The sequence below is a fragment of the Lissotriton vulgaris genome, unplaced genomic scaffold (assembly GCF_964263255.1).
Source record: "Lissotriton vulgaris unplaced genomic scaffold, aLisVul1.2 SCAFFOLD_1644, whole genome shotgun sequence".
NCBI lineage: Eukaryota > Metazoa > Chordata > Amphibia > Caudata > Salamandridae > Lissotriton > Lissotriton vulgaris.
In genome coordinates this window covers 1-563,891 of record NW_028246115.1, presented here as the reverse complement: position 1 = coordinate 563,891, position 563,891 = coordinate 1, and the positions used below count along the sequence as shown (strand labels likewise).

Below are 563,891 nucleotides of genomic sequence, written 5' to 3'. Positions count from 1 at the left end.
TGCAAAATCTGTTTGGTGGTGCCTGCATATAGACTGTCACAATAGTCCAATCTGGGTGCAATTAATGCAAAAGACCACTGTTTTTCTTGCTGCGAAAGGAGGATAGTAAAAGACAGTGTCCGTGATTTTTTTAGATGTATTACTACTCAACTGTGTTAGGCGGGGGAGGTGCAGAGTCCGGCCACCATAGCACCTAAGCTATGGAGTTGGTCTTCCCTAAAAGCATGATCTTCGTCTTATCAGTATTGCATTTAAGGTGGTTGGATTGCTTCCACAGGACAACCTCCATTAAGCAATGTTTGAAATTGGCTCAGAGCCAGTGGATGCTTCATCCAAGGCCAGAATAAGCTGTGTGTTGTCAGCATATGATGTTGTTTCAACTGAATTATTTACTAATGCGCAGAACACACCTCCCATTGATCCATTTCAGTTCCACCTTTTCTGGCCTGCTGAGGTCTCAACTGACTCTCTGAAACTATCTTTTTAGACCTTCCTTTCTGGCCCCCAGTGCTACTTGGCTAGCCCGTGATTCCCTTTGCGGATCTTGACATTTAGACCTCCCTCCAGCCTAGTGTCATCCTTAACATCGCAATGGCAGCCCTCAAGTAATTAGCTCTGCCAGCTTTCACTTTCTACTGCTCATTACACCAGCCTTGCTGTCCTTGAAGAATATGCTCACACCTTTGATAGACCTTGAACCCAAGTATTACCCTTTTATGATCATAGAAACGTATATTATGGTTCTCACAACCTCACCATTGTCTTCAGAATGCCTTGTTTGGCTTTCTGATGTTTTTCATTGGTCTTAGTAGCCTATCTGCAACCTTTATCTTTCTGTGCCTTCCAGACATGCGCCTCATTTGTATTACCAGATTTGTGCTCCATGCTTTGGCGCATTAAAGCTAGACCAATACACTTTGAGAAATGCTTGTTTTTTAGTCACTTTGAATTGTAATCTTCACTCACAGTTGCAACCCTCAAGATCCCCCATCCACCTTCTGCTTCCCTTGCTAACAGAATGCGAGCACAGTGATCTCTTCCTTTGCCTACTTTTCCCTTAAAGCCCCTAAGGGAAGAGATCAGGAATTACATCTTCAGTCTGGTGTGAAGAGAAGCTATCAATGTGAATGGTGACTAATTTTATATGATTTTGTATATTCTCTAAACTCGTGGGTACACTGCAATTTGAAAATCAGGCCTCTCTGCGAGTGGCAGAACGAGGGCACTGTGTGTTTTTAAAATACCCCTCACACACTATGAATCCCATAGTGTCATTCTCCCATCATTGGGGCCTTCCCGTCCCTCTACGGGGCGGGGCGTGCTTCGACCTGCGAGTGATGCGGGAGCACTTATATTTTTGACAATAGGCTATGTGATGTGATGAGGATAGTGATATGTGTTGGGGAGTGTAGGGACCTATTTACGTGAATGGTAGTGTAAAAAAAGGGTAAAAATTCCCTGGCTAGTCGAAAAAATTAACTTTAATGGCTGCGCAAGCTGGGAACATTAAAAAGGGGGTTAGTAAGTAGAATTACAAGTGTGGTCTACTTTGTTGACATGACATGTTTCATAGGCAGACCCCTCCTGCCTACTCATCAGCGAATAAGCAGCAGAAGAGTGGAGGCCAAGAAGCGCCTTCTTCCCTTTGTTGCTGCAAAGAGACGAAAGACAGAGTGGGCTGTCCATTGCTGCAGCATCAGGCAGCGAAAATTAGTCTGAAGACTGACAACAAAGTCCAGGGCGTGATAAGGCATGCCATAGCAGCATTTTAAAAATAGCAGCTGCATTACACCTCGCAGAAACATATTTAGGGTGGAAAGTAAAACAGTACTGTGTTCTGTTGCTTTTGAAATCAATGTTTGTTGTCTTTCCTTTATAACTAGATCCAGTTCCTGCTGCTGGAGGTGGGCCTGGAGCTGTAGGCGGATCTGGAGCTGGTACAGGTAATATATGAAGTTCAGAAATGTACACACACTTACCTCACCTAGGGTGGAGGGAACTTTTGATGCAAGAGAGGTCTCGTGCTTTGTACACCCAAGGAAAAGAGGTGAAGAACCCGAAACATGGTTGAAGCTAAGCGTCCTCAAGTTGAAGAACGTGGATGCTAGTTTGCCACATTTGTGAAGCACGAAATTTAAATGCTGCTTCCAAATTCAAAGTTTCTCACTTTTGTGGATTGGAAGGAAGGCCTATAAACACTGACCAGTAGCTGCCTCAGTGTCCCTACTTGTAGGGGGTGTAAAGGACTCTTGATGCAGCCAATCCTGATGAAGTGCTTTCCCTCAAAGAACCCTGCCGGTGAAAGAACAGCTACCTCTGTTTTATTCCCATTGCTTCAGCCTCACTTCAGTACTTTTTTCAATATTCTCCCACTTTGTGGGAAGCAACCTCCCACAGACATTTCGTGATAAAAGTGTGCAACACTTCTCTGAGTATCACTGCCAGTTTTCCTAAACAGAAACTCAGTGCCAGTGTACAGATGCATGACATGAGTTGCGTCAAATCTTCGCAGCAATGTGTTGGCTTTTTAACCCCACAGTGATGCTGCTTCAGAAAAAACATGTAATTTTAGGCTTCTTTGCAGCAACAGCCACCTCAAAGGGCCCAAAACTGTTATTGGTACAACTTGGCAAGTCAGAAATACCCGCAGACGAGTCCAGGGGCTGCAGATGAAGTCGTTGATGCCCCTGAGACTTATTAAAAGGAGGCAAGTGCACACAAGCCCTTGGAGAACTTTGGCAAACAGGATACAGAAAGCAAAGTCCAACCCTTTCACTGCTCAAGACAGAAGCAGTAGGCCAGCACAACACAACAATAAGCAGTGTGGCAGTTACCCTCTGACAGCTTCTCTAGCTTTTCTTCTTGTCAGACTCTTCTCTTAGTCCAGAAGTGTTCTGAAGTTATGGTGTCACGTCTCCAGTACTTATACCAGTTTCTGCCTTTGAAGTAGGCAAACTTCAAAGTTAAGTCTTTGTAGTGCACAATACCCTGCCTTTCCCTGATCTGGTTCCATACACACTACATGGGGTGGAGACAGCTTTGTGTAAGGACAGGCACAGCCTTGTTTAGGTGTTCGTGACAACTCCTCCCACCATCCTAGCACAGAAGACCCATCAGCCTGGTGATGGGCCATAAGGATATGCAGGGCACACCTCAGCTCCAGTCTCCATACACACTACAGGGGGTGGAGACATCTTTGTGTGAGGACAGGCACAACCTTGTTTAGGTGTCAGTGACAACTCCTCCCACCATTCTATCTCAGGAAGACCCATCAGCCTAGTGATGGGCCAACAGGATATGCAGGGCACACCTCAGCTCCCTTTGTTTGATGGTCTAGAGTGAATGCACAAACAGCCCAATTGTCACCTTCCCTCAAACGTGGATCACACAGTCAGGCAGAGGGACAGAATGGTAAAACAAGAAAATGTGCTGTTTCTAAAAGAAATGTGCTCTTTCTAAAAGGGGCATTTTGAAACACGCATTTTAAAAAACAACTTCACTAAAAGATGTATTTTTAAATAGTGAGTTAAGGGACCCCAAATTCCAGATTGCAATCTCTGCCCAATTGAAGTTACAATTGTAAGAGGTTACAAGGCAGCTCAAATGATAACCTATGTGAGATATAGTCCTTGCAATAGCGAACAAAGAAATTAGCAGTATTCCACTATCAGGTCATGTAAAACACACCATCATGTCCTACCCTTTAATTATACTGCACCCTGCCCATGGGGCTACCACAGGCTTACCTTAGAGGTGCCTTAAATGTAGTAAAAGGGACAGTTTGGGCCTGGCACATGGTTGCACTTACTAGGTTGCCATGGCAGTTTAAAGCTGCCCACACTGAAACTGCAGTGGCAGGTTCGACTCAAGGTTGCAGGGCTACTCGAATGGGTGGCACAATCAGTGCTGCAGGTCAACTAGCAGCGTTTGATTTACATGTCCTGGGCACACCTGGTGCACTTTACTAGTGACTTACTAGTATATCAAATATGCCAATCATGTATCAACTAATCATCAATACAATTTACACAGAGAACGTATGCACTTTAGCACTGCTTTGCAGTAGTAAAGTGCCCGGAATCCTAGATCCAACAAAACAGGTCTAACAAAATATAGAGGAAGAAGGCAAAAGGTTTAGGGATAACCCAGCAAAAAGGTCCAGGTCCAATAGAGATCACAAAGGAAGAGCCTGGAACTATCTCATGAAGGGATGGGGCTGATAAGACAATCATAAAGAGTAGGGCTGAGAGTCTGGGATTACCCTTTGCTGCACATATCACTGTAGCTGACATTCAGGTGTAAACTCTGGTCACTCTCTTGAATTAGGGTGTGGACAGTCAGTTTTGACGTCATGCCTGCTATGGCAGACATCTTTTATGAAGGAAGATGAAAAGGAGAAGTGCTCACTTCAAAACAAGCAGAACCCCAACATAAAACCTCCAAGATCCAGACCCTAAATTACATTTGGTGTCTGGAAGTGGACTATAAGAAGGGGAGGTTGAGGCTGTGTCAGATGGTGAAGCTCTGCTGGACTTCTGCCTGGGATCAGGACTGGGGGCCTGCTCGTCTCCCTACTTGGTGAGGGGACATCAAGTAGGGAAACAAAGACCACCTACCCTGGAGCCTGAAGCACCAGCATCTGCCTGCATGCCAAAACCAGTGTGCCTTGTGAGGAAGAGGAGAGGATTGGAGGAATAAAGGTCTAGTTGTGAGCCCTACTGGAAGGACTCCCATGCGAGGTGTGAGGATTCTGTTGAGCAGTGATCGGGCCATTGCCATGTGAAGGTTTGTTTTCGGCAACCCTCATATGCCAGGAGAGGCCCACCATAGACTGAGCCATGTGTTGAGTGCTGTGTGGGTCTTGCTATACTCATATCTCTGTGCTGAGGTGAATCTGTATGTCAGACTGGGCCACTGGTAAAGTATTTCCATTAGTGCCAAGACTTGTGACTGCCTGAGCCAATGTGCTGCAGCTGGAAGAGCCTGTGCCCTTCGGGCCACTACCTGAAGGAGAGACAGAGGCTATGCATTGCTGGTTGGACCCACATTGTGAGGGATCTGCCCCAGCTCACCACAGAGGACTGCCAGAGACGCTGTGGATGACGTTGCATCCATGCTGACTCCACTCAGGAGCTGAAAAGAGGATTCCCTACCCCTGTTGAATAGAGTCAACTTACTGCTTCTTCATGAGCAGAATACAGCTCTGACATCTGAGAGACCTCCTCCGCTCTAGAAAGTGAGCCTGAACCACTGGTGCTGCTGCTACCAGCCCAACCTCTCCAAACTGAGCAGGACATCCTGGTCCAGGTTTGAAGACACCTGCTGCATTGCGGAACTTTCTGTGTGCGAGAGCAGATAAGTCGAGAACAGCACCAGTTGGGAATTGGGAAAGCTCTCTGCAAATGGTGCTGCAGCACTATTGACACTTTTGACTACGTTCCTAAAAGGTCAGAAGGGAGAACTCTTGAGTACGGTCAAATAGTTTGCATTACCTGATGCAGCCACCAGTGAATGGGGGATTAACTCTGAGCATGTAACACAAAGGAATGTGTGATAGGGTTTTGCCTTACAACTACTACAGCCCTGACCTCCAAGAGATTGTGTTGTTGTATTTGAATGTTGCATTTCATTGCCTGTCTAGGGCTAGAAATATAATGCTAATTTTTCTTAGAAGTATTTGGCTGGACATTTATTTGTTGTTTGCACTGTTTGTACTTTGAGTTATGAGACATGTTCATTGGCCTGTATATACGTCCCCCGCCCAAGGAGCCTTGACTGCTCAACCACAGCTACCACTGAGAGTCAAGTGCAGACAGTGTACTTGGCCCAGTTGAGCGGGAGCACTAGAAGGTCATACCACTGGACATCAGGAGCAATTGGTCTCAACCACCACAGTTGGGTCCAGTAGGCACTGTGTTCCTCGTGGCCCTCTGAAAGGGGTTATGGCACTATGTAAACAAGTTCCTTTTTATTTAATTTAGATCTGTCAGTCTTCAATATTTACCATAAAATTGCTAAACTGTCTTGAAATGGTAAGATCCTGGAACCGCCTTTGAGATCTTTGCTGCCCAATAGAGAAAAGACAACCAATTCAGGCATGTACGGTCTTTCTTTATCACCTGCAGTGCCTGTTACCTTGCAACATTGTCCTGCTCAAATCGGGAACACACCCTTTTTTGTACCTCAGAATTAAGGACTTCTCTGCCTTGCAGTGGCTCACATGGCCACTTTCCTTTAATACGGACTACTCAATCGCAGAACACTTGCTCCCGCTCCCACAAGCTCAGATGTGTTTCCTTCCTGATCCTGATGTAGGATTGCAAAAGTATTGCCAAGGAAGGACTCACTCTGGCATTTCTCTTCTTTGCATACTTATTTCTGGATCTCAAGAGTAGCAAGGTTTTATTCCAGAAAGCTAATGGGCGAAGTCCTCAAGAAATGACTCCATCTTGACCATTCTTTGGTGCACACTAGACACTGAAGTGCTGACTCTTCAAAGTGTCAATAACTATGGTCTCACCCTGGGTCCGTTAAGCCTTCCTGGGGTCCTTATTTCTCCTCTTGTTTCACTCAGGTCTGTTGTGAAGGACAGCGGCTGCCAGAAGTTGTGTTAAGGTTCTTTGACCTCTGCTCCTTAGATGACATGTTTCCTCCGTGGTCGATGGGCCACAACCTCAATGTAAACTTTTTCACAGCCCATAGCATTTGCATTTAAACATAGCCGTAACCCTTTTGGAGGTGCCTGTGTATTCATACGCAAAGGTCCGCAACTTCTCTATTTCTTCCAGATGTACTCTGTACCTTTTCTTGGAGGGCCACCGCACAGGCCTTTATCGCCACCCCAGGCAGACAAAGTTGGGCTTCCTAATGGTGCTGTTGACCCAGGGTACAATATTGTTGCTTGCCAATACTACGCCCATCGGTGTCTGTGGGATCAGGGAAGCATCTGACCCCTTCTCAGTGTGCTTTTGTGTCATTTATGGCAGCTATTTACTTCGCTGACCTCCTCACTTTCTAGCCATGGAGGAGTCGGCCCGCACCTAAGCATTCATTAATCAAGGTGGACTGCAGTATTAAGAGTCTAGAGCCTCCATACACTGGGCATACCTGAACCCGAAAAGTGGGCTCGGTGGGAGCGACTGGGAAACACAGTTGTGCACATGTGCAGCCAGACCCATACCCCCGGACCAGGCACTTTTACCTGTACCTGATGATCATGGACCGTTTTGATTTCACAATAATACCCAATGTGAATCAGAAACTTTGGGCCCCTCATTATTAATTTTTATATTACAGGGTTTGGTAATACTTCACCAGGTAATGCAGACACCAAGGACAAATCCACGCCATTCAAGTAGCTTGGGGCAGCAGGGGGATGGGAAATATTGAGATGTATGGCATTCCCAACAGAAGTGAGAAGATACAGGGTGGGTTCCATATCCAGTTGATATGTAGATAGATGGCGGACTCAGATATGCTGAGCGGGTTTAGACATCTCCTAATTAACCGGTGCCTTCTCCTCAGATAGCCCCTAGTCTCTAATTGTAGGAAAATGGTGTCTGTGGATGATTCACTTTTCTCACAAATATTTTAACACGTTTTTCCAATCAAGATTTATGGCAGCATGTTTTTTATATTGTGCATGTTGTCCTTTCAACTGTGAAAATGCATTTTAATTATTTCATTGAACTTTGTATTAGCAAATGCGAGGAAACCGCCCAGTTCACATTGTATTTCATGTGGCATTTTCGTAGTAACACCCCAATCATGCTAACTTGTGATCATGCATAACGGTATTACTCCATGAAAACATATAGTAACAATATTTCGAAGAACTCATTACAGGGGCCCAAGTCAGTAGTGATAAAAAGTTCATGGTACCTACAGATAACAGTTTCAATAATACCATCGAATTCCAGTCCATGAACACCAGTGGTGTCCTAATTTTACATTCCCCTGAGGTAAGGGCCAGACATGGGGATACTGATGTTATGCCCTGTAGTGTCTTTGATATTGTGCACGCTAGAACCCTAGCAGAGCTACGTGTATGGCGTATTCCTTTGCATGCTCCCAGGCAGGAGAAGACGCTACTACTGACGATGAGTAGGGTATATGTGCCTGAATAAACAAGGATGCTCTCCCTGAGAGTTTGCAAAGGTACAACAAACTGCTTGTGCATGCTAAGTGTGCCCCGAATCAATGCAAAGCAGTCTACAGTTGGCGTTTTTGCAGGTCAAGACCCGTTCTAGCCCAAACACAGCCATCAAAGACATTGAAGGCCATGGAAAGGAGCAGATTCGGAAAGCCCACCAGAACCCGCTGGTAAGGCTAAAAGAAGAGATACAATGCCATAACACAGAACCATCATCCATTTGAAGCAAACACTGAAGGCAATGACGACATTTTAGGTACAAAAACAGAAAAGTTCTTACCACACAGGTGATTGAAGCACCACATGACCTGGAATAGAATGTGATGACCAAGGCTCAGGCACAAGGCCAGTGCGTGCATCAGTTGCGGGTGGCATCTTGTGCAATGAAAATTGCCTGAACAGCATGTACTCTTAATGGCAGCAAAAAGGAGCGCAAAATATACCGTGGATACATTCCTGAAATCATCACCGCCCTTTGACAGGCAGTGTGGATCAAAATATTAAATGACTTCACAGATGCACTAGAAGAAGATGATAAGAAAATGATTAAATATTTGAAAAACCTTGCCGGTGATGGAGTGAAAGAAGAGATAAAGAGAGTCTCACATACTGATGTAAATGCATACCAAAAGCTAGAAGAAGTGTTAGAAGCCAAGTTCATTCCAATGCTGAATGTTGACTATCAAAGGTACATCTTCAACCAATTGTTGAGAGAGACACTCAGTTTAGATGAAATGCTAATGGCTATTGGGGCAGAAGAACAAGCACATCAACAAGCTGCGGATAAGGAAGAAGGAACTGTGTGTAATGAATCGGCATTGATCATGAGAAGCAAGCAGAAGCACAAAATAGATACACACAAGTCAAATTCTCAGAAGAGAAAAAAGTTATGCTTTCGAGGTGGGTTTTCGTTTCCCCATGACGGTAAATGTCCATTCACTGGACAGACATGCAAAGGCTGCAGGAAAAACAATCCCTTCATAGTAGTCTGCAAAATAAAAACCCTGTGTATCACAGCGAGAAGAGAAAATGGACTCCCAGAAGGTTCCTGAAGCATTCTTGCCAAGCCCACAAGGCCAAAAAGCAACACCAGTTGCGACAAATGGAACCCAAGCACAGTGAATTATCATCAAGTTCGCCATATAAAGGCTCTTCAACATCATTGTCAAGTACTAGCAAAGAAGACAGATGTGACTTGATGGTATCTACTAAGGAATGACATGCACATGTAGGATTAGCTGCTTGCAAAGAAGATTGAAAGTCAGGAAAAAATTACTAAACAAAGTGACGAAACTCCTTAGGAGACTGTCCTGAAATGTTATTATAGGTAAACGGTCGCCCCATAACTTTCGAAATAGAGAGTGGTGCGTTGATTAACATCATGCGTGTATTAAAGTTCAACAGCCTATCTCTTGTGCCACCTTACTGCATCCAACATGAAAGTATACACGTGGGCTGCATCTAAATTGTTATAGAGTCAAGGGTCATTTACAGCAACCATGCAACATAAAACAACGTCAGTACAAGTGCCAATTAATTTCCTCCAAGGAATGTCATCCAGTGCATGCTTTGCCACTGCTGCTGACATGGGACTGATATCTTTCAATGACAACATTAGTGCTCATTCTGAAATTGTGAGTCAGTTCCCGTCATTGTTTCATGGCCTGGAAGATTGAAATAATGTCAAATGCAACTGCATATTAATTAGGACATTTACCCTGTTGCCCAAAGGCAGCGCAGAGCCGCATTTCACTTTCAAGAAGCCATTGAGAAAAGACTCGAAACAATGTTGAACCATGACATCATTGAACACTCCACTGGTCTGATATCATAGGCTTCACCCATAGTTGGGGTGTCAAAAAGGAACAGTAGAGGTGCAGTGTGCATTTGTGTTGATATGCACCAGGCCAACAAGGCAATTGAGAGAGAAGGACATCCTGGTCCTCACATAGTGGCCATAATAATGCAGCTGAACGGAGATAGAGGGGCCCATTATGATATCGGGCGGATTGCCCCCGCCAGGCTGGCGGTGGCAATCCGCCCGACATCATCTCCTGAATTCCCCCCGCCATATTAGTATGGTGGGGGGACCTCGGCGGACGGAAAGACCGTCCGCCGCTTTTCCGCCCCGGTCGCCTTGCAGCCGGGGTGGAAAAGGAATAATATGGTGGCGGTGTCTATCAGACACCGCCAGCCATATTATGATGGGCATTTAACAATGCCTTTCCGGGCAATGCCGCCACGGAAAGGCATGTGGTCTTCACTTTGGGGGCCCTCTGTGGGCCCCCAAAGTGAAGGAGGGGTGGGGGGTGCACACGGGGGGTACCTGTGGTACCCCCCTGCATTTGCATATACAATGCGGTAGGGTAGGCACCGCACGGTGCCTGCCGCATTGTGTATGCAAATGCATACATGCATTTATGGCATTGTGGCGGGCGGTGCAGAGAGCCACTGTGGCGGCCGCATCCTAATACCACTCACGGGAACCCCGCCCTTATGGCGGGTGGTCCCGAGTCCCGGTAGGATGGCAGGCGGACTAAGTCCGCCCCTCATCATAATGACCCCCAAAGTCTTCTCCCATCTTGACCTGAACAGAGGATACCATTGACTACAGCTGGAAGAGAACTGTAGGTACAATAAAAAAAATTGACTCATGTTGGTTTGTCCCAGCATAAAAGACTGATTTTTGTAGCATCTTCGGCTGCGGAGCTATTTCAGGATATTATTTGGTGAATGATTCAACTTGTTGCACATGCTTTCAATTAATCCCGGGCGGAGAACTCCGCTCCGCCCGGGGAGTGTGCGGAGATTTGTCTCCTCCGCATTATTAGGAGAATGAGGAGAAGGTAAATCTCTGCACACTCCACAGAGGAGCGGAGTTGGCCAACCCCCGCCTCCACTCCCCATATTAACTAGTAATTATACATTACTTAAAAGTAAATTAAAAACCACTTACCTGTACTGTGGTGTCCCCGGGCTGCCCTCCTCCTCTTCCTCCCCGTCTAGGTAATCCTTGAGAAAAATGTGCATGCGCCCGCACATGTACATTTCTTGCGAGAAAGGGTTACTTTTAATTACAGTGATGGCATACTGGTTTTTGGAGCAACACAAAAGAAACATGACAAGGCTCTTACAAATGTATACCAACTACTTGCTGACTCAGTGCTCACTCTGAATGCAACAAAGTGTGAGTTTCACAAAGCCAAACTCAAATTCATTGGGTGCATATGCTCTGATGGGGGAATGACTTCTGACCAGGATAAGGTGCGAGTACCGTCATCTGCTTGCCCCCTACAAGATATACCCAAGCTGCGGTCCTTTTTAGGCATGGTCAGTTATTGCTCAAGGTACATTCGTGACTTTGCTACAGTGAGTGCCCCATTGCGAGACTTAAAAAAGCGGAGTGTCCTATTCCAGTGGTCTCCTGAATTTGACAAAAGTTTTAAAGAAATAAAACATGTGATTGAGAATGCAACTAAAATGGCCAATTTCGGCCCCAAGTTACAGTAGATACAAGCTTGATGGGACTGGGGGCAATCCTTGCTCAACACAATGGCCATATTAATGGACAGAAACACATAGTGACATATGCCAGTAGAATCCTGTCTGAAACAGGATATGCTTACTCGTAGCCGGAGAAGGAGTCTGGCTGTAGTGTAGGCCGGCAAACATTTTCATGTGTTTCTATAAATGAAACGTTTTACTATCATCACAGACCACCAGGTGTTGCCCCCTATCTTTAGAAACCCAAAAGCTAAAATTCCCACTTGCATCAAGAGGTGGGGGTTGTGACTGCAAGAGTATGACTAAGTAATTGTACACAAGCCGGAGAAAGACCAAAACTCCCAGATTACTTTTCACGAGGGCCCCTACCTCGCCACCGTTCGACATCCAAAGCGGCTGAGGAGTATCTCAATTTCATTGTGACTTCCAGCACACCAACAGCTCTATCAATTGAACAAATTATTGCTGCTATCAACTCAGATAAACACATGCTAAAGGCCTCCTCACAACACAATCTTGGGAAAAAAGTATTTGACCTTTTGATGATGATGTTGAATTTCAAAAAAGTAAAAAATGTACAGGAGGAGCTATTTGTCACTTATAAGGGTATTATATTGAGAGGTTTGAGGATCATCATACCTGAGAGCCCGAGATAGTAAGCCCTTGAGATAGTATAAGAAAAATATTTTAGCACTGCAGCCACCAAAAGAGCCCTTAGAGACTGAGTTTGATTTTCTCGCCTGGATAAATGAGTTGAGAAAGAGCTGAAAGCGTGCCACCTGTGTAACTGTTTATCCCCCAAGGTGACTCAGCATCCACTGACAATATCTGACTATCCTGCGCATGCTTGGGAGGAAGTAAAATGTTATTATTTTTGCGCCTCCAGGAAATGGACATCATCTCTTGGTAGTCTTTGATGAATATTCACGCTTTCCTTTGGGGAAGACGTATCATCGACAACCCATAACAAAGTAATTGAGCTGCTTGATGACATCTTTGCAGTGTGGGGCATCCCCACTATTCTCAAATCTGACAGTGGCCCGCTGTTCAATAGCAAAGAGTTCAAGGAGTTTCTTGTTTGACTCAATATCAAGTATCAAAAGAGTACGACTCTCTGGCCCCAAGCCAATGGTGCTGTTGAACGATTTATAGGGCCCCTTAAGAGGGTAATTCAGTGAGCACCAATGGAGGGAATTTATGTAAACCAAGCCCTGTGTCAAGCAGTTTGTGCCTATCGATCAACTTTTCACTCCACAACTGGTGAGAGTTCTGCCACCTTGCTGTTTGGTGAGGGTCATCAGAACAAAACGTTCACAATGAACATTAGACCGATCAATGAATACTGATAAGGTTCGTGTCACTGACACTTCTCAGAAGTACAAAATGAAAACTTAAGCTGATCAGTGCTGATGCGCCCAGGAAACAATTTTGAATAAAGGGGTCTGTGTACTGGTCAAACAGAAACAAAAGCAGAAAACTGACATTCTGTTTGTTGTTGAACCGTTAAAGGTTGCAACGTGCAAAGGACACATGGTGATGGTGTATCATCCCGGAAATGCCAGCACATGGGACTCTTAAACATTTTAAACATTTTCCTCAATGTTCGTCAGCTCCTGAGATCATGAGCAAGGCGACCCCGCCTGAATGTCCAGATCAAACATCTGAGCCAATGTCAGTGGTGCCTGATTAAACTGCATCACAACTACTTCATATCACCCAATCTGGTAGACCAGTGCGAGTGCCCCTGTGACTCAATGAGGAAATATCATACTAATTTTGTCTGTACTTTTTATTTAAAAAAAGGGGAGATGTAATGTCTTTGGTAATATGTGCACTAGGACCCTCGCAGACCATGAACAGGAATTACGTTGACTTTTGGAAGGTGTTAAGGTATGGTTATAAAAGTTATGATGTAGTGAGTGCAGTGTGTGATTGTTGGAGAATAAAGACATATGTTGCAGAGCCCCGTTCGTGTCACATTCATTTGCATGCTTCTGGGCTGGGGAAGGCACTACCTGCCCTAGTGAATATATATCTATCTTTTTTTAACTTTTGTCTCGGGGAATAGCTTTCAAATCAGCAGTCCTGATTCAAGGATGGTACCGTCGTTACATCGCCCAGCTGGAAGTACGCCGGAGGTGCACCTGGACCATCTTCCAGTCTATCGAATACACAGGAGAGCAAGACCAGGTCAAGGTACCAAAACATGAAGTAACACGAATTGGCAGGATTTCCTCCTAACTCAAAGCTTTATATTGTATTGATTTGGTTGCTATTTTATCAGTAAAAACGCAAATTCTCCAATTTCATCAGCATCTCATTTGTTTCATATTTGTTACAGAAAATTCCAGTAGATTTCAGATGCAATTTAATATCTTAATTGGGTTGATACTATACATGTGTCTGCTTTATGTAAAATGCAGAGGTTGATTTTCCAGTGTAGCGCGTTACTGGGCCGATCCTAATGTTTTCTGTCATGGAAGCCTATAGTCCAAATAGTCTCATAACTAAACTGGACAAAATATGAGCACTAACATCAGTCACATGTCACTGTCATTTCAAAATCAATCTATCCCATGTAAAGTTTCGCTGCCATCATTTGTTTTTGTTTTAATCTCTCCATTTGATCTCAGCCTTTCACTTCTTTCGAAAAAGCAGACCTAGATGTACTGAGCGGCAGTCACGCTTTTTTGTTTTTCTATTTAGAAGGCAAACGTACTCATAGAATGAAAGACATGCATTCAGTTTTTGTCTACGGCCTGATTCCTGAATTGCAGTTCAACAAATGAAGCTGTCCGTGTGCAGTCAGAGCTGCCAACACGCAAACAGGGCACGTGAAATATTTACAATGGGGGTGTATCCAAGTGTGCGGTGTGTCCAGAAGCAGGGGCATCCCTTGTTTACAAATGGAAGGGTCTGGTTCAGCCTTAACCTTGGCCTCGCTTAGCCTGTGCCACTCAGACGATGGTGGTGTGTTTATGCATAGGAAAGCTCAATGCACAACGGTGAGAAAAGCAGGGATAATTATCTGTACATGGTTCTTTTTCTACCCCATATTTGTGGTGTGAAATAATCAATGGCATTCATTAGGATGGCTGTGTCTGTATTGGATGGCAAATACCTGCAACTGTGAGTGCAAATGCTACAATGAACTACAAATACCATAATGCACTTGGGAGGACTGGTGCTGACATGCCAGCAGCGAGTCCCATGCCCCTTGAAATTAACCAGGATTGGCCATTTACTCCCATCCGAGGTAAAGGGCTCTCCAAGCACAAACATAAGGATCTGGAAGGGTGCTGATGTCATTGGGTCTTGACCTCTCCCCTTACCTGTTCATAAGAGACAATCCACAATAAGGGGTGAAGCACACTCATCATGTTTTATTATGCATGGGTCACCAGATTGCTGCTCAGACTCACACTGCCAATCAAGCCCTCATCCCTGAACATACGTAGGGGCTGTGAATCGAAACCTGCTAGCAGGAAAGGTGCTCTCACACATTAGCAAGTAAAATTGCCCAATGCAAATTTGCAAGTTGGGTTGTTTGATCAGTCTCTTATAATCTTTTTGATATTTATAGCTCTTAAAGTTCGGATAGATGGTGTTTTTTAATTAATTTAGAGTAACCTATTTAACTTCTTCATTTAAGGTAGAATTTAGTTTAGAATAATCTAGTTAGTCTTAATTTTATTCCTCCCCAGTTGGATTACGCTAAATTTAGACCTTGCCTTCCCTTCCAAATTTACCCCTGATGGTCTTTCATTTGACTGCCGAAAGTATTGAGGGGAATAAACACTTCAAGATTATACTTACAATTTAGACATGCTTAAAAGACGACAGACTCTGAATTCCAATTTATGGATTTTATTATAAGGCCAAAAATAATTGAATGTAAAAGCATCGAAGAATCAGTGAATATAGGTACATGAAAATCAATACAGAGCCGAACCTACGCATATAATTAGTTCGGCACAGTAGGCATAAGGTGAAAAATTCAAGAATTAAAACACAACACAGGATGGAGGCTGAATCCAATTCCTTGTTCATTATGAAGGAGAGCATGAGTTATCTTTCCCTACACTACTCTCATTAGGGTACCTGGCTGAGTACCCCAACTTCTTCCCAAAGGTGTCAGCACTTGTAGACTTCTTTAGAAGTACTTACGTCAAATGGGTCAAGATAGCTTAATGTTATGGAGCTCATTCTTAAGATGCTCCTTCTCCTCCGAAAATCTAGAAATCTGATTTTCTGTCCCCGCGCATCATATAAAAAGACACAATTCAGCCCCCTCTGAAATGTATCACATGACAAATTATTTCACTTGCAAGTTTCCCCAGTAGATTTCCGTTACTTCTTTAATTAATTTCTTCTTGTCTTCTAGTGGCCTTGAGGTTCAGATAGGCCAGGCACAGAAGGCATCCTCCCTTCCCGCTTCTCATACTCTTCAAATATATTCCAGTTATCTCCTTAAACTAAGAATAACAAGGTTGAATTCCTGTACCTGCAGTGAGATAAGAGCATACTGTTCTGGCACACACAAGAGATACAGTTAATTATTTCTTCAGTAACCGAGGATTTCGAAACTGTCAACAACTTGTAGCTATGGGCCTAAAGTGCAGGCAACTTAAACACACATGATTACATTGATATGAATATAATGTCATCCTGCACATTATGCATACAGAAATGATGGTGTCTCTAATACATGTAAATTCTATTTAAAGGTGCACATTACATTTCTTGTTTAAGATGTAGAATAAATGCATTTGATAAACATAATACACTGTAATGATTATATATATATATATATATATATATATATATATATATATATATATATATATATATATATATATATATATATATATATATATATATATGCGAGTGTGTTTAAACCATGAGTATAATGCACCTATACAAGTTAGAGTGCTGTAAGCGCTCTATCACTCTCCTTTCCAGAACTTGACTTCTCTCCTATCACAAAAAATGCCCTGCAGTTTAGGGGTGATCATCTCTTCCATGTCATGACAGACACTGTTTCGAGTCCAGGACTTTTACTTTTCCATTCACAGCTCGCAGACAAGAGAGTCTATTTCGCTCAATGGCGGAAGCTAACACTGCAACATCCAGAATGCATTAGGTTGCTATATGAAAGCCCAGGAGTGAAAACATTGTATTTTATGACTTCGAGTGAGGTGGCAACCCTACTGTAAAGGAATACATTAATCTGTCTGATGAAACAGTCATTGCCTTTCATAGGATCCTTCCAGCCAACTCTATCAACCCTGTGCAATTCTCTTCATGTAATGCCCACCTCTCTCTCTAAACTAGACACATATCACAATGCCCACACCAGAGACATGTATTAGAGAACATTTGGTTCCTCCTGGCACATGCTCATGATGTATGTTCATGTACTATTAATCACGATCACAACTTATAAAAGTGTGCACAAAGTATATATTTGTGCTAGTCCTGTGATAAATTCTCTAGTATGTTTGTATCGATGGTGGACATAGGGAACACACTTAGGCCAAGATTTACAAAGGTTTTGTGCCAGGTTTGCATTACTTTTTAAGGCAAACCCCATGGAAAACCTTTTGGGGGATTTACAAACCAACGCAAATTGGTATTTGTGATGGTTTGTGAGGAAAAGTAACGCAAACCTGAGCTAAGCACTGCTTTTTGTTTCTGAAGGTCAACGGGGGTTAAATGGATGATGCATGACCCTTCCAATTCAACCACCCATGCTTTTTGATGCAATACCCTATTTACTAACATTAGTAGACAAGGTTTTACGCCAATAAATAATGCTGCTGGAAAGCATAGGTTAAAAGGGGAAATGTTTTAATGTCTCCTTTCTTTTCCAACTTTGCAGATGTACTGCACTGTACAGCACACATACACAGTAGGCAAAGTAATACAACTTGTCTACTCATAGTATTTTGTACAAAACCTATGCTAGACTCACTTACATGCCATTGCACTATGGCACAAAGGTGTGCGTTTGGCACTCGGCAGAAAACGTCTGCACCGGCACTATGGAGTCGTATCTCTGTAGATATGGCGCTCTTCTGCTCCCTCCCTGTCACGCAATGCAGCGCAGTACCTTTGGGTGCTGCGCTTCATTGCGTGACACTTTTGTAAACCTGGGCCTTCATGTTTGGGCTGCAGTGCGCTTATTTTCCAAATCACGCTTCCTACACTTTAACTCCGTAGTCCACATCTAGCCATTCTCACACCAAACACGATAATTGCAATTTAATGATCCTAAATATTCAATCAGTCCAGTGGGTTTCTATCCTAAGTACACATCTTACCAGCATTCCTTTGTCTGAGGACAAAGATGAATGTTACTGTACAAGATGCATTTGGAAGGCAGTGGAGCTCACATTTATTTTTTGGGATGTCCGGACATTCAGTGGACACTATCACATATTTTACAGTCTTAATGGCTGCGGTATGTGTGCTCAATAAATTCTTATCAAGGCATTGCTTTTTTTTAAAAAGAAAAATGCTTTAGTACAGACACATCTAAATACTGCACACAAAACTACAACTATTTACTAGAGTTCAGGTGAAATTGTAAATTGCCATTCCTCCCAAAAGGACCTCCATAATAATGTGGGTGAAAATCATGTACCCTAAAGAAATGTTACGGTGGGAAACAAATCCCCTAAATCCAGCCTATTTTCATTATCTGAGGTACTGTATGACAGTCTGTGCAATACCCAACACTAACCATTAAAAATTGCAATATCCCTAATTGGGTCAATTGAAGAAATCATATACAGCTTTTCGGTATTAAAAAGGCATGTCTACTGGCTTTATTTAGATAGTCCGAATCAAATTGGAGAGCCGTCCAGGAAATAGAAGACATTCATTTTTCATCACTCATAACCCAAGACAAATGGCCTTAACGCGCTTTTTACCAAATGAGCAATATCAGTGAGTGTCTTGTCTTTCCAGGACACCGTTTCTTCTTTCCTGGGAGACTTAAGAACACAGCATCTCCCTGCAAAGGGGGTGCTTATGGGAATGCAATGATGCTCCCTCAAACAAAGTTGGCTGCAAAAAGTTAGCTTCAGGCCCCTAAAGCAAAGTTTAATATAGACATGGCTCTCCCACTAAACTATGCAGATGTATTTCTCCCTGCTGCATAGACTTATGAGGTGTTCCACAGGTACAGGGCGGGGGGGGGGGGGTCTCATAGACATTTCCTTTTAGCTATGGCCACCACTGTGTATGTTTCCTTGTTGTTGGTGCTGCTGACTTCTTGGGGTAGCCACACATTTCCTACAGTGGTTTTGTTGGCCATCCAGCTCTCTGGTTCCTGGTGCTGGTCAAAGGAGACCACACTGTCTCTTCTTCCTAGCCTGCCGACTCTGCCAGCATTGTGTTCCTTTCATCAGTGCAGAGAGGTTGTGGATCTGGGGCCCCCTCACACCAGGTGCAAGGCAGATGCACAGTGGCTCTCCAAGGCTGGGATTCAATTTATTTTGGGTGTTTTACCATTTCTACCATTGGGAAATTCTTGAATAGAAGTGGGCAACCCCACAGTTCGCTGGACGGACTACCTGGGAGGCCTTCTAATTGCATTGTGGATTTCTTTGTGTCTGCAAGTGTCTCTAGTTCCAGGGCACCCATAACAGTTTTTAAAACAAAAGTGTGATCTTCGATCTTCAGATATCTCAGGCTCAGCTACTCAGTTTTTTTGGCCGGATTTGCAGTGTTTGGGTCCTGATGGCGATTTCTAGCCCATTGAAAACCCTACAGGAGCCTCCTGAGCTCTTGATTTTTGCTGCGGGTTTTCCTGCGGCCTTTCGACAGCCTTTTGCACAGCTGCTTTCTCCTCCTTAGAGAAAGCTTAACTGCCCCTACTAATAGGCACCGGTGATCTCCTGACCTGCACCTTCCGGGCAATCACCCCAAAGCTCTCTATGGCAGACCGCTCTCTTTGCCTATCATGTAGCCAGTGAGAGAGCGCAATTTGAATGAAACATATGTCCGTACCATATTTACGAGACTGTAGCATATTTAGAACTTGTAACGTGAAATTAGAAGCTTGTAGCATGAAGTTAGTACATGTAACTTAAGTAATAAGAAATGTATTTGTATGTATTCTAGAATGTGCATTAGAATTAGAAGGCCCGTATACATAGGTTGGGCTAATATAGAAATGTGAAAATGCTTAAGAACAGTAGAACGTGCTAAACAGAGTTCATATATGTATGTAATTATTAAACGGAGAAAGCGGTGCAATGTAAAGTGAAGAAATGTGCAGACTATATAGCACTGTGTAGGAACGAGAGTATAACATTGTATTTTATGTAACAAGGACTCGGTTATAATGAATAAGTTACTAATTCGATTATATATGTGTGTTAAAAGTCATACCGTCTAGAAGAGTTTGTAGGAATTTTAGAATAGTGTGATCATATGTGATTTTAACCTAACGGACCAAGGGTTCGCAAGAGTGTAGTCCACTGCATATAATTTAGTGGCCTCTCAGGAAGAGGGGGATAGCTTTGATCTGTACGTGCGAGCCAAGAGTCAAAGGTCTTGTTAAATTAAAGTGACAATGCTGGACGAAGTTTATGGCTTAAGTGAGATAAGGGACGCTTGGAATTTGGGGTCTTGTTTAGAAGTGACTGTTCACAGGACCAAAAGAGGTTACAATCACATCTGTAATGACTAGAGCTCTGTTGAGGTGATAGACTTTGCTCTGAAAGTGTCAACTGGAATGTCATGAGGTTACCAGCACGATGACGAAGATGGCGCCTAAGAAGCAAGGTCAACTTAACAGACGACGCAAAGAGATGAAGCTATGGAAAAACCCAGAAGCAGGACTACGTGAAATGTGTACGTGGTGGGCGTCTCAAAGGGGCGTTCCACCCATACTGTGATTTTGTATTTAAGGACAGCACCCCGGGGAGAAGGCAGAGCAGATGGCCTGAGGAGAGAGCAAGAGAGCAGAAGGAGAGCAGTAGGCCGAGGACCCTTAGAGAACGGATGGGTAGGCAGAAAGGGTACTGCTTCTCGACATAGGTTTCCAACAGAGATTGAGAGAGTTTGAACTTCTTTGGAAGTCAAACTGCTGACACCTTTTTAGGTAAAGGACTTGCTAGTAGGGATGTCATCTAGCATAGAGTAGGGACAGATTTAACTTGTGTATTCTTTTATGTAAATGACGCATCATATTCATTTTGTGTCTATGCTATTCAATTTGCTAATTCTAGAATTGGTTCTAATCGTTTTCTTTTGTAGACTAAGATTCTTTAGGGAATTTATGTTCCTTTTAGTTCCTGTATACTTGTTGAATCTTATCTTGAGAGGATTGTATTTACAATTGACTTTAGTTTTATATTAAACTTCTTAAACTTTACCAGTTGTAAGTGGTTTTTCAGAGTTGTGTCAGTCTATGGGGTTGATCTAACTTATGTGGGTTTGCCTTTTACTCAATGACAGTCAATAATCGATCCAAAATTGGATGAATGAGATAGGTATCTAGGTAATCAGAAAAGATATCAAAATCTCATTCCCCGCAGTTGGTAGCAGAGAAAGATGGTTGGCTTCTTGAGGAAGGCAACCTAGGTCAGGTCTAGATTACCCCAAGGTCCCTAGTCATCGACGACCAGAAGAAGAATCCCTGCCGAAGAAGGTGCTGACGGTGCGAGAGAGAAAAGCAGCAGAGTCGGTCGAGAGTGAGTATAAGGGTCATGCGTTGCCAGATTGCGGTGTTTTGTGTTGTACCTGTGTCGTAATGTCAAGCGGAGTTGAATGCCTGTAGTGAGATTGAGGGAAGGTTGTGAGCGCGCGCAACCGTATAAAATCTTAAGTCCAGAGAGGGCTTAAGTGGTTCGGGTGTATCGAACACCCAGAGTAATTGTCTGCCATCGTAAAGGGGGTCATGAGGTACCATTGATCGCCCGCAGGACCGTGATAGGGGGAATGTCTGAGTGAGTGTATGAGTAACGGACGCTGGTCGGACGTTTACTGTGTGTAAGTAACCTATCAGATAAGGCGAGCATCTGAACGTGAGAGGAAAGACGTCTCGTCAGTTGAGGTGACAATTACAGTTAGACTGTGGACGTACAGTCAAGAAAAGTGATCGCTTGGTCGGAAGTAGTCATTTTTCGGCGTATGAATGAAAACGCATGCAAGACCGTGAGACGAGCTGAGAAAGGAGGGGAACTGCTGCAGAGGGGACGAGTGACGTCAGCGTAAGAGCCGCGCTGGGATAGGCTGGTTAGCGTAGAGTCGCGCTGGGATTGGCTGGTCAGCGAGAGCCGCACAGGGATTGGTTGTTTGTCATCGGGAAGTAAATAAGGAAGAGAAATAAGTAAAATCGTAGATTTTTGAAAATGAAGTGTTTTAAGCGTTTAAGGGCGATCTTTAAGAGAGATAGAGGAAGCTCGAATGCAGGGGAAGAAGCCCCACCAGAAGGCACACCAGCTTATTATATGGCTGTGAATGTAGGGTTACACTCAATACTATGGATCTCTGAGTGGAGTAAGCTAACAGAAGGAAATGAGGAACTGACGTTCCCGAGATACGGGACGTTTAGGTTAGAAGTATTGAATCAACTGAAAGCGGTAATGCTAGCAACGAGACCTCTACCGAGGCCAACACAGTTCGAAGCCCTTAGTGCATGGTTCAGGGCGGCACACGACAAAAGCTTGAATAGACGCCAAGAAAGAGTGAGACGATCGGTAAAAGCAGTGCAGGATGCTAAATGGGATGATGAAGCTAAAAAGTGGAGGGTGCAAAAAATAGAAGCAGACAAACTGTACCCAATGCTAGAGGCTACGGGAGGAAAAAAGCCTCTAGAAGAAGATGAGGACAGCGAGTCGGATGATGGTCTGATAGAGAGGCTGTTAATGGACAGACCACCTCCGTACAATAGAGAAGCCGAAAGTCCCGAACTACAGCAAGGGGACGGGGCTAGGTGGGGGGAATATAAACCGCTCCCAGTAACAGAGTGGGATCCCAAGAAAGGTGAGGAAGTACCTCAATCTAGTCCCGTACAGAGAGTAGTAGGAAGATTCGTGGTCCAGAAGGTGCCAGAAACGGAGTGCACAAGGTCGTATCAACTGCCAGATGCTCTACAAGTACCTGTTACCATAGGTCCTATAGTGTCAATCTACAACCCGGAGGGAGCCCAGCAGGAGGAACAGGCACGGTGGGACAGGGAAAGGGCAGAGATGGAAAGTAGGAATAATACGATCAATTCCCAAAGGCAGTTGCTAGGACCAAGGAATCGGAGTACCCCATTGGGTCCAGTAACGGATCCCTGGATAGAACAGGGGGGTCAGAGAGGACAGATGGATCTGAGGGGACCGAAACCGAAATCCTTTAAGGAGTTAAGAGAGTACTTGAAAGAATGGGATGCTGCCGTAGAAACTCAGAATAAAAGAATAGAAACCGAAACAGAATGGAGAGATCAAGATAACAGGATCCTCTCTCACTGCGGAGCTGACGAAAGCAGCCCGGAGTGGGAGGGAGGGAGTCAAGGAAGCAAAGGAGATACTTGCCATACCATCGGTGGCAATAGACAATTGTGTGAAGACAAGAGTACAGGATGTGGGGGGATGCCTCGCCCCATCCTTAGTGAGGGAGAACGAAAGACACAGGAGTACCGAAATAGTTTCAGGTGCACTCACCATGCCCCGGACGAAAATGTGCGACATTGGAGTCACGAGGGTATGGAGAGTCGCGAAGGGTCTCGCCATGCATCCGGTGATCACGGACGGGATCGCGGGAACATGGAGGGCCGTGAAGGACCTTTCCGTTTATTGAGTGACACCAGACAGCAAGGGAATAGCAGTGATTTAGAACAGAACGGAGGATCCTATCTCGCATCTAGAGAGGCCGAGCTAAAAAGATAGAATGCAATAATGGGGAATAGAACATTGTTCCACCATACCCCTAGGGAAGATGGAAAAGCTTGGGACCTAGAGAGGTGGGAACAAAGAGAAGCAAGGAGGACTCCTCATAACTCACCTGTGCCCAGACGTAGGACTCGTAGTGGGGGTGAGAGGGATGTAAACAAACCACCTAGGAGTGAGGTACTGAGAGCTGAGATAAAAGCAAAACGGCTCGATGTAACCAGTTTGAAGTCAGATTTGGATGAAATAATAGACGGTACATTGCCAATGGAAAGGATCGATCTGTATGAACAGGATGAAATACTGTTTATATCCAAGGATGTTACTCGGAAAGCGAGGTCAGTTCATGAAAAATTATCTGAGTTGGCAGACAGGTATATGATAGACTTATCACGAACTAAAGCTTTACAGGGTAACCATAGGTTAAACTGCACGGATCAGGATCTAGATGAGCGTAGGACGATTGGGCTGAAAGTACACATAAAGGAACTGATCTTGAGTATCAGATTGTGGAGGAATTTGGATAAATGGGAGGAAAGATGATCCAAGAGGGGATCCGTCAGAAGGAGTACACTTGCGGGGTCCCCGGAGGGAGGGCTAATGCGAATGGAAGCTTTCCCTTTGCGAGAGATCGCGAACGAAAACTACGTGCATGTGCCCTGGAGTAGGGGGGATCTAGCGGCATTTACCAATTCTTTCCCAAAGTTAAGGGAGAACCCCGTCGAGTGGTACAAACAGGTAGAGAGGTTCGTGAAGATCTCTAAGGTGCTGTGGGTCGACTTGAACACCCTGTTTGACATTGTAGTACCTGGAGATTTGTGGACGGCATGTAAGCTTAGTGTCGAATGGCCCATTTGTGAACCCGAGAGGGATGCCCGGACGAATTGTCCATCAGAGAGAGTCATGGAGAAGTACGAGAGGGTAATTGCATGGTTAAAAGAGAAGGTGCCGTTGCAGGACATAGACTGGGTTAAGATAGATCGGACAACTCAGGAACCTAAAGAGACCGTTCACAAGTTCTATGAGAGATTGCTGAAAGCATTCAAACAGTACAGTGGATTGGACGTGATGGATCCTAAAGACATAGGACAGTTCGTGTCGAAGTTCGTTCTAGGATTGAGATCAGACATAAGCTTAATGATTCAACAGCATTTGATTTGTTGGCAAAACAAACCTTTAGATGAGATTCTGAGGTATGCGAGATATTGTAGCGATGAAATAGATTCGAAAGCAAAGAAACTTAAGGAGAAGCTGATGTTGGTGCAGATGCAGTCAGCTGGAAAGGGTGGACAGCGGCAACAGGGAACAGGAACCCTAGGGAAGAAACAGAATAATCAAAGCAGAGATGAGGAGGAAAAACCGAGACCTAGGGTAGATATCGCGTTGCTGAAAAAGACAACGAGGTGCCATCAGTGTAACGAGGTGGGACATTGGAGACGCGAGTGTCCCTATAATGTCGAGACGGGGGAAATAGAACAGGAGGAGGATGAGGTTCAGAACAGCCTGGTAAAGGGAACCGTGGTTCCGAAGGGAAGGTTTATCAAAGGGGGGACTCAGACTCCTCGAGCTCAGTTCCCTCAACCGCCTCGCATTGCAAATGGAGGAAAAACCTATAGACAACTGCCACTGTTCGTAGGAGGAGAAGAATGCTACTACGTTGATCCTCTTACGGGACAACGAGTGAATAGGGAAGAAGACTGTACTCTAGGAGCAGCCCTGGAGGTAGACCAGCGAGGACCATACGTAGAGGCTGAGGTGGCTGGATGCCCTACGACCTTTTTGGTGGATACGGGGGCCACTCGATCCACTTTGAGATCGGCGGTAGTCCCAGGTCTGCCAATGTCGGGAGAGACGATTCAGGTGGTAGGAGTCGCAAATAGGAGAATGACGAATCCTCTGACAGAACCAGTGTCAGTGAAGATAGGGAAGTACAGTGATGAACATCAGTTTGTGATTTGTGATTCTAGCCCTGTGTGTCTGCTAGGAAGAGATTTGTTGTGTAAATTAAATTGCACAATATATTGCACACCTGAAGGAGTAGAAGTGCAGACTAAAGATGATGATGCCGATTTTAAGGTTGTAAACTCGCAGGGATGCGTGGAATTATACCCTACCCTAACGGTGGGGGAGCTTCCACAGGACTTGAAGGAGACAGTGTCAGCTGAGGTGTGGGATTTTACTGGAGAAGAAATAGGACTGATCAAAGGGGTAGAACCGGTAAAGATCATGTTAAAACCCAATGCCGAGTATCCAAGAACACCACAATATAAGTTGACACCGGAGACAATTGCAGGAATAAAGCCTGTGATCGAATTCATGATTAAACAAGGAATACTGAAGGAGATCGTGGGAAGTCCATGTAACTCCCCGATTATGGGTTTGCAGAAGCCTAGTGGGAAATACAGAATAGTGCAGGACCTTCGAAAGATTAATAATATTGTTGTCTCATGTTGTCCAGTGGTACCGAATCCATCAGTGATATTGTTTCAGATACCGTTCCAAGCTGAATGGTTCACAGTGATAGACTTGTGCCAGGCTTTCTTTTCGATCCCTTTAGATGAGGAAAGCCAGTATCTGTTCACTTTTAAGCTGGAAAATCGCGTTTTAACATGGTGTCGTATTCCCCAGGGGTATACAGAAAGCCCATCGATTTTTAACCAGCTGCTGAAGAAAAATCTTGAAAGTCTAGTACTGCCCATGAACTCGGTTCTGGTCCAGTACATAGACGACCTACTTCTGGCGTCAGAAACTGAGGAAGCTTGCAAAGTAGACACCATCACCCTATTAAATCACTTGGCCGAGAACGGACACAAGGTGTCTCCAAGTAAATTGCAGTATTGTCTGACCGAAGTGCAATACTTGGGCCATAGGATTGAAAAGGGAAAACGGAAGGTGTCTCCAGACAGAATAGAGGCGATCATGAAAATGAACGCGCCTAAAACACAAAGAGAAGTCAGGATGTTTCTAGGCATGGTTGGTTATTGTCGGCAGTGGATAGCCAACTTTTCACTGAAGGCAAAACCTTTACAAAAACTGACGCACAAGGGGGTGAGTGATCCGGTACCATGGGACAAAGATTGTTTGATGGCATTTTTGCAGCTGAAGGAGGACTTGTGTCGTGCCCCGGCTTTGGGAATGCCTGATTACGAAAAACCATTCTTGCTTTACTGCTGTGAAAGGGAAGGTTGTGCTTTAGCAGTTTTGGCCCAGATACACGGAAATGCCCGTAGACCAGTTGCATATTTTTCGGCTACCTTAGATCCAGTAGCCGCAGCGTTGCCCGGATGTCTCAAATCCGTTGCTGCAACGGGTGTCAGCATTGAAAGGTATGAAAATGTGGTGATGGGACATCAGTTAGTGGTGTACGTACCGCATTCTGTGGAATTGTTAATGACCAGGACCAAGACTCAGCATTTGACGAATAGCAGGCTCACACGATATGAGCAAGTCATATTGGCTGCTGAGAATGTGACCCTAAAAAGATGCTCTGTCTTGAATCATGCTACTTTGATGCCACTTCCAAATGATATTGACGATGAAATCTGTACAGATCATGACTGCCTTGATGTGACTGAACTATGCACCAAACCAAGACCAGATATCGTAGATGAACCATTGACTGACCCCGATGAAATATTCTTTGTTGATGGTTCATGCGTAAGAGACGATATCGGTCAGCTGAGAGCAGAATATGCAGTTTGTACTATCACCGGAGTGGTGGAAGCCGCCTGCCTGGAAGGAGTACACTCCGCTCAGGTAGCTGAAATCATTGCTTTGACCCGTGCCTGTTTGGCAGGCAACAAAATTCGAGTCACCATATACACCGATAGCCAGTATGGTTTCGGGGTAGTTCACGACTATGGGCAGTTGTGGTCTCAAAGAGGTTACATGACCTCCTCGGGTTCTCCTATTAGGAATGGAGAATTCGTGAGATTATTGTTAGAAGCATTACAAGGTCCAGAAGCTATAGCGGTTGTCAAATGTGCCGCGCACACAAAGAATACAGATTTTGTGTCGCAAGGTAATCGATACGCAGATGAGGTCGCACGTTACTGTGCGGAACAGGGGTATTCTCACACCAAGGTAGAAGTGGGGGGAATACAAGAAAGAACTGATTTGACTATGCTGTTAGACACTGTAGATACGTAGGATGAATTGAAGTGTGTTCAGGAAAATGCACCTGATTTTGAGAAAAAGGCATGGGAAACAGCTGGTTGTACCAAAAGTGAGATGAATTTTTGGATTTCTGCAGATGGGAGAGCAGTTTTACCAAACGAACTTATTAGTCCAATGGCAAGGAGATTGCATGGACCAGCACACATAGTTAGAGATGCCATGGTGAGAGTATTCAGACAAACGTGGTACAATCCGAAGTTTAGAGTAGCGGCAGAAGCAGTATGTCAGCGTTGTGCGATCTGTCAGCAACTAAACGTAGGAAAAAGAACACCAGTCACATTGAGTCACATAGGGAGGTCTGGGGGGCCTTTCAATAGAATGCAGCTGGATTTTATTGAAATGCCCAAGTGCAATCGACTCAGATACGTCTTAGTGATTGTCTGTATATTTTCCAGATGGGTTGAAGCTTACCCTACACGTAGGTGCGATACACTTACAGTAGCAAAATTGTTGCTTAGAGAGTTGATACCGAGGTTTGGGGTGCCATCCTCTTTGGAATCGGACAGAGGAACTCATTTCAACAGCGAAATAGTGAAGATGCTGTGTTCAGCCTTAAGTATCGACCAGAAGCTCCACTGTAGTTATCGACCAGAAGCTTCGGGGATTGTAGAACAAATCAACAGCACAATAAAATCCAGACTCGCCAAAGTTTGTTCATCGACATCCCTGAGTTGGCCTGATGCACTTCCATTGGTCCTTATGAGCATGCGTAGCACACCAGATAGAAGGACAGGTCTCTCTCCACACGAGGTGATAATGGGAGAGCTATGAGACTGCCATCGGTTCCGACTGCAGCATTGTTGAACATCACAGACGATTTGATCTTGGACTACTGCAAGGGACTATCTGATGCCATTCATTCTGTGTCCCTCCAGGTCCAGGCTGCAGAGGTTCCAACCGCACAAGACTTGTGCCATGACCTATGTCCGGGGGACTGGGTCCTGGTGAAGAAGCATGTCAGGAAGAACTGTCTAGATGTGCGTTGGCGTGGACCATTCCAAGTCATACTAGTTACGAACCCTGCAGTAAAGTGTGGAGGCTTGCCCAACTGGATACACGCCTCACACACCCGAAGAGTTCCAGCACCTCTGGAAGAAACAGCTCCTCTCTCGGATGAAAATCCAGCAGAAAGCGGAGAAGCCACAGAGAGGGAAAGTCAAGCTGTAGAGGTGGTCGAAGAGGCTGAGCCTGTGTCGGAACAGGCTGATGACGGTCAGGACACCAGTGAGACCGAAGTTGCCTCAGAAGAAGAAAACAGCTGGGAGTTCGAGTCAGACACCGAACAAGCTGTAAGTGATCAAGAGACGAGTCCAAGAACAAGGAGCAGGAGGACAAGGAATGGAGAAGCTAGTTGGCCGGAAAGAAGGAGAAGGTCAACTTTGAGAGCAGATTCAGAGAGAACCCTTGTCCCGATCTCTGAAGATTCAGATCTAGACGAAGAAGCTACGGATTCAGGCTCTGAGAGTCCGAGAAGATCGAGAAGGGTACGTGTGCCCTGCAGAAGATACGCCACCCCAGAATGGACTTATCTAGCAGATATCCTGGAGACAGAGATCTGGGAGAGTGAGAGGCGTGCAGAGGACCAATCTCGATCAAATTGTGACAGTGGAAATATGGATGTTGACTCCTGGAATCGAGTCTGAGGAGTTACTGATCTTTACGAGAATTGTTGTAGATGCATAAAGACTTTTTATAATTAAGCCTATAAAGAAGAAGATAACTTAGCGCCGAGTGGAAAGAAGAATCAAATTAGGGATTACATTTAGATGACGGAGAAAGGTTAGGGTTGTCTGTTGCTAAAGATAAAGGACATTGTTGTGAAAAAGAGACTTTTTGTTGGTTAAGAGTGTTTTACAGACTGAGAAATCAAATAAAGCAAGTAAAGATCTGAAAAAGAAAACTTTTCCTCGAAAAGGAAAGAGCTACATTGTTTGATAACATGGAGAATGGCAACCCAAACCGAAAAGCCAAATGCATAATAGGTACACTAATAGCAGTAGTAATTTTCCTCATTATTACAGTAGTTACCATATCTTACATAGTAGGACATACAAGCGTAAAGGAGACAACAGATGTAAAGCCTGTAACGACTTTGAAACCTGCTCTTGTTGGGAAGAAGGAGGAGAGCAATGTAATTCGTGAAAAGGCGTTACTGGCAGATGAAGCTCGTAGATTACACGTAGACGAGTCACAGGGAAATTTTAGATCAAATGCATATGCCAAGTTATTATATGAGTATATTGATGCCATGGAGGCCAAAGATTGTTATGTTTGCATGCAATTGCCGGCTTCCGTAGATGAAGGCATCAGATATCATCACCTCCCACTGACATATGGGATAACGTGTAGTTTATTGCTTAGTATATTTTATGGTAGAGAAGGGTTTGAGTACTACTTTTCAAATTATGATTCGGTACTGCCTGAAGTCCCGAATTATAAACAAATGAATAAGTGGGACTATCACAAAAAGGAAGATAGATTAGCAAAATTCTTTCTTCCTTGGGATACATTAGATACTTCATATGCACGCAGAAATAATTTGACTTGCAAAGTGTCAGAAATTGAGAAAAAATTCATTGGACAAGTAGATGACCGGTACAGGAGGCAGAAGATTCTAAAAATGTCAGGACAGTGGAAGACTGATTGGACCGAAGAGGAAAAAGCACACAAAAGGAAGGGTAGCAATGGTCCAATAGCTTTGGATAGAACGCAGAAAGGAAAGTTATGTTTAACTCGAAGCAAGACATATTATGAGAGTGTATTTGTAGGTGAAGTTAATTGCGAACATGCTTTTCGGTTAGAGTATTATACGAAAGATTTCATGAAAGGGATACAAGCGATTCCTAATGTATATTTTGTATGTGGAAGAAATGCCTATGTAAAATTGCCTGACAATTGGTATGGTTCGTGTTATTTGGCAATTGTCTTCCCCAAAATATATCATGCAAAGGATTTAGAGATCATAGAAGGAAAGGCTTCGACAAGAGCGAAAAGGGAAGTAGGAGATGCTGAAGTAGTTGGAGACATATTTGGAGCAATGTTTCCTCTTTTAGGTTTAATACTCAATGATGTTAAGATCAGGAGACTAGCTACAGTTGTGGATAGATTGTCTGCTAGTACTGCAAGGTCATTGATGCTAGTAGAAGGGGAGATGCAGTCGATTAGGGCAATGGTTCTTCAAAACCGTCTTGCTTTAGATGTTCTGCTAGCAAAAGAGGGCGGAGTCTGCAAGGCTTTGAAGGTCCAGGAATGTTGTACTTATATTCCAGACAATTCAAAACCACTTGAGAAAGTTATACGGAACATTACAGAGATACATCAAGAAATCGAAGATTTAACAAAAGTAAATGTTTGGGAGAAAGTAGGTCATGGAATGGGAAAGGTTGGAAGTTGGTTTGCCAACCTTGGTAAAAGTGTTGTTTGGTACATTTTGAAACCTGTCTTAATAATATTGATTTGCATAATCACATTGTTGGGTTTAGTGAGATTGTACAAATGGTATAGGTCAAACCGGTTACAAAGGTCCATGAGAGAGCAAGAAAGAAGATTAGCTGCTTTGCAAGATCAGCAGTATAAAAGTTTAAGAGCTCTCGAGACGATAAAAAGAGGGAACCTTGTAACTAGTTCTGTGTAAGCGACATTCAAATTGAGGTGTTTGTGATGACCCCTAGAGGTCATCAAAGGGGGGAACTGAGAGAGCGCAATTTGAATGAAACATATGTCCGTACCATATTTACGAGACTGTAGCATATTTAGAACTTGTAACGTGAAATTAGAAGCTTGTAGCATGAAGTTAGTACATGTAACTTAAGTAATAAGAAATGTATTCGTATGTATTCTAGAATGTGCATTAGAATTAGAAGGCCCGTATACATAGGTTGGGCTAATATAGAAATGTGAAAATGCTTAAGAACAGTAGAACGTGCTAAACAGAGTTCATATATGTATGTAATTATTAAACGGAGAAAGCGGTGCAATGTAAAGTGAAGAAATGTGCAGACTATATAGCACTGTGTAGGAACGAGAGTATAACATTGTATTTTATGTAACAAGGACTCGATTATAATGAATAAGTTACTAATTCGATTATATATGTGTGTTAAAAGTCATATCGTGTAGAAGAGTTTGTAGGAATTTTAGAATAGTGTGATCATATGTGATTTTAACCTAACGGACCAAGGGTTCGCAAGAGTGTAGTCCACTGCATATAATTTAGTGGCCTCTCAGGAAGAGGGGGATAGCTTTGATCTGTACGTGCGAGCCAAGAGTCAAAGGTCTTGTTAAATTAAAGTGACAATGCTGGACGAAGTTTATGGCTTAAGTGAGATAAGGGACGCTTGGAATTTGGGGTCTTGTTTAGAAGTGACTGTTCACAGGACCAAAAGAGGTTACAATCACATCTGTAATGACTAGAGCTCTGTTGAGTTGATAGACTTTGCTCTGAAAGTGTCAACTGGAATGTCATGAGGTTACCAGCACGATGACGAAGATGGCGCCTAAGAAGCAAGGTCAACTTAACAGACGACGCGAAGAGATGAAGCTATGGAAAAACCCAGAAGCAGGACTACGTGAAATGTGTACGTGGTGGGCGTCTCAAAGGGGCGTTCCACCCATACTGTGATTTTGTATTTAGGGACAGCACCCCGGGGAGAAGGCAGAGCAGATGGCCTGAGGAGAGAGCAAGGGAGCAGAAGGAGAGCAGTAGGCCGAGGACCCTTAGAGAACGGATGGGTAGGCAGAAAGGGTACTGCTTCTCGACATAGGTTTCCAACAGAGATTGAGAGAGTTTGAACTTCTTTGGAAGTCAAACTGCTGACACCTTTTTAGGTAAAGGACTTGCTAGTAGGGATGTCATCTAGCATAGAGTGGGGACAGATTTAACTTGTGTATTCTTTTATGTAAATGACGCATCATATTCATTTTGTGTCTATGCTATTCAATTTGCTAATTCTAGAATTGGTTCTAATCGTTTTCTTTTGTAGACTAAGATTCTTTAGGGAATTTATGTTCCTTTTAGTTCCTGTATACTTGTTGAATCTTATCTTGAGAGGATTGTATTTACAATTGACTTTAGTTTTATATTAAACTTCTTAAACTTTACCAGTTGTAAGTGGTTTTTCAGAGTTGTGTCAGTCTATGGGGTTGATCTAACTTATGTGGGTTTGCCTTTTACTCAATGACAGTCAATAATCGATCCAAAATTGGATGAATGAGATAGGTATCTAGGTAATCAGAAAAGATATCAAAATCTCATTCCCCGCACCAGCTTTAGCTGTCTGTTATCAAGGACTCATTATCTCAAAAACATTCAAATATACAGAAAAAGTAGGCTTCTGGTCAGTCCCTTGCTCTTGATTGGAGGGCTTTCTTACCTGTTTGACTTTGTTTCACTTTGGGGCGTAGCTTGATCAGTAACATTGGGTAGGTGGAGGGGGGCTGGTGTGATCTCCAGATTTCCCAACAATCACGCTGGTTAAAATACTTTATATGAGAAGAGGGGCAGGAGGGGGCCTTACGGAGCAGTAGGAAGGGAGAAGAGTGCGGATCATGAGGGGTACTCAAAACTCAATATTTTGTATAATAACAATTTTTAAGACTTTTATAACAGAGAGAGAGTTTGTGTGTGTTTTTGTCTGCCAGAGAGAGAGTTTGTGTGTGTTTTTGTCTGCATGTGTTTGTAAAAATACCAAGGGAAATCTAACAAATACCCCACCATACCCGACGTAAAGCACCTGTATCCAACTATTTACTACAGAATAATTTATTAACCCCTTCGATGCTCATGACGGAACGGTTCCGTCATGAGCATCGGTTGAGCTGTGCTCATGACGGAACCGTTCCGTCATGACCACACCCATTAACATTGGGGCTCAGCACCGGGGATAAATCTGGGCAGCACGGATGTTGTTAAGGTGGCGTAACACCCCAAACAACCCTCCTAAAGCTACGCTCCTGCACCAACCACATTTTGAGAGACCAACTGGCATGGCGGCGATTTCTGTGCCTTCAGCACATGGTTTGGTGTTGTAGATGCATGTAAGAAGCAGATGAAGGCCGAGCTAAAGCCCTGCTTGTTTGGTCGCTCTGCCATGCTTTTTTGTTTTTCTGAAACAAACTTTCAAAGTAGGGGTTTGTTTCAGAATCACAAAAACACAATGGCCAAGGCACAAACAGAGTTTTCTCCCTGCATGTGGGCTCAATGTTTGTTTGGTCCCTTATTTGCTTTCTTGTTGGACCCACCAGGGAAAGACAGTGACATTGGCCACACCCTAAACAGAGTTATTACCATGAACCTGGCAGCCCTGGGGTGATGGTTCACCAGTTCAAGGGTTTCCGCGACGTAAGAACTGTGAATTTGGAAGGTTCTTCAATTTATACTGGAACATTTGCTCCACCTAACTGTCCATGATGCCCTTAAGGTTGGTTATGTGTATTTTCGTCCGAAAAGAAACCTTGGTTTTCATAACAGAAACAAGCGAAATATGTTGCATTACGACAGGTTGAAGTTTGAAAGTATTAACTCGAGAGGTTCAGTAGACTTGAATAGGGAGGGTAACCAGTTGAGATACCCTCCCCTTTCCCTATGCGATTTCATAGCTGTCACTGTAAATGTTTTGAGTTTCATATTCACTGCAATCTATTTGCACTTTTTAACATTATATGGAGGCAGCAGGAAATGTTACTACTTAATTATTTAGACACGCCTACTTAACCACTACGGAGATATTAGGTCATTTGGTTGACTAAAGTCGAAAAAACTGCAAAAGCGCAACAACATTTCAAAAAACAAAGCAATAAAAAAATATGACTGATGCATTGAGATACAAGTTCCGCTGCACTTTTATATCAAAAGGTACGGGAAAATCCATGCTAACGTTTCATGAAGTTGTGTCTACCCTCCCAGTAAGATTGCACACACAGGTGACTGCGTGCCTATTGACAAGCACCTTTCTCCACCAGAGCGTCACTTTTTTGACAATCCAGTGGCGTTGTGCCATTCCTCTTATTTAGCTTAACATGGCTTAACGCCACCTTATAAATATGCCTGTTTCGGCAGCAGTCTGCTGTGGCAAAGAGGCGTGCAATGGTTGTTGCAGTGGGCGATCCACCACAACACCCATTGCTTTTTGACTCTGCCTGAGATTTACAAGGCTTGGGCAGTGCCAGAAACTAAGGCCAGGTAATACCTAGTCTTAGAATGGCGATACGTGGATAAATTATAAAAAATCTTCTAGTTTTTTGCTCTTTCTATGTGTGCTGCATTCTACTGCACACATAGAAAGAGAAAATCGCCATTATTGATTGCTCATGTGCAGGAAGGTGTTCCTTCATGCACATAAACAATTGCCAGGCACCCTTGCAACATGGCTGCAGGGTGTCTGCACTGGCGCTATGCAGCTTTTTTGGTGCCAGCGCTAGGGGAAATGCAGGGTTGCTTCCTGTGAATACCGCACATCCCTGTGACTTAAAAATGTCTGAGCACCTCCCGGAGACGGCCGAGAGGGACGCCCTGAGTACCGACGAGAAGAGCGGTGCTCTAATTTACCTGAGCCGCAGCCAGGTGAGGCGCAGTTCTCACGTCCCACTAATTCGTAGGACGAGTACTTCACAAAGACGTCCAGGTGACATCTTTTTGGTTTATTTGAAATACACTTAGTTCTTTAATTTTATGCAGTAGCGACGACACGGTCCTGAAAAAAGCAGCGGACACTTTTGAGGTCCACAGACTGCAGAAACATGTTGACCACTTACATCAATATAGTAGATATTTGCTAAAACTACTATGATCCCGCACTGGCATTTAGACTTGGAAATACAAGAGACACCTATTAAAGTCATTTAGCTCTCTATTATACATTTTTTAAATCCCTTCACAAATTTTTCACCTTTTTTTTCACTCACTTTACGCACTGCATCCCAGTCACCTCTAGTTGGTTACATCTTTCACCCACAGAGTTACATTGGGGTATACTCATGCATACAGTACATTCTAAACTGATGCAAGAGTCTTCTCCTTGGTGAAAGGAGTCCCAAATGATGACAAGGGCAGAACCAAGAGTTGACTGATGGATACTTTGTTCACTTGAAGAAGTACCTTGCACAGCTATGAGGTCAGTTGTCAGACACGCTTATCACACTTAATGATTAGACCGACAGTTACTCAGTAGTATGTGTTGAGAGCACAGTGTTGCCAAATTTGGTGTAACAACGCGCTCCAACATTTTTTGTAAACATGCCCCTGTGTTCTGAGTGTTGATGGACACTTATCTCCATTAATGTGCCATCGGATCACTCCTATGTAATACAAATAAATAGTGATTATCTTGAGAATAGCCTCGGAGTGCCGCCAGGCAGTGTGGCACTGCGTCTAACCTACAAGACTTGGGGCACAGCTGGGTTTTTCTAGATTAGAGACCAGCCAGTATTCTTAATGCTTAACATTTACTGTTTTTCTTTTGCAGCTTTATGATTTTTTCAACTATCTTATGGACCACTTCACACCTGTCAACAGTAAAGAAAGTAAGTTAGAATCTTTTTCAGTGGAGCAACGTAACCAAGCCGGCATGAACATGTAAAAGCATGCAGCAGGTTGTCCAGCCCCTTCTCTGAATACTCTGGGATGTCCAAACCCCAGTGCTGACGTGGAACATGTACCGTTCTATTTCGTGTTAAAGCTGTCTGTCTGTAGGGAGACCAAAGGTTCCTCAACTCCTCACACACCTGGAAAATGATTTGATAAGGACCAGCATCTAGTTTTTTTTATTTATTTATTTATTTACAAAGTTTGATGTACCAAAGATAGCTTTGCAACTATGACCGCCATTATGAACCTTTTTCTGAAGCATTACACACTCTCTGCTTTATTACATCTCTTACACATACCTATATGGTTTGGGATGTAGTGACACATAGAGAGCCTTTTGTAATAGGAACTCTTAAATAAATTAACGTTTAGCGATGTTTATTTGCCCTCATAGTTGGGCAACAAACCACCATCTTGACTATGTTTTATTAAGCAAATATCATTGCTTCTAAAAAGTGTGCTCTGTAGAGTGCTTCTTTAGCTATCAATGAGACATTTAATCTGCCCCAGTCTCCATTTCTTTGGTTGTGGTCTTTGGTGCAGATAGTACATTGTGTGGCAAGTGCTGGTTATCAATAATTATCCGGAAAACACTGCAGTCGCAGAATTGTAAGATTATGCTACCCTGGCATAGAAATCTTGTCCTCCTCTGTTTTCCAGGTGCATTCTCAGTCAGAGCCTTCTTTAAGGATTAGCAGATTTCCAATTATTAATAAACGCTTACCTGTCCTCTCATTTGGTTTCCTAATGCCACCTAATTTTCTCTGGATGTCAGTAACGTGTCCAGCCTTGATTGTAGTGACCGTAGTCTCCGACTCATGGAAATTGCAGGTTCCTTTAAAATAGTCAAAATATGCTTTTCTTGTGAAATAATTTAAATTGTTTCCAAACCACTAACTGGAATTTAGTGTAGCCAGCGCTTAATTTGTGAACAAAAATTAGAGCAGGGTCCTAATGATTTTAATTTGTGGCAGCACTTCTAAATTCCGTGTTTTTCGTCGCCATGATAACCTCTATTTTACTTGCTCCCCATTTGTAACTGTTCTTCTGCATCTTTCGCCATTTTTCTCAATTTTCTGCCTTTCTCTCTCTTGCTCTGGGTCAAAGTCTGATGATAAAAAATAAGTCTTGTTCCCAAAAGTGAGCGCCGGTGCTCACCACGTGCAAACACCGGCACAAATTAAGTGCTGGGGTAGAGAAGTTCATCACACATATATATATATATATATATATACAATTTAACCTTCCTTACCTCTCTCCTCCTCAACCTCATCTCTCGAAACGTTTCATGGGTAGCAAAGATAAAGACCTTGAATCCAGTAACTCTATTTTAGGCACTTCGATGCACTAGATTCCCCGTTTGTCCTGCCTTTGCTCTTAAAGTGCAGAAGTTTCTATGTCTGAGTAATCACTGTTATCAAAAGGACAGACGTGCTGGTAACCCTCTTGTTTGGCTTTCGCTAGGGGACTTCATCTGTCGCATGTTCACGGAAGAAGAAAGCTACAAGGACACTGAGCTGGAGAAGTACTGTGAGTACGAGTCCATCGAGGTGCCGGACTCATACGTAGGACCTCATCTCGCCTTCCCGGTCATGCCGGCCCACGCAGCCGCCTTAGTGGAGGCCTTCAAACAGAAACAAGTAAGGGTCAAAAAATGATGTCTACCAACATTTTTACTAAGTTGTGACTCTTGCATTCTAGAGTTTCCAAATATCCATACTCATCATCAAGTAAAGGGGCTATTACTAGTTGCATGGGATAAGTCAGGCAGACATACAGGGTCGTAGTGTGTCTCCACCCTTGAATCAAGGAACTATGAGATAAGGTCCACAGGATGAAGAGTAAAATGTGGACTTAGCAAGACAGGACCTTTAAGGCATAGGCATCCACAGTTCTAGAGACTTTACTAGGGTAATTTCTAGCTGCTGTGCATTGTACATATATGTGGACTCACAGGGTGGTTTTACTGGGTGCAAAAATGCACACGCTATAACTGAGTACTGATTCCAATACTCAGTAGTTTCCAGTGAGGGATCATCAGCCAACTCTAATTCAGACAGAGTGAGTTCCCCAGGGATACCTCTCCAATCAAATCATAATGAAGGCTTCCGTACTAAACAGAGTACTATGCACTTTCTACTTTTCTGTGATTTTTATCTGTATTACAGATTTGCTTATTTAAAACCCTTATTGAAGAAACATACCGTAAGAACTACTAATGCAGCCTATAGATTGCACTAAGAGACCCCGAGATTTGTTTTTTTGTTTTCATTTTAAAATCAATTCATGTGAGAAAAAGTATCATTTTTTTTTACTGTTTTTAACTGATTTTATGTATTAATCAATTAGATTATGTCTGTGTAACTGGATTTAATTGTTTGTATATCTATTTTTGTGGCTTTTCTGGTTGCTACATATACCGAATAAAACTTGTTGAACCGAACCGAAGGCTTCTGTATTTAAATGCTTTTGTGACTGATGTGGCCAAGTTATCTTGCCACACAGTGCTGTTTTCTCTAATTCATTCTTGCTCTTTCTCCCAGTAGCAGCTCCATGCTCACTACGTCTTGAAGCTTCTACATGAGACCAGGAGGCACCTCAAGCAGCTGCCAAACATCAAGCGCATATCCACTTGCTACAGCAAGGATATCACCGTCTGTGGTGAGCATGAGTCAATGAGAACTTCAAAAAGCTATTTCCAGTAGAGACCTCCAATGTAGGACTGCATCCCGTGGTAATAATGTGTGTTCTTATGTTCGGATGTGCTGCCATATTTTGTCTGTAGGGCTTGGAAGCTCCAGAGAAAAAATCCCGTTGATGGTGATATAGACCTCACTTCCCTATAATTTTGTTTGTGCACTTAAATTACATTTTGGGGCTGCCAAATCCCATCTTCAACCATAATTCCTAAATCCGTGTCACTTTATCAGGAAATGGAAACATCTGTGCTCACAAATGAAGTTCCCTACTACACAACCTGACGGATTTTCCACTATTGTAGGTTTTAAGTTATCGGCTGAAGGCTCACTTTTATCTGTAAGAACAAAATCTCTAACCTGTTTAATCTTTTTTCTCCATAAACAATCTTAGGAGACTTGCATGGAAAGCTGGACGACTTGTTTCTGATATTCTACAAGGTATGTTTCACATAAACAGTTGCACAGACAAGTAACAAGAGTGAGTTGCACGCATGATATTCTCAGCTAAGACTGTAGGTTTCGGGGATCGAGAATCTTGAGCTTTCACCTTAGTATAAATTGTATTATTTATTGTAAATTGAATAAGAGTAATGGACAAATGCACAATGAAGTGGCATAGCGCCTCTCGCCTGGCATTACATGCCATGGCCATCAGTAGTACCGCACTGTGCTTTGTTGACATTTTTTTGTGAAACCTGTGTGGGTCTTACCATGCTTCAAGATCTTCCAGTAAAACTCTATAAAAAAACTTGACTGACGGACCCAGCACTGCGAACGTTCAATAATTCTCTGGGCTAGGCTTTGAGACATTTTTCGTGAATTAGGACCAATGAAGTCCTATTCCTTGGTAGCGTTCCCCTTACTGGTTTAATACTTCAATTTCTGGCCACTGCCACTGAGAGAGGAGCTATAAATGAGGCCTACTGTGAGTTCCAAGGGGAACGCTTGAGCAGCCACCAGGACCAATGGCATTGGAGGTTATAGCACTTACAGCAAACAAGACAGTTGATCAATTCTCTGTTAGATGGTGAAACCTCTATCCTCACCACATCCAACATTCTGACCCATCATCACCATATAGTACGTTAACATACTCTATTTGTTCGGAGAAAATGAGATCCCCATATAATGACTACCTAAAACTGTACCCTTAACAGCCATTCTCCAAAATGTCTTGTCATATTGGTCCATGGTTGTTTTTTGAGTACCTCTCCAACAGTACACCCTAAATTCCTCTTCAGTGCCTTTTACTGAACTTGCTAAAGTGCCTCAGTTCCTAGAGCAATTTCCTACTTTCTAGCGTGTAATGGCACCAGGAAGGCCTTATACCTCCTGTATTTCCTAATGACACCCTGCAGATCTTGTTGGCATTGATCAGGCAAGATGAAAAGATTAATAGTAAAAGCCTGTAGTTTCCTCCATGTAGTAGATTTGCATTCTTTGTTGTGCAGCCTGATACACTTTTGGAAGAGAAACAAATCCATGTAAGATGACATTTGACAGGCACTATGCCATACCGAGCCCAGGAGCCCAGGAGCCCAGGTGCCCTGGTCTAGAAATATTTATGGGAGGATTTGCTCTTCTCTCATTTTGATATAGGAGTATTTTGTACAACTTGTTGATGACCTGTGTTTAAGCTCAAATATATAAGGAAAACATGTTAGGAAAAATGTACCTGTTTCACAAACTTAAAATTGAAAACATGTGATGGCTACCCACATTTGTCCCCTCTTGCACGAGTGGATTTCTGGCTGGTGTAACTTCCACAAATGATCATGGGGATGCTCGTGAAAATCTAGGTCAATCGTAGATTTCCAAAAGTACTACAACTTTACAAAATAAAAGAGTGCAGATATCAGCTGAAAAATATAATTTGCATGTGTTTATTTTGTCATTGTTTTCTGCACATTTCTTTGTTCAGGACATCTGGTATTTGGCTCTTCCATTGCCCATCAGCTGCTAAATAGGCATCTACCAGGCGTGCGCTGTAAAATGGAGGACCATATTTTTAAATGGCCTAGCAATCACTCTGATAAGACAAGTGTCTATGTGCAAATCCCCCCTCAGTTGTGTAGAGGGCAGATATGAGGTGTGGGAAAAAAGAAAAGATTTCTGCGCTGACGCCAAATTATGTGATTTATATCAAATGCTTTTCCCGGCTATCAACTGCAGTACAAATCCCCATTTCTAAAATGCATTTTAAACTTAAATGCATTAACTCTTTTTGAATAACGATACAAATATTGGAACATACAAAAAATAAAAATCTGTTACTTTTGGTAGGAAAGTGGCCAAAACCAGTTGTATTCCCTGTTGGTAACCTGTGCTAGAACTTTTCAGGTTTCATTGCTTGGGCCTTGTGGGAGCTCAGAAACAGCTCAATTCATGAGTGTGTCTCGCTCCTCATAATCTAAACCTACTTTCTGACCCTGGAAAGAAGCTATTCCTGCGTTGGACTCGAGTACATGTGTATACAGTTGCAGATTTTGATGCTACAAACAAAATGTTTTTGAATGCCAACATAATGGCATGTGTGGGTGTTTTCTGCATTTATGGTGGGCCATCCACCCCAAGAATCCTACTGCTCCCTAAAATCTTGATGGTTAAAAGTCTGCCACGCTGGCAGTTTTTCCATTGTTTTTAGTGCACTTTATATTCATAGTGTTTCACGATCCAGTGGGCCAGAATGTGAGGCTTAATTTCACAAATTGCTTTCTTTGTAAACAGAAGCACAACGTAGGTGCACACAACCTTTATAAATGAGGCGCATTGAGTTCTGATTGTTCCCATGGGCACAGCCTCACCACACATTACCCCACACATGTTTACGCCCTCTTTTCTCTCAATGCATTTCAGACTGGTAATGTTCATTTTTCCTTCCAGAATGGCCTGCCTTCCCCAGAAAGGCCCTACGTATTTAATGGTGACTTTGTGGACAGAGGCCCGCAGTCGATGGAGATTCTGCTGATCCTGTTTGCTTTCCTGCTGGTGTACCCCACAGAAGTGCATCTGAACAGAGGAAACCACGAAGACTACATGGTCAACTTACGGTGCGAGCAACAATGGTTCACATCATACACTTCTCAAATCTGTGCCACGCCATGGTTCGAGCTGTAAACATCTATTTAATGCAGTCTTTTTTTATATTTAAAAATAGGTATGGCTTCACCAAGGAAGTGATGAAAAAGTACACGGTACGTCATGGTAGCTCAGGTCTTCACTTGGGTTCTGGTGGCGATGAGCGACATGTCTACCTGAGGTCAGATGTTTAATCCACAGATTCTCAGCACATGGAACCTGACACTGCACCACGCCGCACTGAGAATCCTCAGTAGAGCACCCATCAAGGTCCACATTTATGAATATCAATGCACAGGGTCTAAGATAAGCAATTGATTCTGCAAGCTAAAGGGGAAGAGGGGCCATTACCCACCATGCAGACTCCGCATAGACTTTGTACCACACATTACAAAAAAAAGGGACAGGGGTTGCTTAGTGACCATCATCACTGAGAAGAACTAGGAGGATGTTGGGGCCCAAGAGTTGGTTGAAGGGACACCACTAATCTACCACTGTCCCCAGGGTTAGATCTTACAAAGCATATGTGAAATTAGACAAACATGGCCTGTCATAACTATAACCTAACTATGCATAGCCTTCATTGTTACACTCATATATGTTGTCACTACTAGTTACCTAAGGCCAACGTCCTGCCAAGCTGGCACACTGTCGCTCTGTTTACTGTTACTGAGCAGACATAGACCTGTGGAACAGTCGTCCTGGATGTAATTATATCTTGAGGTTAGGAATGGTGGGCATGCAGTCCACTACACACTGGAGTTCATAGGCATGTTTCTATGGTGCCTATGTGGGGATCCCATCCCCAAGGCCAGACTGGCCGAAGCGGGCATCGGGCATTTGCTGGGGAAACTGGAAGGGTGAGGGACGGTTTTGGATCAGTGGGGCCCATTTTTGTTACTGGGGGCTGGTTGGAATATCGTCCCCCGGTAACAAAAGCAGCACTGCTGGAGGGTCGGTTTTGTTAAGCAGAAGGCTGCACTCCTCCCTGACCGCACCCGGTGAGGGGTCCAGTCCAGCTAAATTACCAGAACTGCTTTGGGTTACCAGTTTGGCCCTGCCCATCCCCAGTTATGCTGCAGTCTGATTGGGAAGAGAGAGGGTGGACCCTTTCGACATGTTGAGTTCCCAATATTGGAATAATCTAAAGAAAGCCTATATGTATGGCACCCCTAACTATCTGGCTGACTAGAGTTGAAAATGTGCAAACAAGGAAACAAACAAAGCCACCGGTGTTTCTGTGAATGCCCCCAGTATTTGGAATGTCATCTCTGGCTGTAAAAACCAGGATCGTCCCAAATCAGCTTTAATTTTGGAAAGTGCTCAAGACAGTCATCTTAAAAGAGCACAGAATCATGAGTAACAGTCCATCTCTGCTCTCAGAACCCAGCTTTCACTTCATTCACATTTTGACTGTATCTTAGCCTATGTAACTGTACAGATCTCCACTGCCATTTGGCTAGGTTTGCGCTATAGAAACACCACAGACGTACATGTATGTATATTTTTCTTTCCTATCAGTCTACCAGTTGTTAATCGATTACGGGATTACTGGAGGGAGACCATTCATTTTGAATAGCATTTGGCTGAAAACATTACAATTATACAGTCAATGTATTTTCCTTTTTTTATGAATAAAAAGCTCTGTCACTTAAAAAATGAGCAGTCGTTTCATTTTGCCATGCAAATATTCCTATTATAGTGGTCATATGTTTCCCAATTTTGTAAGATCCAAAAAGTCTATCACTTGACAAGTAAGCATTTGTTTATGTAACCAGTTTTTAAAAGTGTAGATTTGTGATTCCTCTATTGTCATTGTGACTGACTTTCTTTTCTTGGCAATTTAGATGCATGGGAAAAAAATCTTGAAAATGCTGCAGAGCATTTTTAGTTGGCTGCCGCTTGCTACTCTTATTGACCAGAAAGTCTTGATATTGCATGGAGGGCTGTCAGATACCACCGACTTGGATTTGCTGGCCAAAATTGAAAGACACAAGGTACAGCAGATATTTTATCTCCTTCAACATTCACAAATAGCATGATCCTCAATCTGATGTACATAATCTTGACTTGGTGTCAAAGCATATATATGCCCTCATTACAAGGTCCTCTGTAATTATAACAGGGTTAGTAAATGGAGTTCCTACCCCACTGGAATTATGAGAGCCACTGTAACTCTGGTCTTTCACCCAGTAAAATAATGGGGAGATTGGGAATAACCTTCGGTGTCCTCAGTAGTTCCTCATTTGTCAAGGGGTTATTGTTGGAAATGGTAATCAGGCCATGGAGAAGGCAGTCAAGATGGCGGGTGCAAGCTAAAGGCGCTCAGTCCTTGCACCCTTGAATCCTACTAAGTCCTCAAAGAAACTAAACCAAAGCCATCTCCATGGCAATGCAAAGCAGGGCCCTGGCACCTGTGATACAAGTGGCTGCCCGCCGGTTTATTACTGGTGGAAGCTGAAGCAGCTGAGGAGGGGTCGAGAAATGGAGCTGAACAGTGGTCTGTGGCACAGGTCCGGGTGAGTGGCAGAGAAGCTTAGCATGAGGCCCTCAGGCTGAGTGGAATTTGGGACAACTCTATTCCCCACTCACCCACTGAAGAATCATTAAGAAAGGATGTGTGCCAGGTCAGAGGAAGACAGTGAGCCCATATCTGTCTTGGAACATATGGAAGGAAGCGGTCAGACCGCCGTCGAGTTTATTCGTCAACAATATTCTTTCTCAGTTCCAGGAAAACAAGGCAACAATATTAGATAAGTAAAAGGCCCAGTACACTTCTAATGAAACCCCGAGGCTGGTCGCTTGATCATGAGACTCTGGGTTGGCCCACCCTGTCTGCATGTGCTTTTCCCCCTTACCCATGGGTTACCCACATGGCACTTGGCTTCTGCGTGGAACGACTTGGTGGAGGGCCCTCCTAATATTACACATCTACACAGGGGGATTGACGACCTAGGTCCTTGAAGCAGTCAAGGAATGGGGGCCTGGGACTGAGCGGTTGGTGGGATGGCCATTCACAGCATGGTGACTAGCACTAGGTTGTTGCAAGTAAAAATAAATGCCTAAAATGCTGTGAACTTCTGCCTATAATAATATGGCAGTAGGTCCTAATCTCTGACCAAACCACTTTTTTCCAGGTCTAAATTGAACCGACCCAACTGGGTAGATACCAATATCCTTCCTGACGCCGCGCACCAAACTGCTAGGCGAAAACGGTAAACCTGGTAACCCTATTCCAATTTTATTCATTCAAACCTGTTATTCGCAAAGTGTATGATAAAATTACCTTCTTATAGGCATCGGCTACTTCGGAACCTGAATGCCAACTGAAGTGCTTAAAGCCACGTCCAGCCCACCGTGCCTCGCTCGTGGTAATCAGAAATTCTTACTTTAAGGTTAAAATCACATCCTTGTCGACCTTCTGGCCAACACTCCCCCACCTTGTCTTTTGTTCGCACCAAACCCCAGATATCACGTCACCGAGCACTTCTTTTAACGAGCAAAAGCGGAATGTCCTACTCGGTCAATTTCACACTCCAAATACGAGCACATATCCATCCATGCCCTTTGGAACAAGCAACTGCATGTGCACGTGTTGCACCCTGCATGAAAAGAGTGGCTACTGACTAGTTGTGTAACGAATTGATGTTAGAATTTTCATTTCCCCTTTTTTCCTCCCTGTTTAAACCCTACAGGCTCACTCGACCAATCAGGCAAAGCTCACTTTAGTCCTGAAGATGATCCCACTATTTTTGGAGATAGGGATCGAAACGTTTGTCGACTGTTTTGCAGTACTGCTCGTTTTATGATTTGCAATTTTCATGGCAGTTACTGTGGGTTTTGTGCTTATTCAAAAATTGTTTGCATTGTATTATAAGCCACCCTGCTCTCCTTGTTTGCCTGTTAATTCTTTCTCTTTTTCCCCTGTATTGTCTGCCTCTGACTAGGTACAGGCTTGTGCCCAGTTACTCATGTGCGACTTGTTTCGCTCTATTCTGTTTATACTTAAAAATTGATTTCCAAAATAAACGCTTCTAGGTCCGGCTGGACACTGAAGAAGGAAAAACACAGCCTTTATCTCGAGCCTGTGCAAATTATTTCTTTAAATATCACTAAAACCTAGGACCTTTGTAAAATAAAAATATATAATAATATGGCAGTTTAAACTACAAGTAAAAGCCTGTCACACAGGTCCCAGAGGCTGGGTCTGTCGTTTGTGTGCTTATGCCCCTTGCGCATTGAACCTGGATGGAGATCAACCACAGAAAATAAGTGGGTAAAAGACACAGCCAGAAGTTCATCCTATGGAGCCTTGAGATCTCTTCTCCTCTGGTGTGGTGTGCTTGGTATTGACTGTGAGGGGGGTGATCTCAATAGACACTAAATTGCACCAGAAGCAGTTAAGTGCCTGGCCCTGTTGCTTGGGCTAGATTTCCATCCACGTAAGAGTTCTGGGCTGTTGAGGTGCTATGCATGAGACAAATCCTTGAGATGCCTTTGTCTTTAGCCTCCTGTCTGTGGTACAGTGAAAGTGAGTCCCTCCTGCTTTCCCCCTCCAGGATATTCAGCCAGATGTGCAAAGCTTCCATTCCTGGCTGCCATCCCAGTTGATATGAGGCATTGAGCTCCTTGACACCTGAAGAAAACAGTAGAATTTAGGATTTGATTGGTGGGGTAGACAAGACATGGAGGCCATCCACCCTTAAACAATGTCATAACCCTGGTAGCTCATGCCTGTGTTAGGGATGGTGAAGAATATGTTCAAACATATTATCAACCAGGCAAAACTTGAAAGGTTCACACATTCAAGGAATGCTGCTGGATTCCTAGGACTGCCTCAGACACACTCTTTCCCAGGTAAAAAACAGCGGGTATTCTCTCCTGTACAGACATACCTTATAAGTCATTAAAACTCCCAGTGATGTCCTGCACCCAACATTGGCAAGGTAATTCTTGAAGTTGCACTGTTGAGACAGGACCTAAGAAACATAGACTAGAGGGTGAAAGAGGCTGAAGGTCATGTATCTCAACTAGAACACACAATCTAACAGATCAAGACCTCATATGGTGGCTGACGACCTCATCCAGACATGAAGAGTTAAGTGTAGGATACAGATAGCCAGGCTAGGTGCAAAACTCTCCAGTCAAAGGAGGGGAATTATACTGAGCAGTTCCTAGGGCATTGGATTAGAGGTTTCATACCCATGGACTGCTGTAAACATGCTTTATTATAGTGTATTTATTGTTTCAAATCTTCCATCGGGCCACCTCCAGAACTATGATCACTAGAATTCTCAGTTACTAAAGATCTGGAAGAGATCATGCAGACAGCTAGGAGATAACTTCCAATTCAATTTTAATCACGTAAGATGTTTCCGGACTAGCACACCTCCAGCATAATTCTTCTGAAGAGGTAAAACAAAAGCTTCAAATTGTCGACCAATGCCACACATTGTTCTACCTTTTTAAGTTAAATTTACTCTTCCAATCAAAATCCTTTTTCTTTGAGACTCCAAAGGCCACTAGAGAATGGGTGACTGAGAGATAAGATCTGACCCACACCAACAGTCTCTTAAGATTTGCACTTTTGGGGACCCACAACGGCTCTGCAACCCAAGGCTCAGAAGACAAGTGCATGGAGGAGATATAAAAATAATAATAAGGGAGTTTTATAAAGCGCGCGGTTACGCTCAACTAGCGTGTCCCTGCGCTAAGACAGACAAAACTCATACAGGCAGGCCACAGAGTCTACAGAAGCAGAGTTCAGAGGACTCACATGAAAAAACACACTCTGAGACAAACTAAGGGGCATATTATCAACATATAGCGATATTTATCGCTAAGTAGGGTTAGCGGCAATTTTTTTATCGCCGCGCATCACAGCGTTTTATAGCTGAGATAACGTGCTATTAGCAACGTTTATCTCAAAAACGATAAAATTCCCGGCGATAGCGGCAAAATCCGTGAATATCGCTGGGAATACAGCGATATTCACGAATTATCGCTAACAGTGTTAGCCATTATATCCACCTCCCATTGGATATAATGGCTAAGAACTGGTCTGAGCAGGTGTTAGTTTTTGGAGATATTCGCGCTTAGCGCGAATATTTCCATCGCTGCGCCTGTGTTGCTAATAGGCGATAGCGATGTAAGCGACTGCTTTCAGTGGCTAACAGGTTGGGTACGCCCACTTTGCATGTCATTAGCGATAAATATCGCTAACATGCAAAGCGGGCCCCAAACCGCTCGCTATAGCCTATAAGCTGTCGCTAACTGCTGTTAGCGACAGCTTGCTAATAGGGCGATAGAATTATCACTGCTTAGAGGCCAAAACGGCCGCTAAAGTGGCCAAAATTGCCTATCGCCCCCCCTTGATAATATGCCCCTTAATGCCTTAACTGACACAAAGGATAACCAAAGGTCCACTAAAAGACTTCAGCAAGCATTTAGGACTTTTCGTCTGGGGAGGAAGCTGTTGCACAGACTAATCTATCCATGGCCCGCCAACGCAATGGCAAAAAACACATGGCAAGTTACAGCAGCTAGGGCCCTATTAATGAAGAAAGTACAAGCTGGAACACCAACCCCCCAAACAACCAGTGCAGCTGGCACTGAGAGCACCAAGAGTGCCTCCAATGATGAGGGGGTCACTTGCGGCATGGCATGCTCACCATGCTCCCCCATGCTTACATCTACAGTGATGTGAAGCAATAACATAAGGAGCAATTATAACGTGCAGTTTATCAGCTCCCAGGAAGAAAACCTTGATAGACGACCTTGTCAAGAAGAAACGACCTCAGCCTCATAACCCTGATCTAAGCCAACAATGGGACCCTGTTGACCTTACAGAGGACCTTGCAACTGGGGCTAGCCCAATGAAAGATGCAATATTGCTTATAGCCCCGCTCCCTGAATAAAACTGCAAATACAACTCAGTTCTTCCCCGGTGGAGGGGAGACAATACAATTATTGACATTTTCTCAGACAGCCTCTCCAACAGTATGCTGGTGGAGATCGACCTCCCAACTCAGGCAGTGGTAAATGATCTATGGTCACTAGTACATATGGGAAGCCCAGGCCAAAGTGGGGTGGAATGTGTTTATTAATTAGCAGGCTATAGGATGTTCCAACAACCATCTCAAAAATAGGAAGTGTATCAGGAAAACAGTCCAAACAATGCTAGTTTCTTCACTCTGCGTCCAGGAAGCTTTCTTCTCCCAGGAATTCTTATCCTTCTGTTGAGCAATCTTCCCATTCCAAAACAAAAGGGGAAGTGTAGAGGCAGTGATAAAATCACCCTCCTAAAAAATCTTGTATAAACAAAGAGATTCTATCAACGTGTAGTGGTTTTATTTTTATTTTTGTTTATTTCCGTGGTGCAGCTCTCTCTTAAACAGTGGAAAGATGAGAGCATTTATGTGCTTTTTAAAATACCCCTCACACACTAAAAAAATCCAATAGTGTCATGCTTCATCATGGGGGTCTTCCCGTCCCTCTACGGGGCGGGGCGTGCTGCGACCAGCGGACTACGCGGGAGCACTGAATAATGGTGACAAAGGCTATGTGTTGGTGCAGAAGTGTCAGTGAAGTGTAGGGACCTAACTAGTGAAAGTGAGAAAAATGAAAAAGGTTAAAAGTTCCCTGGCTAGTAGAAAAAAATTATTTATTCGCTTCCCTAGCTGGGAATATTAAGGAGGGGGTTTTAACATGTTTCGTAGGCAGTCCCCTACTGCCTACTCAAATTGTGCTTTGTTTCTTTTTCCACTTTTCTTTACAGAGACCGCAATAGGTCAATATTTTTGACGAGACTAAGAGAAAATTATTATTTTTCTCCCCATAGTCCAAACTAGCAGCTTATTTTTGCTGACAGTTTGTAGGACAATAGGCTGACATTTTACAACCGAGCATTTCCCAGTAGGGACCACCATAAGGTCCTGATGAGTAGGCAGTAGGGGACTGCCTACGAAGCATGTTGACTAGGTAGCCAGCTAATTGCTCTACCACAAAACCCCCTTCTTAATATTCCCAGCTAGGGAAGCGAATAAATAATTTTTTTCTACTAGCCAGGGAACTTTTAACCTTTTTCATTTTTCTCACTTTCACTAGCTAGGTCCCTACACTTCACTGACACTTCTGCACCAACACATAGCCTTTGTCACCATTATTCAGTGCTCCCGCGTAGTCCGCTGGTCGCAGCACGCCCCGCCCCGTAGAGGGACGGGAAGACCCCCATGATGAAGCATGACACTATTGGATTTTTTTAGTGTGTGAGGGGTATTTTAAAAAGCACATAAATGCTCTTATCTTTCCACTGTTTAAGAGAGAGCTGCACCACGGAAATAAACAAAAATAAAAATAAAACCACTACACGTTGATAGAATCTCTTTGTTTATACGAGCAATCTTCCCATCCTGGTCCAACAGTCAAAGGAGGGGCCGGCGAGAGAAGTCGTCTCTCAAAAATAAAGAAAAAAAACATTTGTTTAGGCTGCCTCAAAATAAGCCCCTCACTGAGCTGCCACCTAATCACCCAGGGTATCAGTGGAAGTGCCCGTTATGTGATCAAAATAAAGATGTGCCTCAGTTATTTGTTCTCTGTCCACCACCTCCCAAAAGGGAGAATATTCAATAGAGACTCTTGCCTGGAGCCACGACGCTCTAGGATCATGGCAGAAGGAGTCTCACCTCCCTCTCCTCCTTTGGGATGGCAGGACCTGCCCGTGTTGCTACAAGGCGGTTTCTCTTATTTTTTGACTTCTGGTGGTGCGGTCTCTTCCTTCACTACTCCTTAGTGGTCCTGCAGGGCTCGATGTGCATATGAACTTCCGCTTCCTCAGAATTTGGGCACGCCCTCTCCACTCCGGCGTCTTCCTTGTTGTCTTCTCTTCTCGGTGTCACCCTGCCTCCTCCCCTGGTTTCTGGTGTGTTACCTGACACTTCAGGTTTTTCTGGGCTGTCACCATCCTTCTCACCATGGCTTACTACGGGAACCAGGTTGAGTGTCCCGCCCGCAGGAGTGGTGGGATTACAGGATCAGTTGGGAGATAGCCTTATAAATTCGACTATTAACACTGCGAGCACTCTTGCTAGCACCCCTTGTGTGCAAAACACCTGCTCTCTCAACATTGATTCTCAGCACCACATGACAACTGTTTCTCTGATAACACCAAGTACAATCACTTTGGTTGCTCAGATTCATATCTCCGGAGTGAAAAACAGACAGTGGCTTCCAATTGCAGGTCACCATTGGAGGTAACCTAAAGTCAAAAGAGACAGCTGGCACTGAGTGGCAACAGTGGGACCTGGCCTCTCTTCGTGCTTCCCACAGACCCGTCCTATGTATTGAGGGCCACAACGGTGCGACAACCAATGCAGATGTAGATGTCTAGCAGCAAAATCCCAAACCACCACCATCATAAGAACAAATGTTCATAGGGAGCTCAAGCGAACAGGAAAAGCCCATACACCATATCCTCCAAAGTCACAGTGAGCAAAGTAATCTACTGGCTTCAATTAATGCCACCTTAATTGCTACAATAAATGCCCTAACTTGCCAGTCAGATAATTTGGAATTGCCACTTGACCTAATACAAGCTGTAGCTACATCAATAGCCAAATGGAGTCCTAACTCAGCTCTCTGGAAGAGAGGGCACAAGGCGCTAGCTCAATTAGAAGAGACAACATCTTATGTGCTTCGTATGCCTGCCATCTGATAGCGGAAAAATGATGCACCCTGTCTGAGATCCTAAACTCAATGATACTGGACCTGAAACTTATTTTTGAATCTGTAGCAAAAAGTAGCTCTTTATTACTTCAGCAGCACACATTAATAGACATCGGGAATAGGTCCGGAGAGACAAGAGACAACTTTAAAAGCGATCAAAGGGGCAAAGCAGTGGCAACAATAGTCTTGCAATCCCGCAAGGCTGTACTATAACTGGACCAACTAACTAACTCTCCTGTTATTCAAGTGGAATATGCTTGCAAGGTAGCCCTTCAGCATTCCACAGCATCTGAACTGGAATCCGAAGAAACTGTTTCACTGAGAACCATTAACTTTAAAACGGACACAACAGAGAACCGATGGACCACAGCTCTCTTGAAGAGAACAAAAAAGGAGCATAATTCAGGCCAAAAACGAAACAGCTAAAGATTGACTCCTAACAACACTCAAATGATCAAAAGACATCTGACAACAAGTCCCCTAGTGTATATCCCATGTTCAAGGAAAGAGAGTTAGAGAAGAGTGAAGCTGAACTCAACCCCTAGGACCGGGGTCATTAGCGCACTCTTCTCTCGAACATGGAACTAGTTCCACTGTTGCCCAAAGCGCCTCAGCAACGCCTTCTGTACCTAGCCCTCATTTAGAGTTTGTACAACCACCACTCTCTAAAACTCGTGACCAGCTGGGAGAGCTGTCGCACTCCAGCACAGCTACACAAAAAAACAGAACCACATGGAAAGGCGACCTTGCTTGATAGACTCGGTGGAATTTCAACAGAACTAGATAAGGCTGCCCAAATCAGCAACTATTGCCCTTCCAGAAAATCCCCAGGAGACTTCAGGCAAAGAAAGCTGGTGTTCACAACACCATGTCCATCAAAGGGGAAGCACGACATTCTGAACCCTTCAAACTAATTACGATTGTTTCAGGCAATCCCAAATCTATTAAACATCTCCTCTGAAGACATTTTGAGTGTTGAGTTTAGAGTTGTGCTGGAGTGCAACAATGGCGGGAGAATTAACCATACTAACACTAAAATCGTCCTTATTGGCAGAAGTAATACTGGTGTGTAGGTTGATCTTTGAGTAATGAGGTATCATGATATCAAAAATTACAGCTCCGAGGTACCCAGCCCCACTGAAGCACGAAAACGAACTGTCACACTCTACAGCTCATTCATACAGTGCTTTAAGGGGTATTGGGCACTCGCAATATAACCTACCCCAAGGAAATATTAATATTAAATATATATTAAATGATAATAATAATAATAATAATAATAATAATAATAATAATAATAATAATAATAATATTAAATTAAATATTTGGCAATGTGTGCAATATAACCTACCCCAAGGAAATATGCATATAGCCTGGCCTTATTCAACCATAAGTGGCCAAACTTGGAGAGTTGCCAAAGAATCACCTAGGGGAAGCATATAACAGATTGGAGCTGAGTACTGCCTGCCCTGTCTAGTGTTCCTCAGAACTGCTCCTAGCATCAATTACTATGCCCCAAAAAGACATCAATATCTAAAGATACTGTCATGGAATGTTGACGCTGTCAAGACTATTAAAATCTTCATCTCCAAACTCACTCTTAATGAACGCTGATTTACTTTCCCTCCAAGAAACATGGTCAACAAGTTCAATAACCATCCCCGGCTTCTGCAGGATACATCAAGCTGCGCAACAAAAACAATAGTTTTGGGAGGCCTTTCTATATATCGCAATATTGGCTTGGAACTAAAAGTCAAAGAAATACCCACCCCAGATGAAATGGTACAACTGATTACACTAGACGGTCTTAAAGCAAAGGACTCTCGAATAAGGATGTTGCTGATTAATGTCTGTTTTAATTATTTCGGATCGGAGCAATCGGAAAGGTTGACTCAGCTATGTAACAAAGTAGACATAGTGCTATGTGACCATGTTAAGTATGACATAATAATCTGAGGGCACTTTAACCTGCATCCATTGGGAGCGACCCCGGTTGGTTGTCTGCCAACACACTCCCCAACTGACTTGCTCCAAAGTTTCCTAAATAAACATGGACACAAGTCCATTCAGCACATAGTTGAAAATTCACTAGTGCCACCAAAGTTTCCAAAAACATTTGAGGGAATAAGCACGTTTGATTACTTTTTCGCCTTAGCAAAAATCATCGAGCATTTGCAGAGCTTTGAAATCCTCTCATTACAAGGGAGCGACTGCCTCCCACTTTGCACAGTATTGAACCTCACCTTATCCAAGAGTGAATGCCAAATACTGTTGGGCACCTTACAAGGCGACAAAACTCTACACTAACCCAGAGAATTAAATGGGGTGTACTCTCCTTGGAAAAACCTATAATCTGGAAATCTGTTAATGGTCTGTCCCTTCCGAATCATAGTGGCAAACATCTGTTGGCCAACTGGGGGGGGCATTATTAAGGATATCAATTTAACTCTAGACTCTGTACTGGCTCCCAAGAGGTTCTCCATAAAACACTCTCAAAAGAACCAACTCATAATGGAAAGCAAGCTGAACATCCGCAGGTTGAGGAAATTAAAGCAAAAATACACAACCTGCAAACCAAGTGTGATCAGCACTCAAGACTGCGGGACTTAACAAAACAACATAAACCACTTGTCTGGTCTATAAAAAGTGAACAGAGGGACAAAGAATGTTTTCATATATACTCACTTATGGGTAAATGCTGTCAGGCTGACCTATAGAGATACATCAAATCAAAATGTGCCAGTAAACCACTAAAAAAAATGAAATCAACAAAACGTTGTGAACACAGCATGTTAAAAAGCTGTATGTAGCAGAAACATCACATGTTTCCTTGCAAAACACAATATGTATCCCAAAGGAGTCTTCAGTCAAGGAACCAATGTTCACAAATACCACTTTTCAAAGAATCCTGTGTAAAACTAGAGCAACAGGTGCTCTTGGCCCAAATGAGATACCACTCCAAGTTTTCAAAGTTGTCATTGACCTTTAGTGTACAATACTCTTCCCCCCGTACCACACATGCTCAGTGACCAGTCAAGTTCTAGAGAGCTGTAGGGGCTTAATTTTGCACCCAATATTCAAGAAGGGTGATAGGCAGAATCCAGCCACCTACTCCCTGATTACCCTATTAGATTTTGAAGCTAAGGCATATGATCCTGCCCTCTTATAGGAACTGGAGTGCTAGGTGGCAGCTAATTAAATTGTCCATTTTGTCAAAAGGGCTGCAGGCCAAGCAATTCAACCTCGGACAAGATAGTCGCACTCTCTTACTTAATTCACTAAGTGACCAGTCAGAAGTCATCCTCCCTCTATGCCTGTTTTGTTGATTACTCTGCGTTATTTACCTTGGTGGACAGGGGTAACTTATGGAGGAAACTTGGGTATCCCGAATATTTTGCTTATTGTGATATCTTTGTACTCCTCAACATAGGTGAGGGTTTAACTGTCCCAAATGGTAATAACAAAGAAAATCACCACGAATAATGGATTAAAGCAAGGCTGTTTCCATGCTCTCTTGCTATTTAATTTATGCAATGTGGACATGTCAGCGGCCCTAAAATACTCTGATCTTATCCCACCAAATATCAGAGATGCTAATATCATTATACTGCAATATGCTACCATCTGGCCCAAAGTAACCGCCTAGCACTTCGGTGTCAGCTGCTAATCTCAAGTCCTTTTTAGTGTATCAAATGTAATGTGATAATACTGTTTTAAAACTTTTTCTTAAAGGGGGCGTGGCTTGGACGGCAATGTGGACGGTCGTCTAGGTCCGTCAGCTCCGCATCCCTGAGGGGAAACTAACACGCCAAACCAGCCAAATCCAACAACAAAGCAGAGAAACAAGCAGGGGAAACCTCCAGGCAGCAGGAAAGCCGACCAGAAGCAAGGAAAACAGCAACAGCACCGAGAGAGCAGCTCTAAAACTTTGCCGAGAGCTACAACAACAAGAACTCAAAATGGCGCCCGGAGCTTGCTAGACAACAGTAAAGCAGCGACTGTGCAACGGAGCAACTTTAAAGCAAGCAGAGAGGAGCGCAAAAAAAGAAAGAACACCACAACCACGGGAAGGCTAAAACGGAGTGGTACAGCAAGCATTTTGTGGCCGAGAGTACTCACTGGAGAAGCGCCACGGCAGACACCCCCGCCTCCGTACAAATAAGGCGAACAGACAAGGCAGGCGAAGCGAGGTAAGCCCGCCAGACCAGCGACCCCTCTAGTGAATCGTAGTGGTGTGCCTATCGGGAAGATCGGCACCGGAATCGACAGGAGGGAAGGCGCCATTGCCGGAAGTCTTCTCCAACTCCAACTCCAGGCGGAAGACCCGGACCGGAAGCGGAAGAGCGTCAGCGATCAGCGCCGGAAGGTCCTGCACGAGCAGGGGAACTGCAGGGGAAACAGATCGGTAGGTCGCGCGCCAGCCCTCCCGCGGGGCGGAGCAGCTGAGAAGAGCACGAACGGCGCCAGACCAAGTGGCGCGGAGGTGGAGGCAATAACTGCCGGCAGTGCAGCGAGGCGGCACAGAGCAAAGGAGAGCAACAACGGAGAGGGGATAAAACAAAATAAAAATAAAAAGGAAACAGCGCGAGTACAGCGCGAGTAAGGCACCAAGTGAGGTGGGGTGTTCAGAGAGAGGTCGGAATACCTAACGAAGGGCACGCAGCCACACAACAAACACTGCACAGCAACAGTCAGCAGGTCAGGACACAGGCAGCTGCAGCAAGCAGAGCCGGGCGGGGGATTGAGGGGGAGCCCAGGAGTACCGCCAAAGAGCACGCCAAAGAGCACACTGTGCAAAGGGCAAGACCCCTAAAAGGGTACACGCAACGAAAGTGCAAGACCAGCAGCAAGGTCACTACAAGGTAGAAAGGCAGCAAGCCTAAGCCGAGAAGAGGTCAGAGGGGTCAGAGGGAGGCCGAAGATAACGTCACAACAAAGGGCAAGGCCAAGACCCCTAAAGGCACACACAGCAAGTGCGCAAGAGACAGGAGAGGTAGCAGGCAGGACCAGATAATAAACACAACCACCAGCCTACTCCCCCGAGTGCCAGACGCAAGGAAGCGGCCCCAACGCATCGGAAAGCAAAGCAGCTGGACAGAACGCGAATGAGACAAGGCACACGCTGGCAGGTCTTAAGGCAAAGACCAGAACGAGGCACATCCGAGAGCCTAGCAGATATAGACTGCAAGGCATTTCGGTGCCAACGTCAAAGGCAACAGACCTACCCAAGACGACCCTAGCGGAAGGGCGGCTAGGCAACATCCTATCAAGGAGGGGCATTGTAACAATGGCAGGCAACGAGGGGAAGGCAGTTGGAGATCAAAAAAAGCCAAAGATAGACAACCAAGGATCGCCTCTGAAAAACAATAGGAGCGAGACGGTCACCCTAGAAACGATCCTGCGGAGAGTAAATGAAGGGATCGAAGTGGGGAAGGATACAAAACTCAAGGTGGAGAACATGCAGCTTGAGATGGCGGCTATAAGAGCGGACCTTCACAAAACAAATACAAGAATTGAAGTGACAGAAGGCAGAATAAGCACAGTGGAAGACGAAACAAGGGATAACACCAAAGCCATAGCTGATCTGCAGAAAGTCACGAAAGCCATGCAAAAACAGCTTGCGGAGAAGGATGACAGGGCAAGAAGAGGCAACGTAAGGATCCTGGGAGTGCCGGAGGGGACAGAAGACAAGGCGGGATCATGCGCAGCAATGCTAGAGGAGATGATCTCCAAACTCACCGGCATTACATTTGACAGAAGGTTCGAGGTGCAAAAGGCATACAGAATACCAGCAGGAAAGCCAACAACAGGCAAGGGGCCGAGGGCAATAATATGCAACCCGCTTAGCCTAAGCCAAACAGACGCCATCTTCACCTTTGCTAGAAAAAACCAGAACCTGAGGTGGGAAGGAAGCAAGATTGTATTAACCCAAGACTACTTCAAACCAACGGTAGAGTCAAGAAAAGGATTCCTGGCCCTCAGAGAGACACTGCGCAGAAGAGGCGCCACCTTCAGCTTCGTCGGCCCTGCCAGATTCAAAGTAACAGATAAGTGGAAAACAATGATTTTTGAATGCCCGGAGGAACTAAGGAGATACCTGCAAGGCCCACCCGTGGAGGAGATGGAGGATAACAGAAGCCCAGGAGCGGCGAAAAGAAGTGCCTCACCGGATGAGAACGCACACTCTGAATAAGGGAACACTATATACGCCAAAGGAAAAAAGAAAAGGAACAAAACCACCAAAATGCACAAGAAAACATATCTACCTCATTAAACCCAAGACGGGAAATAAAAGGAACTATAACTAGAATGAAGAACCCGACTGCAGATCCAGGACTACGGATCAAGGTCTCCCAGCAGCTAGCAGTCGGCAGCGAGAACAATGAACCCAAGGTCAACCAAGGCACAATCTGAACGAGACAATCAAGCGGTGGCAGAGGACGGTGCCTTGCTCTGTCCTGGGTCTCATTTTCTCCTCAAATCAAGCTACACCAAGTAAGAAAACTAACTCTACCTCAGGGAAAGACGCGGAGCGAAGGAACTTTGTCGTCGCACACCCACTCAGCAAGTAAGGGAGGGGGGGAGGCAGGAGGGATGGGTGGGGGAGAGGGAGCGAAGGAACCGGGGGGGAGCGGGGAGCACATACATGGGCCTACTTACTATCATCTATCTTCTCTATACTTTATCTTTCTCTATACACTCACATGGGGGAGCAGTACACGCAGGAGAAGGGGGATGGTCCCACACACAACTCAGAGACCAAAAAGACGCAGAGGAAGGCCATTGCAAATGCGGAAAACAGAGCAGCTTAAATGACAAACAGCAACCAGAGTAGCATAGCGTCTGACATTAAAATAGTGTCCCTAAACGTCAAGGGTCTGAATAGCCCGGTGAAAAGGAGGAAAGTGCTCGAACACCTTAGGAAACTTAAGAGTGACATATATGTGCTCCAAGAAACGAGATTACAAGCAGAAGACATCAGCCGCATAGGGGCCAATTGGATAGGTGAGGTGCAGGGCTCACCAGCACAGAATAAGAAGAATGGGGTAGTAACAATTGTAAGCAAAAACTCCAAAATAGAAGTTGTAGACTCTCAAGCAGACACGCAAGGGAGAATGCTCATAACGACACTCAGAAGAGCGGGGGAGACATTCCATGTAGCGAACATATACAAACCCAACAGTGACGACAGATCATTCTGGGAGGGGGTGGGTGCACAACTGTATTCACTACCGCTAGGAGATCTGCTGATCGTCGCAGGAGATATGAACCAAGTCCTGGACCCAGCAATTGATAAGCATCCATATAGACCAAGCCAATCAACAAGCAATCCCCACATCCTTAAGAATCTCTGCTCCAAACTAAGACTAAGAGACCCATGGCGCATGAGCAACCCAGATGCCAGGGAGTACACATTCTACTCCAACCCACACAACTCATATAGCCGAATAGATTACATCCTAATGTCAGAAACACATACCCACCTCATAGACCACACAGAAATAGGACCCAGAACAGTATCGGACCACTCACACATAAGCCTAACACTATCGGGCAAGCACAACGACAAGTCAACCCGCAGATGGCGATTCGATGACAGTCTGCTCCAACACGCCCCAGCAAAAGCCAAGATAGAGGAGGCGATAAAAGAATACCTACTAATGAACGACCAACCAAACACAAACAGGGAAGTCTTATAGGACGCCCTGAAGGCCACCATCCGGGGAACAGTCATGACAGTCAAGGGCAGGATGAATAAAGACAGGAATAAGAGAATTGCAGACCTAGAGAAAGAAATTAAAAAACTTGAGAACAGCCACATAGCCAGAATAGAGGACAAGAACACACTCACAAACCTGACTAAATTGAAGTACGAACTGAACAGAATACTGAGCGAGAGAGCAGGCACTTGGATCAATAAATATAAATCTATTAACCTATGCACCGCAAACAAAGCGGGCAAAAACCTAGCATCCTACCTGAGAGGGAAGCAGAAACGCCACACGATAGGGGCCATCAAAGACAAACACGGCATATCCCAGACCTCGAAGAAAGACATCCTAGAGGTCTTCAGGGACTTCTTTGAGGGACTGTACACCAAAGATGAAACACTGCATGAGGATGGGGGAAAAGAGTTACTAGAGAACATAACCACACCCACACTGTCGGACCAAGAACGAGACATCCTGGAAATGACCATAACGGGGGATGAGATAGAGAAAGCCACGCAAAGCCTCAAAGATAACAAGGCACCGGGGCCAGATGGTTTCACAGCTGGCTTCTATAAGCAGTACCTAAACATACTCAAACCCACAATGAAGGAGGTATTCACAGCATGCGCCCAGAGCGGACACATGACACCCTCAATGGCTGAGGCAAACATAACAGTGATACCCAAGGAAGGGAAAGACACAACAGAGGCGAAGAACTTTAGACCGATCTCCCTCATAAATGTGGACTGCAAGATCTACGCAAAAATACTGGCCAACAGACTCAACGCATACCTTCCAAAACTCATACACAACTCGCAAGTAGGCTACCTTAAAAACCGTATGTCACACGAAAACACGAGACTTCTGTGCCACATAATTAACCACTCCTCCAGAAGCGACAACGCAGCAGTCATGATAGCCCTAGACGCTGAGAAAGCCTTCGATAGAGTCTCATGGCCCTTCTTAGATCAGTGTATGGGGAAATTCGGGCTAGGTCCAAACTATAGGAAGATGGTGATGGCCCTATACGAGGACCCCAAAGCAAGGGTGGTGGTCAACGGGGGCACATCAAACATACTCAACTTGGGAAGGGGAACTAGACAAGGATGCCCTCTGTCACCAGCCCTATTCCTACTAGCCATAGAACCGCTCCTCACGATGATCAGAACTAATGTGGATATTGTAGGGATACCAGTAGGGGGAGAAACTTTCAAGCTAGCGGCGTACGCGGATGACGTACTAATAGTCACAGAAGACCCAGAGAGATCCATAAAAGCACTGACTGACACCATTGACAACTACGCCCAGGTCTCGGGGTACAAACTCAACAGAGACAAATCTGAGTGCAAACCTTTAAACATCCACACAACAAGAACAGTATTAGGAACGTCAGGACTAACATGGCAACCGAAACCCATAAAATATCTGGGTATCCTCTTTGAGAGAGACCTAAGAATGACATTGGAACATAACGAACAAGCAACAATACAGAAAATTAAGGACAAAGTAGAAGGGTGGTCCCCCAAGTTCACAACATGGTGGGGAAGGATAGAAGCAATAAAAATGATGCTGACACCGATGGTCAACTACATGCTAACCATGCTCCCACTGACCAACACAGAGGGCTTCCACAAGACACTTGACAAGATACTGAACAGCTTCCTATGGAGGGGGAAAAAACCCAGAATAAGCCTACACAAACTAAGGCTATCAAAAGATCAGGGCGGCCTGAACATAACGAATTTCAAACGATTCCAGACGGCATGCATAGCTAGACAGGGGCTACACTGGCTAGACCCAAGACAGGAATACACCCCAGCATGGCTAACATTTGAGCGCAGACTATTAAAAGGCATGAACCCTATAACCCTCCTGACAGCCACACGACACCCAGCAGTGAAGGACAACCCCGTCCTCAAGAACACAAAGACAGCTCTTCTGAGCGTCGACAAACTACTGACAACAAGCATCAGGGGAGGTCAATTTGAATCCCTCTGGCACAACCCCATTTTAAAATACAGAGATAAGGTTCTAGACATGCCTGAGTGGTACGGACATGGTATATCCACGGCCCAAGACCTTCAAAGACAAGGCGAGAACACAACTTTCGATACACTCAAGGAATCGCACAACCTGCAAAACATAGAACTCTACAACTTCCTGAAAATAAAAGTAGCAATTAGGAAGGCAAACCTTAACAGCCAGACACCTTCGCTCTTACAGCTTGCAGCCAATCTCAACATACTAGGACACCAAATAGCACACCTATACAAGGCCCTACGCCCCAAAAACACCAAACTCAATGATAAGGTCACAAACTTCTGGGGGACTTTAGCAGGGAAGGAACTAAGCGAGACCGAAAAGGCAGAATTATGGAGATCGACCACTAGAAAAAAGATAACTGCTTCACTAAATCAGACCAAATACTGGTTAGTGCATAAGGCATACTGGACACCGGCCCGCCTATCCAACCTCGGGATCCGAGAGAGCGATACATGCTGGAATTGTGACAGTGGAAGGGGGGACTTAGAGCATCTCCTGCTCAGCTGTCCTCAGATCAAGGACTTCTGGGAAAGAACTGGGAAGCTTATCAATGAAATCACTGGAGTAGCCATACACATAGATTTCCCAAGTCTAGTCCTGGGCTTTGCATCCCCGTCCATCACAACAACAGAAGACTGCGACCTCATTGACCTACTGTTGACGGCTGCAGTCAAAATAATCCTAAGCAACTGGAAAGACACCACAAAAGCTACACCACAGGCGTGGCTCAACTGGGTCACATTCCTAAGAGGGGCAGATAACATTACAGCGAAACACTCACCGAAAACACACAGGCAATCAAACATATGGGGGCCCCTAGACCTCTACCTATCATCACATAAACCCCCCTAGGCGCAGACACTAGACACTAGACATCCATCAAGGGACACACTATAGGGACCCACACTCTAACAAAAGAAACCGGCGAGGAAGAACACTCTCCTATCTCTTTTCTTACCTCTATCCCTCTCTATCCTCTCTATCGTCCGGGGCGTTATACCCACCAGGCAGTACAAAAGTACAAAAGGGGTGACAGAAGACAACGCCATGCAAGACTCGGAAAACGGACTTCTTCTTTTTTTGGACTCTTCGAACTATCCGACCCCTCGTAACATTGCAAAGAGTGAACTATTGCAGGACAATATTGCTATACCCCCCCCCCCCGGCGCCTTCTTTTTCTTTTTTCCTTCCTTTCTTCTTTCACTCTCTCCTCTTTCTTTCCTCCACTCATGTATGCTCCATGTAAATATATATTTTTTTTATATACAATAAAAAATTACAGAAATCACAAAAACTTTTTCTTAAGGTATTTTAATATTTTAATTCCTTTTATGTGCTTGTGTTACTCAGGTATTGCTTTTAATCCATTTCTCATGTATTGCTTCCCTTTAGAGAATTTTGGCTGACATTGTAATGAGTTTTTATTAATTATACAATAAAAATTATTGACTGGCTGACACACTCTGAGACAAACTCCATGTACGGAACATTTCGAGCAGAGTCCCACCACGTATTTCCCAGCTGGTCTTCAGGGCCATCATTTTACTCAGGATCCTTTAGGTGACCAGAATTGCCCAATCTAGATTGATAAGCAAGCTTTGGAGGTGGTGGGCATTTGACTGTTTATCTCTGAACTATCAAGAATAGATCTTGGTTAACTGCTCATCAGTATTGATTAGTGTAGGATTTCTTACTAGTAGGTGTTTCATGTCGTTTTGGCATAAGCCAAAACAGGTCATGTCCTATGGAATGTTCCTCTATTCTAAGTTTTAAAAATAGTAAGCTGTTTTCCAGGGGTGAGGGACTTTGTAGTCTTCTCCTAGCACTCTAGTGAATGGGTGTGGAGCTAAACAGTGTTTCTAGTGATTTCTTCACAACACCTAGGAGTCAGGCAACAGATGTTTTGTCTTTGTCTTGCGATCGTCCCTCTACCAGGGGCTACACTATAATTTAGTCTAATTAGTGACCCACCCTCTATGACAGTATTGGAGACTCTGAAACTGTGAGTCCTTTCTAGAAAAGTCAACAGCCTAAATTATCATATTAAAAGAGGTGAAGTGCTGAAGGCTGTGAATTGACAAACCTTCTCCTTTAGCAGGAGATTCACCTTTTTTGGCCCCTCTATCCTTTTCGGGGGGCAATTTTTCCAATATCTTGCATGCAGGCTTTACGAAAGGGTACCAAGAAGCTGCCTTTTTATAAAGAGGAATGTATTATTCAGCAAGTATGGCCGAACACTTCCAAGTGTTACATTTATTGTATTTAGGTCACATGAGGGTCAAACCTCTTGTGCACCTCAATGTATATATCTAACCCCAGTCTTCTCTTGTTTTCTTTCTTGTGGCTTCTGATATTCTTCTGATTGGAATCACAGGTGGAATGCTAGACAGACACCCCTCTCATTCTGCCAGCCTCAGGGCCATACCCTTTATATGACTTTGCCTTTTCATTGATTCTGACATATTTGGTAAGTCCTCTATCCTTCACCTCAACCATAGCCCTTCTTCTCTAATGCTCACAAATTATTTTCCTGGTTATACTATTTTATGGTTCAGCTAGTGGTTGCTCACCTCATATCAGAAGTAGTAATCCTTCCTAAGGGAATTTAAGACCAGTCATTGATCATCCTCAAAATGGGGCACACATCAAAGCTGGGTAGAGGTGGTATCTGGAGACTCAACAGTTGGCAGCTGACTAACGAGGTCTTCTTGAAGCACAATGTGGATAAATCAGACGCCTACTTCATAGAAAATATGGGTTACATAGAATCCTCAGTGACCCTCAGGAGGCCTTTAAGCCAAAGCCAGTATTCTTCATTCCATGCTATTGGCTGTGTCTTCCAGATAAATAAAAAAAAAAAGCAAAACAGTAGCCCTCTTTGAAGCCTGCTGACTACTTTTAGTGATAAAATACTGGAGATCTTGCAAACGAAAGACTCCTCTCATGTAAATGTTCAGATCGGGCTGAAACAACTACTGACTAAGAAGAAATGCAGCCTACAATGGTTCGTCTTGTTGGAACAGTATTCGTCACAATTCCAGCTCAGAGCCAGTGTTCCAAACAAACAATTAGGTTGCACATCTTGAAACCTGCTAATCATTGCTCTTAAATTGCTAAACATTTATAGGTGGAACTTCAATGCCTAAAATTTTTCTGCTTCTCGGATATAGATTGCTGGGGCTGGGGACACTTGAGATTAATTAGATCCTCCAAATGTGATGCAACTAAATAGTTATAGCTGGGCTGAGATAGCACTAAGATGAGAGAGGCTGTCCTGTATCTCATATAGTGCAGCTTTAACCCTTTTATCAACCACATGTCTTCCCTTGATGGCTTACTGATCTCCACCCACTTTATACAACATTTCCCTCTTTCATTCACAAGCAATCAATACTATTGATGTCAACTCTCCACCCAACTACCTGTGATATTACTATTACTGTTCTCATCGCTTTCTTCATCTCATTCTATTACAAGCTCCTCCCTCTCCTTCTTTCTACATCAAGTTCAGAAGCTTCAAAAACCTAGAACTTAAGAAACAAACTGATATATATCCATGGTTTCCAAGTATAGCAACAACATCGAAACAGTCTTTGACTCTCTCACTTCTTGTCTCTCTGGTGATCCACAACCTTCAGAGAAGAATCCCAATGCGTTTGTCACAAAAAGACTCTGGAGTAAAAATCTATTCTGAGATCTGCTCATCACCATTAAATCAACAAAAAAAACAATCTACTAAAAGTACATAGTAAAAGGAAAATGTGGCATCCTCCATGACCATATTATCTCAGCTTCAAGTTCCAGACAAATATGTTTCAACACTCTTTCCCCATTCTCCTACTGCCTGGCAAAGCTGGTGAAATTACTAAGCTTTTTTATAGGTGTGGATAATAAACTCTGCTCCTCCAACAGAGTTTACAGGGTTTTGCCCAATCCGTGATCTGCTGAATTGCAGAGTTCTGTAAAAACTAAGCCAGTTGCCGTGTAATGCAGTTTTCCCTCACACGGTGCTCGCCAATGTTGAGGCAAGTGATAAAATCGAGTGCCAGAATGCCTCCCAGTGACATTTCTCAATGCAGGCGATCATGGCATGTCACCACCATTTGTGATGAGAAAGCTCCTGCTGAAGTAGAAAATGTACTTGAGTGGCAGAAAGAAGCAGCGCCCTCTGGCGCACTGTCTGGGGCTGCTCATGCTGATTTTACAGTGACGCCCTCTGGCGCACTAGGTGGTGCTGCTCATGCTGATTTTACACTGAGGAACAAGCTCCCAGCACTAAAATTCAGTGCTAGCAGCACAACTTACCAAATTCTGCAGAATCTTACTGAATTTCTGTGTAACTCCACGGAATTCCAGGGAGTGAAACTCTGTGAGATCTGCCCACTCCTACTTTTTAACTAATTCAAATTATAAGAAGTCATTGTCTTCTAAAATGTATTTTAATGATTTCTAGAGCTTTGTAAATACCATGAAATAACATCTTGGTACAATGCTGTTATTACTACTGATTTCATCAAATAACTCCCAAAAACCTTGAGTCAGCTTCCACTAGCTCAAGCCACATTTCCTTTGGGCCTAAAATTTGGCCAAGTCCAACCACACTCATTAAATAATCTTGCCTGGACACACATGACCCAAATGATTTGTCAGTCATGGCTCCGCATTGTGGACCTCATTTGACTTGAAAATATGTTGACTCCCAACTGCTTAAACTCCTTGACCATTAACACTTGGAATCCAATCCGGTAACCACTCCGGACCCCTGCCATATTTCTGGTCATCTGAGACATGTCTCAACATCCATTTAATATCATTCCCTTCACATAAATCACTGGACATTTCTATTTCCCCATTCATTCTAGCTTTTTATAAGTAAAGTTCTGGAGTGGTTCACAGTGGCCCTTCAAGCATGCAGGCACTTTGGTCAGATGGAAGCCTATATTTCTGTGGAGTTTTCCAAGGATGGAGTTTGTTTCTGTCACTTACCGACTTCTCTGAGAGGCAGCCCAGAACTTACTGGTGTACACTAAAGATACTGTAAAACACAATCAGTCAGGTAGGAGTGACATCTGATTGAAGACCTGCCTTAATGATATGGATGTCAACTAACGTTTCAAAGTCAAGCCCTCCTATATTTATTCCTAGCTTTCTCTTCTACATTTCCACTCTTCTCTGTCCAGAGCTGGTCCCCATTGGATGATAAAACAACACACTCCCCTCTTCTGACCCAATCCCCAAATGCTTAGGCATTATTAATCAGGCGTCCGATGCCGAGGAGGGTGGGGCCGGACAGCAAGACAGCAGTCTGTAGGAGATGGGGGGTCTTTTTGCAGGAGCTTTTTAATAATGCCCTGGGGAAGGACGGCCCGCCTGGGGGCAGAGATGCGGAATCAGCATGTAAATACCTAGACCGCTGCATCAGGGAAGCTCTTGACTGTACGGCCCCATGGGTGAAGAAAAAACAGTTTCGTACCCAGAAATTTGCCCCGTGGTACTCGGAGAACCTGAGAGCTGCTAAAGCCGCTTGTAAACGGCAGGAAAGGATCTGGAGGGCAGATTACTCAGAGCAGGGGAAGGAGCTTTATAGAAAGGAACTTAGAAGTTATCATAAACTTATTAGAAAAGCCGATGCCGGCCATCTGTTAGAGAGAATTGACTCAGCCAGTAACTTTACCCGGGAACTCTTTAAGGTTTACAAGGAGCTGACCTCCACCACCCACTTAGCAGCACCAGAGGTGGGCTCAGAGGGACTCTGCAACCAGATAGTGGAGTTCCTCTCCGAAAAGGTGGAAAATATTTATTCCACCTTCCCGGAAGGGGCATGGGGTGGTGAGATAGGAATGGTTCATGGAGAACCTGTGGTGGAAGGAGCTGGGTTGAAGGAATTCTCAATACCCCCCAAGGGACAACTGATTAAAATCTGCAGCAGTATCAAGTCCGGCTATCCTAAGGATCCGGCTCCCCCAAGAAGGTTAATAGGGAGCTTGGAATGCCTAGAGCCTTTTATTAGGCACTTAGGGCCAGATGTAGGTAAGTTAATTTTACCGATTCATAAATACCGAATTTTACCGATTTGGTATTTATGAATCGGTAAAATGGAAGGGGGGAGATGTAGAAAGAATCGGTAATTGAATTACTGATTCTGTAAGAATCGGTATTTACCGAATCGGTAAATACCGATTCGGTAATGCCCATTGATTCCTATGGGCATTGAAGCCCATAGGAATCAATGGGCTTTACCGAATCGCTATTTACCGATTCGGTTAATACCGAACTTTGCAAGGGTGCAGGGGGTGTCACTTTGACACCCTCTAGCACCCCGATTTAAGGCATGTGTGACATGTGGCACACAGACATGCCCTAAGGGCATGTCCGTCTGTCACATGCCATAGGTGTGCATGCACACATGTGCATGCACACCTGGAATCGGTATTTTACCACCCAATTGGATTGGGTGGTAAAATACCGATTCGGTAAGGTCTGTGGGACTCAGAAGAGTCCCACCTACATTTCAAAATTACCGAATCGGTAAAAATACCGATTCGGTATTTTGCCGATTCGGTAAATTTACCGATTCGGTAAATTTACCGAATCGGTAAAATAGGCCACCTACATCCAGAATAGCCATTTACCGGTCGGTAATGGCCGAATCGGCCTTTACCGGTCGGTAAATGTCTACCTACATCTGGCCCTTAGTGACGACCTCTTTTGATACATGTTGTGTCCCTTTCTGTTGGAAGGAAGCTGTGGTCCTGCCGCTTCCAAAGAAACCGCACCTGGGGTTAGAGCGTTTAGACAACTTACGCCCTATCTCTCTTTTACCATACTTTGCTAAAGCCTCAGGACTTGGGGGCGACACCTATACCATGTGCACAGGCAAAAAACCTGGGAGTCTGGTTAGACCCTGACCTGTCGTTTGACTACCAAACAAGGCGGGTGGCAGGCACGTGCTTCGGAATTATGAAGGTCCTGCGTAAAACCTTGGCTCTGCTACCCGTGGCAGCTAGAAAGACACTGGTGCATGCGCTGGTGACATCCCGTCTAGATTACGGTAACATCTTGTATCTAGGGTCTCCTGCGAGATGTGTGCAGCGCCTTCAGGGAGTGTAGAATGCAGCCACCTGCCTCATTCTGAGATGCCCGAAAAGATCAACGGCCAGGGTAGCACGAGCGGCGCTTCACTGGCTACCAATTAAAGAGAGAGTCGCCTTTAAAGCACTTTGTGTCTGCCACCGTATCCTGCAGGGCAGGGCCCCGGCGTACCTGGCAGAACTTGTGTCCCCACACCTTCCTGCGCGGCAGTTGAGGTCGAGTGAGGTGGGTTTGGTATGTGTACCAGCTATAAAAAGGGCCAGGATGGGCGGCCAGTCCTTTAGACTGCTGGCTGCCAAACAGTGGAATGCCCTCCCGGTGGAACTCTGGATTGAGAGCCAAGAGAGATGCTTTAGAAAAAAATTGAAAACATTTCTTTTTCTTTAAGGTTGAGTTAGGATCGATCTGGGCTTGATTATTGGCTGACTTACCGCAGCGCAGGGACACACTGGCATTAGTGTAACCACGGCGCTTTATAAGTGGACATATTATTATTATCTTTGACTCAGGCCTTAAACCTCACAGCGGACATTGATCAAAGGTATAACACTTTTTCATCTTCAACTCTTCCTAAACCATCTACACCACAATTTTGTCTGGATGGCCTAAGCTATGGTAATCTCCAGAATGTACTGCTCCTTAAATCTTAAAGGCTGACATTCTGGACTGCTTACTGTCTCCTTTCAAATATATCACTCGTTCATGTTTACGTTTCATTGCAGGACTAGTACTGTTTCAACACCTCTCATAACTCCCTACAAGCTCTCCAGTAAATCTTTACTGTTTGCTTTCTGTCCATTCTGATGCAGTGAACCGGGTTGACTATTAAGAATCCACACACAGCATGGTCCCCTAGTGTGTAGGGCTGTTTCTCTATTATACCAATGTGTTTTGCATTTTCATCCTTTTGTTACCAAGCCTATGGTAGGTGTGTAGCGAATAGTTTCCGAGCTGTTCTGCAATAGCTGATAAAACTGACAGTTGCCCACTATTTGTTCTTTAGAGAATCAGGCCCAGCAATGTGAGCAGGTGCATGCCCCTCTTCCGTTAGCTCCTTAAATTTTATACTCAGCTTTCTGCTGGGCTGTAGTACACACTTGTATGGCTGATCCTTAGATCATATTAAAAATTGCAAGATGGTGGTTGAAGGGAAGGAGAAGTGTTGGTAAGGATAAGTGAAAAAAAGGGCCTGATCCACAATGCCGTTTCCATATGTATGTGGGACTTACTCCTATAAATTGAGGAATATGTTTATTTATTTATTTATTTAAGATTTATAATGTGCATGGCTGCCTCAGCAACGAGGCATCCCATTGCAACCAGAAACCCTAAGAAGAGAGCATGAGAGACCAGCCTAATGATTAAACATCAGAAAATGGTAATATCCAAGTTTTAATGGTTTTGCGAAATGCAAAAAGATTAGTGATACCTCTGATGTGAGCCAGGAGAGAATTCCAGAGTTTTGCTGCTAAAAAACGAAAGGAGTGGCCCCCTGTCCTTGCTCTCCGGACTCGAGGAGCACAGACAAGCGCAAGGTCGTCAGATCTCAATGCATGCCCAGGCACATAAGGCGTCAACAGGCACAATAGCCCACCCGGGACTTGGTGCGTCAAAATCTTGTGTGAGATGCACAGCATCTTAAACTGAATGCACTTATCGATGGGTAGCCAATGAAGCTTGGGGAATACATGGGCCACCAAGCAAGATCTAGGAAAGGCCACCAGGAGGCGCGCCACCGCATTCTGGACCCTCTGTAGGCGTTTAATACTGGCTTTATTAGCGCCCAGATACAAAGAGTTACCGTAGTCAAGCCTGGAGAGAATGGATGCCTGAACAATGGTTTGACGAACTCTAGGAGGGAAAAAACGAAGCAAAGGTCTCAACCCTCGCAAGAGCCCGATACAGACAATGGCAACAGCTTTTGTCTGTTTCTCAAACCTCAGTCCGTTGTTGAACCACATGCCTAGGTTCTTCACAGCCCTCTTAGGTAACGGGGCAGGTTTAAGATGGCCCGGCCACCTCTGCTCAGACCATAGCTCCCAATCCTTGCCAAACAGCAAGATCTCAGATTTACTGGCATTTAACTGTAAACAGTTTGCTGTCATCCAATCTGAAATAGCCAGCAGATCCTCCTTGAATTTCTCCAAGTTGGCACAACAGTTTTTAGAAAAGACAATTACCAACTGGGTGTCATCGGCGTACGACACCAAGGACAGCCCCCTGCCTTTTGCCACTTCCGCCAGGGGTCTCAAATAAAGGTTGAACAGAAGTGGGCTTAAAATAGAGCCCTGCGGTATCCCCTGGTGCAGGGCACATTCCTGGGAGTGGAAAAGTGGTACTGAGACCTGGAAGGACTGTTCTTCCAAAAAAGAGCGGATCCAGTCAAAGGCCCAATCCCTAATCCCAACTTCCCAGAGGCGTTCGAGGAGAATCACATGAGACACCGTATCAAAAGCGGCGCTTAGGTCCAGCAGGACCAAGGCCGCCGAGTCTCCCACATCCAACCTTCTCCGGATGGATTACGATACTGCCAATAGCGCTGATTCAGTGCTATGCAGAGCTCGAAAACCATGCTGTGATGAAGTCATACCAAAGTGGGCAGTAAGGCACAACTGAATCAACCCCAAAATTATTGCTCATGCCAGCACAAATCATCTGTCCTATTATGGTCCTGGGCACTTTGCTCTTGAATCCGTAGGTGTGCGTAATTGTAAAATTCCTTGACAGCTTTGCGAAATTATGCTCCCAGAGAAAAATGTTCCTTATGTGACATTATTTCAAGTGAGCACACACCTCGCCTACAAAAGTTGCATGAGATCCTGACAGTAGAAAGGTTCAAGCAGAAAAAGACTCTGGGCACTACATTTTTGTGCAAACCCACTGGAATCTTGCAAGAATTTTTTTTATGACAGGTGTGCTCCTAGTGCAACATTTTGAGAAATTTCACATTACCTGACAAACCAGAACTTGAAAGATGTTACTGGCATACTGAAAATTTCATACAGGCTTAGTGATTTGTAGCCTTATTTGTATCATTGGAGCCAATTTGCATGTTGTGTTCTAGCATTCTAAATGGAAAGTTAAAATTAACTCAAGTTGAGAGGCTGAAGTTAAGACCATCCATCCCATCCCTTGTTTCATACATGTTATTTCCAGACGGAGGTTCCTTCTTGCTTCTGATTCTTTCCTCAATCACTGTGTCTGTATTTTCACAGCATAAAAGTATTATGGAGATGCCTTTCTCTTTATCAGAACCTGTATTTTTACAGTTGTTCTTTTATGTCTCCCCTATTTTCTCCTAGTATGTGTCAACTTTGCGTCCAAGGAAGAAGAAAGAGAAACCGAAAGAAGTGGAGACCAAGTCACCACTGGCCAAACGTGCAGCAAAAGAGAGGAGCAGTAGTCTTGAAAGGACCTGGACACCTCAGAGAAGTGTATCATTGACCCACCCCTCCAGCTCAAACTTCATTCCCAGCCCTGGTAGGGACAAGCGATCTGCTAGCAGCCCAACCTCCATGGCCGTGGACAGGAAGGAGATCGCTAGGAGGGTCCGTCAGACAGTGGAAGAAGAGCTGGAGAAATGCCGGAGGCAGGTGGGCTTCTCAGAGTCTTTTGCTGAGGTAACCAGTTCCATCTCAGTGTCTGAGGCAGACTCCGAGTCCAGCGAAACACAAAACTTTGATACAAACGACGAAGAGAGGAAACAGGTAAGTCGTTCTGCAAAACATCTATCTTTCCTCCCCTGCAACCAGTTCCCAGAAAGCTAACAAAATAGATTACTCGCTGTACTTTAAAATTGCAAATCTTCTACATTTGGATGGCTTTTAAATCATTATTAATTTATTTTATATTTGTCATGTTATTGTTACATGTTTTAGAACCAAAGAAAATTTCAGTATGATTAATTAAATTACAGAAATTTGAAATATTGCAACTCTTGAGACAAGAATACTGAGAAAGAACATTAAAGTGCCGAGGAAAAATAAAATCCTCAACTTTACAAGATCTAGAAAATCTGCCTCTTCATTTTGTAGTTCCTCCCAAAAGCAGGTTCTCCCATGCGACCACAGAGCATGGGGTAGTTCACATACAGGGCAGAAACCTAGTGGTGCAAAAAGTGTTATGCTAACTAAAGTGGCCTAACGGACTTGCATGTGGGGTTGTGAAGGGCAATGTACCTCAGATTATACAGTCACTTCCCTATACAAGCTCCCCAGCTGTTGTAACAATCAAGGAACTGGGAACAAGTGTGTTGAAAGTTGGGATCCAGTGGATGATGTGGGCACTTAAGAGGGCATCGCTCTCCAGGTATCACAAGTCAACGGTGTGGGTCTCACACAGGAGGTCTTTGATGTCCCTGAGACCTCCATAAGAGACCATGAGGCAAGCCAACAAGCCCTTGGGGAGCACACATCAGGGAGCCACACTGCAGCAAGTAGTCAGCCGCGTTCAGCCACTATTCAAGAAAGGTGAATGATCCCTTCCTTCCAATGGCAGTAAGCCTCCTTGTGCACAACAGATTCCTCTGGCAGTGTGCACCGTGCAGTTCCAGGAAGTCCAGTCCCACAAGCCTATGTCTACCCTTCTGAAGTATGGCACCAGTAGCTATACTATAGTGTGCCTCTGAAGTTGGGGGTGGTTCAGAGGGTTTCCCTTTGAACCACAGATGTCTTCCATAAGTTTCACTTATGTCTGCCATAGGGCCAGTGGAATGCAGATCTGGCATCCAGTGTCAAAACCTTTTCATTTAATCTTTCCAGCTTGGCCCTCAAATGGCAGAGGTCTGTTGTTCCAGTTGCTTGCCCAATGTTTATAGATGTCTCTAGGGAATACACAGATGTGCTCCCCCAGTCTCCAGTGTGGTCTGGAGTCAAACTTTAAGGCACAGAAAGAGTTTTAGATCAGAGAAATGCCCACTTCATAGAAGGGGCATTTGTAAGCTATTAATGACAAATCACTCTTTACCTCAGGAGAAGGTTTGTCATTGTGAAACCAATGATAGGAAACATTATGAAGCTACTCCACTTTAAGCCACTATTGCAGCTTGAAGTTATTTCAACCATTCCCCAATGTTAATCTATTGTAAGAGCAAACCTTGTAGGTAGTGAAAACACACATGGGTATTCTTCACTACCTGTGCAGGGAACATACATTTGTACCGGACCTGCCTTTTACCTACCACTGGCTTCACTCCTTAAGACTTACCCGTGGGGTGCGCATGTGCTAGTGAAAGGTTCCCTCAGAATTGGCTTGTGGTTTAGAAAGCCCAACCTGAGCAGGAGTGCAACTGCACACACACTGGCCTGAACTGGCAGACTTGACACATGTTTAAAAACCCATTAGTTAAGCACCACTGCCTAACATGTGTAGGAAGGGCACACTCACTTTCACACTGCATTTACAGTGGGAAACTGCCCAGATCCTTAAGACCACTAAGAGAGAATCATCAAAGCATTAGTGTTGGCCCATGGGAAAACCCCACCTCCTAGGTAGGAAAAACTCACATGAGGGTGTTTTACTAACTGTGCGAAATCACCCATGTATACCTGCCCTGCCTTTTGCCTACAACTTTCTCCACCCCTCAAGGCTTACCATAGGGGTGCTCTAGTGGTAGTCAAAGGCTCACTCAGGGTTGTCTTAACAGGGTAGAAATGCCAATCAGAGCACAGGCGCAACTGTGTACCCACAGGCCTGCAATTCCAGGCTTGATCCATGTTTCAAAGGCTATTCTGGTGGGTGGCACATTTAGTGCTGCGCCTCACCATTTTCCAGTGCAGTACCTCCCCTGGGTATGTGGTGTACATTTGTACAGGGCACTCACAGGTACAACACCTTAACCTATCAAGTAAGCACCACTTCCTAGCATGGCTAGGAAGGGCGCGTGTGCTTTCACATTGCATTACAGGAAAGCGCCCAGAATCCTAAGGCCACAAAAAGAGAATCAGCAAAAACTAGGAGGAGAAAAAGCAAAAGGTTTTAGGGAAATTCCCTAGGAAAGGGCATGTCCAACACACACCAACAGAGAGCAATAAAAAGCTGCACGTTTTATACCTCAGGAATGATACAGTGACTTACAGAGACTGTAATTGTGCAGGATGTAGGGCTTTAATGCCTCACAAACACTGAAATTACATTGCCTCCCATAAATTATTATAGCCTGTTAGACAGTGAAGGCTCCCCCATTGGGGCATGGGGCTTTTTCGCAGTGCGAGAAGGCAGAAACATAAATGTTAATAACTACCATTTGTGTTTCTGCTTCTCGCACTGCAGAAAGCAGAAGTGCCTGGTTGGGGGTGGGCGGTCCTGCTGGTTTGCTCATTGTTGTGGGTATTGACTGTTTGGTCGGCCCTGGGGCTGACCAAACAGTCAATACCCACAACAGTGGGCAATCCACTCCCCCCTACCCTCGAGCGGGACCGCCCATTCTCCCTTTTTCTCTATGTAGGCTGCTGCATGCAGCAGCCTACATAGAGAAAATGGACCGGCTGGGGCGCTCTCCAATGCGCCTCACCAAGCACAACGCTTCCATTGCAGCATCGTGATTGGCGGAGGGGAGGGTGGGAGTCTGCCTTCCCTGATGACGAGAGCTGCAGGAATAACGCAGGACAGGGGGAGGGGAGTCGGGACCCATCCAGAAGCGGGACGATAAGTTTTATTTAATATATTTTTTTAATTAAAGAAACCCCTCCCTCCTCCACCCCCGAAATGATGACCGCATTTCCAAAATAATGCCTGCCCGTCATGCCGGCTGCGACTGGGACCCTACTACGAGAGGACATGCCTGCACCTAACGCAGGTCCACCAACGATCAACTTGGAGCCGAAATGAATTGGCGATGCTGTGTGTTGCTGAAAAAACCTGCATATTTTCAGAAGGCTCCTCTTCCACCGGTGTACGTGAAGAGTTTCGGTGTCAGAATCTAACAGTTTGCTCTTTTTCCCAATGGTTGTTCTAAGCTGATAGCAAGGGGATTAGTCTGAGTTCCTTAACTACTCAGAGCATTTGGCCCGTGGGGGTGCCACAGGTTTAAAGCTGGTGAAGCTCTTGGAGGCTGGTGGTTGGCACACCAGCGGCGGCGTTAATGGATTTTTAGCCCTGCCATCGCAGTGTGTCCTTTAAGAAAGGGTGTGCTTGGACGAGAATATCGGGCAGTGCAGTGCACATAAAACCACACAAAGTGTCTCCTCGAAGATTGTCAAAGAAGGTGAATGATGGTGAAAATGAGTGGCTAGAGGCATTGTCTTATTTGTATGGGAGTTTGCTGCTCCTCCTGAGCTGTCTGGTAAGAGATGCAGTCCCAGGTGATGGACAGACTTTTTTTTAGTTCAAGAAAACCTATTTGGAAGAAAACGTTTCTAAAGTGTTATCACTGTTGACAGAAGAAACTAGATTGACAGTACTTGAAGAGCTGCATTTTCAATTATTCACACAATGTTGTCTGTGTGCTTTTTTTCTCCCTGCCTTTCCACATTCACAAGGATGCTTATCCTTCTCCGTGTGACAATCCTCTCTACTCTCAGAAAAGAGGCCAACGCGGGATGGTCCTAAAGTTATAGCACCCCTGAACCTCAAATTGGTCCTTTAGATAGAGTTCTGGGATAGACTATAAAGGGGGGGATTATAACATTCCACACACCACCCCCTCCCCAAAGGATAAAAGGACTTTAGTTGGGCGTATGAGGCAAAAAGTGTCCGAGTCTCGTCTGCCTTATTCAGACTGCTTTGCTGTCCATGCCACTTATTCAGAGAGAGTCTAGGAATAAAATGAGTGACTGCGAACGACCCCCTGATGCTTCTTCAGCTCATCCCTCCAAGTGGACCAGAAATAAACCCTGTCACCTTGTATTCGACTCTGAGCTGTCCTCTCACCCTGGTGTCTTTTCTTCTTGAGGCGAGGCCCCTGAAACACTGCCTCGTCTCCAGAGACAGTTACACACGTTTTTGCATCTTTCTTTTTTTCATCTCCCTACCTTTCTCCCACATTCATTCCTTCTGTTGTTGCCCCTGGCTCCCTCTTACTGACTCTGTCTCTCTATCACTTTATTTGCACTCTCTTCCCTTCCTCTGCTGCACTACTCCTTCTCATTTATCTCTATTTTCTTCAGTCTCCCCATCTCTCTCTCGTCATCTCTCATCTGTCTGTCCCCTCTGACTCACTTTCTCCTTTTCTCTTCCCTCCTTTTTCCACTTTTCGTCCCTTGCACTTCCTTTCTTCCCCTCTCTTTCCCCTGCCTCTCACCTTCTCTCCCTCCTAGTGTTTGTGATAGAAAAGGCAGGCTCCACTACTGTCCCCAACGCCCGCACTCTGGTTCTGGGGGTGCCCCTACCCTGATGCCCATTATTGGCAGCTCGTGGCACTGGCAGGTGCATGAGGATCCCATTCAATGAGAGTGAATTCAAATCTCTGAATAGTTCCCAGCTAATGCACTTGGATCTGGGAAACACGGCTTAAGCTGCAAAAAGTCTGATTTATCAGACATTATACTCCCGGCAACCACTGCCAGCCCCAGCCAGGTCCTCTCCTGTCAGAAAGGAGATGAGAAATTACCGCCAGCCCTCGCCCTCTAAAAGCTTGGTTTGATAGAGGGCGGGCATACACCTGACGACAGGGATGCACTTCTAAACTAAGTGAGGGCCCATAAGGATGTGAGTGAAAATAAAAACCATTATAATTATTTTAAATAATTGTAATGTGACTAATAACTATATGATATTAAAAACAGTGAACAGTGAGTGGGAAATGTATTGTCTCCTAACCTTCATGTAAATGGTCAACATGTTTCTGCTGTGTTGGCCCAGGTGGGTCCAGGGCATTCATCAGGACCAAAGTATAAAGACGGGGTTCCGTTCTTACCACCTGGTGGCAAGAAACCACCACTGCGCAGGTGTGGCCTGTGCCACTCGCCACTTCCAAAACGGCTGTCAAATGTCAAGCCCTAAATGCAACAAACACGTGCCCCATGCGGGGAGAGGAAGGAAAACTCCTGTAGTCAGCCTGCCTCAGTGAAGTCTTCCTCATTTGTCCTCTGTGGCTGCTCCAGCTCCTCCCGAATTCGTGATGAATGCCCTGGACCCACCTGGGCCAACACAGCAGAAACATGTTGACCATTTACGTGACATTTAGGGGACAATAAATTCCCCACTCACCGTTCACTGTTTTTAATATCATATAGTTATTAGTCACATTAAAATTATTTAAAATGACTATAATGGTTTTTATTTTCCCTCACATCCTTATGGGCCCTCAATTAGTTTAGAAGTGCATCCCTGTCATCAGGTATATGCCCGCCCTCTATCAAACCAAGCTTTTAGAGGGCGAGGACTGGTCAATGATGAAGCATGACACCAGGTGGTGTGTGAGACCAGTCCGTCACATTTTGTGAGATGCCTTTGCTCACAACACAGTCGTAACCTTAACAGAGTTACAACACTAGGAGCAGCTCTTTTGTGGTATACAGTTAATATTGGAGGCTGCTAGCTCCTAGAACCCCTCGCCTCATGTTCCCTTCTCCACGCATCGTGGAGTTTGTCTGTGATTGAAATTACCGCTAGCGCCTGGAGGGCCCTCTCCTGCCAAAGAGAGAGCAGAGATAGGATAGTTGAACTGGGAATAGTGCCACTACATTTGCCGACGGTCCTGGGACTCTGATAGGACAGTGAAGCTGGGGCAGTGTCTGTAGACTTACATGCAGGCCTGGTAGTGGTAAAAGGTGTACAGGAGTCTGGTAGGACAGCTAAGTTGGAGCAGGCTTGTGAGCCTGAAAAGGCACTATGACAATTGCTTTAGTAGCCTTCTTGCTTTTGCAAATATGCTTTAAAATGCACCATTTGCCCCCCCTTTATCAAAATTTTCTCGGAGTAGAACCTCCCCGAGTCCTCCCTATGACATCGCACCCAATCGGGATTAGGGATTGTGCCCACTCCCCCATGTGGGGTGAGCACGCCAAGTGTGTAGTGACCCAAAGGTCAGTAGCCCATTGGCTACTGACCTGGAGACCCTTAAAACGCCCCTTAAATACAGTATTTAGGGACAGACCTGAATCAAGAAGGAGATTCCCAAAGCCTAAGAAGGAGAAGCACAAAATAAGACGCCCAGCAGAGGAGACTGCAGAGAAGAACTGACTTGTCCCCAGCCCTACCGGCACATATGCAGTATCCAGAGATCCTGCACCAAAAGTCACTTTGTCCTGCAGCCAGCAACCTCCAGAACCTTGGCAGGACTGACAACCTTCGACAAAGACCGGCTCTCCTGTGAACAGTAGCTCTGTTCAAAAGAAACTCCCAAGAGAGTCTCTGAGCCTGCTCAGGACTAAGAAACCTGACACCTGGAACCAGCACTGCACCTGACACCTGTGGCCCGAATCCAGGTGTGCCACTGGTCCCAGTGAGGTCCCCTAGTGCGCCAGTGCCCGAGTCCACGGTGGGTTGACCCCTCCAAGACTCCCTGACGCCGCCTGCCGCCTGCAGCCTCTGCACGGAGACCTCCCAATGAGGAGTCGCCCAGTAATGTGAAATCCGACCTCAAAAGACACCCCTGCATCCAGCTGCCCTACGCCCTGGAGAAAAGAACGCTAGGGGCACCTACATCCCCGAGCCCTCCAACTTACCTGCCCATCTGTTGGTTTCTCCCGGAATTCTTCCTTGACCAAGCCTGCACCCAATATCCAAAACCGGCAACTCCCATTAAAAACTACAAGACACCAGACGCCAAAACAGCACCCTGAGAGTAAGGTGCTATCTACTTTTACCTCTGCCTAACCTTTGGGGTTCACTGGACTCTGTGCACACTATACCTCATTTTAATATAGTAAATACAGAGCCAGCTTCCTACAGCTAGTAACCGTGCCATCCACATGCCATCAAGGTTCCACGGAACCTAACATGCATTATATGCCAGTCCCGTCGCCTATGAGGTCCCAAGCGACAGCATCAGTTCAACTGTCATGAAACAGTAACCAGTGACACCTCTTGCTTAGGCATATACACGCCAAAGCAAAAAACTCTACAGTTCATCAGTCCATATAGCATTGTAGGTAGCTATGGAAAACCTGAAAAGAAAGCAAGCATATAGTTCACAGCAAACAGTATTAGTATCATGTCTGCTGTAATCAAGAGTAGAGAAATGACTTACCTGTGATAGAAAAAAGCACAGTTTCCACAAAGGAGGACTACTCTCAGTCACTTAATATTACCACACTACAGAATAAATTAGCTGAGGAAAACAGGTGTATTACATGACAACACTTGGTGTCTTAAAGCTAGTGATCACAGTGAAATAGACTGTTTAGTCTAAACATGTCATTTTAATTTCTCAGATCAACTTCAAAAGCAGTCTGCAAGAGCAGGCATTATACCCCAAATAGTAGTACTGCAAAGGTGACTGTGGCGTTGAAGCAAAGTTTCATCCAAAAACATGTCACAGTCAGGACACCAAAAAAATTTAGCGCGAGAAGCCATTGTAGCCCTCCAACCCAACAAAGATTGAAGTAGCCCAAGAATGGGGTGATGGGGTTTGAAATGGACCTTAGATTGCCTGCGTGGCAGAGACTCTACTGCCAAAATAAATTATTTGTAGTCACCCAAAACAATCACTTGCACAGAAGATTGAATTTGAACTGCAAGATTGGATCTACAAACAAACATTACTCTGAGGTCTCTTTTACTGGAGAAAACGTTTGACTTTCAGTTTACCATGAGCCGATGCTACTCCCAGACTCTGAGCAGTAATGAATAGTGAGGAGAGTTTGTGGCCTTACAGGTAGTGCTGCTGACTTTGAGACTGGGGAACCAGGTTCGAGCCTCGGCGTTGGCTCAGCATCCTGTTATCCTGGACAAATCACTTAGGCCCAGATATAGGTAAATCTGATTTACCGACTCTAGAATACCGAATTTTACCGATTCGGTATTCTAGATTCGGTAAATCAGATGTGGGTAAAAATTCGGTAATTTTTACCGAATCTGTATGATTCGGTAATTACCGAATCGGTATTTACTGATTCGGTAATTGCCATTGAGTCCTATGGGCCTACAGGCCCATAGGAATCAATGTCAATTACCGAATCGGTAAATACCGATTCAGTAAAATTACCGATTTTGCAAGGGTGATAGGGTGTCACTTTGACACCCTGTTGCACCCCTGATTTTGCCTTGTGTGCCATGAGACACACATACATGCCCTTAGGGCATGTCTGTGTGCCACATGGCACAGGTGTACATGCACAGATGTACATGTACACTGGAATTCGTTAATTACCATGTGATAGTATTACATGGTAAATAACGAATCGGTAATGGCCTGTGGCACTGTTTTCAGTGCCACCTACATCTATATTTATCGATTCGGTAAATTTACCGATTCGGTATTTTACAGAATCGCTAAATTTACCGAATCGGTTTATATACTGATTCTGTAAATTAAGCCTACCTACATGTCAAATCCCAAATACCGGTCGGTAACGGCCGAAATCGGCCGTTACTGACCGGTAATTGGCGACCTACATCGGGCCCCTAATCTCCCCAGTGCTTACCAAAAATAAATGTGTCCTTGTGTAATGTAACCGGTGCTCATGTAAAGCGCTCCAATACCTTCCAGTCGAGGTTGTGCTATATAAATCTGCAACAAAAAAAAGTAACGAAGGAGAGGGTGGTTAAACAGATGGACACTGAACAGTAACTCACGAAACAAAGCTGGTAAATCATCCCTTTGTAGGTGCAAGCAATGACTAACAACTGCAAATCCTGTATGTCTTTGTCAGTATACCAAAGTGAGGCGTGCACCAGTGTATGAGCCTGCATGTCAAGGCCCACCCACAAATGGAACAAATAAACACATTAACGTTTGGAAGGGACATTTAGAGACCTTCAGAAATAAGATATCCCATCAACAGTTCCCAAAACACAGCAAAACTGCCAAACAAAAAACACAAAAAATGAAATAAAAGACACTTTGATAAAGACCTTTAAGCATCAGGTGTAGGAAAAAAAACATTGGAGGTAAGTGGGAAACTTTTAAACAAACTTAAACTCATTAATCTCAAACGCAGAAGTTTAGAGTACCCAACAGGTGACAATTGTCATTCTTAGCCCAGTGCCTTAACAAGCCAGTACCTCCCCAGTAGAGAATAAGAACGAAAACACTCCAAACTGTGTGACAGATTAATCATTTCAATTTTTTTTTTTTTTTTGAAAATCTGTTTATTAGCATAGTAATTGGAGCAGTTACATACATATTCAGGCATAGCAATAATCAGAATTGCGCAATCATATGTCTGCTCAGTATTTACAGATGCTTATTACCATTGATTTTACAATTTCGTGCAGAACCATTGCAACTGAACAATTCCTTAACCTACCCACCCCCTCCCCCACCCGCAGATATCCCTCCCGGCACTCCACAAACATGCGCATAATTGCGATATTTACATCCTGGTCACTAGTCGCTCCGTATATTACAGTTCCTTGGCGTTCGATTTTTCCCACACACTTGGGCAGGCTGGGATAATCATTTCAATTTATATAGCAAGTGTCACCCCCCTCTTTCTCAAATTCATCAGTGCTAAGTACAAACCATCTTACCCAACCGAGCATATGCTCTTGGCACTAGTGGTAACTATCCTCGAGTCCCAAAGTGAGTCTTCATTAAACTAGGGTCACTTCTGGTTACCATCTTCCAGAGCCAGTCCTGGAAGAGGACTTCAAGAAATAAACCATAGCCTGGGGTTGTGTGCCTTCTGTTCAAACACAAAACTCTAATCCCTTCTAATCTCCCTCATGTTCATCTCCCCCTTTAACAACAACTCCTCCCTCACTGGTAATTGTGTGCTTTACCTGCATGTTGATCCTAATCTTATTTGCCCAAATTAGCATACACTGTTTTCATTTTGCTCTATATTCATGTTAGCCTTTCAAATGGAAAGAGCTTCAATTGAGGGCTACAGTGAACAACTTGATTATGTGTTGAGTTAATTTTTTGTGCTGACAATTTTCCGAAATGATTAATTAATTTCCTATTGCATCTTCAGTTTTTTTAATTACATATTGCCAACACAATGCTATTTCTTTACAAGAGTGTTTTAAAGAGTTTGTTGCCATATTTGCACCCTTGAGTGGGATAAAGTGAAACTATTATTAATTGACTCTATCAAAGGTTTTTCCTGACTCACGAAAGATTAAAGCCTGTCTTTATGTACACGTGTCATATTAAATAGAAAGTGAAAATCATCACTTCAGCCATGCCCTCAAATACACCAATACAAATGAATGGGGTTACCCTTGAAGCTGAAGGAACTGGGCATAGTGCGACACATACAAAAATTACAGAATAATCCGGGCAAGTTACATTAATTAACGTATCCTATCACAATACATTTACCAACCCAAAGGAAAGAAACAAAATTACAGCACAAAAAAGAAATGCAAAATGGATTAAAAAATAAATAATATTTGAAACAGAGCGTGTCAGTACAGCCTAACGAAGGGCAGCCGGCTCATCGTCTGAAGGTAAACTCTCCTATCACTCACATACTGAGTCTCCCAAGTGCCAGAAAGCAGCCTTAAGCGGATAAATCTTGGTCCTACAGACAACCAGAACTAATCTATTTGGTTAAAATTGGGAGAGTTCCTCGTAAATGACTCAATCGATCGGCTCACTGATGTTACTAAGTCTCCCTCTCAGCCGCAATCGGTTACCCTTAGGATCCATTCATCAGTCACCATACATGAGGTTGTATGACTCCGGGTTGCTCCCTTTTCATTGTTTACCTTATCCTGATGAAGACCCGTGTTTAAGGTCCTCAAGTGCCTTCTTTCCCATTTTTCGGGTTGCAACATCGACAAGTCTATGCTTCTACAGCCTGGATTGAATACACTGTCCACAGTGACGCAAAACTGACTGTACAATTACCCCTTTAGAGTGGAATAGAATCAAATTGTTGGATTGGATATACAGACAGGCTCTGTTTCAAATGATATTGATTATGTTATGTGTTTCCCCTTTTTCTTCTTTAATCTTCACACGCACACTTTTTCTGAGCACCTTGTGTAATTAATGGAGCTACCATTTGTGTGTGTGTGTGTGTATATATATATATATATATATATATATTATTCAGCTTTTCCCAAAGGGAAGGTTTTTCCTCGTGCACTCCCGTGTGTCAGGATCAAGAAACCACACCGGGTTTAAAGTTGATTAGCAATTTCTTTCTTTATTTTCAGCATCCAGCAAACCTAACGCGTTTCGGTCTCTACAGAGACCTTGCTCACAGGTTAGTATGTTGTGGGAACAGTTTGTATTAAGTAAACAAAAGAGAAAAGGGGTAGAACCCTATGTAGTTACATCACTTCCTGTTTGTACCATAGGTATTTCTGGGACATGTAGTTTTTGTTAATTAACGAAAAGCAGCAAACCGTGGATTTGCATCTATTAAAACAGAAATTAACACAAAGGTGACAACCCTGTCAGTGTTGATCATGATTACATTTTAGACATATTGAATTCATAACCTTCCTTAAACAAAATCATATTGGAGCCCTCAAGTGGGCAGACTCTATGTATATCAATGTCATTCTTCATATATACTCCTGAAGGGACGGTTGTTAAAATTAAATATAAATCATGCATATTCAGACATTTTTTTAACGATTACAGTTTTGGAAACAGAAACCATTTTGATCAGGCCCTCCAGTGGGCGAAAGCAATTGTGCATTTTAGTTCATACATCAACGCTTCACTGTGCACTTGGACTGCACATTTTTTTACATGTCCCGGATAGAGAACAAATTATATGTGAATTTAATGAATTAAAAAAAGAGAGAAAAAGAGTGTCAGCATCAGTTCCTGTCTGATAATTATATCAAAACCGCTTTACAGGTGGCAATGCAGTTCTTCATCCTGATTGTGCCCGAACGGGCTCAAAGTCCGAAAGTTCATGATATGTTTGGACTCCTTTTGCCTCAACACCAGTTCACGATCTCCACCTCTTCGATTCGGTCCAACACTTTCAATTCCATAGAAAGTTAGGGCTTTCCAGTCACCCTTATGTTCCTTTTCCATGTGTCTGGCCATGGCATTGCTGCGGTCGGAATTGATTGTCGCACGGACATGCTCCAAAATCCGGAGTTTCAGTTCTTTTTTGGTGCTTCCAATATATTTTTGGGAGCATGGGCACTCAAGGGCGTAAATAACAAACTGAGTTTTGCAATTAATTAATTGTTCAATTTTCCATGTTTTTTTGTTGGCCATTTTTATTTCTTTGGTTGTCTTTGCGATACAACATACTTTGCATCCTGAACATTTGTAAAATCCTTTCGGTCTATGCCAGGCTTCTGTTTTTTTTTGATCCTGAAAGTGGCTGTGAATCAGTTTGTCCTTTAAGTTCTTTGCCCTTCGATAGGTTACATTGGGGTGATCACCAACAATTTGAGATACCGTGGGGTCCATGTGGAGAATATGCCAGTTTTTTTTAAGAATCCTTGTAATTGCTTGGTTGGCCGTTGAGTGGGTGGTGATAAAGCGTATTTTGTCTGGTTCAACCTCTGTTGGTTTTTGTTTGTCCTTCAATAAATCAGTTCTATTGATCATAGTAGAACGATTAGAGGCAATTTGTATCCAGGTAGGATTATATTTTCTTTTTAAGAATCTGTTTTTTGCTGAATCTTGATGTTTTTTCCAGTCGTTTTCATTTGAACAAATTCTTTTAATCCGGAGGAACTCTCCATACGGGATGTTTTGTAAGAGGCTGGGTTGATGAAAACTTTGCGCATGTAGCACAGCATTTGTCGCTGTGCTTTTGCGGTGTAGTGTAGTATGTAATACGTTGTCTTTGACAAAGATCTCTGTGTCTAAAAACACGACCCTGGAGTCACTGATTGTATAGGTAAAGTGTAAACCAAAATTGGAATTGTTCAAAATTTTGAAATACGTTTCAAATTCCTCATTTGTTCCTTCCCAAATTAGTAGCAAATCGTCAATATATCTTAACCATGCTATGGTTTTTTGGACTGCTTGGTCATTTTCCGATCTCCATGCCCATGTCTTTTCCCATTGTCCCATTGTAAGGCAGGCATACGACGGGCTAAAAGAAAAGCCCATCGCTGTTTGTCTAAAAAAGAAATCAATAAGTGGTGGGAGGTTGCAGCCCTAAAAAAATATTTGGATGTGAAACGCATACCGCGTGAATTACGCATCAACCTTATGCCAAGCCACCAAGATACTAGTAATGAACTGTTAACAGAATGGGGTGAATTCATTTTGAAATCTTCACTAGGACTAATGGAGATTCTTGTAAAACATGTAGAAATAGCTTTGGAAAAAATTACTAAACAACTAAAAGATTTAGAAAAAGAACTAGCCACAATAGATTTAAACCCTGAAATGAAAAAATTCAAAGAGGACCTGGAAAAATTCATTGATAAACACGAGGAAAGTGTCAGAATCCGAAAACAAACCAAATTTCAAAGGGATAAGGAACACTATGAGGATGGACGTATTTTTACCTACGCCAAAAAATATGAAAGATTCAGAAATAGTGAATTTGGAAGTATGTCCTCTGTCTCATCCATTGTTTCAACAGAACCAAGCCTCAGTGGGGGGGAAGAAGAAGAACAAAGAGAAGCCAGAGTGAGGAATTCTTTTTTAGGCGATCTAAAACTGGCTTTCAACCAAAAGACTTGGGAAAAAACAATGGGTCCCCCCAGATACACAAACCCAAGAGGAAGAGGGAGGGGACGAGGACGAGGAAGCACACCCCAAAACAAACAAGGAGAGGGAAACGAAAATACGGCACAAGCTTCTGGCCCAGACCGCATAGGAACAATGACACGCAACATGAGGAAAAAATGGAATGTTTAAGCGAAAATGAAGAAGTCTTAGAAACGGATTTAAACATAACAAACATTGATACCACCGAACATGACACTTATCAGAATCAAGAATTACAAGTGATTAACTTGTCATCAAAACAACTAAATGACATGGAATTACAAGTCCTCAAACGTGGCATGAACTTCAGCCCCACCAGTGGAATGAATCTAGCCGAAACCAGAATAGATCTTTACAAGTTTATAAGAAAGATTAAACTGGCTAAACTATTTATCGACAAACCAAATATGGCTACCTACAGGAGAACAACTATACAACCAACTTCACAAACTCCCATTGAAGATGCTGAACATTTTGTCAATCTCATGGAACTAAGCCAAGCACCCCAGGAAGGAGGTGGACATGTACAAGCATATTGTGTGCAATTAGGAGCTGGAATCTCCAACATGAAACCCAAGTCCAGATTTTATCCACAACTACCGCCTGGAAACAAAATCGACTTCTTTCAGGAATGTGTTGTAAAAGATCTCTATCAACTAAATACACCATTCACCAAAGACAATTTATCTAGACAAGAACGTCAGGCCCTAAACTCACTACAACATGATGACACTATCGAAATCAAAATTGCTGATAAGGGTGGCAACGTCGTCATTCAGGACAAGGAGGCTTACATGCGGGAAGCCTATTCACAACTCCAAAACAAAGAATACTATGAACGATTGAAAACCAACCCTTTACCCAAACTGAAAGAAGAATTGGATACAAAATTAGACTCATGGTTCTCACAAAAACTACTGGATCTTGATGAATATAAATATTTACAAACCAAACATCCCAAAATGGCAACAATCTACTTCTTGCCGAAGATTCATAAACATGCCACTAGACCACCAGGCAGACCCATAATCTCTGCCAAAGGGGCATTATTGGAGCCCATTGCCAACTACATTGACGTATTTCTTTTACCCTATGTAAAGGGCCTAACATCCTACATAAAAGATACGGGCGACATGCTAAGAAGATTACAGGACACTCCATGGCAACCCACGTATAAATTAATCACAATGGACGTAATATCACTCTATTCCAACATTGAAAATAAAATCGGTATGGAAGCATGTAAAGCCTTCCTCAAGGACAGAAGCATACAACTCGCTGATCACAACAATATGTTGCTAGAGATGATTTCGATGTGCCTGGAGCAAAACATCTTCTTATTCGGAAATGAAATTTACCGACAAGCAAAAGGCACAGCGATGGGCTTTTCTTTTAGCCCGTCGTATGCCTGCCTTACAATGGGACAATGGGAAAAGACATGGGCATGGAGATCGGAAAATGACCAAGCAGTCCAAAAAACCATAGCATGGTTAAGATATATTGACGATTTGCTACTAATTTGGGAAGGAACAAATGAGGAATTTGAAACGTATTTCAAAATTTTGAACAATTCCAATTTTGGTTTACACTTTACCTATACAATCAGTGACTCCAGGGTCGTGTTTTTAGACACAGAGATCTTTGTCAAAGACAACGTATTACATACTACACTACACCGCAAAAGCACAGCGACAAATGCTGTGCTACATGCGCAAAGTTTTCATCAACCCAGCCTCTTACAAAACATCCCGTATGGAGAGTTCCTCCGGATTAAAAGAATTTGTTCAAATGAAAACGACTGGAAAAAACATCAAGATTCAGCAAAAAACTGATTCTTAAAAAGAAAATACAATCCTACCTGGATACAAATTGCCTCTAATCGTTCTACTATGATCAATAGAACTGATTTATTGAAGGACAAACAAAAACCAACAGAGGTTGAACCAGACAAAATACGCTTTATCACCACCCACTCAACGGCCAACCAAGCAATTACAAGGATTCTTAAAAAAAACTGGCATATTCTCCACATGGACCCCACGGTATCTCAAATTGTTGGTGATCACCCCAATGTAACCTATCGAAGGGAAAAGAACTTAAAGGACAAACTGATTCACAGCCACTTTCAGGATCAAAAAAAACCAGAAGCCTGGCATAGACCGAAAGGATTTTACAAATGTTCAGGATGCAAAGTATGTTGTATCGCAAAGACAACCAAAGAAATAAAAATGGCCAACAAAAAAACATGGAAAATTGAACAAATAATTAATTGCAAAACTCAGTTTGTTATTTACGCCCTTGAGTGCCCATGCTCCCAAAAATATATTGGAAGCATCAAAAAAGAACTGAAACTCCGGATTTTGGAGCATGTCCGTGCGACAATCAATTCCGACCGCAGCAATGCCATGGCCAGACACATGGAAAAGGAACATAAGGGTGACTGGAAAGCCCTAACTTTCTATGGAATTGAAAGTGTTGGACCGAATCGAAGAGGTGGAGATCGTGAACTGGTGTTGAGGCAAAAGGAGTCCAAACATATCATGAACTTTCGGACTTTGAGCCCGTTCGGGCACAATCAGGATGAAGAACTGCATTGCCACCTGTAAAGCGGTTTTGATATAATTATCAGACAGGAACTGATGCTGACACTCTTTTTCTCTCTTTTTTTAATTCATTAAATTCACATATAATTTGTTCTCTATCCGGGACATGTAAAAAAATGTGCAGTCCAAGTGCACAGTGAAGCGTTGATGTATGAACTAAAATGCACAATTGCTTTCGCCCACTGGAGGGCCTGATCAAAATGGTTTCTGTTTCCAAAACTGTAATCGTTAAAAAAATGTCTGAATATGCATGATTTATATTTAATTTTAACAACCGTCCCTTCAGGAGTATATATGAAGAATGACATTGATATACATAGAGTCTGCCCACTTGAGGGCTCCAATATGATTTTGTTTAAGGAAGGTTATGAATTCAATATGTCTAAAATGTAATCATGATCAACACTGACAGGGTTGTCACCTTTGTGTTAATTTCTGTTTTAATAGATGCAAATCCACGGTTTGCTGCTTTTCGTTAATTAACAAAAACTACATGTCCCAGAAATACCTATGGTACAAACAGGAAGTGATGTAACTACATAGGGTTCTACCCCTTTTCTCTTTTGTTTACTTAATACAAACTGTTCCCACAACATACTAACCTGTGAGCAAGGTCTCTGTAGAGACCGAAACGCGTTAGGTTTGCTGGATGCTGAAAATAAAGAAAGAAATTGCTAATCAACTTTAAACCCGGTGTGGTTTCTTGATCCTGACACACGGGAGTGCACAAGGAAAAACTTTCCCTTTGGGAAAAGCTGAATAATTTGTTCACAGCGGGTCCTGCTGCGCCTCGCGTGCACCGCCATAGAGCGCCCGAGAGCCTCCGCATCTGGGCCAGACGGAATCGATATATATATATATATATATATATATATATATATATATATATATATATATATATATATATTGTATTCCAAGTTGCTCTTGCTGCAAAGAAGCACTCCACAGCAGTAGGTATGCACGCATCCCTTTAATTGTTTCTTGAAGGTCACATTGCATCCGTAAATCACAGCCTTTCACCAACGCGTTTCAGAGCCGTCCGCTCTTTCTTCAGGGTGTGGTGGCTAATTGCAATCATTTCCGGCTTGCCTTACAGTCCTTTTCATGTGTCTCTGATTGGTCATGAAGCGCTTAGTAGCGTCATGCAGTATGGGACTTGTAGTTTTATTTTTAGCCAATGTTAACTCACAGTGGAGGTCGCAGATTTGCCATCAATTTTTAAAAAGGGTCCTAATGATTAGTGGATTCATCAGGATTTGAAGGCACTCCAGTGTGCCCCGGTATGCTCTGTTCCCTTCCCAGTGTAAAGAACCTGCTGCGCCGTTTTCTCAGCAGGCAAGGTTCCTGCTGACACAGTCCCATTCCTCCAAACTCCTTCCTACTTGATTGGGCGGTGCTCCTTTCGCGACCGAAGCCGTCGCGTTAATTTTGTATTCCAAGTTGCTCTTGCTGCAAAGAAGCACTCCACAGCAGTAGGTATGCACGCATCCCTTTAATTGTTTCTTGAAGGTCACATTGCATCCGTAAATCACAGCCTTTCACCAACGCGTTTCAGAGCCGTCCGCTCTTTCTTCAGGGTGTGGTGGCTAATTGCAATCATTTCCGGCTTGCCTTACAGTCCTTTTCATGTGTCTCTGATTGGTCATGAAGCGCTTAGTAGCGTCATGCAGTATGGGACTTGTAGTTTTATTTTTAGCCAATGTTAACTCACAGTGGAGGTCGCAGATTTGCCATCAATTTTTAAAAAGGGTCCTAATGATTAGTGGATTCATCAGGATTTGAAGGCACTCCAGTGTGCCCCGGTATGCTCTGTTCCCTTCCCAGTGTAAAAAACCTGCTGCGCCGTTTTCTCAGCAGGCAAAGTTCCTGCTGACACAGTCCCATTCCTCCAAACTCCTTCCTACTTGATTGGGCGGTGCTCCTGGTGAAAGGCTGTGATTTACGGATGCAATGTGACCTTCAAGAAACAATTAAAGGGATGCGTGCATACCTACTGCTGTGGAGTGCTTCTTTGCAATCCATTTTGCATTTTTTTCTGTGATGTAATTCTGTGTCACTGCTTCCCTTCTGAGAAATTAGATTTATCTCTTTTCTGTGAATTTGTGTAATTGTCTTGTGATAGGATATGCTAATTAAGTTAACTTGTCCTGATTGTCGGGTAGGACCAGTTTTTCTACGTAATGCCCTCAAATACAGCCTGCTTGAGAATGGTGGACAACGTATTGGACAACATTAGATTAACATGAAATAGAAAATAATTTGGGCTAATAGCTTAGCAGCCTGGATCCACCTAGACATTACCCAAAGGTCAAGAATAACCCGACCTTCTTCAACTGGAAAAGGTAGGATCATGCAGAGGATCTGCTGTTTAAAGATATCCACAGCACCCTGACAGAATCGTCCCAACCTTTATGTGCATTTCTGATTGATTTACATTTTTCCTTAAATGTTATTGCCATATTTCCATACAAACTCCATAACCTGGCTGACTGGCAATGAGCATATGTAAGGTTGAGAGAAAGATCATTCATTTAATGTGGTACTTGAATGAATAGATTCAGGCAAACCAGAGTTCAGAGGAAGGGTTAGGTATTTGTAGGACACATCAAGTGAAGGGGCTAAATTTATATGATAAGTGTGTTTGCCTGTTTTACTACTCATGATTCTGCCTTATGATTGGATTGTGACATGAAAGATAAATATTCATATCAGTCAATGACAGAAGGATCAACAAAGTATCCTTACTTCAATGGGAGCCTAAACAATCCTATGTTTTTTATGTCACAGTTGTGTGTAGGGAGATGTTTTCAAAAGTCTGTTGATAGTATTCAGGAAGGTATTGTGAAGCCAGGATTCAAATGTTATATGTTAGGGTAGAGTGGTAATGCTGTTTTTTTTGTTACGGATGAGTAACAAATTCACAAGACAGTGATATGAAATGTATGTACGGGTCATCATTTCTTTGCTTTGAATCTTTTCTATGGTGCATCAGATAATACTAGGGCTTTGTTCAGATTGTAGATATCTTGTGGAGTGACCCGATGCCACAAGATGGCTGTAAATCCAACACAGTTCGGGGAGGAGGCTGTTACTTTGGACCTGATGTGACGGAGAAGATTTTAAGGAAGTACGGTTTACAGCTCCTCATCCGATCCCATGAGTGCAAGCAGGAAGGATATGAGTTCTGCCATAATAGAAAGGTATATTTTTGCACTTGTATGGCACACTGTCATTTTATAGGATATTTCGGTACATTACAAAGGTATACTAGAGGAGCTGTTCTGAGTTAGTGTGGACCTCACAGAGAAAATGTTGATTTTAAGAGAATTATGATCTAGGTTTGAAGCAGCATACTTACATAAAAATACTGATGTTGTTATTACAGGTGATATGAAATATGAATCTAGGGGCAGATGGACAACTCATTTTGCTGGTTGCAAACGGCCCAATGGGCCTTGTTTGTGACTGGTGAAATGCATTTTCCTATGTATCAACCGTATTTTGCAAGTGGGTAACCTATTACCATTTTGCAAAATGGGGTTTGCGAGTCGCTATTAGGAAGGGACGCGTAAAGGGCTCCTTTTCAGTGTATGTATGAATTTTTTGCGACTGGTAATACGGTCACAAAACATTCGCAGATTACCACCAATTTCAAATTGGTGGAAAGCCATTTGCAAACAGGAACGGGTCCCCAAGGGACCCCTTCCCCTGCGTGGATGAGGAACCCCAACATTTTTCCAGAGAAGGCAGCGGTCCCACAGACAACTGCCCACTGTAAAAAAATGAAAAGAAAACGAACTGCATTAAAAAAACTGTTTTATTTAAAAAGTAGTCATATACATGGTGGTCAATTGTTCTTTTTGCATTTGTCACCCCGAGCATTCCTAGACGTGGGTCCCTTCCTCTCCATGCCACTGGAGTCAAGATATCCTGCTGATGAGGGTTGAAAGCCCGAAACCGGTCCTAGGATGCTTGTTTTCAGTCCAGGGAGGACCTGGCCTGGCAGTTCGGGCTGGACTGTTCCCATTGGGTTCAGGGTCAAGACTGATTTGCATATGGCTGGGTCCAAACTGGAATGGAATGATGACCAAAAAAAACGATGGATTTAGGCCCAGATCTCTGTACTGGGGTGAATGTATGACATTGTTCTGCATTCTGTCCATCAATTGCTCATTTTGCATTCGTCACCCCGAGTGGGACGGGTATGCCCAGACGTGGGTCCCGTGCTCTCCATGCCACTGGAGTCAAGCTATCCTGGCTGATGAGGGCTGAAAGCCCAAAACCGGTCCTCGGATGCTTGTTTACAGTCCAGGGAGGACCTGGCCTGGTAGTTCAGGCTGGACTGTTCCCATTGGACACAGGGTCAAGACTGATTTGCATATGGCTGGGTCCAAACTGGAATGGAATGATGACCAAAAAAAACGATGGATTTAGGCCCAGATCTCTGTACTGGGGTGAATGTATGACATTGTTCTGCATCTGTCCATCAATTGTTCTATTTGCATTTGTCACCCCAGCAGGCCACCATCTCTGTGAGTGCCGGCCATTCCGAATGGGTTGAAATTGCAACCTACTGCATTAATATAAATGAATGCGGCAGGTCCCCTGCAACCCATTTGGGAATCGCAAATGGTGTTTGCGACACTGTTATACATCAGGTTTTGCAATTTGCGAGTCGCAAAACCTAACAGTCATACTTGTAGCCCCTCATGTGTCCCTATTTTTACTTTACTCAAGTCTTGAATATAGGTATGGCGCAGACTCTCTATTTCCTCTACTGTAAAAACATTAGCTTCCTCAAAGTGTATTTGGCTATGGAAGAATATCTTGTCCAGTGGAGGTATGGTCTAGCTCCTAATTTAGCACATTTGAGAGGTTAGTGGTTTGCCTATTGTGGACTCATTGGTAACGTCCTTCAGTCCCTCTCCTTCAAATGTACATTTATAATATGAACAAAATGGAGATTATTCAACAATAACCGTAACAATTCTATGCAACCTACGGAGCACGCTTCACCTTCATATTATAAATCTCTTTTTCTTCACAATTCTTTTCAAAGGTACTGACAATCTTTTCAGCCTCAAATTATTATGAAGTTGGAAGTAACCGAGGTGCCTATCTCAAGCTGGGACCAGACCTCATCCCTCACTTTGTGCAGTATCAAGCCGGCAAAACTACAAACACACTAACAATGAAACAACGGTAAGACCTTCCAGTTTGTCAATATGCCTGAGAGGCAGAAATCGTACCCACAGTGTTTCTCAGAAGGCAGCGTCCAAGCATAGTGGGTGTTGCCGGACTGTATCAGAATTTCAGCTGTTGGCTCAGGACAAGTGACATTTTGCTGCCTTTCCTCTATGGGCTCACATTCAACGCCCTTCTGATTCGCCGGGCAGCCTCTAAGTATACCTCCATACATTACGTTGTTTTAACTGCCTAATTTTAAAAACTATATGTAAACTTGTAACTTTCAAACATTGGGCACATTTTTCTACTATCCAGGGAAAAACACTCCAGATGTATTATTTACACCCTCTATTTCAATTATGCTATTTATTCGAAAAGGTCTCCCTACCTTTTTTTTTGGTACATATTTTTATTAGCATTTTAATCAAACACAACACAACACAGTGGGGTATCGCTGGTATGCTGATGCTTGAGTAACAACAGTACACATTGCTATAGAGTGACCAGAGATATAGGTTCTGACAGATCAAACGTAGTAAAGGGAAGCCGCAGGGGGGCCCTCAGAGAACAGAACCCATATGCGTGGCAGTGCATTAAATCATATATAGCCCAGCAATCTGGGCCCCCACATATCCATTCACACATCCGTACCCTTCCGGGAGCCCTGAGCCAGTCACATCATCCCACTTCGAACAAATCAAGAAGACTCCCCTCGGTCTAGGACCACTCCCCGCATCTCGGGAGCTGGGAAGTGAGCCCCCGAGAGGGGTTTGTCCTTCACAATTCGTACACTAGGGCTCAGCCTGGGGCAAGCCATCAAGATAGCATCCCAAGTGGTTAAGATTGGTACATTCCGTACACCCCCTATTCTCTTCCTTCCAGATCACCTCCCTCTCGCACTATGCCCATTTGATCAACTGTAATCCCCATCTACACACACCAGGGCCACAGGTACATTTCTAGTTCATTATCAGGTATCTACAGGCAAGAATAAGTGTCAAGTTTGTGAATCTATCTGTCACCTTTTGAGCTGAACTCTGATCATGTAGGTGCAACAAACAGTTGAGGAGTGGGTTCAAAGCTCCGAACCATAGCCCGGAAAAAGACCTAGAGGACGGTGGTCCAGTATGGGAGCACCACCAGACCGGACCACACCATGTGGAAAAAGTTTTAAAAATCTGCATGGGACCTAGGAAAAGGATGACGCAGCACCAGGGAACATGGTATATATTCACCCAGGTTGGGGTCGCCCCTGTGTTGAATAGTAGAACTGAATTAGCTTGAAACATAATTTTCTAGATTACCTGGTGTTAGCTCCACCATCTTTTTCTAAGCTGAGTCAGACAGCAGTGTCCCCAAGTCCTCTTGCCATCATTGATGGAGATGTGCTAAGTCCAGCTCCGCCCCCTTCAACAGCGTCCTGTGTAACAACGTGATCATGCTTGGCCGGCCCATGAGAAGAAAAATGTAACACAAAATGTGTGTTCTGGTGGTGTCGCAGCACCTTGGTCCTATCTTTCATGCACCCCATGCAATAGAGCTCCATGAAGCAGAAAGTGCCCCACAAGGAGGTTATGAGTCCCCTTTAGTTCCCAGGAAAGGACACGCATGACTCCCCCCACAAATAAATCATCCATTATAGTGATCCCTGACTTTGTCCACCAGTGGTACCCCTGCCAACCACCCGAGCATCGGCGAACCAGCAATGACAGAAAAGGTCTCACTACCTCTATCACTCTTTCATCAAGTATGTCTCTGTTCCTCAGTAGGTGCCCCAGGGGCACAACAGGCATGTATGCTCAATTTCTGCACACTTATCATTACAGAGGGGCTACAGACAATAGCATGGACCATTTTATAATATAGATCATGCCAACACAAATGTATCACTGGCATGATCCCAATGGGGTGTTCCCTGATTTGGTGGGAGTCAGGAAAGGGCCTTGTCCTATTCCCATGGTCTCCCTGTTATCTTATTGCACTTTCAAGGTCTGACCAGTCTCTCACTTTCATTTCTCCCCTTTCCTGTGCCGTTTGTGGCATGTAAATATTTGTCCCATCCACTCCATTTGCTCTCTTGCTGGGGGTATTTAAGAAGTCTCACTCTCAGCCGTTTCCACCCAACCCTAATTTCTCCAGTTCTCTCTCTTGGGAGCCTCTGTGTTTTGTATAGTTGCACTATTTCTCTTCAGACAATTTAAATAAATGGTCTGTTCATAAAACCCATTCTTTCATCGCCTTGTTCCCTGCTCCTTCCTGTTTTCAAATTTCTCTCCTATTGCTACATGTTCTTTTCTTTGTATCCTTGCCCAATGGCCTTCACTGCTTCACCATCACCACGTCCACCACCACGTCCACCACCACCACCACATCCACCTCCACCATCACCACATCCACCTCCACCACCACCACATCCACCACCACCACATTCACCACCACCCATAATGGGTAAAGTGTCACTGGGGGGCAGGGGTAATAGGAGTGTCCACCCCGGCTGTACATGGACATTTAAAGATGCATTGGGTGCAAGAAGACGGGAATAGGGGCTAGAAGTATTACATCAGACCCAAGATACATTTTGAAGAGGCGCAATGTCACAGGGGCTCCTGTAAAAGCACTAGCAACATCTCTGCCTCACAGTGGCATAACTGCACGAGCCACTCACTCAAAACAAGCATTGGCATAGCCAATAGGTCTTGCCTTTGGGACCTTATAAGTGTTTAGCCATGCAACACTTGATGTTGCTGCACCAAGGATATTGTGCTAGATAACTAAACACTTATAAGGTCCCAAAGGCAAGACCTATTGGCTATGCCAATGCTTGTTATCACATGTCACCCAGAGTAGTGCATTGTGGTGTCCAGCAGGACTCAGCATTAAGCCTAATTTTCTTTAGCATCTACATGATCCCACCAGCACCAATAGCTCTAAGGAGGGGCCTGAACATTGTTTCATATGCAGATGGTGCACAGCTAGTGCTGGCATTCCAACAGCTTGATGACACTGTGGTAGGGGATTTCCAGGGTTGTCTTACTGTTGATGTACAACAGCTGCCTACAACTTAACTTTGACAAATCAGAAATGTTAGTGTTTGACACTTTCCCCCCAGTTGATGCTACAAGACCCGCTCATCTGATCTGGGCAAAGCCCCCACCCCGCAACAGTTGCTGGGAATCTAGGCATGTTATTAGAGACAGCCTTGTCTTTTAGGCTCAGGTGCAGGCCATTGCTGCTACCTGTTGTGAGTTTTTAAAATCTTTAAGAACGTTTCTAGAATATCTTCCTTCAGCCACCCGGAAAGATATTTTACATGCATTAATCACTTCCAGATTCGATAATGCCAATGTACTAAATCTTGGATAAAGCAATGTACTAAATCTTGGAATCTCTTGGGTTCTGCTAAATGAGCTTCAGCGAGTCCAGTTTGAACAGAGAAAACTTAAATGCCTGTGATAGCCAATTCCTGCATATCAGTGCCCACTAATAACAGTATGCTAGGCGAGCCCATAAAAGAAAAGCTTTTAATTTATATCAATGCATGAATATAAAATAGAGAAATTATAAACACCAAAATGTATGTTTAGCTTAGTAAAAAAGATGCAAAAATGCATGTAGAGTTTGCTTTTTCTAGTTTTCTTTTCAAATGCCAAGACTTGTTGAATGTGTTTTAAAGTAGGAATGCTAAACTTGGTATTGGCCATTCAAATGTTAAATGTTAAATGTTGTATACTTGTAAAGCGCACAGCTGCCCCAGCAAAGGGGCGTCCCGGCGCTGTATACCGCTGGGGAACCCGTCCTGGCTTTCCCTGTGGGAGGGTCCCTACTGGTAATCCCCAAGGTGGAGCCAGGCATCCCCGGCGTTGATGGGGCCGTTGTGGAGATTAGGCAAGCTAATGCCCAGAGTTGCCGAGTGGGACCCCAGGTTAGAGTAGGCACCGAGGCGAGAATTGTCGAGTCCGCTGACCCTGGTCCACGACCCTACCACGCCGGGAATTGAACCCTGGTCCCGGGCCGACTTCTGCTCTCGGGTCTGCCGCCTCTAACCAGTGAGCCACACCACTCCACTCATTTAACAAGTCAACGCGATCCAGAAGTTACAGTCTGAATTCGCTTTAACGAAACCATTCTACCTCCTCACAGTGCTTTGTAAGGAGATAGTCAATGCCTAGGTGGCATTTGATGTGCATGGAGTGCTGTGGTAAGCCAGCGTGTCATAGCAGGCCGTTTTGGGACCAATGCAGGGATGCACACCAAAAGGCGACGTGGCCCAAGTTGACAAATTATGATTCAGAAGTTTTCATAATACACTGGTTTGATATTTGAATCAAACACTTTTGGGAAACTTTGTGGAAACTGGCATATTTTAAGGTACATTGGGCCAGTAACACTGTACCCACTGTGGACGCAACGTGTCAGCCTAACACCAACTTGACATCACCCCGGACCCAGATACTGAACCATCTGTGACATGTCCGCAAGCTGTGCAGTTGCGTCCATCTCACTACTCTTAGTGACACAAGCCTGCCTAGGTGAAATGTCAAAATGCAGAAACAGTTTCAGAGCACCTATCCAAACCTTGGGCAAAGCACTAACCCTTCCCATATAAGGCACTCTCTACAACCATATGTTCTGCAAACTACACATGCAAGCAGCAGTTTATTCCATAGGCTGTCTGGACAATTACACTGGCAAATTGTAGATTCCACAAATCAAACAAGGTAACTATGCATGCTAGATCATGAGCACACCAGTAAAACCACTAATCTCACTCCAAAGCACAAATTGGACAGAAGTAAATAGTGGCAGTACATACTATATAGACACCATTATCGATATCAGCACCAAAGGTGGCCATTAGTTTAGTGTAAATACACAAGGAGTTTTTTTTAGCTCTTATGTTGTCAGTAGTGCCTTGAGGCAGCAGTAGAGCACATAGAATAGTGCACAAGCGATCATCATCAAATGTGTGCTGATCTGTTTGCATTGGTGACTGCATGTCTCGTGGTCTGTTTGCATGGTTGCCTTGTCTGTCCAATGTTCTGTGTGGGTGAACATCTGTAGTAAGGTAGACCTGTCTGAGCATGGATGTCCGTAGACATGCTGCCCTGTCTGATTAAACCCATATCTTTTGACTGGGTTTGAGTGTTTGATTGATTCAGATGCTCCGTCCATCACCACCCCCTTTTGTACCGCTGTCTGCATGCGGGCATTAATGTGAGATCTATATCAGTGTGTGCGCGTATGCTGGGTTTCTGTGCGCGCACGTCCTCGATACAAAAGTCAGACTCCGGACTTTGCCAATATTCTGTTGCAGAGTCAGCCGAGTGGAAGAGTCGGCCTTGAGAGCCCTGAGGGAGCAGCTGTCTGGGCATAAGTCAGACCTCATCAGAGAGTTCATGCGGTATGACAAGGATCAGACAGGTAAGGCTGAACATCTTGAAGCACGGAGGTTGCTAAGAACTATTGTTACATTCCTATCATAACATTACTAATTGAAACAATCCACTGTAAATGCCACACTTCTCTTGACACTGTAGTGAGGTCACATTTCTGAAGCCTTCTCACTGCCAGAGATCCCAGTGCTGCTAATGTGAAATTAGGATTGTCTACTTGAATGCAGGCCACAGGAGGTTAAGCTAATCCTTGATTTAAATGAATGATGGTTAAGTGGCCTGGTGAGTGGGTTTAGTTCTTTAAATGGGCCATCTGGTGTATGTTGACAAAATAGATCTCAAAACCCAAGCAGACGTCATCAAATGGAGCAACATTCTCGATTGTTGGTATTTTTTAATGATGATGGGGAGGGTAGAAAGATTTGATTATTGAAGCTGTAAGATGAGCTTTGGACTCACACAGCTGTATTGTCACCACCGTCCTTGTGAAAATGTAATGGTCTCATTTTGAGTGAGTAACACACGCATCTTCACTTAATAGGCCTCTTGTCCAATGAGTGCTGAGGTCTCTCATGGGATTTTCAGCCGCATCGTTGAGACTCAAAATGAGCACTGTCTAGTGTTGTAGTCTCCACATTGTTTCTCACTGTAGTCTAAGCGTGGCGTCTGGGGTTTAAACTGGTAAAACTAAAACTGTATTATTCCTGAGAAATGATGCTCTGCGAGCGGGCCCTTCCTTGTCTAATTCTGTCACTGCTCACTTGGCGAAAGAAGACAGTGTAGCCAGTGACATGCTCGGATACCTCGGCGCCACTTTAAGCACAGAACTCGGAGACCACCACGGTGACTCTATGGCTGTTTGTGAGAGTGAGGAAATCACTGCCCTTGTAGAGTGGGCGAAAGAGCAGAGGGTTAATGAGCTTGACATGAGCATTAGCGCATCAACTCTGCTCTTCATAGAAAGAGATAAAGCAATGGCCCTCCAAGGCACGCTTGGCTCACTGTTTGGTGGTGGGCTCCACTTAAGGTTTAACAGTTCAACTCATGATAGAGGTGCAAGAAACCACATTAAGGATACTTAACAGATGAAGAGATAACTAACATAGGATCTAGGCAAATGAGCTTCCTAACTTATGAGAACGTTACAGGAGGTCCGCCTTGCATATGATATATTGCATGATAAAAATGTTGCAGTCACTCCATTGACCTAACCACTTCATCACATGGTAAGCCTTGTCAAGTGCTTGTTAAGTTAAGAATAGTAAATACATACTTACCCTGCAAGGCGGTAGTAGGTGATATAGTGGATGCAATATTTTTGTAGGTCGACATTATTGACCTTGATAAAGTGTCATACAACCTATATGAGTAAATTAAATTAAAAATATTTAATGTTATGTTATTGATTGATTTCTAAGTCGCACAAATACCAATCAGTGTCTTGGCACTAGCAGTTCTGAGTAAACGATATAACTCTATTTACAGAACAGACAAGTTTTAAGTGCCTTCCTAAAGGACATCAGAGATGGAAGAGTTCTAATGGAGCTTGGGAGGCTGTGCCAGGGTTTTGTGCCCCCCACTGTAAAACTTCGACCACCCAAGTTGGCCTTAAAAAACCTGGGGAGAAGCATCGATTTCGCTCCTTCCGAGTGGAGGCATCTATTGGGGGAATGCCATTTCAGTGACCGCCTCAGAAACTGAGGGCCAGTGCCACGGAGCGCTTTATATGTAAAACATAAAACTTTGAACTTAATACGGCTTCTGACTGGAAGCCAATGAATATTTTAAATATGCTTTCCTACTGGATGAAATTTAGGGATACCTAACAGCAAACTTGCAGCAGCATTCTGGATCATCTGCAGCCGCTTCTCTGGCATGCTAAAATAGAGACTGTTACAATAATCCAGCTTAGAAAGAACTAAGGAGGTAACCAAGATCTTTCTGTTAACATCAAAGTCAAACAATAGTGCCACAACTGAGAAAAGCAGGATCAATATCCAGAATGGATTTTAGACTTGGTATAACAGAATAAAGGTAAACTAAAGGGGACATTAAAGTTGGTGGCAGGAAAGGAATGTTCTAGAGACTAATTAAATAGGGGCGAAAATGCTACATTGGATAAGACTGTGAGCAAAGCCAAACTACAAGGGGATCTAGTCTGTACATGGTAGAGCTTGGGCAAAGATGTCTCTTCCACTTCCTAGAAAAAGTGCCAATCCTTGATGAGAATCCCTATTGCGCAGCACATTTCAGTCCTAGACTCTTTCCTGAATTTACACTTCCTCCAGAAACTGGATGATTTTTCGTAATCAAGTAACTATAAATGCAGCCTTAACATTTAATTCACAATACTATTATTTGAAGTGCCATTTGGTTAGAGACAGAGTCAAGAGTCTGCTTTGCCCTGTACTCCTGGTAATAGAGAGGTCTCTATCAGATGTTCGGCAACCTCTGTCGGGAGGATACCATACTTTTCTCTGTTGTTCATACAGTTTGAGCACTGCCCTCTTTACATTTGATACAGACTTTTGTTGATGCTCAAAAATGCAGCAGACCAATTGATTGATTTGCCGTGGATCGCACATGTAAGTAATAGCATCCATATTTATTTCATAACTCCGGTACTGGTGTCCACAACCCTTTTATGGTCTCAAATCCTGTTTCTTGAGTCACAGATTTGTGAATTGGAAATGCTTTTACATGGGATATAGGCTGCTTTAAAGGAAATTTAAACAATATGGGGCCGATTCGCAGAACTAATCTGAGATCAAATCCTAAACGTTCTACTTTTGGCACTAGCAGTTCTGAGTAAACGATATAACTCTATTTCTGTTATACCAAGATGTATTTGGATAATTGAACTGGACCCATCCTGAGTCGACAAGCTCGGAGGTAGATTGCTGCTGAATTTCATATGTTAACCTGCTGAATGCGAGTGTGTGTTAACAGGAATTTTAGACGGCGTATTTTAAAAGTTATTTTTCATTTCGTTGCACATACCTAATATTCTGCCCTCGATAGTCCCTTTCCCTGCACTTTGACGGCTACAGCCGATTTTCGGGCTGTGTATCAAGTCCAAGGGAAAACATTAACCCTGGGCGTAGTTCGCGGAGTCGGACTCCGCGGAGCTACGCGAAGACGTAGTTGCACTCCGCGAACTACGCGTAGCTCCGCAAGCATGCGGAGTTGCTTGCTGGGCCCGTTCGCACGCCGTTTTTCGTCTTCGGGAGCGCGGTGCGCGTGTTCGGGGCGTTGCCTGCATGCTCGGGATGGCTAGCGCGCTAAATTACCACAGAGGTTTGTCCCGCCTGCTTGCGTTCCCTTATTTCCTGTTCCGGGTCACAATTAACGTGGTCGCGTTGTGCAAGACATGTTCGGGAACTCATTTTCTCGTTCGCACTACAAAAGTGCGTGATCGCGCTAAATATCGCGCGAACCTACCCATGCGGTCGCGATGGGCGCAGCCATCTTGTGGATCACACACTCTGGCTATGGTTTTGGGCCTACTTTTGCATCCTGTTAAAATCCCTTTAATCCTTGTCTTTTTACCCACTTTTTCTAACTTTCTTTAGTTATTACCTATTTCTCTCTGTGCCTAGGTTTATATTTTTCATTTTATTTCTACTTTTACAACTTTTCTATTGCTTTTTACTTCCTTCTTGTTCTTTTACCTTGCTTCTTCTTTCCCCTACCTTTTTGTCTTGAACTTTTAGTTTTCTTCTACCCTCCACCCAGAACCATGGTCAAGGGCGCCAGCAGCAGCGGCGGCTCAAAGGGCAAGGCGCCAGTGCCCCAAAAAACTAGGCTGCCTTGCGGCAGAATGCGCCCCCAAGGGGTGAGGCCCCGCCAACTTTTTGGGGAGGAGGAGGTGGCTGCCCTTGTTTTTTTTATCCAGCGCTACCTCCCCTTGATGTTGGCAGCAGGTGGCAGGCCCGGCTCCGGCTACCAGCATATTGAGGAGCGTCTCCGGCGGTGGGTGAAGGTGCGCCGGGCAGTCTTCCGCTGCTCCGGTATCCGGCGTACCCACCACCAGCTGACCCACCGTTGGGCAGACATTTTGGACCGGGAGCAGGACCTGTTGGACCTGCTTGGCGTCGAGGTCGTGGGTCTTGGTGAGTGGCTACCCAAAAAAAAAAGTGTGTATAATATATCTCTATAGTAGTATAAGTATTGTTGTTGTATCTTTGTAAATCTTGGCTGAATAAGTAACGCAATGACTGGTGCTCCTAGTTACATTTCCGATGTATTCCGTTATTATATCTACTGTAATTGTATGACACTGGTCTATGCTGCGCTTCTTCATCTTCACTGACTCTTGCGTGTTCAATTTGGCGCTAGCTTTTGCTGTTTATTGGTGTGAGATTTTCTTTATTGTAGAGAACTGAAGTTAGTTAATGCTATTAATAGAGTCTTGTCCTTCCTTTGTCCGTCAGTGAAATAGCCGTTGATGGATAATTGTACGTGTTTGCAATGCATATTGTATCTTTTTTTCACGGCCTTCTCTTCTGCATGAATAATACTCCTCTGGCAATGAATGCAAAAGTTACTTTGTTCTTCTTACCTCAGCCAGGGCCGGATTTAGGCATGTTCAAGCTGTGCAACTGCACAGGGCCACCAAACGCCAGGGGCCACCCCACCAATATATATCCTTAATTTAATAATCCTCAGAGGATGGATACATATTTGCGTGGCGGCCCCAGGCAGGGATTTGGTGCCTCCGGCTCTGTTCCACTTCCAAACACCCTGATTCCCCCCTCTTCACTGGCCTCCGTGCTCCGCCCCGACCTCCTCTTCCGGGCCCCCCACCTACGCTCCCTGGCCAGGAGTCCAGGACCACCATGAGCCTATAGCCGCCCCTGCCTCAGCCCTCCATAGAACTGATGTAGTTTGTTTATTGAGTGGGTAGGGCAGCAGTAGCATTCAGTCAGTAGCAAAACTAAATATGATGCCATGAACGTACAATTTCGTGTTAGTTAGTATGCACAAAGTTAAGCTTGTCTCCTCCTTGCGATCTATGTATTTTGCTGGCAAAAAATGAAAAAGAAATGGCTACTTACATTCTTGAATCTGTGGTGTTGTTCAGGTCTTACTGCCTCTGTGTTACTTAGTAATCTGCAATCAGAATGTTTATGGAACATTTGATTTGTTTTCACCAAGTACACTAGTCAGTGAATCATGCAAGGCAGTAGTCATTTGGTAGACCAATGTTTGTTTCTTTTAATGTTGTAGCAGTGGTTTTTGAAATGCTTGCTGTCTATGTTTCACAGCACTCAATGTTTTCTCTTTCTTTATTATTTCTTACATGAACCACAGAACCCAGGGGCAAGCAGAAGGCTGGGACCGAGTCGGCGGGTGAACGTGATTGTGAACCACAGGCACAGAGCTCCTCTACTGAGGATCCTGCTGCTGTCCCTAGTAAGTCCAACAGTGTTTTCTTTTGGAACAATGATATTTCCCTAACTTTCTAACGGAGCTTTTTTTCCAACCGATTAATGACATTTCACCTAACTGTTTAGTTAAGGTATCAATCTTTTCAAAAAATCTGTGATCGAATAGCGGAAGGCACAGGGTCCACTCCTGTCTTATGCTTTTTCCTCTGTAATGTCTCTTCTTTGGCAATTGACACCAACCAAGTATGCATGCAGATATTGGTCTACTATTTTGTAAGCGTTAGTAATGAATACCACTACTACTCTTGCGGGTATTCTTCTATGCAGTGACATACATAACTATGTATGCACCCCAAAATTGGATGTTGTTGTTGATAGGCAGGTTGGACCTTACTCACTTACAGTCTTACACCTCAGTCACAGAACTCAGAGGAACCCACAATTCAATGAACGACAACCTATATGGGCTCAGTCATTGGTCAATTATTCAATTACCCCTTTCCTGAACCCCAATATGAAGATTCCAAATGCTTTTTTTATTACACAATCCATAACCTAAGTAACCCCCTTTTTCTCACTCTCTCGTGTAAGTCTACAAGACAACAGACACTGAAAATATACTTCCGAGTCAATGTGGTACTTCAAAACCTTTATTTTGTTAGAAGTAACTAAGTAAGTAACATCAATGTTTTTAAGTTGTTCTGTCAAATACGTCAAGGGCAGGGCCACCAGAAGAAATCCAGAGTTAAAAAAGGCTCAATAAAAAGTATCCTACATTTGTACAGCTACCAGTGCACGATAGGGAAATGTGGGAAATGTCCGAGACCCCTCACCATTGAACGTATACTGGTTGCATATGCCTCTTGTTGGTAAGCTCTGCAAATCTTTGCTTCGTAGAAGTAAATCTTCTCATCTGCCGAAAGATAATGACAAAAGTGGTGCACGTTAGACAGTATGAAAACATTACATACATTTATTCAACTTTTTAGCTGTCATGCAAAAAAGAAGGTGTAACCTGAGGCTGTAAGGAAACTGGACTCCACAATCCACATTCAAAAAGTAAATACGGGCCTCTATTTTCCAAACTCTTCAGGTGTATGCTTTGAACTATCATGTGGCCTCAAAGGCGTCTCCTCGTACTGCGCAACAAGCTGTGAGGTAGCATGCGCAAAACTGTAGACATGTCATTGATGTACAAAGTAAACTGGTTAGGTTACATGGTTCAGTCTAACTTTCCAAGGACTAGAGTACCAGTATAGATGAGATGAGCTTGGGTACCATACCATACCAAATAAATGCTGATATGTGTAGTGTGTTACTTACTCTGCTGTACTAGGCAATGTGGACTACTAGTGATTACGTTGTACTTAACTGTTTTGCAGAACTCCGTTCTTGGTGAACAAGTACAATGGGGGCTGTGCATCCATCTAAAAAGGTGTACTTAATTACTTATTTTTATTTTTGCAGAACCGGTACCATCCACCAGTGCCGACGGGGGCAGTGGCGCTGCAACGCCGTCAGCAGAGGCGATCCCGGAGGGGAATGGAGGACCACCAGAGGCACCTACAGCAGCACCGGCAGCAGCGGGGGAGGAGACAACAACGGTGGGCGATGGTAAGTTACATTCAATAGTGATCCGCATTACTTGGTGGGTGGGGAAAACTTCCTCACTGTACTCTGATATTTATAGTGAACTTGAAGTTCTACTGGACAATATATGACGCCACTGTTCTCATTACCAAGCTTAGCAAAAGCATTACCACCGGCCAGAATTGATAAAATTAGTTATACATGCCTCTTCTATGTGACTACAACTCAGCTGTGAAAGGTTGGTGGCAGACTAAAAAAGTCTTATCCACAACATTACATGACCGCGATGGATTAACATGAGATTGATTTTAAGTATGATGAAAGGTGCAAGGAAAAAGCTCTAATCATATAATATAGAAGGATACTTTGGAATCAGCAATGCAGGTGTTTGAGAGCAGTTGGATGCGTGGGTTGTTGTGGAAGCATAGAAAGTGGAAAACACAGCTGCCTGCGTGGGTGGGAGACACATCCAATATTGGTGGTTAGTGGATAGTGGATACTAGTGTTGGCAGCGGTGTTTTGGTTAAACACAAAGGCAAGGGAAGGAGGGGACGACTGGATGCATTCCGGGTCGTTGCTGGCGAAACACAAACCACCTAATGTTTGTTGGCGATATAAAGAATGATAGTCTCTAGAGTAGACATTTATTAGTACTAGCTGGCCACTGTTAATTTAATGTTAGTTTGAGACTGTCACTTTTCCCGGAAGCACAGAGTATATGATATAAAAGAACGAGATATGAAAAAGACAGGTGTTCGTATGTGACCGTTCAAGTACACCCATACTATGTTACTAGGGCAGGCATAATGCCGTGCCAAAAAGGCAGACAAATGAAGTATATAAGGCGTAGAATGTTCAAGATAGATAAAACAACATTTTAGGTACTCAACTTGCTTGCTATTGCTACTGTACTGTGCCGCCCACTATGTGTTGGATCCTTTTTGCGTTCTTTATTTGCTGGGATTTTTGATTACAACAATTCTGTCTCTTTCTTTATAGTTACTCCTTCTAAACCAATGAGGAAGGAGCTGGCAGTCCGGGCCCGTCAGCGGAAACTGCAGGCCATCGTTGAGGCCTACCGCCGGCTGGTGGCTCAGGCCGAGGAGGAGGAGGAGGAGGTGGCGGCAGCAGCTGCTGCCTCTTCCAATGCCCCGGCCCCCAAGCCTGCAGGAGTACGTCGGCGTGCTCAGGCAGCCGCCCGCCGCCAGATTTTCCCCGCATCGTCCACCCCCCCACAACAACATGGCTGCCAATGTAGGTGCCGCCAGTTCCAGCGAAAAATTCTCCTCCGGGTAGCCAGGCTGGAGGCTCAAAGCAGTCAGACTAAAAAACAGATAGAGGAGCGTGTAAAGATCCTGGTGGATCAACACTTAAAAGCCCGCCGGCTATGAGATGGACCCTGTTTGCCCCTTTTTCAATCCTTTTGTTGGTGGGTGGGAATTGGGTGTTGGGTTTTTACTTTTTTTTTACATGACATTGAGCGTGGGAATTTGGTTGGGGTTAGGGGAGGCGGGTAGGGGGACAGCTTGGTGTAGGATTTATATATATTTTATTTTTGTATCATCTTTAGTTATATATTACATTATGTTAAAATAAATAAACGAGACACAAAGTTATGTTAAAAAGAAAACATTTGAAGTTCATTTGCGTTTCTTGTGGGGTTGGAGGGGGGAGTGTTTCACCAAATAATGTACGTTGTGCAACCTCGCAAGGTTTAATTTGGCCATGCAGGTCGGCGGACAGTGCTTTTTAATAATTAAATATATTGCCCACATCTTTCTTTAACATGCAAACAGATAGATGCAGTAAACCCTCACCGAGTTATATTTGTAGTATTAGAAGAACGACCAGTCTGTCTTGCGTTATACCTCACTGCAAACTTATCTTACCTGTGATTGCTGATGAGATGATGATGATTTATCATGAAGTGTGGCACTGCAGGGGCTGCATTTGATTTCCAAGACAATGGCGAAGAATCTGTGGTTCAGAATCAGAACTTCTGTGATAGTGGTAGACAGACCCTGCCAGTAGCGACAAAAAGAAAGAGACAGTCATTTGCGTGACAGACAATGTGGGGGTAGTATAAGTAAGTACAGTACATTGCATGGGTGACCCAATATTGCAACTGCTAAACTGAAACAAAACAATGGTTTTGGGGACTGGAAACAAAGTGCAAGAGAAGATAAGAAGTTCAACTTTACTTGTAGTACTCACGGCAACGTCAAACTTTTCTAAATCATAATGCTTTACACTTTAAACCCAAAAAATTACGCCAATTCATTAGATGCATTCGTTGTTTGATGTTAATGGTAAATTATTTGGCGTTATACACAGAGCTTGAGTTGGGAAGCCGCAGAAGATCCTGGCCATGCCTTGTTGACATTTCACTATTGTTGCTTTGACCACATCTGCCCCAGCAAGCGCGTGATCAAATTGTTGGTGTATATTTAATGTAAGAAACATCACACCTCAATGTAACCACGCAGCCCGGGGGAAGAGGGTTAGGGATTGTTTAATGGATGGGTACGGGGGTTTTGGGAAAGGTTTGAGAAAGAAAAACAGTACGCATGGAGATTGGAGACAACAAAAGCAAAACAATGAAGACGATGATTTATGATGTTGATCAGCTAGCTAATGATTGTAAGCAATGGACGTAAGAAAAGGACACGCTGAATATGATTCTTGGTTTCCCGCAATCCAATTGCTTGATGATGAGGATCTGTGGTAAGGATGAGAGTTGATGCTCATACTATAAAGCAGTGGGTGAACCGTGAAAGATGTCCAGCCTGAAAAAGAAAAGGCAAATACAAAAGAATGTGAATGACCTAAACAAATTGTAATACAGTGAAGATAAAAAAACAATACAAAACAAGAGGAGTAGTCGTATGAGAGGACTTTCAGACTGAGGCGGCTTGGATACAATTTGTATAAGTCTACTAGTTGCATATCATTTTTAATGTAGAAGTACAAAAAAAGACAGGAGCAAGCACACAACAACAGGCCCACGACGACACAGGTTTGGCCGTTATACAAACTGCATTTCCCTAAAAATTTCAGACCCACAGAAAGGTGAATGAAATTGAAAAAGCAACCTAGCATTTACAAAATTAATCAACAAAATCAATGCGTCATTCTCAGTCATCAATCATACCACTATTGTACTCCACCACAGCACTGTGCACAAACATGTAGTAGCCTGGGTCTACTGTGCTGTGACTCTTATTTGTATTTTATTTATTACCTTGTATTCCACTCCAAGAAACATCGTGCATCAATCAGCTCAGATCCAACCGCCGGACAGCAAAGATAAATTAAGTCCTGACTGCATCTGTAGTAGTAGGAACACAAGTGCGTAAATAATTTCTATTATTAGTAAATAACATGGAAGAATTGGCTATCACGTGAGTCTGAACTGAAGTTACTAATATACTTCAACTCCATGCACATTAGCTCAGAGTCAGCCAAAAAATACATCCCATGCAATGCATGGCATTCATTTTTATACCTGTTTTGCTCTTCTTCTCTTTCACTGTCAGAAGATTGATCACAGATGCTGCCGAGCCTTTGTAATGCGAGTCATCACAACAAGTTGACTTCAGTTGTGGATGCCTGCTCAAGTTTCTCTTGACACAGAAGAGTCGTCTCTGAATGCCTGCAGACAGAGGTGGTAGCCTTAACAGTAAGACTCAGCAAGGCAGTTATTATGAGTTGCAGATTTCAAATGAAATAGAGGATGGCTGTAGTCATGTACGGTTCACTTATTATGGAGGGACTGTTAGAGGCTACATTATTGTTATTGTACTATACTCCATCTACAACATCAAATGTATGGCTGCCAAGATGGAATTGTATTGACTTGAGTGGGAGTCAAGAAGATGCAGCAAGACTCTGAGGAGTGCAGTCAACATGGAACATAAATGCACAGGCGTGCAACTCCAGGAGGTAACTAAAAAAGATACAGCGAAAATAAAATGCACAGGTGTGCAACTCCAGTAGGTACATTAAAAGAATGAGTGGTGGGGATGGATTTGGTTGAGCTTTTTATTTTAAGATTAGCAGTTATGCACCAGAAAGTCATTTTTAATAAGAAAATAAATAACACAAATAAAAGAAGGGAAAAAGTCACAATTTAACAGCCTATTGGTCAGGGAAGAGGTGCTCGTCCTCAAACTCTGCGGGTCCGGACAGCAGTAGGTCATGTAACCCAGCAGTGATAAATTCTTCGGGCTCGCTTTCTTCATCCTGCTCTGATTCACGTACAGTATAGTCTGGTGGTATGAAGTGTTGATTCATTTTTATCATTGTCAGCCTCTCGACGCTTTTGGGGGAGAGACTGGTCCTTTTCGATGTCACAATGGCACCAGCAGCACTGAAAACCCGCTCAGAGGCGACACTGGCTACAGGACAAGCCAAATACTTTATCGCCAGCCTGCTCAGCACTGGCCACTGTCTCCTTCTTTCATACCAATAGACCAATGGGCTTTGCTCCATGAACACCTCTGTTGTGTCATCCAGATAGGCCTGAACCATCCGCTCAGTGTTCAATGGTGCTCGGCTTTGCTGCTCCTCTTTCCCCTTTGCAACAGCAACGGACTTACCCATTCCCTTCTGTAGAAAAAAAGCAGTTATGCTTTTGGTTGTGTCTGCTGAATCAGATCGTGCAGGTGCTGCTTTTGGTACTGTTGGTGCCTGCTGGGAAGCGGACGCACCGCTCTCATGCTGTGATGAACTTGCCAGAGTTGCCTCAGGAGGATGGCCTGGAGTACTTTGACTGTCCTGGGCTGGCACTGTCAGGCCTTTAAGTAACAGCCGTTCAGTTTCGAAATCATTAGCTTCCACAGCTATGGAACTTTTGTAATTGGCAACATCCCCATCTGAAAAAGGAATGACTGCGCTACTGCTGACAAACAATTTGTACCGTGGATCCAAGATTGTTGCAGTTATGTAATTTGGATCTGACACAATCATTTTAAGCCTTGCATTTACAGATAAGCGGTTGCGTAAGGCCTTGGCCAAGGTACATGCATCAACTTTTTCTTCGTCACCTTCGTATGCTTCACAGACCTCCTTCAGCTGTTGCTCGAACATGTACAACAATGGGATGGCTTGGCCCATAGTACAGTCCTCCCTGCTAACTGCACGTGTGAACACCTCAAAAGGTTGTAGCATCTCTGTCAAGCATTTAATGATGTCCCACTGCCACATCTCAACGGTCAGGCTTTTAAGATTAACAGTAGGATCCACAAATCTTCTTGACATTACATAAGCATTCAGTGGTATGTACTGCTCAAAGAGACGCTCAAGCATGAAATAAGTCGAGTTCCAACGTGTTGGGACCTCCTGGATCAGTGCTTTGACTGGCAAATTATGCTCCCGCTGAATGACGCGTAGCAGCTTCCGCGCTTTGAAAGAATGGTTAAAATGCGTGCATATTCTTCTGCAGATGGTCAGTATGTTGCTGACTTGTTGTTCATGTTTCAGAAAGTCTTGCACGACTAAGTTAATGCAGTGTGCCAAACAGGGTACCCTGAAATACTGTCCATCTTTCATTGCCCTCACTACATTACTGCCATTGTCGGTGGCAACAAAACCAATCTTAAGGCCTCTTGGTTTCAGCCATTCAAAGACCTTGCTGTTAAAGTCAGACAAAATGTTGTCAGCAGTATGATTTTTCTCCATACCAAACATGGCTACAGTTGCATGTTTGCGAGTGTCATTGAAAATCCCAGCAACATCAAGAAGGCCTGATGTTAACTTGTCTTTCACACCTGCAAAAGAGATCCAGTGTGCGGTGATGCACATGTAATCTGCTGTGGCTTCGCGACGGCTCCACATGTCGGTTGTCAGGTGGATACAATGGACAACACTCTGTTGTAAGGCTTTCCCAATCAATCCCAGCACGTCGTGGTGTAGTGCTGGAATAGCAACTCTTTCAAAATAGTAGCGACTGGGAACGTCCCATTTTGGGGCGAGTGTTGTCACTAATTGCCGAAATCCCACTGCCTCAACAAATGAAAATGGGAGAAGGTCCAGTGCCAACATTTTTGCAAGTTTCGCATTGTACAAACGTGCTGTTGGGTGGTTCCGCTCGTACTTTCCCTCCTGCCTAAACATGCCAGTAATGGTAAGCTGCTTGGTAATTCTGTCTGTTCTGCTAGACGGACCACCTTTCAACGCAGACTTTTCACTCCTTGCCCTTGGTGTCTCCGGCTGACTCTGGTGCCACTGAGAAGTTGCTGATGCTGAGGATTTGGACTGCACCACTCCAGTGCTGGCGACAGGGCTCATTGGTGTACCACTCCCAGATAGAAGGTCATCGTCTCCCTCTTCTTCCATGAGTGGACCTTGTAGTACTGTATCCTCCCCACCAACACCAGTGCTTACATCTTTTTGTAAGCTTGCAAGGTGGTTCTCCCATACAATTGTGTGTGTTTTTTTCATATGGGTCGTTGGGCCTCCAGTACCATAGTTTGTACCAATCTTACCACGACTAACATTGGTGTGACAAATGGAGCATATAGCAATGTTCTCCTGATGTGGGTGAACCGTAAAAAAATCCCAGACTGGGGAGCTAAACTTTTGTCTCCTGCCATAGGAAGAGGAGGACCCACTTCCAATCCCGGATGAACTGGAGCCTTTTTGTTGCATTTCCCTATGTGACAGTTCAGTACTAGTACTGCCACTACCTCCTTCTGTTGAGGTGGCGCTTGCGCTGGATGTCGCACGCTGCCGGGCCTTCGCTGATGCAAAAATGGGAGCTGGTGTTACTTTGGGCGCTGAGTGTGTAGGAGTTACACGTGCTACCTGCTCATCACTAATCGCAGCCCTTCTAGATAGGGTGAAAATGCTGGTCTCTACATCCTCTGCACCAGGAATAACGCTTGTGATGATGACATTGTCAGTGTCAGACCCGTCTTTATCACCATCAGTATCCTGTTCACCTACATCGAACTCCGGAAGTTCAAGCCTTGACGGATCCTTCCTTTTTCCCAGCCTGGTCTTTGGATGCCTCTCCTTTGAATGCTCAGTTCTTCGTCGTGGATGATAATCCTTATCAAGGTCATCTGAAGGGATGCTATGCGAAGAACTCGATGCACTGCCACTAACCCTCCTTTCCTTTCGTAAATTTAAAGACAGTAGATCACCTCCAGAAGTGGCTTCCTCTTCTTCTTGCTCGGAATGAGGCTCTACTTCCTGAACTGCCCCGACATCGGGAGGAACAACTTCCACTATTGCGTGCGGAGACGGTGGTTGTTGTTCTTGAGGAAGTACTATAGCGTGCTGTGGTTCTTCAACAACTACTACTGTGGGATTTGGTTGTTGTTGTTGAACAACTATTGCGGGCGGTGGTTGTGGTTTTTCAACAACTATTGCGGGAAGTGGTTGTGGTTGTTGAACATCTACTGCTGGCGGCGGTTGTTCAGCACTTTCAGCTTGCGTGGATTGTGTGCTACTTTGAGACAGCGATAAGTTAAGTTCAGGCTCAGTATCACTGCTTTGTAACACTAGGTCGGCTACCTCTTCGACCCTCATGTGCTTGGCCCTGGGTTGGTGGCTTGCCCCCGCTAATGCCGATGTGCTGGCTCCAGCTTGCACCATGGACACCGCTGCTGCAGGCGTACGTTTTGGGGGCCCAAAAAAGGTTTGGGGGTCCATACCAGCCTTAAGTGACACTTCCTTTTTCTGTACCTTCTTCTCAGCAACTTTCTTGGTGGTGGAGGACCTGGTAACTGCTCTCTTAGGACCCATCTTCTTCTGATGTCAGCAGCACACAGCAGCACTCAGTAGCACAAATTGCAGAGATGTGTGGTCAGATGAGTCACACCCCACACGTGGCGTACAATTGAAGGACGTCCGTCTGGCAGTTGAACGGGCGATGGATGAAAACAGCCAGCACCTCCTCAGTCTTTTTCTGTGCACCTACAAGCAAAGAAGACAGAAAACGTCAGTCAAACAAGCAGTAAGCCAACAACACATGAACAATTGAAAGACACACAGGGCAATGTATAAAACACAAAAAAGAAGACTAATAGTACGAGCACCACAGCTCCCAGCTAGAAATAACCAATAATAAAGTCAAGCAGGCCTATCATATACCAACATGGACAGAAAAAGGAGGTTGCCTGCTACACATGAGTCATGACAGGTTAATGCAAGGAAAATCAAAATACACCATGGCTAAGAGTTTGTAAAACTTCACGGCAAAAACACATACAAGTCATTAAATTATTACACACACAAAAAAGTTACCTACCCCCCTGCCCAGACAACCAACTTGGAAATGCAATGGCATACACACATGCCGTAATGATGGTAATTAAATAGACCAAATAGAAACAGCTACATAAAGCAGCCCCGCTCACTAGTAACTAACTACCACCTCTGGGAGTCTGTCCTACTATCAGATCAGACCAAAAGCAGGGAGGCCAATGATAAATGCACAAAGGAAGTACCTACAAAATGGCCGCCACCACATGGCCTGTCCAGGAAGACAAAACTACAACCAAAGAAGTAAATAACACAAAAAATGAGGACTTTTTGGTAGCACAGGGGACACATTAAACATTTTCGAGGAACTTTTATGCAACTCGGGACATATTGTTCGCGAGAATGCAAAATCGGCGTGTTCGGCAACGCGAATCGAGTAAAAAGTCGTTATCGCGTTCCCGAGTCAGTACATTGAGCGCGCGAAAAAGACAAAAAAGGTAAGGTCGCGTTCCCACACGGCGCGACGTTACCAAAACTACCCGAGCTGTATTCCTAGGGTTACCTAATGGCAGGGAGTGCCATAATAGCTACACACAAGCAACCAAAAAAACTAAAAGTACCACCATTACAAAAAAAATGTGAAGCAATCCAAAGCCATACACGGTGTAATTAAAGTTACACCACAAAAATAGTTGATTAACTTGAATGCACCTATGGCTTTGAGTGGTAGTACCTACAAAAGCCTTGGATGGCTATGGCAAAAGAAGAGGACCAGGGAAGGACACAGAAAATGGCCGCCTCCATAGGGCCAGGAGGACAGGGACACCCAAAGACAACATGGAAAGGGGATGCACCCAAAATGGCCTCCACCACATGGCAAAATCAGTCACAAAGGAAGCATAGACAAAATGGCCGCCACCACATAGCCTGCCCACCAACAACAACATAGCAGAATCATCACAAAGGAAGTACACACAAAATGGCCCTCACCACTACATGAAAAGAAAGAGAGGACAGACAATAAATGCCTATGCCAGAGGGACAATGCTTTGCTTCACAAAATGAACACACCAGACACCACCCCCCAAATTGGTCACCCCAACCATAAACAAGAAATCATTACATAGAGGACAGAAAGGAACTGGGAGTGGCCCATGCTCCAGGAAGACAAAACTACAACCAAAGAAGTAAATAACACAAAAAATGAGGACTTTTTGGTAGCACAGGGGACACATTAAACATTTTCGAGGAACTTTTATGCAACTCGGGACATATTGTTCGCGAGAATGCAAAATCGGCGTGTTCGGCAACGCGAATCGAGTAAAAAGTCGTTATCGCGTTCCCGAGCCAGTACATTGAGCGCGCGAAAAAGACAAAAAAGGTAAGGTCGCGTTCCCACACGGCGCGACGTTACCAAAACTACCCGAGCTGTATTCCTAGGGTTACCTAATGGCAGGGAGTGCCATAATAGCTACACACAAGCAACCAAAAAACTAAAAGTACCACCATTACAAAAAAATGTGAAGCAATCCAAAGCCATACACGGTGTAATTAAAGTTACACCACAAAAATAGTTGATTAACTTGAATGCACCTATGGCTTTGAGTGGTAGTACCTACAAAAGCCTTGGATGGCTATGGCAAAAGAAGAGGACCAGGGAAGGACACAGAAAATGGCCGCCTCCATAGGGCCAGGAGGACAGGGACACCCAAAGACAACATGGAAAGGGGATGCACCCAAAATGGCCTCCACCACATGGCAAAATCAGTCACAAAGGAAGCATAGACAAAATGGCCGCCACCACATAGCCTGCCCACCAACAACAACATAGCAGAATCATCACAAAGGAAGTACACACAAAATGGCCCTCACCACTACATGAAAAGAAAGAGAGGACAGACAATAAATGCCTATGCCAGAGGGACAATGCTTTGCTTCACAAAATGAACACACCAGACACCACCCCCCAAATTGGTCACCCCAACCATAAACAAGAAATCATTACATAGAGGACAGAAAGGAACTGGGAGTGGCCCATGCTCCAGGAAGACAAAACTACAACCAAAGAAGTAAATAACACAAAAAATGAGGACTTTTTGGTAGCACAGGGGACACATTAAACATTTTCGAGGAACTTTTATGCAACTCGGGACATATTGTTCGCGAGAATGCAAAATCGGCGTGTTCGGCAACGCGAATCGAGTAAAAAGTCGTTATCGCGTTCCCGAGCCAGTACATTGAGCGCGCGAAAAAGACAAAAAAGGTAAGGTCACGTTCCCACACGGCGCGACGTTACCAAAACTACCCGAGCTGTATTCCTAGGGTTACCTAATGGCAGGGAGTGCCATAATAGCTACACACAAGCAACCAAAAAACTAAAAGTACCACCATTACAAAAAAATGTGAAGCAATCCAAAGCCATACACGGTGTAATTAAAGTTACACCACAAAAATAGTTGATTAACTTGAATGCACCTATGGCTTTGAGTGGTAGTACCTACAAAAGCCTTGGATGGCTATGGCAAAAGAAGAGGACCAGGGAAGGACACAGAAAATGGCCGCCTCCATAGGGCCAGGAGGACAGGGACACCCAAAGACAACATGGAAAGGGGATGCACCCAAAATGGCCTCCACCACATGGCAAAATCAGTCACAAAGGAAGCATAGACAAAATGGCCGCCACCACATAGCCTGCCCACCAACAACAACATAGCAGAATCATCACAAAGGAAGTACACACAAAATGGCCCTCACCACTACATGAAAAGAAAGAGAGGACAGACAATAAATGCCTATGCCAGAGGGACAATGCTTTGCTTCACAAAATGAACACACCAGACACCACCCCCCAAATTGGTCACCCCAACCATAAACAAGAAATCATTACATAGAGGACAGAAAGGAACTGGGAGTGGCCCATGCTCCAGGAAGACAAAACTACAACCAAAGAAGTAAATAACACAAAAAATGAGGACTTTTTGGTAGCACAGGGGACACATTAAACATTTTCGAGGAACTTTTATGCAACTCGGGACATATTGTTCGCGAGAATGCAAAATCGGCGTGTTCGGCAACGCGAATCGAGTAAAAAGTCGTTATCGCGTTCCCGAGCCAGTACATTGAGCGCGCGAAAAAGACAAAAAAGGTAAGGTCGCGTTCCCACACGGCGCGACGTTACCAAAACTACCCGAGCTGTATTCCTAGGGTTACCTAATGGCAGGGAGTGCCATAATAGCTACACACAAGCAACCAAAAAACTAAAAGTACCACCATTACAAAAAAATGTGAAGCAATCCAAAGCCATACACGGTGTAAATAAAGTTACACCACAAAAATAGTTGATTAACTTGAATGCACCTATGGCTTTGAGTGGTAGTACCTACAAAAGCCTTGGATGGCTATGGCAAAAGAAGAGGACCAGGGAAGGACACAAAAAATGGCCGCCTCCATAGGGCCAGGAGGACAGGGACACCCAAAGACAACATGGAAAGGGGATGCACCCAAAATGGCCTCCACCACATGGCAAAATCAGTCACAAAGGAAGCATAGACAAAATGGCCGCCACCACATAGCCTGCCCACCAACAACAACATAGCAGAATCATCACAAAGGAAGTACACACAAAATGGCCCTCACCACTACATGAAAAGAAAGAGAGGACCGACAATAAATGCCTATGCCAGAGGTTCAATGCTTTGCTTCACAAAATGAACACACCAGACACCACCCCCCAAATTGGTCACCCCAACCATAAACAAGAAATCATTACATAGAGGACAGAAAGGAACTGGGAGTGGCCCATGCTCCAGGAAGACAAAACTACAACCAAAGAAGTAAATAACACAAAAAATGAGGACTTTTTGGTAGCACAGGGGACACATTAAACATTTTCGAGGAACTTTTATGCAACTCGGGACATATTGTTCGCGAGAATGCAAAATCGGCGTGTTCGGCAACGCGAATCGAGTAAAAAGTCGTTATCGCGTTCCCGAGCCAGTACATTGAGCGCGCGAAAAAGACAAAAAAGGTAAGGTCGCGTTCCCACACGGCGCGACGTTACCAAAACTACCCGAGCTGTATTCCTAGGGTTACCTAATGGCAGGGAGTGCCATAATAGCTACACACAAGCAACCAAAAAACTAAAAGTACCACCATTACAAAAAAATGTGAAGCAATCCAAAGCCATACACGGTGTAATTAAAGTTACACCACAAAAATAGTTGATTAACTTGAATGCACCTATGGCTTTGAGTGGTAGTACCTACAAAAGCCTTGGATGGCTATGGCAAAAGAAGAGGACCAGGGAAGGACACAGAAAATGGCCGCCTCCATAGGGCCAGGAGGACAGGGACACCCAAAGACAACATGGAAAGGGGATGCACCCAAAATGGCCTCCACCACATGGCAAAATCAGTCACAAAGGAAGCATAGACAAAATGGCCGCCACCACATAGCCTGCCCACCAACAACAACATAGCAGAATCATCACAAAGGAAGTACACACAAAATGGCCCTCACCACTACATGAAAAGAAAGAGAGGACAGACAATAAATGCCTATGCCAGAGGGACAATGCTTTGCTTCACAAAATGAACACACCAGACACCACCCCCCAAATTGGTCACCCCAACCATAAACAAGAAATCATTACATAGAGGACAGAAAGGAACTGGGAGTGGCCCATGCTCCAGGAAGACAAAACTACAACCAAAGAAGTAAATAACACAAAAAATGAGGACTTTTTGGTAGCACAGGGGACACATTAAACATTTTCGAGGAACTTTTATGCAACTCGGGACATATTGTTCGCGAGAATGCAAAATCGGCGTGTTCGGCAACGCGAATCGAGTAAAAAGTCGTTATCGCGTTCCCGAGCCAGTACATTGAGCGCGCGAAAAAGACAAAAAAGGTAAGGTCGCGTTCCCACACGGCGCGACGTTACCAAAACTACCCGAGCTGTATTCCTAGGGTTACCTAATGGCAGAAATTGACAGACACCCGAAACCTGACATACCCCACACATAAACATAAGATTTTCTAAATCAATCCAGTCCATCCATGATTTCCTAATTAGAGGTACACCAGAAAAACAGTTGATTACCTTTCATGACCCTATGACTAGTACCTCTGGCCTACTGGAAGAGTAGGCCACAAGTTTGGAGGCCTATGGCAAGACCAAAGTGGCTGGGAAACATAAAATGGCCGCCAACAACACATGGCCAGGCCAACCACAGAAAGTTATTACAATGAACTCAAACATGCCTACACACTAACTACATGGAGTACTAGGGTCAGCTATTGGCTTAAAAAAATAAAAAAACTTTTTCATTACACAAACAGAAATTCCACAGCAGACATTGCTATTGCATAATGATGACCATAATCCAATGCCAGCCATGATGTTTGTTTACAAACTTGAATAAAAATTTAAACACAGAATTATGATTTTACCCATGGGTACCTCTCTATGTAGCCTGGATGAAATTTAAAAAGAAATACAAGTTGGGACCTCATAAAAGTAGGCACCCATCAATAATTTAAATCAAGGAATGAATAATGTAGTTAAAACATTTTAAATCAAACAAACACAAGTCTACAACATCATACTCACTCATACATTACTGAACTTACTTGAAAAAGAGAATTCAAAATCCAAAAGTCCTCAGTAAGATTCAAAAAAAGCAGTAATGCAGCCAACACACACAGAAAGTGATCCTGCCAGCTCAAAATCCAAATGAAAGTGACCACCTCATGGACAAAGCACTGGGAGGAGCCTGGTGGACAGGAACAGGAAGTTGTAAACTCCAGAGCCCTTCCTCCTTAATATTCAAAAATACAGTAGAAACAGAAAGAGGACTCCTTCCCCCCCAAAAATACATCCAAATGTACAACTTTGAGGGGTTTCTCACTTGTTTGCTAACCAAAATGGTAATTTATTATTATGGTTTAACTTTTAACATGCTCGCGAGTTATTCTGTGCAAGATTGCAGGTTCTGCGTGTTCGGCAACTCGATCTTACCAACAAACATACTCGCGCGTCCTTATGGCTTTATCGCGCTTCCAATGACGTTATCGCGTTCGCACAGCTGCACGGAAGGGTTTACAAACATGGTGGCCGACGCGACCGGGAAAAAGCGAACGCAGAACCAAGGTAAGCCATTGCCGCGCACGCGATAATGTTATTTAGCGCGCGACAATGTTATTTAGCGCGCGACAACTACGCTCCGCACCGGATAGCGGAGTTATCGGCAGCTACGCGAACTCCGCGGAACGCTGAGTTGCCAAAACTCCGCAAACTCCGCAAACGGAGCGTAGTTCTTCGCCCAGGGTTAGAAAACATTCACAACGGCAGACATCTTGGGTGGGAGGCGGCAGCTTCGACAGCGCTCTAGCCATCCCTACATAAGGAGCCCATCAGGAACAAACGCAAGATTTATGTATTTGGATAATTGAACTGGACCCCTCCTGAGGCGACAAGCCGGGAGGTAGATTGCTGCTGAATTTCATATGTTAACCTGCTGAATGCGAGTGTGTGTTAACAGGAATTTTAGACGGCGTATTTTAAAAGTTATTTTTCATTTCGTTGCACATACCTAATATTCTGCCCTCGATAGTCCCTTTCCCTGCACTTTGACGGCTACAGCCGATTTTCGGGCTGTGTATCAAGTCGAAGGGAAAACATTCACAACAGCAGACATCTTGGGAGGAAGGCGGCAGCTTCGACAGCGCTCTAGCCATCCCTACATAAGGAGCCCATCAGGAACAAACGCAAGATTTATGTATTTGGATAATTGAACTGGACCCCTCCTGAGGCGACAAGCCGGGAGGTAGATTGCTGCTGAATTTCATATGTTAACCTGCTGAATGCGAGTGTGTGTTAACAGGAAGTTTAGACGGCGTATTTTAAAAGTTATTTTTCATTTGATTGCACATACCTAATATTCTGCCCTCGATAGTCCCTTTCCCTGCACTTTGACGGCTACAGACGATTTTCGGGCTGTGTATCAAGTCGAAGGGAAAACATTCACAATGGCAGACATCTTGGGTGTGAGGCGGCAGCTTCAACAGCGCTCTAGCCATCCCTACATAAGGAGCCCATCAGGAACAATCGCGAGATTTATGTATTTGGATAATTGAACTGGACCCCTCCTGAGGCGACAAGCCGGGAGATAGATTGCTGCTGAATTTCATATGTTAACCTGCTGAATGCGAGTGTGTGTTAACAGGAATTTTAGAGGGCGTATTTTAGAAGTTATTTTTCATTTGATTGCACATACCTAATATTCTGCCCTCGATAGTCCCTTTCCCTGCACTTTGACGGCTACAGACGATTTTCGGGCTGTGTATCAATTCGAAGGGAAAACATTCACAACGGCAGACATCTTGGGTGGGAGGCGGCAGCTTCGACAGCGCTCTAGCCATCCCTACATAAGGATACGGTGACTCTCCGCGCTAGCAGACGCCTTTTGCGGACGGGCCTCGTTCAGCGCCGGAGTCAGGCCAGAGTCAGCCCGTCTGCGCCCGTCCGCGCCTCAGACGTGCCTATGGCCATGAATTATCCTGTACTATATCCTACTACTTTACTACAGGTATCATCTGGGGAAGAAATATATAAACCTAAGACAGCACCTTTGCTCATAAAATATACCTCCGAGCAATTGAAGGCTCTAAGACCCCAAGACAATTGCCCTGCAGTCCTTTTGAGTTACGCAGGGAGAAAGCTATATGCCACAATTGTACCCTTGCCATTAATTCGGATGGGACGAAAGCTACGGAGGTGATCCCAAATCATTCTCTTTTTTTAGCCTGAATTGCCGTTCCCTACCTAGGCATAAGACTGAGATTTTTTATTTACTATTAGATGAAACACCTGACGCCATGTTCATAACTGAAACGTGGCTTCAAGAAAGCTCCGGACCTGATATTGTTATGGCTCTCCCGAAATCATGCGCGATTACGCGACTTGACCGTAAAAATAAGTTAGGTGGAGGAATAGCAATTATTTTTTTAAAAATGTACAACTGCGAATTTAACAAACTCCCATGCCCCGGCTGTGAAGGCGCTATTTTTAAACTTATACTTGCCCAAACTTCACCTTTTCAGGAGCGCTCATTTATCGACCGCCAGGTGCGGCGTCAAACTGGTTAACTAGTATGTCACAATATATTGGCCCCTTAGTAATGAAAGCTGCTAATTTCACAATCATTGGTGATATGAACTTGCACTTGGATAAAGAGGATTGTATAAATGCCACCAAACTTATTGCTGATCTAGCGTCCGTCAACTTAATTTTGAAAAACTCGGGACCTACACATACTGCCGGTCACTTATTGGATCCCATCTTTTTCAATATTAATAACATTGTCACCTTCCCTGCCTGTTCCTTGGTCAGACCACTTTCCTATCAAATTTTCTTTTGAAGTACAATTGTCGAATAAGGATATAACATCGGTCCCAACCCATGTTATTAGGAAGTGGAAAAAATTAGACATTAACATCCTCAACAATTTTTTAGAAGATCATATACCATGCACCAAGTTAAGGGTACAAGATCTATCGACATCAGTCCAAAAATGGCTCATGACAGCCATTGACACATGTTTGCCTAAAACAAAGTTAAAAGGCAACAATCAGCGTCCCCCTGCTCACTGGTTCAACGAAATCTTAAAGCAAGAAAAAACCAGATGCAAAAATGCTGAGCGTCAGTGGAGGAAGACTTATTCTTTAGAAGCTAAGAAAGAATATAAAATTAAATTAACACACTGCCAAATGATGTGTAGTAAAGCCAAAGCTGAATTTGTATGTACCAAAATCACAGAGGCCCTAAACCAATCTAAAACACTTTTTAAAATCGTGAAAGAGCTGGCTGGTTCAAATACCTCACAAACCTCACCAGACCTCAATAAAATACAGTGTGATCAACTAGCCAATTTCTTTGTCAATAAAGTGGATAAAATATATCAGGGCATTGAACAAGCACAAAATGAACAGTTTAAGGCAAATCTGGACGTTCCTAATAACTTTCCTGATAAACTGAACAACCAAACTGATACAATAGACCCTAGTGTCCATGATAATTCCATCGCCACATTAGAAAACTGGCCCATGCTTAACATCGATACCGTTGTTGATTTACTCAATACGATTAAATCAGGTTCGCCTAAAGACCCTTTGCCATGCGCAGTCTGAAAACAACTAAATAGGAAACCTTTGACTGTTATTACCAATCTCTTAAATTCATCTCTTCAGGAAGAACATGTGCCTGATGAATGGAAACATGCAATGATTCATCCCCTGTTGAAGAAGGCCGATGCTGACCCAACCTGCCCTCTAACTTCCGGCCAATATCCCTTCTGCCCATTTTTGCAAAAATTCTGGAGAAACATGTTCACCGCTCTCTCACGGAATTTATTACTACTCATGACTTGTTGCCCTCCCACCAATCAGGATTTCGCTCGGGTTTCTCTACTGAGACTACTTTGCTTGGTGTAACAGAGAGTATCCGAGCTTTGATGGATAGAGGAGAAACAGTGGCACTGGTACTTCTTGACCTCATTGCCGCATTTGACACTGTGTCACATGCGGTACTCATGCGGACACTCTACTCCATAGGCATTCGTGGTGCTGCCATCAACTGGATTAATACACAGCTCCCTCCACTTTGAGGAAGACTCCCCGGTGCTCTGCACTCAATTGACAATAAAGTCTAACAGTATATACATAGTTCAACAAAAAGTTAAATCCACGAATTTGAAAGGTTCCTCAAGTTTTTAATCCACACTCATTAGTTTCATGAGTAGTTCAACAATGCTTGAAAAATGGGTTCAATAAACATAATCCAAGAAAGGTATCACCCAATGTTAACAATCCCAATGCATTTCGGGCTAATAACTAGCCCTTCTTCAAGGGAATGCTCTTCAAATAAAAAGGAAAACATCATACTGTCACTGGGTGGTTCATAAACATCAAATTGTTACTAAACAGTTACTAAAATACCATGGTGTGCAGTTATATCAACTGATGTGGGGTGGTATGGAGTCATCATGCTCAAAAAGTAAACCCGTGCGAAAATCAAGGAAGTGATATCAATTCAAAAGGAGTGAAAGTGAATTAGTAGCGCGCAGGAATTCGCTTGAACCCAATAACGTGAATGCGCTATATCGCGAAGGTGGTAAAACAACGCTCACTAAAACCCATGTGCTCAATAGTATGCGAAAGGTGATTCAATGCGAAAAGTAAATCAATGTGCCCAAACAAACAATAAACATAGAGCCTTTGCGCACAACACTCACGGGGATGATTACATCCGTGTACCAAGGTCGTCAAGCCTGCAAAAACCGTGAAACCGTATAAGAAACACACTCGGTCACTGTGTATAAACGCGAACGCGTTTATAATAGTCCTCTGTAGAGGTACTTACATGGTGAAATACGTGGATTCCCTCAATCTGCGACCAGCTAGAAGCCTCTAACCGTCAAGGTCTCAGGGTGTTTAGTAAACGCGCGGTGTGTGGATTAGTAATAAACAATGGACTGAGAAATGTAGAAAGAGCCAGCGCCATATTGAAAGGGTGAAATAAGTGCCGAAACTGCTAAACAAACTAACGATAGGAGAAGCAGAAGCTCCGAAGTCACTCAACAGTATTAAACAATCGCGTGCAAAGCGAAAAGTAATTACACATATAGAAAACTCACGACAGAATAAAAGGATATGAAAATATATAAACATAATCATACGTTTCACATGGTTACTGGAAAACAATGCATGATCTGCGTAACACAGAAGTATCAGTTAAATAACAAATGATGCATAGTCTATAAGCAGCACAGAAATTCCATCCTGTCATTTAATCCGTGTGGCTGCATCGTCGCCAGGAAGCGGATCCAAAAGTTCTCTCTCTTTAATAACGTGTTTTTGTTGTTGTGTGTGGGTGTCACTTGCTCCAATATAAAATATTTTAATTGGGCTACTGTGTGTTTTTGTTCCAGAAAATGTGCAGCTACTGTAGATTTGATGTTCCCAGTTCTTATGTTACTTTTATGTTCCAATAACCGCACTCGTATTTTTCTTTCAGTGTGACCAACATAGCACTTCCCACGGGGACATTTCAACATGTAAATTACATTGGCAGAATTGCAGGTGGCGTTGACTCGCAGTTTGATGGGTTGACCCTTCATAGGGTGGTTGGTGACATTACCTAATATGCAATTGTTACAATTACTACAATTGTAGCAGGGTCGAAGACCCTTAAATGTTTCTTGTTTGGACTGCTTGGAGCCTTTGCACAGCCACCGTTGTTTGCATATACAAGGGGACGCAATTTAAAAGAGATTTTGTCTAAACCCAGAGAGCAGTCCAAACAAGAAACATTACTAGTTAATTATTAATTCATTAAGAGGTCATTATTTATCTCTCCGATCAGCATATTGCAAACTGGCACACAATTACATAGTGTTATATGGTTTTTACGAATTTAGTCAGACTGTGTATTTAGATATTATGAAGTTTTGTTCATCAACAAATTGTTGATGACACATCGTAAAATGACAATCAGGTCAAAAGATGTTTGTGCAATTTGCACCCATTATTTGCAATCTGCTTGTATGTATATCACATCCTTAATCACTTATGAAGTACTGCTGTACTCATGTTATGATACTACTGATATAGCCCTTAAACGTATTCAATATTGTACTGCCAAGCACTAGAAAGTTTACTTCAAAACACAGTGAGCTGATATAATATAGATAGAAACTAATAACTGATTTTATGTTTTCCTAATATGCATGTTTTCCCTTGAGCACTTCCTCCCAACACTAATGCTGAAATTGTTGATTTCTTACTTCTTTAGGTACTATCACCTTGAATGACTGGGCAACTGCACTGGAGTCTGTCTTGAAGTTGGGGCTACCATGGCGAATGTTGAGACCACAGCTGGTAACAGGCCGCAGCACTGTAGATGGGTTGCTGAAATACAAATCCTGGTTTGATGAACTAGCTGTACAACAGCCAATACGAGAGGTAACTAGCTTTCACTGTATTCATCATAACACAGCTGTACAATGATTTATTTGTTGTTATTGTGAGTTATGTATATATCTTAGTAATCAACATCTTTAAAAAAGCGTGACTGTTATAATTCACCGAAAAACAAGAAGGTGTGCCGCAGCTATTGAAGGTAGGTCAGTAAATTCTTGATTTTTTCTTGATTGATCAAGTCCGAGGGATCTGATCCTTCAGGAGCAAGAGCCCTCACACACCCCAAGGGGTGTCATGCTTCATCATTGGGTAGCTCATCGTTGGGCCGGTGCTGCATTGCCCAACGGGCCCCCCAATGGGTCTCTTTGCTGGAGTTCTTTTGAGCTGCTGATTGTGAAGTGCAAGTATGGAGGTGAGGGACTAGTGTGTGAGTAGAGTGCTAAGAATTAAAAATAACTCTTAGGGAATTGAAGATTGAGTTTAATGTGTTAAACCCTAAATTATGTTAAAAACAAGTGTAGGCTAAGGTGGGTAAAATGGTCAACATTAGCTCAAGGTTAGGTAGTGGTCAACATGTTTCATGCCATTTAGGTCATGGAAGATCAGGGCAATTTATCAGGACTATGAAAAACAAACAACTAAACTACTCCTAATGAAACAGTCAGGGGCACATGTCTTATCTAGTGCCGTGCTGTCCCACTTGCAAAATGATATAGAGTATACCTTTATTAGCAAGGCTGTGCAGAAGCTGACCATCTCCCGATGGACTGTACTCTGCATTAAGATCTGCTACGAAGGATGTGTTGGTGGTAAACCCCATCAAGTGCAATAGGTTTGCTGTAGTCTAGAGATGGGTGACCAGTGCATTGGTGTGAGCCCGCCTTCAGCATCTAGTAGTCGAGGTAAGCAAAAACTGAAATCCACCAACCTCTGAAGATAAGCTGCAACCACCACAATCACTTTTGTAACCATCCGGGTGATGCTGTTGAGCCCAAAGAGGAGCACAACAAACCGAACATGCTCGTGGCCCACCCTGAATCACACCTAACACCTGTAGGCTCACTGGACAGAGATGTGTCTTGAAATCTCCAATATTCACACAGGGCAAGCGGCCGCTATTGTCGGCCCAAGGAGAGCTAGCAAGTCGAGGGGCAGAGTCCAGCCTTACCATAAGGTGTAGTGGCAGGGGACAGAGCAGCAGCAGTAGCAGTGGTGGCAGGTGAGAACTTCCAGGCATCGTCCGGTCTTGGAGCAGTGCCTGTGTCAGCAGCAGCAACAGCGGTGCCCAGCACTAGTTCAATGAGAGACCGCTTGGTGATCAGCCCAGCCTTTACAACCTGCCCACTAGAGGAACAACTGCTTAGGCTTTGGGTGCTGATTGGCATGCCAACCTGAGCCACCCAGTCAGGGAAAAGGTATGGGCTGAGAGGAGGAAGGGGCAATGGGAGGGGAGCATGGAGATGGGCATAGCACAGAAGAGGAAGAGTACATACATGTGGGGAGAGCCAAGGCCCACGGGAGGGGAATGTGTGTGTCCCGAGGTCAAAGGATTCTCCAGTCTGTAGGGAAGAACATGATCTATTGTATTTGTTTATAGAATCACTAATAATAATCTGTCAATGACAGCTTCAAAGTGCTTGAGGAACTACATAAACAGAGTTTGATCATACAAAGTATGAGATACATGTTTTTTTCCCTATGGTTTCTATCCATGCTGTCACACTCAAAATATAACTGTATAAAAATAAGGATTTCTGTTGTAACCCTGACATGTCAGTGTTAAAATTGATTAATAAAACCATGTACCTAGGGGCATGCGCCTGTAAAGTCCGCAACGCAGCTGTTGATGCTTTTGATGAACTCCGCCTTCCAAGCGGAGCACGGAGTGTCAAAACTCCATCAACTCCTCCAGGGAAGCGGAGTGTACCACCCACCCTAGAACACTGTAAGCATTAGGTCAAAAATTGTTGACAAAATGGATGAAAAATATGGCAAAAATAACAAAAATAGCTTTCCGGATTTGCACTGATGGTGCAAAAAGAAATAAGTGATGTCAGCGTGCTGGGGTGGTGCTCATATGAGCACTGCAACATCACCTCTAACATAGAGCCGATCAATGCCACCTACTAGCTCGTACAGGTACTGCTCAAGATTTCCTGCATACAGTCTGACACCTGGGGAATATTTTAAGGTGAGGAATCCGCGGTTAGAAGTCTCTAACAGAAATGTATATTTGGAGTTCTGCCTTTTGCAACTTTTACTTATAAACAACGACTAACAGTTTTCAATGCCCGGGGCAGAGGAATCTGAAGTTATTTGTTTTCAATTTCCTCCTCTAAATACAATGTAAATAAAGACAAGCTCTATTGGTTATGAACTATAAAGAGTACATGTAATACAATACATAATTTTTGCCATGGGGCACCAATTTTTTCTGACTGGTTTTGCTGGATTTAAGATTTTGTACCCTATGCCACTGCTAAATAGTAGCATTGCACCATTGTTTCCCCTAAAATATGTACTTTGTATTCATCTAACAAGGTTATTAAACATTCCTCAAGGGAATGTTTGATGGTGCAAAAATAGCACTTATTGCATTGCTAGAAGGCAGGGAAGTGCTGTGGGGACATATACAAAGACCCAATCAATGTGTGATAGGAGGATAGCTGGTTTTTTGGAGTATTACCGCATTATGATGCGGTGTTCTTTAAAAAGGTGAGTATTAAGCTCTTTCTTAAAGATGAAGACTTTATCTGAAAACAAGAAGAAAGAAGATGCAATGACTCCTAACTCCTCTAAGCACCAGAAACTGCAAGCACTCTTCAAGGGCTAAGTGGTAGTGCTCCTGTTTGCTTTTTCAAGTGAAACAAAGCTGCCATAGTAAAATGGATGTTTGAGAACAGTGCCTACTACATGGTGCAGGGGTGTTTAGGGGTGCACCATAGGCACCCCTTGGAACCATGGGGGAGGGCCAGGGGGAAAGGGGCCCTGCTAGGGGCCCCTAAAGACACTTTCCAACAGCCTTTCCATGTTAGAAAGGCTGGCATTAAAAGGCTGTTGGAAAGTGCCATAAAAATCCAGACAGCAGAGCCGAGCCTGGATCACCGTCATTAGGGGATTATGGTGGTTTCAACTCTCCGATGGGCTCCTTGAGCCTGTCAGAACTGCATCTGAATACCCCCTCAGGTTTCACTCTGGCCGTCGTCATTCTAATACAGGGTTCAGACTGAAACCTACGATGTTGGGCGGAAAGCCTCAAGCAGCAGGTTGGAGGCTTTTCACCCAACATCATAATGAGGCTCTGAGTTATTTTTGAAGTGCATAATGGTAAATGCTCTTGTGAATCAAATTGTAACTCACAATTACTCCAATGAACCATTGAATAAACTAATACAGCTTCAGTGGTGTACCCGGGATTCCAATAATGATTCAGTGGGGGTTCTCAGATTCCAGTAATTATTAAGTGGGGCCAGCAAAGTCAAAAGGTTAAGAATATATCTTTACTTTGTCTCCAGTGTAGTACGTATAACTACAGGGTAATTACAGAAAACAATTTACTTACGGTAAGACACTTCCACAATTTGCCTTGCCTCGAACGGAAGACTCTAAGAAAGAATATCAACCAGAATAAAAAATGCCAGAGCTATCGATCTATTAATACCAACACAATATAAACATGCACATCATACAATCGACTCATATATTGGTGTAAAACAAATATACCTTGCTTATAATTTGGTGCCCAGCTGTAAGCTAAAGTATATAAGATTTCCTCTTAAGCTTATACCACTGTGTCCATTTGAAAGCTCTTGGAATCGAAAGTGGCTGTTGTCAAAGAAATGTTGTTTATGTAATTATAAAGAAGAAACAATAGAACACATTATTTGTACATATCCGGCTCCACTTGACTTAAGGAGGAAATATTTGATGACTATATTTATTATTTCCAACTGCAGAACTAACCAGGATGCTGTTGCTTCTGTTTCTTTGCTACAGACGCCCAATTCATTAGGATATTGACAACATTTTTAAATCGATCTTACCTTTATTTCAATGAAAAATTATCGGCTGACATTATTATGAAATTTATTATGGAGAAGGATTTAACACTTGCATTTTATGTCCAGGCTATTTCTTGTAATGGATATCTGTTATGTTTTTATACAATAAACCTTTCACATACTTACATTTTTGTAATATTTTGCTTTGTAGCACCTGCATGCCAGTTTGCTGGAAGCACTTTACAGACACCGGTCCAACCTGGAGACGATTTTCAGGATCATAGATAGTGACAATTCAGGTCAGTGCTTAAGAGTCACTTTCTTAAATCCAATCTTGTGATAGTAGAAGTGGTATTCAAATTAAGAATATTGGCCCTCATTACGATGTTGGTCGGAAAGCCTCCGACCAATGGTTGGAAGCTTCCTGACAGCGTCAGAGTCCTTCTGACCATCTCTGTCAGTTTACAGTCCGACAGCCCAATTACGAAGTTCGCTGTGGAAAGTGAACCGGCTGGTCATTCTGACTTGGTTCCGACTGACTCGCAGAATATTCCTAACTGTCGGAACCTCACCGTAACCCCCTATGGACACCATTTATGCCGTTGGGATTACAATGTCGGTTTCCAACAGCCTTTCTGCGCCGTCCTTTCCGACACTGAAAGGCTGTCGAAAGTGACTATGGGGCCCCTGGCAGGGCCCCCAAGCCCTCCGCTGCCTTCGGTTGGTGACCTAAGGTACCCCCCTGTAAAACCCTGCACTGTGTGGCAGTCACCATGGGGTGCCTGTGACAAGCTGCAGGGTTTTACACGCACACCTCATTTCCCCATAGGAGCCTGTGTTTACAGACAGTTCTCGGGCATAACAGAGGCTCCCATATGAAACAATGGGAAACCGATGAACAGTGTGCGGTCTCATTGTAATCCGGTGATCGGTACTGCCGACCGCAAGAGGTCAGTCCCAAATCTGAGACAGTGTTGGGTGGAGGCTTTCCACTCAACATCACAATGAGCACCATTGTGTTATATAAATATCAAGTCAAGACTATTGAGACACATAAAGATAGTTGTTTTAAATATCACAGTCAAAAGTATAATTTTATGTGTTCTTCAAACTATTGATGTATTTAATATTGAGATAGTTTATAATGGTCTTAATAATATTGGACCCAATTTCGATGTCAGGCGGATCACCACTGACAGGCCATCGGTGGCGGCTCACCCGACATCCAGGGTTTCGGTCCAACTGCCGTATTACAATACCAGCGGTTGGAGCGATTAGGGCGGGTGGAAAGACCGCCGCCTCCACCAGGCTCAGGGAGTCCATCAGGGCGGCGGTCGTAGCCTAATCCTTACACGGGAGGTGGTGCTTGCAGAGGCACCACTGTGGGGATTAGGATATCAGTTTCTGGCAGCCTGTTCACGGCAGTCTCTCTGCCATGAAAAGGCTGCCAGAAATGGAATTTGGGGGCCCCCAGCAGGGCCCCAGGTCCTCGTGGGCCGCTGCTAAGTGGCCATGGTGGCACACCTGGCCCCCTACAAACATCCATGCACCATGTGGCAGGCACCACCACATTCCTAGGATGCAGCACAAACAGCAATAGTAAAAAGCATTTTACGACCACCTGCACAGTGATCATATCGTAATTGGGCTGTTGGGACCACTGATTCCTTGTCGGACGATCTTGTGGCTGAAATGATGAGGTTAGACGCTTATCTAACTGCCATCATAATGAGGCCAATAGTTTTTTAGTGTTAAATGGTGTTTTGCATATTGCATCATTAATGTTATATGCTGTTTTTATTTATAATAATGTTTTTTAATTTTGAGTATTTTTTGTAATTGAAATTGTTTATATATTTTTTATTTGCAGAAATATATTTTTTAGGAGTGGGAAGTTGGGTTTATAAGGGATAGGGGTGGTGAGTATTTTAAAAATAATGTATTAGTGTTACTTTTTTTAAGTAAATTATTTTACTTTTTTTTAATTAAAACCCCCAAAAATGTAGTAGCTGGATGTAAGGTTTATAATGAATTAAAAAAGAATGTATTGATGAACATTTTTTGATGTTTAATATTTAAAATTAAAAAAATTAAAGACATTTAGGAATGGAATGTTGGGTTCATAGGCGATAAGGGTGGAGAGATTTTTTAATATTACTTAATATTTATTCAGTTTTAAAAATGTTGTATGCATTTTGAATATTTTAAAGTAAATTGGACATATCTAAATTAATTTTTTAATATTTCAAAGTTTATTGTTAAAAAAGTAGAATTTAAAAAAACGTTTTTTAAAATAAATTATATTATGTGATATTTCTTTAAAAGGTAATATTAATGTTATTTAACCAATTTTTTATAAAAAGGTTTTCAGTTTTAGAAAAATGGCAATTTAAAAAAAAATAATGTAAGGAGAAAACTGGAGAAAATATATATACATTTTTTGTAATTGTTATCCTTTTTTGTTCAACACCTTCTCTGAGTTAAGTTATATTGGAGTGGGAATAGTAAATGTTGTCCCTTTAGTGTCCAACACCTTCCCTGAGTCAAGTTATATTGGAGTGAGACAGTATTACTGAACCCTTTTAAAGTCCAAAACCTTCCTTGAGATGTTATATTGGAGTGGGAATCGCAAATAATCCTGCTTTAGTGTCCATCACCTTCCCTGAGCTATATTAGAACAGCTTCCCTGAGATAGGTTATATTGGAGTGGGAATGGCAAATATTGCACCTTTAGTGTCCATCACCTTCCGCAAGTTAGTTTATATTGTGGTAGGAATAGTAAATTGGACCCTTTTACTGTACAACATCTTCCCATACTTAAGTAATTTTGGAGTTATGTTGTGACTGTTAATTATTTAGTGTTATATATATGTGTTTAGTTTGTAGTGAAGTGGGAATTGTAAGTATTATGGGTTTTTTGTTTTTTTAGAGTTTTATAAAGTGGGAAGTAGACCCGAAAATATCAGGTATCAGAGCGCTTCACATGAGCAGCAGTTTTGTTACAGATGGACACATTCATTTTTGTTAAGCATGTTTTTTCTTTGTAGTGTGAAATACTTTGTAACAGTTGCTTTTATATTTGGATGGTAAAATGCATTTTATTACAATTTTTATTTTACATCAATAAGTATAAGAAAAATAAAAAACATATATATTGTATACATATTTTATTTTGAAATAAATAACACTTATTGCAAGTTTTTTGTAATTTTGACATATAGTTAATTCATAACAAATTGTCAATTTTTATGTGCATACATAATAATAGTTTCGAATACATTTTTAATAATATACATTTCACTTTTTTTAAACATTGTTTTATATATTTATTAAACTAATTTTATATACATTTTGCAAATGCTATTTAGGATTAATTAATATTATTAGTATATATAAAGTATTGTTCCAAATGTTACATTATTCAATATATACTTTACAATTTTTGCACTAAGTTTTAGAACGTTTTTGTGCATGAGTAATATATTTTACATTTTTTTATATTTTATTTTATTAAACATTTTGCCATTTTTTCCCATTCATTCCTATGGAGAGATAGCCTTTTTTAACTTTTATTAGGGGGCATTGTTTCTACTGCTAACTATATTTAGAAGTCTATTGGTGTTATTTTTGGAAGAAAGAAGTCACGGTTTGGTGTTGCTGTTCATCGATACAGCTAAGTTCATTTTCACCATTTTGTATGAGTTGGACAGGTTGGGGGATGTAGTAAAGGCGTGTAAATGATGTGTGTTTTGGTATTGATACGTTTTTTGTGTGTTATATTGCTATTGTGTGTTCTTTTGTCTTATGTGTTATTGGAAGGAAAGTGTTTTATTATGTAACTTATGTGTTGGATTTGTGTTGATAACTGTTTTTGTGTAGTTTAATACTATGTATGTATTATTTTGGGAATGCAGTTTTTTGTACGGGGGTATTTCAGTTATTTGTTACTGGTTTGCGGTTCCTAGGTGTTTCTAAGTAAAGTTGGGCATTTCGTTGTTTAAGGAAATCTGATTTTGTTTTATTTATAATCTTAGGGCCCGATTACAAGTCTGGCTATCCACAAACCACCTAACTCGTGAAGGCACGGCGCTGGCAGTGATTAGGATACTTAGACCGCCATGGTCTCGCCAGAGCCACCAGAGAACCGTCAGGAGGCCGCAATATGCTTGGGACGGTGGCGGTCCTGCCAAGCATATTACGAGTTTCCTCCCCGCCGGCGGTGTCATGGAGGTTCCTACTCCATGAACAAAGGGCCCTCTGTGCCACTCTGTATGGAGATGCATGCAGAGGAGCACAACATGTGCCCACCTGTATGCATGCACCCCAGTTCCTGCAAGGCATATATTTAACAGTTAATGCCGTGCAGGAACTGTTTTTGATGTTCCTAATACGGTGTCCATTTTCTGAGGCACTGCCGTAGGATCACCAAAAACCAGCCCACCAGACAGGAGGAAACTCTTAATCTGGCGGCCGGTTTGACCACGGCTTTGGCAGTACAGCAGCGGGCGGACCTGGTGCAGCAGCAAGATTGGAATCAGCCCCTCATTTTTTTACATAGATTTCCTTGGTTTTTGTGTTTACTGGAGGCGTTCTTTTCCTTAAATCTTTCCCTAGGTTTTTTATGGAACCTAGTGACTGTGGATTACTTCAAGGGATTGCCTTTTATTTTTATTCATTTTTGAATTTTCTTGGGCATTTTATTCTCGCTGTAAGTACTTTTTGGTGGATTACTATTTTTAGGCGGATTTGGACAGAGATCTGTAGTAACAAAATCGAATGTTAAATGTATTAATTTACTGGGGGTGGGAAATGTCATATGTTTGAAATAATGTTATGTTGATGTATTTAATATGTTGTTTTGTTGAAAAATATGTGATGTACTTATTTTTTTATGCATAGTTTGTTAGTTCGTTTTATTTGTTTAATAGTTTCATATATTTTTAAAATGCTGGTATTAATATTATTCTGTCAGTGAGTAATGCTTATTTTAATAATATTTGTTCACTGAAAAAATAATTATTATTTATTAGTATTAAAGAAAATTATTTAATTTTTTCTGGTATTGTATAATGTCATTTGTAAGTTATGTGGTAGGTCTTACATGTAGATTAAAGAATAAATTTGGCTATTACTTCCAAGGGGCCGATTACAATCTCGTTAGGAAACTCGTCAGACTGAATCGGTTTCGGAATCGTCTCTGAACGAATCTGGTTCTGCTAGTCCGACTGATTGACCGATTACGATGCTTCACAACATTGTTCGGTAGGATTCCCATTGACTCCAATTAGAGCCTGTCTTCCGAACGAGAACACAGGCTTCCATTGAAAAAGGGGTTGTTGGAGGAAAACTATGCACCCTGTGACGGGCAACCCTTGATGACAGCCACACTGTGCATGGTTTACCCGGGGGCTTTAATGGGTACTCCCACAGGCTCATACCCGACACCTCAGGGTGAAGGGGGCCCTCGAAGTCAGATTCCGATGGCCATTTTGTGTCAGGCAAAACTGAATTGGAACAGCTGTCCGAATTGGTCATTGTAATTTCTCATTCGGAAGCTATCCATAGAGCTGGATTAAATGGCTTGAACGACTCGGTCTGTCGGAATGCCTTTGAAACGATTTCGGACAGCTCACACAGCTTCCTTGCATTGTAATCGGTCGTCCGGAAAGGTGTCTGATTTGGTCGGAAACATAGGTTTCAAATCAGATTTGCTGAATCCGATTCCCGTTTGGAGCCTTTCCGGATGGCATCGTAATCGACCCCTTAGTAGTCTAGTCCTGTGTTATTTATAAATATTCTTACTTTGCTTTGTAGCATCTGATAATTATTTTTGTTTGTTTACTTACTTCAGGGTAGATTTTAGTAACTGATGTTCTATTCTAAGTTCTTTGTAGATTTGTTCTTTTTGGAAGACTTCTAGTATTTTGTATAGTGTAGGCTGAGTTCTGCCTAGTGTGGACTGGAAGGCATTATGCCAATTCTTCCACTGCTTTGTTTGTTTTTGCTTCCCGTGCTAAGATGCTGTCATAGACATTCCACCATGGTATCTGGAAATTTAGTTGGCATCTGTGTCCTGATCTACGGAGTCTGTCACCCCATGTGTCCTTGAAGTAGTCCATTAAGGGAGTTCATTTTTCTTCATTATATAATAGGAAGGGTTCCTCTCTATGGGTTATTGTTAGGTGTGATGGTGTGTCTATATCTCTGAATGTTTTAGGAGCAGGTGGGGTGTCACTGGTTGCCTTTTTAGTGTGTGTTACAAATGGTTTTCAGGTGTGTAATGGTGGTAATTGACCTGGTATATTTTCAGGTATTTGGCGTAGTATACTGTCAGTACTACTGGTTGCTTCTCTTATATTTTCCAAAACTTCTCTCAATTCTATCTCTGTAACATTTGGGGGTGGTTATTCTCTTTTACGTTAATGACTACCGTTTCATTAGTAGTTGCCCTCTCATAACATGTATTGGAAAAATATTTTGCACATTTCCAAATAATATTTTCAGTAGAGGCATTAACTGTAGGTGTATTCAATGTAACACAATAACAGATTCCCATTCTGTGATGTTATACATTTTCCGCCTTCTGTCTATATATATTTATTTACTGTAATAAAGTAAATCTAAAAAAAATCGTTATTAATATAGTTAAACATAGATTTTGTATTTCTTTTCCAAACGTATTTGTATGTTCTCCAGAGAAGTTTTGAGTTTGATATTTTTGTTTCAACAATTTTCTTCTGATGGAATAGAAAACATAGTTTTATTTATTGCATGTGTTATATTTTTAATGTTTGATGACGTTTAGGTCAGGTTTTGGCGTTGCTGTTGGAGTAAGTTTATAGTTGATTTGTAAATATAGTTACTTTATTTTGTAGTGCTTGATGTGCACTTGTCGGTGGTGTTCAGTAAGAAAGTTTGATAATCTGTTTAAAAGCAGAAACCTTTAAAAGTGTGTTAGACATTGTTAATTAATCTTTTAGCAAGTAACAATTATTTTACTTTTTATTTTAAATACAATTGATACTTACTTGAAGATGAAGTTATATAGTTGTATATTTTGCAGCCTTCTCTTTTGCATGAAAAAAAACTGGCAGATATTCCCCCCTGTTAAAATGTTTGGCTTCTTTTAAATGTATTTGCTTTAATTACTTTAGCTTTTATATTGTTTTTTAAATTGGTTAAGCTATTTTAATGGTTATAGTTGTGTATAGTTTAGTTTTATTGGTTGGTTTAGGCTGATTAAAAAAAACAATTGGCAGTTATATCCTCATTTGGTAAATGCTAATTAATATATTTTGTATGTTTGTCTTTTATATATGTTTATTTATTTAATATTATATTTATTTGTTTTAAAAACAATTAATATTGTTTGTTAATATCAATGTTAATTACATTGAAATGTGTTTTAAATATGTGTAATGTATATTTTAGAGTAGTACTATGTTGATATTGTTTATATTTAAGTTTTTGGTGAAGAACAATTATATTGTTTATTTATATATTTTAATTATTATTTTGTATATAGTTATTGTTTGCTGGTTTAAATATTGTGTTTTTAGTAATTTGTAATCATATTTACTACTTGTTTTAAGTATATTTATGTAGTCGATGTTGTTTTCGATATTTCTGACACGGTAAATGTTTATTTAGAAGTCACATTATTTTAGTTTTTTATATTTTTGCTTTCACTATTTGTAAGATTAGATATTTTTGACACTGATTTCATAGGTACGTATAGGGACTTGATATTTCTATGAATGGTATTCAATTTTCGATAATTTTGTGGGACGATATTTGTTGTCTCGATATTCTGTCACTGATCCAGTTGAAGGGCCTGATTACAATGGCGGGTGCCATCTTAACCAACTTTAATGCCTGCCACATTTAGATGGCGGGCAGCTGTGTGGCACTCGGAAGACCTGACTGCCATGGATTTGACTGGCTAAAGAAGCCCGCCAGTCAATCGGACGCTGAGTAATGCCTACAATAATGGTAGTGCCTACCAGGCACCGCAGTAGGCATTACGATGTTCCTTCCCGCTGGCCATTACAGGACAGTGAACCCGCCATGTAAAGGTTGGTGGAAAGGAACATTGGGGGACCCTAGCCAGCAGCCCTTGCCCGCCAGCCCACAGACACGGGACTTGGCTTTATTCAAAGTAAACAGGCTTGTGACTAAGTTGACGTGTTCTATTAAACACAAGGAGCTTGATTCACAAATCAATTTGCACACCTGAGTTAAACTAAGGTGAGCAAAATATGCTGCTTATGAACTTAAATGAGATTGACAGAATAAGGACTATTGGAATTTTACATTTATAAATGTAATATAAGGGGGCTAGAAACTGGGGATTTCTGGATGAGGAAGTCTACAAAAGGAGACTACACAGATAACAAATTGGCTGCCGGAATCTGTCTTTGGGGGCTTCCCTTCACACAGGGCCTTTCAAATCGGTGCCCTGAGGGTACACAAGGGACCCCCCTTACCAACAATGCACAGTGCAGTAGGCACCAAGTGGTGCCCGCCACATGGTGAACGATTTTCCCCAGCCATCCCTTTCTTCAATTGGAGCCTGTGTTCTCATTTGAAACACAGGCTCCCATTGAAGTCAATGGGAGTCCGACCGAATCGTATTCAGAAGCATCCGGATGTTTCCAAATCGCTCAGTCGGACTCCCCCAATTTGAGTAGTTTGGAAAGTACTCTGGAACCGATTTGGTAGGAATGCTTTCTGGACGAGATCGTAATCAGCCTCTTAGTGGTATAACCCAAAATGATGGGAACCCCTGCAGAATGTAATGAGGAGCCCCCGAGTCTCCCAATCCTCAAAGTAATTTATTGACTTTGGGCTAAATGGGGTCCCTTGAAGGATTAGGGGCCCCTTGTGGGTTGGGCCCCCCACCCCACCGGGGCTGCTGGGGCCTTTGCTAACCTATGTTGTTTTCAGTGAATAGTACTACAGCCAGCTACCCAGGGCTAAAACAGTTGTTAAAGGTCTTCAACAAACTTATAGGCTCGAACTGCAGGCGAGTGCCTTCCACGAGGGAGGGGGCACTTAAAAACTGATATACCCTGAGCAGAAGGGCCATAATGGTATTCGAACATTCCATCTTCTGAAAGTAGATTGCTCTTAATGAAAAAAGGAGTAACAAATAAAAGTTTTGTAATGTTGGAGCCATCATTGGCCCTGATCCACAGCATTGTCTAATCGTTAAACTTCTATAGTTTCAGCAGTTAGTTCAGATGAGCTTGGGCTGTTTTTGAATGCTGCACAGCCATGCAAACGGTAAAATAGAAAGAAACCTAATCCACAAAGGGAGAAGCTTTCTTGTGCAGACCACTAGTCACAGAAAACACACATTTTAAAGTCATTGTTAATTATTGTCGTAGCACTAAGTCAAACCAGCCCATAACTTACTACACACAATTTCCAATGAATGCGACAAATTAACTAATTGGGGGAGTTATCTTTTAAATATTGAAATCACTATTGTTGGTACATTTAAATCATGGCAATTTTTTTATATGCCATCGTTTTAAATAACTAGCAAAATTACATTTTATACTTGCATGGTATCACAGGTGGGTGCTTTCAGTAAGGCCTGGAACCACTGCGGTAGATGTAGCCTTGCATTATTTTTTTCCTTTTTATGTGGGAGCTGTTTTTGGTTTTACCCATTTTAAGATAATCTCAATGCAGATTCTGGGTTGGGTGGTAAGTTCTAAAAGAAGCAGCAAGGCTGCGGTGCACCATATTCACTGTTTTTTATTTCTTGTTGCATGTTTTCCAAAGTAATGTGCAAAATGCAAACGTGCAAAAGGAAAAGTGTGGTAAGGGCAAACAGAAACAGCCATGTCACCCACATCCGTGGGCTTTGTCAAGGTCATCTGATCCATCCCACAGCAACTATAAATAGGATTAAATAAGTTACACATAGGTGTTGGGCCATTGTTATATGAAGAGCAATGGTAAACAGACTTCCATCAATAATATATATATCACAAATGAATAAAGAAGAAATAAATACTGATTTCGAGTAGTCAAGAATTTAATGCATCCTATTGCAATTCAGTGCAATCCCATGACCTAACAAATCAAGAGTAGTTAGATTTCTGGAATTTAATTTTATTAACAATGTGGTAACATCATTACCAGGAAGGGAAGGTTCAGTTCACCTGCCAGTCAAAATTCCAATAGCAAAGTAAATGTATGTCCTCCTTTTACTACATCAGTTCCTTTTATAGATAAATGTCTACCAGCATGAGATCCTGATAGATTCCTCACTAACTATTGCATTTGACTCAACTAGGGAACTATCAAGCTAAATTATAGCCTAACACCCATGTCTACTAGGCCAAGGTCATTGTGTCTATTTGCAGCGGACGTAGGAGTAGAGTTTCCTTTGCAACAGTGTCCTGATATCCCAAAAATACCTTTAATTGAAGGGAAATCTTTGCTACCGAGCAGCACACCAGGCTTAGATTTGTGCGACTGTTGAACAGTCAAAGGCTAAGATATGTGTGATACACAATACCAGACGTTTTACAACTACTAATAGAGTATCTGGAGTTGCCAAGCCATGAAGCAAGAGCCAAAACAAAGTGGAATAGGCAAAAAGAGAGGTGTGAGACATAGAGAAAATCCCATAAACCAAATGAATCAGGATTGGGGGGAAGACAGAAGATCTCACATTACAGCAGGAACCATATGTAAGTGTTCCTAAAGTTAATAGATATCTTTCGGAATTGGCATGTGGGAGTATGGGAGACTCAAGTGCTTAAGTTGGCAAAAGGAAAGTGCCAAGGCTCTTCTCAGGGGCTGCTGTAGCTTGCACCACCTATAGCACTGGCCAGCACTGCCAATGACAATACCACCATCTCTAGATTAGACCGACAGTGCCACCATTTGGTGGATTTTCAAAAGTGCCAGTATTGACAATTGCGTACCGGTGCCAAGAACCGAAACGCCCTGGCTCAAATTAAACAATAGGAGAGCCTATCATTTCCCTGAAAACTGGATGCGATTGATTAACTTACATAGCATGAAAACCTCCAAGTTGTAAAATAGACGTCTGATCAATAGAAGAGAGAGGCCACGGTCCTGATGTAAGCTGTGGCTATGCTCCTATAATTTTCCAAGCGTATGAACCAACAAAAGGTAATTTGGAGTTAATCAAGAAAACTTTAATAAGAAATAAAGGAAGAAAATTAGTTGTTTTCAAAGTTATTGGAAAAAAGAAATATATCTTTAACCGCATCGCTGCGGCGGTTATTTTCGCGCTACGTGGCTTTTTTCTAAAAGCCGCGTTAGATGACGAGCTCAGCTCGTCATCCGCACACGCCCCCCGTGGCCGATTACGAGCTGAGCTCGTCATCAGCATCGAAGGGGTTAAGGAAAATCAATGAGACAACCAGTTGCAAAGTTGAAATATGGTGAAAATGTTTCAGAGAGACATGTGGGACCTAGGTGAGTCTTGTGGCTGATCCACAATTGCACAGACGCCAATACAAAAGGGGATTTTCCTGTACAGATTTCTACCTGCACTAAAAAAATTGTAATGACTCAAACAAAGTCACAAACGACCAACCTGGAAAGTCTGAACATGCTAGATCTTCTTAGTCATATTTTACATTAAGAATCTGAAATATTGATACTGAAAAACTGTAGCAGGAACAAAATCCCAGGATGCATCTAGCCAATGCATCTTTTTTGCAAACTTCACAGATACCTAAGCACTTAAATGGGCGGTTTCTACAAGATACACCTCCAGCATGGACCTACATCGCCGCTCTTGGCAGGAACTTTCCTGTTAGAGCTATCAAAATGGGCAACAGTGAAGCAGATGATTCCACAAAATCAATCAGGCTTAATGCAAGGGCAAGCACGGCAGCTAACATTTTAGCACTTTCAATATTAATTGACAAATATGAATCGAGGAAACAACAGTTATATTTATGCTTTGTGGATTTCTAAGCAGCCTTTAAATGTGTGCATCAGAAATCCTTTGAGAAATTTTGGAGAAACAAGATAAACCAGCTTGCCTCTTAAAAGCACTTCAATTACTGTATTCCAACACTGGGATCAGAGTTCGAATAGGTGATGGTTCATATTTATCAAGTAAAACTGATACCTCTCTAGGATTAAAACAAGGGTGTGTTCTTGAGCCCTATCTATTTAACTTGTTCTTATCGGATTTAACATACACATTGGAGAATGAAAGAAGACATAGATGGAATATTTTATAAGCTGATGACGTCATTTTATTAAGACAAACAATGATAGGATTACAAAGTCTTATAAATAGAATATCAAAATACTCCTTGGTAAATGACATGGTAAAAAACGAGGTTAAAACAAAAGTAATGGAAGTCAATAACAAAATTAAAAAAATATATAAACATAAATGGTATATGCAAAACCATCAACTAGAGCAACTGAAGACCTACCAGTACCTGGGAGTGTTATTTGATGATAAGGGCTCATTCCGGCAACATAAAATGTACTTGCTAAGGAGAAGCAAGACCTTACTTATGACATTTCGTACTTTGAAGAGGTCCCTGAGAGGTCCTAGCTATCTCCCTCTGCTAAAGGTAATAAATGCTAAATTGTTGCCTAGCATCACTTACGGCAGTGATGCACTTTGCAGTAAGGGCTCTATCACTTTAACTAATGTTACTACTAAAACATTCAAGCTTCTTTTCTGGCTTCCCTGTAAATGCATCACCAGCCCAAATTAGTTTAGAATTTGAGGTATCCAATCAGCTAATTTTAACCCCTTCCGTGCTCGTGACGGAACCACTCCGTCACGAGCCACGTGTGCACTGTGCTAATGACGGAGTGGTTCCGTCACGCCGCTTACGCTCCGCCCACACTGCATCAATTACGCGCATGCGCGGCTGAATTGATGAGCGGGCGGGGCCGTGACGGAACCACTCCGTCATGAGCACAGCTTGCCCGTGGCTCGTGACAAAGTGGTTCCGTCACGAGCATGTCGGCGCTGTGCGACACCCCCCCTCACCCCCAGCGCCATGGCAAAATTACCGCCGCGGCCAAGGGGTTAATGAAGGACCAATATATAAAAGTATGGAAAAGAATAAAAAGAAATACTTCCAGCCCAATGTGTCAATCACTCGGCATGAAATACATTGAAATCAAAACAAGCAGTTTGGGAAATACTTACAGTGTTAGATAAGTTCTCAGCACATTCAATTTGAGACAGGTCTATAACACCTGGGTCTTTCATAAACGTTAATAACAGAATAACAAAATAAACCTCGATGTTGAAGGACAAAGACTCCTTCTCAAAAAGAGCGCACACATGGATGATTCTAAATGAGTATAAAACTCCCAAATCACAGTTTTACCTAGAAACTACTTGGTCTACAAGACTAAAAAAATACATTTATTAAATCAGCTAATGCAATGCCATGGTTGCCCACATCAAACCCCATGTCCTGTTGACTATGCAAAAATGGAGAAGAAAACATCACCCATTTAGTCTGTGTATTCCTCGCTATTAAAGAAATATTTTAATGGTCGAGGAATTCGATTCTTCAGCTCTGATAATGAGTTTTAAACCAACAGATATAGTCCTGAACTCCAATTTTGCAAACATTTCTATACTGGTACAAAGGAAACTAGACTCTTGCCTAGAACTGACTACGCCAACTTGGTGGTCTAAATTTGGAGAACTACCGTTGAAAAGCTTTCAAAAAAGCTTTCAAACTAAATATGCATAACACTTAATTTGCACAGCATGATTTGCACTAAGAAAAGATGTGCATTTTTTTAAATCTGTAATGGTAAGACGGAAATTAGGCCTTGTAACCGGATTTCAGTATAAATAGTAATGTGACTACCTAAAGGTATTTTAATGAGGATCCTTGTATTTGTAAGAAGGACAACCCATATGTGCCTGATGTATTGTTTTTATTGTGTGTGAACGTTCCTTGTTTAAGTAACGGTATGATTTTTAGGCTTGCAATAAGGACAAATCATAGGTGCCCAAGGTATTGTTTTAATTGTGTGTGAACGTTTCATCATTTTATATTGTAGCAGCATTTCAGAGACAATTGCTGATAAGCTCATCTAAATGTCATCTTAATCACTAACGCCCAAGTCTAGTCGCATGGGAGAATTGTGTTGTAGGCTGATAGTTGCAGTGTGACACTGTATGACACACAACCATATTTCTGAACCTTGGGCAATAAGTATTTCTTCATAATCCGAGGGGAAAAAGGCAGTGAGGGAATGCTTGACTAAATGTTAGCCAAAGGTAATTACTCGGTCGTTCTCCAATAGCAACGTCCATCCCTAACTTCCATGGAAAGTCTCCTCCTGATGGGAACACAAGAAACCCCAAACCTGTTTAGTTTATTTATGCCTCATCAGTGAGATATACCATGATTCCTATGACACAATGAGCACATGACCACGGCCCACGTGTGGCAAACCCGCTATACTTAGGGCGTTACACAGAATAAAACAAAATCGTAATGGGTGGAATGCTTTCATTAATCTCAGCCACTGGTAATTACTCAGGGCCAAATTACAGTCCACCATTTTCTGCTCTCTATACCACTGTAGATAGAGACGTCCTACATTCAGGTCAGCATTGGTCCTGTTTCTGAAGGAAGAGTCCATCCCTAAATGTCAGTCAAGGTTCCTTACTGACGGGACCACAAGAAAAACATCAGACCTGATTTGACTTATGTATGCGTAATCAGTGAAATATAGCTTCCCTACTGTGAGACCCGCATTTGGGAATGCATTTATCACTAAAGATTTTGTACTGAGAAAAATAAAAAGGTGATGTATGGAATGCTTTAACTAATTTCAGCTACAAGTAGTTAGTCGGCAGTATTGTTTTTTCCCCAATCTGTTACTCTAGAAAGACCAGCCTATCAAAGATCTGACAAATAATGTCCAGAGTAGTTTTTACTAATATGAATGGTGTCGCTTAACAATATGTTAGTGTTAAAAATTGGGTTTCTGGTTGGATAGGGTATGCACCTAAGTCAGGCAAAACCCACTACTCTTGTCAGGGCAAGGGAGGTACATGCCCAAGATAACCCCTGCTCACCCCCTTTGGTAGCTTGGCAGAGCAGTCAGGCTTATCCCGGAGGCAATGTGTAAAGCATTTGTGCAACACACTCATACAGCAGTGACACACTAGGAACACCACAAAAGAAACTCAACACAAGGTTATATAAAAATATTCTTTGTATTAGCCATAAAAACATTAGAAAACAATCACATATATTACCGTGCCACTAGGCACTTGTCATGACTTCACAGGGATTACATAAATCGCTAGGCCAATCGGGCCTCTGTCATAACCATTACAGTTAGGGCGACCAGTAACTACTGGTAGGATTGCACTTAACACAAAGCATTAGGCATAACCATCATCAGCAGTGCACCATAGAAAACACTTGAAGTGTGGACATCTTTGTACTTCTCACTGGTAATGTAATATCCACAGCCTAATTATGTCAGGGCATAACACATTATGCATACTTCACTTGTATCTTTATTTCGGCTAGCATAGACATAAAAGATTTACAGGTTAAAAAACATACATTTTAAAAGAACATTTCACAATGCATCCCTATAAGAGGGCAGCCTCACAGCAGTGAGAAACCAAATAGGCTGTTTGTCACTACCAGGACATGCCACACAATTAAAGCACATGTCATACCTTTTAACTACACCACACCCTGCCCATAGGGCTAGCTAGGGCCTACTTTAGGGGTGACTGATATGTAGTAAAAGGGGAGTTGCAGACATGGCAACCACTTTCTATGCCACGTCACAGTGGCAGTAGACTGCACGTGCAGGCCCTGCAGTGGTAGAGGCCTGGGACAGGTTTGAAAGACTACTTTGGAGGGTGGCGCAAGCAGCGCCGCAACTCCACCAGTAGCATTTAATTTACTGGCCCTGGGTATATGGAATACCATGGACAAGGGGCTGATAGGTCAAATAAATATGCCAAACAGGTGTAGACCAATCTTACCAAGTTTACCATAGAGAGTACATGTACTTTAGCACTGGTCAATAGTGATAGAGGGCCCAGAGTGATAAAACCACTAACAACAGGTCAGAAAATACAGGAGGAAGGCAAAAGGTTCAGGGATGACCCTGCAAAAAGGGCCAAGTCCAACAGCTAATTATTATTATAGGACAATTGGATAACTGAAGTGTCAGTCTAAGATACTGACTTCGTATCACAACAGCCTAACAGTAGCAGGAAATTCACTTATAGTGTACAGAATTCCATTTTCACAGAACAAACAGTGGCGAAGGCCTGTTTAGCAGTGCTCAATCCATAGGATAGGTCTAAAACCTGTGCTCTGAAAGTGTCAAAACAGTGGAAAAACCATGAGCACACAAACTTTCAACAGCAGTCAACAGGTGTCAACAGAGGTGGTTAGAAAGGACCCTATTACTACTCAAAAAGTAGTGTGAAATAGCTTGGGAATTTTCAGGGGCATATTTATGAGAGTTTTGCATCATGTTTGCACCATGCAGAATGGTACATGCACGGCGCAAACCTCTAAGCCATATTTTTTAAGCCATACAAAGCAACTTTGCGTGGCTTTGAATGACTGCAAAAATACGGAGTTATGCAACACAGCACAAATCGCTGTGTTACATTACTCTGTGCAAGGTAGGCGTTCCATGGGCATTGCAGTGGGTGATCCCATGCAAATCCTAAGGTCTTTGAGGCATTCCCAGTTTTGCCAAACCTGGTAAACTGGGAATGCGCCAAAAAGATATGTTTTCCCGGGTGGGGTGTAACAGGGAGAAATATCTTTATTTCTCCTTGTTTTTTTCCTCTTTACACATAGAAATAGGAAAACACCTCTATGTCCTGCACAAAGACAATTCTGCCTAAAACACAGACAACCCTTGCACTAAGGCACCCTTGCGCCATGGAGCAAGGGTGCCTACCAGTTTTTAATTCGAGCTAGTGGTTTCTGGTGCTTGGCACTGGCACTTAATCGTCAACACCGGCGCTTATAGTGTGAACTAGACCCAAAGGCATTGGAGTACTTTTCATGAGCACCTGTTAAGGACACATTCATTTGTTGGTAGGCATGGGGAGATTCAGGAGCTCATTTACAAGCTCCTTTCGCCACCTTGTGCCGCTATTGTGTTACTTTGTGTGACGCAACGGCGGCGCTTCATTTGCTGCATATTTACATCGATGCAGATGTGTCACTTTTTTGGGGGGTTTTCACAATGTTTCCTGTATTGGAATCGGCTACGCCGCATTTGTTTTTAATTTATGCAAAGTAGACGTTCCATCGTAACCATTTCCCGTAAAAATGACGCAGTGGTATTTACCAGTTTATCCGTTTTTGGCGCTTCGGGCTGCTGCAATGCCAATGCGTCACTATCCCTACGGCTGCTAAACCAAGGCGTTGGGATAACTCATTGGCTGTGGCTATAGGACCACACCAGCTGTAGTGACTCGACTTTAATCTGCAATCAAGTCACAAGATAAGTGGGCCACAGAAGGTAGGTGATATGTACACATAATATCACATTTTGTGACATTACCATGCTGACGTCACACATACAAGTGGGCACTATGCCTACTAGTATGCGTCACATTCAGGACAAATATGTTAGAGCGCAAGGTAACTTTGCCACCTTTTTATGCTCAAACACATTGGTCCCCATACAGTAGGCTACTCGCGGCAGATTAAACTGACGCAGTCTCACTTTTTTTGATGCATTGCTGTTGTTGCGTCAGTTTCTGTGCACCATAGAGCACTGTATCATAAATACGGCTCATCCATAGTGTTGTAAGCTATTTTGCAGCAGGCACAAGTAAACTGAAGCATCTCTTCTTTAGTGCAGCAATGCATCCGTTTCTTGTAAATTAGCCCTTAAGTGAATTGCCTAGAATCACAGGATGTTGAGTCGACGCCTAGACTCAGACAAGGTTCCGCAGCTCCAAAATCAGCAACTCTGGCCATGACACCACATCCTCTCCCCACTTGTAGGGTTTCACGGTTTGTAGTAGGTTCTGTTATAGGCGCCGCTAATAGGAGCAATGGATTGGTGGAAGATGTCTCCTGACGAGTGCCCGGGTACTTATTTTCCCACAAATTAACCACTGGTGCCAACATTGGTCCTAGGCTGCTGAAACGGCTCCAGCGCAGGAGAAAGGACGGGAATGCGCTATATTGGATAAATAGTTACGGCACATTCCTGCCCTTTCCCTATGACGCAGGGCAGCGCAGCCAGGTAACTTGCTGCGGTGCACTGCGCCAATATTCCTGTAAATATGTCCCACAGTTTTTTTAAAATAAAGCATTGCTCTATTTTTTTTAAGCACTTGACAATGATGTCCCTTTTTTTGGAAAAGGGGAACTCTCAATCATACCAGTCGTACACATTTGTGTAAAGAATCCTAAGAAGGAATTTTTGGCGATCCCCAGTTAAACAATGACCAGAGGTGTGGTGATGGCCTTAGATACCTCTAAAACATAGTTCAGATCAATTCTGTGTCTCACTCATTGAAATGCTTTTCTGCAGGTCTGATTTCGTTGGATGAATTCCGCCACACTTGGAAACTGCTGAGCTCCCATCTGAACATTGAGATCAGTGACAGCGCCATCAGTAATCTGGCCCGCAGCATTGACTTCAACAAAGATGGGAACATCGACATCAATGAGTTCCTGGAGGCCTTCCGCCTGGCCGGCCAACCTCACAATGGGGACCAGTAACCGGCTGTCGGTCTCACCTGACCTCCATGAGTTGTCACAGAGAGGACATGATGGAAATACTTTGGAACTCTCCAGCCTCATCCTTTTATATGCCATTTATCTGTTGCCCTTGCTGCACCTGGGTCTTTCCAAGCAGTGCCTGAATTGTACCTGTGCCGACGAGGAAGTTCAGAACCATGGATAAAGTCCTATCCATTGGGATGTACAATTATTTTACCATCAGCTGTTTATGATGAAAACGACTGCATGGATGATGGGCAGGACAGAACTGGTGGTTTGATGTATTGTGTCTTCAAAACTTGTATCTTTTTATCTGTCTGATTTAAGAAAAACATCTTCTGCAAACTAAGACAGCTTCAGTGGCCACGCCCAGGCTGGACTTTTATGAGCACCATTCACCAAACCGAAAGCCTTTGGACACTGCGATGCTTCGATAGTATTTTGACAATTGCTGTAAAGCATTTGCCCGTTCAGACTTGTTTATGTACACTTTGCATGATCCTGGTTATTCCATTTTTACTTTTTTTTGCTTTTAGCTAATAAATGTCAGTGTTGCAATTTTTTATTTGGTTTTTCAACCGTTTTTAGTTTGTGAAAATGTACAAAAAAAGGGGTTATTGAGAAATACGCCCTAGAAACATATTAGTGTGGCGATAGGACAAAAGGACACATTGATATACTGGGTCCGGCAAATCACTCGAGGAGACATTAGCATGTTCATATACAGTGCAACATAGTGAATTAACATAGATTGTACTACAGAGTTTCAGAGAAGGCCTTACAACATCATCATCACCATTATGAAGTCCATATTAGTCCCTCCATCTCCCCTATATTTTATGAAATTTGCGTGGTCATCCCCTACTCTTATAGATGAATTTTTCCGCTGCCCTATATAAGTCCATCCCTTTTCACCATTCATCAAGGTTAAGTACTTCAGGAGCCTCCCAGGGCTGGGCTAGGTCTTGTTTGGCCACCACTAATCCCATGTTACATAGTAATAACTGCATTCATGGTATATCCAAGTCATGGCGACTCCCCAAGAGGACATATTTAGGATCACCAGAGAATTGTATTTCTAGAATTGTGCTCAGTTCTGACAGTATTTGTCGCCAGTATGTTTGTGTGTTTGGCCAAGACCACAGTGTGTGAATAAAGTCTCCTTGATTTCTCCCACAGCGCAAACAGTCCAGTAAGGGTGCTCTACCTATTCGATGGCCCCATAATAGCAAATCCTAGGCAGGATTTTTAGCTGAATGTGGCATAATCGGGCCCTGATTGCCACTTCTCCCTGGAACATCAGGGCAGCCTCCCAGTCAATATCCACCAGGGTGCCTACTTCTACCTCCCATGTTGTCCGCAGTTCTAGGAGGGTTTTAGGCATATTATTGTTAATAGTCTTATAGGTGTAGGAGACAGCTTTCTTGCGGAGGTCGTCCATTAAAAGCCTGCACTCTAAGCGGACTTATTCAGGGAGGTCCGGGAGGGATATTTTCAGCTTTCCATGCATGTTTAAATTGTAAATATTTATAATATTGTCAGTTGTGGAGCTGGAATTCACACTGGAGGTAAGTAAAGAGCATTAAAATACCGCCAACCAATACGTTGCCCAATTTAGAAATGCCTATGCGATCCCAGTATACAACGTTTCTGACTTTAGTAATCGCTTTCAAATGTCTGCCCATCCACAATGGTGTCTCCCATGTGGATTTTCTGTTTCCAACCCATGGAGGAATTTGCCTTGTCCAACGCCTCTAATGTTTATTTGAGTAGCTGGTAAGAAGCCATATCACCCCCACGACCATGGAGAAAACATTGATATGGGAGCACATGGAATTAGGCCTGTTCTAGGGCAAAAGTGGGATGGTCTCTATCCATGTACCCCAGTCATTATTGGCTATCAGGCAGGTTGCCCAGTAATAGGTCTGGTGATCGGGGAGGCTTATACCCCCATTGTAGGGGTTACGTTGTAATGTACAAAGGGCTATTCTTGGATACCCATCATTCCACAATAGGTTTCTAAGTTCGCCTTCAATTTGTGTGAGAATATCATCAAGTAGTCTGTAGTACATGTTTTGCAAAGCATATATGGATTTTGAGAGGGTGATCTTTTAAATTGTGAACACCCCCTAGAGTGTTAAGGGTAGTCGCTTCCAGCAGGCCACATCCGATTGAAATTAAGACAGTATTGTTCTTGCGGGTTGGGCAACACTACTCACGAAGGCCGTCAGGGCATAGATCCCCAGGTATTGGAACCCTTCTGTGGAAATTTTAAAGTAGTCGGGAAGATCCGTCGGTTCAGGCCATCTGCCCATGGAGAAGAGTACTGATTTTTCCCAATTTGGGAGTCAGGCAAATCACTGTTTCTGGAGGGTTTGGGTCATAAAGGGAAGATGTTATGCATCAAAGGCCTTCTCTGCATCAAGTGAAACTAAAAAATGGGGGTCTTCCCTGTGCTGGATTCTTCTTGCCATCCAATTATGCAGTTGTCGCAAATTTTCCCTAGTCGACCGTCTTGGCATTAATTCAGGTTGATCATTATGGACGAGCGGAGTAATCACTTTCAGGAGTCTGCTGGTTAGAATGATAGCTAGGACTTTTAGTTTATATCAACAAAATAGTATGGTACGAGCTGCAGGATTCACTGGGCTTCCCGGATTTATGTATGACCTGCAATTCTTATTTGTAAATCTCTTTAGCATTGTTTTTAAAGCGCAAACTTGCACAACGGTATCAGAGCGCTTTGCATGAGCACCAGTTGCATTTCAGATGGACACATTCATTTTTAGGCAAGCGGAGATTAAGTGATTTGCCCAGAACCACAGGATGTTTGAGCCTCCTGCCAGACTTGAACGTGGTTCCTCAGCTTCAAAGTCGAACACCCTAGCCATTAAGCCACACCCTCTGACACTGTCTTCAGAATATCCAGTAGGTTGGTGTTACACTATTGTAATGTTACATACACTACACCAATGAGCTGTCCAGGAAAGCATGAAAGTAGAACAGCACAACAGTAAATTCGTAATCTCAACCACCCCCAATGCATTTTAATGAACAATTCTATTACAACAAATACTATATGAGGGGAACCTCTACAAAGAACACCCATACCCTCAAATGAACGTTTTCTCTAAGTGTATCTATTTGTTACACTGTTTATAGCTCTAACCTTTAGGTTAACCCTATCCAAGTCCCTTTATCTAATTCGTACTCATTCCCACTCTCTTCTACTTAACCTTTTGTTATAATTTTACTAACCCTTAAACCACAGCTTTTCCTTAACCCTTTACATAAATCTACCCCTGAAAAACCTTAATCTTAACTCCAAACTCAGTCCTTACACTAGCACCAGCACGTACCCTAATCTTGCAATATTTTACAATGAAAATGCCCCGTTGACTTCCATGGGAATTAGTTGTACCTCAATTTTATTTATGGAGGTGGCCATTTATCCATACACCAGATAAACACTAAATTCTGTCTGCTCTAGGGCCAGTAATTGGCTAAATTGCAGATGATGCATTATTTTCCCTGAAGTCAAGAAAAAATCAAAGAATCTTCATTATTTACCTAGCTTTCGTTAAATAGCAGAGATCTGGCAATTGGTAGGGCAGACAGCAAAAAAAATACCTATTTTCCTGTGCACCCGGATAAATGGCAGGAATTCTATACAGTTTGCCATCTCTACTCTAGGAAAAACGTTTCTCTGTCATGTCCTCAGAAGTTAGACAAATAGCATAGAATTTCTGCTATTCACCTAGGGCCCGATTCACAGAACTAACTTAAGACAAAATCCTAAACTTACTACCATTTTGGTATTCACAAAAGGCACTTACTCATTTTGGTATTCACAGAAGGCACTTACTGATTTCAGTATTCACAGAAGGCACTTACTCATTTCGGTATTCACAGAGGTTACGAGTCCTAACTTTAGGACTCCTAAATGCCTTCTGTGAATACCGAAAGTCTTAAAGTTAGGATTTTTCTCAGTTTAGGAGTAATAAAGTTAGGACTTCTAACTTTAGGACTTCTAACTTTAGGACACCTAAATGCCTTCTGTGAATACCGAAAGTCTTAAAGTTAGGATTGTTCTCAGTTTAGGAGTAGTACATTTAGGATTCTCAACTTTAGGATTCCTAAATGCCTTCTGTAAATACCGAAAGTCTTAAAGTTAGGATTTTTCTCAGTTGAGGAGTCCTAAAGTTAGGAGACCTAACTTTCCTACTCCTAAACTGAGAAAAATCCTAACTTTAAGACTTTCGGTATTCACAGAAGGCATTTAGGAGTTCTAAAGTTAAGACTCTTAACTTCTGTGAATACCGAAATGAGTAAGTGCCTTCTGTGAATACCAAAATGGTAGTAAGTTTAGGATTTTGTCTTAAGTTAGTTCTGTGAATCGGGCCCCTATTAGTTAGGTAGCTATGAGGACCCAGAATTTCAAATTTGTCACGCAAGGCCATGCAGGATACAATTTGCTGCGCTGAATTGCATAAGTGGGAAAACACAATACAGTGCCATTGCTACAAAGATTAGCCTGCCACTGTTGCCATCCACTGTGCTAGTGCACAAACAGGATATCTCATGTAACGCACAGCCTCAGCTTCTCTAGCATAGGGTCTGTGCTGGAAACATGCTGATCCAGTACAAATACATATACATAGATACATTCAAAAGTTTTCAGTTCATTGGATGTGTCTTGTATATTGCTGCACACATGCAATATGTAAGTTTGTGTGAGAAATAAACATGTTTCCATTTGTTTGCATTTGCTTCAAGTAAGCATTAGTTTTTAACCTAAAGCTCCCTCTGACTATTTTAGTAGTTGGGCTTTCTGATTAAAGCAATGGGTGCAGGTGTTGATCCACCTCAGTAAAGCCCCTTTGAAGAAAAGAGGGGCAAAATATTCTTTCTGTTCTGAAATGTTTTCTCCAGTGCAAAACACTGTTTACGGTGGATGGTAACCAGCATGCACCACTTTGCGCCATTTATTGCCAGCACAAAGCTTTACTAAATCTGGACAAAGGTTTCTGTTCTATTTGCCTTCTTGGCTTTTTACCTCATGCAAGAAATAGTTTTCCCATTATGCTCTTGTTATAGGATGCTAGCATCAAGACGTCTCAGCATTTGTGTACTTTAGAAGCTGTTTACTTACTTACGTACTCACGGACAACAACTTTCTACACTTTCACAAATTTAGTCAATTCCTGTAACTTCCCCTGTGTTTCAACCCAAAAATGTTTTATAGGAGAATTAGCATTCACGAAATAAAAGCAATGCATTTTTTGCAGTGGTTTTGTCAAATTTTACTTTGTGAGATTTTGGCAGTGACTAGTTATCAGCCCCCTCTGACTATTTTAGTAGTGGGGCTTTCTGATCAGAACAATGGGTGCATGTGTTGATCCACCTCAGTAAAGCCCCTTTGAAGAAAAGAGGGGCAAAATATTCTTTCTGTTTTGAAATGTTTTTTCCAGTGCAAAACACTTTTTACGGTGGATGGTAACCAGCATGCACCACTTTGCGCCATTTCTTGCCAGCACAAAGCTTTAGTAAATCTGGACAAAGGTTTCTGTTCTATTTGCCTTCTTGGCTTTCTACCTCATGCAAGAAATAGTTTTCCCATTATGCTCTTGTTATAGGATGCTAGCATCAAGACGTCTCAGCATTTGTGTACTTTAGAAGCTGTTTACTTACTTACGTACTCACTGACAACTACTTTCTACACTTTCACAAATGTAGTCAATTCCTGTAACTTCCCCTGTGTTTCCACCCAAAAATGTTTTGTAGGAGAATTAGCAATCTACGAAATACAAGAAATGCATTTTTATGCAGTGGTTTTGTCAAATTTTACTTTGTGAGATTTTGGCAGTGACTAGTTATCTGCCCACTACATAAATAAATATGTTTCTGTGGAATTTATCCAGTTTCGAGTTAAAAATGTAGATTATGGATTATTTGCCACGTGGCCAGTTAAAACGCTAATAATCTTCACTCACTATTTACCTAGCAGCAAGTTGAAAAGCAGATATATTTACTTTTTTGCTGGTGCAGTCACAGACAGCCAAGAAATGTACCTACTCACCTTTTCTACTAGCAAATATAAAGCTGCTATACAGTTGGACTTCTATATTACACCAGTTAAAATGTTTCTCTGTCATTTACCCAGCTACTGGCCAAATAGTATTGAACATCAGCTAGTTATCCTTTAGCTGGGTAAGTAATGAGGTTTCTCTGCTACTGACCAGACTGCTACTGACCAGACTACTATTGCCCAGCCCATAATCCACACCTTTTTGCACTTAGTAAGAAATTGGGTTATTGGTTGAAGGGAGTGAAAACCCTGCTCAAGCAACAACCATAATCCTTGTCAGGGTGAACCTTAAAAGTAACTAAATTGACAAATACTTAACTCTGTGGTAGCTTGGAAAAAATCAGTCAGGCTTAATTTAGAGTGAATAGGGAAAGTATTTATGTAGCACACAAACAGCAATAAAGAAAAAATCGTGTAATATTTATAAATAAAATGGTACCAGAATGACAAAAAGTCAATTAATGGAACCGGAGATACCTAATTCACAAGTTTTAGATAAGTATAGTCCCTAAAAGTACAAAGTGCCACTCGTCTTGCTAGACCGGGGGAAAGTCACAAGTTTAGGTTGACCACGATGGAGCACAGGACGGATAAAGGGACCAGGTAAGTGCAAATAAAAAAGTTACCTTCTTTAAGTCCAGTACAAAGAGCTCTGTGTTGGGGGCCGTAAGGAGCATGGATATCATGGTCGATGGTCATCACTGTTGCACAAAGAGCTGGAAGGGCGTCACAAACTGCTGAATGTCGAGCTTCACTTTAGCAGTTTCATTGTGAGCTGTCAGTGCTGTAGTGCAAAGCTCAGGTCTTGTGTTGCCGGTCATTGCTGGCAGCCTTTGTAGAGTGAAGAGTTGGGTTTACCAGAGCTTCACTTTGGCACTCATCGCGGGCAGCTGAGTCTCAACACGAATAAGCCAGTTTGCAAAACTTCAGGATTTCTCTTTTCTTGCAGAAGAGCGCACTCTGATACAAACCAAGGGTCCAGGGCCTGTGTAGGTACCCCTTATTGATCAGGGACTCAATCTAGCAGAGGCCAGAAGGGCGCAGGCAGGTCCAGTTGCAGGCAGGTCCAGTTGCAGCAGGACATCTGCTGGGGAGATGCAGGGAGGCCTCTTGCGCTTTTTGTGGCATTGTAGCTCAGAACAGGAGGCCAGGCAGCTGACCCTTTTGGTCACTCCAGTAAGCCTGACATTAAGAGAGCAGGTCTAGTCTTCTTTCCCAGAGAGCAGGGAAGGCCCCAAGCAGCAGTGTAGTTCAAGTGGAAGAGGAAAGAAATATGAATTACGTAGTGAATCCACCATTTTTTTCATTGCAAGTGTAATCTATCAATCATGGCCGATGCTAGATCACCCTTCACTTTAATTTCTAAACCATATTTTGATACAAAGCCGGGATCATGTGTGAAACAATTGTTCCCACCTGATATCCAAGCTATAACATTTGATGGTAACAATATTAGATATTTTCTTGCCAATTCAATGTTTAAAGGAAGATCTGAAAAGATTAAGATATGTGTGGCTCGTAAGGGAGCACTAAACAACCATTTATCGGCAAACATTAATTTCACGACACCCCGGTCTCCTGTTAGCCCAGGGCTGTCGTCAAGTAAATATGGACTCCTTATCCCTTCCCAACCCCCCTTGGTCTCTCCAAACCCGGCTTCACCGTATGGCCCTTCTGGGTTGGAAAGACTACAAACTGATGATTCCCAGACTTCTCTCTTACCCTTAACACCTGCACGAAATCCTTCACACTGTTCCTCACAGCATTCCATTGAGGATAATCACCTCTCCATCTTATCCTGGAACATAGCGGGGCTCTCAAATAAATTAGGTGACCCCACTTTCCTGAACTATATACATACTTTCGACATCCTAGCGTTTCAGGAATGTTGGGATTTGACACCCGTAAATTTGGATGGCTACAGTACACACTTTACTCCTCCCACCCAATCCCATAGAGGCAGACCGTCCGGAGGCCTTTGTCTATATGTTTCGAACAGATTAAACGTATCACTAGAACGTGTTGTCCTCCCGCAAACCGATCATAGCCCAAAGTCCTTTGGCCGCCTACTTCAGGCCTTTATAATGTCCGGGAAAGAGATCGTCAACTCTCTCATCATTAATTTATACAATGGTGCTCAGAGGGACGACCAAACAAAATTTATGGAGTTTCTCTCTAAATTAATAAAGAAGGGCATGGGAGGGTCTTCTTCAGACAGGCGCCTGATTATATTAGGTGACTTCAATTGTCATATATGCCCACATAGTGGAACCAGAGTCTGTGACCAAAGAGCCCCGAATGGAGAACACACTACCCACTTTGAACATTCAACTACGGGAACCCATTTGAACAACTTACTACATGAGTGGGACCTGGGCTTCTTTAATGATTTAACTTCGCCCCGACTGATTTCCTACCCACATTCCATGGAAGGGGCTCGCTCACGATAATAGACTTTTTCCTCCTGTCTCACAGTCACCATGGAGACGCCCTAGAATCCAACAGAGAGAAGCTGGTTCTGAGCGATCACTACCCCATCAGTATTAAAATATATTCCCCCTCCTGTGGTACTAACCCCAGGAGCAACCTGGAAAATCTTCATTCACATACCATTTCACTTTCATCTAGAAATGGATACACCATAAAATGGGCTAAAATCGACACCTCGAAGTTTGTCGAAAACTTGATTAAATCGGGTCCTGACCTCTTTCTGACCTGTTTGGAACTTTCACCTAATCCATCAGAAATTATTTCTGCCTTCGACCAAATCGCGTCATTAATTAGAAAAAATCTGACCCGTAACAATAACAACAAAAACAATGCTGTCAAGAATCAAGGTTGGTTTGATCATGAGTGTTCAAACACTCGCGACATCTTGAAGGCCAGCCTTAACAAAACTCCAAAAAACCAGATGGAAATCAGATCCGCCCGTGCCGCATACAAACTGGCAATTAAGAACAGGAAAAAGGATCTAAAAAATGCGGCCTGGGAAGCCCTGCTGAAAGCCAGTACTTTAAGAGACAATACGGCATTCTGGAGGGAGGTGAATGCCCCCTTTTTTAATGATAGGACTACAGACTGTATAGAAATTGCTATCTCCGAAGATGTTTGGACAAACCATTTTACAGAACTGTACAAACTAGACGACCGAATTGAACCAATGGAGAACAATGAATCGCTAACCAACAACCTAGAGTCGTTTCCACTTTCCATCTACTTCAATCACCCGGAAGTGGAAATGGCCATCGTTGAAAGCTCAAATGCCAAAGCGCCCGGCCCAGATGGAATCCCTATAGATCTATTCAAAGATAACATCCAACTATGGGCACCCATTCTTACCAACGTCCTTAATTCGTATGCCCAGAAAGGATTCCCCACAACATGGCAAGAAGCGATCATAATACCCATCTTCAAAAAAGGCGAAAGAACGGACCCAAAATGTTATAGACCCATTTCATTACTGGACTCCATGATGAAGGTGGCCGGGAGAGTCCTTTTAAATCAACTACAGTCATGGGCACAGGAGAATAACATTTTATCTAAATTTCAATATGGGTTTGTTTCTGGTCTCGGGACAGTGGAACAATGTTTAAATCTAGCCCTGATCATTGACAAACATGTGCTGGCTAAAAGAGGCAACATTTACATGACCTTTGTGGACTTAAGCTCCGCTTTTGACTGTCTTAATCATAGCCTACTTTGGTCTACCCTCACTAACATGGGCGTTGACCCTAACATTTTATCTTTCATCAAAGAACTCTATCGAGGTGCCGGGGCCAAGGTCCGCTACGGGAAGGATGGAGCTTGTACAAATAAGTTCCCTATTAGAAAGGGGGTCAGGCAGGGCTGTATCCTTGCCCCCTTTCTTTTTAATCTGTACATCAACAGTGTCGCCGACTGCCTGGCCAAATTAGATGTGGATTATCCTAAAATAAAAGGCCATGCAGTTCCCATTCTTTTATACGCGGACGACGCCGTGATTATGTCCAGGACCCAACTAGGCCTCCAAAAAGCACTGACCGCTTTTTCTACTTTTATGGATATGAGAGGTCTTAAGATCAATGTAAGTAAAACTTTTACTATGTGTTGCAGTACCAAAAAGAACATTTCCTGCAATACGTACATCGATGCAAATAAGATCTGTCTCACAAAAACTTTCACATATCTAGGTATACTTTTTAGCAGCACTGGCACCTGGAAGAATGCTGTACATACCCGAAACTTGGCTTTTATTAGACAGATTGGAGCCTTAAAGAAATTTGCGGCCAAACTAGGAGGGAAACCAGTTAAAATTCTGCTGGACATATTCGCTGCCAAATGTATCTCAACCGCAACATATGGAGCAGGTATCTGGGGCCTGGCGGATTGCGGCGAGATCCAAACCAGTGAGAACTCGTTTCTAAGATTTTTGCTGGCTGTCCCTCGATCAATCTCAACTACAGTCTGCCATAACGAGTTAGCACGAGTATATATTTCAGACATAATTAAAACTGCGCCTATCCTGCTATGGCACAAAATCTGGTGCTCGGAAAAAACGGTGTTAAACCAGGACATAATCAAGGACTGTATGGCCTTAACCAACACAAGAAAGATACCTTGGCTCGCCTATGTACAGAAATTCTTAACCTCCCTGGATTTAGCTGATATGTATACTAACCCCACAACGTGTCAAATGATTTCTAAAAAGGTCCTCAAGGCTCGCTGCCTAGGCTTGCTTTCAGATAGGCGTTCTTATCTTGAAGGCAACAAAGCATCGATTGCCAATCACAACCTCCTACTGTACGATGACGGCATCCCATCTTACCTTTCCCCGCTCACCACTCCCTACACGAGAATGTTGCTGACAAGGATGAGGACGGATTGTTTCTTCCGCCTACTAACCTTTCCCACTGTAAACGATTGGTCACCTACCCCGGTGGTCTGTCCTTGTGACAATGTTTCCAAGCAGTCCAACATTCACGTTATCCTATTCTGCAAATTTTACGACTATGGTAGACGGAAATATCTTTCTCCGCTCCTCAAACACTGGGGCCTAAGACAGTGCCGACCAGCCTTACTTAAGCTATACATGCTCGAAGATGAACTCACAATCAATGCAGCTAGTAGCTTTCTGAAATATGCAGTAAGGTGTAGAGCATCCATGAACTAACTGTCTTCGACCCCCACCAGCTAATCTTTGCACAATTTTTCACAAATCTAACTTTTTTTAACATGTTTTTAACAATATAGTATGTCTTTTTGATTGTAGTTCATATTCATTTTTATGCTGTATCATATGTGCTTTTATGATTTTCTTTGAAAAAATCGAATAAAGCTTTATTGACTTGACTTGACTTGATCAGGGACTCAATCTAGCAGAGGCCAGAAGGGCGCAGGCAGGTCCAGTTGCAGGCAGGTCCAGTTGCAGCAGGACATCTGCTGGGGAGATGCAGGGAGGCCTCTTGCGCTTTTTGTGGCATTGTAGCTCAGAACAGGAGGCCAGGCAGCTGACCCTTTTGGTCACTCCAGTAAGCCTGACATTAAGAGAGCAGGTCTAGTCTTCTTTCCCAGAGAGCAGGGAAGGCCCCAAGCAGCAGTGTAGTTCAAGTGGAAGAGGAAAGAAATATGAATTACGTAGTGAATCCACCATTTTTTTCATTGCAAGTGTAATCTATCAATCATGGCCGATGCTAGATCACCCTTCACTTTAATTTCTAAACCATATTTTGATACAAAGCCGGGATCATGTGTGAAACAATTGTTCCCACCTGATATCCAAGCTATAACATTTGATGGTAACAATATTAGATATTTTCTTGCCAATTCAATGTTTAAAGGAAGATCTGAAAAGATTAAGATATGTGTGGCTCGTAAGGGAGCCAATGTATTGGAATGGACAGAACAGAAACACCTTAAAATTACTTTTAATCCTGGTGCTGATGATCCAGTGTTAGTTATCAAATAGGTGAACTTAAAGGATTCAGTCCTGGGTGTCTTTCCCAGTGTTATCTGTGAGACTATGGAAAATGTTTCGGAAGTTGAACACAAAATAAAAGTGAAGGATGGTGCTAAACCTAACAGGAAAAAGGTGAATAGAGTAAGTAACTTTCAGTATCAGGAAGAACTTACAAAAACTACCCAATCAGCTACAAGCAGATGATATCACAGAGGAAACAGAATCCTCAGATTGGATGTCACCAGTGATGGAGACGAAAAAAAGTAATGGCGATCTGAGGCTTCGTGTGGACCTGAGAGTGCATAATCGCAACATTTTAGTGCACAGACATCCTTTACCAAAGATCAATGACCTGTTGTCCTTGCTAGAAGGGGCAAATACTTTGTTCACACTTCATGTGCAGAGTGCATATCAACAAACAGAATTATCTGTGTCTTCAAAAACACTAAAAGCATTCATTATACCTTTCGGAGCTTTCCAGGTCAAAAGAATGCCATTTGGTCTGGCATGAGCACCCTCAATTTTCCAGAGGATAATGTTCCACTTATTTTAAGGCATGGAAACTAAGGCCAGGTTCTTTCCTTGATGGCATATAAGTATTTGCAAACCTGAGGATTTTGAGACATTAACAGAAGTATGCATAAGGTTGTCTGCCAGGGGATTGGTTCTATGTGCAGACAAGTGCAGACTTTTTGAATCCCAGGTGAATTATTTGGAGCACACGTTATTGGCCAAAAGTGTGTGGGAAAAGACACCGTGGTGGATGCCATAAACAAAGCTCCAGCACCTAATGAAAGAGAACAGATTATGTCATTAATTAGACTCTGTGAATATTTATGCAAACTTTGTGCAACATTTCACTTCTGTGATGGAGCCATTAAGGAAGCTTCAGTGCAAAGATGCCAATTTTGTCTAATGTCAGGAAAAGCAACAGGCTTTTGATTTCATCAAACCACAAATAAGGCATGCTTCTGCATAATAACAGAGGATTGTAAGTGCATATGGCCTATGAGTGATATTATCCCAAAGAGCGGAAAGTTCTAAATGGTTGGTGGAATATGCTTTCAGGACCTTAGTGAAGCCAAACGAAGATACCAGTCACTGAACAAGAACACCTTGCATGTGTTTAGGTGACAAACCATTTCAGATACTTTGTGTGGGGCAAGCAAATCAACGCTACACATAGATCACCTGGTTCCTATCTTGTCCCATGGTAATGAAAGGTACTCCACTGCCAGCATTGCAAGATTGAGCTCCAAACTCCAGGAGTACAATTTTGACATTATTTTCATTCCTAGGCAACAGAAATAACATGCTGACTGTTTGTCAAGGTTGCCATACAGAAAGGAAGAGAAAGATGTTTTTGAAAATGATGATTGTGATGTGGATGAATGCGTGATTGATGTCTGCATGGTACATGAATAAAAATAAGATTAGGATTTATTGGTGTTAGAAAATTATAAATATGTTGAACTTAATTTGGTTTCGAAATATTTGCAATAAGGATGGTTAGACAGTAAGAACCTCAAAAGTGCTGCCCACTCGTATTCCCAGGTTGTTTTTGAATTGAGTATTGAAGGAGATTTTATTTTCCAAATTGATAAATGTTTGTCTCCGGCAGGCATTTGGGAACTTTTACTCAGTGTGTCACACTGATCACATAGGTATGTTTACACATAAGAGTTTACTGCACAGTTCTTACTGGTGGCCAGGAATGGATCCTGTGGCAGACTGTATATTTAGATAGTGTCAGATCTCTGCTGCTGTGGATAAAAATTGTAAAACACAAACTCAATCCATGCAAAATGTTCAATAGCCCAGGTTTGCAAAGTAAAAAGTGGGATTGGACATTGCTGGACCTTTTAAGAATCTTCTGAGCAATATACAATTTGCGATTCTTCTGGTTGATTGCCATTCCCAATGGCCATCAGTTATGTTTGCAGAGAGAAATGCCACATTTGTTGTGTTGGAATTTCTGCTGGAAGTTTTCAGTAGCCAGGGATTTCCAGAAGTTCTGATTACAGATAATGGTGCTCAAGTTATGTCATCTGAAAAGTCTAGATTCTCACTCGGGCATAATATCAAACATGTCAGCAAAGTGATGCACGATCCCTAATGCATATGCCAAGTGCAGCACTTAACCAGTACTTGTAGTCGAGTATCCGTTTGGCCATGGTTGGAGAGATTCCTTTCATCCTAGCTGTATGTGAAAGGCTATGGGCATACAGAATCACTCAAAATTCAATCACGGAAGTGTCTCTATTTGTGTTGTTGAAAGAAAAGTGCTGCAGTAACAAATGAAGGACAGAAGGCTGAGTAAAACATTCACCCCCAGCCAAGAGATCTGGTTTCAATCCATTGATCTTTTGCTCTAGACGCTACCCCAGTTTGGACCCAGCCATATGCAAATCAGTCTTGACCCCGCTCCTCATGGGCACAGTCCCGCCATAACTGCAAAGCCAAGTCCTCACTGGATCAGAAACAAGCATCTTCGGACAGGTTTCAGGGTTTCCTTTAATCGTAGCTACCAGTACTTGTATGTGAGTATCCATTTGGCATGCTTGGAGCGATTCATTTAATCTTAGCTGTTTATAAAAGGCTTTGACCCTGCAGAATCCCTCAAAACTCTGTGTCACAGGAGTGTTTCTATCTGTGTTGATGAAAGAAAGGCAACCTACTAAACCAGTTTGTCCTTGGTGGCTTAAAACTAAAAGTAATATGTGTAAATCTCACTTAACAATATTGACCTTGAGACTCTTAAAAGAAAAGTCACTGATAAACAAGCAACTTTAAAAACGAAGTATGATTCATTACTTGATGTTGTGTCTTCTAAAATTAATGATGGTGACTATGTCAGAATTCGATTGCCAAAGCATTGCAAAAATGGTAAAAGACAGTTTTTCAAGCCCATGAAAGTGGGCAGAAGCAACAAAGGGATTGTCATCACCTAAAAAAGAAATGTTAAAGCCTTAGGAGATTCTCTAAATGTAAGTAACATCTAATCCATATTTTCTTCTAAAAAAGTGATAGAAATAATTGCTATGACAGTAATGATGGTGATTTTATTGATGTGATTGATGTAACCTTTCACTTAACGGTCACCCACGCTCTGGTCACGAGCCGACTGGACTATGGAAACACCCTCTACGCCGGTACTACCGCTAAACTCCAGAAAAAACTCCAACGAATCCAGAACGCCTCAGCCAGGCTCATATTAGACATCCCACGTAAAGAACATATCTCTGGTCACCTGAAAAACCTCCACTGGCTTCCCGTCAATAAGAGGATCACTTTCCGACTCCGAACCCACGCACACAAATCACTCTACGAAATCGGACCAGAATGCCTCAACACACGACTGTCCTTCTACACCCCCTCCCGCCAGCTACGATCATCCAACCAAGCCCTCGCCACGGTACCTCGCATCAACAAAACCACCATGGGAGGCAGATCCTTCTCCTACCTGGCAGCTAAAACCTGGAACTCACTTCCCACTTACCTTCGCCTTACCCAGAACCACCTAGCATTCAGAAAGCAACTTAAAACGTGGATATTTGACAAGTAACTCCCCACCCCTCCTCAAGCGCCTTGAGACCCTCTGGGTATGTAGCGTGCTATATAAATTCTTTGACTTGACTTGACTTGAACATTGTGCCCAGCCAAATAGTAATGTCGGGCTCAACTTTCCAATGTTGATCAAATAGTTTCTGTAGGCAGCAGTTGTGAGACTGTTGCTGATAGGGTCAACAACTATCAAAGGTCCAGGGTGCCGTCCAGGAAGGTTTTATGTGATGATTAGTGCTCCACTGTTGATTTATCTTTAGTTAAAGGATGGAGATGTGTCCCATATCAATGGAATATTCCATTACCTTCCACTCATACTGCACTATATTGTCCCTTCCCTACCCTCTCCTTTCCCAGAGTTTTGTTCTGTCCTGCATAAAAGGGGAAGTGATGAGAGTTTGTTTGGTAACAGTTAGGGTTTTTGTTGAGAAATCAAACACTGTGAAAAAGTCACTTGTACCTTTCAACGTGTGGTGCAAGTTTACATGCCTCTAACAAGGCCCCCCAGGACGGTTGTGATCTTTTTCCAAGAGTTCCTGATTAAAGAGAAAATTCCAGCAAAAACCCAGAAGATGTTTTACTACACGTACAGGATCAACATTTTCTCTTTTCCAGACCTTGATTCTGATATTGCAAAAAGGTTGAGAGGAACGAAGCTTTCACACGCAATTCAGCCAGCTGGAGCCCCAGTTTCTATTGTTGCAATTTCTAATTTGTTATATGCTTGCAGGGATCCTTCCATGCATTTCATGAACTTTAAGAAGCTCAAAACAGTCTGTGACAGATCCGTGGGTCATCTTAATATAAATAAATAAGAACATGCAAGCTACCAAACATATTGGGCCTTTGCCATTCGTGAAGATGACGTAGAGGGAGATGAAGACGGTGGGGAGATCAAGTTGTAAGATAGACGAACCTCATAATTGTTTTTTTTTTAAAAGTATACACTACTTGGTGATTGTGGGGCACTATTACCGCAATTATAGCTAAGATACCAGGTAAAGAAAGATAACGTGGGAACAGAACAAGATTAACTGAAATATTAAGGGGAAAAATAAAGGGAGGAATCAGTCCCTTGTTAAAAATAAGAGTGGTGTGACCCATCCTACACTTCTCAGTGAATGACCATGAGTGCAATCAGGGTGGCACAATGGGAAGTGGGTGGGACCAAAGCAAACACAAGAATATGATGGACGGAGCGCTGAAACTTTTCAGACACTCACCCCCAGGAACAGATCTTGGTTGAATCCATCATCATTCTTTAGCTCTCCTGGCCACCTCCGATGCAACCCAGATATATGCAAATCAGTCTTGACCTTGTGCCTCTTGGGAACAGTCCAGCCGGAATTGCCAAGCCAGATCGTCCCTGAACTGGAAACAAGCATCCTGAGACCGGTTTGTGGGTAACACTCTTCATCAGCCAGGCTCGCTTGAATCCAGTGCCAAAGTGAGCAAGGGACTCACGTCTGGGCATAATGATAATAATAATAATACAGATTTTTGTATAGCGCGAACAGCTACCTCAACTAGGAGGTGTCCCGACGCTGTAAGAGCAAAGTAGAGCTAAAAAACCCCGGGAAAGGAATATCTAACTTTCCTGTGTAAAGAGCCAGATTTTTAACTGCTTTCTAAAACTAGATTCCGAGGGTGCGCTCTGGAGGCCCGGAGGCAAGGTGTTCCAGAGCCGAGCCGTATTTGCCGAAAACGTCCGGCCCCCCAGTCGAGCCCTTCTCACTCGCGGCTCGAGCAGCAGGACCCGGCCGTTCGAACGGAGAGAGCGGGCCTGGGAGTATCTAGGCAGACGTGATCTTAGATAATGTGGGCAGTTTCCATGCAAAGCTCTAAAAGCCAGCGTGAGAGCCTTAAATTTTATTCTGCTGGTCACCGGCAGCCAGTGCAATGAGCGGAGGTGTGGGGTCACGTGGGCTTTAAACGGTATATGCTTTAGCAGCCTAGCTGCAGCATTCTGCGCGGTTTGCAAGCGCTGGATCAGGTATTTCGGGAGACCCAAGTATAGGCCATTCGCATAACCCAGCCTAGATGTAATTGTGGCATGGATTACCGTTTTCCGACAATTCTCTGGCAACAGATTGAGATTTTTTTCCGCAGGTTCCTCAGTTTACTGAGGCAGCACCCCATCACCTGCTGAATATGGGAAGAAAATGATAGACTGTCGTCCCATTTAACCCCTACATTTTTCCCTAAATGGCTAAGGGGAGGTGCAGGCCCCATCTCCACCAGCCACCATAGTTCTGCCACGGGAGGAGTACCTTTCCTGAAAAAGATCACCTCTGTTTTATTCGGATTAAACTTTAATTTATTCGTGTTCATCCAGGTTGCCACGTCACCGAGACAGCCCTTAAAGCTGGCAAAGGCTGCCTCTGACACTTCTGAGGAGGGAAAAACCAGCTGGGTGTCATCTGCATAAGATATTGCAGTGACCCCCAGTTGGCAATTAAGGTAAAGAGCGGGGCCAAATAAATATTAAATAATAAAGGGCTTAGTGCCAATCCCTGCGGAACGCCACAGCTCAGGCCCCTGGACTTTGGGGAACACACCCCCAGCGCCACCTTCTGCGATCTATTAGATAAGTAGGAATGTAGCCACCCTAGAGCCTGATCCTGAAGCCCGACCGCTGCGAGCCTTTGTAGTAGTCTACCATGGCAACCGTATCAAAAGTGGCTGACAGATCCAGGGGCATCAGCATAGCTGAGTCCCCTGAATCCATCGACCACCTCACTGACTCTGCCACTTCGATCAGAGCTGTCTCGGTACTAAAACCGGGTCTAAACCCCGATTGGGTCTCATGTAGTATATTGTTGGCCTCAATATAACTATTTAACTGTCGCTGAATCAGTTTCTCCATCATTTAACTGTGGGGGGTTACGAGCCAGAACTGGGCTCATAATCTCCGGGGTAAGCTTTTTCCACTGCCTCTGAAAAAAGGAATGTTTCCCCTTAGCTGGCCCAATCCCTTCTAACACTACCACAAAAGGGATTAATGCATGATCCGTCCACAGTAATGGCTGTGCATCTTCCACTGACAGGCCATTTATATTCGAAAAACTCAGGTCGAGTGTATGGCCAGCCCTATGTGTCGGCCCCCTGGTGGATAGGATCAAATTTGCCGCTCTCAATGAGGCAACTAGATGCTTCGCCTGGAGGTTGTCTGGTCTATCAACATGCATGTTAAAATCACCTACTACCATAAAGTGATTATGCAAGAGAGAACTTTGGACAATAATGTCCATTAGTGCCTTTGTGCTGCCTTCTGTGCAATCTGGGGGGCGAGAGATAACTAACCCAGCTAGAGCCACTTGCGGGTTAATTAGCAAGCAAAAGTGCAAGCCTTCTACCCCCGGAATCGTGACTTGTAGGGCCGATGTAAGGGTGTGACACTCTTTGAAAATGAGGGCCACCCCCCCACCTCTCCTGCCATCCTCCCGGTTGGAGAAAGACATTTTAAAGCCGTCAGGCACTGCTAGAGCAATGGCAGTCATATTGTGCTCATTCAGCCAAGTTTCGGTTAAAAACAAAGCATCCCATTCCTGACTTTCTAGTAGCAGCCAGATATCATTTGCATGCCTTATCATAGATCTACAATTCAGCAATCCTGCTTAAAGCGGTTACAAGGCTGGCTTTTGTATGCCTTTGGTTTGACCTCCTGGGAGGCGCCCGCATCCCACCACGAGTTCCCACATTCTAAGCATAAGATCGGGCTGGGCATAGGCCCTGCGTCCGGTGAATATATTTTACACGGCCCCGCCAGATCAAAAGATAGCAGGTCCTTCCTTGACCAAGTGATCCTGGCGCCCGCTATGGCAGCACCGGCAGCATGACTGGCCTTGGCCGCTATCCGGTCGCGGAGGGGCGCACACGGGCTTGCCTTAGGTGCGCCTTCGGCCGGATACACATTGTACTAATATGGGAGTGCCCCGGAAGTGATGCAGTGTGTGGGAGGAGTCACGACCCTCCGCTCAAGTGGCACAGAAAGCCGTGGTGGAACAGGGACGGACCGGGTGAGTACAGAGGGGCAATAATGCTCACAATTTTGCCTGCCAATATACCCCCAAAATAATATACCAAATGCACAAAAAACGAAGCAGCTGCAGATTCTTAGTCAAACAACAGTGCAGTTAAAAAGGAATGAACATCACACACAGCCCAGCGCCTAGCTCGCGCTGCTCTCATACCCTGCCAACTTCGGGCAAACAAAGCAAACACAAGGAGATGATGGACGGAGCGCTGAAACTTTTCGGACACTCACCCCCAGTCATAGATCTGGGTTGAATCAATCATCATTCTTTTGCTCACTTCGCCACCTCAGTTCTGACCCAGCTATATGCAAATCAGTCTTGACCCTGTGCCTCATGGGAACAGTCCAGCCCGAACTGCCAAGCCAGCCACTTCCACATATTGCTTCGGTCCAGACAGCGGAGAGAGGGAAGAACCTGTGGGGAGAAAATCACTCCGTATTGCAAGGGGGAAGAAAAGATAAATGGGGTGACAGGATGGGTATTTTACTTAACTATAAGACATATTTAAGATGCAAACCTTTACTCTAAATTTCAACAGCATAGTAAACCCTAGTAAATGCAGATCTCTGCTCCAGGATTTAAGATGTATCAATGCACAGATCACTATAAAACAAGAAACCTATATTCCCAGAGATAAAAAATAATGTCCAGAGATAACTGGGAACATCAATGTTGTTGGATCTAAAAGGTGATATGTTTATGTGCAAATTGGGGTGCTGCTATACCTTTTCACTAGATTAAATGCTTACATGTATTCAGTTATGAGGCTTACTCACAAAGGAGGTGTGTGAGTGGCAAGACATGCTTTCAAAGTACAGCTAATATTAGACTGTCCAAATGTGGGCCCTGTATTTAAATGACAAAGCTCAAATGCAGCTGAAGGTTGCCTAAGCTTTTTAGCCAAACTACATATTGCAGAGCTTTCAATGCAACTTTGTCTGAACTTGATTCTTCTGGTTCCAAGGCCTATGCAAAATCTGCTAGAAAGAATTTAATAATTCAGATTTGGGAGTAAATATAGGACTTTAAATGAGTATAGTTCTGGCAAGAGAAGAACCTCAAGACTGCTCAATACACTTATAAAAGTGCATTTTACGGGACAGAGGCAATACTAGACTTTTCGTTGTCTAATAAGAGCATCAATGCCAGTGGAGTCAACATTAAACCTGACATCTTTATCTGGTCATTGCCTGGTAGTACTCAAGGCTGAATTTATACCCATTAAACTTTTATCGAGTTGGAACTTTGAGGGCCGTCTCCTAGAGCAGGAGGAGTTTAGAAGTCCTACACTCCAATGCATTGTAATGTATTTTGAGGCAAATTTATAAAGTAAAAGCTTACCTATCGTATGGGACCATTTTAAGGTGGTCTTCCAGGACTATGCCGCTCATGGAGCTCTAACCAGAGGCTTAACAGGGCGATTGTGGAAAAACTACTGATCTCAATGGGGTAGCGAAAAACACTGCAGCGTCTGACAAAATTTGATTCAAGATCAGAGAAGTTTGAGAAAGAGCATGTGACACAAGCCGCTAGGAACAGGCGATGGCAACACAAACAGGTGTTGTTCTGTGTTTAGATCATCATTGTTGATTCAAAACTATGCGGTTTCATAAACCCTTACAAGGAATGATTCAGTCATATGCAAAGATAAAATCATCTGGGAAACTAAATACAAAGACAAAACATGTAGGTGTGACTCACTCAGTAAATGAATGATTGATATATATATCTACATCCGCTGTTTCCCCTGTTGTGGCCTCTCTTCTTCTTGCGGAGGAGTTCCTGTGCATATTTTCAGCGCGTGCACCAGAGACGCCTTGGTAATGCTGGTCTCCGCTTCGGCTGAATTTTCGTTGCATCCAAGTTGTTGGAATGACCAATGCCCACCTTCAGGCCCGGGAGGAGATTGGGCGGTGTTGTAATCCGTCAGATTGCACGTTGGGCGAGGTGGATTTCCAGCCTTGTCCCCGCCGTAAGTAAACCCTGTGGCATGGGGTTTGTTGCGGTCTGGGGACCCGAGGAGGCAGCTGAAATTCGGCAGGACGCACTTTATTTGGGGGTAATAGAACTTGCTGACGCTACACCCACTCCCGCCATACCAAACCTGCCAAGAATATTGCATTCTGGGTCCTGTAGGCATCACTCAACAGGCAGCCTGCAGGAAGTGTTTGCCATTTGAACTTACCTTGGGGGCGGAGCTACGTGTCCAGCATCAGGATGGGGCAGGATATTGAAATCAAGATTGGCGCGTGTCAAGATTGGAGTGTATACTTCTGCAGAATAAAAGTGCCTCCGCTGTTTCCCCTGTTGTGGCCTCTCTTCTTCTTACGGAGGAGAGTGTGAGAGTGAGCGAGTGAGTGTGAGTGTGAGTGTGAGTGTGAGTGTGAGTGTGAGTGTGTGTGTGGCTCTGGGTGTGTGTGTGGCTCTGGGTGGGTGTGTGTGTGTGGCTCTGGGTGTGTGTGTGTGTGTGGCTCTGGGTGTATGAGTGTGTGTGTGTGTATATATATATACACATATATATATGTATATATATATACACACACACACACACACACATATATATATATATATATATACATATATTTATTTTATATATACATATATATTTTATATATACATATATATATATATATATATATATATATATATATATATATATATATATATATAATCCAGAAGCAATCACTCACGTTCTCAGACACACACAAAAAGGATTCAGGATAGAAGAAGTCGATTTATTCAATTCATAAATCAATCGTGACGCGTTTCGCCTTGCGGCTTGATCACACCAAAGTGCATGTTACAAACAGCCTCATTAAATGATGAACAAATAGGACTGACAACGGGCATGGTTGCTCATAAAAAGATAGGAATTGAATGCTACGGTATGCCATTTTGTAATATGTAGGGACGCACAGAACACATCGTAAACAGCAGTAGTGTTTGACCTTGCATGAGAGCATGACTGATGTAATGTCTGCAATGTTTCACAATTGTAGTTTGTTCAAAAGTGAATTCGAATGGGCTTGCAGTAAAGAACCACTGACTTTCAGCCACAAAACTACACATAAGGAGGACTGGAAATAACCAAGACCTCCCGTAGTCCGTGAATCCGCGTTGTATCCACCCAGCGGTAAACAATGGCAAAGTGCCATGGAACCACTTCTATGATGTGCTTAGCCCCTGCGGCTCTCAGCGCCGGCAACGGCCTGGTATGGGCCCAATACTCTAGCGCCATCCATTTTCAGGGCTAGTCGATTCGGCAGGTGACTTGTTGCACACTCCTTAGCGGATTCTGACTTCCATGGCCATATCAACCAACACCTTTTCTGGGGTCTGATGAGCGCCTGCATCGGGCACTTTAATCCAGCATTCGGTTCATCCGCAGTGCCAGTTGTGCTTACCAAAAGTGGCCCACTAGGCACTCTCATTCCATCGCCGTCTCCACGCCAGCGAGCCGGCCTTCTTACCCATTTAAAGCTTGAGAACAGGTTGAGATAGTTTCAGCCTCAAGAACTCTAATCATTCACTTTACCAGATAAAACTAGGGGCTCCGAGCGCCAGCTATCTTAAGTGAAACTTCGGAGGGAACCAGCTACTAGATGGTTCGATAAGCCTTTCGCACCTATACCTAGGTCGGACGACCGATTTGCAAGTCAGGGCCATTATGGACCTCCTCCAGAGTTTCCTCTGGCTTCGCCCTGCCCAGGCATCATTCACCATCTTTCGAGTCCTATCATGCATGCTCATGCTCCGCCTCCCTGACGGAACGGGCAAGAAGGGCGGAGGTGCGCCTGCCACTGGAAGTGCTGCGGGATCCCACCTCTGCCAGCGTGCGCCGGCCCTCACCTTTATTGCGCCACAGGGTTTCACTCAGCCCTCCGACTGGCACACATGTTAGACTCCTTGGTCCGTGTTTCAAGACGGGTCAGGTGGGTGACCAACGTCAAAGCAGACCCTTGGCGCCCGGCGCGGGCACCTGCCTGGTGGCACGACGTGGTCAGGCACACTGAGAACAGTCCACCCCAGTCGACAGTCGAGCAGGGGGCCCCGTCTCCCCTTCAATAGCCCCGGAGCGCCCTGATGGGCAGCCGGGAACGGGTACCCGGGAAGGGCGCAGAGGCTGTGGAATCTCTCTCTCCCCGCGGACACGGCAAAGCTGCTGCCAGGGGGGCTGTAACAACGTCCGTCGGAGCGGAGGGCCAACTGCCACCCCAAAACCTTCCCAGCCCACCCAGAGCCAGTCGCGGCGCACCGCTGCGGAGGAAATGCGTCCTGCGGGGGTCAGACAGGGCCCGGGCGCCAGTCCAGCAGAGGGGATCCGGAACTCCTGGGCCACCAACCCTCCTGCAGTGTTGAATCCTCCAGGCGGACTGCACGGACCCCACCCATTTATCTCTCAAAGATTTCACGCCTTCTTGAACTCGATCTTCAAAGTTGTTTTCAACATTCCCTTACGGTGCTTGTTGGCTCTCGGGCTGCATTCCCAAGCAATCCGACTCTGAGAAGACCCGCGCCCGGCGCACCATGGGGGGCTCCGGCCTAACGCCTTCCACGGGGTGAGCCTCGATCAGAAGGATTTGGGCACCCTGAGCTAAGCCGGGAGTCGGTGTTCTGTACGCCACATTCGGTGGGCGGGTATTCGGCGTTGGGCTCTTGCCTCTTCTCTCACCGTTACTGGGGAAATCCTGGTTAGTTTCTTTTCCTTCGCTTAGTAATATGCTTAAATTCAGCGTGTGGCCACGTCTGATCTGAGGTTGTGCCGGAGCAGGGGCCTGGCATCCCAGCAGCGCGCGCCCTCTTTCCCTGGATCGGATCTGGAGGGGTTTCGCCCTCGCCGGGAAGCCGTCTGCAGATGATGGTGCCCAAGGTGCATGCGCGTGGGCAGCCGGTGGGACACCACAGAGAGCCATGGGCAGCCAGCTCCCCGGGGGGACCCCTTCTCGGGGCTAGGCACACCGGCAGCGTACCTCCACCCCCCCCCCTCCCAGACCAATGTTGGCCCCGGGGACCCAATTCTCCAGCCTTTTCTTTTTTCATTTTAAAGGAGGGGGGCCGAGCGGGCCTCCTCCCGGGCAATTTTATGCCTGGGGGAACCCATCCCATGGGCATGTGTATGTATGTATGTATGTATGTATGTATGTATGTATGTATATATATATACATACAAACCAGGCCTCTCAAATAGAATGAAAAAAATCAAAGGACAATTTGACTGTAAAACTGAATTTTTGATTTATGTTTTGAGCTGTGGATGTAATCTACAGTATGTTGGTAGTACAATTAAACCCGTTCACCAGCGGATACTACAACATTTGAGGGCGATAAAAAATGCTGCCAGGTCATATCCAGTCGCCCGACACTTCGAAAAATTCCATGACAAGAATGTGAACAGTCTATCCTACTATGTGATTGATTCCGTGCCCTTGAATGAAAGAGGGGGGGATAGGGTGAAAAAACTGCGCAAACTGGAGTCATGGTACATAGTTGAACTGAATACAAAAAGCCCGTATGGATTGAACATTGAAGAAGATCTATACACTCACCTATGATTTACTTTATGACCTTAAAATTATTTTTTTGTGGTTTACTCGACTTCCTGCATAACAGAGTTCATTTTCTCTAGGAGAAAAGTAGTAATGAATTGTTTTTAAATAAGTGCTCTTACAGTCAATAAGTAGAACAGATTGGGTTTGCCCACTGGGGCTTTATCTTTGGATAAATTATTAGCTAATCATCTATGCACAATAAGAGTATTAGTTAAACAATATTGAATTTAGAGGCTGATTACTGTATATAAATTGCCAACTGAGGTGGTTCTGGTGAATCAAAATAAGCCCACTTGGGCTGAATTAGCTTTACTAGAAACTGTGTGAACATCCCGAATTGGGGTAGAGGAATGAGTATATATGAAAGAAATATTTATTGTTTCTTATTCATTCTTTCACTGCTTTTTACCACTTTGAATAGAGGCTTTATTTATGTATATTGCATCTTGATACATTTATCTAAATGACATTGAAAAATAATTCTTTACTCTAATGCTGTGCACGATGAGAACTTGTGTAAATAACTCTTCTAGTTCTATGAATTTGTTAGTCACGTGATGCATCACGTCAGTATTGAGCACTTTAAATGAATGTATGTGTTGACACAAACCCTATCGTGACCAAGCCTGCTGGGTCAGGCGAAACGCGTCGTAAGCGACTTATGAAATAAAGAAGGTTCTTTCACTACGCTGTGTCGTCTCCTTCGGAAACTGGTTCGAAGTGTTGAGCGCTTGATATATATATATATATTCACTGAAAAAAACATAGGTTTCACATATGTTATAGTTGGGAATTGACATTTGAAAATCTTTTGCAATTCACTGAAAAAACCATAGGTTTCAAACATGTTATAGTTAGGAATTAGCATTTAAAAAACCTTAGAAATTCACTGGAAAAAACATAGGTTTCAGGGGTGTTATAGTTAGCTAGACATTTCACTCGTACAAAACCATTGAAATTTCTCCGTTAAAGTTAGTTGTACTAACTGTGACACGTGCGGCCGCAATCCACTGCTGATGATGTCACATATTACTTCATTTATGACATGGTCAGTGACATCACTGATGACATCTAAATTGACATCACTGATGACATCATCCAGTGAATGTGGTTTGGTTCGTTATTCAAATAGGTCTTATATATAGCAATCTGCATTGAAGAATGAGTCGATATAGAAATATCTGGATGGAGGCTATAGCAGCAGTGGGATTGAGTGTTTATTGACAAAGTTATACTGTTTCACTAAAAATATTGGATAGTGACTAAAATGTGTGAATATCTGTATTACTATGTCAGTTGTTGTGTAAACTGCTGCACCTGTTGGTTACTAGCTACGTGAAAGTCTATATTAGTTATTGATTAGTTAAGCGAGTATTTGTTTGGGAGAGTGAATGTGTGTGTGGTTCGGTGGGGGGTGTGTGGCTGCCCAAACATATGTGAATAGTTGATTCAGTAGGTATATGAGGTTAAGACTACATGTTATAACAGTTGTTTGGGTGAGTGAATATCTTTATGGGTGTGGTGATGAGCAAATATATCTTTCAATGGTACATGTCCAAAAAACTAGAAAAATAAAAGGCAGTGTATGTGACATTTGTTGTATATAAATAAGTATACATAAGACTCAGTGATTGTATGAGTAACTGTATAGATAACTGTATACTTAAAATAGTGATTTTATAACACACTAAGTATGAGTTACTATCCATATGAATACATTAAGTGGTGTTTGTATAAGTGTGTAGCTGAGTAAATGTACGTATGATCCATTGTTTGCATAAGTGAATAGGATGACTGCATAAGTGAATACGATGTGTGCTGGTGTGTGTAATGTCGATATAGGTGTATAAGTATATTTGATAGTGTTCAATTGATAATTGACAGCATGTATGAGTGAATCTATAGGTAAGGGATTAGATGTGTGTGTAGATCTAGGAATCACTGAGTGGGTTTTTAGAAACTTGTATTGCTGTGTCAATGGATTCAAATATGGTACTCTGTATTTTACAGTGAGTGATGAAAGATTATACTACTGTATGATGAGGTGTATCTGATTGTCACGTGTATGATGTAATCAGTGATGTCATTTGAGATGTCATTAGTGATGTCACTGACCATGTCATGAATGATATAATATGTGACATCATCAGCAGTGGATTGCGGGCGCGCAAGTTATAGTTAGTACAACTAACAATAACAGAGGAATTTCAATGGTTTTGTACAAGTGAAATGTCCAGCTAACTATAACACCCCTAAAACTTATGTTTTTTTTCAGTGAATTTCTAAGGTTTTTTAAATGCTAATTCCTAACTACAACATGTCTGAAACCTATGTTTTTTTCAGTGAATTTCGAAGGTTTTTTGAAATGCTAATTCCTAACTATAACATGTATGAAACCTATGTTTTTTCTGTGAATTTCAAATGTATTAATTGTTATATTTATTTTTTTGATACTGATTTAGAATTTTTTTTTAAACTATTTATTTTTAGATTTTATTTTTTAAATTACATTACATATTGTTAATATAAATTGAAAACAAATGTTTTTAAAGGTATTGAAATTATAATATATATTTATTATTTTATATATTTTTAATATATTTAAATATATCAGGCAATGATATCCTATGGAAGGAAACTCAAGTGACTGGTAAGTACTGTTAGAATTATTTTTCAGGATCAGTACTGAGCTCAAAGATGCAACACTGAGGTCTCTCCTGAAAACAGGAGAGTAAATCGGAATTCATAGTTCGATTTTAGAGGAGTATTTGTAAGTTTCAAAAATCGCCACTTAGAACCTTTTTCAGCAAAAAGCAGGCAATGATATCCTATGGAAGGAAATTCAAGTTACTGGTAAGTACGGCTAGAATTAGTTTTCAGGAACAGTACTGGGCTCAAAGATGCAGCACTGAGGTCTCTCGTGATAACATGTGAGTAAATCGGAATTCGTAGTTCGGGGGATTTTAGAGGAATATTTTAAAGTTCCAAAACTCCACACTTAGAAGAATTTCTAAGTGAAACCAGTCAATGTTAGCGTATGGAAGGAAGTTACTGGTGAGTACGGTTAGAATTACTTTTCAGGATCTGTACTGGGCTCAAATATGCAGCCCTGAGGTCTCTCCTGATAACAGGTGAGTATATCGTAATTCGGCTGATTTTACTTCGGTCCAATATATATAGAGCCACTTTCCTACACCATCCCCTCCCTTCACCACTGTGTAAACACTCCCTGTGGCCGTTTTAAGTTGGGGAAATAATTCCCCTTCAATCCTGAGGGTCCCTAGGGTCAAATTAGCCCACTAGGTATCTCCAGTAAGCGCCATTGCAGAGAGGTGTAAAAAGGGGCACGGCCTGCACCACCTCTCTGCAACGCAGCGCAGTGGCGCTTACTGGAAGCACCTGGTGGGATAGTTGGCCCCCAGGGTCCCTCAGGATTGAAGGGGAATTTTTCCCCAACTTAAAACGCACCACAGGGCGTGTTTGCACAAGTCACTTGAGACCCCGTCCCCTCCCTTCACCAGTGTGTAAACTCACCCTGTGGCCGTTCTAAGTTGGGAGATTAAGTCCCCTTGAATCCTGAGGGTCCCCAGGGTCAAACTAGCCCACTAGGTACCTCCAATAAGCGCCACAGAGCTGCGTTGCAGAGAGGTGTAAAACGGGGTGTGGCCTCTGAACACCTGTCTGCAACGCAGCTCCCTCGCGCATACTGGAGATACCTGTTGGGCTATTTGGCCACCAGGGAACCTCAGTATTGAAAGAAAATTAATTCCCCAACTTAAAACGCGCCACGGGGTGCGTTTGCACAGTGGTGAAGGGGGCGTGGCCTGAGATGACATGTCTGCAAACACACCCTAAGTTAGAGAATTAATTCCCCCTCAATCCTGTGGGTCCCTGAGGGCCAACTAGTCCACCATTACCTCCAGTATGCGCCAGGGGGCTGCGTTGCAGAGAGGTGTTCAGAGGCCATGCCCCTTTTTACAACACTCTTGAGCCCACCCACACAGGGTATTTTATTTTTAAAAAGCCCCAAGGGTGGCGGTCCCCGGGCTGCAGGGGGACAGTGTGCCCCCAAGCAATCAAAACTAGATTGAGCCCCAGGGGGTGGCGGTCCCTGGGGTTGCGAGGGGGGCTGTGAGCCACCCGCCATTATTTTCATACTTTAAAGAAGCCCCGGGGGTGGCAGTCCCCGGGGCTTGGGGGGGGCCTTTGAGCCCCCCACCCACTTATATTAAAGCCCCGGGGTGGCGGTCCCCGGGGCTGGGGGGGCCTGAGTGCCCCCCACATAATTCCAAGAAGCCCCAGGTGTGGTGGGCCCCGCGGCCGAAGGGGCCCCTCTGGGCCCCCCTTTACATAATAAGTATTGCCCCTGGGATTTGGCCCCCCGGGGGCTAATTAATAACAAAGCGCGGGAGCCGACGGTTCGTTTAAAAAAAACTTGTTAGCCCAAATTCACGCCGTGTGCTCAAATCTCGCCAATTAAAAAAATTACTTGGCAATCAAAAAGAGAATGGACACTAGTTTCTGCAAAAACCAAATAGTTTTTTTATCGAGAACCCTCATAGACTTCCTGGAATCGTGTTTGTAGCGGTATATCTTTTTTCCGCCCCCTCAGGAGTCATGGCGTAGTCATTGGGTCAACGATTAACGTGCAGGGTGCCTGCCTCACCAGAGGCTACTTCTGGTATTTACAGAAGTGTCCAGAAATAAAAAGTGGGTAGAAAAATTTAAAATTAATGAATAGATCAAAAAGTGAACTTTATTTACAAAGACTAATCACTAAGCTTAAAAAACCATTGTGATATATCGGTAGTCGTGTTACTGAACTACCATATCGTTTTCAAAAAAGTGTCGACATGTTTCAGCTCTCGGGGCCCTACAGGGTCAGGGGAGCTTTCGTCAGGACAAGGACAAATAACTAACACACATGGAAGCACACACACTATTTGTGTGGTTCGAATAATGATGGCATGGAATTTCCAAGCTGTGTTCAAAGAAAAGGAGAAAAAACACACCAAAAAATGTGAGTTGGGTAGATTGTGAGGTATGGCATTTTAGAGCACACATTATGTACAAAGCATAATTAATGCTATATCAGATTACTCTATTTGTTAAAGTAATCTCGAAGAAGGTTAAAGAGGAGAAATAACAGGTCTAAAGTAAGTACGGGGAGTGGGGAACAGCCAAATCGCCGTCAGGTTATCAATGTCTTAGAGACGGATATCATGCAGAAGTCTTTACATGGTGACCGGGTTGGAGCAGGACATGGGTTAGTGATCATGATTCAAATCTGTGCTCTAAGACCACATCATACGTCGGGCAGGTAGTGCTTGTTTACAATTGCCGAAATTCAAGTATCCCAAGGATACACAATCATTCATTAAGGTTTTACCTTTTTAGTTGAGTTATTTGGCATCAACAGGGACTGGGAGTCGCTCCTGGGGTTTTACTAAGTGGGAGACAACACAGGGTCTATGGTTATTAGTAGAGGCGTTCTTACCTGGATGATGTAGGGAATGTCAGGAAACGCCATTCTTACCCATGCGGCCCGGATTTCGTGCCTAGTGCTGACTCTGCCCCTGGATCAAGGTAAGTCAGAACTCTCTGCGCTTATATACTAGTCGCAGACACTAAAAAAGGACTAATGGTCGGAAGTGTAATTGACAATGTAAGATGGCGGACTGCCTGGTGGAGTGTTCAGGTACGGTTAACTGAACTGATGCCAAGGGATGTGGTCATTCATACCTGTTACGTCAGTTCTCAAACGGTCAACCCATCTCTGTTCTTTGTTAAACAGGACTTGTTCTGCATTGTGATCTTTGAAATCGAGCATTTCCAGAACTGTCCATTTTAGATCATCACACGTATGACCAGCTTCTACAAAATGGGCACATAGTTTGGTCGTGTTCTTTTTCAGCCTCACATTGCTCCGATGTTCTCCTATCCGGAGTTTGACTTTGCGGCAGGTCATGCCGATATATTGTTTTTGGCAGGGACATGTAATTAAGTAAATCACATGTGTGGAGTTACAATTCGTATGACTCCTTTGTGTCCAGAGTAGCTTGTCATTCAGTTGGAGAGTTTTAGTGCAAGTGGTGAATTTGCAGACCCCGCAAGTGCCACAAGGGTAATGCCCTGTGACTGGAGTCATATTGATGTCTCTTATGTTTGACCTGGGTAAAGTTTTTTTTGGTCTTGTGTGAACAAGAACGTCTTTTATGTTTTTCGTTCTTCTGTTTGCAAACCTTGGTTTAGGCCAGTTTAAGTTACCAGAGGTGAGTATTTGCCATTTTTTCTTGATGAGTTTATGGACTTCATAGGTGGCTGGGCAATAGGTAGTTACACAGGTTACGAGATCTTTCACTGGTTCTTTAATCGTACTTTGTAGCAGACATTCTCTCGGCTGGTATTTGGCTCGTTTTGCGCACTTCTTTATTATTGCCGGTGTGTAGTTTCTTTTTTTCAGTTTTTGGCTCAGTTCCTCTGCTTGTTGTTTATAATCAGTTGTTTTGCTGCAGTTACGTTTATGTCTCAGAAATTGGCTGTACGGAAGGTTGTCTCGTAACGGCCGGGGGTGGTAACTGTAGTATGATAGCAGGCAGTTCTTGGCCGTCGGCTTCGTGTAGGTTTTGGTTTCAAGTTTGCCATTCTCTGCAAAAATGGTCAGATCCAGGAAATCAATTGTTGTTCTGCTAGATGTGAAAGTAAATTTTAACCAGGGGTCTCTGCCATTAAGCCAGTCTATGAAGATGGTTAGATCCGACTGTGTGTCCCATAGGAGTATGACGTCGTCAATATAGCGTTTCCAATATTTGATATTGGAAAAGTAAGGATTGGTATTGTTCAGGATGCATTCCTCTTCTAAGCGGCTCACATAGAGTCCAGCTACTGAGGGCGCAAACGCACTCCCCATGGAGGTCCCATGGCATTGGAGAAATAGTTGCCCATTGTACTCGAAATAATTCTCTTGTAGTGCCAATCTGCAACATTCCAGAATGAAATGACGTGGGGTCTTGTGTTTCCAATCTTGCTTGAAAAGGAGGTCCTCCAACATTTTGAGTGTGTCTTCTTGCGGTAGACTGGTGTAGAGGGATTCCACATCCAGTCCCACTAGTAGCATGCTGTGACACACAGTCGGATCAACCAAAACCTACACGAAGCCGACGGCCAAGAACTGCCTGCTATCATACTACAGTTACCACCCCCGGCCGTTACGAGACAACCTTCCGTACAGCCAATTTCTGAGACATAAACGTAACTGCAGCAAAACAACTGATTATAAACAACAAGCAGAGGAACTGAGCCAAAAACTGAAAAAAAGAAACTACACACCGGCAATAATAAAGAAGTGCGCAAAACGAGCCAAATACCAGCCGAGAGAATGTCTGCTACAAAGTACGATTAAAGAACCAGTGAAAGATCTCGTAACCTGTGTAACTACCTATTGCCCAGCCACCTATGAAGTCCAAAAACTCATCAAGAAAAAATGGCAAATACTCACCTCTGGTAACTTAAACTGGCCTAAACCAAGGTTTGCAAACAGAAGAACGAAAAACATAAAAGACGTTCTTGTTCACACAAGACCAAAAAAACCTTTACCCAGGTCAAACATAAGAGACATCAATATGACTCCAGTCACAGGGCATTACCCTTGTGGCACTTGCGGGGTCTGCAAATTCACCACTTGCACTAAAACTCTCCAACTGAATGACAAGCTACTCTGGACACAAAGGAGTCATACGAATTGTAACTCCACACATGTGATTTACTTAATTACATGTCCCTGCCAAAAACAATATATCGGCATGACCTGCCGCAAAGTCAAACTCCGGATAGGAGAACATCGGAGCAATGTGAGGCTGAAAAAGAACACGACCAAACTAAGTGCCCATTTTGTAGAAGCTGGTCATACGTGTGATGATCTAAAATGGACAGTTCTGGAAATGCTCGATTTCAAAGATCACAATGCAGAACAAGTCCTGTTTAACAAAGAACAGAGATGGGTTGACCGTTTGAGAACTGACGTAACAGGTATGAATGACCACATCCCTTGGCATCAGTTTAGTTAACCGTACTTGAACACTCCACCAGGCAGTCCGCCATCTTACATTGTCAATTACACTTCCGACCATTAGTCCTTTTTTAGTGTCTGCGACTAGTATATAAGCGCAGAGAGTTCTGACCTACCTTGATCCAGGGGCAGAGTCAGCACTAGGCACGAAATCCGGGCCGCATGGGTAAGAATGGCGTTTCCTGACATTCCCTACATCATCCAGGTAAGAACGCCTCTACTAATAACCATAGACCCTGTGTTGTCTCCCACTTAGTAAAACCCCAGGAGCGACTCCCAGTCCCTGTTGATGCCAAATAACTCAACTAAAAAGGTAAAACCTTAATGAATGATTGTGTATCCTTGGGATACTTGAATTTCGGCAATTGTAAACAAGCACTGACTGCCCGACGTATGATGTGGTCTTAGAGCAGAGATTTGAATCATGATCACTAACCCATGTCCTGCTCCAACCCGGTCACCATGTAAAGACTTCTGCATGATATCCGTCTCTAAGACATTGATAACCTGACGGCGATTTGGCTGTTCCCCACTCCCCGTACTTACTTTAGACCTGTTATTTCTCCTCTTTAACCTTCTTCGAGATTACTTTAACAAATAGAGTAATCTGATATAGCATTAATTATGCTTTGTACATAATGTGTGCTCTAAAATGCCATACCTCACAATCTACCCAACTCACATTTTTTGGTGTGTTTTTTCTCCTTTTCTTTGAACACAGCTTGGAAATTCCATGCCATCATTATTCGAACCACACAAATAGTGTGTGTGCTTCCATGTGTGTTAGTTATTTGTCCTTGTCCTGACGAAAGCTCCCCTGACCCTGTAGGGCCCCGAGAGCTGAAACATGTCGACACTTTTTTGAAAACGATATGGTAGTTCAGTAACACGACTACCGATATATCACAATGGTTTTTTAAGCTTAGTGATTAGTCTTTGTAAATAAAGTTCACTTTTTGATCTATTCATTAATTTTAAATTTTTCTACCCACTTTTTATTTCTGGACACTTCTGTAAATACCAGAAGTAGCCTCTGGTGAGGCAGGCACCCTGCACGTTAATCGTTGACCCGATGACTACGCCATGACTCCTGAGGGGGCGGAAAAAAGATATACCGCTACAAACACGATTCCAGGAAGTCTATGAGGGTTCTCGATAAAAAAACTATTTGGTTTTTGCAGAAACTAGTGTCCATTCTCTTTTTGATTGCCAAGTACTCGCATAGGGGAACTGAATGGACTACATTTCCTCTCCCCTCCCTCTTTGATATTGAATTAAAAAAATTAACCTGGGGGTCCCCCTGAGCAGGCCTAGGGGGTCTGGGTGTTTCTACCCTGTCCCCTTTTTGAGATCTGCACATTTGTTTTTTTGCTTTCTGGTGCCTCGGTTCTACCGAGGCACAAGATGGCTGCCAACACTTCCTGGTTTGGAGTGTTGATAGCTAATTAACATACAGCTCATGTTCGGCAGGGTGTGGGGATCCTGCGCGGCCATAGATATATCTATGATTTACTTTTGATTTTCTCAGAAACTATTGAACGGATTTACACCATTTACACCATTTAACCAAAAGGCACGACTCTGCACCAAGGGCTACCTCTTTGATAAATTTGGTGTAATTCCATTCAGCAGTCTGGGCTGTAGCTGCGATTAATGGTTCCTATGGGAAATTGCAATTTTCTCAGCCCCCGCTTGACATATCAGCCCGAGACTTTCAGGATAGGAGGGGACCGGAGCTGTCCTCCAGTTTTGAAAATTTCGCGAAAATTCGTCAACCGGCACTAAAAGTTATTCCAAATAGAATGTTGCGGATTTCCTATGGAAAATAGGTCCTAACTATAACTACCTATTGGCGACCGCTGGTAACTGTAACAGTCTTGGCTAATGCCATTGGCTAATGCCAGAAATACGGACCAGAGTTTGGACACCCTCTACCTATACAAAACTTCAAAGATCTTCCAAGATTTAACTTGTTTAACGTTCACATTAACCTACTATCGGAAAGTGTCAATTTTTGACATAGTTATGCTGATTTTTTGCCTGGGATTCGATGCAATTTTGACAGAAGTGCACCGGGTTCCTGCTATACATCTCCCCATTGCAGATCTATTTCACTAAAACTGTACAATTGTTCCCCACTTGGCAATACATTTTGCATCCCCTGTAAGTTCCTAGTAAATTGTACCCATTGCACCTAGGGCAGTAAGTCTAACGAGGGTCGCTAAGGGATGCTGCGCATATTGTGCCACCCTAAGCGACCACTCAAACTGCCACTCCAGGCTGAGTGACATGGTGGAGAGGAAAATTAAGACATGACATGGCACACCACTTGCATGCAGTATAGTCAAGTCACTCATACAGATTACCTGAAACCCACTAGATTATTAGGCACATATAATACTTAAATATTAGAACAAGTAAGTTCTACTAAACTTAGGGTTGGGTAAGTTAAGGGTCTAGCACACCCTTTCTCCAACCTCAGAGAGTTTAGTTTTCACTAGGGTACGTAGGTGCATACACCACACCAGACTAGTTATGTCTTCTAAAGGAGAAGCCAGAGGCTCTCTGCCTTCTAAGGACAATGGTGCATATATCGGCTTCAACAGATATGCCCCTGGGATGTCCAAGTGGATTCTTAGGTATCACAAGTGTACTGGGAACTCATTTTAAGTGCATGTGCTGGACACTGGTAATTATGACTTCCCCAGTTACACGATGGCTACATTGAAACAAGAGATGTTTGGTATCTAACATCTCATTATTAAACCCCCATTGATTCCAGTGATGGATTTATTAATATATGCACCCAGTGGGCATCTTGGAGGTGCCCCCTGAAAACCTACCAACTACTAATGTACTGACTGATTGGTGTAGACCAGTTTGCCCCCACAAACAGGTTTCTGACCCCCTGCAAGTGGGGGCCCACGCTCCGAGGGCAGAAACAAGGCCTACTCCGACTGGATGTGTTGTCAACTCCTGAGAGCAGAATGGCTATGTAATGTGCATATCAAGCTGGCAAATTCAAAGGCCTCTGCCACCAGTGATATGTAACCCCGGCTTCCCACGGTCTTGGGAGGTACCACCTCTTGCTCTGAAGCCGTCCGGCATGAGGACAGGTGGGAAAATGAGCTAGTCAGAAGTGGTGTTTCCCATCAGTCTAGTCCACTCCTAATGTGGGCTACCTGATGTGAACAAGGAGAGGGAAATTCCACCATCTTGGTTTTAGGTGAAATTAGGCTCACTGGGTCATTGACTACTACCTGTTACTCTGCTCAATGCCTCTAATTTGAGCATTTAGGAGAACCCCTGATGCCAGGTTATTTAGATTGACAGATCCAGAAGAAGAGGGCAAAAAAGAGCTGCAAAAGACCGAGAACTGAAGACTGCTGTGGACTTTTGGCACCAAACCCTGCCTGCACCAGTCTCAACAATTGAGACCGTGTGAAATGTCCTGCAGCTGAGCAATTACCAAGAACCCAGTTAGACTGCCTGTGTAGGAAAGTAGGATCTGCTTCTTATCAGTTTATCAGCTTTCTCCTTTAAATTGTTACACCTGTACTTTGGTACACTCCAGATTGGATACTGGGGTACCTTTATCAGTCCCTAGTATAGGGTACCCATGTACCCAGGGCGTGGGTACCCCAGAGGCCTCTAATGTGCTGAAGCATGTATTATGCCACCCATGAGAGGCCATACAAAATGGAACTACAGGTCTGCTACTGCAACCTGTGTAAGCTGTTGCTTGCACAACTTACTTTAGATATAGGTTCACTATATATATAGGTCACTACACTTAAAACTTATAAGTCAGCCCTATAGCAGGCCTTATCAATCCTGAAGGCAAGGTGCTAGGTTGTTAGGGAGAGGGTGCCCCTGCTTGAGAAGAGCCTCTCTGCAGCCTCGGAGACAATTCACCCGGGTTGTCTGTGACTCAGCCGGACATATAGGTAGAGGTGCATTATAATCTCACGGTAAATGCTATCTCGAAAACAGCTGCATAGAAACATATTGTGTTTGGTATCAAACACCTTGGAATCATACCTCAACTTCGGTAACAGGTGTGGGAGGTATGATTCCACCCTTCTGAAGCAAGCTTCGTGGGGACACTGGTCTATCCGGTGCCAGCCTTCTCGACCCGGTCAGCACAAAATGGATGCTGCTGACCAGAGACACATTTCTGCCCTCCTGCTGCTGAGCCAAGCTCGAGCAGAGGTAGGCAGCACAATAGGCATCCTGTCACAGGGAGGTGTGACCACCTCCCAGACAGGATTTAGTGTATTGGAGCTGGGTGAGGGCACTCGGTATTCACCTGTTACAACGCATTTTTTACAACGCAGTACTATTACAACGCAGTTTTTACAACGCAGGTACTGTTACAACGCATACTTTTACAACGTATACTGTTACAACGCAGGTACTGTTACAACGCAGGTACTTTTACAACGCATATATATATGTATATGTATTTTATTTTATATGTTATTTTATTTTAAATTATTTTAAATTTTATATTAATTTTAAAATATTAATTATATTAATTATATTAATTTTAAAATTTTGTGTATATATAATTTTAATATATATTTAGGTATAGCTTAGATTGTAGTATATGTATATTTATTTTATTTTATATGTTATTTTATTTTAAATGAGGTCAGATTGTAGTAATATTAAAATAATTATAATAATTTTAAAATTTTGTGTATATATAATATTGATATATATTTAGGTATAGCTTAGATTGTAGTAATATTAACATATTAAATATAATATTAACATATTAAAATCAAATTTTAATAATTAATTATTAATAATTAATAATTAATAAATAAAAGAAAAGTATAGGATATATTGTAGTAATATTAATATATTAAAATCTATTATTAATAATTAATTAATGATATATATTTGAATTAATAGAAAAGTAATTTATTAATTAAAAAAAAAGTATTTTTAAGTATTTATGAAAAAAAATAATAATTGATATATTAAAATATCTTTTAATATAGTATTTATTTTAAAGTTGATTTCAGGAATCTGTTTAATGAATTTTTTTGATAGTAATAATTAATATATTCATTGTAATTTAATATTGTTTATAACATTGTATAATATAAATGTAGGAATGTATATTTAATTATAGTAACTAATATTTAGGGTAGTAAAAATTAAAAATATTAGAACATATTTATTTCATATTTGTATTTTTAATTGTTTTAGTTTTTGTATATTATTATTATTTTTATTGAAGTATTAATTAGTATGTAATATATTATTAATTAAAATTTAAATATATTAGAAAAATAGATATATAATATTAAATTTGATTTATTTTGAATATTAGAAATTATTATATATGACTATATGTTAATTATTTTTAATTTATGTTTTTAAAAATATTTTGGTAAAAGATTATTTTCTATTATTTTTTAATTAAATTTAAAAAAATGTTTTCTACAAGTATACTTTATTAAGTATAATGTTTTTATAATAAATTAATTTTTAATTGATTTTGTAGGTGATATACTTATATTTAAGTTTCCGTTCCCACGCTTTAATATTGTTTTCTATGGATACATTTGTCCTTCATTTATTTCCTTGATACAACTAGTTATGTACAGCGGTTCGGAATAAAAGGAAAGGAAACGAAAGGAAAGAGGAGGAAAAAAGCGGAACAGAAAGAAGAAAACAGGTATAGTAAGGAAGTATATATTTTACATTATATTTTAAAAGTTAAGTTATAAAGAATGAATTAAATAAATACGTAGAGATCTGTTTTTGTAAATAAAAATAAATTTTTATTACATACAAAAAATATTTAAACATTCATCAGTTTTTAATACATTTTATGTATATTTTTCTAAATTTTTATATATACATGTATTCATATTTAAAAATAATATTTGTTTATAAATTGAAATATAATACAATGTACAGTAGTCCTTTCTTTATTGTTGCAGCTTATTCTGACGTTATCACGTATACGCGTGCGTCGTCGGCCATTTTGAGGGTATCCGGAGCTGGAAGCAGGAGGAAGCAGCAGGACGCTGATCTACGTCCAGGTAGGAAAACAATTTAATACTAACTATTAAAGTTAAATAATAGATATACATTTATTGTAAGGATAAGTTAAGTAGAGGTTGCTCGAAATAAAAAAAATGTTAAAAAAACAACATGTCGCTACTCGTATTAATAGAATATGCCGATGTTGGGTCGGATGGGCGTGGGGAAGATCGGTAAATATAATTAAAGTAAGAATGAGTTGAATTTTAGTAAAAAAATCTGAAAAGGGGTTTAGAAAAGTATAACAAATATTTTATAATGTATTTATGTATGCAAATTATTAAAATGCATTTTCGAGTGATATAACAGTTTGCAAATATTGAGTTTGAGAATGTTAGTTGCTAAGTGGTTAAAATATCATATGAATGTGAATAAAGATATTTCCAATGTTTTCCTGGTGCTTTTTCCAATTAAAATTGTATTTTAAGAAGATTATGATGTAGGGTTTATTTCCGATTCACTGGTTGTCTGATTGTTTATATTGGTTACATTTCAGTTGTTTAATATTCATTTCGGAAATATTTTTGCTTTGTTTAGTCTATGATAATTAGAAAGTAAAAATTTAGGAGCCTTTGTATATTGTGGTATAGTAGATTGAAAGGCATAACTGATGTATATTGATTTGAATTTAATCATTGTTTGGTGAAATGTTGTAGGAATTATCACTTGAAGAGGAAATATGGAAATATCAATATATCGAATACATTAATATTTTAACCATTAATTTTATGGTGTGGTTTTCATAGAAGAGTTTGTGATAAATTTGAAAATGCATTTTATTTTTTTTGCAATGTACTTTTTTATTCTTCAAAAATGAAGGACCAAAATTTATTTCTTTTGGAAAATATTGCTTTAGTTATTGTTTCTAAAGTCTTATGTGATTGAAAAATTAAAAAAAATATCTCATGTAAGGGATTAATTTATAAAAAAATGTTTATAAAAAAAGAGGAAAAATGACCCAACATATAATATTAAAAAATGTTTTTGGAAAAATGTTATGACGAATTAGAATTAGAAAAATATTTTATTTAGGTAGAAGCAGGAAAGTAATGTAAATTATAGTTTAAAAAGAAAGGATGTTAGCTAGATTCTCAAGGTAATCTAAAGCCACACACAACGAAAATTGTTGTAGTAGTGCCAATAGTCGTTCAGACATATCCTTTGTTCTTTGGGTAATCCGTGAGTTTAGACTACCAGTGAGAGTTTGAGAAAGTCTCATTTCTTGGAAACTTTGCTCCTTCTTCAAAGTTTCCAGAAATGAATAGAAATTAGGGTGTGGTTTGCCGATTAAATGGTTGAAGGAGTTATGCCATCCCTCAATGGCATTATTTGTTTTTGCCTCTCCCTCTAGACAACTCGAATAACAGTTCCACCACTGCACATGGAAACGTGGCTTCCTCCTGCGACCCGATCTGCCTAGGTGTCCAATCCATGTGTCTTCCATATAATTTAAAATGGGTGCCAATTTATCTTCGTTAGTTAAATAATACTCTGATTCTGTAATTGCAGTGTAGTACTCGTCTACACTTTCGGGAGGGACAAAACAAAGAGCAGTTAATTTTTTTAATTCGACTTGTAGTTTGCTGTCCTCTGAGTATTCAGTAACTAAGGGTGTTTTTTGTAATTTACGCCAGAATGCCTGGGAAAAGTGGAAAAAACACCCTTGAATTTGGGTATCCGTGTACAGTTTGGTGATCACATTGATCATACTCAATTCAAAATCGATAATAATTTTCCTAGGACTTTGGTTTGTTTTAGATTTAATCACAGTTAATAATTCTGTGTAAGTTGCTGAAGTCTTATCAGGCAGCAAACTATATACTAGGGGTATTACACTGTTATTAATTTTACCATGAATAGTATAAATTTGGGTGAATGGATGGGGCGTGCTTTTAAACGTCCCATCCATCATCCAAATTTCACTTGATTCAAGTTTAACAAGGTTGCGTGGGGTACTAAAAATTAAGATGCGCTTAAGAGGGTTTTCGTTGTCATGCAGGAGGAAAGGTTCATTAGAAAAAGTAATAGTAAGTTCAGGAGGAATAATAATATCAGAAAAGGTATGAGGTGTGTTTGTTTGTGTATTACTTGCCTGCTTTTGTCTTTGTATAATTCTACGCAAATTATGTACGTTAGGGATATTGCTAGCAATATGAGTAGGGACATGTTGTGCAACCTGTCTTAAAATTGATCCAGTGGATTCATTGGAGGTGCTTGCAATAGCCTTCATCTCATTCACAGTTTCTCTGACATCAACTTCCATTGCAGAGGCAGAGTGGTTATGGTCAGTTGTTCTTACAATAATATCATTGACCGTAACCGCTCTGCCGCTGCAACGAGTTGTATGGTATTGCACGCATCTCCAATGAATCCGTGGATTACTTAACCTATCCTTACAATAAATGTATCCTTGATGTGCTAGTAACTGCTTTCCTTTCCTGGACGGAATATACTTAGCAGTTTGTTGTTGTGAAGACATTTTCTGGAAAGAAAAAAAGATTATTTTAGTTTTTGAATTATAGAAATGGAAAGCAAAAAAATTGTATGTATTTTACATTTTAAAAAACTCTGAATATTGTTTACTTATTTTGTATCTAGCACATTTTCCATATGTAAGCATTTTTCTTATTGCTTTAAATTAGAAAACATATTTAGCACTTTTCTAAATGTAGCACTTTTTTGACTTGAAATAGTAATTTACACCTCTAGACTATCCAGCACTTTCCCTACTGTAGCACTTGCCTGGAGTTGGAATAGTAATTTAAACCTCTACACTAACCAGCACTTTCCCTACTGTTGCACTTACCAGGAGTTGGAATAGTAATTTACACCTTTAGACTATCCAGCACTTTCCCTACTGTAGCACTTACCAGGAGTTGGAATAGTAATTTAAACCTCTAGACTATCCAGCACTTTCCCTACCGTAGCACTTGCTTGGAGTTGGATTAGTAATGTAAACCTCTAGACTATCCAGCACTTTCCCTACTGTAGCACTTGTCTGGAGTTGGAATAGTAATGTAAACCTCTACACTATCCAGCACTTTCCCTACTGTTGCACTTACCAGGAGTTGGAATAGTAATTTAAACCTCTACACTATCCAGCACTTTCCCTACTGTAGCACTTACCAGGAGTTGGAATAGTAATTTACACCTCTAGACTATCCAGCACTTTCTCTACTGTAGCACTTACCAGGAGTTGGAATAGTAATTTACACCTTTAGACTATCCAGCACTTTCCCTACTGTAGCACTTACCAGGAGTTGGAATAGTAATTTAAACCTCTAGACTATCCAGCACTTTCCCTACTGTAGCACTTGCCTGGAGTTGGAATAGTAACTTACACCTCTACACTATCCGGCACTTTCCCTACTGTTGCACTTACCAGGAGTTAGAATAGTAATTTAAATCTCTACACTATCCAGCACTTTCCCTACTGTAGCACTTACCAGGAGTTGGAATAGTAATTTAAACCTCTAGACTATCCGGCACTTTCCCTACTTTAGCACTTGCCTGGAGTTGGAATAGTAATTTAAACCTTTAGACTATCCAGTACTTTCCCTACTGTAGCACTTACCAGGAGTTGGAATAGTAATTTACACCTTTTGACTATCCAGCACTTTCCCTACTGTAGCACTTACCAGGAGTTGGAATAGTAATTTACACCTCTAGACTATCCAGCACTTTCCCTACTGTAGCACTTACCAGGAGTTGGAATAGTAATTTACACCTTTAAACTAACCAGCACTTTCCCTACTGTAGCACTTACCAGGAGTTGGAATAGTAATTTACACCTCTACACTATCCAGCACTTTTAATATTGTAGCACTTACCAGGAGTTTATATAGTTATTTACACTTATACATTTTAGAAACCTTTTTGAATAAATACCATGTGTTATTTATTACTGCATATGCATGTATTATATATGTATGTTGAAAAATGTTTTTGACTTACTCTTAGTGCTTTGGTTCTTTACTTTGATTAAAGATGTCTTGGTTTTTTGGTGTTGGTTGTCCTGGAGGTTGGTTAACTTTTGGTTTGGATGGAGATCTAAAAGAAAGAAAAGTTTGATTGAAAATGTGTAACACATACTTTTGGAGAAGACTTTTTTAAAAGTTTTTTTCACAGACATGAGGTATCATATTGAAGTTCACTTTAGCACTTTCCCTGCTGTAGTAGTTGCCAGGAGTTGGAATAATAATTTAAACCTCTAGACTATCCAGCACTTTCCCTACTGTTGCACTTACCAGGAGTTGGAATAGTAACTTACACCTCTAGACTATCCAGCACTTTCCCTACTGTAGCACTTACCAGGATTTGGAATAGTAATTTAAACCTCTAGACTAACCAGCACTTTCCCTACTGTAGCACTTACCAGGAGTTGGAATAGTAATTTACACCTTTAGACTATCCAGCACTTTCCCTACTGTAGCACTTACCAGGAGTTGGAATAGTAATTTACACCTTTAGACTATCCAGCACTTTCCCTACTGTAGAACTTACCAGGAGTTGGAATAGTAACTTAAACTCTAGACTATCCAGCACTTTCCCTACTGTAGCACTTGCCTGGAGTTGGAATAGTAATTTACACCTTTAGACTATCCAGCACTTTCCCTACTGTAGCACTTACCTGGAGTTGGAATAGTAATTTACACCTCTACACTATCCAGCACTTTCCCTACTGTAGTACTTACCAGGAGTTGGAATAGTAACTTACACCTTTAGACTAACCAGCACTTTCCCTACAGTAGCACTTACCAGGAGTTGGAATAGTAATTTACACCTCTAGACTATCCAGCACTTTCCCTACTGTAGCACTTGCCAGGAGTTGGAATAGTAATTTACACCTCTAGACTATCCAGCACTTTCCCTACTGTAGCACTTGCCTGGAGTTGGAATAGTAATTTACACCTCTACACTATCCAGCACTTTTAATATTGTTGCACTTACCAAGAGTTTATATAGTTATTTACACTTATACATTTTAGAAACCTTTTTGAATAAATACCATGTGTTATTTATTACTGCATATGCATGTATTATATATGTATGTTGAAAAATGTTTTTGACTTACTCTTAGTGCTTTGGATCTTTACTTTGATTAAAGATGTCTTGGTTTTTTGGTGTTGGTTGTCCTGGAGGTTGGTTAACTTTTGGTTTGGATGGAGATCTAAAAGAAAGAAAAGTTTGATTGAAAATGTGTAACATATACTTTTGGAGAAGACTTTTTTAAAAGTTTTTTTCACAGACATGAGGTATCATATTGAAGTTCACTTTAGCACTTTCCCTGCTGTAGCAGTTGCCAGGAGTTGGAATAATAATTTACACCTTTAAATTAACCAGCACTTTCCCTACTGTAGCACTTACCAGGAGTTGGAATAGTAACTTAAACCTCTAGACTATCCAGCACTTTCCCTACTGTAGCACTTACCAGGAGTTGGAATAGTAATTTAAACCTCTAGACTATCCAGCACTTTCCCTACTGTAGCACTTGCCTGGAGTTGGAATAGTAATTTACACCTTTAGACTATCCAGCACTTTCCCTACTGTAGCACTTACCTGGAGTTGGAATAGTAATTTACACCTCTACACTATCCAGCACTTTCCCTACTGTAGCACTTACCAGGAGTTGGAATAGTAACTTACACCTTTAGACTAACCAGCACTTTCCCTACAGTAGCACTTACCAGGAGTTGGAATAGTAATTTACACCTCTAGACTATCCAGCACTTTCCCTACTGTAGCACTTGCCAGGAGTTGGAATAGTAATTTACACCTCTAGACTATCCAGCACTTTCCCTACTGTAGCACTTGCCTGGAGTTGGAATAGTAATTTACACCTCTACACTATCCAGCACTTTTAATATTGTTGCACTTACCAAGAGTTTATATAGTTATTTACACTTATACATTTTAGAAACCTTTTTGAATAAATACCATGTGTTATTTATTACTGCATATGCATGTATTATATATGTATGTTGAAAAATGTTTTTGACTTACTCTTAGTGCTTTGGATCTTTACTTTGATTAAAGATGTCTTGGTTTTTTGGTGTTGGTTGTCCTGGAGGTTGGTTAACTTTTGGTTTGGATGGAGATCTAAAAGAAAGAAAAGTTTGATTGAAAATGTGTAACATATACTTTTGGAGAAGACTTTTTTAAAAGTTTTTTTCACAGACATGAGGTATCATATTGAAGTTCACTTTAGCACTTTCCCTGCTGTAGCAGTTGCCAGGAGTTGGAATAATAATTTACACCTTTAAATTAACCAGCACTTTCCCTACTGTAGCACTTACCAGGAGTTGGAATAGTAACTTAAACCTCTAGACTATCCAGCACTTTTCCTACTGTAGCACTTACCAGGAGTTGGAATAGTAATTTAAACCTCTAGACTATCCGGCACTTTCCCTACTTTAGCACTTGCCTGGAGTTGGAATAGTAATTTAAACCTTTAGACTATCCAGCACTTTCCCTACTGTAGCACTTACCAGGAGTTGGAATAGTAATTTACACCTTTTGACTATCCAGCACTTTCCCTACTGTAGCACTTACCAGGAGTTGGAATAGTAATTTACACCTCTAGACTATCCAGCACTTTCCCTACTGTAGCACTTACCAGGAGTTGGAATAGTAATTTACACCTTTAAACTAACCAGCACTTTCCCTACTGTAGCACTTACCAGGAGTTGGAATAGTAATTTACACCTCTACACTATCCAGCACTTTTAATATTGTAGCACTTATCAGGAGTTTATATAGTTATTTACACTTATACATTTTAGAAACCTTTTTGAATAAATACCATGTGTTATTTATTACTGCATATGCATGTATTATATATGTATGTTGAAAAATGTTTTTGACTTACTCTTAGTGCTTTGGTTCTTTACTTTGATTAAAGATGTCTTGGTTTTTTGGTGTTGGTTGTCCTGGAGGTTGGTTAACTTTTGGTTTGGATGGAGATCTAAAAGAAAGAAAAGTTTGTTCGAAAATGTGTAACACATACTTTTGGAGAAGACTTTTTTAAAAGTTTTTTTCACAGACATGAGGTATCATATTGAAGTTCACTTTAGCACTTTCCCTGCTGTTGCAGTTGCAAGGAGTTGGAATAATAATTTACACCTTTAAACTAACCAGCACTTTCCCTACTGTAGCACTTACCAGGAGTTGGAATAGTAACTTAAGCCTCTAGAGTATCCAGCACTTTCCCTACTGTAGCACTTACCAGGAGTTGGAATAGTAACTTAAGCCTCTAGACTATTCAGCACTTTCCCTACTGTAGCACTTACCAGGAGTTGGAATACTTACTTAAACCTCTAGACTATCCAGCACTTTTCCTACTGTAGCACTTGCCTGGAGTTGGAATAGTAATTTAAACCTTTAGACTATCCAGCACTTTCCCTACTGTAGCATTTGTATGGAGTTGGAATAGTAATTTACACCTTTAGACTATCCAGCACTTTCCCTACTGTAGCACTTACCAGGAGTTGGAATAGTAATTTACACCTCTAGACTATCCTGCACTTTCCCTACTGTAGCACTTGCCTGGAGTTGGAATAGTAATTTACACCTCTACACTATCCAGCACTTTCCCTACTGTAGCACTTATCAGGAGTTGGAATAGTAATTTACACCTTTAGACTATCCAGCACTTTCCCTACTGTAGCACTTACCAGGAGTTGGAATAGTAATTTACACCTTTAAACTAACCAGCACTTTCCCTACTGTAGCACTTACCAGGAGTTGGAATAGTAATTTACACTTGTACATTTCACAAAATTTTAATTATATATAACATGTGTTATTTATTATTGCTTATGCATGTCTTACGTATGTGTGTAGAAAAGTATATTTCACTTACTGGTAGTGTTTTGGTTATTTATTCTGAAAAAATGTGTTCTGGTTTTCTTGTGCTGGTTGTCGTGGAGGTTGGTCAAGTTTTGGTTTGAATGGAAACCTAAAACAAAGAAAAGTATGTTTGAAAATGTGTGACTTGTAATTTTAGAGGAGAATGATTTTAATTTTTTCTTCATAGGCATGAGACATCTTATTTAACTTTACTTTACTATATTCTCTGCACTTTCTGTATACATTTATTTTTCATACTGAAGCTATGTTCAATAGTTTTTTTTTTTTGCTGCGAGATGGTACAGTTTTCGAGACTTTTACACAGTTTGATCTTATTCGTTTTATTTATTATTTATTAACAATTTATATATACATTTCGCAAATTTTTTTAAAACTTACTTTTTGATTTGGTATTTTGAGTAGTCGAAATGTGTCCTTTCCTTGGCTGTTCTTTTTTTTTTCTTACTTGGATTGGTCTGTTATTCTGAGAGATTTTTAAAAAAAACATCATTTTATTTTAACCTGCTTAAAGTGATGTATGTTTTCCCTTTCAATAGTAGTGTTTAGTTTTATTTAAAATATTTAAATTACCTTTTAAAGCGGAGTTGTAATTTTTTATCTGTCCGTTTTTTAATGAAGAAATTATTTATATGTAGTATGTCTGTGAGGGAAAAAATTTTGTACAGTTTACTCCTACTGCGGCGTTTTACATTTTAAAAATAATAAACTAATTTTCAAACAATTAATGATGTACCTTATGTTTTCTTGTGAAAACGGGTCGCTTTCATAAAACAATGAAATGTACACGGATTTCGTGAGTAACCGTTTTGAATCGACTTCTAAAAGAAATATAATACATTATAAATCTATTAATACTACTGTATTATATTTGAAGCACGATTAGTTTTTAAGATTATTAATTTAAACATTTATGTATCATGTTATTTAGGACGTATTTACATAATAACGCATTAATCTCTATTCATTTTTAAATAAAGCAGAGATATATTTTTGAAACATTGCCTTTTAAAAATATATAGTTAATATTAAAATAGTAGCTTTTTTATTAACATAGCTATTATTTATGGTGTTATCGTTTTCCGTACATATTACTTACTTGTAAATAGTTCGTAGTCGTAGTATTATATAGTTTTGTATTATCGATAGGATGAAAGGGTCAAAAGTTCATAGAGTGCAATTTCACGTCTGCTCTCTCGGGTAGTTGAGAATCAACTAATTTCAAAATGGTTCTTCACTACTATTTATAAGTTTGGTGTAGTATCGCAAAAATTATCATAAAAATATGTGGTCGAAATCGCATTAAATTTTACATTTATTTCTCTGAGAACATTTAATTTAAAAATTCATTTCATTAACTTTATATTCCGTAATGTTTGCCGTTTTGGCATCCATTTTGGTTAATATGTTGTCGTTTGAAATCATTGAAATAAGAGTAGGACTCATTAGTATGATACTTATGCAAAATGGCGTCCATGAAAACACTATATATGTTTCTTTTATACGAATATTGACATATTATGTAAAACCATATGTATCAATATATTTTTGAATCGTACTAAGTTAGTAGGTATATTGTTATCATTTATAGTTATTTAAATAGTTTTGAAAGTACTGTACTATCAAAATTAATACTCGAGTAATTATTTAATAAATAAATAAATTGAATTCGCGTTAATATGGCAGTTTTTCATGCCGTTTTTTTAATACACTTACCCACCCAAAACCCCTATTTTCCCTGCATCCCGTGCCAGGATTTATTTTACAAGAAAATTTAAAAATATATATTTATTGGTGAATTTTTTTATAGGGTCAGTACGATTTTATTAAAAAATAATAAAAATTAATACTTGAGTAATAATTTAATAAATAAATAAATGAAAATCGCGTTATTATGGCAGTTTATCATGCCGTTTTTAATACACTTACCCACCCAAAACCCCTATTTTCCCTGCATCCCGTGCCAGGATTTATTTTACAAGAAAAGTAAAAAATATATATTTATTGGTGAATTTTTTTATAGGGTCAGTACGATTTTAATAAAAAAAAATAAAAATTAATACTCGAGTAATAATTTAATAAATAAATAAATAAAAATCGCGTTATTACGGCAGTTTTTCATGCCGTTTTTAATACACTTACCCACCCAAAACCCCTATTTTCCCTGCATCCCGTGCCAGGTTTTATTTTACAAGTAAATAAAAAAATATATATTTATTGGTGAATTTTTTTATAGGGTCAGTACGAATTTATTAAAAAATAATGAAAATTAATACTTGAGTAATAATTTAATAAATAAATAAATGAAAATCGCGTTATTATGGTAGTTTTTCATGCCGTTTTTAATACACTTACCCACCCAAAACCCCTATTTTCCCTGCATCCCGTGCCAGGTTTTATTTTACATTGTAATTTTTTAACATATAAATGCGTTGTAATGGTACACGTTGTGAATTGTTGCGTTGTAATGGTACTTTTCCTATTAAAGTACTATTTTGCGTTTTAATAGTACTCGTTGTAATAACATGCGTTGTAGTAGTCTTTGCGTTTTAATATCCGCGTTGTAACGGTATGCGTTGTAATAGTATGCGTTGTAACATCATATATCCGGGCACTCAGAGTGCCTGAAAGTCTGCACTGGGGGCACATTTGATATCATGGTACATAGTCCAGCTCAAACCAGTTCAGGAAGCCATCGCCTCCGGCCCTGGCGCGAAGCTGGACAAAGGACATGGGTGTAACCACCCCTCTGTCCTGAACCTCCCCTAGGAGGGTCCCCCGAATCTGTCCAACCCTCTACCATGGGACAAAAGGGATTACCTCGCTGTAAGACTTTAGATTTTAGGTGGACAAGATTCTACAAGAAGAAACCACTGACCTTCCACCATCTGGACACTCTGGACTTCGACTGGGCCCGACTTAGTCTCCATCTCCGTCCAAAGCTTTGTCTGTGCCCTTGCTCCATACAGGCTCTGTTCAAGACCTGTGGTGCACTAAAGACAACTGAAGAATCTACCTTGGAGTGAAGGAGTCACTCCCCTGTATTGGTCCTTACCCTGAGCAGTATTTGCACCAAAGAACTCCGGCCTCCTTGTGCTGAGTGCTCCGTGGGCTCGTACTTTGCAGTCTTGCTCGAGGTCCCCTCGTGACTCCTGGCCATTCGCCTGTGGGTCCTTCTGAGGGTCATCTTCATTTCTGTTGGACTTTCCTGGTTGCTCCAGATGTGCCCTGACTCCCCATTGTTTAGTGGGTCTCCTGGACCTTGCAGGTCCACATCGTAACCTGCTTAACTTTCCTGTGTGAGTTGCTTTTGCCAAGACTTGATGGTGCTTCAACCGGACACTGACCATTCAGCACTAAACAACCTTTGTGGGACAGCTCACCTCCGGTTCCTGGTCGTCGACATCTCCTGGTCCTGGTGGCTGTAGAGTCAAGCATCCCTTCCTTGCACCTGAAGCACCCGACATCGGTGGGCATTTGTCTACCGAGCCCCTGGTCACTCTGAAGTAACCCAGACTCTGTCCCCTCTTCTTTCAGGTTCCTTCCTTCCAGAATCCAGGCTTGGATTCCACTGGACCATTTTCACCTTCACGGCCGGCAGCAGTACTTCTTCACAGCCCTCCATTGAGAACGATGGTGGTTTCCGACACCACTCCAGACCTATGCACCTAGCTCCTCTAGGATAGGTAACTCGGGTACTACAGTATCCACTGGTGGAGTGTCTCTCCAACCTCTTAAGTTCTAAAGGGTTTGCTCGAAGTACTCCTAGAAGGGTCCTTAAACTTTAAAATTGCAACCGCGACTTCCCCATAGAATTGTACTGAGCCTGTGGCTGTGTTAGCACACTGCACCAGTCCTCCATTGGGTCCCTATCTACTCATCTTGGGTGGTTCCTTGGGGTCCCAATGATTCTACGTGCTTTAGAACTTGTCCTGACTCAAGCCGTGTTTGTTATACCACTATTTTAGTATATGGTTCGGTCTCCCTCTGGAGCCCACTATGAATTGTGCTACTTACAACTGTTCTATTGATCTCGTATTGTGTGCTTGGTGTCCTACCCTCGTGTAGAGGATACTAGAGAGTGTTTTGTTAATAAATAGATATTTTTATATAACTACTGTGTGGTTCTCCTTTCATTTAGTCAATATAGGAGGTGATATTCTGGTAAAACAAGCTGCTTTACGTTCCTTCCAGATTAAGCCTGAAGGCTGATCTCCACAGCTCCCACTAGGATAGCTTTCTAAAAGTTATATTTGACCTCTTATATCATAAGGGTCGTTTGGACTGGTGCAAGGTGCCCACTTCAATTTGTGGACAGCATATACCAGGCCAACTTCTCAAATTGGTGTGCAGTGGTTGGGATTCAAGCCTGCATAATTATACCAGAGAAATCTCTTCGTATTGATCAACTGAAAACCACTAAATTATGAGGCACATATAATACTTAAAGATTAGAATAAGTAAGTTCTACTGAACTTAGGGTTGGGTAAGTTAAGAGTCTAGCACATCCTTTCTCCTACCTCAGAGAGTTTAGTTTTCACTGGGGTAGGTAGATGCATACACCCCACCACATTAGTTCTGTCTTCTAAAGGAGAATCCAGTGGCTCTCTGCCTTCTAAGTACAATGGTCTTACATTTCAGGAATTGAAAGCCATGTGTGTCTATAGGAAGCTGAAGACAGGGAGAAATGTCAACACCCAACGTCTCATTGAGGTGGTACTCTTAGATGACCTTAGAAAGACCCCTGGGTCATATGAGGTAGAAAGAGTACGTGGGGCAGGGAATGAAGACAGGTCAGGAGGTGACACCTTTTATGAGCTAGACTCAAACCCTGGCCAGGAGCATCAAAATGATTCCAACCTTGACAACTTAGACCTTCAGGAAGAGACTGGAGAAGGCCCCAGTGGTCCTCTCTTTTAATCCTCCTGGAAGGTTGCAGAGTTTACCAAGGAGTTCTAGATCTCCCTCTCCAGAACCTGACCATTCAGGACATTCTGTAGGGACCTCCATATCTCATAGCTCTTATGACAGGCAGTGCCAATTTCTAGAGCTTGAGAAAGTCAAGCTTAGCATCAGGCAAGAGCAATTGACATTAGATAAGGAATCCCTAGAACTCCAGACAGCTAGAAAGAAATTGGGACTAGAGTCCCATGGTGGCAGCAACAGTGTCCCTAGGGTTAAGGAGTATACTAATGACCATAGGAACCTGAGCAAAATAGTTCCTCCCTACAATGGTGGGGATGACATCCACAAATGGATAACTGCTTTAGAGAGGGCCTGTAAGATACAGAAGGTCCCGTAAGAGCAGTGGACAGCTATCTTGTGGCTCTCGTTTGCTGACAATGGTAGAGATACGCTTGTCACTGTTAGAGAAGAGGATGCTGACAACTATTCAGTCCTCAAGAGTGCACTCATTGATGGGTTTGGCTTAACCACTGAACACACAGACTCAGGAATGGTAGACTTTTTAGATTGTGCTAATAAGGCTCTGGAAGGCTGGTTACTTGGCAGCAAAGTGAATGATTTCAAGGGATCCTACAATTTGATTATGAAGGAGCAGATCTTTAATAATTGGCAAAATCAGTTGTTGCATCAGTACCTGGTTGACTCTGATCTGATTCCCCCCTTCCCCCCCAAGAATTGAGAAAGAAGGCAGATAGGTGGGTCAGAACAAGGGTGAAGCAGAATAACCAGACCACAGGTGGTGACCAGAAGAAGAAAAATGCTAAACCTTCAGATAAGGGTGGGGGGAAAGGGTAAAGACCAGAAGTCTTCATCAGGGCCACAAAAACCTGCATCTGGGGGAAGTTACAGTCTACCAAAGGTAAAGGCAGAAAGACACTTTGGTGCTTCCTGTGTAAGGAGAAAACCCATTGGACAAAAGATGCTAGTTGCTCAAGGGCCAAGGATCCTCTAAACACCACCACTGCCCCTAAGGCAACTGTTCCCCATAGTTCAGCTCAAAGTGGTGGTACAGTGAGCAAGGGTATAGTAGGGTTAACCCTGGGTTCTGAGATGGGGTCTGGTCTAGTCAGAACTCTAGCTCAGGCTGTTCTGGTCTGTGATGGAGGCATAGATATTGCCTCCTTATTTGTGAGCCCCAATAATATGGGCAAATAAAGAAATCAGCCTTTGATCAATGGTAAGGTGGCATTGGCAGATTGGGACACAGGAGCAAGTGTCACTATGGTGACAAAAGATCTTGTGGGTCCTAACCAGATCATACTTGGTGAAATGTACCAAGTAAACACTGCTAACAATGTCAGGACAGACCATTCCTTGGCAGTTGTTAATTTCAGGTGGGGTGGGGTAACTGGCCCCAAGAAAGTTGTGGTTAGCTCAGACCTCCCTGTGGAATGCTTGTTGGGCAATGTTTTGGAAACTTCAGCCTGGGCTGAAGTGGAACTCAGGACTCATGCAGCAATGTTGGGCATCTCTGCAGATGTGTTTGCTGTGACTAAGTCACAGGCCAAACTGTTTACCACTTAACAGGCCCTGGATCCTGGAAAAATGGACCAGGTGCCTTCCAAGAGAAGAAGCAGTAGGGGTAAGGCAGTGTCTTCCCCCCAGACTCAGACTGAGTATCAGTCTCCTGAGGAAGATGATCCCAGTCCCTGTGAACGAACTGTCTCAGATGAACTTGAACCGGACGAGGTTGAGTTCTTGGGCACAGGGGGCACTATCAGGGCAGATCTGTGCCAGGAGCAGCACAGCTGCCCTTCTCTTGAACCCCAGCCGACAGCAAGCTGCTGCTGAGGCTGCTGGGAGTTCCAGTGGATCCCACGGGATATACTGGGATGAAAGACTCCTTTACTCAGAGGGTAGAGACCCTAAGCCTGGTGCCACCAGGAGGTTGATCATACCTCTAAAGTTTAGGGGTTTCCTACCGACAATGACACATGATATCCCTTTAGCAGGACACCTAGGACAAACTAAGACTTGGGACAGGCTTGTCCCTCACTTTCACTGGCCTCACATGTCAGAGGACACAAAGGAGTTTTGTCGCTCCTGTACCACCTGTCAAGCCAATGGTAAGGCAGGTTGTACCACAAAGGCCTACCTGATACCACTGTGTGTGGTGGGGGTTCCCTTGGAGAGGGTTGGGATTAACATAATTGGTCCCATGGTTCCTCCTACTGCATCTGGTCACAGATATGTTTTAGTGGTGGTCGACCATGCCACTAAGTACCTGAAGCAATACCCCTTAGAACCACCACAGCTCCTGTGGTAGCCAGGGCCCTCCTGAGAATCTTTTCCAGAGTAAGTTTCCCTAGGGAGGTTTTAACTGACAGAGATGCAAACTTCATGTCTAGTTATATCACTACTATGTGGAAGGAGTGTGGAGTAAATTACAAATTTCCCACACCCTATCACCCACAATGCAATGGGTTAGTTGAAAGGTTCAACAAAACCCTAAAGGGCATAATCATGGGCCTCCCAGAAAAGCTTAGGCGAAAATAGGATATCCTGTTGCCCTGCCTTCTCTTTGCCTACAGAGAGGTTCCTAAGAAGGGGTTGGCTACAGCCCTTTTGAACTTCTGTTTGGACATCCAGTTAGGGGTCCCTTGTGTTTAGTGAAGGGGGGATGGGAGTTACCTCTCAACCCACCTAAACAAGACATAATCGATTATGTACTTGGTCTCTGTACCAGGAAAGCTGAGTATATGAAGATGGCAAGTAAAAATCTTGAGGCTAGCCAAGAATTACAGAAAGCTTGGCATGACCAAAAGGCTCTGCTGAGTGTCTACCAGCCAGGACAGACGGTATGGGTGTTGGAGCCTGTGGCCCCAGCAGCCCTCCAAGACAAACAGAGTGGACCCTAGATTTCAATTCAATTCAAAAGTGTTTTATTCGAGTATTACTCATAAAAGCAAGACATACAAACATATAATAAAAAACAATTAAATTTACATAGTCATCAGACAAAGCACATTACACAGTTTAAACAATTAAAAGCTATTGCACAATTTAGACAGTTAAAAACAATGACACATCATATATACAGGTGCAAAAATCATTACTGTTAAGAAATACCAGAGGGATGATATTCATAATAACAATGTAAAAATCCTCAAGAATTCATTCCATTGAAAGTTCATAGTTCAAGCCGATGACACATTAAGTAAGCATAAACAGAGAATAGACAAAAGTCTAGCAGTCTCCGGTCAGCTAAAAGATTTACAGAGAATAAACATTAGTTTAGCAGTCTCTGCTATTACTAAGCAGTTACAGAGAATAGACAACTGTCTAGCAGTCTCTGATCAACTTGATGGCGAGTAATTAACTTACCAGCAGTCTCTGCCTTAAAACCCACGCCCACCCCAAGTACTTTGCTATTGCAATATTGATCCATTCTTCAGTAGTGGATTTTACAATACGCAGTGCCACCATGCTACTTTTTGTACCTAAATTCCTACACATAGGAGCCAACCAGGCTCGCCTTGGGGCAATATATACTGGGCAACAAAACAGAAAGTGACCTAGAGTTTCTTTTCCTACCCCACAGGCTGGACAAAATGCCGCCCCCCCCAGATTTCCATTTAGTTGTTAAGTTACGAAGGGGGAGCGAGCCTACCCTCAATTGGAATAGCAATTTCCCGTCCAAGGGGTTCGTTATGAAATCCCAATACTTTTCATAAATGGGGTACATTTTAACTTCTAGGTAACTAGTGGCCATGGTCCCACTATTAGTATTAAGCATACTCCTATTGGCAACATATTCCCAAAAAATGTCTTTTAGAACAGACTTAGAGGGAAATGAAGCCCCAGCAGGATCGGTCCATAAAGCATTCAGTCCTAGATTGAACAGTGCAGTCTTTAGTGTTTGAAACCATCTGATTTTATTATAATGGTCCGCTTTAATAACATCTATGAACCCTTCCGCGTAGTGGGAGAGCTCTGGCGTAGTCCAAAGTCTACGCCAGTATAGTATCGGACGAAGTTTAGCCTTTTCCGTAATTTCTCTTCTACCTAACTCATAACGTAGGGGCAATAGCGGACTGCTCTGTGGGGTACCTGTCAACGACCTCAAAAAATTGTTTTCAGATAGTTGGAGTTCATGGAGATTTTCGTACCCCCATAACTCCGCACCATACAAAGCAGACCCAATTGCTTTTGCCTCATATATTATCAAGGGTGGTTTGATGGGTTTTGTCAGTGACTTCCTATGCTCCTTGATTATAGTGCCGGCTAGCTGCTTGTGCCTTAATGTAGCAATATTGAGATGTTGCTGCCACTTATTGTCATTGGAGATCAAGATCCCCAAATAAGTGAAGGATTTTACAACTTCCAGGATGCGACCACTCATGGTAATTTTTGATTTAAAATTTCTATGTGGGTTAAAAGCCATGAGTTTTGTCTTGGACGCATTCACCTCAAGTCCGTGGTCAGCACAGAACTCGTCAAATATTGCCAATGCTTTTTGTAAACCACTAGGGGTTTTTGATAAAATCAAAGTATCATCGGCGAACATTAAAATAGGGACTTTCTCACCAGCAAGAGAAGGGGCATCCACAACCCGAGATTGCATGCGGGGAACAATACCATTAATAAAAAGGGTAAACAAAGTAGGGGCCATTGAACATCCCTGCCGAACCCCGCGCTCAACAGGAAATTCGGCAGTGTCATTCCCATATCCTCCCCATCGTATTTTGGCATAGTTGCCCTCATGCAGTCGCATAATTAAAATCAACAGATCCCCAGGGACCCCTAGTGTCTCAAGCACTTCCCACAGTTTTGCCCTAGGTACCAGGTCGAAGGCAGCCCGCAAATCAACAAATGCTGCATACAGGCTGCCTCCGCCTAGCACCACGGTCTTCCACTGTATCAGTTGGAAACGGAAGACTTGATCCACAGTACTGGTTGCCCTGCGAAATCCGGCCTGGAAAGGGGATAAAATGTTGTATTCATCAGCCCAATCGAGCAACCTATTAACAATTACTCGCCCCACTATTTTCTGAATGGTATCTATTAAACTAATGGGGCGATAATTACCGGGCAGTGCTCGATCTCCTTTCTTATATATAGGGATGATTACAGCACCCCGCCAGGTTGCTGGGATATCTGCCCCGCTGGTGATCAAATTTATCAGTAAATGAATATATTTACACCATCTATCAGTGTCATTCAAAAAAACATCTGCCGGAACGCCGTCAATACCAGGGGCCCGTCCACTTCGAACAGTATTAAGGGCAGTAACTATTTCGTTCTTGGTAAAGATGTCGTCCTCAGATGGTAAAAGATGCAGACATCTTCTATCCACTGCCTGATCTCTAGAGGCATACTGGTCGCTAAAAAACTTAACCCATGCGTCCTGAGGGACATTATTAGTGCTAGCCTCTTCTAACCTGTCATGTCCCCATTTGACTATATGCCAAAATAGCCTGGAGTCCTTTCGATCGCTTGCATTTTCCAAGTTATTCCAGTGTGCCTCATCCCAATCTTTTTTCGCTTTTGCTATGCACAGTTTATATTGCTTCCTGGCAGATCTAATAGCCTCTAGATTTTTGTTTTTGATAGCATCACCCAAGGAGGTTCTTGCCAGCCTACATTCATGATTGTACCATCGTGCAGGTCTATAGGCACAGCTCTTCTTTTTATTTACCGGTTTCAAAAAATGGCCTTTAATTTCATTAAAAAGAACTTCATGGACCTTGGTGACAGTGTTTTTGCTAGGTGAGAGCCCAGCTTCACCCTCAAGGGCCATGATAGCCTTGTCAGTTGCCATACTTATTTTTTCCAGAACCAGCTGATCTGTTTTAACACTAGTCCACCTCAGCCTGCGTAAGTCATTTGTAGGCACAACCAGCGGGGGTAAGGGGTCAACAGAAGCACTAGGAGCAGTAACATCAGACAGCCACCATTTATGGAGAACACAAAGAGGATTGTGGTCACTCTCGAGCCTTTCCTTAACCTCCATATCAATAATAGATGACCATAGGGACATACTGCATATAACATAGTCAATACGGCTCTTAGATCTTCCATTATTAAAAGTCATGGCTGATACTCTGTCTGACTTAGTACGACCATTCAAAGCCCTTAACCCATGTTCAAGGCACATAGCATTCAAACTTACGATATCCTCGGTCCAGCGAGTTATTGGGGTTAGGTCAAGTGCAGGAATTTCCCAGATCTTATCTTCCTCCGCACCTAAGAAAGCCTCACCAGTATCAAGGGGTTCAAAAGTACGGTTTAGGTCTCCTGCCAATATAATGTTGTTCCCAGAAGAGTGGATATCTAGGTAGTTATACAGAGACGATAGGACCACTGATTTACCAGCACTTCCTCCTCTAACGTATAAATTATAAATATCAATAGAGGTGGGTAAGTCCCCCGTAAGTCTAATGAGCTGAATATCTTTATGATTAAGCTCCAGATTTTTTACTAAGATCTTCAGGGACTGGCGGACCCATATGGTGAGTCCTCCCATCGGTCTCCCTTTGGGACCTTTAATGGCCGGTACATAATAATTCAAATACCCCAAGGCAAAAACAGGATCACAGGCCCATGTTTCTTGAAAAATGCAAACATCATACTTGCTAACAAATACAAACCATTCTCCACAGTCCATTTTGGAACTGAGCCCCGCCACATTCCAAGAGAGTAAGTTCCCGGAGACAAACTCCGCACTTATTTCAGAACTGTGATCAAACCCATTCAAATTTGCATCAACATTAACATTATCATTTACAATTGGATAAGTTAGTCCTACTGAAGCATCAAGATGACATAACTCATTTGGTGTACCTATAGCTCGACTATGCCCCCCTATTATGCAAGTGGCTGAAGAATTTTGCAGCAGAGGCATACAATTAGTTATTTGTCAATCACAAGCATCTAGATTGGAAAGAGCAGAGAATCTGTTTTCTAATCCTAAACCCCACTCTACGGAACCAAAATTCTTGCTGCCCCTTTTGGTTACGACGTTCCATTTTGTTCTTAAGGTGCTTGGATTGGGGCCTCTGCCTTTCCGAGGGTAAAAGAAGTCAAGAGTCAATGGAACAAGATCGTCTCTGTGGAGGAAAAATGTTAGGCAAGATGTTTGGTAGAACCTCAGGGTGGGAGAGATTGAGCACAACGCAATCACCCTTGAACTTTTTTTCCCTGTTCCCAATCCACTCCACTCTTCTTGCGTTTACCAGTTCCTCAGCTAATTGCTGTTTGCCTCACGGAGATATGGCCATGTTATTAGTTAGCCAAGATAAAGATTTATTTAGAAGTGATGATGTCGTTTCAACTTCACCAGGAGCCAGAGGGGGCACATTTGCTAGTACAAGAACTAGTGGCGAAGCTTCCACCACCAGCTCAAATGACCCTTTCAAGGTATTAGGTTCACCAATAAGATGGGCAGAGGGTACAGCACCAAAAGTATTATCCGGTGGGTTTATCAGTGGGACCACTGGGGGGTTTGGGGCAACAATAGGAATCAGTCCGTTGGATTTAATCGATTGAATGTCATTAACCAAAGGTTGAATACTGGATGTAATGACTTTTGGGAGCTTCCCCACTTCACCCAGAGTTTTTCCAAGAAGACCTTCCAATTTAGTTACCTCAGCGGCTAATTTATCAATTTTGCTTATCAAAGGTTTAACTATCCCTTTGATTTTTGTGTCTATCAAAGTGCAAAATTTCTGGAATTGAACATTAGAGAAGGTCACATAGGTTTCCCCAGTCGGATCATCCTCCTCCTCGTCAGAAATTTTCCTTGGTGGTGTAGCAATTTTATTTTTAGCTGACCTTAATCCCACCCGTTTTTGTATAGCTTTTCTTTTGGCCCCTGTAACCCTCGGTGCCGGGATACGGACAGTAGAAGGGATGATGGGCTCACAGGTCGTAGGGCTCACAGTCAAAACTTCGTTATCACTGTTATCTTTAGTACTGGCTACTATGCCACTGGGCTGGATGATAACAGTGTCCTGAGCGGAAGCATGTGACACTCCAGAGAGGCTACTATTTAACAGATCAAAGGGGTCCTCTGACTCTTTATCTACTAATGGCGATTGCGTAGATGAATCCAAGCCCAAAGAAGACCTTCTATCACTATTTATTTTCGCCACTACCTGTACTAGGTAGTTCTCCATAGTGTTAGTGGCTGGTGTTAACTTTCTACCAGGCATGTATGCAGATGGCTTTGGCGCAAAACAAGACTCAGAAACTAAATAAGGGGTGAAAGTTTTACCTGGAGGTCGATGGATCGGAAGAACTGCGATCGTCTGCAGGCCTATGGAAGATTGGGCAGAGTCCCTGGCCCAACCCAACCTTGGCCGACCTCGGACGGCCTCAGACGGCCTGCCCTTTGCCCGGGCTTCGCCCCGGACGTCCCGCGACGCGGGTCTCCTTCCCCCTTTATTCGCCTCTCAGCGCCCTGCTTGGGCGTCTCGCGTCAGTTCCGCGCGCCGCCGCGAGGCCTGCCGGGAGTTGAAGTCCCCCCGGAGCGGCGGCGCGGTTTCCAATGCCCAGATGTGACTCTCGGCGGTGGCGGCTTGGGCGTCAGCTCTGGCGCGTTGAATGAGCCTGGAATGATTCTCGGCGGTGGCGGCTGTCAGGTAAGTGAAGACGGGTCCCAGGATGTGACTCTCGGCGGTGGCGGCAGGTAAGTGAACTCCCCCGCTCTGCCGGTCTCCTTCCCCCTTTATTCGCCTCTCAGCGCCCTGCTTGGGCGTCTCGCGTCAGTTCCGCGCGCCGCCGCGAGGCCTGCCGGGAGTTGAAGTCCCCCCGGAGCGGCGGCGCGGTTTCCAATGCCCAGATGTGACTCTCGGCGGTGGCGGCTTGGGCGTCAGCTCTGGCGCGTTGAATGAGCCTGGAATGACTCTCGGCGGTGGCGGCTGTCAGGTAAGTGAAGACGGGTCCCAGGATGTGACTCTCGGCGGTGGCGGCAGGTAAGTGAACTCCCCAAGTGGACCCTAGACCATCATTGGGCAAAAAGGAGAAGTCACCTACCTGGTGGACCTTGGAACTCCCAGGAGCCCCCACAGGGTGCTCCATGTGAGCAGACAAGGGCTTGCTCATAGCTACTGATGAGGGTCAGGAGGAAGAGAGTGACCCACTCCCTGACCACCTCTCACAGAACCCTGATGATGACTCAGTTGATAGTGTAGCCTTGGCAGGCAGCATCACTGAGCAGCAACAGACTAATTGCAGGAAGGTCCTCAATCAGTACAGACTTACGTTTTCCCGGACTCCTAGTCAGACCACTTGGTGTACCCATGAAGTGGAAACAGGTGAAAGTCTGCCTGTTAAAAATAGGATTTACAGGCAACCTGACCATTTCAGGGACTGCTTACGACTGAGGCCCAAAGGTTGCTGGAATTGGAAGACATTGAACCTTCAGCTAGCCCTTGGGCTAGTCCAGTAGTCCTGGTACCAAAGTCTCATACACAGGGTGGTAAAAGAGAAATGAGGTTTGGTGTAGACTACAGGGGGCTCAATGCTGTCACTAGGACTGATGCTCACCCTATTCCTAGGGCAGATGAACGTATTGAAACGTTGGGCTCTGCCAAGTTCTTGATTACATTTGACCTCACTGCTGGATATTGGCAAACCAGGCTAGCTGAGGATGCCAACCCCAAAACAGCATTTTCAACCCCTAGTGTGCATTATCAATTTATTGTGATGCCCTTTGGCTTGAAGAATGCACCTGCCACATTTCAAAGGTTGGTGAATAAAGTTCTCACAGGCCTGGAAGACTATAGTGCAGCTTATCGTGATGATAGTTCTATCTTTAGTTCCACCTGTGAGGATCACCAAGTCCACCTAAGAAATGTTTTGGAGGCCCTGCAAAGGGTAGGCCTCACTATCAAGGTCACCAAGTGCCAGTTAGGGCAGTGTACGATTGTGTACCTGGGCCGCCTTGTGGGTGGAGGTAAGGTTCAACTATTGCAGAGCAAAATCCAGACCATCATGGACTGGTTTGCTCTAAGTACTCAGACTCAGATCAGAGCTTTCTTGGGCCTGACTGGTTATTACAGGAGGTTTGTCAAGGGATATGGATCTATAGTGACCCCCTTGAATGATCTCACCTCTAAGAAAATTCCTAAGAAAGTTCAGTTGACAGTTAGCTGTCAAAAGGCATTTGATGACCTGAAGCTGGCCATGCCCACTGCTCCCATTCTACAAAGTCCTGACTATTCCAAACTATTCATTGTTCAAACTGATCCATCTGAGTTGGGGCTGGGGGCTGTGTTATCACAACTGAATGAAGAGGTTCAGGATCAGCCAGTAGATTTTATAAGCAGACGGCTGACCCCCAGAGAGAAACGTTGTTCAGCTATTGAGAGGGAAGCCTTTGCTGTGGTTTGGGCTCTGAAGAAGTGAAAGCCATACTTGTTTGGCCCTCATTTCATTGTTCAGACAGACCATACGCCCCTCTTATGGCCAAAACAAATGAAAGATGGAAACCCCAAACTTTTGTGGTGGTCCATTTCCCTACAGGGGATGGACTATACAGTGGAACATAGTCTTGGGAGTAACCATGCCAATGCAGATGGACTCGCCAGATATTTCCACTTAGAAAATGAAGACTCAACTGTTCAAGGTTAGTCTCATCTCCTTTTGTTTGGGGTGTTGTGTAGGATCTGCTTCTTATGGTTACCCCCACTTTTTGCATGATGGTGCACTGTTTTTGACTAGTCTGACTTGCTAATCAGGACCCCAGTTTATCAGCTTTTTCCTTTAAATTGTTACACCAGTACTTTGGTACACTCCAGATTGGATACTGAGGTACCCTTTTCAGTCCCTAGTATAAGGTACCCATGTACCCAGGTAAAGGTACCCCAGAGGCCTCCCATGGGCTGAAGCATATATTATGCAACCCATGACAGGCCATGCAAAATTGAACTACAGGTCTGCTACGGCAACCTATGTAAGCTGGTGCTTGCACCACTTACTTTAGATATAGATTCACAATATCTATAAGTCACTGCACTTAAAACGAATAAGTCACCCCTATAGCAGGACTTATCAATCCTGAGGGCAGTGTGCTAGGTTTTTAGTGAAAGGGTGTCCCTGCATGAGCAGAGCCTCTCTGCAGCCTTCGAGAGACCACTCTCCTGGGTTGTATGTGACTCAGCAGGGCATATAGGTAGAGGTGCATTGTAACCTCGCAGTAAATGCTATCTCTAAAACGGCTCCATAGAAACCTATCGTGTTTGGTATCAAAAACCTTGGAATCAAACCTCCACACCAGTAACCGTTGTGGGAGGTATGATTCCACCCTTCTGATGCGAGTTTCGTGCGGTCACTGGTCTATCCGGTGCCAGCCTTCTCGACCCGGTCAGCAGAAAATGGATGCTGTAGACCAGAGACACATTTCTGCCTTCCTGCTGCTAAGCCAAGCTAGAGCAGAGGAAGGCAGCACAATAGCTATCCTGTCACAGGCAGGTGTGACCACCTCTCAGACATGATTTAGTGTATTGGGGCTGGGTGTTTGCACTCAGAGTGCCTGAAAGTCTGCACTGGGGGCACATTTGATGTCCCTGTACATAGTCCAGCTCAAACCAGTTCAGTGAGCCATTGGCTCCTGAGCTGGCGTGAAACTGGACATGGGTGTAGCCAACCCACAGTCCTGACCTTCCCCTAGGAAGGTCCCTCAAATCTGTCCGACCCTCTCCCATGGGTACAAAAGGGCTTACCTGGCTGTAAGACTTTAGATTTTACGTGGACAAGATTCTACAAGAAGAAACCACTGACCTTTGACCGTCTGGACACTCTGGACTTCGACTGGGCCCGACTTACTCTCTCTCCCCGTCCAAAGCTTTGCCTGTGCCCTTGCTCCAAACAGACTCCGTGCACCTGTGGTCCTGACCCTGAGCAGTGTTTGCACCAAAGAACTCCGCCCTCCTCACACTGAGTGCTCCGTTGGCTGGTATTTTGCAGTCTTGCTCAAGGTCCCCTCGCAACTCCTGGTCATTCAGCCTCCGGGTCCTCCTGAGGATCATCTTCATTTCTGTTGGGCTTTCCTGGTTGCTCCAGTTGTGCCCGACTCCCTTCCCTTTTCTTCTTTCCTGATCTAGGAAGGTCTATACTCTTGCCCTTGGGCAATATACTAGTTAAGGTTTTTTTTCTTATTTTTTTGTGGATTGCAGGGCTGGCAGGGGTTGATTTTATGGTGCAACGAGATGTTAGAATTAGTAGGATGGCAGGGGGCGCTTGTTGTAACGTGAGATTTTAACGGTGTCATTAATTATGGTATAGATTCTACTAGCTGGCCGTGTGCTTCTAGGATGGTGAAGGTGAAAGCTTCCATTTCAGAACTAGGACGATTGCATTCACTACAAGATGCGTGGTGCTCTTTATCACCAACGATACCTGGCTACACATACTACTCCATACCACATTGGCAATACTCTAGGATTGACATGGCTTGGATTTCAGATAGCATTTTTTTGGGTTCAGATATGGAGGTGTGTCCTCGGATTACATACGACCACAATCCCATACTACTATCTTTTCTGGCCAACCCAATGCCTAAAACAGCTCACCCTTTTTCTATTTCACGATATCTGGCTACGGACTCTGAATATTTGGCTTTTATTTCTAAAGAACTATCGGAATATTTGGAAGACAATTTAGGGTCCGCTTCTCCCTGTGTGGCATGGGCTATTGCCTTTTTCCCCCCGCTTGCTCTCTCTACCCCTGAATTCTCCCGCCGCTGCTTCCCTGCGCCCCTCCCCCCGCTCGCCTACTCGTCACCCCGCTCCCGCCTCCCAGCTGCTCCCTCCCACTTTCCCATATATGGCAGATACTGCGTCGCTGAAGGCGCGCCTCAGGCAAGCCCGTCTGCGCCTGGACCACACCCAGCGCCAGAGCCCTGGTCCCCACAACCGCCAAGACGCCCGCCTCCGATACGAGTCCAGCATCCTCCTCGCACTCAACGCCGGACGATCAAGCACCTGCTGCCTGGCCACCCCGAAAAGCACCCTAGGACCCTTCTCCTGCCGGAACTGGAGCTTCACCAGCACCCGCCCGCCAACCCACCTACCAAAGAACCCAACTACCTCAGATGCATCCTCCTCCCACCCGCTCTGCACGCAAACACGCAGTTGAACTATGGGACCTACTCGACTCCAACACCCCAGATGTCGCCTTCCTGACGGAGACCTGGCTGAACCCCTCCTCGACACCCGACATCGCCCTAGCCATCCCGGAAGGCTACAAGATCACCCGCAAGGACCGGACCAATGGACGAGGTGGAGGAATCGCCATAGTCCACAGAAACACTCTCAAAGCCTCAATCAACACCAACGACACCCTCAGTGCCGCTGAACACCTACACTTCCAGATTAACACTGATCCCAACGCCACCCTCAGAGGAATCCTCATCTACAGACCCCCCGAATCCGGAGCACAGTTCAGCGACTCAATCACCGACCTCGTCAGCACACACGCCCTTGCCGCCACAGACTACAGCCTCCTCTGGGACTTGAACTTCCACCTAGAGAACAACAATGACACCAAATCCACCACTCTGATAGCCAACCTTGTCAACCTTGAACTCAGACAACTCGTCACTACGCCAACCCACTCCACCAGCCACACGCTTGACCCCATCTTCTCCACAAGCTCCCAAGTCTCCTTCAACCACACCAGCGAGGTCCACTGGACCGATCACCGCTGCATCCACTTCACCTTCCGGAAGCCCACCACGCACCAACGCATCTAACAGATCCCGCGCCGATGCTGGAGCAAAGTCACTGAAGACCAGCTTTCCAGCACCCTCGCCCGGACCCCACTCTCAGACCCGACCGACCCCCAACGCCGCTGCCCGCAGCCTCAGACAGTGGATCAACGACTGCCCCAACACCCGCGCCCCACTCAGGAACCCCTCCAACACCCACAACAGCAGGAAAGCCAGCTGGTTCACCGAAGAACTTCAGGCCTCCAAGCAAACCTGCCGAAAACTCGAGAAAAACGGGATCCGTGAACAAAACACCGGAAAGCCACACAGCCTACAAGAACGCCACCCACAGACATCACCACCTCATCAGATCAACTAAAAGGACCACCTTCAGAGATCACCTAGACAACAACACGTACAACAGCAAAGAGCTCTTCAACATCGTGAAGAAACTCTCCAACCCCAGCTCCAATACCAACGACATCCCACCCTCACAAGACCTGTGCGACTCGCTGGCCTTCTTCCATCGCAAGATCACAGACATCCATGACAGCTTCAATGCCGCGACCACCCTGGCAACCGCTGAGACCCCCGCTTCCATGACCACCACCCGCACCAACCGCCTGCTCTCCTGGACCAACATCAACGACGAAGACACCATCAAGATCATGAACACCGTCCACTCCGGATCCCCGTCAGACCCTTGCCCACACCACAACAAAGCCAGCAGCACCATTGAACCCTATCTCTGGAAAGCCATCCACATCTCCTTCGAGACAGCGACCTTCCCGGAGAGCTGGAAGCACGCAGAGATCAATGCCCTACTCAAGAAACCCAAGGCGGACCCCAGGGACCTCATGAAGCTCCGACCCATCTCTCTGCTCCCGTTCCCAGCGAAGGTCATCGAGAAGGCCGTCAACAAACAACTGACCAGCTTCCACGAGGAGTACAGCATTCCAGTCTGGGTTCCGCAGCAACCATAGCACCGAAACTGCCCTCATCGCCGCCACCGATGACATCAGGACCCTGCTAGACAACGGAGAAACCGTGGCCCTCATCCTTCTGGACCGGTCAGCTGCCTTTGACACAGTCTGCCACCACACACTACGAACACACCTCTACGACGCCGGAATCCAAGAGAAGGCCCTGGACTGGACCACCTCCTCTCCTTCCTCTCCGGCAGAACACAGAGAGTCCGCCTCCCCCCTTCCGCTCGGAAGAGACCGGGATCATCTTCTGAATACCCCAAGGCTCATCCCTCAGCCCGATGCTGTTCAACATCTACATGGCACCGCTCACCCACGTCGCACGACGGCACAACCTCAATATCATCTCCTACGCCGACGACACCCAGCTGATCCTCTCCCTCACCAAGGACACCGCCAAAACCAAACTCCACGAAGGAATGAAAAACGTCGCCGACTGGATGAGAAACAGCCGACTGAAGTGGAACTCGGACAAGATGGAGGTCCTCATCCTCGGGTCCACCCCCTCAGCCTGGGATGACTCCTGGTGGCCAACTGCACTAGGAACACCCCCAACACTCACCACCGCGCACGCAACCTAGGGATGGTCCTCGACTCTACCCTCTCCATGTGGAAGCAGGTCAACGTCGTCACTTCCTCCTGCTTCAACACCCTCAGCATGCTACGCAGGATCTTCAAATGGATCCCCACCGAAACGAGAAGGATGGTCACCCAGGCCCTCGTCAGCAGTAGACTGGACTACGGAAACGCCCTCTACGCAGGAGCCTTGGCCAAACTCCTGAACCAGCTGCAACGCATCCAGATCGCCCATGCACGCCTGATCCTCAACATCCCTTGCCGCAGCCACATCACCCTCCACCTGAGAGACCTGCACTGGCTCCCTGTCGACAAGAGGATAACCTTCAAACTCCTCACCCACACACACAAGGCACTCCACAACACTGGACCACCATACCTCAACAGCTGACTCAGCCTCTACACCCACACCCGCCAGCTCCGCTCTGCAGACCGCGCCATCGCCACCGTCCCCCGCATCCGAAGAGTGACCGCCCCGGCAGATCTTTCTCCCACCTCGCCACCAAGACATGGAACACCCTCCCCATACACCTACGACAGACCGAAGACCTTCTGACCTTCAGAAGACTTCTCAAGATCTGGCTCTTCGAACAGTGGCAGCTCCCCCCCCTTGAAACTCTCACGGATATGCAGTACGCTTTACAAATGCTATGATTTATTGATGAAAGCATACATTTGAAGAGCTACCCAGCAGTTTGTTTGGCAACAAAATAGAGAATGAGAGAAGCTAGCTAAAGATGCCTGTCAAAGGTTTATAGCTAGCGAGCTCCAGCATGCTGAGGCTGTCCAACAGGGAGCGGTAGATCAGGACTCTTTGTATGCCTCCCTAGTGGAGGACAGGGTAGCGATAAATAGGGCTTTGAAAAGAGAAGGTAGCAGCTAGGTTTACTAAGCACAAGACATTGCAATATGAGTACGGCAATCGTATAGGGAAGGTACTAGCCCATCAGCTTATGGACAACCGTCTTAAGACGATGATTAAAACCTTCAAGGGCGGAGGGGGTATCTTATATAGACACCCCCAGGAGATTGCGGATCAATTTTCTATCTTCTACCAGCAATTTACTCTCCAGACCTAGCATGAGATGACTGCTATGCAGAGTTATCTGGAAGGTAATAACCTCCCGGTTTTGCCAGAAGAAGACTCGCTCTTATTAGAACAGGAAATCACTGTGGAGGAAATCATGGAAGCAATAGAGGGGCTCCCGCTGGGGAAGGCAACTGAGGAGGATGCTGAGTTTTATAAGAGTTGTAAAATTTTGCTGTCCCCTGTGCTTAGAGAAGTAATTGTGCAAATTGGGGTAACTGGACGAGTTCAAAATTCATGGAATGTGGCATACCTATTTTTTTTTTTTTTTTTAAAGAAAAAAGTACCTGAGGAACTGGCTTCCTATTGCCCAATTTCTTTAATAAGTGCAGATGCCAAGGTGTTTGCTAAGATGCTGGCTACCCGGTTATCTCCAAAGAAGGCCAGCCTGATTTCTCCCCAGCAGCATGGATTTATACATGAGAGAGATACCACTGCCCATGTCAACACAGCAGTGGCAGCTTTCGATGCGTCAGGGAAGCTAAAAATGAAACTGGGCATTGTTCTATTGGATGCAGAAAAAGCATTTGACTGGGTGGGCTTGGGAATATCTTTGGGCAACACTTACCGCGTTTGGGCTCAGGGAGAAATTTAGGAAATGGGTCCAAGCTATGTACCATAGCCCTATGGTTAGATTACTTTACTCCAATATTCAAACAGTTCCTTTTCTCATCCACTGTGGCACAAGACAGGGTTGCCCCCTTTCTACCCTTCTTTTTGCTCTCTATATAGAGCCATTTATTAGGGCACTTCTGGTCAATGACAGGATACATCCGTTGAACATTGGGCAGCGCTTGCTGAAACTCACCGCTTATGCGGATGACATTGCTATCTTTTCAGCAGAGTCAATATTGGCAATAGAAAGTATCAACATGGAAGCTAAGAAGTTTGGCCTTTTTTCAGTCTACAAATTAAACAGTAATAAAACGCAAGTGCTTCTTAACTTCCAGCTGTAGCTCCCAGTGGAAGGGGCATGCCCGACTGCGATGTATTTAGAGGTATGTATTTCGCCTAAAATGTAACTTATCCATTCATTAAATTATGATCCTCTGCTAGGTGTTATTATAAAGCAACTGAAACTGAGGCACAAGCTTCCAATCAGTATTTTGGGTAGGTGCAACATCACCAAGATGAATAAACTGACCACATTTTTGTACCTATTCCCGTCGATCCTGCTGCAAATTCCTAATTTGTTTTTTAGTAAATTGGATGGGATTTTGAGTAGTTTTATTTGGGGCTATAAAAAAATCAAGACATGCTATTGGTTTCATGAAACTTCTCTACAACCAGGGAGGTTTAGAACTCCCTGATTTTACATTGTACTTTTGGGCTGCATTTGTTGGGTGCCTGCACAGTCTTTTTAATCCAGATAAGGCGGATTTTTGTCACTGGCTTGTTCTTGGCCCAGAGAGTCAGAAGTTTTTATATCGAATCAATGACCCCAACTACTTTAAACATGTACGGTTCAAGACTATTAGAGACTATGCTTATATATGGCAGGGCATCAAAGCTAGAGCTTCTCTATCCCTTCTACATGATAAACTTCCTCTATGGGGTAACCCGATGCTGCCTGGGATATTTCAAGATCCTATGGGTCTGCAATGGACAAAGAATGGTGTGTACCATCTGGGGCAATTGTATGATTGTAATGGTTTCAAATCATTTGAGAACCTACAGCTAACGTTTGATATTCCTCAGCGGATGGTTTTTAAATATATCCAGGTTAGGGATTATTTTGTTAGACGCTTAGCTATCCGGAGTGTTTCAGGCACAAAGGTGTGGGAGTGTTTGTGTGCTCAGAACCAACAGGCCGCTATCAGTAGGATGTATCGATCTCTCTGTCAGTTTAGATTAGATGGTTGTGCAAAATTAGCATCAAGCTGGATAATTTACGACTGCAACAATTTCGGACGATCTATGCACTTTATCATACCCCGGAGAGATTCGCTAGATGGTCTCAAGGTGGGGTTAGATAGGGAGGGGTTTATGGAGGGCGCGTTGTAAATGCCCCAAGTGCGGGCTAAACGCAGCTGATCTGACTCATATTTTTGTTACGTGCCCCGCTTGAAGTCTTTTTTGGCAGAAGATATTATTTGTTATTAAACTCCAACTTGGGGTTGAACATACATTTACGATTGCTGAAAAGATACTTGGTTATAAGGCGGGTAGTAGCCGGCATAGATCTATAACTGCAATTATGTTGGTTGCTGCCCGACTGGCGATCGCTAGAGCCTGGATCTCTCCCATACCTCCCACAGTGACTGAATGGTGGTTAATTGTTATGGAAACCGGTGAAAGTGAGAAGGCTTTAGCTAAAGCATGGGGTATTCATGCTTTGCAAACATTTGGGTCTATATGGGGCTGCTTAGATGACTCTTAGGCCACTTTCCTGATGGGATTAGCATGTGTTTCTTATCTGTGTTGTTTTAGCCTCCTTTGTTTTTTCAGATACTTTTTAGTATGCCCATATTTCATGTATATTTATATTCTACCAATATTCTATTTCTTTGCTACTACCCCTGTATAATCTCCACCTTCTTTATCTCTTTTTTCCTTATATTGTATTAATGTGGAGTAGAATTCTTTCAGAATGCATATCTTTTTGACAATAAACATTTTTCACCCCCAAAAATAAGGAGTGAAGGAGTCACTCCCTGTATTGGCAGGTACCTTAACGCAACTGACCGGGCTGCTGCTCATGAGCTCCTGCGGACTCTGAAGATTTCAGCCACACAGGAGGTGGGTTTTTGAAGGTCCCGAGGTCGATCTGCCTTCTCAGCAAGTTGAGGTCAGTATTCCTCGTGGGGACTGCATAACACAAACCCCTGTGCATTGCGTCCATTTGCAGTTGCATATGCTTGTTGGGGATTCCGAGCTTGTGCATTGGACTCCGTGTGGTCCTCAACCTGAGTAGTATTTGCACCAAAGAATTCCACCCTCCTCGCACAGAGTGCTCCGTGGGCTGGTACTGTGCAGTCTTGCTCCAGGTCCCCTCGCGACTCCTGGTCATTCAGCCTCCTGAGGGTCATCTTGATTTCTGTTGGGCTTTCCTGGTTGCTCCAGATGTGCCTCGACTCCCCATTGCTTGGCGTGTCTCCTGGACCTTGCTGGTCCACACCATAACCTGCTCAACTTTCCTGCATGGGTTGCTTTTGCCAAGGCTTGTTGGTGCCAGACACCGACCCCTCAACACTCGACATCCTTCGTGGGAAAGCTCCCCTCCGGCTCCTGGTTGTCGTCGACGTGTCCTGGTCCTCGTAGCTGTAGAGTCAAGCAACCCTTCCTCTGACCTGAAGCACCCAACATTGGTAGGCATTAGTCTACGAGCCCCTGATCACTCTTTAAAAAAAAAAATGTATTAGCATTTGAAAAGACATACAATGTCCAACAGTTCAATAACTTACAGACCGGTGCACGACAACATTCATCATCCAGTTATTGCATCATTACAGTATTGTCAATTATTATAATAAGACAGTATAGCTATCCATCACAGTTTTGGTCAACTTGGTGCAGTTCCAGATACGTAACTAGATATTTCCAATAGTCTCTAGGTCTTGAACCCGCAGGCAATTCTTCTTCATACGTTTGCAATGTTTCTTTACAATACATCAAATCCTGAAGCCAATGCTTAACTTTTGGACCGTTTTTGCTTCCCCAACAGAGTGATACTCTCCTTTTCGCCATCAATAATGCAACCACACAGAATTTGCTCGCAGTGGCCCGTAACTCGGGCACAAGCCCCAATAAACACGTACGTATCGAGCAGACCACAGTGACGCCCAACATATCACCCACCACTTTTACAACCTCCTCCCAATATTCCCCCACCCCTCCACATAACCATGCAAGGTGCAAGAAATCTGCTATAACAATGCTGCATCTGTGACATCTAGAATCTGCACGAAATCCATATCTGCATAGCCTTTCTGGGGTATAATAGTTTTGGTGCAAATATTTATAGTGCAACATGCGCAAATTACCGTTTGGCGTTAATAATTCTGTTAATGAGCAAGTGGTAGCCCATTCGTTCTCCGATAGCGGATCAGTTAGGCTGGCATTCCATCTATCCCATGCGTCCTGTGTCACGCCCCCTATGTCTTCTTGCAATTTGACATATAGCCTAGATATCAGGTGTGTGGCTCTGAGTGTTGTAATTAACAGTTGTAATGTGGACAGCTGTGTCTGCTCTGCTGGATATGACATATATAGTTTCTTTATAGCCCTTTGCAGTCGGTGATACGTAAATAGGAACAGTAACGTCTGGTTGCTTAAGTAGGTAAGCTCAGCGAGCGATCTAAAAGTACTATCGCAATATAGGTCTCCCATGGTATCCATACCCACTTGACGCAGCAGGCCCATCCCTACCTCCTCCTGTGTGACAGATAGTTCAGGATGACAATGCAGCGGCATTGCAGGTGCATAGAGTGGTAGTTTGTTAGCTTTACGTCCTATTATCCACCAGGCTCTGTTCGTTGCATCTATTGTGTTCATGTCCCTATTGTGCAAGGGGGTCGTTTGTAGGTTATAATGGCATTTAGCAGTGTCGGTAGGGTATCACCTTCTCATATCGCCACATGTGTCAAATATGGGATTTTGTGGTACCAATAATGTGCGTATTGTTCTTGCGCACATAAATAATATAGAAAAAAATCTGGAACCTTAAAGCCACCCTTCAAATAAGTCAAAGTGAGGACTTTCATTTGTATACAGGCCTGTTTATCCGCCAATATTAATCGAAGCACCATAGTGGAAATCCTACAAAACACCTCTGCTGGGGGTTGGATGGGAATAATATTAAATAAGTATAGCAATTTCGGCAACATAACAATCTTCACAATGGCCAGTCGGTCCGCTAATGACAGTGGTAATTGGATCCACCTCCCTATTCTGTCTTCCAGGTCACCAATAGCTCTGCCATAATTAGTACGAATTACAACTTCAGGGTCACGGTGAAACCAAACACCTAAGTATCTCACAGTTTCTTCTTGCCATTGGAGCGGTTAGTCCACGGGGTAGAGACATGTAGTGTCCGTTAACAGCACGATTATTGACTTAGACCAGTTTTTTGTCAGCCCTGACTGCTGCCCAAATTTTAAATATTCCCGAAGCAGGGGGTTTAAATGTTGTATAGGATCACTTACATATAACCGCATATCATCTGCAGATAAAAAATTTGCAGTGGGCGTTGTGGAAATTGCAGCACTGATGGGTGATGCCCTTGTCTAATTTTACATGCCAGCGGCTCCAGTGCTAGTGCAAATAATAATGGGGACAGTGGACAACCTTGTCTTGTCCCCCTGGCAATTGGTATGGCCCAATACATATTTGTTAACTCATAAACGCGCTGTTGGGGCTGTGTATAGCAGGCTAATCCACTGCGTAAACATAGGTGGGTGGGAACCCCATCCTCTGTAATACAGTGTGCAGATACGTCCACTCAAGGGAATCAAATGCTTTAGCAGCATCTAGGAAGAGCCCTCCTGCTTTTGTTCTAGGGACCAGGTAGTGGGAGACCTCGAGGGTATGTACCCCGATTGGTCCGAGAGAACCAAATTTGTCATCAGTGGCTTCAATCGTACTGCAAGCAGTTTTGCCAATATTTTAGTGTCTACATTAAGCAATGAGAGCAGTCTATAGGAGTCACAGTACTCTGGGAGTTTGTTATATTTTAAGAGAGCAATGAGCATTGCCTCTCGCTTCGTTGGCGGTAATACGTTCTTATCATACGCATCACCATACAGTTCTACCAGGTGTGGTGCAAGTTGGTCCACAAAGGTCTTGTAAAACTTGCATTTAAACCCATCAGGGCCTGGTGCTTTGCTGTTCGGTAATGATTTAATAACCTCAGTGACCTCCTCTACTGTGATCCGTAAAGACAAATATTGTTGCTGCGTATCTGATAGCCAGGCGATTTCTGCATCTTCCAAGTACTTCATTAGTATTTCTGCAGAGGTTGTGCATTTTGAGGCATACAGTTCCTCGTATGTGGCCATGAATTCTTTTATTATTCTCTGTGTGTCGTGGTGCAGAGTCCCAGCAGTGTCTCTTACCGCCCTTACAATCTGTGGAGAGCACCCTGAGCATATCTTGGCGGCTAGTGATCTCCCCGGCCATCCACCCTCACCATATGACCTAGCACTCTGTTGCCTTGTGATGTACCTAAGTTCTTCTTCAGCAAAGTTTTGATATTCTGATATCCCATTTCTAATTTCACCCAATATCCGTGTGTTTTGTGTACGATCATATTCCAGCTCCAGTGTGCGTATTTTAACCTCACACATTGAGATCTGGTTCCTAATATCTTTAAGGATACCCGCCGTAGTACTTATACATAGCCCTCGTATAGTGGCCTTAAAGGCCTCCCATAGAACGCCTAGGTCCTCAGTAGTAGGTTTGTTAAGTTCAAAGAAGTCTGTGATAGCACGATGAATAGTATCAAGATACACTGTGTCCAGCAATGCATTTGCATTAAACCTCCAACCTTAAGGCGGTTGTACATAATTGGGCATCAGCATAGAAATGAGCACAGGGTTATGATAAGATAGTGTCCTGGGTAGATGTGTCACTGTTTGTGTCCAAGTTAATACATCATCCGAGCCTAACCAGTAGTCTATACGCGACCAACTTTTGTTGGCTGCTGATACATGTGTTGCTTCTAGTTGGTCAGGGTATCGTGATCTCCAAATGTTAGTGAGATGCAAGTCTACCATAATATCTCGCAGTTTACCCCTTGCCCCTTTGTGCGGCTCGGTGGACAATGCAGACCTGTCCTGACCAGCATTTAGGGCGACGTTAAAATCGCCCCCCCAAATTATGGGATGATCTGGTAACTCATGAATTTTGCGCCATATCGTGTGATAGAAGTCGGGATCATCTACATTTGGTCCATAGGTATTAAGTATAGTTAGTTGCTGTCTTTGTAATGTGCCTGTTAGTATCACATAACGACCAAACTCATCAGTGATAGTAGTGTGTATCGTGAAGTTCAAGCCTTTTCTAATTAAAATACCTACGCCTCTTGAATATGAAGAGTAGAAGGAAGCATGCACGGACTCCGCCCGCCGCCGTCCAATGTGTTTATTCAAATGTGGAGGCATATGGGTCTCCTGTAGGAGAGCAAGTCAACCCGCAACCTGTCTAGACACGCAAATACCTGCCTGATTTTCTTGGGATTGCTCATCCTCGCACATTCCCAGTTAACATATTCAATATTGGAGATTGTAGTTTCTCATTCAACATTGACATTCAACAACTTTCTAATCAGTATTCTGTATAGCCCATAACATGGTACCACAACAATTTGCGACAAAGTCTTGTATAAGGAATCTTCCATAGCATATCCCTGGGCTTCAGCAATGTTTCTTAAGTACATTGGACTGCGTAACTGTTCAGAACGCCAGCCCTTTAGCCCCCCCACCCACTTCAGTATCCCAATCATGCCAAAGACAATCCCCTTTTTTAACAAACAACATAGCCCGACTTTGGATTGAGGAACACCCGCTTGGGGGGTCCACCAGTGGCGCACAACTCCATCCAACTTAATGGATGTGGTCAGGTGTATGTTTAGTATTGCAGACATAACAGCATTCAGCACTTGCAGTGCGGATATGGTCCTGAATGTATACACTTCTGCCTCTGTGTGGAATGCCCGGGAAATTTGTTAGTTCCTCATTTTGTAACATCACAGAAACATCCAGGCACCCAGTGTGTAGAGTTAGGAATGGCAAAACACACAAGATGATGGATGGAATGCTGCACAATGGCAAAACATTCACCCCCTGTCACAGATCTGGGTTTAATCCATCATTATTTTGCTCACCAAGCCACCCCAGTTCAGACATGGCCATATGCAAATCGGTTTTGACCCTGTGCCTCATGGGAACAGTCCAGCCCGAACTGCCAAGCCATGTCTTCCCTGGACCGGAATCAAGCATCCTAGGACCGGTTTCTGGCTATCAGCCGTCTTCAGCCAGGATAGCTTGACTCCAGTGGCTTAGTGAGCACAGGACCCACGTCTGGGCATACCCTTCCCACATAGGGTGAACAGCAAAACACACAAAATGATGAATGGAATGTTGCACAATGGCAAAAAATTCACCCCCAGTCATAGATCTGGGTTTAATCCATCGTTATTTTGCTCACCAAGCCACCCCAGTTCAGACATGGCCATATGCAAATCAGTCTTGACCCTGTGCCTCATGGGAACAGTCCAGCCCGAACTGCCAAGCAGCAAAATAACGATGGATTAAACCCAGATCTGTGACTGGGGGTGAATGTATGCCCAGATGAGAAGTAGAGGCAATCCAGGCAGATGCATGAGACCTGTCAGGAGACTGGAGTTGATGAAACCCTAGGCCGTAGCCAAGATGGAGCCCTGAGGGCTTGACCAGCCGTTGTTGATTTTTGTATCACCTAACCTGTCTAGGCAGCAATCAACGTATTGAAGTTACATTTTTGCTGTAGAAGCCTGAGGGCTGCTGGCCCTCCTCTCTCCAGAGCCTAACGACACAAGATGGCTGCCAATGGTGAAGTAGAAAGTGAGCATCAGGAGCTTCACCGCAGAGTAAATCAAGTCACAGAGGAGGTCGAGTGCAAAAGTTAGAAAACATAAAGATCTTTTCATTACAAAATCTGAGGAAGTGACTGAAATCAGAGTTTCCTGATCAAAATAAGAAAACTCTGCTAAACACCCGTGCCTACATATAGCCCGGAAAAAAAAGCAAAGAAGGATACATCAAATAACAAGGTCCTAAAACGATCTTGTACATAGGACTGTCAATTGAACTGAGTGGTTTTACAGATATGGATATATCTTCTGTGTTTCTCTAGAATCTTTAGAGGATACCCAGTGTCCACACAAAAAGGTAGCAAACTTTTCTTTGTCGGTCCTGAGGAAGGTGGTACAAGCCCACCGAAACGTGCGTCGACCTGGCGTGGGAATCCACATTATAACCTGTGTCACCTCAGGTACAGAAAAAGAGATTGCTCTGGATAAAAAGAGGAGTGTGTGAAGATGAATGTATGAGTAGTATGTGAGTGTAGATAGGTGTGTGGCAGTATGGGTGTCTTTTTGAAATGTACTTAAAACTTGAGAAATAATAATATGATGAGTTGGATTTTAATGTTTATATGATTAAAAAAGAAAATAATGAACTAAAAAGAAAATTATGCAGAAAATAAGAAAAAAGCTTTTTTGATATACCTACAAAAAATCAATAAATTATTGAAAATAAAAAAGAAAATACGTGTACCTGTTATGTTTTGAAGAACTCTTTATAAAGTATTTGAACAATGTCGCAAGTTAAATAATTAGGCCGTGGGGGAATTGTCTTCTGTTGTTTTGCTCCAATTCTTGTTAAACATCCGAATTTGCCGTTGCAGTCCTAGTGCTTTTTTTGGCTTCAAATGTTAATTTAGCTTGTTGTTTTTCCGGTTTCCCCATGCTCACCTTTGCCACCCCGCTGAGACTGGAATGTGGAGAATATCAACTATATTTTATGTGCACAGGCAATATCGTTGTTTGTGCTTCGCAGCGGGCAGTCAGCACTTCAGGCCGGCTTGCGATCTCAAGATTTGTCACCCGTCCTCAGATGCAAGCAACGCAATCTGCGATAACTCTAGCACCATTCTGGATCTTGCCACCTCATCCTGTCAACCGATCATGTAAGAACATCAGTAGTGACGGTTATGTCATAGCTTCATGGCCCGTTGTTTGTACCTCTTGCTGCATGCTGCTTGGGCAAGTGTGTTCCCGTTGTTCAACTTAGTCGTAACAGTCTGTCCGCCGCACACTGCAGCCCGCAGCAAGCCGATGTTGTATCTGTTCCCAGCAGCGCTTGTTTGCTCCCTCCACCAGTATTGCAAATGGAGTCCGTAATGGCGCGCAAGTGTTAGAGAAGGCAGCCAGTGCTCAGCAACAGGGAGCCAAGATAGGTTTCGGGTCGCACCATAACCGCTGTGAGGTGCGCGTTGCTGTCGTCTCCAATACACAGATCTAGTCAGATTATATTTCGAGGTGCTGCAGTGTGGCGCCGTGTGATGTTTGCTCACGCCATGCTAGTGCTGTAGCCTGGCGTAACCGTCGTTTGTACTAGAGCTGCCCGCCATGTTGCACAGGGGTTCAGTAAGCCTCAGCTCCGAAGCCCTCTATTTCCCTTCATTATCGTAGTTACTTCACATTGCGTGCATTCAGCTATCTCCCATGCATGCCTGCTGCATCAACACCTTACTTGTAACGCTGTCTTTGCATTGTAGTCCTCACTCTCAGTCCGATTTGCAAGCCACACGAGGCGCCGCCATCTTAGTACGCATGAAGTTGTTCCCTGAGTCAGCATCCAAACTATTAATTGGAGCATTTGTTCCGATTTCTTACATCACTACTGCTTCTTTCAAGTTCCGGACACTCCCTGACTTACAGTTCTGGTGATGTTGATAATTATGAGCCTGCTCATCACTGGACGTCGCCGCATCTGGATCTGTCCGCCATTTTGTTATTACACAGCCCTCATAGTCCGCTATTCCCCACATAAGGACGTTGCACCATTGCCACACTGCTGTATGTTTTTCCTTGCGTTTCGTGTCTCGCTGGCAGTCCGGTGCTCAGACGACATAGGGCGGCGCCATCTCCACAGTGCAGGGTTGCTCCCGGAGCCAGTTTTCAACTCCTAATTTCGATTGTTCGCTTTGGTTGTTCTCCACCGCTGTCGCTCCTTGCAGGGGCCTGGTACTTTTCGATTTATAATTTTGGCATTTGTGTTCAGTAATCTGTCTGCTCGACGTTGGAATGTGTCATATATTTTCCCCGACCGGCGGAGCTGCCTCACAATGCAGCCATTCTGATGTGCACCCTAGGCACCCCCCCACCCCTGATCACTCTTAAGTGGCCCAGACTCTGTCCCCTCTGTTACTGTATTGAGGCCCCTATATTCCACATAAAACCTCAGCTCTGATTTTATACCCCTGGAATTAAGTTTGGGGTCAAACACAACTGGACTGGCCCAGGGGCTCACAGAGGGTTCAACGACACCAAATTCCAGCATCTTGCTGACTTTAGCTCCGATGCTGTCCCAGAAGGAGTTTGCCGTGCTCTTACATGTCAAATCTATCTTCCCTCCAAGTGTGGGGACACCAGGACCAACTGGGCCGCACAACACCAATACCCAGGGTACCGGACCCCTTGCAGCAACCAAGGCTTGCTGTGTTCAGTCTGAACTCCAACGCAGAGGACGAATACCCTGCACATCAAGGGACTTCAGGGACAGTGAGAACCACACCGAGAGTGGCCAGACTGTCCTGTTCGCCCCTTTTCTGCTACAGCAAGCCATAGAGTTGATCACCGCCACCCAACACCTGAAAGTAACACTGCACCCTCGCCCTACAGCCTGAGTCCAAGGGAGGCAACGGTGCCCATAGGGTCCTGAGACCACAAGAGCTGAGCCCACCCTTGGGTCTGGCCAGACTCTACTTCCATGTCGCCACCTACAGCCTATTCATTCCGGCCCCCTCGTACTGCAAATTAATCCAGCACGCGATCCTATGCCAAAAGACACCACTGTTACCGAGCCCGAGGAGAAGTGGAACAGTGTCCCTACGTGCCCGAGCATCTCAAGTGTTGAGCTCCCCCGTATTGGCCCACCATTCCCCACTTTCTAACCAGACTGATCTCCATTGAAGTGAATGGGGCACCCAACTCTGTAACACACCTCTGTACCCTGCCGCCCCAATGCCTCCTGAAGCAACCTGTTGGTGCTGCTTTGAACCTTGCCCCATACTCATCTTAGGTCCAGGAGAACAGTCAAGTGCCCGACTATAGTACATATTTTCCCTCATAGGATAATATTACAGCTCCGGAATTTGCACTAAGTGTCAACTTTTGAACCCTGTGTAAATTTGTATCTCGAAAAATACTTCTCTGATTCAGATCTTAATATCCATATAAGTATTATTTTTATAAATTGGTTTTGGGTTTCTGTTTACTTGTGACATCTAAGAATTGACTTAGATGATTTTCCATGTACTCTGCCATCTTTCAACATAGGTCAAGCACATTGTCCACAATGTCTTGTGTAGGCCCCTCCTGATAACAATTTCTAAACCTGCAGGCAGGGCTACTGGAATTATGAAGCAGGTGAGAACCAAATTACGCGACAGGCTTGACTAAATTGTGTGGAAAGAAAATGTAAATGATGGTATGGGATGCTGCGTATTTTGGGATAGCATTGATTCATTGTTTTGAAAATAATTTTATACATAGTAACACTGAGGATAGATTTCACCCCATCAGTACCTGTTTATAACTAAAATACAGCAATTAACATCAGAAAGATTTCTAGTCAACCTTTGTGAAGGGCCTTCCACTCCACAGGAATGCGTGCTGCCACATTAGAAGCTCACCTGGCCCTGGCCAGGAGAAGCAGGGGTTCCTTAAAACCCTGGCAGTTTTGTGCAGAGTTATGCAGTTTGCCCATGCTGCTTTCCTCTCACCCCGTCCCTTCCATCCCTCTCTCCTCTCCCAACCCCGGATCCCTCTCTCACTTTGCAGGCCATTTTCTTTCACCCCTTTTTGCAACTACTGAACTCTCCATTCAACCTCTCACTTCACCTTTAATCACTGCCCTCATTTCTAACAGTCTCTCGCATTTATCTCTTGGTCTCTCTGGCCCCGTCACCTCCCACCTTGTCTCTCCATTCAAATTTTTGTTTATTTGTATCTTACACCTCTCCAGTCTCCCAATCCATCTTTCACATCTCCCTTTGTTCTAACAGAAGCACTCACCTTTGGCTCACACGCACTTCTTGCGTGTCCACACTTCTCTTCGGCAATTCACATTTCTCCGCATTCCTGACCTCTTCAATCAAATTCTCTCACTCCCTTGCTGTCCTCTATCATCCTCTCATCTCTCCTCATCAAGCATACAGGTCGGAACCGTATGCTCCTCTCAGACTCTGCCAATCTGCTTATTGTTCCCTAATTCAAGAAGGCATGGGTTGTCTGTCTCGCTGTTTTGGTGCAGGCTGCGCAGTTATAGAACTTGCCCTCCTTTGCTTCGCTCCACCAAGAATCTATTATCCTTTAGGGAGATATAAAAACCTTTCTCTATGCTCTGTAGGTTACCCCATTTGGCTGATTCTCGTTCTTCTTCTGTGTGTTTCACACGGTGCAACTGTCTTTTTTGGTGCCTCACCCCCGTTTCAGTCTTCTCCATGAATTCCCTCACTACCACTCACCAACAATGCACCTCATCTCTCTATAACACCTTTCTAACAAACATTTCATTTTTTTGTAGCACTACTGATAGTTTACTTACGCTCCTTTCTGTGATCTGCATGGTACATATTCTTTGTAGCAGGCACATTAACCCTCTGCACTGTGTGGGTGACAAGAGTGCCCGTGTGAGTGCATGGTGAGCGATGCAACAGTGTGAGAGTAGGGTGAGAGGAGTGACTGCAGGGTGAGTGAGGTGGCCGTACAAATTTGGTTGCGGATGCATGTTCAGAATGGGACGAATGAATGTATGATTACTGATGGTTTTGTTTGAGTGAGTTGCATATTGAGCAGTGAGGGGGACAGGTGAGTGAAGTGTCACATGAGTGCAGGATGAGTAGTGTGCTTGTGTTACTGCAGGGTGAGGTAAGGGGTGAACAGCGCAAGTGCATTGTGAGTGCATAGTGATCACTGTGAGTGCAGAGTGACTGGTGTGCTTATGTGACCGCAGGGCAAGTGGAGGGAAAACAGTGTGAGTTCATGGCGAGTGGCATAAGTGCAGTGTGGTCACTGTGAATACAGGGTGAATGGTGTGAGTGCATGGTGATCTGGGTGAGTGCATAGTGACCACTGTGAATGCAGGGTGAGCGGGTGAATATCGTGAGTGCATGGTGATCAGTGTGAGTGCATTGTGATTGCTGTGAGTGCAGGGTGAGCGTGAAAGTAAAGGGAGACAATGAGGAGTGAGTTGTTTGAATGCAGGGTGCATTCTCTGACACTTGAGGTAAGTCAGCATGTTATTGACGGCGGCGTAGTGTTTCAGATATAAGTTAAACTATTGCTATTATGGCATTAATGGGGATCGAGGGAACACATAATGTGCTGATCCTGCAACAAACTTCCAGTCCTATGGTTAGGGTTACCAGCAGATAATTTTGATGGCCCAGTTGGTACAAAAATAAGCAGTCAACTAAAGCTGTATTTTAACAATTTATCTGTGCATACTTCGAACAGCAAGTATAAATAGAAAGCACTTTTAATTGTGTACTAGGGCTGCCTCAATGATCCATGACTGATGATTAACAAAGACAGAAAAGTCACATAATGAATGGATACATACTTTTTTATTTATAAATCTATTTTGTGTCAAGACGAAGTATTTGCAGGCTCTTTAAACAACACGTGGCCGGCATTTTTCTTTTGGCAACCTTACTTCATATTCCTTTTCATGTAAATTAATTCTCACACTAGGGCAGTATATATGAAATTCAAATGTAAGGAATAAGCAGAGTGGGGACCCAGGGGTACTGGAACCAGGAAAAAACACTAAGCCTCTGTAACCAGTTTACAAAGGAATGTAAATATGCAAATGGTGTTTGAAGGCCTGTGAAAAACTCCACTGGGTGTGCAGGAGATAAGACTCCAGACACTGCCCAGCTGAGCCCCCAGCAGCTCGAGTTACACTGCAGCAGCCTGGGCTGAGACACACGACGGGGGAAGAGGAGGGCTGAAGCCCTAGGGCCTGGGAAGAAGTGTGACTGGGAATGCGTGACCCCTTTGCATTGCTCCATGGGCCCCCTGGGGGTCGCGCCCCACAGTTTGAAGACCACTGCCTTACAGGATGCCCAGACAGAAGATCAAAGGGACTAAATTATACTCCCTTCTGAGGTACTTCTCTGCAAGCGAAAAGCAGGCATAGCAAAAAGAAGTCCCATGATCATACCTTCCATGGTGTTGAATCTCTCAACTAAACCATTGGTTTGTGGGTGACATGGGGTAGTGAACATGTAAGTCATACCACATTCATTCCACGTGGCCTTCAGGTAGTCAGCCATGAAGTTACTACCTCTGTCCGACACAATTTCCTTTGTGGAAATCCAGTCTTCTAAAAATACTTAAGAGGACTCGGCATGATCCACTACCACCATCTGTTCCCTGATGCTGTTTGAGGGTCCAGGGGGCCACAATGTCAACCCCGACCCTTGCAAAGGATACCCCTATTACTGGAAGGACACCTTTGGGTGGTTACCTCTTTTGCCACTAGCTTGACAGGTATCAAATGAGTTACAAACCTCCTTCACCTTCTGGGACATGTTTAACGAGTAGAAGTGGCTGACCAACCTACTTCAGGTTTTGCCAAGTTCCCATGCTAGGGGGATGTCATGGGTCAATCAGAGTAAAATCTCTATTGCTGAGGCACTACCACTCTCCTAGTGGCACCAGGCTTGGGGTCTCTGTACTTCGTATACAGGAGTCCTGCTTCCCAATAGGTCTTGCGGGAGCTACCGACATGACATCTCCTTTTTCCTGTACAGCAGCTTTCTGCCTCTGGCTTTCAAAAGTAGGACATGTCCTAAGTCCTTGGCACAGCTCTTCTCTAGCAGGTCCCCTGGCGTAGGAGATCTGCCTGGTAAGACCCAAGTTCCTGGGGCTCTGTTCCCCTCTCGGGCTGACAGATCTTCTCCCCGAGGAGAACGGACTTGAGCTTATGGCTGTTCAAAAGCTGGTATCCCAGTCTTTCTACATTTTCTCTTGGAGGGATGCTTCTAGACTCCAACTCCTCTTTTTCACCATGGGCTTTGCTCAGGTTTTTACGCGTACCCATTCACGGATTCCCAGCATGGCTGCATGGGATCTTAGCTCTACTCAGCCCATGCTGGGGACTCCAGATCATTCCCTAGCGGACAGTCAACGGGAATTGCATAGGACACAGCCTACTTCTGGCCTGTAAGTCTCCCCCACTCAAATGACACCATAGCCATGGAATGAACTTTGATCACATTATCAACATTGGTAACATAACAAAAAATATCATGTGTATTTGTAAAGCGCACGTTCGCCCAAGGGTATCTTGGCACTGAGAAACAGATGTTTTTTGTTATCCAACTCATTTGGTGATTGGATAGCTTTGTCAAGTCAGACACTGTTGTGGAGATACCAGTTTTTCAGTCACTATGGTGACTGTAGGCGAGTAGGGTCTGCTATCCTATGGTCACCCCAATTTTTGCTTTTTGCTTCACTGGTTTTCGACTTATGTGGCTGTGGGCCTGCTAATCAGACCCACAGCCTGCTGTTCTCTCTCTAAATTCACAGACATGTACTATAGGTACATAACCAATTTGATACTGGACACCTTGTCAGCCCCTATACAGTGCACCATAGGTGCCAAGGGCATAGGTGCATCCAAGGCTTACCAGGGGCTGCAGCATAGCTTTTGTCACCCCTGGCTGGTTCTTAAATTGACACAACTGGCTGATCACTCAGCTGGGGCAAGTTGGTGTAACCACCCCTTGCTTAGATATAGTATACCTATATGTAAACCTATATCTGGTCACATATGAACCTATAAGTCACTCCTATGGCAGGCCTTATCAATCCTGGAGGCTTGGTTTTACGTGAGATGGGGCTCGAGCATGAGCTGATCCTGTCTGCAGCTGTCGGGAACAACTCCCTTAGCTGTTCTGGGATAATGCCATACCATATACTCTTAAGTGCATTATAATCCATTGCGGTTATGTGCTAACTTTGGTTTGGCTTTATCAAAACATGTTGTGTAAGGTGTCATACGATTTGGAATACTATCCCCTCGACAGTCCTGTCGACAGGGATAACATCCCACCCTTCTAGAGGGAGAAGACATGTTACTTTACTAAAACGCGGTTAATCCTAACCAGAGCCTAAGCATCACAAAATGAATGCTGCTCCCACCGACACAAGTCTGACCTCCTGCTGCTGACCGAAACTTGGCAGAGGAGGCCTGGACAAAGGGTTTCCTGTCGCAGGGAGCTGCTACACCACCCCAGACAGGAGATAGTGTATTGGGGCAGGGAGGGCTGAAAGAAACTAGACAGTGCCTGGGGCGCACAAGGCTTCCCCTTGCATAACCCGGTCAAACCGATTCTGGGGCACACCAGCCCCAGTCCCAGCGCGACCCTGGACAAAGGGAAAGGGGTGTAACCACCCCCTTCCTGGGTCCCACCCATAGGAGGGGCCTAGCAAGTAATCCAGCCCCCTAGATTGATATAAGAATGGGAGCAGTGCCAACGCACTCAGATTATCCTGACTGAAACTTATGAAACGAAACTCTGGACCCTTCGACATCCTACTCGACGTAGAAGACTGAAGAATCTCCCTTGTGGTCAAGGAGTGACCACCCTGTGCAAACAGGCACCATCCAGCACCTCGACGTTTGCTTTGTTGCAGTTCCCGCCGGAACTCAAGCAACAGAGTTCGACAAGACCCAGCGTGCCTGCCTCCTAACAGCCCGATCCACAGTCCCTGCAGAGCTGAGACCCGTGGAGGTGACCTGAAGCGTGGGGCCGGCCATCTTGGAAAGACCACGAGGCACTGACCGTGCAGCTTCCGAGGCTCCCTCGAAGCTGTGCATTGGGGTTTGAGAAGCCCCAGCCCTGAGCCACTCTTGCACCGAAGCTCACCCCTCTACACTCACTGAGTGCTGCGTGGGGCCCTTCTGCATCTTTTGGCACAACACATTGGTCTGGTCGCTTGCCTGTTGGCTAGCGGCCCCAGTACCGCCGAACCTTGAAATCTAACTTGTGAGTCTGGGTTGCTCCAGACTTGCCCTCGCTCCCCTGAAAAGGAGCACCCGCTCTGACCCTCCTGGTCCGAGTATTAAGCGATCTTCGAATCCTGCGTGGGTTGCGCTTGCCAAGGGTTATTTGCTCCAATCCGGAAGCAGACACCGCCGACAGCGAGAGCCTTCGTGGGACAGCTCGTGTTCCACTCCTGGACATCCTTGGTGCCCCAGAGTCCACGTGGCAGCGGAGACAAGCTTCACGACATTGACCTGATTGCGCCCGACATTGCCTGGTTCCTTCCTGGTTCCACCCTGGTCACTGCTGAGTGACCCAGACTCTGTCCCCTCTGCTTTCAGATCATCTATATCTTCGATCCACTCTTGGATCACACCAGACACTTCTCTTCTAGCCGCCTGCAGCATCTTCATCTTCAGGCACCATCAACCTACCTGCGTGACGAAACCCGACACTACTTTGTTTCGTCCTTCTAGGTTAGTCGGAAGACTCCTTTTACAGTAACTTTGTAACTTTTACGCACCATTGACTTTGCATTGGTGCATGTATGTGCTTTAAGCGCTGCACCCGAATCCCGCGGGCTTTACCCGACTTCAGCATTGCTAGTCCCGATAGCTCCCAGCGAATCCCCAGGCCCTAGGCTGGACCACTGTTCAATTAGTGATACTTATACCACTTTTTTGATATATGGTTTGAGTGGCCCCTGGGCCTCATCCATAATTGTGCAACTTCTATATGTTTAACTGTGCTTTTGTTTAAACGCTTGTGCTTCTAGACTCATAAAGAGTATAGAGGATTATTCTCGAAATAAATACATATATTTTTATAATATATAACTTGTGTGGTGTCCTTTCATTTGATATTACAGGATTGTGATTGGTAAAACAGCTTGCTTAACACGACCTCTTGAGTTAAGCCTTTAAGGTTCCTTAGTCCATGCTACCCTTAGGATAGCTTGTCTATAAGGTTGACTTACAACCTGACACCATAAGGGATTGTTTGGACTGATACAAGGTGCCCCCAGAATTGGAGACATCATATATCAGGCCAACTTCTCACAGTGACTTTCACCTGTATCTCGCAGTGCTTCCACTCTGATTCCATTAATCAAAGGCTGCTGTTTGTATTTTCGCATGTTAGTGGACTAAACAGCCAGGGCAGCTACATCCACCCCACCCCACCCCTCCCTCAGAGACTAGGGTAGCTTCTGTGTGCTCTCTGACCTGGTCAGGGCAGGCTAAGGATCCTATTTGGAGACTTACCTCCCCAGCAGTAGCTGGGGGTGCACTAGAGGGATTATTTTTGGGACAGATAGGGTCTCTAGTTCAATGCCCATTGTCTTTGCAATTAAAGCACCAAGCCTTCTTGGGATCGCAGTTCTTAGCCTGGTACTCACCATTGGTCTGCGTATTGAATTGGGGCCCACCCTCCTAAACAGGTTGTTGGGATGCCTTTAGAAGACTCTTTGTTTTTGTCTTTAGTGTTCACCATATTTCCCTTGGTGGGGGCTTTGCAACCCTTTTCTTTTGGTCACCCCCACCATCAGCCTTTTTGGGCACCCTGGTCTTGACCCAGTGGTCAGCCTTCTTTTCCAATTTTTGGGAAGAGGCTGGACCTAGGTCCATCAAGTACTGATTCAACTTTTCGGAAACACAGTTACTTTACAGATGCTCTTTCTTAATAGGATTATAAAGCCCATCATAGTATTTCACCTTGTTACACTTTATCCAGCCACCTAATTTTTTGACTAAGAAGTCAACAAAATCTACCCTGTCTCACTGAACCTAATCCTGTACTCCTCAGTGGTCAGCCCAAAGCCCTCAATCAGAGTATCCTTCATGAGGTCATAGGACTCAGCATCTGTCTGACTCAATGTCAGGAGGCTATTCCCCGCACTCTCCTGAAAACATCTTCCAGAGTAGAAGGCCCCAATTCTTCTGGCTAAGTTTCCTCATCTTACAAGCATTCCCAAAGGCTGTAAACCACATGGTAATATCACCCGAACATATTTGGGGATGACCCCTTTGTCGATCTTTGGGTCAAAAGCTTCATCTTTCTCCCTGTTTAAAATGTTCCTGCCACCAGAGATGGGTCCTAGGCCCATCTCTGCTCTCTCTTTTTCTATGTCTAAGATTTTAGCTTCCAGTGCTATTCTCTTAGCTAGCTTTTGAAGATCTACTGGTCCTCTTCCACTTCATTTGGGGTGCTCCCAGTAGGGGAATTTGAGAACTCCTCATCCTAAACTGACATTTCCCTCCTCTGTATCATTAGGGTTTTCTTCAGTTGCCATGGCTATATCATGCCCAGCAAACAGGTTCTGTAAATGAGCCTTGTTAGATTAGGCCCCATGGCAAGGTTCCATGTTTTGCAGAGGTCCTTAAGTGAGGCCAACTTAAGTTTCTTGTGGGGACCCAGGTTGAGCGCCTGGCTAGTCCCCTCTGCCTCAGACATAGTATTAGATCAGTTAGGACAGTTTTAGAATTCGATCAAAAAATCTATCAGGCTAACCTTTTGAAGGCATAATTGTTTAGAATATTTTAAAAAATAAAATGTGATTGGGCTGGGGCACTTAACCAAGGCCCTGACAATTCAAATTAGAAAATTTTGAAAACAAATCGACAAAAATCCCAAAACGTACGTCAATTGTGGATTTACTTTGTGGAATCACCTATTGAAAAAGTGGTATCAGCAAATGCAAAGTCTTGTATCCCACTGCTGCCACCAATCTAGGAAGTTGGTTCTTTATATAGTGGACTAAAACGAGGTCTACTGTGTAAAGAGTCCAGGCAACCCTTATTGGTTTACAGAGGCAGAAATTATAACACCATGCTCTCTTTTGTGGTAGTGAATGCGAGCAGTTTAGGCTTATCAGAGGGTGCTACTAAGCATTTGTTGTACTCACAAAGGCAATCAATGAGACTCACACTTCACAATAAATCCAAGACTAATTTAGAAAAAAAGTCTTATTTCACATGACTTTCGATACCAAGAACTTCGTTATCAAGTAGGTACTTTTTTAAAATATTGAATTTCACAGGTAAGTGAACAATTGCTTAAATGCGTCTTTATGCAGTAATGCTTTCCTATGCGAGAAAAGGCATATATTGCATAAAGGTATTTATGATCGTACTTGCTAAATGCCACCGTTCAAACATGGCTGTGAGGATTTTCGCTGCGATCACGTGATTTCAGGTGATACTACATACCTGAGTATCCTCAGGTGCTTAATATTATAGCATTAAGGTGGGCTATATAAAGCACATTCTTCAAAGCCATCCCCATTCCTGGTGGAAGGACTCATTGCGGTCGCTTCAGGATGGATTCATGCCGGCCGTGACTCTTTTCACATTTGTGGTGACTGAAAGGAACACGTCAGAAACATTTTGAAGTTATCTCTCTGCCACCAGATCCATTATTTTAATCCTGCCATAATGTTTTCAAAAATAACTACTGCAGAAGTAATGTGTGCTGTGTTTACACTTCGTGAAGTTCTTGTATTGGAATCGCCGGAGGGTCTTCCTTATCGTGACAGAATGTCAGTGTGATGGATTCAGCGTCCTAGAGTGTGTTCAGTTGAACAAATGTCTAGATGTTTTTACAATGTTTACAGGAATGTTATTTACGTGCCTGAAAACTAAATCAAGTCCCCCTAAGTCAGTTGTTTTGGGGGACTTGTTGGATGGATGGGTGGATGGATGGATGGATGCCTGAATGATGTATGGATGGATGCTTGCATGATGGGTGGATGCATGATGGATGGATGGATGCATGAATGAATGATGTATGGATGCAGGATGGGTGGGTGGATGGATGGGTGGATGCATGAATGATGTATGGATGGATGCATGCATGCATGATGGGTGGATGCATGATGGATGGATGGGTGGGTGCATGAATGAATGATGTATGGATGCAGGATGGTTGGGTGGGTGGTTGGGTGGATGGATGGGTGGATGCATGCATACATGATGGGCGGATGCATGATGGATGGATGGGTGGATGCATGAATGAATGATGTATGCAGGGTGGGTGGGTGGGTGGATGGATGGGTGGATGCATGATGCATGATGGATGGATGGGTGGGTGCATGAATGATGTATGGATGCAGGATGGTGGGTGGATGTGTGGGTGGATGTATGGGTGGATGTATGAATGATGTATGGATGCATGCATGCATGCATGCATGATGGGTGGATGCATGATGGATGGGTGGATGCATGAATGATGTATGGATGGATGCAAGGTGGTTCGGGCTCGCTCGCTGCGCTCAATCGCTGCGGTGCAATATGCAAATTAGTTTACGCCTCACCACTTTCAAATGTCACCAGCCGCCCCTGTCTATTTGGTTCTCACTTTGGAACTCCTTGGAAACTTAAAGGTCAGGCTGCATTTTGCAACGTAAGTTAACATTACGGGCTAGGATTAATTCCGTTTTAGTAAATATCTTGCCATATCACTCATCTTTAAAGGATGGCAGTTTGTTTTCTCTAAATGTTAGCACATGACATGCATATAGATTACGTTAAGGGGTTTTTGTCAAAGTTGTTTTTATTAATAGTTTGCAGAACGGAAAAACAGGAAATATGCGACAATCCCGCACAACTTCCCACGCAGGGGGCTTATATGAAATCAGGCAAGAGAGATGGCGAGAGTCAAAGATGAGCACAGAGACCTGGATCGAGGGAGGCCAAAGCAGCTGGAAAGCAACGAACTGTAGTCCCAGCCATGGAGGCGGAATCAGTAATCTATTGGAGCCAATAACTGAAGTGGGTGTCGCCGCAGCGCCAAATAGCATTGGGACAGGCCTACCCTCTCACCGAGTTGTCCATCTCTCTGCTTTCTCATTGTAGCGGGTGTCACAAAAACTAGAAAATCAAAATCCCCTACCCACCCCTAATCCCCCCCCCCCCCCCCCCCCACCCTAGTGGTGGTAGCCTGATCGTACTAACACATTCATCCGAGTGGATTCATTCATACTTGGAATAAGTGAAGGGCTCGTATCGTGGGCGGGCATACCGCAGATGGCAAACCCATGGAGAGAAAGCGGACCAGGGGGCCCCAGCGGAAAGTGAAATTTTTAAAATCGCCCCGGAAGATATCAGCCATGCGCTCCATACTTAGTAACTTCCACAGTCTTGCATGCCATAAGGAAAGCGCTGGGGCTTCTTTTTTCTTCCAGGCCACTGCCAGGGTTAATTTGGCCGCTCCCATGCACAGCCAGAGTATCTTTTTGTCAGCGTTAGTTTGGTGCTCAAGATCCGGGTCCCGGAGGCCTAACAGCACATGTGCCAACGAGTCTGAGATCGGGTATCCCAGTATCCCCTTGATATGGGACAGAATCTCTTCCCAATAGGGACGGATGACAGGGCAGTCCCATCAGATGTGGCGGAAGTCTCCCAGTAGGCCACAGCCCCTCCAGCATCAATCCGAAGTATTCGGGAATATCTTTCGCAACTTTGCTGGATATAAATACCAGTAGATCTTCGTTTTAAGATGGGCCTCTCTAAGCTCTACTGAATGATTGTGTTTCGCTATATCATCCAATAGATGGGACCATTCTTCGTCCGAGATGTTGCGACCCAGGTGCTCTTCCCAAAGGCCCATGTAAGTAACGCGATCTAGGAGAAATAGTGGTAGAGAGAAGGAGTCCATAAATGAAAGATATGACCTCCCGCATGGTAGAGGTCTTAGAAAGGAAGGCTTCAAAGAGGGTAAGTGGCCTGGTGGCCGCATCTCTAACCTAGGGTGACAGAGCCCAATGGAGCAACTGGGTGTGGCGGAATTGCTCCGACCATTGGACCGCATAATCACGTATACAGTTGTCAAAAGTGAGTGGGGCGGAGCCATGAAACAGATGCGTAAGAGCGTGGCAGCCCCCGGCTCTCCAGGCATCAAAGGGACCTTCTCGTGTAGCAGGGGGGAAAGGCTGGATTAAAGTGTATAGGCGTAAAGGGGGATGGGAATGTTGTCCAATGCTCATCACCAGAGACCGAGTTCCAGACTTTCAGGGTGGTGGCAGTGGGCGTACTAATGTATGTGTTCCTGGGTCTATCTCCCTTGGGATTCCACACTAGGTCCCAAATCGTTCTCCCCGCCACACTCCTGTCCATATGTAGCCAATGTTTCTCGGACATAGGCTGGGACCACTCCACCCGGACTCGCAGTTGCGCCGCCTTTTAGTATAGGTGCATGTCGGGGAGACCTACCCCTCCCTCCCTCCTCAGGCACCGGAGGGTGGCAAATGAGAATTGCGCACGACCACCCTGCCAGATGAACCGGAGCATCAGAGATTTAATGAGGCGGAAAAAGTCTCCTTCAAGAGCAATAGGTAATGCTTGGAAGAGATATTGAAGCTTAGGGAGCAGGGACATCTTGAGCGCGTGAATACGCCCCAGCCAGGATATAAACATAGGCTTCCATCGGGCCAGCTCGCTCTGAATCCTCGCCAGAAGGGGGGGAAAGTTGACGGAATAGAGCTTCCCTATAGTGGGGGTCAAATGGACCCCAAATACAATATGGAGGAAAGGGACCAAGGTATAGGCGAAAGCGGCCGGAGGCGGTCCTCCTCGGCTGATGGGAGCGTGAGGTTAAGAATGTAGGATTTGCTGTAATTGATCTTGAAACCTGCCACCCTCTCAAAGCGCGACACAACGTCTTGGGCGTGGGGGAGAGAGTGAGCAGGGTCTGAAAGAGAGAGCAGGACATCGTCCACGAAGAGGGAGATCTAATGCAGCTCACCTGTGAAGGGCAGTCCCCGAATGTCCGGATTCTCCCTCACGGCCAGCGCCAAAGGTTCTATGCTCAGGGCGAAAAGCAGGGGAGAAAGAGGGCAACCCTGCCTAGTGCCCCGTGAGTGTGGAAAGAACGCCGACAAGTGACCATTAACCGTGACGCTATACCGGGGGCTGCTATAGTTCGCTTTCACCATGGACAGGAATTTAGCTGAGAAGCCAAATGCCTCTAAGGTTTGGAATAGGAAGCACCAATCAACTCGGTCAAAGGCCTTTTCGGCATCCAGGCCCACCAGGACCGCCAGAATCTTGAACTTGTTGGCCTTCTCAATGAGGTGGATCACTCTCCTGTTGTTATCATGAGTTTGACGCCCTTTAATGAAGCCAGATTGGTCCGGGTGGATGAGGGCCGGCATCAGGTCCTGGAGTCTATTTGCGATAATGGAGGAATACAACTTGGCATCTATGTTAAGCAGGGCTATAGGTCTGTACGATGCGCATTAGGAAGGGTCCTTCCCAGGTTTAGGGATGACCGATATCACTGCTTCCACCATGGAGCCCGAAGTCACGCCCTTCTCCCCCATGCTATTAAACAGTCGCACCAAGAAGTCACTCACCTCCGAGGCGAAGGTTTGGTAAAAGAGGGTGGTGAAGCCGTCTGGTCCAGGCGCCTTATGGGGCTTCAGCACTCTAATGGCCGCCACCACCTCCTCTCTGGTGAAGGGGGCCGTGAGCAGCTCGTTCCACTCTGCAGAAACTTGGGGGAGCGGGCGCGACCCCAGGTAAGCCTTTTGTTCCTCGGGGTCAAGAGTGTCCACCGAGTATAGAGCAGCGTAGAAGTCACCGAAGAGGCCAGCTTTGGCTTCGTCCTGGTGTGTCAAGGCGACTGTCGGGTCTCAAATACCCCCTATATATTCCTTCTCCCTCTTGTCCCTGAGTTGGCGGGCCAAGTGTTTCCCCACCTTATTCCCCTGGGAATAGGAGAGGCGCCTCAGTTTCAGTAAGGTGAATTCCGCTCTGTTATTATAATGAGCTCTGAGTTTGCCCTTAACCGCCGGCAGTGGTCGTAACGTTGTTCTCGAGGGTTTTTGTTTATGTGCCAGCTCAAGCTCAGAGAGCTCCTTCTCCAGGACTTCCCCGTCTGCCCGTCTTAGCCTATTAAGGGCAGAGTTGAGAGTTATGCCGCTGCCCCGTATAGTTGCCTTAAAGGCGTCCCATATATTAAAAATTGAGGTGTCATCCTCAAGGTTGAATTCAAAGAAGTCGCGTATGGCCTTACTCAGTTCCTTGCAGGATGGTTCGTCTCGGGTCAGTGAAGATGGGAAATATCATTTGCGTTGGACGTTCGTACCCGGCGTCAAATTTAGGCAAACCGCAAGTAAACTGTGATCTGAGACAGATAAGGGGAATATTTTGCCCTCACAGAGGTCCCCTCTCAGCGACTGACTTAAAAAAATATGATCTAGTCGAGAGTAAGAGTGATGGACATGGGAGAAGAAGGTATAATCCTTAGAAAGGAGATGAAGAGCACACCACCCGTCTATAAGTCCTAGGCCCTCTATGGTGCGTTGCGTGTCCTCGGAAAAGAGACCTGCATCGGATCTCTGGTGATGTGAGCTATCTAGTTCCTTATCCCACACGAAGTTAAAATCCCCCATAACAACCAGGGCACCCTCAACAAAGTCCTCCACCTCTCGCAGCAGACCCTGAAGGAACCTGTTCTGACCCATATTGGGGGCATATAGGACCAAGAATGTGCACGCCCTGCCAAGGAGCCCACCCTTGACCATGAGCCATCGGCCTTCCTTATCACTACGCACTTCATAGGTTGGAAGTGGAGGGCTGAGCGAAATAAAAGGGCCACTCCTCTATGTTTCGTGGAGGCCGAGGATCTATAAATAAGGTGGAACTGCTTGTTTTTGAGGCGGGTTTCGTCTTTCCGAGCCAGATGGGTTTCCTGAAGACCCACCACATCTAAATGGTGGTCTAGCACATATTTCCACACTTTCTGGCGTTTCTGGGGGGAGTTCAGTCCCTTCACATTCCACGTTCCCAAGGTGATAGGCATCAGGTACTTTGCACCCCACCCCGCTCAATCAGCAGCATTAAACTGGCAGGGACTCCGCATCCCAGCTCGTCCCGCCAGGCCCTCTCCAACACCCCTCGGTAAGCGTATGCTACATAAGAAAGAACAGTACCAGGGAGGCACCACGTCGCGCAACAGAGAAACAGCACTCCCAACCCCTCCTCCAGTACCCCTAGTGCATCGTACCAAATCCAGGCTCTCCACATTGAATCGTGCAGCCACACTCCCCTGCTACCACCACTGCCCCCCCCCTTCCTCCCCTCCCCCCTCCCCTTCCCCTCACAAGTCTTAAGAGAACCCAAGGCAATATAGGTAAGATGAAATACAACACTGAAAAGGCCTTCGAAGGGGGCAACGGGATATGACCGTAAGGGTCGGGGGGTGTGAGCCCAGGCATTGCCCTCCCAGAGTCCAGGGTTGGGGTGACTCTCCAGAGAGAGCATAGATCACTCGTGGTACCTGAATAAGAAGTGTCCCTCCGGCCACTTTGAAGCTGCATCTCGGGGGTCTCATGCCGCTGACGAGGTGTCCGTACGTGCTGCCTCTGTCACCAATGCTACTGATGCAACCGCCGCTCCCCGCTGATGCAAGCTAACCGAAGGGTCCGGTCCCTCCGACGTCGCAGAGCGGCCCACTCTCTGCCAGGGCGGGGAGCGAGATCGACGCCTTGCCGGGGAGGCTCCCTCCCTGCGGGTCGTAGAGGTGTCATCCAGGCCCAGGAGATCCCGGGCAGCCGACAGCAATCTGATCTGGACCAGCCTGTTTTGCCATCGAAAGATGAGACAAAAAGGGTGGCCCCAGGAGTAGGCCACATTTTGTTCTCGTAAGAACGTGGTTGCTGGACTGAAGTCTCGCCGCTTCTGCAACGTGGAGGCCGCCAGGTTCTGAAACAGCTGAGGTTGTTCCCCTTCGAAATTGCAGGGGGTTAATTCCTCTCGCTTTCCTGAGTATGCGTTCCTTTAGTTGGAAGTCGTGGACGCACACTAGAATGTCAGGGGGAGGCAACCTCGCCCCCGCGGCAAACCAACCCGGTGAACCCTGTCCATACGAATCTCCTTGAGATCTTTTTCTGCCAGGATCTGGAGAAAGAGGGCCTCCACATAGCTTTGCAGGTCTCCCCCTTCTCCCTCCCAGGGCACCGCCCGGATTCTAATGTTGTTGCGGCGTGACCTGTTCTCCAAATCCTCAGCATGGGCCTGAAGATCCAGATTCTAGTCTGTAAGTCTAAGCACATCCTGCTGGAGTTGGTGCACATCTCCTGCCGGGCCTAGGTCGTGCTGCCCTAGGGTCGCCACCCGTTCTCCAATACCGTCCACATCTCTTCTCACGTCTCGCAAGTCTGATGCCAGCTGAGAGCGGAGTTCGGAGATGTCCTCCTTGATGGCTAAGAAGAGCTCGATCATGAATGCTTTGGTAGCGGGAGCATCGCCGTCTCCCTGCGGGGATGACTTGCTAGAGCCAGGGGGCGACGCCGGCTGCGAGCCTTTCCCGACTCCATCCTTTCCAGGCTTGTCCTTTCGGTTTCTGGACGTCATGTTGGTGGCCCCGGGGCGCCGAAGTGGATAGGGGAAGCAAGCCCAAGCACCTCCCTGCAATGGAACTCACTAGGATCATGGGGCCCCGGAGGGTGCTCCCCCTCGGAGTCTATTTCTCCTTCGTGTTCCTGCAGCCGGATATCGTGATGGTAGTCCTCCAGGTGAATCTGTTCCCGGGCCCCAAGAGAGTTAGATCTTGTCTGCCTTGAGAGTACTTACGGCACCAGAGTACAAAGCAGCCGCTGATCAGAGTGCGGCCAACGCAGCCAGTCGACCCAGTCCAAGTGCTCAGGTAGGGGCGGAGGACCCAGACAGCGCGGTAGTGGGGAATCCGTAGTTCGGGGGTGGCAGGCGCAACCCTAACTTTCAAACAGCGGCAGCCTCGTCCGGTAGGAAACTGTGCCACGGCCAATCATTCGCAACCTCAAATGCGTACTTAACGTCGATGGGGGTCTCCCCAGTATGCAGGTCAAGCAGGTAGGACTGCGATTTCTTTTGGTCCCACCGATCCTCCTGGGCGGCACCAGGCCCCAGGCCGCTCCTTCTTGGGACTCTACTCCAGCGCGCACCGCGCAATTTAACGGTAAGTCCAGTGGGCTTCAGGGCACCATGCAGTGCCCCTCTGTGCAATCGTTGTGCAGCTTGGTGGCAAGGGGGGAGTCTTCCGCTCCACAACCGGGTGACAGGCCTTCACCGATCCAGCATCCCCAAGCTAGAGCGCTCATGTTGCCGCCCCTCAGCTCCGCAGCACGGGCTCCCGCATGTACTCACGGGACCGCAGATCGCCGTCACGGCCCGCCTTGGGCCCACTCCAGAGGCAGAGATGAGCAGGGGGCCGGGACCCGGGAGTAGGCGGTCGTTCTCTCGCCTGCAGGCCACACTCCGGCAGCGCGCTATCAAGTCGAGGCCCATCTAGGCCCCAGAGCCCCGGCTCTCTCCCGGCTCCGTGACCGCTTCGCCTCCTACAGGGTCCTGGGTTCACTGGACACAGGGGCGGCCCTCTCGCCCTTAGGCCACTCTCTGCAGTCGGGCCCGCCTAGGCCCGGAAGCCCCGATACTCTCCTGCTCCTGTGGCTGGTCCGCAGCTGCAATGTCCGGGCGTCCGCCCTCTGCTCCCGCACCTCACCAGCGGCCGGGGACCCGTTGCTGCGTTTCCCGACAACGCAGCCTCCAGCACACCAGGCGCCAGCCAGTCCGCCTCTGTCGGCAGGGCTCAAGGGGGCTCCGGTCACTCCAGCTCCGCTCGGCTCCGGTCCCGGAGTCTCACCGCCCTCAGGCTCTGATTGGCACCGCGCACACTCTCTGCCAGTCAGGCCGCAGCAGTGAACTCCTTCCCGGATTGCCACAGCAGGCAGAACCAAAGCCCTGGGTACCCCCCGGTCGACTCCCGGGATCAGGCAGCACGGAGGGCGATGAGCTGAGGCACCCAGGGGAAGCTATACAACGCTGAAAAGGCTTGCAGCGCCGGAGGGACTCTCAAACACGTCTCACTCCGTCGCCATCTTGGCCACCCCCCCGTTAAGGGTTTTTTAATACCCCTTTCCACTTTTTCCTTTTGCTTAGATCCGAGGCTCATATATAAATCCCTTTACTACTCGACAACAGTGTCTTCAAAGAACTGGACCACATTTGTAAAAATGGATATTATATAGGTAAGAAGAACTTAGTTTTCCAAGCAGACTAGGCCTCTTCCCTATTTTACTTCATATTTTATTCCACCTTTAAGCTCATATTTACGAAATGGATGGAATTTTATACTTCCTAAATCGGTTGACCAGACAATCGCCTGTCCTATACCCTCAAGGCGTTATAGATTGCTTAATGTATTCTATAGCATGCCTCTTGGGATTGAGCAATGATATTTGCCCTGGCATTAATCTAGCTGCTTATAGCTTTAACTTGCATGAGCCTTAACCAAGATATGGTTCCTACATTTTGAATTTTCCCTTCTCGATGTTCTGTTTTCGAATATACTGTTCAAACAAGGGATCCTAATTATGGTTTGTAAGAGGGCGGGTTTTAAAAACCGGCGTGGCAGGGATGAACCAGAGGGTGGCAGGGATGAACCAGAGGGTGGCAGGGATGAACCAGAGGGTGGCAGTGGCGAACCAGAGGGTGCTGTGTGTGAGAAGTTGGCCTGGTATATGATGATCACTATTCTAGTGAGCACCTTGCACCAGTCCAAACGACCCTTATGGTGATTGGTTGTAAGCCAACCTTATAGACCAGCTATCCTAGTAGTAGCATGGACAAAAGCAGTCTTAGGCTAAACTCAAGAGGGCATGTGAAGCCAGCTGTTTTACCATATGCAATCCTTTAAATCCCAATGAAAGGACACCACACAAATGATATATTATAAAATATATGTATTTATTTCTAGAATAATCCCCTTGACTCTTTATGAGCACAGCAGCACAAGCGTTAAACAAAGAACACAGTATAACATACAATAAGATGCACAATTATGGATAGGCAGGGTGGCCACTCAAACCATATATTAAGAAAGTGGTATAAGTACCACGTCACGAACAATGAACAGGCATAGGGAATCGCTGGCAATACAATGGACTCATGAAGGTTAGGACATAGGAGGCCCACAGGATGCGGGTGCAGTGTCTATAGGCTATCGCGCTTACCTTACAAGTCAATGGTGCGTAAAAATCAGAAAGTTATAGGTTTAGGAGTCTTCCGACTGGACTAGAACTTACCCACTAAAAAGTAGGACACTAGAGGTGTAAACCACTATAGGAGCACCGGTGTAATCTCGTTAACTCACCCACAGGAAGCGGGTGCATAGGTGCCAAAGTGCGTCGGGTTTCTTCGTGGAGTTTTATGGAGCCTAGAGGTAAAGATGCTGCAGGCGGCAAGGAGAGAAGAGTCCGGTTGGATCCAAGGGTGGATCGAAGATGTAGAGTACCTGAAAGCAGAGGGGACAGAGTCTAGGTCACTAGCCAGTCACCAGGATGGAACCAGGACGGAACCAGGCAGTGTTGGGTTGCGATCAGGTGCTGCAGAGTAGTTTGTCTCCGCTGCCACGTGGACCAGGAAGGATCGAAGATGACCAGCTGGTGGACACGAGCTGTCCCACAAAGGCTCTTGCTGTCGTCGGTGTCGGTTCTCGATTTGGAGTCACCAAACCTTGGCAAATGCAACCCAAGCAGGACTCGAAGATGTCTTCTGGATCAGACCGGGATGGTCAGATCAATGGCTCCTTTTCAGGGGAGCTAGGGCCAGTCTGGAGCAACCAGACCAGCAGTGTAGTTTTGATGGATCGTCGTTACAGAGGCCACTAGCCAACGGGCAAGTGACCGGACAACATGTCAAGCAGGAAAAGTGCCCCACGCAGCACTCGGTGAGTGTGGAGGGGTGATCTTTAAAGCACAGGCTGCTTGGGGCTGGGGCTTCTCAAACCCCAAAGCACAGCGTCTAGGGTGCCTCGGGAGCTGCACAGGAAGCACTTTGTCGACTCTTCAAGATGGCCGGTCCCACGTCTCTCGTCGCGTCTCCGCTTTGCCAGGACTGTGGATCGGGCTGTTGGATATCTGGGAGTCTGGGTCTTGTCGATCTCTATTGTTCGAGCTCAGGCAGGAGCAACGGCAAAGATAGTCTTGATGCGCTGATGGTGCCTGCTTGCACAGGGTGGGCACTCCTTGACCACAAAGGAGATTCTTCAGGCTTCCACATCGAGTGGGATATCGAAGGGTCCAGAGTTTCATTTCAAAGTTTCAGTCAGGATGATCTGGTTTGCATTGGCACATCTCCTACCTTTATTCCAAATCTAGGGGCTGGATCTCCTGCTAGGTCCCTCCTATGGGTGGGACCCAGTAAGGGGGTGGTTACACCCCTTTCCCTGTGTCCAGTTTCACACCAGAGCTGGGGCTGGAGAGGGTGTTAAGGGGCCACTACAACTCCTCGATGACCACTTCTTTTGGGGGATGGGCATCTACCCATCCCAGAGTTCCTAATTCCACCACACACAAGATAATGGAATTCCTAACTTCGTATTCACTTCAGTCTGGTCACTCTAGAGGAGGGTCCAGCCTGGCAGTACAATATGCCACATGCATTGCTAATTTTCCCACTGCCCTGGTGTCAAATGGGCACAGGGCAGGGGCTTGCATCTCCCGTTATGGGAAGCCTTGGGTTGCATATCAAAAGCAGCAGAGGCCTTTGAAGCCTCCTGCTTGGATATGCTGATTACTGGCACTCCTGTAGGAGGCGGTGTAAACACCTCTCTTGAGAACAGGCATGGTTTCTTGCCTCCGAGAGTGCGGGTCTCACCTCCTAAGGGGTCAGAAACAAGTTTGGGGTGGCAGGCTGTATTGGACCAATCAGCCAGCACACTAAAGGGGTAGTAGGGTTCAGGGGGACCTTCTAAAATACTCTTAGGGTGCATGTATTAATAAATCCATCTCTGGAATCAGTGTGGGTTTATTAGTATGGGGTGTTTGATACCAAACACCATAGGTTTCAGTGAAGCCATTAAGTAGCTAGGGAACTTGTTATGATCAGTGCCCAGTACATACCTTAAGATGGCTTCCCTGCTCACTTACAATATCTAGTAATAGAACTAGAAATCATAGGGGCATGTCTGCTCATGCAGATATGTCCTCACTTAAAATATAATGTACCGTGCCATAGGGCTAAAAGTCCTGCTGTAGGGGTGACTCACATATCCATACTAATATAATAAAGAGAGAGCCCAAACCTTTGAGGCGGGTAATCTCAGGAACCACAGCACCAATCACAACACCCAATACAGCGTTGGAAAGGGCAGTTGCCGCAGAAGGACATAGGCTATGCAGACGCCCACCATATACATTTAAAAGGTAAAAGAACTGGGCCAGCAAAGTAGTCCCTTGTGGGTGTGTCTGCATTGTGCTTTGGACGTGTGCTGGGGGCGTGTAGCACGTTCCGCCCTTCATGCCATGTCTCCTATCGTGTGCTAATCCCAACCTGCTCCCTTTAAATACCCCTGCACCCCATAATCATAACCCACCCTTACTCCTTGAAATACCCCAACACCCTTAAACACTAACCCATCTATCTTAACCTATAAATATACCCTGTACCCCAAAACCCAAACCTATCCCTAAACCCTAAAAATACCCCTGTGCCCCAAAACCCAAACCTAGCCCTGAACCCTCTAAATACCCCTGTACCTCAAAACCCAAACCTACCCCTGAACCATAAAAATACCCCCTGTACCCCAAAAACCAAACCTCCCCTGAACCCTAAAAATGCCACTGTACCCCAAAACCCAAACCTACCCCTGAACCCTAAAATACCCCTGTACCCCAAAACCCAAACCTAGCCCTGAACCAGTCAAATACCCCTGTACCCCAAAACCCAAACCTAGCCCTGAACCCTAAAATACCCCTGTACCCCAAAACCCAAACCTACCCCTGAACCCTAAAAATACCCCTGTACCCCAAAACCCATACCTATCCCTAAACCCTAAAACTACCCCTGTACCCCATAACCCAAAACTATATCTGAACCCTTAAAAAACCCAAACACCCCAAAACATATACTGTAGTACCCCAAAACATATACCCCTATACCCATACATATCTTATCCAAACATTTGGTTGTAAATATATGCGTGGTAAAAGCATATAAAATGTAATGCCATGCGTTATAATGGCATTGCGGAGTCATGGTACTTTCGTAATGAAAGAATGCAGAGTGATGGTATGCGGAAAGAAAGTTGCGGAATAATGGGTATTTACCCTCCCCCGGTAAGTACATTGGTGGCACGGCGGCCCACATCTCCAGCAACATACTCCTATTTTTACACCACCCATTTGAAAAATGCACAGGTCTCTCTCATTGATGGCCAGCACCGACATACACTTTTAGACACACCTCCCGCCACAAGTTCTAGAATTGCGAACTTTAAAGCTGGGGAGCTACGTTCGAATCTCGGCATCAGCTCAACATCCTGTGATTCCAGGCAAATCGCTTTGTCTCCCTGTGCCTACCACAAATGAATGTGTTCTTCTATAATGTAAATTGTGCTCATGGCATGTTGTCCAGTTCGCGCTATATAATATTGCAAGGAAAAATAAAGTAGGGAAACTCGAGTTCACACTCTACTGAACTCGCAATCTTAAGTGCAACAGCAGTGCACCGTGAATCGGAGCGTTTCACAGGCCTGTCACAGATAAGAAATGCTATCAAAACGAAATCTTACAAAACAATATATTACTGGCCGGCAGCAATTCATACCTGGACAACATCGGGACGGGCTGCTAGTATCAGATATAGTGACTTTGGCATAGCACACAGGAGTGTGTCATGTCATGTTTTCACTCATGGTTTGCACCATGTCACGCAGCCTGGCATAGCAGTCTGTGTGGAATTTGTATGTGGGACCCCTTAGGGTGACCCTAGGTACCTGGGGTACCATCTACTTACAGGGGTGCTAAAGTCCTTGCCAATTGTAAAACATTTAGACAACACATTGTTTTGGAGAAAGGGCACTGGCACTGATGTCTGGTAAGCAGGCCTCAGTGCACTGTCAGAGTCGAAAACCAGCATCCAATAGCTAATAAAAAGAGGGCAAAAAGTAGGGGGACAACTAAAACAAAAGCCCAGTTTCCTACAAATAATGCTATTAACTTGGGGGATAATCCAAGGCTATTTGGTAGTTATATCACATTATTTCTACTACTCACTGAGCAGCGTTCCTTACTTCATCTTTCCAACATTAACGGGTTCTTGAAGAGGGTTCAAAACGAATAGTTTATTACCGGTCGGTGTTGTTTTGCAGCTTGAACATCTTTCTGGATTCACTATGCTGTGCATTATTCCGCAGTCTAGTGGCTGGGTCAGAAATAGTAGTCTTTTCTTTTTTTTTTTTCGTAGCCCAGGTGGGCGTCTATGTCCCACCTTCTGGTGTACTTCCTGTGACATCGGCACGCTTCCTGCTTTTTTCCTTGTTTTTGTGTTCTGTTCGTGAATCCTTGGCAATGTTTTCAAGTTCTTCCTTAAAGCAAATGATATTCTACTTTGTCTCTTAAAGTGTCTTTTTGTATTTTTTTCCTTCTTCTCATGCCTCATCTTTTTTTCGCGAGGTGGGTGGGTTTGCTAGTGAATCCAGAAAGATCTTCAAGCTGCAAAACTACACCGACATGTAAGAAACTATTCGTTTTGCAGCGTGAATCTTTCTGGATTCACTATGCTGTGCATAGACTTTGTAGCGGTTTCTATGTTTGTGGCAGCTGGGTGGAAGATGAACATTGGTTGTTGAATATATGTTGAAGCACTCTGTCCTACTTGTGCTTCCTTGTTCATTTGTATATCCACGCAGTAGTGCTTAGTGAACGTGTGCACTGAAGCCCATGTTGCCGCCAGGCATATGTCCTGAATGGGTGTGTTAGCCAGGAAGGCTATTGTTGCTCTTTTTTCCTGGTAGAGTGAGCTTTTGCTCCCTCTGTAAGTTCTTGCCCTGCCTGTTTGTGGCAGAATTGTATTGTTTGTGCGATCCATCGTGCGATGGGGTCTTTTGTTACTGGTCTACCCAGGAAACTGGTTGCGAAGGACAGAAAGAACTGCTTTGTTTTCCTGTGCTCCTTCATTCTTTCCATGTAATTCATTACTGCCCTTCTAGCGTCCAGAGTGTGCAGCGCCCTCTCTGCGCTTGTGGATGGTTTTTGAAAGAAGCTCGGTATTTGTATTGTTCGGTTCATGTGGAACCTTGACACCACCTTTGGCATAAAGTGTGGGTCCGTTCTCATTACCACCCTGTCATTGTGTATTTGGATGTAGGGTTCTTGTAGCGTCAGTGCTTGCAGCTCACTTACCCTGCGCAGTGCGGTGATTGCCACCAGAAAGGCTGTCTTCATTGCGAGCATTTGAAGTAAGGCCTTATAAATGGGTTCAAAGGGCGCTTTCATAAGCTCTTTTAGGACTAAATTAAGTTTCCATGCCAGTGGCGGCATCCTCTTAGGTGGTGCGATCCTTTTTGCCCCTTCCAGGAATCTCTTAACTACTTGTGATGTAAAGAAGCTCTTTCCTGTCTCTCCTCTTGTGTAGGCTACTATCGCTGTTAGGTGTACTCTTAGCGAGGATTAACTTAGTTTTGCTTTCAGCAGGTGTGTCAGATATTTTAGCACCGTTGATTCCCTTGTCATTTCCTCGTGTAGCTTTTCCTTGCTGCACCATTGTGTGAACCTCTTCCATTTTGCCACGTAGCACCTTCGTGTGGTAGGTCTCCTTGCCTCTCGTAGCACCCGCATACTCCGGTAGCCTTAGGTGTGCAAGCTCTATGTCTTCAGGAGCCATGCAGCTTGGCTGAGGCTCTCTGGCTCTGGGTGTAGTACTTCTCCGTTTTGCATGGAGAGTAAGTCTTTTCTTTTCCCGAACTTGTGGGGTGGTCCCTGTGCTATTTCCATTATTTGGGAGTACCAGGTCTGCCTTGCCCACTGTGGTGCCACCAGGATCATGGTCATGTTGCTAGTTCTGCACTTGCTGAGTACCCTGTGTATCAGTGGTATTGGGGGGAAAAGCATAGGCAAATGTTTTTGACCAGCTTATCCATAGGGCATTCCCCTGGGATTGTTCCCCTGGTTGCGAAGTATCAGCCTTTTGCATCCTGGTGTGTTGCAAATAGGTCTATCGTTGGTGTTCCCCCACCTCCTGAATAGCCTTTGCGTTTCCTGTGCATTGAGCTCCCACTCGTGGGATGCGGATGTCCGTCTGCTGAGCTTGTCTGCTTCCACATTGTCCTTTCCTGGTAGGTGTATGGCTAGTAGGTCCATTTTGGAGTGGGATGGCCCATCTCCATATTTCCTGCGCTAGGTTCGATAGTGCGACTGATTGTGTTCCTCCCTGTTTGTTGATGTAGAACATAGTCGTTGTGTTGTCTGTTTGTATTAACACTCTCTGGTTGTACAATTGTTTCTGGAAGGCCTTCGGGGCTAGGAGCACGGTCTTTAGTGCCAGGTAGTTGATGTGTCTGTTCGCATCTGCTGGAGTCCACAGACTCCTCACCTTGAGCTTGTTCATGTGTGCTCCCCATCCCATCTGGGATGCATCTGTGGTGATGGGCACCGTTGGGGTTGGTGGTGTTAAAGGCTTCCCTTTTGTTATGTTCTCCTTGTTCCACCACGTTATCTCCTTCTGCATGTGGAGCCGTATATTGGGGACCAGGTGTATGCAGGACGCCATCATCCCCATGATCTTGCTCGCTGTCCTCACTGTCAGAGCTCGCCCCTTCTGGTAGTGGCGTGTCTCCTTCAGCAGGGCAAGTGTTCGTGCTCTGTATGGTGTTGATCTGTGCACCCAGGAAGATCTTCACTTGTTCTGGTTCCATTGAGGATTTCCCCCATTGTATGGAGAATCCCCCCCATTGTATGGAGAATCCCAGGTCTGTCAGCGTTTCTGTGACCCGCTGTGCGTGTTCCTTGCATGTCCTGTGGGAACTTGCTTTTAGCCAGTCGTCGAGGTAAGAGTAAACATGAATCCCTTCCCTCCGCAAGTGCGCTGCCACGGCAGCGAGACATTTGGTGAAGACCCTTGGTGCGGATTTTTGTCCGAAGGCTAGGGCTGTGAATTGGTAGTGTTCTTTGTTGTTGGTAAATCTTAGAAGAGGTTTGTGCTGCCTGTTCATGGGAATGTGTAGGTAGGCATCTTTGTGGTCTATGGTGGACATGAAGTCTCCGTCCCTTATCTAAGGAATGACCTCTTGTAGGGCTGTCATTTTGAATTTTTGTGTCTACATGTATTGGTTTAGGAACCTCAGATCCAGGATGGGTCTTAGCGTTTCGTCCACTTTTGGTACTAGGAAATAGTTTGAGTAGACTCCCTTGTTTCTTTCTCTGAATGGAACTGGTTCGATGGCCTCCTTTTGGAGGCGTTCTTGTGCTTCCTCTAGGAGTAGTGCTAGTTCTTTTGCGGAGTGCGCCTTTCTTTTTGGTTTTTTATGCAGTATTCAAACTGCATGATGTTGAGAATCCATTTGTCTGTAGTTATCTTCTTCCATTCCTGGAAGAAGTGTTTTAGACTGCCTCCTACTGGTGTTAAATGGTCGATGTTTGGTCCGTGTAACCCTCTTTTGTTGACCTTGTTGTGCCCCACCCTCGGAGGGGTCGTGTGGGTGGGCACGATTGAGTCACTTTGAGGTGGGTTGCTGGCCCCCATCTTCTTGTTTGCCCTCGTCCATTTGCCTTACGCGAAAAGACTGGTCCGAGGCTGGTACTGCCAGGTTTGTTTTTGCTGGCCCTGCTGTGCTTGATTGTCGCCCTGGTGTGTCTGCTGGAATGTCAGGTGTGACATTCCCGGCTGGTTCCCCCCCCCCCTTCAGTTTGGTCTCCGTGTCGGGGTACCCCTTCTCATTCCTCTGAATTGTAAGGCCCCCATTGACCTTGCAGTCTAATTTTTTATTGTTGAGCTGGATGAGTTTTTCATCCACCGGAGCCCTGAACACTGTTTCTCCATTGAAGAAGGTGCTCAGAATGTTGTGTTGTACTACCGGCTTGAAGCCGGAGATCCTCAGCCAGGCAGGCCTTCTTTCTGTGACCCAGATCATCATAAGCCTGCTGGATGTGTCAGCCCCATCCAAGGCTGATTTCAGGCATGAATATGCTATATTCTTGCCTTCCTCCACCAGGTGTGACGCTCTTTGTTGGTATTGCTCAGAGAGGTGTTTGAGCAGCTGTCCGACCTCGTCCCAATGCTGTGTCTGTTTAGAAGGGCATTAGAGTTTGCAATGCGCCAGTGTACCGCTGCATTCCTCTCTATTTTCCTCCCAGTTAGGTCCAACCTCCTACTTTGTCTGGTGGTGGGCCTGAGGTTGTTGGAACGTTTGCCCTTTCCCTGGCTGTTGCCGCAATAATGGAGTCCGCCGTGACGGATCCCTGGATGTATGGGAGGTCCTTAGAGGAGCGCTTGTATTTCTTCTCCGTCCTAGGCGTGACAGACCTGCAGGTCGCTGGGTCTTTGAATGCGTCCCTCCCTTGGTTCAGGACACTTGGAAGCATGGTAAGGAATTGACTCCTTGTTTGAGTGGGGAGCAGGGTTTCTAAGAGGAAGCATGCCTTTTTTTTCCCCTCCAGTTTGACTCCATAAGCCGTTGCTGCGTTCCTGACGACCAAGTTGTAGACCCCAATGTCATCTGGTGGCGAAGGCCTCGAAGGGTCTCCATGGGCTCTTCTGGGCTTTCGGCGTTGAGGTCCTGCCACTCCAGGTTCTGTGCCACCGAGGATGCCGAGCCGAAGCTCGTCCGCTGGTCATCGTCGCCTTCCTCGACGTAGTACAGGTCCTCTTCCTCTAGGTGTTCCTGGGGCTCTGGTGTTTTCGGCGGTTCTTCGGCTTCGAACTCCTCTTCCTCTTCCATTTCGACGATCGTCGTCGGTTTCGACGGAATCGTGAACTTTTTCATTTTTTCGTCGAACTCCCTCTTCCTTTGCAGGATGTTATCCATTTCAGCCTCAAGCCTTCTCTTCTTTCTCTCTATTTCGGCGGCCTGTTCGGCGTCGGGTGTTTCGGCCGATCTCTTAGACGTAGTCGTCGATGTCGAAGCAGCCTCTGGGTTCTTCTCGGGGACGTGCTTCAACAACCATGGCTTTTCCCCAGCTTTCGCCGTCTGGGAGTCCTTTTCGAAGGATCCGCTGGTCTGTGTGTCCTTGGATGTAGCTGCGGCCGTCAAGATTTTCGGCGCCAGTGCTCCATTCGTTGACTTGACTCTGTTTTTCGAGAGTGTGACTCAGACTTTCGAGAGTCTGTCGGGGTTTTGGGGTCAACGTCTCTCCTACCTCTTTAGAGGTTTTCTTATCGGTCTCTACGACTGTGTAGTCATCTGGTCCCTCTGCGATGTTGTGCTCTTCGTCGCTGTAGAGCCCAGGTCCTGAAGCGACGGAGGTTGGCCTTTGCCTTGCATGGTGTAGTTGGCTCTTCTCTATCTCTCTAGCCCAGAGTGTCTTCGGGGTGAAGACGGAGCAGGCTTTGCAATTCTTGCTCTCATGGTCGACCGGTAGGCAGAAGTTGAGGACCGGGTGCTAGTCCTTCTGGGCGTATTTGTGGTGGCAGTTACGGCAGAATTTAAAAAGTCTTTCGTCCATTCCTGCGCTGAGGGGGCCGCCTGTGTGCGCATTCTCCGTGGGACGTTGAAGTTCTCGATGTTCTCCTCCTTCTTCGTCGTCCCGGCCTGGTGATCTTGTTCCTCGGTGTCTACTCTAATCTTTTCAGTGCAGAATTAGTCTTTTTAGTCTTCTTTCCTCCAAAAACTCTGGAGCCTCTCGGTGACTATCCAGACACAACTGTGGTAAAAAGAATCTGAAGATGGTGCCCAAAGGTGGGAGCTTCCGCAGGAAGCGTGCGGACGTGGACGCCACAGGAAGTACACCAGAAGGTAGGACGTTGTCGCCCACCTGGGCTACGAAAAAAAAAAAAGAAAGAAAAGACTACGATTCCGGACCCAACCACTAGACCGCGGAATAATGCACAGCATAGTGAATCCAGAAAGATTCACGCTGCTAAACTAATGTTCACTCACACCATTTGTGATCCGGTTTTGGAATCTAAATTTGGTTTTGACATTCCCTGAGTTTGCCTTTTAAAACTACTTTCTCCCTTCAATACTTCTTTTTATCAATCACTTCAGTAAGACTAGCAAGAAGTAAAATTTATTTATCTCCTCCATACACTATTTTATATCCTTACAAACATTCCTTCCTGATAAAAGTAATATGAGAACTCCATTGAAGTTCAAATCACAGCAGTACAATTAGTCTTTTCTCCTCAATAGATAGAATGAGTACCACTGAGTGGTAACAATTCACTGCTACTCAGTGTCAGAAACCCACAGATGAATGTGTACTTTACTACATAAAATGAAAAGAAACATTTTACCAATGAAAGTTTCCATAAAGTAATCCTTTAATGATCCCGATAGAAATAATTAAAATACCCACATTAAGCAGTCATATTAAATATATAATGTTTTCATCTGTATCAAATTGGACAGGGAGGATCGGGGTGCCAGATAGCATAAGGAGATGAAAAGGTCTAATCTCATCATGCCCTAAATTGATCTCAGTTTGGGGCAGTAAGAGATATGTGGGAAGGAAAGTGGGAGGTTGTTGAAGACTTATGTAGGGTGGCGGGAGGTGGTCACATGGTTTGGGGGATTTGAGGAGGAACAATTATTCCTGTACACAAAGGATTTGTCTCAAACCTCTATGACAGGGGAAATTCCAGGGTGGGGCAACAAGGTTTCAGATTAAAACGATAACAAAACATGTAATGGGGTGTGACATACCAGAGTGCTACAAAAGCAATAGTCAGATCAAATGGTGACAGAAAGCTAAGCTAAGAGCAAAAAGTGCCAGGAAAGTAAAATAATGAATATTAGGCTCATAAACCTAAGAACCATTAGCTCCAAATTTTTGGGTAACGAAAAGTGATTAAATTTTTAGTAAACCAAGGTGAAAATTCTTTCTTCAGGTATATACATACAAGTCTTGGCGGTGAAATACCCCATAAGAACATCAAAATATATGAAAAGATGAGACTGGTGAAGGGCTGTCCCTTTTGAACGTAAACAATGATGGAACATACTATTGCTTCGGGAAATTGTAGGACAGGTAGAAAAATAAATTAAGTGTTTATGGTTATCGTTCCTAAACTTAAAGAGAATGGTATGAAACAATGTTACACAACCTGAGAACACTGAAATTCCTCAACTATCCAGCGGGCCAATAAACAATATGATCGTGCACTGAAAAAATGTTTTATTAAAAGACATTTTCATTTCACAAAACAAAATGAAAAAAAGATCTATTGGAAATATATTTTACATTTGGTCATGCATCTGCGAAGAGGCCCAGAGTGTCTCTGCTTGTTAGACGTAGTACCAAATTATAAACTATATTCAAACTGCCGCTCTGTAGTTGCAGCTCCATTGTCAAATGCATAATTACATCCCTGGACCATGTATCGCTGATTGATACAACAGAATACAGAAGAAACAGTGTAAACTTCTGAACAGTTAAAATGCCTTGACTTAAGCAGCCAGGTTCTCACTGTTAAGAAAAATCATAATAGCAAAGTCAATAAATCCGGAGCAAACATATATCCAAAAATTCCAAACTATGTTTTTCACAAAAGAGTAAAGGAAAAAATTCTGGAGCACATTAGCAAGAATGATCGCATATTCAATGCTCTTAGGCTCCTTCAAGTAACTCTTTTGTCCTTGGAGGTGATGGGGCCAAAACTGTAGAGAATATTGGCCTTCCGCAAAGAAGGTTTAAAAACACTTTGATTACCTCCCTGCAATTTTATACTGCATGTATAGAATTCTACACCCGATACACAGCAGACGATACAATTAGATTTTCTGTTGCACCTCAGCTTCACACCGAGGGATGCTACTATACCTTTAGAAAGAAGAAGTTGGAACGTACTTCAGTGTCTATTTTTTTGTTGCCCCCATTGTGCATGTTTATGCTTATAGCTCTGCTGGGTTCTGAAGCCAGACCTATGGTATTGGGCTTGAGGCTTTAAAAGAAGAAGGGAAAAAAACGAACACTGAATCTGTTTCCAATTTCTTCAAATTCATTAAGGAGGCACAACTACTTCATCTTAAAGTGGTGCCTGCAGACGTTCACTCATGCAGAAACTCAGAGGGGTTCTTGTGATGCGTCAACTGAAGATTCCTCCTCTGATGTGGACAGTCTCATTGAGTCCCTGTTCTGCAAGCTTGATGTCCTCAAGATCTTCTTTTATTATGCCAATCAGATGACTAAGGCCTTCTTGCTGATGTTTTAAATGCTGAAGATAAAAAAAATAAAAAATTATTGATACGAACAGGCAGGCAAATACAGGTGGAAGTGTATATTACGTGTAATGTGGTTGTCAATCAAAGGGGCTTGGTGCCTTAAGCACAAGCCTGCATTAGTGTTTCACTTTAATGTTCATTTATGTAAACAAAATCAGTCTGTTTTAGACTTTCCCTGTAATAATAGACATTCAGAAATACAAAATACTACATTCAAGTCAAGGAGTAAAAATTAAAAAAAAACTTTTGGGTTATTATTAAGAAAAGTAGAGTGTTCAGATTTTTTTTTACATTCGAAACATGTCTGCACAGGGTATGCAACCTTGTTCAGCCTAATCCACTTACATTTGTAATCCTGAATCAAATGTACTTCAATACACTATTGTGTTGCCTCTAGTTGCTCTAGGTCAGTGGTGTCGGACGTACCTGACCCTTTGAAACGTATGCTACGTTTTCAGAAACATTAAGACAGGATAAAATCCCACTGGTTAATTTAAAAGGAAAGCATGTATCTTACAGTTCTGTCATGAACATGGCCTGCCTAGACATACTTTAAACACTATTATTCCACGAGGTTTCCGTTACCTGAACAAGTGAAATGCAAAAGAGGAGACTGGACAGGGGTAAAGATAGAAACAAGAAGCATACACATTACATAGGAAGTTGCTCTTCAATTATGGGTGAAACAGTGAGTAGATAGGAAATGCGGATTCTTGTTTTCCCTTATGGCTTTTGATCAGTTTGAGTAATCTGCACTTTTTTTGTGTGATTTTTTTTATTATTTAGTTTATTGAACTTTACAGTTAAGTACAGTGTATATGGTTCGTCAGAAACAGCAAATACATTTGACAAACAGCTTTGCAAGATGTCTGAGTTATACACCGGATATTTCGTATTTTTCAGAATCATAACAACAAAAAACAGGTAGTAGTCAGTACTTACAATTTGGCCGAATTAACATCATGCATCGTATGCATTACAAAACACCCAGTCTCAGATTAAGCTACATGCAATTACTATGGGAATTGGGCAGCATGGTACATCCCGCATTATCTAATATAATCAGTATATGGGATAAGTATAGATGTAACTGCAGCGTATGAGGTTGTAAAATTAGTACAAATGATCAGACTACAGGTCATAGCCTCTTGCATTCACGGAGGGTATCTCAACCATCGTTCTTGGGCTCTGAGTCCGCCCACCCATCGGTCCACACTGTCCTACCATTCCAGACTCAATCTGGGCTGCTGCAGGGGAATTTACTCTAGCCCGTGCCCAGTTTACAAATGGTTCCCATATATCACGGGGTCTAGATGCTGTGGGCATCAACTCCCAGTATGTGCCGAGTTATGTGTGTCCGTATGTTACATCCGACACCCAGGCTGCAAACTTGGGCAGAACTTTACGGCCCCATCTGACCGCCACTTGACGCCTGGCATATACCAATAAAAGGGCATGTGTTTTGCGTCTAGCCGGGACAGTGTCAGTTATCAAACCCAGGAGGCCTAGTTGTGGAGGTGGCTCATCAGATCGTCCAACTATTTGATTGATGGCATCAAATATTTCAGTCCAGTAATTAGTAAGAAAAGGGCAACTCCAAGCCACATGCAAAAAGTAGCCTCATAAATTGCCACACCTCCAGCACCTAGAATCGTCCCTCAAGCCCATTCGGTGGAGGCTAACCGGAGTACGATAATACCTATGTAGGAACTTAAAATGTATTAGGCGCAGTTTGTAGTTGGGTGAAAGGTCTAACAGTTGCTTACAACAGAAGGATCATTGGTCTTCGTGAAATGGTGGGTCAGTTCTCTATTCCACAGTTGTATTGAGTTTGGTACTACAATCTGGGCTTGGTCTTGCATAGTGGTGTATGAGCGTTTTAATAGTTTTTTCGGTGAAGCTCGAGCCAAAATATTTTGGAGTGCAAGCAGTGTTGGAGGTTCATTCGGAAATCCCTCCCAGAACGCTCGGCATGATGATTTCAATTTGTGATAAGTGAATGCGTCCTGGAATGACACCGCCGAACCCTCCACCTCCAACTGCGGATCTTTGAACACCCCATCTGGGTATATACCAGCGAATGTATGTAATGGGGTGCCAGCTAATGATATCTCACCTCCACTTTCCGCCAGGCAGGGGATCATTGGGTTATATTCCAGTGGAATGGCCGGTGCGTATCTGCACTGAATTTGGAAGCACCTTGAACCATCTATTTCAAGACTTATTTATTGCGCATAAGTTAAGGGATCAAACATTACCAGATGCATTTTGTTTGCTCTCACTTGCAGCCAACTAATATTTTGTGAGTAGCTGCAAGAGAGGGCAGAGACAAAAGCTGGGGCACTGTGGTTACTGCCACACAATGCCTGCCTCAAGCAGTATGAAGATACAGCCAAGAGGGGTGAAAGATCTATGCATTCCCACTAAAAATACACTAGAGATCGATTTAATGGGTCTCTGCAGACCTGTGCGTGTGGGTCTGAAAACGTCTTCATATACAAATTGTGATCATTTTCACTTTGCTAATTATTGCAATATATGTAAGCCCCAAGCCTCAAATGTTAATAAAACAAAAAAGTTCAATACAAAGACAACCGTGACACTTACATAATGCAAACACCTATATAAGTGACACAGACATTGCCCATAGGAGGGGCCAGGCTCAGTTCACTCATTGGTTAAAGTTCGTTTTTTTTCCTTTAATGTCAGTGTGCTACTAAGGAGGCACTACTTTAAGGCCTTTCAGGCATATTGCACTTTGTACTGGTACTGTAAAGTAACGAGGGGGCTCCCACCTCAATTACGGGAAATTATTCAAGCATGCGAATCTAGGAAAAATCCAGTGCTAGAAAAGCGTTTATTTCACTCTTACTGAAGCATGACAACCGTCCATTTTATAGTTTCCTCTCAGTTATCAACTTTGACGCTAATATCCATGCCAATGTTACTGCTTATAACTTCCCCTCGTGCATTTCTGGGTCTTCCTCTTGAAGGTGGATTTATTGGTTGTAGACCCACCTCTCATTGCAGAGCCATTTCTGTTTGACATGCTGCTTCGGTGGCGATTGAGAAATAGTAGCCCATGAAACCTATTACCATTCCATCACATTCCCTCCTGGTGAGTTTTCCCACCTTCAAGTCAGTCTACTGCTCTACATCAGCGTCACTTGTTTACCATCACCACCACCCTATCCGTCAACCTTTTCACCTTCCGATTGTCCTCTCTCAACTCAGTTGTCTCTTATTTTTCCCATTATTCAGTCTATTTACCATCAGCCGTCCCATTAGTCGTCCCTTTCCCACATCAGACTTTCATTCCTTCCCTTCATGCCTTCTTTCGCTCACTCTACTTAACAAGTCTCTGAACCCCTCATGCTCTAATGCACTTTCTCGCACGTTCTCATGCATTCAGTCTCGCTTACACCAACACTCACCCAACTATCTATATTTGTCCACTTCTCCCTCTTGCTTTCTCTTCAAAGGATTATCTCATATCTTTCCAAATCTCCCCTCCTTTCTTTGGACTCATTGCTTACTCTCTCACCTATGCCCCCTATTTTTTTCCTCTCACCTTTTACAAACTGTTCAACAATCTCACATTTCCTATCTCTTTCTCAACTCTTTTCAGTGTTCCCCAAGCTCCACATCTCACCCTCTGAAACCTATTGCACTCCATGTCCGCTAATCTTGTTTCACCTCACAGTTCTCATTCTTGGCTGGACTGGAGCACCAGTCCATCTTTGGCTAGAGTAGTATAGGGTTGGAAATTAGGACATATGGCAAATGGGCACTAGTGAAAATGCCCTTAATTCAGAAAAAAAGTAGCAGATCCTTGTTTACTTGATGCAAATGGATTGAAGCAGTCAGAACTTTTTAAAGGGAACTGTAGCTTAACCATGTAAAGGAATATCCCAGTAGCTTTGCTGCCAGTGGCGGCTCCTCCGCTAAGGCAGAGGCGCATAGCCCCATTGCTAGCGGAGCAGTGTAAAAGAAAAGATAAAATAACAACTTTATTTTTAGTATCGGCAGGTTAGGGCAGGCAGAGCTTGTTTCCCGTGATGTCCTGGAGAAGGAGTGGTTGCTGCACTCTAAAGTGCGCTAAAGCGAACAGTGGTCCCATACAAGTTAATTATTGAATTATCTAAATTTAGTAACCGAAAATTGGAATTACAATTGTATTGATGCAAAATACAAGTTTAATTAACAATTGAGTTCACACAAGGATAATATACAACAAGGCTGAGTGAGCAGGGTGTGACAGGGTAAAGGGAAATCAGCCGATTTCCTTACCCCAGGCAAGTGACTTAAAAAGTGACAATTTGAAAAAATGTAGGTAAGCAGAAAGCCACTGTCAGTTACATCTCATACTCCACCGTACAGTAGGATACAAAATAAGGTATAGAGTTGAAGATGTATGTGTCAACGACGTTTCAATCCCAATTGAGGTATAGGCAGTGGCGTTTTTTGCGTTAGGGAGGTGGGGTGTTGCCCCACTTACAATTATTGTACCATTTCCAACTTTCCAACTTTTAAATAATTACATATATAAAAGTTTGTGAGTTGAAATTCTTCCAAATTAATCCATTCAAACCGGTGCTTTCGCGCGCAGCATCACGTGACACTGAAGAGCATCGCGCACTGGCAGGAAATATGATTACGGACTCACCATGCGACTAAGCAGCTGTCTGTGGCATGACGGCAGTGCGCATGGTGTGTTTGGCCGTCTGCCTTTACCCGGCCAGGAACCCAACATGAGCACAGTGGCTTTTCAGCAGAAACTGTATCGGTGAGTGGGAGCTGATCTAAATAGCTGTCCCCAGTAGGCAAAAAATGAGCGGCGACTTTGCCTGCTCACCCCAATCCTGGCGCTGCTCTCTACTCTGAGCAGCGCCAGGATTGAGAGCAGCGTCTGAATTGGCTGCTGAGGAGGCTCACAGTAGAGCGAGGTTGACTTGCCACTGACTGCAGTCTCTCATTGATAACTTGCTTGCAGCACCCACGCAAGCACGACTGGAGTGTAGTGTAGTGTAATCAGTGCTGAGAACCGGACCGATGGTGATGAGCCCGGAGACCAGGCAAGTAGGACAGTGGGACGGGGTACTTTTGACACTGAATAATTGTAGCAGTTCCACGTGGCTAGGCTTCAGTGTGTTTTTCTAGGGCTGGAGGACAGGTCTGTGATGGTGGAGTGGGAGTACTGCCCCAAACTGTGTGCATAAGCTATAGTTGATTCAACAGTGGTATGTGTGACTAGTCAAATCCACCCCCACTTCACCCACTTATTTGTGACCACAGCACTTTGCATGGGGGAGGGAGGGGGGGTTTGATCCCAGGCATATAGTGTTAGAAGCGAAACTACCTGTCCCAGAATGCAAGAGTCTGCTAGTTAAAAAGCGAGGACAGGGGACAGTGGTCTTCGTGATGCCAGTCTGCTTGGCAGCTATGATGACGTTATTCTGTCAGGGAAACTGACAGAATTATGGACAGGGCAATTTGGGGGCCTGCTGCAGCTTGTCCTCCTTAGAAGTCGATACAGTATGTAGGCTAGAGCTGCGATTCCCAACAGATTGAGTGATCTGTGGTAGAGCATATCAAATGCCACGCGTGACTGATTCAGTATCAAGGTTGATGAAAACCATACTGTAGATTGGCCAATAACTGATTTGGACGATGGTCCACCCAGGCAGTGCGTTAAGATGAGCATTGCTGTGATTGTGTTGGGCGCACCTGACACACGACGGACTCTGTCTCGGCCCCACAGCTTTCAGAAGTAAAGCTAGTAGTAGGCAAATCTTATGTCAGCCCTTTACTAGCCTGTCATGTCTCCTCACTGTGCCTCGTGCTCACTGAAGGAATAGTGGAGATGTCTAGTTACAAACTTTGTAGCCAAGTAACTCGCGTTCAAATCTTTTTTTTCTTTTGATCGCATTGTGTGATCTCCGGCAAATTCCTTTAACTCATTGTTCCTCTAGACTGTAAATCATGCAGCATGTGGTACACAAGAAAATGTAATCATTCACTTGTTACAAATTATGATATGGTGGTGTCGGCAGCAAACCTTCGCCGTGGCCTGTTCTCAGTGTGGCATGTGCGCATTGCTAGAACTCACACTACATTCAAGTATACGGCTTTGGCGGAGGCTTGAAGAAGATACCAGGGAATGCTTAGTGCTTGTTTAATGATTGGCATAGAAATGTATAAATGTTGAAGTTTTGCAGCTTTTTGAGCTACTTGTAAAGTGCCTATTCAACGCAAGGAAACTGCTTCAAAGCGCTTCAGATGTCATCAGCCATGGGAAGAACAAAGTATCAAGCGGGACTCACCTTTGACATGGGGTCACACACAGAGCTCTGCAAGGGGTGGCAATAAGGCAGCTCGCCTTTTATTGTTAATAAAAAAATAAACGTTAATAAAGGCTTGTTAATATGTAGGAATTCACTCGATTTGTCAGGACATTATCTACAAAACCACAGTCAGGTGAGAGTTTCTTGTTGCATTTATCATTGTCCCTGCAGCCTTTTACTTCATGCTCTTGGCTTTTACATTCATCAGTACTGCCTTGTGCTTTGTGCTGCTGGCTTTTCTACATCCTCACTGTATCCTATATACAGGTTAGATGCTTTGTGTATGGAGCACGTTTGTGGTCTGTTAAATCAAATGGAGGGTAGTTGTTTTTGCAGCACACACACTGATCTTATATATTTGAGGGTGCTCTGTTTGATGGTGCATGGAGAAGGCTTGGTGGAATGGAGAGTTTGCAAAGGACCACACAGACAGCAAAACCAAGATTTTCCCCAGATTTTCAATGTTTGCACTATGCAGTTTGGTTGATGGGTAAGTGTCTTTCTCTAACATCAGGTTTTGATGCTTTGTCCTGGATTTTTGGAGGATGGGATCAGAGTGTTGGACAGGAGACACAGACAGCATCACATTTTTCAGCATGGGGAGAAGTGCTAGAAATCAGGGCTTCTTCCCCATGTTTGGCAATTGTGGCCGCTTAGCGACTTCGCCTCCAGTGTTTTTTGTGATTAACTTGAGACATGCAACTCCCAACTCCTCACCCCCTACAATGACGACTGTGCCTTTGGCGAGCTGGTGGGAGGTTTGCTGTGGCATTTTGGCTTTCATTCATGGCGCATGAGGTTTGAATTTGGTGGTAGTCAGGGGTCACAAGAGGGCTCCGTTTGTTTTAGGCTCAATGGTCAAAGAGGATCTCAGGATAAGTTGGGCATCTGGCTCAGACCTTCAATGGCTTGCCCACCATCTTCATTTTTTGGTCAGTATGTGAGATGATTGTGTTGTGGAATGCTCCGTTTGGCTCAATTTTTTTGCAGGCATTTTTTGGCCAGAGATCCCCCTGATCCCCAAGCCCACCTGGGAAGGTTTCACTCGTTCTCTTTGTTGTCGTGATCAGTCAAGGTCATGGATTTTGTTTACGGGCCCACTACTTCCTAGATTCACCAGCCGATCTCATCAGGACTGAGCAGTAAAACAAGTGCCAGGGAAAAGGGTTAAGGGAGAATCAGAAACAGAAAAGTATAACAAAGTTATGATGGGGTGCTAGAATTGAGAAATGGCAAGTGACCCCAGAGAAGTCTCAATCGCAGAAGGTATGCTAATAAAGTGATAACCACAGGGCGGGGGTGGAGTGAGGATAGGGGACGAGTGCTGGAAGGTGTAGCCTGATTAAAAACGCAAGGAAGGCTACCTGCGCGAGTGATACATACAGAAGTATGTAGGTTGCGCACGTCAATCAAGATAAGGGTGTACATGAGGGCAATAAGGATGCAATCTGAAAGGTAGGTGCAGTAACCCGTACGGACAGACTTAATAGGTAATTGTGTAGCTAAGACCACGCGAAGACCATGAAGAAAGCCGGAAAGCCAATGAAAACTTGTGACTCTCGGGGCAAGACAACGTGTAAAGTTACGCAGGTGAGTCGATCATGCGGGCGATACGAATAATGAAGGTCACTCGGTGTGTTCATAACGCTTAAGTGAGGGCTGCAGAATAGGGGCTAGGGGGTGAGGACTTACTGTTGGGGTATGCAACAAGGGCCTCATTGACCCCGAATGAAATTAGGGGGAAAAAAGTTGCGTACAGAGGAAGGGAATGCACACGCGCCTTGGGTGCGCTTACCTTAGAGGACACCGTGTTAGAGTTGGGAGGCAGCAAGCCGAGTAGCCAAGGCCATACTGCTGCGATCGACGGATGAGTATGCCTATGATCAAAGCGACTCAGAGGATGCGGGTGCTCCAGGAACCGGCGGGCTCTATGCCGAGGCCGCGGCCAGATAGGACGTGAAACGCATGCGCAGTTCAGTGTGGTACCACGGCAGAATCGGGGGGACATATGGAAGAGAGGTGTGTGAGATGGCATGACAAAACCAGGCGGTCATATGGGAAGGGTGTAAAGTATGAAGATAGTAGGTGGTCCAAGAGATGTGGGTATATGGAACCACGGTGTGGGGGTGCGCAATGACGAGGACAAAAGGAAAGAAGGAAATGTAGTGATATGACGCAAGACCAGTGATGTAGAAGAAGGAAAATACTGAATACAGTAATATTAACTAAAGTATAGTAATATAGAGTTGGAAAAGGAGTATTGATTCAAACAGTAAATTCATTAGAAGAGGGAAAGGAGAAGAATGGTTTAAGGCTCATGCAAGATAACATGTGGGTGTACACGGATTCATATAAAACAAAAGGGAAAGAAAAATAGGCGCATAAGTGCTTAGGTTATGCAGATGGTAGATAATGGCTCAATTAGAGAATCACAGGATTCAGCATGGCAATAATACACAAGGCAAGCAATTGGTAAAAACAGAAGAGAGAAGCCGAAATGGGCAGTGCGGCATGTATTGATTACAGTAAAATGGACTAGTCCGCCAAGCGATTTAGTCCAGTGTGGAGACTGTCAGTTCTTATGATCCATTTTAGCTCCTCTTTGTTGAGGATTCCCACAATGTTCGTGCATCTGGGGGGTCGATGAATCACTGCAATCACTTGCCACCTCATCTCATCCTCCGTGTGGTTCATAGCAGTAAAATGTTCAAAAAGTGGTGCATTCGGTGTTTTGCAGCAAACTCTGCTTCTGTGCTGGCAAATCCGGATTCTGATTTTTTGTGTTGTCTGACCAAAATATATTGGGTTGCACAGGCAAAAAAAAATGCATAAATAACATTAACAGTGTTACAGTTAAGAGAAATGAGACTGGGTGACATCCATGTTTGCATGCACAAATTTATCTGTATCCGTAGTAAGGTGGCAAACACTACATCCACCGCGTTTAAAGTGACCTACTACAGGTGGTAGCTTCCAGACCTCTGAGTGTGGGATTACTTTTAGTACTTGGCAGGGCTGCCCTTACCAGATGGTCTTTAATGCTTTTACTTTTCTTGAAGGCAAAAGGGGGCGTTCTAGATTGAAGCTGCCTACATTAAGTGTGGGCCAGTGTTTCAAGATGCATTTCCTGACTGCATTGAAGATTTGGTAAAACTTAGTCACACACACAAGCTTATCCCCAGTGCTTCTTTCTTTTGGGCTCGGTAGAGTTTGCCTGGGGAAATACCATGCTCGTTTGAGGGCAACCTTCACAAGTTTGTGAGGATAGCCTCTACTTGTCAATTTATCGAATAAGATTCTGGCTTCCGTGAAGTAATCCTCTTTGCGATAGCAATTACGGTGTATTCTGAGGAATTGTGAATATGGTAGGGAGTCACGTAAGGCTCTTGGGTGATGGCTACTGTATGCCAATAATGTATTTTTCTCAGTGGGTTTGTGATAAAGTGTAGTGTACAGAGTCCCATTGTGTGTGTGATAGTAATATCAAGGAATGCGATCTCGTTTGCTTTTGTTAATAGTGAAATTCAGAACATTGCAGAGGGTGTTAAACCAGTCTCGAAAGTTCAACTTCTCATCTGTACCATTTCAGATGAGGAAAATGTCATCTATGTAGAGCTTCCATTCAAGGATGTTAGCTCTGAATGGGTTACTGAGAGTTAGTATTCTCTGGGTTTCTAGCCAGTCCATATTTAATATGGCAATGTTAGGGGTGAAAACTGCGCCCATACTAGTCCCCTTGACTTGTTGGTAAAAGTTGCCATTAAAGAGAAAAAAGTTACGAGTAAGACATATTTTCAAAAGATGGAGAATAAAAGACGTGGGGACAGGGTGAGGTTGTGGTCTGGAATTTAGAGCCATGGCAATACCATCAATACCTTTGTCTTGGGGTATGTTGGTGTAAAATGACTACTTCAAGAGTACATAGAAGGCACTGTAGGGGATCAAATGGGAGGCCCTCTAGAAGGTACACCACGGCCATGGCGTCCTTGATGTAACAAAGTATCTGGTACAAAGTCCTTAATAAAATGGTCAAAATAGCTTCCAAGTGGTTCAAGGGTTGAGCTGCACCCCGAAACAATGGGTCGGCCTGGTGGTGTGGTTGCATTTTTGTGTATTTTAGGGGAGGTTGTATATCACTGGTCTGCGAGGTGATTACGTGTGGAGGTATAGAAATTTGTTTTTGGCAAGGAAACCCAGAGCAACTCCTTCCTCTGTAATGTCAGCTTCTGAATCTCCTTGGTGGGATCGGATGGAAGCTTCCGATAGTGGTCTGGTCTAGGAAGTTGTCTAAAGATTTCCTGTATGTATTAGTCGATCCCTTGAAGAACGATCCCACCACCCTTATCTGCTGGTTTGATAATTATATTATCAATCCATTCGAGGTCATTCTCTGCAAAAAAAAATGCAACCACACCACCAGGCCGTCCTGTGGTTATCACTTTATTAGCATACCTTCTGAGATAGACTTCTCTGGGGTCACTTGCCATTCCTCAATTCTGGCACCCCATCTTAACTTTGTTATACTTTTCCGTATCCAATTCACCCTTAACCCTTTTGCTTACCCTTCTCCTACCGTCCCCATCCCCTCCCTTTCTTTTACTCTTATTCAGGCAACTTCCCAGGCACTTGTTTTACTGCTTAGTCCTGATGAGATCCAGATCTGTGGCTTTCTGCTTACCTACATTTTTTCAAATTAAGTCACTTTTTAAGTCACTTGCCTGGGGTAAGGAAATTGGCTGATTTCCCTTTACCCTGACACGCCCTGCTCACTCACCCTTGTTGTATATTATCCTTGTGTGAACTCAATTGTTAATTAAACTCGTATTTTGCATCAATACAATTGTAATTCCAATTTTTGATTACTATATTGTGATCATGAATTAATCAACTTGTATGGGACCACTGTTCGCTGGTTCCTTCTTGCACTCCAAAGTGCAACATGATGGTTTGGCCGGCCAACTTGACCTGGCCAAACCGTCATGTGCACTTTGCATGTTCTCCACCCAGGCTGCATTACAGCCTGGGTGAGAACATGCCCGGGTTCCCATGCCCAGTCTTAACGCCAAAGTACGTATTGTAACATTGTGATTGGCTTAGGGAGTCTGGGTGCTTCTTGGTTGAGGAGCGGAGGAGAGACGATGTGGGAGAGACTGAGGAGAGACGCGGCAATCAGGTAATTGAATTTAAATATTTTGACTCACCACTCCTGTACCGTACCGGCCGTCACTGCTTACTGCTCACTTTATGCAACTTTTATACATAATGAATTTGAGAAAGCGGAGGTTCGAGCCCAAAAACTCTCATTAAATACACTCCATTCCAATGCGATTTCAACATTATGCTACATTGGCCCAAATAAACAGCAAAATACATCTTTTACCTGCTTTATTTCCCTCAAGAGATCTGCATCAACATAGTACCGCTCTTCTGATCTCACTGCTCCAAAGTGGTTCTGCATTCTGATTTGTGACATCAGCTCATTAAGTCGACCCTGTAAAAAAAGGCAGGCGATTAGGTCCTATAAAAGGGATGACTGAATAAAGGTCTGCAATGAGAAGTATAATAAACACCTGAAAACGTCCCAGTAAAATGTATACATGCTATTCATCAGATGATAGCCTATCAAGCATGGCTGTTAACATGTATATTTTATTTAGGGTAGTTGCATGCCGTGAACTTTGCCCATGTGAGTTGCCTGAAACAGCTGTGCATAGCAACAGGAATACAGATCTTGCATTCAGGATTTAAAAAAACACATGGGGACGTTTAAAATGCAAAAGGAGTAAATAAAATGTAATGTCAGCAGAGGGATGCAAGGGCCGTGGAGGGAAAGGTCTTTAGTTTACAAGTGAGAGGAAGATGATGAAGCGAAGAGAGTCTTGCCTTGGTTTAAAATGCCCTTCAGGGATGGAGGAAATCTGAATGGTTGGCTGGGATCATTACGTAACATGGGAGCTTGTGAAAAGCAGGCCACTTTGTTGATGAAGACATGATGAAGTATAGGTCTATAGAGTTGCCGGTGATGTGTGGAGTTTATTTACCAAGTAGTAGCCTGGTTATTTCCATGGACAGCATTGCAAGCTAGAGCACAGTTTAAAGTTGACGTGACCCCATGTGGGAAATGATGTAGCTACTTTTTAGAGGGGACAATGTGATTTGATTTTCACTGGCTAAGGCTCAAGCAGGCTTCTGGATATTATTTTGTATTAAGATGAGGCAGTGCAGTTTTTGGGAAGCCTGTTTACACAACACTTTTCCTTATTGATGTCAGAAGTTGTTTTGTGGAAGGATCGCCTTGATTTTCCGCGAAAGACTGACATCGAACACCAATTTGTTTTGCTTCTCATGATCATCTAAGGAAAGGCTGGACTTAATGTAACAGCCAAATAATTTGGACAGGTCAAGATGCAAGGTGAGGAGTCCTCCTAATTAGACTGGCCTGAACTTTGTGATTTTATTTCGAATTTACATCATAACACTGAGACTTAAAAGAAAACTATGTTTTGCAACCATACGTACAGTTGGCAATATACCAAACACAAAATGATTTTAACTTTGCCGGCTTGTGTAGGAAAGAAAACGAGTTACTTACCTGTAACTACAGTTATCCAGTACTGGTATCTTTCATAGATTCACATGCCTGAATCATTTTCCGAGTCCCACGGTAAACTCAAAAGTAGTGCCAAAGGTAAATAATAGTAGTAGGCCCAAAGAAAAAGGCCTGGGGCCTAAATCTTAGCAGCCTATCTACCTCATTATGGTAAAAGAACCAAAAGTCAGCTACAACCAATCAGCACCCTCTAGAAAACGCTCAGCAAAGGCAGTTCTCCTCAGATTTTCCTCAGCACAAGTGGGAAGGAAGTATTCCAAATACTAGAGAACCGACTCTCCGGGGAGGAGGATGGTTGCATGTGAATCTATGAAAGATACCAATACTGGATAACTATAGTTACAGGCAAATAATTCCTTTTCTTATCCAGTATTGGGGTATCTTTCATAGATTCACATGCCTGAATCAGAGTAGCAAGCAGTATACAAAGTATACAGTTGGTTGCAGATGGTGGAAGACAAGTGTTTGTAAATTCCCAAACTGCATCCATAACGGGAATGAAAGTTTAAAATAAACAAATCTTTAAGAATTTAAAATCATGTCAGATACATTATGAAATGAAACACAATTATATATATATATATATATATATATATATATATATATAATCATATTCACCGAAAAAAAAAAACATAGGTTTCAGGCCCTATATAGTTAGGAATTAGCATTTAAAAAACCTTTAAAATTCACTCAAAAAACGATAGGTTTTAGGGGTGTTCTAGTTAGCTAGACATTTCACTCACACAAAACCATTGAAATTGCTCCTATATAGTTGGTTGTACTAACTATATTTCGTGCACCCGCAATCCACTGCTGATGATGTCACATATTACATCATTCATGACATGGTCAGTGACATCACTGATGACATCTCAAATGACATCACTGATAACATCACTGATAACATCACCCAGTGAATGTGGTTTGCTTCGTTATTTAAATATGCATTGTATATATATATATATATATATATATATATATATATATATATATATATATATATATATATATATATATATATCAATTTGCATTGAAGAATGAGTGGATATATAAAAATAAATATTTGGATGGAGGATTTAGTAGCAGTGTAATTGACTGTTTACTTGACAAATTTATAGTGTCTCACTAAATATAGTAGATAGTGACTTAACTGTTTGAATATCTGTATCACTTTGTCAGTTGTTGTGTAAACTGGTTCTCCAGTTGGTTACTAGCTATGTGAAAGTCTATATTAGTTATTGATTAGTTAACTGAGTATTTGTATGGGAGAGTGAATGTGTGTGTGGTTCGGTGGAAGTTGTGTGACTGCCCAAAGATGTGTGAATAGTGGATTCACTAGATATATGAAGTTAAAACTACATGTTCTAACAGTTGTTTGGGTGAGTGAATATCTTTATGGGTGTAGTGATGAGCAAATATATTTCTCAATGGTACATGTCCAACAAACTAGAAAAATAAAAGGCAGTGTATGTGTCAGTTGTATATAAATAAGTATACATAAGACTCAATGATTGTGTGAGTGACTGTATGGATAACTGTATACTTGTAATAATGATTTTATAATTCACTAAGTATGACTTACTATCTAAATGAATAGATGAAGTTGTGTTTTTATAAGTGTGTAGCTTAGTAAATATGTAAGTATGATCCATTGTTTGCATAAGTGAGTAGGATGACTTCATATGTGAATAGGATGTGTGCTGGTGTGTAATGTCGATTTAGGTGTATAAGTATTTTTGATAGTGTTCTATTGTTCATTGACAGCATGTATGAGTGAATCTACAGGTAAGTGATTAGATGTGTGTATACATCTATGAATCCAGGAATCGCCAGAAGGCGCCAGGGGACTGCATTGCAGAGAGGTGTAATGAAGCCACGCCCCTTTTTACACCTCTCTGCCCCCGTGCATGTTTGAAGAGGGGGAACTAATTCCCCTTGCATACTGGGGGCCCCTGGGGGCCAACTAGCCCACCTGGAACCTCCAGTATGCGCCAGGGGGCTGCATTGCAGAGGTGTAATGAGGCTATGCCCCTTGTTACACCTATCTGCAATGCAGCCCCCTGGCGCGTTTGCAGAGGGGGAACTAATTCCCCTTGCATATTGGGGGTCCCTGGGGGGCCAACTAGCCCACAAGGAGCCTCCAGTATGCGCCAGGGGCTCCATTGCAGAGAGGTGTAATGAGGCCACACCCTTTTTTACACCTCTCTGCAACGCAACCCCCGTGCATGTTTGAAGAGGGGGAACTAATTCCCCTTGCACACTGGGGGTCCCTGGGGGCCAACTAGCCCACCTGGAACCTCCAATATGCGCCAGGGTGCTGCATTGCACAGAGGTGTAATGAGGCTATGCCCCTTTTTACACCTCTCTGCAACGCAGGCCACTGGCGCGTTTGCAGAGGGGGGGGGGACTAATTCCCCTTGCATACTGGGGGTTCCTGGGTCATATCTGCCCAAACGCCGATATTCCGAACGATTGAAAATCAATCAATCAATGAAAGACATTTATAGAGCGCACTACCTACCCGTAGGGTCTCGAGGCGCTTTGGGGGGGGGTGGGGGGGGTGGGGGGGGGGCGCTACTGCTCGAACAGCCAGGTCTTGAGCTTCTTCCTGAAGGAGAGGTGGTCTTGGGTCAGGCGCAGGTCGGCAGGGAGGGAGTTCCAGGTCTTGGCGGCCAGGTAGGAGAAGGACCTTCCTCCTGTAGTGGCTCTGCGGATGCGTGGGACGGCGGCGAGGGCGTGGCTGGCGGATCGGAGGTGGCGTTTGGGAGCGTAGAAGTTGATTCGGTTGTTGAGGTAGCTCGGGCCTTGGTCGTGGAGAGCTTTGTGTGCGTGGGTAAGGAGGCGGAAGGTGATTCTCTTGGTCAGGGAGAGGATCAGCTGGGTGTCGTCGGCGTAGGAGATGACTTTTCTTAAGAAACATTTGGGTTTGGATCATCATGTCCTATACTTTGGAATTTTTGAAAGACTGACTTTAAGGATGCTATAAATTACTCAAGTCTGCCCGAATTGTGTGGGTAAAATTGATACCTAGTCACTTTGAATAAGAATGTACTTATGTCTCGTCTAACATTTGGAAGAAATATCTAGTTATATGACAACAGGATACCGACATAACTTGAAGGAAATAAGAACCCCCTGAAGAAGTTCTGTTGTACAGAACAAAACGCGTCGGCTGGGTAAAACAAATTTAAGGAAAATAAAAGCATTTGAATATACACCAAGATTCAGCGCTTCAATAAGGACTCTAAGTGATATGATTTGATTGGACTTATTGTGCAAGTGGTGCTGTGCCAAACTTTGGAATATTCTCCACTACTCTCTACTACTTACTCTCTACTACTCCACTACTCTCTAATACTCACTCTACTACTCATTCTCTACTACGCACTCCCTACTACTCTCTACTACTCTCTCTCTACTACTCACTCCCTACTACTCTCTACTACTTACTCTCTACTACTCTCTACTTCTCACTCTCTACTACTCTACTATTCACTCTACTACTCTCTACTACTCTCTCTGCTACCCTCTCTACTGCTCTCTACTACTCACTCTCTACTCTCTATTACTCACTCTCTACCTCTCTACTTCTCTCTACTAGTTTCTACCTCTCTACATCTACCTCTCTACACGCACACATATATATGCATATATATATGTGTATATATATATATATATATACATACATATATAAACATATATAACCTGCATATCTATATAAATACAAATATAAATGCATGTATACATATACATATATGCATACATATGCATGTTATTTTCATGAAAGTTTTAAAAACACGAATAAAAGCAAAGCTAAAAAGCCACCTCATTACAAACAGAATGGCTTTAACTTAAACGAGGGCGAGATCTATTGCATTTTTAATGCTTGTTTACTTTGGTTCCATCAAGAAGGCATTCAAATGTGTCACACATTTGCCATAAATTCTGAATGTTAGCACTCTAGTTGCTCATTAGATCACTGTAGTAAAGCTACTGCTCACCAGGGAAGTCTGCTGCTGGTGTTCAAAGTGCATGTTTCATTCTGCATGTCAGAATTATTTTAATGAAATAGAAGAGGATTTGAGAAGTCACTCAAAATGTGCCCTAATTTTTCTTTCTGAAGCACTAATCATACTTTCTATGGCAAAATATATCCCCTCATTTTGTTCCTTTTTAAATTAAATGTTTTAAGAGTTACCACTTTATTCCAATCAAGATGGCTTCTGGTGTGCCATACCTTTGTAATAAATAGGACTGTTAGCGCTCTAGTTGTTCTTTAGAACACTATAGGAAGCTGCGTGTAGAACACAAAGGAATCAACCGACAGTCTCTGTCCTTGTTGAATGTGCATGTTTTACTGAGAATGTCAGTCTTCATTTTCACATGACTGAGAAAGATAATGGGAATTTACAGAAAATATGCTTTCAGTTTAGCTTATAAATCCCCTTCCATACCACTGTGGGAAAAGCATGAGATAATAGTTTTCTTTCAAACATGATTCATGATATCCCAGCAGAAGGCTTTTTCACATGGTAAAATCACCTTAGAACACACCACAATTCCTAAAATGAGTATGGTACCATCAACAAATGATTTATAATGTAACTATTAACTACAATGCTTTTTAATGAGGTGCTATCATGTATATTGGTCCCAAGATGGCTGCCATCACTTCTTGGATGAAGTGCTGACAGCCAATCAGATCTCACGATGAGAAGTGTGGTTAGGCTCTGCCCAGATATATATGTGTTTTTGAAGTTAATTTTCATAAAAACCACTGGAGCAATTTTCACCAAATATAGAAAAGGCACTTCTGTGTACCAGTCCCTACAATTTTGCAAAGTTTGGTGTAATTCCATTCAGCGGTTCGGGCTGTAGCCTTGTCTATTCGTCCTATGGAAATTAACATGGGGAAAACACGTTTTGGGACCCCCTTTTTTCTCGGCCCCCGCATGACTAATCCCCCCGAAACTTCCAGGGAAGAAGCGGAGGGGAGCTGGCCTAAATGTTGGAAAATTACACGTAAATTCCTCAACCAGCGCCAAAGTTATTCCCAATAAAATGTTGCGGATTTCCTATGGTAGCTAGGTCCTAACTATATATACCTACTGGCTATCGCCAGTTGTGTGTGTGTGTGTGTGTGTGTGTGCGTGCGTGTGCATATATATATATATATATATATATATATATATATATATATATATATATATATATATATATATATATATATATATATATATATATATATATATATTCACTGAAAAAACCATAGGCTTCACACCAGTTATAGTTAGGAATTAGTGAATTTCTAAGGTTTTTTAAATGCTAATTCCTAACTATATATAACCCCCCAAACCTATATTTTGTTCTTTGAATTTCAAAATTTTGTTAATAGCAAATGTCTATAGCTATAAAATGTAATATTTTTGAAAAAGAATGAATCCTATATTTTATTTGTATTTAAAACAATTTTTTGAATGTATTTCTTTTTATTTTTACCCTGGAGCGCTCCCAGGGCGCGCCCCGGAAAGCGTAGTCTTTTGAAGCGCCCCAGGGCGCGCTCCGGAGAGCGTCCCGTTAGCGCTATTGCCGCGAACGAAAACATCATCGTGACGTATCGCGTAGCCGCGTTCACGTGATACGCACGGCGTAAGCGCACCCGGAAGCACTCTAGCGAATACGATCGCGCAACGTAAACATGTGACGCGCTTACGCAACGCGCCCCGCGTAAGCGCGTCGGTCATGTGACCTGAAAATAACATTTTTTATTGGTGCAGAAGTTTTGGTCTCATAATGATGAAATCCCTGGTCTTGTGACCTGAAAATAACACTTCTCATTGGTTCAGGCCTTTTTTTTCCCCAAATGATGAAAGACCCCACCTTTTTTCCTTATTCTGACTTTGTCCTTTGACTTAGGAAGACCTGTATTGCAATCATTCAGGTATATTTTGTACTTTGAAATGGCTTCAATAGCAGCAGCAGCTGGAGCATCTGCACCACCACCACCACCACCACCACCACAACCACCACAACCACAACCACCAAGAGGACCACCACAAGATTACATTGGTGGTCAACAAGAGGAGGAGGAGGGGAGGAGAAGATGGCTGCAAGAACACAATACCCCAAACCAGCCAAAACCACACATTGTATGGGAGTTTTTTTCGATCCCACAGGGCAAGAAAAAAGTAAATGCGGCCAAGGTGACTTGCCTAATCTGTGGCGTGGAACTTTCCAGGGGAAACCCTAATAAGAAATACTCTTTCGGAAACAACACCATGACGCGTACGTGTATGTACCCTTACGTGCGCGATCCTGATTGGCTGGCAGTCGACTGTCAACATTCCAAACTGTCCAAACCAGGAAGAGCTGGCCACCATCTTGTTTCTCAGGAGAACTGAGGCACAAGAGAGCCCAAAACAAGAGTGGAAAACACGAAAAGGGGGCAGGGTAGAGACCCCCCCACCCCCTAGCCCTTCTCAGGGGGTCTCAGAAGGACCCCCAAGGGCAAAAAAAAAAAAAGGAATCGCGGGGTACGCGCACGGCACGGTACGCGTATAGGTGCGCGTACGTGTGCGTACCATGCGCGTACCCCACGATTTCAGGAAAAAAAATGATAATAATTTTGCCCTTGGGGGTCCTTCTGGGACAACCTGAGAAGGGCTAGGGGGTCAGGGAGTCTCTACCCTGCCCCCTTTTTGCGTTTTCCACGCTTGTTTTGTGCTCTCTTGTGCCTCAGTTTTACTGAGAAATTAGATGGCTGCTCAGGTGGTACCAGAAGGATATTAACATATAAAAACGTCATTCACTAATAGAATTTGCATTTACAAAACCTTTGAAGTTTTTGGAAAAAAAATAGGTTTCACACCAGATATAGTTAGGAATTAGCATTTAAAAAACCTTGCAAATTCACTGAAAAAACCATAGGTTTCAGGCCTTATATAGTTAGGAATTAGCATTTAAAAAACCTTGCAAATTCACTTAAAAAACCATAGGTTCAGGCCTTATATAGTTAGGAATTAGCATTTAAAAAACCTGTCATCAGTGATGTCACTGACCATGTCATGAATGATCTAATATGTGACATCATCAGCAGTGCATTGCAGGTGCGCGAAATATAGTTAGTCCAACTAACTATATAGGAGCAATTTCAATGGTTTTGTATGAGTGAAATGTCCAGCAAACTATAACACATTCCCAACTATATAAGGCCTGAAACCTATGTTTTTTTCAGTGAATATATATATATATATATATCACTATATGGATATCTATTTGTAAGTATGTACATTCATTTATAAGAAACATTTTTGTAAATGCATAAGATGTCTGTAACATGAGATATCACAGCCATAAAATAGCATTCAGAAGGCAAAAAGGATACCTGAATCAGACCTCAAAGAAAAAGATGGCGTAGGACAGCCTGTCCAACCACTGCATCCTACTGATGCGCAGATTGAAGACAGTAATTGTTCGTGAATGTGTGGACAGTCAAACAAAGCTGTAGACGCTGCCACAGTTCTTGTAGAGTGGGCCTTGGCTTTCCCCAGCAACGGCTTGTTGGCCTTGTCATGGCAGAAATTAAGTGTAGATGCCAGCCATCTGGCAATTGTGGCCTTCGTGACTGCATTTTCAAGTGTAGCTTGGCCATAAGCCACGAAAAGTTTGTCGGATCTTTCGATGTCCTTTTTTTTCGCAGGTAGAATTTTAAACAGTGTTCAATATCGAGAGAATGTAAAGCTCTTTCCGCTGGAGTGGATGGATTCGGAAAGAAAGTTCTTAATCTTACCGGCTCATTTAAGTGAAACTGGGACGGTAAATTGGGGATGAATGTAAGATAAGTCCGGAGGGTTACGTAATCCTGAGTGAAATGTAGAAATGGTTCCTTTATTGAGAAGGCTTGAATTTCACTCACCCTTCTAGCGGACGTTAGAGCCAAAAGCAAGGAGACTTTCCACGTGAGAAATTGGAGTTCGGCTTTGTGGATCGGCTCAAATGGGTGTTTCATTAGTTGCTTTAGGACAGTGTTGAGCTCCCACTCCGGTGGAGGAGGCCGAACCGGAGGGAAGGCCCGGAAGAGCCCTTTCATGAATTGTTTGACAAATGAAGACGAACAGAGATGGAAGCTTAGCACTTTTCTGAATCTGGAGAGTACGGCTAGATGGACTTTGACCGATGAAAAAGTAAGTCCAGACCTCGCTAGATAGAGCAAATAAGGGAGGATTTGCTCCGCAGGAGCTTGAACCGGGTGAATATTATCAGCCTCGCACTAACAGCAAAAACGCTTCCATTTTAGACGATAAGTCTTGAAAGGGCTCTGGGCTTGAGATTGTGTCAAGATCTCATGACAGTCGTTTGGAATGTTAAGATCCTTGAATTCTAATAAGTCAGGAGCCATGTGTGTAAATATAGAGACTGAGGGTCTGGGTGGACTACCTGAACCTTTGTCCCTCGACAACATCGTGGGCTTTGGAAGAAGGCGAATCGGTTCTTCTTGAGATGGTAACAGAAGTTCTTGGAACCAATACTGTTGTGGCCACCGGGGTGCAATCAGGATGGGACGGCAACCCTCCAGCTTCATTTTGCGCATCACTCTCGGGATTAGTGGCATTGGGGGAAAAGCGTAAGCACAAATCCTGGAACATCGCATGGACAGGGCATTCCCCCTTGAGCGCACCTGCTGGCATAATATCGGCATTTCTTGTTCTCCCTCGTTGCGAATAAATCCAGTGCTGGTTTGCCCCAAGTTCGGAATACTCGGTTCACTTGGTCCTGCTCTAGTTCCCATTCGTAGCAGTTCGATTAAGACCTGCTGAGCGTGTCCGCCAGGTATTGTGGAGGCTCCGGACGTGTTCGGCTCTAAGGGTTATGTTGTGGAGTGTGACCCATTCCCACAATTCTTGAGCCTCTAGTGACAAAGTTGCTGATTTTGTCCCTCCTTGCTTGTTTAGGTAAAACATGCTGGTGGTAGGGACAGAAAAATTGCCTGTAACTCCAGACTGTTGATATGCTGCTTCTTGTACACTTGAGACCATTTTCCTAGTATCTGTAAATCTTGGAGATGACCTCCCCATCCCTCCTTGGAGGCATCTGTCGTTTAGACAAATTCTGGAATATCTATCCTGAATGAATATTAGTCCCTCTGCTAAGTTCGTCATCTACGACCACCAATGGAGAGTGTTTTTCATGTGTGGTGTGACTCTGAGGGTATCGTCGAAGGAACCCACTGCTTGTTGCCACTGAAGGTGCAGCTCCCCTTGTAGAGGTCTCATTCTGAGTCTTGCTAAAGGGATGAGATTTATTGCCGAAGAGCACATCCCCAGGAGCGAAGCAAACATGCGGACAGAAAATGACTTTCTTGAAATTTGAGTTGCCAACTTTTGAAGACGTACTTGCCGTTCGTGAGATAAGAATGCCTTGCACTGGACCGTGTCGAGTAGTGCTCCAAGAAATGGAAGGACTTGCATCGGGCATAACTGAGATTTGGTCACCGTTGACAGTCAGCCCCAGGGAATTGAAGAGACTAAAAGACGTTGTTGTGGCAACCGTGACTGCGTGTTCCGAAGGACTTTTGATCAGCCAATCGTCTAAATACGGGAATACTTGGATTCCCCGCGATCTTAAAGCTGCTGCTACAGGTGCCAAGCACTTTGTGAAGATCCTTGGAGCCGATGTTAGTCCAAACGGGAGCATTTTGAACTGAAAATGGGCACCAGCCACAGTGAAGCGAAGATATTTGCGATGTTTGGGGTGGATTGGAATGTGGAAGTAAGCGTCTTCCATATCCAGAGAAACCATACAGTCTCCCTCGTTTAGACAACCTAGAATCTCTAAAAGTGTGACCATTCGGAAACTTTGTTTTTTGAGGAATATCTTTAGCTTGCGAAGGTCTAGAATCGGTCGCCATTCCCGCGACGAGTTCTTGATCAGGAAGAAACGAGAATAGAAACTTGTTGGTTTCTGATGTGATGGAACTTTCTCTATTGCATTCTTCAGGAGCATCGTTAAGGCTTCTTTGAATAATAAGTGAAGACGAGGGAGAGGGGGGAAGAGGGTCCCTTGGGCGGGGTGGTAGGTGGCTTTTTGATAAATTTCAGGGTATGACCGTTGTTCACCAGGTCTACAACCCATTGATCTGAAGTAATTTCTTGCCACTTGTCCACATATGCTGAAATGTTCATGCCCATGGGAATAGGAGTTGATGTGAATGGCGCCCTGTGGCGATCATGGTTTCCTATTGGTGTCTCGACCTTGATTTTGTGATTGTTTTCGACCACACGGACGAGAGACATCAGCTGCGTTGGATTGCCGGTATGATGACTGGCTGTAAGTCTGCCTGTTCTGTTGGTTTTGGTATCCTCCTCTTGAGGAAAAACCACGACCTCTTGCGCCTCTGAAGGATCCTAGTTTGTATTGCAATGAGCCTAACGATCTAGCGGTGCCCGTGTCAGTTTTTATCGCTTGGAAGGCTTCATCAATGTGTTTTCCCAACAATGATTCGACATCATAGGCCACGTCTAAAATCTTTGTCTGGACTTCAGGCCTAAAAGTGGTGGCTTTAAGCCAAACCTGACGTCTGAGTACTGCTGCACCTGCAAGTTGGCGAAAATTAGTATTAACAATGTCCAGAGCGCAATCTATGGTTTCGGATGCAGCACGTTCTCCCTCAATCATGATTTTTCTTGCTTCTTGTCTCCTGTCTTCAGGAATGAGTTCAATAAGGCCGCCATATTTGACCACATTTGGCAGTCATAATGTCCAATTATTGCTAGGGAATTAGCCGCTCTAATGGAGGCTGCTAGCATGGTTGAGAATGTTTTGCCTATAAGGTCAAGACGACACTCTTCCATGTCAGGCAGTGTAATGGGTGTTGCCCTGTTTTTTAGATCTTTGTTGGGCAGCCTGGGAAATGAACGAATCTGGTTGGGGATGGCCAATGAGACAAGATGGACTGTTAGCAGGAGCACAGTATTTCTTTTCTATACGTGGAAGCACTGCTGGAATAGATGCAGGTGTCTTCATTATTTTGACCCTTCATTTCATATGTAGTCAATAATAGGAACAGCTCTTGTGACCTCTCTGGACTCTTCCTTAAAGTCATGTAGGAAGCATTCAGTCTGCACAACCGTGACAGGCAATTGAAATCTGGCTGCCGCTCGCTGCATTAAATTGTGAAATCCCCCGATATCCTCTGGGGGTGAATCAGATGGTAGAGTAAACGGTGGAGAAGGAATTGGAATAATGTATGCGTCCCAAGGATCAGTATTATAGGCATCTGGAAGCTCGCCCTCTTCAACTTCCTCTTCAGAGGACGTAGTGTCTTGTCCCTGAGGAGGGTCTGGAAGCTATTGTCCCTGAGGAGGTTCCTGAAGCTGAGGCGCTGAAGCAGGAACGCCAGGTTGTGGTAAAGGATCAGGAACCCCCACAGGTAGAGAAGGATTTTCCGGAATAACCTGTTGTGAGGGAAACCTCTGTCGGTAGTCAGCCAGCATGGCTTGCAGATCCTGTATGAGAGTAAGAGGTAGGTGGCTCATCTCACTTTGGTGAAACTCCCTATGATAAAGTCTATGGTGTGGAACTATAATGTAATACTAACAAAGATACCAGTAGGTCAAGGAGAGTGTAAACTATCTGGAACTATGTGTTGACTATAGGGTACAGTCACGAAGTCCATATGAGAATGATACGTGGTGACAATCAATGATTCCCATCAGATACCCGTCCTGTGCCGCCCTACATCATTTGGGATCCTTCACCTGAAGGAAGTGATGTACAACCACTATGGATTAGGTAAACTGTAGCCTAATCAAGTGGAAAGGAACTCAAATGTGGTAGCTTAGTTTGTGTGGCATAAGGAGGGTAAAACTGACTAGCCGTGCAAAAAGTGCAATAAAGTAATAGTGCTAAATCTAGAAAGTGAGTGATTTAAGATTGGGTTGTGGAAGTGGAAAAAATGTTTTAATAGTATCCTATCCACACCCAACAGTAAAAACAGTGCAAGGTAGTGTTATACAAATAACTACTCAGATGGATTTAAGGTCGACATGTTTCTGCGGTGGACATGGAGTCTCGAGATCTCCTCCTGCTTCATCAGGACCTTTTGATAATGCTACTGCGTAATGTGAACAAATTAGAAAAAGTGAAAATGGTATCACCTGAAAATCGCCTGTTCGGAGGATCCCAAAGGTCACAACATGACAAGGGACGAACAAACAATTAAAAAGAAACAAGGAAACACATAGTTATTTTCAACAGTTTACAAAACACATACTGTATGTGTTAGTTGCATATAGCCAATCGTATTATTGGTCAAAGGGTCCCATTTAGTAGACCATGTATGTAATTGTCATTTTATTTGAAACCAGTTTAAAGGATATGTTGATATCCACTCACCCGATTTGCGGGGAATATACGCCCCACCTCACCTGGCTACAGCGCAGGTAGAAACTGAGCACCGCTCTGAGGGAGGAAAGGAAGAAGGAAATAATAAAGGGGGGGGATATAGAAACTGTACTTGTAGCATCTACAATGGTAACAATGTGGCCACGAGATTGTTCATACATGGCCAAAAATCATGTGTATATAGAATGTATGGTACGTGATCACATGGCTTCACCTTAGTAAAAGGCAGCCGTATTAGATTGGGTGTTGCTCTGTATGTATTTATAGTTACTATACGCTAGATCAATTTGTAGTTTTAGCGTTAGATCAAGCTGCCCGGCGGTGTCTCCTTCTCAGCGAGCACACGTCATGTAGGGAGCGTAAGAAACGTTTGGGGAAATACAGTCAGCCCCGCCACTTCAAGCCGTAGGATGAAACTTAGCACCCTTTCGTGCGTTTACCCCTGAGAGTGCAGGTAAAGCATGTAGAAAAACAGAATATTGATTCCCGGCCCGCTTACCTGTCCGTCGGTACTCCGGACAGCCGTCTAGGCTGTCATGGAGAGAGGCCATGTATGAACAATCTCGTGGCCACATTGTTATCATTGTAGATGCTACAAGTACAGTTTCTATATCCCTCCTTTATTTCCTTCTTCCTTTCCTCCCTCAGAGCGGTGCTCCGTTTCTATCTACGCTGTAGCCAGGTGAGGTGGGGCGTATATTCCCCGCAAATCGGGTGAGTGGATATCAACATATCCTTTAAACTGGTCTCAAATAAAATGACAATTACACACATGGTCTACTAAATAGGACCCTTTGACCAATAATACGATTGGCTATATGCAACTAACACATACAGTATGTGTTTTGTAAACTGTCGAAAATAACTATGTGTTTCCTTGTTTCTTTTTAATTGTTTGTTCGTCCCTTGTCATGTTGTGACCTTTGGGATCCTCCGAACAGGCGAATTTCAGGTGATACCATTTTCACTTTTTCTAATTTGTTCACATTACGCAGTAGCATTATCAAAAGGTCCTGATGAAGCAGGAGGAGATCTCGAGACTCCATGTCCACCTCAGAAACATGCCGACCTTAAATCCATCTGAGTAGTTATTTGTATAACACTACCTTGCACTGTTTTTACTGTTGGGTGTGGATAGGATACTATTAAAACATTTGTCCACTTCCACAACCCAATCTTAAATCACTCACTTTCTAGATTTAGCACTATTACGTTATTGCACTTTTTGCACTGCTAGTTAGTTTTACCCTCCTTATGCCACACAAACTAAGCTACCACATTTGAGTTCCTTTCCACTTGATTAGGCTACAGTTTACCTAATCCATAGTGGTTGTACATCACTTCCTTCAGGTGAAGGATCCCAAATGATGTAGGGCGGCACAGGACGGGTATCTGATGGGAATCATTGATTGTCACCACGTATCATTCTCATATGGACTTTGTGACTGTACCCTATAGTCAACACATAGTTCCAGATAGTTTACACTCTCCTTGACCTACTGGTATCTTTGTTAGTATTACGTAATAGGGGACGATATCATTGTACGGTCAATAAATATTCCCCTCTGACCCTCCTCATTGTTATTTGTGGAACTATAATGTCCTCCTGATAATATTGTTCCGGATAATCGTCCTTATCATCATCATCATCCTGACATTTGAGGTGGAGCTCAGATGGATGGTGAGCTATCCCAAACGGTCCCTCATCCTCGACGTCCTCATAATCATCATCATCATCCTGCACATATGTTTCTAGGAGATGTAAAGGAGTAAGCCGGGAAATCTTGCTATACTCTTGTCTCTGAAAAGTTTTGAACAGAAAACACCTAGATGAAACAGGCGTTGACTGAGTAGGAAAGATTGTCAAAGCTGGTGCCGTAGACTGAACAGGTAAGTTCACCGTCGATGGGACGGTCGTCGACGGGACGGTCGTCTATGGTGACATCGTCGACGGGGCAGTAGACAACTGAGGCTTCGTCGACGAGGATACTCTTGTCGATGGTGGAATCTTGGTCGACGGTACTGTGGTCGACGTGGACTTCGTCGATGAGGTCTTCGTGGACAATTCCTCAACAACAGACTTCTTGGAAAGGATAGTAATTCTCGTAGACAGTATAGGAGAAGTTATAGACGTCGTCGAGATTGTAGCCATCGACGATGGAGCAGAGCAGAAGAAGTAATAGAAATAGTCGACAAAGGAGCCAAATTAACAGATGTGGAAAGGCTTTTACTCGCAGTTTTAGTAGACGCCTTCTTAGACTCCTTGAGAGCAGAGAAAGGAGGAGACAGCGATGACCCAGAAGAAATGAGAGACCACCTCTGTGAAGCATCAGAATAAGAGTGAGAAGATTTATGGTGTTTTCTTCCCTCATTCGAAGAGCTGTCATGGGATCTAGCTCTCTTGCTAGAAGTTGAGGCTCTGTCATCCTCCTCAGACGAAGAGGATTTGAGCCACAACAGCACTCTTGCCTCCCTATCCCTAAGGGTCTTAGAAGGGAAGGTACTGCAGATTTTGCAATCGTTTGCCTCATGTTTAGGATAAAGGCAGTAGATGCAGTCCTTATTTTGGTCATCAACATGGACCCTCTTCTTCTCACAGGTTCTGCAGGGTTCGAATAAAGCTTTTTCGTTAGACATGATGGAGTTGAAGAGAAGAAACTGAGTGGCACTCAGGGAGACTCCCACACGATGTGCGGTGAAAATCTGAGGAGAACTGGCTCTGCGGAGAGTGTTCAAGAGGGTGCTGATAGCTGATTGGTTGGAGCTGACTTTTGGTTCTTTTACCATAATGAGGTAGATAGGCTGCTGAGATTTAGGCCTCAGGCCTTTTTCTTTGGGCCTACTACTATTATTTAACGTTGGCAATACTTTTGTCGGCGACAGGGAATGATTCAGGCATGTGAATCTATGAAAGATACCCCAATACTCGATAACTAGATCTTTATGTAGGGGACCAAAAAGAGGTACACTGTGCAAAGTGTCCTGGCAAACCCCAAAGGAATTACAGAGGCAAAAATGACACCCCAAATGCTCTCTTTTGAGGTAGTGTGGGTAAGCAGTTAGGCATATCAGAGGGTAGTGCTAAGCATTTATTGCACAAACAAAGGCAGTGAGACAACAAAGAAATCAGTCACTAATTTATAAAAATAACACATACTTTTATATGAATTTAGATACCAAGATCATAGGAATCAGGTAGTACTTTTCGAGTTATGAATTTCTACTGCTTTTAAAAATGGACAGTGCAATTTCTGAAGCAGTAATGTTATCCTATGTAGGAAAAACAAACACTGCCTACAGGCACTTCACAGAGACGTATATGACCAATCTCTTGAACTTAAGGTCGTATGGGGCAAGGCCCAAGGCAGCACCAACAGGTCACCTTGGGAGGCCCGGGGCAGCCGGGTGTAGAGATGCTTTTCAGCGTTGCATGCCCAATATTATTCAATGGGGGGAAAACATGCACTGCATTTGGGCACTTCAAATCGACTAACAGGACCAATCTGCTGGTCTTAAGGTGAGTATAGGGCTAGGTCTGAGGCCACAGCAACAGGTCACATGGGGAGGCTCTGGGGCATCTGTGTGCAGATGTGTGTTACGACGTTGGTTGTCCCTTTCAACTCAATGGGGAATGGCCCAGTTAAAAAGAGGCTGCAAGCTGGGACTGGGAGACCAGTTGGGCTGAACCAACAATAGGGCTCAGGTCTCACTGTGCTTGGGAAAGTGGGGACACCTTTGGTACTCTTCTTGAACCAGGGCGGTTGGCTGCAGAGGTGTTCCGAGGCGCAGAGTTCTCGTCACCAGAGACACTGTCGATAGATGGGGCCTGCACAAAGAGACAGCATCAGTGGGTCCACTGTGGGCAAACTCAAGGTGGGCTTGTCTGCGGAGGGTCCGGGACCACGCTGGCACCATTGTCCCACTTCAATTCAGACTAGGCGGCATGGGTACAGTGGTGCTATCCAGTGTTGTTTTTGCTGTGGTCCAGAGCCCAAACACTTCTTTTGGAGTGCCTGCAGGATAACAACTCTGCTAGTCCACAGGAGTTCCTGGGTCTCCAGTGAAGGCAGGCAGTCCTCCCAGGCTTTTGGAGGAACTGCAGCTACAGGACGAGACAATCTGGTGGGAACAACAGACAGGCCAACAGGGTTGGCGCCAACTCTGTTGCTTCTCCACAGTCCTTCCTTTTCTTTTGGCTCTTCTGTGTCCTTTTTTTAGGATGGCAGGAATCTGATTTCCTGATGCCAGGGGCTCCCCCTAAATACTAGATTTAGGGGAGTGTATAGTAGTAGCCAATGGGCTACTTACCCCTGGGGTCACTGCGCCCCTTATATGACCACTTTCTGTGGGAATTGGGCAAAACCCTGCCCCAGAGTTCCTAATTCTGCTATCACCAAGATGTCAGACTTTTATATTTTGGATCCACATCAGGTAGCCCACCTTAGTGGAATGAATGGGAGTAGGATGGAGTGGTTCAGTTAGAGTGGGGGTTAACATTTGTCTAAAATGAATATATATTGAAATAATTCCTTGTGTCTCAATGATTGAGATGAAGGTTCTTATATATGAAATGATATCACTGGTTGTACTACATTGTATCTATACTACTATTATAAAGAGAGAACACAAACCTTTTGGCAAGGTAAACTCGGGAACCACAGCGCCAATCCACACACCCAATACATTGTTGTAATCCTCAGGGTGTGCAGATGGACATAGGCTATAGAAAAGAAAAAAAAACGTAAATTTAAAAATATAACTTAAAAAAAAAAGTAGTGCCCTGAAAGTAGTGCCGGCCACGACGCTGATGGCCACGACGTAGCGCTGTCCGCAACGTACGTGATGACGAGGAGGAGCGGCGGTGAAGTGAGAAGCTCGGGGAGGAGCGGCGGCTCAGGTAAGGCTCTGGGACACGGGACGGGAGGGAGCCGGTGCGGGAGGTTGGCCCGGAACAACTGCGGTAAGGCTCAGGGTCTGGGCGCAGCATTTCAGGCTTGCGTGCACTCCCGCCTCGGACCCCACCCGCCACGACATTGTCCGGGACACAGACAATGTAGTGGCGGGCGGGGGCCGGGACTGGAGTGCACGCAAGCCTGAAATGCTCGCCCCAACCCCCTTCTGCCCCAGGCAACGCTGGGGCGGGCTGCTAGTAATGATGTAAACAGAATTATACATAACAGAGTATATTGCTTGTATTCACTTTTTCTATTGAGCAAAATGTGTAAAGAAATTAAAAATAAAGATAAGGAGGAGCTTCGAGCGTAACCAAAATGGCCGCGTGAACACAGGGCTCCCTAGACCCTCGCAACCTCCCGCATCTATCCTGAAAATTATCCTGATTACATTGACTGGTTATCAAAGACGAACCACAGCTGAGGCGGACACCGTTGTCCAAATTTGAATCGGACTTCAGAAACCGGAACAACATCAATTCGAATATTGCGGCCTGCCCCTCGAAGTTGCCCGGAGCTCAAGTAGGTGCGACACCTGGGTAGTAGTTGAACAACAGCGGCCTGAGGAGACACTGATCTGACTTTCACTTTCGTTTGAGGCCCAGTCTGATCCCATCTGAGAGCTTGCCTACTACTAGCAGAAGCTATTTGACGGCTAAGCGATCGTGGGTGCTGCTGCGACTGTGTAGACTGGGCCCAGACGGACTGTGCCCTCTGGTCGCCACTGCCGGTTGGATTGCAGTTCCCAGTGCGGCCATTTTTCTCTCGTTGCCCACTACTCTGGAGGGTCTTCTTGTTCATGATGGCGACTAAGCCTGATGGCGACAAGCAAAAATCCAAGACCACTCGGCGAGACGGCTACACCCAAGCGAACAACATGGATCGATATGCTCAAACTAAAGGATCCCCCAGTGGACATAGTAGATCACTAGATGGTACTAAGGAGGACCCGGCCTCATCAATGGAATTGACCTTGCAAGACGTCATGGGTGCCATTGACGGGATGAAGGCTTCCATCGGCCAACAATATGAGACTCTCGCCCACAAGCTGGACACCGTAGCGATCGATGTTAATTTGATCCGTACGGATTTATCAAAAACAAACGAAAGGTCAAATCGTTAGATCTGAAAACTTCCAGCCTCATGGGTGATGTATCCGACTTGCAGACAGAGGTCCGCAATCTGAGGACCTCGAATGACCTCTTTGGTCGCCGGTTGGAGGACTTTGAAAGCAGGGCCCGGCGTAACAACGTACGCATTATAGGGGTCCCGGAAAAATCAGAGGATCCGGCAGCTGATCTTTTTGTGGAAGATCTCATCACCAAGCACCTTGCTCCTAAGGGTTTGAGCAAGTTCTTTGCGGTTGAACGAGCCCACAGAGTACCGGGTGGTAAACCGAAGGTGGGTGCCCCGCCGTGACCTCTCAGCGCCAGAATCTTTAATTTCAGGGATAGAGACGCTATCCTGCAGGCCTCGCGGACGAATGGACCCACGAAATATGAAAATACCACAGTAAGATTCTACCCGGACTTTACACAGACTGTCCAAAACCAAAGACTTGGGTTTCTGGGCGTCAAACGCCGCCTGAGGGACATGGAACTGAAATACGCAATGCTTTTCCCAGCCAGGCTACGCGTGGAATTCGAGGAACAAACATTTTTTTGATCGTCCAGAGATGGTGGGAGACTGGCTAGACAACTTGTAACACTCGCGTGGCCGGGAGGAACATTCTGGAGGAGCGGAGGGTGGCCCGACGGAGCAGGAATAGGAGCATGGTTTCCGGTCTCTGAACTTTATTGATAACCCTGACTGTGGTTCGATGACTTTTTACTGTATGATTTGATGTGTCGTACCCGGGGGTGGCTGGGCGATTGATGGGACTCGTTCCTCCTCTAGGGTTTCTTTTTGTAGACTAGTTTGAGGTTAGGGCGACGGGCACACTGCAAGTTGGGGTGGCTATTTAGTCTTACGCAGGGGTGCAGGGTGGGGGGGATTTGTAACAGGTCTCTGGTTTGTGGGTGGGGGGATGTTTCAGTGGATGTGTTTTGGTTTAGTGCAAGGCAACATATTGTTCTGTCAATTGATTTGGGTGCTGAGGTCCGAGAGGGGTTGGATCCGCTTTCACTTTTGGGATGGGGGGTAGGGGATTGAGACTACTGAGTTGGAATGTGAATGGGTTGGGGGACAGGATAAAACGAGGGGTTGTGTTACAATTGTTGAAGCGACTTTCGCCTGATGCAGTATTGTTACAAGAAACACACTTGATTGGTAACACTTGTCATGCCATGAACCGGAGAAGGTATCATCTCGTTGCCCATGCGGGGTTCTCCTCTGGATCTAGAGGGGTGGGTATCCTAATTAGGAATTCTCTCCCCTTAGCAATAGATGCTACACTTTTAGACGACCGGGGGCGCTACGTAGCTCTCACCGGACGATTGGAGGGTAGAACTATATCCTTGCTCTCGGTTTACGTCCCCCCGGGTCTACAGTCCATAACTTTTGCGGACCTGGGACAAGTAATATTGGGCCTTCCTGAAGGGACTCTGATTGTGGGCGGAGACTTTAATTCAGTTGTTTCTGGTAGGGAAGATCGATACCCACCCAGGGACCTCGCAGGGTCTCAGAAATAGCTTAGTGGCTTAATAGACTCACTGGGGTTGGTGGACTGCTGGAGACTACTACACCCGGCCCAGAACCAATACACTATCCACTCGGGTGCACACGGTAGCCTTTCCAGGATTGATTATATACTGATGCCAGCTGTGCAGGCCACCTACGTTACTGAGGTTCGACATCTAGCTCGGGGAATATCCGACCACTCCCCATTGTGCCTTCGGATGGAGTTGCGTGTAGGTGCAGAAGGGCGGGTAGCCCCAATTAATCCGTGGTATCTCCGTACTCCTAAGACCCGTGCAGCGTTGATTAAATCCTTCGACCATTATTTTGTTGAAAATCAGGGATCTGTGTCTTCTGCGGTATCGCTCTGGGAGGCCTTTAAGACGGTCATCCGAGGTCAGGCGTTGTCATTGATTGCTGGTGCGAATAAGAGTAGGAATGAGGAGGTGGTGAGACTAGAGACAGAGATCACCGAGTTGGAGTGGGGTCTGGAACAGGGCGTCACCCGTGAGGAGATGCATATCTTGCGTCTTAAACAACTTGACTACAGGGCACTGGTTACGGATGTCGCGAAAGTCATGGGCAGGGAGCAGCAGGGTCGATTATATGATGTTGGGGATAAAGTTGGCAAGCTGATAGCATGGTTAGACAAAAAAGAGAGGGCTAGTCGTGTGGTTCCCGTGATTGAGAGAGTGAATGGGGTGTGTGTGACTGACCCCGAGGCGATTGTCCAAAGTTTTACGGAGCATTTCCAGGAAGTGTACTCTCCGTGTCGGATAGGCCGGAGGAAGATTCCCATTTATTGTTGCGCGATATAGCATTGCCCAGCTTATCTGACTCTGATAGAGAGTTGCTGGATGCCGTAATAACAGCGGATGAAGTAGCTCTCGCTATTCGCTCCATTCGTTCGGGAAAGGCGATGGGCCCTAATAGTCTCCCCATTGAACTTTATAAACTGCGCCCTGATAAAGTAGCGCCGTATCTTCGTGACAAGTTCTTGGAATCGCGTGATATAGGCTCCCTTCCCCGTGATCAGCGCCTTGCGACCATAGTGGTGATTCATAAGGAAGGGAAGCCAAGGGACCGCTGTGCCTCTTATAGGCCGATATCATTCCTTAACGCAGAGCCCAAGATTCTTGCTAAACTGTTGGCCAATCGTATAACAAAGGCGATTGGTGACTTGATCGAATATGCTACTTACCAGTATGCATCTGTTCTTGGCATGTAGGGCTGCTGACATTCATATCTGTGTATAGATCGCCGCCTAGTGTTGGGTCCAGATGATTGCACATTGTTGTCCTGGAAGAGTCTCCGAAGTATCACGAGATAGGTGGCTCCTCCCCTGGACTACAGTGCGCATGGGGATCCTCTCCATCCTCAGATTGTTTTTTCGCCATTGTGGCAGAGATGGAGTGTAGTACAGTAAGTGATGACCATACTAAGAGTAATTCTGAGTGCTGCAGCTGCTACAGGCGCCGGGGAGGAGGGCGGGCGATATGAATGTCAGCAGCCCTACATGCCTAGAACAGATGCATACTGGTAAGTAGCATATTCGGTTCGAGGCATGTGGGCTGCTGAATTCATATCTGTGCATAGAATACATAGCAGTCCCTCCATTAACGGCGGCCGCCCGTGCCAGCTGCAGCAGTTTGGAAAAGTGTTTTTAGAACAGCCTGCCCTACAGCTGCCTGCTGTTTGGAGTGCACATCTACGCAGTAGTGTTTTGTAAATGTGTGTATGGTAGACCATGTGGCTGCTCTACAGATTTCCTCTAAAGGAATGTTTCCAAGGAAAGCCATGGATGCCCCCAACTTTCGTGTTGAGTGGGCTCTTGGGGGAACCGTTAATGTACGCTTAGCCTTTTGATAGCAAATCTGTATGCACTTAACGATCCACCTGGCTATACCTGCTTTTGAAATGGGGTTGCCTTTGTGTTGTGGTGAAAAGGCAACAAACAGTTGTTTTGTCTTCCTAAAATCTTTTGTCCTATCTATGTAGTACATTAGAGCTCTATTGACGTCTAGTGTGTGGAGCATTCTCTCTGCCACTGAATCTGGATTCTGGAAGAACACTGGCAGTTCTATAGTTTGATTCATATGGAACTGTGAAACCACTTTAGGCAGAAACTTAGGGTTAGTGCGTAGTACCACCCTGTTGGAGTGAATCTGTATGAATGGCTTCTGGATAGTTAGTGCCTGAAGTTCACTAACTCGTCGTAGCGATGTGATTGCTATTAGGAAAGCCACTTTCCACGTCAAGAATTGTATCTCGCATGAGTGTAGAGGCTCAAAAGGTGGTCGCATCAGTCTGGTAAGGACCACATTCAGGTTCCATACAGGTGCTGGTGGGTGTCGGGGAGGAATAACTCGTTTGAGTCCCTCCAGAAAAGCTTTGATGGCAGGCACTTTGAAAAGTGAGAGATGCTGCTTGTTTTGGAGATAAGCTGCTATTGCGGATAAATGTATACGAATGGAAGCATAGGCCAGATTGCATGTGTATAGATGTAACAAATAACAGATGATGTTGTGAGTAGATGCATCTAGCGGATTAATGTCGTTGTTGGCACAATAAATGACAAGCGGCTTCCATTTCGCCGCATAACATGCTCTAGTGGTGGGCTTTCTTGCCTCCCTTATGATATCCATACAGTCAGGAGGCAGGTTGAGGTAGCCAAATTCTAAGACCTCAGGAGCCAGATCGCCAGGTTGAGCCGTTGTGGATCTGGATGCTGAATGTCGCCATGGCTCTGCGTAAAAAGCCTGGGCGTGAGGTGCAGCCTTTGATGCGGTACCACAGAGAGTTATAGAAACGTGGTGTACCATGGTTGGAGTGCCCACGTCGGAGCAACCAGGATGAGAGTCATTGAGTGTTGCTTCAGTGTGCGTGCCACTAGCGGTATTAGCGGTGCTGGGGGAAAAGCGTACGCAAATATGCCTGACCAGTTCATCCATATCACATTTCCCTGCAACTGTGGGTGTGGAAACCTGGCGGCAAAGCTTTGGCATTTTGCATTTTCCCTTGTGGCGAACAGGTCTATCTCTGGATGACCCCACTGCTGGAAGTACGGTTGGATTACTGTTGGATGTATCTCCCACTCGTGCATCTGGTGGCTGTGCCTGCTGAGCAGGTCCGCCATCTGATTGTCCTTGCCTGGGAGGTGTTCTGCCATGAGGAAGATGTTTCTCTGAATGGCCCACTTCCACATGCTCTGAGCCAGATGAGACAACTGTGGAGAGTGTGTACCTCCCTGCTTCTGTATGTAGTACATGGCCGTCATGTCCGTCCGGATCAACACTACCTTGTTGCACAAATGTACTTTGAATGCTTTCATTACCAAGAAGATAGCCCTCAGTTCCAGAAGGTTGATGTGCATTTTCTTCTGCTGTGCTGTCCATAGTCCCTGCACTGTGTAGTGGAGTACATGAGCTCCCCATCCCTGGAGAGATGCGTCCGTCGTCAGTATAATCTGTGGCACAGGCTCTTGGAACGGACGGCCCCTGCATAGGTTTTGTGGGTTCCACCAATGCAGAGAGTTGTACGCGCGACCGGTCACCAACACTAGGTCTTTCAATTGTCCGTGAGCCTGATTCCACTGACGTGCCAAGCACTCCTGAAGCGGACGCATGTGTAGTCTCATGTGCGGGACTATGAAGATGCAGGAGGCCATCATGCCTATCAACTGCATGAACACTCGTGCTGGAAGCGAGTGTTGTGGTTTGAATTTCCGTATCAGCAATTGCATGCTGATGATCCTCACTGAATTTGGCTGTGCTTTGGCTGCCAGAGTGTCTATTGTCGCGCCCAAGTACTGCCGTACGTGGGCGGGCTGAAGGTGGGACTTTGGATAATTCAGTGAAAACCCCAGATCGTGAAGGTGAATGGTGTGGGACATGTGGGTGGCACATTGCTGGGCCGACTTTGCTTGGATAAGCCAGTCGTCCAGATAAGGGTAGACGTGAACGTTCTGTCTCCGTAGGTGTGCAGCCACTGTCGCCAGGCACTTGGTAAACACCCTGGGTGCTGTCGTCACTCTGAAAGGGAGGACCTTGAACTGATAATGCTGATCCTGAATGGTAAATCTGAGATATTTTCTGTGTGACGGGTGTAGCGGTATATGGAAATATGCATCCTTCAGATCTAGTGTTGCGAGGAAATCTCCCTGACTGAGTAACGGTAGAACCTGCTGTAATGTCAGCATGTGAAAGTGTTCTGATAGGATGTACTGGTTTAGGGGCCTGAGGTCCAGTATGGGTCTGAGGGACCCGTCCTTTTTTGGGATCAAGAAGTACAGCGAATACACCCCTGTACCTCTTTGTTCCGCAGGAACGAGCTCTATGGCTCCTTTTTGCAGCATGCGGAATACATCCTGCTGCAATAACTGTAAATGCTCTACAGACATAGGAAGGTGTCTTGGGGGTATGCTGGGTGGAGTGGATGTTAACTCCAGACAATAACCGTACTGGATAAGCTGCCTCACCCACCTGTCTGTAGTGATGGATTTCCAGACCGGCAGGAACTGTTGTAGTCTCCCCCCGACCGGTGTGATATGGTCGGGGGGCAGTGACAAGACGTCATTGTTTGTTAGTGGCGGAGGATCAGGAGTTGTGTCCACGACCTCTACCCTTGGAGCTGTTTCTACGATAGCCACCCCTATTGTTCTTGTTGTAGGTGGTCTGCGTGCCTCCTTAACTGTATTGTGTCTGCTGGGACACCTGGCCTCTGGAAGCTCCTCTATTGTTGGAGCGACGAAAAGAACCACCCCTGAACTGCTGCGACTGTAGAGCCCCCATAGACTTTGCAGTCTCTGTGTCCTTCTTAATTTTTTCTAAGGTGGTGTCCACTTCTGGGCCAAATAAGTAATCAGGGTTAACCGGCTGATTGAGTATGGTGGTTTGCATCTCAGGCTTGAAGCCGGTGATTCTCAGCCAGGCGTGTCTTCGTAACATAACACTTGTATTAATCGCCCTGGCTGCAGTGTCTGCTGCGTCTAGCGCACACTTAATAGATGCGTTTGATATAAGTTTCCCTTCTTGTATTAGCATCTCTGCTGCCTCCTTATACTCATCTGGCAAGTGTTGTAACAGGGTCTGGAGTGTATCATAATGAGCCCTGTCATATCTGGCTAAGAGTGCCTGTGTGTTGGAGATTCGCCAGACATTGGCCGGTTGAGCTGCCACCCTTTTTCCTGATGCTTCTAGCACTTTAGATTCCTTGTCAGGGGGAGGAGCATCACCCGTTGTTTGCGAGTTCGCTCTTTTACGAGCATTGGAAACAACCAGAGAGTCCAACGGCAACTGTCCCTTGATATACGTAGGGTCCACAGGAGCTGGTTTGTATTTTTTTTCAATTCTGGGGTTTACTACCCTTGCCCTTGTGGTCTCCTTAAAGATGTCTCCAGCGTGTTTCAGGACACCTTTTAGCATGGGTAGAGTCTTGACAGTTCTCTCAGAGGTTGAGAAGGTGTCAAACAAAAAGTCCTCTTCAATAGGGTTAGCATGGAGCTGGACATCATGTTTTTTGCTGCCCTCTCAATAAGTGCATTAAACGCAGCCGAGTCTTCTGTAGGTGAGGTTTTAATAGCATAGACATGACTGTCCGGGGCAGTTTGTGGATACCCTGGGTCAACAGCGTCTGTCCAGGGTCCAGTGTGATCTTCTGGATCAGTGTCTACAGGATAACTGTAATCCTCATCGTCACCATCCCCTACATCCACATCTGAATGTGTGGGTGAAATAGGAGCAGGGTCTTGTCCATATGGTTGTAGAGGTTCAAAAAGAAGAGGTGACGTAGCAGAATCCCTCTTTTTCTTCAATGGAATTTTATATGACTCCATAGGCTGTTCTGGGGCGATCTTTCGCTTGAAAATGGAAAGTCTACCAGTCTCAGCGTCGATGAATTGCCTTGACTGATCTTCCTGCAGAGGCTGTCGATGTTTGGTGGCCCCATCCGTAGTCGTAGGCTTTGGCCCCAGGACACCTTTTTGGCCACTTCGACGCCCGTCTTAGGGGCGAATGCCTTAGGTACCATTGTCGGCGGCAGTGTGAACTTAATCGGTGCCGACGACTTCGGAGGTTTACTGACTGGCTTCGGGGGTGGAGTGGCCTTCGGTCCGACAGCAATAGCCTTCTCTTTAATGCGTTGCAGCGAGTCAGACACCTGCTTCGAAAAAGAGGCGGATGGCTGTGTTGACTCGACGGGGTCTTCAGAGCCACTGCTAGTCGTGGACTCTAGGTCTTTACTGCCCTTAGCCTTGTTGAGTCGACGTTTAGGATTGAGAACGTTCTGAGTTTCGAGTCCCTTGTTTGTGTCTACGGACTTCGGCGCCGACGACTTCTTCGGGTCGATATCCTTGACCATTTTCTTCGGTGCCCCGGCCTTCGGCTCGACACCCTTTAGCGACCTCCCCGGGTCGATAACACTCTTCTGTTTCACCGGTGTCGATGGTTCAGAAGCCTTCGCCGACCAAAGTAATATGTATTTTCGGTTTCGATTTAGTTTCCGGTGCTTTCGGTTTTGTAGACACCGATGCTTTTGGTTTCGATTTCGATCGTTCAACCGATGGCTCGTTGGAAATGTCTGTAGCCGGGCCTTGAGGCGAGGCTGTAGAACTATGCGTTTGATCTCTGGTAAGGTCATGTGGCGATCCCTCGACCTGAGCCTTATAGAGTGTTTTAGTCTCGGCCCCCATACCAACGGTTGGGCCTAGCTCCTCACTCGAGCTATCTTCCACGGCCCCAAAGGCCTCATTGCCGTCTCCTACCTCGTCGACGACGTCTTCATTATCGACCATTTCCACATCTGCGGCGTAACTGGAGTCGATCTCCGATGCAGGATCAGACAGGTTCTCTTGAACTTCCTGCTCGACTCACTCATCTTCCTCGGCATCAAAGATGTTCACCGGGTCAGGTGCCGTCTGCTGGGCCTCCTTTCGCGCTGCGCGTCGAAGGCGAATCGTCTTCTTGGAGCGGAACTGAGAACAAGCCAAACAGCTGGCTTTATCGTGATCCGGATACAGGCACTTGTTGCACACCGGGTGGACATCGATGTGAGGATACTTGGAGTTGCAAACGGGACATCTCTTGAATGGGCTCCGTTCCATAATGGATCGTCGATAAGGCCTCTGGCGTCGACCGGGCCTTTAGTGCTGAAAAGCCACGCGGCTCTTCTTGACGCCCGGCTCGAGGATAGAGCTGGAACAAGTACTGGCACCGATCGCAAAGACAATACCGACGATAACTAAAGGCCTTTTGGCCAAATATAAAGTTTTTTATCGATTCCGAACTTGAGTTAACAAATATTCATCCGAACCCAATGGCGGAAGAAAACAATCTGAGGATGGAGAGGATGCCCATGCGCACTGTAGTCCAGGGGAGGAGCCACCTATCTTGTGATACTTCGAAGACTCTTCCAGGACAACAATATGCAATCATCCGGACCCAACACTAGGCGGCGATCTATGCACAGATATGAATTCAGCAGCCCACATGCCTCGAACTCATCCAGACAAATCCGGTTTCATCTCTCATCGGAATACGGCTTTGAACCTGCGACGGTTGCATGGCGTTCTTGCGAGGACTTCATCATTGTGTGAGACGGCCATCTTGGCCTCCTTAGACGCCACAATGGCTTTTGATACTGTGGAGTGGCCATATTTGTGGGCCATACTGGCCAAGTTTGGTTTTGTTCCTGGCTTTATTAGCTGGGTCAAGCTCCTCTATGAAGATCCGTTGGCTCAGGTTGTGGTTAATGGTCGAGTCTCTAAGTCTTTCGTTTTTGGAAGAGGTACAAGACAGGGTTGTCCATTGTCTCCACTCTTATTTGCCCTTGCTCTTGAGCCTCTAGCTGCATGGATTAGATGGGAACCGTCGATGAAGAGTATTCAGTAGGCCCCGGACTTTGAAGATCGTATTTCGCTATATGAGGACGATATACTGTTGTACCTGACGTCGCCCCGGAAGTCGTTAATTGTTTTGTTTGATGTCCTCACATCTTTTGGTAGGAATTCAGGGCTAGTCATTAACTGGACTAAATCGTATTTATATGTCCTCTCGGGTGATGTCCCTCTTTTGCAGCGCGATTGTCCCATCCAGGTTGCACACACGGGTTTTGAGTATCTTGGGATATATGTATCATTGAACCCGACTGTCCGACATGAACAGAATTTGCTCCTGCTACTAAACCGGTTGAAGCTGGATGTGGTGCACTGGCGTAAGCTGCCGCTTTCACCACTCGGCCGTGCGGCGCTTTTTAAGATGTCATTGCCACGCTTTCTATATGCTCTTCATAACAGCTTTGATGTAGTCCCCGCGAGCTATTTTCGGGCTACTGAGAGTCTCCAGAAGAAGTTGATTTGGGACAGGCATCCGCGTATCGCCCTCGCTAAGCTGACGCTACCATGGTACGATGGTGGTATCGCTCTCCCCGACATCAAACGGTATTACTGGGCGTCTCAATTGGGGGCCATTAATCATGGTATGTATGGCCCCGAGTTGAACCCTGCTTTTGCAATGGATAGGTGGTTGTTGCCGGGGGGCGATTATTATAGAGCGCTTTATTCTAGACTAGATGGAGGGAGACTCTAGGGACCCACAAAGATTGCGGTACGGATATGGAACTGTGCAAACAGTGCGATGGGTTGGAAAGATCGACTGACCCGAGCGACCCCGCTTTTTGCTTCAGAGAAGCTGGGTAGCTTGTGGAAAACAAAAGGATTTGAGAAATGGGATATGATTGGGATCAGTAAGGTGAATGATCTCTGGGTGAAAGGCAAGTTTAAAACTTTTGAGGAATTGCAAGTTGAGTTCCAACTTAGTAAAAGGGAATATTTTCGATATGCCCAGGTCTGTCATGCCTTGCGGTCGGTTTTTCCTGAGAGTGCAGGTATTCCGGAGTCCTCTCCGCTTGAGGACAGAATACTAGACGGTCATGTACCAGACAGTACTATCTCCTTGGTCTATAAAAAACTAATTAATGGTAGGACTGAACTGTTGATGCTCCTCCGGGACATATGGACCAGAGACAGTCTTGAATTAGATGACTAGGATTGGCAGTCCACGATCTCTTCTCCTAAGTAGGTCGCAATTCCGGCCCGTCTCCGGTTGGTGCAACTTAAAATTCTGCACAGAGTCTATGTGACTGGCCCTCGCCTGATCAGAATGGGTTACTCAGACGACGGTCTTTGTAAGCGTGGTTGTGGGCTGCTCGGGACTTTTTTGCATATAATTTGGAAGTGTCCCATAGTTGCTGCCTTCTGGACTGGGGTACACAATAGGATGGGAGAGGCTACCGGCATTGCTCTACAGCCTGAGGCTAAACGTCGTCTCCTGAATGTCTGGGAACCAACTGATTATAATGTCGCACAGACACAATGGGCAACCCTGGGCAATATGGTGGCTAAGAGACATAGCACAGTTGTGGGGTTCCCAGAGGCCACCCACATTCGAGGCTTGGATGGAAAACATGGATTGGTGCATGTTTAGGGAGAAGACGGTCTATGTGGCAGGGGGGCAAACCAGGAAGTGGGGTAAAGTCTGGGGTCATTGGAACATTTACCGTGGTGATATTTGTTCTCCTCCTCTTCTGGATGTCCCTGAAATTCAGCTTTCCCCCTGACCGGCCATTCCTTGTAATGTATTATAAATAATTGATTTAGAGCTCGTCTCTCCCCTGCTTCCGTTCCCTGATATGATTTATAGACTTTACTGTATGATTTTTTGCTCCTCCTTCCTCGTTCGGACTGTACCCGATTGTACTGTATTTTTGCCTTGTATGTTTTTTTACCTTTAATAAAAAGATTTATATAGAAAAAATAAAGAGAAGAGAAATTGTAACAATCACGAAAGAAATAAACATAATTGATGAAGGAATCATGGTCTCATCTTAAAGATTTGTTCGTAAAATGGCCAGCTTTGGGAGCTAATCATGGCCCTATAAGAAGCAATACAGATCGAATGAGACCGTACATTGTAATTCTTGTAACGCAGTGTGGGTTTATTAATACGTAGTGTTTGATATCAAACACCGTACGTTTCAGGCAAGCTATTATGTTGCTGGGAAACCTGTGTTGACCAGTGCTCAGTGCATACTTTAGGATTGCTTACCTGCTAACTTCTAATGTCTAGTAATATAACTACACATCACTGGGCATATCAGCTCACATATTAAATGTAATGCACCCTTCCTTAGGGCTCAAAGGCTTGATGTACAGGTGACTTACATATATTAGACGCTGTGACTTTGGTTTGGCACACAGTAGTGTGTCATGTCAACGGTAGTCACATCCCTAGTCCTTTCCACACTAGATTACTGTAATGGGCTATATCTCGGCATCTATATGAAACAACTTCAAAGGCTCCAAATGATCCAAAATGCGACTGCTAGACTTCTCCTGGGGATTCCCAATTTCCAGTCAGTGGGAACCCATCTCCAAAGTCTACACTGGCTGCCAATAAAAAAAACGGATCAAGTTTAAAACCCTGTGTATTACATACAAGGCACTTCATGGGACCGGCCCGAAGTTCCTGAGACATTCACTGCACTCATACTCCCCAATCATATGTCTAAGATCACAAGGAGCAAAAGTGATACTTTCTCAGAGAGTTTTTAAATCATACTGGGGAGAAGATTTATGGTGGGAGCCACCCCTCTCTGGAACTCCCTCCTGTTTAACATCAGAAATATTCCCTCTCTGGCTCTGTTCAGGAAAGCCATTAAAACTTGGCTGTTCACCGATTAATCCCTCTGCCTGCTTCTCGGTTTGCTAGCGCCAAGACACCTCTGGTAATCGTGCGCCGTATAATTTTATAACAGAACATGTAATCTTTTCTCCCATGGTTTGCACCATGAGACCCTGCAATAGCAGTCTATGAAGTTTGTGTGTGGGTCTCTTAGGGTGGCATAAGATACGCTGCAGTCCTTTGGGACCCTCTTTAGCACTCATGCCCTAGGTACCTGGGGTACCATTTACTAGGGATTACAGTGGTACTAAAGTCCTTACCTAATTGTAGCACAATTAGATAACAACTTGATTTGGAGAAGGAACACTGGCACTGGGCACTGAGGTCTAGTTAGCAGGCCTCAGTGCACTGTCAGAGTCAAAAATCAGCATATAGTAGCTAAAATGTGGGCAGAAAGTGGGGGGATGACTGCAATAAAAGCCAATTTTCCTACAGCGTCGCGTAAGGAGGTTTGTGATGTGTATGAACAACCACCAATGGATGAGAATTTTACTGACTAAGCCATTAATTCAGCAAAAAAATGTTTTCCATTTCATTAAGATATACACAAATGCCCCTCAAGATCTAGCACCTTTCGGATTAATTAGAATCCCGTTTCTCAGACATGGCATTCTTTTCCACCTAACAATTTGCCTTCAGGCCTCCTGTTTTTGCAGGCTTACGACTCTGCACACTTTAACACTGATAACCATTGCTAAAGTGTTTGTGCTCTCTCCTTAAAACATGTTAGATTGGCTTATACCGAATTGGCATATTTAATTTACTTGTAAGTACCTAGTAATGGGGCACTACCTGTGTCTAGGGCCTGTAACTTAAATGCTACTAGTAGGCCTACAGCACTGATTGTGCCACCCACTTAAGGAGCACTGTAAACCTGTCTCGGCCTACTACTGCAGCCTGTGTGTGCAAACTGCAATTTCGACCGGCCAAAATAAACCCATTGTCAGGGCCAAACCTTCATTTTTAATACATATAAGTCACCCTTAGGGTAGACCCTGGACAGCCCAGAGGGCAGGCAGGATGCAATGCATTTAAAAAGTAGGAAATATCCTGGTAGTGAAATTGTCTTAAATTTATTTTTCACTACTGCAAGGCCTACCTCTCCCATAGGATAACATTGGAGTGAACTTATTACATTTAATAAGTAAAATTTCCAAATGGGAGCAGATATTCAGTTAATGTTTGGGGAATCTGGAACTGCAGTTTAAAATACTAGCTTATGATGAAATCTGATTTTGAATTACAACTTTGAAAATGCAATTATTAGAAAGTTGGAATTTTTTGCCTTATCCTTTTGGTCCCTGCAGCCTTTCTCTGGGGCACGTCTGGGTGCAGCTCACAGGTAGGCTTTGTGTGTTCCTCCTAGACAGCTACACACACACAATAGGAAGCTTGAATAGACTGTGCCTGGTCTCCACACAAGGGCTGTATATCCCCTCTAATTAGTCTGGAGCAGAGGCCAAGGCGGCTGTGCACTTTAAAGACATGCCTCTAGAAGCTTCTTCCCACTTCAAAGGCACAAATGGGTATAAATATTGGACTTCAGACACCAACTCTGAGCCTCAATGACAAAGTGTCCCCTAACATCCTGCATCTTCACTTGGACCTAGCTGAAGTGACTTCCTGATCCCCAAGTGTGCCTCTCAGTTCCTAGACCCTTGGTGTGGCTCAGAGAGCTGCATATTTGGATTTTTGGGCTCTTTGCCACCACAAACGGGCCCACGAGCACCAAGACCTCAGGACTTGCACAGCGATTCAGCGCGAAGCTCCGGCTGCCACCTCTGTGCTCCAGCATCGATTGCTAGCTGGGACCGCCAAAGCGAAGTTCCAGCAACACCCGCCCACGGCGACTGCAGGATCTTCGCACTCCGCTGGGATCCTCCTGCGATGCGCTCCCTGCAGCCCTCTACTTCACAAACAAGGCTCTTGGCACAGATTTGAAAAGGTAAACTTCAGTGGGCCCAACGTGGTGACTGTAACCTACTTGCGCCCCATCATGGCCAGCCTGAAAGTGTGAGTTTAACCCGATCCAGTTTGACAAGATAGCCGCGATTGGCGCTTTCTGGATTATTGTCGTTTTGGTCTTGTTTTATTTTTTATGTAATTCTGCTCTATTTTTACAACATGGTGTGCTTTTCACTTTATTACGATTTGAAGTGTTTCACAAATAATTTACACATTGACCCCAAGATAAGCCCGACTGCTCTATGCCAAGCTACCGGGGGAAAATTAATTTGGGGTTTGCTTGAGCCTTACCCTTGCAAGGATTGTAGTTGCTCCTTGACGAAGGCTCACACCCCAGTAAACCAACAATTCAATGTATCACAGCAGTCAATGTCTCACCTTAAACTGAGTAGGTGCATTGAGTTCACACTGAATTGTGTCCAACTGTACTCTAAGCTGTTCCTCGTCAGCCTGAATGGCATAACCGCTTTTTCTTTGAATCTCTTGTTTTATCAAAACCTGCAAATTATGAAAAATAAATGGTCAAACAGAGTTACCAGACGGCTAAAAGCTCTTATGAAGTACATTTGACACAGTCAGATAGGGAATGACAACATTTGTAAATCAAAAGTCAACATCCAAAAGAGCAACAGTTTAATAAGAATACTTTCTTTAACAGATATTGTAACTTCTTCTGCCTTTGTACTTTAACATATCCCATTCAAAGTAAAAATGTAGTCACAAAGATTAACATGCAAAGTAAAATTAAATATAAACACAATTTCTGTACTTACCAGAAGTGCTCTATGTGACAGGTCCATCAGTTTCCTTTTGTACTGCGCAATTTTTGCCATTGTTGTGGCCTGGTTTTTCTGCAACTCACTGATATCTTCGGATATAATCTGAAGACAAAGATAATTACAACCTGAACAAATCATTTGCTTCAACTTTAATCTCTATAAAAACTATCTTCAAAAGGTACTCCTTGCAAAAAAATTATACTCTGCAATCCTGGCGTCTAGGTGATGGGGTAAAGGAACACAAAAAACGACTGAAAGTGACAACCACCGTTTTCCCAATTATGCAACAGGGTCTATTCTCAACTGTATGCAAGCTTTCAAATGGTTTTCTATTGTCAAGTTAAACATCGTGCAGATCAACTTTCTGACCAATTTAAAAAAGGATTACTGTAGCTCACAACTTCTCTGCTATGCAGTCACTGCAGGAATCAAACATCGTTTCTGAAATTAAAAATACAAAGGAAAAATACAAAACACTCCTGGCTTTGGGTCACGGCCTGTAAGTGCTGCAAACGATTTTTCATTGAAAGAATTGGTACTTTACCATATTTGTCTTGGAAGACAGACAGAGATACCAGACAGAGATACATCATTAAGTGTTAAACATCTAATTTTCTTTTCTTGAACAACTGTCATGTATATTACATATGTATACAGGCTTCTTGCAGAATAAAAAACGTAAAGGGGCTATGCCATTCACGGGGGAGAAATTCTGGTAATAGTAAAAAAAGGATGTGAAATCCAAAAGGAATAGTGTTAGAAAGTTCCCTTTTTTACATGGTCCCCCCCCCCCCCCACACTTTTTGCCTGGTATTTGATGCAATTTAGACTGGAAGTGCACTGGGTTCCTGCTAACCAGGTCCCCAGTGCCAGCTCGCTTTCCTAAAATTGTACAATTGTTTCCCCAGTTGGCAATACCTTTGGCACCCTCTGTAAGTCCCTAGTAAATGATACCCGTGGTACCTAGGGCCTGAGGTACTAGAGATGGTCCACAAGGGCTGCAGCACAAAGGGTGCCACCCTAAGGGACCATTCACCAGACCCATGCAAGACTGCCATTGCAGGCTGCGTGTTTTGGTGTACACAAAAGTGAAAACACTTCATGATACACATCCCTGTCTTCCATGTTCCCTAACACAGCATAAAGTATTTGTAAGTCATCCCTACAGAAGAAGGCCTTACAGCACTAAGGCAAGGTGCTTTATATTAAATGTGAGGGCATACCTGCCTGAGCAGATATGCCCCTGTGCTGGTCAGTTCCATTACTGCCAGTGCAAGCAAATTGAGAAGTAATTTCAGAACATGTGCTGGGAACTGGAGAAAAAAGTTCCCCAGCTACAGGATGACTTCACTGAAAATAGGGATGTTTGCTATCAAACATCTTGTATTAATAAAAACACACTTGTGTTGGATTTATTAATACATGCCCCCAGAGGGCACCCTAGAGGTACACCCTGAAAACCTACCAGCCTCTGGTGTGCTGACTGACTGATTTCTGCCAGCCAGCCACCTGAGAAGTGTGTCTGACCCCCAAGGGTGAGAGCCTTTGCTCTCGGGAGGTAAGAAAACGCCTGCTCAGGAAAAGGGTATTGTACCCTCCTCCCACAGGATGGCCTGCTGATTACAGCCTTTGAAATTCAAAATATGCTCCCCTCTCCTCCCGGCTTCCTTTTGTCCAGATCCTTTTGGCACCTATACAGGTTGGAAAATTAGCTAGTCAGGTAGGCGAGCCCACCCCCAGGCTAGTTCTACCTCTAAGGTGACCTAAGCTGATGTGCAAAAAGAACAATTGAATGACAGAATGCAGACCTAGGTCATACATCCACCCCAGTACAGAGATCTGGGCCTAAATCCATCGTTTTTTTGCTCCCCATGCCAATCCAGTTTGAACCCAGTCATCTACAAATCAGTCTTGACCCTGCGCCCAATGGGAACAGTTCAGCCCGAACTGCCAGGCCAGGTCCTTATGTGGGCACGACTTTTCAGAAGTGGCCGTCTTGGTGTCTGCAAATGTAGAACTCTGGGACAGTTATGCAACCTTCCACCAGGAAGCGGCCATATAGGGGGTGTAGTGACTCCCCTAAATTCAGTATTTGGGGAGTCCATGGAAAGAAGAACGGAAGTGAAAAGTCACACAGAGCATGAACAGAAGACCCAGCAACTGACCTGGTACCAACCCTGTCGACCTACCTGTTGATTTCGACAATTGCTCTAAAAGACTACTTGTCCTGCAGCTGTTGTGCTTCCAAAGTCTGGGAGACCTGCCAGCCCTTCACCCAGGAACCAAGAACTTGCTTTAAGTAGCGGACCTGCTTCCCTGTATTCTGTAGGCTCCAGAGAGGACTTCAAGACCCCAAAAACCCTACGCCTGATGACATCACTGCACCAGTCGCTCTAAGCCCGAGTTGAAGTGGGCCAACTGCGCCAGTGTGGTCCCTAGAGCTCCAGAGACCGATTTAACAGTGGTTTCGCCTCTTGTGGACTCTCAGAAGTCACCTGCAGCCTATGCATGCAGTCCCCCTCTCCCAACTGTTTCCCAGTAAATAAAACTTGACGCCTAAGGACATCTCTATTCTGTTCACTCCTGGGCAATGGAGAAGAGTGTAGGAAGATGGGTACCTGACTATGGGTACCCCAGATTTTTTGCCTAGTGTTTAGCTGGTTTTCGACTTAGTTGGCCTGGGATCCTGCTAATCAGGGCCCCAGGCTATCTGCTCTCTCTGTAAAATGGACTCCATGTACTTTAGGTACATCTCCAATTGGATATTGGGTTACCTTATGAGCCCTGTACAGTGTACTATAGGTACCCAGGGCATAGGTGCATCCAAGCCCTACCAGGGGCTGCAGCATATCTTTTGCCACCCCTGGCTGGCCATCCAAACTGACACAACTGGCTGATCACTCAGCTGGGGCAAGGTCGTGTAATCACCTCTTGCTTGGATATAAATCAAATCAATTATCTTTATTTAGATATAACACATATATCTTTAAAAGAAGGTTACAAAATTCACATTGTGTATCAATAAATAAGATTAAAAAATCATTGAAGAATGAAAACATGGTCAGTTAACAGTCATTATAAAACCGGAAATGGTCTTCTCTTAAGCCTCTTTAAATAAAATAGAGTAGCTTGAAGCATGATGTATAGGGAAAAAAGTCGTCTCTTCCACCCTTTTATATTATACTCGGCACCGATGGTATCCTGCTTTTAGGAAGCAGCCGACATTCCTGAGGCTACTGATCGTTTTACTTTAACCTCCCTAAGAGTTGGAAAGTGGGAGGGGCACTTTAGCAGGGCCTCTTTTGATTGAAATTAAGGCATGCTTGCAGAATGAAATTTATGAGTCTTATGTTTAGGGATGTGTTTTCCGGATTTAAAGCTACCATGATAGCTTGCCTGCAAGTCCTGGCACCCGGCCTATTCCATTCTGGTTTTAGTCTCCGCCTGCATTCTGAATTAAAAGCTGGGCAGAGGCAGATCACATGCGACATAGTTTCAGCTGTTTTGCCACACCCTCTACAAGTTAAATCTTCAGCGGTGCGTCGCCAGGAGGGTAAATCTTTCAGGAATCGCCAGTCGCCCATTCTAATGGCGATAAGGCTGCGTTTTAGATGGAGTGAATATGTACAGGCTAGATAGGAGGCGGGGGCTAGCCGTCTATAAGAGTTTACAAGAGCCCAGGCGTGACTGAGTTTCAAAAAGAGTGCTTTATTGATGATATTTGATTTCATTCTCACACCCTTTTTGAATCCTATTTTGAATGCTGTCTGACTAGGATTCAGGGCCCACAAATCACTTGCTGACATTTGCTGAATGGCGTCTTTAAAGAGACGGCCGTATGTTCCACCTGGATTTTTCTGGGTTATTTCTTCCCAGACTAGGGATTCTAATGTATTGGGGTCCGCTTGTCTTAGTTTGTGACAGAGATTAAGATATGCCCCGATGTTGGAGGCATCGTAGTTTATCAGTCCCATCTCCAGTCTTATCTGTGCAGCAGATGCGGATTTTGGCAGTTGGAGAACCTTTTTATAAATTTTGGTTGTGTGCTGGTTCAAGGCTGTATTCATTTTCCCCCCAAATAGCTCTATGCCATACGATAGAGTAGGGCCAATTTTTGCTCTCATCACCTCCAAAAGACGCGATAGGGTTGGGCCTGAGAGATTTTTTTGCAAGCTTGCCTAGTGATACCGCAAGGGTTATTGCTTTGACTGCGATCTCGTTACGCTGCTTTCTAAAATTGTATTTAGAATCCAGGTGGACGCCTAGATATATATATGACTGGCCTGTTACGAGGCTTATGTTGTTGAATGACCAACCACCACCTGTGTGTCGTTTCTTACCAAAAGGAACGACTTGCGTTTTTTAAAGTTGACCTCTAATTGGTTAATAGTCGTATAGTCATGCACTTGCTTGGATATAGTATTCCTATAACTAACCTTATATACATATACAACATATACAAGTCACTCCTATGGCAGGCCTTAACAATCCTGGAGGCAGAGTGCTTGGTTTTATGTGAGATGAGGCTCTAGCATGAGCTGAGCCTGTCTGCAGCTTCCGGAACCATGTCCTTATTGCTGTTCTAGGATATAGCTATACCATATACTCTTAAGTGCATTATGACCCTTGCGGTTAAATGCGAACTCTGGTTTGGCTTTATCAAAACATGTCGTGTAAGATGTCATACGCTTTGGAATACTACCCCCTCGCCAGTTCTGGCGACGGGGGTAGCATTCCACCCTTCTAGAGGGAGAAGACATGTTGTTCCTACTAATCCCGTTTAAAGTTAACCAGAGCCTCAGCATCACAAAATGGATGCTGCTGCCACAGACACAAGTCTGACCTCCTGCTGCTGGGAGTCCTTCCAGTGAGGGAGGCTTGGATAATAGGTTTCCTGTCTTGGGAGGTGCTAACACCACCCCAGACAGGATATAGTGTATTGGGGCAGGGAGGGCTGAATGAAATGAGACACTGCCTGGGGCACACAAGTTGTCTCACGCATAGTCCAGTTCAAACCGGTGCTGGAGCACTCCAGCCCCAGCTCTGGCGCGAAACTGGACAAAGGGAAAGGGGTGTAACCGCCCCCTTCCCTGGTCCCACCCATAGGAGGGACCTAACAGGTAATCCAGCCCCTAAATTTGGTATATAGGTAGGAGCTGAGTCCCAAGACTTTAGATTTATCCTGACTGAAACTTGAAACGAAACTCCGGATCTTCGACGTTCTACTTGAAGATAGAAGACTGAAGAATCTCCCTTGTGGTCAAGGAGTGACCACCCTGCACAAGCAGGCACCATTGAGCGATCAACGGTTTGCTTTACCGTCGCTCCCGCCAGAGCCCGAACACAGAGCCTGACAAGACCCGGACTTCCAGACTTCCTTCAGCCCGATCCAAAGCCACAGCAAAGCGGAGACCTGTGGAGGCGACGAGAGACGTGGGACAGGCCATCTTGGAAAGCCAGCAAATTGCACCCTCGAAGTTGTGCATTGGGGATTAAGAAGCCCCAGCCCCGAGCATCATCTGCTCCAAAGATCATCCCTTCACACTCCACGAGTGCTGATTGGGGCCCTTAGCATTTTCCTGCTCGACGCGTCTGTCCGGTCACTTGCCCGTTGGCTAGTTGCCTCTGTGACGACAAACCTTTGAATTTCCACTGCTGGCCTGGTTGCTCCAGGCGGGCCCTTGCTTCCCTGAAAAGGAGAAGCCAATCAGACCTTGCTGGTCTGATCCAGAAGCCATCTTCGATTCCTGCGTGGGTTGCCTTAGCCAAGGCTTGTTGACTCCAATCTGGAAGCAGACACCGCCGACAGCAAGATCCTTCGTGGGACAGTCCGTGCCCAGCTCCTGGTCGTCGACGCCTCCTGGTCCACGTGGCTGCAGAGACAAGCTTCACGACATCACCTGATTGCTTCACGACATCGCCTGGTTCCTTGCTAGTGACCCAGACTCTGCTTTCAGGTAATCTTCATTCTCGATCCGCCCTTGGATACAACCGGACACTTCTCTCCTGGTCGCCTGCAGCATCTTTCCCCAAGGCTCCATAGGATTTAGCGACGAAATCCGACACACTTTGATATCTATGCACCTGCTTCCTGTGGGTGAGGTAACACGAGTACTCTGGTGCTCCTGTGGGTATTAACTATCCTAGTGTCCCAGTTTCAAGTAGCTTTCTCCTAGTCCATCCGGAAGTGACCTATATCAACTAGTTTACATTTCTTTCGTTCCCCTTCTAACTCTATGGTAACTCGCGTGTGTGTAAAGACTCTGCACACGCCTCCCGTGGGCCTCCTACTTCCTATCCTTTAGTAGTAGAGTGTAGCCCCAGCGATTCCCTAGGCCTATCCTTTGTTCGTTATGTGGTTCTTATACCACTATTTTAATATATGGTTTGGCGTGCCCCTAGGGTGCTACTGTATATTGTGCAACTTATTGTATGTTAATTAAGTATCTTGTTATGTGCTTGTGCCTCTAACCTCATAAAGAGTTCAGAGGGGTTGTGTTAGAAATAAATGCATATATATTTTATATATAACCTGTGTGGTGTCCTTTCACTTGGTATTGAAGGGGTTACTTATGGTAAAACAGCTGGCTTCACATGCCCTCTTGAGTTTAGCCTAAGACTGCTTTGTCCATGCTACCACTAGGATAGCTGGTCTATAAGGTTGACTTTACAACCATCATCATAAGGGTTGTTTGGACTGATACAGGGTGCCCACTAGAATAGTGAACATCCCATATCAGGCCAACTTCTCACAAAGAGGACCAAAGGTGTCCCTACATCCCCAAGCTTAAAGAGGCCTGAGCGCCTCCCCATCTCCCCCGTTGGTTCAGCACGACTGGACTCCCTGTCAAAGTCTGCAGACTCTTTATGCAAAGACTGATCCCTACAGACCGACACTGGACACAGATGCAGTTTTACATCGCTGCACCTGTTTGGCCTAGTGCCGCTGGTGGTGTTATGCTGGTGCTGCCTTGGACCTTGCCCACCACTTGCCTCAAGTCCGGGAGATTGGTCCCATAAGTCGATGTACTGTATCTAAATTCTGCACTTGCTTTTCCTCCAATATGATAACATTGCAACTGCTGAAAATTGCAGTGTCGACTTTATTTTTATACAAAGGTAATTCACTTGAAAAATGTACTGGATTCTGGAGTGTATATATATCTATATCTATATCTATATATACATATGCACAAACAACTCCCTTCACGAAAAAGAAAGCAGGCAGAGGCCACAGCAGGGGAAGATCAAGGAAGCCATTTATTCACTAGAAACGGGCGAATGCATTTCGGCATAGGTTTGCCTTCTTCAGCGCCCAGGTGGTCAGGAAGCTGTCCTTTGCTAAAATGAGCGCCCTGCCCTCCATTTGAAAGTTCAAAGGGTTCCGCCCTCTTACGATGTTCACACACCTGTTGCCCGTCCTGCGTTCTTCCAGTGGACTGCAATACCCAGAATACCCTGTTAGGATCCCAGGTAAGATGTGTAGGGGGAAATGCTGCCAAGTGGTTTGCGCTCGAAGCAGGACACTGCGCAAAGGGAAAGCCGAATTTTCCTGCTTGTTGTTCAAGTGTTAGTAGCCTCCTCGGGTCCCCAACTGCTCCAGCCTCACTGTAAGGAAGTCCAATAGGCAGGGGCAGAAAGACAGTGCTCGCCGCCCTGTGTGCGGTAGGTACCACACAACCGCCAGCTTCTCCCCCCACACAGCGAGGCGGGCCCAGGCTGCCCGATAACTCGGGATACAAAAACTGTCAAGCAGCAGGGTGCCAGTGAAGTCCGGGCCACTTTTGAGAGCAGGGGCCTCTGTAACACGTCTCTGGCCGACGTGAATTGTTTGCACAAACAACTCCCTTCACGAAAAAGAAAGCAGGCAGAGGCCACAGCAGGGGAAGATCAAGGAAGCCATTTATTCACTAGAAACGGGCGAATGCATTTCGGCATAGGTTTGCCTTCTTCAGCGCCCAGGTGGTCAGGAAGCTGTCCTTTGCTAAAATGAGCGCCCTGCCCTCCATTTGAAAGTTCAAAGGGTTCCGCCCCCTTAAGATGTTCACACACCTGTTGCCCGTCCTGCGTTTTTCCAGTGGACTGCAATACCCAGAATACCCTGTTAGGATCCCAGGTAAGATGTGTATGGGGAAATGCTGCCAAGTGGTTTGCGCTCGAAGCAGGACACTGCGCAAAGGGAAAGCCGAATTTTCCTGCTTGTTGTTCAAGTGTTAGTAGCCTCCTCGGGTCCCCAACTGCTCCAGCCTCACTGTAAGGAAGTCCAATAGGCAGGGGCAGAAAGACAGTGCTCGCCGCCCTGTGTGCGGTAGGTACCACACAACCGCCAGCTTCTCCCCCCACACAGCGAGGCGGGCCCAGGCTGCCCGATAACTCGGGATACAAAAACTGTCAAGCAGCAGGGTGCCAGTGAAGTCCGGGCCACTTTTGAGAGCAGGGGCCTCTGTAACACGTCTCTGGCCGACGTGAATTGTATGCACAAACAACTCCCTTCACGAAAAAGAAAGCAAGCAGAGGCCACAGCAGGGGAAGATCAAGGAAGCCATTTATTCACTAGAAACGGGCGAATGAAAAATGTACTGGATTCTGGAGTGTGTATATATATATATATATATATATAAAACGTTCCACAAGTGCCACAAGCTTTAGGATGCACTTATCCATCTGTGAACCATAGTTCCATACGGCAGCCACGCAGTCATTTGGTGCAGAGGTACATTTTAATCACCTTACGCGTTTCAGACATTTCATACGTCCTTGTTCACAGGTCTGAGCAGCAGCAAATTCAAATGGCAGGAGACTGGGAGTGATGTCATAAGTACCTTTTATTGCCCTCAGGTGGGGCTACGCCAAATATCCACATTGCATCATGGGAATTGTAGTCTCGATTACTGCCAAGGTTCATCATAAAACCCATGTCGCCAACTCAGTTTATAATAACTTCAATTCTGCCATTAGTGGGCTCCACATGTACCATAGGCTACGTTGCTCACAAATACTGCCAAACAGATGGACCGAACCAGCTCCCGTAGTAGAAAGCCGTCAGCCCGCTGCATGATAACGCGGTAGTGCAATCCCCGCGGCAGGGCTGCCGTGTAATTATAAAACGTTCCACAAGTGCCACAAGCTTTAGGATGCACTTATCCATCTGTGAACCATAGTTCCATACGGCAGCCACGCAGTCATCTGGTGCAGAGGTACATTTTATGATGAACCTTGGCAGTAATCGAGACTACAATTCCCAGTCTCCTGCCATTTGAATTTGCTGCTGCTCAGACCTGTGAACAAGGACGTATGAAATGTCTGAAACGCGTAAGGTGATTAAAATGTCGAGAGACAAGAGGAGGCCAAAACAAAGGGGGAAATGAAGGAAAGAGGGCAAGGTAGACCCCTTCTGACCCCCTAGGATTGATGAGGGGATATTATAGAGCCACGCTGGGCCCAAAAAAAAAAAAAAAAAAATCCGATTTTTTCGCCGTAGAGACGCGTCTTGGTAAGCGAACCGGGCAGCTAACCGGGCAGCTAACCGGGAAGCTAACCGGGAGTGTAACGGGAGTCTGAGGAGAAGCTGATTGGCTGTTATCAGTCATTGTAAACAGTCTGGAGCGGCCGCCATCTTGTCTCTCTGTGGGATCGAGAGACAAGAGGTGGAAAAAAAAAGGTGTAAATGAATGAAAGGGGTAAGGCAGACCCCTCCTGAACCCCTAGGATTGATGAGGGGGCTATTAAAGTTCCCTGGGGGGTGAAAAAAAAAATTGCGATTTTTCGCGGTAAAGGTGCTTCCTGGTACGTTAACCGGGCAGCTAACCGGCAGCGTAACGGGAGTCCGACATATTGTGTTTTTTGAACGTTTGTGATATGTGCACGTGTGGATTTTGTCTAATTAAGGTTAAAAAAATATATATATATCTTTAAGCGTGTTCTGGCGCGCTTACGTTTTGGGTTTGGTTTGCGCTGCAGAGACGATACGTCACGGTTATGCGATGCATCATTAGGCGTCTCACGGGCTACGTGATACGTCACTTAATAAAGAATATATTTTACAGCTATAGATATTAGCTTTTAAAAAACCAATGAAATTCACAGAAAAAACCATAGGTTATAGACCATATATAGTTAGGAATTTGCATTTACAAAACCTTGAAAATTCACAGAAAAAACCATAGGTTATAGACCATATATAGTTAGGGATTAGCATTTAAAAAACCTTATTTTATTTGCACAAAACCATTGAAATTCCATATATAGTTAGTTGCACTAACTATATATCGCGGACCCGCAATCCACTGCTAATGATGTCACATATTACATCATTCATGACATGGTCAGTGACATCACTGATGACATCTCAAATGACATCACTGATGACATCACTGATGACATCTCAAATGACATCACTGATGACATCACTGACATCTCATTTGACATTACTGATTACATCACTGATGATATCATTTATGTGATAATACATCTTCAGACTCTAATATAACCTTAGATACACTCAGTGTAAACAGGCACTCACAGACTGTCACACATCCATGGAGTTACCCACACACCTAGTCAGTCATGCAAAGAATCAATCACACCTCCATTTCCTCAACTATACAGTTATACACACCTTACTTATTCAAACATATACTAACACATATTTACTCTCTTATACAATCCTTGATACAAGTTCACAATGATTCATACAGCCACTCTCACATTCACTGGCTCTTATGTTCAGTTATTTATATATGTCAACTCTCACATGGAGTGTGTTTTACATATGTACTTACTTTGACATGTAGAACTGAGATATCCATTCACTCACCAATATACTCATGCACACAGTCAACTGTCCATACAGCTGTTTCTACATGCACTTTTGAACCCATACACCTAGGGAATCAACTGCTCACACATCTATGCACAGAGTTATACACCTCCCAGCCACCCACACACATACTCAGTCTCCCATACAAATACTTGGGCAACCATTCAATAACCCATATAGTTACTGATATAGCTACTGATTTAAACATGCAGCAGTTTACAGAAGAAAATAAATAATGATTGCCAAATTAAGACACTTTAATCACTAACCCATGCACTCAGTGAGACACATTTAATCATTCTCTCATACAGTCAGTCATGCACCTACTAAATCCTTCATCCAGACACTTATACATCCACTCATTCTTCAATATGTAAGACATATTTTAACTTTACAGAAACATACAGTCACTGGGTGTTGTCATCAGTGATGTCATTTGAGATGTCATCAGTGATGTCATCAGTGATGTCACTGACCATGTCATGAATGATGTAATATGTGACATCATTAGCAGTGGATTGCGGGTCCGCGATATATAGTTAGTGCAACTAACTATATATGGAATTTCAATGGTTTTGTGCAAATAAAATAAGGTTTTTTAAATGCTAATCCCTAACTATATATGGTCTATAACCTATGGTTTTTTCTGTGAATATATATATATATATATATATATATATATATATATATATATATATATATATATATATATATATATATATCCTACTGGCGGTCGCCAGTAGGTATATATAGTTAGGATTTTTTCTCTATGGGATTTTGGAAAATTCTATGTCTAATAACTTTGGCGTTTGTGGACGGAATTGGCTGAAATTATCAGGAAAATGGAACATTTTGTTTCTGAGCAGCCCCTGACAATTTGGGGGGGGTTTCATCAAGCGGGGGCCGAGAAAAAAGGGGGGTCCCAAAACGCGTTTTTCCCATGTTAATTTCCATAGGGCAGTTGGCCTCACTTTTAGCTCGAACGGCTGAATGGATTTGCACGAAACTTGGCAAAATTGTAGGGACTGTTAGCCCGATGTGCCTTTGCTAGGTCTCAATATATGTGCTCCAGTGGATTTTGAGTAATTTAGGTTAAAAAAAAGATATATATCTGGCCGGAGCCTAACCACACATCTGATCTGATTGGCTGTCAGCACTTCATCCAAGAAGTGTTGGCAGCCATCTTGGGACCAATATACATGATAGCACCTCATTAAAAAGCATTGTAGTTAATAGAGGGTTTTAGGACTTTAGTTACATTATAAATCATTTGTTGATGGTACCAAACTCGTTTTAGGAATTGTGGTGGGTTCTAAGGTGATTTTACCATGTGAAAAAACCTTCTGCTGTGATATCATGAATATTGTTTGAAAGAAAACTAATATCTCATGATTTTCCCACAGTGGTTTGGAAGGGGATCTATAAGCTAAACTGAAAGCATATTTTCTGTAAATTCACATTATCTTTCTCAGTCATGTGAAAATGAAGTCTGACATTCTCAGTAAAACATGTACATCCAACAAGGACAGAGACTGTCAGTTGATTCCTTTGTGTTCTACTGCAGCCTCCTATAGTGTTCTAAAGAACAACTAGAGCGCTAACAGTCCTACTTATTACAAAGGTATGGCACACCTGAAGCCATCTTGATTGGAATAAAGTGGTAACTCTTAAAACATTTAATTTAAAAAGAAACAACATGAGGGGGTATATTTTGCCATAGAAAGTATGATTAGTGCTGCAGAATGAAAAATTAGGGCACATTTTGAGTGACTTCTCAAATCCTTTTCTATTTCATTAAAACATTCTGACATGCAGTCTCCCAAAATGGCCACCAGAGACAAAAGAGCCCAAATGTAGCCCAAATATCACCCAGATGTAGCCCAAGTATAGCCCAATGACAGAATGTCCCAGAGTGTTCTAAAGAACAACTAGAGCGCTAACAGTCCTACTTATTACAAAGGTATGGCACACCTGAAGCCATCTTGATTGGAATAAAGTGGTAACTCTTAAAACATTTAATTTAAAAAGGAACAAAATGAGGGGGTATAAGCCCAAGCTTGCTCAACCACATTACACCCTATAAGAGCACCTTGGGATTGTTAGAGCAATCCCCTGTCCCCTAGAAAGGAACCCTGGACTATTTGCACAATCTTTCTCATTTGATAGATCATATAAAGAGCCCGCTTCCTAAATTGATGGTCCAGCGGCGGGATACAAGGCTTGACATCTGCTGTACCACTTGGTTAATAAGGGATTCCACTAAGAAATCCAAAATTGTCATTAGTTAAAACTATTTTTTTTTACTGATTCCGAATTTTTCCAAAACTGTTTTAAACTAACTGATAGATCCTTGATAGTCACTCAGTAAAACTGCTTAGAATTTAAAAAGTATTTAAGTAAGTTAGGCCTTTAGAAGGTATGCAGTATTTTTTGTAGTTCTCTAAAAAGGTCCCAGTTATATTAAAACCATATCTGAGACAGGTACTTCTCAGGAGCCTAACCTAGGGCCCTACAAATACTTTAAGTTGCTCAGACTTCTGACCCCCTGCCGAGAATGGAACCTCACCATGGGGCCTAGCCCCACAATGGCGCATCGCAAGAAGTTGCTTGCAAAAAAAGCTCGGACCATTTCTGAGGCAGAAGCCCCCCTTGGAGAAGGGGTAGAGGATGCGGACGTGGATGTAGTTGATGATGATTCCAGCAGCAACCAGACAGAAAGCAATACCACTGGGAGTACTATTAGTAACCCAAAAGTAAGAGTGAAGATACGGATCTTCAGAAACTAGTCAATAGGATAGCATTAAAGGCTAAACCCCTGGCTACAGAAAAGGAAAGACTTGAGATGGGCCTAGGACCCATCTCTGGTATCAGCAAAATCTAATAGGGAGAAGGATGAAGCTTTCGAACCTAAAATCCCAAATGGGATTGTCCCCAAATACACAGAGGGTGATATCATCCCCAAATTGTTTAGAGCCTTTGAAAGGGCTTATAAAATGAGGCAGCTCAACAAGAAGTATTTGAGCTCTCTTCTCTGGGAGCTGTTCTCAGGCAATCTAGGGATAGGCTCCTGACACTGAATGAGGCAGATGTGGAGTCCTGTGACCTCATTAAGGATACCCTGATTGAGGGCTTTGGACTCACCACTGAAGAATACAGGATCAGGTTCAGAAAAACCCATAAACCCCCGAGTCAGACCTGGGTAGATTGTGTAGACTTTTCTGTGAAGACACTAGGTGGCTGGTTGAAAGGGAACAAAGTACAAGACTATGATGGGCTTTATAAGCTTACTATGAAAGAGAATCTGTTGAGTAATTATGTTCCTGAGAAATTACGTCAGTACCTGCAAGGTACACTTTCTCCTCAAGGATTGGGGAAGAAGGCAGACCACTGGGTCAAGACAAGGGTAACCAAAACAACTCATGTTGGGGTGACCAAGAGAAAGGGGTTGCTAAGTCCCCCTCTCCCCCAAAGGGAAAGATGGTGATCAGTCAAAGGATAAAAGCAAAGAGTCTTCAATAGGCGCCTAAAAACCTGTTCAGGAGGGTGGGCCCCAAAACAATAAACAGGCTAAGGGTGGGTACCAGAATAAGAGTGCTGAGAACTACAATAAGGTCCAGCCTATGGCAATGGTGGCCTTAGAAGGAGGAGGGATTACGGACCAAAAGAACGTGGTGGTATCCTCTTCAATTCCTGCAGCCTGTCTGCTGGGAAATGTTCCGGAGTCCTCAGCATGTGCTGAGGTCGAACGAAAGACCCATGCAGCTATGCTGGGTATACCTGAATGGGTGTGTGTGTGTATATAAACAAGAGCACAATGCAAAGTCCGGGGTGAAAAATAAGAGTTGGAACCAGGATTAATGGCCAAACCTTCCAAGAGAAAAGGCAAGAAGACTGGGAAACCAGCTTCTGAAAAGCCACAAGCTCAGGCCCCCTGTACCAAGAGAGATGACCTGTCGGCCCCAGAAGGGACTGAGCTTCACAAACTTGGGCCTTAAAAGCAAAGCTCTTGGGCTCTGGGCGCTCTCTAGGGAAAACCTGTACCAAGGACAGAGGACCAATCACACTCTTGAAAACATGAGACAGCAAGCTGTTGATCAGGAAAAGGGAGACATCAGTGGCTTCCATTGAACCTATTGGGAAGAGGGACTCCTCTACACTGAGGCCAGAGCCCCCAATCATGGTGCTACTAGGAAAGTGGTAGTGCCTCAGCAGTATATAGAGTTCCTGCTCGCACTGGATCATGACAAACATCCCCCCTCCCAAAGCTGTGCATCTTGGCCAGGCCAAAACGTGGAGCAATTTAGTCACCAACTTCGACTGGCCTGATGTGCCCCAGAAGGTGAAGGAGTTTTGAAACACATGTGCCACCTGTCAAGCCAGTGGTAAGAAAGGTGGCCACTCAAAGGCCCCCTAGTCCCATTTCTAGTGGTTGGGGTTCCCTCTGAAAGGGTAGGGGTTGACATTGTCAGAGATAGAGCAACCAAAGATATAGGCCTGTGTCCCTCGAAAACAGAAAACAGTCCTGGTTCTTGCTCATAGGAATATTTCATGTGATTATCAGTGCCGCAAGACTGAAAAGAATATATAGAATACAAATCACTCAAGAAGGATGTATGTATATAGTTCACTATATATGAAAGTCTATAAACGGATATAAGAACTTAAGAGAATGGGGTGCGGCCGCCCATCTTCCACATACGTTAATGGACAATCTTAGTATGTCCACGAAGTCTGTTAGCGGCATGTGGCACGCTGGCACCATACAGACCGGATGGAATCTGCTCCTAATGACGGAGGCCTAAATTCGTGACTCAATCCCTGCATGTACAACTACATTCTGCAGTTGTTGAAAGTTTTTAGAGTAAAGCTGGCTATCCCCATAGCCAAATTACATGCCTTGCATGTATTACATTACACGTTTAAGTGTAATGTAATACTGTAAGTTGCCAATCGACCGTTGAAAATGTCATCCTCTACTGGACTTGAATTTTATTTGCGGGGGGGGGGGGGGGGTGCAATCCTCTTAGCTGTGGTATTTTACATATGGAAGACCAAAAAGGGCGTGTTCATATGTAGCGCACATTTAATAATCCTCGACACAAAGTCATTCCAGATCCATCTGGTCCCCAATGTGGTTTGAAAGATTTTCAGGCTGAGCATTTTGCATATAAGGTCCTCTACCCCCATATTGGCGAAGGACTAGAAGTAATGAAACTGGATGACAGACTAAGCGAGATACAATAAGATTGTTCGGACGGCAATCCCCCCCACTCGAGTGAGCCATATTGGAGGGGAGGGGAAACTGTAAACGGCGCTGAGAATCCAAATAGAAACACTTGAGAGGTCCTCATCTCCACGATCTACAAGGAACTATTTGATATAAAAGCCTAACTGGCATGACTCTTACGTCACAATGTTAAAAAAGATGTTATAGGTGGGCACAACCTATTATCTACGAAGACCCGATTCTGAATAACATATAATGCGAAAATTAGTGGCCTGTATGAGAGGATAGACCACTTCTCAGAAGACAGACAGCCCAGGGTCAAAAGGAAGTTCTAAAAGCCTGAATTAACCTTCATTAAATCGAATGGCATTCTCCCAGAGAATTTCTTTATTTAACCCTTGTTTGTGTGCCCCCAAGGTAAAAATCCAAAACACGTCCCTTCTTAAACGTCCCTTTCTTTCGTATCTCTGTGGGGTCACATCAGTCTTTGGTCAGAATTTTTTCAAGGATGACCTGTCCAATTTCTTCAGCTGATGTTGTTTATAAAGATAACGTTTCACCAACAGGACATATCTTGTTGGTGCGAACAGCTGAACTATGTGCTGTGAGCCGAATAGCTAGTGGACCAGCTATTTCTTCCACATAGCCTAAGTCACAAGGATATAGAATTAAGTAAACTACATTCTGCAGTTGTTGAAAGTTTTTAGGTGTACTGTATGTTTATTTAGAGTAAAGCTGGCTATCTCCATAGCCAAATTACATGCATTGCATGTATTACATTACACGTTTCCTATGATGGGATTGTCTCCCACAATAGAAGATTGAGCCGTGATGGTCTCATTTGGCAATTTGGAACGTACTACCAGATTTTTGAGGTTCTTGTTCAGTCTATGGGCGAACATGGGCCTAGGAATTTTCTCTTTTTGTCCAGCGCCCTCATTCACAAATGATCTGTCAGACCTACTCATTAAGAGCAGAGTGGCGAATTACACATACCATTTTCTCATTTCCAGACCGCTGGATGTTATGTAGGAGATGGTCTCTGTCTTAGACGTGTGCTCTCTTGAATGCTTCTCATATCAGACGCCTCGGGTACCCTCTTGAAATAAATTTGTCTTTCATATTATTAGCTCTTAAGTCGTAATCAGATAAATATGTACAATTCCTCTACAGCCGTAAGAATTGTCCAACGGGAATACTTTGTTTTTGGGCTCTCGGATGGAAGCTATCGAAGTGGAGTAATGTATTTCTAGCAGTTAGTTTTACATATAGATCCACCTCCAGCACGCCATTATTATGTCATATTAAAATGTCCATAATCTCTACCTGCTTGGGACTCCTGCGTGCTGTGAATTTGAAATTGAGGTCACACAGGTTCAAACAACTCAGGAACTCCTCTAGTGCATCCAGGGTCCCAGTCCAAATGAAAAAGAGGTTGTCAATTAACCCGTTTGTTGCGTCGGACTGTCCGAAATACACCCACTTCATTCATCACCCGCACCGCGGCGGAATTCGCACCGTGGTCAACAGGTTAATCTAACCCAATGGGTTACAAATTCAAAAAAGACCCAGATACAGGGGCCACTTTCAACAAAATTATCAATATTTGGCTACCAGGATTGGCCAATATTGGAGGCCTTGACACAAATTCCTATCTTTAACCATTCTGGCAAAAGAATGGCACCAGCTGTGGATTCTTTATTGTCTAAAGTTTTATTGTTTGTTCCCAACACTAAACCAAATATGTTTGAACTTTTTCAAGATGTAATGGCATTTTTTCAAGAAAATCAGACTTAAGCCTTATAAAGCCAAATACAAGCCTTTTACAGGCCCCAAGTTGTATGAAGACAGGTGTCCCGGGATTTGCAATAACCTGAGGAAAATTGAAAATGTAAGTAAAAATTCTCAACAAGGTAATAAAAAGGCAAATTGGTCTCGGAGGACATTTTATCAAGTGGGTATGGGCTCTCCTAAGTAGTGCACGATTGACAGTATACCCACATCCCTTTTTCTCATTTTAATATTTTTTAGGATCATATATATTTAATGCATCCTGATAAGAAGCCTGGCAAATTCTGAAAAGGCTGTGTACTTTAAATATGATACATCAATGCGCAAAGTTAACCCAAAAAATATGGAATCATGTATTTAGAGCATAATAATTTTCACACATCCACCAGCTCCAGAGATGCAGTTTTTCAATTAATTCAAGACATCCAAACGTGTGAACTACATTCTGACAGCATCGCTGGATACCATTACATTGAAACTAAATTTGGAACAAGTTTCTTATTAGTGCATATGTTAACTGTAATCAAAGAAAATTACAAAAAAAGGCAAGAACCACCAACATAAAGATATTAGGAACCAAACTAATCTGTGGGGATGCAGTCCCCTTTCTTTATGCTTTAGAAAGTATTGTGATTTATTATATTATATAGTGCGTACTACCCCATATGAGGTAGTTACATAGGATTTTCTATTTTTTTTTTAAACCAATAGCATTTTTCGTTTTCATAAAAATATACTCACATTTTCCAGTTTGATAGACTGGCCAGCTCATTAGATCTAATAATGTCAATTTTGTCTTTTAACTGCACCAATTTGGGACTTTAAAACTAGGACAATATCAGGATAATAGAAAGATAATAATTGAATGACTGTCTATTTTAAGTACGAAGAAGTTGCAACAATGTGTGTACAGGCTACCTATAGTAGATTTTAAATCCCTCACATCCATTATCCTACTTTTGTGTTTTGCTGTGACTCTTACATCTAATCTAGTTTGATGCTGTTTCGTCATCTGGTCTTGAACCTTCAGTCTTCTCAGAAGCTCACGGAACCCCACCATTGGGACTGGAATGAGCCTATGTAAAAAGATGAAGATGGAAATAGAAAATTAAACAGGACTGAGTTGTACAATTGCAACATAGGTGCTAGCTCATTCATCCGTTGATCAATTTTACATTACTTCCAATTTCTATTCTGAGTAACAGTGAAGCAACCAAAACAGAGAGGTCAAAATTTAGAACGTAGTTATGAACAACTCAAGACCGATTTGTATCTAGTTCAGTGGTTCTCAACCTTTTGGCTTCTGTGGACACTAACCTAATCATTATTGGAATCTGGGGACCTAAACTGAGTTATTACTGGAAGCCGGGCACCCTGGCTTAAGCAATCTGGATGATTTGAATCTCAATACAATACACAAAAATAGAGAAAGAAGCATTCATCAAACAAAACACAAAATTATGAAATATGTTAATGTGCAAACTATACATTATCGTGGACACTCGAACCACTTCCAAATACCGCACACGGCGGTTTAGGCGAGGAAAGAGACACGGACCTCAGCAGTTTTTTCTGGGCAGTAAATCTTCTTTATTGAGAGAGATCCAACACAGACAACGCGTTTCGAGCCCTGAAGCCCTTGTTCACGTGTAAAACAGTGAAAACGCCATCTACCATTTAAAATTACCAACAACCACACCCATTGTCTGACATCACAGGTCACATGATAATGCGTATAGACAAAAGACTATATGTGCCACAAAAATAGTTCTGTAGTTCCCTTATTAGTAGGCGGAGTAGCGACATATAGCACGATCTAAGTATTAAAACATGTTACTATAGATATAAAACATGTCATGTGCAAAAATGTCATATTTCTGTAAAAATAAAAATAATTTTTACATAAATCTTGTTGGATAAATCCAAACACTGCCTACAATTGTACAGTCTTATTATCTACAATAAAATATCACCGGATACATCCAAATTTCATCATGTAAAAAGGTGAAGACCTGTATGCCACTTATATGAGCAAAAATACTTTTTATCTCCATTTTCAATTTGTTAATAGTGCAAAATCGGTGCGTATTGTGCAAAATAGTGCATATATAAATATAAAGTGCTGGAATAGACAACGTATATACAATTCATAATTAGATTTTCTGATTCTTTGAATACTGGTATATATTTCTAAAACAATTACTCCCTAATAAAAAATGTCCATAAAGGACATGATGTTCATTAAGACAGCCAATATCAAAGATCTACAACCTTACAAAGAAAATAGGTTCAATTAAAAATCAAATCAGAGGGAAGGAAGAACATTATAAAGTTCATAAAACCCGGAAATTCATAAAATTTAACAGAGCCACTCCTCATTTACTATTTACACTATACAATGTTGATTATTCAAGAAACACCAGACACATGCCCCTTATCTCACCTAAATAATGCTTACTAAAAAGTTTTTTCTTACTAGAAAATTGCGCATGTCCTCTGTCGTGTTCATAACGTTAGGCCATTTACAATCGAACTCAAGAATGTACTTTGTTTCCAGCTGCCGTAACGGTCGTTCCCTATTGCCACCCCTTCTCTGTGGCATAAGCAATTTGGATGATTTGACCCTCAATACAATACACAAAAATAGAGAAAGAAGCATTCAACAAACAAAACACAAAATTATGAAGTATGTTAATGTGCAAACTATATATGTCACTTTTCGCTCAATTCGCGGTCCTGGCGCTGCTTTCGGCCGAGCGTTGTCCCACGGGTGTGCAACCCGCTGAATATGAAAGCACACTTCCTTTTAAGAAAGCCAAGGGTCGCACTCCAGCAAAGTCTTTGTGAAAATCCAAAGTTTTATTTCCCAAAACAAACAAACACACCAACGCATTTGGTTCTGACTTAGAACTTGTTCACGGTACCGCCCCTTTGGAACTTCCTGTTTTTAACAGCTCATTACCTCATGATGTCATGTGACTATTATTACTAGGGCATTGTGGTTCATGTAGTTCAAACAAATAGTGCAAATAATACAAATTATGTGTGTCTCGCCCCAAAATGTAAACAATGCAAATATAAACCGTAAAACGTTATCCTGGAGGTTGCTGGGCATTTGGTGGTCTATAAAGGACTGGGTCTCCTAGAAGCTTTCGTATTTTACCAAACAGCTGGAAAGCTACAAGTTCTCAGTCTGTAAGGGGGGGAGGCAAGTTCAGTAGAGCAGGAAAAGGTATTTTTCTAATTAAGAAGAATCAATCTGAGCTTGGCCCATGCACCAGAAAAGAAACAGGATGTGACACTTGGCCTGCACTGTTCAATTGGGAGGCAGCAAAGAAGAAGTGACACTGAAGCCAAGGAATAGTAAGCAATGGATAGGCTTCAAGTCTTATTAAAAAAAAAAAAACAATAGTGTCTAACAAGTGAGACCATTTGCCATATTAAATTACTCTGGCTCACGCAGACTCAACGTTAAAGAGTTCAGCCAGTTGAGTACACAGCCATCAACTTCACAATCCTTAACTCAGGAGAGCTAAATTTAGGGTTTTTTTGTTGGTTTTTTTTTTAAGCCACCTGCATAATGCGTCTGCGACTTGTAGGTCAAGTGCCAGAAACCTGAATGCTGCCGGCTAAAATAAGCCTGGGCTGATGGAGGTGACCCCTTGGCATAGGGACTGCATAGAAACTAGTAGAATTGAATGGACTTCACCTGAAGTCAATGAACATGGTGGTAACCAGGTGTACCAGACGCACTCGACTCGATCCATGTGGCTACTTTCACTGGACCTCACATGCGTGTACTAGAGCACAGAATCTGTAAAAAGTGTAAATTCATGTGGGTTGTAAAATAATGAAAACATTGCTTATTTATAACAGCATTCTCGTCAGCATAAATCTCAAATTGTTGACTCTCCCAGAAGGGCTAGGTGAGATTTTCCCGTTGAAGCAAATGGAGGCAAACTACTTCTGGGAAGTGTGCACCCTTTGAGCGATTTGACTGCAACGGGGACTAACTTCTTTGGGGTGGGGTTCAGTTGTTCTGCTAGGGTGTGACGTTTAAAATCTCTGCAGGCGGCTGGCGTGCTTGCACCTTCCAAATGAGGGTGAGTCCCTGCCTGTCCATGTCGTCGTTCATAAATGCCATATATGAATCTTGAAGACGCCTTACCAGTCTCACTGGGTCAGAGTTTCAGCCCCTGTACCCTCCTCCACCCACCATGTAAGTAAGCACTAGGACCCAGAATTACTAACCTTTTGCGCCAGGTTTATATTACTTTTATACGCAAACCTGGCACAACTTGTAGTGCCATTGACTTTCTTCTGCAAATCGAGATGCACATTGGAAAATTAGCCAAAGTAACACAAAGTAGCGATATGAACTACTTCGGCCTCAAGGTGGCGTACCACAAGTGGTACAAGAAAGTTCTCCAGCAACCACCCATCGACTTTGGGGCAAATTCCTATCTAGCTTACCAGAGGCTTAGCTAGAGATTCTGGCGCCCAGGGCTATCCCTCAGACTGCCACCCTTAGCCGGGGGGAAAAGGACGGCGAGCAGCAGGAGTGGACTGGCAGGGTTTAAGTTACAATGCCACTCTCTACTTCACTGTAGCTCTACTCGCAGCCCATCTACTCTTGTGCCTCACACTCAGGGGGTTAATATCTTCGCTATGAAATATGTATTTTCGGCATCAAAAGAAAGCAGTGTGGAAACTGAAAGCCAGGTGCAGGGGAACATTTCACACACAGAGCACTGTTCGCATTCCTGGCTGAGGGTCACCAACAAGAAAACCATGGGGGGGGGGGTTCTGAGAGGGTGATAACAGCCTTATTATCTATTACAGGTAATGTTAATAGCAGAAACTCTCAGTTAAATCTTGGATGCAAGGGCGTCAATGTAATGCATTCCGGTATTTGCAGTTGAAAAAATACAATATTCCTATCTATCTAATGTCTTGGGTCTAGTTTGCGCTATATAATACTCTAAAAGAAAAATAAGTCCAGCAGAGGGCTTTCACCTCAGGGTTAGATAGAGTTTAGTTGTAGGAGGGCCCACTGCGGTTAGAGTAGTGGTAGGATAGAGAGAGAGTGCATGCTTCTGCATGCCAACACTGTAAAGAACAGTCAGCAGAACAAAAAGATTTATGGCAGTGTTGTTTTTTTTTTTGGCCGGGCTAGAGTTTTTAGGTGAAAGCCAGGATTGTCTTTGCATTACACCCAATATCTGAAATACATTCCTTTTAGGAAGTTGCTTACATAAAACTGCTTCCAAAATATTTTCCAACAAATTATTAACTTTATATTGGTGTTCATACTGGTGCGTTTTATTTCGCACTACTGATTTCATATTTATTCTGCGTATTATCAATCATAATATTTTTGGAAAAGGAACAAGCAACTAATGATTTATTATTTTAGGAAAAAGGGTAAAGATGTGGCCATGTATTATGAGAAATAAACTACCCTCCGCCATAAGAATGCTGCAGTTCACATCAGAGTTGTAGGACTTCATAGCGCAATTCAGCTCTCAACCTTCTCCTTCTATACGTGCTTGGGAACTCCTTGGTGACTTGCAGACATATGTATGTCATCTTCAAACCACTTTTTAAAACTGAAAGAGACAACTGATAGGCCTCACCAACCTGCCAAAGAGATTTGTGCGTAACCTGCAGGCTGCAGGACAGAATTCTAGGAAGAAGATGAAAACCCGAAAGTTCATGGTTGGACTTTCAGTAACTCGGAGGGTTAATGCACCTTCAGCAGAGATCTCGTCACCTACAGGTTAGAAGTCTAGTAAGACAACTTTGTGAGTTAATGCACCTGCTGTAAAGATCTGCATGTAACCAGCAAGTAACAGCATCCAATCCAATAATACAAACATGCGCGCCATGCCTTTGGCCAAAGGGAGCACACATTGAGTGGCAGGAGATCATTTGCTTTGCGGCTTGCACACTACTTTGGGGGCGGTGGGCACATGTGCGGTTGTCTGTGAGCAGCCAGTCCGTCACTGGATAATCTGCTCAAAGCGATAGCATGTGTAAAAATCAATTTGTGCATCTCGAATTAAAGAAGTGATATTTAATTGTCAAACTCGGGAAAACGCCTGAGTTTGACAATTAAAGATCACTTCTTTAGAGTCGAGATGCACACATTCACCCTCAAAACCACCCTCAGAGGCACCCTCATCTACCGACCCCCGGGACCACGCACACAATTCAGCGAAGAAATCGCCGACTTCATCAGCCCGCACGCCCTCCCCACCGCTGACTTCATCCTCCTGGTGGACATCAACTTCCACCTGGAGAACAACAACGACCGCAACACCACGACCCTGCTTGACAACCTCGCCATCCTCGGACTCAAGCAGCTGGTGACCACCCCCACCCACCTCGCCGGACACACACTCGACGCTGTCTTCTCATCCAGCAAGGACATCGTCTTCAGCCACGCCACCGGACTCCACTGGACGGACCACAGCTGCGTCCACTTCACCTTCAGAAGATCCACGATCCACCACCACCAGCAACAGGTTGCTCGAAGAAACTGGAACAAGATCACAGCAGACCAGCTCGCCGCTTCCCTGAGCCAGCACCCTCCCGCCAGCTCAGCGAACCCCAGCCAGGCCGCCGACAACCTCACGAAGTGGATCAGCAACTGCGCAGACGACCTCGCCCCACTGAGGACCCCGCCTAGCAGACCCGGCAGCAAGAAGGCCCCATGGTTCACCGACGAACTCAAGAGCTCCAAGAAGAACTGCCGAGCCCTTGAGAAAGCCTGGAGAAGGGAGCCAACACCGGACAACATGACCACCCTCAAGCTCGCCACCCGGAAGCACCATCAACTGATCCGCGCCACCAAGAAAACAGCATTCAAGGACCGGCTGGACAACATTGCACACAACTGCAAGGAACTCTTCAACATCGTGAAAGAGCTCTCCAACCCCAACGCCGGAATCAACGACATCACCCCGTCGCAAGACCTCTGCAACTCCCTCGCCTCCTACTTCCACAACAAGATCGCTGACATACACAACAGCTTCAGCCCACAAACAACGCTCCCCACGACCGCACCAACGCCCCCTACCACCACCCTCAGCGCCTGGACCCAGATCAACACAGAAGACACCATCTGCACGATGAACTCTATCCACTCCGGATCTCCGACCGACCCCTGCCCTCACCACATCTTCAACAAGGCCGACGCTGTCATCGCACCCCACCTGCGGGACATCATCAACACCTCCTTCGACACCGCCACCTTCCCTGAGAGCTGGAAGCACGCCAAACTCAGCGCTCTACTAAAGAAACCAACAGCGGACCCCACCAAACTCAAGAATTACCGCCCCATCTCGCTCCTCCCGTTTCCAGCCAAAGTCATCGAGAAGACCGTCAACAAGCAGCTGGCCGCCTTCCTCGAGACGAATGGATCCCTCGACCCCTCACAGTCTGGCGTCCGAGCCAACCACAGCACCGAGACCGCCCTCATCGCTGCCACCGATGACATCCGAGCCCTGCTGGACAAGGTGAAACAGTGGCCCTCATCCTCCTAGACCTCTCCGCGGCGTTCGACACTGTTTGCCACCGCACCCTAGTGCAGCGCCTCAGCAACATCGGAATCCAGGAAAAGGCCCTGGAGTGGATCATCTCCTTCCTCGCTGGAAGGACACAGAGAGTACGCCTACCACCGTTCAGATCTGCAGCCACGGAAGTCATCTGCGGCGTTCCTCAGGGCTCCTCACTCAGCCCCACCCTCTTCAACGTCTACATGAGCCCCCTTGCGGCCATCGCACGCCAACACAACCTCAACATCATCTCCTACGCCGACGACACCCAGCTGATCCTCTCCCTGACCAACGACCCCGCCGCCGCCAGAACCAACCTCCACGAAGGGATGAAAGACGTAGCCGAGTGGATGACGACCAGCCGCCTGAAGCTGAACTCAGACAAGACGGAAGTCCTCATCCTGGGCTCCTCGCCCTCCGCCTGGGACGACTCCTGGTGGCCCCCCGCCCTGGGCACCGCACCCAAACCGACAGACCACGCACGCAACCTGGGCTTCATCCTGGACTCCTCCCTCTCCATGACCAGACAAGTCAACGCCGTCACCTCGTCCTGCTTCAATATCCTGCGCATGCTACGTAAGATCTTCCGGTGGATCCCCACCGAGACCAGGAAGACGGTCACCCAGGCCCTCGTCACCAGCCGACTGGACTACGGCAACGCCCTCTACGCTGGAACCACCATCAAGCTCCAGAAGAGACTTCATCGGATCCAGAACGCCTCAGCAAGACTCATCCTCGACATCCCCCGACACAGCCGCATCTCCGAACACCTAAGAGACCTGCACTGGCTCCCCGTCAACAAGAGAATCACCTTCCGTCTCCTCACCCACGCACACAAAGCCCTACACGGCCAAGGCCCGAGCTACCTCAACAACCGCCTCAACTTCTACGCTCCCAAACGCCACCTCCGATCGACCAACCAACGCCCTCGCCGCCGTCCCCCGCATCCTAAGAGCGACAACAGGAGGAAGGTCCTTCTCCTACCTGGCCGCCAAGACCTGGAACACCCTCCCTCCCGACCTTCGCCTGACCCAAGACCACCTCTCCTTCAGGAAGAAGCTCAAGACCTGGCTGTTCGAGCAGTAGCGCCCCCCCCCCACCCCCCTCCCCCCCAAGCGCCTTGAGACCCTCCGGGTGAGTAGGGCGCTCTATAAATGCCTTGATTGATTGATTCATTTTTACGCATGCTATGGCTGTGAACAGATTATGCAGTGATGGACTGGCTGCTCACAGACCACCACCCCACATGTTCCCACTACCCCCAAAGTAGTGCCGCCTGGGGAGGACCGCCCCCCCCACTACCTACGCCAGTGTAGCTTACGCCTCCTTGAGGCTGGCCTAACTTTGGAGAAACTTTTTGAATTATTCACATTTATCCAACTTTGCATGTGTGCTGCCGTGTACAACACACATGCAAAGTGGGAAAAGTATAGATGCAGGATTTTTGTACCACAAGGCTTCCCTTCCTGTGCAAATACCTATGCTTGACAAAACGCACATGCCCCTACACCATGGTTGAAGGGCGCGTGCCTTGGCGCATGCAAACCTGAAGTGCCCCGTGGCATGGAGAGAGGGCCAAAGAGCCACATCTTTATAGTTATGGCCCTATTCTGTTCTCTCCCTTCTATCCAGCGCACAGAGTTGGGTGAACATGTAGTATATCTGCTTCAAGAGGTTTTTAAATTACCCAAAACATAAAACCCAATCGTTTGGAGGGGAGTTCGGTCTGTTTAAGGATCTGAGGCAGAGATTTGCTTCTACTCGGCAGGTTTACAATTAAAATGAAAGCTCGGCGGACTTCATCTGTTCGAGGCTAGCAAAATAAGTGCCAGAAATTTGTAACGGAATCTTTTATTAAAGCGCCTAAAAGGCCTTTAAGCGTGTGCAGCGTGCCCTATGCTACTTGCCCACATCTACATGTGTAATTTACAGGACAGAAGGTTGGAAGTGCGGACTCCGCCTCGCATATACTCTAGAAAGGGCTGCCTGGCATCTCCTTGGAAGCTGGGTGCGTTCAGTATTATTTAAAATGATTATGCCTGAGTTTTTCCAGATAGTAACCAACAGGTGTATAAAAAAAAAGATCTGCGATTCTTAATTTAGGAGTTTTTTCCACCAAGCCTACATGAGCCAGGTGTGCACTTGTGATTGTGTGAATGGTCACTCCTCTATTGTTTTTAACATTGAGGACCACTTCACCGTCCCTTATTAAGACAACACTATATATCGCCTTTCTGTGTGTGTAAAGTGCACTTGGCGACCCTCTGGTCAGCTAGGCCTGGCGCGCATTGCATTCCCAGCTTTCAGGAATGAGGTGTGCATTCAGTGTCCGGTTCATGGGTGGGCTCATTCCGGTTCTTCCGGTCACACAGGCCTGCAGTCAGGTTAACAGGGTGGGGAGGGTTCCGTGGGAAGAACGAGGTGACAATGGGAGTCCTGGGTGGGGCGGTTACCTTGTGGTGGGTGACCAAAGAAACAATTGCTCTCGATGCGAGTGCCATTTGTCTGATTGAGAGCCACCTACTCAGAAATGCCCAGCCATTAGCAACCCCTGTGGGCAGAGGTTCCCTCCCAGCATCCAGGGGTTCCCACTTAGCCCCCGTTGATGAGTTTAGCATTTTAAAAGATGTGGCACTTTCAGAAGAACAGCTGCCCCTCTTTCCACAGGGACAAGATGTTATCCCTCTGTTTGGAGAGATAATTGTATTTAGTATTGGAATGAGCCCCCGACAATCACGCTAGGTTACTCCTTGAGATGTAAAGTCCCTGTGTGGAGGAGTTATTATTCCGTTAGTTTTGAAGAGCGCATGTCCATAGCTTGTTACACTGCGCGCCTTCCGCTGTTTTTACACTACTGTTTTACTGCTGTGGACTTTCAGTTGATTTATCACTGTCATACTGTCTGCTGGCGCGTTTACCTCAGTCTAAAACGCAAAAAAGGAAAGAACATGAAAAGAACTGATGCTCCGGTTGTGTTGTGTCATGGAAGTGACGTTTCGTTAGCTCCACCCATGTCTCCTGGTCGGACACTGGCACGTGCACTGCTGTGACGTGCGAAGCTACAACCGCAGGTGGAATAATGAACCTTATAGTAGGCCGTTTGGTTGTCTTGGGATGTTTTCTAGTAAATATCTCAGCAGGGGTCAGGCAACAGGAATGAAGAATCGTCATATTTACAGTCTTTGGACTGTCTCGGCCGGGGCAGAGGGGCGTTGTTTGTTGACCAAAAAAGACCGAACTGGACACATCAGTGTGACCGGGGTTGAGGTCTTCATCTAAACTCAATCTCTCTGGTTGCATCTGCACAGGGCGCTTGCTGGGGGCGCCCTGGGCCATTTTAAACTCACACTGTGCTCCTTTGTACTACGGAGGTCGTAGACTGAGGTATAAGGAAACCTAGTTTGTTATAAACTGTAGTCGCAAAAGAGACCGTCCCGGGCATTAGCCGGGGTTTCAGAGCAGTCAGGGGAAGTAGAGATTGGAAAGTTCGACTGTTCGAATTGAGGTTTCTCAGTGGTAACATATTATCTGGTCAATAACTAGGCCTTCTTTCCTTCTGCTGCAAAAGGTTTATTATCTTTATGGGGCCATGTGTTTGGCCCCATAAAGATAACAAACCTGTTGCAGCAGAAGGAAAGCAGGCCAGTCCGTCCAAATGGGACGGCCAAAAAAGAGAAAAGTGTACGTCACACTAACCTCTTTCCCAATGGCTGGCCACCGTTTAGCATAAACGGTGACGCCGGCCAATGGGAAAGAGGGGCGGGGCTTAAAGCCCGCTAGTAAAAGCTCCTCGAAATCATTAGATCTCGCCAGCGAGACTACGCATGTGCAGCCTACGCAGGCGAAACCTAAAAATATAAAGTTGGGCACAAAAACTGAATTTTGACCATTTATATTTTAGCTTCATATCACAATCAAAAATGCTGTACATATCAGAAGTATTCAGAATAGAATTATAGTAGTTGATAATAAAATCGCATATCTTTTGGGATGGGTAACTGGAGCAATGTCCAAAAATATGTAGAATTCTGTAGTTGTCCTTAGGTGACTTACTTTCAATTGTGCCTTTGCAGGATAGTTTGTGTGTGAGGTAGCGTTTTACATTTAGTGAGACAGCAGATGAGATTTGTTGGAAAGTGTGAGGGGGGGGGGGGATCTACTGAATCGCAGAGATGCATCTTTAGAGTTTTAGTCTGTAAACTTGTCCTCTTAATCAGGACCCTTTAAAAGATAGTTACCAGATACTGAGCTCATTAAGTCTCATTACTGTATCATACTGTATTTGAATTCCAAATCATTTACCATCTCCTTGGGTAAACCATGCCCACTCAGTGAAACCATCCCGGGTAGGGCATGTTCATCAAATGAGTTACTCCAATATCAAGATGGAATGAAACTGTCTTATGCCCTGAAACACCAATGGCATACAGCAGAATCTCACACAGAATGTGCCCAGTAATAACCCACAGCCCCAGGACCCAAAGAGAATGCCTCGAAATATACTAATGCCTTTTCCCTCAGTATGAAAATATTTGGGGGATCTAACAAATAGATTTAACAAAAGTAGTGAGTGCTGTGAAAAAAATAAAATATATATATATATTTTTAAACTGTATACAACCCCTAACAAGGTAGGCAGTTCACTGAGATTGGCAGATCCCATCATTAAAAGTAATCCAGAGGTTATTTTTCAGCCTTAAAACTATGCACCTTCACATCTAATCCTGACTAGAAGAGGGTGCAAATCCCATGTTTTAATCTGCTGTAGTCTGAAAAACGTTTGTCTTATGTTAGCAAGAGACTTATTCTAGGTTTGAAGACCCAAACTTTAAGCAACTAATGGAAATGTGAATCCTCTGGTACTGCATAAACGGTAAAGCAAACCAGAGCACTGAACCAAAAATGAAACATTGCATTTCCAACTGTAGACCATGCAGAAGCAAATTGAGGGACACAGTCTTACTTCTCTGCATCGGGATTGTCCACTTTGGCCTGCTCCCAAATAATTGGATCAACTCCTGCAGATGAAAATAAATTTAAAAGGAAAAACTATTAAAACAGGATTGTTAGAATATCCCTGGTGAAAAAATCAACAGCCTAATTAAGCAACACTTTTTTTGGGGGGATTATTAAATGATTTTTTTAACACACAAAATAACAGTACCTATACAGGTTATGTATTTCCAAATAATAAGTAACAAGAAATACAAAAACATACATCATGAAAATATGACCAAAAGTTTAAACTTGTGCACCTGACAAACTACCAGTTTTTATCCATTCAAGTTTGGAGTCGTCAGTTTGTTTGCTTATGTGTAGCAGTGTTATCTTACACAAGTTCCAGGCCAAATCTGTCACTTATTCAAACAACTTGATAAAATTCTAGCTTTTAAAAAAATTGTATTTAAACAATTTGACTCTTTTAATCTAAATGTTCAAGCCTCTGAAAGTATTAATTGTAAAAGCTTGGAGTCTATACTGAAATTGTTAATTTCTCAGAAAGGTATTAGAGTCTTCAGATAACAGACATGCCACTACAATTTGTTGTTCTTCTGTAAGACAACCACCTAAAAAACTTTTGCACCAGAACAATCGTACAATGTGGATTCTGAAATCAGCCTGGCTAAGTACTTGCTAGGGAGGCTTCTGACGACTCAGCTTTTTAGTACCATCCATGATCAAGATGCCCAATCAATTCCAAATATTAAAGGAAACAATTCTGTAGAGAGAAAGATTTAGGGCCTGATTTAGATCTTGGCAGAGGGGTTACTCCGTCACCATGGTGACGGATATCCCATATGCCGAAATACAAGTCCTATTATATCCTATGGGATTTATGTTTTGACAGACAGCATTTCCATCACCTTTGTCACAGAGTAATCAGTCCGCCAAGATCTAAATCAGGCCCTAACTATTATTCTCCATCATGAGATTCTTTATGATTTGCATAAATGTTACTCTCTGCCAATATGGGGACTGTGGAACATTATATTTCTAATATGCGTTTTTAAATTGAAACGAGATTACATGCCAACAGGGGGATCATTTTCAGACCTTTGTAAAGTACAGAAGCCAGTTAGCCAAATAAGTGCTAATAAACATCTAAACATCCGAAATGGAACTCTTGCACGTAGACTGAACACATTTTAAAAACTATTTCTGTCATTTCAGTAAAAGCTGTCCTATTCCATCATGTGGAGACAGGAGTGTAGGAAAGTGGGTTTCTGTTGCAGTAACCACCCACTACTGATGCACTGACTTTATGTTCCCTGCCAATCAGGTCCCCAGGGCCGGTGTTCTTTCCCCCAAAACAAACCCAATTGGCATCTCTAGCCACAGGTCTCACCCTAGAAACTGGTACCCAAGGAAGACCTGTAAGGGCTGCAGCACCTATTGTGCCACCCTTAGAGGTTAGGAAGTGTGTGTGTATATATATATTCACTGAAAAAACCAAAAGTTTTACACACGTTATAGTTAGGAAGTAGCATTTACAAAACCTATGAAATTCACTGAAAAAAACATAGGTTTGACACATGTTATAGTTAACTGGACATTTTACTCAGTTCAAATAAGCTTTATTCGGCGTTTGGCCATAAAAGCAACACAATAAAATACATACAAGTAAAAAATAACTCAACATAACATTGCCTGGTTAAAAGAAAAATGAGATAAGACCCAACTAAAAATAGTTTGGCATGTAAGCAGTTATAAATAAAAAAATAAAAACCCCAATACACAGAATCCCCCTTTTTCACCCGCTGTTATTGTGATTCGGTGCTCGAGGACCAGGATAAAAGTCATGGAGGTCCCAGATACGTATGGAGCCATCACCAAGTTTTGGCTGGATAGAACGCAAGTAGGGGGCAGTATTCCTGTCCTTAAACCTAACCAGAATCAAGTCCCCCGGAACATTTTTGGGCAGATGACCAAGCCACCCCACCCTTCTGACGCTCTGTATCCCACCGTCTAGCAGGGAAGGTAATGGTCTATTGTTTTGGAGCCAATAAATGGCTTTGTTCAAAAGGTCCCGATGCAGTTCACGTTTTCCTGGTCGGAGAGCAGGGACCCCAGAGAGAATGGTGACATATGGGGCTGCTACGGGGGGTAAATCGATGCAGTGTCTTCTATCTAGTGCGATCACAGGAGCTCTTTGTGGGACATGCTCGTGAATACGGGTGATATTGTGATCACTTTGAGTCGGTGGTGTAACAGGGGAGTCACATGTTTGTAAAATCCTGGGAGCATTGTCTGTAGGCCTTTTGTGGGTATTAGTGGGGGAAGAGCGTATGGGAGTAACAGTGATTCTAGTCGGTGGGTATGACTGTGATACCGTTTGTTCAATCCTGCACAGTCTATCTCCCAAATCATTTATTTTAGCAACCAGTGGAGAGAGAGCAGTATCAAGCAGTCGCTCGATTTGGGCCAGAAGAGACGATTGTAGGGGGGATCGAGACTCAGCCTTGTCCACAGGTGATGAGGCTGTACTGGGTCCGGGTACTGTGGGGCTGCAATTAGTAAGTGGAGGGAGGGTGGTAACGGGGGAAGCCTGGGGGGAGCAGGTAGTTTGAGCAGTGTCTCGAGACACTATGGGGGGGGATAGAGCATCCGGGATGTAGTGTGTGCCACAGAGGGCATTCAGCTCTTCCCAGATGGACATTGAAGTTGAGTGACTGTATACAGTTATCCTGATGATAGCTATCAGCAGTTCAAGGCAATAGGGATGGAAGGAGAGGAAGAAGAGGAGCTTGACTGTACCTTGTCCAAAGCTGGAGCCAGGAGCGGTGGCCCGTCCCGTCCTCCTAGTGCCTCTGAGGGCCACAGAGGGCCCGCCCTTTGCCCGGGCTTCGCCCGGCGTCCCGCGAGGGAGGTCCGTCGGGATTTTAAAGCGCCTCCTGGCGCTGCTGTTTGGTCACGTGGTTTGCAGGGGTTCTAGGGATTGTAGTGCCCTGCCCTGCACTCCACGCAGCGTCCAGCGCTTCCCTAGATAGTAGTGGGAGCGGGCAGCGGGAGGCAGGCAGGCGGCAATCCCAGGAATTACCAGAGGGTCAGCAGTTCTCCCGGGCACCCCAGCGGTAGCGAAAAGCAAAGACCCAAGATGCTCCCCCCGCTCTGCAGGTCCGTCGGGATTTTAAAGCGCCTCCTGGCGCTGCTGTTTGGTCACGTGGTTTGCAGGGGTTCTGGGGATTGTAGTGCCCTGCCCTGCACTCCACGCAGCGTCCAGCGCTTCCCTAGATAGTAGTGGGAGCGGGCAGCGGGAGGCAGGCAGGCGGCAATCCCAGGAATTACCAGAGGGTCAGCAGTTCTCCCGGGCACCCCAGCGGTAGCGAAAAGCAAAGACCCAAGATGCTCCCCCCGCTCTGCAGGTCCGTCGGGATTTTAAAGCGCCTCCTGGCGCTGCTGTTTGGTCACGTGGTTTGCAGGGGTTCTGGGGATTGTAGTGCCCTGCCCTGCACTCCACGCAGCATCCAGCGCTTCCCTAGATAGTAGTGGGAGCGGGCAGCGGGAGGCAGGCAGGCGGCAATCCCAGGAATTACCAGAGGGTCAGCAGTTCTCCCGGGCACCCCAGCGGTAGCGAAAAGCAAAGACCCAAGATGCTCCCCCCGCTCTGCAGGTCCGTCGGGATTTTAAAGCGCCTCCTGGCGCTGCTGTTTGGTCACGTGGTTTGCAGGGGTTCTGGGGATTGTAGTGCCCTGCCCTGCACTCCACGCAGCATCCAGCGCTTCCCTAGATAGTAGTGGGAGCGGGCACCGGGAGGCAGGCAGGCGGCAATCCCAGGAATTACCAGAGGGTCAGCAGTTCTCCCGGGCACCCCAGCGGTAGCGAAAAGCAAAGACCCAAGATGCTCCCCCATTTTACTCATAAAACCAATGAAATTCCCCCGTTATAGTTACTTCAGCTAACTATAACTCGCGCCCCCGCAATGCACTGCTGATGACGTCACATATTACATCACTCATGCTTTGAACATTTTAGCTTCTATTTTTAAATGTGTGTATCAAAGGTTATATTACGCTGAGAGGAGGTCTACCACTCTTTTACAAGGATGATGTCATCGGTGATTTCATCAGTGATGTTATTTCAGATATCATCAGTGACGTCATGAGTGATGTCACTGACCATGTCATGAGTGATATAATATGTGACGTCATCAGCAGTGCATTGCGGGCGCGCGAGTTATAGTTAGCTGAAGTAACTATAACGGGGGAATTTCATTGGTTTTATAGGAGTAAAATGTCCAGTTAACTAGAACACGTGTCAAACCTTTGTTTTTTTTCAGTGAATTTCATAGGTTTTGTAAATGCTACTTCCTAACTATAACGGGTTTAAAACCTATGGCTTTTTCAGTGAATATATATATATATATATATATATATATATATATATATATATATATATATATATATATATATATTTTCTATGGCAAAATGAAACCCCTCATTTTGTTCCTTTTTAAATTAAATGTATTAAGTGTTATCACTTTATTCCAATCAAGATGACTTCAGGTGTGCCATACTTTTGTCATAAGCAAGACTGTTAGCGTTCTAGTTGTTCTTTAGAACACTCTGGGACATTGTCATTGGGCTATAGTTGGGCTACATCTGGCTGATATTTGGGCTACATTTGGGCTCTTTTGTCTCTGGTGGCCATCTTGGGAGACTGCATATCAGAATTCTTTTAATGAAATATAAGAGGATTTGAGAAGTCACTCAAAATGTGCCCTAATTTTTCTTTCTTCAGCACTAATCATAATTTCTATGGCAAAATGAACCCCCTCATTTTGTTCCTTTGCAAATTAAATGTTTTAAGTGTTAACACTTTATTCCAATCAAGTTGACTTCAGGTGTGCCATACTTTTGTCATAAGACTGTTAGCGCTCTAGTTGTTCTTTACAACACTCTGGGACATTCTGTCATTGGGCTATAGTTGGGCTACATCTGGCTGATATTTGGGCTACATTTGTTTTTTTTTGTCTCTGGTGGCCATCTTTGGGCTACATTGGGCTCTAACATATATATAGCCCAATGTAGCATAAAGTTAATTTTCTTAGCAACTACTGAACAGATTCACACCATTCAAAGAAAAGCGTAATCTGCAAGCCGGACTCTACCCGTCTACCAAATTTCTTATAAATCCATTCAGCTGTTCGAGCTGTAGCCGTGTCTAAACGTCCTATGGAAAATAACATGGGGAAAACACGTTTTGGGAACCCCCTTTTATCTCAGCCCCCACTTGACGAATCCCCCCCAAACTTTCAGGGAAGGAGCGGAGCGGAGCAAGCCATCTTCTGTGAGAAATTCGCAAAGATTCGTCCACCGGCACCAAAGTTATTCTCAATAGAATGTTGCGGATTTCGTATGGAAACTAGGTCCTAACTACTGTCTTTGGGCTATACTTTGGCTACATCTGGCTGATATTTGGGCTACATTTGTTTTTTTTTGTCTCTGGTGGCCATCTTTGGGCTACATTGGGCTACATTGGGCTACAGTGGGCTACATTTGGGCTCTAACATATATATAGCCCAATGTAGCCCAATATATATTTTTTCAAAGTTTATGAACAGATTTACACCATTCAAAGAAAAGCGTAATCTGCGAGCCGGACTCTACCTTTCTACCAAATTTCTTATAAATCCATTCAGCCGTTCGAGCAGTAGCCGTGTCTAAACGTCCTATGGAAAATAACATGGGGAAAACAAGTTTTGGGACCCCCCTTTTATCTCAGCCCCCACTTGACGAATCCCCCCCATACTTTCAGGGAAGGAGCGGAGCAGGCCATCATCTTTGAGAAATTCGCAAAGATTCGTCCACCGGCGCCAAAGTTATTCTCAATAGAATGTTGCGGATTTCCTATGGAAACTAGGTCCTAACTATAACTACCTACTGGCAACCGCCAGTAGGTAATATATTTATATATATATATATATATATATATATATATATATATATATATATACACATATACACATATATACATCAGTCACCCCTCTAGCTAAGTGCATTTTGTCAGTCGTGAGGGTACAGGTGCATGCGACCTGTACCCCTACAGTGTTTAAGTCCATTCTTAGACATTGTAAGTGCAGTGCTGTCATTAACAGTATATGGTGCGGGGAGCTTATTACGAACTCCACAGCACCATAATGGCTACACTGGAAACTGAGAATTTTGGTATCAAACTTCTCAGCACATTAAACCCATACTGATGCCAGGGTGGGATTTAATGAAAAATGCACACAGAGGGCATCTTCGAGATGCCCCCTGAAAAACAAACAGCCTCTGGTGGGTTCCCTGACTGGTATACACCAGCCTGCCACCATGAGATGTGTCTCTGGACCTCTAGGGTGGAAGCCTTCACTCCCTGAGCCCAGAAACAAAGCCTTTTCTGGGCACCTCCCCCAGGCCAGGAAGAGGCATCTGTGGCAGGGGAGCTTCAAAGGTCTGGCATACTTTTAATGTGACCCCCCCCAGCCTCTCTTGCTATCAGGAGCAGGCCCCCTTCCTGTCTCCCCACCTTTTCGGCTGGAAGGCAGGCGGGAAAAACTAGCCAGCCCAGAAGGTGTGCCCACCTCTGCCAACTCCACCACTTAGGTGGGGAAGGTGAGGAGAAGCCCACTCGTACCCGCCATCTTGCAGATGGAAGGCACACCCCAATCAGGGGATTAGGGATTGTGCTCACTCACTCACGTGGCGTGAGCACACCAAGGGTGTAGTCACCCTAAGGTCAGTAGCCCATTGGCTACTGACCTCGAGACGCCTAAAACGCCCCCTAAATACAGTATTTAGGGAGCAGCTCCGAACCAAGAAGGCGGATTCTCGCAAACCTAAGAAGAAACAAGCATTTGCAATGCAATAGGTCTCGCATTAGAAAAGTTTGAGCTTTTAGTATTGTAAATGGCAATGTTTTTTTTATGCAGTAGTTAAGTTTTGTTTGTATAAAAATGAGCACCTTGAAGGAGTGAAGGATTTCAAACTAATAATAAAAGCATATACAGACAATAACTAACACACACAAATGGGGAACGGTGCTGTCAGGAAACTGCAGGTAATTTATATACATGCCTTGCAGGGGCACCTTCAGGATGCTTTAACTTCAGTGCTCCCAGGCCCCACGCAGCTTTAGCGTGCTCATTAGGAGGTTATGCCTATTTCTTGGTGCATTTCCACAGAGCACTTTGGTATTCCCCCGCAGCCCTACAGGCCTGTATGCTGCCCCAGGTTGTCTCGTTTTAATTGTCTCACCTTGGCTGCCCCAACCTCAGTAGGGGAGCCCCCCACTTTATGACACCTCCAGCTTCACATTGGTCACTTACTTCTGGCTCTATTAGCCCTCATACCGGTCCCTCTCTCATCAAAACAGCCTTTCACGTGAGGATCAGAGGCGCTTGGTAGATTATGGCGGTGCTCCAAGCGCCTGCACGGATACTCATACTGTAGCGTTACTGGCATTATTCGTTTACCAAGCATATATACAGTCTGTACTAAGAATGTAAGTGCGGATTAAGTATGTATACATAAATGTATGAAAGTGTACTAAACGAATAATGAGCGTTTACGTCTACACAGACATTCGTTTTACTACACACGCGCATAGGGGCTTGTAGCGCGATATATTTCATAAACATATACAAAGTACATAATAAGTGCTTCTGCACTATAAATGTTTCATTGTTATAACAGACAAAATGTCCATCTGGACTTGTCTTGAGAACCAGTCATTAAATATGAATCTAGGCAGCGTTTAATGTCTTTTTAGTCCGCTAACGGCAAAAGATGTAGGCACGCACACAAACTATATTCATGCGAACACGTTTACCTCACACGCACACACCTGTGGGGTAAGAGAAGGTAGTGTGCCTATATATATTTTATTCTGATCTAGGTTCTGTTTTCCCCTTTCTGTGCAACAGCAAACTGTACTTTCCTTTAAAAATAAGAGCAGGCGAATATCTTAAGAAATTGAATTATTTGATTATAAATCAAGCCGGGTTTCATTGTACGCCAGGTCTTCCCGGTGCTCAGCCTGTGACTGAGGATCCGCCCCCACTGCCCCTGAACGAACAGAACACCTAGACCTATGAATCGGGCATGCAACCTTTGTAATGGTCCACACTAGCGTAGACTCCAGTCCAGACCACCCCATACCCCTCTCAGAAACATGATCGCCGAGGCAGGTTAATACTTAAAAGCAGATGATATGAAGGACCGCTGTTAGCGCCAAGCGGCTCTAGTCGGAGCGCTTGGGAAGCGCAGCTGAAAGGGGCCCTACTTACGGAAGAGGAGGGCAATCCCGCTGAAACCGGGTATATACATGTGTGAATTTATATGATAAATGTTATGGAGGTTAGCAAAATAAATAAAAAAGGTCGGTCTTATTATGGGTTCCATGATGCTCACGTATATCCACTTGCATTGTAGTCGTAATGTGTTTTGTAAACCATGGACAACATTAGCAAACAAACAAAACATAATAGTGTATCAAAACGTAACATACTTTAACCCCTAGAGTATGTTATCTAACATATCCCATGCTCCAGACCCATCAGATCCTATCTTTTCACAAAGCCATATCATGGGCATCTTCCTTGCTAAGACCAGGTGCTGCGATTACCCATCTTGATGGTACACAGTCGTACCTGTGACATAACCGAACTTCACAACACTAAAAGAGCGTGCCATAAAGTGGGTTGAGATACATCATCAGACAAAAAACAGGCCGTGCTGGCTGGTAAAAAACAGCAAAGCGTGGCCCTCGCAGCGCGTGGTGGGTGGTTTCCAGCTATGGACCCATCCGGCGGCTCACATACCGGCTTTCACACACTGCTGCCCTGCCGAGAGCAATACGGAAAACAGCTCACCACGGCAGTGGCCCACGGTAGACAACCGGTCAGTCGATCCCACCGGCAGCGCCTGTAAAACAGTGTGTGTATGCTCAGGTCCCGGCTGGGACAGAATCATGCAGCATGAAGAGTCGTTAATGCCATGCTCAAAAGAAGTGTGCTGCTGAGTCCAATACATCAGTTGCTTTAAGTGCGAAGGCCACACAATTATATTGGAAGAAGGGCTGGGCACACGGCAATACTTTTAAAATTATTAGCACTGCAATGTGACCGATGGACCCGGATGGTCCCAAACCCCGCCGGCACGGACCACGGCCAGCGGCCCGGGGGAGCCCAGCACACGAGAGATTCTTTGTATTGTTACGTAAAGATTATAGTGCGAAATCGACCTGAAGGTATTGGAGCACGCTTTACATGAGCACCAATTACATTGTACTAGCACATGTTCACATTTTTTTCCCCGACATTAAATTGGAATGCAACCTCGGCGACAAACTCATTGACAGGCTGCAAAACTACCCGAACAGAAGACAGGTAAGAGGCACTAGACTTTAATTCACTACTAATATGTAGCTCAAGTTGATAGCATAACTTAACCCTTAAAGAAACCATCGGATCCTACCGAGCACATAGTTTTCTACACACAATGCTCATGGAATCCGGCGCCCGACCTACCAGTACAGAATGACCTTCTAATCAAATATACATACCAGCATCTAATGTTCCAACCTGAGAGCCCGGTACAAACGGAACATCGCCGCCAGCCTGCGACCAGGAAGTCAGGCAGGCCGCGCGGGACAACCGGAAACAGGAAGTAGGAGGGCGGGAGCCTACCCCGCCTCCCACGGAAGAGCCGCGGCTGTTTGGAGCACCGGAGCAGGCAGGAGCCTACTGTGCGCCCCGGTGCCGAAGGAGGGAGGAAGAGTCCTGCTACCGGGCCCTGCTGCAGCTGCCGATGAGAGGAGAGCCGTCGCACCAAGGAAGCCGGTGAGTGGGGCTTCGCCTTGTTGCTGAGCTGCGAGGACAGGGGGGGGGGACGGGGGGGCATGTGTGTGCGCGCGTGAGGCGGCAGGGAGCTGTGTATGTGTGTGAGCGTGCGTGTGTGTATGTGTCTTGGAGTCTGTGTGTATGCGTGTGTGTGTGTGACTGGGGGGGGGGGGGGGGGTGTGCCTGTGTATGCGTGTGGCTGTGCGCATGCATGAATGTGGGTTTATGCGTGTGGCTGTGTATGCGTGTGGCTGTGCGCATGCGTGAATGTGGGTTAAATCCAGCCGGAGAGAAGCGCGTGGCACTTTCTTGTCCTTCATTCCCCCGAGTCAGCTAGCTATAGTTCTCCACCTGGACGCATCCTTCGGATGCTAATTCCAGGCTCGACCTAAAAAAGGACGAAAGAAGATGCCCAGCAGAGGAGATTGCAGAGAACAACTGACTTGGGCCCAGCTCTACCGCCCCGTCTGCAGTTTCCGGAGATCCTGTGGCAAAATTCATCTTGTCCTGCAGCCAGCAACCTCCAGAGCCCCCGGGAGGACTGACTGCCTTCAACAAAGACCGGATTCTCCTGTGAACAGCAGCCCTGTTCAAAAGAAACTCAGAAGACAGACTCTGAGCCTGCTGAGGACAAAAAATAACAGACGCCTGGAACTACCACTGCACTCTTCAGCTACGGCCAGAGTGTGAGTGGCCCACCGGTCCCAGCGAGGTCCCCCAGCGATCCAGAGTCCGAGTCCATCGTGGGTTGACCCCTTCAGGACTCCCGGAAGTTGCCTGCAGCCTCTGCACAGAGAACCCCACCAACCACAAGTGGCCAGGTAAGGTGAAATCGGACCTCAACAGACAACCCTGCATCCAGCCGCCCTGCGCCCTGGAAAAAAGAACCTGAGGTGCACCTATGTCCCTGAGCCCTCCAACTTATCTGCCCAGCTGTTGATTCTTCCCGGAAGTCTTCCTAGACCAAGCCTGCAGCTGAAAACCAAAACTGAAAATCCCTATTGAAAACAACAGGGCACCGGGCGCCAAAACAGCACCCTCTACCCAGCCGCCGCGGCAGGTGCACTTTGCGGGCTAAACCGAAGCTCCCTTTGCCCTGAGCCTAACACCAGGAGCTTTGCTCCTACAACCAAGTGGCCGGCTTGCCAGCAGCCACCAACAGGAGCCCCCCTATTACACATTGGATAACCTTGAGCCTCAGCACTCTACACCCAGCTGCCCTAATGCCGCTGTCGGTGTAACTAGAGTGCATCCTTGACACTGGGGGACTCCTGAGTCTAACCACAGAAGTTCAACTCCCACTACCAAATACTTACCGATAACACTATTTTCCTCCGTAGGACAACATTGACTGTTTTTCTGTGAAAAGTGTGGAGTTTGAGAAACAAAAGAAATTATTTAAAATTGCATGATCTAAGAAAAACAACTTTTCTTTCCTGATTTCAGGAAATGTCCCAGAGTAGTATCTAGGTATACTATTCTGTGTAAGCCTAATACATTCAAACGTTACTTACCTGCTATTTTACTAAAAAGCTTATTCAAGTCTATGTACTGCATTTAGTAAGTATTGTATTATTCTGCATCCATACTTTAAATCAAACCAAAGTACATTTACAATTGCAATTCAGACTTGTGTTACAATCTGTATATTTACTGCAAAGTACTTATCACATATCTGTGCCAGGCTTGCTTGGTTCTAGAAAATAAAATAACTAAAATAATATTTTTATACAAAAGCAATTGTTTGAGTCTATGAGAGTGTGAATTCATTTGCTGACTGAGTGTGTACAACAAATGTTTAACACTGTCCTCTGATACTGCTTTACTGCTCGACCACACTACCACAAATAGAGAGTGAAGTGCTATCTAACTTTACCTCTGCCTACCTTTGGGGTTCGACTGGACTCTCACTTTGGTATAGTATATACAGAGCCAGCTTTCTACAGGCAGTCTTCCTTGAAATTAGTTATTTCCATTCACTTAGTAAATATAAAAACACTAAAGCCTTTTATTGTTTTTCAACTGAAAGAGCTTCCTTTCTTTTGAGACTATTTCTCATGGGGAATAACCAGCATTTTTAAATTGCTGGATAACCCGATAGATGGGAGCGAGAAGGATGTTGCAGGAAAATACCCCTTTTTAGGTCAAGCCTAGAGCAGCGCGCATGCGCTGCTCTAGGAGAGGGCCTCTTGGAATCAATCCAGACTTCCAAGAGACTTCTCTGTGTGGGTCAGACTCCTACCACACATTCCATTGGCCTTTGCGTGTGGCTTTCAATAATGAAAGCACGCGAATGGCCAAAGACTGGTGCATGTCCAGCCTTTCCTCTAAACGTTCCCTCCCATGGCTTGTGGGTCTCGGGAGTGAGCAGCGGCGCGCAGGCTGCAGCTGGTCGTGGATCAGGTTACTAATTTAACATAGCGCGGTCGCTTTCCCTTTCACGGCTGTGCTCGTTTTGTGCTTATTCTAGTCCCGGGCTCCTCGCTTATACATATAACCAGTCCCCTTTTCTGTGAAGCACAGTGCCTCTGAGGAACTCTCAGTTTTCACGCAGAGCGGTTCTTAAAAGCTTGGTTCCTGGAAAGTTTTATTGGAAGCTTAAAGATAACTCACGTCATGGTCCCTTGAGAGAGGAAGGGTTGTTGATAGTTTTTACATATGTAGCTCCCAGCACTGCAAATGTCCAGTCCTGAGCACTTTAAATGTTTACTTTTTCCCCTGTGGTTTTTAGATCATGACATCTAGAACTACTCCACAATGTTATAGTAGGAATTTTAGTTTATAGTAGAAAGTTCTTCCTCTGATCTCTACTTTTCATTAAAAAATCCAAAAAGTCCTTCACAGCGGCATAATCTTGCATATGTTCCTGTATTCGCATTATGAATATTACGCATAATGCCCAACATTACGCCATGTCCTCTAAACAAAATTTTGTTTAGCTACACATTCAATTCCAGGAGCAGGGCAACAAAGTGAACGCAAGCGCCTGTTTGCGTCACTCGTGATTTTGTTTTTTTGCAATATGACGGAAATGGCCACTTTTCCTGAATTCGAATTTTTGCATAATTACGAAAATGTTTTTTTTTTGCATTTTGGCCGAACTAATTTTCATAGCACTTGAAATGCCAGATAACCCCATTACCCAATTCAGTGGTCTGTTTTTACGACCCTTTAAATGATAAAAGGCTGAGACCACCGGAGGTGGGCGAGGTTTTGCACGCTTGTGGAATGCTTGTAAGTTCGTTATGAATCCAGCACAAGCTCAGGCGCAGGTCTGCGTTGTGGCAGAAGACTCAAACTGCAGCTACAGAGTTTGTCTGAGATGCAGTCTTTACTGCTTTCCATATGTTCAGAACATTTGCTTATAACCAGTGGGCATCGGTGAATGTAATGCAGGAAACTCAGCGCCATACCTTCAATTAATCTCTTTTACATTTGAGGCCTGAGCTGCATCTCTTACGCTAGAACGCCCTGTATCATCACATCCGAAAGGCAGCCTTTCTGGGAAAAGCTGGCGAGTCGCAAGTCTTTTTAGGTTGTGTGAAGGCTCTTTTTAAACATGTGGGGCCCCTGCTTACTTTGGGTCTCAGATGACTTTAAGAGAGCTGCGGCCTGCCTTACTTTTCTTACCCAAACTAGGAGGGATATTTTTAATAAATATTGGAAAATTCAAGGCGAGGCGAAGTTGACCACATTTTAAGTCACAAGTTCCCTATTGTAAAATATTTTGCGATCTAAACAAGTTTATATGATTGCAGCGACATTTTAAGGTGTGGCCAATTGCACATGGCCCTGCCTTCCAAGGAGCCTTGCGGTAAAGAGAGCAGGGCAGTCAACAGGTATGCTATAATGACATTGCTCATAAAACAGCTTCTTTTTCTAGTTTGACAGCCCAGCATGCTCAACAAGGCCCGAGACCAGAGTTACCAAAGCTTAGTACCAGGGCGAAGTCGCACAAAGCAATGCTGAACAATGCAAGCTTTTGCAAAGGGGATGTCATATTTTCCACTGCAAAGATTTAATTTTCTCACCACAAATAGCATTGTGTCAGCTTTGCACCACTTCCGGTCAACGGGGAGTTACTGAGGTGTAATTTGGATATATTAGCGCACGCCCCCATAGTTTTTCACACACAAAATCTGAACTGGTAAGATAACAGACAGGGCGCTGGGTCAAAAAATAAACCCTCTTTGAAGCAGGCACAAACAAGGTGTAATGCTTTTATTTCTCCAAACATTCCACACAATGAAGGTGTGCTGCAGTGTGCATTACATACACAGTGTGTGGAATGTTTAAGAATTTGTCTAGGCATAGGATTCTGTACTGGAAGAGTATGCTTCCAGTGTAGATTCAGTGCGTCAGCCCATGCTGCTTTCCGGAAGCCTGCTGATAGCATCTTGTTAGAAGGCAACAAGCTGAACAGGCACTAAACCTGTGGTACAAGCTGCAAAGCTGGCAATATTTGCAACTTGTACGTCGCTATCTAAACCGTGGAGTGCTAGAAAAGGAAGGCAACAGCCAAGTTTAGCAAGTGCACGCACGCCTCGCACTTGTTAAACATAGAAAAGAAAGGCAGACAACAGCCATGTTTAACAAGTGCACGCGCCTCACGCTGCAAGTTTTTTAAAAAAACAAGAGGAATTAAAGGAAAGGAAAGCAGGAGAGTGGGGTGCGTGCGCGCGCCTCGCGCTAAAAGTTAAAACATTTTTTTTAAAAGGAGGCACCTTTGGCGAGTGATGTGCTTAATGAGCCATGACAAGAGAGGAAAGCCGGATGGCGCCTCTGCGTGTAACTGTGCGCGTAACCGCAAGCTTTAGGCCACAAGCAAAAAAGAGTGTGGTGAGCTTTTTTAAAGATACTACAACAAAAGTGTCCACGGGTCTAACAAGAAATCTACCTCAGAAATACATCCATCAAATCTAAACAAGCATTGGCATAGCCAATAGGTCTCGCCTTTGGGACCTTATAAGTATTTAGTTATGCAGCACAATATCCTTACTGCAACAACATTAACTGTTGCATGGATAAACACTTATAAGGTCCCAAAGGCGAGACCTATTGGCTATGCCAATGCTTGTTTTTGTCTGTTGCGGAGATATTTATTTATTTCTAGTCACGCTTGCGACTTCATAGTTTTGATTATAAAGTTGAATCTTAAAGTAAAATTCTTCCATGCAGCTGGCCACATCCTGCAGTCACTTGCAGTTTAAAGACCGTTACTAATAAGGCGGAGTTCAGAAAACATGACCAATACCTTTAGACTTAACCGCAATCTACACTGTGTGTGGGTGGGTGTCGCTCGACGAGTCTGTCCTTCCAAAACCGGAAACTTACAGCTCTGGTACATTGTGTCCATGTGAAAGTAGCGACACATCATCATTTTAAAACCAGAAACGATGTCCCGGGTCTTTCCTTTGTATTTTGGTACTTGTAGTCCTAGATTTAGAACGCGAAACTTAAAAATCCGGGTAGAAGAATGTAAAGAAAAAGTCCGAACCAGACATGCTGCAGAGTGGTGTAACACAGAACTTTTATAGGTGTCCAAACGGATTAACACAGAGAGCAAATTGGATATTGATTGCGGAAGTCGTCAGGCGAGTTGCTCGCATGCTCGGAGACAACATCCCTTCCCGCTCTCCGGGCCCAGGGTGAACAGATGGCTCCACTTTCCCCCTCCTGGGCTTTCCATTTACAGAGCAGCATGGGGCCTGCTAGCGCGATTGGTTCAACTGAGCCAATTTAAGACAACCCCCCAGAATCAAAAGTTCAGGGCTGGCAACAGTGTGTCCCGGATGCAGGGATTCATCTGGTCGCTTTAGTTGGGACTGATTGCGATTTCTGTAATCTGCATCCTCAGCACAGCGACACAGATGTGGGTGATCAGGCCGGAAAGACCAACTAGTGCCTAATTTGAGCCGGTGGTTGAAGGTGGGGCGAATCAGCACTAATTTTTGGGAACCTGCAGTTATTTTTCCCTCATTAGACTGACACGTGGCATGAGACAGAAAAGCACACAAGGGGGAAAGAAGGCGGAGGAGAACTAGGGGAAAACAACGAGAAAGGTAGAAATCGGGGAAAAGAAATAACCTGCAAGATTGAGCTAAAGGGGCAGAAAGTGTTTGGGTGGCTCATAGAGGTGCGAGGTGGAAACATCGACTTAGTACTCTGCAAGCTGACATTCGATAGCGGCGCATGTGAACTTAAAACTTTGGGCCCATCACTTATTCTCTTACAAATTAAGCAGTGCACATGCACAGCCCGTGGTCATTTTTTGAGGCTGCGTCATAGAGGGCGGTGAAATGATGTTTCACTATTCTTGTAAGGGGTGTGGGCACTGATGAAAAAGCATACAATATTCTTGTATTGTAATTTGCTTTTTCTGTAATCGGTAAAACAGGCTTCGTCGGCAAGGCGTGTTAATGTTATGTTGGAGTTTTATGGAGCACAAACATACCCTAAGGTCGCTATGCGCCATGAAATTAAGTTCAGACAGTTAAATTCAAAAACGGTTAAAGGGAGACAGCAAACTTTAAAGCTTCTTCCTAAACAAGTTGAGCATATTTCTGTGGGGCCCAACTTCTTGGCAGGGTGGATGGTGTCTACCCTGTGAAAATTGTGTGTGGGCGCTGTCTACCGGCATGTACCCGCCACCCCCTACGACTTGTGTCCTGCGTGTAATGACCCAATATGTATATGACCTTAAGGAAAACCCAATGTGAATTAATCACAAGTGGCTTTAGAGCACAATGTAGAAAGATTATCTGCAAACTGATAAACGAAAACTGTCAAATAAATTGCTCTTGCCCTGAAATGCACCCTGGGGGCAGCAGTAGGTGTGGCGGACACTGGAAGGTCAAATGTACTATTCTAACTCCAGTCCTAGAATATTTGGGAAAGAGCAACTTTCTACCAAATATTCCAGGAGGCTTATTTTCTATTCTAACTTCAGTCCCGGAATATTTGGGGGTAAACTATAAATCTCAGAAGTATTTGTAGGAAGAGTTGAAAAGTACTAATTTTGAATGACAGAAAATGCTGCCCTGAGGGCACATAGCGCAGGCCAAAAAACTAGGAATACCAATAAATGTACATGGCTGTGACATCGGGCAGAACTACTTTTCAACACGCTATTGTTGGGAAGCGCACACGTGACTTGGGGCAGACACTGACACCAGGCTGCTCAGGCCATAGGACTCAGGGCTGCTTTAAAGTTTAAAGACACGTGGAGGGAAATCACACTTGTACACGCTGCCATTTTTCTTCCATTTAATAACTCAGGCCCAATTACTCGCCTGTCTTGCTTAATTACAAACCAGGAGCGAGCAGGGTGGCATTTTTTTAATTTGTCTTATTTATTAATGCACATACTGCGCCACCTTTACACTCGGTTAATTAATATCAACTCTCGCTTGCTGCTTAATTACATTGAAGCTAATTAGCCGTGCAAACGAGCGCTGCATGCAAGGGGAGGCTAGCCTGTCGGTACGGGATGGGCTGGAGTGGAGTGACTTAGGTAAGTGTTAGGAATTACACAAGAAGTAGGCGGTGAGGGGGGCATCGAGCACCAAAATGTGGGCGCAGCTGCAAATCTGCGTTTTATGGGGTGAGAAAATGAAGGGAGGGGGCAATCCGCTCCCGCCGACGTTCACACCTTGGAATAAGAAATAATGTAGCAACAACATTGCGTGTTCTGGGGTGAATAAACAACGCACGTGCCCTCCTCAAAGCGCCTCAGAACCTCGTCAGAGGTAGTAAGCGCTATATGGTGGACACAATTACAAGTTGCTCCAGTGAATTGCTCTCTCGTTGGAATCCGGTTTCAGGCTCACATTCCACTGCAACCAAAGAAAGAGTTTGCCCCAAAAAGGGTATTACCCGTCCTATATGGATCGTGGTCCAAGAAGCTGTTTGCACGTATTGCTAAGATCGGTATATAAAATCAGTGGCGTGTGAAAACTGACCTTTTAGTGGTTACTCTGGGGAACAAAATGTACGTGGAAGACTGCATTTCTCATATTTAAAGCTTTTCCGCCACCAGGGAGTACCAGCAACGGGACAACCTGTTATTATCACTGCCTTAAAATAGCAATAAAACCACTAATACACGTTATACAAAAAAGCATTGGCAAAACCAATAAACCGCTTTGATGTCTCAAATCGGCAAACAGCATTTATGCATGACGGTGTTAGCAACCGGCTACCACTTTAAACCCAGACATATTGGCTTTATTCAAGTTTGTTTTTACTAAAATTACACTACATAGCTATATCTGAAAACGGGGTGTTAAAGCTTTTTAAATGAAAAAACGCAGATCGCCGAAATTAGAGCAAACACTAAAATAATATTTCACCAGGTGCAAGAGAATCCATTTGCTTTCGTGAACAAGGAGGGTCCATCCTCTAACTCCCCACTGCAATGCCTCCTTCCAGCAAGGAGAACGAGGCAACGAGGAAAAACGCACGCACCAACAAAAAAAAAAAAAGGGGGGCGGAAACAGCTACTGAATCCCTCCCCTCCAGGACTCCGTGACCGGCCTCATGGTTGCCATAGCAGCGTTTCTGGAAACCGGTTTCCGACACCAGAAGTCAGGTCACGGAGTCCTGAAAAGGAGGGATCAAACCCGGACAACTCATCCGGACAGGGGCATTGTCCAATGGCAGGCCTCCGTTTCGCGAGGCCGGCCAATGGCAGAAGGGGCGTGGTTTCATGCGCCTTCTGTTTACAAGAACTCTTGCCTGCAGCAGCGCATGCGCTGCATCGCAGGCTTCAACCTAAAAACTAAGTGTATATGTGAAAAAGAAACTCCTCAGAAATGAAGACACCCATCAGTCAGCACTCGATACCACCCTAGTCATCATATGGGCCTCTTAGTGCTTCCATCGTGAAACATAGATGGCGAGCCACAGGACCTGAAGGTTATGTCCCCCAGGTGAGCGTTGTAGGGGAAGGAAAATCCTTTAAAGAGAGTCATTATCTCTCTGGATTTCCCTTCTCTTCTTGAAACTCAGAAGCGGCAACATTGTCCTGGTGTCACCAGGTCTTTAAGTGGAAGCTTTTCCAATATTATATACAACAAGCCACTGTTCCTGCTTATTTATCGTACAAAACTAACAACCATTGTCCTGACTTCTTTTAGGTATGATATTACTTGTTTGCAATGACAGAAACTGCAAAATAGGAGTCAGGCGCCACACTATGCAAAGCACACATTTTTAGCGTCCGTGTTTTTAAGCAATGCCCTTACTTACATTGGCCACGCCATTTGAGACCCCATCCCGCCCCCCCCCAGTTTTTTAATCTCACTTAAAGCCCTGCTTGTACCCAAGGCTTGGGTACTGAAGATGGCCCCTGGTTGCAACATAAATGTTGCCACTCTACGGGACCCGGCACCAGGCTCATACAGACTGCCATTGCAGTATGCGTGAAATGGTGCACTCCAAAATGAAAACACGACATGGCACATACTCTGTGTGCCATGACCACTAAACATTGCAAGTAATAACTGAAAGTCCCCCCTACAGCAGCCCTTACAGCCCTAAGGCAGGGAGCATTATATTACATGTGAAGACATATCTCCATGAGCAGATATGCCCCGAAGCGGTCTAGTTGAATTAATGGACAGTACTAGTAAACAGGGAAACCATTTTAGAGTACATGTGCTGGACACTAGTCATTAAGAGTTACCCAGCACATGATGGCTTCACTGAAACCCATGATGTTTGGTATCAAACACCTCATCTTAGTAAACCCAACCTGATCCCAGTATTGGATTTACTATGACCTGCAGTCAGAGGGCACCTTAGAGGCGCCCTCTGAAAACCTTCCAATATCCCTCAAGTTGCTGCCCCTTGAAAGGGGAGGGGGGTGCTGCGGAAAAAGGACGGTGAGCACTTGAAAGAAGTCCGAGAGACACGTAGTATTGCTGCTAATAGTTACCTCGAGCATGCAAGTTACATGCACATACATGACACGGCAAAGGCTACACAGTTGAATACACAGGTGCCAAGAAAGGAGTGGAGAGAGATTGCAATATCAAGGTGCAGAGGAGGCACAGGTGCCATGAAAGGAGTGGAGGGAGATCTGTAATTTCAAGGTGCAGAGGAAACACGGATGAACTCTCCATCACAAGGGCCTGGGCATAAACAGATTTCAAAGTAGGAGCTGATAACTGAAACATCAGAGAACAAGGAGGATGGGAGAGCAGGGTGAAGAGAGGGGTGTCCTTGCAGAGGAAAGGGGTACAGCTCAGTTACAACAGGGTGCAAAGACAGCGACGACAGCAGTAAAGTCAAAGGTGCCAAAACAGAAGATAGAGGAGACATCAGTTCTGGACTGCACTCGGTGTAAAGACAGGAGTGAGGGACTGCAGAGAAGGGAAATAAGAGGCCACACACAGAAAGGAAGAAGAAGAGAGTGCTGTGCTCCAAGTACAGTAACTAAGACAAATAAGGCCGCGGTGGGAAACGAGAGGGATGAGAGAAATACAGCATGGAGCTAGATAAGGAAAAGGAGAAAAACTTGAGCGGTGGTAAAAAGCAGCGTGAGCAGGAGCAGGAGTTGGACCAGAGAGAGGTTTGCCACGTGGAGGAGAATGAGACTGGGTAAGTCCTCCTTCCGTGTGTGGGGACGCACAAAAACCAGGCAAGCAGTTGGGACAGCCTCCGAACTTCATAAAGCCAAGGAAAGAGGCAAAGAGCCTGCTCCATGCACATAAACAAGGCAAAGAAAGGCAAGGGCACAGCTTCTACCTTCAGACAAACCCAGAAAAGCAGCATATTGCCTTCTCCGTGCACACAAAAGGGGAAAGCGGTGCACACAACCAGCATGCTGCCTAGACATGGAGCACAACTGCACACTACGTGGTGGATGCAGTGCTTGTAGCTTGCTCATTGACACAGTCTGCTCAATGCCTGGGAAGAATGCAGTGCACACATCCTGGCGCTTAACCATGCGAATGCAGTGCACAATGCTCAGGGCAGGCGTCTCGAAATGCAGAGCACGCTACACACAACCTGTGGAGTAAGGCACTGCTCATATATAGGATACCCTGCGGGCCCCAGGGGAGCCGTCGAGTCTTTCCTTCTGTCGCGCTGGCTACATAGTAAATAAAAAACAAACTCTGAAGCGGCAGACAGCAAAGAGTGTGTGCTGTAATGCATTGCGTGGGTGGTGTGAGGTAGTGTCTGCACCTGAGCGGTAATATACCCCAGGCTGTGCTGGATCACGCACATTCCTGGCTGTACAGTCACATTCACATTTTCGTGTAAACTAATCAATGCTGCGCGTTCGCTGCTCGCTCTCAATGTGGCAGATAGCAACGAGTGTGTGTTGCCACTGCCCTTTATCAAGATTGCGGGAAATATGTGGCAATTTCTGCGTCGGGCCATGGACGCATGTGGCACACTGACACCAAATTACTAAGCACACAGAGGGTCCTCAGTGATATATATCGGTCATTTGTGTGTTTATTTATAAAGGTTTCAGTGACATTATGGAACATTCGGCAGAATCTTCAAAATATCCATCTTTAATCATTTGGCTGCACTTAGTAGATTGTGCGTCACGAGGCGGAGGATTATGTGGAAAGGGTCTCCTTGGGCACAGTTAGGAGAGCCCAAGGTGTGCCACACGTTTATTGACATGCACTGCCTTGTCAGGGTATGGGTAATAAGTACAGTTCGGTCATACTAAACCCCCTGAGGCTGGCGGGGACCTCTCGCCAAAGGGTGCCCCCTTTGCCCTCCTGATACCCAAGGGCTGCAGGTTGGCAGGGAGGAGCCATATGGACATCTCAGAGGGTAGAGCGCCTGCATGGAGGCTGCAGGTCACAGGCGCTATTCCCTGTGCTCCCAACGCCCCTTTCATCCTTCTGGGATTTATAAGGCGCAGCATTGGACCGCCTAAAGCCAGGGACACCGGCATTGTGCAGCAGTGAAAAATCAGATTATGCGGCAGAGCTAACTAAAGGACGAAGTAAAGAAATGCATTTTAAGTGGAGAGGCAGATTATGTGGCGTTCTATGTGTGGTGAGGCAGATTATGCGGCATAGTATGCTACTGAAAATAATGCACAGCATGGAGGAATTAACTTGAGCTATTTTAGCATTTTAGAGCTATTCATATAAAACATGTATGTAGATTAGGAACACTAATTATACCCATTCAGTAGATCGAAATGACAAAGCTATTTACTTCCAGTTCATAGTGTTGTCTTGCACGGAAGCAGGAACAGCATGGAACAATGTCCTTTCCACTTCCAAGACTGTAAATTACCGTGTAAAACACACACCTTTTGCACTCAGAAGTTAAGCCACATTTGTTAACTAGACGTTTTATGTTCTGCTGTTGTAACAACTTGACGCACTGCAGTCCTGGACTGGCAGCGCTTTGTAAATAAATATAAAACTAAGCATCAATATTTAATGATAGTGCAATAATTCTAAACCTAACACAATGTAGGTAGGTTTCTAAATTCTCTCTCACGTCACACCTCTTTCAAATGAATAAGTCTGAGTCTGAAAAAGCTGCGCTGCCTGACTGTGCCTGCAATAAAGGCCGGAATTGACTCCTCGTCCTCAACACGACGAGAGCATAGCGGTGAGCGAGTAACGTGTCACTGCTATGTTCTGATCGCAAGGCGAGGGCTGGCCTAAAATGATCATTATAGGGCCGGCATTGGTAGCGCACGCTACAACTGATTGACGGCCCTGGAGGACTCTGATCGAGGCTGGGACGGGGGGGGGGGGGGGGGGTATGTGGTCGAAGTGGGGGGGAGGGGTTGGAGCGAGGAGGACGTCACTAACGTGGCGGGAGTGGGACTTAGGCCGCGCTGCACTGCAGCCTGCACTCCTGACCTGCGGTAACTGCAGCAGGCTGCAGGCAGGCGCAGTGCAAAACGCGGGACTCAATTAAGTTGCCAAAATTAAGTCCCGCGTTTCTGTGCACTGTGCATGCAGCGGCAGCCTGCAGTTACCGAAGCAGGTCACGTCAGAACTTCTAAAGGCTGCCGCGGCCGCAACGGGCCTCCAGAAAGTGCCGCGCAGCCGCCTTAAAAATGGTGCCGCCTGGGTCTCTGAGGGCAGAACACACAGCACTTTAAGTCCTAAATGGGAACCCTAGGACTACAATTACAACTACCAGTATACAGTACGTTTCTTTCTCTATAGGAAAGCATTACTGCCTAAAAACGCATTTGGGCAACGATTTAACTTGCATTCTAAAACTGATATCACGAAAAGTACTTACCCAATTATAAAGTTCTTGGTGTTCTAATATACATATAAAAATACTTATTTTTCTAAATTGGCCTCAAGTATATGCTTCATTTATTGACTCAGTATGTTTAACAAATGCTTAACACTACCCTCTGATAAGCCTAAACTGCTTGAACACACTACCACAAAATAGAATACTTGGAATTATTAATTTAAGCACTGTAAGACAATAAGAGTTATCTAGACATTCTGCATAGTGTATATCGTTTTGGTACACTACATAAAAAGCCGGCTTCCTATACTTGGTATTCAGCAGACTTGACTTTCAATAGCTCCACTGACGCTTCTGATCAAAACTTAGGGCAACAGCACTTATTCTTTTTCATATTGACCACAGATTAAATACAACTTCAGAAAGAGAGACATCCCCTACTCGGACTTCCGATTGACCAATAAAACTTGCTATTAGAAAATTTTTAAAAAGTTAGGTCTTTCATGAAGGTACTGAAAACAGTTATTGGAATGGGTCCAATTTTTATAGGAGCTAGTTCCTTAAGAATTACTACATTGAGAAAGTTCTTACCAGCAGGTGGGTTCTGTAAAAGTTGTTTAATTTGTGCTGGCGAGAGCTCTGTCCTAGCCATGGAAGCTGTAACTCCGATCTGCTGCAGTGTATTCTTTACGTTCGCTTGCTCAAAGTAACTGTACAGAGTGCTGGATGGAACTCGTCTTGAAGTACCATTGGGTGAACGTTCTACTACATAGATAACAACCTCGGTCCTGAAATTAAAATATATACATATATATTTCATTTATAGGTTCTCATACATTTATCACTCGAACAATCTTACTGTATTGAGACAGAAACAAATATAATTACTAATTCAATTGGTAATTGAACTCATCCCTCAACTGCCTCATTCAAAAAAGTTAAAGCACTGCTGATGAGTACTTTCTGAACTCTAACTGTACCTTTTCCGCCCTGGATACCATGTTAGGTTACTTCCACCACACACTGGTTGTTCCTGCTTGCATGGACTTCCTCTCCCAGATGAGAGCGGTTACTTTGAGTTTCTTTCCAGATTGTATAGTTATTTGCAACATTTGTAATTGCTTTTATATGCTCATGTATATTCTATTTGGGGCGTTGCAATATATATGTTCATGTGTTCAACTGTAACTTGCATACACTTGTAGCTGTTCTGCCATACAAGTCGCTCTCGATTTTTGTCCCTGATCATTTGTAAAGCGCTCTGATGCCCTCTTGGGTCATGTTCGCACTATATGAAACTCTATAAATAAATAAATCTATCACCTGTTGCCTAAATCCTGCTCTACCCCATCCTCCTGCCCCTCAAGGTCTTACCGTATCAGTACAAGGAAGACTAACAACGAAGAACATTCTTCACAGCCAGTAGTCATATATTTTGACTTGTGCTATGTCTATTCACCTGAAGAATGGCCTATTAGATAGGGACGTAAGCAAAACATGGACTTTGAGTTCAATGGCATTGTAGGAGAGTAGGGTCTGCTATCCTATGGTCACCCCAAATTTTTGCTTTTTGCTTCACTGGTTTCTGACTTAATGTGGCTGTGGGCCTGCTAATCAGACCCACAGCCTGCCGTTCTCTCTCTAAATTACTGCCAATGCACTTTAGGTGCATTACGAATTGGAACTGGTTCACCTTATTAGCCCCTGTAGTAGTGTACCCTAGGTACCCAGGGCATAGGTGTTTCCAAGGCCTACCAGGGGCTGCAGCATGTATTGTGCCACCCCTGGCCTGGCCTCCATATTTGACACAACTGGCTGATCACTCAGCTGGGGTAAGTTGGTGTAATCACCTCTTACTTAGGTACAGTATGTCTAAGTTAAGCATCTTCCAACTCCTGCGTGGCTTGCATTAGCCAAGGCCTGTTTGCTCCGATCAAGTTGCCGACACCGCCAACAGCGAGAAGCCTGCGTGGGACAGCTCGTGACCGACTCCTGGACGTCCTCGACCCCCGGTGTCCACGTGGCTGCAGAGAGAAGCTACCCGACAACGCCTGTTTGCACCCGACATCGCCTGGTTCCAATCTGGTTCCACGGTAGTCACTGGCTAGTGACTGTGAACATTGTCCCATCTGCTTTCAGGTCTTCACATCTTCAGATCCACCGGAACTCTTCACATCGAGCCGCCTGCAGCATCTTCAGCTCCAAGCACCCTCGACCAGCGTGACGAAACCCGACACTACTTCGACCCTGTGCACCCGCTTCCTGTGGGTGAGGTAACTCAGCTCCGCCGGTGTTCCTACACTGGTACACATCTCAAGGGCCTGTGTCTTAAGTTTCAGCTCCATAGGTCACTCGGAAGGTTCCTAACTTTCTAACTTTGTACTTTTTACGCACCATAGACTTTGCATTGGAAAGTGCGTGCACTTTGAACACTGCACCCGAGTCCCGCGGGCCTTTCCCGACTTAGTCACTGCTAGTCTCGAATAGCTCCAGCGATTCCCAAGGCCCTAGGCCTGTTCCCTTTCCTATTGGTATCTCTTATACCACTTTCTTAGTATATGGTTTAGGTGGCCCCTAGGGCTCATCCATATTGTGCAACTTTTGTGTATTTTAAACTGTCTTGTGATTTAACGCTTGTGCTTCTGTGCTCATAAAGAGTCCAGGGGATTTTATAGTTAATAAATCAATATATATTTTCAATATATATCTGTGTGGTGTCCCTTTCATTTGGTATTCAAGGGGGTTGTGTATGGTATTACAGCTGGCTTCACATGCCTTTCAGAGTTTAGCCTAAGACTGCTTTGTCCACGTTACCACTAGGATAACTGGTCTACAAGGTTGAATTACAACCATCATCATAAGGGTTGCTTGGCATGGTACAAAGTGATCACTAAGAATTAGTGAGCATTATATACCAGGCCAACTTCTCACATTGGTGAGCAGCGGATTGGGATCGGAGCTTGCTGTTGTTTTACCATTACAATCTTTGAGATTATCATTTGAAAGATCATACAGGTACCTGCTAGGTACATATAAAACAAGACTAGTTCACTTAAGTTCTACTGAACTTAGTTGTTGTAGAGCAAAGGGAGTAGCACACCCTAGCTACAACTACTAGATAGGTTTAGTAGGTAAACACCAGTGTAGGTAGATTGCAACACATCCACCCACACTAGAGCAATGTCTGGAGCAGAGGGTTCCACTGGGAACATCCCTGTTGAGAGTGACCCTCCAAGGGCACCATCCAGATTTGCTATTTTTTCCTTTAAGGAACTAAGGCAGCTTTGTGCCTTAAGGGGTCTGAAGACAGGGCCTTCCCCTACTAAAGACCACCTAAGAGAGCTCTTGGATCAGTCTGAGACTCTAAAGACCTCTAAAGCAAACCCCACAGGGGATGCTGAAGGAGGCCATCCTTCAGAGGATGACACTGTAGACACCCTGCCCCTATCATCCTGGTAGATGAGGAAGCCCCCATCACTGGAGCTCCTCAGGTAGATGAAGAGGAAGAGGATGAGGAAGAAGAGGAGGAGGAGGGAAGCAGTGAGTCAGATGATGACAGAAACAGTCAGGTGCTGGTCAGTAGACTGAACCAGGCTAACTTAAGCCTACTTGGGAATGAATCAGGTAACAACCCATTCAGACCCCCAGGTGGACTTAACCAGAAGCCTAGGAGGAGAAGGACTCACTCAGGTGACTCTGACAACTCCCATGCTTCTAGAGGCTCTCATGGTCACTCCAGAAGGGAGATGACTAGCCCTCAGAGAAGGGAACATGAGGCCAAAATGAGAGAGGCTGAGCTTAGGATCCAGAAGCGAGAATTAGAGGTTGCCCTGGTCCAAGAGAGACTTGCTAGAGCAAGACAGCCTAGAGAGAGTGGGGTAATAGAACCCACTGGTGGGAGCAATATCCACAAGGATAAAGACAGGTCTTTTGATAACAGAAACCTGAGTAAGATTGTGCCCCCCTACAAAGCTGGGGATGATATCCATAAATGGATCACTGCAATGGAGAGAGCCTGCAGAGTACAGCAGATCCCTCAGGAGCAGTGGGCAGCAATCTTGTGGCTCTCCTTTGAAGGTAGAGGCCGAGACAGACTCCTCACAGTTAGTGATGGGGATTCTAGAAACTACCTGGTCCTGAAGAGTGCTCTGATTGATGGGTTAGGCTTAACCACTTAACAGTACAGGTTAATGTTCAGAGATACCCAGAAGACACAGACTCAGGGCTGGTCTGAATTTGTTGAGTGTGCCACTAAGGCTCTGGAGGGATGGTTGCTGGGAAGCAAGGTTACAGACTATGAAGGATTGTATAATTTGCTGATGAGAGAACAAATTTTAAATAATTGTCAGAACCAGCAGTTGCATCAACATTTGGTTGACTCAGATTTGACCTCTCCCCAAGAATTGGGAAAGAGGGCAGATAAATGGGTAAGAACCAGAGTTAAGCAAAAGAACCGGAACCAGAACCAGGGTGGTGACCAGAAGAAAACAGACCAGAAGGGTGGGGAGCAGAAATCTAAAGACCAGAAGTCTTCAACAGGGCCCCAAACTGAGACAGAGGGTGGGTCCCAAACTTCCAAGTAGAAGAAGAAAGAAGGTCAGAAGAAACCCTGGTGTAAAACTTGTAACACCTCTCACTGGACAAGTGAGTGTAAAAAGGGTGGAGCCCCCAGCACTGCAGCCCCTAAGGCAACTGCACCAACTAGTACAGCTAGCAGTGCTGGTCCTCAAACCAAGGGGGTAGTGGGTATCACTTTGGGAACTGAAGAAGATTCTGACCTAGTCAGAACCCTTACACAGGCTGTGCTGATTTGTGAAGGGGACATAGATTTGACCCTTGACATAAGTCCCAGTAACCTGGGCAAATACAGACAGACGCCTTTGATCAACAATAAAGTGGCTCAAGCTTACAGGGACACATGTGCCAGTGTCACTATGGTGACACCTAACTTTGTGGACCCTGGACAATACATGCCAGGTGATAATTACCTGGTGACCAATGCCAGCAATGTCACTACTACACATAGTGTGGCACTTGTTAACTTTTCCTGGGGAGGGGTAACTGGCCTAAAAAGAGTTGTGGTTAGTGCTGATCTCCCAGTAGAATGTTTGTTGGGCAATGACCTGGAGAACTCTCTATGGTCAGAAGTTGAGTACAGGACTCATGCAGAGATGTTAGGGATATCATCACATGTCCTTGCTGTGACCAGGTCACAGGCCAAAAAGTGCCTCTCTGAACCTCAGGTCTTGGATCCTGGAACAATGGACCAAGCACCTTCCAAGAAGAAGAACAGGAGGGTAAAGGCTGTGCCTTCCCAACTGCCTGCAAGTGAGGATCAGGCTTCACAGGAAACTGATCTTGAGACCCCTGAAGGAACTGTCTCTGAAGAGCTTGAACCTGATCAGGTTGAGTTTCTGGGGACAGGGGGACCTTCTAGGGCAGACTTGGGGCAGGCTCAGTTAACCTGTCCTTCTCTTGAACCCCTCAGACAGCAGGCTGCTGCTGAGGCTGCTGGGAATGCTCAAGGTGCCCATAAAGTTTATTGGGATGAAGGACTCCTTTACACAGAGGGTAGAGACCCCAAGCCTGGTGCAACCAGGAGGTTGGTTATACCTCTGCAATTTAGGGGTTTCCTTCTCACCTTGGCCCATGATATTCCTTTAGCAGGACACTTAGGCCAGAACAAGACCTGGGACAGGCTTGTCCCTCACTTTCACTGGCCTCACATGTCTGAAGACACCAAGGAGTTTTGTCGCTCCTGTGAAACCTGCCAAGCCAGTGGTAAAGCAGGTGGAACAACAAAGGCCCCCCTGATACCACTACCTGTGGTGGGGGTTCCCTTTGAAAGAGTGGGGATTGATATTGTTGGTCCAATGGATCCCCCTACAGCATCTGGGCACAGATTCATACTGGTGGTAGTGGATCATGCCACCAGGTACCCAGAGGCAATTCCACTTAGGACCACAACAGCTCCTGTTGTGGCCAGGGCCTTACTTGGAGTTTTCTCCAGAGTGGGGTTTCCTAAGGAGGTAATATCTGATAGAGGTGCCAACTTCATGTCAGGATATTTGACAACTATGTGGAAGGAATGTGGTGTTAACTACAAGTTCACCACTCCTTATCATCCACAGTGCAATGGGCTTGTTGAGAGATTTAACAAGACCCTAAAGGGCATGATTAAAGGATTACCTGAAAAACTCAGGCGAAGATGGGATATCCTACTGCCCTGCCTTTTGTTTGCTTACAGAGAGGTCCCTCAAAAGGGGGTTGGCTTCAGCCCCTTTGAATTGTTGTTTGGGCACCCTGTAAGAGGACCCCTGTGTCTGGTGAAGGAAGGATGGGAGTTACCTCTCAAAAAGCCTAAGCAAGACATAGTGGACTATGTACTTGGTCTCCGCTCCAGGATGGCAGAGTACATGGAAAAGGCATCCAAAAACCTTGAGGCTAGCCAAGAATTACAGAAAGCTTGGCATGACCAAAAGGCTGTCCTTGTTGAATTTCAGCCTGGACAGAAGGTATGGGTGTTGGAGCCAGTGGCCCCAGCAGCACTCCAAGACAAATGGTCTGGACCCCATACAATTCTGGAAAAGAAGGGAGAGGTTACCTACTTGGTGGACCTAGGAACTCCCAGGAGCCCCCACAGGGTGCTCCATGTAAACAGATTAAAGGCATATGCCAGCAGGGAAGACATGGGCTTGCTCATGGCTACAGATGAGGGACAGGAGGAAGAGAGTGACCCTCTCCCAGACCTGCTCACTCAGAACCCTGAGGATGGTTCAGTTGATAGTGTGGCCTTAGGTGGCAGCCTCACTGAGCATCAGCAACATGACTGCAGACAAGTTCTACAGGCATACAGACATATGTTCTCCTTGACACCCAGTCAGACTAACTGGTGTACCCATGTGGTGGACACTGGTGACAGTCTTCCTGTAAAGAGCAAGATTTACAGGCAACCTGACCACGTCAGGGACTGTATAAAGACTGAGGTGCAAAAGATGCTGGAATTAGGTGTCATTGAGCCTTCAGAGAGCCCCTGGGCTAGCACACCAAAGATGGCAAGAGAGAGATGAGGTTCTGTGTGGATTACAGAGGACTCAATGCTGTCACCAGGACAGATGCACACCCTATTCCAAGGGCAGATGAGCTCATTGACAAGTTGGCTTCTGCCAAATATGTGAGCACATTTGACTTGACAGCTGGCTACTGGCAAATCAGGTTATCTGAGGAGTCTAAAGCCAAGACAGCATTTTCTACCCCTAGTGGGCATTATCAGTTTGTGGTGATGCCCTTTGGTTTGAAAAATGCACCTGCCACCTTCCAAAGGTTGGTGAATCAAGTCCTCACTGGGTTGGATGACTTTTGCGCAGCTTATCTGGATGATATTGCTGTCTTTAGCTCCACCTGGGAGGATCACCTGGTCCACCTGAAGGAAGTGCTTGAGGCTCTGCAGAAGGCAGGCCTCACTATCAAGGCAACAAAGTGCCAGATAGGGCAGAGCAAGGTTGTGTACCTGGGCCACCTTGTAGGTGGAGGCCAAGTTCAACCACTGGAGAGTAAGATCCAGACCATCAAGGACTGGTCCCCTCCAACCACCCAGATTCAGGTCAGAGCTTTATTGGGCCTGACTGGGTACTACAGGAAGTTTGTTAAGAACTATGGGTCCATTGTGACTCCCCTTAATGATCGGACATCTAAGAAGATGCCCAAAAAGGTTCAGTGGACAGAAATCTGTCAAAAGGCATTTGATGACCTGAAGAAGGCCATGTGCTCGGCACCTATCCTGAAGAGTCCTGACTACTCAAGAGAGTTCATTGTCCAAACAGATGCTTCCGAGTTGGGAGTGGGAGCAGTGCTTTCACAGCTTAATGTAGATGGCCAGGACCAGCCCATTGCTTTTATTAGCAGAAGGCTGACCCCCAGAGAGAAACGTTGGTCAGCTATAGAGAGGGAGGCCTTTGCTGTGGTGTGGGCCCTGAAGAAGCTGAGACCATACTTATTTGGCACTCACTTCAAGATTCAGACCGACCATAAGCCCCTCCTATGGCTTAATCAGATGAAGGGTGAAAACCCCAAACTACTCAGGTGGTCCATTTCCCTACAGGGAATGGACTTTACAGTGGAGCACCGCCCAGGGACTGACCATGGCAACGCAGATGGTCTCTCCAGGTACTTCCACTTAGAACATGAAGACACAACTGGTCAAGGTTAGTCTAATGTCCCTGCGTTTGTGGGGGGTTTATGTAGGAGAGTAGGGTCTGCTATCCTATGGTCACCCCAAATTTTTGCTTTTTGCTTCACTGGTTTCTGACTTAATGTGGCAGTGGGCCTGCTAATCAGACCCACAGCCTGCTGTTCTCTCTCTAAATTACTGCCAATGCACTTTAGGTGCATTACGAACTGGAACTGGTTCACCTTATTAGCCCCTGTAGTAGTGTACCCTAGGTACCCAGGGCATAGGTGTTTCCAAGGCCTACCAGGGGCTGCAGCATGTATTGTGCCACCCCTGGCCTGGCCTCCATATTTGACACAACTGGCTGATCACTCAGCTGGGGTAAGTTGGTGTAATCACCTCTTACTTAGATACAGTATGCCTGTGCCTAACCCTAAACTGGACACATATGTTCCTATCAGCCACTCCTATGGAAGGCCTCATCAATCCTGGAGGCAGAGTGCTTGGAAATATGTGAGATGGTGCTCTAGCATGAGCTGAGCCTGTCTGCAGCTGTCGGGAACCACTCCCTAAGCTGTTCTGGGATACTGCCATACCATATACTCTTAAGTGCATTATAATCCTCGCGGTTAAATGCTATCTTTGGTTTGGCTTTATCAAAACATGTCGAGTAAGGTGTCATACGAATTGGAATACTATCCCCTCGACAGTTCTGTCGACGGGGATAGCATTCCACCCTTCTAGAGGGACACGACATGTGTGTAGCCTTAACCCCGGTTAAAGTTAACCAGAGCCTCAGCATCACAAAATGGATGCTGCCACCACAGACACGAGTCTGGCCTCCTGCTGCTGACCGAAACTCGGCAGATGGTGGCCTGGACAGGGTTTTGTGTATTGGGTAGGACAGGGCTGAATAGAATCAGACATGCCCGGGGCACACAAGGTGTCATCGTGATAGGCCAGTCCAAACCGGTCCTGGGACTTTCCAGACCCAGGCTTGGCGCGGAACTGGACAAAGGAAAGGGGGTGTAACCGCCCCCCTTCCTGGTTCCTCCCAGAGGAGGGACCTAGTAGGTGATCCACCCCTCAGATTGGGAATAAGAGTGGGAGCAGTGCCATTGCACAGCAGATCATCCTGAATCAACTTGAAACTAAGAAGACGACTGGACTTCGACATTCTGCTGCTCAGAAGACTGAAGAAAATCTCCCTTGTGGCCTAGGAGTGGCCACCCTGTGAACACAGGTACCAACCAGCAACTCGACGTCTGCTTTGCCGCCGCCTCCCGCCGGAGCCCGAGCCCAGAGCCCGACAAGAACCAGACTCCCAGACCTCTCAGAGCCCGATCCACAGCCCCTGCAAAGAAGGGACCCGTGGAGGCACCGAGTGACGTGGGACCGGACCTCTTGGAAGACACTCGAAAAGCTGACTGCGCAGCTTCTGAGGTATCCTCGACGTTGTGCTTTGGGGACTGAGAACCCCCACCACCGAGCAGCCCTTGCACCGAAGATCAGCCCTCCAGCATCTCCATGATCTGCGTGGGGCCCTTTTGCATTGTGCCACTCGACGTGCCATCCCGGCCACTAGCCACGTGGTCAGCGGCCATCTTGGCGACAAAACCGACGATTTACACAGCAGGTCTGGTTGCTCCAGACCTACCCAAGCTCCTGTGAAAAGGAGCACTCGCTCTGACCTTGCTGGTCCGAGTGTTAAGCATCTTCGAACTCCTGCGTGGCTTGCATTAGCCAAGGCTTGTTTGCTCCGATCAAGTTGCCGACACCGCCAACAGCGAGAAGCCTGCGTGGGACAGCTCGTGACCGACTCCTGGACGTCCTCGACCCCCGGTGTCCACGTGGCTGCAGAGAGAAGCTACCCGACAACGCCTGTTTGCACCCGACATCGCCTGGTTCCAATCTGGTTCCACGGTAGTCACTGGCTAGTGACTTTGAACATTGTCCCCTCTGCTTTCAGGTCTTCACATCTTCAGATCCACCCTTGGATCCACCGGAACTCTTCACATCGAGCCGCCTGCAGCATCTTCAGCTCCAAGCACCCTCGACCAGCGTGACGAAACCCGACACTACTTCGACCTTGTGCACCCGCTTCCTGTGGGTGAGGTAACTCAGCTCCGCCGGTGTTCCTACACTGGTACACATCTCAAGGGCCTGTGTCTTAAGTTTCAGCTCCATAGGTCACTCGGAAGGTTCCTAACTTTCTAACTTTGTACTTTTTACGCCCCATAGACTTTGCATTGGAAAGTGCGTGCACTTTGAACACTGCACCTGAGTCCCGCGGGCCTTTCCCGACTTATTCACTGCTAGTCTCGAATAGCTCCAGCGATTCCCAAGGCCCTAGGCCTGTTCCCTTTCCTATTGGTATCTCTTATACCACTTTCTTAGTATATGGTTTAGGTGGCCCCTAGGGCTCATCCATATTGTGCAACTTTTGTGTATTTTAAACTGTCTTGTGATTTAACGCTTGTGCTTCTGTGCTCATAAAGAGTCCAGGGGATTTTATAGTTAATAAATCAATATATATTTTCAAAATATATCTGTGTGGTGTCCCTTTCATTTGGTATTCAAGGGGGTTGTGTATGGTATTACAGCTGGCTTCACATGCCTTTCAGAGTTTAGCCTAAGACTGCTTTGTCCACGTTACCACTAGGATAACTGGTCTACAAGGTTGAATTACAACCATCATCATAAGGGTTGCTTGGCATGGTACAAAGTGATCACTAAGAATTAGTGAGCATTATATACCAGGCCAACTTCTCACAGGCATCGCATCACATTAAAGAAAAAATAAGGTGAAGAGCTTAACAAAATATTTGGTGAAAATAAATCAGATGATGCAACTCCAAAGCATTTGGAATAAAACTATGATCTCGAGTTGTGACATTTGCAAGATATCTGCAGCAACCCACCTTCATTAACAATAATGAGCATTGGTAATCTGCCGAAAAAGTGAAGAAAAATATGCAGAGTATGGGCAGGTAAATCTCAGGCAATTGCCACTGAGGAAAAACAGTGCACATAGCAGAAAAAAAGTATAAGAACTTTGTAGAGGAATTTTAGGGTCCCATGTAGCAAAGGAAGGACCGTGAAGCAAATGAGGATAACTAAAATCAGAAGCATGAAGGGGCACTTGCAGGCTCTTTTCTTGAATACCTAAATGATTGGTCTCACAGCACCTGAAAAACGCACACCTTACCAAGCTTCCTATCTGAGCAGATATTTACGGACAATTGCAGAGGAACTGGAGAAGGTTGTGGGTCCTGATAGGTCAGTCAGTCAGAAATAACTTTATTCAGTCTAGCTAGACCATAAAAGTATAAAAGCAATACATGTATACAGAATACCAGTCACAGAAAGAAAGTACAGCAAGCAGTTTGCTATTACTAAGACATTAAAAAAGCCATTAAATACAGACTATCATAAAAGTATAAAAGAACCATACAATTTTTTCTTTTTGTCCTCATCTCACCAAAAATATTAACAAATTTGCCAAGCCGATTTTTCATTTGCTGCTGGGCGCCCTTCGGCTCACTGCGTCCGTCTAGGCCAGCCGGGCCTTCTTCACATATTTGAGGACTGGTGTAGTCATTGGAATTAAGGGCAGGACCTATATTAATCGTTGATCAGCCGCAGTCGCCGACCCCAACTTAGCAATGGAAGCCAGATACTTAGTGGGCTTCCCTCTCTACTGTCTTGTTCTAAGCGTGCCATGTTGAGGGCGGCTTTAAGCCAGTCTTCCCTCTCCCGAGGAATTGTACCCTTCCATCAAATGCAGATCTCCCTCCTCGCCAAAAGCACTAGATATAACAGCAAGCCCATTTGGTCCTGTGGGAGCGCCCCACTGGTGGAATAGTTCTTACCGAAAATCACCAAGTGAAGATCTATTTCTATGTTGATTTCAGAAATAGTTGTTAAAAGTATCTCCCACATCTTTCTAAAAAGTACTTAACTCCGGGCATTCAAAGAAAATGTGGATATTATTAGCTAGTTTGCATCTAGGACAACTTGGCGGCGGGTCCGTGGAGAATTTGGCGATCTTGGCCGGAGTATAATAAAGCCTGTTAATCACAAAAAAATGATTTTTCTTCAGACCGGCAGGCTTAATATATTTATACAATGTCTTGAGTGATGGTTGAAAGAATTCTTCAATACCACGGGCAAGTGGTGTTTGATTCCAAACTGATTTGCGGGAGGGGACCTTGGTTTCCTCTGCTTCTTGGAATCTTGCATACCGAAGAGATATTTCTTTCTTTTTAGGCCGGGGGTCTTGTAATAACTGCTCAAGCTCCCACCTCCCGGTGATTTCGCCCACTTCTGCTTCATACCATGATCTTAATTGGAGAAACTTGAACCTGGAAAAAAGAGGGCCTATCTAAGCTTGTAAAACTTCCCATGGGAGGATCCCGTCTGAATCCACCAGATCCGGTTTGGTGAGGTGGTCGGAACTTTTAATTGGGGTAGCCAAGCTATCGCACAGACAAAGTGGGGTCCCTGGGGAATCCCAAATAGGGGCAAAGTCCGAAAAATAACCTATACCCCAAATGCGCCTGATTTTATACCAGGTAGTCAGGCGGTTTTCAAAACCTTTAGGCGGACCAGTTTAAAAAACCTTGGGGCCCCAAATTTATAAAGAAACCCTTCTTGTCCACTACCTCCCTCAGCCAGCACCATTTCCCCGAGCACTCTACCCCACGCAGTTTCCTCTGGACTAGTCAACAGCGTCCTAAAGCCCTTAAATGGAAAAGCCATCAAATGCCAATGAATGTCAGGGAGGGCCAACCCGCCTTTAAGGAGCTTCCTTCTAAGCTTTTTCAATGACATTCTAGCACGTTTCTGTCCCCATATAAAACTACCAATTTTCCCCTGAATCCTATTTATATTTTTTGGGGGAAAAGTTAAAGGAATTGCATTGAAAATGTATGTCAATTTTGGTAGCACAGACATTTTCACAAGATTTACCCTCCCATACATGGTCAAAGGGAGGTTTTTCCATTTGGCAAAAAGATAATCAATCTCCTTTTCAATTTTCCCCAAATTTATCAGGGGGATTTTGTTTAAGTCCTTGACGATTTTAATACCTAGGTATTTAAATTCATTACTAGTGGGGCCGCCTCGGTATAAGGTATTCCAGCACATAACTTCAGTCTTAGCCGAATTAGCAAGGTACCCCGAAATCATACCAAATTCCTTTAGCCTGTGTTCAAGTTGTAGGATGGCAAGCTCTGGATCACTAGTGTAAACTATCACATCATCAGCATACAATGCCAATCTGCACTCATAGCTTGATGATTTAAACGGAATGATATTATCCAGTCTGATAGTTTGAGCTAAAGGCTCGATATAAATATTAAACAAGAGGGGGGTCAGGGGGCACCCCTGCCTTGTCTCTCTTTGGATAGGAAAACTTGGGATCAAGGAACCATTCAAAAGAATTTTCGCAGATGCGCCCAGGTAACAATGCTTTACAGTATGAACAAATACCGGCCCCACACCATGGCCTCTAGGAACCCCAAAGATACCTCCAACACACCCGATCGAAGGCCTTAGCAGCGTCAATAGCCACTACTGCCAGGGTATCTGCCCTTATCTCCGCTAGGTCAATATTTCCTGGATTGCTCTCCCCACCATAAAACCCTTCTGATCGGAATTAATTAAATTGGGTGCCCCGTGATCCAACCAATGGCATTGCAGCGGTGGAATGAAGAATTGCCTGCTGCTATTTCTGAAGACCAGTGGGACTTCTGCTGCGGACAACTCACTGAACTTTCCCCCAATTACAAATTGCACCTCATTCATTTTAAGTATTTACATAGGATGTATTGGAAGCCGACCAGTCTTTATAGAATGGGGCTCCGAGAGGGAGATGGATGTTGGTGGTGCGGTTATTCTCCAGCATGATTTCTCCATATGGCATGGTCTTGCACTAAACTGGAGGACTATTGGTCCTCGATCTTTACAGCTGTAAACCAAATTGTGGGGCGCGCGGATGTCCCATCTCCCGTGTTAGGTATTTTGGGATATGTTAAAGACATGCCACCCAAACTCAGGAAATTGCATGCACTGCTACTATTATAGGCTAAGAGGAGGGAAGCAATACATTGGGGGAGATGTAAGGTGCCTATGATGAAGGGATGGATTACGGATGTTACTTACAGGCATACGCAATTGGGTATCTTTTGGGAACTGATGCCACCCACCTCCAGACCGCGGGACATCTGGGAACAGTGAATAAGCAGGCAACAGAATGACGGAGGAGTGAGGGAGGACAAATGATTTTCATAAGGGATATTGGAACCTTGCCTAATATGCATAATGTGAATATTGTGATAGGCTGCTTTTATCATCCGTCTGTTTTTTGTGTGCTGGGGGGGGGGGGGGGGGGGGGGGGGGTTTCTGGGGACATGTCGAGATGAGAGAGGGGTATTGTGGGCTGTCTCTGCATACCAATCTACTTGGAACTGTAGACTGTTGATTTGAGGCCTTGATGCAACTGTAATTATTCAATTGTATGTATTTCATTTGCCGTAATGGGCATGTTGCTACCTATCATTGATTTCTTCTTTCTTTGTTACATGTACATTGAATTTGACCGAGACCTCTGATTTAATGTGATATGTCGTGACTGACGGGAGTTATTGCAATGTTTCTTGCATGTCGTTTGAAAATGCTAATAAACAGAATTTAAAAAAAAATTAAATTGGGTGCCAGTTTTGCAAATCTCCCTGCTAGAACACCCATAAAAATCTTATAATAGGCGTTCAGTGGGGAGATAGGACGGTGAGAGTCGGCCAACAAAGGGTTCTTTCCTGGCTTTAATATTAGGACTATCATGGCCTCCCTCCAGGATCTAGGCATCACCCCATTAGAGCAATAAACTGAATTAAATATCATATGAAGTACCAGTAAAAGATCATCTTGTAACAGTTTATATAATTTTTATTGGGGAGGGCATCAAGACCAGCAGCTTTCTTATTTTTTGAACTCTTTATTTGGTACCTGCTCTGCTCTATTGTTATAGGAGCATCGAGCGCATCCCTGAAAGTTTCAGTGAGACCGGGAAGGAACTTATCCCTTAACCAAGGGGATATCTGGTCCTGGGGAGGATTTAGATATTTCCTATATATAATTCAGAGAAGAGTGTTATAAGGAATTTTTGCATCTCCTCCGGGTTACTTGATTTATTCCCACTGCTATCAATGATAAGTTCATTGATATTATTCTTTGCCCGATCCAACCTCGCCTTTCAAGCCAAAAGGGCCCCTGCCTTTTCCCCAAACTCAAAGATTTCCATATTTCTGGCTTGCCATTGGGCCTTACATTTCAGATCTAAAAAGGACCCAAGGTTCTGCCTAACCTCCTCCACTTTCCTGTCTGTCTGCTTTAATTTCCATACATCATCTCGGTTTATGCTGCTCCTTTCCAACTCTAAAGCGGATATCTTGCTCTTGAGGGCGTGTAGTTCCATAGTCTTTGTTCGATTTTTGGAACTTATTTGGGCGTGTAGTGTACCTCTCAAACTAGCCTTATAGGCGTCCCGTACATGATCTATTGAGGTAGATCCTAGATTGATGGAAAAAAAATTCTAGAGAGGATTTACTAATGGATTGAACAATTCCTGAGTTTGATAGCATTACTCTGTTCAACGTCCATCTTGATTGGGAACAATTACCACCCAATAAATTACAAATAAGAGGGGAGCGTGATCAGATAGATGGCTCGGCAGAATCGATATACTGATAAAATTGTCGAGAGCTTCTCTATTGACCAACACATAATCTATCCTTGAGGAATGAGGATAGTTTTTACTGTAAAAAGTAAAACCTTGGATATCACCCATCTTCTAAGATGGGTGATATCCAAGGGGTAAATATTGCATGTCTCAAGTCGAATCTATCTTTAACTGGGTCAAGCCTGACATGAACATCACCTCCTATTACCAAGGGGGCGGGTTTACCATAGTTAAACTTTCTTGTAGTTTGACTAGAAAGGCAGGGTCATCCGTATTTGGGCCATAGAAAGAGGATTCCATCCCCTCGAAATCCAGAAGGGCTATAATCCATCTGCCTGATTGATCTGTTTGAACTGACTTGATCCTACAGGAACCCCCTTATTTACCACTATTGCTACCCCACGACTGCTTATTGATTGTTGTGAAAAAACTAACTGACTCTGTTGGGTTTAGGTGGGTCTCCTGCAAAAGACATACCTGCGCTGGTGAGTGCTCTAAATACTTTAAAATCAACCTTTGCCTGCGCGGGCCCCTCAAACCATTCAAATTCCAAGAGATACAATGGATCTTACGACCGTATTTAAAGTTACCTATCATAGGCTTGGGCGTCTTTTGCTAGGTATTGGTAAGGCACCTTATTAAACGATTGTGATGAGGCATATTTTTATTTATTTTTTGCCCTCTCTGCTCCCCACCCTGTGCTCCCCGCACTCCTACCTGGGGAGGAACATGGCGGCCGCAGGATGAACGGCCGAGGGCTCGCTCCCTCGGACTTCTCATGGCCGCTGAAGAACCACGGTTTACCGGTCTCTTGACCGGTGATTCCTGCGCTTGATTTTTGTTATTGTTCTTGTTCTGCCCTTGTGTTGGTGTTTTTGCTGTTCCTGGCGATGCGAGAGGACCTGCGGGGATTGTGGCAAGCAGACTCCCCCCGGGGTTGTGCTCGGCATTCTAGGCTACCCGGGTGTGGGCGGTGCAGCCACCGTTAAGCCGCGCTGGAGGTGGGATGCGGCAGCGTTTGCACGAAGACGCAGCGGGCTTCACTCTCTGCTGCTGCGGTGTGTTGGGAGAGGAGCGGTCCATCCGGAGTGTGGTTCCTTGGGCTTGGAGCAAGTAGGGGTGCCCGGTCTTGGCGTGAAGCTCAGAGCTCGGTCTCCAAGGGTGTGTGTAACTTAGCTGAAAACCGACTGACTGGTGGGTTGGCTCGTGGGTTCAGGACAGATAAGGAGAGTACCAGACTCCTGAGTGACAATAGGGGGAGCATTGCAGAGGTGGGGCCCAGGTGTGTCTCACTGACTGCATGGAGAAGAGCGCAAACATTCAAGAAGGCTTATCCCCCCCCTAAATTGACTAGATACACGTTACAGGCGAAGACAGTGCACTTGGCAGCCAATAAAGTTATAACACACTCTGTTTTCCCCCAACGAGTATCCCCACCAGAAGCAGCAGCTGAAGTTAGAGCTGAAGCTAGAGCTGTATCAGGACAACGTAAGCAGGGGGTAGGGGCCCCTGGGTCCCCTGGATGTATGACCCCATCCAAAGCTAAATCACAACAAGGCAAGACGAAAACACAGGACAGGAAAAAACAATCTGCAATAAAAACCAAAATTACTCCATCCTTGAAAACTTTTATCAGGTTATGTCACTCTCGTCTGTAGCCAAATCACCCCAATTATCAAATAAAAGTATGCCTAATTCTACCCCGGGGGGTTACCTAGTCCAATTACCAGTCTCCAAGCCAAACATGCCATCTCTTGCCTCCACCCCAATCCCCCCATCTAAAGAGACGATGGTGGTGAAGAAGATCTGTGAGCTTGCACAACCAAATCGAGATCAAATCTCCCAGCATTCAAAACCTGTTGAGGCTACTATTGTAGAAAGGGACGTCCATCCAGAGATTAGTCTTACCAACAGATACTCAGTGCTGGGGGAGCAGGAAGATTTAACATAAGAAATCGATCAAGACCGGGGCTAAGTGCAGGGAAAGTGCAGTGTGGAGCAAGATCTTTTGCAGAAGGATGGGACGGGGCATGAGGGGGAGCAAGTCTTGGCGCATGTGGTGCAAACGGAAGATCGGGGAGTATGGCCTGTCAATCTGGAAAGCATAAGATTCAGGCTCTCCCTGCTTCTGCAGATCAGAGTCCCTCGACGTCAACTTCAAATACACACTCTCTAGCAGATCTACTCTTGGCCATGAAGGAAGAGATGGCATGCAGATTTACAGTTTCTGAAACTAATAAGGCAGAACTGGCCATAGGTTTTCTGTTTCAGAGGCAAATCAGGCTGCAATTCGGTCATCTTGCGAGATCCTTGCTAAAAAGCTAGAGGCGGTCACGGCAAGGACTGAGGCAATTGAGGAAGAAATTCTAAAATTAAAAGAATCAATAGTGACCACCACCTCCTGGTTAGAGACACTCTCCTCCCAGAACAAAGAAGTGAAGGACGACCTTGAACATTTAGAGAACCACTCAAGGAGAAATAATCTGAAGCTCCTAAATGTCCCGGAAGTAGTGGAGGGGGAGGATATAAGGGAGTTCCTGATCACTTTACTGAAGGGCACAGTTCTTAAAAGTCAACCGAAAATTGATCTTAATTACAAAATCCAAAGAGTTCACAGGGACCCCTTTAAAAGAAACTTGGTAAGGCAGAAACCTCGCAAGATCTTGGTGAATTTTCTCTCATATTCTGTGAAGGAGCTTATCCTGTCAGCCGCTCTAAAGGAAGGGGTCATCCCCTTTTCACTCTCTGACCGATCCCCCTTTTCTTTTTCCATCAGATCCAACATCTCCCATATAACTGCCACATGACAATGGGAGTTGGGGAAAAGATTAGAGGAGCTTAACAGTCTTGGGGCAAAAGCACAATTGAAGTTCGCTGCCACTCTGCGGGTGATGTGGAACAACCACATGCACATGATTCAATCCACTGAAAAAGTTGACACTCTCATTGCTAAAATCCATCATGAAAAACAGGGAGGGAAGTAAGGGAGGAACATGGAGGTCTTTTCTGGGAGCTTGGTCTTTTGGCCCACGATACATATTAGGCTTTAAATAATGGGTGTAGTCCGAGGGAGCAGTGCCCGAATAGGCAAAGCCTTTTGGAAGGGAGGGTTCCTCAGGATGAAGTGGGGTATGGGGTTTTCAGGGGACACAGAGGGGAGGGGGAAGGGGCGGGAGGGTGGGGAGCAGAGAGGGGAAATAATAAATAAAAAATATGCCTCATCACACTCGTTTAATAAGGTGCCTTGCCAATACCTAGCAAAAGACGCCCAAGCCTATGATAGGTAACATGAAATACGGTCGTAAGATCCATTGTATCTCTTGGAATTTGAATGGTTTGAGGAGCCCGCGCAGGCAAAGGTTGATTGTAAAGTATTTAGATCTCTCACCAGCGCAGGTATGTCTGTTGCAGGAGACCCACCTAAAAGAAGAAAACAAGTTACTTACCTGTAACTTTGGTTCCCCAGTATTGGTAACTTTCATAGATTCCCATGCTTTGTATCATTCCCAGTCGTCGGAATGGGAGACTCAGTAAATAAAAAATATCATAACCATAGAAACAAAAGAGAAACCAGGCCTAGGCCTCATCTCATTTTGTAGCATATCACCCTCTTTGTGTAAAAGAGACCAAACTTTTCTCAACAACCATTAAGAACAGCCTCACCACATAGAACCTTCCTGAGAGAGCCTCAGATTTTCGTAGCCGTTGTGCAACCGCCACTATCTCTGTAAAATTAGGCTGAGCTTTCCCAGGGGAGGAGAGTGGGCGCATGGGAATCTATGAAAGTTACCAATACTGGGGAACCAAAGTTACAGGTAAGTAACTTGTTTTCTTACACCAGTATTGGAACTTTCATAGATTCTCATGCTTTGTATCAGAATAGCTAGCAGTAAATCACCAAAGCACATTTTGTCATATATAGAAATATCTAGAGCATCACACGCCCACTAGAGATGATTACAGTGAACATTGATCAATTGTTACCATACGGAAGAAAAAACATCACTGAAACAAAATGTGCAATACAGGAAGGAGGGATTGTATGGAAAGCTCACCACTCACTGAAATAGATTCCTGAGGACTGCTTGACCAACAGCCGCGTTGTCCTGTCGACTCTAGGCAGTAATGCTTCGTGAAAGTATGAGTACTGCTCTACGTTGCTGCCCTGCATATGTCTTTGATCATGACTCCTGAAAAAAAGAGCCACCGAAGATGCCACTGCTCTTGTGGAATGCGCACAAACTTTTCTGCCCAGAGGTTTGCCTGCTTCCTGATAGCAGAATTGAATGGCACTGGAGATCCAGCAGGAAATGCTTGTCTTTGTTAAAGCACATCCTTTCAGAGTCGCGCTATAGGCGACAAACAACTGTGATGACCTTCTAAAGGACCTTGTGCGCTCCAAATAGAATTTCAAGCATCTTTGAACATCCAACTAATGCAATGTTCGTTCCGCCGGAGTTGAAGGCCGCGGAAAAAAAGATTTCAAAATCAAGGGTTCATTCAAGTGGAACTCGGAAGGAACCTTCGGGATGAATTTTGGATTCGTTCTAAGGATAAGAACATCTCTTTTGAATTGAAGGAAAGGTTCCACTATGGACAGCGCCTGAAGTTCACTAACCCTCCTAGCCGATGTTAGGGCTAAGAGAAGGGCTAGCTTCCACGAAAGGAATTTCAAGTCCGCCTTGTGAATAGGCTCAAACGGAGCCTTCATCAGTTGAGCCAAAACTAGGTTAAGCTGCCAAATTGGAGGAGGTGGACGAACTGGAGGATACATCCGAAACAGGCCTTTCAAGAACTGTTTAATAATTTTAGAAGACCATAGAGAAGGACCTGATGAAGTTCGCCTGAACCTTGAGATGGCTGCCAGATGCACCTTGACTGTAGAGTGAGCCAAACCAGACTTAGCCAATGATAGTATATATGGCAAAATTTGATGAGGAAGAGACTTGTAAGGATGGAGACGTTTTCTCTGACACCACAGGCAGAATGTCTTCCATTTTGCTTTGTACGTTTTATTAGTACTTGGTGCTCGAGCCTGGGACAAAACTCTTTACACTCCTTGGTTAGATTCAGATGTTGGAATTCTCTGTATTCAGGAGCCATGCTGTTAAATGCAGCGACGGCGGATCCGGATGGAGCACCGGACCTTGATCCCTTGATAACAGAGATGGAACTAGTTGTAGGCGAATTGGACGATCCTGAGAAAGTAGAAGAAGTTCTGTGTACCAGAACTGCCTGGGCCACGCTGGAGCAATGAGAATCATCTTGCATGGCTCCGTCTTGATTTTCCGGAGCACTCGTTGAATGAGAGGAATTGGTGGAAAAGTGTAAAAGAATGCGCCGAACCAAGCCATGGAAAGCGCATTCCCAAGGATCCCTGATGGTGTTCCTTGCTTGCGTAGAAACGGCATTTGGCGTTCTCCGGAGACACAAAATAACCCATGATCGGTCTTCCCCAGACTGAGAACACTTTCTCCAGAACGGACTGATTCAATTCCCATTTGTGATTCGCCTGTCTTTGGCGACTCAGTGCATCTGCTGTAATATTGAGAGAGCCTGGCAGGTGTTCCGCTTGCAGGGTGACTTTGTGAAGAATAGCCCAATCCCAAAGTCCCTGGGCTTCCTTGGACAGAGTTTGTGATCTCGTCCCCCCTTGCTTGTTGATATAGTGCATGGCCGTCGTATTGTCCGTCCGGACCAGCACTGCGCGATTTCGAACTCTCAGGAGGAAAGCTTGCAAAGCTAACCGAACGGCTGTCCGTTCCAACAAATTGATGTGGCACTGGCGCTGTTCTGGACTCCAGTGGCCACTGATTTGAAGTTCTTGGAGAACTGCTCCCCAGCCTTCTAATGAGGCATCCGTTGTTAGGATCATAGGAGATGGTGGAATCTTGACTGTTAGTCCCTCGAAGATGTTCTCTTTCACCAACCACCACTCGCATGCCTTTTTCATCTGCGGTGTAACCAAAATTTTGTCATTGAACGAGCCCTCTGCCTGGCACCATTGTTTGTCTAGCTCCTCTTGCAGAGGACGCATCCGCAGTCTGCAATGCGGTACTAATGGTATGCAAGATGAAATCGATCCGAGCAGGGACTTGTAGCATCGAACCGAAAGGGATTTCTTTTCCTGCACCTGGCAAGCTGAGAGCATCAGTTTGTGCCGACGTTCGTCGGAAGGACTAGCTTTGCACTGTTCCGTGTCTAAAATGGCCCCTAGGAATCTTACGGACCTGGAAGGTCGAAGAACTGACTTCTTCTCGTTGAGCTGAAGGCCCAGGTGGCTGAACAATTGAATGCAAGTTGAAATGGCCTTGGAAGTTTCTTGGAAGGGTAGAGCCTTGACTAGCCAATCATCCAAGTAGGGGAAAACTTCTAGGGATTGCTTTCTGAAGAAAGCCGCCACTGGTGCCAGCACCTTTGTGAAAATCCGTGGCGCCGATCGAAGGCCAAACGGAAGAACTTTGAATTGGAAATGGCTCTTGCCTACTGTGAAGCGTAGATATTGCCTGTGAGCTGGGTGGATCGGTACGTGGAAGTACGCATCTTCCAAATCCAGGGACGCCATATAGTCCCCAGGGTTCAGTAGACGAAGAATATCCTGGAGAGTGACCATCCTGAAAGATAGTTTGATGAGATAAGTGTTGAGCTCTCGTAGATCTAAAATGGGACGCCAAGTATCTGCTGTCTTTCGAACCAGGAAGAACCTGGAATAAAAACCTCTGCCTCTCTGAGAGAGAGGTACCGGCTCTATTGCCCCCTTGATGAAAAGCTGGTGGGCTTCGAGGCGTAGCAGAGCCAGATGTCTCGATTGATTGGCGCCTGGAGCTTTGGTTGGAGGCAGATCTTGGAACTCCAACGTATGGCCACTCTGAACAATATTCATGACCACCTGGTCTGATGTTATTTTTCCCCAGTTGTCCAGACAAAAAGATATCCTGCCCCCTACTGATGTAACTGTCAGGGGAGGAACAGTAGAAAGAGCCAGGAGGCCGCTATTGTCTTTTGGTATTGTCACAACCCTGGCGATTCTGACGCCCTCTCGGAGATTGGCGAGAGTAAGACGCCGATTGGCCTTGGCGTCGATTTGAATATTGAGTCTTGTAAGACTGTGAAGTCTGCTTTGAATATCTTTGCTGGTTGCCTCTATAAGTAGAGAAACCCCTGCCTCTTGCTCCTTTGAAAGGGACCTTCCGATAGTTTAACGATCCCAAGGACTTAGCGCTGTCTGTGTCCTTCTTGATATTTTGTAGGGCGTCATCAATATGCTTGGCGAACAGCATTTCACCATCAAATGGGCGGTCTAGGATCTTGTTTTGGACCTCCTGACGAAACCAGGTAGGTCGTAGCCAGCCTTGACGGAGCAATACCGCCGAACCGGCTAAAGCCCGAAAAGCAGTGGAAGCGATGTCCATCGCACAATCGATCACTTCCGAAGATGATCTCTCTCCCTCTAACAGAACTCTTGGCTTTCTCCTTCGCTACTTCCGGCAGTTGTTCTACGAATGGCTCCAAGTCGCACCACATCTGGCGATCGTACCTGCCCAGAATGGCTAGAGCATTCGCTGCCCGGACAAGAAGACTGGCCATGGATTAAAAATCTTTTACCAACGTTATCCAAACGCTGCCCTTCCTTGTCTGGAGGTGTAGTCAGAGGCGTTGATGGGCTTTTGGATTTGCTTTGTGCCGCCTGCGAGATTACAGAATCAGGCTTAGGCTGTCCTAGAAGGCACGCTGGACTGCCCTCCGGGGCTTCATATTTCTTCTCCAGCCGGGGAAGAACAGGGATGACCGTGGCCGGATTTTGCATGATTTTAATCCCTTCAACCCACACATGTTCAATTATAGGAATGGACCTGTCCGACTTCCTATATTCCTCCTTAAAGTCATAAAGGAAACACTCAGACTGTTCCTTTGTAATTGGCAGTCCAAACCTCTTCGCTGCCCTTTCCATGAGGTTATGGAACCCCCCCAATATCCATTGGTGGAGACACCGCTGTGTCCCGTCCCACAACATCCGGATCTTGCAACCCACTGTCGTCGAGATCCAAGTTTGGGTCTTGCAAAGGATCAGATAATGGATTACCCTGATCATCGTCATAGTCATCATCATCATCATCATCGTCATCATCATCACCGTCATCACCGTCATCATCGTCATCATCATCGTCATCATCATCATCATCATCGTCGTCATCATCGTCATCATCATCATCATCATCATCATCGTCGTCTCTTACATCCTCACTGATGTCTCTCTGAGGTTCAGGGTCTATTGTCTGTGAGCCCACCACTGGAATGACAGCTGGTGGCGTCGGAGGCACCTCCGGAGTAGCAGGTCGTTCTGGCTGCACTGTAGACTGTGGTGGAAACCTGTTCCTGTAATCCCGCAGCATCAATTGTAGATCAGAAACAAGAGAAGCCAGCATGGCTACCATGTCTTGACCCATGCCCGAGGGATGCTGCTGCTGGGAAGCATAATGTTGTAACCCTGGGTCATCGTGATGTTAGTAGTACTCTTCAGTGTCAGTGTCAGTCACTTGACAATTAAATCTGAAGGACTGTAGGCATTTCCATATTGACCTCTGTCCTCCTCTTCCTCCGACTCATCATCTAGCAGCATTGTTGGGGGCAAAGATGAAACACGTCTGGGAGATGTCATCTCCGGTGTTATTCGAAGTTTCTGTATTAGAAACTGCATTTTTTGAGCCGTCGACGGATTCTCAGTCGAAGGAGGAATCGTCGACGAAGGGATTGTCGACCGTTCACCGGACCTCGTCGGCGAAATCGTCATCGTTGGCGGCGGAACAATCGTCGACGGTCTTGTCGACAAACTCATCGTCACCAGCGTGCTCGTCTTAGTCGACGCCGACGTAGTAGTCGTCGTCGTCGAAGCAGCCGTCGACAGTATCTTCGTGGACATCACTAACGACGACGAGGCAGAAACCACCGTCTAAGAACATGAAGGTACCTTAAACGTCGACTAAGTCAAAGGCGTCGATGGCACCACCGTCGACGGTCCCGTCGAAGGCGTCAATGGAGCACTTGAAGCTTTAGAAGTAATTGTCGTCGACGTACTGAAGGACTGGGTTTTTCTAAGACCCAGCGGTGCCAGGGATAACACCTGAAACCTTCGTGGGTTACCTGTTCCGGCGTACAAATGACAGAGACACGGGACACTTCCTTCGGCGTCAAAGATTCGAGGTTTATTTACTGCAGGGAACACAGAAGTCACGAGAAGTACATAGCATGTAGGTTCGCGGAGTCTGATTCAAATTGTATCTGTAGATCGCTCCTTTTATACAGTTTTTCATCATAGGATAACATGACAGACAAAAGGTTACAACCCGGCTCCCACAGTAAATTTCATAGGGGGTCGCCTTCATGTATTCAGGGCCCGGAACATAATTACAGTAGCATTTGGCAGTTCCCAACTGTAAAAGCACATCTTCCCACCATTAGTACATTCCGTTCGGCTGTAAACAAATCAAGGAAGAGTCAGAAATAGGTGCAGAGGAAGACGAGGATAGCGAACAGATCGAAGAGAGTGTAAAAGGGGTGGTACCAAGAAACACGATTGCAGGGATCAAAGGAGACGTGCCTAATGAATACACAACTGAGACAATAGACCGGCACGGCAAGATGAGCCTCGAGCGGAGCCATCTGCCTTACAGTGTCATCCCCCTCATCATAAAGACACCCTCAAAGGAACACGTGTCTTCCGCAAGAGTTTGGGAATCCCAGGGTCACGAAGCGGACAGCGTCCGTTCGCTGGCTACTTGAGGGCAAGAAACAAGATGGATGCAGTATCTAAAATGGAACCCGCGGGTTCAGATGAAGAAACCCACGAAACAAACGAACGAGTTAGGCTAGCACAGCGAAAACGCGTACACCCACTAAACTCGTTATTTGCGGTTCATAGATACCAGACTCGACCATATTCGGGCGAGTCGGAAACACCACTTAGAATTGTCACGGAACCTCAGACGCTCCTTTTGCCCTCATGTAGGCAAGCACTAGTCGGAATCAGAATCGATCTCGATATTCATCAGACCATCCAGATGTTGCTGCAACATTATTCTATCCATCAACGCTTCCTTGGTAACAGGTGGCCGTCTTATACACGTCGTAGCACAGAGGCCACATAAGGCAGGACCACACTGCACACAAAGACAACACGTGAACAGAAATGCTACAACAACCCCAATGATCATCAGAATTTTCCAACCCCACGTCGACATCAGGCCCAAAAACCACCCTAGTAGCGTCCAATCCCCTACGTCCACGTGTATGGACTCTGAGATCTTATGCAACTTCGAGATGGCTTGAAAGACAGTTGGAGCGTTGTCAGGAATGAAAATACAGCAACTCGAATGGATCACCTTACATACTCCACCTCTATCTGCAAGGACAACGTCTAAAACCATACGATTTTGTAACGTCATAAGCCTGTCCGCCTGAAGCTCTGCTGTGATATTGCCACGGGCACTTGCAGTGATATTAGCGGTCGATTCCACCACTCGAGTCAACTGTCTCAGGTTCCTACTATTGATCATAGGTCCCCAAAACGGCAAGAAACCCTTAAAGAAGTCTCCCGCTTCTTGACCGGCAGTGTCCTCTTTGCTAATCACGCCTCTCACAACTCTGGTCTTGTGATAATCTGAGGCAACTGTAAAAGTCGGTGGCAGCAAATTTGCAATATAACAGGTGCCCGAGAAGTCAAGAGGCAACCATGTATATGCACGGTCGTAACATACAAAGTACGTACCCTTGGCAGTCAGGAGAACAGGGGAAGAGAGCATTGGTAAAACATACGTTTCAGTGCAAGCACTTTCCCCAAGATGAGCTCTCGGGCTTCGACCACGACCTTTCAGACAAAAATTACCGAGGTGGGGTAAGATCCATATTGGAGATGAACTTTTGAGCTGTCTATCACCCACTAACACGCTATACTCTGCCTTGCTCAGATCCCTATAGGCTTGCACCTCTTCCTCTGGAATAAGCAATGGATCAAAGATATCTCTATCTAAATCAGCAATCGCTATTGCCAAAGACTTATGGTACTGGCCGGGACCAAAGTGTGGAGAACGTGGCTCTCGATTGGGGTAAGAATCTAGTGCGCTACGGAACATAGTTTGCAATGCTCGAGCTGAACCCTGGGAACTGTAAGGAAGGACCAAGTACGGAATTCCCTTATCGGTGGTATGTGGCATTAACCCACACACCCAACAATTGGTAGTGTTCATCACCAACTGATGCTGATGAAGGAGCTGAACGAAGGAATTGTTCATAAATTCCGCACGTCTAACCTGCTCGTGTTGAGGTAAAATATGAAAAGAATGAGGAGAAACAGTGGAGGTAGGTTTAGGTTCAGAAGAAGGGGTAGGTGAGGCAGAAGGCAATAATGACTATATCATATAATACACCCCACCCACCAATAACGAAGAAACAGTTAGGAACAGAAGGAACACCTGAAACATGAAGCATTTAGTACGTGCAATTCTATGCAGTTCGAATCTTTGAGATTGAGTCTTTTCCAATTCCGACAGCTTCGAGAAAGCCATTCTCTAAAACCGTCCGCAACGTTCTTGACACACTTCGTTCTGTGTAGCAATAGTCAATCCCCAGGAGTTCCTAGGAATCGACGGTCTCCAACCTAGTGTCAGGACCTACTAAACAGAAGGAAGTACCCGCACGGCCCTACGGTCCACCCGGATGTAAGGTTCTTTTTTAATTAAACAATATATATACAAAATCTCCTACCTGTGGAAACAAATACGCAAATGCGGAAAAGAACTCAGAATTTACAAAAATGACAAGTTATTCAAAAATGTTCAGAGTGATAATGGGGTAACGTGAATGTCAGGGGAGAAAGCAAAAATATTTTTTAGTTTCAAAAGTGTTTTTATTGAAATTTTTAACCGGCATATAGTATACTGTGAGAAGAGTAAGCTCAGAGCATACATTGCGGGCGGGACAGACAAGCATGTCTTCCCTTGTGCAGCAGAATAAGCAGTGAAGATATGCCCAATGAGCGACTTGACGTCTTGCTTGGAAGGGCAAAAGATTGACATGGAAAAAACAACACGAACCAAAAACCCCCACCCCCTCCCCACAAAATCCCCCTTCCCTCCACCCCGACCAGTGTGCAAAGGAAGGTCAGTGGCATCTGCATTGTGTCGCGGGAGTATGACGATGCCAAGAGTAGAGTCACCGGTGGTGCTAGTGAGACGCAAAACCCTAAGATATTTGGGGCAGGTAACTTCATTGAACTCCTTGGATAAGAGGGTCGGCAAAGGAAGCCACGTTTTGCGAAAGGCGTCTGTGGAGCTGGTGAGAGTGGCGTGGATACGCCAAAAATATTTTTTATTAGTCTCTAGTGTTGGAACGGAGAAAATATCTGCTTCTCCCAGGACGAGTCTGATCTTCAAACAGTTGGTCGGATGGTGAAACAGAATCCTGTCGATCAGACAATGGTTCAGATCTTGAGTTCTTCAATGACAAATGCTCAACAGTATCGTCCGGCTGCACTGAGGTATCTCCCACAGGCTGAGCGTCGCTAAATGTAACAAAGTTCGGCAAAACCTCAGCTTCAGACGAGGCGATGCCCTTCCTCACCCACGAGTACGCTGGCAAAGGTATGGGTACCTTCTTGGTGTGGGTGGCATGCACCCAGTGTTTGCGGCCTTCCAAACGAACAGCAGTTCTCGTGGCAAGTAGCACCTGATAGGGTCCGATGAATCTCGGCTCAAGATTTCGTTTTCGGCCAAAATTCCTCGTAACCACCCAGTCTCCGGGCTGGAGCTGGTGGCCTGGACCCTCCGTCTGCGCCGGCAGTGCTTCAAAAACCTGTTGGTGAATTAACCTCAGTTTAGCAGTCAGATCATGAAGGTAATCGATCAACATTGGATATTCAAGATCAGCGAACACACTGGGTCTAGAAACCCCCCAAATATTTGCAGGGCGGCCGAACACAATCTCATATGGGCTGAGCCCTACTCGAGAGTGTACAGTCGCCCTAGTTGACAGAAGAGCCAAGGGCAAAGCGTCAGGCCACGAGAGACCAGTCGTAGCCTGAATCTTTGCGAGTTTTAGTTTGAGAGTACCGTTGTACCCCTCAACCAAACCTGCTGACTGGGGATGGTTGGCGCTGTGGAATATTTGTGTAATTCCAAGGCCCTTACACACACTCTTCATCACACTCCCCACAAACTCACTTCCGTTATCAGACCATACAATCCGTGGCATTCCATACCGAGGAAAGTATTCCTTCAGTAGGACTTTCGCTGTGGACAGGGCAGTATTGTCTTTGAGAGGGTAGGCTTCGATCCATCGGGAGAATGCGCAAACCACAACCAAAACATATTTTAGGTTATGGCATCGCTCCATATGGATGAAGTCCAACTGAATCACTTCAAAGGGACATGAAGGAGGAACAAAATGGCCAGGGGGTGTAGGAGTTCCCTTACCAGGATTGTACATCATACATATCATGCAATTCTTGACCAATCTCTCAGCACACTTAGCAATACCATCATTCTTCCATACAGGGGACAACAACTTACAAATACCTTTCGCACTAATATGTGACAAACCGTGTGCCATAGTCACAACAGCTAGTACATATGCATCCGGCAACATCCACCTTTTATTCTCCGACAAATCAATCCAACAGCCATTCGCATCCAGCTTTCCCGTACCCTCCTTCCACTTGGTCTTTTCAGTCTCGGTGGCCTCATTCTGAATCGCTTTCACACTTTCAATAGTATCCTCACACATACCAGCTTCTACAGGCCACCTTACCGAACTCGTCACATACATTCTAGTTGTAAGGTTTCGCGCAGTCTCCTTAGCAATCTCATCAGCAAAAGCGTTGCCCCGGCCAACATCATCCATTACCTTACGGTGTGCACTACATTTAATAAATCGCCACCTGCTTGGGCAATGTAAGTGCATCCAAAAGATCATTCACAAGCTGTCCGTGCTGAATCTTCGTACCATGCGATGTCATAAAACCGCTCTCTCTCCACAATCGTCCAAAGCTATGTGCAACACCGAACGCATACTGACTATCCGTAAACACATTCACCCGTTTCCCTTTCGACAACACACACGCTCTGGTTAAAGCAATTAGCTCTGCCGCCTGTGCAGAGTTCTGATTCAATCTCGCAGTCTCCACAACCGTACTCAACGTCACCACAGCATACGCAGTCATCACATCACCATTCGGCAACTTAAAACACGAGCCATCCACATACAAAGTACCATCGGGTTCTTCCAATGGAGTGTTTTTTAGGTCAACACGACCCTTTGTTTCCTCCTCAGTTCGTAAGTAACAATCGTGTGGTGATACCTCATCTGATTCCATATTAGTTGGCAACAAAGTCGCCGGGTTTAGGACATTGCAGCGCTTTATTTGAATGTGACTTGCCAGAAGCGTCAACTCATAACCAGACAACCTTGCACTCGTCAAGTGTTGGGTTTTCGTACGATTCAAAAGAGTGTCAACTGCATGCGGAACCATCACCGTAAGCATATTATCCATGACCAATCCTGCAGATTGTCGGATGGACACCGCAGCTGCCGCTGTTGCTCTCAAACAACTCGGCAATGCTCTAGCTACTGGGTCCACGGTCGAGGAAAAATATGCACATGGACGCTGCTTACCACCGAATTGTTGCGTCAAAACACTCAACGCACAACCTTCCCTCTCGTGAACGTATAGTGTAAACGGCTTGCTGTAGTCCGGAGTACCTAACACAGGGTCCGAACACAACGCATCACGCAATTCAGAAAAACTTTTCTGACATTCTTCCGTCCATGGCAAAGGAGTTGGAACATCCTTGCACGTAAGAGCTACCAATGGTTTCGCTAGCAATGAAAAATTTGGAATCCACTGCCTGCAGTATGACGTGATACCTAGAAAGGCACGCACATCTCTCTGAGTTGTTGGCACAGTCATTCGAGCGATCGCTGCAATTCTCTCTGGGGTCAACCTCCTTCCCTCCTTTGACAATAAGTGACCTAGATAGGTTACTTCTTGACAACAATATTGCAGTTTAGAAGGTGACACCGTGTGATGTAAGTCACAGAGATGCTGCAACAACGACACCGTAGCAATTTTGCAAATCTCTTGCGTGCCCGCAGCCACCAATAAGTCAGACATATTGGATCAAGGCCACACCAGCCGGCAACACAAACGCGTCAAGTTGGCTCTTCAAGGCTTGGCTGTATATCGATGGGCTCTCACAGTAGCCCTGAGGAGCGCGTTTAAACCTAAAGCTGCGGCCACCTAAAGAGAAACCGAAAAGGTCCCTGCTCTCCTCAGCAATCGGAATGCTAAAGAAAGCCTTCTTCAGATCGATCACTGAGAACCAGGACGCAGATGCTGGAATCAGAGTCAGTAAAGCCGTAATGTCAGGCACCACAGGGAACTGAGGAATCACAATTTTATTCACCTCCCGTAAATCAATGACAAAACGATAAACAGGAGGCTTAGATGGATCAGTGCGTTTCAAAATGGGCAGCACAGGGCTATCACACACGTTTCCCCGAGTCTCCTCGATAACATCTTTCTCGATCAAATCATAGATGATCGCTAACAACGCTCGCTAACCATCAAGGGAGATACGATACTGGAGAATACGCGGTAATCGCACATTGGATTTCAGATGAACAACATAAGGGGAGATATCAAGCAGGCCCACGTCATTGGGACCTGTTGCCCACAAAGATGCAGGAAGAGAACTCAATTCCGGTTGGAGCTTACCGATGGACAAGTACATAGGAGAGATAACTCTCTCACCCAATGTAAGCTTTACTCCCGCAGGGGAACAATACAAAGTTGCATACAGACGTTTCAGCAAATCCAGGCCCAAAAGATTTTCACCACAACCAGTAGTCAAAATCAAAGGAGCTTTCAGCTCACGAGGCCCAATTGTAAGGGGCAAAGGGCGAGAAACCGGATTGCTAACAGGGGCGCCGGAGAATCCAACGGAAACATTTGTTAAGCCAGACAAAGGTGCGCCAGGGAGTTTCGAATGCATGATGGAACTTTTCGCTGCACCAGTGTCCAACAGAAAAGGCTCAACTACGCCCGAGGTGGCAACTGCGACGTAAGGCCCTCTCTGATCAACCGGAACTGATACTACTCCCTCTCCTTGTCTATGGCTATCCTAGTAATTACCGTCGTCAGCACCCTGATCGACGTAATAATCATCCACATTGTACTGTGTGGATCTACCTGATGATGATCCACGCTGATCAAAACAATTATTGGAGTCAGAGGAATTATTAGAACGATCATTTTGATTTTGCGTAACACCACGACCTCTACCTCGTGAAGCCGGTTGAGGACCACTACGGCCTCCGCTAGATGAATTACCACTATTGCGATCACGCAAAACCGGACAATCAAATTTCAAATGACCCTCGCCTCTACAGTAGGCACACTGATTGTACCCAAGCATAGATCTCTGCGAAGAAGAGTCATTTCGCGATTGTGACCTAGATGACTGCGATTGTGATCGATTCCGGTGCTGCGAAATCATTCTGATTCGAGCGCGGAGGATATGCTTGTTGCAACAACACTTTCGTTTTGAGTTCTTTCGTCTTTTTGTCTGCACGATCATTTTCCTCTTTCTCTCTATTCTCATAATATTGGGCCGTAGCCAATATCTGAGCAGAAGTGGAAACAGCCCACGCACTCTCTGAATTTTTCAATTTGTTGCTTAGGTCCGGCAACAAATTCGACACAAATTTGTCCACAAACAATCTCTGACCTCCCTCAGTGCCCATATCTTGACCACTGTGATCAATGAATGCCTCCTCAAATCTTGTAAAGAAATCGGAGACACTCTCGTCCTTCTTTTGCTTGCAGGCAGACAATTTGTCCCAGTTGACTTTCATAGCTGGCATAAGCATTTTCATAAGGGTAATTATTCTCTGAGGCAAAGCCGTAATTAACTGTTCAGGTTTAGCCCCACCAACCTGCAAACCGTCCGCGGCTGTAAGCGCAGCCCAATCACCACCTAATTCAGCTGCATGATCTTCGTGTCGTATTTTCGCCCATACCGGTTGCGGTACAACATTGCCGAACAACATATCAATGACGGCAAGATTCATGATCGTAGCATCCACTAGCTGAGACAATTCTTTATAGTACCCTGCAGGATTTTTGCGAGGGTCGGGCAAAGTCTGCTTAACCTGCAAGACTTCCGATCGTTTCCATGGAAGGTGTATCCATACTCTCTGGAAATGCGGAGGAATAATAGGATTGGCCTGCGCATCGCCTGGCATCCACACTGGTGGAACTTCACGCATGGGATACTGACCAGGCGTTGACATCCATTCCTCATGCTCATCTTTATATAATGCACGAGGCATGATAGTAGGACGAAAAGACAGTAGGTGCTCGACTGCACGTCGAACATTGCTACCCACTAGTACACCACTCGAAAACTGAAGCTGAAGTTCAGTCAGAGCAGCCAGTACATCATCCGCAGCATCAACTGATATCTCATCGCGTAAGAGTTTACACATTTCTTCAAACACGAACCTTTGCGTCGGCTCATTGAATTGAGAGAAAGTATCAACAATTATACGTGGAGGATTCTTAAGGGGATACCTAATCCAATTTTTCGCCATTTTATATAGCGTGTCACGTTCCCTACCACCAGGAAGCTGACTTAGTCTTTGGGGAGCTTCAGATTCATCAGAACCAAGAATCGGTCCAAGAGGAGAGTAGAAGTTGGCAACGATATTAGGGATACGTCGCCGAACAGACGGGGAAGAAGAGAGAAGTAAAGGGGTAACAATAGGAGGACCAAAAACAGGAGGAACAGGAGCAGCAGGAGTAGCCACAAGAGTAGAAGTAGCAGGAGCAGTAGATTGAGAAGGTATAGACGGGGGAGCAGTAGGAACAGGAGCAGGTAGAGGAATAGGAACAAGAGGATTCGCAATAGCAGGGTTAACGCCGGGCTGGTTAGCAGCTGCCGGAACAGCAGGTTGAGGAACAGGAGGAACCACAGGAGCTGTGGTGTCCTGTGCATACGGAGGTGGCGACTTCAGTAGATAGGACAACAAAAGATCCTCTACTGCTTCCTCTCCCTTCTTATCCGTACCCGTCGGTAAAGCAGGGTAACATTTATCCACTGTTATACGCTGCAATCTATCAAAAATTTCCTTTTCCTTCTCTTTGTCTCGCTGAAACTGCTCTGCATTTCTCATCGTTGTAACAATACCTTCTCTCTTATTAAGTTTAAGCTGCTTGATTTCTTTCTGCCTGGCTTCTTTACGCCATAACCGAAAGGAATCAAACATGGCCGGCCTTGCTTTTCTTTGGAACAATTTAGCTTCAAGATTATCTAAAATCGGGGCCTCAAAACTACCATGAGGTGGCCAACTAAGGACACCATCATCTTTCGTGTAGCGAACCCAGCAATCATTGAATGCGATAGGACCCACACCATGTCGACTATATAATTCGTAAATTGGAGTTCCGACCGGAGGTATCGGGCACGAGTCCTCCAACCGGGAATCCGCACCACAACCTCTAAAGCAACTGAACAAAGTACTACGGCCAGGCATCGTGCACACTAACCGAGTTTCACAAACGTCAAGGGTTATAGGATTACAATGTCCCTGCAAAAGTGCAAAAACCCTCGGTTTTTGGCGACTGCAGACGTCAAATAGAACAACGAAGAACAAAATACCAAGAACCACAAATGCAATGGAACCATGCAACAACGAAGCACCCACAACAACAAAGAACTTTGGGAGCGACCCACAAATACTTAACTCAAAGAACAATGGCGTCACCAGGAAGGCCCGTCAATCGTCTCGCTGTACCAAGGTCTACGCCAGGCGCCAAAATAGGTCTACAGTCAGGGCAGCAGTCCGTCGCAGCCGTCAGGAGGCGGGGATCTTCGCGGGAAAAGTCTTCGGGCCACTTATTTCGACAACAGGATCGATGAAGCGGGGTGCACCTTCCCTCGGAGATTTCACACGAAGTTCCTCACGATCGTCTGGCTTTGGACCGGTACCACTGACGCAGCCCGACGTTGGGCGCCAACTGAAGGACTGGGTTTTTCTAAGACCCAGCGGTGCCAGGGATAACACCTGAAACCTTCGTGGGTTACCTGTTCCGGCGTACAAATGACAGAGACACGGGACACTTCCTTCGGCGTCAAAGATTCAAGGTTTATTTACTGCAGGGAACACAGAAGTCACGAGAAGTACATAGCATGTAGGTTCGCGGAGTCTGATTCAAATTGTATCTGTAGATCGCTCCTTTTATACAGTTTTTCGTCATAGGATAACATGACAGACAAAAGGTTACAACCCGGTTCCCACAGTAAATTTCATAGGGGGTCGCCTTCATGTATTCAGGGCCCGGAACATAATTACAGTAGCATTTGGCAGTTCCCAACTGTAAAAGTACATCTTCCCACCATTAGTACATTCCGTTCGGCTGTAAACAAATCAAGGAAGAGTCAGAAACAGGTGCAGAGGAAGACTAGGATAGCGAACAGATCGATTAGAATTGTCACGGAACCTCAGTACCAGTTGTTGTCGTCGTACACGGACGCTGTTTTTTTCTCAGATTTAGTCTCTGGAGTGACTGCAGAGGGTTTTTTGCCGTCTTTCTCCTTATGGGACTTCTGAGAAGTGACAGGAACTTCCTTGTTGTCCTTTTTGGCTGTGTCCATCTCAGCAGCCTGTTCCAGCCTCTCCTTTTCACCTCGGTGAGGAGATTTAATGGGACTGACCATCTCAGACCTATCAGAGATCTTATGAGAGGTCTTAACAGGAGGCTCATTAGAACTAGAGGGAGAAGACCTACCCCTCTTTTTGGATCTCCTGGAGGTTGAGACAGACGCAGAATCCTCCTCATCAAAAGAGAGAACCTCCTTCAGAGTCTTCATCTTCTGAAGCCAAGTCAACAACCGGCCCTCTCTGTCTCGCAAAGTCTTTGTAGAAAAAGTTCTACATATTTTGCAATCTGTGGCCTTGTGGTCAGGATATAAACAGTAAATACAGCTGTCATGCTTATCTTCCACAAAAAGTCTCTTTTTCCCACAGGATGCACAGGATATGAATAAAGCTTTCTTCTCCTTGTCAGACATTGTTGTTTTAAAGTTGAAGTAATAAGTAGAATAGAATGAGAAAACTGAGCAGAGTTCAGTGGAGACTCCCTAGCACAACGTGCGGTAGAAAAATCTGAGGCTCTGAGGCTCTCTTAGGAAGGTTCTATGAGGCGAGGCAGTTCTGATTGGTTGTTGAGAAAAGTTTGGTCTCTTTTACACAAAGAGGGTCATATGCTACAAAATGAGATGAGGCCTAGGCCTGGTTTCTCTTTTGTTTCTATAGTTATGATATTTTTTATTTACCGAGGCTCCCATCTTGACGACGGGGAATGATACAAAGCATGGGAATCTATGAAAGTTCCAATACTGGGGTAACCATGCAGATACAGACAAATAAAAAGTATGTCAATTACTTACTAACTACATGATTAGGGTTGCCCTCTACTTTATAACACATTGAATAAGTGAAAGTTAAAAACACAAAAGTTCACAGAAGGAAGAGAGTATCAGTAACTGAAAGCTGCTTTGTTATATCGGATGTTCACTTCTTTTTAAAAAGGTAACAAGTAGTGTTTTCTCAGCTATGAATCAAATTTGCAGAACATAAAATGAATCGTGGTTTGTGATCTTCACAGGTACAGGCAGGTAGGCTATGCAATTGATTGCCCTGACGAGGAAAGGCGGAGGGAAAGTGCACTGTGCATAGTCTGAGACTAAATAACAAAAATTGGTGGTGCTTGTTACAAACCCATGTTAGGCAAGATTCAAGACTAGTGTTTACACAAATCCGATAATACGCCTGGACAGTAGGCATATCACCACCCACTGAATTCTCTCTTCCACTCGACTAGATAAAAAAGTGTCCTTTAGGGAAATGCGAGAAGCAACTGTCCCACTAATAGGAGAAGTAAACAGGTTTTCGCGTCTCAGACCTAGGCAAGTGTCACGATTATACACTATCCAGGGAATTGTCAGGCATAAGTATAGTTTCAGACAGTCAGCAAGCAAAGCCCTGTAGAATGAAGTCTGACTCAGACTAAATTGTAAGCCACAAGAGGAGTGACTGCAACCTTATAAAATCATTTATGTACCCAATCCCCACCTCAGAGTGGCATATGAAAGAGCTGGTGCTTCTGGGGACAGATATTAACCTTTTTTTTATAAATCCATTCTCAATTGCTTCCAGATTCCTCTGATCATTAATACACCATAACCCAGCCCCATAGGAGGCTACAGCACAATGTTTAGCTTTATAGAAGGCCGCAAGAGCCTTAATTGGCTTATAGGCCAATCTGTGGGCACAGTTAAGGAGGCGTGAAAGGTATTTTCTGCATCAACAGGTGAGGCAGACTTTGAAAAAAACTTAACCCTTAATTTACAAATTCATACCATGTCTCATCGTCCCTTTAGCTCTCTTCATCCTTTTTTTATTTCTTTGCTTTTTCTAATGTAATCAAAAATCCTCTCCTATACTAGACGTTAGTGCCATAGAAGGCACCACGTTGGTGTAGTAGATCAGAGTGTTTTCAGAGTGATTAATAACAAAGCTCCAGTACCATGTACTTCCTGATCAGTACAAAGAAAACTTGTACCAGGTCACTGAAGTGAGTCTGGCTCAACTGACAGAAAAAGGGGTTCAGCCACAGGCCTATCTGCCTCTTTGAGCTATTTGCCCAGTAGAGTTTGATCTACTCCAGGATGTGCCAGGACTTTAAAGCGGAGTTCCGAGGCGGGACCATGTCTCGGCTGTACCTTTTGGATCAAGAGAAGAGTGAACAGATTAACCGGTACCTTAGGAGTCTAGGTGTTTCCAAAAGCTTCAGCTGCTGAAGGGTTATGGCAACAGTCTTATTTGTACCGGGTTTGAAGACTCACTTCCCATGCCTTGTACATAATTCCCAACTCTACATGAGTCTCCCCTCCTTTCAGCCATTCTATGCTACAAACACTGCCTAAACATCACCCAGACATGCACGTTTCAGCGCCTACCTGAACGCAAAAAAAGACAGAATTCCTGTTATTTGACCATAAAAACAAACCGTACAACCTGGTTCAATGACATGAATCTTGATGGCTTGGAGTCCCAACTTTTACCGACTGCGAAGTAAACAACAACAACAACAAAATAAAGACACAGCCTGGTACAAATCTCACTTCTCAAAAGAAAATAAGAGTTTCTTCGAGAAGTCGACTTTAGAACTGCTGCTGAAGCCCTTGTACACTCACATTTGGATGGTGGTCAGGCTCCACAGTGGTAAGGGATCCTAAATGCGGCAGCACTTTTCATCCAGGGCCTGAAGAAATATGATCACTTTACCCCAATCCTGAAGGACAGATATGGTCTCCCCTTGCAGATCCAAACCATCTTCACATCAATTGTTAAAAAAGGAGTAAAATTTTGAAAACAAAAGCAGCAGGCCTTGTCCTTGTATGCACCCAGGACCTGGGACAACATCGCAGTACCCATCAGAACCGCTCCAATGCTGCTCCAATTAAAAATATTTTAAAATAAAGAGTTGGAAACGCACCTCTTTAAAAACAATGCATCACTATGGGATAACCATCCACAAACTAGCCACCTCTCCGATCACTTATTGGCTAGCGCTTCTCTTTGGCCCATCAGAGCGCTCCACTGCCTTTTGCTTAGGTTCAAGCTATAAATATACCATATACGTACATACAACATAACCCTTGTAAAAGTGCGACAGCCTCAGTCCATAAATCATGTCGCAGCAGGGAAATATGAACTTTGACTTCACCAATTATTATTTCAAGGAAGGGGCCGTGCCTCATTTATAGGTGCACAAACATTCGGTGTTGCATCTTCATCCCAGTTATCTTGGTAATTCATCTCCCTCTCAACCTTGACTGGTGACCCCGGCCAGGCCATGCTAATTTGCCTTTACTGGTGTGTCAGTTCCTTTTATTATCTGCCCGTGTCACTTCAGCTTTCTTTGTTAGTAATATCAGAGGTGCCCACCACAAAGCCAAGTCTTGCATAAAGTAACTGCACATGACCGGGAGTGACAACAGATAAGCAGGTATCTTGCTACGTGCTTACAGTATTCCCCTGCCATTCACAGGTATAACTTACCTGTAAGCTCAAATTCCAATACTTGGAGACATCAGCTTATTTAATGCAGAGCCATAACTAAGAGTTCCATTCCTCAAGAAAGCAGTCGAGGAGTCTTGTAGCCCTATGTCAGTACTCTAGAAACAGCTCAGCGTCTTCAGTTACTTTCAAGCAAGCTGGCAGATCCTCTTCCAAGTTCTGTCACAGAAGGGTTGGCAAGGACGTCTGTGCTTCTCAGAACACTACGTTATGTGAACAGGAGTTCCTATCTTACTTGAAGACCATATAAGCTCTGCCCATTGTACCCAGTTACCTTGACATCAGGAATCCCAGGTTCCCTGACAGACAGTGCCTCGACTTAGTCCAGAAGCCACTGACAATCACAACAGAATGATTGGCTTGTTTCAGCCTAGTCACTGCTTCTCTCTGGTGCCTCTAGTTCTTTAGTAATTTTTGACTTGTGTTTCTGCAACAAGCCTTCCAAAATTCTGTATGAGTGTGGGCAGAATGACCTCCAAGATACATTCCTTTGGTACCGGAGTAAATTAAGTGCTAGGACTTAAAGATCAGTAATGCTTCTTTTCATGCGGTTTTGTGGGAGCCAGACAGAAGTATAGCCTATGCTTGTCAAGCGAAGATAACGGTTTCTTTTTTTTTTTTTAAACATAGAGCACTTTATACCATGTAAATGATGATGTGAGCTTTTCAGGGGAACAGACCAGAATTCAAATGTTAAAGGTACCGTATTTTCCGGCGTATAAGACGACCTTTTAACCCCTTAAAATTTTCTGGAAAGTCGGGGGTCGTCTTATACGCCGGGTATAAAATTTTATGGTATTTTTTCATGCGCTTTTTCATAGCGAGGACTTCACTCGAAGGTGTCAGACCGCTTCACAATACGGAATAACAAGAAACAACACACCTTATGTTAAAAAATACAGCCACCGACCCTGGCAACGTCCAAAAATACAGCCACCGACCCTGGCAACGTCCACACCCAGGCCCCGCGCCATGAATTGTGCAAGTATCGAAAGCGAGCGTGTTTTTGTCATAGCGAGGACTTCACTCGAAGGTGTCAGACCGCTTCACAATAGGAAATAACAAGAAACAACACACCTTATGTCAAAAAATACAGCCACCGACCCTGGCAACGTCCACACCCAGGCCCCGCGCCATGCAGTATCGAAAGCGAGCGTTTTTTTCATAGCAAGGACTTCACTCGAAGGTGTCAAACCGCTTCACAAGCGAGCAAATGGCGCCATGAGTCTTACCTCGACTGCCGCTGCCGCTGTACACGCGCCTCCAACCGCTTGCACATCCCCAGGCAGACGAGGCAGCAGGACGAGGCAGCAGGACGTCCGAAACACGGTACATGGTAATGGGCAGCCAACGCCGAAGATGGCAGCGCCCAGTGTGTTGATACGTTTGGCACGTTTGGCACGCTCACCTCTCCCCTTGGCATGGGCGTGGCATAGAAAGGGGACTGTACAATGTTCCCGAATGTTCCCGAAGGCAGTAGAGCACTTGCCGTGATTGGCTGGTTGTTGCTAAGAGGAAAAACAGTCTCGTGACCAGATAGCGTATTTGCCGTACCGTACGTGTGGTGTTGAAGACAGTCTCTGCACCTGTCCATTCTGTACAGCACCAGTACCGTACATCGAGTGCAAATGGCTGACAGTCAAGAACCCGGCAAGGCTCCAGCAGCACATTCCGTGCAAATGGCAGACAGCGAAGAACCCGGCAAGGCTCCAGCAGCGCATCCAGAGCAAATGGCTGGCAGTCTAGAACTCAGCAAGGCTCCAGCAGTGGCAAGGAGAAGAAAATATGAAGCCAGCTACAAACTTAAAGTTGTGGCTTTTGCCACGGAACATAATAACTGTGCTGCTGCTAGGCAATATGGAGTGACAGAGAAGATGGTTCGGGCCTGGAGAGCAAATGAGCAAGCATTGCGGAGTATGCCAAGGGGCAAGTGTGCACTAAGAAGAGGCACCCCACATTGGCCAGAACTGGAAAAGCATGTAGCAGACATGGTGGCCGAGCATCGGCAAAGCGGGTATGTCGTGACCCGAAATAAAATCCGCTTGGTTGCACTTCAGTGGGCCAAATCTAATCCCGATCTCAGCCACAGATTTAAGGCCACTGTGTCCTGGTGTACCAGATTCTTGGGAAGGCATAATCTGGTATTGCGGCAAAAGACAAAAATTGCCCAGAAATTACCAGCGGATCTTGATGCCAAAATGCATAGCTTCCATCGCTACGTCATTAGGCTGCGCAATGAACATGTGTATGCGCTAAGTAGCATCGGAAACATGGATGAAACTCCGATGAATTTTGATATGATCGCCAACAAAACTGTCCATCAAAAAGGCGAAAAGACAATTTTAATAAAAACAACAGGACATGAGAAGTCCAGTTTCACTGTGGTACTTGCATGCACAGCTGATGGTGGCAAACTGAGGCCAATGGTTATTTTTAAAAGGAAAACAATGCCGAAACTCAAGTTTCCTGCTGGTTGTTTTGTGCATGTTAATGAGAAAGGATGGATGGATGAAGAAGGGGTAAAGCTATGGCTTGATAACGTATGGAGCAGGCGACCAGGTGGACTTCTACAAAGGCGTAGTCTACTGGTGTGGGATATGTTCAGGGCTCATTTAACTCCCAGCACCAAGCAAAGGCTGGCAAGACTGAAAACGGATGCTGCTGTTATACCTGGAGGACTGACATCGTTGGTGCAGCCACTGGATGTGTGCCTAAACAAGCCATTTAAAGATCGCATCCGAGAACAGTGGAATGAGTGGATGGTTAGCGGTGAAAAAACATTCACAAAAGGAGGAAACATGCGTGCGCCACAGTTGGATGTTTTGTGCAACTTTGTCATAAAGGCCTGGAACGACATCGATGCAGAAACAGTCATAAAGTCTTTCAAGAAGTGTGGCATATCGAACTCATTAGATGGTATGGAGGACGACTATCTGTGGGAAGGTGAAGAGGATGCCGAAGAAGAGACCACATCATCTGATACGGAATTGGTACAAGATCCATACGATGACTGCCTTACAGATGTACCACAAGATCTCATAGACTTACTTATGAGATCAGATGACGAAGAGGAGGATTTTGAAGGTTTTTAAGGGAACGTTATAAATCCTGTAGAAATCGCTTGGATTTATGGGAAGTTATGGAACGTTTAATGCACTTGCACTGTTTCATGCACTACGTTATTTATGTTTGCCGTTATTCAGAAGTGACAGTTTTTGATATGGTTTTAAATAAAATGTTTCCGAGTAAAGCAAGATTGTTTCTACAACCAATTTCTTTGCGTTCAGTCTTTCAGTTTGTAAAATAAACGCTTATAGGTACCCACTGCCCACTGATAAAGCCTTACTGCTCACCCACAGGGAGGAGGACTAGACTAATACGGTAAGTTCAAAATACCGGTACATACTCGGAATGGCTATGCTGCGCTGGAAGTGGGGGGTCGTCTTATACGGCGAGTATAGCACTAAACCTAAAATTTTTCTGCCAAAGTCGGGGGTCGTCTTATACGCCGGGTCGTCTTATACGCCGGAAAATACGGTACTTGCTGAAGCTGTATGTAAACTTGGCGGAGCTTGCAAGTGCCAGCCGTGGTGTACAGGATCGTATAATAATGGATCAGAAATTGTACCCTGAATAATGTGTTTGTGATATCAGTACATGCAGACACTGTCGATTCTTTCGGAAGAGTTCACAGAGTTATGCATAAATGAACACAGGATTAAAATTTTGGAAAAGCGGGTAGGTATTAGGCAGTTCGATGAGACTTGAATGTTTGGCCTGGCTTGGAGTGCTACCATCCTGCTTATCTGTCAGATTTAGGGCCTGAGAGAACCAGCGGCATTAAAGTGATCCTGAATGCAGGTAGGCAATTGCTTAAGTGTGAGGGGATACACTGATGCAGACATAAGAGTAGGAACTAAAGGCAAATTAACGAAAAGCCATTTATAGCCGACTCAAGAATACAAAGTCAAACTAATTAAGGTACACTCAAATTCCACCTACTGGTCATCAGGCATTGCTTTGACTCCATCGACATTCACACACAGAGTCTGGTTTCCTCCCAGAACCCTGTGGAGAGATTCTACCAGCTGCTGCTGTTGGCAACGGATATCAGCCTCCTTTTTATTGAAAAGGAGAACCAGAAGGCCATCTTCATCTTTATTGTTAGGAATACAACTGTAACCAACAGCCTGTAGAAAGATAAAGGGTAACATTTAAAAAGTATACGCTGAAGTCTTCATCAAAACACAACCACTATCACCGACATTTTATACATAAACAGATTCACATTAGGCCGTGATGTTCAATGGATGACGAGAAAATAATGAGGAAAATTTGAGAAAAGCTGGAACGTGTTTTCTAAACGCAAAACAAATACTGGACAACCTGTCTTTGAATTTACATTGCAGTTTAGGACCTGTGAGTTCTGAAAGGATTGAGAAAATGACTTAAAAAAACAGAACAATGATTACAATTCGCAGAACAGATGGATACATCATTAGACTTGTCCCCAATGCAAGATGAGCTGTTGATTAAGCATACAAAAATGTAAGTACACAGGTGCTCCTTAAGAATTGCAGCCTATGAGCTGTCACATTCTCTCTGACAGTAGGAATCAAACGCATGGGACAAAACAAAAATCAAAGATTTAAAGCTCTGAAACTGGGACCCATCGTTTAAGTAGGGAAATGACATGATTAAACAGACAATTTGCAAACTAGGAAGAAGGTCCGTGCACAAGTGCAAGTACACAGTCTTCTGAGAATGTAATCGCCCGGTTTAATCGCTCAGTAAAACACACAGTGATCTAAACTTTCATTATTAGATCCATGGTCTTACACATTCCACAGAGTAAATCCTAAATGTGTTCTTAGAATCCGGCTCCGCAACTATTAAAAACATGCTTATCTCTCCTTTGTGTAATATTTTGCTTACTTCACTCTAAACCTAGCTCAGGCTCAACTCTTCTAACTTGTGCCTGCGCTAAACACAACACTGACTAGTTGATGTCCTTTGATTCATCAACTAGTGCTCTGGTGAAAAATTCTGGCTTGCACCTCAGCATTTTCTTAGCGACCTACAACATTTTTAGTCAGATGGGCATCAAACAAGTTTACAATTAAAGTTAATCCCAGAAAGTATGTTCTCTTGCTCAAAAGTCTCATTGCATCTCCTACTTTTTCAGCACAGAGGAAGTTGTGCATTAAGTAAGAATCCTCCGACAACTTGGGAACATAGCGGCCAGCTAATGACTGGTCACGGAGGCTCCGGGAACACTGTTGAAGTTGTCGTAGCCCCTTTTATCTGACATGTATTAGAGGGCTTTCTTTTTTTTTTTTTTAACAGGGCTGTTGCATTTAAAAAAGAAAAAGGCAGTTTTCACTTACCGGCCATTGATCAGGGCTATTGCCATTTGATCTGGCGTGGAGGAGGATCCATCACCGCGTACCACTCCGTGCGCAGTCTGGGATCACGGTGACATTGGGTTGGAGGCGACAGCAGCAGAGACGGCAGAAACAGCAGAGAAACAGCCTGGCGGGGATCTGTGGTGGTCCTGTGCAGCCCTGGAACTAAGCAGGAGGTGGAGGGCAGTTGCACGCATACCCCTTCAGGGCGGGGAAGGCAGAGGCAGCACTGGTGTGCAGAGTGCGACCACGAGAGAGTCCGTGTTAGTCTCACATGACACAGCGAGCACACCAGTGGACGCAGGTAGGGGGGAAGTGCGCTACGGAGGAGTAAGAGGGGCAGAAAAGGGAGTGTTGCCCATGTAAATTCCCCTGGGAAGTTTTCTAAAGGTGGAGCAAAATTGAATACTCTGGAGGCACCATTAGTGGAGGATGTGAAAGGGGAGGCAACAGCATACATCACACAGAAGGGTAGATATTCATTACGAAGTGCAGTGGCAGGGTGTGTCTTAGGGTCTTAACTCCTTAAATGATTTCCTTCTGGATAAAATAGCCACTATTAAAGAGAGCATACCAAAGAGTGCCAGCCTGGCCTCCCTGGAAGACATGTCTAGCAACCTCTCCACATTAGATTCTATTCCTCCCATCGACCCCCCTATATTAGCCGAACTTATGACCCGGGTCAATTCGGGTTCCCCCAACAACTGTTGCCCACCCCCCCACGTCTTAAAAGACATCTTCTCGGTCTTACCTCATAGTGTACCCCCCCTCCTCAACGAGTCACTTGCGCAGGGCAAGGTCCCTGCGCCTTCAAAAATGCAACGGTGGTCCTCCTTATCAAAAAACCAGGGGCTGATTCCTCCAATCTCTCCAACAACCGGCCTATATCTCTCCTCCCTTTCGAAGCTAAAATACTGGAAGCACATGTGGCGAGGTGCCTTTCCAACTTCACAGAATCCTCAGATTACCTGGAACCCAACCAAGCCGGCTTCCGTCCGGCGCATTCGACAGAGACTGTGATCCTGGCAGTACTGGACACTATTAGATCCAACGCTGATAGGGGTATCCATCAGGCCCAAGTGCTCCTGGACCTGTCGGCTGCATTCGACACGGTCGACCACACCATCTTACTGCACTATGTCGAACAGGCCAGCCTGCGGAGCTCTGCACTCAGTTCGGTCAAATCCTTCCTGACTGACCGTACTCAGGCGGTCAGGCTCATGAACTTCACTGCCCCCAAGCTTGTCCCCACTTGGGGTCCCTCAGGGTTATTCCCTGTCCCCGCTCTTGTTCAATTTATATCTCAAGCCTCTACTACACTCTTTAAAAAACAGAAAGGTCATAATCTTTAATTATGCCGACGATCGGGGGAGGAGCTATGCTAGCAAACAAGATGACCGCGTAAGCTCCCGTCTCCACCGACCTCCGACTCCTGCCAGATGATCCTGTCATCTATCCTGATTTTGCGCCCTGCCTCCGTGTGTATAACCTGAACTAAAACTTAATGATGCAATCCTGATGTCTACCGGTTTGGTAGACGAAGTTACGTCGTGTGGCAGATTGCGGCCTAGACCAGCTTGGAAGCCGGGGTCTCGAGTACGGGCCCAGCCGGGTCTCGGTTGAACAACATCAGCTGTGATCGTGGAACAGGGTCCGGTCTACCGAAGTGGAAGCTTTTTGGACCTAAGTTGACGACGATTGGCTGAGTCAGTAACATCGAAGGAGGGGTGACTATGCACATCTGAAGCGGTGGGCGGGGGTCCCTGGCCCGGTGGCCCGGTCTGGCCCCACCGGTGCTCGCTGGGTTGAGATCTCCACCTGCGGTAGCGGAGTCCAGATTGATATTGAACCGATCAATAAGTCCCCCTGTACCGTTGTCCATTCCACATTGATCTGTCCCCCCCGGGGAGACCGGGCTCTCTGGGGCCGTGAACATGACTGAGACCGACCGAGGAGTGGTGGAGTGGACTGAGAGTGACCCGTCACTACGAACTGTGCTGGTAGCCATTGGGTCACTTCATGATCGTGTTGAAGCCCACATTCACAAATTGATGGAGCGTTTGTCTGAAATCGGGCGGAGTGGACCAGACCCTACTCCACTCCAAGTAATGAAACCACTCGGGACCCCCAAGATGGCCACGTCGTTGAAAGGAGCAGACCCCGAACTGTGGGAGGTGTTGGGGCCTCAGAAGAATGTTTTGGTTGATGGAAGCGTGCTCGATGCTGTGAATGGATTGTCTGGCCTACGACCGTTGCCGTTTAAGGAAAGACTGCTAGGTTCTCCCTTTCCGGAGTCCTTTGATGGGAACTGTTGTTGGCTGGAAACCGCGTCTCTCCCCTGTATATCGGTACCACTAAGATGGCGGACGAAACGAAGCTGGGAGTACATAATGGCGAGGAGAGTTTCTGGACTTGATGGTGTTCTCAGCGTTTTCATCTCTATGCTACATCTCGATTTGAACTTCGATACTTCTTTCTCAGGTTCGGACTATCCTGCGGAGGCGACAGTTTGTCCGGAAGGGGCTCGCACGTCTGATCGGACGGGTCAAGGATGAGACTGAGCGACTGGGTTTAGCATCAAGTCTTGCTGGACATGGGGTTTGCTATCACGATGCGTTCGGGAGGTTGGGCGGTGTTTAAAGTCTCCCCTGTTGCGATACGTATATGCGGCTTAATAGACTTCTTGACCTTAGTTTGGGGATTCTTGGCTCTGGCGGGGAGGAGGGGGAGGACCGGGGGCATGTATGAATATGCCCCCCTCCACTTTCTCTTTCTACTTTTAGAACTTAGTTAGTTGGGGCAACAGGCACACTAGTAGTTTGGGTTAGGCAATAGCCACATGCAGGGGTGCAGGGTGGGGGATTTTGTTTAATTTTGTCTTGGTTCTTGTTTTATGGTTTCTTTTTCTTCACTCTCTCTTCACTTTTCTTTATAAGTATAGTTGGTGGAATATCCTGACTTCGATCGTCTTCTAATATCTGGTGATCATGCTTCAGTTATTATTCTGACTGTTTTCGGTAGACATGCTCTGAGGACTTGCGCTTAATGTGGATCATATATTGTACTATTGTATATCCTGCTTCTCACACGTAAGCGTAGGCGTCTCTTTTTGCATTTTCTTGTATACATCCTGTTTTCTGCCTGTTCACCTCATTATTGTACCGGAATGTATGGCACCCGATATGTCTATTCCTTTTTGTTTTTAAAATAATAAAAAGATTTACAAAAAAAAAAATTATGCAGACGATCTGCAACTAATATTCCCACTGAACTCCCTGGACTGTCACTGAATTTCAGGCCACCATGCTGCACATCCAGCGGTGGATGGATCAGAACCACCTCAAACTCAACCCAGGTAAGACAGAGTTGGTTCTTCCGGGGAAAAGCGAGGCCAGTTGTGGCCCACACTTCTGGCCGACAGAATTAGGGCCACCTCCCTTGTCCTCTCCCTTGGTGAAAAGTCTCTGGATCATCATCAACACAGATCTCTCACTTCGAGGACAGGTGGGAGCTGCGATCTCCTCCAGCTTCCATCAATTGCGTAAAATCAAAAAAATACCCCACCTGCTGACCCATTCGGCTCTCATACAGGTGGCGCTTGCTTTGGTCCTTTCACGGCTGGATTTTTCGAATTCCATCTACCTGGGCTTACCTGCATTCTTAACAAGTAGCCTGCAAATTGTTCAGAATCAAGCGGCCAGACTATTTCACAAACAACCTAAATGGCTATCGGCAAGACCGCTGCTGTCTGATCTCCATTGGTTACCTATAGACCAACGGGTTGCCTTCAAGTCCGGCTGTTTGGCCTTTAAAGCCCTTCATGGTAAAAGTCCCAGGTTCATCAACAGCATGATCGTGAAATATGTGCCCACCCGAAATCTCCGCTCAGCTCATCTTTACTTGCTCACAATCCCCTCCTTCAAACGGAAGCGACAAGGTGGTTGTCGCTTCGCCTACCTTGCCCAAAAAGTTTGGAATTCCCTCCCTTTGACAATTAGGAGCAGTGACAATCCTATGGTGTTCAGGAGAGCCTTAAAGACCTGGCTGTTCAAGCAAGCATTTGAATAAGTTATCCGCCGGCAACATTCCTCGCGCTCAGCGCCATGAAGCCCTTGGGTGCCTGTGCGCTTTAGAAGTTGTTATTAACATAACATTATGTCTGTCTAATGAGGCCACTTTCCGATTATACCAGGCTCAGAATATGAAAGGACCCCATTTATTGCAGATTTATAAAGAGGCTCTATTTAGGTAAGAACTCTGTTTAGGCAAAAGTTTGATCCTAAAAACAGCTTCCACACTGGTAAAATAAGTGATCACATCACTATTTATTTTCTGAGTTACAATGTTCCTTCAGCCAACAATTGAAACTTGATGTCTCCCACTTCCCCTCCCTATACGCCTTCATTAACTAGTCTGACTACTGTGTACTCTTTGGCAACCCTTTCAACTCACAGGGCTCCATTTTTGCCACATCTGTGAGCAATTACCAAGTTTAGTGCTTGTACCAGAATTCTGTTCTTTTAGGTTGCTTGTCAGATCAGTCTCCACAAGTGGGAATGGAGGCGAAGGTGGACCCTACCAGAGGTGGCAGAATGGCAGGCTAAAGAGACTGGCCTGTTGAGTTGACAAGAGAGTTTCAAATTTTGGACTTGAAGTTGACGAGGGCTTCAAAATGTAATGAGTGGCACATTAACTGCATTTCTGGACACTGGTGAGCAAGAAAATATTTAGCCATCTTCTCAATACTTCTACAAGACTGTGAAAGACCACTCACTGCAGAAAGCAATTTCACCTCACCCAAGGACTGAATAACTTGGACAAAATATCACAGTTTAATTTCTTCTGATTCACGAGACAAACCCTAAAATAGGAATTATCTATTGATTTAGGGAGTGCTATCAAATAAATCTTCATATTGGCGAGATGATCAGAGTGATGGACTCCTCTGTCATGAGCATACATAGTTTTGAAGTTAATTTTGCACTTCTAGGCAACAGACATGAAGCAGCATTCAGCGTTGTTAGGATATGGTTGAGTGTTTTGTTTGGAAAATCCTGAACCAAGTTTTGCTGTTGTATAAGAACAAAAACTGATAAAGTGGAATGGAAAATGATAATAAAACAGACAGCAGAGGAGTGAACTCTTTTTTTAGCAATGTAGATATAATTAAGAAAGTTATCATACCTTAAACCTACAAAATGGATTTTCCTGCGTAAAGTCCACTGGTGGGATATTGTTGTTGAAGTATCCCTTGCCTGTCCCCCAGAAGGCTTGAAGCTGGTTCCATTTTGCTAGAATGGCATCTCTCTCATCTCCCAATAACGTGGGTGCGGACAGAGCACTCGCTGTGTTTATGAGCTGATTGGATTGGGCTTGATTACCACCCAGCTGATTGAATAAAGTGCCTAAACCTGAATGAAACACAAAAAGAGTTAAAATAAGAACATAGACCTGCTTCTTTGAAAAGGTGAAAAGGTTTAATAACACTGCCTGAAGACGCAAAGTTCCCATATGGCAAATGGAATGAACAATCAAGCAGCTGATGTGTCCTTCCCCACACAGCGCTAACCCTGCATTACAATTCAGTAAATGATCCATGTGAATTATACTCATGCAACTTGCTTTATTCTTAAACCCAGTCATCCAGACAATCGAATTTGAAATTGTACACATTTTTAAGATTAATTGAAATCTGAATTGCAATTTACACATGTAATATAAACACCATAAGCTCCTCGCTTCTAACAAACTGATTCTCAAGTTCTCAACTCTGCCCAACTAGGCTACATCTTCCTGCTTGCGCTCACACATCCCCCACCTCAATTACAAGTTTAGAAAATGTCTTTGCTCCAGTGCACCAGTACATCATGCAACCTGCATTCTGGGTCAGTGCCTGCAGCTTTCATCTACTCGAAAGTTCAAAACATATGACCGTGCATCTAAGCCATTTTACACACCTTCAAGCCAGCTTTCACTGCACAGCTGTGTGATCCACGGCTCACAAAACTGGAGATCTGCCCGACTCATGCAGTCACTTGGATCTTCAACTAATTGATACTTCCAGTAGCCAGATTCCGGATTGCACAACTCCCTTTTCCCATAAAGCTTAGGCAATTACCAATCTTTAACTAAAAATCCATAATATAATTTTTTTCCTTTTTTTGTTTTTTTAAAATACTGCGGACCTATTTTTGCTTGCCAAGATCTTCGCAAAAAGTTAATTAGGTCTTTCAGGAAAAATACGTTCCTGTTCAAAAGTCGACAGTGCAATTTCCAAAGAGTTCAATGTTATCCTACAGAAGAAAACAATAATGCAGTTATACAGGTAAGTATCCAACTTACAAATTCAGTCTTCAGGACCCAACGTCAGCAAAAAGCAAGGGTCAGGTGAGTACCAAAACTGCACCACCAACAGCACAGGGCGGCCGGGTGCGGAGGTCAATATCGGAGTTCAGCCCAATGCGTTTCAATGGAGACTAGGGATGCTCGAAGCTACACTGTTTGCAGAAAGGTAAATCGGTCAAAGAGGCCAAGCTTTGAGGGTTAGAGCAAGTACAAGGAGGGCCACAAAGCAGCCCCAAACATACACCACCAGCGGCAGGGGGCAGCCAGGTGCAGGGTGCAAATTCAGCGTCGGACGCCCAATACTTTTTAATGCAGAACTTGCTTCAGACATACAGGCAGCAGGTGTCGCATCGGAGGTTGCAGGAGGGAGACCACCACAGCAGAGTTGTAGGGGGTCATAGAGGCACAGTCGATTCGGCTCACAAAGGCTCAGTGACTTCAGGTGCAGGGGTGCCTTAAGAAGTCGGAGTCTTCTTACCAGAGTCGGTTGCTGTAAGGGGGAGCCTCTGGATTCAGGCTGCAGGTGTAGTTGTCGAGTCCAGGAGGGGTCAGCCAATGCTGGGCTTGAGGTAAGGATCGCTTGCGAACCTGTTCTAGATCGGTCCCAGGATGCTTTTTTCCGGTTCAGGCAAGACCTGGCTTGGCAGTTCGGGCTGGACTGTTCCCATGACACACAGGGTCAAGACTGATTTGTATATAGCTGGGTCTGAACTGAGGTAGCTAAATGAGCTAAAGAAGGATGATGGATTCAACCCAGATCTGTGACTGGGGGTGAGTGTCTGAAAAGTTTCAGCGCTCCATCCATCATCTCCTTGTGTTTGCTTAGATCAGTGGGCCACCTGAACATGGGCAGAAGCTCTCATCCCAGGGGTCCAGAAACAGGTCTGCTGGTGCCAGGCTGCCCACAGCCAGTCTGTGAACACACCAGAGTTGGTAGTTTTTCAGGGGGCACCTTTGAGATGCCCTCTATGTACATAGTTTGATAAATCCCACACTGGCATCAGTGTGGGTTTATTGAGAGTAGTTGGGTACCAAATACTCTTGTGTTCAGTGAAGCCATCATGGTGCTGTGCAACTCACGTTGTTGAGTTTCCAGCCTATGTACTCTCTATGGCTTCCCTGGCACTTAAAACATTAAGAAATAGTCCCCAATATTGTAAGGGTATATCTGCTCATACGGCTATGCCCACACCTGGGATATAGTGCACCTAGCCATAGGACTGGTAAAGACTGCTCGAGGGGTGGCTTATCTATATCTTAGGCAGTGCTAGTTGGCATGGCACACAGGCAGTGTGCCATGACGACTTGGTTATTTAGTCTTCACCATGCCATGCAAGCTGCAGTGGCAGTCTTTATGGCCCAGGTGAGGAGTCCTAGGGGACGTTCTTCAGTACCAATGCCCTTGTACCCAGGTACCATTTACTAGGAGCTTACAGGGGAACTGAAGGACCATTTGTAGAATAGTTCTTCGGGAAGAAGCACTGGGACAGGGGACCTAGCTGACAGGGATCCGATGAACTACAAACAAAACCGCATCAATAACGGCCACAAAGTAGGGGCTAACCACGTCTAAAGAGGCACTTTCTCACAACAACCTTCTGTATCTCGATTATCTTGGATTATTACAAACCCCATCATTAAAAAGAACACCAGTATATTACCTAAAATATGAATGTACCTGAATTATAATTTCTCTGGTGTCACCTCATACCTCACTCACCTTCCTAGAGTGCTACCAACAAATCATGCATGAAGTAAGATTTTGACATTTCAGTCCAATCCCTCCCACTTTTTTTGCACTTTTTTTTAAGGTGCAAGCAGCTTCAATTTGCACTGCGTCAGCTCTTTTCTCTATAATACACTTTCATACGTTTTAATTTACTGCACCGAGATGGGTACCCACCATCTTGGAAAGTTAATTCATAGTACAAAAAACATAAAAATAAAAAAAATCGCAACCAAAGCATAATTTCATCACTCTGGCACAGTCATCATCATCAATAATTTTTTTTTCCGGTTTCAAATAATAAAAGCACACAATAAATATAATATCCCATAAGAAATCGAATGGAAATAAAAACAGACCAAACCCGGCACAGCGGGTAGATTAAAAGAACTAGTGTCATTGGAAATACAAGCAGACCATGGACTACGCATTACATAAATCGTACATCAATAAAGAACAAAACACCATGGGCTTTGCAAGTGGTACGATTATGGGGAACAGGCTAGTTACTCAAATCTAAATCTAACTCGGATAGCAGGTTTTAAAAATTCAAGTACATAGAACACAGTGCTACCTGTCAACATTTGTAGATAAATAAAAGCAGGACGTGCTTGCGTAAAATTAGCTCTTTTCAAGATTGGGATTATGAAAGACTGTTTAGGGGCTTCATAAAAACTACAAAACATCATAACATGAGTCATGTCCTGTGGAGATTGGCCATCGCAGCCACAGGACAGCAGGGTTTGGCCCTTGATACAGCCTCTAGGATGAGCAAGAAGGAGATGGAAAAGGTGAACCCGAACCTCGTGAGCAAGAATCTATCATGCAAATTTATGAATCCCAGTAGGTAAGGCTCTGCCGCCTTGGTAGTTTTTAACATGATGAAAATGGTGTACACTAGGCTTTAGGAGCTGCCTCTCTTCCCTTGCCATAACCCTCTTCTCCATGAAGCTCGCCTTTATGAAGTTCATGTCACTCTTGGTTATCCGGTCCAGGTTAGTGAAAGATCACGCCTCCCCACGTCCGTTAAGGAGTCTTCAATACACTTCAACCATGATATCCGCGAGGCGGGATCAAGGGCCAGACAATTGTTTAAAATGAGGTTGTTTAATGTTGTCCCCTCACCGGCCCAAATTTTTAACCATAATGAGACAGGGCGTATCTCTATCATTAGGCCTGGGCGGCAAATTCCGTTCAGCTTGCAGAATTTGGGTAATTTTGCTTTCCGCGGAATTGCCAAAAATACCGCGATCCACGGCTTTGCGGAATTTTTTGCTTGTTTGCACTTTCAAAATGCGTGTTAACAAGATATTTCCCCCGAGCACGCAAACAGTGTTTGCGAACAGGAAAACAGCATCGCGAACGGGCAGAACAAACAATTCGGCGTGTTCGCTGAACTCTGCGTGCTCGCAGAGATTTTTAACCGTTTTGCGGAGCGCGATTACGCAAATTTCACCCACCTCTAGCTGTCATATCAGTAATGTATTTCATGCCAGTCTCTTAATGTATTATGAATGAAGGGGTGCCTGCAGGGACCGATAGGAACCATCTCAAGAACTTTTCCACAATTTGAAAGTACTCTGTGTTAGTATAGTCTCAGATTTCACTGCCATTTAATACCTTAGAGAGACACTTGGCACTATATAGATTTGATAGTGCTCCCACAGGCCTTTTCCCCAGTCAATTGTAAAATTAAATATGGCTGCGATCCCTCTGGAGAGAATGTTTCTCTTGCAAGTGAATTGGGGCCCCCATTTCACTTTCTCGTCCAATGGAACTCCTAGATAAGAGCAAACTCTCGTTCTTGGGACTGTAGTTTACCCTACCATAAGGTATATGGCCTACTCGGGTGGGCCCCTATTTGAATGATATAAGTTTTAGAGTTCTTAACCATGAGGTCCTGCTCCACCATAAACTGAACAAAGGAGTTAATTAACGTTTGTAGCCCCCGTTTTGTCCTGGCCATCAGGACGGCGTTGTCTGCATACAGCAGGACGGGAAAACTATGACTTCCTGCCTGCGGAAAATCCACCCTGGTCTCTATGAGGGTCTTCTCTAGACCATTTATGTATATATTGAATAGGAATGGGGCCAGGATACAACCCTGCCTTACCCCTCTCCTGATAGGGAACAAGCGTGAGGCCTTCATGCTTCCAGAGTAACGCACAGCCGCCCTGGTATCTAGGTAAAGGTCCCACAGGAAAAGGACTATTTCCTTGTCCGCCCCCCAAAAGAGCAGGGTCTGCCACAGCCTGCCTCATTTTATGCAATCAAATGCGAAAGAGTGGTCCATAAAGGCCAAGAAAAACAGTACCAGAGCACGTAACTGTGTACTTGTAAACTATCAGGAAGAGGTTCAGACATTGCTCTATAGTTTAGCGACCGGAACGAAACACGTATGGAGTGTCTGACAAAATGTTGCTCCCTGCAGCCCAGGTGGATAGTCTATCTAACAGGATTCGTCCAACCACCTTGACCACAGATTCCAACAGGGAAATGGGCCTATAGCAGTGTGTGCTCTCTCTATTCCCTTTTTTAATAACGTGAACAATGGTAGAGGTGGCCCATGAAGCCAGGCAACCAGCCACAACAGCCGCATTAATAACAGCGGTAAGCACCAGGGCCCAGAACTCCATGTTGGACATGTAAAGGTTGGGCAGAATGTTGTCCAGACAGGGGGTCTTGTTTCGCGCATGCTCGCTATTCCCATCCTCACCTCTTTCTCAGAGACGGTTAGCAAAGACCTTTCATATGTTCCTGTAAATGCTAAGATCTGGGCCTTAGTACACCCAAACATACCCTCATAATGACCGACCCAGTCATCCTCTGTAATGTGCGCATCGAGAGCACTAGCAGTCCCCTCCCAGGATTGGGCTGTTGATGATGCCCCAAAACTTAGTGCTGTTCCTAATGGTACTAGGCTCCATTAGTATTCCCCAGGCCTCCTCCTTCAAGGTTTCTTTACGTTTTTAAGGGCAGTTTTATTTTGTATTCTACAGGTTCTGACTAGACCTTTGTCTTTTGGGACGGCATGCAAGGCCGCCTTAAGGGACCTAGCCTCACGAGAACAGGATATAAATCACCATCTTGGGCCCTGACTCGGTTGTTCAGGGCGGGGATCGACCGTAGATCAGCAATGGAGCAGGAAATTGATTCAAAAGCATTAACCCCTTGTGCGTCCGAATGCCACTGGGCCGCCAGACAGATCTGGATTTCATCTTGGCTATTGGCTAAAAATGACTCGCGAAAAGGGCCTGCAGTAATCTGTGCCCATTTAAGCCTCCTGCCCCAGTCTGTGGGCTGAAGGGCACCTCCACCCCTAATTCCCTTCTTAAGACCGAGAAAAATCCATCTGGTTTTAAGACACAGAGTGTTATGGTCACTGTAAATACTTGTGTTGATTGTGAAATTATATGGAATGGAGGGATGGAGACAAGTATAAAGTCCATAAACAAGTCATTACCATGGCCTTTAAAGGTTGGTGTGAGTGCTCTGTGCGGGGTCCAGCATATCCATTGCAGAGTGTAGATCAAAATCTTATATTAGGGCATTAACAGGATCTCCCTGCCTGTGATGTTCAAAATGCCCTCCTGGATGGTGTGGACAGTCAGAAACCCCTAAACCCTGGGTTTTCGGATCCCCGCCAGGGTGAACAATGAAATCACCTACCAGCACAGTGTTAGGGGTGTAGCTTGTAGAGGTACTAAAGTCGTATAGAAATTTACTTAACAGTGCTATGTTACATGTCTCAGGATAGGAGGAAACAGCATTATAAATATTTAAGAGCAACAGACATCTAGACCCTCGTGAGAAGAGCAAGGCCTGCAGGCATTGATTATCAGTCTTGAGTTCAGCTATTCCATATTTTAGACTAAGAGAGGCATTAACCACAAGTCCCCCCTTAGATTGACCGGAGCTGGACGGACTTGCAGGGGCAAAGAAAGTTTTTTACCCTACCAACAAAAAGATTGTCCACAGCCCTAGTCTCCTGCAAGCAAATAATGTCAAACGTCTGGACGAAGCTACGCCACTCTGGGACTTGGAACTTGCTTACTAAACGGCTATGTTCCAGGAGATAAGGGAGAAGTGTGTTGTATCCCTGGAATGATGGCCTAAGGTTTCTCGTACCCCTTGGTTTATGCGATCCGGGCATGGGGAAAACGACACAGGAAGCAGGGGCACCGGTCTTCCCAGTCAATCATAGTCATCAAGGAGGCCCAAGGGGGCAAAGCGTTGAAGGTTAAAACAGGCGACAAAGCCGGATGCCGCTCATAGGATGCAGTGCTCAAAAGTCTCCTCTGGAAAGGTTGATTTTGTGTTAGTGCCAGGAACCTTGGTCTATAAAAGAAGCCAAGAGGAAGGGCCATTATCGAGGTGGCTGGGCCTGTGGAAACATAAGCATTAACCACATGGAGAATTCTCTCTACTACGTGGAGCTGATTAAAGTTAATGATCACACAGTCCCAATCGCTGCTCTTTCTTGGCCCTCCTATCTTGTCTTTTGATAAAAACTCCTGTTCCTGGATGGTTTGAGGTTAGGGGATCCTCCTAAGGCATTTCGCCTTGGCGCCCACCATCGAGCATGTGTGTTTAGTCCCAGCCCCTAGGCCACTACCAGGGTAAGTAACCAACTTCCCAAGTCCGGGCAGAATGACGGGCGCTGGATATGCCTGAGCTCGTCATGTAAAAGGGGATTCAGCAAATATCAGCACAGGAGGGGGATCAGCTTAGCACCCAAGGTGTTAAGGACCCCTGCTGCTCTCTTCAGGAAACAGTCCATGGCTGACATTGCAGGGGCCAATTGGGATGCTGTGGTAGTCTTCCACTTACCCGTGAGGCCAGAGACTAAATAAAGGAACCATCCCTGATGTTTAGGGGTTAGTGTAATAATGAAATAATTGTAATAGGACTGGGTTGTACCAAGGGTCAAGAAGACCGTACCCTCCGTAATCTACAAGCGGCCCCCTTCCTTGTTGGCTGCACACAATCCACGGCAGGCAAATGCCCACCGCAACGAAATCCAAAGTACGTCTCAGGCTCTGTCCTCCACTGGAGCTGCCGCAAAACCAAGAGAGGTGGCCCAGCCCAGCTTCCTTGTAGTGTATTGTATTGTATTTGCATTTATATACCACTTACTACCCCTGTAGAGGCATCAGATCGCTTTTTCGGCGAGTAGTGCGCTACTCCGGAACCCATAAAGAATTAGTGTTGAATTAGTATATTGAAATATGAAAGTAATTTCAGTGGTGGATAGGTTAGTCAGTTATTTGGATTGAGAAGGATAGCGGAGGGATAGAAGACGGTTAAAGATTAACATTTATTCCCGTTAGGGATAAATAGGCGAGATTATAGTAAGCAGTTCAAAAAGTCTACCAAACTGCGGATCGCGTACAGTTCATGTGAGGAAGGCGCGTGAGGCAGGTGCATGCACATCAAACACCATCGGCCTCTGCATCAGACTTCATCACCCTCACACCCCCACACTCGCACAACCCCACTCACCCTTACACACCCTCTCACCCTCACACACCTTCATACCCTCTCACCCTCACACACCTTCATACCCTATCACCCACCTTCATACCCTCTCACCCTCACACACCTTCATACCCTATCACCCACCTTCATACCCTCTCACCCTCACCCACCGTCATACCCTCTCACCCTCACCCACCGTCATACCCTCTCACCCTCACCCACCGTCATACCCTCTCACCCTCACACACCCAATCACCCTCTCACCCTCACACACCTTCATACCCTCTCACCCTCACACACCTTCATACCCTCTCACCCTCACACACCTTCATACCCTCTCACCCTCACACACCTTCATACCCTCACACACCTTCATGCCCTCACACACCTTCATACCCTCTCACCCTCACGCCTCACACTGCTGAACCCCTCACATTGCTGCACGCCGCACACACGCCGCAACACTGCTGCATTACTCACACTGCTGCACACCACACACTGCTGCACGCCACACACTGCTGCACGCCACACACTGCTGCACACTGCTGCATGCTGCACCACACACTGCTGCACACTGCTGGACGCCGCACACTGCTGCAAGCCACACACTGCTGCACGCCACACACCACTGCACGCCACACACCACTGCACGCCACACACCGCTGCACGCCACACACCGCTGCACGCCACACACCGCTGCACGCCACACACCGCTGCACGCCACACACCGCTGCACGCCACACACCGCTGCACGCCACACACCGCTGCACGCCACACACCGCTGCACGCCACACACCGCTGCACGCCACACACCGCTGCACGCCACACACCGCTGCACGCCACACACCGCTGCACGCCACACACCGCTGCACGCCACACACCGCTGCACGCAACACACCGCTGCACGCAACACACCGCTGCACGCAACACACCGCTGCACGCCACACACCGCTGCACGCCACACACCGCTGCACGCCACACACCGCTGCACGCCACACACCGCTGCACGCCACACACCGCTGCACGCCTCACAACACCACTACATCACTCAGGAACACCAACACATCACTATAGGACACTGTTGAACTTGGCCCTTCTGGCAGGTTCACCCCTGAACTTTTTGCTTTTACCTTGTGACCTGGTGTTAGTGATTTTTGGCTTCTGCCCACTTTACCACTGTGTCCCAGGGTAAAGTGCGTGCGTGTGGTAAGGTTTGCCTGCCCTCCCATAGGAATGCATTGGGAATGTATGTGTCCCTGGTAGTTCCTGATGCGTGGGGAGTGCAGGGGCGAGTTGGGTATGTGCGGACTCGTGTGATTAAATGCTGTACAATGATGTGTGCGGCGTTATTGTGTCTAGTGTGGAAGTGCCACTTCTAGAAGTTGGCATGTCTGTGCAATTTATGTGAAATGGCTGTCTGGCTTGTGATTAGCTGGCTGGTGAGCCTGGCTCCAGGAGTCAGGATGGGTCTGCCCCGGTGGTGTATGGAGAGATCTGCATAATTGATGTGAGGGAGGAGTGCGCCTGGCACCTGAATAGGGTTGGGCTTTCCCCACACAATGCTGGCTCCGCCCCCTGTGGTGCGTCTGATGACCCTAGCCTGGCCAGTGAATGGTAAGAGGGACGGAGCACATCAGAGTGCTCCAAAGCCAGCTGCAACTGGTGTTCCCCCACCCTGCACCCTGAGACAAAGGATTTAAGTGTATAAAAAGGGGCTGGGACCCCAAGTAAAATGGTCTTCCCTGATCCTACCTTGAGGGGGACCTGCTGCTGCTGGGCGCCGGGAGGACCGCCACTGGGGACTGTCTCCCTGCCTGGAGGGGCCCTGTGAGCTGGCCCAGCCTTTGCCCGCCCCCCCTTTTGCCTGCATCCCAAGGACTTTTTCCCTGGACTTTTGGGGACATTCAGTCCTAGCGCCTTGAAAGCGCTTCATTTTCGAGGAGCTACTTCCTCTACCGAGGGAATCCCGCCGTGGGGATTCCCCTGCAAGTGCCGTTTATCCAGCAGGTGCCTACCCTGCCTCTGAGCACTGCAACGCTTGAGCGGGTGCCCACCCCGCATTGCGGTATTTGTGTTTGCTATCATTTGTGCCCATTTGTATTTTTTGGTCCTAGCGGGTGCCCACCCTGCTTTATAGTTCTCAATTCGGAGGGAGCCTACCCCTCATTTGCCCAGAGAACGACGAGATCCCCGCCGCGGCCCGTCTGGTTGTGGGCGGGGCCTGGACGGAAACGGAAGCAACGAACTTGGCGGTGGGAGCAGGGCTCCCGTGTGAGGAGGAGAGCCCTGCCAGTGCGCATTAAAGCCCTGGGTCCCAGGAGGGGGCCTGGGTGAAGAGGCAGTACAGACGAACTTCCCAGCGAGGCTCCTATGAGGGAAACGGAGCCCCGCATGCTGCCCCGATGAAGCTCCGCGTGTACTAGCAGCCGGGACAAAGAGGAGCCTTCCCCTACCCTGCCGCCGACCGGAGGAGTGCTGCCGAAGAACTCCGGTGAGTTGTGCAGAACGGGTGCATTTTTCAGGGCCCACAAAGCCCAGTGGTGGCCGTGCCTGTGTCCTTCAGCGGCCCCAGGGAGCGGGCCGCTGCAGTTTGGAAGCCTTTGTTTTCCGAGTCCTCTGAGGGGGGATTCCAACGTTTGGGGGCATTCTGATATTTCAAGCCCGAGAGGCTCCAGCATCCACTAACGTCTCAGGGGCATTTCGGGTGGTAGAGCGGCCCCGGCTGGCAGCGGGCCGCCCTCCCCCCCCCCCGTGTTGGCAGCATTTTCGGCATTAAGGGCCCACGAGGCTTCAGGGGGCATTTCTCTTTAGAGCCCACGAGGCTCCCATGGTGTTTTGGGCCCCATTGTCTCCGTGAAAAGCCCAGAGAAGATCCCCAGCTTCCCAGCACTTGAGGGCAGCTGCTTCGTTTAGGCCTTGAATCCTTCCTTGGCTGCCTGCGCAGCCTGCCCTAACATTTTGAAACCAGGGCGTTTCAGCCCCTGAGAGGCTGAGTTGGCACGGGGACAGTTCCATGTGTTGTGCCCTTGCGTGGGGTACATGTTTATGCCCTATGTGATCTTTTGTGCGATTGTGATTACCTGCCTAATGTGATTTCTGATTCATGTGTAATGTCTTTGTGCCTATACCTCTGAATGTATTGTTATGCTTAGGGGGTTGTTTTTCCTAGTATAGTTATGCTAGTGAGCTCATGGTTCCCTGCGTAATATTTGCCTATGGTGTTTAGGGTTGCGTAGTGTGTACTTACCTTTTATCAGTGGTTACTAGTTGTGTGCTACATTTGCTATTTGGTGCTACAGTTATTATAGGTGCTATGTGCTAAGCGTAATTCCTACAAAGTGCTAATTCTACCAAGTGCTAGTTCTAAAAGTGCTTATTCCTGACAGTGGTCCATGTGGCCCTGTCCCATGTATATAATCCCCTGTAAATTCTGCCGGTGCCAGTGGCACATTGTAAAGTGTGTGTTTACTATCTAATGTTTTTGGTATAATACAAAGGCTATTTTTATATATAACCTTGTTTCCTTTGTGGTGGGCCTTGGATGTTGTTGCTGGGTGCGCGCGCAAACGCTTTACACATCGCCTCTGACATAAGTCTGACTGCTCGTGCCAAGCTACCAAGGGGGTGAGCAGGGGTTATCTTGGCGGGTGACTTCCTTGCCCTGACGTAGAATGGTGGTTTCTACCTGGCTTTGGCGCAAGCCTCAGCCAACCGGAAATCGACATTTCTAACAGACACCACCACATCACTCTAGGACACCACCGCATCACTCGGGGACACCACCGCATCACTCGGGGACACCACCGCATCACTCGGGGACACCACCGCATCACTCGGGGACACCACCGCATCACTCGGAGACACCACCGCATCACTCGGGGACACCACCGCATCACTCGGGGACACCACCGCATCACTCTGGGACACCACCGCATCACTCTGGGACACCACCGCATCACTCTGGGACACCACCGCATCACTCTGGGACACCACCGCATCACTCTGGGACACCACCGCATCACTCTGGGACACCACCGCATCACTCTGGGACACCACCGTATCACTCTAATACACCACCGCATCACTCTAATACACCACCGAATCACTCAGCCCAACCACATCACTCAGCACCTCAACAGCATCACTCAGCACCACAACGGCACTGTCCTTGCTTGCTACCAACAAGCATTGCCATAGCCAATAGGACTTGCATTAGGAAAGTGTAAGCTATTGGCTTTGTGAATAACATTGCTATTAATTTATATATTTTCAAAGTCAAGACATATGAAAAAAATTATCATTTAGAATACCAATAGCTCACACTTTCCTAATGCGAGACCTATTGCATTGCAAATGCTTGTTTGGTGAGTAGCATGCTACTCCGGAACCCATAAAGGTTTAGTGTTGAATTAAAATAGTGAAATATGAAAGTAATTTGAGTGGTGGATATTAGTTAGTTGGATTGAGAAGGATAGCTGAGGGGTAGAAGAGGGAAAAAAGGTCTGTATTTATATAGTGCTTGATACCCCTGATGGGGTTTAGAGGCGAGTTAGTATAGTGAAGTATGAAAGTAATTTGAGTGGTGGATATGTTAGTCAGTTATTTGGATTGAGAAGGGTAGCGGAGGGATAGAAGAGGGAAAGGTTTGTATTTATATAGCGCTTGCTAAAGCGTTTTTTCAGTGAGTAGCATTCTACTCTGGAACCTATAAGGGATCAGTATAGTGAACTATGAGTGGATATGATATTCAGTTATTTGGTTTGAAAAGGATAGTGGAGGAATAGAAGACGGAAGGATTTAGTCATTTTTTTGTTTCGGAGGTCCTAGCAGTAGGAGGAGGCTTGGGATGAGTAAAAGGGATGTGGAGGAAAAGAGTCAGAGGGAAGGGTTTAGAAAGGCTTGTTTTGGGGGAACTGTATAGTAAAAGAGGTATGAGATGATGCAAGGCGGGGTAGGGAGGAGTCTAGAAAGGGTTATTTGGGGGATCATAGTAGTAGAAAGATTTGAGATGAGTCAAAGTTGAGGTAGAGGATATATTGAGAGAAGTATAGGGTGAGAAATAGGGTAGTGCATTGAATATGCTTAATTAGAAGAAAAGTAATAAATATATAGCTCCATAAGTACATGGAAAGTATATAGATGCATAAAGGAGGCAAGTATATGTAGATTAAAGATATTGATAGAGGTATTGGGTGAGAAATAGGGTAGTGCATTGGAAATAGAAGTAGACAGAGGTTTGAGATGAGTCAGAGTTGAGGTAGAAGATATATTGAGAGAGGTATAGGGTGAGAAATAGGGAAGTGCATTAGATATGCTGAATTAGCAGAAAAGTAATATATAGATCCAAGTACATGGAAGGTACATAGATGCATAAAGAAAGTAAATATATGTAGATTAAAGATGCATTAAATAAATTCCAGCTTTCAAAATCTGTTGTACTTAAAATAAATGTTATCAATTGGTGTTAAAAAACTTTTTCTACGCATTTACACAAAGCGATCCACATTATAGGTACATATCTGTAGTAGAAATAAATGCTTATATACAGAGGGAATATAAACATTGAGGGCAAATGAAAGCTAGGCTTTTTTTTAAATGTACCTAAATCTCTGGGTTTATGGATAAGGGGGATTTGCACCTATCTAAATCCAGGATTACCAAAACCCTAATGTTTTTTCAAAGCATGTTTACTGAAGACGGACTTAAAATAGGAAATCAAAAGTGTAGAGAAATTCAATAAATAAATCTACTTCCATACTCACACTTATTTCAATGAAAGCAGTACCCCCAAGCATGAGTGGCACCTACAACCAGGAAAATGAGCGGCCTAAGAATTTGAATGTGGAAAGCACAAGAAAAAAGCTTCAAATTAGGTTAGGTTTTTGGATGTGGGTAGCTGCTATATTTAGGCCTGGAGTCAACTGGCACTCAGGGAAACCAAATCTCAGACAATTCTGAAAGCTAGACACCCAGTGAGTCCAGAGCAATGAGGCTTGTGTGGGAGCCTCCACTTTTTCTTCACCAATATGCCTTGCAAATGTTACATTTTGGGTAAAAACAGGACTACCTAATGTTTCTGTGACAGAAAGTTTGGGAATTTATGGGGAACAGCAAAAATGACACTACCTCATGCTTCCACACTTCTAAGGATAAAAATAGTTTCTCATGTATATGGGTGTGCCTTTCGTTACGGGTAGGAGCAGGCAAATATTGTCGCATAAGAGGCCAATATAATGTCAATGTGGTCTTCACAAGGTTGGTAAACCCACCTGAATGTGGGGTATCATTTTTATAAGGAGGCGTTTGAGAACATTGGACGGATATAAAATTTGCTGTGAACTAGAAGTTCTGAAGTCTTCAGACACAGAAGTGAGGTTACGTTTTTTTTTTTTTAACATATTTTGATATTTACAGGGGATTCCGGTTAACAAACCGTGTTGGAATTAATGCAAAACATGTTTTCCTAGATTCACTTGAGTCTCTAGTTTTCAGAAATTTCTAGGGGAATTATGTTTCCACAGATGTCAGCCGACCGCTGGCAAAAATACTGCTGATCTCCACCAGGGAAGCTCCCGCCCATCAAAAACATTCCCTGGGTGCAGTATGCAGATCCCTGCGCAAAAACATTGAAAACCCACATGTCGTATACCACACACAGATGATGCAGGAGAAGCAGGTCAAGCCATGACAGGGATATGCTCTTGCCTGAGGAAGAAAAGAGGAAACCACCAAGTTCAAAGCATTTCCTGATCAGCTAATCAGGGTGAGGAAAGTCTGGCATCCAGCGATAGAAACATTAGGCTCTGTAGATTTTTAAATATTAGGTAGTGTCCAGAGATGATACCTACAGTAAAATAGAGAGAGGCCCAACGCCGGTGTTTCCTTTTATTTGTATTACAAAATGTCTGAATACACTGCACCCAGTTTATTGCTCAGCCATCATGAGTCAAAAGAGATCTCATCTATATTCATAGTAACCCCTAGCTCAGGAGACTGAGGGAAACATAGATCTGGGTCAGGCATTGGCAGAGATAGGTTCCTGTATGAAGGAGACTGAATGGAATTTCCGTGGTTTTTAAAACATTGCTAAAATCTGACAAATATCATTCTTTACATTCTCCAGGCCAGTGAGTCATGGTAAGGGAGACCTGGCTGCCTCATTATATTCCTTGGGTTGTACCGAAAATATAGTTTCTATACTTTAAATTTAGTCCAGAATTTGAAACAGTGTACGAGGAACAGAGAATCTATTGCAATTTTATGATCTGCTGTTGTATTACATAATTGTGCAGACAATACAGACATTTAGGGCAACAGTTTCTTGATTAGTGTTTAGGTTTGTCGACTTCAGAAATGTGGTAGAATAATGAGCATGTTTATTAACTAATGAAAATATATCATGCTCATATCTCCAGGATTCAATGAGAAATGGATGCAGAGTTAACACCATTCTACGTCAGGAACAGAGGCTTTAATTTGTCTTCTCTATCTTTACTTCAAAATTTCACCCAGATTGATCTAGAGCGGAGGAACTAGGCCAGATTCAAACAGTTATACAATTATCTGCACCCCAAGAAAATAAAGGTAGAGGAGAGTGGTGGGAGTGTACCAGGTACAATCAGGGGGTATAGAAACCCCAATAATGTGGATTTGCCAGAGGTCAGCATCTTGTCTCCAGACTGTGGTTTCAAAATACTTTGCTCTCAAAGGCAAAGTAAGGAGTTTTGGTAGGAGGAGTTCACAGGGCAGGGCCGGTCACTGCCAGCACACAGGAGAAGAAAGAAGAGGTTCACCCAGTGGCGGTGCGTCCATTGGGGGCGTTGCCCCACTAGCCATGGACGCACCTGCCAACGCAACAACATGCAGGCATGCATAATTTAAAAAGTCAGAACCGGATTAGAACGGGATGATTAATCTGAGCAGCGCGCTACCGTCACCCCGGCCGGGAGAAGCCCGACATTATCGGGCAGCGCATAAGAGAGTGGGCCGTGCAGGTGGGGGGGGGGGGGGCAAGCAGAATAGCATTGGCAGTAACTGCGCGCGGGCCAGTCAAAATATTGAGGATGCGCAGTGTGTACGACAGTAACTGTACACACTGCGCATGTGAAATCCAGGAGGCCTCGATATTTTGACTGGCCTGCGCATGCGTACTGTGGTCCGTCCAGCCCCCCCCCATAGCACTCAGAGACTAGACCGGCATGGGACCCGGGCCCCGGTCTCATTATGGGCAAATAGCAGTCTGCTCATAGCCAATCCTGGCGCAGTGGCGCTGTTAACGCTGCGCCAGGATTGGCTGCTGCAGCAGGATGGTGCCACACGTGGGTGTTGGCTGCTCTGCTGCGGCCCGCACTGCATGGCCAATCACCTGTGGCTATTATCCAGCAAAGTCGAGGTGATTGGCCATTACCACGCGTGGCGCACCAAAACAACTAAAAGTGAAACTAACAACAAGTCTAAGTGAAAGTAGAAGTAGACTCATAGACTGGTCAGTGTGAGAAGTTGGCTTGGTATGTGATGCTCACTAATTCTAGTGATCACCTTCTACCATGCCAAACAACCCTTATGATGATTGGTTGTAAGTCAACCTTATAGACCAGCCATCCTAGTAGCGTGGACAAAGCAGTCTTAGGCTAAACTCTGTAAAGGCATGTGAAGCAAGCTGTTTTACCATACACAATCCCCTTGAATATCAAATTAAAGGACACCACTCAGATATATATTAAATATATATATATATTTATTTACTACAAACTCCCCTATACTCTTTATGAGCACAGAAGCAAATACGTTAAAACAAAACACAGTTTAAATATACCAAAGTTGCACAATATGGATGAGCCCTAGCGGCCACCTAAACCATATACTAAAATAGTGGTATAAGAACCACCTAGCTGAAAGGAAGTAGGCCTAGGGCCTGGGGAATCGCTGGAGCTGTTCAGGACTAACAGTGATGAAATCGGGAAAGGCCCGCGGGACTCTGGTGCAGTGCGGAAAGTGCACGCATATACCAATGTTAAGTCAATGGTGCGTAAAAGTTACAAAGTTAGTTATTAAGGAACCTTCCGAGTGACCTAGAAGAATGAAACTTTAGACACAGACACTAGAGGTGTGTACCAGTGTAGGAACACCGGCGTTGCTGAGTTACCTCACCCACAGGAAGCGGGTGCACAGGTGCGAAGTAGTGTCGGGTTTCGTCATGCAGGTCGATGGTGCTTGGAGCTGAAGATGCTGCAGGCGGCTCGATGTGAAGAGTTCCGGTGGATCCAAGGGTGGATCTGAAGTGGTGAAGACCTGAAAGCAGAGGGGACAATGTTCAAAGTCACTAGCCAGTGACTACCGTGGAACCAGGATGGAACCAGGCGATGTCGGGTGCAAACAGGCGATGAGGTGTAGCTTGTCTCCTCAGCCACGTAGACACGAAGAGGTCGAGGACGTCCAGGAGTCGATCACGAGCTGTCCCACGAAGGCTCTAGCTGATGGCGGTGTCGGCAACTTGATTGGAGCAAACAGGCCTTGGCTAATGCAAGCCACTCAGGAAGTGGAAAAAGCTTATCACTCGGACCAGCAAGGCCAGAGCGGGTGCTCCTTTTTACAGGAGCGAGGGCAAGTCTGGAGCAACCAGACCCGCAGTGTAGATTGTAGGTTTCGTCGCCAAGATGGCCGCTGACCACGTGGCAAGTGGCCGGGATGGCGCGTCGAGTGGCACGATGCAAAAGGGCCCCACGCAGATTGTGGAGATGCTGGGGGGCTGATCTTCGGTGCAAGGGCTGCTCGGTTGTGGGGCTTCTCAATCCCCAAAGCACAGCGTTGAGGGTACCTCGGGTGCTGCGCAGTCAGCTTCTCGGGGGTCTTTCGAGATGTCCGGTCCCACGTGTCTCTCAGTGCCTCCACGGGTCCCTTCTTTGCAGGGACTGTGGATCGGGCGGTGAGATGTCTGGGAGTCTGGGTCTCGTCAGGCTCGGGCTCCGGCAGGAGGCGGTGGCAAAGCAGACGTCGAGTTGCAGGATGGTGCCTGTGTTCACAGGGTGGCCACTCCTAGGCCACAAGGGAGATGCTCTTCAGTCTTCTGTGCATCAGAATGTCGAAGTCCAGTCATCTTCTTATTTTCAAGTTGATTCAGGATGATCTGGGGTGCTATGGCACTGCTCCCACTCTTATTCCCAATCTGAGGGGTGGATCCCCTTCTAGGTCCCTCCTCTGGGTGGGACCAGGAAGGGGGGCGGTTACACCCCCTTTCCTTTGTCCAGCTCCTCGCCAGGACTGGGGCTGGAAAGCCCCAGGACCGGTTTGGACTGGCTTATGCACGAGGACACCTTGTGTGCCCCGGGCATGTCTGATTCTATTCAACCCTGTCCTACCCAATACACAAAATCCTGTCTGGGGTGGTGCTTGCACCTCCCAAGGCAGGAAGCCCTTTGTCCAAGCCTCCCTCGCTGGAAGGACTCCCAGCAGCAGGAGGTCAGACTTGTGTCTGTGATGGTAGAATCCATTTTGTGATGCTAAGGCTCTGGTTAACTTTAACCGGGGTTCAGGTTATGTACATGTCGTGTCCCTCTAGAAGGGTGGAATTCTATCCCCGTCGACAGAACTGTCGAGGGGATAGTATTCCAAATCTTATGACACCTTACTCGACATGTTTTGATAAAGCCAAACCAAAGTTAGCAAGTAACCGCGAGGATTATAATGAAGAGTATATGGTATGGCAATATCCCGGAACAGCTAAGGGAGTTGTTCCCGACAGCTGCAGACAGGCTCAGCTCATGCTAGAGCAACATCTCACATAAAACCAAGCACTCTGCCTCCAGGATTGTTAAGGCCTGCCATAGGAGAGACTTATAGGTTAACATGTGACCAGTTAGGTTTAGATATAGGTATACTATATCTAAGTAAGAGGTGATTACACCAACTTACCCCAGCTGAGTGATCAACCAGTTGTGTCAAATATGGAGGCAAGGCCAGGGGTGGCACAATACATGCTGCAGCCCCTGGTAGGCCTTGGCTACACCTATGCCCTGGGTACCTATGGTACACTGTTACAGGGGCCTATAAGGGGAACCAGTTCCAATTGGGTATGCACTTAAGGTACATGGAGTCTATTTTAAGGAGAGAGCAATTAGCCTGGGGCCCTGAATAGCAGGATCCCAGGCCAACTATGTCAAAAACCATCTAAACACCAGGCAAAAAGTTTGGGGGTAACCATAGTCAGATATCCACCTTCCTACAGTCAGTACCACTATACCAGAGTCACTCACAATTCACAAGGAGTCCGTCGTCGTCGTGACTTGTCGTCTTCCTGCTGCCCTGGCCTGGTTGTAACAGAGTGAGTGTGTGTGCACCTACGGTCCAGACCTCACCACCACCGCGACACGGCACCGCGTCCACCGTCCACAGCACAGCACACCACTGTTTCAACTCTCTCTCTGGTTGAGAGCAGTACTGGTTGAGAGGCTTCACCCACCCCGAGCAGTAGTACCTGCATGTTACAGCCGCCCTACAGTTAGCATCAGCATGTGTTGTGTATGTGTTACTTACTGTGTTGGAAACAGTAAACCAAAGATGAAACCGATGGCAGTAGTAAGGTCTGGGATCTGAACAAAATAACGAACAAATCGTCGTTGTGGCTACTGTGGTCCAGAGTATTTTAGTGCCCAGTTTTAGTATGCTGTCAGTGTGTGTCAGTGCCGTGACTGGTGGCCGGTCTTAACACAAAGTCGGACGCGCCGCTGTGAGCGCTTCTCACTCAGCCATGACAGCCAAGCACGGCAGGGACCGTCCGGGATGAGTGGGCCTGGCCTGGACCTGCCTGAGGTCCGACTCCGAGGGTGAGAACTTGAAGGCCTGATATCCGGGGGTTAGACTAGAGTAGAAGGCTGCACGCTTATGGGAAATGAGGATGCTTTCGTTTATTTATTTATTTGTGCGCTTTTATATAGCGCGGACTCTACCCGAAGGTGTCAGAGCGCTTCACAATAGGAACAGAACAGAACATAATTGAACAAAATACAAAAGCAAACGTTACATTAAATGAAGCAATTCCTGGCAGTGGCCGCTGCCTTACCCTTGCCACTAACTGCTTCAAGGGTATTGATGGGGGTCTGGACGGACTCAGAGGTCACGTCATACACTAAGCTCCTGATCAGCTTGGGCAATATTGTTGATATGGGAGATATTGCAAAACACCGGGGCAGTCCATCTTGCCCGGGGCTGGCAGAATCACAAGAAGAGATAGAATTGTGCAGGGTCAGGGAAAGAATGATATACGAGTGCTGGGGTTATATGCATAAATGAGAAAATCTGGGGGAACTGGGTAGGGACTGAGCTTGGCATAGGTCAGAGGAGGAGGGTTGTTTGAGGGACAGAGGGGGATCAGATCGGGGGGGGGCAGGTTGAGTGATTGTGTTGCTATCAGCTTGTGAGAGAGAGAAGGGGAGGACCCAGGTTTCCGTTGTGCTATGATGACTGCTGAGTTTGTTTGTTAGGATATTTAATGTTTGTTGTTCTGGCTTGCAAAAAATTAATAAAACATTTTGAGGAAAGAAATGGTATACTAGTGTGTTGAAAGACTTATGAAGTACATCAAGAACATATGCACCACATAATTTGTCTTGTGAACCCACAAATTATGAGTTTGAGAAGGAATACAATCCGTACATCAAGTTTATATTGAATACCTCTAGTCTTTCTATGGAGCACCTAAGAAAATGTCAGCTATTTTGAACTGACCTTCACCTACTAATGTTCAAGAGACTAAAATGTTTCTTGTATCCACAATTTTCTAATCATCAATTCATCACGAATTTTGCTGAGATAACTTGCGACATTACGCTTGTTTTAAAAATCTAAATTATGAAGAATGAAAAAGCTCTTAATATGTGTAAGCAATTGTTTACTTAAGTACCAAAATGACGTCATCCTGACACTTCAAATAAATGTGTTGCTGAAAGAGACACTTCTCAGTATTTTCGTTATCCCATGTTTTGTCAGAATCTGAACAGAACTATTGAGTATTTGAAGCCATGATCCTGGTGGGAAATATCTGTTGGTTGGGACTAAATGGTTGGGACTAAAAAAAACATTTAAAAACGGAACCAATTATTAAAAAAGTACAGCTTTAGCAAAATCGCCAAGTAGTAATACTCATTCGGCCAGATATGCGCTTTTCTTTGTGTAATAGGATTGTGTAATAGGATTTCCCCATCACCTATATTCCTGATTCAAAGAGAGTGTTGGTGGCAGTATTCGTTGTCTCCTCGTTAACCTGAATCATCATTTATCTATAACCAGCCAGTAATTATTCATCATCAGTGAGTTGCTGGTGCAGTTTAGACTTTTGTAGATAAAGTCAAGATGGCTCAATAAGAGATAGATTGACAGTTACTGGAAGACTTGATTTTAAAGACTTGATTTTAAAGACTCCCCTTGTTGGATGATTTACCAACAAGCCATTTTTTCCAACAATGCAATTGAAACTGGATGTTACTAAAATGTGTCATAACCTAGACATTTCTGACCATGGGGAAATACACATTTCTTTGACTTTAGGTTGCTATCTTTTTGCGAGCCATTTGTTCAATGTCACATTCAGGAATATGCTCTTGCCTGTCCTATTTGCTCCAACCTAATTCTCCATGTTCTAAAGCGTTCAGATAGTTACAGCTGTCACCACCAGTAGCTCCTGAAACTTGCCATATGATTTCTACAGAATTTATAATGGATCTTCAACTTAAGAAGGATATTTTGTGATAGTGGTTACTCTAGACACAGTTTCAAAGATGGCTCAAGTTTCTTCTTTTCTATGGTTAAGAGGTCCGGGGTGTGAGGGCTGCAGAGTGTGAGGGTCTGTGTTCCAGGATGAGTGGGCCTGAGGTCTTCGGTTTGAGGGCTTGAGCCCAGAGGCCGAGAGAAAGCAGGCAGCAGAGTGTGAGGTCCCGAGGTCCTGGGGTGCAGCAATGTGAGGGTCCATGGCCCTGGGGTGACAGAGGGTCAGCGGTGCGGGGTACTCACCAGGAAGTAGGCCGTGCAGGCCTCGAGGCCTGGGTGTGTGAGGGCCGGAGGTCAGAGGGTGTGAGAGATGCAGACTGTGAGGGCTTGAGTTCCTGGGTATGAGGGAGTTCCTGGGTATGAGGGCCAGAAGTCCGGAGACAGAAGGCAGCAGAGTGTGAGGATCTGAGGGCGAGGCCCGTGGGTGAGAGGGGCTGAGGTCCAGGAGTGTGAGGGCCTGTGGTCTGGGGGTGAGCAGAGTGCGAGTGCCTGAGGTCTAGGGGGTGTGAGTGCCTGTGGTCCGGGGGTGAGCTGAGTTTGAGGGTCTGAGAGGTCTAGGGGTGACAGAGGGTGCGAGGGTCGGTTGTGTAGGGTACTTACCACCAGGAAGCAGGGTGTGCAGGCCTCTAGGCCTGGGTGTGCTCGTGCCCCCTGAATATTGAAACCTCAATATTGAGGACTGGCTTTCGAATTAAAATGTTGACAGGTACGTTTAGATTTCCTATCCCTAGCTCCACACATACTTAGGCGCTACGTATATCTTCGGGCACGTAGATTGGCACTGCTGTGCTCCCTTACACGCGTGCGCCTTTTAATATTCCCAGTATTCTCGTCCCAGGATGTTGGTGGTGTGATATCAGGGGTTCAATCCTAGGGGTGGGGGGGCAGCTGTCACTGGTGCAGCAGGTGCAGTGGCACAGGGGCTCACGGTGTCAGGGCCCCTCCCCTACACTCCACATATGACTGTGTCCTTATCTTCCATGTAAAGCACAGCCTGTGTGAACTTTTGACCTGTGTGTGTTAGTACGTCAGTAGTAATTGTGTGGTCCATTATTAGGGCAAGGCCACATCCTATAAACAATGTTTGGGTCCACCGTCTAAAGCATTTGAATTTTCCAGCACTATTACATGTGGCTTGTAAATATATTTGGGCAGCGCTATTCGAATTTGTCAGCCATAACAGCGGGTAGCAGCCAGTATTTTCATTGGCACAGCCTACAGGTTGCGCCTTTGGGACCTTATAAATGTTTAGCCATGCAACACTTGTTGTTGCACCAAGGATATTGTTAATGTTTTTCCTAGAGAGAGATCAGAGTTTTGTGTAATGGAAGTTTTGACTCATGGAAAGGTAGCAGAGAAGGTTAATGGGCCTGCTGCAAAGAACATGTACCTGATGCAGATCACAAAATGCTGTAAATAGGTCAGTGAGTCACTGCATTTCTCAGATAAATTATTTTGTCACTTGCAGTTCGTAAGTAAAAATCATAACATACAACAGTGAACTATTGAAAACTGCAAGGTTAAAATTGTAGCATTATGCTCCCCCCCCCCCCCCCCCCCTAGTCTTTGTTTGATTACCCTAATGTCTCAAAAATAAATTGTTATATTTTTATTTCCAGCACCTGGTAAAGCCTGACAACCTGAACCTTTACCTAACTTTTTGGGCAATTTTTGAAGAAAGAACAAGAGGCCCCAACCTCCTTGCTGCTCTTTCATCCCGGCTACGACCCAGCAAACAACCGTGTTCAAGGTAAGGAAACAGATGATATTTTTTTTTAGATTGGAGTTAGGGCTATGTTTGTGGTCACTCACTCTACATGGTGGTTGGGGTGGGTGCACATTCTGGACATTGTACCGTGACTGGATGGAATTTACTAATACTGAGCCTGTCCTTAGCCCTGTGCAATAACGGGTATTATAGGCACTATCTATCCTTGCCTAGTTAAAGGCCCTCAAACAGTATCCGTTTCAGTGCCACTATGGCACACAGAGGAAGCAGCCAGTCATGCTGTATGTTTTACCTATCCTGTTGTCCAAAGGGGAGCATAATGTAGGAGAGTAGGGTCTGCTTTCCTATGGTCACCCCATTTTTTTGCTTTTTGCTTTACTGGTTTACAACTTAGAAAGGCTGTGGTCCTTCTAATCAGACCCACAGCCCAGCTGTTCTCTCTCTAAATTCACACAATGTACTTTAGGTGCATTGCCAATTGGGTATTGGGTCACTCTTGTGAGTTCCTGTATAGTGCACCATAGGTACCCAGGGCATAGGTGCACGCAAGGCCTACCAGGGGCTGCAGCATGTATTATGTGCCACCCCTGGCTGGCCATTCAAATGAGCTGTTGCAGCTATATTGCTGTCCTGCACAAGATATATGTATTTGTACTGAAATTTGATATTATTGCACCAAATCTTATACGTTGTACTTTGACTATTGACAGGCTTCTTTCATATTGGTAAAGACAGCATCGGCAAGATGAATACGGTACAAAGATTAATTACACGAGCATTCCATGCACGCCCACTGGAAGATAAACTACAGATAAAGAGGTTAGGACCTGATCGACCTGACCTACAACTCCAAGTTACCCAGGACAGAGGAAAATCTTACAATCGTACATTCTCAAACACCTGGTACACAAAAGCTGATTGGCTTACAGGGTGCCCTTCAAGAAACAGACTGTTCTGCTTCCCCTGCTTGCTGTTTAATGGTGACTTTCCTTGGACAAGAGAAGGCGTGATAGATTTGAAGCACCTGTCTGAAAAAATAAAGAAGCATGCACACACAAGAAAGCATATGGAAAACGTTACAAGACTGGGAATGTTGGGAGACTCACCGATTGAGCAGCACATAAGCGATGCATATCGCCAAACAATACAGAAACACAATCAAACAGTTGATAGGAATAGACACATCCTATCAAAAATAATTGATTGCAATCGTTTCTGTGGTGCTTTCGAACTGGCATTGCGAGGCCATGTTGAATCGGAAGGTTCCACAAATCCTGGAATATTCATGGGTTTTGTAGATTTAGTAGCAAGCATAGACAAGGAAATGGAAGCACATTAAGCAAGTGCTACAGTCTTTAAGGGCACCTCTAAAACGATACAAAATGAACTCCTGGAGTGTATGCTAGAAATAATGAGAAGCCATATTGTCCAAGAGTTGCAAAACACAGACTTTGTGGCTATTGAGGCCGATGACACCACTGATGTGGCCACACAAATGCAGTCCGTATTAGTCTTTCGGTACCTGGACAAGGGCTATAATGCTGTGGAGAGGTTCTATGGTTTCACTCATTTAAAAAACTCCACTGCAGAAACCATTACTGCAGCTATACTGCGTCAACTCAACTTCATTTTTCCAGAGCTGCAGCAAAGAAAAAAACTTATTGCACAAAGCTATGATGGTGCGTCCGTAATGAGTGGAAGCCATGGTGGCGTGCAAAAAAGAATTAGAGATGTCTACCCGAATGCTCATTATGTGCACTGTCACGCCCACCAACTTAATCTTATTATGCAACACGCAGTTTCAAAGATCTCGGAGACACGAATTTTATTCAGGATGTAAGAGGCATGGCCGCATTCTTCTCATGTTCCCCAAAAAGAATGGAAGCACTTCAGGAGATTGTGGACAAAAGGGTTCCGAAGGGAGCCTCAACTCGTTGGAACTAGAACATACGTACAGTCCAACTAATATTTCAATATAGGGAGGACCTTGTGCAATGTTTTGAAGCCACAGAAGCCAAAGAAACCTTTGATTTAAAAAGTCACAGTGAAGCCTGTGGCTTTCCTAGAACACTAAAAGATAGAGAGTTTCAGTTCTTTCTGTTTTTATTTGAAAAGATCATGACAAAGGTCGAGAATTTATACAATCAGTTGCAAGGACGAGACGTAGATACGGTCTCTGGGAAAAGATATACCACGCAGTTTGTCGCAAGCATACACACAGTGAGAGATGAGGTTGACAATTTAGACAGCCAACTGCCAGCGGCTTCAACTTTTTCAAACCACAGGAAAAACATCACCACTCTGGTCCGAAGTACAAAAGAGATCTGTGACATTGTAATTGTGCAGACACAAGACCGTTTTGCTTTCACAAAACATTTGGGGAGTGCCGCATTATTGGAAAGTAAATACTTTGAAAAATATAATGAATCCTTCCTTGAGCATGCTCTGCATGAGGTTGTGGAAGCTTATCCGATGCTCAACCAAGAGGACCTGAAAAGTGAGTTGACAGTAATGTACTCAATGCCTGTGTACCAGAAAGCCAAAGATGGCAGGTAGTTGCTGTCTTTAATTCATGAACTTAATATGGAAAAGACATTTACAGAGACAGTAGCTTTACTAAAAATCGTCATTACAACTCCTATGACAACCTCAGAGGCAGAACGATCTTTTTCCGCCAAAGAGGATTAAGACATTCCTGAGGAACACCATGCTTCAGGAAAGACTCAATGCATTGGCAATGTTCTCTATAGAGAGCAAACTTGTTCAAAATATTGCTGACTTTAACGTTCAAGAAATTGAAAAATTTGCTGCGCTTAAAGACAGGCGTGCTGAATTTAGATACAAAAAGTAAATATGTTGAATGGCGATAGTTTGTGACCTGTTTAGTTGGTTCTTTTGTCGTTTGCAGTTTAAATCAAAAAAGTTGTTTGTTTTGTTGGTGCAGTTTAAATAAAAACAATCTGTGAGGTTCTCAGCATTGTATCTTTAAGTCTGTGATGAAGCTCTGTTGTTATACTGAATAAGCAGCTACCTAGTATGTTATATGACAGCTCTTTAATAATGTAATCCCTGCACTTTCACAATTGCTTTATTAACCTTCCTGCTTTCTCAGATTTGCTTGGAAATGCACCATTTTTCCACTATTTTTTCAAAATTTTCCTCGGGGCGAATTCCCCCGAACCCTCCTACGCTCGCTCGCTACGGTGCAGTATGATTATCAGTTTCCACCCCCACCGCTTTCAAATGTTACAGCCGCCACTGGGTTCCCCCCAGGGGGCACCAAGAAAAGGAAATTACCGGATGTAGGCATCAAATTACCCCGAGAGGCCCACACGGCACAGGCTTACAGAGGGAAATAGAAGAAGAAAGATTGAAAGGCTGCAGTGAAACGGGGGCCTAGGCTGCCAACGGGAGGCGCAGAGAGAGGACAGAGGTACACAGGCTGGTCGCGGGAAAGAGTAAATCAGCATGTAGAGTGCAATGTGCCTTCCTAGCTGCAATTGGCAATAGATCGATACCGCCAACAGAGGGTATATGCACCAAAAAATGCAACAACATGAGAATTAAACAGAAATTATAGAACAACGAAAGAACACTTCGCTTTGACTACAGCATCAATGAAAGATAATTTTTCCTTGTGGGTTGACTGCATTTGGGATTTATGCAAAATGTAGTTTGGTATATATTATTTTATTGGATACTGAACGTTTGCCGTAAAGTTAGAGAAGCATAATCCTGCCTCTGTTTCCTTTATAGAATTGAAAATTCTTAACACTAAGGCTAGAAACTTTCATACCTAGTTCTGAATGTGCCAAAAACAAACTAACATAGTTTGCATAGGTGCATGTGGTTGAACAACCTAAAAAGGACTGAGAAATGGAGGTACAAGCACCTCTGACTTCAAAGGCTTAAGGCACTGCAGAAAAATAACTTGTTACATTGCGCTAATGAGCTCGGGAACCAAACTGCGATTAAATAATGGTGCATGAACGAAACCAAACAGGATTATTTTGTTTCCATATTTTGCTTGCTTGTTTTTTAAAAACAGTTTAGCAAACTACACTTACCTGTTTGTTGTTGCTGTTGCTGCTGTTGTTGTGTGTTAAATCCTCCAAACTGTGAACCCCCTCCTAGTGTACTGCCCAGGCCGGCACTGGTACCTACTCCACCAAAGCAACTACCAAGCGTGAACGCTTTATTTTGAGTTCCACCAAACAAACCTTGAAGCAACACAAAAGACTTGAATTAAAAGCAATACTATTTTCTCTTCTGAAAAAAAGCTAGAAAACAAGGAGTTACTACATTTGAACAAATACGTGAGCTTCTCCCAGCCTTCCTTGATACATTTTCTAAAGCAAGCAAAAAAGCACATGCAATAGAAACTGTGAAAGTCTACAGGTGGCTATTTATTATGCATTATCATTAGAGGGGAGATTCTGCAATTGATCCTCTTGCAAGACATTTCGCATCAAGCACTTGCAACTAAGAAGGTATGAGTAAAGAGGATCTTTAGGATGATACACATTTGCATTTTCTGAGCGTTTAAATTGTCACACAACAAGGTTATCTGGGAAGAAATGTAAATTAATTCTAATTAAGGTGTAGCAAAAAGACTGGAGGTAACCAGATCCACTGGAGAGCTCAAGAAGCGGTACACTTCGCTTTCATCACTCAGAAAAGGTCTGCTGAAAATAAATTCAGGTAAATTACTCCATATTAGCGGGTGTAACTGAATTTTGTTTGACAAACAGATTAACATTATGATGTCTTTGTTTAACAGGGATAATCTAATGCAGAAACAACTAAGAAAATCAAAGCAATAACAGTCAGCAGATTTAGGATTTAGTCATGTAATGTGTTCATGATATTTGGTTGTCAAGGAGACACCTATGTCACAGAATGTGACAAACACAGCAATTTTAGATCATAAAACATACTCCACAGTACCACTTAATACAGACGGCAGCAGAGTACTACATTAGAAGAAGAGTGGTAACTGGCATTGTGACATTTGGAAGAAAGATGCAGAACGGCATATTTATTGAAGGAGGATTAAGTGCGTTATATTTCAATATCTTTATCTATTCCTTTAAATTGTAAATAGTTAGTACATTTTATCTTACGTTTGGGCGATTCCGCTTCGACATTTCAGCCAGTTTAGTTCTATAGACCTGATGGAACGTTGAGATGTCAGTGGAAGTAAGGAGCTGGTCCCAATTTTCTGAATAAACCTACTGTTTTTCTCCTTAGATTAGCCTTCATTACACTCCGGTTCGGTGAGGGCTACAAGTAAAGTGTCAAATGGTCTCAGGAGTACGTTTTTTTTGTTTTAAGCGGGCTAGTTTGCAATCTATTTGAGTTAAAGCAAGGCATTGTTTTTAGTGGCTAGGGCACGGGAGAAGCGCAGCAAGATTTTGTTTCATTGAGGTAATGTAAGGTCACACAATGATATGTAACAGATATGTAACAGATTCGAGGAGTGGGGAGATTACAATAGAACATGACGGTAGTAAATGTAGTGAAGTATTTGATGGTGGGAGGGGAGAAAGACCAGTGATTTCAACTTTTAAACTAAGCTGCAGGGTTTGCAGATTTCAAAGCAACAATTAGAGGTACATTAGGTCTTATGTCCTTACCTCTATATGGGTTTGAAAAACATGCCTTGCAGTGCTATTATAGTCACCTGTGCAGACTTAACGGAGACCGTTTTTCTGCTGCATGTTTAAATTGCATTTAAATGATGAAGAAACAGTCTCCTGTAAACACTGCAGTTTTGTCAGTGCCAAGTTGCAGGCCATATTAATCTATTAAGAACTAGGAACATCAGGACTGTGCCCAATTGTCTAAGTATCAGATTGTAAGGAATGTACTTTGCCCACCAGAAATTTCATCATCACACTTCTTACAATTCAAACCTTATTTTAATTTGTTTGGTATTATCAGGGCTCCGTCATAATGGGAAGGTTATCATAATAAGTTACCTCACTGAATGACACCAAAGCAATAGCCTAGCCAAGTAAAGATTTAGTCGGAGAGCATACCTGGCATGTTCTGCAACAAAGTAGAATCCCCATTATTAACAATATATTCCTAAAAGGCATTTAAATTACACGTGAATAAGGATTGGATTGGTATGGTCTTAATCTCCAATTTAGTACATCTGGAAGATTAAGCTGGTTAGTGTGTAGCTGTTACTGAGTGGGTAAGTCTACAAGAGTGGATTAATGCCCACAAACGTGTAACTTTTGCTTATTTGAGTCCTTCTTACATGCAGCTTCCAACCCTCCAGATGCATTTAAATTTGCTGTTGTTGGTATAGCGCAAGTACGTTTCCAGGTTTGCATATATCAAGGGAATGCGAGAATATGTTGAAAATCTCAAAATAAAAACACCAACATTTTGTAGGTATGTATGGAAAGCAGTTTCTCTAAGAGTATAATATTTTATCCCACAGGCAAAAAGTAAAACATGGTAAGGCTTATTAGTTAGATAGAGTTTTCCACCTGCATACATCCATTTGCACAGGTAAATGCATCAAGAAAACTACACTTTTTTTCTGAATCACTTGCGAGATTCTTTACAATCACATGCGAAGAAAAAAAAAAAAGACTCCTTCAAGCTTCGGCGCAACTCAACAGGAACAACCCCCCACTACCTTGACTTCACAGTAAGTTAAAGACATATCAAGGGAGGAGTAAAGAATCCATGGTATCAGAGCCCATGTCTTACCTGTGGTTCCTGTACTGGCAGGAGTAGAAAAGCTAAATGCAGAACCTGTTGGTGCAGTAGTAGTCGCTCCAAATCCTCCAAACCCACCTAGTAAATAAAATTGCAAATGAGTAAAGTACAATGACATGGCTGATGTGGAAGGAATTGTATGAACGGGACACAACTTTGTTAGCTAAAGTTCAAATGATTAATGTTTTTATGCAACATTTTCCCAAAGTAATATTAGGATTATGCATTAAGTGAATGATCTGGATGCCCTTTTTTGCTCAACAGGTATCATGGGTTGAGGATTGCGAGTGCATCACTAGTTTATCTGGACATTTGAAGTCTCCATGCTTCTGTGCACCTTAGAGGCATTCCTGTAAGTGTGTTTCTGGGAATCATACAGCTTTGAAGCAAGTTCAGGTGTGTTTAGGGAAAGTGTGTTTACAAGAAGGAGCAGGTCTATTTTAAGGTTGGTCATGCAACATGTGTTCTTTTGCTGATATTTCAAGTAATGTATTCAAAATACCGGGCAACCAGAATAAATGTTACTCTACTTCCCTCTCTCCCATATTAGCATATCCCACTGCACTGCTACATCTCAGGTCCTAGAATTCTTCTTGAGTGGCACTTGTGACTCGAGTCAAACGCCGACTAGAAGCCATGCAGCTACCAACAAGATATTAAGCTAGTGATTTTATTTCCATATTTGGTTTTGATGTACTACCAACGTAAGGGACGATGAACATTAATGGTGCAATGACTTTGGAAGCAGGAAAGCTGACCAGTTGATGCAAAATAAACTGTGAAATGGTTAGCTCAGTGAAATGGTGAGCTCTGTGGCTTACAACTTCAGATCTTCACGTACAGGGAGGCTGGAGAATGGAAGGTAGGTCAGCAAGACAAAACAAGACTGCTAAATGGTCTATATCATTGTGTGTAGGTTGATGGGAGAGGCTTAATTCCCATTGCTTATTCCATGTGTACAGTTGGCATTAAACTAAATATTACGGACATCGTCCTTCAATTGAAAATAAAGTAATTATTACAGTCATGTCTTGCAATGCCACTTGTTTGTTCCAGGTTACAGAAGTAGAATAACTATCTTTTGGGGCATTTAAGACATACGTTTGTTTCTGGTGATACAGTACTTCCAATCACCACCTCTGTGTTGGTTACAGCCTAAATCATTCATTGGAAGAAGAGTAGACTAGGTCAAGGGATCTAAAGGATTTTTAAATATTTTTTATTATTGGTTAATCACATCATTCGCATGCTCTCTCTGCTACATGTGTCCTACACGAGTACGTACAGTGGAGGGTATGATGTGAATTCTTCAACAGAGAGGAAGAGAATGAGAGAAACAGGAGGGGGCTTAGAGGAGGGGGAGCAAAGAGAAAAAAGGGGGGGGGAGCGATGAATGAGATAAGAGACAAGTGTGTGTGTGCATTAATTCCAATAACACTAAACATAAAGGAAAGGAAGATATACTAAATTGATACAATACACAAACACATTAATGGCTTGCCTCCCTAGCAGAAGAGATTGTGATTTGCTATTGACGTCATTCTATAACAAAAAGAAAGTTATTCCAAACCAATATATAGTTTACTAATGCGCCTTTAGTACGGCAAACTCAAAATTAGAGGAATGACGGCAACATTTTAAATCTATCTTGGATTAAGACCTAGGCTGCCTAATATTTTTGAGAGAGGACTGAGCCGCTATCAAGCGCAGCAAACTGTAAATATATTTCAGTTGGTGAAAGGGAGAAGGACATCATTTGGTTGCGGATTAGCAAATTTACAATTGTTTTCCTTTTTTTATTAAGTAGTTTTTGTAACTAGCCTCTGCATGCTGTCTCCTGTAATGTGGCAGCTCATAGCCTGTGTCTCCATGGGCACATTTGCAGACAGTGGCTGTACAGGTTGACATGCACACCATGAGCTAAAGTTTGCTTCAAGGTGCTCTCCGTCAAGTCTATTAAGAACAGGTGATGGATGCAGTAAAGTGTTGGCTGTACATCCCTGAAGGTAGTACAACATGTGGAAGTGTATTGTATTCTAATTCCAATTACATCTTATCTTACCCCTCATGAGCAGTCACGGTGGACGGGCTTCTAGCTTCAGTGTAAGAAACTGCTTGGCTGTAAGCGCGTTGAAAAGAAGTGCGGCCCATGCAGGATGGGTATAGTACGGTTTGAAAGAACAGTCTTTCACAGTCTTATCACAATTTGGGTTGCAATGCCTAGGCGTATACTAGAGGTAAAACAAGTGAGAGCTAGAACGCATGAGCTATACATTAAGATTAGCTGTGTCCGATTTTAAGTGTGTTCATTTTTAGCATGATCTGTGCGGGAGTGTTTTGGTTTTACGCGTAATGATTAGTATCTCAAAACAGGCTCACATTTGGGCCTTCCATAACAGCGATAAATCAGTGTTCACTGTATCCATGTCGGAAAGGCAAGGGAAAATAAAGTTCTCTACTACACAACAGCAGTATTTAGTCATTGTAGCCGAGGTTATTGTTTGAAGGATTAATTTTGCAAGTATGTAGATCCTATAATAATTATTTTTTCCGGAAAATAAGAAAAAAAACACATAAGTCAATATCATGAAAGCCTGAAAAAACAACAACAAAATAATAAACGCTGCAAAAATGCTCAGCTTGGATAGTCACCTTATTTTGCAGGCTCGCGTTATTTATTGCAAGGGCATCACTAGACATTCTCATAATAAATATGAAGGCAGCATTCGTAACCTCTTACCTCCATAACACAAAAATCCACTGCCATTATATTCAACAACTCCACAAAATCATGTAATGTTACACTATTGTATTTATGTTCAGGAAGACAAAAGACAAGTGGTATTCACGGTTTGAAATGAATGGGATGGGTTACATGCCAAGAGCACAATTCTTCTTGGTCCATGGTGTGTGCCATAAACAATGCAAAATATTTTGTCTAAATCTCTGGAATGGGACTCTTATTTGGCAACAGTAAAGTTGTACTTGATGTGTCATCTGTTAAAGCGGATTTCACCACCGTCTGGCAACTTGGTACAACAAATCCAATCTTAACGTTCAAGGTACAGCATTTCTCAACAGGAAAAAACTAAGATTTTAAAGCTTTAATTATTTTGATACATAACCAAAAAAGGGTGTCGAATGAACACGTCCTTGTACACGATTTAAGCTCAATCAGAAAAAGAAGAGAGGCAACAGAGCAGTAAAACAGCAGAGGTGAAAATAGGTGTATTTAAATTTCAGAAAAACGACTGTTCATGGTGAGGATATACAGTTGTGGACTAGTCTTCATTCTTTGAAGATTATGTAAATATATTTACATAAACATCTCCTTTTTGCAATCTTGACACAAATTGGATTTGAACATCTACTGTAGTTCAAGTGGTACACTAAACAGCCTGTTGAAATCAGCGAACTATGTTAATAAATTACAGACTAAGAGAACACTGTCTTTTCCTACACAGATTTGTGCCTTGTTGCTGTGCAAACTGCTTATTTTTTTGCCACTTACTTCAGGGCCTGGCGATTCATTCTGCGAGTTGACAGTGCTGGAGGTTGGACAGACAAATTACAAATGTGTACTTTTGTGCTTGCCTGTGTTTGCATGCGCTAGAATAATAAAATGTAGTGATGCGCTTATTTTATCCCAAATATATTCTACAGTGGCCGAGTGGACGTGATCCAACACGGCTCCGTGGCATTCGTTCTAGAAATCAAGGCAGCAGAAGCAGCCAGCCTGAAAAGGACTCACCGCTGACTGGCCTGAAACTCTGGAGGGCTGGAGACACTAAAGGAAATTCCGGATGCGCCTATCCTCTGCTTCTTCGGAGTTGGCGGCAGCTTGGGCCTGCGAGGCGTGATGGACGAGTCGCTGCCGCCCTCCTGGCTCCAGGGAGAGGTGGAGGAGATGATGTACCACTTTCCATTGGCTGAGCAGGTAAGGGACATTCGGCCAGATTCATGAAACGAAAATCGGCTCGCAAAGGGCCAGATTCTGAGAATCTGGCCCCTTGCAAGCGCAATTTTTGCATTTGGGATTCATCATCCCAAATGCAAAAAACGCTATTATAGAAATCGCAAATTTGTGATCAATTGCATTTAAGGAATCTCTATTTGAGATTCCTTAAATGCAATTCATGATAATGCGAATTCGTAATTTTGGGCGGCTATTTACAGCGAAGTCAAACCTCGTGGTAAATAGCAGAAACGTAGAAAAATGCACTTAAGTGCATTTTTCTAAGTTGTATGTTACACACACACATGTCCTTGGGACATGTGTGTGCGTAACACCAGCGTCCAATGTCATTTCAGGGGTGCAACAGGGTGTCCTTTGGAAATCGTAATTTCAAAATGCGAATCGCTAATAGCGATTCGCACATTGATGTCTTCCCATTCATTCCTATGGGCCTAGGCCCATAGAAATGAATGGGGAGTTATTCCTTATATTAGCAATTAGCTAAATCGCAAATAAGGAAGCTGTAGAGAATCGCAAAATAAAATTGCGATTTGTACATGAATCATACCCCCTGATTTATAGATACTCTGCCCTCACCAAACAAAATGGGGTAGCCCTCCTCTTCCACTACTCTTTAAAGTTCCAACGAGAGGGTGCAAATCAGATATGGAGGAAGGAGAGTTCAGATGGTAGAAGAAAACTAAGGGTTGAATGTGCACAATAGCGTTAGTCTATGCCCCCAAATCTACCCATGCAACCTCCATTCAATCGGTTTGCATCCTTTTGGGAGGGTTTGAAGAGGGAGAGATCATTCAGATAAAAGATTTCAATCTCATGTCGGATCTGGAGTTAGACAGCACCCGCTCACTATCGGCCAGATTCATCAAGGTAAGTAATTGAGAGTCCTTAATAGGAAATTCTTAAGGATTCGCTATAAAGGACTCGCAAAACGGGATTCATGTAGGACTCAATTGAATTTGCGATTCCCACTGATTCCTTATTTGCGATTAGCTAATTGCTAATCGCAAATAAGGAATAACTCCCCATTCATTCCTATGGGCCTAAGGCCCATAGGAATGAATGGGGAGTTATTCCTTATTTGCGATTAGCAATTAGCTAATCACAAATAAGGAAGCGATTTCAAGGGTGCCAGGGGTGTCTAAAGGACACCCTGTAGCACCCCTGAAATGTAATCTAAATTGGTGTTGCGCGCACACATGTACAAAGGACATGTGTGTGTTTAACATGCAACTTAGAAAAATGCATTTAAATGCATTTTTCTATGTTTGCTATTTACCACAAGGTTTGACCTCACGGTAAATAGCGGCCCAAAATTGCGATTTAGCAATTTTAAAATGGTTCATGAATTGCATTTAAGGAATCTCAATTAGAGATTCCTTAAATGCAATTCCTCGCAAATGTGCGAATTCTTTAATAGCGAATTTTGCATTAGAGATGATGAATCCCAAAAGCAAAAATTGCACTCGCAAAGGGCCAGATTCTCAGAATCTGGCCCATTGCGAGCGCAATTAAGCTTGACGAATCTGGCAGATAGTTCCTTTACCGGGAGCTTTCCTAAGGCTTTGAAACAAATGATCCTGTCCATGGGACTAATTGATGTCTGTAGAACTCACCATCCTACTACCTGGGACAAAACTTTTTTTTCCCCATTCACATCGTACATACTTCCGACTTGACTACACCTTCATAAGTTAATCACCGGAACACTCAATTCTGTAAATAGGTTTCATCCAATCACACTTCCAGACCAGCATTTGTAGAACTTACATTAAGAGTGTCGTACATGTTTTTTTCCTGCACCCTTTATTAGAGACAATTAGAATTGGGGAAGACTATTAGGGAATTGTTTCAAAAGAATAATCCCCAGGATACTAACCTACCCAACACATGGGACAAATTTAAGGCAGTTATTAGGGGGAAATGCATTTCACTCTTACACACTTTAACTAAACAGACAACGCAAAACAGGTTGGCAATTGAAGCAGACTTCCAGGCAACAGAACGAGCCTATAAAGACACTCCTACACTAGCACTAAAGAGGAGGGTGAATGCACTCAGGGGAAAACTTACTGCGATCTACACGGATAGGGCAGAGTTTACTTTGCTATGTGACATATGAGCGGGTAAACAAGATGAGCTCCTACTTAGCACAACAATTAAGGTCCAACACAAGAAGGAATACATCAGTCATTTTAATAAAGAAATATGGGTGGGGGCATGCCAGAATAGGATAAAGCACAGGCTTTTCGGATTTTCACAAAAATCTATATAGAGCTGAGACATCAGGGGAAGATGCATAACTAGACTACCTGCATGGGGTTGACTTGCCTCAGGTGATCACATGAGGTTTTGGGTGGCCCGACTAATGAACATAAGGTTCAGGCAGCTATTACAGTGCTTATACTTCACAAATCACTAGGGCGTGATGGTTTTGCAGCCAAATTTTGCAAGACCTTCAGCTCTGATTTGGTAGCCCACCCTGTTCAGTCATATGGCTACTTCCTGAAGGGTCACACACTCAATGAGCAAGGCTCTGATAACAGTGCTTCCAAAGCAGGGGAAGGAACCACATTTCTGTGCTTCCTATAGACCTATCAAACACAATAAGATGATGGACGGACTGCTGAATCTTTTCAGACATTCACCCCCAGGCACAGGTATAGGTTTAATCCATCATCATTCTTCTGCTCCCTAAGCCACCCCAGTGTGGACCAAGCCATACGCAAATCAGTATTGACACTGTGCCTCATGGAAACATTTCAGCCCAAACTGCCAGGCTAGGCCCAAAATTTTTCTTTTTGCATTGGTTACCCAGAGTGGGAAGGGTATGCCCAGACGTGGGTTTCATGCTCTCCATGCCACTGGAGGCAAGCAAGCCTGGCCGATTAGGGTTGAAACCCTGAAACCGGTCCTAGGATGCTTGCTTCTAGTTCAGGGAGGACTTGGCCTGGCAGTTCGGGCTCGACTGTTCCCCTGGGAAACAGGGTCAAGACTGATTTCCATATGGCAAGGTCTAAACTGGAACGGCATGGAGAGCAGAAAAAACTAAAGATTTAGGACCAGATCTCTGTACTAGGGTGAATGCATGACATTGTTCAGCATTTGTCCATCAATTGTTGTTTTTGCATCCTGTAGACCTATAGCCCTACTAAATTTAGATGCCAAACTCTACATTAAGATACATGCCACGCTGCTGGAAGTGATTATACCGGAGTTGATCCACCTGGATGAGTGGGATTTATCAAAGGGAAACAGACAACTTGCGGGGTTGGTCCATCTGGTCGCAAAAGCTACTACACCACATTCCCGTGGTTCTTCTGGCACTAGATTGGCCCTTCCTCTTCCATACCCTTCATCGCTTTGGCATGAGCAAACAGTTCATATTTATGGTTCAGGCTAACTATGCAATCTCGCAATTGCGCCTACTAGTGAAAGGAGTGGGTTCAGACCTTTTTAGACTAAAACGTGGTACCAAACAGGGGTGTCCACTCTGCCTACTTTTATTGGCCCTTAGCATAGAACCCCTCACAGCAAAGAGGAGAAAAGCCCCATCGATTTAGGGCTTCACATTTGATCTATTATAACAAGATTTTGCTGTTTGCTGATGATGTGTTCCTATCCCTTACTGTCCCCTCAGAATCTTTAGCGGCTTAACAACAGGATTTGGCAGTCTACGAGTCGGTAGCAGGCTACCGTATTAACCTTCGCAAATCTTTTCTCCTTAATTTGACCCTGCCTACACCATAGATAGAAACACTGGCACCCTCCACTCCTTTCCAATAGGTTAAAAAGAATCTTACCTACTTGGGGATAAATATTTCTCCCTCAGGCTCATATCTGTACCATGCAAAATTACCCCCTGGTCCTTTAACAACTTAAAGCCGACCTTAAAAGATGGGCACCCATGTATTTATCCTGGCTAGGTTGCATTCTGCGAAAATAAAATGACTGTCTTACCTCCTTCTATATCTTTTTCAGGGACTCCCAATTGAACTAGATGGAGAATTCTTCTTGGCTATCCGTTTTCTGGTGAACAGCTTTATTTGGCAAGAAAGCAGAGCCCAAATACCTTATAAAATACTGCGCTTACCTAAAGATGCTGGCGGACTAGCACCTCCTGATTTTTCCTTACACTATAAGGTGGCGCAACTAAGAATGATATACTGAGAGAATCATAAAATCACTGGCTTCATATGGATCAGGCAGTGGTAGGCAGATATATGGGACATATAAAGGAAGCCGAAGGCAGCCAGACCTCAAATGCATACCTTAGCACGCCTACAAAAACAAACCCTAAAGCATGGGATGATATGACTCAAATGGCAGCTTGGGCTACTTTCCCCTCCCTCTTTACTCATTAACTTTAACCCTGTATTTCTGTGAACACTCACATCAGACCCCTTTCGATCTTTGAAAGGAGGAAGGATGCCTTACTATCTCAGATTTATTCCATGGATGAGATAGCCTCACCTTAAAAATTGTCAACAAGGCTTATTCCTGCCAAATTCAAAGAGATCATTATACTCAATTGGAACATTGGGTTCTCCACCCAGAAGTGAATGAGGCAGCCCCTAGGGATCTCTCTCTAAACAAGAAATTTTTCAAACATTCAGGAGGGACTAATGGCAGTATCTCCTTGCTCTACTCTCACTTACTTGATACCGCTTCCAGAATCCGGTCTCGCCACTGATTTTTGGTCTAAGATACTAGGAGACACAATCTCAGATGCGCAATGGCGGAAGCTGTGGATAACATTCCTGGATTCAACCATTCTATATGAACGAGAGAGGCCCATTATAAAATACTGTTTGGTTGGTACCTCTACCGAACCAAACTTCAAAAAATGCATCCCAACACATCTGACCTTTGTTGGAGAGGGTGCGGGTTACTAGGGGAATTCCCTCACATATGCTGAGACTTTCCGATAATTTGCCCTTTCTGGTCTTAACTCCTAGTCCAAATTAAAGACATATTGGGATACCAGACTCCTTTCACATCTGGTTTAGCTTTCTTGGGGCTGCAGGACAGGGCTCTTTAGCGTCAAACCTCAGGAAATCGCTCAATCATCTGGTTGTGCCTTGGGGTGGCCAAGAAAGCTTTGGCAGCTTCTTGCAAGAAAACCCCACCACCCTCGATTTCTCAGTGGCAACCAGGCAATGGCAAGCCTGGACAATGGAGAGAATGGCTGGTATTATGCTACATAATTATACATTTTAAATATACATTTGGGGGTGCTCTGGTTTCCTTTTTCTCAATAGGTCTTTCCCTCATGGCTTGCCCCACACTGCTTCGCCTCTTTCAGATTTAAAAGTATAACATAAATATCACAGGCCCACTTAGTTCAGCTACTCTGGGGTTGACTTGCTCACGCCCACCATGCAACATATGACCACATTAGTCTCACTCATGGTTTGTAGCTCAGGGCTATTTAGGGGGTGGGGAGGATAAAGTTAGGCACAGGTACTGTTAGAGGGTAAATATCATTGATGATATTTGTTCCAACAGTACTCCGATGCATATTTCTGATGTTTACTTTCTGTATCATTGTCTTTGTATGGCGAAGTGCCCTATGGAAAATTCAATAAAGAAAGTTTGAGATCAATATTCTACATATTCACTGCATGTGCTGCATGTTTATCTTTGATAGCCGCATTCATGACCTTTATCAGAGACAAGAGTGGAGTGTTCTATTTCCTTGATTGCAATCTATACGATCAATCAGGCTTGCCTGGGTTTGTTCTGTCGAGTTCCACATTGTGGTTCTGTTGAGGATGCTATTAGAAAAGATATTCACGCTCAAAGAACAGGGCGAGTGACAACTGCACAAGGCTGTGCTGCTACACTTTCCAGCAAGTGCCAAAAAAAACATGGTTTTACATATAACATTTTCATAAATTGAGAAAGGACATAGGAACGTTATCATTATTCGTATATTGTAGGATGTTTTCCCAGAAGTGAAAATGTGGTGGTATACAGGATTAACAAAACGGGGACTATGGAATAATACGAGTGGTATGGATAAATGAGTGCAGCAGTCCAAGAAATAATTAGAATGAGGTGTAAAGCTTTCAATGGTAGAAAGTTCAACAAGATCCCAGTCATTAGGGGCAGTTTACCATGGACCCTTTAAGTTTCCTGTGCACACTGTATAATGTCAATATTATCTTTGTATTTCATGACCCACTAAGGTGCTATAACGAGCTGCAGGATCCTGGTGAGCTTGCTTGATCAATTGAAAGCCACTAATGAAAGCTATGTGAAACAAAGTGCACAACTTATGACTAACAATATATTTTTAAAATAACTACCCATTAAGTAGCTACATTTCATTATGATTAGGATACAGGTTCTATGTTTTAACATTTTTGTAAAATCAAAGGCATAAATGAGGTGCTCGGTTTGCCGCCACTTATGTGCCTAGAATCCTGGGCCGAATATTCGTGGACTGCTGCAGTTCATACTGAATGTTAATGGAGTGCTTACTTCACATCATCTACCTGTACTTGCAAGGCCATTACCAAAATTGAACGGTGGTGCTGCAGTAGTGGGAACACCGAAACCTCCAATGTTAAAGTTCAACGCTGGGTTCACGGTTAATCCAAAACCCCCAAAATTAAACCCACTGGTAGCAGAATTCGCATTTTCAAGCCCACCAAATCCTGGTGTGCGGCAAGCATTAAAAAAAATTAGCAAGAGTTAGAAACAGGTAAGAACTAGGAAAGAAAAGACTTTGTATGAGATAGAAATGAATGCAAAAAAATACAAGACATTAGAAAATCAAAAGAAAATTAATATCAGAAAAGGCAGATAAGTACCAGCAAAAGTACCGACCTGCAAAGATCGATTTTAAAACATCAGCTGTGTGAATTTCAATCAAAAGGTTTTGACAGAGAATGTACAAAATACAAAAGAATTTCACATTAATTAAACTAGCAAATTATATCAGCAGATAATGCCTTGGTTCCATTTCCAATTAAACAGTGAAGCGAGACTGGTGAAACAATCTGGGAACTAGCATAAATTAACTACAAACAATGCTGGACAGATTTTTTTTCTCCCAAAGACAGTATAGGTGTGACCATTGACCCGTCAGAAACGGCATACAGCACAGAAGCAAAAGTGACAAATAATTCAGCCTATGATTAGCACAAACATTACCCTTGGAATCTTGCGCATTTCTGTTAAAACTCAGGACACCAACTTTACAGAAATATGCCCTCAAGGCCCTAGTTACCACTGAGCCGGGGTTCCAGAAGGGGTGACCACCTCTCCCCAAGCCTTCGAAGACCGCTTAATCAATCCTACATTTTTCACCTACAAATAATTGCTATGAGATGCGTTAGGGTGCTTAGGTAATTAAACAAACTACTGACTTTTTAGATACTCGCAAAAGCCCCCGACTGGAAACAGGTTTCGCATAACATGGGCAACCCACTTCCCGAGTTAAAATTCCAGTAACTTGCTGACCCGACCTCTGAAGTAATAAACACATTTACCGTTAATATCCTCTACTTTTACCTGGAACACTCACTAGGATTGACGTTTTAACAGTGCTATTGTTTTCAAACTAGAAGCTTTCTTCAGATTTCTATACAGGTAACAAATGTCTATTTGAGGGATAGAGAAAAGGGTCATGCCATCTCAAACAGACACAATCTGAAATTCATCGCTGTATCCACCTGCCACGGTCCATTGAGAAAACGCTTGTACATATGCATGGCTGGTGAAACCATACTGAAAACTTTTTTTTAGGTAAAAGGATTCCAAAGGCGAGAATCATAGCAAGCATCCACCCCTTTAGATTCCTTGCTGGCAATGAGCCAGCTGTGTCACTACAGCAACTTTTATGTTTGTTCTCGTTTTGCTATCCTTTGCAGTTATGTCCAGAAAGCCAGTGTATTATATGGCTTGGGCCAATGCTAATAGAGAAGAACGATCGAGCTGGTCTGCTGCAGTTTAACATTCTGAAGCTGGTAGGCAATATTCTAGCTTGTGATTTGTAGCAAACTTTTTTGGCTCTTGCTTAACAATGTACATCTCGGCATAAGAGCTGAATACTATAAACTGAAGATGAAAGACATTCTAAATGAACATGATGCTCTTTAATGCAGCCTGGAACTCACTTTTAGCATCCTCATATCAAAGCAGCCGGGTAGTTGGTACCGGGATGCATTTTGTTTTAGCTCTCCACATCTGAAAAGTGGCAAGAAGCATCTTGGTGGACAGTGGTACCTCAGCAGGCGTTCGTACAGTGCATTATTTGGATGTAGCCTATTCTGACGGTCAATGTTTTAGCAAATATGACTATATAGGACTGTAGCCACAGGGGTAGTGAGACACATAATACACTGGATACAATTTTTCATTCAAGACCCATTGTTAACCATAGAATGGCTTACAACCTCTGTACGTTTTGCTAAATATGGAAATTCAAAATGGTACACTTAGTTTAGACAGCAAGTGCACACTCCCCAATACCCAAAGATTTAGCAGAAAGCCCAAAGTAGCAGTCTCCAACAACTAGAGTTTTCATTTCCTATTTGACTTTGGAAACAGCGGAGCATGAAAAAACCAGTTTAGCTCAGTAAAAAACATGGCAGTGTTACCTCCAAATGTTGATGCTGCCGTTGTTGTAGTTGCTCCAAAGCCAAAGCCTGTTGCAGCGGTGGTTTTGGGCGTAAATGCACCTAGTGAAAACCCAGTTGCTGTTATGGAGATAAAAATAATATTGTAAATATAAACTGAATTCCATTAGCACCAAAGTAACTTTTGTATGAACAATGCTCGCAGTACCAACACTAAGCCGCACAAGACAAATCGATTTTTATCACAGAGCATCCACAACCACCCTGAATAAATGATCAATGTGAGAAACTTCAGCAAAGTGTGGTTCGGAGGGAACAAGAGAAAAGTTAAGATAACATACACAGTTTTAAAAGCACTCAATTATTGCTTATGGGGCTAGACCAAGGAGTGTTTGGATTCTTATCAATTATCAAAGCATTGTTTTTACACATACTAAATCCTGCCCTAAAGCCATCTCATAGCACAAATAAAATGGCATAGGCCCTATATCCATACTTTTATATACAAAAAAGTTAAATAATACAAATATAAAATTAGACTTCAATACAAAGTCCACTGAAGAGCCAGGCAACCAATTGTAAAAAAACAAAAAAAACTGGTGTGTGTGTGCGGCACACACTAGTTGCTTGTGGATTTCAGTACACTTAGTTTATTCTCCAAATACAAAAATATTGAACCACTCCGAAAAGAGTGCATGCTACACAGAGTGTGCAAAATATAATAAAATATATATGTAGCACTGGGTAACAAATGACAGCAAACTTTGACAGGAAGCCATTACGCAACTCTTACCTTCCCCCCCCCCCCCCCCCCCCCCCCCCAACTTAACTCAGCAATTTGCTCCGCTTACACTGCCTCCATGCAACAAATGTCTGAGCCTTGGAAACCATCTAAGCCGTTACTTATGGTTTTCAGTGTCATTTGAAATATTTTTAAAATACTGTGCAATTGATCATAAATTTGCAAAAGAAAGGAACATGTGGACTCCTCCACCTAAAACAATAGTACCTCAATATAAATTGTGTGCATTGTCAGAAGGAAAAATGTGTTTGGGTGTGTAAGAAGGGATTCTGCGTGCAACGAGGACACACTGCGGTACGTTTGGTGCGGTACGTTTGGTGCATGTAACATCCCAAACCACAATATGCAAAAGTGACAGTGGAATTCGGAAATCTAATGCCAACTGCAATATCAACACTTGCATGTCTTTGCAAGGCGTAAAGCAAAACAGATGGCTAAAGGGAGCCACCAGCACCCTTTTTGTTCAACATAGAAGCGTACCAGAGCCTTCAGTCCGGAATCATTCAGCAAATGGAAGCGGTTTACACTGGACAGCTTCTACTGTATATAGGACAGCTACCAGCACCCAGGAGTGACTGGTTTAGGGGTAGACTACATTTCACAGCGTGTCATTTGGGGACAGCAGTCAAAATGTCAGCCCATAGCCAGCGCAAACTGCATTTGCAGCTGATTACAAGTACATTTGTGCATACATTAACAACAACCTACCTGGAGAGCTACCTCAATGGAAGCTTGAGAAAGGATCCGCAATGTAATTGTGCAGATTTTTGGTCAATTGTCAAAGCTGAGATTAGAACTCAGGTCTCCAAATTCGAAGTGGCAATACATTTGACTACATCTCATCCAAAAGAGTAGCACTCCTAACCCCTTCTTTTATTCCAGCTGGGCATTTTGCCTTCTTTGAAGATCCCTCATGCAAGAACATAGGTCCTTCACCTACCCCAAAGACATTGGAAATTCTCAAATTTTCATTTGCCTCAGAGTCCTTGATCAGTGGATGGCATGGAGCCATCTAAAATGCTTCGAAAACGGAAATACTCACATGTGGCGATAAAAACAATTAGGACCCACTCGCAGCCTGGCCATACGATATCAGAACAAAGTATCTAAGGAAGTAAAAAACTTGGAATTACCCTGGATTACAAGTGGTCAATGAAGGTCCAAGTGGACAAATTAGCAAGATTCAGCTTCATTACTATGAAAATTCTACAACGCCTTTTCCCCCACCTGGAACTTCCACACAAGGTCCTGGCTACTATCTCACTTGTACACAACGACGCTGGGGCCTTCCTGATGCCGCACTTCCTGCTGAAATAGACGCCGCTGCTTGCACCGTGGTTCGGGGGGCACAGCTCGCAAGTTTACATGATGCACCGCCCTCATCCCACACCGCAGCCTTGGCTCACCGACGCCGGTGTCATCGCCTCTAGTTCGTCAGCTGATGACAGCGCATCAGCAACGACAACGCCGCTGCTTGCACCATCACCTGTTAGCACCGTGACGAGCACCGTGACGAGCACCGCCTCCATCTCGCACCACCTCCATCTTGTACCGTGACCCTGATCTCACCAATGACGCCATCTGATGCTGCCACTGAGCTGCTGCTCACATCGCGACCTGGGGGCACTGCACGCCGCACAGCTGCGCTTCATACCGCCACACCAGACGCCTGTTGGCGCCAGCGCTCCGGATCCCATCAGAAAGGAGCTTGACCTACAATGTGAGTGACTTCAAGGGCCCCATCACCCTGCATCTCTGAAAAGAACTCTTTTTAATCAACGTATTTTTGAACTGTGAACTTTTAAGTATAGTATTGTGGCTTTTCAGCGTTTTTGGTCTTGTTTTAATTATATAAAAAATGTGGATATTTTTCTAAACTGGTGTGGTGTCTTTTTGTGGTGTGTACACTGTCTGACTGTTGGTTATGTGCAAATGCTTTATACACTGCCTCCACGATAAGCCTGGCTGTTCGTGGAGAAGCGTGGCTCAATGGTTAGAGCGGCAGACCCTGATGCAGAGGTCTGGCCCGGGACCAGGGTTCAATTCCCGCCTTGGCGGCTCTTGGACTCAATCTCCCCGGAACTGTTAATTCACACCTCGGTGCCAAGTCTAATCATGGGTCCCACTCTGTGACTCTGGGCAATAGCTTGCTTAATCTCCACAACGGCCCCAGCAGCGCTGTGGATGCCTGGCTTCACCTTGGGGGTGCCCAGGAGTGGACATTTAACAGGAAAGCCAGGATGGGTTACACAGCGGTATCAATACAGCGCTAAGAGGCCTCTGGGTAGAAGTGCGCTATATAAATACTCTACATTTACATTTACCAAGGGGGTGAGCAGGGGTTATTTTAGACGTGTAACTCCCTTATTCTGACTAGTGTTGGGTTTTGCCTGGCTTTGGCCTGGGCCCTAGCCTACCAAAAATCCCATTTCTAACAGTGTATCTCTAATGTCCTACCCTATGCCTCTCTCAGTATGTCTCCTACCTTCACTCTCGGACTCAATCCAAACCTCATTCTACTACTATGATCTCCAAAATAACCCTTTCTAGACTCTTCCCTCGTCCACCCCTCCTTGCATCACCCTAAACCTCATTTTACTATGAGCTCCCAAACAACCATTTCTAATTTCTTCTCTAATATTTCCCCCCTTAGAGACTTTATTTTACTACTAGAACCTTCCTAGTCTATTTCTAGACACTCTTTCCTCTGCTAAAACCTCCTCCTACTACTATGATCTCCCAATAAGCACTTTCTAGGCGCTTCCCTCTTCTATCCCTCCATTATACTTTTCAATCCAACGAGCAGGCTCACATGTCTATCACTCAAATGAAAGTATATTTCCTTATACTTCTAAATTATGAATCCTTTTTGGGTTCTTCAGTCACGTGTTACTCGCCGAAAAGCACTTCGACACCTCGTCAGGGGTAGCAAGGGTAAAATAAATACAATTACTTTTAATAATGAGCAGTGTTGAAGCTGGCAGGACTTCCTATAACAGCAACACATCATCAAATCTTGAGATCATGGGTTACCTGCCTCAAGATAGTTCATGATCTATCAATGCCCTGCAGTTATGCAGCAATCATGCTGCCAAGGAATCATGAATGCTTGTAGTATTAGGATATGTAATGCTAGAATTTATGGCTTAAATATTTTAAATAGTTTTAAATGTATATTGCTTATATGTAGTTGTTTGTATGGGATATTTAAACTGCTGATAAACAATAATAATAAATATTAATAAAAATAGCTGGCCAATCACAACATATTTTAACTTCAACTCACCTAGGGAGCAACGCAGTTATCAATAGGAGCTAGGAAGAGGATTCACAATCAGGTTTGAACTATACAGATTTCTGGAAAATTGCCAAAGCGGAGATTAGAAGCCAGGTCTCAAAAGCAGATTCCTTAATGAGTAGGCCACATCTCCCCCCTTAACAGGACATACTGAATCCCTTTGCACGACTAGTAGGATTCTGGAGACTCCTTGGGACATGCTTAATCAGCACATCGCAGCAATAAATATAAGGTGAAGGAAAGAAACACTTAATTTAATATGGCCAACATTCTGCTTTTCACCCACTGGGTCACTCTAGAAAGACTGCCAGGGTCAGTCAAGGACTGGTATTAGTGACCCACAGTGTAAATGTAAAATGTAAATGTGGGTGTACTTGTAAAGCGCACTGCGACTCCATGGAGTATCCTGGAGCTGAAGACCGCTGGTGAACCCGTCCTGATTTTCCCTGTGAGATGGTCCCTTTCTGGGTATCTCCAAGGTGAAACCAGGCATCCCCGGCGTCTGTGGGGGGCCGTTGTAGAGATGAGGAAAGCTTAATGCCCAGAGTTGCCGAGTGTGTTCCCTGGTTATAGTGGGCACCGAGGCGAGAATTATCGAGTCCGTTTTGACCCTGGTCCACGACCCTGCCGCGTCGGGAATTGAACCCTGGTCCCGGGCCGTTCTCTGCTTACGGGTCTGCCGCCTCTAACCAGTGAGCCACACCACTCCACAGTGTGCAGTCTATCCATCCATCAAGCACTGAATAAAATATCAATAAACCCCAATCTCCAGATTAAGGGATACTTTCAGGGCCGATAAGTAACATATCCCCCAGTGGAGCACTCATAATGAGGGTATTCATGTTTGATATTTAAATCATGATTAGGAGGGAACAAACCAGACTATACTAGGAGCATATTAGTAGGATTGAGGGTCATTCTAGTCAAATAAATAACCATGAACTTAGCATCTTTTGGATAAAACTGGACCATACATACTCAAAAAAGCTATCTTGTGTGCCATGCTTGCATGGTTCTCATCATCTCAAAATGTTTGCCACACTATATGCATTTAGCAACAAGAGCAGACCTATTCAGTTTAGGCCATGAAAGTGAAATCCTAAACCACGATCACAACAGAAACTCATGTTACACACTGAAGCAGATACTGAACCCACTGACCTCTAGTTTTTAGGTCAAAGCGCTGCATAGGAAATCGGCCTCTTGGAATTGCTTCAGTAGAAGCTTGTGCCTGTGGCTTTAGCACGCAATTGGCCAAAGGCTCGGGAGACACACAGCGGCGCGCAGGGGCCATCTTGTTTTAATCAGTGTGGCTGCGCTTGTCTGTTTATACAGTGGAGTGGGAAGGCTCTCCTCACACCTGTAAATCTTGTTCTTCCTGTGGCCTCGACGCATTGGCCACTCCGACTGAAGAAAGCATGGCGTGCCACTGCCCGGCATTTCAATGCAAATTGTCTCCGTGCAGACGATATGCGGTCAACGCACTCCGTCAACTAATCACTATGAAATTAGTTTCACTATATTTAAATGCCGGCACTTAATGCACTATATCCATATGCATGAAATTGCCTTGGCTAATGAACGACATAAAATAGCAAACTTACAATGGGGAGCTAAATTGTCAGCAGTTGCATGGCCGCTCGTAAAGCTGTCTTCCACCATCTGCGCGCATTATTGAGCGCGCGTGCACCCCAGAAGCACCTGCGGCAGGCGGCTATCCACAAATAATTTAACCGGAATCTTGAATATTAGTGCGCTCCAGACACCCCATGCACACTAGCAGAGGTGCCTAAAGTCTCCAAATCTTGGATGACACCTTCCACCAGTCCATGTTTACTATCCAACAGCTAGCTCTGTCTGTGATGAGACTAAGCCCGTGCTGTACAATGGCAAAATCGATTATTCATGTTGCAGAAAAGAAAAAAGAAATAGAAAAATTAATTCCTGCGCTTAAAACAAAAAGCAACAGACAGTAGTCTGTAGCAATCTCTTCTTACTTTCACATTAACCAACACAAATCATTATTAAGGAAGACTTGGAACAAGTGAATCTATACCACCTATGCAATTATACGGATTGATGGAGATCCCAGGATAATAGAAGGGTAGGTACTCAGTTCAATGATATTCGGTTGTTTACTAGTGTGAGTTAAGAAAATGGAGCTATAAGCATCTAACAAGTATTCCAAGCTGGTTGTGTGCTGTACTCTAGTCCCAAAGACCCAATGAAACTAATCCAGTAGCTTAACTTGGTGACGTTTTGGTCCAGTGACAATTATTTTTGACAGTAGATTCAGGTATCTGACTTCTAATCTTACTTATTCGAAACTTGCCTCCCTGGACACAGCAGGTTATTTTTTTGTGTCTTTGGCGTTAGCGTACACAAATTTGGCAACCTTCTGCCTCAAATATTTGGATGAGTTTAGGCGTTTAAGAGGGTGATCCCATTAAGGTTAAAGAGGAATGAACACTCTCTTGTAAGGTGTTACAGGATAGAAAAAAAAGTGGTTGGCACCCGACAAATGTGCATAAGTTGACAGGTATGCATTCATTCCAAAATAAAAGTGGTAAAAAGACAGGTAATCCCTACCCACCCCCAATGGCGTGCCGAAAAATAATTAGCTCCCCCTCCCCTGGCAGAATGTTCACGGTGAGGAAGCAGTCTGGAAAAAGAAGAATTATTGAAAAATCTTTTTTATGCACATTCACAGTTAAAACCAAAAATAAGATATTTAATGAGCTGCAAGAGTCTGAACAGATGGGTGATGGGTTGTGGTTCATTTACAAAACGAAACAATTGTTGGGCCTTTTTGCATGGCTTCATCGCCCACCTTACAAAAAATGTTGCCCCCGATTTAGAGCCTCTTTTCTGCAGCTGTTTTTTCATGTTGGATTCTTCAGCCTGAATGATTATGCCACTTTGCTTCAGGGTAGTTTTAGTGTCATATTCCTAAACACTTGAAAAACTCTTCATCTTCAACCAAGAACTATCCTTTCTGATAAGGAGGTTTTTTCCTTCCCTGTGGCTATAATCTCCTAAATGGGACCCTCTTTGTTATGTTAAAAACTTTTTCTAAAGCGCAACAATTACCCAGAAGCATCTTGATGCTACCAGGATGACGTGCATGCCCATCAATTATTAAAAAGCTAGGTTTTGAGAACCTTTCAAAAAGTGAGTAGGTAGGGTAGGGACTTGATGTGCATTGATAGTGAATTCCATAGTTTTGAGGCCCCTACTACAAAACTCCTTCCACCCCAAGCGCAAAGCTGAAACATAGAAATCAACAACATTTACACGCTACGAAAAGTAAAAAAGTTATTACCTTTCCTCCCCCTGTCTGCCGGGAAAACACTTATGTCCTCCTTGGTGTTATCCAAGGTGGACTACTGCAATGGGCTTCTGTTGAATGCCCAGGAGCAGGTCTTTAAGAAATTGCAAATGGTGCAGAATGCTGCTGCACGGATCCTGACCAAAACTCCTAAGTTTGCGCCCATTTCCCACATTGTCTACCAACTTCATTGGCTTCCGGTGAGAAAAAGAACTAAGTTTAAGGCATTGTGTATTATCTACAAGGCGTTGAACAGCCAAGGACCTGACTTCTTTAGGGAATCACTGTTGGTTTATGTCCCTAAGAGAGCTTTAAGATCTGCCTCATCTACTTCCCTTTGTATTCAACGAGTTAGAACAGTTACATGGGGAGACAGACGCTTCTGGTAGCTGCCTCGAGGCTCTGGAATACCTTGCCCCATCAAATAAAATGCAGCCCGTCACTGATGATCTTTAGAAAGCAAGTGAAGACCTGGCTATTCAGTCAATAAATGCAAAGAAGTTTTCTCTTTATCTGCCTCTCTATCAGCCTAGCGCCGAGACACCATTAGTGGTATTTGTTTGCGCTCTATAAGTTTAAAAAATAAATAAATAAATAAACATTCAAGGCAGAGCTTTAGCATAGCAACTTTTCTGGCTGGTAGCATCTGTACCTATCTTTAAGGAATTTAGGGCCAGAGTAGTGTAAGGCCCTATGGGTAATACCCAAGGCCTGAAACTCACCCTATGTTTTCCTGGAAGCCAGTGTAGCTTCCGTGAGGTGTGTTCAGCTGACTGAGTTTTCGGAATCCCCAATAGCAGTGTGGGTGCTGCATTTTGGTGAACGTGTAGCTCTTTATCATAGTGCAAAAGTATGTCGAGATATAAACCCTTACAGCAGTCTAGTTTGGCTAAAAAAAAGAGCAATTACTACAGCTGTTTGTAGCATAGGGTGAATAAACAGCAAGATTTTTTTGATTATCTTTAGTGTAAAAGGATGCTGATATAGTGGCATTCACTTGATCAATGAATGCCTGTTATTCATTAGGAAACCCAAATGCTTACCGTTGCTAGCTGGTGTAGGTGAAGTTCTTAACTCTAAAGGCTAACAAGATTGCATCTAGAAGGAAGTAACCTTCCAGAAGAGTAGAACCTCTGTCTTACTGGAATGGAGTTTCAGGCATTTAAGGTCCTTCCAAGCACTAATAGCCATCATGCGACTGTGAAATCTCTGTCCGGTATTATTAAGAGGGTCAGAGAATGAAACAATAATTTGGGTATCGTCTGGATAGGAAGTTAAAACAAGCATTCGCATAGTCAATAGGTCTCGCGTTTGGGACATTATAAGTGTTTAGCCATGCAACAGTTGATGTTGCACCAAGGATAAAGTGCTGCATAATTAAATACTTATAAGGTCCCAAAGGCGAGACTTATTGGCTATGCCAGTGCTGGTTTTATTTTTTGTTTAAACTGAAGTGAATATAGTTTCACTTAGACTACCTTTGTTTAAGTCGAGTAGGCTTTTTCCAAACCTACAAATGAAAAACTTTCTGACACCAACGTTCACCACAGGAGCCACTCAGACATTACTTTAGCAAACATTAGTGATTTCCCAAACTTTTCTCCTAGTTAAACCAGGAGAATAAACCCCTTCACCCCACTCCTCCTTGGGGACAAAAAAAATTGCACCCTTCTTTTGAAGCAATGAAATCTCCTCCAACAATACCATCTTCTTGATTGGGTTTAGAAGCAAAGGAGTACGAATAATCTATGTATTCACTGGAGGAGACACACAGTCTATTACCCGTCTATTACCTGGCACACCCACTAATTCAAGGTCAAAAGGTGCCACTGAGAAGAAAATTGTTGAATCTTGCCACAGACCTTTAACAAAGAGACTTCCATCTCTGTATATTCAGGAGTGCTGTTCTTTAGGGTTTGTATCTGGATTATGCCTCTTAATGGATCAGAAGGATGATTTTGCTTGAAACCTAAATCGACCGATCTATATTCTGCTGCTTTCATGAGAGTTGTTGAAATGAGGACTTGAACTTCAAAAAAACTGCCCCTTTCGAAGAATTGCATTGGAAAAAAAGAGGAATGCTTTCTCTCCTTAAATATTCAATGCAGGCTATCCTCCAGATTCACACCAAAGAGACAAGAGCCCTCAAATGGCATCTTAAGAGCAATGGTTCACTGTGCTGAGTCAGTATTCCAGTCCAAATAAAAGTAACGTTTTGCAGGAATTGAAGATCCTCCAGCCAATGCCACAGATCTGACAACATCACAGGAAATGTCAGAGGAATTCGGTTTAATGTTCCAGGTCTTCCAATAAGGGTAGACAATCACTCATGTACTGAATAGCAGAAAGCAAAGCACTGAAATTGCTGATAAGGGACTGCACAGTGTATATCCCATCAATTCCGGCTCTCATGGCGATGAGATTAAAAAAAGAACCTCCCAGAAGGAAGAAACTACTTTTTTGTCTGCTGAATCCTTTAGAATGTTCTCCTCTGCCATGGACAGGCGACCCACCAGGCTGACCACCACCGAATCAACGTGAACATTATTTGGTAACACAGAATACTCATGGGGATATAACAGCCATAAATCTAGGCAGCATAATCTTGTCTGGATCTCTATATCCTGCTGGATGATGTCTTTAACAAACTGATGGGGAGGTAGCCCAGCACTGGATGGCTTTTGGAATTGCCTTAGAACTGATTCATCTGAGGTACCAGGCTTGTCAATTGGAAGAAAATCCCTATTTTCCCTAATATGGGCCAACAACATGAGCGTTTCCCTACGATAATCACTCACCCCTCTTGGCCTTACAACCACATCGTCCTTAAAACTGACCAGTAGCAAGTTGAAACGAATAACAAAACTAAACGCAAAAGTACTGTCAAGTGTGGAAGACAAGCAGTCGTTAGCAAGGAGGAGTCATGGATGGCTAACACTCAGCAACTATACGAAGGTAGGCCCCTCAAGGATACTTAGCAATACCTTATAGCAACCCCACCAAGGTGCAGTTTCTAAAACTCAGACCGGGAATACTGCCTGTATCAAAACATTATCTGCCTTGGATAAGAAATTAATGTGTCGAACTATGCAGGCTTTGTGAACAAGCAGGACATCATTCATGTGCTGTGTCTCTGCAAACCCACTTTGAATGAACGTCGGAAAATCCTATGCAAAGATTTTAACAATAGAGGGATAAGGTCACAGAGAGGCTGTGGGTGTGCGTTTCTATCCTATGGATTTAAGACTTAACTGTGAACTGCTAAAAATTTCTTAGGATAGTGAAGAAAAAGGTACAGCCCGTTGAACGCAATAAAGCAGAGAGGCCCAGCTTGTAGGGTGCGATTCAGCTAATGGGGCAATACGAGCATAAAGAAAAAGGTGAAATGCAGTGGTCCTATAAAGCCTAGGAACATTTGCACATTCATATTGCAATCACTAACTGTGATGTCATTAGAAAGGAGTTGGATAACATATGTTGTATAAAAATTAAAACTTCTTTTGCGGACTGTCACCAATGTAATTTAAAACAACTTTCTTCACATGGCATGCATGCCTCCCTGACTGGTATAGCGTGCTAGAAAAAGTTTCCAACGATTTTAAAGATCTAATCTGCATAGCCCTAGCAACCACTCGCTATTTACACTCCTCTGCCTTTGCACTCAGGTTCTAGGTGAACGGTTAGGAAGTCTTTCTATAACAATCTGGTGGTTTTACTCAGCACTTACCCTGTGTAGGGTTTTAGGCTAACTTGTTCCATAATAATTGAACTTTTATTTTGATATTTGCGCACTGCTTTTTAATGAATGTTTTTAACAAACAATGGGTAAATGATAGACATAGAACTTTTACTGTCTAAGTTTACTCTACCGATGGTACTTTGTCTACGCAGCGCGCATGCGCCGCATAGGCAAAAATACCTTTTACGATCACTTTGGCTTTTCAGCCAAAAACGTGCACGCGTTCCATTGCCATCAACGGCAACGCGTGCACGTGAGGCGATCTACTTGCAGGAGCGCGCGCCGCCATTTGGCAGCAATTATCGCTCCAGCAAGTGCAGGCCCACCTCCTCCCTCCTGCTGCCGCGCCTCCTCCTGCTGCAGCGCGAGCTTGTCTGCCAATCTGACCTCTACCTGCCTCTCCTGAGTCCAGCCCCTCGTCCTGTCACTCCTCCCTCGAGTAACTGCTCAAGCACCGTGAAGGATGGGTAATACACCGTGTCCACGAGCTGGAGAGACTTGTGTTCTGAACTGAATCTGTGATTTCACACGGAGAATGGAGTGACTAGCAGGATGAAGCAAGTGGTACTTCTCACCACAGCAGATCACAACGGATCGCACCCTGAGCCTCTGACAGCAGGAGCCACGCACAATGAACAGATATTTGTGATTTCTGTTTAGCAATGTACTCCCTTTTTTTTTTTCATAGAACGTAAGCTTCTCATATTTATTTTTTTTATTTCAAAGGTTTTATATAGCGTTGCTGGACCCAAGAGTATCAGAGCGCTTTACAAGGAGGTGAAGAAAACGAGTGATTGTGCGGAAAAAAATAAATAGGAACACAGAAAGCAAATATACATGATGAAAGCAAATATATAAAATGACAGTGTAATCATCAGAGTTAGCATTAGGTACCCCAGTATTTGTTGAGAAGAAGTACTTTGAGTTCTTTTTTGAAGAGAGGGGTTGCAGCGAAGATCCTTGGAGAGAGAGTTCCAAATTGTGGGAGCGTTACCAGGGAATGCACGGGATTGGGTCTTTTGACATTTGAGTCTAGGAGGGATAAGGACAAGGGAGTTAGTGCTTCTCAGGGACCTGGAACATCCTGCTTTGTGTAGTTTTGGTTGAAAGGTAACAAGGCGTGTTTTGGTGGAGAGCCTTGTGAGTGATGCAAGCCATCTTATAGGTGGATCTTTCTTCTATTTGGAGCCAATTGAGGTTCTTGAGGATGGGGGAGATGTGATCAAATTTTTTACAGTCAGAGATGAGTCCTGCAGCGAGATGGAGGACAGATTTGATCGGGGCAAGATGGATTTTAGGGTGCCGGCGAGAGTTGCGTTACCATAGTCGATCCTAGAAAGGACAAGCGATTGGACAACAAGCTTGAAATCGACTGCTGGAATAAATGGTTTAATTTTCTTCAGGTGGAGAAGGGTGAAAAGAGCACTTTTTGCTGCATTTTTAATGTGGGGGATGAGATTAAGGTTCTGGTCAATACTGATGCCTAGGGATTTCACAGAATTAGAAGTGGAGAGTGAACAGTTAAGAGCTTTGATGTCATTGATCCAGAGTTGGATGGGAAGGGAATTGTTTTTGGGGGAGAAAAGTATGGTTTCAGTTTTTTTCGGGTTGAGTTTGAGATGGTTCTGATGGAACCAGGTTTGAACTTTAGTCAAGGTGTCATTTAGGTGAAGTATGTCTTTATGGGAATTGATCTTGTAGTATAATTGGTTGTCATCAGCATAGAGGTGGTAGCCGATATTAGCTTGTTTGATGATGAGAGTGAGTGATTCCATGAACAGATTGATGTTTTTTTCCAATTGTAATAGGACACATTTCTCAAGGGCTTTAGAGAGGAATGGAAGGTTTGAGATAGGGCGAAGGTTGTTGAGGTCATTAGGGTCGGTTGTGGGATTTTTTAGAATGGGTGTGATTTGACCAAGTTGAAGAGAGGCGGGGACGCAACCAGTGGAAAGAGAGGAGTTGATGATTTTGGTCCATATAGGTGCGATGATAGAATTAAGTTCTTGAACCAGATGGGCGGGAAGAGGATCTTTGGAGTGGGAGGAAGGTTTGAGTTTGTTAATGATATTAGTGATCGTAGATTCTGGTACTGGACTAAAGTCGCTCCAAGAGGCATTGTTTTTAGCCGGGGGTTTTTGTTCCAGAACGGGATCTGGTTGGGAGAGAGCAGGGAGGGCTTGAGAGGTGATAAGAGAGTGAACGAAGAGGAGTTAGAGGTGGTGGAAAGGGTGCGTTGGATGGGGGGAGGTTGGAGTGAAGGCAGGAGGGAAGAGAAGGATAGTTCGATCAAGTAGATTTTGTTAGTAAAGAAGCTTGCAATTTCTTCGCATCTTTCGGTAGAGGCTAACATTTTGGGAGGGCCAGTGGAAGTTTGTTTTTTGACGATGTTAAAGAGTTCTTTAGGGCGGTTTCTCGCCTGATCAAGCTGAGTTTGGAGAAAGGAGGCTTTTTCATTGAAGATATGTTTTTTGTATTGGGCTCTAGCAGCTCTGAGTAGAGCCAGATTCTCAACGGTTGGATGGTTCCTCCAGACCCGTTCAGAGTGTCTAAGGGTCCGTCTTTGATTATTTAGTTCAGTATTAAACCAAGACTTAGGAGGGAATTTTTTTGTTGTTTGAATTTGATTGGAGCAATTTGATCGAGGGCTTCACGAACAGAGTTAATATAGTGGTTGGTTAGATAGGTGGTGCTGTTAGAGAGTGGGGGAAGAAGTAAGTGGTTCTTAATTGTGGATCCCAGTTGTCCAGGGGGAATGAGGTGAAGGTTGCGTGTGGGTTTCTTTGGTAAAGTGCTAATGGGGGTGAGGCGAGGAAAGGGTCTTTTCATGGTAAAAAGGATTAGGTAGTGGTCGGACCAGTCTACCGGAAGTATGTTAGATAGGGAGGCCAGATCATAGCTGGTCATAATAGCATCGAGGGTGGCACCTTTGTTATGGGTAGGAGAATGGCAGAGTTGGGTCATATTGGTGACGTCCATGGTGTTGTTAAATAATATGACCGCAGGGTCTCATCCTTTTTGTTCCAATGGATGTTGTAGTCACCGAGAACGAGATTATTGGGGTGTGAAAGTGACGCTTGGATAATAAGATCAGTCATCTCCTCCGTAAAGGGGATATTATTACCCGGGGGGTGGTAGATGGTGTGCAACCGGGTGGAGGGGGCGTCGGGTATAATGAGATTGGCACAGAGGTATTCAAAGGATAAAGGATAAAGGATCTTGATGGGGGACAAGTGAGATGTTAAGTTCAGCTTTAAAAATTAAGGCGAGTCCTCCTCCTGTTTGTTCAATTCTATCTTTCCTAATGATAGAATAGCCTGGAGGAATAATTATGCCTTCTCTGGGCATCACACGTGAACCCACTCTATCATGGTGGGCGGGTCTGACTCCTTCCTCATGGTCAGGGGTTTCTCTCGGTCCTCTGTCCAACCGGTCTCACTACTCTGGTCAGCACTTCTCTCCCGCTCTCCTTTTACTTGTCTCACAATTTCCAATTTAAAAAGCATTGACAGAGTCAATAGGTCTCCCCTTTGGGACCTTAGAAGTGTTTAGCCATGGAACAGTTGATGTTGTTGCACTAAGGATATTGTGCTGCATAACTAAATACTTATAAAGGTCCCAAAAGCGAGACCTATTGGCTATGCCAAAGCTGGTGTTTATTGGAATGGTTTTAATTAACTACACAAATAAACTTGTAAACTTATATGGGTCAACACGCCCCAAGCATATCCTTTGAAATACACTCCGCCCTAAAAATCAGAGAGAAGAGGAGCATCATCCAATTTATCAGAAACCTCAAATAAGGATAGCTCCTTTGCACCTTTCCTGGGATTAGCAGGAGGAGGAGGTTTATCTTTAAAGGTGGCCGAATCTTCTCTTCCTCCAACCCCTCATGCTTCCTCCTGCGCTTAGGAACAGGAAACTGTCCTAAAGAAGCAGATGAAGGAGAGGGAGAGGCATTGCTCTGCATGGCAAGGTTCTTACCCGCAATATAATCAATAAAACACAAAAGATGCGAGAGAAAAACTATCATAAACCAAAGTCACTTGCCAAATCGAGCTTTAAATACGCTGCTTAGGATGTGCGGATGATGCATGTCCAAAATAAAAGTACGCTCATGTGCACAGTTGAAACCTCTATTGCGCTTGTGCATTCCAGGGGATTCCCACTGGGCATGCAGAAGCGGTCCTGCCTTGAAAAAGAGAGTGCATGTTTGATCACACAATAAACACACATTCGCTTACCTGCGATGCTTCCTTCCTTGCCCAGCGTAACGGAGAGAGAGTCAGAAAAAGAAATGGCCACATTCAGAAATCCAGCCATGCTGGAGGGACGCAATCGGGGCCAGTAGCCTAGAAGAGACCTGCCTCACCACTCCTCAGAGGGCCACTGCTCCCCTACAGAGGCCTGACATTTTCCAAGCCCGGTAGGTAAGGTATGTCAGGCTTTGCAGCATGCGCAGGCCCAGTCCAGCAGGGACCTCCTCGTCCTGTTAACCGGAAAAAATAAAAACAGGAGGAGCTAGGAACGCCAGCTCCCTTTATGGCACCCAGGTTAGGTGGGGCTAGCCTTCTAGGATCCTTCTGTTCTTTGTTCCAGTTGCGAGGTCAAGTCACCTCATGTAGTAGTGACTAGGAAGAGGTACATAGGAGTAAAGCTCAATCGGCAATTAATCCAAGGAGCAACTTTCAAGAACAAACTGAACCTGAAAGCATAAGCATACAATTAAAAGAAAACAAATTCCCCATTTTTGTTTGTTAGAATGGGTCATAGTTTAATTTACACAAATGACTTATTTTAAGTATACCAAGCTGGTCTCCATGGCAAACTCTTGAGAAAGACAGAGGAGCCCCAGGCTGGGAGATTACTTATGGCTCATGCTCGGTTTGTCATAGTTTAATTTCTTAAAAACATTTAGCGTGAACTATAGTCCAAACAATAATTGGATTGTGAAGCAGCCACCGCCAGACGAGAGAACTTTGTATACTTGGTCCATCAACCAACATGAGGATTTACATAGTAACGTGCGTATGAATTAAAGCTTGCTCTGAAGGATCTCTCACGAAGGGCCAGACCCCGAGGTAACACTGTCCCAGGGTCATACCAAGATGGCCTATGGCACTGGTAAAAGGCAGTAAACCTCTCATCCCAAATTTTCCACCTTAAATATGACACCTGTTCTAGAATACCAAGCCACAAACCCTTAACTGTAATTTGGAAAGCGAGGAGGTACGAGGAGAGAGGCTTTTTTTTGTTTTTAAAAAACTGTCTCATAGATCTTTGAGAGGGGATTACTTTACATGAACAGGCCCACTTATCTTTTTATTCATGTAACCTTTCGAACTTCAAAAATCTTTGTTGTCTCAGTGTATTCTCGTGTACCTAATCTCCTAATTTCACTGGGGAAAATGACACTATAAGAAAGATGAGAAGCTATGTCAATCAACAATGGACAAGCTGAATCACATCACAGCCACCACCATTCCCAGCATATTCGAAAGCAAGAAGAGACCTGAAGATACCCATTAGTAATGTCACCTGGATTGGCGCAAGAGGCCCACAAATGATAAAGCTAATGACTGAAAGCCATTCTATACCAATCTCTCTGCTGTTGATTTAGCCACCTCACTTGGGCAGGTGGAAGATCTAAGGAGAAATCAAACAGCTTTACCAAGTCCACACCTTGTGGCTCCAGTAACCAGTTCACAGAATGGGTTGCAGGTGTTTGCAATTTTAATTCTAATAACTTTGTTCCCTCCTATGTTTTAAACAAGATGTAGAAATCATAAAAGATCCTGCCACATCCCTAATAATTAGCCACAGCAACAAAATGAAGAAATAAAAAATGTGTCAGATAATCAACCAAAGCTGAAATTTTCAAAATAAAAACAGACCTGCTAATCTGCTCTTCTGCTGTATTTCTAGTAATGGCTGGTTCGGAGGATACAATTGGGCACAGTAAGCGAACCTTTTTTTTTTAGTATTACAAATAATTATTTAACAACATTAGGCTAATGACTACCATTGTTGAAGACTGATCAAATATAAAGCAAGTATTTTTAACTTGCTGCCATCAATTATCCCAAAAATTGTGAAATAGCCAATAGCAATGTCAAAAACACCTGCCACCAAGTTTAGGGCATTAACCCCTTCGCTGCTCATGACGAGCTCAGCTCGTCATGCAGTACACTGGTCGTGTGCTTATGACGAGCTGAGCTCGTCATGAAATAATGTATTTCAAGGCTCTCCAGCACAGGAGGGGAATTGCCTTAGCAGTCATGTTTAAAGAATCCCTGCTCTCGCATATGAAGTTTTTTTTTTTAAAACTAACAAAACAAAAAAAGGAGAAAGTCAACATATTCATAGAAACCTAACGCACTGTTTCGGCTAAATAGGCATTACAAACCAAGAACTGCAGTCCATAAGGCAATTTCTTTCTTGTTTGCTTTGCAATTGTGGGACTATTTTGCTTTAATAATCTACTGAGTACCAATTTAAGAAAATCTTTTTATATTATTAAAGAAACGCTTCTGGGCAACAGAAGCACTGGTCACGAAGTAGATTGGCATATTTCAGATATGGGATAAAACATTTTCAAAGGAATGTCGTGAGACACCAGAGAAAGCCGCCTTTCTTCAGAAAGTTTTCAATACAACCACTACTACTGGGAAAGTATATTCACAATATTTTCCTCCGACCTACAACTCTTTAATTTGTACTCAGGGAGACCATGTCCGCAAATGCTGTTCAATCACCAAAAGCATTCATAAACTCGCTATTGAGAATTTCCATACAACCAAATAAGCCCCTTCAGAGTCTTTAGCACATGTTGTATACACAAACATCCAGGTACACCTCCTTTTTTTTTTTTGCATCAAGGGATAACACAAAGATAAAGCCATAATAATAAACACATTTTGTCAAAATATGTTTCCACAAGAACATTAGGTTAGCATATACAGTAAAAAAGAAACTGCAGAAATCGTAAGCAAAATTGAGGTCATACAAAAGCAGGGAAGAAGAAAAAAAAAAAAAAAAGAGAAGAAGAAGAGTATACTGTTATTAAGACATAAATAGCCCCCAGATTCTGTACATTTTTCGTTTAGCCTGCAAACCCCTTGTGGTAGCAAGGGCAAGCTCCATATTATAGATTTCCTTAACCAGGCTCCACCATTCCATAACCGTAGGTGGATTTTTTTGAACCCAAGCCCTAGCAATAACAAGCCTAGCACAAGTAACTAAAATATTCAACAAATCACAAAATACATTAGTACCCCCACAAATGCCCACCAGCACATCCATTGATGAAAATGTTATAGGATGGGCAAGTCTATCAGAGGCCACCTTCATTATTCCATCCCATAATTCAGTAAGATAAGGACAAGAAAAAAACATATGCACAATATCAGCACCACTTAGGTCACATTTTGGGCATTTCGTACGTTCACTGGAATTATTATTTGTTGCCCACTTAAGAATTCTCTCGGGGGTGTAATACAATTGACATACAGTTTTAAAGTGTTGTAATTTAAGACTAGAAGATTGAACTGATACATTTAGGCTTTTGAGAGATAGAGTGATTAAGTCAGATGGTATATTCATTGCCAGTTTTCTGTTCCATTTCTCAGTCAATTTTGTAATATCGTTAGATTTAAAGCCAGAAAAAGTCTTGTATCCAATACTAATCATAGCTTTGTCTGTTTCTCTATAAATACAATCCCAGACTTCAGAATCTGATACAATGGTAAATTCTAACTTCCTCACTAGATAATCTTTAATCTGATAGTATTTAAACCAAGCTGATTCCGGTAAAGCACATCTTCAGTTGTTCATATACCATGAAACCCTTATGATCATATAAATCACCCAAAAGTTTAATGCCGGAATTTGAAAGTAAACGACAAGACAAGTCATGAAAAACTGCAGGTAAGCCCGGATTCCCCCACAACAGTGTTTTATAATGTAGAAGAGAAACATTACATTTGACCATGATGGAGCGCCAGATATTAACTGTGTCTCGTACCGTCTTAAATTTAACCCGTTTAAAATAATTAGGGTCGTTTAGCCTGTAAAGGAACATATTAGCATCCTGTCCAAGTAAAAATTTATGGAAATATAAGCTTTTATCAGAGACCATTAGACTACGAAAACGAGTCAGAAAAGCTGACCAATAATAAAGTTTAAAATCCGGGAGGGCCAGTCCACCTTGATTGAAAAGAAGTTTAAGTGAGGAGATAGCCCGCCGGGCTTTTTTATATCCCCATATAAAGCTATTAATAATTCCCTCTAATCTAAGAAAGTAAGAATTGTTCACCCGTAGAGGGATTACTCGAAATAAATATAAGAATTTGGGTAATATTTTCATCTTGACCAGGTTTATTCGGCCGATGATACTAAGTGGTAGTTTATGCCATTTCTTAAATTGCATAGCAGTGTCTTTTACTAATGGTTCATAGTTTAATGCAACAATTAAAATCAATATTCGAGGAAATGTTGACCCCCAAATAAGTGGCAACACCGCAAATTCCTAGAACAGGGGCTGGCGATTGATGGTTCATAATAATTTGGGTTTTAGTAGTATTAAGTTGATAGCCTGAGATTGAGCCATATATACTCGCTTCTAATATAATACCATTCAGGGCTTGAGGTACATCAGACGAGAAAACTGCTACGTCATCCGCATATACAGTGATATCAAGTATATTTGAGGCATTAGAAAAGTGGCATATTAAAGTCTGGCGTTGAAGTGCAATTAAAAAAGGTTCCATACCTAAAGCAAAAAGCAGGGGTGATAAAGGACACCCCTGCCTTGCCCCTCTCCTGATCGGAAACAAAGAAGAGCATTTACCCATATAAGATACCTTGCCCATAGGGTTATAGTAAAGCGATTGAATCCAGCTCAAAAGTTGACCTTTAATGCCAAATGCCTTTAGTGCTGCCCATAAAAAGTCCCACCCCACTCGGTCAAATGCTTTCTCTGCATTTAGTAAGATTATACAGAGTGGGGTGGATTGGGTCCGAGCAACATCAAAAGCCGAAATAGCCATATTAATATGTGCTGTAGTATCACGTTTTGGAATAAATCCATGTTGCTGAGAAGAAATGAGCTGGGACATTAATGGCGCCAACCTAGTAGCTAGTATTTTTGCAAAAATTCTGCCATCGCTATTAATAAATGAGATTGGTCTATACGAGCCTCTCTCCTGAGGTTTTTGGTCCTTTAAGAAGAAAATAATTTGAGTTAGGTTCCAGGATTTTGGTGCTTGTTGCCCCTTGCCTATAGCGTGGATCACATCGATTAGTAATGGTATCAGTTCCTCTGAACAGCATTTAAATAATTCCAGAGGGATAGAGTCCTCACCTACAGCTTTGCCCACTGCTAGGGAATTGATAGCGCCCCTGATTTCTGTCGCTGTAATATCTACCACGTTGAGCAGATTGTTCAAGGTCTAAAGTTTTAACCTTGTTTAACTCTATGTAATTTTTAATATCATCCAAGACTGCAGTTTTGGGTGTATAGAGATTTTGATAAAAATATGCAAACTGTTGCAAAATTGATCCGGAATCACAGAATAGTTGGTTGTTATCCCCTTTAATTTCTTTAACAATATTCTGAGATCGATTTTCAGCAACTTTATAGGCTAAGAGTTTACCAATCTTATCGCCATTTTCATATTGGTCAAGTTGATATTTCTTGAATTTACTAGTGCTCTTAGCCCTAAGATGACCTTTTAATGCAACTTTAAGTTCAATTAATTTGAAATTTAAAACATCCAAGTTCGTTATCCCAATTGATAAAGCTTCCGAGATTTGATGTTCAATATCGAGTATTTCTCCAAGCCTTTTCTCATTTTGACATCGACGTTCTTTATTTTGCCACCATATATACTGTTGGGTAAATCCACGTATGCTGGCTTTACAAGCGTCCCAGACTATCAAAGATTGAGTAGAATGTATATGTCACTAAACTCCTTTATATGTTCTTTGAGTTGGTTCACAAACCCAATATCGGAAAACAAATATCTTGGAAATGAGAAAAGGCGAGGAGAGGACTCTACAGTTGTAACCTCAAAAGTTAAGGAAATCGGATTGTGGTCCGAGGTTACCCTTGGACATATAACCATCGAGCTAGTTCCAAAAATAAAATCTGAAACCCAAACCATATCTATGCGTGAACATAGTTTATGTGCTGCAGAATAATATGTGTAGCCAGCCACTTTAGGGTATAAGCATCTCCAGGCACCTTTTACAAAATGGATAGCCGTCAAATCCAAAATAGCAGCCCTAGTTTTCCTCATTCTCTGAAAAGAGTTTTTCCTAGTTGTGTCTAAATTATAATTCATAATACAATTAAAATCGCCCAGCACAATATATTCCCCATCCCATCCGAGCAGTTCCATATTAATCTGGTCAAAAATTGTTGGCTCATCTTGATTTGACGCATAAACTCTACATATTGTATATTTTCGACCTTCCAGTTTTATCAGTACAATTGCCCATCTGCCCGCCTTATCGGTTAATGTCTTAAGTATTACAGCTTTTAGATATTTATGCTTTAGGATCGCCACCCCCCGAATTGAAGCATTAAATTCAGTACAAACCATAATGTCATAGCCTAATTGTTTAAGCAGGTTTTTGTCTTTATATGCTATATGAGTTTCAGTAATGACCGCAATTTGAGGATTAAGCTCTTCATATACAAGGCTCCTCTTAGTTTTGTTATTTAACCCCGCCACATTCCAAACTAAACATTTTATTTGGTACATTTAGTAAGGTAGATTTCCCTATCTGTATATCCTCTATAATAAATCAGATAAACTTTATATTTCTTCTCATTTTTTTGAATTTTGAGTCCCCTGATGCATTTTTTACCCCAAAACTTTCCTCCCTCTTCCCCACCCCACACATTATCCCCCTCCTACCCAATAGCTACCTGAGGGTCCCCCTCTTGAACCGGCTGCCGCTATATTGGCAGCCAACAAGCGGAGTTCGCCGCTTATGGGATCCAGGCATTCAGTATCAAAAAAAGAAAAATGACAGTGCTTAACACTCATCACTGTCTTATATTACATATTACCACCCAAGCCAAAAATCAATCTAAAGACAGGTAGAAGAGAATAGCAGTAAACCCATGAATAAACATCTATAGACTCAAAAGAAAAAAAAAGAAAAAAATTCAAGTGTTAGTCCATGCCCGCTCCGTTCTCATTTTTCCAGTCTCCAAGTAGCCATAGCGGATTCCACCTCGTTTTCCTCCAGAAAAAAGTAGGAACGACCATTCTTAATCACTTTCAGCTTAGCTGGTTCTTGTAAGAAAGCTTGACCACCCAGTTCCTTAATCGGGTCAATAAGCTGTTTCAATTTCCAACGTCGCTCCAGAGAGAGTTTACTCAAGTCAGATCTGACGAAAAATGTGACTAAGTCAATGGTAACTGGAGTATTTGGCCGTGCTTTTATAGAGATAGCTTGGCGGAGCAGATAGTTACCTATACATATCAGGATTGGGCGGGGATATTTACCACCTTTATTCCGTTGAAATAGAGGTAACCGGTGGGCGCCATAAGTGTGGCAGGGTATGCTCAGACGTGAGTCCCTTGCTCACTTTGCCACTGGATTCAAGCAAGCCAGGCTGAAGACGGCTGGAATGCCAGAAACCGGTCCTCGGAAGCTTGTTTCCGGTCCAGGGAAGACATGGCTTGGCAGTTCCGGCTGGACTGTTCCCATGAGGCACAGGGTCAGACTAATTTGCATATGGCCATGTCTGAACTGGGGTGGCAGAGTGGGCTAAAGAACGGTGATGGATTAAACCCAGATCTTTTGACTGGGTGTGAGTGTCTGATTGATTCAGAAGCTCCGTCCATCACCACCCCCTTTTGTACCAGAGTTGTTATAGAGGCAGAGGACATTTCTAAAGGTTCCATTACAGACCCAGATAGATCTGGCCCTTCCATTGAAGCCACGGCAGGATTTACATTCTGAGCTACAATGAGTACCTCAACTGGCTGCTTTTTAGACCCCACTAAGCCAGGTGCGTCCATTGCGGCATTAGAGTCATTTGTGTCGCCAGCTAAAACACCTAAGTCAATAGGACTATTTCCTGAAAGTCTCATAGCCATTGACTTGACGCCACCCTTCGCTTGCACCCATTGTCTGATAGGGCTGTTTTCTGCTATCGCTTTCATAGTACTAGGCTTAGGTTTGCTTATTACCTTCTTAGCCTTATTCTTAGATTGGCCTTTGAGCTTTTTGATGCTGATCGCTTTATCTTGGTCTTTCATTGATCCTAGTGGTGGGTTACCCAAATCATAAAGATCGCAGTACTCCTCATCTGTCTCAGCACAGTCGGCATTATCCAACCTTTCAGCCCCTATCACTCCTACTTCAGCTGGAATTTCGGCAGAAGTAATAGACAGTGTCTGATTAGCTGATATATTTTCCACAGGATGAGACCCAGTTAGAGTAGGGATAATAACGATATCAATTACCGGAGTTGCAGCCTGGATAATCGGGGCAAGAAAGCAAATAGCTGATCCAATATTAATATCAGCCTCTGTTTCATTATCATTCAAAGGGGAGCAGCCTTTTAATATAATTCCAGCATTAGATCTATCATTGGCCACTTTATTCCCCGTAGCCGCATCAGTACTTTGGTTCTCCCCTTCTTCTACAATGTTGCCTCCTGTCTCAAGCAGAATTACATTGCTTTCCATAACTTGTGACAAAGTATCATCAGCATTAGTCTTTGAGCCGCCCGCTCTCCCCCCCAGTGTCTCCTCCCTACCGGTAGGTTGCTTGTTCGGATCCGGAGCCGATTCAGATGCAGTATTGGCAGTCTTCCCAGCAAGGATCGAGTCGGTGGGAATACTGGTCATTAGCGTCGTTGGCGTTTGCTTCGCAGCTGTGGTCGTAGTCCGGGTATTTCACGCTTGGAGTTTCGGCGCCATCCCGAAAAGATCTGTTGCCGTCGCTGATGGAGGAGAACGCCGATAGCCTCTCAGGCCGAACCAGCAGACCGCCGACCAACCCCTCGTAGCCTCAGAGGTCAGACGCGGTAATTGAAAAAAGCGAAGTAGGCTCCAGACTCGGCTCTCAAGCAGCCGGAATTGCAACACCCGCCTAGTCGCACCAAGCAGCATAGATCCGATATGAGAAGAGCGTTCCTGCTCCGAACCACCCACGCGTCAGCAGCGATTCCGCAGTGTATCTATCAGGTACTCAAGAAATCTGCAGTTTCATTTGCAAGAAAGTAGAATGTCACGAGCATACTGCACGGTCAAACATGCTCACAGCCCAGACCCCACTCAGCGCTCCTCCACTCTGGCGGTGTCAATCCGCCATCTTGGACCCGTCCAGGTACACCTCCAAGTTTCGTTTAAGTGTAAAAACAAAAATACATGTAACACTCTAGGCAGAAGCCTTTACTACAAAAATGTAAATCACAGACTGAACTAGAAACTACGGTGTGTTTCTCTGCGTAACCATTTGGCAAACGAACGAAGCTCTGTCTAACCAGTTTCTGTTTAATCGATATTACTCAAAATGAGTACAGTAATCTACGGATGCAGTGAACTACAAAATAGAAAGGACCTTAGAGAAATGGATCAAATGCTAAAGAGTTTGCCAGGAAGTAGAACGATCTAGGAAGTCCCCATGCCTTCTTCAAGTCCTATTCACAACACTGAGAAAGTCACTTACTTTACACATTGCTCTCACACTGCGTTTGGCAAAGCATGGCCCTAGCGGGGAGGCAATGAAGACCAAAACCTCTGCTAAATTCTCTCCAGGGCAAAGCAAACAGTGGTGAACTATTACCTGTGTCTCTTTCTCAAATGAGCAGTTCCCTCTTCTACTTCTAAAGTTTAGATTAGCTCAATTTTAACTGTTCACTGGCTTGCGGAGCCTAAATCGAGCATTTCAGAGCGCAAGGAAGATATGGAGGTTTCAGATCCAATGTCCTGCCTCAATCATGCGTCCAGCCTGCCTCAAGCACTACACACATTGTGTCAAATTCTCGGGTTCCAAACAGCTGTTAAATATACATTTTTTTATTGTTTAAATCAGTATCAGTTTTCCATTTAAAATAGCTTGTATTTCTTCGTCACCCAACCCTGCGTTTCTTTTCTCTTTGCCTTGTATCATCATCCAACGATGTTTTAATAACTGTATCTTATCACTAAATGCATATTTGCAGTATAAGACTAATTGATAAAAGTGAAAGAATCTTAATCAACAACAGCTACTGCATAAAACCCAATTGTGGTCCTGTATAGCATATTCCCATATGACCACTAACTCTTTGGTATGCTCATTTACTAAATAGAACAAAAGCTTTTATATGGGTAGCTAATCAACATCATAACTACATGGCTACATGGCCATGACTGTCATTCAGAAGGCCATGCTGTTATAATCCACGACTGTGGTTTGCTCTCACTTGTTCCATATCATTGGAGCACTTCTGAAATTGACAGTCCACAAGAAGAATATTCTATTAGGCAGTGGTCTCTATTTTCTTGATTACTCTTATATGGAGATGAACCTCTGGCGGTGCACTCAAATATTTATCTCTAGTCTCCACCCACCTGCCCAGAGAAAAGGGCTTTAGAAAACATCTGCAAAACACATGTTGTCTGTGAGCCAGTGATATAGCTCAGACTACAGGTGCAAAACATAAATCGGATAACACCAAAAAAAATAAGACCCAGGACACACAATCATCAAAATTTAGAGGACAACTACTTTGGACACGCTATATGAATGTATCTAATGCAAATGTTTGTAAATGCTATTTAGAACTGGAATTGAATATTGGCATCCACCTAATTTTGGATGAAACCACAACTACAAACAATTTATGAAATAGAAAGGAGTTAGAACATTCTTGTCAAAATAATATAATTTTAACGTATTAAGGCGTTTCAAATTAATTTGGTGATGTTTATAGGTGTGCATTAAATAAATGGCTAAAATTATTACTGTGATAAATGACTGGTTCTTATAGAATGAGCTGTAAATATGATTTTGTTAGGCTCTCCATAAATAAATATATCTGGTCTAATACAGGATCCTGGAAGTCTTGGTTTTTTTTTAGAAGTCACGTAACTGTTGTATCATTTCGAGCTCCACCTATACCCCCTCCCCCACGCCAAAAGGAAAACAAGCAGAACAGAACCTGTGGGAACAAGGGTAAATGCAAAGGGAAACTAAATTCCATTCAAAGTACCAGCCAACTTTGCCCGGGCATCATCAGAATGTAAACCCCAGCAGGCAGCCTGTAGCTATAATGCTCTTCAATCACACTCTATCACTCTCTAGATGCGCAATAACAATTTTCACTCTCATGTGACACTCCTGATGTACCCTCCAAGGGACAGTGACCACCTCCAAAGGGCAAAACTGTTTTTGTGTCTCTCCTTAGGGGGTAAAGGGCTGTTTGGGGGCTTGCCTGGGGATGGAAAGCCCACTGGAGAGCTGGGGGTATAAACAAAAGGAATGGTAGTGGCTCACCATTGCATACGGCCATGCCCTTTCTACAGAAGGAACATATACAGTCCTACTGGCCCCAATCTAAACCACCCACCACTCAATAGTAGCAAGTTAGCAAGTCCAATAAAGATTAAGGATTTAATTTTTAGTAGCGGGAAAGCAAGGCCAGTTCTACACTCAACCAAGGGCAAGGTGGTCTTTCTGCCCTTCCCACTTGGGGGAAGGGGGGGGGGGGGGGGGGAGGGGGGGCGGGGATACCACTTTTATTGGTACATGTGTGTGAACGCGAAGTGGTAGGAAATTTGTGGATCCCTACTGATTCCTTAACTTTCTCGCTCATAAATGTGAGCAAAATGTGTGTTTTTTGTCAAAAGTTTTCAAGGGCATATGGAAAGAAACCGTTCCACCTTGGACTACCCTGGGTCTAGTTTTCAGAAATTTCTAATTTGGTAAGTTTCCCTTGATGACAGTCGAGCTTCGACCCAAAATATAGCTATCCACATTGCAAACAAAATTGTTGCTTTTTAAGTGGAATTTTTTTTTGTATCCATCCGTGTTGCGTTTTGGGGCCTTTCCAAAGATTAATGGAAAGCTCCCCCACATAAGTGGGATACCATTTTTATTGGGATAAGTATGGGATCGCTGGGTGGTGGCAAACTTGTGGATCCACTCAGTTTCTGAAACTTTCCCTCACAGAAATGGTAGCCAATTTTTTTTTGCCAGTTTGCGATTTGCAAGGTATACTGGGGGAAAATAAAACACAATCTTCATGAAAGGCAGTCCATTGTGGTATTCTCAGGTTCGCCGGGTGGTGGCTAAACCAAGCATATAATTCCGCAGGGACTCACCTTGCAAAAAAGAGTCTGATTTGAATGGTTGAACGGGATGTCTTCATGTCTCGTTTTAGGATGTTCTTTGTCTCGGGTGCTAGGCCCAGACACACAAGTAGGGAATAATTTTTAATACAAGAGTGGGAACGCTGGGTGGTGACATTTTGTGTAGTCACAGATTCTCTCACAAAAATAAGAGGAAAATGTGTGTATTTAGCCATAGTTTGAAAAGCTTATGGGATCCACAAGAGTCACACTACCCTGAATTCCTCTCGGTATCTAGTTTGTAGAAGAGACTAGATTTGGAAGGTTTTCCTAGGTGGGGGTTGAGTTAGGGCCCAGATTTCACAGCTAACCAAAATGCACTGATTTTGTTCGGTGAAGCCTCCAGGATGTTTTGTGTTGCATTCCCTAGGCTCATCCACACAAGTAGTGTACTGTTTAGGTCTCGCCTTTACCATTCCGCAGGAATGGGAAATGGGGAGAATTCAAGTCGGCTATTTTCTCTTCAAACCAAAGGGCTTTCAGCCGCGGTTTTCTTGCAGTTCACGTGAATCACGTGATCAAACATGCACGAGCATTCACGTCCAGGGCTTCTCCTCCCCTAGCAGCACTCCTCCCACACCAGCAACTCCCCCCTCCCACACCAGCACCTCCCCTCTCTCTCCCCGCAAACACAGCCTTGTCCTAGCAGCACTCCTCCCACACCAGCACCTCCCCCCTCCCACACCAGCACCTCCCCTCTCTCTCCACGCAATCACAGCCTTGCCCTAGCAGCACTCCTCCCCCCCTCCCACACCAGCACCTCCCCCCTCCCACACCAGCACCTCCCCTCTCTCTCCACGCAATCACAGCCTTGCCCTAGCAGCACTCCTCCCCCCTCCCACACCAGCACCTCCCCTCTCTCTCCACGCAATCACAGCCTTGCCGTCTGGTATCTGCCTCATCCTCATTCTTGTTTTTAACCTAACAAAGCCAGACTTTGATGTGACATCACCAAACTAAAGACGTAATCCAGTGGGGTGTCTGAAACCTGTATCCCAAGAGACCTGGTTGCAGAATGTATTTATTGTTGTTGCTTTTTACAGGATTCTAGCATCTCAAGGTGGTCTGGAAGGTTCAGCCCCGCCTGCGCGTAGCCGTAGATGCAGTTTTTGATCCCAATATTAAAATCAGATGTCCTCTTTCGGAGGGCGCAGCTGGAGCGCTGAGGTCATCAGAGGTCTATTTCTACCGCAAACACGCTCTGTTCCTCTTGCGCTTGCAGTGAAACGGAGCCCCTCTCCAGGCACGTTTCTCAGCAGCGCTCCTCTATCTCAGATGAATGCAGAGGAACATTCGGCGCACAGCTGTTGTTTTCATTCCCTCGCTGGTGTGGGTTTAACAGGCGCCATGGTGTGATGGGCGCACAGACCGAGTCTGCGCAGGCGCAGGACGGAGCTGTGCGCTCTTTCAAACTATTAAGTTACTTCTGTTAACTCAGCAGAGGGGTAGCGCAGCACTCAAATCAAATGACAGGTTTTCGAATACCTTGCGCCAGCAAAGAGTCATGCAAAGTAACGCCTCCTTGAAGCAGGCGCTAATCTGGAGAAATGTTTTTATTTCTCAAACAATTTCGCGGAATTTATGTGCACATCTTCATACCATTCCGCAGGAATGGGAAATGGGGAGTGCATGTGAAAAACGGGAGAATCACGTGACCACAAGCCTCTCGTGAACGAGCCCAGCCAGCCCAGCCTCCCGCACACAGCTTCTCCCACCCCCTCCCTCTCCAGCGCCTGCCTTCCTTGACTCGCATTAGATCATCAGAGGCAGCCCAGCCAAGCACCCGCATTTCCCCACAGGCTTACCCATTGCATCACCACATCAAAGCCAGCCATCTGTTGCTACCCCAGCGTGGTGCCAGCAGCTTCACTTCAGGCATCCACTCCCCCCGCCCCCTACTTCACACTTCTCACGGTCACCAGGCTGTGTTTGCACTCCCAAACTCTCTTTCTGTATGTAAACTTCTCCGCGAGCACACTCACATTTCAAGAGTTCTGTGGAAACTTCAGAATTGTATTCATTATTATTTATATATTTAAATGACTCATCAAGAACCGAGAGAAAGTGTAGCCGAGTATCAAGCGATCGCTTGCTTGCGGTCAGACATACTTATTTGTTCGGCTGTTTTTTTTTCTCGGGTTAAATTTGCTTTGCATGGGAATTTGACATGCTCCAGGGCCCGTCCACAAAGACGGGCAGACAAAAGGGTAGGAAGTGTGTCCTCGCGGCACTTTCCCGGGTGCAAATGTGCGACACAGAAAGGGCTAGTGTAAGCAGAATCAACTCCACACTTTCCTTGCAAATGTGGTGTTTGCTTTAAACGCAGTTTGCACCAATGAAACAGAAAGACACGGACACACACCTACACAGAAGTCCCGAGGAGCCATAATTATAAATGTACAGCTCGTGTGTTTTCACTTGAGGGTTGTTTTTCGAGTCCGCTCAAGCGTGGCCACCAACACGCCCGAATATGTCTCTGTAGGGGCAGTGGGTGTTCGTGTGAAGGAAGAAACGCTTTGCGGAGAAGTGCCCCCCTCCGCCCCCACCAAGAGGTTTATGTTATTGGAAGAATGTTCTAGTTTGGAGGAGGAAATGCAGCTCGAAAATGGCCAGTGCAAGCAAGGCATTTCTGAGCTCGTGTTTGTGCCTTATTTAGGACCGGGGCATGGTCATTTATAAGGCGATGTTTACGTGTTAAGAAGTGTTATGACAAGCTGTTTCGGATTCCAGGGAAGAGGCCTCCACGGCACTCAGGGACACCACCACAGCCCTTAGGGACACCAACACAGCACTCAGGGACACCACCACATCACTGATGTACACCACAAAATCAATCAGGGACACCACCACATCACTCAGGGACACCACCACACAACTCTGGGACACCACCACACAACTCTGGGACACCACCACACCACTCTGGGGCACCACCACATCACTCACGGACACCACCACATCACTCACTGACACCACCACATCACTCACTGACACCACCACATCACTCACTGACACCACCACATTACTCACGGACACCACCACATTGCTCACGGACACCACCACATTACTCGGGGACACCACCACATCACTCGGGGACACCACCACATCACTCGGGGACACCACCACATCACTCAGGGACACCACCACATCACTCAGGGACACCACCACATCATTCAGAGACACCACCACATCATTCAGAGACACCACCACATCACTGATGTACACCACAAAATCAATCAGGGACACCACCACATCACTCAGGGACACCACCACACAACTCTGGGACACCACCACACAACTCTGGGACACCACCACACCACTCTGGGACACCACCACACCACTCTGGGACACCACCACACCACTCTGGGACACCACCACACCACTCTGGGACACCACCACACCACTCTGGGACACCACCACACCACTCTGGGACACCACCACACCACTCTGGGACACCACCACATCACTCACGGACACCACCACATCACTCACGGACACCACCACATCACTCACGGACACCACCACATCACTCACGGACACCACCACATCACTCACGGACACCACCACATCACTCAAGGACACCACCACATCACTCAAGGACACCACCACATCACTCACGGACACCACCACATCACTCTGGGACACCACCACATCACTCTGGGACTCCACCACATCACTCCGCACCATAACAGCATCACTCAGCACCACAACAGCACTGTCCTTGCTGGCTAACAACAAGCATTCCCATAGCCAATAGGACTCGCATTAGGAAAGTGCAAGCTATTGGCTTTGTAAATAACAATGCTATTAATTTATATATTTTCAATGCCAACACATATTAAAAAAATAATTGTCATTTACAATACCAATAGCTCACACTTTCCTAATGCGAGACCTATTGGCAACGCCAGTGCTTGTTTTAATTTGGAGACCTGAAGGAACACAATAGTAATGTATTGGCATTTATATATATATAGCGCAGTGCAACACTAGCGACAAGCAGGGACTCTCTCTTCCTCGTCAGGGCTGAGGGTTACCTTCCAGACAACCTTTGCTTACCCTCTAGGTAGTGTGGCTTAAGCAGTCGTAGGCTAATCCTTGGGGCACATAGGGTTAAACACTTGCAATATTACACCTTCACAACCAACCCACCACACAACGAGACCAGACTGTATTCTGTAAAAATATATATCTTTATATAGATTTTGAGCAGGCTTGTGAATACAGTCAACGTACTTTACGGTATCGGTTTCAAATTACTTAGTTCAAGTTGCCACAGTTCTTTCTAGCAATAAGCGTTCTCTTAGGGCCCTCAGGCCGGTGTCAACAAAGTTCTTGTGGAGCCGGCGGCTTCCAGGGGATCTGTCCCACGTAGCGTTGCCTTCCCGGGGTCGCTGTTCATTGCGGCTCTCAGCCGAGCAGTTCACGGGTCGTCCGGGGCAGCGGTGTTCTGTGGCGGCAGGGTCCTCTCCTCGTCGTCCGCTCCGACCCTGGAGGCGGCGGCTGTGTGGTGGCGGCAAGTGGCAGTACGGTCCCCAAGTGCAGGACGTACCCAGCCAAGTGCCGGTGCAGCTGTGCGCTCACAGCTGAGCTGTCGGGCAAGATACCGACCTAGTGGATTCTCACAGGGCAACTGTCCGTCTTTGCAAGTGGATTGGCTGCTCGTGGCGCAGTCAACTCGAGAGCTTGGACCGGACGGGTCCTCCTTCGCTTTGCTCTCGGGCTCCCGGTGCAGTTGCGGTCACGGTGTTCGGGCCAGCGGCGGCTGGTCCTTACTTTGCTTTCGCTGTTGCTTTGGGCCCCGGTCACGGTGGTCAGGTGGATGTCGTTGCCTTGGAGGAGATTCCTCCGTCGGTACTGCAGCGATAAGCAGCACACACAGTCGCTTTCTTCAGGGTGTAGCGCCCACTGGTCCCGGGGCGCTGGTCAGGGGGCAAGTTCAGTTTGCAAGCCCTTGGATATCTTTTAGCAGAGTTTGGCACAAAGTAAAGCAAAAGTCTTCTCGCAGTCTTTCCTTCTTCCTCTCCTTCGGCAGCAAGGCACCAGACACAGGCAAGAGTCAGCACCCTTCCTTGTCTCTCACGGTCCTTCTCGTCGGGCAGAGTTCCTTCTGTAGCCCAAACAGGATCTAATTTTCAAGGAGCAGGGCTCCTTCTTTTATAGGCCATTTCTTTTGTTCTCGCAGGCCAGGGGGGCCTTTGCATAGCCACTCTCAGTCCTTGAGTACCCTGGTGGGTGTACTCCGGCTTCTGCTTTCAGTGTGAGGGGCAGGCGCATCAGACGCCCCACAGGAGGTGGAGCCAGCATTGTGCGGATAGGGGCGGCCAGAGTACCTTGTTGATGGGGGCTTCGCCCTTCCTGGGCCAGGTGCCGGCTGAGTCATCAGTCGCTCCCCAGGAGGGTGGAGCCAGCATTGTGGTGGCAGAGCACAGCTACAGTTCGAGTCAAGAGGCACTCCTACCTCCCACTAAGATGTAATCTGCGCATTCACCACCTGTCATCCCCCCAGCCCTGTCACTCACACGTCCCAGACAGTCAGATACACATACCAGCAGAGGCGGGCTGAAATGGTTAGGCAAGCAAATGCTAACTTTCTAAAAGTAGCATTTGCAAACCCAGGATACTAAAATAAACTTTACTAAAAGAAATATTTTATCATCCTGAGTTCAGGCATACTAAAAACGACTCGCTACCATGCTCCTTGAGCCTGCTGGGATTATAGGGCGTAATAATTCCAGCAGCTCAGTCTGGCCTAATGGAGCAGGTAGCCTTCAATAGTGAAATACGGTTTTGGTTGTAAGTCACTACTAGGACATGCCACACACATCAGGGCTTGTCCTACCTTACACCTACAACGCACCCTGCCCGCAGGCCTACCATAGGGGTGACTAATATGTAGTCAAGGGAAGGTTCGGGGCTGGCAAGTGGGTGCACTTGCCCAGCTAGCGTGACAGTACGAGACCGCACGCGGGTTCTGCGGTCGCAGTTCCCAGACACATCTTTCCGGCTGCTTCGGTGGGTGGCGCAACCAGCGCTGCAGGCCCACCAGCAGTATTGGCATCTACAAGCCCCGGCACTCTCTAGTGCACTTTACTAGGGACTAACAGTAAATCCAATGAACCAATCATGGATACCAATCGCATGTACAATTTACAGTAGGGAGCACTTGCACTGCGGCACGGGTCAGCCGTGGCGCAGTGCCCTGAGTATCGGAAAACCAGCAAAACATCGGAGGCACATTAGCAAAAAGTGGAAGGGAGACTAACGCCAAGGTGCCAGGTCTAACAGGGGGCATAAATTCTAAAGTTTGATGTAGACAAAGATTTTACCAGGATTAAACCAAGGCACTTTATTTGGTTTTATTACCACCCAATATCCATAAAAGGTCGTGGGTCACAAAAGCTTGTTGTGATAAGTATTGGGTTGTGGTTCTAAAAAGTTTGGGAAGATTACATATGGCGCAAAACTAGATTGACCAGATTTTTAGACCCAAAAACCCGGGACATATATATATCGTAGTAGTATGTTAAAGTATCACAATGACCGCACAAGATACATGAGACTATACAGGTGTAATCTACTAAAAATGCTACATCTAATAAAACCAAAAAACCTGTTTTAGAGGTTGTGCCTCTCATTCCATTTCAAAAACCTAAGAAAAGCACACATGGACTGATTTTCTTATAGTCCGATGGTAAAGCAAGGCAGCAAGTACCAGAAAACAAATGATAATAAGCATTTCCAATGCAATAGGTATCTCATTTACACGATTTTAAGTTATTGGCATTGTAAATGACAATGCCTTTTATTTATATAACAAAGCACACATAAAAGGGATTATCCTTTACAAAGTCAATAGCTCAAACTTGCATAAATGCGAGACCTATTGCATCGGAAATGCTTGTTCCTACATGGTGCCATTATCACCGGCACCCTCCGGAGTGGTCGGACCTTATCAAAGCCGGCAGGCTGGGGAGATTGCACCTTGCATGCTCCGGGGCTGCATTGTCCCCAGGCCAAGCAGGTGACACAATAGGCAACTCCCTTCTTAAATTTTGCACACCTAAGAGAAAGTTCACTTGTCCAACAGTACCACGGGTCTCAAGCGCTCCTCTGCATCTCGTAAACAAGTGGGAGAGGAGGGGGAAGTGCAAGGAATAGGAGTCCTTGGAATGCTGGTCTACAACTAACAAACAAAAGGCACAGCTTCCAGTAATCCAACTGAGGCTTGAAGTGCTAGTTAAATTAATAAATAACAAGCATTTACAATGCAATGGTTTCGCCTTTTGAAAAGTTTGAGCTATTGGCATTGCAAATGACAACATTTGTATTTATGTGTTGGTTTTGAAAACAGATAAATAAATGGCATTGTCATTTACAATGCCAATAGTTTAATCTCTGGCAAATGCCACACAAAAACACACAGACCCACACACACACACACACCAACAGAGCCCCCCCCACCCCCCCCCACACACACACACACAGAGACACACACACACACATACACCCAGAGCCACACACACACACACACACATACACCCAGAGCCACACACACACACACCCAGAGCCACACACACACACACCCAGAGCCACACACACACACACACCCAGAGACACACACACACACACCCAGAGACACACACACACACACACACACCCAGAGACACACACACACACACCCAGAGACACACACACCCAGAGACACACACACACCCAGAGACACACACACACCCAGAGACACACACACACCCAGAGACACACACACACCCAGAGACACACACACACCCAGAGACACACACACACCCAGAGACACACACACACCCAGAGACACACACACACCCAGAGACACACACACACCCAGAGACACACACACACACCCAGAGACACACACACACACCCAGAGACACACACACCCAGAGACACACACACACACCCAGAGACACACACACACACCCAGAGACACACACACACACCCAGAGCCACACACACCCACCCAGAGCCACACACACCCACCCAGAGCCACACACACCCACCCAGAGCCACACACACACACACACCCAGAGACACACACACACACACACACCCAGAGACACACACACACACACACCCAGAGCTACACACACACCCAGAGCTACACACACACACACACCCAGAGCTACACACACACCCACCCAGAGCTACACACACACTCACCCAGAGCTACACACACACCCACCCAGAGCTACACACACACTCAGGAGAGCAAGCACAGCCAGGAGGCAGGGAAGCAAGCACAGCGAGGGGGCAGGGAAGGGTCGGGCTTACTTGCTTCTATCTCTCTGAGTCATTACACGTTTAGTTTAAGTGTGTGTGGGGGGGGCGTTGCTGGCCACTCCCTTGTTAGCAAATAACAAATCTACACTACAGGATGTGGACTGGTCAGTTGATATATTTTGAAAACAAAGAGGGCTAGGTCCTTTTTCACAGTTCCACTTGCCTGTAAAGGTGGCCTTTGCCAGGCCACCTGTAGCGTGACCTTTCTGGATAATATTTGCACCAAGTAGGTAAACTGGATAACTATATAACTCACAATCTTATATTATACACTTCAAGACACTGTATGCATCAGGGCGCTGGGTCCTCTCACAAGAGGTGTTAGACTCAAACCTTGACGTCAGTAGGATGCAGGCTCCACGCGCTACATGCTCACACAAACTCACACACACACATCCACGCAAACAAAGATATGAACACACGCAAAAACACCCCCTCCCCCCAAGGGACGCGTGCATGCACGTGCACGCACATCAGCACTTGTGCGCAGGCAGGCAGTGCGCACGCCCCTCCTCCCCCCCTAAGAGCCTCGTCAAGTTGTCACACGCGATGTGCGGAGCCGGTAATATTACTGGTGTGATTATTCCCTTTTCTATTAGGATAGACGTGGTGATGGCGGGACGAGAGCAGATACGGAGGGGGGGGGGCAGAAAAGGGGGGGCTGGGGGAGGGGGGGCATGAAAGCAGGCTTGCCGCTCATGGCGCTGTTTAGAAATCACCAGTCCGTCGTTCTTGTGGCCAGGGTGTAAATGTATGCCTCGACTGGGGGAGCCGCCTGCTGCCCCCCTCCCCGAGGAGGGCGCAGTATGTGTGATGGGTGGTGGGAGGCGGGGGTGGGGAGGGGAGGATGAAAAACTAATATTTGCACCAAGTAGGTAAACTGGATAAATATATAACTCACAATCTTATATTATACACTTCAAGGCACTGTATGCATCAGGGTGCGGGCCGTGCAGGGCGCTGGGTCCTCTCACAAGACGTCAGTAGGATGCAGGCTCCACGCGCTACATGCTCACACAAACTCTCACGCACACTCACACACATCCACACAAACAAAGACATGCACACACACACACAAACACCCCCTCCCCCCAAGAGACGCCTGAATGCACGTGCACGCGGCATGCACGAACATCAGCACTTGTGCGCAGGCAGGCGGTGCGCACGCCCCTCCCCCCCCCTAAGAGCCTTGTCAAGTTGTCACACATGATGTGCGGAGCCGGTAATTTTATTACTGGTGTGATTATTCCCTTTTCTATTAGAATAGACGTGGTGATGGCGGACAAGAGCAGACACAGGGGCAGGTAAGTGGGGGCTGGGGGGGCATGAAAACATGGCTTGCCGCTCACAGCGATGTTTAGAAATCACCAGTCCGCCGTTCTTGTGGCCTGGGTGTAAATATGGGCCTCGACTGGGGGGAGCCGCACATCGAATATGAAGGTTTTGAGGGTGTGGGCACACAGCGGAGGGGTCAAGGCGGCGATAGCAAAAGGCAGCAGAAGAGAGAGCTGCTAAGCAGATGGACAGCTTTCCGGCTCCGTCCCCGCCATGTTGAAAGTGTCAGATTCGACCAGATCTCAGCACTGGAAGGAGGGGGGGGCTGAGGCTAAGGGGCTGACGGGGAACATAGGTTTTAAAACGCTGCTCGGAAAGCACAGCGCGCCCTGTAGGGATTCGGGGGCGTGTTTTTCGTGCTCTCCCCTTCCCATTGGCTGGAAGGTAAAATTCCAGCCAATGGGAAGAGGAGAGGACGGGGCTTAAAAAAAGACACGGGAACGCCCCCGAATCGAGTTGATGGGGAAAGAGTGATTGACAGCCAATCTCTTCCAATGGCTAGCCTTCATTTAGAAGAGAGCTGAAGGTAGGAAATAAGATATTTGCAATGGAATAGGTCTTGCATTTAAATGCGAGACCTATGTTGCTATTGTCCGCGCATTACGCACCCAATGGAAGTAGACCACGTCGTGCCTACAGGAGAAACTCATTAAAGTAAATAGTGCTCAGAGACTAGAAAAGACGGACTGTGTAACATCCGAAGTACAAGGGCCTGTTGCCATGGGAGAATACAAATGGAGACAAGGCGGTACTAAGAAGGGCCTGTTTACAAATCAGGCGCCAGCATTTATGAAGGACACTGACACAAGCCAATGGCAAATATGGGCAAAGAGTGGGCGGAGCTTCCATTACAAACGCATTTTGTAATCATTTTTAATAATTTTATACAATAAAAATTGACTTGACCATTACAAACTCCACTACAGCAAGTCTACCCTAGAGCAGCGAATGCGCGCTGAATCTAGGTTAGACATAAACACAGGATTAATTAATCTTCAGTACCCTAGAACTTAGATGCTTCCTGCTCCTCAACAGAAACGAGCGACTTGTATTGCACCAGACTGCCTTTACGATCTTACTATACTGGAAGGAGCGGGGTGCTGCGTCAATGAGACAGCACATCAGACTATTCTTCCAATCACTGAACTTCTGTAACGTCTGTGAAAGGAGGGTTTGTAACACGGTCATGCACATGCCCACCCGACCCTCACCAAAACGGTGACGTGTATTTATATTACACAAAAAACGGCATCTGAACTCCCTGGCCAGGGGCAATCCGGTACGTCTGGTCACCCTACTTAAAATATTCCAATATCCTCTGTTGACTGGTAGCTCTTAGCATGTCTGCATTTGCCATCTCCCAATAATCCTAGTTTGTCTTCTGTGAATTCACATGATCTCTTACCCTGTGCGGCGCCGGCTGCGGGAGCTGCAGCCCCGAAGTTGAAGGCCATGAGTACAGCAAGCGTTGCTGGCTGGAGGCTCCAGAACCAGGGACACTTGAGCAGCAAGACAAAAATCCGGACGGAAACAGAGACTTGAAATCGAGAGTTCCGCTCTTCTGTCGGAAATACACTAGAAAGAGAAGAAGGACTACAGCTACCAGCACCACTGGCTGGAAGTAGAGTCATCTAATATGAGACACCAATTACACTCCAGCGCGAAGTCTTACATCCAACGTGGCAGCCATCTTGAAAAGAACTATGCCGTAGTTTACACGTTGAATAGACAGGCGCTTCCTCTAGTTTAGTTAGGAACGGGGACGATAACGTTTTTAATACCGGCAGTCAAATCATAGTAGTATTTTTGTCAAAAGTAATTTCCATTACAATGCCACCATATATAGGCGGGGAAATTCCGGAATGCAACAGTACTTGGCTGTATTGACTCGAGCAGCCAATGGTCACGTTTGACATAAGAGCACTTAGCAGGCAAATACATTTTTATCTCCTGAATGAGAATGAAATGAAAAATTGATTGGTTGGGTAGTTTAAATATTTATAAGAATCAAAGTAATGTGTTTTAGGTAGTGTAATATTTCAAAGAGGACTCACCAGGCCGTTAAAAGCAGGTGAAAATTGCACACTATTACTAATTGTGAGGTGTTGGTTGGCCAGTTTTCAGGTCAGAATTAAACTCCAATGGCAAAGATTTGGGAAAAGTGTATGTTGTTCCTCCTTTTAGCATATGGAAATAGTACGTGTGTGGTATTGGCTTGCGCGATTTGCACAAAATTTCACAAGCCGACAGTTGCTGGACAAAATACCAGCATTTGCACACCAAACATTATCACATGCTCTATGCCAACATTTTAGAAGAGGGAAGTTAGAGATCTTAAACAAAACAATTGGGAGAATGTATTTCTCCCATTGACTTATATTGCGGCCTGCGTCGTGTCTATTGGCATTAATGAGTCTTTCAAGTGTGCTGTGGATCGTATATCAGAAATACAGATACATGTTCTTAGATTACCTGTCAGGAGCACAGAGAAAACGCTAGGGCAGGCAGAGAGAGAGTGACAAAAATGTGGTCCACTGTCCTGCAGGTGTAGGTTACTGCAGTGCTTTAAATGGGCAAAAAAAGTGCAGGTACTCATCAAATTGAGCTGTGACCTGGGGTCGTGGCAAGAAGCCGGGCTAGGAGGCGGGACAAGGGGCGGGGCTAATGTCATTTTTAAAGGCGCAATAATTTTTTGGGGTGCGATACTGACAAATTGCTTCAAATCTGTAATATATTGTTGATACCCTTGCATTTATTAAATATACTGTTAACATTCTCTTTCAAATGCTGCATATGAAATTGCTTGTGCACAAATGGTACATGAATCACATTTATTATTAGGGCTCCCGGTTTTATGGTATTTATTTTTTTCCCATTTCCGTCTGTACTTATCCATATTTATTTTTCGGGCATTTTTAGGTCTCGCCTCTCAATGCGCATGCGCATTGAGAGGAGCGAGACTATAGGGCTTAAACAGAGGTTTAACTAAACTGGTGATTTGATGCAGTGCCTGTGCGCTTTTAGGTCAATGCGCAAGCGCATTGACCTAAAATGCACGTGCACAGCATCAAATCGCCAGCCATCTGTTCCCCAGCAGCTCTTCCCGCTCCGCCCCACAAGCTTCCCCCAGCGTGCGCTCTGCCTCAGCCGCACTCCTCCCACACCTTTGAAGTGAAGCTTAGCTTCACTTCAAAGGCCCCTGCTGCTTTACACTATTCACGGCCACCAGGCCGTGTCTCTCCCTCATCGCCGCTCTCCCCGCTCCGCCCCCTGCTGCGGCCGTGTCGTATTTCTCCTCCCCCCTCCCCACAGCAATGCCCTCCGTCTTGTTGTCTACCTCCTTCTAAACTCTGCCTCCATGCCCTTGCCAGTCTCTTTCTTTCTCTGACTCTGTAGGTCTCTGCCAACTCTGTATCTGCAAATCTGTTACTACCTGTCTCTGTCTTTGCCTCAGTCTGTTGCTGTTGAGATCTTCTGTCTCTGTTGTACTTGTCTGACTCTGCTTATCTCATTCGGCCTTTGTCTGGCTCTTTCTTTGCCTCTGTCTGTCGCCATCTCTCTGCCAACCATTCTCTGTCTCTCTCTCTCTCTGTCTTTGCCTCCGTTTCTGCATGTTTGTCACTCTCTCACTCTGTCTTCCTCTGTTACAGCCTTCCTGTCTCCGCTTGCCTCTGTCTTTTAGTTCTTTTAGTGTGTGGCCCTGCCTGGGTATCTTTGCTTCTGTCGGCCTCTGTCTCTCAATGTTCGTCACCCCCCTCTCTCCGCCCCATCACGGGTCTCCAAGCTCCGTCTCGTGCCCGCTAGCGCCAGGCTCGACTAGAAGGACACCTGGGTCTTTGATGGTGCCTGATGGCGGCGGCGATACCGGGCCCGTATCTGCGGCTCTGACATTCACAGCTGTCTGTGCTCCTTCCATCACTGGAGCGCATCTCCCCTAATCCCTTCAGCCTGGCGGCGCTGCTCCCCAGCTACCTTGTCGCACTTTCATCCCTCTCTTTCCTCTGCAGTCACTTTCATCTCTCTTCCTTCCTCTGCCCCTGATGGTTTTTAGGTCTCGCAGAGAGACCTATTGCAGTCAAACCACAAAGCTGACTTTTTACGATGCGGATTTGTAGAAGTGCACATGCTCGTGAACGCGCTTCTATCCCCCTGCCTTGCTCTTCAAAGGCTCCCCTTACCCCGCCCACTGCTTCACACTTCACGGCCACCAGGCCGTGACTCACATTTCTGCCCAGCCCCCCGCCCAGCGCTGCCTTGTTCTTCAAAGGGATCCGCTCCCCCCCCTCCGCCGCTTGTTATATGCGCCTTTAAGTTGTACTTTACCATTGCTCGCTCATGATCAGAAATGCATTTAGACAAATCTTTTGTTTGTATTTTAATCATGTGATAAGATGCAATGTCTGGTTTAGGAAGCATTGGCAAGCCTTCCTTTTTGAAGGTCTGCTGATCCATATCGTTAATGGCATTAATACCTCTTGCACTTTAACTGTGGAGTATATAGGACGAGAGCCCTTTCTTTTTACTCGCTCTGATATGCACTTGCACTTTTATTCATAGTACTCGTCTTAGCCTGCCCTGACCCTGTTCTTTATCCGCTGCTAGTATGAATTCATGTTTAATTTAATCATGTAACAACGTGTATGGTACAGTCTTATCGTACTGTTGTGTTTTTTTCCCTTCTAAATTGTCTGCTATGCTTTTAATTAATCATGCAATTCGAATGAACTTTGAACTTTAGTTTTAGCTGACCCAGAACTGCTCTTGACGTTTCTCTATGGCGTGCGTACACTGCAAATCTAGCATAGTGTTGTGGGATTGCACGTATGGCCAAGATCTCTCATATATTGTTTGTATGAACACGTGCAGCATATATAGAGCAAAAAATCCAGGAGCGCGTGCGGTAACTTCTTTGACTCTGTAAAGGGAAAAGATTTGCCATGCAGGGACCAGCGGCAACATTACGTAATCGCGCAGGAATCCCTGGCCAATAGAGGAAGTCGCTTTCGTTCTGAACAACGTTTAATAGCTTTGTCGACTTTGGTTTTTAGAACACGTAGGCTATCAAGCTGTTTACGTTTCTCGGGATGGCGTCCGTTCCCTTGTAAATTGTCGTCAGAGATTCCGGGTGTCAGCAGCTGCTCCTATGAAACATAGGTTCACTTGTAAACCTCTCATGGATCCTTGATCAGTTTATCTTGGACACACAGCTAAAAGCTTTCCATTTTGGCGCGCAATTGCTCAACAGCTAGCCTCCTTACATCTAGCTGCATTTAAATTGCCAGCCGCCCAAACTTCTTTTTAGGAATATCCCGTACATTAATCGCCGCTCTCCTGTAGCATTTACCCAAATAAATACGACAAGGCTTCATCATTTTTAAGGTGGAAACTGGCTCATTTAGCCCATTGGAAGTATGACGGAGCGTGTCTACAAACATAAAACGTGTTGCCGCGTTGGCCTGCTTTGGTGTTAATCCCCCCCCTCCTCTCCATCCCTCCACCCCCCGCATTTGAAACTCTGAAAATACTAGCTACCTTTATTTGCATCTTCTGGAGAGAAACTTTCATCCTAACTGCCTGCTTGTAACCTTGAGTAGAATTGTAATATGGAACCTTGAACGCTCCACCCTCTCTCACCCTTGTGAATTCATTTTGCATTTAATGTTTTCCAGAACTCTTGGCAGGCAGCATCCAATTACTCTCCCTGGTGATACATTCAGTTTGTGTAAGGTGAGCGATGCCGTAGAATATCTATCGCAAAAAGAACAGTTGATGGACAGAATGCAGAACAATGTCATACATTCACCCCAGTACAGATATCTGGGCATAAATCCATCTTTTTAGGTCTCTGCCTAACCAGGCAGCCCACCCCCTCCCTCTCCAGCGCGCGCCCCATTCTCTCTCTGTTGCCACACGCATTAGTAGGCAGCCCACCCCCTCCCTCTCCATATGGTAGCTCGAGTTGCAGTTATCCCACCCCCTCCCTCTATAGCGCCTGCCTCCTCTCTGCCCACGCATTCCACAATTCACTCACTTTCTTTTGCCACAAAGCCCTCACAAGCGCACACTCACATTTGTCTTTAAAAAAAAAATGCATTATAGGGGGCGTTTTGCTTTTCCCACTTTATTCCTGCAATACGTTACATTTTTTTAACTTGTTGTCCCAGTTTCTGACTCTTGTTTATATGCAGAGTATTACTCTGTTCCTTCTCCTGCCCTAGCATTCCCATTGTTTACAAAACATGGAATTGATGCTCAGGGTGATAAAATGACTTGCCGAGTATCATACATTTTAGCCAAGTTGGTTAGCCGAATTTAACACTGTAGCGCCTAAGTCAACATTTTATCGCCAAACCTCAGGTCCTTCCACACATGTTCACCGTATGGAAGGAAATATTGATTTCATTTTCTTTTTCCCCAGTCATATTTTTTGTTTTTTTGTGTGGTAAAGACTCGACCCCACTTGCCCCCCCAAAAAAATTGCCAATGGGCTTGTTTATAGATAGCAGGTTGGCTCAGTGAGTTGAACTTTAGCTGCTAAACAAGGAGTTCAAACCCGTCAAGACCAGATCTGCATTCATTCCTTCTGACGTAGATAAAACTGAGTGCTTTTACATTTGCTAAGTAACACCTGTGATTTCAAAACGCTTAGAAACTGCAGGAGCGCTTTATGAAGCGCTATAGAAAAAGGCAAATTATTATATTATACCTGTTCAATTTATATTGCCGGCTATAATCTTATTTCGCTCTTAGTCACTTTTCAGAGAATAGTTTTTCCAGTTTCGTTCTTTTACGGCGAATTGCTGTAAGTGTTTACTAAGGTAGAGCCGAGGAGCAGCTTTGCCACTGTCCCATTGTTACGCCCTGAGGAGGGTCTTGTGAGACTGGGCGCCTCCCATCCTGGGTCACTGCTTCACACTTCACGGCCGCCAGGCCGTGACTCGCATTTCTGCCCAGCCCCCCTCCCAGGGCTGCCTTGTTGAAGCACTCCGTTAAAGTGCGTGTTTTCGAGTTTTCTCCATCATGTGCATTTCACACTCCATGTTGCTGTCTGTTGTCAGTTTCCCCCGCCCTCTTCCCTCGTGTGCTTTTGTTTGTGCTTCTGCCCATTGCTTCCCCCACCCACGCCCTCTGTGTTCCTTTCCCCAGGCCCGTGTTGGTTTCGCTCTTGTCCTACCATATTGCTTTTGTGTCACCTCCATCTCTCACCCCTGCCTTTGAGTCCCCTCCCTTGTTGTTTCGCTGTTTCTCTCTGCTGTCCTCTGTTTGTTTTCTCTGTTCCCCACCATCCCTGTGTAGCTAACGCCCCCCCCCCCCCCCACCCGCCTTGTGTGTTTTATTTCCGTATTAGGTACAGATCCAACTTGGATCGGCAGCTAATAATAAAAAAAAAGGTGCTCGATACTTCCACAAGTTGACGTAGGCGGCTGTGTCAAACCTTATTTATTTTCTAAACTTTATCCACGTTGCACAGCTTAACAGATACTGTGCCGCGTGGCAAAAAAAAACAATTGGCAAAGCCAATAATACACCACTATGGCAGGACCTATTAGTTTTGCCAATGCTTGGTTACAACTTAACTCCCAATCAGTCTGTATGTGTTTTTTTTTATCTCGCACTATTAAAATGTTAAAGTATGAAAACAAATGCAAAATTGGGTATTTGTGGAGTAAAAGGCTTCAGATAGGTACATGCTCGATGATTTGACGTTGGGACGTGGCAGCAACTAAATCTAGGATGAAGTAGGAAACACATGAAACAAACGTTTCTAGAAATGTTACATTTTACAGCGACAATAATGATGATCATGGCTTGCCTTCCGGTTGACAGTTACGTTTTGAAATTCAAGGCGTAGTTGCCTTGCTAAAATTAAATAAATATTTAAGAAGAAAGAAAGTTTAAACACATTAACCATTAAACTCTTTACCTCACTTAACGTTTCGAAAGAAAAGTACTGGGTGTAGACTATCTTCTTGGCGCAGATTGATGCTCTGGCTCGGTGTTCTGCGTTTGATCAGTTTTTAATGATGAAGACCTTGCAGGAAAAGGTTACTACTGGGTCTGTGCCTGAAAGCCGCGGCGTGCTCTTCTGAATGTACTCAGACAATCGAAATGTAAAGTAGGATATGTGAGCTTGTGTATCTTTTTTAGCTGGCTTGCAATCTTCCATCTTGTGCATATCAATTCTAAAGTGCGACTGCATAAACTGAGGAAGACTTGCAGGTATAAACATATTCTAAAGCGTTTCTACCTTTCAGAAGTCGGTATTGTAATTTGCTAAAAACATAATGGTACATTCATTTTTAAAATCTGATATTATTCAGACACAACACCAATACTGCTTTTCAGATAGTTACAAATCATTTGCATTTAAAACGTAAATATTCAGTGCAGACGTGGCAATGTGCTGGATAGTAATTATGCTTACTAAGTAGGAACATAGTAGGAACTTTCTATGATAGAATGTTATTCGGAGTGGCTTACTGGTAGAACGTGTCCAACCAGTGGTGTGTAGGGAACTCCCGACTTCAGTGGGGGTTGCCGCTCTACCTAATGGGCAGGTAAGCTGGGTTCACTTAAACATCGATTAGGCCTTTAGGGATTCATCTGTTTGCATGAGCAAATGGAAGGTTATAAATAACACTTTAAGGGATAACATGACAGTACAGAGTGGTGTGGGTACAAAGCTGCCACATTAGATAAGACAGTGCTGGGATAGAGTAAACATGGTAACAATAAGACAATAAATTTGGCAATATATATATGTGTGTGTGTATAAGTATATTGTACACTTGGTGAAGTTCCACACTCTAATGCCATGTGGTATAAAGGTCCGGGCGTGGTTTTACATGGGCCTCACGCGTCCACATCAAAGCCATCTGTTGCTTCCCCAGCGTGCTCGGCCTCACTTCTCCACTTCTCCTCCCCCCTCCTAATTACATCCCTGCTGATCACACATCTTCACGGCTGTGAGGCCGTGCTTCAAAGGGATACGCTCCCCCGCCCCTAAAAGCTTCTTTCGGCGATGTCACCAGCAACATATATCTAGTTTTTTGGGTTTTTTTGCATCTGGGAGCCTTGTATAGTAGGAATTGTGGGGAGGAACGGTAGTCCTCACAGTGACCACAACACTCTTTTGGCCACCCTAGCAGTATCCTAGGTCTTTAATAGTAATTATTTAAGTGGGGCTACCTACCCTTTCAACAAAAAGTAAATGCGTAAAGCTTGTACGAAAGTCTGTTAACCCTTTGGGGCTGAAGACCAAGTTTCTTGAAAACGTGGTAGACATTTTTCAATATTCACTCCTTGACCATAGTGCGAAGGAAGTTATGAAAGCTTTCAGCAAATGATGCAATCACACCAATAATCTATCACTGAAGCCAGCCAGTACTTGAGCCCCCCCCCCCCATTCCCAGGGGATGGTTTGATGCTGTCTGTATACAAACAAAAGACTTTGTAAAGATCTGATTTGTAATGATAGAATAAAAAGCGCTTTTTCTCTGTAGTTGCAGTTCTTGTCTTTCCCGCACCAACCACCGTTTTCATTCCTTTTTTATTTGTTTTATTTTTAATAAATGCTTCCCCCACTTGAGCTACTGCTGTGCCCCGTCCCACCCCCCCAGTCGCACCTTACTGCTCTGCCATTCACTTTTCATCTTGTTCTCGCAAATTCTAGTAGTTTCCTTCTGTGCCCCCACCCACGTCTGCTCCACCTGGCTCCACACCCATTCTCTATTCAAAGCCTTATTTCAAAATAATCATCTTCTGGCTCTCCGTGTCGGAGCTCTCTCCATTTCGTCCCCCTCCCACCCCCTCTTACTACCCCCTTGTTTTTGCCATTCTTTGTAATGCGATCCGAAAACATTAAGCCTCGTTTCATTAGCAACATGCACTGGCGAGCCATGGGCATGCTGCAGCTCCCGATTTATGTAACTGCTGATTTCAAGCTTGTGAACAGAAGCTGCTTGGTTGCAAGTTAAATGATAATTCAACCCCCCACACACACAAAACCCACACACAACCGTCCCCACACACACAGACAAACCTTCACACAACCGCCCCCACACACACACACAAACCTTCACACAACCGCCCCCCACACACACAACCCCCCTCACACAACGCTATGCACAACCCCACACACACACACAACCGCAAACACACACAACCCAAACACACACCCCACCCCCACACACCCCAGCCCCATACACACCCCACCGCCACCCCCACCCCACCCCATACACACACCCCACCCCCATACACACACCACACACACACACACACACACACACACAACCCCCCACACAACCCCACACACACAACTCCACAGAAACTCCACACACACACACAATTCCACACACACAACCCCACACACACAACCCCACACACAACCCCACACACACCCACACAACCCCACACACATGCAGCCCCCCCACACGTGCAACCCCCCCCACACACAACCCCCCACACACACACACCCACAACCAACCCCAAGCACACACACAACCCCACACACACAACCCCCCACACACAACCCCCACACACAACCACACACAAACACAACTACACACACACACACAACCACTCACACACAACCAGACACATACAACCACACACACACAACCACAAGCACACACAAAACCACACACAACCACACTCAACCACACACACAACCATCTATCGTACTCTATCGCCCTCACTCTATCTGTCGCCCTCACTCTATCGCCATCTATCTATCTATCGCACTCACTGTATCTATCACCCTCACTCTATCTATCTATTGCCCTCACTCTATCTATCGCCCTCACTCTATCTATTGCCCTCACTCTAGCTATCTATCTATCTATCGCCCTCACTCTATCTATCTATTGCCCTCACTCTATCTATCTAGTGCCCTCACTCTATCGCCCTCACACTATCTATCTACCCATCTATCATCCATCTATCCATCCATCTATCTCCCTCACTCTATTACCCTCTATCTATCTATTGCCCTCACTCTGTCTATCATCACTCTATCTATCTATCACCCTCACTCTATCTGTCTATCTATCTATTGCCATATCTATCTATCGCCCTCCCTCCCTCACTCTATCTATCGCCCTCCCTCCCTCGATCTATCGCCCCCCCTCACTCTATCGCCCTCCCTCTATCAATCGCCCTCCCTCTATCTATCGCCCTCCATCTATCTATCGCCCTCCCTCTATCTATCGCCCTCCCTCTATCTATCTATCATCCTCACTCTATCTGTCGCATCACCACAGCATCACTCAGCACCACCACAACATCACTATGCGCTACCACAGCATCACTGAACGCCACTGCTTCACTCGTCGCCACCACAACATCACTCAGCGCCACCACAGCATCAATCTGTGCAACCATTCAACAACAATTGGTTCAAATATGCTCTCTCAATGTTTCAAGCTTTATTACAAATGTCACAAAAAGATGTTAATATTTCACTTCTGTTCTTGGATTTTCGTCACAATAAAATACACTGAACATAATCTTCACAAAAGTCATTTACAAAAGTTTAAGCTATTGCCATTATAAATTACAATAACTTTCATTTAAGTATTAATTATTTAAACAAATTAAAAGCCATTGTTATTTGTAATATCAATACATCTAAGTCACGTAAATACAACCCTTATTGCAGTACAAATGCTATAGGTGTCACATTTGCGAAAGTTAAAACTATTGGCATTGTCAATGACAAAGCCATTAATATCGCTATTTTCAAAAACCAACACATTAATAAAAAAATTGTCATTTACAATACCAACAGCTCAAACTTTCCTAATGCGAAACCTATTGCATTGCAAATGCTTGTTTCTGTATTTATCCACATTTATTTTTGCCACAAGCAAAAGACGGCGCTACAGCTAGTATTTTTCCACATTTATTTAAATTGACAATGCACACATGCGCTCAGTTGTTATTGGTCAACACTATACGCTGAAAAACCTGTAGTATATTTAGCACCAGCCTCAGTAATTCATAGTCAGAAATTAACAGGTAGCTGTAGTTTTTCAATGTAGTGATGACGGAAGCACAGTAGGGCTGTGCTCATCTAAAGAAAGAAAACACATAATTGACAGAGGAATAATTTTCAGTTTTGGAATATGGTTGTTTTTGTGTAACCTGCTTTGTTTCATTGGTGGGCTGCTGTGTAGTGGAAGAGCCCAGACGTAAAAAGCATGTCTTTGCACAACGGGCATGACTGCACACACAGTTATAATCTATCAAGACTGCAAAGCGGACATCATCATTATGACTGTCGAGGCCATTGTCATGATATTTACTGTCATCGAGCCCAGGTGCTTTCACCAACACCAGTTTGGATTCTGGGACTTGAAATTTTACTTTTCCAGCCATGTGAACTGGTGGGCCTGCAATCTTACCAGGTGGGCCTGTAATCTCAGCGTACTTTGAGGTGTTCGCTAAAATTCATGGACTAGTAGGAATCCTACTTTTTGGGTGGACAAACACCCGAACCATATCTCTTCTAGTGCCTTCAATTAAATAAGCCCTTCCTCTGTTAGAAAAAAACATGCAGATGGTTTGTGTGGATGATGTAGTAGTATCTGTTCAATTGGATGTGGCTGTAACCCACCAGGTCTCTTTGTACCAGAATGAAATAAAGGGGCAGAGAGTGTCTGGTGGGGTATGAAAGAGGCATGAAATTAAGTCAGAACTACACAGCTTTCGCATTCTGCACACTCGACATTCTACAGATGCGGCTGTGGCTGCTGGACAAAAGTTTTGGACCGGACACCCTTTTAAAAAAAATAAATTAGGCACTGAAACCGCTTCACACATCAGCACTGAACTTGTGTTGAAGACTGAGACCTGCGCCTTTTGTGTGTGTTTTGCCATTTCGTATCTAAAATTTACTGCCTCACCACATTTAAAATCCACCAGCCAAGAACATCCGATTGGTTGGTGACAGCGCTGGAGAACCGTAGCTTTAAGGCCCGGCGGCGCAGGGTACGCCTGAAATCCCCGGGATTTACCTGCCTTGTCAAAACAAAGACACAGACTCTTCGTCTGGCGTAGAAGATGGTATTTATTAGTTGCAGCTAGTACAGTGGTCTTAGAAGTCGTCAGTACAACGAGGTTCAAAAGAGACTGCCACTTAACTCCGTGGCGCACAGGTTTATATACAATACAATACAATGCAAAATGCAATCAAACACGAGAATGAGCTAAAGGCAAATGTTATAGACAATGTTTTAAGACATAAGCAACTCAAGTTCCCGGTTCTGTTTGTCTTTCGACCCCTTAAGTAAATCATAAGTGAATCCACACAATTCGATTCACAAGCAGAGAAAACACAGCTGCGTGTTGTAGAAGGACAGTCGAGAAACAGGAGAATGCATGAGACATGTAGCGAAGGACAGCAGATAAGATAACTTGAAGGAAACAATGGTGTGAAATGACATGTAATCCGGACATGGATTAATCAGCTCAGACAGGAATTAGTGTACTCGGCCAGACCCTGACACTCGTTAGCAAACATAGGCGAGGAAGCCACCTGACACGCAAAGCAGAAACAACAAAAAGCATCGCGTTCGCCAAGCTGCCTGAGTGAGGGCAACACAAAATGGCGGCGATCTCAAAATGGAGGCTGAGCACGAAAGAATTTGTGATTTTCAGAACCTCAGACCCTCCTTTTGCCATTACTCAGGCAAAAACAAACCAACTCATGCTAATCTGAGTCAGAGTCAACACTGATGTTCATGAAATCTTCAAGCTGTTGCTGCACCATCATTCTAATATTCTATGTCTTCTGAGCGGCAGATCGTGGAACGCATAAAGTAGCCAACAGGCCACAAACTGCAGGACCACACTGAACACATAAACAACAAGAGAATATGACAGCTAAAATTGATCCAAGGAACGTCAGAATCTTCAATCCCCAAGTTGACAATATTCCCCAAAACCATCCCATAAAAGACCAATCTCCTTCGTCCTGATGTATCGACTCGGAGACTGTGTGCAGTTTAGAAATGGCTTGGTATACTGCTGGAGCATCGTCTGGAATATAAATTAAGCATGGGCGAATTTTGCGAATCTGGCGTTCGCGAATTTGCGTATTTGCAAACTTTTTTGTGTTCGCAAGGGTTTCTGCCAGTTCGCGAGGGTTTTATATTAGTTGGCAATTGCGAACTTACTTGTCGGCTCGCAACGGTCGCGACTATGTTGTTTCTACGTCTGGTTCATCATCACAGGTTCACAACACCCTCTGTTTCACCACTGCCACCCTGTTTCACCCATGCCACCCTCTGGTACATCAATGCCACCCTCTGGTTCATCACTGTAGATTATGGGAGGGGAAAGCAAGCACACCTGCCCTGCTTCAACTGACATGAATTAATTTGGGGTTGATTTATTAATGTGTCACTGTTTTAAAATTCCAGTCTGGCACCTGCTTCCTTATCTGTAATTTGCTTTCTGTTGCAGTGCAATTTTTTTCTCCAGGACCTTTGTGGCCTACTTGTAGCTATTCTATGAGCCTGCTGTGAGGGTCAGAGCAGGGTCATAGTATTGTTGCAACTAGCAACTGAACTCTGGAGGGGCCCCAGTCAAGAAGCACTACAGGGAATGGTTACTAATGATGAGTTTGAACTTTTGCACCTGCTGAGTGCTTTCAGTTTTGCAAAACTCGTTTTTCTGCAGAACAGCAACTGTAATGCCCCAAACAAACATAGGCAACTGAACTCCGGAGGGGCCCCTCAGGAAATACTACAGGGAATGGTTACTAATGATGAGTGAACTTTTGCACCTGCTGAGTGCTTTCAGTTTTGCAAAACTCGTTTTTCTGCAGAACAGCAACTGTAATGCCCCAAACAAACTTACTTGTGAAAGTTGATTTCTAATCCAAAAGTGATCCAATGAAACTCAAAAGGCCTTAAATCCAAAAAAGTGCAGGCAAATGTCAACCTGAGGGGTTATTCTGATAAAATCATCATTTTCAGAAGGTCTATGCTGCTTGCTAGTGGATTTCTTGTGCAGAATTGCAAATTTTGTAATTTCGCGAGTGCGAGATTGTTGCTGCCCGCCGCACCTACATGTTCACAATTGCGAACTCTCGCGATGCGTCGCCAAACTCCCGCGGGATCCCGCAGCAAGATCCAAAATGGCGCAGCACTCTCAAAATATCGAGAAAAACAACTCAGCAAACGCTGAATGACGGTAAGTGAACGCCGCACGCCGCAATATTGTATCACCAAGAAAAAAAATCCGCTGCGTGTGAATTTGGGGATTTTCGGTAAATTTGCGAGAGTTCGCGGATTGCAAATTTACCGAAAATCCGCGAGAGGAACGAATTTTCCGCCCATGCTTAATATAAATGCAGCAACTAGATCCGATCAATCTACAGACACCTCCTCGGTCTGCTAGGATCACGTCTAACGCAATTCTATTTTGAAGCGTCATAAGACAGTCCGCTTGAAGTTCTGCCGTAATGTTACCTATCGCACCTGCAGTAACATTAATAGTGGTCTCAACCACTCGAACCAATTGCCTAATGTGTCTGCTGTTAATCATCGGACCCCAAAAGGGAAGGAATCCTTTAAGGAAATCTCCTCCCTCCTGTTCTACCGAGTCTTTGGCATCGAATACGCCTCTGCTATGTCTAACTCTATGATGGTCTGACGAAGCCGTATTTGTAGGGAGAAGGAGGAAAGCTATGTAGGAAGTTCCAGAAAAGTTAGAAGGTAACCAAGTATAAGCTCGATCGTTACAAACAAAATATGTTCCTTGAGACGGAACTAACGGAGGAAAATAAAGAGATGGGAGAACATATGTATATGTACATTTCTGATGTCATCAACTTTCTTACTGTTAATTTGGATACAAAGATTACCTTTATGGGGCACAGTCCACACTGGGGAAGACTCGCCTTTTCTAGTTTTGTCACTGAGAATGGAGGTATAGTGGGTAACATTCCATCCATCATAAGCTTTCTTTTCATCTAATGGAATCTTACTCTTCTCTACAATCTTGGCCATTACCACTATGCTTTTTATCAAGGAGCTATGGCTAAAATCTAATCCATTCCCAGGAGTTCTCACAGGGCTTCTAAGTCTGTTGTGGTATGCGGCTGAAAACATTGTCAAATCAGCCCAAGGTGAACATTCATATGAGAAAGGAAGAACCAAATATGGCAATCCCTTTTGTGTATTGTGTGGCATGAGTCCGCACACCCAGCAATCAGTCATATTAATGGCCAACTGATGTTGGTGCAACAACTGAATAAACATATTATTCATATAATCTGCTCTCCTTATCTGTTCTTGAGGGGGTAAAGTATGCATTTTGTGTGAAAAGACAGAAAGTCGAGAAGGCAAAGAAGTCGTAGTATTAGCAACATTTCTTGATTGCAAAATGTGGACAATCCATCCTGTGCAGGCTAATAAAATACACAAAAACATAAGAACACACAAAGCTACGCCAAATCAACTACGTAACATTTTACAATATTTTGATCTCATTTACTGCTTCCTATTTCCCCTACCTACAATTGTTGTACCATCCATCTTTCTAAAAAAAAAATGTCGCTCACGGCACTCTTCCTCAATCACTCAGCTAATCACTTCTGTATATCTGAGGCACTAGCCGCTTACTAAAGAACAGAATCAGGTTACAGTCTGAGTCTCCTACCGTGACCCTGCGACGGAGACAGATGGCACATCTAATACTAATATCACACAAAAAGCAAAAAGGACAAAAAAATGTCTTTAATTAATAAAAGTGTATTCAAGAGTTCAGTTCATTGGGTCTTGGATCAAGCTGTAGCGTGTTTTGCTCGGCACGGTCTGATCTTTCAACAGTATTTCTGGGTTGGTGATGTCTATTCGACGATGCACAGGCACAGCAGCTTGAAGAATGTCGTCATCCGCTTTTTCAGACTGAGTCCCATAAATCTGAGCAACACTGAACGGGACAAAACAAGGAACTGCTGCAGTGTCCGATTCTCTTACACCACTGCGAATCCACTGATCAAAGGGTAATGGAAGTGGCACCTTTTTACAGTGCACTCCATGTATCCATCTGCATTTTCCCACCACCTTGACAGCTGTGCGAGTAACAAGCAACACTTGCGTAGGCGTGGACCACCAAGGCTCCAAATTCTTAGTCCGTTGAAAATTCTTCACACAGACCCAGTCACCGGGCAAGATGGTGTGACTTGGATCTGTGGTGGCCTCTGGCAGAACACTCTGTACCTGTTGACGAATAACACTTAATTTAGTAGTCAAATCATGTAAATAGTCGATCAACAAAGGATATGGTATGTCTGAGTATTTTTTGGGATGGGGGACACCCCAAACATTAGCTGGGCGTCCAAATACCACTTCATATGGGCTAAGTCCCATATGAGAGTGCACAGAAGTTCTGGTTGACAAAAGAGCTAAGGGCAAGGCATCAGGCCAAGCAAGACCTGTACTGGCTTGAATTTTTGCCAGCTTAAGCTTGAGCGTACCATTGTAACACTCAACCAAACCCGCCGACTGTGGATGGTTCGCCGTATGGAATTTTTGCCTGATTCCAAGGCCAGAACATACTTTCTGCATTATCTGGCCCACAAATTCACTTCCATTGTCACTCCAGACAATGCTCGGCAAACCAAACCTAGGGAAGAATTCCTTAATCAGCACTTTGGCAGTTGATAAAGCAGTGTTATCTTTCAAGGGGTAGGCCTCTATCCAGCGGGAAAAGGCACATACCACCACCAGAACATACTTGAGATTGTTGCAGCGATCCATATTAATGTAATCGATCTGCAAAACCTCAAAGGGATATGACGGGGAGCAAAATGGCCTGCCGGAGTTGGGGTTCCCTTTCCTGGATTATGCATTAAACAAACAATGCAATGTTTAACCACATTTTCTGCACATTTCGGAATTCCTTCATTCTGCCATACCGCCGCCAGAAGCTTGCATATACCTTTCGAACTAATGTGAGCTGGGTCATGAGCCATAGTCACAACCGGCAACACATAAGCGTCCGGTAATAACCATCGCTGATGTTCCGACAACTCTGTCCAACAATCCGTTGAATCTAACATTGCCGTCCTTTCTTTCCACATACTCAATTTTTTCTCAGTAGCCCCTCCCTGAATCGTTTTCACACTTTCAATCATGTCTTCACACATTCCAATTTCCCTCACCCAATTTGCGGGACCTGCCACATACATTTGACTAGTAGTGTTTCTAGCTGTGGTTTTCGCCACCTCATCTGCAAACGCATTTCCACGACCCACATCATCTGTGATTTTCTTATGTGCGCTGCACTTTATGATCGCTATCTGTGATGGTAAAGTAAGTGACTCAAGGAGATCAGTTACTAACAGAACATGCTGAATCTTTGTCCCGTGGGAGGTGAAGAATCCTCTCTCCCTCCACAACTTTCCAAAACTATGCGCAACACCGAACGCGTACTGACTATCTGCGTACACATTCACTCTCTTTCCCTTTGATAGCACACACGCTCTAGTCAATCAGTGACACTTATAAAGCGCGCTACATACCCGTGGGGTCTCAAGGCGCTGGGGGGGGGGGGAGCCGCTACTGCTCGAACAGCCAGGTCTTCAGCTTCTTCCTGAAGGAGAGGTGGTCTTGGGTCAGGCGCAGGTCGGTCGGGAGGGAGTTCCAGGTCTTGGCGGCCAGGTGGGAGAAGGACCTTCCTCCTGTAGTCGCTCTTCGGATGCGGGGGACGGCGGCGAGGGCGTGGTTGGCTGATCGGAGGTGGCGTTTGGGAGCGTAGAAGTTGACTCGGCTGTTGAGGTAGCTCGGGCCTTGGTCGTGTAGGGCTTTGTGTGCGTGGGTGAGGAGGCGGAAGGTGATTCTTTTGTTGACGGGGAGCCAGTGAAGGTCTCGCAGATGTCCGGAGATGTGGCTGGTTCGTGGGATGTCGAGGATGAGTCTGGCTGAGGCGTTCTGGATCCGCTGGAGTCTCTTCTGGAGCTTGGCGGTGGTCCCGGCGTAGAGGGCGTTGCCGTAGTCCAGTCGGCTGGTGACGAGGGCCTGGGTGACGGTCTTCCTGGTCTCGGTGGGGATCCACCAGAAGATCTTCCGTAGCATGCGTAGGATGTTGAAGCATGCCGAGGAGACGTTGTTGACTTGCCTGGTCATGGAGAGGGAGGAGTCCAGGATGAAGCCCAGGTTGCGTGCATGGTCTGTCGGTTTGGGTGCGGTGCCCAGGGCGGGAGGCCACCAGGAGTCGTCCCAGGCGGAGGGAGAGGAGCCCAGGATGAGGACCTCCGTCTTGTCCGAGTTCAGTTTCAGGCGGCTGGTCGTCATCCACTCGGCTACCTCTTTCATCCCTTCGTGCAGGTTGGCTCTGGCGGCGGCGGGGTCGTTGGTCAGGGAGAGGATCAGCTGGGTGTCGTCGGCGTAGGAGATTATGCTGAGGTTGTGTTTGCGTACGATGGCCGCGAGGGGGCTCATGTAGACGTTGAAGAGGGTGGGGCTCAGAGATGATCCTTGGGGGACGCCGCAGATGACTTCGGTGGCCTCTGACTTGTACGGTGGTAGGCGGACTCTCTGTGTTCTCCCGTCGAGGAAGGAGGTGATCCACTCCAGCGCCTTGTCCTGGATTCCGACGTTGCTGAGGCGCCGTACTAGGGTGCGGTGGCAGACCGTGTCGAATGCCGCGGAGAGGTCTAGGAGGATGAGGGCCGCTGTTTCTCCATTGTCCATCAGGGCTCGGATGTCGTCGGTGGCGGCGATGAGGGCGGTCTCGGTGCTGTGGTTGGCTCGGAAGCCGGACTGTGAGGGGTCGAGGGATCCGTTCGTCTCGAGGAAAGCGGCCATCTGCTTGTTGACGGTCTTCTCGATGACTTTGGCTGGAAACGGGAGGAGCGAGATGGGGCGGTAATTCTTGAGGTCGGTGGGGTCCGCTGTTGGTTTCTTGAGTAGGGCGCTGAGTTCGGCGTGTTTTCAGCTCTCGGGGAAGATGGTGGTGTCGAGGGATGTGTTGATGATGTCTCGCAGGTGGGGTGCGATGACAGCGTCGGCTTTGTTGAAGACGTGGTGAGGGCAGGGGTCGGTCGGTGATCCGGAGTGGATGGAGTTCATCGTGCGGATGGTGTCTTCGGTGCTGATCGGGGTCCAGGCGCGGAGGGTGGTGGTGGGGGGTGGTTGTTCGGTCATGGTGTGCGTTGGTTGGTTGTTGAAGCTGTTGTGTATGTCCGCGAAGCTATTACTTCAGCTGCTTGAGCTGAATTATGTCCAATACGTGCCGTCTCAACAATAGTACATAAGGTGGTGACAGCATAGGTAGAAGTGGTTTCTCCATTTGGAAGCTTAAAACAAGAACCGTCCACCCATAGGATCCCGTCCGGGTCTTTGAGCGAGTGTCCTTTAAATCAATCCTCCCCTTCGTTTCTTCTTCTGTCATAAGAAAACAATCATGCTTTTCCTGATCGTCTTTCTCATCTGGGAGTGGCAACGATGTAGCTGGATTTAACGTGTTACATCTTTTGATATGTATATGACTCGCTAGAAGTGTCAACTCATAACCAGACAAACGAGCACTCGTGAGATGCTGCGTCTTAGTTCTATTTAACACAGTATCCACTGCATGTGGAACCATAACAATAAGTGTGTTATCCAATACCAATCCGGCAGACTGTCTAATAGAAATTGCGGCAGCTGCTGTAGCTCTAGGGCAACTGGGCAAAGCTTTAGCTACTCGGTCTAATGTAGAGGAGAAATAGGCACATGGCCTTTGCTTATCTCCGAATTGCTGTGTCAAACCTGACAACGCGCAACCTTCTCTCTCATGAACGTACAATGTAAAGGTCTTACTATAATCTGGGGTACCAAACACTGGAGCGGAACACAAGGCAGTGCATAGATCAACAAAACTTTTCTGGCATTCATCCGTCCAAGGGAGTGGATGGGGCGTATATTTCAACGTTAATGCCACCAATGGTTTCACCAAAAGTGAAAAATTGGGAATCCATTGTCTACAGTAGGAAGTAATACCGAAAAGAGCACGCACTTCTCTCTGTGTGGTGGGTACAGACATCTGTGAAATAGCATGAATACGTTCTGGGGTCAATCGCCTTCCATCCTTTGACAAGAGATGACCTAAATAGGTCACTTCTTGTCGGACATATTGCAACTTGGAGGGCGATACTTTGTGATTCAAAACAGCCAAATGATGCAACAATGCAACAGCCACGTTCTTACACACATCTTCGGTATCAGCAGCCACCAGCAAATCATCCACATACTGAACAAGCGTAGCACCTGGAGGCAAAGAAAAAGTATCAAGTTGACATTTAAGAGCTTTGCTGTAAATAGAAGGACTTTCACAATAGCCTTGAGGAGCTCTCTTAAATCTGAAGCTTCGGCCACCCAAAGAGAAACCAAAGATATCCCTACTTTCCTAAGCAATGGGAATGCTAAAGAAAGCATTCTTAAGATCGATCACCGAGAACCAAGCCGCTGAAGCAGGAATCATTGTCAATAAAGCTGTAATGTCCGGAACAACAGGGAACTGCGGTACCACTATTTTATTGACTTCCCTTAAATCAATAACAAATCTATAGACAGGAGGCTGTGAAGGATCCGTCCTCTTAAGGATCGGAAGAACAGGGCTGTTACAAACATTGCCTCTAGTCTCTTCGACCACACCTTTCTGAATGAAATCATCAACAATACCCAACAATGCTCTCTCTCCATCACTAGAAATATGATATTGAGGAATGCGTGGCATTCTAACATTGTCTTTACCTGTAACAACATACGGTGGGATCTCAAAAAGACCCACGTCATTCAGGCCAGTGGCCCAAAGGCTTTCTGGGAGAGAAAGTAACTCAGGTGGAAACTGGTCCCGTGACAAATACATGGGGGACATCAATCTCTTACCCAACGTGAGATACACACCAGAAGGGGAACAATACAATGTTACATGCAGTCTTTTCAACAAATCCAAGCCCAGTAAATTCTCACCATAACCAGTTGTCAAAATAAGCAGAGCTTCCACGTCATAGGGACCAATCGAAACAGGCAAGGGCAAGAAACCGGATTACGGAGTGGAGCACAAGAAAATCCCACAGAAGAATTTATTAAGCCAGACAAAGGTGCCCCAGGGAGTTTAGAATGGATGATAGAACTTCTCATCGCACCAATATCCAAAAGAAACTGTTCTGAAACACCCATTGCATTAACAGTGACATACGGCCCATTTTGATCTACTGGAATCGACACAACTCCCTCACTTCGTCCATGGCTGTCCTATTCAGTCTGAAAATTGTCAGCCCTCTCTTCAACATAGTAATCATCATTGTAATACTGTGCAGACGGAACTGTCTGCTGGTCAAAGTATTTCGAAGTAGATGGGACAAGGGAACGCTGCTCCTGAGAGGACGCACCTCGTCTGCTGCCTCTAGATCCTGTCTGAAAATTACCACGACCTCGGGAAGCAGACATCCCATTATTACGCTGTAGTAGGACCGGACAACTATTCTTGAAATTTCCCTCTTCCCTACAATATGCACATTGATTGGGACCTAATGAAGGTCGTGGTGTAAAATACTCAGGCTTTTGTAACAATCTCTGAAACTGTGGAGGCTGCTGGAACTGAGAGTTCTGCTGATGCTGATTCGAGCGAGGCGGATACTGTAATGAATTCCAAGCAGGTTCTGCAGGAGCGTCAGGAATCTGAAAAATATTCCACAGCCTTCCCCTATGGCCTTCCGATTCTATCAAACACTAGAGTATCGAAAGGCCCGACAGGGGAAAACAGGGAGACAAAACAAGGAAAGGTTGGAGGAGAAACAATAGAGCTTGATGGTGGTCTTCAGAGTGGATGCGTGGCAACTCAGAGTGGACACTTGGTAACAGGTAGGCTGGAAAGAAAGATAAGTATACAGTCTATCTTAGTTTAAACACAATATACATATACATCCTGTTAATATTATGTATATAATCACTACATACCACATGTGTTTGTTCGTATCGCAGAACTGATAAGTAGGATAATATAAGGTGTTCGTCTTGAGCTATTACAAAGATGGCAGAAAACAATGGTAAATAACTCCTTCTAACCCAGCGCTGGTAAGTGTCAAGATTCTAATGTGTAAACTCTCACTTTGTGTGTTGTAGGAGGCTACTGGTAGACATCCACTTTTCCTATGGGTATGGTAGTGAGCTGGAGCCAACACCACTGAACGTTGCATTGAAATCTATTAAACAAACATACATTCAGGTCTTCCACAATAGTCACAAAATCAACAACATATATCTAAATGCAGCGCACAGCGCTGTTACCGTGATTCTACGTCGAGACGGCTAAAATATGCACCACACTCAGGTCCACGCAAGAACCCCAGAACACATATGAAGCTGGACAAGGAATGGGTAAAATGAAGACGTGCACAGGGGAATCCAGCAGCAACTAGTGAGGGATAAATAACCACAGTGGCAGTGCCCAGCCGGATGGCGGGGAAAAACCCGGCCGCTGGGCGAAGCACCAGGAAAGGATTCTGGAGGGGGAAAAAGGTCACCTAACTAACTAATGAGACCTGTGAACAAGCCCAGCCGAACGGCGGAGACCAAGCCCGCCCGCCGGGTGGAGCAACTCAGGATGGAAGGAGAAGCGAGGCTGAGCCCAGCCGGATGGCGGAGAAGAACCCGGCCGCCGGGCGGGACTCAAGGAAGGGGGGAAATACACGCTACAGCACAAACTGTAACGGCTGCATAAGCGGACGTCAGGTAGAGAGACGTCAGCTAAACAAAAGTAACACTGTAGGAGTAATGAACGCCGAAGCCCGCAAAACAGGACGAGAGGGCAGGAATCACTCCACCAGCGTAAACGGAACCAGATTCACCAAACCGGAAGTCAGGCAATTCAGAAACGGAACGGAACCCACAATGGAAGGAGCTAGACGCAAGAACGTAAAGCGTCATTCTGTAGGTCCTAGTGTCTTAAATAGTTGTAACATTTAAAGGTACAGTGTTGTAGGGAAGTCGGGGCATGACAGCACACTCCCCCCACAATGCACCCCTCCGGGCTTGGGCTTGTCAGGATGTTTCTGATGATACACACGTAACAGTGCATGAATGTCCGAAGCAGGTTCCCATGTGCGCTCTTCAACTCCATAACCCTTCCAATGGATCAAGTACTGAAGGTTCTTCACCACTCTACGGGAATCTAGTATGACCTCGACCTCATACTCCTCCGAATCCTGAAGGGTTATAGGAGCAGGTTTTTAGGCAACCTAGTCCCCGGTTCAACCAGTTTTAACAGTGAAACATGGAATACCGGGTGGATCTTAAATGAAGGGGGAAGTTCCAGTTTCATGGCAAAAGGATTGATCATCTTTACCACCTTATAGGGGCCTATGTATTTGGAGTTGAACTTGTGTGGACCACCTACAGCTATGTATTTTGTGGAGAGCCATACTTCATCTCCTGGTGTGTAAATAGGTTCTAACCTCCTGTGTAAATTCGCCCCTTCTGTGTATCTCACCTTTGCCATCTCGAGACTGTCTAATGCATTCTTATGTACTTGTTGTTGTCTCTTCACCCTATCAGTAGCTGCAGGAGTCGGACACTCTGTAGAGATTCCGGAGGGCAACAACTTGGGGTGGTAACCATAAGAACAGAAAAATGGAGTGGTACTGATAGAGGAGTGTGAACTGTTGTTGTATGAGGTCTCAGCTAACCATACAAGCTCATCCCAGTCCATCAGGGATTGCAAAACCTGATTCCGTATGTATTGTTCAAAACACTGGTTAACCCTCTCGGTCTGTCCATCAGATTGTGGGTGGTGACTAGAGGATAATCGGACATCTATCTGGAGCAAAGAACATAAACACTTCCAGAAACGTGATACAAATTGGGCACCTCTATCAGAAACCAGGACAGAAGGGAAACCATGGAGTCGAACTATCTGTTGCATGAATACAGATGACAATTCAGCAGCTGTGGGCAACCCCTTCAAAGGCACGAAATGAGCCATTTTCGTGAATAAGTCTACCACTACTAACAAGGTATTGTTCTTCATTTTAGTGAGCGGTAACTCCACTATGAAATCAAGAGACACTGTATGCCAAGGGCCAGGAGGGGAAGCTACTGACATGAGTAAGCCCACTGGATTGAGGTGCGATACCTTGGTTTGAGCACATACATGACATGTCTTAACAAAGGATTCAATGTCTTTAAGCATAGTAGGCCACCAAAAACGGTCGGGCACAGCTTTAGTTGGTATCTTGATCCCTGGATGACCTGCCACAGGATGAGTATGATACCACTTCATAACCTGTTCCTGTAACTCCCTAGAGGGCAACACCACTCCCTCATGTACACAAACATATCCCTCCCTGTGGAGGTCTCATGTGAGCCCACTAGAGTCGACATTTCTACTGAGGCCTGACTGTTCTTAACCTGTGTCACAAAATCCTCCTCAGTCAGTATACCTCCTATGATATTTGCTCTGGGAATTATAAAGGTCTGGTCTACAGAATCTGTAGGAGATTCAAACCCCAATCGAGATAGAGCATCTGCCTTGCCATTTCTTTTCCCTGGTCTGTATTGAACGGAGAAGTCGTACTCACTGAAAAATTGGGACCAACGCAATTGTCTCATGGACAGCGCCCTAGCTGACTTGAGATATTGTAGGTTACGGTGATCTGTATACACTACAGCAGGATATCTGGCACCCAGTAGGTATTGCCTCCACTCTTCAAACGCCTTTTTAATAGCTAGGAGTTCCTTATCTCCCACGGCGTAGTTATATTCGGCAGGGGTGAACTTATGTGAGTAATAGGCTACTGGATGACACTCTCCTGACACCGAATCCGCCTGAGACAGAACTCCTCCCACTGCCACTTGGGAAGCTTCTACCTCCACCACAAAGGGCAGGGCTGGATCCGGATGACGCAAGACGGGGGCACTGGTGAAGGCCTCTTTAAGTAGCCGAAAAGAACAATCTGCCTCAAGGGACCATGTAAAAGGGACCTCCTTCTTCAACAAGGCCGTAATGGGCGATACCAGGGCCGAGAAGTTCCGAATAAACCGCCGGTAGAAATTGGCCAGACCCAGAAAACTTTGGATTTCTTTTACAGTGCGAGGAGCAGGCCATGCCAGAACAGCATCCACCTTGGTGGAACCCATGCGGAGGCCCCAAGGAGAAACAACATACCCCAAAAAGGGGACCTCGTGTGTGGAATGTGCACTTTTCCAACTTGCAATACAAGCGAATCTCCAGTAAACGTTCTAACACGTTGCGTACATGCTATATATGTTCCGTCATAGAAGGGGAAAAGATCAGCAGGTCATCTATATATGTAATCACATATATGTCAAGCATGTCCTTTAACACTTCGTTTATGAAAAACTGAAACGCCGCAGGGGCATTACATAGCCCAAAGCACATCACAAGGTACTCAAAGAGACCAAACTTGGTGCAGAAGGCGGTCTTCCACTCGTCCCCCTCCTTGACCCGCACAAGATGATATGCACCACGCAAATCCAACTTGGTAAAGAATTGGGCATTGCGGATTCTGTCAAGGAGGGAGGCGATAAGAGGCAGAGGATAACGATTCTTTATAGTGACATCATTTAGCTTCCTGTAGTCGATGCTACAACGAAGACCCCCTTCCCTCTTCGGAATAAAAAACAGAGAAGAAGAAGCAGGGGAACGGGAAGGTCGGATAAAACCTTTCTCAAGCATGATGTCTACATATTATCGTAAATACACATTCTCTTTTTCTGTGCGTGCATAGACTCTGCTGCATTGAATTCTTGCCCCTGTCTCGAGATCAATATGGCAGTCATAGATCCTATGTGGAGGTAGGATCCCTGCTTCTTTAGCATCAAAAACCGCCTGAAGATCGTGATAACAAGATGGCAAGACTGAGCTGATCTCACTGCTTTCAATACTAATGGGTGTCTGATCGATAGCTGCCCCTACTAGATGTGAACAAGGAACAGGGGGAAAATTTATAGTAGAAGTTTCCCAATTAATATTAGGGTTTTGAGACCTCAACCAAGGAATACCCAGGAACACCGGGAATTGTGGAGAACAAATTAAATCAAACAGTATGTCTTCTTGGTGATCGGGTTCTATTGTCATGTGTAATGGGGTAGTACGATGTGTTACAGGACCAGAGATAAGAGAGCTGCCATCTATAGTGGTGACATTACTGGCTATCTCTCTTTTTGTACAGGGTATCATATTTTCCTTTGCCCACTCCACATCCATATAGTTCCCAGATGCCCCGGAATCTATCATTACTAACACATGTAATCCATTTTCTCCCTGAGTCAGATATGCAGAAACATATAGATGATTAGTGGGGGTGGTGGTATAATCGGAGGAAGAGACTGTAAGGCCAGGCCTACCTGGGATCCTCGTCTCACAAGATCCCAGGCTTCCTAGTTTCCCGAATACTTTGATTGTGCGGGTTTAATAGGGCACTCTTTTAGAAAGTGACCTGCCTTGCCACAATACAAACAGAGTCTAAGCGTTCTTCTTCTCTGTCTTTGTTCGGGCGTCAGGGGTCCTCTTACTATCCCTATCTGCATGGGCTCACTATCATCACTGGTCTTCTCTGTAGTACTCTTTTTCTCTTTAATGGGAACATATCGGGATTCGTGCTTTCCTCTCTCTTTCTTCCTTTCTTGTATTCGGTGTTCAATTTTCACTACCAAATCAATAAGATCTGTACAGGCTGTCGGTAGGTGAACTATCTGTGAGAGGGCATCTTTTAAATCGTCTCTTAAACCCCTGTAGAACATGGTGCTGCGTTTCTCTTCAGGCCAGTTGGATTCGACTACCAGCCTGCGAAATTAAGTTATATAAGCAACAAGATCCTGATTACCCTGTTTAAGGCTCATTAATTCGGTATCAGAAGAATGGGTATACATGTGTCTATCAAATAATTTACAGAATTCCCTCCTGAATGCTGTGTAACTATGTAATAGTGGGTCGTCTCTGTCTACTAAAGGTATGGCCCAATCAGCAGCAGAACCGCTGAGATATATTACAAAGGCTACCTTTGCCTGATCAGATGGAAAACAATTAGCTTTACAGGAAAAATGTAATTGACATTGACTAAGGAAGGCGGCGCATCGCGTCGTGTCCACGGCATACCTTTCAGGGGGTGCTAGAAGTATGGAAGGAGGTGTAGTGACCTGTACCACCGATGTTCCTCCACCCGTAGCCCCTGCAGTTTGTTGTCTTTGCAGAGTGTCTACCCTAGTAATCAAAGCCTGAGTTTCAACCTGCAAATTCCCTTACATGCCTGCTAAATCCGATAGGGAGACCACTTCAAGATCCATGACGCTCGGGCAGAACACACCACGTGGGCTTTACGTTCTGTAATGAATTCCAAGCAGGTTCCGCAGGAGCGTCAGGAATCCGAAGAATATTCCACAGCCTTCCCCTTTGGCCTTCCGACTCTATCAAACACTAGAGTATCGAAAGGCTCACCAGGGGAAAACAAGGAGACAAAACAAGGAAAGGTTGGGGGAGAAACAATAGAGCTTGATGGTGGTCTTCAGAGTGGATGCGTGGCAACTCAGAGTGGATACTTGGTAACAGGTAGGCTGGAAAGAAAGATAAGTATACAGTCTATCTTAGTTTAAACACAATATACATATACATCCTGTTAATATTATGTATATAATCACTACATACCACATGTGTTTGTTCGTATCGCAGAACTGATAAGTAGGATAATATAAGGTGTTCGTCTTGAGCTATTACAAAGATGACAGAAAACAATGGTAAATAACTCCTTCTAACCCTGCGCTGGTAAGTGTCAAGATTCTAACGTGTAAACTCTCACTTTGTGTGTTGTAGGAGGCTACTGGTAGACATCCACTTTTCCTATGGGTATGGTAGTGAGTTGGAGCCAACACCACTGAACGTTGCATTGAAATCTATTAAACAAACATATATTCAGGTCTTCCACAATAGTCACAAAATCAACAACATATATCTAAATGCAGCGCACAGCGCTGTTACCGTGATTCTACGTCGAGACGGCTGAAATATGCACCACACTCAGGTCCACGCAAGAACCCCAGAACACATATGAAGCTGGCCAAGAAATGGGTAAAATGAAGACGTGCACAGGGGAATCCAGCAACTAGTGAGGGATAAATAACCACAGTGGCAGTGCCCAGCCGGATGGCGGGGAAAAACCCGGCCGCCGGGCGAAGCACCAGGAAAGGATTCTGGAGGGGGAAAAAGGTCACCTAACTAACTAATGAGACCTGTGAACAAGCTCAGCCAAACTGCGGAGACCAAGCCCGGCCGCCGGGCGGAGCAACTCAGGATGGAAGGAGAAGCGAGGCTGAGCCCAGCCGGATGGCGGAGAAGAACCCGCCCGCCGGGCGGGACTCAATGAATGGGGGAAATACACGCTACAGCACAAACTGTAACGGCTGCATAAGCGGACGTCAGGTAGAGAGACGTCAGCTAAACAAAAGTAACACTGTAGGAGTAATGAACGCCGAAGCCGGCAAAACAGGACGAGAGGGCAGGAATCACTCCACCAGCGTAAACGGAACCAGATTCACCAAACCTGAAGTCAGGCAATTCAGAAATGGAACAGAACCCACAACGGAAGGAGCTAGATGCAAGAAAGTAAAGCGTCGTTCTGTAGGTCCTAGCGTCTCAAATAATTGTAACATTTAAAGGTACAGTGTTGTAGGGAAGTCGGGGCATGACAGATACGCCTGCTGTAAAAGAACTTTAGTTTTTAAATCTTTATTTTTCTTCTCTTGCTTCTCTTTCTCTTCCTTATCCCTATTCTCATAGTACCGTGCAGTAGCCAATATTTTAGCAGGAGAAGAAACAGCCCATGCACTTTCAGAACTCTTTAATTTATTCGATAATTCGGGAAGCAAATTATATACAAACTTGTCCACAAACAACCATTGACCACCTTCGACACTCAAATCCTGACCACTGTGGTCTATAAAAGTTTCTTCGAAGCGAGTGAAGAAATCCGAAACACTTTCATTTTTCTTTTGCTTGCATGAGCCCAACTTATCCCAATTTACTCGCACTGCAGGCATCATTGTTTTCATCAATTTGATTATTCTACCTGGAAGAGCCGTAATTAAATCCTCGGGCTTTGCACCACCCACCTGATTCGCATCCGCGGCTCTAATAGCAGCCCAATCACCACCCAATTCAGCCAAATGATTTTCCCTACGAATCTGTGTACATATACCTTGCAAAACAACATTTCCAAATAACATATCAATGTCAGCCAAATTCATAATACAAGCGTCAACTGTTTGAGACAATTCTTTGTAATATACAGCAGGATTTTTACGGGGATCAGGAAGAGTTTGCTTAAGCGCCAATATTTCAGACCTCTTCCAGGGTTCGTGAACCCATATATGCTGGAAATGAGCAGGGATTAGAGGTGGACCAATCACCTCTTCCCTCCATACGTGAGGAACTTCGCGCATGATAATTCTTTCTACCTTGTTTATTAGCGGGACTAGCCTCAGAAAAAGACAAGGACAGAAACTTTGTTCGAAACGCAATGAGTCTAGTTACTGCCTCCTCCACTCGGTGTCCTACAATAAAACCGTTATCGAAGTCAGCTTGTAATTTCAGGAGATCCGAAGGAACTGTATCTAACTCCATATCTTCCCAACCTCTAATGAGAGTTTGACACATAGTATTGAAAACATATCTCTGCGTGGGCTCCCCCCATTGATAAAAACAACTCATGATATCTTCAGTACTATACTCTGGTCCAGCCTCAATCCATTTACGAGCGAGAGAACCCAAGACTACTTTCTCATCCGTAGGGGAAGTTGACAACGAGATTGTCCTCTAGAGAAAGCTGGGGACATATTAAAAGACCTAAGAAAAGAAAAAAGGAAACTTGAAACAGCATCCGCTATCCTCCTCTGTGAAATAGGAGAATCCTTTGAAAGGATAGGAGGTATTACAGATGTAAAAGGCAACGGAGATTGAAACATAGCAGACTGAAGAGTAGGAGCAAGAGAAGGTGGGGGCTGAAGTACAAGCTGCGAGGGTGGAGCAGAAGCAGGCAAAGAAGCATTAGGGGACTGAGCCTGTTGCTGAACAATCGGTAACTGAGCAACCACTTATTGAGGGACGGGAGGGGGTAACGGTGGTGCATTCGCATTCTGAACATAGGGCGGAGGTGAATTTAATAAACAAGACATTAGGGAATCTTCTTCTAACTCCTTATTTTTATCTGAAGAGGAAGTAGGCAACATCGGATAGCATCTATCTATCGCCTTACAATGTTGTCTCTCTGATACCTCCTTCGCATCATCTACTTCGTTGTCCTTAAACTGTTGGGCAGCCTGCAGGACTGACATGTCTTGCGCTTTCTTATCCTTTTTCGCTTGTTTAATTTCTTTCTGTTTGGCTTCTTTACGTCAAAGGCGAAAGGAGTCAAACATAGCCGGCGGGGCTTTTCTTTTAAACAGAATCGTTTCTAAATTGTCTAATATAGCAGAATCAAAACTACCATTCTGGGGCCATCTTAAAACTCCACTATTTTTCGTGTATCGGACCCATGTCTCGTTAAAGGTAATGGGACCAATACTATGTTTTGAATAGAGCTCATAAGTCGGAGTTCCAACCGGAGGGATCGGACATGATTCCTCCAACTGGGAATCCCTTGTACAACCCAAACAACAAAATCTTTGGAACTTACTCAGTCTAGGCATCGTCACTTCTCTAGACTGATCACAAACAACAAGGGGTGTAGATCAGTGGAACAGTACAATCGTACTTACCCCTTGGCTTCAGTTATTACAATATCTGAATCAGAGACTAAGAATCAAAACAAAACAAAAGGCCTGTGGGAGCAACCCACCAAATACTTAACTAAGAATCGTTCTGTGCCAGCGAAGGTCCGTCTATTGTCTCGGTCTACCAAAACTTCAGAAGGGTCCAAGGCAGGGCGACAGTCAGGGCAGCATTCGTCAGCAACCGTCAGAGAGGAGTAGCCGCGCCGTCAAAGACCTTCGGTCCACTTCCGACATGCAGGGGTCGATCACGTGGTGCGCTTCCTCCGGAGTTTTCTTGCGGGGCTCCTCACGACCCTCGGGCTCAACCGCTACCACTGAAGTCGCCCCATGTTGGGCGCCAGTTGGAGAACCGTAGCCTTAAGGCCAGGCGGCGCAGGGTACACCTGAAATCCCCGGGATTCACCTGCCTTGTCAAAACAGAGACACAGACTCTTCGTCTGGCGTAGAAGATGGTATTTATTAGCTGCAGCTAGTACAGTGGTCTTAGAAGTCGTCAGTACAACGAGGTTCAAAAGAGACTGCCACTTAACTCCGTGGTGCACAGGTTTATATACAATACAATACAATGCAAAATGCAATCAAACACGAGCATGAGCTAAAGGCAAATGTTATAGACAATGTTTTAAGACCTAAGCAACTCAAGTGCCCGGTTCTGTTTGTCATTCGACCCCTTAAGTAAATCATAAGTGAATCCACACAATTCGATTTACAAGCAGAGAAAACACAGCTGCGTGTTGTAGAAGGACAGTCGAGAAACAGGAGAATGCATGAGACATGTAGCGAAGGACAGCAGATAAGATAACTTGAAGGAAACAATGGTGTGAAATGACATGTAATCCGGACGGGGATTAATCAGCTCAGACAGGAATTAGTGTACTCGGCCAGACCCTGACACTCGTTAGCAAACATAGGCGAGGAAGCCACCTGACACGCACAGCAGAAACGACAAAAAGCATCGCGTTCGCCAAGCTGCCTGAGTGAGGGCAACACAAAATGGCGGCGATCTCAAAATGGAGGCTGAGCACGAACGAATTTGTGATTTTCAGAACCTCAGCGCGCATTGTGCTTAAATGACGCACTGGAAAATGATTTGTAATTATTTAATGCACACGCACTCTGTGTTGTTTAATGAAACATTTAATTTCGCTTCATCAGCCTGCCTGTTCGAATGCAACAAACATTTTAAGATATTATGAAAGCGTTTAAAACATGGTCCAAAATAACGTGCTGTTGTAACTTACATAGCACCAGCACATTAAACACACATTAAAAGCTGCATAGATTGGTTGTACTGAAAGATAAATGATCCTGTTCCTACATTATGGCACTGCATTAGCAAGAACGTTCAAGGTTGCTTACAGGTGTGAGGTTCTTTATGAGAACCAGTAGAGTTCTGAGGCATGGGAGGACCAAATTACACGTCAGTGTTTGCAGCAAGAAGGCAATAATGCATCAAAAACACAATTATGCATCAAGAAAGGATAATTGCAGTGTAATGCAGCACAGTCTGTGGCAGTATCACTTCACTATTGTGTGCTTTTCATACTGCAACTCTCGGTAGCATAATCACACTACTGTGGATGCATGAGGCCACTGAGTAACCACAACACTAACCCTAACTTACTCCTTGAACATCTAGCAAGTACCAGCTAAACCTGGAGCAGGCCGGCTTTCATTGCTCTGCCTTGCTTCTAACAATGCTGCTCTAATAGCCACAGTTGCCCATTCAGGTGATAGGAGCGGGTAGAGGAGAATCAGTGTAGGTACGAAGCACATCTAACCTAACTGGTTTGACCCTGACTATCTCTGCCTGCAACAGTGTCTTTCCTGAGTCCCGACAAGAGAACCACCACTGTGAAAAGAGTCTGCTGCCTGCACAACTCTTACAGTGTGAGAGAGAGTCATGGGCCTATGTCACATGACTGACCCACAAAAGAGTTTGCTGTAGGCTAAACATTCCATGTTTAGGGCCACCAGTATCACATTCTGTAGTATGCTTTATCTTTCTGGTTATGGACTAACAGAATGCTATACAGCACTGACCTGGGCGTGCGGGAACTGATCAACAGCAGCACTAGGCTGCAGCCTACTCAACTAAGAACTGACATCAAAAAGATTTTAAATAAACATGCAAGCATGTATTTAAAGGTTAAGTGACGTAAAAAAAAAAAAGAAAGTAACTAGGGTGTCCTGCACCTCTTAACTTTACCAATACTCATTTTTAAACACATTTTGCTGCAAGAGTGTAAACAATATATAAAATCTCTTCCCAATTTAAAAAGTGTTATTTTCTTAACATGCAGAACTGCTTATCCTTAATACATCAGAATATACCAGTGCGTTGATAAGCATTTTTCGTTTTAAAGTGATGGTTTTCAAACGTGAATTTAAAAACATGAATTCTTCCCTCCACCCTGACAACAATGCTAATATTGAACTTATGTTCATCCTCTTGAGCGGCCTGGGTTCCCATTATACATGATCACTATAATTTATCAATCAAACACAGGGGAGGATTTTGTAAAGCGTATATCCTGAAGTAATATTGCGAGGTTCTCCTATATGTGATAATGAAGTAAAGGGAGGGAAAGTATAAACAATTGCGGAGGATCACACAATTTGGTTAAGTGGGGAAGGCAGGATTAATCCCAGATTTTCTGATTTCTGGTCAACTGCACAATGTGAAACCAGAAAACCTGGGATTAATCCTGGCTTCCCCACTTTCCCAAATTGTGTGATACTAGGCAAACAAAAATGTAAGTGAGAACCCATGATATTTACTAATCCGCTTGTTAGGTACAAATCAAAACCCCAATTCTGGTGTAAACTGGAGAGTTGTATAAAGGACAACAACTATAAAAATGAAAAAATACTGCAGACCAAAACAATGTATTGCACTCCAGGGGCCATCAAAAAGAAAACTTACATGTCTGTGATTTTTTAAAGGCCTGCTAGCCCAGATACCAGACGCTGCTGCCCAAACGTATTAATTGCACAAACACCTGGCCTGAATAAATGCCATAAAACCTGACCAAATACAGATTTTTTTGCTCTTGATACATGCACAATTGTCACTATTGGGAGGTGGAAGAGCAGAGTAAGTTCAGCCTGTAGCAGTAGGACTGGATTTTTTGATTGTGAAATAAAGTACCTAAACTGTAAAATTCCTGATTGTCTGTACACAGTGACCTCAAGTGAATCCCTCGAGGAAATGGAAGGCATGCACTGTGCAAAGAACACATGTGATGGGTGAGCAGAGTAGTAGGATGTGTGCACCCGCAGCCTGAGTCCCAGTAGATTTCTTTGTGAAAGATCTAAATATAGTTGTTAGGCACATTCTATCTGGATGTCACTAACGCCATGGTGGCAGAGACTGTTGGTGGTGGAAAATGAAACTTAGCTGCCTAAGAAGACACCCTAATATTTTTGCTGGTATAGGCAAGGACACGCCTCCTCCTGGGATGTACACAAGTCTCTTGGCTTTGCGACCGGTGTTGTCACACATTCTACATGGAGCCTCTGTTGAACTGAAAAATCTGTAGCAGAATGCAATAGTAGTTGAGGGAAAGGAAGCAGAGCAGGACAATGCCCTTCTTTGTGTCACTGTCTGCTGGCTCTTGGCTGGCTGAGAAGCTGCCATGTTTAACTTATGTGTTTGTGAATGTTCATGTGCTTCTTTGCACCTGTGCCTTTATTTGAGCTGGCATTTCTGTTTGTGGAATTTGCATGCCTGCCCAAGCCCTTTAAAGCAAGTATAGAATTCAATATTTTGAATTGCCATACACATGAATCCTAATGATGGGGTCCCATGCATATTTTGATGAGGTGCTACTTTAAATATAACTTTGCCTGATCTTCTCACATGTTTAAAAGAGCTCCTTTTTGGCCAGGGGTGGATGTGAGGGAGAGTGCTCTCATGTACCTAGTGGTGGCTACTGAGCTTCAAAAGGTGTGGCTCTGTGTTCTGAATCTCACAGGGAGCAAAACCAGAAAGATCAACTACCCGGTCTCCCTCCTCCTCCCAGAAAATATTGAAAAAAAATGACAAGGAACGCATTATACAGATCAATTTTCTTTAAATGCTGACTTGTAATTTTTCCTCATGTTTCACTACTATTCCTATTGTGAAGCACTCTGACACCTTCGGGTAAAGTCTGTGGTATACAAAAACGCATAAAATTAAAATAAACAATAACAAGCATTTACAATGCAATGGTTTCGCCTTTGGAAAAGTTTGAGCTATTAGAAAGTAAATGACAACATTTTTATTTATGTGTTGGTTTTGAAAATAGATAAATAAATGGCATTGTCATTTACAATGCCAATAGCTTAATCTCTTGCAAATGCGAGACCTATTGCATTTGCGCCCACACAGAGCAACACACAGAGCCACATGCACCCACACAGACAGAACCACACACACACAGATGGACGCAGACAGAAAAGCAAACACAGAAAGGGCACACCACAGAGACTCTCACTAGCAGGCAGGCACGGGCAACAGAAAAGTACAGGGAAAGAGACAGATGGATACACGAACAACCAGCGCCAGAACACACCGTGCCGGAAATGGAAGGTCCACTCTCCCCCTGACCAAGAACGGACTGTGTGGGTCACACTTCACTGGAGACCTCTTTGCCAATATGTGACTGGGTTCGCCCCACCTCTACTAACCATTCAGAGGCATGTGGCGTACGGTGGGTGGGGATGGAGGGGGGGAGTCAGGGAAGGGTGGCAGTCATGCTTAAAATAATGATTAGCAACACAAGTCAAGTCAAGTAAGTAAATGTATAGATTACTAAAACTATACACGTACACAACTTCTAACACTGCCTTTCAAGCTGGATCATTAATCAAGTGATGTAATTCCTTCTCAGCACTTCAAAAATAGATGCATAAAGAAGAGGTCCGAGTCAGATCACTGACAATTGGCTCTCAAGGATTCCAGGAATTTCTGCAAGATCACAGACATAATGCGAACATATTTTGCTAGCCACTTAAGTCAAGTAAAGCGATCAAACCAGCTTAAGCTTCAGTAACTCTTCCTTACATTGCGTAGACTTGAGGAGATATTCTGTTGCCTGAGAAACTAAGACCATGGAGTGGCTACGTACAATGCAGAATGCTTTTTTGAACAACACTGGGTTAAAAAAAAAATGTGTTTGCTGAGACATCGACTTCATTTATTTATAACCCTGCCTGTCTACAGTTTCCATTTTCCAAACGTAATCCTTGCATTTGTTTATCAAAAAGTAATGTTTGTGCTTTAAAAATAAGAAAAAGGACCAGCCCTTCTGCGATGCTGGAAAGATTGCCCTCTGGAGGAGTGAGGGTAGTGTGATCTGTTTCTCTGTTTATATTTAATTTGACAAAATGTAGTAAAAAATCCCTGTACTTGGATAAATGCCCAAATTGTTGTTTTAATTAGATCCGTTATAATGTCACCCATTGACTTCTATTTTGGGATTCCTCTTTTGGTGTTCGGGCGTAGTGGCAGTTAAGTTTTTGGTTGGGGAAATAAAACTTGCACTAGCCTTTCAACAAGATCTGCTTTTAGTCTGCTCGCTAGAGAGGGAGAGGAGAAAAAGTTGAGGGAACATTACAGGAGGAGTAGAGAGAATGGAATAGAATATGGATAGCGAACAAAGCGAGAGGATAATGTCCTGGCTTGTTGGAGGTATGATGTTACTTGTTGTATCATATCTGGACGCAATGACAGAAACAGCAAAATGCAAGTCGGGCGGCGCTCTGTGCCAAGCACAGATTTGCACCCTATATGTTTTTAAGCCACGTCCCTAATTATATAGGCCACGCCCTTTTGAGAGACCCCTTAGTTTTTTCATCCCACTGAAAGCCCTGGACCTAGTGCGTCACAGGTCGGCGATTCTAAAGAAATTAGTGACTGCAGTTTATACAGGGATCTCAGAATCCCAGGTATTATAAATAAATGTTTCATGTAATGAAATGATAACGCACATGTACAAGTGTGTTTTGCGTGCGACAAGACATGCATGCATATATTCTGTTTCCACCTATTACTTCTTGTATTATTCCTTGCACACTTTCCTTTTACTTTGTCTCACAGTATAAAATCTCTTTTAAGATGGTCGGGGTTTTCCGGCACATCTAATACAGCACGGTTATCCCCCCTCCCATGCAATACACACTTCGGTTGGAAAGGGCCTGGTATTAAACTAAGGATCACGACTTTTCTCCAAAGAATTGAGCGCTTGTCATGTCAACAGCTGCAAACAGGTGTGTAAAGTCGTGCTCTCGCAGCATGTGTGGGCCTGGGCTTGACATCCTGCCACTGGAGCGGTGATGCCCTGTCCGTGCCACACTATCTGGATGGGCAGTCTTGTGTGGGTGACAAGACTTCCCTGGCAGGCGGAAGCAGAGAACAGCATCGCAGTGACTGCTCCGGCGCCCCCGAGCGCGCTGAGGCGCGACCACTTCCACTGCAGCCCAGGGAGACTTTCGCCTCAGTGACAGCTGTCAGCAGGGGGCGGGAGGGAGTCTCTGTTCTGGAGTGCCACGGACGCCCCAGCGTGCTCCTCCGGGACACCCGGAGAGGGCAGACAAGGAGGCACAGGTGCCGCCCTGTGCCAGCGCACATGTCAGGGGGAAGACGGAAGCCCTTTGGGGACTAAAAAGATTCACACGTGAAACAACACCGCTAAAACACGCATCGGGCTCGGTAATGCTGTGAGTTGTCATCACTGTCACAAGAACTCCCTCTAGCTTCTTCTCTGGGCTCCGCACAGATGTTTTTCATACCTTGGACTGGTGGCGGAGGGGCCTGCACAGAGGGTATAGGGTGAGAGGGATGTAGGCAGGTGATTGCTCAGCAGACACATCTCACTAGGAAGACGCGATGGGGTAGAGCGCCGGAAGATGCTCCAATGCTCGCTTTATTACGTCTTCTCAGCATTTTAAACGCCGGAGAAGATTTTAAGTACTTAGAGTAATAAAGACGAGGTTTTTACGAGCGACATTACGAGCCCGGAGCTGCGACCGGGCATCAGTCGGGGTTATTATTGGCATCGATACGGTGATCATATTTGGTCAACGAGTTTAAGCGCGGACCCCTTCTCCGACCCCCGCAGCGATGGGAACCCGAGCATATGGCGCCTGATGTGCCGACGCTGTCAAGCTCGTAATTAACAGATTAGAGTACATATGGTGCGCGCCTCGACCATAAATCACTCCTTAACGTAAAAAACAAGTCTGTAACAGAGCAACAGGTCGATTCGGGATTCGGGGCGTGTTTGCGTGCTCTCCCCTTCCCATTGGCTGGAAGGTAAAATTCCAGCCAATGGGAAGAGGAGAGGGCGGGACTTTAAAAAAATCCGGAAACGCCCCCGAATCGCGTTCTGACTGGGAAAGACTGATTGACAACGATGTCTTCCAATGGCTAGCCTCCATTTATGGAACTAGCCAATGGAATAAGGGGCGGATTCAAGTTCCCCATACTGTAAAAAACAAAGGTTTTCGCCTGGGCGGAGCACTGCTTCGCAGTGCTACGGCCAGGTCGAAACCTAAAAAGTATAATTGGGTTGGGGGTGAGGGGGGGCGGGGGGTGGTTGCCCCATACAAACCCTCCTGAAGATCTACCCTTGGAGAGAGGAGACAGGCCAGCAGAGAGGACCGGAATAAAATACAACAGCAGAGGCAGAAACAGCAGGAAAGGAATTTATTAGATTCCTTTCATTGTGTTTCTGCCTCTGCTGGAACACAGGATTGATGGGCCCCTTGGAGAGATGTAATGCAGGGCACTGGGGTGAAGTGCAGCAGTCGCCCCTGCATTACACAAGCACACTAATGTGTTTCCGACTACTGTGCCTGAAACACATTAGTGTGCTTGTGTAATGCAGGGGCGGCTACACTTCCCTGCATTACATCTCTCCAAGGGGCCCATCAATCCTGCGTTACACAACAAAAGGGGTGCATGGTAATAACCTGTATGTACCGAGGAGTTGGTGGAGTGTTCCTCGCTTGGTCTGTCTTGCGAAATCCCTTCACGATAGCTCTTCCTCTGTGCTGATCCTGTGGCTCTGCTTTCCGTCCTACGCTGGGAAACCGAAACAGGGAAAACCAGCCTAAACTGGCCTTTTAAAGGCCTTCCGATCCTTCGCCCAAACATCTACCTGGCGGGTGACATCAGACGTTGCTTGGCTGTGGTACATCAGTACCGCGCCACGGCACACATTACAGCCATTATGTGAGCATGTGTCACAGTGAAAAATGTGACGCATGCTCACTTAAACCTGAAACGCCGACCTGATTTTATGAGTACCGGTACTCTCCTTTTGTAAGAAAAAAGTGCCAGTACTCTCGGGGGTAAAAAAAAGAAGTGCCGGTACTCAGTACCGGTGAGTACCTGCCCATTTAAAGCACTGAGTTACTGGCAAAATCCAAGTCACTCAAGACCAGTCCCTGCGGTCTGAAGCCTGCAGGGGCAGGGAAGGCTCCTCTGTAATGGCAGAGGAGCATCGTCCCACCGGCTCAGAGCCAGCAGGTGAAAAATAAAATTATATTCTATCATGTTTCATGCATAGGGAGGGGCAGGGCCGGGGCCATGGGAGGGGAGAGGAGGACTGGGTGGGGCACTTCTTTAAGTGCACATGTATGCAGGACTTTAAATCTGAGTACTGGCAGCTATTTTCAGGGGGCCTCGAAATGGGTCTCTATTGGGCTCTATTTTCGGGCCTCGCAAAGCATAGACCAGATATAGGCATGAGACTACCAATTTTTCAAGCCAAAAATGGCTTTATTTGAGCTGTCTCCCGCCTGAAATTGCATTTTCTACAATAAAAGTCAATGGGGAATTTTCATTCTCCCGATTTTATACTTTAAATCTCCCACGTCCCTTTTCTAAAATGTTGGCATGTATGGTGAAAGGTAGTCCGTTTTCTTTTTTTTTCTTGGACTGCAGTGAGAGCATGCTCATCGATGTGTGCATGCTCATTTTGCTCCCCACTGAGTAGTATAGGTCAGGGCATGACGTCATGACATCATGCTAGGTGAGGAAAATCCTTTAAAGAGAGACATTTTCTCTCCGGATTTCCCTTCTCTTTAAGTAGAGCCGGAGCAACGTTGTCGTGGTACCAGCCTTGACATTGTGGTATGAATAGGAGAGACCACCACAGGCAGCCTGCTCCTGCGCCACCCTGCTGTGACCTTTCACACTGAGCGTCAAGGCTGCAGTGTAATCCAGCAACAAGTGAAGCACAGAGAAAAGAACTAGTCTACGTGGTCTTGCCCCAGTCCTAACAGCTCCAGGAAGTTAAAAGTTGAAATCGACCTACACTTTGATTTGGACCCCTGCTTGCTGTTTTTAGTGTTCCTCCGCCCATTCCTCATCACATTCTGCAAGATTTGGTTTTTTTATTTAATTACGGAGGAATTGACAGTTGCTAAGACCTGCAATCATCACTTTTGATTGCATTATACAATTTGTTGTGTTTTAGTTTAGAATTTCAGCATGGCTGACAGTAACGTGGACATGGTAAAATAAAACAAGCATTGGAAATGCAATAGGTCTCGCATTAGGAAAGTTTGAGCAATTAGTATTGTAAATGACACTTTTGTTATTTATGTGTTGGTTTTGAAACTAGCAAAAGTAATAGCTTTGTCAGTTACAATGTCAATAGTTTTAACTTTCGCAAATGTGACACCTATAGCATTTGTAATGCAATGTGTGTTGTCTTTACGTGACTTAGATGTATTGATATTGCAAATAACAATGGCTTTTAATTTTGTAAATAATTAATACTTAAATAAAATTTATTGTAATTTATAAATGGCAATAGCTTAAACGTTTGTAATTTAATTTTGTGAAGATTATGTTCAGTGTATTTTATTGTGACGAAAATCCAAGAACATTGCATTTGCACCTGGTGGTGGATGTGGTGGTGGATGTGGTGGTGGTGGTGGATGTGGTGGTGGTGGATGCGGTGGAAGTGGTGGTGGATGTGGTGGTGGTGGTGGATGTGGTGGTGGTGGTGGATGTGGTGGTGGTGGTGGATGTGGTGGTGGATGTGGTGGTGGTGGTGGTGGATGTGGCGGTGGTGGATGTGGTGGTGGTGGATGTGGCGGTGGATTTCATGGTGGATGTGGAGGTGATGGTGGATGTGGTGGTGGATGTGGTGGTGGATGTGATGGTGGATGTGATGGTGGATGTGGTGGTGATGGTGGATGTGGTGGTGGATGTGGTGGTGGATGCGGTGGTGGATGCGGTGGTGGATGCGGTGGTGGATGCAGTGGATGGGGTAGTGGTTGTAGTGGATGTGGTGGTGGATGAAGTGGTGGTGGGTGTGGTGGTGGTGGTGCATGCGGTGGTGGTGGATGCGGTGGTGGTAGATGTGGTGGTGGTGGATGTGGTGGTGGTGGATGTGGCGGTGGATGTCACGGTGGATGTGGAGGTGGATGTCGTGGTGGATGTGGAGGTGATGGTGGAGATGATGATGGATGTGGTGATCAGTGCACACAGTCAGAGCAGCGTGCACCAAAAACAAACACAGCCCATACAAAACCGAAACAGCATGTATCAAATGCAGAGACGGTTCACACAGAACATGAGCACCGTGCACCTAAAGAACACACAGCCTATGCACAACTGAAGCAGCATGAGAGGAGAGGGCATTGGAAGTCGTTAGAGTGGGACATCTGTACGCATATGCCCTCTGCACAGCAACCCCACACAGGACAACGAGACAGTAAAACCGAGGGACTCTGCAGTGGCACCTACGCCTCTTAATCACTTCACGAGTGCTTACCTGAAACTGATTTGGAGGCAGGTTTGGGAGTTTGTTCAACCGCTGTGTAAGAGATGGGTCTGCACTGTAAGAATGTCAGCTGTATCTGACCGTATACGTAATTACACTAATGATTTGGAAAGTAACTTACCAATTTATTTTTGTATTTATTTAATAGCGCAGCGCTAGTACTAGTCCCACTGGAGTGTGTTGGAGCGGCAGCGCTATGCATCAAACACACAGACATAGAGAATGAATCATGCAACCAAACGTGGTTGCCGTGATAAAAAATAAAGCGCCGTCCGTTTTTTAAATATGAATGCGTGCGGCAATATCAACCCTCTGAAGCATATGGCAGGCTGGAAGTGCTTGGCAGCCTATAATAATGAGCATGACTGGAAAAGAAGAAAGTTTACCGACTAGAATGCTCTGAATTTCCAGCGGCTCACAAAGGCAGGTGATTGTCATCACAGCACGGTCCTGCAAAGCTGGCAACTGATCCCTTGTTGTCTTCTGCGGAAAATACGGGCAAGCCTTTTTAAGGTGTGCATGCATGCAATGGCAGGGTGTAATGGAAATAAGCGGCGCCATGCTCAAATACAGCACGGACCCCGTGTTTAACAAGTATGAAAACAAGAATATTGACAAAAGGAGAGGGGAGGACGGAGAGATGGGAAAAGAACGGAGAGAGAGGGATAGAGAGGAGGCGGCGAGGTAGCGAGACTTGGAAGTGTAGTTAGGACACTAATGGGGGTGGGGCAGTGGGGAGATTAAGTGACAGCAGCCTGGCGGCAGTGAAAGAAGTGTAATTAGGGGGAGGAGAAGTGCGGCCGGGTGTGCTGGAGAAGCAAGACGGAGGGAAGAGAGAGAATGGGAGGGGGGAGGAGAAATGCGACACGGCGGGCAGGGGAGGGGGCGGAGCGGGGAGAGGGAACAGACGGAGGGAAGGCAGATAAGGGGAGGGGGGAGGAGAAATGCGACACGGCGGGCAGGGGAGGGGGCGGAGCGGGGAGAGGGTGTGAAAGCAGCAGGGGCCTGGAGTGCGGCTGAGGGAACTGATGTGCACGCGCTTTTAAGCTCAATGCGCATGCGCATTGAGCTTAAAAGTCACGGGCACTGCAAGGAATCGCCACAATTCCTTGCAAGTTAGTTAAAGAGTGGTTAAGCCCCCATAGTCTCGCAAGCTCGATGCGCATGCGCATCGACAGGCGAGACCTAAAAATGAAAATGTCTGTCATGTGTTGTGATGTTTCTATGTATATGCGTGTGATGCCTACACGTGCATGCTGCTTCCCAGTTCTTGCACACACATCGGTCGTTTTAGAATGGTAATGAAGATGGCCGATGGTCACATTGTAACAGTAGCAAAAAAGAAAACAAACCAAACTTAATTGTATTTTGAATGCCAAAGCAAACTAGTGTTGGCAGATCCATAAGGGAGGTACTCATCTTCTAAATGTTACTAATGCTTATTTTAAAATAAAAGTTTAGCATTTGTATAGTAACCTGAATAACGTAATGCGAATTATGTTTCATCCTGTTAGATCAGTATTCTTTGCAATATTTTATTAAATGTATCCATATAAAGGCAAAATTGGAGAGGGATTTATATTTTTGCTCGTTCTGGGGGAATGGCAGACAAATACCGCAAACATTATTCTGCACTCAGCAGTTGACTGGTTCCATGTCCTGAGTGTAAACTCAGCCACTCTGTATTTTGTTTTTAAATGTACTACACTCTGAAAGGTGGGACTTGCAGACAAATGTTTTATTGGCGAAAAAGCTACTACAGGTCCAGACTCGCTCTGTTCAAACTGATGGAAATCCAGCACCAGTTCAAAGTCACACTCGTAACCTGAGGCAAACCTGGCAAATGTCATGCCAAGTGTGCGCTTAAGGTCATGAAGAGCCCCTGGTCAGCACTATTGTTTTTAAAACACTTTCAGACTTGTTCTACACGTTAGTATATAAGATTTCAAAGATAAGTTGTACCTTTAATTGGGCGAATATTCTGCTATGACTGTCGTGGTTATTCCCCCGTCACAAATTGGGTTTTGCAAACCTGGTGTATTCAAAAGAGAACCGAGCGCTTCCCAAGTTGTTCAGTGCTGTGAGGTAAAAGGATGGCAATGCCCGCGTAGCTTTATTCTAAGAAGGGAGGTAGAAGGGTAGCAATTCCTAGGACCATTCTGTGGTCCATGTAGTGATGCAGTGAAGCAGAAGAATGGCAGTGCTGAGGGTTATCTGAGTAGTGATGCATTAATGCAGTGTGGTAGATCGATCGCAGTGCCTCAGGATATTCACTATACAGTGCAGTGATATAAAAATGTATGATTTTCTTAAGTACACAATGCTAGAGATCTTGATTTAGAGCACGCCCCTACTTGGATAGACCACACCCCTTTATGAGGTTTGCCCAGCCCCTTTTAGAGCCCCCCAGTTTTTTTCCCCACTTAAAGCCGTGCATGTATGTTTGGGTTGCCATGTTAGGCCAGCCAAACACACATGCGCACTTAGGTTTCTCCAATGCAGCTGTATTGAACAGCCGGGTTGGAGAAACAGCACAGACTCCCTGTCCTGAGGGGAGCGTCAAACCAGTCAGCTCAGGGTAATCCCTGTGCTGCTCTCATAGCATGGAATCAGCACAGGGAGACTATGATGCTGTCACAGTATCTGCAGGGGGACCAGGAAGAACACTGAGGTGCAATGCGGGTGGCAGCTGGCAGCTTCAGGTATGTTCCTTTTAAATATTTATTAAAAACCTCCATGCCTTGCCCTTCCCGTGCTGCCCACGGACCTCCCCCAACCGCCCCACAACTTAGTTTGACGGCCGTCACTGGGCAGAGGAATCAGGCTTTTGTTTGCATGAATCAGGAGACTAGCCTTGGAATCAGTAATCTACTGTCTGAAGCTGAAGGGTTGGCTTGATGATGCTCAACTGTCCTGCGTTTATAATATTTTCTATTTTAAAACAGAGTTAGGGAGGGAGAAGAGCAGTGTCTGTTTTGCTTGGTTCGGATCTGCTTAGACTTGGAGTCCCATGGTGAGGTGTTCTTGCCGAAGATCACTACTTGTGTCTTGCCAGTGTCATACATGCCACCATAACAGGAGAATGTATTTCCCTTATTGACTTCTATTGAAGGAAAGTCAGTTTTAAGTGAGAGCCAAAAGAAAGCCTTTTTGCTTCAAAATTCACAAGTCTTCCGCCTCAATCATATCTATTGGCATGTATGTGGTCTTGAGCTTGAGATAGTTGATTTTCATCCAATTAGCGACTTCAGTCATGCAGGTGGGGAACTTTCTTCTTGTGTTGGGCTCTTATCTAAGAGGGAGAGTATGAGTTGCGTGTTGTCTGCATTGTAGATGATGTCTGGCCGAACTAAGACCCACACCTAGTTCATTTATTTCAAGGACATGTTATATATGGTACAGTCTCAAAATGTCTTCTCTTTTCCCCTGTAGCTGCCTGGAGGGCTGGTCCAGCGGTATGGTCCTTGCCCCTCAGAGAAAAGATTATGTCACAGGTCAGTGTTCAAGCGGGTCGCTTGGTTTCTCTTTATGCTAGGATTCAGGCATTGCGAGGGTTAGCTGCCTGTTCGTGGCCTCATGCAATAACCTCCTTCATCCAGTGTATTGTAACAGCACACAGAAACACAAACACAGAAGAGGCTCGCTTTGCGCGTATATAGTTTCTCCACTTGATATGGGGAGTGTTATTAGCTCAAAACAGAATCAAGTGTTTTCTTCACCACACAAATAATTAGGGGTAGCTCCTCCTATACGTATAATTGCAAGGCCCAAATTCCTCACCCTTGATGTGCAGATCTCTCCACCAACACCTTGTAGCGTTATCAACAGAGCGAGTATTAGCATAACTTGTTTATCTGCAATGTGAGTCTTAACATATTATGTAATAAGCAGACTCGTTACCAGCAGAAAAAGTATTAGCGTGGCTCATTATCAGCAGGCTCCATCCGCTCTGTATTCGTACCCTCCTGTTGTACACGTTATACTTGTTCTGGGGTGTGTCAGGCATACGGAAATTCCGAACGGGCCTTGGGCCAAAATAGCAATAGACTTTGCAGGACCATTCAACATCTTGCCAGATGGGTGCAGGTACCTAATAGTTTTGACAGACTACTATACCAAGTGGGTGTGTTACAAGTTTGTAAATGTGGTGACAACGGAAGTGGTGATAAAATTCCTCAAAAAAGTATTTGAGAGTGAGGGACAGCCTAAGATCATGGTGTCAGATAACGGATCACAACTGATATCAAGAGCAATGGTTGAGTTTTTGGAAAAGAGAGGTATTGTACAGGAAAAGACACCCCTATACAGTCCAAAAAGTAATGGTCAAGTGGAGAGAATAAACAGATTCTTCAAAGAAGGAATCCAAATGGCCATTGCAAATGATATGGATGTAAAAGAATTCATTAAAGTAAAAATCAATGCATATAATAACACACCAAAAGAAGCCACCGGGTATACACCGTTCTACTTGATGAGAGGAAGAGCATGTAACACTATCATAAAGCCAAAAATAAGTGGGTGGAAAGGAACAGCTGTTGAAGCGAGAGAAGTGTGTGAAAAAGAACTTAAAGTGAAGGAGAACATAGAGAGTAAACAAGAGAAAAACAAGGTGTATTCTGATATGGTGAATAGAGCTAAAGACAAGAGCATAGCAACCGGAGACTGGGTGTTAGTAAAGAAGCCTGGATTGGTGAGTAAGGGGGAATCTAGGCTCAGTAAACCCATGAAAATTGGCAGAGCGTCAGGAGGTGCGGTTTTCATTGAAGGAGAAGGATGACGTAGTAAAGACGATGTGGTAAGACTCAAACATGGGCAAGAAAAAATTATAATGAATATGGGAGAAGGAGATACTAGTCTTAATGAAAGTGTGCTGGAATGGGATGACCTGTCTAGCAGCACAGAACGGTTGCAATCCAATGTCAGCCAAGAGGGTTCACTTGCATTGAGAGACAGTCCAAGAAGTTGTTCTGTTGGCAGTGGGGATACCGTTCTGGCTCAGGAAGACTCTGTGCTGGAAAACAATGTAGAGGCAATTGGATCCACTGTTACAGGAGCGAGGGACACGGAAACCAATCACACTGGGGGGTTGTCTTCCAGGGTGGGCAGAGTTATCAACTTGCCGGCAAAGTTTAAGGACTATGTTATGGAATGAATCTTTCCCTGTTTTTGATGGAGGAAGGGAGATGTTGTACACGTTATACTTGTTCTGGGGGGTGTTAGGCATATGTCCTCAGTATGTTTTCCCTTTCTATTAGGTAGCGTCACTCCGCGTCACATGGAATGTTCTGATTGTATTTAGGTGACGTCACTGTCATCTGTATGACAGATGACAGCTGACTCCCGTAGTGACTGCCATTATTCCCGCTCCCTGCGGGCCCTTGTATTTACAATAAACCTTTATATAACAACACTTCTTCTCCTGTCGTGCTGTCACTCTACACCTCCCACTTCCCATGTCCCCCCACGAATAGAGGAGCCGCGGCCCGTGCAGGTAAGAGGGGTGGAGCAGTGGGTCCAGGTGGGAGGGGGGATTTCGACAAACGACGATGAGGGAAAAGTAATTATTTATTTAATTTTCCCTAGTGGTCACCTGTCGAATCCCCCCCCACACACCCACACCCCAGCCCCACTGATCATGCCAGGACAGGCCACGGCTGGAATCAAGTGCATATCTGTGACAGCCATGCTCCTCCAGGAGCATGGCTGGGTGCAACATCTTGCCAGTGGCCTCTGTGGTTCCTCTATAGCTGCCTCATCCTTCACGGTCACTCTCACCTCGAGCGGTAATCCTCCTGTGCCTTCCACATTGTCCCCTTCAGACAATGATCCTTCTGTGTCAGCATCTCCTGGTTCCAGCAACGCGGCGAACTCTGGATCCTCTGTGGCATATGCACCATATCTCTTCTACACTTCACTTTTAAAGGGACCTCATCCCATTATCTTACCTGTAGTCTTCTACCAATTCCAGCCAGTAACAGATTGGGAGGGACTTCCAGTTGTGCGCCGCAATGTTGCCTGACCTTAGATGGAGGAATGCTGCAAACATAACACAAGTAGGTCAGCGGTTTAGGGAAACGCACATGTAAAATGTCAGGGTAATTCATCCGTATATTCCTCCAGATTGTAGTCCTTGCCCAGGGCATCCCAATGCCAACCTACCATAGACAGAACTAGTCACACACACCTGCTCAGCGTCAGGATACCCTTGCGGGTGATAGTGCGCTTTACAAATACACATAACGTAAAATAAAAAATGTGAGCAGCGATGAGGATGGGAGAAACCTACTTTCAGTCGATCTGGTACTGAGGTCGGGGAATTGGTTCCATCTACTGGGAGCCATGGGCCACCCAACCCTGTTTCTGCCTATTTTTGCCTACTGAATGCTTCATGCAGTGACCATGCCTTTGAAGGCCGGTAAGTCATTAATGCCTTGATCTGCTTGCTATCACAGTATTTGCTGTGTGCAGTAACACTGTTTTCCAAGGCCATACCTCTACGTGCTGCCATGCCTACTGGGCAGCCCCTTAAAGCCAGCCTCAATTTTTCCTGCCTGAGGGCTACTTCTCAGTTACTGCAGCCATACTTCCCAAGGCCTCGCCATAAATTGCCTCAGTCGCCCACCTCCCACTTCCTAACAGAATCTGCTGCCAAACCCTTGGGACACCTGGAGGTTTAAGATCATACGGTGATCTCTCACTGTGGCTGTGTGGCACCAGCAGATGGTCTTTGCATCCCAGGCATGCTGCTTGTCACCATTTTTTAACTGGATTCTCCTTACTATGTCAGCCTTTTGTGGTGAAAATGTCATCCTTGTACAACCTTGCAGTTGATTCATTGAGACACCGTTCAGGGACAATTGTTCTTCCAAGTGCTCTGTACACTGTGAGGTGGGGAACATTATTAAGGCTGATTTGCACTTATTTTTTCTTTTTTTATCATTGTGTGCCCTGCTTTCAATATTTATTGAGCATTGTACTGTGAGTGCTGAGGTTCTTCGATTTCTGACTTCGTCCCGTATCTAGCCGCCATTTTGTGTTTCGTCGCTATTTTGTGTTGCCCTCACTCAGGCAGCACGGCAGACGGTGTGTTTTTGCTTTTCTCAGCTGCTTCGTGTCCTTTCTGTCAAAGAGTAACTTCATTGCCCTTGTTTACGAAACCGATGTCAGGGTCTGGCCGAGTTTGCTAAATCCATGTCTGGGTTGATTGATACTCGTCTCGACTGACTATTTGCCTTCTCCTGTTCTTCCCTATATTATCTTATCCGACTGGCCTCCGCTATTCTCTCCTTGTGTTCTCTTGTTACACAACTATCCTTTGAGGCACACAAATACGTCCTGTCACCTGCAAATTAGATTACTGGTACTAGTACTGATTAATTTGTTGGGAGGCGTAACACACGGTGTCTGAGAGAGGGGCGTATTTGAGACACCTGATAGCTTGTTTTCCAACTTTTCTCATTGGTCTATTTTGTATGTGTAAGGAGTAAACTTTGTAAATGTGTTTTCCTATAAAAGATTGCGCGCCATGGATTGAAGTGGCAGTCTCCTCAGAACCCACATTGTGTGTAACTTCTGGGATAACTGTGCTTAGCTGCAGCTAATAAACCTGGCTTCCACGCTCAACGGCATGTCTCGTGTCTCTGTTTGACAAGGCAGGTGAACTCGGGGATTTAAGGCGTGCCCTGTGCCACCAGGCCCATAAGGCCCGGTTCTCCAACTGGCGCCCAACGTGGGGCGGTTTCAGTGGTAGCGGTTCAGCCCGCGGGTCGTGAGAAGCCCCGCAAGAAAATTCCGGCGGATTTGCGAACCACGTCAAGCGACCCCTGTATGTCGAAGTGGACCGAAGGTCTTTTACAGCGCGGCTACTCCTTTCCAACGGCTGTTGACGACTGCTGCCCTGACTACCGCCCTGCCTTGGACCCTCTGGTGATGACTGGTATCGCGAGACGTTAGACGGACCTCTGTTGGCGTGAGAAGACCATTTGGTTAAGTATTCGTGGGTAGCGCCCACTTCTTTGTTTTGTTTTTGAAATTTTGTTATTCGACTGTTGCAATAGCCGAAGCCAAGGGGTGAGTACATTTGTGCTGTGGTTCTTTGCTTTCACTCCTTGAAGTTGGTAAACGGACCAGTGAACTTAAGATGCCTGGTTTTAGCGGATTTAGGAAGATCTGTTGTTTTGGTTGTCGTAGGGATTCCCGGCTCGAGAACTCTTGTCCGATTCCTCCGGTTGGAACTTCCACTTATGAGCTCTATTCTAAACATGGTGTTGGCCCCATTGCCTTTAACGAGGCATGGATCCGATACACGAAGAAAGATGGTGTTTTGCGGTGGCCACAAAATGGTAGCTTTGAGCCCGACATATTAGATCATTTTGGAAGCAATTTTGTTTAAGAGAAAAACCCGGCCGGCGATGTTTGACTCTTTCCGCCTTTGGCATAAAGAAGCCAAACAGGGAAAATTAAGCAGGCAAAAAGAGATAGGAAAACGAAAGATATGATGGTCATACAGGCTGCCCAGCAGTTCAAAGACGATGAGACTGATCGAGCAATTGAGGTCTCAGATAGACAACATCGTATGGCAATTGATAGGTGCTACCCTGTGTTGCCTACTTCTCCACAGAATAAGGATCTTGACGAAGATGCCTTAATGTCCCATTTGCTGAGATTGCCTCCGCCTTATGTGCCAGGTGCTAATGCACCTGTATTGTTTCCGCCTGTTCAACAACCTGTTGCACAACTGGGTGCTCCGGTTCCTCCGCAATTGCCTCTTCCCGCATTGCCACCTGCACCTCCTTTGCCACCAACTTCTGTACCTCAGTCTCCTTCATCTTCAGGTTCTCTCGTGACGGCTGATCCTTCTCCTCCTTTGCTTAATACTGCATCTCCAGTTTTACTATCTGCTTCTTCCCCGACTCGTAGTCGGTTGGTTAACACTGTTTCTGGTCTTTTCTCCCCTCTTTTTGGGTCTTTTAATATGACTCCTGTTTTCTCCGGAAGGCAATCCCGTAGTCAAATTCCAGATTCCGCCGAACGAGTTGTATTTGACTCCCTTGCTCACAAATGGATGTTGAATGGTCCACTGTATAGTGTACCTGATAGTCTGAATACCTTTCTCCAGTGGAATGCGCCTACGCGAGATATGTTTTTAATGTCATGTGTGACGCTCTTGTCAAAGGATGGGAGGATATGGTGTTGGATTTAACTCCTCAAGGTCTATTAGATATACAGGATAGGTTTGATAAAGGACTTATTGTGGGTTCTGAAGTTGAGGATGCTGTGAAGACACTTGTTACTTTTAGGTCCTTATATTCTTCCCAGACTATTCCTGAACCCGATGCTGCAGTTAGACAGAGAACGAAAAATTACCCTATGAGAGAAGTTCCTCCAGTATGGAGGGAAGCGGTTCCACAAGCAGGCAATATTCCGGGTGTCCCTACTCATTTCCAGCGTATATGGGTACATGTCCCCTGGAAAATATCTGAAGTTTTGGCACTTAAACAGTCTCTACCGGACCCTCGTAAAAATCCTGCGGGATATTATAAAGAGCTGTCCCAGACTGTTGATGCGTGTATTATGAATTTGGCCGATATTGATATGCTCATGGGGAATGTAGTTCCACAAGCGTTGTGGGCTCGGATTCGTAGAGAGGACCACGACCAAGCTTTAGGTGGTAATTGGGCTGATATAGCTGCTGCGGATGCTGCACAAGAGGGTAGTGCTAAACCAGATAATTTGATTACACAATTGCCTGGTAGAATCATCGCTTTAATGAAGATGATGATGCCTTCCTTACGCGTTAACTGGGATAAGTTAGCTGCGTGTAGGCAGAAGAAAGATGAGAGTGTCTCCGATTTCTTTACTCGTTTTGAAGAGACGTTTATTGATCACAGTGGTCAGGATATGACTACTGAAGGTGGACAGCGATTATTTGTGGATACATTTGTATTTAATTTACTTCCTGAATTGTCGCATAAGTTGAAAGACTCCGAAAGTTCCTGGACTGTTTCTTCGTCTGCACAGATATTAGCCACTGCTCAGTATTATGAGAATAGGGATAAAGAAGAGAAAGATAAGATGGAGAACAAGACTAAGGAATTAAAAACAAAGGTTCTTCTTCAGCAGGCTTATCCCCCTCGTTCTGGCCAGTGTCAATTTCAACAGCCTCCCCAGCCTCAGAGGTTGTTGCAGATACCTGAACTCTTTGTTCCACGACCTATTGTAAAGAGGAAGGCCACTTTAAGAATAGCTGTCCAGTTTTATTACAGCGCAATGGTGGATTCCCAGGGTTGCGAGGCCGTAGTGGTTTTCAATCAGCACCTAGAGGTAGAGGGCGAGGTGCGTTGCCTCAGGGACAGTGTTCCTTTCACCCTCAGAACTCTTTGAATTATTTTGACCAGCAGAATGCTCAGTCTGCGCAATATTATAATGACGATTATTGTGTTGAGAGTGAGATTCCGGATTTTCATTCTCGTTAGGACAGCCATGGACAAAGTAAGGGAGTTGTATCAGTTCCAGTGGATCAGAATGGGCCTTATGTTGAAGTTGTTGCATTGGGTGTTGCAGAACCATTTCTTTTGGATACTGGTGCAATGAGAAGTTCTATTATTCATTCCAAACTCCCTGGGGATCCTTTGTCTGGCTTAACGAACGTTTCTGTAGGATTTTCTGGCGCCCCAGTTGCTAACCCGGTTTCTTGTTCTTTGCCTCTTTCGATTAGTCCTTACAATCTGGAAGCTCCGCTCATTCTAATGACTGGTTGCGGAGAGAACTTGTTAGGGTTGGATTTGTTGAAGCGTCTTCATGCAACGTTGTATTGTTCTCCTTCTGGTGTGCATCTTACCTTGGGTGAGAAACTGGTTTCTCCTATGTATCTATCAAAAGATAAACTTCCACCCAAATTGCAGTCTCTTCCTGCTACGCTTTGGGCTTCAGGTCCGAATGATGTTGGTTTGCTCCTGATTCCACCTTATGTGGTTACTATTAAGCCTGATGCTAAATTGCCACGTATTCCTCAGTATAAGATTTCCAACGATGGCGAACGAGCTTTGTTGGCTATTATCTATGATCTGGTTCAGAAGGGTGTGGTGGAAGAAACAAGAGGAAATGTTTGCAACAGTCCTGTTCTACCTGTCCTTAAACGTACTGATCCTTCTCAGCCTCCTGTGTATCGCTTTGTGATCGATCTTCGGGAAGTCAACAAAATTTTTGTTCCCCAGTTTCCTGTTGTCCCAGATATCACTGCTTTGCTTACTATGATTCCAGCTTCAGCGGCATGGTTCTCTGTTATCGATCTCAAGAATGCTTTCTTCAGCATTCCTATTGCTGAGGAGAGTAGGGATATTTTTGACTTCTCTCTCAGAGGCCGAAGTTTTCGGTTCAAACGGGCACCTCAAGGCTATTGTGAAAGTCCCTCCATTTATAGTCAGGCTTTGAAATCTCAGCTTGATGCTTTCATTTTGCCTCCAGGTGCCACTCTGATTCAGTATGTGGACGATTTGTTAGTTGCTGCTGATTCGGAGGATGTTTGTAAGGATGTGACTGTTTCACTGTTGCTGCATTTGTCAGACCTGCATCATAAAGTGTCCCCCTCTAAGTTACAATATTGCCGCCAAGAGGTTACCTATTTAGGTCGCCTCTTGTCGAAGGAGGGAAGACGATTGACCCCGGAACGAATTCAAGCAATCGCGCAAATGTCTGTGCCATCCACACAAAGGGAGGCGCAAGCATTTCTGGGCATAACCTCTTATTGTAGACAGTGGATTCCGAATTTTTCATTATTGGCTAAACCTCTGCTGGCGCTTACCCTGAAAGACACACCCCAACCTCTTCCTTGGACTGATGAATGTCAAAAGAGTTTTTCTGACTTACGTACTGCCTTGTGTTCTGCTCCTGTGTTAGGTACTCCAGATTACAGTAAGCCTTTCACACTCTACGTTCATGAAAGAGAAGGTTGGTTGTTGTCAGTTTTAACGCAGCAATTTGGAGACAAACAACAGCCATGTGCCTATTTTTCAGCTACATTGGATCCAGTAGCCAAGGCATTGGCTAGTTGTCTCAGAGCTAGATTGGTACTATATAACACTCTTGTTGTTATGGTACCACATGCAGTAGATACTCTTTTGAATAGGACAAAAACACAACACGAAAAACAACAAGAAAGTAGCCTGGTCCCAAATCAATGTTTGTGTGCCATGTAGAGCCTAGAACCTAGAGTCCATTAGTGACACTTAAGTGAAAACACTGAGCTAGAAAAAATCCCATCAGCCCACCCATTTGGTGGAGTGTCGTCACGTGGGAGATGTATCATGAATCCAAATCTTAGTCAAGGCATCCAATGTTGGTGCAAAAAGATGGATTCTATAGATATAGTCTTAGCCCACAGTGTTTCACTGGTGATGCCAATGGAGTGCAGTGCAGGTGAAAAAAGTGCAAGTGAATATAAAATTGACTCAAAGGACCAAAAATAAATTTATTGAGTATGGTGCTAGGGTCAAGATTAAAACAACAGAGCCCGATAGTTTTAACAAAAACACAACACCTCACAAGTGCTCGCTTGTCTGGATATGAGTTGACGCTTTTGGCTAGCCATATACACATCAAGCGGTGTAATACTTTGAATCCAGCAACATTGTTGCCCATCCCGGACAAGAAAGGCATTCAAGAACAGCATGATTGTTTTCTCCGAACAGAGGAGGAAATGAAAGGCAGAATAGATTTAAAAGACACACCGCTTGTGGACCCGGATGGGATCCTATGGGTGGATGGGTCTTGTTTCAAACTTCCAAATGGCGAGACGACTGCAGTTTATGCTGTTACCACCTTGCATACGGTAGTGGAGACAGCACGCATTGTACATAATTCAGCCCAAGAAGCTGAACTAATTGCCTTAACAAGAGCGTGTGTGTTGGCTAAGGGAAAAAGAGTGAATGTTTATACTGATAGTCAATACGCTTTTGGTGTGGCTCATAGTTTCGGTCGTTTATGGAAGGAAAGAGGATTCTTTACTTCCCATGGGACCAAGATACAGCATGGTCAGTTGGTGGCTGACCTTCTCGAATCACTTGCGTTGCCTACCCAGATAGCAATAATCAAGTATAGTGCTCATAAGAAGGTTACTGATGATGTGGGTCGCGGAAATGCTTTTGCAGATGAGATAGCGAAAGAGACAGCTAGAGATGCTACGAGTCACATGTGTGTTGCAGGCCCTGCAAGATGGATCAGAGAGAGAGGAATGTGTGAGGCCACGATAGAAAGTGTGAAAACGATTCAAGAAGAAGCTACTGAGAAGGAATTGAGTAAGTGGAGAGAAAGTACGGGAATGTTGGATGCGACTGGATGTTGGACGAAATTGTCAGAACATCAGCGTTGGCTGTTACCAGACGCCTATGTACTACCTGTAGTTACTATGGCACATGGTCCAGCCCACATTAGTTCAAAAGGCCTATGCAAGCTTCTGTCTCCAGTATGGCAGAATGAAGGAATTCCTAAATGTGCAGAAAATGTGGTGAAGCATTGCGTTATTTGTTTAATGCATAATCCAGGAAAGGGAACCCCCAACTCCAGCAGGTCATTTTGCTCTTCCTACGTATCCTTTTGAGGTATTACAAATTGATTACATTCATATGGATCGTTTTAATAACCTCAAGTATGTTATGGTGGTGGTGTGTGCCTTTTCCAGATGGATAGAGGCCTACCCCCTAAAGGACAATACTGCTTTGTCTATTGCCAAAGTCCTTTCGAAAGAGTTTTTCCCGAGGTTTGGTTTGCCGCGCATTGTCTGGAGTGACAATGGTAGTGAATTAGTAGGCCAAATTATGCAGAAAGTGTGTACAGGTCTTGGTATTAGGCAGAAATTCCATGCGGCAAACCACCCTCAGTCAGCAGGTTTGGTAGAATGCTATAATGGCACTCTCAAGCTTAAATTGGCGAAGATTCAGGCCAGCACGGGTCTTGCTTGGCCTGATGCTTTGCCTTTGGCACTTTTATCCACGAGAACTACTGTGCATTCTCGTTTAGGATTAGTCTTTATGAGGTCGTTTTTGGACGTCCAGACAACGTCTGGGGAGTCCCTCGACCTAAAAAGTATTCTGACATCCCATACCCAATGTTGATTGACAACTTGCATGACCTCACCACTAAATTACGTGTTCTTCATCAACAGGTTCAAAAGGCTTTGCCTGAGGCCTCTGGAGATCCAGGTCATTCCATCCAACCTTGAGACTGGGTCTGCATGAACATTTTTCAGTGGAAAAAAGAATCTGGAACCTCGTTGAGGCCCGCCGCGGCAAGTTTTGTAGGTGACACATACAGCAGTAAAAGTCGTTGGGAAAAAGAACTGGGTTCATGGCGTACACTGCAAGAGGGTACCTTTGCTTTACCTTTTGATCAATGGGTTCGTAAGGGCATGAGTGATAGTGAAGGCGAAAGGGTCCCTCGATTTGTACCTTTCAGTAGTGCACGCCTGGATCAAACGAACTCTGAGAAAGAAGACGACGACGTGTTGCAAGAAGCTGTACCATCACATCTGCGATTAAACACAGCGAATCCAGAAAGTTTGTTTAAGGAACAATCGATCCCTAATAATACTCGGTACGATTTAAGACCCAGACAAATAAAAGACAATTGAATTTTTTCATTTTTTGATTAAGTTTTTGAGAGACATTAATGTTTTTTTTTCTCCACTATCCATCAAGTTGCAGGGTCATGGTAGGAGTCTTAAGCTGTGACCTGAGTAGTGACATAGGTATGCAGGACTTGCAGTGTCATAGGACGACTAATAACCACAGCTAAGTGATCTAGGAAGATTGCCGTGAGCAACGCTTTAGAGTATGGATACTAAAGTGGAAAGTAATGATAATAATGTACAGATAAAAAGAAAATGTAAAGAATTGATGGTTAGTCCATGTGACGTAATCTTATGTATTTTGATATGTTTATGTACTCTATTGGCCTGTTTAAGTTGGGTTGTTTATACTATGCTGCAAGCACCTGTTCCAACCTCTGTCTCTTTATCTTTCCCTACTACTGCCTCCCCACATCGATCTCATACACTCCCAGAACATGAGCAGATTAGGAGGACAGAATATTTCAATAATTCATTCATTCAGTTATTGCATCAGCATCAACTGGTAATGAATACCACTGATTGTTGGGTCTGCCCATAATACATAGAGAGGGATGCCATATTTAGTCCTTCCATTTTCTTATGTAGTCTCCGCTTGGGCTTATTTGGCTATGTTCTCTAATATTTATCAGAACCAACTACAGTATCCTCCTGGTAGTCCATATGGTGGTAGAGCAGATTTTAGTCACAGTTCTTTGATAAAGGGAATATTGGCTATGGCTAGAATTGCTGAGATTAGTAAGATTCCCATGGATGAGAAAGGAGCATATGATGGTTGGAATATAACTCGTTATGTTACTAGCCTTACAGAAAAGGCTAGGCGAAGAAGATCCCCACCAATATGGACTGTACCTCATAAAGGTAATTTCTGTCTACAAATTAATGGCCAGAATGTTAAAATCAGCAGGAGAATAGTGTCTGTTCCCACACTTATGTTTATACACCTCAGATCTCCTCACCTTTAGTACCATCACAAGGTACCTATTTTATCTGCTATGACAGAGCCTATACATGGCTTCCTACCTACTTTTCATGAACTTGTTATGTGGCTTTTCTTCTTCCTCCGACATATACTGCTCCTTCAGGTCATTATAGGAAGAGATATGGCAGAGGAGTTATTGACTCGAAAGACACAGCAGGACAAGAAGGAGGTGACTTTATTAAAGGGTTTGTTCCTTTCCGGGGCCCAATGGCCAATAGCAGAGACATCAGACAACTAGTTTGTGCTGTTGAGGCTACCATAAATGTAACTTCCGGAGCCTTGAGTAATCTGACAGCCGAACTTCAGGCGGATCGCCTTATGACTTTGCAAAATCGGATAGTTTTAGATATCCTTGCAGATCGTGGAGGAGTCTGTAAAATGATTGGGTCTAGTTGCTGCATTTACATTCCTGATAATTCCCCTACAGTATACCAAGCCATTTCTAAGTTACATATCATTTCAGAGTCTATACATCAGGACACAGGAGATTGGTCTGTGATGGGATGGTTTTGGGGACTACTGTCCACATAGGGATGGAAGATACTAGCTTTCCTTGGAATTGTCTTGGCCATCATTTTTTCTTGCTATCTTTGTGTATAGTATGGACCTGCCATCTGTGGTCTTTGTTCCACCATGTGTGTCCCAAAGCCGGTGTCACAGACAACAGAGAATATTAGAATGATGCTACAGCAACAGCTCGATGACCTCATGGCCATTGACATCGACTCAGACTGACTTGAGTCCCTGGTGTTTTGCCTGAGTAATGGCAAAAGGAGGGTCTGAGGTTCTTCGATTTCTGACTTTGTCCCGTATCTAGCCGCCATTTTGTGTTTCGTCGCCATTTTGTGTTGCCCTCACTCAGGCAGCAGGGTAGACTGTGTGTTTTCGCTTTTCTCAGCTGCTACGTGTCCTTTCTGTCAAAGAGTAACTACTTTGCCCTTGTTTACGAAACCAATGTCAGGGTCTGGCTGAGTTTGCTAAATCCATATCTGGGTTGATTGATCCTCGTCTCGACTGACTATTTGCCTTCTCCTATTCTTTCCCTGTATTATCTTATCCGACTGGCCTTCGCTATTCTCTCCTTGTGTTCTCTTGTTACACAACTATCCTTTGAGGCACACAAATATGTACTATCACCTGCAAATTAGATTACTGGTACTAGTAATGATTAATTTGTTGGGAGGGGTAACACACGAGGTCTGAGAGAGGGGCGTATTTGAGACACCTGATAGCTTGTTTTCCAACTTTTCTCATTGTTCCGTTTTGTATGTGTAAGGAGTAAACTTTGTAAATGTGTTTTCCTATAAAAGATTTGCCCCACAGATTGAGGTGGCAGTTTCCTCAGAACCCACCTTGTGTGTAACTTCTGGTATAACTGTGCTTAGCTGCAGCTAATAAACCTGGCTTCCACGCTCAACGGAGTGTCTTGTGTCTCTGTTCGACAAGGCAGGTGAACTCGGGGATTTAAGGCATGCCCTGCGCCGCCAGGCCCATAAGGCCCGGTTCTCCAGTGCCATTCATATACTACCACTTACCACCACAACTTACCCTTTTGCAGTGCTGTGGCAACATGCAGTTCGGACAGTCACAAAAGGTTTTGCGAAATAAAGGAGCACCTCATGTGCCATGGAAACAATGGAAGGAAGAATTGCAAACTTATTTGGTAGCCATTGATGTAATAAAATGTCTGTTGAACATAGGACTAGTATTCTGCTACATTGTCAGAGGGCCAGAGAGCCAGGACATTTCCAACACCTTACCAAAAGTGGAAGCACCCACAGAGGACGGGGAATTGGATAATTTTGAGGAAGCCTTGATGAGATTAGAAAGGACGTTCAAACCTACAATAAGCAGCACTTTGGAATGTTACCACTTCTATATGATGAAACAAAGGGATGATGAAACTTTTGATTATTTGTTTTAGAACATGTTATTGCATTTAATTAAAGAGGCTCATTACAAGAAGCAAAACACCATTGAAGCAACCCCTGCGCAAAAGTTCCCGCCAGGTTCCTCCCATACCTTCCCCTCCTACTCTCTCCCCCGTACAGCCCATTGATTGTTGACTAGGAGGAGGGCCTAGTGACCATTGAATAAATGTACGGATCTCTGTTTCTATCACAACAGTCTTTGGGGCTTTTGTTCCTATGGTAATGCCGCTGTAATTTGGCCACTTTCCTAGATCTTAGTGTACTTTTGGGGACATCCCCTAACTTCATATATGGCCCGCTCCCTAATTATGCACCAGTTGTGTCCCCGGCGCCATTCCTCTATGGCTGGAGGGTTGCTGTCCTTCCTGGGTATGTCCCTTTTGACCAGGTCAATCCCAATTTTAGCAGTGATAGACTATAATGGTCTTCGTCGAGATCTGTGGCAATGTGCAAGAGGACCAATTTTGGATCTGGGGGTATAGTCCTTCCTAACACTCTACCTATGGAGAAGAGTGTCCTTCTCCAGTATGATTCTAGTTTGTGGCATGACCATGTAGTGTTTATAAGTTCACCTTCCTGAACTATGCAGAGGAAGCAAGAGGAGGAGGTCACAATGCCCATCCTCTGGAGTCTTTGCCTAATGAGGTATGTCCTGTGGAGATATTTAAGGCCACTTGTACATAGCTTTTGGTTTGCAATTTCCTAATAGTGAATTTTAGCAATTCGCTATTAGGAAATCGCAAACAGCAATGTACAACAGTGTGTTTTACACTATTAGCAATTCCCAGTCGGCCACAATTGACCTACCTCTTTAATATTCATCAGGTAGGTCTCAATTTTGACCCGTTGGGAATCGTTAGAAACACAGGACCACCACACATGTGTTTGCTTTTAAATAAAGCAACAGGTTTTTTAAAAACTGCAGACAGTTTTAGATTTTTTATTACAACATATACATTCACCCAAAAGAATATAGCAATTACTACAGCTGGAGTAATTTAAAGAAACAGGTGTTAAAAACTGACAAAACAAGATATTTGAAAACATACAGACAGGCAAGAAAACAGTGACCAATATTTATATATAACGAAACACTGCTGCATTCAGAACGAAAATGATTCCAAGCATAGTTTAACAGGTCTGAAAGTATGTGTCAACGGCATTTCGATCCCCTGAGAATTTTGGACCATCATCAGTTAGTTGCCTGGTGTAATACTGATTGGTATGTTACATTAAACAGCTGATTTTTACAACAATCTGTAATAAGGAAAACAGGCCACACACATTTTGTGCCTGTTAATAATTTTGTGCAAATATGAACCACCTAAGTAGGTAATATTATCCCATACACATATGATGAGGCGTGCTGCGGAGTAATCCTAAAAGGTGCAATTGGTCAAGTTTCAATTATGACGCTGCGGCTACATATGCGGGTCTCCAGCATGTAAATATTGCCAAGTTTCAAAGGAGCAATCGCTGGGTGGGGTGAGCAGTCCGATCGAACACACATCTGTGGCGTGGCGTGCTGTGCCATCATCAATGTGAGCCTTCCTAATACCGAATCGCAAAACTCAAATTGCCATTCAGTAACAAGTTAATGAATTGTAATTTGAGCTTTGTACATCACAAAATGCATTTTTCCTGTCGCAAACGGCCCGATTCTGCGTATAGGGTCATTTGCGACAGGAAAATTGCTTTGTACATGTGGCCATAAAGCTGTATCAGACAGAGGTGTGTCGCTGTTGCCGAGTGATGTTTTGAAGCTATTGCCTTTGTCCATTCCTCGTCTATTAGGGTGCGCAGGCCATGCGCATAGCAGAACTTCCCAAAGTGTCCTGCATGTGATGTAAGAGTGTGCGGTATATCTGCGTCCATTTATGTTACCCCAGTTCTCCCAGGAGTAATTTCGCCTTTCGGAGACTTTATTCTGGTAAGTTCTCCAGTCCTATTATGTAGGGCTTGAACGCATGTCATACCTATAAATAACGGTAGAATTGGCTATGGTGTTCTGTGGCATTCTGTAGAATTTAAGGAACGTGCCTTCCATTAAGTTCCCAAGCGTGGATATTCCTAGTGGGTCCCACCTGTGGAAGCTCTGTAGCATCGCCACTTATGGCAGCAGGGAGCCCTCCCATAGTGGTGTCTGCTCTGTATGTTCCCCACCCATCCCATGCACTTCAGGGAATTCATCCTTAGTTTGGTCACTCTTTCGTGGGGGTGAGGGTGGAGGAAGGGAGTGTGGAGAATGTGGCCTGCCGCCCTATAGAAGGTATCAAATAGGAGACCCCTGAAGCACCTATTTCTCTGTAGAGTATGCTTTGTCCCCTTGCATTTTGTAACATAATTCCTTTGTGATCATAAACTGTGCGGCAAATCTTTTCATAAGTTTTTTCAGCAGCATTTAGAGGGTTATCTACAACTTGTAACTTTGGCATATACACTAATGAGACGATATGTAACCAATTAATGGTAAATATCAACAGTAAGAGCATCCAGGAGAAACTGTCGGTCAGAGGGGATCCCACACTTGAAAAGGTAGTTGAGTCTGCTAAAGCCATTGAGCAATCCATTTCATGGGTACATGAGGTGAATGCTGAAAAGTCCACATATTAGAAAAATCTTTGTGTTGCCCTTGACCGCAGATACCCCACTTCTACACACATTGCGGATTGCCACGCAAAAGGGCTACACAAAGATTTTTCTTTCTTTGGGATAGAACACACATTTAGACACCCGAGGGGTGGCAACAGGGAATTACAACTACGTAGGACGGAAGCATATTGGATACTGAAATTACGAGCAACTGAGACAGGGATGAACATTGACCATGAGATGCATTATTTCCTAGGTAGATGAGCGTACCTCTGAAGGTTCACCCGAAATTCTTATGTTGTATCTGCACAAAATGAAATTGCGAGTAAACTGATGTTACATTAAAATATGAAAATGTGTAGTTGAACGTGGATCGTAAACATGCTCTCGTGATAAAAATGTCACTCACACTGAAGTCACTGACAACCTATACATAGTGGACAGAGCATACACATAATGGTGACTGAATAAACACTGCATGTCACAATACTGAACAGAGAATATAAGGCATTTCTGAAGAGTATGGAATGATGGCTATGCTTAACCTAGGGTTATGTTGTACACTATGGATATTTAACCCTATCGCTGCTGCCGTTGGCCGTTGGACGTCGCACAAGCTACCTCCCCGGTGCTGCGCACGTCCAACGGCTGATGCGGCCGCACCCGTTTCTTCGAACATTTAGCACTGGCGCTGAACGTTCGAAGCAGTAAACGGGTCAATGGACAGATCGTATTTAGAACTATTTCTAACCCAGCATCGCAAGTTACTTTGGGATATGATTCCTTAAAACACTAATCATAATTAAGGGGTGTCTGCAGATAGTAGGCATCAACTGTTTACCAACAACACTAGGCGGTAAGAACACAATTCTATGTCAGGAAGCGGAGGCGAGGATTTTGCTTGTCCTTTCTCCATTTTATTGGACAGCACGTTATAAGAATAAAGAAAAAACATCATCCATGAAATTACCCTAACCAACATGGCAGTGGTAGTCATGGTAGGGCAGTAACCAATCATAGTCCACACAACAGCATAAAGAAATCCCTCGTCAGTAGTCCTCCCTCTTTCTCCATTGCTGCCGCGTCAAGATAAGTCATCGTTTTCTCTCAGCTTATTCTTGTGGCGTGGCAGTTTTAGGAATTTGTTGCGACAGCTTTTGTTGGCCTTTATTATTATATTGGGATTGTTTACTTGCTCGGCAAGCTGTTCTAGTGTGAATTTACTGACGCGGTAGGCTTCTGGCCCGAGCGTCTCTGTTTCGCGCGTGCGCGGTCTAGCGGCGTCTCCACAGACGCGGACCGGCTTCTCCACAGCGCTTTCTCCACGCTTGTGGTGAACACGCGCAGAGGCTTTGCGCTTCATTATTGCATTGTTGCCTCGTTCCCCACACTGACGGTGCGCTTTTAGCGGCAGGTTTAATTTTTGGTGACTGATTTATGACATTTAATTATTTGGCCTTTTCGGTCACTTTCTGTTGGTCGAATTGTTTAACATTGTTAAATTTGGTTGGCCTTTGTGGGTACCTGTGTTGGGGAACCCCCCTTACATTTAGTTTGGGGTCTTTTTCTTTCACTTTCAAAAATCTTTATTTCGATCACAGATCATAAAAGATACAAAACAATATGTACAGTTAAAAACTTATTAAACATAGTGTGATCGATATTAAGATATTTTAGTTTAAATATCAAGTAAAACAATAAAGGGAAATCACTTTGGTAGGGTCCATTATACCAGTATTTTCATCACTCGGCTGCGGATAAACCACAGTGAAGTTAAAAATTTTGAGAGTGCAAAAACTACAGGGGGAGAAAGGTCTGATTTTAAAACTCTGTAAGCGGTTTGATGAGTTCTAAATCCCAAGTTCCTGAGTAGCGGGACTAGCCAGTATTTCCTGCTCCGCTCGTAGCCCTTGCAGAAGAAAACCACGTGCAAGTCATCCTCCTTCGGGTGTGCACACATTGGGCAAGATGGTACGGTGGAGCACGATGTCCAGGACGCTGTAAACGAAGCTAGAGGAAGACATCCATAGCGCCATTGTAGAAACAATTTCCTCGTTAGTGGGGGGGAGATCTCATCTAGAGTTTTTTCGAGGCAGTAGGTATCCTTCACTTTCAGGAATAAGCTTGTCAGGGACCCCTCTCGAGTGTCATTGGTGGCTCTGGTGAGCATCAAAGCATAGTAAGCACTCGCGAGTGACTTTTTTGAAATCTTGGTACATGAGTTAGACGGGTCTGTCCATAGTTCCGGAAAGCCCATTTCCTCGAACCTTCCCTTGACGTAAGTCAGCCAAGGAATCCTCTTTATATTCCGTAGTTCCAGGAATTCCTGTAGTTCCTCTCTATAGGTTACGAGGTCTGGGCTAGACCACAGACGCCTTCAGAATGTTAGAGGTTTAAGACCTAGCTCCTCTGTTATTGGTTTGATTCCCAGGTCTAGTCTAAGGGGTAATAATGGAGTACTCTGGGGGAGGGCAGCTACCTGTCTCAGGAATTTATTTTCAGTAGATTGAAGCTTGGAATACTGAGTGTGACCCCACAACTCGCCCCCATATGTAACCCCTGCCCTGGCTTGTGTTTTGTATATATGAATAATTGGGGTAAGTGGTCGGTAGCGTGATTTATTTGCCAGGCGCAAAGTGCCACCCGCCAACTGAGCCAGTTTGATGGTCACTTTGGCCTGGTGCGACGTCCAAGTTAGATGTTCGTTTATGGTAATCCCCAAGTATTCAATGTTATGCACCCGTTCTAATTGGACCGTGCCAAGCTTGGGAGGGGCTCGATTTCGAGGGTTAGGATTTAGAATCATGAATTTTGTTTTTTGGGGATTGACTTCCAGTCCCCGGTCAGAGCAGAAGTCTAGGAAACCATCCAAAATGCGTTGGATCCCCATCGGGGATTTAGACAGCAACAGGGTGTCATCTGCAAACATGATTGCTGGCACCCTGTTGCCAGTCAACTTTGGGGCATCGGAATTGGGAATCCTGTTTAGGTGGGCAACAACCCCGTTCACAAAGATGCAAAACAGGGTGGGTGCGAGCACACAACCCTGTCTCACACCTCTGCGAACGGGGAACCTTTCGGTTAATTTGCCACCTTTGCCACACCTAACGCGGGCATAGTTGTTGGAATGAAGCCTCATCAGGATTGCCAAAATATCTGCAGGGACATTCAGCTCTTCCATGACTCTCCACAACCTTGCCCTAGGAACCAAATCGAAGGCGGCACGTAGGTCTACAAAGATGGTGCATAGACTACCGCCCTCGATTACCGCTGTTCTCCAGTAGAGCAGGTGTAGCCTGAATATTTGATCTGTGGTGGATACGCCCTCCCGAAATCCTGCCTGGTATTGGGACAGGATATCCATTTCTTCAGTCCACCCTTGCAAACGATTTAAGATCAGTCTGCCAAAGAGTTTTTGGGATATATCAATCAGACTGATGGGTCGATAGTTGGAAGGGAGCAGGGGGGATCCCTTTTTATAAATTGGGACTACCTCTGCTCCCCTCCAAGTATCGGGCACAGTCATTCCCCCCAGAATGGCGTTAAATATTAGTGTGAGGTACGGTGCCCATATCCCTGGTTCCTGTTTGAACAGGTCCCCCGGGACCCCATCCAATCCCGGGGCTTTTCCCACAGCTAGGCCTTTGATGGCCTCCCTCACCTCCTTTTCAGTGAAGGGGACCCCTGGGAGGCTAGATGTGTTTGGAGGTCCATCACTATTAGGATCCCCACCTCCCTCCGCGTACAACGCTTCAAAATGGGCCTGCCATACTAAAGGGGCTATGTTGGGCTCTATTGCGGAGGATAACTCATCCGTACCATTCGCTACTACACGCCAGAATTTGCGTGAGTCTCTAGTTGACAGTGCTTTGACGAGATTCTCCCAATAGTCGTGGTCCCATTCCGCCCTAGCGTTCACTAAAAGGGATTTATACGTTTTTCTCCCAGCACGGATTTCATCCTTGCTAAGGTGTCCCTTAATGGCAGCTAACAAATGAGCCTTAGCCTCCCTACACGTGGCATTATACCAAGATGTCTTCGGCTTATAGCCACTCTTTTTCCCTGCGGTAGTGAACAGATCTTGTTCCAGAGAGCCAATGATGTTTTTATGGATTTGTGCTAACTCTCCTCTAATATCCTCATCTTGGTCTTTAGTGCCTAGATGAAAGGCATTCTCCAATAATGGAATTAACCTTTCATATAGGCGGGGTATTCTGTCCATACTATTAGCCAACTTCTCCCACTTGACTTTCCTACGATTGTTTTCAAGTAGGAGGCCCGTCTTATCTTTGCCATGTCCCTGCGGTGTATCTTCACTCCCAGGGAGGGAATAAGTCAGTTCCAGGCAATTATGGTCGCTATCTGTTCTTGGGCAGACTTTAAAGTCGACTATTGCTGGCCACATAAAGGTTTTAACCATAATGTAATCAAGTCTGGATTCACTGCCAGGTTTGTTGTAAGTGGGATTGCTAGGTATGTCCGATTTACAACGGCCGTTGAATGCCCTAAGGCCGAGATTAAGAGTGAGAGTATTTATCTGCAGGGCTAGGGGAGTCCAGGCCCTTGGGGGTGGTGCCGCCGTCTCAGGTATAAACCAGCAAGAATCTTCGTCTAGGGAAGGACCATCACGTAATCCAGGCAGGGGTTCGTAGTGAGAATTAAAATCGCCCCAACCAAACAGGCGAGTTCACAAGGGGTGCCCTCTAGGAACCTAGCTAACTCATCTACAGTGGTCGACTCTTTGTGCATTTGGGTCGGCCTAGAGTAGATGCTAATGACTAGTAGCTTTGAAGAGTCTGGCCATTCAAGTATGACAGCCAGCAAATCGTCGGAAGCGGTCTCCAAGTGGGTGGCTTGGCAACCTAAATCCGTTGCTACCCCTATCATTAAACCCCCAGATGGCCTCCCCCTTCCCCCCCCCATTTGGCTGGTTTGGAGAAAGACGCAAAGCCACGTAATTCTATTTCTTCTCGCGCCCAGGTTTCTTGTAGAAGTATTAAATGTTCAGATCTAACATAGGAGCCCCACTCTAAACAATCTATTTTACTAGAGAGGCCTGCCACATTCCAAGAGATTACTGTAATGTCTAATAATCGATTGTGAGGTAGGCTCACATTGGTATCGATAGACTCGGGGTCTTTTTCGTTTTATGGATGCCCAGTCTTCTGCGCAAATGCAGTCTCGTCAAGAACATGATTATGTGGCTGTTGATTCTGATCAGTCTCCAAAGCCCTTATTGCGCTCTCCTGCAGAGGTGGACAGACTCCTGTCTTCGGCTATTGCCCAGGCGCTGGCACCTCTGCAGGACAGCGTCAATAAACTGTCTGACCATGTTTTTAAAACTGGTTCGGGCATTTTGGGAGACAGTGGGGCTGGGCCCAGTGGAGTCATCTCTGTACCTCCACGCACGGCCAAGAAGCGTGACGCGAGGCACCTTGAAGGCTTCAGCAAACTTGCAGAGGCCTTTCATAAGAGTGCGCGCACGCTACGAAGCGCACCCTTCCGGGGGGACGACTCACCCGGGGATATTGGTGGTGCTACCACCCAGGACCTTGACCCGGAGGAAGGGTTTCCCCTAGAGGGAGTAGATGACGAGGATGACTACGTTGATGACGATGAGGATGAATCTTCCGAAGATATGTCGGATATTAGTAGGTCTTGGCGCCCTAAATCTAATGTCTCCGATTGTGGTGAAGGTGACCTGGTTCCCCAGACATGTTTGACCCTACCACTATTTTCAGACCCCGCTCTTCTGAGTGGATTCCAGAGAAATCTATGGCGGACTATGTAGCCGCTAAGCTTTGGCAACCGCTCTCTCAGGACGTGCGATTGCGTCTACGCTCAGAGTGTCCACGTCCGTCCACGTCCGTCTCTTCCCAATAGGGTGGCTGCAACTCCTGAGATAGACCCGAAATTGTGCCATTTTTTGCCAAATATGTCAAAGACCCTAAAAAAGGGATAGATAGGTCCTGGAAAGCTTGTCAGGACAAGTTATTGGACGTTGTTGGTCCCCTTACGAAGATCGTTGAGCTTGCTCAACGTTCCAAAGAAACTGGTATGCCACTCCCAGTTGAAGACGTAGCGGGTTGGGCACAGAGGGCTATTTGTCTCCTTGGCAATGCCAACTGTGCTCTTTCTGCAGAGCGTCGCCGGTCACTCTTACTAAAAATTTAATTTTTATTTTTTTAAAAACCTTTATTTTCGGTTTGCACAGTACACAGCGTCTGCCTACAACCCAATCGGGCCGGCCGCTATGACAGTAAACATCTGGATGCCAGATATAGAGGCAGTACATCTAGGACAATGAATAGCAGCTTAGCGGTGTACCGGCACCAAAACACAGAAAGAGCAAAAAGACAAAACAGGTTTCATTTTATGATTTTGATGAAAACATATAACAAACACACCACACAATCACATGGTAGGAGCGGTTCTAAGGGCTCAAGGGGAGAGGGCGAGGGAATCAGGCTCTAAAGAATATTGCGACAGATGTTCAGGAAAGGGGGAGTGGTGAAAAGAGTTATGCAGAATATCACTATAGACAATCATCTGGAACGTCAACTACGGGGACGAAGGGACATCAATAGTATACTCAAGTGGAGGAGTGCAGATATCTCCACGATACGCATTCCACTGGGACCAAATCCTGCCCCACTTCCTAGGACGGCCCGAGCCTCTTAGACCGTCTTCTCCCGAAACATGCACCAGTCCATGTTCTCCTTCCAAGCTGTTATCCCAGGCGGTCTATGGGAACCCCAGAGTTGAGCTATGTCCCTCTTGGCAACCATGTTACCAAGAGTGACCCAGAAAGTCTGAGCAACTGTACAGTCCGTAGGCTCCCAGACGTTAAGCAGGCAACGATGAGCCTCAGGCAAAAGAGCTACCCCGGTGAACCGTTCCATAATATCATGCACTCTGGACCAAAAAGCGGATACCACAGGACATTCCCAGATGATGTGCAGAAAGGTACCGCTCATGCCACAACCACGCTTACAAAGCCCATCGATCGAGTAACCCATTCGCACTAGTCGCGTACCAGTCATGTAAACTCGATGGAGGATCTTCAGGTGCACAAAACGAAGGCGAGCTGGAATGGCCACCTCCTTAGGGGTGGTGATGGCCATCTGCCAATCCTCGTCGTCTAACTCCAGGCCGTCCGCGGTCCACGAGGCCCTAAGCTGTACGAGGAGGTCTGTCCTGGTGTTTATAAGCTTTTTATAAATCAAGGAAATCGTGCTATCAGGCACGTGGCCATCCAGAATCCGGTCCTCAAGTGGTGACGACTGGGGGATCTCCGTTCCCGGAGGGAAAACGGAGATCAAAGCATGGCGCACCTGAAGGTAGCGGAAATACTCATTGTCACCAAGCTGGTACTCCACCTTAAGGGCATCGAAGGACTTAACTGTGCCCTTGGACCAAAGATCCTCCACCTTGCTGATACCAATCGTATCCCACTTATCAAACCCTTTCGTTTGCCACAGGCTGCCCAACCTATCAGAGTCATACAATGGAGTCAGTCGTGTCATCCTATCACCCCAGCCCGTAGCAACATTCGCATCTCTCCACGCACGCACAGCACACTTCGTAGGTCCAGTCAGGAGTCGGAATGGCTCCTTCGAGTACAAAGCCCTATTGAAGTTAAGCCCGGCAAGAGGAACTTGTCCATCGCGAAAGCTGGGACAGGACCAGGGGAGTACGTTACATGGTTGACCGCGCTCAACTGGGAGGCCCAGTAGTAGCGTCTGATGTCCGGAAGGGCTATGCCACCATCGTACCATGGCAGAGTGAGTTTAGGCAGGGAGATACGTGCCCGTCCGTCCCAGATCAATTGCCACTGGAGGCCCTCGACCTCACGGAAATAACTAGACGGTACCGGATCGTAAAAAATTTTGTAGAGCGTACAAAAATCTAGGGAGGGACATCATCTTAAAAAGAGCTGCACGCCCCAGTGGAGATAGGGGCAAGCCGCGCCACCGCTGGACATCCAATTTAAGTCACCGAAGAGGGGCATGTAAGTTGCGGTCATAACGGACAGAGGGGTCCAAGGAGATATAAATTCCCAGGTACTTGAACCCAGTCTCAGCCACCTGGATCGGGAATCTACGTGGTAGTGGAGGAAGCTCCCCTGCTATAACATAAATACAAGATTTAGTCCAGTTAATGACAAGACCCGAGTTCCTCCCGAAGGAGGTGAGGACATCAAAAAGCACGTTGAGTGACTTCTGAGGTGAAGTAAAATAAAGGAGAATGTCGTCTGCGTATAACGAGACACGATCTTCAAGATCCGGGGCCCACCGGATGCCCCTGATCGAGGGCTCCCATCGGAGCCACGCCGCCAACTGTTCCAGTGCCAAGGCAAAGAGGAGGGGGGAAAGCGGACAGCCCTGTCGGGTGCCACGCCCAAGCGGGAATGAGCCTGACACTCTGCCATTAACCCCCACCTGGGCCAATGGTTGTTCATAGAGGAGCTTCACCCAAGCAATATAATTAGGACCAAAACCAAACCTCGAAAGAGCAGCCCAAAGGTAAGACCACTCAATGGTGTCGAAGGTCATAGTGGCGTCCAGAGAGGCTAAGATGGCGGGTTCGGTCAGCGTCCCAGCTCTCGCGAGAACCCCGTGAAGTCTACGAAGATTAAGTGCCGTATTCCAATGGGGGATAAAACCGGACTGGTCCGGATGGATCAGGTCGCAGATTACCATTAGTAAACGATTCGCAAGTAATTTAGCCAGGATCTTGGGCTCAGCATTAAGCAGAGAAATAGGGCGATAGGAGGTGCATTGGTCACGAGGTTTACCATCCTTGTAAATGACAACAATAGTAGCCAAACGCTGATCGAGGGGGAGGAGACCAGCCTCAAAGGCTTCCATGAACATATTGCGTAAATGGGTTGCCATCTTATCCGGTCATAGCTTGTAAAGCTCGATGGGCAAACCATTCGGCCCCATAGCTTTACCCGAACGAAGGGATCGTATCGCAATAGCGACCTCATCCAACGTTATAGGCGCATCCAAAGCGGATCTATCCTCATCCGAAACACAGGGCAGCGCAATATCACGCAAAAGCAGGCGGGAGTCAGGCTCGTCTCTATCACTCACCGATCGATAGACCGTCCGAAAATGGTCCACAAAGCACTCCACAATCTCACCTGGTTCAGACACACACTCCCCAGTCAATCGTTTAATCACTGGCACCACACAACTCATTCTCTCAGATTTATCCAACCATGCCAGCAGCTTACTCGCCTTATCGCCCACGTCGTAGAGTCTGCCCAGCTGATTCCTGTTCATAATTTTAACAGCATCGGTCACCAGGGCCCTATAATCAGCCTGTTTTAACGCCAAGGAGTGTAGGACTGCAGGAGTATCTTCACCACCCAAGTCACTCTCGAGCGAGGTAATTTCAGCCTCATGGCGCACTAAGTTCTCCCGTTTGGCCTTCTTATCGGCAGCAATCAAAGACAGTGCAGAGCCCCTTATTACAGTTTTAAAAGCCTCCCACAAGGAAATAGGGGAAGAGACGGACCCCTCATTCTCGTTGAAGTAACAATCAATAGCTTTGAGAAGCTCGGAGCGCAGCTTAGGATTCCTTAGGAACCCTACTCCCACCACAAAAACCTACCGAAACCTCAAGCAACAAATGCCCCTGGGAAGATGGTGAACCCCACGCACCAAGGGAGTATGGGCAGACAACATAAAAAAATAATCGATCCTCGAGAGGCTGCCATGCGCTCCAGAGTGGAACGTGTATTGCATTTGCGTAGGGTACAGCATCCGCCAGACATCCACCAATCAGAAAGTCTCAAGCAACTCAGGCAGCCACAACGGAGACACAGGCAGGACCCTGGGGGGTAGTCGATCACACTCACCCGAGACCACCGAGTTGAAATCCCCACCCAGTATAAGGATACCATCTGGAAGCCCTAGGAGAGTTAGCCCGAGATCAGCGTAGGTGGTAGCCTGAAGGCCCGGGGGAATATAGACAGTAACAACTGTAAGCACCTTCCCCTCCCACCGCCCAGAGACAGCAGCATACCGGCCCCTATCATCCAGGGCAACTTAATCTATTTCAAGGGGCAGAGAGGATTTGACCATTATGCCAACCCCTCTGGAGCCAGATGTGAATCCAGCATGTGCTACCAACCTATAGCCTCGTCTATCAAGGGCCCTACATGCATTTCCTATCAGATGGGTCTCCTGTAACAGGACTATATCAGGGGAGTGACGTCTGATAAATTGGAGTACAACACCACGTTTTATCTTGTCACCCAGACCATTAACGTTTCAAGACAACAGTTTCAAATCACCCCCCCCCCCCCCCCATCCCGGCGAAGCATCATAACCCCCCCCCTCGAAACCCATAAGCAACAGGATAATAGCAATAGATATTGTACCATGTGAAAAGAACAAACACAAAACGATAACAAACCCCCCCTCCACCCCCAACCAACAACCCGTTACAACACCCCCCACCCTGCACCCCTGCGTACAACTAAAAGCCACCCCAAACTGCATTGTGCCTGTCGCCCCTTCATAGAACACTACAACAAGAAACCCCGGAGGAGGAAAAG

General features: G+C 44.7%; 2 protein-coding genes across 2 annotated transcripts; one reads left to right on the top strand and one right to left on the bottom strand.

The window, feature by feature from the left end:
• Positions 1–8,199: 8,199 nt before the first annotated feature.
• PPEF2 (protein phosphatase with EF-hand domain 2) lies at positions 8,200–149,481 on the top strand. Its single transcript, XM_086949276.1, has 17 exons — positions 8,200–8,322; positions 8,635–9,052; positions 13,725–13,852; positions 36,186–36,243; positions 37,772–37,947; positions 38,854–38,968; positions 39,398–39,444; positions 41,890–42,056; positions 42,164–42,200; positions 43,932–44,081; positions 71,957–72,361; positions 91,970–92,155; positions 94,015–94,157; positions 99,457–99,563; positions 126,575–126,744; positions 130,915–131,002; positions 149,253–149,481. Exons 1-17 carry the CDS (start codon positions 8,200–8,202, stop codon positions 149,441–149,443), a joined length of 2,709 nt encoding a protein of 902 aa, XP_086805402.1. The 3' UTR covers positions 149,444–149,481.
• Positions 149,482–259,709: 110,228 nt separating this feature from the next.
• NUP54 (nucleoporin 54) lies at positions 259,710–492,229 on the bottom strand. The gene is made up of 13 exons (XM_086949277.1): positions 492,031–492,229; positions 453,471–453,569; positions 440,880–440,966; positions 438,218–438,370; positions 410,296–410,522; positions 403,709–403,896; positions 361,191–361,387; positions 337,536–337,590; positions 325,996–326,089; positions 307,171–307,278; positions 306,776–306,895; positions 272,497–272,607; positions 259,710–260,765 (listed from the first exon to the last, which is right to left on the bottom strand). The coding sequence occupies exons 1-13, from the start codon at positions 492,077–492,079 to the stop codon at positions 260,637–260,639; spliced, it is 1,617 nt and encodes a 538-aa protein (XP_086805403.1). The 5' UTR covers positions 492,080–492,229; the 3' UTR covers positions 259,710–260,636.
• Between the last annotated feature and the right edge of the window lie 71,662 nt (positions 492,230–563,891).

Excerpts from the sequence above, each read along its gene's own strand:
- PPEF2 (XM_086949276.1), top strand. The coding sequence starts at position 8,200 with ATGCAAAGCAGTCTACAGTTGGCGTTTTTGCAGGTCAAGACCCGTTCT. Across the intron at positions 37,948-38,853 it reads AGGCCTTCAAACAGAAACAA|CAGCTCCATGCTCACTACGT; the intron begins GTAAGGGTCAAA and ends TTCTCCCAGTAG. Across the intron at positions 131,003-149,252 it reads CATAGATAGTGACAATTCAG|GTCTGATTTCGTTGGATGAA; the intron begins GTCAGTGCTTAA and ends GCTTTTCTGCAG.
- NUP54 (XM_086949277.1), bottom strand. The coding sequence starts at position 492,079 with ATGGCCTTCAACTTCGGGGCTGCAGCTCCCGCAGCCGGCGCCGCACAG. Across the intron at positions 361,388-403,708 it reads AAAGCAATGCCTGATGACCA|GACCGAGGTTGTTATCTATG; the intron begins GTAGGTGGAATT and ends TTTTAATTTCAG. Across the intron at positions 272,608-306,775 it reads ATGCACCTACTCAGTTTAAG|GGTCGACTTAATGAGCTGAT; the intron begins GTGAGACATTGA and ends CTTTTTTTACAG.